General features: G+C 42.7%; 3 protein-coding genes and 1 long non-coding RNA gene across 8 annotated transcripts; all 4 read right to left on the bottom strand.

Moving 5' to 3' along the window:
• Window positions 1-3,638: 3,638 nt before the first annotated feature.
• On the bottom strand, window positions 3,639-9,939 carry LOC149452687 (uncharacterized). Its single transcript, XR_016314857.1, has 2 exons — window positions 8,976-9,939; window positions 3,639-5,228 (listed from the first exon to the last, which is right to left on the bottom strand). It is a non-coding gene; the product is annotated as an uncharacterized LOC149452687 (long non-coding RNA).
• A 7,493-nt stretch (window positions 9,940-17,432) lies between these two features.
• Window positions 17,433-63,711, bottom strand: LOC149452686 (solute carrier organic anion transporter family member 1C1-like). The gene is made up of 15 exons (XM_089689118.1): window positions 63,680-63,711; window positions 58,787-58,914; window positions 54,182-54,323; window positions 53,969-54,101; window positions 53,769-53,878; window positions 49,126-49,269; window positions 46,494-46,592; window positions 45,251-45,460; window positions 44,324-44,488; window positions 32,337-32,532; window positions 29,088-29,253; window positions 28,818-29,002; window positions 28,544-28,608; window positions 28,317-28,434; window positions 17,433-18,878 (listed from the first exon to the last, which is right to left on the bottom strand). Exons 2-15 carry the CDS (start codon window positions 58,898-58,900, stop codon window positions 18,665-18,667), a joined length of 2,061 nt encoding a protein of 686 aa, XP_089545244.1. The 5' UTR covers window positions 58,901-58,914; window positions 63,680-63,711; the 3' UTR covers window positions 17,433-18,664.
• A 36,210-nt stretch (window positions 63,712-99,921) lies between these two features.
• On the bottom strand, window positions 99,922-144,406 carry SLCO1C1 (solute carrier organic anion transporter family member 1C1). Its single transcript, XM_089689077.1, has 15 exons — window positions 144,268-144,406; window positions 133,386-133,526; window positions 133,022-133,163; window positions 131,561-131,693; window positions 131,070-131,197; window positions 129,103-129,249; window positions 128,518-128,616; window positions 125,030-125,263; window positions 123,057-123,221; window positions 119,647-119,842; window positions 119,388-119,550; window positions 119,014-119,198; window positions 115,770-115,834; window positions 114,831-114,948; window positions 99,922-101,380 (listed from the first exon to the last, which is right to left on the bottom strand). Exons 2-15 carry the CDS (start codon window positions 133,503-133,505, stop codon window positions 101,170-101,172), a joined length of 2,106 nt encoding a protein of 701 aa, XP_089545203.1. The 5' UTR covers window positions 133,506-133,526; window positions 144,268-144,406; the 3' UTR covers window positions 99,922-101,169.
• A 19,144-nt stretch (window positions 144,407-163,550) lies between these two features.
• PDE3A (phosphodiesterase 3A) lies at window positions 163,551-457,621 on the bottom strand. 5 transcript variants are annotated; one of them, XM_089689113.1, is made up of 16 exons: window positions 457,282-457,621; window positions 287,086-287,136; window positions 220,479-220,739; window positions 218,701-218,855; window positions 217,079-217,197; window positions 206,279-206,495; window positions 201,621-201,703; window positions 199,286-199,470; window positions 198,562-198,699; window positions 197,718-197,829; window positions 180,739-180,852; window positions 177,624-177,823; window positions 176,875-177,078; window positions 175,423-175,584; window positions 169,917-170,229; window positions 163,551-164,765 (listed from the first exon to the last, which is right to left on the bottom strand). In XM_089689113.1, the coding sequence occupies exons 1-16, from the start codon at window positions 457,354-457,356 to the stop codon at window positions 164,563-164,565; spliced, it is 2,592 nt and encodes an 863-aa protein (XP_089545239.1). In that variant the 5' UTR covers window positions 457,357-457,621; the 3' UTR covers window positions 163,551-164,562. The 5 variants fall into 5 exon arrangements, with proteins under 5 accessions (XP_089545239.1, XP_089545240.1, XP_089545241.1 ...); XM_089689114.1 differs by having other exon boundaries at window positions 217,079-217,194; XM_089689115.1 differs by having other exon boundaries at window positions 169,980-170,229; window positions 457,282-457,620.
• Between the last annotated feature and the right edge of the window lie 119,095 nt (window positions 457,622-576,716).

Below are 576,716 nucleotides of genomic sequence, written 5' to 3'. Positions count from 1 at the left end.
ATAATATTGCCCGAAACACTTCACAATTCATCCTGCTGCTTTTGTCAGCAGTCACATCATCAATAAATACAAGAGAACCAGTTCCATTGGCAGCCATACATGCCCACGCCATGACACTACCACCACCATGCTTCACTGATGAGGTGGTATGCTTAGGATCATGAGCAGTTCCTTTCCTTCTCCATCACTCTGGTACAAGTTGATCTTGGTCTCATCTGTCCATAGGATGTTGTTCCAGAACTGTGAAGGATTTTTTAGATGTTGTTTGGCAAACTCTAATCTTGCCTTCCTGTCTTTGAGGCTCACCAGTAGTTTACATCTTGTGGTGAACCCTCTGTATTCACTCTGGTGAAGTCTTCTCTTGATTGCTGACTTTGACCTACATACACCTACCTCCTGGAGAGTGTTGTTGATCTGGCCAACTGCTGTGACGGGTGTTTTCTTCACCAGGGAAAGAATTCTTTGGTCATCCACCACAGTTGTTTTCCGTGGTCTTCCGGGTCTTTTGGTGTTGCCAAGCTCACCGGTACGTTCCTTCTTTTTAAGAATGTTCCAAACAGTTGTTTTGGCCACGCCTAATGTTTTTGCTATCTCTCTGATGAGATTGTTTTGTTTTTTCAGCCTAATGATGGCTTGCTTCACTGATAGTGACAGCTCTTTGGATCTCATCTTGAGAGTTGACAGCAACAGATTCCAAATGCAAATAGCACACTTGAAATGAACTCTGGACCTTTTATCTGCTCATTGTAATTGGGATAATGAGGGAATAACACACACCTGGCCATGGAACAGCTGAGAAGCTAATTGTCCCATTACTTTTGGTCCCTTAACAAGTGGGAGGCACATATGCAAACTGTTGTAATTCCTACACCGTTTACCTGATTTGGATGTAAATACCCTCAAATTAAAGCCGACAGTCTGCAGTTAAAGCACATCTTGTTCATTTCATTTCAAATCCATTGTGGTGGTGTATAGAGCCAAAAATGTTAGAATTGTGTTGATATCCCAATATTTATGGACCTGACTGTATATATATATATATACATGCACTATATTGCCAAAGGTATTGGGACACCCCTCCAAATCATTGGATTCAGGTGTTCCGATTACCTTCATGGCCACAGGTGTATAAGATCATGCACCTAGGCATGCAGACTGCTTCTACAAGCATTTGTGAAAGAATGGGTCGCTTCAGGAGCTCAGTGAATTCAAGAGTGGTACCCTGATAGGCTGCCACCTGGGCAATATAGTATATAATGTAATATATATATATATATATAAAAACACATGAGTTTTTTAAGTGGTATGGCCACATGTTAACACTTAAAATTCTGAATTGACCCTTGCACACTGCTATACTCTCTTCCCCATCCCTTTCACATTAGCAGAAAACCAAGGGATCTCGGACTGTGTATATTGTAATACATGTTTAATGTTACCAGCTACCGCAAAGTGATTCTTTTCTGGCCATTCCCTACTCTGAAGTTCGAAATTGATTAGCTACCACGCACAGTTGTACTAGATTTTGTTCTTTCCAGTTTTAGTAAATCAACTCCATAGTTTCCATATGGAGAAGACAGAGGTTTGGGGAAGGGAACAGGTGAGTTACAGATTCAGGTCTGGTCACTGACTTGCACTATACATTATAAATGGAGAAATGTCGTCTGTGCTCCACTAACTGTGTCTGTCTACCCCTTATTAACACTATACATTACGCTTATATGCTAAAAGCAAGTAAGTACTTGACAAAACCTGGAGTCTGCCATTCCCTTTAAACCAGCCCAGCCTTCTGTAAACTTGAGTTCCTGGAAGGAGAGCAGATGAAGTAGCAGTAAATTCCCTGGGTGAAACATCAGATTTCCTGTAATGTCCAGACAAATTCCAGATTTTTGTTACCTTGAGCCGAAGTTCCCTCACAGGACTGACTCATTCCCGCTGGGAAAAATCACTTGCAACTGGGAAGTGTGAGCCTAGGCCCCGGGCTCAGACTTTGTCTCACAAGTACATGGGTGGTCTTCACAGGCAGCAGTCCTAGGCAGATGAAAAACCCAGCACACACTCTCCCTCAGGCAGGAGCCCAGGCAGGACAGACGCTTCACCAGATCGCAGCCTCTCCCTACCTGCACCATTGGTAATAAAACTATTAGTGGTTGGCTAAGGGGACACACATATTCATAACCCAGCAATTTTGGATTTTCTTGCACTAATACCAAAGCCCGCTCTTTCAGCTGATGTCACAGAGCTGTCGGTCCATGCTCTGAAAAGATCCCAGCCATATGGTTGGGTTCCACCCAGATGCCTGGACTGGCACCTCTCTCAGCCTCTCAGCGAGAGAGCCTACACCAACCGATCCCACCGCCTCCACAGCCCAGTGCTCAGTTCTTGGTCTTAGGGACAGATGCAGCATTGGATCGATGCTCCATCCACCTAGGTGAGAAATTTATTTTTTACTAAAACCCATACTTCTCTTTCAAACAAGCAGTTACCTTTGCAGTGTGGATGCAGCCCCACTGCAAGGGAGGAAGTTTACTTTTTCTGGAGTTAAGCTTTAATTTTCAAGTGATTCAAAATTCATACTGTACCAAAACCAGGTGGACTCTACCTAAGTACTTTACACTATTACTTTTAATTTTATTTTACTGTTGCTTATGTGTGGTTTGCAAAATTCTAGAAATATTTATAGTACTTTTTTTTTCATTAAGTGATATTAAAAAAAAAAATCATTAAGCTAAATCTCTGAATGCTCTAACTAGAAATTAAATAACTCTCTGACGAAGATACAGTAATGTAAAATCTGTCACATACCTGTCTGGGTGTGGCAGTGAGTCACAAAGTGCAGAATTGCAACAGTGGATGCTGTGAGTGGCGTGTGTTTTCTTTAATACACAGGATGGCAGCTACTCTGTGTATATGTATATGAAGGGTTAGCTGTGCTCAGTTGACCTGCCCCAGTGACGGTCATTCTTAGTCTACTGATTCTTAGATTGTCTAGCAAGCTGGAGAATCTCTGTACAGAGGGAGGTAGAGAATGCTTACTTCACACCAAAATCCTATGGAGAGCTTGTAGTGCCATCAGTTGTTAATAGCAACCCAAATGTGGAAACGCAAACACGTGTTTTACCACACATAAAAAAAAAAATACACAACAAACGTGGCAAAGAACATGGTAAAAAAACTCACAAAATGGAATGCAGCAAAATGCTCTATAAGCTACTTTGCAGCATTTGTCACTTGTAGGACAGCCCCATGAAATCAATGGGCTTTCTTATGTGTGTAGTTTGAACAAAAAAACACGCAGTTCAAATTGCTGGGTGTGAATGGGGCCTTAAAAGATTATAAACTGTGATGATCAGAACCTCCATATCTCTTGTTCCTTATTAAAAGTAAACTGTAATAAGTAGGGCTGTCATGTCATATCTCCTGTTCCTTGTTCGATGTTAGCTGTAATGAGTAGGACCCTCATTGCTCCTGTTCCCTGTTAGATGTAAGCAGTAATGAGTAGGACCCTCATTGCTCCTGTTCCCTATTAGATGTATGCAGTAATGAGTAGGACCCTGTAAAATATCGTATTGTCTCGATATTTTATTAACTTGTATTGATGAGAAATGTTCAAATAGAAAGTCCTTCCACTTCTTGCATAAACTCAAAAAGATGATTTAATTATAATGTTGCATAAAATTAGAAATAAAATATTGGAATACAGAATGTTTAAATAAAGTCCAAAAAGTATAGTTAAGTTCTTAATAATAAAATTGTATGTAATTGTGTGTGTATAATATGAATGTGTGTGGGTATGAGCAAGCAGCTCCCTTCGCCTTGCTGCCCAAAGAATGTGTGCTTTAAACCTTTGTCCTGCTCTAAAAAGAGCAATCCAGCCCCCACCATCTCCTAAAAATTGGCTGGTATACTTGTAGTCCCACAAAGATAATTGGAAACAGATGTGTATATATAACAAACCTCCAGTCTACTTCTCTCAAAGTCTGAGTGTAACTTTATCTCTTACATAGATGGGGGAGGATGGCAAGACCAATTGCTACCATATGTGTGGCTTGAATGTAAAGAAAACCCAAGATATATGTTCAAATGTATATTCACAGACTATGAAGTCTAATTACTTACTTTTCCCAATCTAGAACAAATATAAATATAATAACTCAATTATTCTATTAAGATCCAACTCATTCATACTTATGTTAGTACTGTTAATAAGAAGATATTAGATATTAGGTTAAGGAAAGCTTCTAACATTTCCCTCTCAAAATGATCGATTTTATCGAATCTTAATCATTTTCCTTATCTTAATCCATTTATACACATTCTCGTCACTTTCGTATCCATTCATGCGTTTTTGGATCTTAAGGTAATTGATCTGAACATATCTTTAATTTGATTCTATAATGGGAAAACAAATTCTTTGATAAACCTTTTGTTATGTATCACATAAAAATATTTTTACCCTTATTATTTTCCTTTTACCAAATAATTCATCTCCTTAATAAATGTATAACTGTAACATTATAGTACAATACTTTAAAATATGTCACTTAAAAAATAGATGTTTCATATTTTCCCTCCAAAATGTGTGTAGCACACAGTTCTATAATCCATACATTTTTCAAATTACCTTATCAACATTTAAACATAACATATGTTCTCTAACTTCAATCCATACATGTATATCAAATGATTTTTTTTTAAAAAACATACATATAACAATGTAAAGCTTGCCTAAGTTTTTCTATATGTACCTTAGAAAAACTTATCTCTAGCTTAATTAACAACAGATGTTCTAACTAAGTAGAGTGACTCTGTTGTAACAAAAGTTTAACCCTTTCACTTCTGAAAATACATAGTGTGTGATTGCAAATGTTCATGTGAAAACTGATCTCATCTTGATATGTTAAACATATTATGTCAAAATAAAATGTACACACAAAAAAAACCCAATATATCTGATGAATGAATTATTTCATCAGTAGTCAAAAGTCAATTGTTTTATAAGTTCTTCCTCTATGAGATGCCTTGAGATGTCTTGTCTTCTTCTAGCGCTCTGTAAAGTTAAAATAACTTTATTGAACATAAAAAGAACAACAAAAACTATGATGAATGAAATTCTTGTTGCAAAGCTTCTTCCAGAATAAATTTCCTTCTTGGAAAATGTATTATCATCTGAAAGGTTTAGAAATATTTGAGTTTTCTTCCTTTAACAGTTACTCTTAGGTCATTTCCTGTAACAGAAATGCAGTATCATTATTTTGGCATTGATAATTTTACATTGATTAATCCTCTTACATTTATCTGTTAACATTACATATCACAATCACAAACATTTCTAGTCATGACATGGAAGACATATTTTGATTATAACACTTCTTATTGACTTGTAGTGTTCTATTTTAGAATGCAGGCACTTCCGCCTAACAGTACTAGGGTCGCTGATTCAAATCCCAACCATGGCATCACCTGCCTGGAGTTTGTATGTTCTCCCTATGCTTGCGTGGGTTTCCTCCAGGTACTCCGGTTTCCTCCCACACTCCAAAGTCATGTTGGTAGGAGAATTGCTCCTATCTAAATTGGCCCTAGTATGTGTATATATGACTGTGAGTTAGGGACCTTAGATTGTACACCTCTTGAGGGTTAGGGACTTATGTGAATGTACTATATATGTAAAAAGCACTACATAAATTGACAACGCTATATAAGTACCTGAAAATAAACAAAAATAAATATAACAGGACGCTACATCTCCATTATTGGTCATGATTCAAAACCTTGGTTTCAAAACCAAAGAAAGGTTTTGTATCAACCCAGAGATGACAAAGGATTATGCCTTTGATCTTATCTCTATAAAATTGGAAATATGCGTAGCTGTTTTTTGTGTTGGCTTACTTCTTGTAGTGTAAGACTGATCTGCAGTAATACATACTGGTTTCAAACTTTTCTCAGTTCCTATGTTGAAAACATGAGGTACAAACTTCTCACCTACAGCTGTACAAACATGTGTTGGTATGTTTTCCTGAAAATGTCTTTTTGTTACATCTATCTGAATGTGTTTGGAAAACAGTGTTTTGTACCATATAGGATAATTTTCACGATAATTTTCTGTTGAACCATCTTCCTCTAGTAGTTTCAGTGATGAATCAGGTGTCTGTAATATAATCTTACTTGATTTCACAATGTTTTCGGTTACCTTGACTGCAAAGAAAACACTTAACAATTTTTTCATATGTGCATCAAAGTTTTTCTCCATATTTGTCAAACTTCTTGAGAAGAAACCTATTATTTTCTGATTACCTTCTTTTAATTGTGACAAAGTTGCTGATATTGCATTATTGGAAACATTGGTTTCTAAAACAAAAGGAATTTTACTACAAAACTCAACAGTATTTAATGTAGTAGCATTCTGCAAATCCCATTTCAATAGTTCAAAAGCTTCTTTCTCAGTTTGATCCCATTGATCGAACACACCATATTTTTGTTTCAAACGATCAAATAATGATCTAGACTTCTCTGCAAAATTGGGTATAAAATCTTTACAATGATTTACTTCGCTCAAAAACTGATGCAAAGCCTTGCGATTTGTTGGAATTGGATAAGCAGAAATAGTTCTAACTTTTTCTTGCAACAACTGTCTCTGTCCATGACTAATTTGCATATGAAGGAATTCCATCTGTCTTTTCATCAACTGAACTTTCTCTGTATTCAATTTCAATCCTGCTGTTTGTAACAACGTAAATATTTCAGACAAAAGAGTGATATGTTCAGTTATATTTTGTGTAGACAAGAGAAGCTTGTCTACATGCTGGACAATACATTCTGGCCTAGAGAATTTAGATAATATTTTTCCCAAATACTCATGAACAATTCCATCACTTATATCCATGCCTGGGGCTAATCTTGTGAATGTATATGTTTCTTTGTTGAAGCTAAAAGCAAGTTTATATTGACAACTCTTAGCTAAGGGTACTGACAAATGGCTATTGGCGATTTCAAGTACTGAGAATATTTTGGCCTTGGCATCCAGATGTGACATTATGTTACAATCAGGAACAATAGATTTGTTATTTGTGATGCATTTGTTCAATGTCCTGAAATCAACTGATAAAGAATATGAATTATCAGCTTTGATAGGCCAAATACAATTATTCACCACTGATTGTACTTTCTTTAAAATTCCTTGCTGTAAAAACTCATCTACAATGGAAGAGATTGGATTAATTGATTCTAATGGCAATTTGTATTGAGGTTGAGGCTTAGGGTCTCTACCTTCTATGTCAACTTCAAAATTTGTAAACAAACCTACATCATTTTTGCTTTGATTCCAAAGATCTTTATGTGATCTAACCAATTGTTCCAATTCAAGATTGGTTCCTGTATGTGGCCATTTATGATCTGAAGACATGTCAGCAGTTGCTGTACAAATACTTCCAACATTACAGTACATGGAAGAATCAATTAATGTTGATTTGGGCCTTCCACTTTCATCCAATAAATTTGGAGCAACATATTCCAACGGTAAAGAAGAAGAATCTCGATTTGATCCTGATTTAAATTTCGGCAATGGCAGTAAACCATTCCTATTAATGACAACAGCACTGTTTACCATATTGTTTAAGCTGTTGTTGACTCTCAGTGAACTGATCTTTTTAACTTCTGAGGCATAAGGCAACTCAGACAGACTATTGTTGGAACATGGAGGAGCAGATTGTTCAGAAATTATATTTTGGTCTTCTAATTCCAAAGCTTTTCTTTGTAAATCTAATTTATACTGAATACAATCTCTTTTCAAATGACCAAATCGTTTACAATAGAAACAAATAGTATTTCCTGTCTGCTCTGAGACTCTCGTCCTGCCTGTGACGTGTTCATCATCATAATTGGGTGTGGCTAAGCACATGGTCTCTCTCTGTTCTCCATTTTGAATAATTAAACTTTCCTTCTTCTGATTGTTTAATTTAAGTTGTCTCCTAACTGTATCAATAACTTTGGCTGCGTGATCTAAATCATTTTTTCCAGTAGCAATAATAAAAGATGCTGGATCAAGATACTTGAATTTTTTAACAAAAGCATTTACCATAGAAGGAGTCTCATTGTCTAAATTAAATATCAGTTTGTATACTTTAGAAAATCTATTTTTAAATTCAAAAGTATCATCATTAATCGTAGCTCTTAAGGAGTCTAAGATTTCCAAAGAAGGAGTTTCCTCTCCAGTAGTAAATATCAATAATTGACGTAGTCGGTCTGATGCATTGCTATGCATTTCCTCATCATCCTCAATATATGGCGTTTTGATTAATCTACGTGCCATAACGCTGGGGAGCCATAAACAGAAGAGAAAATTTCTTTGCTCCTGATTTAAACAAAAATTATTACAAAAATTTTCATAAACCTCCATGTTATAGAAAGCATCAGAATCCTTATCATAGGCTGGCATATCCTTCAAAATTTTCATGAGCTGATCAAGGATTTTAAGATTAAGTTTTGCAGCTTTATCCCTTAATTTTCTCTTAAACATTTCTTCCTGATCTATAGGGTCTCCTTCTATAGACTGGATCTCTGGTACAAAAGATTTTTGTTTCTCTGCCTTAGTATTCACACAAATTCTTTTTACATCATTCTGCAGGTCAGATAACTGAATGTCTTTTGTTTGAATTGCACTTTGCAGATCATCAATTTGCTCAGTCAAAGTCTGGCAATTAGCACATACACTGCTCTGATCTTGCTTCATTACACAAGCAGCAGTCTTAGAAACATCAAAAATCATGGCGTTAAAAACATTAACTAACTTCATTACATTTCTAACTTGTTTGCTCAGTTTCTTAAAGGAAAACTTAGATTTTTCTATCTTAATATTAGCCTGTAAGCATTCATTATACATGTACCGCCAAAGTTCATCATCTTTAACAAATGTAGACAGATTCTTGAATTCTAACTTACTCTCTCTAGATAATTCATCAATAAAATCCATTACTTACCAATTAAGAAGGTCTTTCTTTACATAACGCGTCTTTTCTCTCTTGGCGGGAAATGACATCACCAAGGAACAGCGTTTCTTGCAATTGCGCAAAATTCTCACCAATTCTGCATTTAGGTTCTCGATTATGCCGACGATTCATCTGTTGCAGACTTTTACTTCTCCTGAAAGCTTGATTTCATATTTTGCTGAGTTTGCAAACATCTTCCCTCTCATCAAGGTGAATGAGAAAAAAGTCAAAAATAAGCGATTGTCGGAAACTAATCAAACTGGAGGCTCGCCACTGTAAAATATCGTATTGTCTCAATATTTTATTAACTTGTATTGATGAGAAATGTTCAAATAGAAAGTCCTTCCACTTCTTGCATAAACTCAAAAAGATGATTTAATTATAATGTTGCATAAAATTAGAAATAAAATATTGGAATACAGAATGTTTAAATAAAGTCCAAAAAGTATAGTTAAGTTCTTAATAATAAAATTGTATGTAATTGTGTGTGTATAATATGAATGTGTGTGGGTATGAGCAAGCAGCTCCCTTCGCCTTGCTGCCCAAAGAATGTGTGCTTTAAACCTTTGTCCTGCTCTAAAAAGAGCAATCCAGCCCCCACCATCTCCTAAAAATGGGCTGGTATACTTGTAGTCCCACAAAGATAATTGAAAACAGATGTGTATATATAACAAACCTCCAGTCTACTTCTCTCAAAGTCTGAGTGTAACTTTATCTCTTACATAGATGGGGGAGGATGGCTAGACCAATTGCTACCATATGTGTGGCTTGAATGTAAAGAAAACCCAAGATATATGTTCAAATGTATATTCACAGACTATGAAGTCTAATTACTTACTTTTCCCAATCTAGAACAAATATAAATATAATAACTCAATTATTCTATTAAGATCCAACTCATTCATACTTATGTTAGTACTGTTAATAAGAAGATATTAGATATTAGGTTAAGGAAAGCTTCTAACAGACCCTCATTGCTCCTGTTCCCTATTAGATGTATGCAGTAATGAGTAGGACCCTCATTGCTCCTGTTCCCTATTAGATGTAAGCAGTAATGAGTAGGACCCTCATTGATACTGTTCCCTGTTAGATGTAAGCAGTAATGAGTGGGAACCTCATTGCTCCTGTTCCCTGTTAGATATAAGCAGTAATGAGTAGGACCCTCATTGATACTGTTCCCTGTTAGATGTAAGCAGTAATGAGTGGGACCCTCATTGCTCCTGTTCCCTTTTAGATGTATGCAGTAATGAGTAGGACCCTCATTGCTCCTGTTCCCTGTTAGATATAAGCAGTAATGAGTAGGACCCTCATTGCTCCTGTTCCCTATTAGATGTATGCAGTAATGAGTAGGACCCTCATTGATACCGTTCCCTGTTAGATGTATGCAGTAATGAGTAGGACCCTCATTGCTCCTGTTTCTTATTAGATGTAAGCCATAATGATCGGGAATTTCAGACCTCCCTATGCAACACACAAAAATCTGCTGCCTACCCAGCCTCCCGCCTGTCTCACTCACCTGCCCACTAGCTCACTCCTAAAATATATATCTTATGTTTACACAACTATATCTGCATTAAGCCTTTCACATCTATGGCAGCAGCTCCCAGGGTGTGGGAAAATGTTGGTAATTTTACTCTAGGTGTATGAAATGTCTACAAACGTCCATGTGCATGAAACCTTAGAGGTAAGCTGTAATTGTCAGGAACCTCATACCTTCTGTTCCCTGTTAAATTTAGGCTGTAATGTAATGAGCAGGACTCTTATACCTTCCCTGAGCACTCCATTCTGGAAAGAAGGGGAGAAGCTCACATGTTCCCTTATACTTGGAAGTACTAGAAATTTCCAAAGAACTCTGGAAAACAAACCAAGCAGTGGGGGGAGCATAGGAAAGGTGCACGTGGGCAGGCATACCGCTCCTTGCATGTGGGGGTACATTTTGCCTTAGTGTCCGCTCATCAATGCCCGGGACCAGGCGGGGCCGCGTTCATGAGAAAGTCAACATTATGGCAGTACCCCAGGTTAGATATGAGCCGTACACTGTGTGTAGCTGTGTGACATACAGGCCCTGATTTACTAAGACGTGAGTCTACTATCAGACTCTGACCATTCAGGCAGACTCAGTTAAATCAATTAAGACCTGTCAGTCTTCTGAGCGGTGTCTAGCAATCTCATTAACCAACGTCTACTTTGCTATTAGTAAATGTAGACTCAGGTCTGGCACATTTTTAGGTGCAATACCAGATATGTTCGCTAGATGGCGCACAAGTGTGAGCTTTATTAGCATTGGCGTTTTTGTCTTAGCAAAAGAGAATATTTAGAATAACAAATAGTACACCTATATTAGAATTTTTTTTTTTTTTTTTATTGCAGACCTTTATTTTTACATTCAGCTGTCAAAATAAATATTATCTAGACCTTCGAAATAAGTAAAATCATTACAGAAATAATTATAAAGGATAAGAAACAAAAATAGAATCACTAGAACTAAGGAAATCAAATTAGAATACATAAAGATATGCTTAGTGCTGTTTATTAAACACACTAGACGCGACCGAGTGCCGGCTGTCAGAGGAATCCACACTGAAATTTACTATTGGGCAGTGGCTAAAAAGCAAGCGCCTGCAGAGGACGTCTAAAATGTGTTCTGCACATGCTCAGTTATATCGGCCAAAGACACTGCACGGGCGTCTAGATTTTTACTGTGTCGATTTCCTTTAAAAAAAACTATTTTTAACACATTCTTAATTTTTTTTGAAATGGCAGATATTGTTTAAAGTGAAGTCCTGATATTTGGCAAAGCAAATTTCTAAGTGAACATGTCTCTGCAGTGATTTTTCATGGTGTTAGACGTGCTTCTTAGCAAGTCTGGTTTGTGAGTCTGATTCCGGGCGTGTATCTTGTTAGTAAATTCGATTGGGCGTCTACTTATGGGCGCTGCTCAATAGTAAATCTCGTTGCGGGGTAAAAGTAGACAGTCGCTCATAAAAATTGGACGTTCGCCCACGAATATGCGCCCACGCCCAATAGTAAATCAGGGCCACAGAGTCCTCTGTGAAGCACTCCATTCCATGTCACTACAGGCTTTCTTTGTTGTATATTGCATTTAGGAAAGACACTGCTCATCTGTGCACATAGCGCAGCCCTTATGCGTGCACTTACTTAACTCCTTCTGCTCTATGGTACCATGCGGCTAAGCTGTGAGATATCCATACCACTGGATCAGCCCCAGATACTTTTGGGGGGACAGACTGCTATGGAGAGAGACAAAACACTGACCCCCTTGCTAGCGGAAGACCCATTACCTTGTCAGGTAACATGCTTATTGACAGGCTGCTGTACCCTCTCCACCAATTCTCGGTTACTCATGGCAACTCTTCTCTTCCTCCTCACCTTCTGCCAAGTTAATTCTTTGTAGTGGCCTAGCTTCTGTACCCTGTATGTGCTTTACAGGCCCTGTTCTTCCCATACCCCAGAAACCATCATGCACCCCTTTAAAGTAACTTCAGACCAGGCTTAGGAACAGTTTAACAAACTTTATTGGAACCTCCTTGGCAGTACAAACACAAGTGCAACACAGTCCAAACCCTAACTCATGTTCTGGCTGCCCAGCTGATACCAAAAAAGTTGCAAGTCCATACATGGCACCATCCAGTTCTGATGATCTCCCTCTAGGACTTCGGATCCTAGTCGGCTTACGTGGTGCAACAGTCCTACTTCAGCAATCTCATGTGTTGGCTCCCCTCCTTGGACCCGGCCTTCCCCCTATTTATTATACATGAACCGGGAAGAAAGGCAGTACCCAAAAAGCCTAACCCTAAAAGCTTAACCCCTTCCCAACTTTTGCAGACTATCTACCTTGTTAACGCACAACATCCCCTTTGTAGACTCCTGCCTACATGCGTATTAGCAAAGCATTTAGCTTTCTGTTCATAACATCCCAGAATTCTTGCTGAACTTTAAAAAAAACCAAAACAGTAAAAGCATTTAAGCAGGGAAAGGTTTGTACTGTAGGGTGCGTCCCTGCCTGGGCCAGTCACAAGGTCAGTAAGTTAGGGGTCATCTCTCCATTGTGGACACAGATAGCAGTTCTATCTCTTCTACACTCCATCTAAAACTAAAATAAAAACTTGACCTAGAATTCTACTTTAAAAGGTAACAGTCTAACAGAAAGTAGTTTGATTTCCTGACAGTCTTTTTTTCCTGGCTTGGGTCCAACAATTACCCAATCAGTTTCAGAGAACATTTCTATTTTCTCTAGTTCCCCTTTACCCTCGCTGGGTATTTGAAGTGTATACAGGTCAGGATATGAGTGACCCTTTAGTAAATCATTTCTTATTTTGGGAAAGAGCTGAACTCTTTATTAACATCTATGTAATTTTTTATACAGAAATTGAGATATTTGACATCTACGTATATTTTACACATTGTGATTCAGCATTGGGTTGAGCAGCCCACAGGCGCTTTCACCATCCCCCTATCACACATGCTAAGACGTGGCAAAGGGCAGAATTGTCAGATTGCTGCTCTGTGCATACAGGTGGGATTTTAAGTCTGTACATAACACAAAACTCCATAATATCCCAGAAACAAGTCACAGCTCATTGTGTTCCTGTTGGAATACAGTGCTCATGTATTCTTTTTGCAACAACTACAGATATATTCTTCAACCAGTAGATGGCAGTGTTTATAAGGTTTTAGTTGCACCTATGATAAAACCTCATGTCTTTTCTCTATAGTATACTAAAGTTCCTGTTTCCTATTTGCAGGAGAGCAGCAGATAAACAAACATTTAGAGAGTGCTCTGTCTGTTCTGTAGGCCTATATATACAGAATCTCTAACAGATTATGGGCCCAGACACCCAGTCATTGTGAGTCAGTGTAGCTTGCTACAGCAAAAGAGGTACAAGATACAGCAACAGAAAGAAGATTGCAACAATATAAAAAGAAAATGGAGAGTAGCACAGCTGCAACAATTGTTTCATTTTCAAATCTGACAAACCAGAATTACCAATCTTGGAAATTCAAGATGAAAATACTGCCAATAAGAGAAGGTATGTGGAAATGTATACATAAAGTCAGGTCAGAAAACCCTTCAGATGACTGGATAGAGGAAGATCAGAAACCTCATTCCACAATCTCTCTGAGCATAGAAGATGATCAAATCATACATATATGTAAGTGTGAAATTGCTAAAGAAATGTGGGAAGGATTACAAAAGGTGCATGAAAGAGCTATTCTCTGCAATAAACTGTATTTGATTAAACAAGCTATACCAAACCAAGCTGATGAAAGGCCAAGATATGTAGGATTACATAAGGCACGCCTTGTAAATGGTTGAATGCCTGAGAGGTATGATAAAAGATTTGTATGCCACAGCACTATTCCTTTTGGTTTACCAGAAAGTTATGAAATGCTTGTCACAGCAATTGATGCATGTCCAGATGATGAACTGACATTGGAATATGTTACGGGAATACTTAAGCCTGAATATATGCGTAAACAGAAAGCATTAGCAGTGATAATGCCTCTATTGCAGAGTCTTCTTTAAAGATGAAAAATAGGAATAAAACCAGTAACATGCAACAAGAATGTTTTTGAATGTTTTGTGTGCAAGGAACAAGGTTGTTTAAAAGCAGATTGCAGAATCTGGAAAGCTAGAATGCAAAAACAAACTAAAGTACAAAAGGACACATGTGTGAAGGAAGAAACTGATTTTTCTTCAGATAATATGTTTTTCAATCTACAAATTGCACTTCATCTTTGCAGGCATGGTGTGTGGATTCAGGAGCTACAAGTCACATGACAAATGACAGAAGTTTCTATATTCACCTTGACCAGGGTAAAACAGAAAAAACCACCACAGCTAATGGGCTAATAATGGAATCAGAAGGAACGGGATATGATTTTCTTTACTGTCCCATTTGCCAGCATGTCACCAGAAAGATACCTGTGAAAAGTGTCCTGTATGTCCCTGCTCTTGAAACTAATCGTTTGTCAGTGTAGAAGCTCACAAAACAAGGCATTGTAGTGATCTTCCAAGGTAATAGTTGTGCCATCACACAAGGGGATATCTTACTTGCAAAGGCTAAAATTACAGATGAACTGTATCAGTGGACCTGCAGTGAAGTGGTTAATACTGCCAAGGAGGAAAAACATTCAAACTGTGGGTATAGGATGATAACCTTTTTTTTTTTTTTTTTTTTTTTTTTTTTTAATGATTAAACTGGATGGACTTTTATCTTTTTTTCAGCCAGACTAACTATGTAACTATGTAACATTCACACATGGCACAGACGACTTGGGCACATAAGACCTGACATAATAAAGAAATTATCTAAGAATGACTATGCAAGTGGAATAAAAATTAGTCCATGTGAACTAAAAATAAAATGCACCAGCTGTATAAAAACAATAATGACAAGAAAAGCCTTTCCAAAGCAGAGTAACAGCAGAGAAGGAACCTCTGGACTTAATTCATTAAAATCTTTGTGATCCAATGGAAAAATTTACTCCAGGAAAAAAGTGGTATTTTCTCACTTTTATAGGTGATTACTCCAGGTCAGGGGCGGACTGACCATTCAAGCACTCGGGCACTGCCCGAGGGCCCGGGGTCAGTAGGGGGCCCCATCAAATTCTCCTGGTACCTTTTATAGGCTTTTTTCGGTGTGCTTTGAGTGTGGGCAAGGACACAGGGGCCCCATGATCCCCTATTGCCTGGGGGCCCCATAAGTTGTCAGTCCGCCCCTGATCCAGGTATACTACACTCTGTGTGTTTTTTGCGCAGATCTATTGAAGTCTATTACACGTAAAACGCAATCTGTGGGAAAAAAAGTCCCTAACCCCTTCCAAAAAATGAACCTGCTCAAAACGCACAGATGTGAACTACATCCATAGTGAATCAAGTAAAATGGACTGTAGTGCATTCCTGCTACCTGGAAAACACACTGAAATCCACATAGGTGTGAACCTAGGGTTCTGGTAAGTCTGTATTTTCTGTGATGAGAAGGCTCATCTTGTACACCTGGATGGAGAGTTAGGCTCCATTCACACTTAGGTGTCTCAAATCACAGGCGGAATCTTTGCGATTCTGCCTGCAACTTGAAAATGCACTGTGAAAATGTGAAAACGCGCATTTGTTCAAGTGCCATTAATTTCAACGGCACCTGAAAATGCGGGGCGTTTTTGCCATGATTGTGACACATTTTTCTGCGTGACAAACGTGCCGTGATTGTGCAAACAATATCATGGGATGCCCAACAAAGGTAGGCCCTTTTACTACATTGTTTTTGGTGAATCTAAAGAAAATTTTACAGTGAGATTGTAATGTGTGTGGAGAGCTTAATGCATTCATATACAGAAAACACAGACTGGCTGGTAATGGTGCAGCAGTGGGAAAGGGAAGATGAGTATCATTTGTATTAAAAACAAACTCTGTGCTGATTTATGCTGTGTCTGTGTGAATATACTGTCCCCTTCTCCATAAAATCCCTCACTCCCAAGTCAAACACATCCAATTTCAGCTCTTAGATATTAATTCTGTGACCCTTCAATTCCATAATTTACCAACAAATAATAGCAGCTGGTCTAATGTGGAACAGTAAGGCTCTATATTTATTGCAGCATTCCTGACATGTAAAGGTGCAGAAGATCACATTCATTTATTTGAAATTATTGTTCTTGCATTAATAAGTAAGAAAAATCTCCCTATAACTGACATCTACCCACTGAAGAAAGCAGCATTGTAAAAATAAAAACCACCAAATGAATAAAGTGTTAAAAGTGGCGCTAAGTAAATATAAGTACAAAACCATATAATAAAAACACATAAATGCCCATAAAATTCAATAATAATAACACAAATATGTGAAAAGTCTGTGATTACTGTCAAAAATAAGTACAAACTAAAAAAGTGATGGAAAGTCCATGAAAAAAGTATGATAACGTAATCTAAAAGTCCATGGAAATGAATCTTCTATTTCACCTTGTGCAGCAAACTGACAACAAAGTGCTCCATAGGATACCCCACATGGATGTAAAGTCACCAAAAATATTTGCCTTCCACTCTCGTGGTTGGCAACCAAGCTTCTTGGGACATATTTCCAATTTAAAGATGAATATGAATCACTGAAGATAAAGATTCCACTGCATACAAATTTTGGATTACTTTATCATACTTTTTTCATGGACTTTCCATCACTTTTTTAGTTTGTAATTATTTTTGACAGTAATCACAGACTTTTCACATATTTGTGTTATTATTATTGAATTTTATGGGCATTTATGTGTTTTTATTATATTTATATATATTATATATTATTATATACTTATATTTACTTAGCGCCACTTTTAACACTTTATTCATTTGGTGTTTTTTATTTCAAAAAGTTTTTTGGTTTATAATTAGTGGCAACTCCTACACATTTAAGTTGCAAATAGCACGATATAATAGATGTTTATCACATTATCACATTTATTTTTTAAAAAAAGTATTGTAAAAATGCCCATAGCAGTCCATATGGGGGTGGAAGGAGGCTTGATTAGGGAGATTGTTGAGGCAAATTATACATAGAAAGCTGTGTACATGTGAAGACAACACAAATCCAGTACTGTATCAGAGGTTGCTGTTCACATTGACCCTATGTTCTGTACTCTGTAAGTTTTACAAACAAAAAGAGTGGATGGAAGTCAGACATACTGGAGACATCAGAATGGTTGTTCCTAGTCACAGATCCCCTTTGCAGGCTTTGCAGTAAGGGGTAAGTTGTCTCAGTAGTGTAGATGTATTGCTTGCTTCCAATCATCCTGGCCAGAACTGAAATTAACCCTATATATCTTAAGCTGGGTATACAAGTATCAAAACTTGACAGGTCCAGCAGGAACTACCCGAATTTCAATATCTGTAGCCCTGTCTGTTCAACAGAAGCCATTGGTTAAACTGGCTTCTGTCAAACAATCTTACTGGAAAACCATTGTTCAATTAGCACATGCAGCCAATGGCTGTAGAGCTGATCTGTGTATTCTGATGAGGGGGAAATCACTGCTGTCAGAATACAATAGCGCAGCAGGGGAGATCCACATTGCTTGTGTAGATGCGTGGATCTGTGAGTATATTTTTTTTTCCTGTTCAATCCGCTGGTTGAACAAAAAAAAAAACAAGCTTTACGTGTATAACCTGCCAAATGCAGTCTTCCTCAGGTTTTAAAAGTCCCAGATTGCCTTCAGCTAAAAAGTGTCAGCTGTTTGTAGCTCTGCAAAGGAAAAACACCCACAGTTTAAAAAAGTTTGTATTGTGGTTATATAGCAATTGTATGCAGGAGTAATAATAATTATGTCACGATATATAATATTTTCATGGCCAATATTATAGCCATTACCCTTTTTTCTTTTTACAGACCACAACACCTGCTCTTTTAGCATGTGCTTGCTATAGAATTTACATTGAGGCCATGTGATCTGAGATGCTGAAAAAAGACAGGTGAGCTACAGATGACAGAGAGGTTCACTGGAAAATAGAGGTTAAAAGTGATTTCCCTGCACTGATTTTCACTATGAGCCATTAATACATGTAGGCCATTTCTGGAAGATTGTGCCCACTAACTGGGATGGCCAAAGTGGAAGTTTGAACAAGTTGTAATATGCCGGCGGAGGCGGGAGAGAAGTCAAGTCACAGTGGGGCTGCATCACATGCAGGTTTCCTTCTCCACATCAAGTGATGCACATTCGTCTTTAGTGGCATCTTCTGGGTGTGCCTCCTTCTTGGTGCTGCCATTTTCCTGCTGTGTCCCATTTTCTGGTGATTTTTTGGAAACTCTCTTCTTCACCATAAATATATACCAAATAAATAGGATGAATGACGGGGCTCTGATCCCAGTTGTGAGACCTACAAAGGTATTTCTGTGGAGGGGAATAAACAGGGTTAAATAGGATCATAAAAACACAAAACATAAACATGGGAAATATTATTATCACACAGTATTTATATAGCGCCAACAGTTTGCTCACATTATATTGGGAGACAATACACGAGACAGTACAGTAACAATACAATGTGATAGTAGTATATAAAAAGGTGCAGCGCTAACACAAAATTGGATAAAAGTAAATGTACATGTACAAACTCATGCAGTATAAAGTGTCATTGTGCATACAGATATACGCCACTATACTGTGGCTAATAGGACGTGAGGAAGGATTGTTACATCCAAAGGTAAGTTCAGCGTTAGGATGTGAACAAAGTCTCAAACAATCTATAGCTCTCCAGACGACACCGACTGTGTGCACGGTGAAACAATGGGGGTACAAATTGCGCACTCACCAGATGCGCAACCTTTGTGCGCTTTTCTATAACATAAGGACCTCCAATCATTCAACTAGGGTCTGGTCAGATCTGGTCAGGTCTCCTTCTTTCTCCAACACCTTGCGATCAGCCTTCTCCTTAAATGATCACCACTCTCCGAATAAACCTGGCTCCCGCAGGAGCTCAGAAAAAAGCAAAGGAGGCCAATAGTGCAGTATGTCTATGGGTACATTTATTCCCACATACAGACAAAGGATACAATGTATGGAGTAAGTAGAATAAAGATACTGACCTAGTATATAGTTGCCGCCGGGACACCTCGTGGTGCCGGCGGTGGTAGCGTCAAACAGCTGAAGCCTGAACTGACGCGTTTCGAGCGACAGCTCTTAGTCAAAGGGTTTTTGGCTATCAGCTGCTGACGCCGCTCTGTCCTTTAAATAAGGGGAATAATGCACGCATCGGTAACATGCGCCATTTTCCCAAAGATAGATGTCTTTTTTTTTTTAATTTTAGATAATGATATTTTTAAAAGCTGTCACCAGAGCAAGTGAAGTGTCACTATGATAGTATTGTACTGCTGTGGTGGTCATCATGTACAATGGCTGGCTGCTCTGATATCACTATATGCCAGTGCCACCAGCCATTGTGTCTGATCACAACGCCGGCATGTGCATACCCCCAGCTGCTGCCTCTGTAGTTAAAGGGGGTAGCGGTTGAGGTGCGGTAAAACCATGGCTCAACTGACAAGTTTTATCGACCCCTCCCCCGACCTCATGTGTGGACGAGCCCTAACAGTGCAGCCAGTCACTGTTCTCTGATCACCACCACATCAGCCACAGTGTCACCAGATCAGTATAGCCAGAATCGGTGTTTCTGATTGCCACCATACCATACCAGACCAGTGCAGCAAGCAGCAGCTTTCCTCTTTCCTGATCACAACCACACCTAGTGTCACCAGACCAGTATATGCCAACAACAATATTCCATATCACCAACACAACAGTTGCAGTGTCACCACACCAGTGTAAGTCACCAACAGTGTCCCTGATTGTCGCCACACCAGTCACAGTGTCACCAGATCTGTGTAAGTCTGCAGCAGTGTTCCTGATTTTTGCCACACTAGTCCCCAGTGGCATCAGACCAGTGCAGCCAGCAACAGTTTTCCTAATTATTACCACACCAGTGCAATGTTGCCTCTGCCTGCCAGAGCCTACATACCTGGCCAGGTGCCTACAGTCCCTGGCCTGATTATTGACCATATTTCTTCCTGCTTCCTAGACCAGTCCTTTGCCTGTTTGCTGACCATATCTCTCCCTGCTGCCTGCATTGACCCATCTGCACGTCTGACTGACTATGTTTCCAAGAGACACCAGTCCCAGCAATTCTCTGCAGACAACTATACTCCTGGAACCACAAGAGCTCTTTTGTTCTTCCTTTCTTCAGCCTCCTGTACTTCTTAGCCAGTGAATATGGCATTCCTGGGGGCATCCATGTACCGGTAGGCTAGGCTTGCTTGGCTGTTAAGAACTGAGGCTGCTATAGGAGATGCTACACTAAGTTATATTCCCTGACTACAGAGATGGCATTACAGTACATTGGTTTTGACACAATGGGTTGATTTTTGTGATACATAAGATAAGATGTCTGGTACATAATCAGTCCAGACACAGAAAAAGTCTCACACATGTGGTATCTCCATATTTTGGAGGAGTAGTAGAATGTGTTTTGGGTTGTAGTTCTAACTATGCCCATGCTGTGTGTGAAAAAAATTCTTATTACATTGTCAACCTTCTATAAAAAAAAAATCATTTATCTTTCTGATTTTTCTAAAAACTTGTGGCAAGAAAATTGTCTTCAAAAGACTCACCATGTATCTTAAAAGTACTTTATGGTAATTTTGTAGGTTTTTCTACTGTCCTGGTTCTCCAGGACCTCCAAAAATGTGAGAGGTAGTAAGGAAATTAGATACACCTAGAAAGCCTAAATGTACTCCTCAGATTTTGGGCCTCTCTTATGTGGTTAGGCTGTGAAAAGGTCTCACACACAATCACCACACTTAGAAGGGGTATCAGAATGGGTTTTGGGGTGTAATTCTGACTATGTTTTTCTGTCTTTTTTGTGTTAGAAATATCTTATTAATTGACAACCTTTTGTAAAAAAAAATACATTTTCATCTGCATTTTTCAAAAACTTATGGCAAAAAAATTAAGTCTTTAAAAGACTCATTATGCCTCTTAGAAAATACTTTGGGGTGTTTGCTTTCCAAAATGGGGTCATTTTGTAATGTATGCCTCTGGAACGCCTGCAGCTGCTCCTTGGATTTTGGCCCCCTCTATGTGGTTAGGCTGTGAAAAAGTCTCACAAATGTGGTATTGCCACACTTGGGAGGAGCAGCAAAAAGTGTTTTGGGGGTGTATGCCTATACTGTGTTAAAATGAACAACTTACAGGCTGCATTTTTTGGAAGCAACAGGGAGGACCACACCCAGGAAGGAGCCTGACCATGGCTTGGAGCAGGAGCTCGATGTGAGGGCTCTCGGCTCCCAAGCACCTCCAGTGTCCTGCCGAGAAGGGGAGAGATGTGTGGGAAGCCCTGGAGAGACTAGCCGGGCAGAGGGGGGGCTTGCCTGGTGGGGTGCGTGGACCTAGGACCTCCGGGACTGGCAGCCATAACGGCGGGTCTTCCTGTGCTCTTGGCCCGGCACTGTGTGTTCCAAGGAACTCGGTGGACGCCGGGCAATCAGGTGATCTGCCACAAGGGAGCTCTGGGAGGCAGAGGAGCCGGCCAGTGTTTCTTGGAGCAAGGGAGATGCCGGCTCTCTTCCTCCTGCACACAGGACCGTGGCAGCTGGAGACACGTGGAAACGGGCTGGGTGAACCCCCCCTGCAATCCACTCATTGTGTGAGGGGAATGTCGACTGCAATGTTCCCCAGAAGAGAGTACCTGGAGCCGCCTCACCCCTCACTTGGAGTAAAAGAAGAGATGTCCTAAAGTGTGGGAAAGTCTCTCAGAGAAGTTCAATCACATAGAAACCAGAGATCTCACATGGGGGAGAAGTATTCCTGTTTCGAGTGCGGGAAATGTATTTCATGTAAGTCCTATTTTTATGTATACCAGTGATAATACAAGAGGGAGCAGCCATACCCTTGTTCAGAGTGCGGGAAATGTTTTTCACAGAAGTCCAGCCTGCATATATATCAGAGACCTCACATGAGGAAGATGCTATATCCCTGTTCTAAGTGCGGGAAATGTTTTCTCAAATAAGTCTAGACTTTATATATATCAGAGATCTTACATAGGTGAAAAGCCATATGCCTGTCCTGAGTGTGGGAAATACTTTTTAGTGAAGCCCAGTCTTCACACACCAGAGATCTTACACGGAGGAGAAGTTGTATACCTGTTCGGAGTGCGGGAAATGTTTTTCAGAGAAGCCCTTTTCTTCATATATGACAGAGATCTCATATGGGGGAAAAGCTGTATTGGGGACAAGAGGGTGAGTGAGAGCAGCAAAAGTACTGAGATTAATATATTGTTCGGGAACTGAACTGTATGTATTGAACTATATGTTTAAACTGAGGAGGGGTTCACCCAGGGGGTCTTAGAGGAAAATCAGGAGGGCAATGTAAAACAGATAAAGATAAAGATAAAATTTTTTGAGGAAAATGATTCTGCGGAAGTGTCCGTAGCAACAGTGTGGGAGGCTCATAAGGCCTATATTAGAGGAATCCTGATAGCGATTGGAGCAAAAAAGGAGAGGGAAAGAAGAGAAAAAATACACGCTTCTTAGTGAACTCTGTGAGTTAGAGCAGATACATAAAGAAAGTAACAAAAGAGATTATGCAGACGGTAATAAATAAAAGAGAAGAATTAAATAAATTTCTGGAGGAAGATAAGAGAAGAGTGTTCAATAAAATGATAAGTGAGAGATACAGATGGGGAGATAGGCCAGGAAAGTATTTAATGAGGGCTCAGAGAAAAAAAAAATCTAGAAACTATATAGAGAAAATAAGAGACTACAAAGGAGAATTAATGTATTCAACTAAAGATATAGCTAAAGTGTTTAAAGAATAATATAATAAGCTATATAATATTATCCCCCACAGCTCCATCAGTAAAGATGAAGTAGGAAAAATAGAAAAAAGACAGACATACTTAAAAAAGGCAGGATTACCAAAATTAAGTGATTACCAAAATCCCTAGAATCAGCAATAACGCAGGAGGAAATAACACTTAGCATTAAAGAGCACTATAGCTGGGAAAAGTCCAGGACCTGATGGATACACAGTGAGATATTATAAAAAATATAAAGAATTATTAGTACCTAAACTGAGGATATATATGAATGCATTGGGAGGAGAGGTGGAAATGAGGAGGGAATCCCTACAAGCCCATGTAGTTCTCATACATAAGGAAGGTAAAGATGATACTCACTGTTCAAGTCACAGACCGATTTCCTTATTAAACACAGATACCAAACTATATGCAAAAGTTCTGGCAAACAGGTTGAAAGACCTAATGTTGGAATGGATACACATAGACCAAGTAGGTTTTGTCCCAGGGAGAGAGGGTAGAGATAACGGACTGAGGTCTCTGTTTCTCATACAAAAAAGTAGGAAAGAGAAAATACCTGCGGTGGTACTCTCTATCGATGCTGAAAAGGCATTTGATAGAGTAGATTGGGGATATATGTTGGATACATTGGAAGTATTGGGGATGGGACCTAGAATGAGAGAGTAGATAAGGAAATTATATAGTCAACCCTCTGCAGCAATCATGGTTAATGGAGAATTGTCAGAGTATTTTGGGATGCAGAACAGAACTAGCCAGGGATGCCCTTTGTCTCCATTGCTATATGTTTTATCATTGGAATGTCTTTTGGCAACAATAAGGAATAATACAGATTTAAACGGAATTTGGATAGGAGATGCGGAGCATAAGGTGGCAGCTTATGCAGATGACATGCTGTTCTATGTGGGAAACCAAAGGATAACATTGCCAAATTTAATTAAATCACTGAAAGAATATGGGGAGATGTCAAATTTAAAAATTAACCCAACAAAAACAGAAATTTTAAACATAAATCTTCCAAATAGAGAGAAAAATAGGTTACAGGAGGAATTTCCCTTTATTTGGAGAGAAAAAGAATTGAAATATCTAGGAATAAAATTAATTGTATCGTCCAAGAACTTGTATAAATTGAATTATATCCCATTGTTAAATGAGATCACGGATGAACTAAGGAAATTAGGAGGGGGAACCCCGTCATGGATAGGTCGTATAAATTTGATAAAAATGGTGATTGTTCCAAAAATATTATATAAATTTCAAATGATACCAACTAAACTACCAGAAGTATACTTTAGATCAATTAAAAAAATGTTAATAAGATTTATTTAGAGGAATAAAAAACTAAGAATAAGCCAGGAAAGTTTATGTTGAAATAAAGAGAAAGGAGGATTAAGAGTCCCAGTTTTAAAAAGATATTATAACTCGGTAATAATGGCGAACATTTTTGACTGGACATATAATGCAGAGGGGAAAAGCTGGCTTAAAATAAAAAATATACTAAGTAATACTAAATTAAGTGGAATTGTATGGTTACCTCCACAATACAGAGGATTAGCAGACAGTACAATTTGTTCACATTTAATGTTTTAAGAGTTTGGGATGTTTTACACAAACAGATGGGATGGGAATTTAATTCATTATTAATGCCCTTAAAGTCCACAGAGTTTTTTCCCCCGGGTAAAGAAGGTATCACAGGGAAGTGGATTAAGAAGGAAGATTCACAATTAAGAGATATAATGGTGGGGGAGGAAATAGGATCACTTAAGGAATTGGAAAAAAAGGAGTTTTTACAAGAATGAATGAGTGGCGTTATTTTCAATTGAAACACTTTATAGGAAAACTTCCAAAGCCTTTAAGAATAAGAGAGGATTGGAATCCTTTTGAGCACTTATTAGGTACACAGGGAGATGGGAAACACGGAACCTCTAAAATATAAAAGTTTCTCACTGAAATAAATGCAGATATAAATCCTCCATATATAGAAAAATGGGAAAGAGAAATAGGAGTAACAATAGATGCGGAAAAACAGAGGAAAATGTATAGAATAATCCACAGAAATATAAATATGCAGGACTTAGAAATGAATTATAAGTGATTGGCAAGATGGTATATCACACCGAGTGTGGCACACAGATTGAGTAGAGATAATTCACCTTTATGTTGGCGTGGATGTGGAGGTAGAGGCACAATGTATCACATATGGTGGGAGTGTTCTAAAATATAAGAGTATCGGGGGAAACTAGTAAGCTTGATTCAGAAATTTAGAGAGGTTGATAGTCTAGTAGACCCAGAGATTTGCCTTTTTCATAGTGCTAAGCTTTCAGTTAAAAAATACAAAGAATCTGGTTTATTGTACTATTTGAATGCAGCAAAGGGACTGATACCCAAGTATTGGAGGAGACAGGAGGTGCCGAAAATAAAGGACTGGGTGGATAGGGTGGATCAAATATGTAAATTGGAGGAACTTTATCATTTGAATGAAGATAAGATGGAGAGTCACCATACAAGATGGAACAAATGGGAGGAATTCAAAAAGTCAAGGCTAGCCTTAACGGTTATGGGGGATTAACATAGAATAATATGGAAACATATTTTGTTCTTCCTTTATAGGGATTACGATCTCAAGAAATGAACAGGGAAATGCATAGCAGAAGGGGTCAGGGATTGGAGGGGGGGGATGGGTGGTATATAGGTAGGGGGAGGGGGGGACGAGGGAGGGATGAAACGATAAATGTTTTGATGATATGCTAAGGTTTTAATGAGTATGTTTGTATAACTTGTTTATTTGAAAAATCAATAAATATTTAAATTTAAAAAAAAATTAACAACTTTGCAGGAAAATATGTATTTAATTTCTTAATTTTACAAAAATTTGTGACAAAAATTACAACTCCAAAAAACTCACCCTGCTTCTAACTAAATATCTTGGACTGTCTACTTTCCAAAAAATAGATATTTGTACAATCATGGTGTTTTAAGGCCTCAAAAATATGAGGCAGTCAGTACATCAGGATTGATCATTTTTTAAATATATTTACCATAGTTTGTAGACTCTGTAACTTTCACACAGACTAAATAATATACACTAATTTAAGTTATTTTTACCAAAGAAATGTAGCAGAATATATTCTGGCCTAAAAACAGAAACAAGAAAAACTTTTTTTTATAATTTTTGGTCTTTTTTCATTTATATGTTATCATTAAATACCATAAAAAGATTTAAAATACATTTTTATCTGTCTCAAAAAAATGATACAGATTTCATTTGGGTACAGTGTTGTATGACTGTGTGGCATGATTGAGTAATTATCATTCAAAGTGTTACAGTGCTGAAATCTAAAAAAGGCCTGGGTAGGAAGGGGGTGAAAGTGTCCTGTTTTCAAGTGGTTAAGAATAGGAATTGATGACTTTATCTCAGAGACTAAAGCCAGGCATTGAGGGCCTTATCCCAGAGACTAAAGCTGGCCATAGAGCTATCGAAATTCGGCCGGTTGAGTTGGAACTGGGCAGAATTCAATACATGTGTGGCAGTGTCTGGACAAGGCCAACCAGTGCCCATGACGAGGATGGGAGGTGAAGGGGACATGACCAATATTGGAGAGTGGCAAAATGTTTATAATAATAAAATAATAGATTTTCGCTCATACCAACTAAAATATATAACTTTTCATATATTCCAAATAATAAAACACAGATATCAATAACGTGCATCAAATAAAGTCCAAACACCAGTGACAGATGGTCCATTTTCTTTTTGTGTCTTTACCAAAGTTTATTATTACAAAAAATTCCAGTGTCCAAATTATAAACTCACCAGAGCTATATGCTGATTATATTATAAACCAGCATAAGCGCTTTTTGCTCTGGGAGCAATACTCTGCAGGAGAATCATCAGCAAATTTCATATGGACTGGAAGCAATACTCTGCAGGAGGGTTTCCAGCAAAACATAGGATATCGCTTTATGGTCACCGCCTCTTCATATAATCATAGCAGTACTCGGGAATCAAGAGATGAAAGCTCATGGTGCAGTATCATTAAAACAATTTTATTAAAAATCTATATATCTCATTGCACTCACAAACAAGGTGTCCCAGCCGACACCAGCAAAAACAGCATATTCAGCATAAGAGACAAACCCAGCTTCCTCCGGCATACGCAGATGCCAACAGCATCAGGAACGTCATGACGTCACATCCACAGGCTCCACCCTACGCATTTCGTTAACAGACGGCTGGGCAATGTTGACTTTATCCTAAAGACTAAGCTTGGGCATTGATGGCCTTATCCCAGGAAATAAGGCCAGACAGTGATGGCCTTATCCCTGAGACTAAGGCCAAGCATTGAAGATTTTATCCTGAGGACTGGGGCTAAGAATTGATTACCTTATCCCTGAGACTAAGGCCTGGTATTGGTGGCCTTATCCCAGATTCATGGCTTTATCCCAAAGACTAAGGTGAAGTACTGATGGTCCTATCTTAGAGACTAAGACTGGGAATTAATGGCCCAATAAGGGGACTTGGTTAGGAGTAGAAAGTTCAGGAAATTCCTTGGGAAATGATATGAGCTAATCCAAAAGTAGTATAGTAGTAGGTTCTTGATACACAAAGTGATCTTCTAGTGTGTTAATTCTCACTGATTGGCAGAAAATGTTGCCCCCACATGTGACACAACACTTTATCAGCCACATAACAGCTTATCACTGTAGAGAGGAAACATATTTCACTTCATTATTGTCCTCAGTGAGACATCTTTGTATGTTCTACACTATGCTAATCCAAGTGCTAGGTGTAAATTGCTGGATGCAAACAAGGCTAAACAGTTAGTGACTGGCATGTTTACCTCTTAAGTGCAACAGCTGAATAGAATTGGAAGTCTTGAGTAAAGTTTTCATAGAGAAGGATGGAGATCAAAAAAACATTTTTTTTGGTTTAAAGAAGCACATGCATATTCCATTAAAGAGCTTACCGGAAGGATTCAGCATCATACATCCGACAGGCCCCTTTTCCTCCACAGAACTTTGTCCCCCATTTCAGGCAGGTTTTGTCTATAAGGGCTCCAAAATAAATAGGAGCGGGAATTCCAGCTGTAATAGGGAGATAAAAGAACACACATTACCAGAGCTGACCTCTGAGCCCAATCTCAGAAACAACCAATCATCTCTTCAAGGAATCCACCATGGCATTCATACCCACCCAGTGTTCTCACCATTAACATATAGACCCCTGTCGCCAGTGACTTAAGCTCTGGACTCACTGACCTGTAGCAAAGAAATGAAGATAGGTCAGTGCATTGTATACACCATACATTAGAAGGAATGTGTGGCCACAGATGAACTCTGAAAAGAAACCTCCTGTGTGACCTGGAATGGATTATTATCTTCCAAAAATTTAGTTTCTCTGTTAAAATATTGAATTCTAAAGTGCCAATAAATTCTAAAGCAGCCACCTGGGAGGTATATGGACTCACCAGAGGATGATGACATAGGATGCAGATCCACCGATTGCAAATATAAAGGTGGAAATTATCTGTAAGATGATGTAGTTTACAAACATACTGGCGCAGTTGTCAGTGGGTGGACACACCCCCAGCCTGACGGATGAATTGGCCGATAAGAAACCCATAGATTCGATACACGAGCAGTTATGGTAAACCTACATGGACACAAAGCAGATAAAATGATAAAAGAACCATCTACGCCTCCAGAGTAGAGGATTATGGGAACTGGTTGAAACTTACAATGGACTTTCCTGCCCCCAAGGATGATGTGCAACCAGCCAAACATGCCGACATGTACGTTATTTTATTCTCCCCACACACTGGATCCCACCGGCTGGACGAACAGTGGCACTCCGAGTTACAAGAAGAGAAAAGGCTACTCTCATGAAATGTATCCACTTTACTCCTGAAACGAAATGAGAAAACAATATATTAAAACTCTGAGGCTCCACACACACTTATGCATGAAAAATGTCTGTGGCATTAAAGAGAACCTGTCACTGGGAGGAAGGGGGGGGTGGGGGCTACTGAAGACATTAGCTACAGAAACCTAGAGGAGCACATACTTGCAGCACCTTCCAAACCTTCCCATCATCATCGAATTCCAGACTGTTCTAACACACAAAACTTTTGCACTTTCTGTGTGTGCTGAGGCTTGCACACCTCTTATTAACAAAGATTCAGCAGGTGTGTTGCACTTCATACCTGCAGTAGTTTACCCCCTTCTCCCCCCACCCCCCCAGTAACATGGTCTATTTAATAATTGCTTTCGAGTGCATGTTTATTAACATGCGCTTTTCAAGGGGGCATAATGTATTCCTTGGTTATGGAATTATTATTTATTGAAGGTACTTACATAGTGCTGTAAATGTATGCATTGCTTTACATATACTGTACATTCACTTCAGTCCCTAACCTGCAAGGAGTGTACAATCTAACGTCCCTAACTCACATTCATATATACTAGCACCAATTTAGACAGGAGCAATTAACCTACCAGCATGTCTTTGGAGTGTGGGATGAAACTGGAGCACCCGGAGGAAACCCACACGGGCACAGGGAGAACATGCAAACTCTGTGCAGGTAGTGTCGTGGTTGGGATTTGAACCAACAATCCAAGTGCTGCTAGGTGGAAGTGCTAACATGCACTGCTGTATTGTTTACCTTACGGAGTAAGGTAAATGAAGCTGAACTGCAGTTTTATTTGTGGTGAGGATGATCCTAGAGTCAGACCAAAGCAGTGATAGATGATCCTGCCTTGTGTTGTTGGAATGGCTACAGTCGAAGAGGGAGCCTTTCCAGCCTCTACATCAGCTGTCTCTAGCACTCTACAGGACCTGGCTGTCATACTGACAGCACAGCCTTGCAGAGCAGTTCCACCAATGTAATCAGCAGGGCTCTTCTGTCAGTGTTACATTTGTGTCTCGCTCTGTATAAACAATGCTGACAACACCTCCAAATACACTGAGGACAGTGGACAAGTGATCACAGTGAAAGCATCCTGTTCTTCATTAATTTATTAATGAGGCTGGGCAGCTGCATAAATGTAAGGAGCATCCTTATAACACCCTCTTCCTTACTGGTACAGAGAAAGCACAGGAAAGTGTATTGTTATGCAAGGATCGTCCTCACTCTGGAGGAAGGGGACACACTTTGGTACATTTGCCTAGGGAGCAGGAGGATCTTGTTCAAGTACTAGATGAATCTCTAGATCAGTGCTATGCCTCTTCCTGTGTAGATGTAGATTGGGATGTGACGTGCCTAGATACACAAATGTGAATGAACCCATCCAAGGTTTGGAATCTGAAAGATCGGGAAAATACACTGATCAGGAAAATTAAAGGAACACTTTTTAATCAGAGTATAGCATGAAGTCAATTAAACTCCTGGGATATTGATCTGGTCAGTTAAGTAGCAGAGGGGGTTATTAATCAGTTTCAGCTGCTTTGGCGTTAATGAAATTAACAACAGGTGCACTAGATGGGCAACAATGAGACAACTCCCAAAACAGGAATAGTTTTACAGGTGGAGGCCACTGACATGTTTTCCCCTACTCAGCTTTTCTGACTTTTTTTCAGTAGTTTTGCATTTGGCTAGGGTCAGTGTCACAACTGGTAGCATGATGTGATACTTGGACCCTACAGAGGTTGCACAGGCAGTCCAACTCCTCCAGGATGGCACATCAGACGTGCCATGGCCAGAAGATTTGCTGTGTTTCCCAGCACAAGAGTAGAGATTCCAGGAGACAGGCAGTTACTATAGGAGAGCTGCACAGGGCTGTAGAAGGTCCTTAAACCATCAGCAGGACCGGTTTCTGCTTCTTTGTGCAAGGAAGAACAGGATGAGCACTGTCAGAGCTCTACAAAATGACCTCCAGCAGGCCACTGGTGTGAATGTCTCTGACCAAACAATCAGAAACAGACTTAATGAGGGTGGCCTGAGAGCCAGACATCCTCTAGTGGGCCCTGTGCTCACTGCCTAGCACCAGAGAGCTCGATTGGCATTTGCCATTGAACACCAGAACTGGCAAGTCCGCCACTGGTGCCCTGTAGTTTTCACAGATGAGAGCAGGTTCACTCTGAGCACATGTGACAGACGTGAAAGGGTCTGGAGAAGCCATGGAGAACGTTATGCTGCCTGTAACATCATTTAGCATGATCGTTTGGTGGTGGGTCAGTGATGGTCTGGGGAAGCATATCTATGGAGGGATGCACAGACCTCTACAGGCTAAACAATGGCACCCTGACTGCCATTAGGTATCGGGATGAAATCCTTGGACCCATTGTTAGATGCTGGTGCAGTGGGTCCTGGGTTCCTCCTGGTGCACGACAATGCCTGGTCTCGTGGTGAGAGCATGCAGGCAGTTCCTGGAGAATGAAGGCCTTGATACCATTGAATGGTCCCCATACTCGCCTGGCCTAAATCCAATGGAAAGTCTCTGGGATATCATGCTTCAGTCCATCCAGCGCCGCAAGGTTGCACCTCAGACCGTCCAGGAGCTCAGTGATGCCCTGGTTCAGATCTGGGAGGAAATACCCCAGGATACCATCCGTCGTCTCATTAGGAGCATGCCCCAACATTGTCAGGTATGCATACAAGCATGTGGGGGCCATACAAACTACTGAGTTCCATTTTGAGTTGCTGCAATGAAATTTCAGCAAAATGGACTAGCCTGCTGCATCATTTTTGTCACTTTGATTTTCAAGGTGTCTTTGAATTCAGTCCTCTTTAGGTTGATAATTTTCATTTCCATCAAACGATGGGGCATCCTTACGTTCCTAACACATTACCCAGTCCATATCAGTATAGATATCCAACATGATATTATTCCCCATTGAGATCTGATGTGTTTTCAAAGTGTTCCTTTAATTTTTTTGAGCAGTGTATATTTTTGCAGAAAAGTCACAAAGAGTTTTGATGCCTGAAAAAAATGATATCTTCCAAGATTATCTGGAGATTAGGAAAATTAGAAATTATTAATTGACTTGCCCATTATAAGTCACAGTGATCCCAGCAACCTCACGGTTCTCACAACCAATGATAAACACAGAGAGAGACAGAATGAAGGCAACAAATGATGCGACAAACGCCATTTTAGATGCCGATAGTAAACCGAATTTGTACTTCTTCATGATCAGTCCTCCAAGGAACATGCCGGTTGCGGCTGCTGGTAAAGTGGATACACCTGCAAGTGACAAAATCCAGTTGTTAGATATAAGAAGCTCATTAATTCAAATGGATGAAATAATCAGCACGTAAGTAAAGGCAAAATAGTCTTATATTATTAATTATCATCCATCACCTACTACCAAGTGTTATGTTCTTTTGTGTTATTTCTGTGCTTATTGTGTGTTTCAGCTTTTTTTAAGCTTTAGAATAAATTTAAACCCTCCATTTGTAATCATTTTTAGCAGTTTATTTAATAATTTATGGAGCTGCAGTTTTTTTTATCTTTTATTCCTTGCCTTTGATTCTGATTAAAGTGGTGTTATAGGTTCAGCCTTTAAAAAAAAAATAACAACCATGTTATACTTTCCTGCTCTGTGCAGTGGTTATGCACAGAGCAGCCCCAGTCCTCTTTTTCTTGGGTCTCTCACCAGCGCTCCTGACTCCTCCAGCTTGACCAGCTGGAGGAGTCGCTTGCAGCTTGCTATGGGGGCAATGGTACGTGCTCACTCTTGAGCCCAGCTTTTTGCAGCCATAAGACACACGCCTCCCGCTCTCTCCTCATTGGCTCATTGGCTGTGATTGACAGCATTGAAAGCTAATGGCTCCTGCTGCTGTCTCAGTCAATGAGGAGAGAGAGTCCTGGGACAGTTGAGGCTTTCATGCACATTGCTGGATCGAGAGAGGGCTCAGGTGAGTTTTAGGGGGGGATGTAGGGGGAGCAGCACACAGAAGGTTTTTTACTTTCATGCATAGAATGCATGTAGGTAAAAAACCTTCAGCCTTTACAACCACTGTCCCAGATTTCCTGTTTTAGGGCTGCTCCTTTCTTTTCATCATCCTATAGAGCCATCCTTGCATGAAGGGACTAGAGTTGTGCCTCCCTACACTGCGTGCATCAAATTTAATACTACTTTATGATGATAGACATGTCCAGCATGTTGGTGTTTATTCGCAGCTCATTGTGTGTCATTGCATCCAAGGGAAATAAGTAAATGTAAGCCTCCATTAGCTGTGTGTGGCAGCCTTCCAGCTTCTCCCATCAGCTGAGGGTTAAAGTGGTCGTAAAGGCTCAAGGTTTTTTACCTTCATACATTCATGTAGCAGTGCCCCCAGCCCCCTCAATACGTACCTGAGCCTCATCACGATCCAAAGATAGGAATAACAGCCTCGGCTGTCCATGGGGGCCTTGCCTCCTCATTGGCTGAGACAGCAAGTGGGAGCCATTGCCTCCTGCTGCTGTCAATCAAGCCAGTCAGCCAATGAGGAGAGGGGGGAGGCAGGGCCAAGCTGTGGCTCAGTGTATGAATGGACACATGGAATTGCGAGTGCCCCCATAGCAAGCTGCTTGCTGTGGGGGCATCTGACAGGAGGGAGCAGCCAGGAGTGGCGGTGAGGGACCTGAGAAGAGGAGGATCCAGGCTGCTGCAAAAACCACTACACACAGCAGGTAAGCTGAATTTCACTACCAGCTGCAGTCTACTGCCTGACCAGCCTCGGGACTACAGGTACCCTTTCTTGTCCCAGTCACTCAGTCCCAATGCCATCTGGCCAGGAACTGTAACATCACTCTCTGAGACCTGGGGGCATCCAAGTACCGGTAGCCTAACTTGCTGCAGCTGCTATAGGTAAAAGAAACACCAGCCAGCTATAGTTCCTGATCTAGTCCTGATCTAGTCATCGGGCTGTGTATTACAGCTTGATGGAACAATGACTGGGCACTTCAGCTGTCACCAGTCACTGGGTCCTCCAGCATGGTTTTCATCTTGTGTACATCCAGCTGAGAACACTGGAGCAAGCAGCTTCTACTTTAGACCCAGTCACTCTGTCTGTGAGCCCCATTTCCAGTTGAGTGGTACTTCTTCTACAGCCACGCTCCAGCCTCTGGTTTGTGAGATTGTTCCTGGAATTTAGCCAGCCGCCTGGGGAAACATTCCTGGTATCCCTTGCTATGACCCCATCCTGAGTGAGAGAGAGATTCTGACACTAGGGGCCAAATGCAAGTAACTGCATACATATCAGATTGAACTGCACCATTTATGTTTTAGAGCTTTCCCCCTATATTATGTTTCGAAATAACTGTACTATCAAAGCCTCTGTTCAAAGATTCTCTGATACCTGCCCACTGCTGTTCACTTCACACTAATTGGCTTCTACAGCACTTCACTTGACAGTGATTGGTGTCCTGATGACCCTACCCTAAACACATTTAGACTTGTCAATGCTGCAATTCCCAGGACACAGCTCGGGACAAAGACATAGCTAGGTTCACACTTGTGCGACCTGTGTTTTGTGTGTAAGCAGCCCATTCTGTTCAAGAGTCTGCAGAAAAGCAGGGAAATAATTTCATGATTTTTTTAAAATCATACAGCAATTAATGACGCATGGGGACCCATTAAGAATTAATGGCACCCTTGGGAGTCTGTTATCGCAGCATGGATTAGGAATGCACGCAGGTTTTGTGAACCTAGCTTTAGACCTTGTTATCTGAGTATCTACTGGTCTGTACTATGCTGCCACCTGATGGCTTTTGAGGGGAAACTACCTCTAGGTGGTCCTGTTAGATCTATTCTATGCTTATTGCTTACCATTTTATCTATTTTATTACATTTTTAATTTACCCTCCATTCATCCAGTAAATATAAAGTTGCACATTGCAGTTAACTTATTATTTGACCAATACTTCTACATGATATGAATATTTCTATTAAAGGAGTGGATAACTTAAAAGCGAGAGGACTATTTTTAAGCTTGGTTCACATCTACACAATTTTCCTGTGGTAGAGTTTGCTCGAGAACCAGAAACTATTCATTTGAATGAGTTCCTGTTGTACCCACTGAAAACGCAGGGAAAAGGTCCCTGCACTTTTTCAGAAAACGCTACTGCATTAAAACCACTTAATGCAGTGCTGTTCCCAGTGCGATAAACCATACTGTGCGCAGCCCGCACTAATGTGAACCTAACCTTAATGAAGGAGAGGGCTACATCTGATTAAGGGGAGGGCTACATCTGATTAAGGGGAGGGCTACGTCTGATTAAGGAGAGGGCTACGTCTGATTAAGGAGAGGGCTACGTCTCATTAAGGAGAAGACTACATCTGATTAAGGAGAGGGCTACGTCTCAATAAGGGGAAGACTACATCTGATTAAGGAGAGGGCTACGTCTCAATAAGGGGAAGACTACATCTGATTAAGGAGAGGGCTACGTCTCATTAAGGGGAAGACTACATCTGATTAAGGAGAGGGCTACGTCTGATTAAGGAGAAGACTACATCTGATTAAGGAGAAGACTACATCTGATTAAGGAGAGGGCTACATCTGATTAAGGAGAAGACTACATCTGATTAAGGAGAGGGCTACGTCTGATTAAGGAGAAGACTACGTCTGATTAAGGAGAGGGCCACGTCTGATTAAGGGGAGGGCTACATCTGATTAAAGAGCGGGCCACGTCTGATTAAGGAGAGGGCTACGTCTGATTAAGGGGAGGGCTACGTTTGATTAAGGAGAGAGCTATGTCTGATTAAGGAGAGGGCTACGTCTGATTAAGGAGAGGGCTACGTCTGACTAAGGAGAGGGCTACGTCTGATTAAGGAGAGGGCTACGTCTGATTAGGAGAGGGCTACATCTGATTAAGGAGAGGGCTACGTCTGATTAAGGGGAGGGCTACGTCTGATTAAGGAGAGGGCTACGTCTGATTAAGGAGAGGGCTACGTCTGATTTACGGAGAGGGCTACGTCTGATTAAGGAAAGGGCTACGTCTGATTGAGGAGAGGGCTACTTCTGATTAAGAAGAGAGCTACATCTGATTGAGGAGAGGGCTACGTCTGATTGAGGAGAGGGCTACGTCTGATTGAGGAGAGGGCTACTTCTGATTAAGGAGAGGACTGTGTCTGTTAAAGAGCAGGACTACATCTGATAAAGGGGAGTACTACATCTGATTAAGGGGAGGACTAAGAAATTCCTGCATGCTGCTGTGAGTTTTTCTTTTGTTGCTATAGGAGACAGCTGTTGCTACGTGGGTATAGAGCAGAGGGTGCAGGCCTCCTGTTTTTTGAGTCTGCTGGTCTGCTTGCCCACTGTCCAAGGAGAAGACTACATCTGATCAAGGAGAGGACTACATCTAATTAAGGAGAGGACTACTTCTGATCAAGGAGAAAATTAAATCTGATTAACGAGAGGACTACATCTGATTAAGGAGAGGACTACTTCTGTTCAAGGAGAAGAATACATCTGAATAAGGAGAGGACTACATCTGATCAAGAAAAAGACTACATCTGATTAAGGAGAGGACTACATCTGATTAAGGAGAGGACTACTACTGATTAAGGAGAGGACTACATCTGATTAAGGAGAAGACTACATCTGATTAAGAAGAGGACTACTGCTGATTAAGGAGAAGACTGCATCTGAATAAGGAGAAGACTACATCTGAATAAGGAGAGGACTACATCTGATCAAGAAGACATCTGATTAAGGAGAGGGCTAAATCTGATCAAGAAGAAGACTACATCTGAATAAGGAGAGGACTACATCTGATCAAGAAGAAGACTACATCTGATTAAGGAGAGGACTACATCTGATCAAGGAGATGACTACATCTGATCAAGGAGATGACTACATCTGATTAAGGAGAGGACTACATCTGATCAAGGAGAAGACTACATCTGATTAAAGAGAGGACTACTTCTGATCAATGAGAGGACTACTTCTGATCAAGGAGAAGACTACATCTGATCAAGGAGAGGACTACATCTGATTAAAGAGAGGACTACTTCTGATCAAGGAGAAAACTACATCTGATTAAGGAGATGACTGCATCTGAATAAGGAGAGGACTACATCTGATCAAGGAGAAGACTACATCTGAATAAGGAGAGGAGTACATCTGATCGAGAAGACTGCATCTGATTAAGAAGAGGACTACATCTGATCAAGGAGAAGACTACATCTATTCAAGGAGAGTACTGCATCTGATTATGAGAAGACTACATCTGATTAAGGAGAGGACTACTTCTGATAAAGGAGAAGACTACATCTGATCAAGGAGAGGACTACATCTGATCAAGGAGAGGACTACATCTGATTAAGGAGAGGACTACTTCTGATCAAGGAGAGGACTACATCTGATCAAGGAGAGGACTACATCTGATTAAGGAGAGGACTACTTCTGATCAAGGAGAAGACTACATCTGATTAAGGAGAAGACTACATCTGATTAAGGAGAGGACTACTTCTGATCAAGGAGAAGACTACATCTGATCAAGAAGAGGACTACATCTGAATAAGGAGATGACTACTTCTGATCAAGTAGAAGACTACATCTGATCAAGGAGAGGACTACATCTGATCAAGGAGAGGACTACTTCTGATCAAGGAGAGAACTACATCTGATTAAGGAGAGGACTACTTCTGATCAAGGAGAAGACTACATCTGATTAAGGAGAAGACTACATCTGATTAAGGAGAGGACTACTTCTGATCAAGGAGAAGACTACATCTGATCAAGGAGAGGACTACATCTGATTAAGGAGAGGACTACATCTGATTAAGGAGAGGACTACTTCTGATCAAGGAGAGGACTACATCTGATTAAGGAGAGGACTACATCTGAATAAGGAGATGACTACTTCTGATCAAGTAGAAGACTACATCTGATCAAGGAGAGGACTACATATGATCAAGGAGAGGACTACTTCTGATCAAGGAGAGGACTACATCTGATCAAGGAGAGGACTACATCTGATCAAGGAGAGGACTACATCTGATTAAGGAGAGGACTACTTCTGATCAAGGAGAGGACTACATCTGATCAAGGAGAGGACTACATCTGATCAAGGAGAGGACTACATCTGATTAAGGAGAGGACTACTTCTGATCAAGGAGAGGACTACATCTGATCAAGGAGATGACTACATCTGATTAAGGAGAGGACTACATCTGATCAAGGAGAAGACTACATCTGATTAAGGAGAGGACTACTTCTGATCAATGAGAGGACTACTTCTGATCAAGGAGAAGACTACATCTGATTAAGGAGAGGACTACATCTGATCAAGGAGAAGACTACATCTGAATAAGGAGAGGAGTACATCTGATCGAGAAGACTGCATCTGAATAAGGAGAGGACTACATCTGATCAAGAAGAAGACTACATCTGAATAAGGAGAGGACTACATCTGATCAAGAAGACTACATCTGATTAAGAAGAGGACTACATCTGATCAAGGAGAAGACTACATCTATTCAAGGAGAGTACTGCATCTGATTATGAGAAGACTACATCTGATTAAGGAGAGGACTACTTCTGATAAAGGAGAAGACTACATCTGATCAAGGAGAGGACTACATCTGATCAAGGAGAGGACTACATCTGATTAAGGAGAGGACTACTTCTGATCAAGGAGAGGACTACATCTGATCAAGGAGAGGACTACATCTGATTAAGGAGAGGACTACTTCTGATCAAGGAGAAGACTACATCTGATTAAGGAGAAGACTACATCTGATTAAGAAAAGGACTACATCTGATCAAGAAGAAGACTACATCTGAATAAGGAGAGGACTACATCTGATCAAGAAGACTACATCTGATTAAGAAGAGGACTACATCTGATCAAGGAGAAGACTACATTTGAATAAGGAGAGGAGTACATCTGATCGAGAAGACTACATCTGATTAAGGAGAGGACTACATCTATTCAAGGAGAGTACTGCATCTGATTATGAGAAGACTACATCTGAATAAGGAGAGGACTACTTCTGATAAAGGAGAAGACTACATCTGATCAAGGAGAGGACTACATCTGATCAAGGAGAGGACTACATCTGATCAAGGAGAGGACTACATCTGATTAAGGAGAGGACTACTTCTGATCAAGGAGAGGACTACATCTGATCAAGGAGATGACTACATCTGATTAAGGAGAGGACTACATCTGATCAAGGAGAAGACTACATCTGATTAAGGAGAGGACTACTTCTGATCAAGGAGAGGACTACATCTGATCAAGGAGAGGACTACATCTGATTAAGGAGAGGACTACTTCTGATCAAGGAGAAGACTACATCTGATTAAGGAGAAGACTACATCTGATTAAGAAAAGGACTACATCTGATCAAGAAGAAGACTACATCTGAATAAGGAGAGTACTACATCTGATCAAGAAGACTACATCTGATTAAGAAGAGGACTACATCTGATCAAGGAGAAGACTACATTTGAATAAGGAGAGGAGTACATCTGATCGAGAAGACTACATCTGATTAAGGAGAGGACTACATCTATTCAAGGAGAGTACTGCATCTGATTATGAGAAGACTACATCTGAATAAGGAGAGGACTACTTCTGATAAAGGAGAAGACTACATCTGATCAAGGAGAGGACTACATCTGATCAAGGAGAGGACTACATCTGATCAAGGAGAGGACTACATCTGATTAAGGTGAGGACTACTTCTGATCAAGGAGAGGACTACATCTGATCAAGGAGATGACTACATCTGATTAAGGAGAGGACTACATCTGATCAAGGAGAAGACTACATCTGATTAAGGAGAGGACTACTTCTGATCAAGGAGAAGACTACTTCTGATCAAGGAGAAGACTACATCTGATCAAGGAGAGGACTACATCTGATTAAGGAGAGGACTACTTCTGATCAAGGAGAAAACTACATCTGATTAAGGAGAAGACTGCATCTGAATAAGGAGAGGACTACATCTGATCAAGGAGAAGACTACATCTGAATAAGGAGAGGAGTACATCTGATCGAGAAGACTGCATCTGAATAAGGAGAGGACTACATCTGATCAAGGAGAAGACTACATCTGAATAAGGAGAGGATTACATCTGATCAAGAAGACTACATCTGATTAAGAAAAGGACTACATCTGATCAAGAAGAAGACTACATCTGAATAAGAAGAGGACTACATCTGATCAAGAAGACTACATCTGATTAAGAAGAGGACTACATCTGATCAAGGAGAAGACTACATTTGAATAAGGAGAGGAGTACATCTGATCGAGAAGACTACATCTGAATAGGGAGAGGACTACATCTATTCAAGGAGAGTACTGCATCTGATTATGAGAAGACTACATCTGATTAAGGAGAGGACTACTTCTGATAAAGGAGAAGACTACATCTGATCAAGGAGAGGACTACATCTGATCAAGGAGAGGACTACACCTGATTAAGGAGAGGACTACTGCTGATCAAGGAGAGGACTACTTCTGATCAAGGAGAGAACTACATCTGATTAAGGAGAGGACTACTTCTGATCAAGGAGAAGACTACATCTGATTAAGGAGAAGACTACATCTGATTAAGGAGAGGACTACTTCTGATCAAGGAGAAGACTACATCTGATCAAGGAGAGGACTACATCTGATTAAGGAGAGGACTACATCTGATTAAGGAGAGGACTACTTCTGATCAAGGAGAGGACTACATATGATTAAGGAGAGGACTACATCTGAATAAGGAGATGACTACTTCTGATCAAGTAGAAGACTACATCTGATCAAGGAGAGGACTACATATGATCAAGGAGAGGACTACTTCTGATCAAGGAGAAGACTACATCTGATCAAGGAGAGGACTACATCTGATCAAGGAGAGGACTACATCTGATTAAGGAGAGGACTACTTCTGATCAAGGAGAGGACTACATCTGATCAAGGAGAGGACTACATCTGATTAAGGAGAGGACTACTTCTGATCAAGGAGAAGACTACATCTGATCAAGGAGATGACTACATCTGATTAAGGAGAGGACTACATCTGATCAAGGAGAAGACTACATCTGATTAAGGAGAGGACTACTTCTGATCAATGAGAGGACTACTTCTGATCAAGGAGAAGACTACATCTGATCAAGGAGAGGACTACATCTGATTAAGGAGAGGACTACATCTGATCAAGGAGAAGACTACATCTGAATAAGGAGAGGAGTACATCTGATCGAGAAGACTGCATCTGAATAAGGAGAGGACTACATCTGATCAAGAAGAAGACTACATCTGAATAAGGAGAGGACTACATCTGATCAAGAAGACTACATCTGATTAAGAAGAGGACTACATCTGATCAAGGAGAAGACTACATCTATTCAAGGAGAGTACTGCATCTGATTATGAGAAGACTACATCTGATTAAGGAGAGGACTACTTCTGATAAAGGAGAAGACTACATCTGATCAAGGAGAGGACTACATCTGATCAAGGAGAGGACTACATCTGATTAAGGAGAGGACTACTTCTGATCAAGGAGAGGACTACATCTGATCAAGGAGAGGACTACATCTGATTAAGGAGAGGACTACTTCTGATCAAGGAGAAGACTACATCTGATTAAGGAGAAGACTACATCTGATTAAGAAAAGGACTACATCTGATCAAGAAGAAGACTACATCTGAATAAGGAGAGGACTACATCTGATCAAGAAGACTACATCTGATTAAGAAGAGGACTACATCTGATCAAGGAGAAGACTACATTTGAATAAGGAGAGGAGTACATCTGATCGAGAAGACTACATCTGATTAAGGAGAGGACTACATCTATTCAAGGAGAGTACTGCATCTGATTATGAGAAGACTACATCTGAATAAGGAGAGGACTACTTCTGATAAAGGAGAAGACTACATCTGATCAAGGAGAGGACTACATCTGATCAAGGAGAGGACTACATCTGATCAAGGAGAGGACTACATCTGATTAAGGAGAGGACTACTTCTGATCAAGGAGAGGACTACATCTGATCAAGGAGATGACTACATCTGATTAAGGAGAGGACTACATCTGATCAAGGAGAAGACTACATCTGATTAAGGAGAGGACTACTTCTGATCAAGGAGAAGACTACTTCTGATCAAGGAGAAGACTACATCTGATCAAGGAGAGGACTACATCTGATTAAGGAGAGGACTACTTCTGATCAAGGAGAAAACTACATCTGATTAAGGAGAAGACTACATCTGAATAAGGAGAGGAGTACATCTGATCGAGAAGACTGCATCTGAATAAGGAGAGGACTACATCTGATCAAGGAGAAGACTACATCTGAATAAGGAGAGGATTACATCTGATCAAGAAGACTACATCTGATTAAGAAAAGGACTACATCTGATCAAGAAGAAGACTACATCTGAATAAGAAGAGGACTACATCTGATCAAGAAGACTACATCTGATTAAGAAGAGGACTACATCTGATCAAGGAGAAGACTACATTTGAATAAGGAGAGGAGTACATCTGATCGAGAAGACTACATCTGAATAGGGAGAGGACTACATCTATTCAAGGAGAGTACTGCATCTGATTATGAGAAGACTACATCTGATTAAGGAGAGGACTACTTCTGATAAAGGAGAAGACTACATCTGATCAAGGAGAGGACTACATCTGATCAAGGAGAGGACTACACCTGATTAAGGAGAGGACTACTGCTGATCAAGGAGAGGACTACATCTGATCAAGGAGAGGACTACATCTGATTAAGGAGAGGACTACTTCTGATCAAGGCGAAGACTACATCTGATTAAGGAGAAGACTACATCTGATTAAGGAGAGGACTACTTCTGATCAAGGAGAAGACTACATCTGATCAAGGAGAGGACTACATCTGAATAAGGAGATGACTACTTCTGATCAAGTAGAAGACTACATCTGATCAAGGAGAGGACTACATCTGATCAAGGAGAGGACTACATCTGATTAAGGAGAGGACTACTTCTGATCAAGGAGAGGACTACATCTGATCAAGGAGAGGACTACATCTGATTAAGGAGAGGACTACATCTGAATAAGGAGATGACTATTTCTGATAAAGACTACATTTGAAAAAGGAGAGAGATACTTTTAATAAAGGAGATGACTACTGATATAGAAGGGGACTACCTCTAAGATAGGAGAGAACTACTTCTTCTAAAAGATAGGACTACTGTTATTAATGAAGAGGACTGCTGCCAATGAAGAAGATGATTACTTCTGACATAAGAGAGGACTATTTCTCTTAAGAGAGAGGAGTTCTTCTAGTAAAGCAGATGCCTACTTCTGATATAGGAGAGGGCTACTTCCACTAAAAGATAGGACTACTTTTTTTTTTAATTGCCAATAAAGGAGAGGATATTTGTCCAAGACTCAAGAAGTTCCAGCTGATGAACTGATACACAAAGTTGAGAGGTAAGACTAGTACACAAATCTAAATGAAAGGTAAAGAGGAGACAAAAACTATATTTAAACCATATCTAAACCCAAGAACAAAATTAGAATATGTTGAAGTTTAAATTTACCATTCCTTGGATGTGTCAATGTGGTGGCTGCATTCATTTTCTTTTCTTTTTTTAGACATTTTTCTTTTATGTTCCCCTGGTTATTCTCCCAGTAACACACTTCCAGTCCTAGGGTGACAACATTCACTCGCTGTACTGTATGTATGGAGGAGCAATGCTTTCATCCTAGGAAAGACCTACGGAACACCTCCCCTTCCTCATTTTCAGAACATAGTATGTAGGTGTTTTGGAGCTTTCAGAGAAAGCTGTGAACAGTGTAACTAAGAAGAGCATGGGTAGAAAAAATAGAAAGTTTAATCTCGTAAGATTTTCAGCAGGTCATCAGCTTTTTTTGCACTTAGTGAATAGATATAGCAAAACACTTTCAATGCAATATTTAACATCATTCATCATTAACGTTTTCATTCACATTAAAAATCAGCATTATACTATGGGACTTCCCTTAGTTCCATATCTTTCATGTGTTGATGCCATATTATGGGGCAAGCAACTGCATAGTAGTCTGGGACTCACCAGTGATGAAATTAGATCTGGAGATGGACAGTCCATACTGCTGCTCCATGTATTTCGGTTTGTACGTTATGAAGCCAATGAAGCTGTTCACTTGCAGCAATGTCATGGCCATCAGCAGGATATATAGATGGTTACACGCCAGCTTTTTCAGTGCCTGGATGAATCCTAGAAGGAAGGCACACAAAGGGTTAATGCCCAACTCCAAGCTATTTTTTTATGTCCTGTAGCAAGCAGTTTAAAGTATAATTCTGTTTTGAACAGAGTGCAGAGGGATAAGACACCTATGTATTTTTTTATTGCTCTCTTTGCCCCCTTTAGGAAAAGTCACCCTCTCTATTTGTCCAGTTTACCATTATTGTTGAAAGTGAAAGTAAAATAAAATCCCAAATTCTTGATTGTCTCTATAAAAGTAATAGAGGGGAAATCTATCAATGGGGCACTTGTTCTGGTGACCTGGGGGTCTTCAAGAAAATCCATTAGTTTGCAGGGATTTCCTTTCACTTCCTGTTTTGCCTATGGACACAAATGGCGAAAAAAAAAATAAAATGACAATGATTATTACCTTCCCTTACTCTATCCAAAATTAAAAAAAATGTTTTGCCTATACTTCCACTTTAAGGTTGAAATGCTTGTTTTTATCTGGGGCTGTCCACCATAGTACTTTTTCTTTGCTACAAGATGTCCTCGGTCTTCTGGTTTGAATGACTCTCAGCATCACTTAGTCAGTGCAGGGTATCATATCCCCCTGTTCGAGCACAGCGCCCAGTACTCACAGTGTATTGATGTAATGGATGATGCAGTGGTACTTTCTGCATCATCCAGAACCTCTTGCTGCTTGCAGAAGACCGAGGAAGAAGAGAACAAATAGAGTCACATGGCCACCCAGAAGACATCAGAAAAGAGTAAATAAAAAAGTGGTCTGCTCACCTTTCATTGTTGCCTTTTTCTGAGGCTCTAGCCTTTCCTTGTCTTTAAATGTCAGTATGTCAGGAGATTTCTGTCCCTCTGGCCTCTTCATACTCTTTGGCAGAAAGAAAAAAGGAATGGCCGCCAGCAGACTGACTATCCCCGCAACCAAGAATCCCATCCACCAGGCACCCACCCAGCGTGTGTCCTGCGGGGAGATGGTCACTTCATCTGCAAGAGGAACATTGACTGGTAGAAGTGTTTGTTCAACCTGATGCTGCCATTCAAATATTACTGTCATTACACTTTAAGATTGGCATTTTATTTCTGACAATTTTTTCTGAACAGGAGCTGGAAATGTATCCCATGTGATACTTTTATTATCATTACTTAAAGCAGAATTCCAATCAAAATGTAAAAAAATAAAAGTCAGCAGCTACAAAAATTGTAGCTGCTGACTTTTAAAATACAGACACTCACCTGTCCCACGATCCCACGGTGTTCTCACTGCAGCCGGTTTCACCACCCATCCGCACTCCCTGACGCCAGCATCTTAAGTGTGGGCACCCAGCTGTGACAGCTTAAGGCTTCACAGCCAGGTGTCCATTGCACATGTGAAAGTAGCGCTGCACCTTGTGATTGGTCCCATAGTCTTCTGGAACCTGTCATGTGTCCCAGAAGACTACAGGGAAGGAGGGGAAGGGAAGTGGGAGTGAGTACATGTAAAATCGGATACCCTTCCCCCCCCCCATTCCCCAAAGGCCAATCCATAATGTGAAGTGGGGTTAAAGCCTTAAAGCGGTGGATTTTCCCCTTTTGGGTAGAGCTCCACTTTAATGTCTTGTAAATGTTAAATTCAATAGTATATTTAACTGAAACAAACACACTTTTGGGGAAAGTGATTTTTTTTTAATTCTGATCCCAAAATTGTTGTGTATAAGTGTTGAAACTATATTACATGACTTTCCCTATCCTTGTGAGCAAGCCAGGAGTGGTGAAACACATTACGGATGGTTGTTGTTTGGGTGGGAGACATTACTGTATGCAGTCAGTTCATCAGTTCTTAAAGTGGAGTGCAGCTGACATTCTTTCATATTCTTAATATAGAGTGAAGGTGGACTACAATGGCCAACACCCAAGATTTCTATGCATGAGAGAGGCCAGTCTTGAGCAGGGCTAACAATCTGTGTATATTACATATGTCCTCATTAATGAGAATGAGAATTAGTGTTACCATTCTGTGACTTCAGTGCCTTACACTCACCCATATCCACAAAGCCAACATCAACGTAGAGTTTGGCAAAGAAGGAACCCAATGTGAACCCGATCATCGGCCCAAACAGGCCCACTGCATGAAGAAAAGCTATGGGACAGAAATAAAAAAATTGGTAAACACTGTCTGCACCAGCAGATAAAATATAACTATTTAAAAAATCATAATAAGCAGGAAAATAAATAAAAGACATTTTAGGTCTTTCTTCATTCCTGTACATGCGCAGGTGTGCATTCATCCCAGGGCATATGCACTATCCTGGAATGTAAACTGAGCTGCACATGCGCAGCCCAGTGTACACTCTACAAAAGACTGAGAGAAAGCATGTAGATTTATTTTATTGCAGAACAGACATTGCACATATGCACACAGATTTTTTCTATTTTAGACTTTAGTTCTGCTTTAGCAACTGTTTTATGCGGTATATACAGTATGCTATTTCTTTTCTAGTACTGAAAAATACAAATGTAAGTTTTTTCTAGTCAGGGAAATAGAAAATATTACATATACATATTTTATATTTTCTTTTTAGCCTGCAAGTTGTTGGCCTTGCTTTACAAAGATCAATAGCTCGAGCTAAACAGTGACTTTACCCATTTCTTCCATATATATTAGCTTGAATTTTCAATCAGAGTGCCTAAAAGGAGACACCTGCTGCTGTATCCTCTCATTGGAAAACCCTGAGTGTTCTGAGAATCCTGTGTTATTACAGATGCTCCCTGTATTACCCACATGGAAGAAAAATACAGTATATTTGAAATATATTTGAAAAATATTCTTCCCAAATATATTGACATATATTTGAAATACTACAGTTGTGGCCATATTCAATATATTTCAAAATATATTTCAATAAATATATATATATCTATATATTTACTGCATGTTGAAATGTGTTTTTATTACAAAATATATGAAAAATATTTTTGAAAATACATTTCAAATATACTGTTTGACTTTAAAATATAAAAATCTACATTTTTGGTATGCATTTACAAATATATGTAAAAATATGTTAAAATTACTTTTTTATATGTTAAAAAAAATCTGAAGAATATATTTTAAAAAAGTATATTTTTAAAAATAGGTTTCATATATTTTGTAATATATAAAAACGCATTTCAACATGCAGTGTATATATATATATATATATATATATATATATATATATATATATATATATATATTTTGATATATATTTAATATGGCCAAAATTGTAGTATTTCAAATATATGTCAATATATTTGGGAAGAATATTTTTCAAATATATTTCAAATATATTTTTCTTCCATATGGGTAAAAGGTTAGTAAACAACAATTCTAAGGGGTTGATTTCCTAAAGGTAAATATACTGTGCACCACAAGTGCACCTGCAAATGCAGTTGCTTTATATCCAAGGAGAAGCTCTCAAATGAGGCAAAGCTCTGGTGTTTTCTTTCATCCAATCATGTGCAAGCAAAAATGCTGTGTTTTATTTTCCTTGCATGTTCCCTTCAGATCAAGAGCAATTGCACTTTCAATGCACTTCCAAGTGCACTTGCAGTGCACCGCCTATTTGCCTTTAGTAAATTAACCCCTAAGTCTCCATTCACATTATCACAATTTTGACATTGTGACTTTCATGCAATTCTGCATGTGGCATGGAGCAGCCCATTCACTTAAACTGGTTGCACTATATGCGTTTGTTGTCCGAAAAGAAGCTCCTGCTGCTTTTCAGGTGAAAGCTTCACACAAATTGTGAAAGTGCGGTCTGCTGCGTGACAATCGCGGCAGAATCATATTGTGTATGGGGTGCCATTAAAGGATAATGGCAGTCAAACGCCTGCAGCACGTTGTGCAGCAATTGCCACGTGATTTGAGACTGCAGGCAGAATCACAGCAATTCTGCTCTTGATCCCAAATCACGAGATGTGGATGGGGCCTGAAATGGATCAAGTTTAAGAAACAGATTAAGGGTTCATTCACATCAGATGCGGTGAAACTGCAGCTATTCCAGCACATTCCCACTGCATGACTAGGAAAAATGCCTTTTCTCCTTTTCTGCCTAGTTCACAATGCTGCGTTCCAGTGGCGTGAGGGAGGTGTGTGCTGAAAAAGTACTATGTGCAGTACTTTTTTCAGTGAGGCAATCCACTGTCACAGGGTGACCAAGTGAACTTTATGAATTCTTTCTGTGACATTTCAGTACAGTTTGTTAAAAATAAAGATGAACAGAGCGATCTGTCTAGATCAGCTCATCAGCACTGTGTTGATCCGGACAGACCGCACACCAGCTGCTGCATTGTAACAGAACTGCTGGTGTGAACATACCCTGAGAACATATTGAGCCCAAACCAGGGGCAGGCTGACCATTTGGAAACTCGGGCACTGCGCGAGGGCCCGGGGTTAGTAGGGGGCCCCATGAGATGCCCCTGGTACCTTTTTCATAGGCTTTTTTGAGTTTGGGCAAGGACACAGGGGCCCCATGAACCCCTATTGCCCGGGGGTCCCATGAGTTGTTTGTCTGCCCCTGGCCCAAACCATTATAGCTTCCCTTTAAGGCATAGGATTACTTATCTAGTCTGCTGTGGAATTATTTAAGTTCTGTATTTATATAACGCATAGAAGCAGGAAAGGATTTTACACAAATAGAGAGCTGTGTTTTCAGTTCCAGCAAAATCATCAATGTATGAAATTCCCAGCGGGGTAATGGGAGTCTCTCCAATTCCACGCAGCATGTTCCCAATTAAGATGTACACCCACATGTAGTTGGTTTCCTTGGCACAATCTGAAATACAATATAACAACAAGATTGAATGGGAGGGGCCATAAACCTTAGTGAAAGCATCTCTTGACTACTGGAAGCTTAGTAAAAGGTTATTGGATGCTTACTGTGCTATGATATCTGAATATGCAATCAAGTGGACATTATTGACTTTTTTCTCTTAAAGTGGTTGTAAACCCTTACATACATATACCCAATGAAGTGACTGGCCTCAGTTGATACAGAGATGAAACAAATCCCCCTCCATAAGTTGTACCTGCTTATCTGCAGTGTTCTCTTCTCTACATCTGTTCAAAGACCACAGTTTATAAAGTTTTCTGAGATTTCAGAAAAAAAGGGGATGGAGAGCAGAAAGCTCTGCAAAGCTCAGTGAGGAGAACTCAGAGAGCTGATTGGAGAGAAGAGACACACTCCCCATTCACACAGCTCACAGGAACAGAGCTGAGGCTGTCAAACAGCTGGAGCTTCCTCCTGTCACCTTTTTTTCTTTTGGTATCAGGAAAACTTGTCAGAAGTGATTCGTAACTAGAAATACTGTGCTGCGCTAAACAAAATAATTATAGTGCAAAGACTGGTGAAAGACCAAAAACGCTATTTAACCCCTTCACGCCTAAGGGTAAAATAAATTTTAATGCCTAAGCACAATTTTGCAACTTTGACATGTGTTAGTAAAACCGTACATATCATCACAACTACATTGAACTTCAAGGTGAATTATACCTTGTTTTTTTCAGGACAACTTGGGCTTTCAATTGGTGGTAAATTGTATTGGATATCTACTGATTTTTTTTATTATCAAAAGAAAATTGGCCCAAAATAGCAAAGAAAAAATCATTTTTTAAAATTTAGCTGTGTTTCTTGTTACTACCATAACCTACCACCAAAGAACAACCCAAAATACATTTTCCAGCTCTTGACGATCACAGTGATACCATATATGTGTATGCTATTTGTTGTATGTACCTGTACTACAGCCCAGAAACCATAACGCACATTTTGTTTTTTGTTTTTTTACCTAAAACACACTGACATTGACTGACACCAATTGAAAAAAAAAAATCCTGACCTTTGACTCTGACCTTTGACCTTTGACCCTGGCCTTGACCCAAACACTAACCCAGACACTGAACTAGATCAAACCTTGATCTAGGAATTTTTTATTTATTTTTTGTATTTTTTATTTTTTTAACAGTTTTTTGTTCTGTATGCAGGGAGAGAGAGTGTATACAATGTATCTCCCCCCCCCCCCCAATTCAGAGAGAAAAAAACCAAGAGGGGCAGGCTGTACAGTGGTCACTGTGATAGCCAATCAGAGGCTATCATAGCGCTCATGTCGATTGTTAGAACGGGATCCGGGGCTCTCTGTGACACCCCGGTCTTTGTGCTGGGAGCGCACTGTGTGGCGTTCTCCCAACACAAAGACAGGTACGCAAATATGCGGCCCCATGGAAAAAAGCCCAATTCTGTGAGGCTGCATATTTGTGTTACGTTGGCATCATGGGGTCAACATTAAAAAACACAAAACATAGGAAAGTGAGAAAATGTCCACTTGTAACTCAGAATCCATGTGATGATCCCATTCTTCAGTGGAAAACCAAATGAATCAGTGCATCCTCCATGAGTGTAATAAACTGTCACTAAAAATGAATGTATGAAGGCTTACAAAGTTTGATGACCTCCTAAATTAATAGAAAGGTCATAATTCACATGAACAGAAGATCTCTGGCAGACTGTGGAACACACAACTTGATAGTAGATCAGATGCAAAACTATCCAAAGAAGTTAGATCAGGGATTCTCAACCAGGGTTCCATGGAATGTTAATTTTCCTCCAGAGGTTGCTAGGGCTTCCTTGAGGTATGAGTAATTTCTGCCTGTCCGATAAGTTCCCACTGACACCATTGATCATTTTAGTTATCTGTAAAGGAGTAATTGTTTCCAATGACCCCAAGTGTAAGGAACTTTCATCCCACTGACCATCACACTAATGTATCATGAGTTGTAGATATAGTAATTTTTAACTGGGGGGTTTCCTGAGACTAGAAAATTATTTCAATGGTTCCTCTGTGTTGAAAAGGTTGAGAAAGGCTGTGCTAGATTACTCTCGCATTAAGAGTAAAGAACACCCTTTGGGCCAACTGACAGGACTTCTGCTGGTGCCAGACTCACTTGAACTTGCCACTCAAAAAAAGCATAAAAGGAGACCCATGCTCCACATAGTGTGACCCACATACCACAATTTTATTACAAACTAGAACCTGCACTCACACGTAGAACAGGCAGATGCAGCGCTGTATAATCACATCAACATGAAGGACACATCCAGATCGTGATGAGATCATGTTTGTGGCCCCGCCCTAATGTGTTTCATCAAATACACCATATTGCCAAAAGTGGTGAACTTTAATGGCATCCCATTCTTAGTCCGTAGGGTTCAATATTGAGTTGGCCCACCCTTTGCAGCTGTAACAGCTTCAACTCTTCTGGGAAGGCTGTCCACAAGGTTTAGGAGTGTGTCTATGGGAATGTTTGACCATTCTTCCAGAAGTGCATTTGTGAGGTCAGGCATTGATGTCGGAAGAGAAGGCCTGGCTGCAGTCTGTAATCTAATTCATCCCAAAGGTGTTCTATTGGATTGAGGTCAGTCAAGTTCCTCCACCCCAAACTCGCTCATCCATGTCTTTATGGACCTTGCTTTGTAGACTGGTGCGCAGTCATGTTGGAACAGGAAGGGACCATCCTCAAACTGTTTCCACAAAGTTGGGAGCTTGAAATTGTCCAAAATGTCTTGGTATGCTGACGCCTTAAGAGTTTTCTTCACTGGAACTGAAGGGCAAAGCCCAACCCCTGAAAAACAATCCCACACCATAATCCCCTCTCCACCAGACTTTACACTTGGCACAATGCAGTTAGGCAAGTACTGTTCTCCTGGCAACAGCCAAACCCAGACACGTCCATTGGTTTGCCAGACAGAGAAAGGTGATTCATCACTCCAGAGAACATGTCTCCACTGCTTTAGAGTCCAGTGGCAGCGTGCTTTACACCACTGCATCTGTCGCTTTGCATTGCACTTGGTGAGGTATGGCTTGGATGCAGCTGCTCGGCCATGGAAACCCATTCCATGAAGCTCTCTACACACTGTTGTTGTGCTAATCTTAAGGCCACATGAACTTTGGAGATCTTTAGCTATTGACTCTGCAGACGGTGACTTCTGTGAAATGTGCGCTTCAGCATGCGCTGACCCCGCTCTGTCATTTTACCTGGCCTACCACTTGGTGGCTGAGTTGCTGTTGTTCCCAGTTGCTTCCACTGTGTTATAATACCACTAACAGTTGGCCGTGGAATCTTTAGTAGCAAGAAAATGTCACGGATGGTCTTATTGCACAGGTGGCCACCTATCACGGTACCACACTTAATTTCACTGAGCTCCGAGAGCGACCCATTCTTTCACAAATGTTTGTAGAAGCAGTCTGCATGCCTAGGTGATGATTTTATACACCTGTGGACATGGAGGTGATTGGAACACCTGAGTCCAATGATTTAGAGGGGTGTCCAAATACTTTTGCCAATATAGTGTATGGCATTCTCAAAGGATTCACACAGAAGAAATTCATGCTGAGAGCAGAGGAACAAAGGAGCAGACAGAACTGACATTTAGTGCTCTTAATTTAGACAAGTACACACTATAAAGGGATATGCTTTCTTCATATTTCATGTCTTAAGTTTTACAACCACTTTAAGCAAATTGGTAGAGGGGCCAGTTCAGTTGGTACAAAGAGTAGTTTCCAAGTTCCCATTCTCTCACCCTACTTTCTTGTTGTTTTCATTTTTATTGGTGAGGTTTACTTTAGCAGTGATCAAATGAGTTCATATTGATCCCATTAGTGGAATCTGGGCAGTCGGATGTCTGACAACTTTTGGTTAGGACAGCCTTTAAACTCTGGGAGCTCACAGGTCAGCTGTGACTGGTGCAGGCTTTGTTATCCTCTGGAAATTCCTTGTTGTTTGCCATTATGCTTGATATACGTATGCTGTGTAAAATCAATAAAGCCGTGGCCTTGCCCTCCCAACATAAACAGTTTTAGTGTATTTATTGGGATGAGGTAAGGCAAGGTGCTTTTATATTTGGTACCTTTGTTACTTTATGACACTTGAGTTTCTTAACATTTATTGTTCACAGCTCAATGTATACACTTCTGGTGTGAAAATATTATTATAATTCAGATATACTCCAGATAACAGTAATGAAACAAAATTATCTGGAAAAAAGTTAACACAAAATGTTTCCTCCTAATTCATAACCAATAACAATAACATAAACCACCAGGGGGCATCAATGTTGGCACATATTGCTGATTTATCCTGAATTTGAATGAATACACAGTTCAGTCCTCTTTGTCTCAACTATCCTGACAGCTTTAGGAATTGGAAAACACTCCTATAAAATGACTATGTATATAGTTCAGGCTCTAGTATCCCAGGCTCTGCAGTGAGATCTCTTACCGACATTCGGGGGTGAGAGAGGTATCTGATTGGACATACACGGTGAAACGCTTCCTGTGAAATTGCTGAGTGACGATGCGGGATGAGCCCTTACCGATTCATATTTATACCTATGAAAACACAAAGATATCAGTTACCACCTTCCCAACCAAAATGACCCTTATCGCACACAACACAGGCCTATGATGGTTATCACATACGGTCCCATGAAGAAGTGCGGCATGGCAGTGAGGAAACTCCCCACTGACATCACAAGACAGCCTATTGCGATGATCCGCGGTCGGTGCAGCTTGGCCCCAAAATAGCTGACGAAGGCGATCACCAGTAAATTTCCTGATGGCAGACAACACAAGGGATTAGCACAGTATTAAAGAGCAAATCGTTATAGAATAACAGCACTATCAGATGTTTACCAATCTCAAAACTTCCATCCACCATACCGACTGTGGAGGAGGAGAGGTCAAAACGACGCTCAATCTGCGTAATGGAACTTTTCATGTAACTCCCTGAAAATGCTTTTGCGAAGTATGTGAAGCAAAGGGCAGTCAGGAACATCTGAAATATGGAAGAGATGTTAGGACATTTATCTTCCAATAGGAGTTGTGAATAAACTAAATAAACTATCAGCAGGTTGGTAAGTATTAATATCACTGCCAGACATTTAGAAGAAGCAAAGTGATTACAATCAAACCTATCTTGCAGCAAATTTTCAGATTTCAGATTTGCTGAAATTTCAAAGAAAATAGCCTACAATTTCCCTATATTTTCTGCCTACTCAAAGTTTGTTTGAAAATAAAGTGTAACTTCAAGAAAACTTCCCATTTTCCTTTGCAATTAAGTTTCTTTTTATTTTTCTGCATTTTGTATTGGTTTGTATATATATATATATATATATATATTTATATACAGTATCTCCCAGAAGTGAGAACACCCCTCACATTTATGTAAATATTTTATCATATCTTTTCATGTGACAACACTGAAGAAATGACACTTTGCTACAATGTAAAGTAGTGAGTGTACAGCTTGTATAACAGTGTAAATTTGCTGTCCCCTCAAAATAACTCAACACACAGCCATTAATGTCTAAACCGCTGGCAACAAAAGTGAGTACACCCCTAAGTAAAAAACTTTTGAGGGGACAGCAAATTTACACCGTTATACAAGCTGTACACTCACTACTTCACATTGTAGCAAAGTGTCATTTCTTCAGTGTTGTCACATGAAAAGATATAAAATATTTACAAAAATGTGAGGGGTGTACTCACTTCTGGGAGATACTGTATATATATATATATATATATATATATATATATATATATATATATATATACACATATTAAGCTCTTATGTAAGCTGTTACAAGCAGGGCCCTCTTAACCCTCTGTATTTTATTATATTATAACTGTACTATGTCCCTGTATTTTGTAAAGTGCTACATAAAATGTTGGAGCATTATAAATCCTGCATAATAGTAATAATAATACTATATAGTAACAGTACAATATATTTGTGTTTTTCCCCTTTTGCCTAATGTATTATTTAATTCTTAATAGAAATAAATGTGTTTTAAACTCTTTTCTTTTAATAATATACTTTTTCCACTTTTTTCTTTCTTGACAAAAATCAAATAGTCACATAGGTGTGAATCCAGCTTAAAGGAACTTTGGTAACTCTCAGAAACGATATGAAAGACTATTGCACTCTCAAGAATGAAAGTCATTGCAGCTAGCCAGTCCTTAGATGTGGTGGCTCTATTAGTTTTCTTTTTTTTCAGGCTAAATACACTTTCTGCAAGTAAAGAAAAAAATACCTGTTGTGCTTAAAAGAATCCAGTGTCCTCGTCATTGTCTGCGCACCTGTGTTAACACGTTTTTTTTTTTTCACATCAACATGCATTGCATTTAAGGCAGCTCATTCAAATGGATGGGCTGGTAACTCACCAAAACATCCAGAAAAATAGCTGACATTAACCATTTTTGGCAATGTGGTGCACCACAATGCACATTATTGTGTTGCCCTGCAATGTGGTGCGCTGTATGTTTTGGAGCTGTGTTGTCTTAGTGTGTTGGTGTGCCATTTAAAATGAATGGCACCACAATGCATCATAATGCGGAATGCCTCAACGCACCAAAGTGAACGTGTGTTTCGACCCCTTACTCTTTTGTTCCGTGGGTTACATTTTAGCCTTTAGTGTTTAGGAATATTCATTAAGCAAGGTTACTGTTACATTTTAGGTTCAGGTTGGGACAAAGTTTACATATTAGGGTCATCCTAGGGGTCAGGAAGTGTAGGTGATATTTTTTGAAACACTTGTTCTCAGTGCCAAACTTTGACTTTGAAGATTTTATAAACCTTTTTACTACAAAAACTACCCAGACAGTGACAATAATCAGGACTGAACTGTACCATTACGGAAATGGGGTGCTAAACTGCCTCGCTCTTATATTTTTTCTATTTTCCTTGTATTGGCTTCATCCACCTTGGCATATTAGATAGTTATAATTATAATAAAGGATATATACTGTTTTGTAGCTATAAAATAAAGAATGGTATTGCCTCTTTTTTCCCTTATAGGGATTTTCCAGCAGAGCATTACTTGCTTTGGCTGATACCCTTCAGTAAGAACCATCAGGCTGACATGACATACAACTAACTATTCATAGATCTACACATTTGTAATCTCACTTCTCTTTCTGCAGTCGTGCTGGGGTCTCCTGATCCCATGGGCACCTGGACAGCAATATCCCAAGGAAAATCAAGTGATGGAGTCTGTCCTTTATTTCCTCTATTGGCAGCAATATGACAGAGGGCAGATTATAGAAGTAATCAATTGTCTTTATTAGTTGGAAATTACACATTATCTGCCCTCTGACAGATTAATTATTATCCTGATCTACATCCTACCTCTTCATCCTATCAAAGTCAAACAAACTCTCGAACTGCTGACCTCTGAGCTGGATTCCAATACACGTGTGGGTCTGATGTGTAAAGAACACAGAGCTCTGTACAAAGGTGGATGATGTGGCATGGCAGTAAAAAACAAATAATAATTTAAAAAATATATATATTATATATATATATATATATATATATATATACACACACACACACAGTATATATATATATATATTATATTGCCAAAAGTATTGGGACACCCCTCCAAATCATTGGATTCAGGTGTTCTAATCCCCTCCATAGCCACAGGTGTATACAATCAAGCCCCTAGGCATGCAGACTGCTTCTACAAGCTTTTGTGAAAGAATGGGTCGCTCTCGGAGCTCAGTGAATTCAAGCGTGGTACCGTGATAGGTTGACACCTGTGCAATAAGTCCATCCATAAAATATCCTTGCTACTAAATATTCCATGGTCAACTGTTAGTGGTATTATAACAAAGTGAAAGCAGCTGGGAACAACAGCAACTCAGCCAAAAAGTGGTAGGCCACATAAAATGACAGAGCGGGGTCAGCACATGCCGAAGTGCACAGTGCTCAAAAGTTACCAACTGTCTGCAGAGTCAATAGCTGAAGACCTCCAGAAGACCTTCAGATTAGCACAACCACAGTGTGTAGAGAGCTTCATGGAATGGGTTTTCATGGCCAAGCAGCTGCATGCAAGCCTTACATCACCAAGTGTAATGCAAAGCATCGGATGCAATGGTGTAAAGCATGCCACCACTGGACTCTAGAGCAGTGGAAACGTGTTCTTTGGAGTGACAAATCACCCTTCTCTGTCTGGCAATCCTATTGACTTGTCTGGGTTTGACTGTTGCCAGGAGAACAGTACTTGCCTGACTACATTGTGCCAAGTGTAAAGTTTGGTGGAGGGGGGATTATGATGTGTGGTTGTTTTTCAGGGGTTGGGCTTGGCCCCTTAGTTCCAGTGAAGGGAACTCTTAAGGCGTCAGCATACCAAGACATTTTGGACAATTTCAATGATCCCAACTTTGTGGAAACAGTTTGGGGATGGTCCCTTCCTGTTCCAACATGACTGCACACCAGTGCACAAAGCAAGGTCCATAAAGACATGGATGGGTGAGTTTGCAGTGGAGGAACTTTATTGGCCTGCACAGAGTCCTGACCTCAACCTGGTATAACACCTTTGAGATGAATTAGAGGCTAGACTGCGAGCCAGCCCTTCACGTCAGACATCAGTGCCTGACCTCACAAATGCACTTCTGGAAGAATGGTCAAACATTCCCATAGACACACACCTAAACCTTGTGGACAGCCTTCCCAGAAGAGTTGAAGCTGTTATAGCTGCAATGGGTGGGCCAACTCAATATTGAACCCTACAGATTAAGACTGGGATGCCATTAAAGTTCATGTGCCATGTGCGTGTAAAGGCCGGCGTCCCAATATAAGAGAGAGAGCACATCTGCTGTACCAGATAGGTGGGAGTGAGGCTATGAAGATGAAAATGATCAGACTGCTGATCTGTGTGATCTCAAATATGTTTTTATATTTTTTGTGCAGTGCTTTAGCAGCACTTGGGTTGCATTTATCAGAAATGCTTTGTGTGTCTGCACTGAATTTTCTGAGGACAAACAATGTCGATTGTAATACCATGTGTTGTCTGTGAATTAAAGTAGTAAAAAACCTTTTTTAATTGTGGATAGAGTAAAGGAATTATAACCCCTGTCAGTTTATTTTTTGCCATCTGTCTGCCAGATGGGGAAATTTTACCATCACTTCTTGTCCCATAGCCAAAACAGGTGGTAAGAAAATCTCTGTAAATTAAGGGAATTCCTTGGTGATCCCCAGATCACCAGAACTAGTGTCCCCATTGGAATATATGCCCTCTATTACGTTTCTGGGGACAACACAAATTTTGGGGTTTCTTTTACTTTCAATTATAATGATAAACAAGACAAATAGAGAGGGTGAATCTCCCTAATAGGGGCACAGGTAACAATAAAAACTGACAGGTGTTCTAATCCATCTCCACTCTGTCCAAAACTAAAAAAAAAATTGCCTTTATTTATACTTCAAATGTGTTTCTGTAGATATAGCTTTACCTTCACTGTGCTACAACATGAGCTTTTCTGACTGTCTGGTGGCACATTTTGCTCCGCACATGCAGGCTTGGTGGTCAAGTTATTTTGTTCATCGTCGTCTTTTTCTACTGCCATCTTGTATGACTTGCCTGCAAGTGACAAATTATAAAAATTAGTGAAAGACATCCCAAACAAATCAAACAGCTACTGGAAATTTATAGCCAAATATTTTGTGAAAAAAAAGAATTGAAGAAAGAATATTCAAGTTGTGAGCACAGATAAATCTGTCACCTTCTTGAGTATATTAGTGAAATTATATTTTCAACGGTCAGGTTACCATGTTTCCAAAACAAGGAAATAAAACTTTTTTTATGTTAGTTGTAGCCTACAATAAACCTTTTAGCAGAAATTGACCACATTTCCTCATCCTTCAGTCTGCTGCTCATGTGGCTGATAGACCATTCTTGGTTAGGATTCACATAAGCTGCACAAAGATTATACATGAGTATACAGGCAAATATTATTACTATTATTATCACCACCATTACCCTAAACTATCAGTTTGCAGTAGCTTACCATCAAAAGAAAAATGGAATAGGTCATTTGACATTGAATCAACAGCTTCTTAATAATGCGTCATAATAATGCCAGTAGTAGTTTTTGCCAGCTGAAGGCTGAAAATTCCAACAAAGTTACAAGAGGACCTCTGGCACACCTGGTGACCTCATAGTGGTCATGGACATCTAATGTACCAGCTATACCCTATGAGTATGAAGGAACTTTGTGTCTTCTATATGTTCTCAGCATGTTGAATATCAGCTGTACTGAGAATAGTTATGGATATTTCTGTAGTGCTTTCGGTTTAAGATGTCACACATTTACAAATATTCCCTGCAATGGTGTTTTTCAGAATTTGGTCACCTGTATATGTTGTTCTACACTATATGACCAATAGTTTGTGGACCTCTCCCTTCCTCTTTGCCAAGAAACCTTACCTTGTTTCTTGTTCACCCCCTGACCATACTCTACTGATTATCCCTATATACCCCTAGTCAACTGTTATCATGTATAAAGAATAATAAAACTCACTTTGGTTGATTAAAATTGCCTCAAGCAAAACTAAATTTGTTAGGTTTTTGCCTTATACACTTGTATGTCTTTATGAAGACACATTGTATTATACCCTTTGTCCTTTTGTAAACTTATTGAATAAACCAAAATTAATAATTAAACAAAGGGCATTTGTGGGTTTTTACCAACCAGTTTTGCGTATCAATTCTACACATTCTGTGTAACTGGAGGTGTGTCAGGAGCTGTATCCATGGGACTGTACAACCCCACAAACAACCACCATGATTCCACCTCACCATAACTGTCTGATCAATCATGATAGTAAAGAAAACCATGAAGGTGTCTCACTTTTCCATCCTAGAAAGCTGGGAAGTATACAATATCTAACACCAAGTTCCCGACTAATTAGGGGCTGCTGTTTGGTAAAAAAAAAAGCCCAAAGTAGGTGAAAGGAGCTTCCCTAACCCTTTAGGAGACAGCCCTTTAAGCCCATGCAACCGGATTCCTTAATTTTGTCTTGATTCCAAAGGCATTTAACCAAAATGGCACTTCATTACCAGCTTTTCTGAGAAATTAAAACTCACTTTTCCTCTCATCTATACTCTTTATATTGTGTATCAGCCGGAAATATTGTACTATTGTCTCTGATGATCAGATTATAGAACAATATTAGTGTGTCAGCTTAAACCATGAAGCAGCCTGTGTCAATAAATTAGCAGTCTCTTCTCCAGATGAAGAATTCTCCATCCGGAGTGTTCTCCTCCAGATGGAGACTGAAAAGACTAAAATTACAAAACATCCTAAAGACAAATATCAACTTGAGAGGATGGATGGTCACACCTGGAGAATGGAAATACTGGCCACAGTAAAATTCTTCCACCATTCCAAAAACCTGATAATAGCCCTGGGACTGGCATATAATGGGCATTGAAAATAGACTAAAGCCTACCATACATAGATCGAAGTTAGGCTGCTTCAGCTGGGATTGGCTGAATTTTAATCCATTCATGGGCAGGCTGGCTGTATAGAGGTCGATCTACCAAACGACCTCTGTACAACCAGCCTTTCAGATTTTCCCAGTCCGCCAGCTATAGCCATTTTTAATAAGAAATAATTTCCCTTTTTTTCTGTACTTCCATTATCCATCATATTTAATACTTTCACATATGCCTGTATTGCAACACCATGGTCGGAACCAGCAGTACTCTCTTAGCTTTCACTTTTTTTATTTATTTATCAGATAAAAGTCCCCGACTGACCTTTGCTGACATTTTGGAAAACTTCCACCAAAAAAACTTCATGTTTGTTAAACACTCAGGAAACGAATATTGTATTCATTGATCAGCAATTACAGCAAAGGGAACACAATGGAAAAAAAGAATTTATGGACTGAAATGTGGTGATCACATGGGAGAGAAGGGGAAGTGGGCTAAAATAGGGTGATGTTCCATGAAATAAATAGTTAAAGGGAGGTGGGTGGGATTTGCATTGAAATGGAGCAATATGGTAGCTAGGGTAGTTAATGCTTGGAATAGACTTCCAGCAAAGGTAGTGAGTCAGTCAACAATAAGTGGCTTAAAACATGCTTGGGACAAACACAGATCTATACTCAGACAACAGAGTTAACAAAAAAAAACAATCAAAACAACAAAAAAACATTTATACAAAAAAAAAAGAGGGGCAGATTTGATGGTCCACTTGGTCTTTTTCTGCCATCACTTTTCTATATTTTATGTTTCTAATATTACATGGTATAGAGCAGGGGCGGACTTACCATTTGAAACTCAGGCAGTGCCCGAGGGCCCGGGGTCAGTAGGGGGCCCCATGAGATGCCCCTGGTACCTTTTTCATAAGTTTTTTTGAGTTTTGGCAAGGACACAGGGGCCCCATGTTTCCCTATTGCCCGGGGGCCCCATGAGTTGTCAGTCCGCCCCTGGTATAGAGGGAGGATGTGTTGAATAAAATAGGGTGTTTCCTATGGGGGATATAGACTGAAATGGGGAAATCTACCATTTTGGGAAATGAGGGGTGGACAGAAATAAGGAGAAGGAAAGAAGGGGGTGGACTTAAATAGAAACCTAAAAATATAGAAGAGTGATAGCAGAAAAGAAGTCCAAGTGGTCTTTCACATTTGCCCCATTTTTTTAAACCTTTATCTTTTCTGTCTTTTTTTTTTTACTTTTAACATTTTTGCATAGCTCTAAATTTCTTCCAAGTATGTGTAAATTCAACTACTGTTGACTGACTCACTACCTCTGCTAGAAGTCTTTTCCAAGCATCAACTACTCTTTCTGTAAAACAATACTTTCTAAGGTTAGTCTTGAACATTCCTCCTGCTAGTTTGAGGTCATAGGGTGATGTCTTGTGGGAGTAATGGGGGAAACGGGCTGGACTGAATTGGGGCAATGTGCCTTTTGGAGAAGATGGGGGGAGTGCAAATGGGGCAATATCACATGGGGGGAGGGGTGGACTAAAAAAGGCTTATGTCCTATGGGAGCAATGGGGGAGTGGACTGAAATGGGGCAATGTTCTATTGGAGTAGATGGGAAGGAGTCAAATGAAATAGGGCAGTGTGCCATGGGAGCAATGGTGGAGGTGGACTGAAATAAGGGAATGTCTCATAAAGGGGTGTCAAGGAGACTTTTTTTTATTTTATTTTTACTGGTGACGCTTCCCCTGTTCTCAGTGACACGTTTTCTCAAATTCTACATGTTTTTTTCAACCAAAACACTATATAAAAGATGTTTAAACAATAGGTAAATTAGCAAGCAATAACTGCAGAAATTCTTTCTTTAATTTATCTACACTAGAAAGAATGAGTAATTGAAGTGTGATATTTTCAGCCCCCCCCCCCCCCCCCCCCAAAAAAAAGTTAGACAGTCTTTTTAAAATGGCAGCATCTACCTATAGAACAGAATTGGCTGGAGTCATGCTACAAATGAAAATTTTCAGAAAAAAAATTAATTTATATAGAGTTTTCAGCAATTTTCTGGTTGAGCTAATGCAGAATTACAAACCCGTGGGGAACCTGCGTATTTTTCTCTCATCACTATAGTTGTGTTTCAGTATGAAAATTTTTCTGTTGACTTCCATCCTGCGATAATAGGATGACTAGCAACACAATTTCAATTTAAAAACATTTCTCAATGTAATGTGCCCCGACCCAGTGTCAGAAACTACCAGTTCACAAGTGCACCAAGCTAACACAAACAGATACAGACAATTTTATTTCAGATTCAAATGGCATGTAAAGCTTAACAATGCTCTTCACTTATTTGGTTTATTTTGGTCTGCTATATCTGCTTGGTAAGTGCAAAAAATACTAGTTTACCCTTTCCAGAAACACAGTGAGCTTATTACTTCTCTACATGTGCTGCACAGTTACAATTGCAATGTTCCCAGCCCTATCTGTCAACTACAAAACCACTCGCTCCTATGTTATGGAGAAGAAGGCAGGGTTAACTGTTGTCCTGCCTTAGGGTGACAATGTTGCCCCTTGATAGATACAGCACAGTCAGTAAGTGTTGTTACCCTATTACAGGAAATATGTCACTGGTAGTATCACAAGGTGAAAATATAGGGAAAAACGTATAATAAAAAAAAAGTAAAACTGTGGCAGCCATCACATCTAATTCATCATTTCGGCCTTGGGTGTAGATACACTTAAAGTACTGCCACTGCACCTATTAGAAGGACGGAAGATATTTAAGGAGGTGACATAAATGGCAAAAATTCTGCCAATCGCTCCTAACAATATACAAATTTTTTAAGCTGCAAGAAAAACAAACAAGGCCACATACATAAATCAGTTTCTGCGAATCCTGAGAGATATTTGAATGGTACCTGCCTGGATGAGGAGTCTCCATCCACTGGAGCCAGAGATGGGAGGGTGTCTGAGCTGGCCAGCCGGCGGAAATTATTAACTACATCAAAGAGTTCGGCACTGTTTAACTATGGGAGGCTCAGAGTCACCTGGAGACCTTCTAGAAGCACCGGAAAAGTATATACAGAATTCTAAATACAAGAGTAGAAGGCTTAAGAAGCACAAATATGTGCTAAAATTGGATCTAGTTTGAGGAACCAGAATACTGGGTCCATTCCAAGAAAATGATTCAGAGAGATGCAGCCAGATTCTCCACCTGTACCACCAATAAAGAAAATATACATTTATTTATCACAGGTATTTATTATAGCATGGGCAATTTATACAGTGATATACATAATGTTCATTCACATCAGTCCCTGCCCTCTTGAGCTTACAATCCAAGGTTTCTGTCTCACACAAAGTAGCAGCAATTTAGAAAGCAGCCAATCTACCTACAGCATGTCTTTGTAGTAGGAGGAAACCTACGCAGGCACAGGGAGAGCATGTAAACACAAAGCAAATAGTGACCCCGGTGCTAGAACTCAGAGGTTTTAACTCTCTAATACCTCTCTGATGTTGGAAGTCCGAAGACACAAAACACTCAATATTTTATTGTGTTTTGGGGCTGTCATAAAATGATCCCTTTAAAAGGGTGGCCTCCATTAGTAAACTAGTTCTGGGGAATTCCTTGTCAGTGATCTACCTTCACCATATACTGACAAAAAAGGAAAAATGTGGTCAGCTCACCAACATAGGTATAACCGGATCCACCAACATGAGAGTGTGTGGTCCATGTTCTCCTGCATGTAGTACAATAGTGATTGTGCAGTGATCAGCATATACTATTAAAAGAATGTTACACTAGGAAACAACTTATTTAGACCCATTCCTGGTCTTGATTACATGCTCCCCCTAATCTTCAGGATTCTGCAGTCTGTAGATTAACATTCCTACTCACTGCCATCATGCTGAGAGAACATTAATCTACAATCCTCATTTGTTAGCTGGCAGTGTGCATAGGTGCATGATATCTATTTTAAATATTACTAACACTACTACATTCTTATAGTGGAGTAACCTTTTAGAGAGGTTTCTAAGGGGAATTTTAATTTTAAATTATTATTGCACCATTATCAAGAAGGTAACTGTGAAAGTGATTCTGAGATTTTGTTGTGTGGTCACATATACCTGTGGCCTTCAAACTGTGTCCCATTGGCCAGATGAGTTTCTCTGCTTTTCTTTATCCGGCTCTTGCACACTCTTCCTCCCGCTGATATAAGGTACTATTTCTACCATTGACACCAGTGATGGGGCACCATTTCTCCTGCTGGCACCAACAATGGGGCATTATTCCTCCCACTGACACCAGTGATGGGGCACTATTCCTCCCACTGACACAAATGATGGGGCTCTATTCCTCCCACTGACACAAATGACGGGGCATTATTCCTCCCACTGACACCAATGATGGGGCTCTATTCCTCCCACTGACACCAATGATGGGGCTCTATTCCTCCCACTGACACCAATGATGGGGCTCTATTCCTCCCACTGACACAAATGATGGGGCTCTATTCCTCCCACTGACACAAATGATGGGGCACTATTCCTCCCACTGACACAAATGATGGGGCACTATTCCTCCCACTGACACAAATGATGGGGCACTATTCCTCCCACTGACACAAATGATGGGGCACTATTCCTCCCACTGACACCAATGCAGAGGATGGAAAAAAAAAAATAAAACAGTAACAGTCATCACACAATAAAAAAACCCAGAACACACAACAACCTTTTTGAAATACCTGCTCCCTTTATCTTATACAGTGACAACTACTGACCTTCACAGTCTATAGTTTTCAGTGGAAATCTATTAACAGAGCTCAGTCCACACCCATGCATAGAAGAACAGTGAGGTGCAATCACTGTTCAGCATCAATAAGAAGGAAGCAGAGTATGTGTATGTAATGAACAAATATGTCCCCCCCTTTCATGGACACACTACTGTATAAATAGAGACAAGAACGTCACGACATTAATATGTAGATAATATATACAGTGAAGGAGAAATCTCCTTAGTCACTGCATAATTCTCCAGTCAGCATGCATATTATCAGGCTATGTCAACTCACTTTCCTGATGTTGCAGCACAGCCAGCACTGGTGAAAATCTCTTCACAGACAGAAACGTCCTCTATTTATCAGAAGTGGACTAGGGGGATCCACAGTGATTCACATTGCACCCGTGTGTGATGGCTAATATGTTGTCCAAAATGGTTTATCTGAACAAAAATAGCAGTTTTGGGATAATTATTTTGTGTTTGTATTACTGAATGTACCATATACAATACCTGGAAGTTTGCTTTACATTAAATAAATGGAACAAAAGGAAAGTCTTAACTCAAAGTGTTACTAAACCCACAACAGTAAAATCAGTCTGTATAGGCAGTAAAGCGTGCTGGTTATACTCACTGTACAACCTAAGGGGTTAATCCTCTGCATTGTGTAAAAATGCTGTTTGATCCCGACTTCTCTGATCCTCCCCTTCTTCCAGTGTCCCCCTCTTATCTCCTGATAAGACATATCGGGCAGAGACACTCTGCACATGCACAGTTTGGTGTGAATTGCTAGAGAGGTTTTTTATTTTCTTTGGGAGAGTGCATGTGATCAGCACAGGGCCAATTAGCACTGTCCAGACAAAGGTCAGGGGTTCTGCATTTTCCTAGAGCAGAAAGAAAACTCCTCCTACAAGCTTTAACATGTGCTTTGCTGGACACTAATAGAAGTCAAAGGACTGCTCTAACTGCTGATGAGAAAAGGTATTTAGCAGTTTATATTTACTAAAATAATTACATTTCCATGTTGTGTGTACTGTGGGAGACCAGATATAGTGAATGCAAGGTGTGGGGTTAACACTTTAAAGTGTATTAAAGGCCAGACTTTATATTTATGTGTAAGACCCCCCTATAGGGTTTTCTTACTGTCTGTGCCCCTGCTTGGGAATGTCTCAATTTGTTCTACTGACCATTGTCCCTAAAACACATTGGAGAGTGATAGGAAAGGCAACATTTTAGAATTATATAAACTTTTTTTTAAGTAAATATACTGTAGAGAACTTTTTCAGGAATGCAAGAGAGTAATAAGAAAAATAATTATAAAATATTTTTTACAAACGTTATTGCAAAGGCCATAAAATACTTAAAAATCTTTTATAATTATTTTTTTTTTTAAAAGTCTTCTATATTTACTCTAAAAAAGCTTATATGATTCCTCTGGATGTGGCACAATAAGTTGAAGCAGATCATGTAGTCTTTATGTTAAAATTTTAGAGTTGTCAATGGAACAGTGAGGACATTTCTGAATAGGGACACCTGTTCTGGTGACGATTGTCTAAGATTAAATTTCCCTTCCTTTTGAAGAGACCTTATCATACGTCCTGCCGTGTTTCTGGAACAGGAAATGAAGGGAAATGCCCCCAACAGAACACACAAACAAAAGTTTGATTGGGGTGTTAACCATGTCCTAATTTATCCCAAACTAAAAATAACATTATGGTTTTACATATAGTTGCACTTCATTTCTGTGATGGAAGAAGATCAGAATCAGAAAGAATAGAAAATAAATTCACCTTTTTCACTTTATAATGGAGAAGTTCCATTAATAGTGGTAGCTACAGATGTCAGCAAACGGGAACAGAACATTGGGGCAGACATGACGTTCCTGGTCTCAGCTGGTTGTGACAAGAAAGCAAACTAATCCCCAAACAATGGGGGGTCAGTCAGGCAGTCTTGCACGCCGTTTCCTTGGAGTCTACAGAGTGCAAGGAGGGGGGATAATCCACAGAACGAGCTGTGTGGAACCCACCTTCCCGTATCACAGTGAGTCCAGGGATGGCTGCTGGTTTGAACCAGAAATGTCCTTGTTATGTAATTTTGACAAAATTCCAAAAACCTATGCCTGGTCAAAACAATGATTATCTTTGTTTTTTTCCACTTAAATTAATATTTATCAGAAGCCTGAACTGGAATTGCATGGCAGAATGTATCTTACAAACTAATTGGGTGAGTGCAGACAAAGAGAGAGCAGTACTAGTGCACCCAGTCCAGTAATGTGTGACTGATGAGACTTAGCAGACCAATATTCTAGAAACTCTTCCAAAACATTGCCCACTATCTGGCATAGTTTGAATATTTTCCAGTACAATTCCAGAATTGTACTGATGACCAATTTGGTCTGAACCCATGTTCGGTTCAAATTTTGCTTGTTCGAACAGCCAGACTAAATGGGTGTTTGTCCAAGCGGAACCTCCAGCTGCAGTGGGAACTGATACATTGAGCAGCAATATTACTACTACCACTGCTAAATGCTTCCCGCTCAGGTTGGTTGTCAGGGTGTAGACAGGTGTTGACGTCCTAACAATCAGAGAGTCATCCCTGCCCGACCCCTTTAGCTGTCACCTAGGAAATTGCCAGGAAAGGGGGAACAAGTGTGCAAACCCCCCCCCCCCCACCTCCTGAACAATACTAGGTCACATGCCCTCAACATGGGGACTCCCCTGGCACAGCACCTTGTCCCAGTGTTGGTGATGACAAGCACGTCTTCCCGCACAAAATTGGCCCAGTGGTTGAGGGGGATTGTGGGCACGGTGCTTATCCAGAATCTGAACGCCCCCTTTAAAAATAAGGGGGACCCCAAATGTTGCCCCCTATGTAAAGGAGTATGTACCCTTAAGTCCATTTATGTAACTATGTAAATGCCATCAGGTTCCAATTACACACATTGTTTGATGCACAAACCCCCAGTAGAAGCGTACTTCTCTCACCGCAACAGTCCATGCTTGCACCATTTCCTCTTTCCTCATCAGTTTCCACATCACTGTACACTCTCCACCCTCCTATGTCCCACTACATACTTACTGTTGTAGCCAAAGCTGGGCCAAAGGTGTAAGCAAAAGAGATAGTCTCCTTAAGCACTTCATCAAAAGAAGTATGCTGAGATAGTTTACAGCACATAGGGAAGGGTACACGTTAGCCTTTTTTGCCTTGGGTGTAAAAAACTCTATCCTGGCACCAGGGGCGGACTGACAACTCATGGGGCCCCCGGGCAATAGGGGATCATGGGGCCCCTGTGTCCTTGCCCAAACTCAAAAAAGCCTATGAAAAAGGTACCAGGGGCATCTCATGGGGCCCCCTACTGACCCTGGGCCCTCGGGCAGTGCCCGAGTTTCCAATGGTCAGTCCGCCCCTGCCTGGCACCATCCACTGGCACTTCCTCCACTATCCACACTACATTCTCTGGCAACTCTCTCCCCCCACCCCACCCCACATTATCCACATTACATTCTCTGGCAGCTCTCCCCTTCCATCCACATTTCATTTCTGGCAGCTCACTTTCCACCATCCACACAACATTCTCTAGTAGCACTCCCCCCTACTGCCCACACTGCATTCTCTGACAGTCCCCCCCACCCCCTTACTGTCCACACTACATTCTGTATTAGCTCTCCCTCCACCATCAACACTACATTTTCTGGCAGCTTTCCTCTCATCTACGGTAAATTCGCTGACAGCTTTCACTTCATGATCCACAATACAATCTCTGGCAGCTCCTCACTACCTCCACCCACACTACATTTCTGACAGCTCACTTCCCACCATCCACACTATATTCTCTGGCAGCACTTCCCCTACTGCACAAAGTAAATTTTTTGGTGGTTCTCCCATCCAATGTCCACACTACATTCTCTAACAGCTATTCCCCACAACCTACACTTCATTTTCTGGCCGCTCTCCCTCCACCAAACTACATTTTTTGTCCGCTTTCTCCCACCACCATCCACAATACTTTCTCTGGCAGTTCTCCCCCCATTATTCACACTAAAGGCTTTTGCAGCTCTCTCCCCACTGTTCATACTGCTCTCTCTGGCAGCTCTCTTTCCACCATCCACATTACAATCCCTGGCAGCTCTCTCCCCACCATCCACATTACATTCTCTGTCAGCCCCCCTCACAACCCCCTTCCCCATCCCCACCATTCACATAACTTCTCTGGTAGATCTCCACCACAACCCACACTACATTCTCTGGCAGCTATTTACCATCTTACATTATACGGCAGCTCTTCCCCCCACCAACAACACTACATTTTCTGCTAGCTGTCCCCCATGGTCTATATTACCTATTGTGGCAGCTATCCTCCCATATTTCCTGCAGCTATCCCCACTACTGTCTACACTACATTCTCTGGCAGCTCTCAACTACCAACCACATTACAACTTACCAACCGGGCAACTAGAAGGGCTTAACTGACAATGGTGACTTCAATGTTCCTATCATCACAGGGTTTCTTTAGGGCCTATATACTCCTGTGGGTGTGCTATTTTAGGGTCAGATTACACTATTGGGTAGAATTAATGTGGGGTGAAATGCACACTTTCTGTCCATTACTGTAATGCACATGAACACATGTGTATAGGTATGTTACGGTGTGCGGCTTATAATGCTGAATGACAAATATACTGTCAATAAAAAGATATCTGTACCATACTGTGCCCTCTCCTCCGGAACTTTTCCCTCCCCACTCAAACCTGCGTTTGTTACCCCATACTTAAAAAATCCTCACTGGACAACATCTTTTTGAAACACTTAACACCCATCTGCCTGCTCCTGTTTGCCTCTAAGCTTCTTGAATGCCTTGTCCACAAACATATGAGTTGCTACCCCTCTGACTACAAACTTCTCAATCTCCTACAGTCTGGCTTCTGCCCACAACATTCCATTGGAATTTCCCTACTAAAACTCACTAATGACCTACTAACTGCTAAAACCAATGGCCATTGGTTCATACTCATACTCTTAGAACTTTCTGCTGCATTTGACACAGTTGACCACTCACTCCTTCTCAAAAACTCCACTCCCTTTGCCTCCATAACTCTGCTCTTTTCTTACTTTCCTCTTACCTATCTCAGTGTACTTTTAGTGTCACCTACAAATCAATGTCCTCTGTTCCTCTTTCTCTTTTTGTTGGGGTACCCCTAGCCTCCATCCTTGGGCCCCTCCTATTCTCTCTCTATACCTACTCCCCGGGCCGTTGATAATCTCCCATGGCTTCTAATACCACCTCTATGCCGACGACATCCAAATCTATCTCTCCACTCCGCAACTCACCCCTTTGATCTCTTTATGTATCACAAATTTACTGAGCGACATATCAGGCTGGATGTCACCGCACTCTCAAACTCAATCTTCCTAAAACTTAGCTTGTAACATTTCCTCCTCCCCGAACCACCCAATCCCATTACTTTACCATTGAGATCAACGGCACAGCCATTGGTCTCTCCACACATGCCAGGGTGCCGGGTGTAATCCTAGACTCTGACCTCTCCTTCAACCCCCACATCCAGCCACCTTAACCTCCACAACATTTCCAGAATTCGCCCCTTCCTGACTAACGACACCACAAAACAATTTAGTCACTGCTTGGTTATATCCCATCTTGACTGCTGCAACTCCCTCCTCACTAGCCTACTTTTAGGCTATCCCCCCTTTAGTCTAATGCTACTGCTAGACTAAGATACCTTACTAACCGATCCATAACTGCTGCCCCGCTCGGTCAATCCCTCCACTGGCTTCCATTAATGTATAAAATTCAAAATACTAACCACAATGTACAGAGCCATCCACAACATCACCCCCAGCTACATCACCAACCTCATCTGCAGATATCGCCAAAAGCAACACATCTTGCTCTCTAGCTCCCTTGTTACCTCCTCCCTCACTTACCTCCAGGACTTTTCCAGACCCTCTCCCATCCTCTGGAACTCCCTACCGCAGTATGTCTAGTCAGCTCCTACCCTGTCTGACTTTAGGCGATCTTTGAAAACTCATTTATTCAGAGAAGCCTACCCCACCTCCACCTAAGAACTGTACTTGAGTCACCTCCATCAAATCATCCTCTGCATCTATTACCTTTTGTACCACCTCCCCCTCCCTTTAGATTGTAGGCTCCACAAGCAGGGCCCTCCTATTCCTTCTGTACTGAACTGTATTGTAATCAGTGGAGTAGCTAAAGGAGTCACAGTGGTCACATTTGCAACCCAGCCCCATGCTGCAGGGGGCTCATGAGGCTCCCCTATCACACTTGTCTACATCTGGATGGCGGGGCGGCATATAGAAGAAGCGAACCCCTCCGTTTTTCTCTTGGCTCCTGCAGATGCTAAATGTCCTCAAAGAGCCAAGAGAAAAATAGAGATTGGTTCTTCTATATGCTTCCCCGCTGCTCCTTCTTTCCAGCATTTTGCTCACTGTTTCTGACAGCCAAGATGTGATCATGTGATGTGGACAACAGACAAGCAGTCAGGTAAGACTGCCAGCTCCGCCTCCTAGCTCCACCCCCAACTGACTCCGACTCCCACTTCTTGCCTCGAGGCTGATCCTGCTGCTGGGTAGGTAGGAGAAATGCTCCCTGCCCCCAGGCCGCTGCCACATGGTAGCCTCCACATTCTCTGCTACAGCAGATTCCTGAGTCGAAAAGCCAGTATGGTGTGTCCATCTGTTATACTGCTTCCTCCTGTCACAGTGCCCCCCTCATACTGCCCCCCTCCTGTCACAGTGCTTCCCCTCATACTGCCCCCTCCTGTCACACTGCTTCCCCTCATACTGCCCCCTCCTGTCACACTGCTTCCCCTCATACAGCCCCCTCCTGTCACACTGCTTCCCCTCATACTGCTCCCTCCTGTCACACTGCATCCCCTCATACAGCCCCCTCCTGTCACACTGCTTCCCCTCATACAGCCCCCTCCTGTCACACTGCTTCCCCTCATACAGCCCCCTCCTGTCACACTGCTTCCCCTCATACAGCCCTCTCCTGTCACACTGCTTCCCCTCATTCAGCCCCCTCCTGTCACACTGCTTCCCCTCATACAGCCCTCTCCTGTCACACTGCTTCCCCTCATACTGCTCCCTCCTGTCACACTGCATCCCCTCATACAGCCCCCTCCTGTCACACTGCTTCCCCTCATACTGCTCCCTCCTGTCACACTGCATCCCCTCATACAGCCCTCTCCTGTCACACTGCATCCCCTCATACAGCCCCCTCCTGTCACACTGCTTCCCCTCATACAGCCCCCTCCTGTCACACTGCTTCCCCTCATACAGCCCCCTCCTGTCACACTGCTTCCCCTCATACAGCCCCCTCCTGTAACACTGCTTCCCTTCATACAGCCCTCTCCTGTCACACTGCTTCCCCTCATACTGCTCCCTCCTGTCACACTGCTTCCCCTCATACTGCCCCCTCCTGTCACACTGCTTCACTTCATACTGCCCTCTCCTGTCACACTGCTTCCCCTCATACAGCCCCCTGCTGTCACACTGCTTCCCCTCATACAGCCCCCTCCTGTCACACTGCTTCCCCTCATACAGCCCTCTCCTGTCACACTGCTTCCCCTCATACTGCTCCCTCCTGTCACACTGCTTCACTTCATACTGCCCTCTCCTGTCACACTGCTTTCCCTCATACTGCCCCCTCCTGTCACACTGCTTCCCTTCATACTGCCCCATCCTGTCACACTGCTTCCCCTCATACTGCTTCCCCCTGTCACACTGCCCCTTCCATACTGCCCCCTCCTGTCACACTGCTTCCCCTCATACTGCCCCCTCCTGTCACACTGCTTCCCTTCATACTGCCCTCTCCTGTCACACTGCTTCCCCTCATACTGCCCCCTCCTGTCACACTGCTTCCCCTCATACTGCCCCCTCCTGTCACACTGCTTTCCTTCATACTGCCCCATCCTGTCACACTGCTTCCCCTCATACTGCTCCCTCCTGTCACACTGCCCCTTCCATACTGCCCCCTCCTGTCACACTGCTTCCCCTCATACTGCCCCCTCCTGTCACACTGCTTCCCTTCATACTGCCCTCTCCTGTCACACTGCTTCCCCTCATACTGCCCCCTCCTGTCACACTGCTTCCCCTCATACTGCCCCCTCCTGTCACACTGCTTCCCCTCATACTGCCCCCTCCTGTCACACTGCCCCTTCCATACTGCCCCCTCCTGTCACACTGCCCACCGCATACTTCCTTCCTCCTGTCATACTGCTTCCCCTCATACTGCCCCCTCATACTGCTTCCTCCTTTCACACTGCTTCCCTTCATACTGCCCCCTCCTGTCACAAGGCCCCCCTTCTATCACAATGCCCCCCCCTTCCTATCACAGAGCCCCTCTCCTGTCACACTGCCCCCCTCCTGTCACAATGTCCCCCTATTCTATCACACTGCCCCCCTCCTGTGAAAGTGATCTGCTGCGGGACTGTAATAAAGGGCCCCACAATGGCAATAAAGGGTCCTGGGATCAGTGATAAGGGTTAAAGGCTCGGTTACAGGTTGGAAATGTTTACAGGCCCTTGTCAGCATGACACATATTTGGGGCACTTGCCCACATATTGCCCCTTTTTGAGATAACATACTACAGTTTTATGACAATCTGGTGGGGGACAATTTCCCCAATGAATCTCGCATAACTGTTCTTTCTGTGTTGCCAGGCTCCTATAGACAAATCAAGAAAAGCTTGATTCAAAATTCCCTTACAGCAGCCTGCTCAGGTATTACTAGACAATGGTGGCAAACATCTATGGCTCATTGGCTGATTGGGCTTGTGAAATGGACAGGATCGAACATCTGGAATGCATGATAGCTTGGGAGAATGACAGGACTGACTCCCACAAATTGATATGGACGGTCTTGTCCCATTTTAGATTTTCCTCCTATTTTTCCTGTTTTGAAACCTTTGTAGCTGTTCCTTCTGGGGCCTCTCAGGTATAGATATATTCTTCCCTTCACTCCTTCCTCCCTTTGTGCCCCCCCCCCCCCATTATTGATTTCTTTATTTACCTAATATTCTTTTTCTCTTTCTTTTTTTTTTCTTTCTTTTCTTTTTTTTATCCTCTTTCTCTGGATATGATAATGCACTAATGTACATTAAGTTACTGTACATCCGGTGACCTGGATTATCTCATTTTGTCTTTTCTGGTAACACCAGTCCATTTTTCTCTTTGTGATTTTTCACATTCACACAGTAAAAGATTAAGGAATTAACAATATCAACAAATGTTTTGCTAGTTTTACTCAGCCTTAATGACCTTTACTATGACATGACTTTGTGTAGATTCTTTCTATGTCATTTTGACATGATCTATATTATTGTATATCAAATAATAATAAAATAAATGAGCGCTAAAACAATCACAAGCAGCCAAAGCACCAAAAAGGCAAACCAAAAAACCTCTAAAATAATCAAAGACAGAAAGGTGCGGCACTGAAGCAACAAATATCAAAGTTCCAATATATATGCATACATGAATTGCACTAAATCACATATGTGGAGAAAAAGTGACAAAAGTGCAAATGCGCAAACCTAAACAGTGATAATGGTGAGCACTAAATAGTGCTGGGTGTCAATTCACATACACAGTCCTAAAAAACAGTTCATAAAGGTGCTTAAAAGTGAGGATCCATCTGAAAGGATCTCAGGTAGGTGCTCTTTACGTCATCCAGGTGATGTGCCGTGAATATGTTAGGAATACGCACTCACCAGATGCGTAACCGTTATGTGCATATATGTATATCTCAAGTTGTCTTGATCCTGTCCTGAAAGAGATCTCCTTCAGGACAGGATCAGCCTGGTCTGGTCACAAACAGATATGTATCCCCTTCCCCTGGGCAGTTTGCAGCACCTTAGGCCTTACTCCGTAATGGGCTCTTTACAGGTATCCGCTCACTTGGAAGGGCTTTGTGGATACTTCCGGTGACGTCAGGCTCCTTTCTGCTCTTCCCGGTGTGCAGTGTGAGTGGTGTTATTGGAGGAGAGAAGATGGTTGTTCCCGTACAAGTGTCTCCGCTCATCAAGGTGAGTGTGGAGGGCGGTGCAGGTGCAGCCACATGACTGTCAAATCGTGATAATAAGAATGTTTACCTTGTAGTGTTAGCTCTTTAAATTGAGCCTTCTATTAAATAAAAAGCATGAAATATACAGTTGTGGCCAAAAATATTGGCACCTCTGCATTTCTGTCAGATAATGCACCACTTCACCCAGTGTCAGAAAGTTGGGTCTCCGTCAGAGGTCAGGGGTTTTACAGCAGGACAATGACCCAAAGCACACACCAAAAAGCACCCATAAATGGTTTCAGACAAAGCGCTGGAGAGTATTGAATTGGCCAGCAATGAGTCCAGATCTCAATCCCATAGAGCACCTGTGGAGAGATCTCAAAACTGCAGTTGGAAAAATGAACCCTTCCAATCTGAGAGACCTGGAGAAGTTGGTCCAAAATTCCAGTAGAGGTATAAGAAACTCATTGATGGTTACAGGAAACGATTGATTTCAGTTACTTTTTCCAAGGCGTTGTGCTATTAAATGTCTGTCATACCAATACAAACAAAAGAAATAAACATGAGAATAAACATTTGTAACAATTTTCTGGGTGAAGTGGAGTGGTGCATTTCTGACAGAAATGAACTGGTGTCAGTATTTTTGGCCATGACTGTATAAACATGAAAAGCACTAAAGAAGTATAGAGAGAATAATGTATACAAGAAAAAAATTATGATGAAACAAACATACATTTTCTATCTGCAAAACTTGTCTATACTACAGGAATGCATCTGATTTCATACAATTCTTTAATTTGACCCTGACTGGAATCCAACTTATCTGATGTCAACTTGTAGAAGTGTTTATATAACAAAAAAAGGCTTTTGGGCTTTCTTTTAAAGGATTGGCTGTGCCAGGAACTGATAACTAATCAGATAACAAGCACAGAACAAACATTACTGGGGTAAAGTTGAAAATATCTTAATATGCATCACAGTCAGCAAACAAAACAAGCTGATGAAATCAGTGATCTGTTTGAAAGTTTAAAAGTGCTGGTCATATAGTGTTGTTGTTGGGGGGATGGAAATTTACAAAGTCATTGTCTATGTGATTACTTTCAGGCATAGGGGGCGGCCATGGGGACTACCTGTGTCCCATTGTATGCCAATCTGTACCTGGAAAGAAGCATTTTGCGATTTTGTCTACTTAACTATGTCACATTTGGTCATGGCACAAATACATACAGTAGGTGAAATTTTGTTCTTTTGGACAGGTGCAGTAGAATTGTTAAATGTAGGCAATTTCTGCCCCCTCTTTAAATCCATTCCCCCATCTGTTTACAATTTTAAAAGAAAACCTTCTAAAGTCTATATTACTGTCCAGAACAAGAATAAAGGGGAAATTTTTCACTGGGGACACCTGTTCTGGTGGTATTCCGGTGACAACATGCTGGTTATACCCTCTGTGATATGACATGTGATTCGTTATACCTTCTGTGTGTGTGAGTGTGTGTTACTCAGAAGTGCCACCAATAACTTTCTGTGCCTCTGTATTTTTCCACTGATGAATGAAAAAAGAGACAGACAGCACTTAAAAAGTAAATTAGCATAAAAGAAAGAAACCAATTTAAATACTATATCACTATATTTATGAGCCCTGAGGTCCTCATAATAAGTGATAAAGGTTAAGCACCAAGGATTTAGACCCCTTGTTGGGTGTTTATTGCTGTCTGCGTCCCCACTGGGGAGATTTAACCTCTCTATTTGTCCTGGTGTCACCACGAAAGAAAATAATGGGAAACATTACACTCACTAGAACAGGAATAGAGGGGAAATTTTCCAATGGGGCACCTAGTCTAGTCTAGTCACCTAAACAAACAAAAAAAAACGAAAAGGGATTCGACCCTTCCCAACTCCATCCAATTTTTATAATAAAAAAAAATTGGCTTTTTATACACTTTAACCACTTCATGTGAGCACAATGTTACACATTCTCCTCATGGTCAGGGTGCCATCTGCATTAGAGCTTCTAATGCATTCCACAGATCTTTAACAACCTCCTTGATCCCCCACAATCTGGCTTCTGCCCCCTACACTCCACCAAAACTGCCCTACTCAAACTCACCAATGACCTGCTAACCGCCAAAGCCTATGGCCAATACTCAATGCTACTACTCCTTGACCTCTCCGTGGCTTTCGACACGGTCGACCACCCCCTCCTCAAAAAAAAACTATACTCTTTTGGCCTCAGAGACTCCGCTCTCTCCTGGCTCTCTTCCTATCTATCCCAACGCTCCTTCAGTGTTACCTATAATGCTGCCACCTCCCCCTCACTCCCCCTCTCTGTTGGGGTCCCCCAAGGCTCTGTCCTCAGGCCCCTTCTCTTCTCCATCTATACCACTTCCCTTGGCCAACTGATACACTCCCATGGCTTCAACTACCATCTCTATGCCGATGACACTCAAATCTATCTCTCTACCCCTCGCCTCACTCCTTCAGTCTCCGCCCAAATGACTAGCCTTCTAAACTACATATCAGACTGGATGTCACTCCACTTCCTCAAATTAAACCTTTCTAAAACCGAACTCCTAGTTTTCCCCCCAGCCCGTGCCCCCCCTCCCCCCGACCTCTCCATCATGACCAACAATGCCACCATCAGCCCCACCACGCAAGCCAGAGTACTAGGTGTCATTCTAGACTCCAATCTGTCTTTCCAGCCCCAGATCCAATCGCTGACAAATTTATGCAGACTCCACCTCCGCAACATCTCCAAAATACGCACGTTCCTAACTCCAGAAACTACAAAGCAATTCATTCACTCCCTTATCATCTCCCGACTTGACTATTGCAACTCCCTCCTCGCCGGCCTACCCCAACACAGGCTATCCTCGCTTCAGTCTATCCTGAATTCTGTGGCCAGACTCACCCACCTTACCAACTGCTCCGTATCCGCCACCCCCCTCTGCCAATCCTTCCACTGGCTTCCGATTGCCCAACGCATAAAATTCAAAATATTAACATTAACATACAAAGCTGTTCATAACACTGCCCCAAACTACATCACCGACCTGCTATCCATCTACCACCTAAAACGCACTCTCCGCTCCTCACAAGACCTCCTTCTATCCAGTTCCCTGGTCTCCTCCTCCCATGCCCGTCTCCAGGACTTCCCCCATCCTCTGGAACTTACTACCCCAATCCATCAGACTGTCACCTTCCCTCCTCACCTTCAGGCACACCCTGAAAACCCATCTCTTCAGAGAAGCCTACCCCGCCCTCACCTAATTTGCTGATCTCCTCCGCTCTTCCCACCACTCCATCCCCCACAGCTATTTCCTCCTGTACCACCCTCCCCTCCCCCCTAGATTGTAAACTCCAAGGAGCAGGGCCCTCAAACCCCTTGTGTATTGTATTGTATTGTTACTGTACTGTCTCGTGTACTGTCTCCCATTATAATGTACAGCGCTGAGCAAACCGTTGGCGCTACATAAATACTGTATAATAATAATAATAAATTCAGATCTTTGAATATCTGCCATTGTGAGCTATCATTGTGGGTTAAGGTATATGAGTGTCATAACAGTAGACTTTATATTTTCTTGCTTTTGGTTTATTGAAAGGGTTTTGTGGCATCTGTTCATTAAAAGCAAAAAATACTTGTTTAGCCCAGCAGATATCTTGTGAGCGGATAATTTCTCAGCCTGTACTAACTGTTATCAATTATGTGGATTTCAGTTCTTCTCTATGGACTACAGAACACCTCACCCACGTTATGTCATAGATGCTCACTGTCCCAGTACTGCCTCTATCCCATCCATGCTGTGTCCCGGGCATGTAGAGGTAGGGTCCGGACAGGATCAATCCATAAAATGGATATGATGGGCTGTTCCCACATATTTACTAGTGGAGTCTGAGTGGGAGCAATTATGGAGATAAGGAGAAGCGATGTTTTGTAGTCCTCCTGTCCTAGGGTGACAATACTGTTCCTGCATAGTAACAGCACAGTGAATGAGCTTTTCCTAGGACCATTATGTTAGTAAATATGCTATATTATGGAGATAAGGAGAAGGGGTGATGTTTTGTATTATTATAATAATAAAGGACTTATATAGCGCCAACGTTTTGCACAGTGCTTTACAATATAAAGGGAGACAGTACAGCTACAACACAATTAAAACAAGAGGATTAAGAGGGCCCTACTCACAAGAGTTTACAATCTAATAGGGTGGGGCAAGTGGCACAAAATGTTAGAACTGTGATGGATGAGCTGATGGAAGTGATAAATGTCTATCCGGAGGCATGATAGGCTTCCCTAAAGAGAGGGGTTTTCAGGGATCGCCTAAAGGCAGCCAGAGTAGGGGATAACTGGACAGATTAGGTTAGAGAGTTCCAGAGGATGTGAGAGGCTCTGGCAAAGTCCTGGAGATGAGCATGGGAGGAGGAGACAAGGGAGCTTGAGAGCAGGAGATCATGAGGGGAACGGAGAGGACGGTTTGGGTGATAAGATTGGTGATGTAGCTTGGGGCAGAGTTGTGGATGGCTTTGTATGTTGCTGTTAGTATTTTGAATTTATTAGTTGGGTGAACAGAAGCCAGTAGAGGGATTGACAGAGAGGGGTGGCAGACACTGAGCGGTGGGTAAGGTAGATGATCCTGGCAGTAGAATTCATGATAGACTGAAGAGGGTATAGCCTACGGAGAGGTTGGCCTATGAGAAGGGAGTTACAATAGTCAAGGCGAGCGATAACAAGAGAGTAAACAAATAGCTTGGTGGTCTCATTGGTTAAAAAGGGGCAATTTTATAGATGTTACGGAGATGAAGTCTACAAGCTTGTGTCAGCGATTGGATTTGGGGCCGAAAGGATAGGTCAGAGTCTAGGATTATACCTAGTACCCTGGCTTGAGGAGAGGGACTGATGGTTGTATTACTGATCTTGATGGAAAAGTCATGTAGGAGTGCACGAGGTAGAGGGAATATTATCAGCTCAGTTTTAGAGAGATTTAGTTTAAGGAAGTGGTGCAACGTTATTACTGGCAGGGTCACCAGATGAAAATAAAGCTCAGCTTCTGCTGCTACAGGGGAAGGCAGAGTGTACTGTGCATACACCATTTATGACCAAGAAGAGAGCTTGCGCCTATGATGCTGGGAGGCAGGCGCCCAACATCTGGAGCATCTCAGATCCTAGCCAAAATGGGACACATTGGTATGCACTAAAACGTCTGCATTAGCATGCACTACAATGACTGTTTTAACAGTCATTGGTATAATCTGTGGTGCATTGACAGTACCAGTGAAGGGTCTGACCTAATGCATTGCACATTTACACATAGCAGTGTGAATAAAGACTAAAGTCACCATACACATTACAAGCTAACTGTACAATGTCTGACCACCACACCACATCATATGATGATCCTGTTCTGCACTGGTGACAGTATGTAAAAATATTTCCTAAATTGTGAAAAAAAAACCCATTTTATTTTTAATTTCATTTTCTAAAAAATTGTAACAAAAAATTACAACTTCAAAAAACTTGGCATGCCTCTTACTAAATACCTTGGGGTGATTACTTTCCAAAAAGGGGTCATTTGAGGGTATGTGTACTCTCTTGGGTTTTCGGATTTCAAGATATGAGATAAGATGTCAGTACATCAGCATTGATCTATTTTCAGATATACACTCACCGGCCACTTTATTAGGTACATCTGTTCAATTGCTTGGTAACACAAATTGTTAATAAGCCAATCACATGGCAGCAACTCAATACATTTGGGCATCTAGATGTGGTGAAGACGACTTGCTGATGTTCAAACTGAGCATCAGAATGGGGAAGAAAGGAGATTTAAGTGACTTTGAAGGTGACATGGTTGTTGGAGCCAGACATGCTGGTCTAAGTATTTCAAAAACTGCTGATCTACTGAGCTTTTCACACACAACCATCTCTAGGGTGGTTGTGAGAAAATATCCAGTGAGCGCGCAGTTGTGTGGACAAAAATGTCTTGTTGATGTCAGAGGTCAGAGGAGAATGGGCAGACTGTTTCGAGATGATAGAAAGGCAACAGTAACTCAAATAAATGCTCATTACAACTAAGGTATGCAGAATAACATCTCTGAATGCACAACATGTTGAATCTTGAGGCAGATGGGCTACAGCAGCAGAAGACCACATCTTCTGATGGCTGCTTCCAGCAGGATAATGCACCATGTCACAAAGCTGAAATCATCTCAAACTAGTTTCTTGAACATGACAATGAGTTCACTGTACTTCAATGGCCTCCACAGTCACCAGATCTCACTCCAATAGAGCACTTTTGGAATGTGGTGGAACAGGAGATTCACATCATGGATGTGCAGCCGACAAATCTGCAGCAACTGCTTGATGCTATCATGTCAATATGAACCAAAATCTCTGCCGAACCTTTCCAAAACCTTGTTGACACCTTGTTGAATCTATGCCACGAAGAATTAAGGCAGTTCTGAAGGCAAAAGGGGGACCAACTCGGTACTAGCAAGGTGTACCTAATAAAATGGTCAGTGAGTGTGTGTTACATTACATTCTGTTTGTCTAGACTCTGTTCAATCATCTTTAGATTTGCTAACACCAATACAGCATGAGGTCCTGCCTAAACTGTCAGATCAATCTGCATCCAATCAGGTAGGTCCTTGTGCTACACAGTCATTAGTAGATCTAAAGTAGACTGTACAATTAAATTGTATGATCATCTATGGTAAACCATAGATGAATCAATTTTATTTCCTTCCACCATGGCTGGAAGGAAAGAAAAAACGCTTGAATCCCCCCATCAACATAGTCAGTGTAGATGGTGGAATCCCTCCCACAGATGGGGGAATCCATTCCCAGCTGACAGAACACAACGATTACTGGTAGTGGCTATAGCTGCCGGCAGTAATCGCATATAGAAAATCTGACGGGCTAGTTCTACCCAAGTCGATCGGTGGTACAAGCAGTCTACCTATAGATCAATCGAATACTAGCTGGTCCCTGCTGAACCGGCTGAGATTTGATCCACCTATTTGCCAGCTTAGGGTCCAACATAAAACTAGCCAATCTGTTAGATGACGCATTACAATAGTGAGGGGGAATATCCACCTAACCAACTTTAAAGTTTGTCATAAACAGGGACAAGGAAAGGAAAATGTCAAAGGAGAAAGCTTTTAGTAAATTTACCAACACGTCAGTCAATTGTTCAAATTCCCTCTCTGGACAAGGAAACTAACAGGAAACTAAACACAATCCATCACCAATCACAAATTAAAGCAGAACTTCACCCTACAGGGGTTCTGTTTTATGTCTTTATCCCCCCTCCTCTACCACATTTGGCACATAAATATTTTTTTTGGGAACAGGTACCTAGGCAATCTGAGCAAACGTTTGTCCCGGATCCCAGAAGACTGAGGGACCATTCACGAAAAGCAGTGCAGCTTACATATGCGCAGTGGGAAACCAGCTGTGAAGCCACAAGGAGTCACAGCTGGCTTCCCATAGTTAATATGCCAGCGCCTGGAACCCTAAGACCAGTGAAGAACCGGCCCGGATGAGGATAGACCTGGATTTCTGGATAGATAGGTGTCCTTCTATTAAAAGTCAGCAGCTACAATTTGTAACTGCTGACTTTAATTTTTTTCTTTCTAGGTTGAAGATCCCCTTTAAGAGGAATTGCAAGAGACCCACAGTCCTTATACTTTCTAGCCAGAAAACTCTATATGTGCACTATAGCACATCTTTGATTTTCTTATAGTGGGAGCAGGAAGGGAAATGTTTGGGGGGGGGTTGCTATGGCTAAAGGGACACTCTTGATAACATACACTGCTCAAAAAAGGAACACAGAGGATCCTACAGAGGTTGCACAGGAAGTCCAGCTCCAGGATGGCACATCAATACGTGCCACTGCCAGAAGGTTTGCTGTGTCTCTCAGCACAGTCTCAAGAGCATGGAGATGATTCCAGGAGACAGGCAGTTACTCTAGGAGAGCTGGACAGGGCTGTAGAAGGTCCTTAACCCATCAGCAGGACCAGTATCTGCTTCTGTGTGCAAGGAGGAACAGGATGAGCACTGCCAAAGCCCTAAAAAATTACCCCTAGCAGGCCACTGGTGTGAATGTCTCTGACCAAACAATCGAAAACAGACTTCATGAGGGTGACCTGAGGGCCTGATGTCTTCCCACTGCCTGGCACCATAGAACTTGATTGGTATTTGCCTTTGAACACCAGAATTGGCAGGTCCGCCACTGATGCCCTGTGCTTTTCACAGATGAGAGCAGGTTCATTATGATGTCTGTAACATCGTTCAGCATGACCGTTTTGGTGGTGGATCAATGATGGTCTGGGTAGGCATATCCATGGAGAGATGCACAGACCTCTACAAGCTAGACAATGGCACCCTGACTGCCATTAGGTATCGGGATGAAATGTTTGGACACATTGTCAGACCCTACCCTGGTGCAGTGGGTCCTGGGTTCCTCCTGGTGCACAACAATGCCCAGTGTCATGTGGCGAGAGTATGCAGGCAGTTCCTGGAGGATGAAGGAATTGATACCATTGAATGGCCCCCACGCTCGCCTGACCTAAATCCAATAGAACGCCTCTGGGATATCATGTTTCAGTCCATCCGCCGCCGCCAGGTTGCACCTCAGACTGTCCAGGAGCTCTGTGATACCCCAGGACACCATCCATCGTCTCATTAGGAGCATGCCCCAAAGTTGTCAGGCATGCATACAAGCACGTGGGGGCCATAAAAACTACTGAGTACCATTTTGAGTTGCAATGAAATTTCAGCAAAATGGACTAGCCTGCTGCCTAATTTTTTCACTTTGTTTTTTGGGATGTCTTTGAAATCAGTCCTCTGTAGGTTGATAATTTTTATTTCCTTCAAACGATGGGGCATCCTTACATCCCTAGCATATTACCCAGCCCATATCAGTATAGATATCCAGCATGATATTTTTCCCCATTGAGATCTGATGTGTTTTCAAAGTGTTCCTTTAATTTTTTTGAGCAGTGTATTAGGCATTAGAGAGGTGTGGCCACATGTCAACAACTGACTTTTCTTTTCTTCCTGCTGCTTCCTGATGTCTCCTGTCAGGGTTTTAAGTAGGTCTTAAGGCTGGGGGGCAGGACAGAGTTCTCGATCAGGCGATCATGGTGACTGGATATCAAAGTAGTTACACTATTGGGAGCCCATCTTGTTGGCTCCCACTCATGAACAGAGACCGAGAGTTCTCTGTAATACTTTCAGCACAAAAACCTTGGTCCCCATGGACACATGTGTGGGGTGTCACCATTAAGGCCCACCTGCTCTGCTACAGCACATATGCGTTGTATGGTTGTCAAAAGGCTAATATTTCTTGAACACTGGGTGTGTACTAAGGGGAATATATGGAGGAATATATGTACTGTAAAAGTACACAGATCCCAAAAACAAACTTTATAGCAAGATAATCCATGAAAGACCTAGAGTGATAGACTATTAGCAAAAACTATAATAAAAAGACATATTTGCTGACCCAAAGCACAATCCTGTAAGGATAAGAGAAGGATAGTGACTCTTGAAGAGTCACTATCATGATTATAACACAGCAAATCCTCACTGCCTTACAACACAAACTCAACTAACTGTGAGTTTTGTGATGGGCTGTAACAGTCAGAATTTGGCCAAATGTTCAGAGAGTAGCTTTAAGTTGAAATTTACTAAACAGTTGCAGTTTAAGATTAAAGTGATATTAACCACTTGCCCTCCAGAGGATTCACCCCCCCTTCCTGACCAGGCATTTTTTGCGCTACGGTGCTGTGTTACTTTAACTGACAATTGCGCAATCATGCAACGCTGCACCCAAATTAAATTTACGTCCTTTTTTACGCACGAATTGAGCTTTCTTTTGGTGGTATTTGATTGCCTGTGCATTTTTTATTTTTTGTGCTATAAAAAAAAAGGATGACAATTTTGAGAAAAAAACAGTATTTTTGTCTTTTTGCTATTAAACATGTCCAGCAAAAAAATTTAGGCCAAAATATATTCTGATACGTCTTTGCTAAAAAAAATCTACCAAATGAATCAAGAGTTTACAAAGAAAAAAACGTAATAACACGATGAATATCTGTTTTGTACATTATACAATGGCATTTCAGAAAGTATACAGGGTTTACACTGTTGGATAAATGGGTTTGATGTAATACGGTGTCCTGCTGACAGAACCATGTATTGAAAGCAAGTGGTGAACAAGAAGTGGAAATGAGAAAACTTCTAGTTTTAAAAGGGATCACTATGAGAAGATGAAGGTAAAGGGGTGTTGATCTATGAGTTTCAGAGATGTTGGACTTGGGGGTTAAACAAGGGAAGGAAACACTGGCTGCCATGGAAGGGGCGGAAGGGGATGCATCGTAAATAAGTAGGAGGTAAATTAGAGAGGAGGAGAGAAGAAAGGAGCAAACAGAGAGTAGAAAAGAGCCAGGTGGCAGGGATAGAGGTCAGTGTTGTATCTGAGAGGTAGAGGAAATTTAAATATTTTCTACTATAAAAAGGTACCCATACATTTGTTCTCTTAAAGGAGATGTATGGGGTATTTATATGCTGTTACACAGTTAATATTTATGTTAATGTACATGAGAATTCATATAGTTTATTTTTTGTACCATTTCCTATGGACATTTCTATAGTTAGTTATGCTGCCATCCAGTGGTCTTATTTGGTAATGCATTTGTTTTATATTACCTCCCTGAGATCTATGACACAATTCCTTTGTATATGAAGCTCCTCCCTTCTTCTTGAGTTCAGCACTTCCTGTGTCATGGAGGCAGCTAACAGACCACATGTAACAGGGACACATGTATTCTGCATAGTACGCTACAGAAAGTATCATCTTTTGACCGCATAATACTGGAAACCATTCATTCTGCTGTATCCTGTTGTCACATGTACAGAATAAAGCAACTTCTGGATGAACACAGTATTGGTGAGTTCAAGCTATCTGATAAGGATTGCCCACAGTGATTATATCTGCTTATACAGGCTAGGCATAGAGGTCTCACAAGGGATAAATTGCTATCACAACAATCTGAGTCAGAATAATTTAAAAAGACAAACATCTATACTTACCTTTATGCTGCAGCATCAATCTAATGCTGCAGTTGTCCCAGGAGGATTCCTCTGGGGTCTGAGGAGGTACACCAGAGAGCTGGAATGCTCTTAAAGGAGAGACCCCTTTTGTCCACATCTGTACATACTGTGTTACTTTAACTGACAATTGCGCAATCATGCAACGCTGCACCCAAATGAAATTTACGTCCTTTTTTACCCACAAATTGAGCTTTCTTTAGGTGGTATTTGATTGCCTGTGCATTTTTTATTTTTTGTGCTATAAAAAAAAAGGCTGACAATTTTGAGAAAAAAACAGTATTTGTGACTTTTTGCTATTGAACATGTCCAGCAAAAAAATTTAGGCCAAAATATATTCTGATACGTCTTTGCTAAAAAAAATCCCAATACCTGTAAATTAATTGGCTTACAATTGGGCAGCACAGTGGCTAAATGGTTAACACTTCCTACTGGCACATATTTGTGGGGAAAAAGAGGACATTTAATTTGGGAGCAGCGTTGTATGATTGCGCAATTGTCAGTTAAAGTAACTCAGCGCTGCAACAGTCATTGGTTTAAATCCCAACCACAGCACCACCCGCCTGGAGTTTGTGCCTGCATGAGTTTCCTGTAGGTATTCCAGTTATCTCCTACACTCCAAATACATGCTGGTGAGTTAATTGGATCCTGTCTAAATTGGCCCTTGTATGTATGAATGTGAGTTAGGGACCTTAGATTGTACACCCCTTGAGGGTTAAGGATTGATGTGTATGTACAATATATATGTAAAGTGCTGCGTAAATTGACAACACTATACAAGTACCAGAAATAAATAAATAAGTTATAGCATCTACAAATGGCGGAATATATACTGGGCTATTTTTATTTTATTTTTTACTAGTAATGGTGGCGATCAGAAACTTATAGTGGGACTCCGGGACTGCGGTGGGCATTCTGACATTGGGGGGAACTGACTTGGTGTCACTGACATCCCCAGTGACACCAATACAGTGATCAGTGCTAATAAAAAGCACTGACACTGTACTAATGACACTGGACAGGAAGGGGTTAACATCTTGGGCGATCAAAGGGTGAACTGTGTGCTGTTACATGATGTTCTGTGTTTGTGTTTCACTGTAAGCACACTGCTTATAGTACAGCCATGTAAAGCAGTGTGCACGAGCTGACAAGGAGGAGAACTATTTTGTTGCTAACAGTTCTCATCCGTTGGAGATCCTCGGCTATCACCAGACGCTGGCCAGTAATCACTGGATCTGGTGATTGACGGCCGCGGCCGCGTATGGCACCTCATGCGTGCCCCCCTACCTGGAAATGTAAAATCACATATATACTGTACTTGTGATTTTGTGCACAGCTGCTGCCCTGTAGCAGTATTTCTGCTATGAGGCAGGGCTGAAGCAGTTAAAGACAATTTTTTTTTTTTTAAATGACAAACATGTTGTACCTTCTTGCTCTGTGCAGTGGTTTTGCACAGATCAGCTCCGATCCTCCGCTTTCAACTCCAATGTTCTGCATTAATCAATATCTAACAAGGTACAATACTCTACTACTGATACAAAGCATTACAGTGACCTAGTCAGGACAAGCTATAGTCTCATTTGCATCTGATGTGTACTAATAAAAAGAGAGCCATACAAAGAAACTACTGTACATTCCCAGTTAGCATGAATAATACAGTTCAGTTATGTGATAGGATGCTATAGAACGCAAGAAGGTGAAAAAACCTTGAGCCTTTAGAACCACTTTAACAAAACAACAGGGGCAAAAAGGCAATCATTATGCGTTCAGTATAGGCCCATGCAGGGGCTGACTGACAACTCATGGGGCCCCCGGGCAGTAGGGGATCACGGGGCCCCTGTGTCCTTGCCCAAACTCAAAAAAGCCTATGAAAAAGGTACCAGGGGTATCTCATGGGGCCCCCTACTTACCCAGGGCCCTCAGGCAGTGCCCGAGTTTCCAAATGGTCAGTCCGCCCCTGGGCCCATGTTAATCAGATAAAGTAGTTATGCAACCAGGATGTACTCAGAGCTATGTCTGTCTCTCAGCAAGCACACTAGATGACTATGGGAAGTTCTATAGGAACAGAACATGGAGACAGGTTCTCTCTCACAATGATGTAGGCTGGTTTGGTGGTCCAAGCAAGCAGTTGGAGGATCCCATGATCAACTCCACAGCTAGGTGGCAGGAAGAGTTTCTGTCCTGGACACATAAGTGAATGACGGTAAGCACAGGACTACCAAATCTAAGGCTCAGTGCTCTGGAAACAGTCGGCAAAGTGCTCTCTGCAATCGCTGGGTCTTCTTGTAGCTGTGTCGCTGTGTGCTGTTGAGCTTCAAACCAGCTGCCTGAATGCCAGGAATGAGGACACTTTGCAACAGATCCTTCGCCAACTTCTGTCTCTACAGGCATGGTCTCTCTGAGCACTTCAGATTTATTCCCTGAACGTGCCCACAGGTTTGTGGGAGCACAGGGGATCTCTGTGAAATAGAACATTCTAAATTTGATTTTTCGCTTAAAACCTGCTTGGTCTCTACCTTGAGACTTTGGCCTAGAACTGCTCGCATACTGGGCATGGAGTCAGTGAGATATTTCTTGTTTTGTTTCTGTGAAATAGTACTGCTTATATAGTGTGGATGGAGTTAGTACAATACTTCTCTTGTTTTTCTGGTAAATGTTACACTCCAAATTTGATTTCCTTATTAACCACTTCAATACTGGGCCAATTCTGACATTTCTGTCATCCATGTAAAAATCAGCATTTTATTTGCTAGAAAATTACTGGTTGTTGGAATACAATGTTCATGTATTTTGTGCAAAAACTACAAATATATTCTTCAGCCAGTAGTTGGCAGTGTAATATAATAAAGTCCCTGTTCCTGTTTAGCAGAGAAGCAGTAGATAAACACGTGTGGACTTTACACTGTCTATTCTGTAGGGAGATACATACAGAATTTCTATCAGGTTATGGGCCCAGACACCCAGTCATAGCCAGCTACAGCAAAAGAAGTGCAAAATACAGCAACAGAAAGCAGACTGCAAAAGGAAAAAAGAAAATGACCAGTAACACAACTGCAGCAAATGTTTCATTTGCAAATCTGACAAACCAGAACTACCAGTCTTGAAAATGCTGCTAATACGAAGATAGGTGGAATTGTATAAATTAAGTCAGGCCAGAACACCCTTCAGATAAGTGGATAGAGGAAGATCAGAAAGCTCAGAGCACAATCTCTCTTAGCATAGAAGATGATCAAATCATACATATAAGTGTGAAACTGCTAAATACATGTGGGAAGGATTACAAAAAGTGCATGAAAGAACAAATCTCAGCAATAAACTGTATTTGATTAGAAGGCTATACCAAACCAAGCTGATGAAAGGCCAGGAAATGCAAGATTGTATAAGGCACACCATGAAAATTGTTGAACACCTGGGAGGTATAGAAGAAATAAAAGATTTTCATGTTGCACCACTATTACTTAGTGGTTTACCAGAAGATTATGAAACACTTGTCACAGCACTTGATGCACGTCCAGATGAACTGACTAGAGATGAGCGAATCGAACTAGGCGAACCGGAATTCGAGTCGAATTTCAGGAAATATTCGATTCGTGTCGAAACCGAAATTTTGCCTACTTCGGGTGCGCGAATCGAACATTTCCCGATCAGCCGGCAAAAGTGTCCCTGCAGTGAGCTCCGCTATTTCTGACAGTTCTCTGACAGAAGGAACACATGTTTAGCGGTTGAAACATTGTATCTATTAGTTTACATTTAGGATACAGATGTTTCAACCACTGTACATGTGAAGAAGTTGTGAGAGAACTGTCAGAAATAGAGGAACTCTGCACATACACTTTTTGCCGGCTTGGAATTATTCTTCTTTTCATCCTACTTCTTCTTCTTCTTCATCCTCAGAAGAAGAGGATGAGGATGAGGATGAAGAAGAAGAAGAAGAAGAAGAAGAAGAAGAAGAAGAAGTAGGATGAAAAGAAGAATAATTCCAAGCCGGCAAAAAGTGTATGTGCAGAGTTCCTCTATTTCTGACAGTTCTCTCACAGCTTCTTCACATGTACAGCGGTTGAAACATCTGTATCCTAAATGGAAACTAATAGATACAATTTGTATCTATTAGTTTCCATTTAGGATACAGATATTTCAACCGCTGTACATGTGAAGAAGCTGTGAGAGAACTGTCAGAAATAGAGGAACTCTGCACATACACTTTTTGCCGGCTTGGAATTATTCTTCTTTTCATTCTTCTTCTTCTTCCTCATCCTCATCCTCATCCTCTTCTTCTGAGGATGAGGATGAAGAAGAAGAAGAAGAAGAAGTAGGATGAAAAGAAGAATAATTCCAAGCCGGCAAAAAGTGTATGTGCAGAGTTCCTCTATTCTGCAGATACACTTAGAGGAGCTCTGCAGATACACTTAGAGGAGCTCTGCACATACACTTTTTGCCGGCTTGGAATTAATCTTATTTTCATCCTACTTCTTCTTCTTCTTCTTCTTCTTCTTCATCCTCATCCTCAGAAGAAGAAGAGGATGAGGATGAGGATGAAGAAGAAGAAGAAGAAGTAGGATGAAAATAAGAATAATTCCAAACCGGAAAAAAGTGTATGTGCAGAGCTCCTCTAAGTGTATCTGCAGAGCTCCTCTAAGTGTATCTGCAGAATAGAGGAACTCTGCACATACACTTTTTGCCGGAAACCGCTGTATGGAGTGAATGTCCCAGAACTGTCAGAAATAGACTATTTATGACAGTTCTGGGACATTCACTGCATACAGCTGTTTTAACCGCTGTATGGAGGGAATGTCATGGAACTGTCAGAAATAGACTATTAATGACAGTTCTGGGACTGTCCTTCAATGCAGCGGTTGAAACATTGTATGTATTTGTTTCCATAAATGGATCCATTTATGGAAACAAATACATACAATGTTTCAACCGCTGTATGGAAGGACAGTCCCACAACTGTCATTAATAGTCTATTTCTGACAGTTCCATGACATTCCCTCCATACAGCGGTTAAAACAGCTGTATGGAGTGAATGTCCCAGATCTATCAGAAATAGACTATTTATGACAGTTCTGGGACATTCACTGCATACAGCTGTTTTAACCGCTGTATGGAGGGAATGTCATGGAACTGTCAGAAATAGACTATTAATGACAGTTCTGGGACTGTCCTTCCATGCAGCGGTTGAAACATTGTATGTATTTGTTTCCATAAATGGATCCATTTATGGAAACAAATACATACAATGTTTCAACCGCTGTATGGAAGGACAGTCCCACAACTGTCATTAATAGTCTATTTCTGACAGTTCCATGACATTCCCTCCATACAGCGGTTAAAACAGCTGTATGGAGTGAATGTCCCAGATCTATCAGAAATAGACTATTTATGACAGTTCTGGGACATTCACTCCATACAGCTGTTTTAACCGCTGTATGGAGGGAATGTCATGGAACTGTCAGAAATAGACTATTAATGACAGTTCTGGGACTGTCCTTCAATGCAGCGGTTGAAACATTGTATGTATTTGTTTCCATAAATGGATCCATTTATGGAAACAAATACATACAATGTTTCAACCGCTGCATGGAAGGACAGTCCCAGAACTGTCATTAATAGTCTATTTCTGACAGTTCCATGACATTCCCTCCATACAGCGGTTAAAACAGCTGTATGGAGTGAATGTCCCAGATCTATCAGAAATAGACTATTTATGACAGTTCTGGGACATTCACTGCATACAGCTGTTTTAACCGCTGTATGGAGGGAATGTCATGGAACTGTCAGAAATAGACTATTAATGACAGTTCTGGGACTGTCCTTCAATGCAGCGGTTGAAACATTGTATGTATTTGTTTCCATAAATGGATCCATTTATGGAAACAAATACATACAATGTTTCAACCGCTGCATGGAAGGACAGTCCCAGAACTGTCATTAATAGTCTATTTCTGACAGTTCCATGACATTCCCTCCATACAGCGGTTAAAACAGCTGTATGGAGTGAATGTCCCAGATCTATCAGAAATAGACTATTTATGACAGTTCTGGGACATTCACTGCATACAGCTGTTTTAACCGCTGTATGGAGGGAATGTCATGGAACTGTCAGAAATAGACTATTAATGACAGTTCTGGGACTGTCCTTCAATGCAGCGGTTGAAACATTGTATGTATTTGTTTCCATAAATGGATCCATTTATGGAAACAAATACATACAATGTTTCAACCGCTGCATGGAAGGACAGTCCCAGAACTGTCATTAATAGTCTATTTCTGACAGTTCCATGACATTCCCTCCATACAGCGGTTAAAACAGCTGTATGGAGTGAATGTCCCAGATCTATCAGAAATAGACTATTTATGACAGTTCTGGGACATTCACTGCATACAGCTGTTTTAACCGCTGTATGGAGGGAATGTCATGGAACTGTCAGAAATAGACTATTAATGACAGTTCTGGGACTGTCCTTCAATGCAGCGGTTGAAACATTGTATGTATTTGTTTCCATAAATGGATCCATTTATGGAAACAAATACATACAATGTTTCAACCGCTGTATGGAAGGACAGTCCCACAACTGTCATTAATAGTCTATTTCTGACAGTTCCATGACATTCCCTCCATACAGCGGTTAAAACAGCTGTATGGAGTGAATGTCCCAGATCTATCAGAAATAGACTATTTATGACAGTTCTGGGACATTCACTGCATACAGCTGTTTTAACCGCTGTATGGAGGGAATGTCATGGAACTGTCAGAAATAGACTATTAATGACAGTTCTGGGACTGTCCTTCAATGCAGCGGTTGAAACATTGTATGTATTTGTTTCCATAAATGGATCCATTTATGGAAACAAATACATACAATGTTTCAACCGCTGCATGGAAGGACAGTCCCAGAACTGTCATTAATAGTCTATTTCTGACAGTTCCATGACATTCCCTCCATACAGCGGTTAAAACAGCTGTATGGAGTGAATGTCCCAGATCTATCAGAAATAGACTATTTATGACAGTTCTGGGACATTCACTGCATACAGCTGTTTTAACCGCTGTATGGAGGGAATGTCATGGAACTGTCAGAAATAGACTATTAATGACAGTTCTGGGACTGTCCTTCAATGCAGCGGTTGAAACATTGTATGTATTTGTTTCCATAAATGGATCCATTTATGGAAACAAATACATACAATGTTTCAACCGCTGCATGGAAGGACAGTCCCAGAACTGTCATTAATAGTCTATTTCTGACAGTTCCATGACATTCCCTCCATACAGCGGTTAAAACAGCTGTATGGAGTGAATGTCCCAGATCTATCAGAAATAGACTATTTATGACAGTTCTGGGACATTCACTGCATACAGCTGTTTTAACCGCTGTATGGAGGGAATGTCATGGAACTGTCAGAAATAGACTATTAATGACAGTTCTGGGACTGTCCTTCCATGCAGCGGTTGAAACATTGTATGTATTTGTTTCCATAAATGGATCCATTTATGGAAACAAATACATACAATGTTTCAACCGCTGCATGGAAGGACAGTCCCAGAACTGTCATTAATAGTCTATTTCTGACAGTTCTATGACATTCCCTCCATACAGCGGTTGAAACCGCTGTATGGAGTGAATGTCCCAGAACTGTCAGAAATAGACAGAAACTGTCACAGAACTGTCCTTCTTCTCATCCTTCTCCTTCTTCTCATCCTTCTTCTCATCCTTCTTCTCATCCTTCTCCTTCTTCTCATCCTTCTCCTTCTTCTCATCCTTCTCCTTCTGCTCATCCTTCTTCTCATCCTTCTCCTTCTTCTCATCCTTCTCCTTCTCCTTCTTCTCATCCTTCTCCTTCTCCTTCTTCTCATCCTTCTCCTTCTCATCCTTCTCCTTCTCCTTCTCATCCTTCTCCTTCTTCTCATCCTTCTCCTTCTTCTCATCCTTCTCCTTCTCCTTCTTCTCATCCTTCTCCTTCTCCTTCTCATCCTTCTCCTTCTTCTCATCCTTCTCCTTCTCCTCATCCTTTTTCTTCTCATCCTTCTCCTTCTCCTTCTTCTCATCCTTCTCCTTCTTCTCATCCTTCTCCTTCTTCTCATCCTTCTCCTTCTTCTCATCCTTCTCCTTCTTCTCCTTCTTCTCATCATTCTCCTTCTTCTCATCCTTCTCCTTCTTCTCATCCTTCTCATCCTTCTTCTCATCCTTCTTCTTCTCATCCTTCTCCTTCTTCTCATCCTTCTCCTTCTCCTTCTTCTCATCCTTCTCCTTCTTCTCATCCTTCTCCTTCTTCTCATCCTTCTCCTTCTCATCCTTCTCCTTCTCCTTCTTCTCTTCCTTCTCCTTCTTCTCATCCTTCTCCTTCTTCTCATCCTTCTTCTTCTCATCCTTCTCCTCCTTCTTCTCATCCTTCTTCTCATCCTTCTTCTTCTCATCCTTCTCCTTCTTCTCATCCTTCTCCTTCTCCTTCTTCTCATCCTTCTCCTTCTTCTCATCCTTCTCCTTCTTCTCATCCTTCTCCTTCTTCTCATCCTTCTCCTTCTTCTCATCCTTCTCCTTCTCCTTCTTCTCTTCCTTCTCCTTCTTATCATCCTTCTCCTTCTTCTCATCATTCTCCTTCTTCTCATCCTTCTCCTTCTTCTCATCCTTCTTCTTCTCATCCTTTTCCTTCTTCTCATCCTTCTTCTTCTCATCCTTCTTCTTCTCATCCTTCTCCTTCTCATCCTTCTCTTTCTTCTCATCCTTCTCCTTCTCCTTCTTCTCATCCTTCTCCTTCTTCTCATCCTTCTCCTTCTCCTTCTTCTCATCCTTCTCCTTATTCTCAGCCTTCTTCTTCTCATCCTTCTCCTTCTCATCCTTCTCCTTCTCATCCTTCTCCTTCTTCTCATCCTTCTCCTTCTTCTCATCCTTCTCCTTCTCCTTCTTCTCATCCTTCTCCTTCTCCTTCTTCTCATCCTTCTCCTTCTCCTTCTTCTCATCCTTCTCCTTCTTCTCATCCTTCTCCTTCTTCTCATCCTTCTCCTTCTCCTTCTTCTCATCCTTCTCCTTCTCCTCATCCTTTTTCTTCTCATCCTTCTCCTTCTCCTTCTTCTCATCCTTCTCCTTCTTCTCATCCTTCTCCTTCTTCTCATCCTTCTCCTTCTTCTCATCCTTCTCCTTCTTCTCATCCTTCTCCTTCTCCTTCTTCTCTTCCTTCTCCTTCTTATCATCCTTCTCCTTCTTCTCATCATTCTCCTTCTTCTCATCCTTCTCCTTCTTCTCATCCTTCTTCTTCTCATCCTTTTCCTTCTTCTCATCCTTCTTCTTCTCATCCTTCTTCTTCTCATCCTTCTCCTTCTCATCCTTCTCTTTCTTCTCATCCTTCTCCTTCTCCTTCTTCTCATCCTTCTCCTTCTTCTCATCCTTCTCCTTCTTCTCATCCTTCTCCTTATTCTCAGCCTTCTTCTTCTCATCCTTCTCCTTCTCATCCTTCTCCTTCTCATCCTTCTCCTTCTTCTCATCCTTCTCCTTCTTCTCATCCTTCTCCTTCTCCTTCTTCTCATCCTTCTCCTTCTCCTTCTTCTCATCCTTCTCCTTCTCCTTCTTCTCATCCTTCTCCTTCTTCTCATCCTTCTCCTTCTTCTCATCCTTCTCCTTCTCCTTCTTCTCATCCTTCTCCTTCTCCTCATCCTTTTTCTTCTCATCCTTCTCCTTCTCCTTCTTCTCATCCTTCTCCTTCTTCTCATCCTTCTCCTTCTTCTCATCCTTCTCCTTCTTCTCATCCTTCTCCTTCTTCTCCTTCTTCTCATCATTCTCCTTCTTCTCATCCTTCTCCTTCTTCTCATCCTTCTCATCCTTCTTCTCATCCTTCTTCTTCTCATCCTTCTCCTTCTCCTTCTTCTCATCCTTCTCCTTCTTCTCATCCTTCTCCTTCTTCTCATCCTTCTCCTTCTCATCCTTCTCCTTCTCCTTCTTCTCTTCCTTCTCCTTCTTCTCATCCTTCTCCTTCTTCTCATCCTTCTTCTTCTCATCCTTCTCCTCCTTCTTCTCATCCTTCTTCTCATCCTTCTTCTTCTCATCCTTCTCCTTCTTCTCATCCTTCTCCTTCTCCTTCTTCTCATCCTTCTCCTTCTTCTCATCCTTCTCCTTCTTCTCATCCTTCTCCTTCTTCTCATCCTTCTCCTTCTTCTCATCCTTCTCCTTCTCCTTCTTCTCTTCCTTCTCCTTCTTATCATCCTTCTCCTTCTTCTCATCATTCTCCTTCTTCTCATCCTTCTCCTTCTTCTCATCCTTCTTCTTCTCATCCTTTTCCTTCTTCTCATCCTTCTTCTTCTCATCCTTCTTCTTCTCATCCTTCTCCTTCTCATCCTTCTCTTTCTTCTCATCCTTCTCCTTCTCCTTCTTCTCATCCTTCTCCTTCTTCTCATCCTTCTCCTTCTCCTTCTTCTCATCCTTCTCCTTATTCTCAGCCTTCTTCTTCTCATCCTTCTCCTTCTCATCCTTCTCCTTCTCATCCTTCTCCTTCTTCTCATCCTTCTCCTTCTTCTCATCCTTCTCCTTCTCCTTCTTCTCATCCTTCTCCTTCTCCTTCTTCTCATCCTTCTCCTTCTCCTTCTTCTCATCCTTCTCCTTCTTCTCATCCTTCTCCTTCTTCTCACCCTTCTCCTTCTCCTTCTTCTCATCCTTCTCCTTCTCCTTCTTCTCATCCTTCTCCTTCTCCTTCTCCTTCCTCATCTCCAAGGGCATTTAAATTAAAGGTACAGTGTTCTGCACTAATTTAAAGGCTCTCTGAAGCCTAGAAACCCTTTAAATAAGTCATCTTCGTAGCGGAGAAATTCGCATCGAATCGAATTTCACACTGGAATTCGCCGAATCAGCCGAATCGAATTTTTCATTTCTTCGCTCATCTCTAGAACTGACATTGGAAGCTTGTGGATGAATATAAGTGTAAAACAGAAAGCATTAATAGTGACAGTGCTTCTGTTGCAGAGTATGCTTTAAAGGCGAAGAATAGGAATAAAAACAGTAACATGCAACAAGAAACACATGAATGTTTTGTGTGCAAGAAACAAGATCATTTAAAATCAGATTGCAGAATATGGACAGCAATAAAAGGAAAAACAAACCAAACTACAAAAGGCTAAAAGTGTGAAGGAAGAAACCGATTATGAATAATATTTTTCAATCCAAAAGTTGCACCTCATCTTTATAGACATGGTGTATTGATTCAGGGGCTATGAGTAACATGACAAATGAAATACATTTTTTTATTCACCTTGACCAGTCGAAAACAGAAAAATCACCACAGCTAATGGGCAATTAATAGAATCAGAAGGAATAGGAGATGGTATACTCTACTGTCCTATTTTCCAGAGTGTCACCAGAGAAACACCTGTGAAAATTTCCTGTATGTCCCTGCTCTTGAAATTAATCTTGTCAGTGAAAAAACTCAGAAACAAGGAAATGTAGCAACTTCCCAAGATGACAGTTGTGCCATCACAAAAGAGGATATCTTACTTGCAAAGGCTAAAATTGCAGATGTACTGTATCAGCTGAACTGAAATGAGGTGGTTAACACTGCCAAGGAGGATAAACATTCAAACTGCATTCACACATGGCACAGACAACTTGGGCACAGAAGTCCTTGCGATCAAACAATGAAAAACACCAGCTGCAAAAAAGAAAAAAATGACAAGAAAAGTCTTTCCAAAGCAGAGCCACAGCAGAGCTAAGAAACCTCTGGACTTAATTCATTCAGATCTGTAGTCCAATGTAAAAATTGACTCTAGGAAAGAAGAGGTAGTTGAATAAACTACCATTTCCGGTGAGTGGAGCACGCGCGGAGCGGTGCGTTCCAGCGGCCATCTTGGTTCATTGTTTGGTCTAAGAGGAGTTTTGTCCTTGTTCCATTGTGGATGTGAGAGTCCTGGAAGGAAAAGGTTGTATATCTGCTGGAACTGAAGCCTGTTATACATAATAAACATGCCTTTAGCAAGTGATTAACATGTGAGTGGCCTTAATCTCTATTTGGAATAAGTTACTATGGTGTGACAATATTATGCTATGTGAGTTTTTTTCTTTTGGGTGGATGGTGGAGTCTATTCGGAGGGTGAAGATTTTCCGTAGCGTGGCACCAAAGAGGGTTTAGGATCCCTAAAATTCCTTAAAAGGTCTTTTACTCACCAAGTTCTGGTGAGTGTATTCAATGTTGGTGTGTGCACTGGTGGAAGGTGAAAATATTTTTTGAAGAAAAGAAGTTGGCACTTTCATTATATTATTTTATTTCTACAATTTAATTATGTCTTCAGCACATGGACTTTTGGGTGTTTTTGTTTATTATTAAGGGGAAACACGAATAATTTATGCACTTATTCTAATGATTTATTATATTGATTAATTATCTAAATTTGCGCTGTTTATTTATATTTATATTGTTTGTGTTTTCAAAATTGGCACAGCAGCATTTTTAGAGTGTTATTTGGAAAGCTTTGGCGCAGGAATAAGTTTTTTAGTTGAATAAATGAATGCACAATATATATGTAAATCACTGCATAAACTGATGGCACTATACAAGTACCTGAAATAAATGAATATTGTAGTATGGCTTACATAGTGTGCATGGAGTAAGTACAATATTAACTTTTTCTGTGAAACAGTAGACTTTAAATGTCATTTCTTACTTTTAAGCTTCTCTGCTACCTCCCTTTGAAATTATGGCTTGGTATAGTTTACATAGTGTGCATAGAGTCAGTACCATAGTTCTTGTTTTTTTTTTCTTTGAAATAGTATACTCTTTGAAATTTTAAATCCTGGTTAAAATCTGCAGCCTGATGCTTGTTATATAGTGGGCATGGAGTCAGTACAATATTTCTTCTATTTTTCTAAGGAACAGAACTCGACTGCAGTCTCGCAGGCAGGGAAATTTGATTTCTTCCCTGCCTGCGAGACTGCAGTTTAGTAAAGCTTACATAGTGTGCATGGAGTCAGTGCAATATTTCTTGTTTTTTGTTCTGTGAAACAGCACTCTATAAATTTAATTTCTAGATTAAATCTTGCCTAATGTCTCAACTTGTGAAATTGCAGCCCATTAAATGATCAGGCAGCTGTTAGTAGAGGAAAACTAAAATGTGTGCTATACTTCATGTAGCCCTACCCCCTTAGGGGTTGTCGTTGAATTTTGGATCCCCCTATAGTCCTGCACAGCCAGTCAGTTAACATTTTTCACACAGCTTTCATCCACAGACAGAAATCAGGCCTTGAGCATTGGTTTTGTTGTTTTATTGAGATGATTAAACTTGGATAGGCTTTAGGGATGTATAGGATGCCCAAAGGAACTGAAGTCTGAGGACAACTTCCTGAATTATTCACAGCTTCTTCTCTCTTACACACAGTCTATGTTGGAGTGCTAGCCAGCAGCTCCACTTGTACTACCCCAGACTCTAGATGATCTCCACTTCACCCAGCAATCTGAAGGTTTTCTTTGTAAACAGGGGATCTGGTTCCTGTTCCCTTAAATAAGGTGCACAGTCATTTGCAGAGGCCTAATCTGGTTTCCACCAGTGTGCTCCTTCCCTTATCCACCCAGGGGGTGCAGGTGTACTCACTCAGGTCCTCTCTTGTACCGCTTGCGGAATGGCTGCTGCTCCCAGGCCTATTGGCTGGGTTGCTCCTTTCCTGCAATGCAGGTGGTCCTTTATCAGGGGGCCAATGCGTCCTGAGTTTTCCTCCTTTCCAGCTCCAGGCTCACAGGCAGGCCCAATCCCACTAGGCCTCCTTGCAGCCTTCCTCCTCCAGCCTCACATCTTCCCACTTATCACTCCTCTCCCACCACCAAAATCCTGCTACTGAGCAGGCTCCAACACTTTTAAGGGAGTCCAGCCCCTTGCCAAGCCTCCTGTTGTACAATCAACCTTATATTTACCAAAACTGGTAAAACTATAATATGAAGACCTACCTAAGCTATACAATCAATTTGCATTCAGCCAGGCAGTACATAGTTGTTGGTAGATGTAAAGGAGATTGTACAATCAGATTGAATTGTGTGCGGATCTCAGTGAACTGATTAGAATGACAAAACACAGCTTACATTATAAACAGTGCATTCACTATATGTACAACAAAATAAATCTATTTTTAAAGGTGAGGTTTCCTGGTTTATTTTATAGAAAATAACCTCCTGTGAACTATCAGTCACCTTTGGCTAGGGCATATTTTGGGTTCCATGAAGGCATGGCCTATTATGTGCCACGTTCTGTATATTTCCATATCTTTCTGATTTAGTCCCACAATACTGAATATTCATTCATCCATCAGATACAACGCTGCTGTCACAGCCGCCCTCTGCTTATAAAGTGTATCATCAGCTGTAATGACTAAAAATGGGTTTGGGATTTACTTTTTCCAGCATTGCTTAATAAAGTTTGTATTTCCTTGTCAGTTGGACTTTGGCATGCCGCTATAAATATTCTACAGATTTCGTATGTAGAGAGTTTTGGTTTTGTCATGCCTCGGTTACAGACGAGTCTCCTTCTGTGCCCAATATGAGCTCTGTAAAAAATGACCATTGCCGCCAAGATTTGTGGGTGTGGCCAAGCTCTTACAACCTGCACAGGGGGCGTGGCTTTCCTCTGGCAGGCATCGTTTCCGCAGCATGAAGAGTATGGCAGAACAGAAGAAGATGAAGCCAGCACCCAGCGCCACCGTCATCCCCAGATAGATGAACCTGGAAGAGAGTTAATTATCATTATTAAATCCAGAAAGAGCTTTGTCCTTCCATTACCACTAAAGGCTCAGTTCATAAAGTTTTAACACAAACATAAGGATTTTAATTTTTACTATGTGGCAGTAATTTTTTGGAGTGAGCAGCAAATAACTTGCACTTTTGTTTAATATAATGATCATCATCTCAGCATGCAAACTTTGTGCCGTGAGCCTAATATATCTATCTGGAGTGTACCTTTAAACCTTGTATTCCCATGGGGTCATTGAAGGCCAAGCCAAATGTAGCAGCATCGGTATTTTGGTTAACCTGGCTATAACCATGACCAATTTGCCCATCTAAACATTCTTTAATTTTTTAAGTACACACAAGGATTTAATTTCCATACTGTGTTATTTAAAAACTGTGCTCTGTTTTTTTTTATATTATTGGCTAGAAAATGGGCAAAGTAAAAAGAAAAAAAATCAAATTTAAAATTTTTTTTTTACATATTGTAAATGTATCAGACAATTACAGTATTAAACAAAGACACAATGCCAACTAGAGGACACCAGTGGCCTCTGCAATGTGAAAAAAAAAATATTTTCATATTTTTCTTGCATGTGATATAGATCAGTTCCCAACCACAAAGCCAAGACCCGGAGTTAGGCTGTGATTTCCCTCTTGATGGGCTGCAGCTTCTTCTCTATTCCTTCCTGTTAGTGCAGGACACAGCTGCACATTACAGAAGCAGAAAGTGGTGTTAGTGCAGGGTGTCTCCATGCGCTTCTGTATGTTACAGAAACAGAATACATGTTTGTATATACTACTGCTCACTCATTCTCCTAGCATTTCTAGCTGCGACCATTTTGAGTAAGGCAGATGATTCATGTAGTATTTACTTCCTGGAATCAATTTGACCCTAGCTCAGGCATGCATGCAGGAGGCTGTGCTTAGCTCAGAAAGACCCTCCTCTAAATGAAAGAAAAAAAATGCCCATGGAGACTCCTGGGATGTATGACATAATTTTGGCATAGGCCAGAAACCAGGAAGCAATGTAATCAATAAAGAAAATACAAAACAAGTAATTATAATATACATTCTTATCTATTTACAAATGCTAACAGCATACAGATTAAAAATAGTTAATACTGATTGAGCCTGGGATCATATATATGCGGTTCGGTACATTGCATGTGATTCCTACAGGAACCACACCGCATTCCTGTGCAAATCACATGCGAATTGTGTGCGGTGCAATTGGAGCCATACATTTTGTATTGCTCTAATCGCACTGCATCCTCACCAAAAAGGTGCAGGTCCCTTTTTTTGGTCTGCGCTAGAATCGGATCGCAAGGGTATTCACACCTATGCGATCTGATTCTGCACATCACATCACACTTTGCTGACCGATTTCGGGGTGATGTTAACTTAACATACACACCGACAGCAGTTCGCATGAACGGGGTGCGATTCTGATGCGTTGTGGAATTCGCACATGAAACGCTGTGAATCTGCACCGCATCAGTGTGAACCAAGGCTGAGGGTTTAGTTCCTCTTTAAAGTGGTTGTAAACCTCAGATGTGATATATGAACATAGCATATCCCTCTATAGTGTGTGCTTGTGTCAATCCAGAGCACTAAGTATCATTTCTATGACTGTCAGGGCTGGGCTCCTGCTACTTAACAAGCAGCTCTTTTCTTTCGGTGCTCAGAAGCTGCGCAGCTGTCAGTTAATTACCAGCCACTTGTCTCTACAGTGACTCACCTGGACACCCTTACCTGCCTCATTAGTCCAGCCTACAGCCAGCCCTTTTTGCTATTTTAGCAGCTTAGCTCATTTCCTCCTTGCCCTTGCATAGTCTATGATCTCCAGTGTGTTCCTACCTGTGTTCCTGTGCACAATTCGGTCTGGCTGACTTCTCTTTTGATTCCTGTTCCTGATTTTTAGCTCCTGACTACACTGACTTCTGGTTTCCTCACTCTGGCTAATCTGATAACCTGCTGAAATGGGTCATGTTTGGCAGGTGCTACACCTGTTATGTGTGACGGTGTATAATTCCTGCTGTGTCTGTGAAATGTGTTCACCCCTGGCCACTGCAATTAAAAGGGCTGCGGCTGGGGAGGTGGTAAAAACAGGGCTGAACTTTGGGGTTTCACCACCCCAAAATGCAAATGTAAACAAGTCATCACTGTCCTGAGCCCCCTCTCATAGTTGCTTTTTGGGGGACCCCTGGGATGGGGACAGAGAGGGACATCATTGGATGAGGACTGAGAGGGGCCCCTGGGATAGGGACAGAGAGGGACCCCTGGGATGAGGACAGAGAAGAACCCCTGGGATAGGGACAGAGAGGGACCCCTGTGATAGGGACAGAGAGGGGTCCCTGGGATGAGGACAGAGATGGATCTCTGGGATAGGGACCCCTGGGATAATTTCAGAGAGGGACCCCTGGGGTGGAGACAGAGCAGGGCCCCTGGGATAGGGACAGAGAGGGACCCCTGGGATGATTTCAGAGAGGGACCCCTGGGGTGGGAACAGAACGGGGCCCCTGGAATAAGGACAGAGAGGGACCACTGGGATGATTTCAGAGAGGGACCCTTGGAATAGGGACAGAGTAGGGGCCCTGGGATGGGGACAGAGAGGGGCCCATGGAATAAGGACAGAGAGGGTCCCCTGAGACAGGGACATACAGGAACCCCTGGGATGAAGACAGAGAGTTAACCTTCTCACATGCCCCTTGCTACTCTGTGACAAGCGGCATCTGTTACATTTGAGGGGGGGGGTAAGAGGATATGTGCTGGGGGTGCTTTAGGAGGGGAGAGGACTTGTGCTGGAAGGTGGGGTGGGGGGACTTTAAATCTGACCCCCCTCCCTTTCCACACTAGCACAAGTCCTCTCCCCTCCCAAAGCACCCCCAGCACATATCCTCTTACCCCCCCCCCATCACTCTTCCATTTGTGCATCCTTGTTACCTGCCCCCCTTCCCTGTTACTGTGTCCCCCTCCTCTGTACAGATCCATAAAGTATACACAGAACTCAGAGACCAGCGTGGCTCTCTCTGGCAGTGCAAGGTCCTTCCTCGCCCTCCTGTCTGTATAGATGGGAACATCAGAGCCGAGGAGGGGGAGAATCTCCAGTGAGCTCATTGAGGTGTGCAACCTGTCAGTGGGAAGACATGCAGGCTGCAACAGAGGGGCGAACACCGCATGTGAGACCTCGGGCACCCTGCAAGAGATGCAGGGCATGTGCCAATACTAGTGTTCCCCTGTCAGGCCAGTTACCAGAGCCCAGTGCTGGAACTTGTTCTGGCACTGGGATTCAGGACTCAGCACAGGTTCGGCAGAACAAAGTTACTGCGTATTGCGAGACTCTCATGGGGCCCGGGCCCCTCAGGATGCCTGGGCTCCCTACATTTGTATGGACTGTCCCTCCTGATGGTGGCCCTGCTTATGATTGCCCTATTGAACTCCTACCCAGGGCTAAAATTGGGCATATTTTCCCACTGTCCAAACGTGAATTGAGGGCCTTGAAGGATTACATTGAGGAAAATCTTCAGAAGGGATTCATCCTTCCCTCTACTTCACCAGCTGGTGCAGGAATATTTTTTGTGGAAAAAAAGGATCATTCCCTTTGGCCATGTCTGGACTATCAGAACTTGAACAAAATCACTGTAAAGAGCTGCTATCCTCTTCCCTTGGTAGCTGAACTTTTCCAAAGACTGATGTCGACCACTATTTTTACCAAACTTTACCTAAGGGGGGGCCTACAACGTGGTCCATATCCGAGAAAGGGATGAATGGAAGACTGCATTTCGAACTCGATTCAGTCACTTCGAGTACTTGGTCATGCCACTCGGCTCATGCAACGCGCCAACCATATTCCAACACTTCATTAATAACATCTTCAGAAACTTCCTAGATATCTTTGTAATTATGTATCTGGAAGATATTCTAATATTTTCTGTTTCTCTTGAAATTCACCGGGGACATGTTAAAAGTGTTCTTTGCCGACTTCGCCAACATGGACTTTATGCCAAGCATGAAAAATGTGAGTTTGAGTAGCGGAGTATTCAGTTCCTGAGTGTAATAATTTCCAATGAGGGAATCTAAATGGATCCACAAAAGGTCTCTGCAATCTTGGACTGGCCAGCAATGATAAGAAATGGGTTTAATGGTTGGTGGGGTTCGCTAACTTTTACCGCAAATTTATCAGGAACTTCTCAGCCATTATTTCCCCCATACACAGCTGATCAAGCAGGGAATCCGTTTCCACTGGACCCCTGAGGTACAAGATGCTTTTGAGACTCTAAAGAAGCTGTTTACTTCTGCTCCTGTTCTGAGTCATCCAGACCCTACATTACCTTATATCCTGGAAGTAGATGAATCGAAAAGTGCAGTCGAGGCAGTCTTGTCCCAGTGCAAAGGCTTCAAGGACATGATCCATCCAGTAGTATTCTTCTCACGTAACCTTGCCTCTGCAGAAAGAAACTATGATGTGGGAGATCGAGAGCTCCTTGCAATTGAAGCAGCCCTAGAGGAATGGAGATATCTGTTAGAAGGGGCAGCTCACCCAATACTAATTTATACAGACCACAAGAACCTTGAATATCTGAGAACTGCAAAATGCCTGAGACCTCGCCAGGCCCAATGGGCACTCTTCTTTTCTAGGTTCTCCTTCCATATTACCTACCGACTTGGGACAAAGAATGGGAAGCCTGATGTGTTGTCGCACATGTTTGAAGTTCTGAAGGACACGCCAGTACAAGATATCATCCTGCCAGCAGGAAACTTCCTTTTGTTACAGACTGATCTCATGTCACAGGTGAAGCAGGCATCCCTAGTCCTCCCAGGGTCACTTTGCAGATGAAAGATGGACTGTTATGGAAAGGAGACCAAATCTTTGTCCCAGAAAGTGTTCAGGAATTAGTCTTAAGGTTCTGTCACAATCACCCTTTGGGAGGGCACTTCGGGATCCGCAAAATGGTGGAATTGTTGCAACACACATTCTGGTGGCCTGATTTAAAAAGGGATTGCAAGAACTATGTAAACGCATGTACTACCTGTACCTGAAGCAAGAGTGCCTGAAATAAAGCTTGGGTTTGCTCAGACCCTTGCCTATACCCGACAGACCATGGAAAATTATCTCTATAAACTTTATAGTAGAGTTGCCACCCTCTGAGGGTTGTACAGCCATCTTTGTTGCAATTGATTGGCTATCTAAGATGGCCCACTTCCAGCTCTTGAAGAATACACCATCTGCTATGGAGACAGCTCGGGTGTTTTTTAAGGAAATCGTCAGGCTCCATGGGGTTCCCACAAACATTGTCACGGACCGGGGGGGCCAATTTACATCAAGATTTTGAAAGTCACTATGTGGAACCTTAAGGTTCGAACTATCTCTTTCTCCAGCTTACCATCCACAGACTAACAGGCAAACAGAACGAACCAATGAGACTTTGGAGCAGTACATCCGGTGCTTTACGTCCTTTGTACAAGATGATTGGGTGTCACTTCTGCTGCGGCACAACTCCTGTCATTCAGCCACCAAGCAATCTCCTTTCTTCTTTCACCCTACTTTTCTAGCTGATCGTGTTCCTGAATCCTCTGTTCCACCTGTACAAAATACCTTGTATTTCTTCAGTCGCAACAATAAATTGTTGCAGGAAATAAAGCACAGGAAGATAACAAGAAGATGTATGATAAGAGAAGGGGAGAGCTGATCCTTCAGCCAGGGGACCGGGTATGGCTAGCCACGACGATTCTGAAACTGTCTTGTCCCTCAAAGAAGTTGGCACCTAAGTTTTTGGGTCCATTCCCACGAAGAAGAAAAATTAACAATGTTTCTTATGAACTGTCATTACCAGAATCCTTTCAAATTCATCCAGTATTCCATGTATCTTTTTTGAAACCTAAAGTACCAGATCCTTTTCCTAACTGGAAATCAGGACCTCCTGAACCTGTGATCATTAATGGTGATGAGGAATTCAAGGTTGAGGCCATAGTAGACTGCAGGGAAAAAGGGTCCAAATACAGTATCTGATCAAATGGAAAATAGTATGGTACAGAGGAGTATTCCTGGGAGACTGTACAAAAGGTGCAGGCCACGGACTTGATTTGTGTATTTTTCTGCAGCCATCCACAGAAGAAAAGCCTGCTGTGCTTCCAGAGGCTTCCCATAGGGAAGCGCAGTGTCAGGAAAGGCTTGCCCATAGTGCAGGTGAAGTTTTGAAGCGCATACATATGCTCATGCGCAGACCGGCAACTGGCCGGGCAGATATGCACAAATATGTGCATAGGCACGCATGTGTGTGCATGTATGCACACTCGGGCAAACAGGCACACACCTCTCACCAAGGCTGGCGCCAAACTGCCTGCCGGGAAGATGTACACAAAAGTACATAGGAGCACGTATATGCGCACTTGTGCAAATGGGCATGCACTTGTCACCAAGGCTGGCACCAAACTGCCTATTTAAATGGAGATACTTCACTGGCTAATTGTTGTTTGGTCTGAAGCTTCTGTGTGTGTATATCCTGACTCCTCCTCAGCTTGTTCTCCAGATTCTGCCTCCGCCTACTGCCTTTGCCTGATCTGCCTCTACCATTGTTGATATTGGCCTGTGACCCGACTTCTCTTTCGTCTACCACTTATGCCTGATTTACCTGTCTGTTGCCAACATGGCTTGTCTGACCCTGCACCCTACTCATCCAGCCTGTTACTGCTCTGCAGTCCAGCACACCTTCATCTGGTACATATGCCTGCTGCCAGCCCATTTGCTAGCAGCCTGCGCTGCCGCGACGTGTGACTGCTGCTAGCGTGCTGTGCTGAGACATCTGCCTATCGCCAGCTATTCTGTTCGAAGCATCCTTCTAGCAAGACCTCAGCTATTATCCATGCAGACCACCGGACTGATCACGGCACTCATACCTTGACGTGCTCTCGTGGCTGCTGCACCACTACCAATGACCCCTGAGCCAGAGCTGTATGAAAGGCCTTCTTCTACACATCAGGCTCACTACCAGGTACATGACAAGCTGTTTGGGGGGCAATCCAGCTCACTGCACAGAGTTTCTCAACCAGGTTGGAATATATTTTGAGATGCTGCCCCAGGCATTCCCTACAGCAGGGGTGTCCAAACTTTTTTCAAAGAGGGCCAGATTGGATGAAGTGAACATGGTGGAGGGCCAAACATTTTTCGGAACATTCTTTGAACCATTACAATTAAATGCAAATAAATTATTTTATGCCAAGTTAATTGCAAACGAAATACTTTTCATTTCATAACATTAAGATCAACTGACAGCTGAGTTTTCACAATGTATTGAAAATAAATTTAAAAAAAACTTACCTGCACTAATGTGAAGGGTGAAAAAGGTAGCTGGAGCTGAAGTCTCTGCTCGGCAGCCGTTAGGGGAAGAGAAACACACTTCACGCTGGAAGCCCGGCCCTGACGTCACCACCCTCTGTCGCTCCCAGCGCGGCGCAGTCACGCATGCGCACTGCTCTCAAGCAGAATACTGTCTGCCACAGAAGGGAGGGCCGTGCGACAGCCGCATTTACACAGACCAGGGAGAACGCGCCGCAGTCAGGCATGCGCACTGCCCTCTACTTTCAAGCAGAAGACTGTCTGCCATAGAAGGGAGGGCCGTGGGAGGGCCGTATTAAACTGACCCCCGGACCGTAAATGGCCGGACTTTGGACATGCCTGCCCTACAGACAGAAGCAATGTAGGCTTCATTATTTATTTGCTTTCTGACAAAGCCTTGGCTTTGGCAAACCCTTTATAGGCGACAGGAAAACTCCTTGTCCAGAATTACCCTGATTTTGTGGCCTCCTTTAAAAGGGTATTTGATATTCCTACTCGCTCTACCTCTGCTGCCAAGAGCCTCATGTCCAGTAAAAAAAGTATGAGAACTGTTGCCAACTACGCTATTGAATTCCATACTCTGGCAGCAGAGGTTGGTTGGAACAATGAGGCTCTCATGGCTAATTTTTCCCATAGCCTCTCTGATAACATTAAAGATGACATTGCAGCTCATGATATACCTAAGAATCTTGAGGAGTTGATTTTGTTTTCCATTCTCATTGATACCAGACTCCAATAGAGACCTTCCTTTACGCTTGCCTGTGAGCTTTGCATTCCCACCCATGCCTGCCTCACCTCCAATGCCTCTTGGGCCTGAGTCCTTCAGTGAAGTAGAGCCCATGCAGCTGGGCTTTCCACATCTCTCTACTGAAGAAAGGGCCTTTAGGAGAAGGGAGAGATTGTCCCTTTACTGTTGCCAAACCGGTCACTTATTGAAGTCTTATCCAATCCATCTGGGAAATGCACACACCAGAGGTCCTGTAGGGTACAGACCTTAGGAGGTGTCTTTGCATCCCCAGCTATCCTTAAAGATAAGCCTCTAGTTCCGGTTATCCTTTCCTGGTCTGAGTTTTCCATAGACACCCGGGCACTAATTGATTCTGGGGCTGCAGGCTTGTTCATAGATAGTTCCTTTGTGGTGTTGAAGTACTCGATACCACTGCAGACTCATGCCTCCCCACTTGCCATTGAGGCTATTGATGGGAGACCTCTACAGCCTACCCATGTGACCCATGAAACCACTGGCTGTTCACCATGAGATAATCCAATTCCAAGTAATTTCTTCACCTCATTACCCAGTTGCCATTGGTTATCCTTGGTTACAGTAGCACAATCCTTCATTTGATTGGCATGAGTTGACGTTGTGTCATGGTCGCCACAATGCACTAATACTTAATTTCAGAAAGTGAGTAGGGTCTTGTGCACATCTTCAGTCTCTTCTTTGCCAGAGGAGTACAGGGAATTCTCTGACATCTTCCACAACAGTCAGGCTGGTATTTTGCTGCCACATCAGCCTTATGACTGCACAATTGATCTTCAACCTGGTGCCATTCCTTCTCATGGCTGGGTTTACCCTCTGTCTTGGATGATAAAGCTATGGAGGAATATGTTGCAAATTCACTCTCTCAGGGATTCAATCACAAATCCACTTCTCCTGCTGGTGCTGGGTTTTTTTTTGTGAAAAAGAAGAGTGGTGAACTGAGACCCTGTATCGATTATAGGGGTCTCAATGGCATTACTATTAAAAATGCTTATCCAATCCCATTGATAATGGAATTATTTGACTGCCTCAAGGGAACAACAGTCTTCACTAAGCTCGATTTGAGAGGGGCATACAATCTTGTGAGGATTAAAGAGGGCGACGAATTGAAGACTGCATTTAATACTAGGAGAAGACACTATGAATACCTCATAATGCCCTTTGGTATCTGCAACGCTCCTGCAGTTTTCCAAGAATTTCATAACAATGCTGTAGCAGTGTGGTGGTTTACCTCGATGATATTCTCATACACTCAAAATCCCTAGGGAACCATCACACAAACGTCTTCTGTGTGCTACAGAGGTTGAGAGAGAACAACCTGTATTGCAAGTTGGAAAAGTGCGAACAGGTTAATTTTTTGGGTTATGTCATATCTGTTGCTGGGTTTTTGATTGACCCAGAGAAACTGTCTGCAGTCTTACAGTGGCCTCAACCCATAGGTCTACATTCTCTACAGCATTTTCTTGACTTCGCCAATTATTATCGGAGATGTATTTGTAATTTCTCTTCTCTGGTCAAACCCCTGACTGATATGACCAGAAGGAGAGCAAACCACAGAACTGGCCTCAGGCTTTCATTAAAACCTTTGAATCCCTCAAGGTTGCTTTTGCTGCAGGCCCAGTGCTGGCACATCCCTGATCCTATGTTACCCTTCATGCTTGAGGTTGATGAGTCTGAGACTGGAGTAGACTCTCTCATGTCTCAACATCCTATCTCTGTTGGCCCTATGCATCCTTGTGGCTACTTTTTCAAAAAAATTGTCTCCAGCAGAATGCAATTTTGAACACAGAGAATTATTAGCCATCATTTTAGCCCTTAAAGAATGGAGGCATCGCCTCAAGGGTACTACTGTGCCAGTCCTCAATTGACTGACCATAAGAACCTCATATTCTTGTCTGAGGATAAATGCTTATCTCCTAGCCCCTTTTCAAGCTTTAATTACAGTCTCATTCAGGGGCGGACTGACAACTCATGGGGCCCCCGGGCAATAGAGGGTCATGGGGCCCTTGTGTCCTTGCCCAAACTCAAAAAAGCGTATGAAAAAGGTACCAGGGGCATCTCATGGGGTCCCCTACTGACCCCGGGCCCTTGGGCAGTGCCCGAGTTTCCAAATGGTCAGTCCGCCCCCTGTCTCATTCTTACCCGGTACAAAGAATATAAGGGCAGATGCATTATCGCGGTAGTTTTCCTCCTCTTCCAAAATGGAGTCTGCTCTTACTCCTGTGATACCTTCGGACCGCATTTTAGCCACTATTCACACTGGTCTTGCTTCACCTTTGGGTGAGAGAATTCTGGCTTCTCAAATCCATTCTCCTCTGGAAAACCTCATGACCATTGCTTTGTCCCCAAGAATCTCCACACTGCTTTGCTCCAGACCTACCATTCTTCCAAAGCAGCTGGGCCCCCAGGGAAATATTGACTTATATATTGTCTATTTATTTTATTGTGGATTTACCTAGCTCACTTCCACGATTGCGCTTCAAGCTGGTTGTAGTTCTCTTCCTGTACAGATGCTGCTGGATCGGCTTCATAGCACCATTACTCTACAGGACAGAACCTCCGTTGTGCCTTCACACATCTCCATCAGCCCAGTATACATCCCCCATGCCACCGGTGGTGCCTGTAGGATGTTGAGGAACGATCATCCCTCTCACACACAGATGAGCTTGTTTTTTTATTACTCTTGTGAGTGTTTTTTATCCTTTACCACTAAACATGGTTTTAATTACTGCACTTAGATGGGCGCCTCCTGTTTCTTTCCTTTTGTTCTTGCCTAAAGAGTTGGCTTTGCTCCTAGGATGGCTGCCGCTAATTTGCGCTAATCTTTGGGCAGATTGCTCAAGATACCTCCAAAAAGACTTTTCTGTTTGTTTATGGACATTATTCTTTATTCCACAGTGTTTTACATCATTGTTAATCCTTGCATCACTCTATATACATTTTTTACCTCATCTCTGTGCGCCAGAATTACCTTCTTACAAGCTGTAAACTCACTACTTTACATTGTAGCAAAGTGTCATTTCTTCAGTGTTGTCACATGAAAAGATAGAATAAAATATTTACAAAAATGTGAGGAGTGTACTCACTTGTGTGATATACTGTATATATACGTCTTTAGTTGTAGCATGACAAAATGTGGAAAATTTCAAAGGGTATGAATACTTATTCAAGGCACTGTGTTGCAGACCACTATAACAACTGGTTGGACCTGTTACCTTGGGCAGAGTTTACTCATAATAATGCCATCAATGCTGCCTCCCGATTATCTCTGTTTATGGTGAACTATGGGTTGCTATCCATGTTGCCTGATACATTCATTCCGCACTGAATTCCTGCGTTAGAGGAACATCTTTGAGAACTCTGTTCCACTGGGATGCAGATCCAAGAATCCTTGCAATGCTCCAGAGAGAGATACAAACTCCATGCTGACTGCTGATGACTACCTGCACCCTCCTACCAAGTTGGGTAGAGGGTCTGGCTGTCTTCCCGTAGCCTCCGACTTCGTGTTCCCTCACTATAACTGGTGCCTAGGCCTTTCCGCATACTCCGTAGGGTTAACTCAGTGGCATATGCATTAGATCTTCCTTCCAACATACGTATTTCCAAGGTATTCCATGTTTCCTTATTAAAACCTTTGGTGTGTAACAGCTTTACCACCTTAGTACCACGCCCTCGCCCAGGTTCAGTTTGACAACGATGAGGAATATGAGATACAATCTCTCATTGACTCCCATACGTTTTGTGGATGCATACAATATGCAGTTCACTGGAGGAGTTACGTTCCAGAGGAATGCTCTTGGGTCTCACCCTTGGACGTACATGCTCCTGCCCTCCTCCGTGCTTTCCATTTACTTTTTCCTCTCAAGCCTGGTGCCCCCCTGAGAGGGAGGGTTCATTAAGGAGGGGGTACTGTCCAGGCTGGGCTCCTGCTACTTAATGAGCAGCTCTTTTCTTTCAGTGCTCAGAAGCTGCTTAGCTGTCTGGTAATTACCAGCCACTTGTTGTCTCCACAGTGTCTGACCTGGATACCATTGCCTGCCTCATTAGTCCAGCATATAGCCAGCCCTTTTTGCTATTTTAGCAGCTTAGCCCATTCCCTCCTTGCCCTTGCATGGTCTATGATCTCCAGTGCGTTCCTGCCTGTGTTCCTGTGTACAGCTCAGTCTGGCTGACTTCTCTTCTGATTCCTGTTCTTGACTACGCTGACTTCTGGTTTTCTGACTCTAGCTTGTCTGATAACCTGCTCTAGCATCCAAACCCTGGCTTCTGTTTTGACTATTTTCCTGATCTATGTTATATTTGCTATTTCCTTAAAGGTGTGATTTTAACTGCGCTTTCTGTCTCCGCCTAGTTCATGGTTCCTGACAGTGACTAAGTGTAATTTCTTCTGAACACTGCCCGTTCCTCTGCTATAAGCATGAATCACTTCTGACGAGTTTTTGTGACACCAAAAGAAAAAAAGGTGATAGAGGAGTGCTGTGTAAAGGGGGGTGTCCCTTCCCCCAATCAGCTGTCAGAGCTCTCCTCACTCGTGTAACGTCATCTCAATGCTTTTCAGAGTTGAGAGATCCTGTGTAAATTCTGCACTTTGAATGGACATAGGGGAAAGACGCCTGTGGATACACAGGTACACTTTATGTAGGAGGATTTGTTTAATCTCTGTGTATCACTTGAGGCTAGTCATTTCACTGGGTATTTGTAAGGGTTTACAACCACTTTAAGCTCTTACTAAATTTTATAATTGGCATTGTATAAGTGTAAACTTTTTTATACTTGGCATGGAAGGTCCTGAAAAAAATTATGGGGTCCTGTTTTCACTAAGCTTGAGAACCTTCAATAAAGATGATGTTATAGCTCAGCTGTTATAGCTCAACCTTCAATAAAGATGATATTATGATCAGCTGACATGATCACATGATTAGGGACCACTCGCATGAACTCATATGATTAGGATGTGACTTTCTTTGTGTCACAAACCTAACTCCTTTATGTCCCTTCCCTTCAGTTACTAATTTTTCCAGCAAATATTTGTGAAATATTAGGTAGAAACAATTGAGTACTGTCCGTGATACTTTTTTTATTTGCACTAACAAACAATTTTGAGGACAAGCTTTCAGGGAGTGTCCCCTTCTTCAGGTCAAAGCAGTACTGCTTTGACCTGAAGAAGGGGACACTCCCTGAAAGCTTGTCCTCAAAATTGTTTGTTAGTGCAAATAAAAAAGTATCACAGACAGTACTCAATTGTTTCTGCCAGAAATGCACTAATATGGCTACAATCACCTCAAGTGAAATATTAGGTGAATTGTCACATTTTATCTGGCAAAACATGTTTAAGAACAAAATCCTACCGGAAGAGGTCAGTGTTGTAGAGGCGGCAGGAACCTTTCCTTTTGCAGTTCTGGCTCCCCCACTTTAGACAGGTGCTGTCAATTAGAGCCCCGAGGTACATGGGGGCCGGGACCCCCGCTGGAGAGGACAAACACAGAGATATGAATTACTCCTGGAGGTGACAGATTCCTCTAACTCTATTAGATTGTTCATTAATTTCTAACCTGCCAAGCTGTGAAGTCTAAATAACTGTAGATATAGTTAGAAAATAGAAATGAGAAAAGTAAATTCACTGAAAATTCCTTTCATTACAATATGAGCTTCTCATTCCACCATACTTAAAAACGGGGGGTGTTGCTTTTTGACAACCAAATTGCCACCATATTTGTGACATGATCATAAATGGTTTGATGATGAAGCCAAAATTAACACTAGTTAGCCCAAATCCTAACTCCTACCATAACTCATACCATAACCATTTGTGTATAAACAAAGCCATGTGATCATAGTTTCAGTACTGATGATCACAGGGCTAGGTTGAAGGGTTTAGGATTGCTGGGTTCCTCTATATCAGATGTTCTTAGCGAATGAGGGTCTACTTTTTGGTAAAAGAACAGGTAAAGGATAAAAAAGAAAGCTTCTGTAATCCTCAGGAGATAGATAAAGGCCACAGTATTCTTAAAAAGTACTAAAACCTACCTTAAATTATTCTTGACCTTTGACACCAATATATTTCACTAAAATGGCAATATTTTGGCAAAATCTCCTGATCATCTCTGAAATTGTGTCCTGAAAACTCCCAAATTGTTCTCATTCTTATTATAGAATAATAAACACACAGCACATGTGTCTATTTAAATGGAAATTTCTATTGAGGCTCCAGGGACATGACAGTGGACTGACACTGAATCTTTAATTAATGAATATAAAATCATGGCATCTAAGTAATTTGTTCTTACCAAGAACCCTGATGGCCATTGTGTAGATCCCCAGAGCCAGAGACTTTAGCTCAGGTTTAATACATCTGAAAGGACAAAGATTTGTCAGCCTTTGTTTGTGTCGGACCCGGCTCAGCACATATCATAAATTCATCTATATAATACCACACTGCGGGTTAACGTCCCATCCTAACAGTCAGACCGACTACATTGGCATGACAGACATCAGACAATGGAGTGATTGCCATATGCAAGCCATATGTATGATACAGAAAATCAGACAACAACCTACAATCAGTTATAGGATTAGATTGCAGCATTGTAAAGTAGACCGATGCATTGTAGCCTGGTGATAGTACATGTCTACTCTTTATATCTCTACAGCCATTAATGACTGACATGCATTGGAAAACCAAAGCATAGTGCCCTTTGTGTAATATTTGTCAATCTTTTAACCTCTAACTTCACATGTAGAAATGCACATCAAGTAGAGGTTCAGGAGATTGGTACATACTGTAAGACTGCAGTTGCCTCAATTAATTTATTATTACATTGTAACAGAAAACTGAACACCAACAAAAACATGTTACTTTGTTCCGCAAACTATGGTGGAGGAGGTAATAGTACATGAAATGTGTATAATATGAAAAATGTAGGAGAGCAAAACTGAGAGTTTTCACTCAATTCAAAACGAGAGTTTGAAATTTTGTTGAAAATTAAAACATTTCTGAGAAATGCATTGGAGTTAATGGGAAAGGAGAAATTAAGGTGGGTTTTTAAAATGCAATAGATTTTAAATGGCTCTTGGGAGTTTTGGGAGCTCTTAAATTGGTTTTTGTTTACTTTTTTAAACTTTTTTTTAACCTTCTATTTACTAATTTTACTACATTTACTACATTGAAGCCTGCAGAGTATTGTACCTGTGATCAGTGCATTGTGGGTGCAATACATTACAATGTGTACCCCTTTAAAGACCTTCTATTATGGAGCTAGAGAAATCTCCATATCTACTCCCAGCTAGAATAAAAAAAAATTCTTATCAAACATCTCAACTCCATCTAGTGATCTTCTGAACTGGTATTACTGGTTACAAGAACCAGACAATGAGGATGGGTTCACATACACTATGTTGCCAAAAGTATTGGGACACCCTTCCAAATCATTGGATTCAGATGTTCCAAACACCTCTACGGCCACAGGTGTATAAAATCAAGCACCTAGGCATGCAGACTGCTTCTACAAACATTTGTGAAAGAATGGGTCGCTCTCAGAGCTCAGTGAATTCAAGCGTGGTACCGTGATAGGTTGCCACCTGTGCAATAAGTCCATCCGTGAAATATCCTTGCTACTTAGTATTCCGCGGTCAACTGTTAGTGGTATTATAAGTGGAAGCAACTGAGAACAACAGCAACTCAGCCACTGAGTGGTAGGCCATGTAAAATGACAGAGTGGGGTCAGCACATGCTGAAGTGCTTAGAAGTCGCGAACTGTCTGCCGAGTCAATAGGTAAAGACCTCCAAACCATATGTGACCTTCAGATTAGCACAACAACAGTGTGTAGAGAGCTTCATGAAATGGGTTTCCATGGCCAAGCAGCTGCATCCAAGTCTTACATCACCAAGTGCAATGCAAAGCATTGAATGCAGTGGTGTAAAGCATGCTGCCACTGGACTCTAGAGCAGTGGAGACGTGCTCTCTGGAGTGATGAATCACACTTCTCTGTCTGGCAATCCGATGGATGTGTCTGGGTTTGGTGGTTGCCAGGAGAATGGTACTTGCCTGACTGCATTGTGCCAAGTGTAAAGTTTGGTGGAGGGGGGATTATGGTGGGGTTGTTTTTCAGGGGTTGGGTTTGGCCCCTTAGTTCCAGTGAAGGGAAATCTTAAGGTGTCAGCTTACCAAGACATTTTGGACAATTTCATGCCCCAACTTTGTGAGAAAAGTTTGGGGATGGCCCCTTCCTATTCCAACATGACTGCGCACCAGTCCACAAAGCAAGGTCCATAAAGACATGGATGAGCGAGTTTGGGGTGGAGGAACTTGACTGGCCTGCACAGAGTCCTGACCTCAACCCGACAGAACACCTTTGGGATGAATTAGAGCGGAGACTGTGAGCCAGGCCTTCTTGTCCGACATCAGTGCCTGACCTCAGAAATGCGCTTCTGGAAGAATGGGCAACCCTTCCCATAGATACACTCCTAAACCTTGTGTACAGCCCTCCCAGAAGACTTGAAGCTGCTATAGCTACAAAGGGTGGCCCAACTCAATATTGAATGCTAAGACTATGACTGGGATGCCATTAAAGTTCATGAGCGTGTAAAGGTAGGCGTCCCAATACTTTTGGCAACATAGTGTATGTGCAGGGCTGGCTTCAGTGCAATTTGTAAAAGAGTCTGGTGCAATTTCTTTCAACTGAAAATAGTACCTGACTCTTTTTAAAATCGAATTGGGCCAGCCCGTACATATGTGAACCGGCTCCGTAGAAAGCAGATTTGGTTCACATGTCATGCAACTCAGATGCGGTTCAAAATGCATTCAATTTGCATATATGTGAACCAGGGCTGAAAGTAACAAATACAGAATTGTACAATTTATAACCTGATGTTTGTATACCCCTAACCATCACACTTATATGAGCTTGTTTGAAATCCCTTTCCAAAACCATGGACATTAATATGGAGTTGACCTTCCCTTGCTGTGTGGCTCTAACAGCCTCCTCTATTCTGGGAAAGCTTTCCACAAGATTTTGGAGTGTGTCTGTTTGGCCCATCTGTGGGGTCAGGTACTGATGTTGGATGAGAAGACCTGACTCGTGATCAGTGTTCCAATTCATCCCAAAGCCATTAGTAAGGTTGAGGTCGGAGCTCTGTTAAAGTTACTCAAGTTTGTCCACACCTGACTGGTTGCACCATGTCTTTATGGAGCTGGCTTTATACACAGGGGCACAATCATACTGAAACAGAAATGGACCTTCCCCAAACTCTTATCACAAAGTTGGAAGCACACAATTGCCAATAATATCTTTTGTATGCTGTAGTGTTAATTGTAGCTTTCACTGGATACACCTGAACTCAGAGGGGAGTTCACATAATTTTAGCCATATCCTGTACCCCATGATGTATAATATCACATTGTCTCCTAGTCTAACCCTCAGTAGAAACAAGGGCTTTTTCAGTCTTAAAATTGCTCCTAGCTTATGAGCTACTGTATTGTACTAAGCATCGTGATAAACCTCCAGAGGAGTATGCGCAGGGAGTGGAGTCACCTCAGTAGTAGGATGTATCCAGGAGTCCCTCCAAGAGATAGCGTGAAAGATGTGACCACAGATATTGCCATAAAGTACAGGAACATTCTAGAGCAATGTCTTTCTTTTGAGCATGGACCAACTGTGGCAGAGCCACCACTTGAACTCAATATGGGCTGCTTCACACAACTGCAGTTGTAGTAAACCTGTAAGATAGAATGCACAGTGATGCCTGGATCATCTAATCAGACTTGAGCTTACTGTTGACATACTAGTGAGAGGTGAATCATGACTGGCCATTGTAAATCTCAGCATTTTCTAGTTTTAATTTCTTCTCTCCATTTTTACATTTGTACTGTTCAGCAAACAGTCTTGTATATTAATGGGTCACTTACTGCAGTGTTTCCAGTCCCGTTGGACATTCGGCAGCCCGCATAGCACGCAGAATAATAGGTGACCCCGTTGTCTCCGCAGACCGGATCCCATTGATTCTTTGGACAGAGACACCGAAGATTACATTGTGAGATAGGGCTTTCCTGAGAGGAGATCTGTTGGGATCTAAACAGATTGCATTGTGTCAGCTTTCATACATCTGCCTGCTGACCCTTCCCTATGATGGGAATTCTTCTTATCATCCAATCAAAGTGATCTTACCCTTCATAGGAGAAAGTCAGGCCAGCCACTGGGGACTGCTCACAGCCCAGCGCAAACAAGGTCATTAACATCAAGTATCCAATCACAGCAGATATCAATAACAGTTTTGCCGCTCCTAAAATATTAATGCGGAATTTCTTCATCACAAGCCCCCCAGAGAAGATCCCTAGAGCCACGGCTGGAATATTAATGAGACCTGAGGGAAAGGAGACAATCACATTAGACTTTGCTAAAGGAACAAGCAGACCTGTATAACAGACAGACCACTGATGTATGAATCATTCTTCCCACTGACCACCAATGTAAGGAACATTCTTCCTACTGGATACCAATGTAAGGAACATTCTTCCCACTGGCCACCAATGTAAGGAGAATTCTTCCCACTGGCCACCAATACAAGGAGAATTCTTCTCACTGACCACCAATGTAAGAAGAAATCTTCCCACTGACTACCAATGTAAGGGACATTCTTCCCACTGACCACCAATGTAAGGGACATTCTTCCCACTGTCCACCAGATTAAGGAGACTTCGTCCCACTGACTACCAATGTAAAGGACATTCTTCCCACTGACCACCACTGTAAGGAGAATTATACCTACTGGTCACCATCGTAAGAAGAATTCTTCCCACTGAGCACCAATGTAAGGGACATTCTTCCTACTGACCACCAATTTAAGGAAACTTCTTCCCACTGATTATCTATGTAAGGGTTATTCTTCTCACTGGTGTTAAGGTGATCCTTTTCCGATCACCAGTCTAAGGGGCTTACTCTACTGATCTCCTGAGGGAACAATGCAATTTTAGTGAGTTTATTTTCTGTTCATCATCATCATCATTATTATTTGTTCTATTCCATTAAATATATACAGTATATTATCCTTTATTTGCCATGTACGTTTTATCATAACTTAGTGTTCATGTTAATGTATCATGAGCCATAGATATAGTAATTATTAGTAGGATTTCCCTGAGACTTGAAATTATTTCAAGGATTTCCCAGTCTTAAAGAGATTGAGATTCCAACCAAAGTGAAAAAAAAACTGTAAAAATTAATCTGCAGAGAAATCACACCAATTTATAAAGAATTTCTGCCTGTTGTGTTACCCAGAATTGTTGCTGATAATCTATCGTACTCTAAAGTGGCTGTAATGCATTATTCTCCGCAGTAGGAGACCAGGTATACTGCCCATTGTGTTCTCTATTTTTCACACAAATCTGTCATCTTGCGGAGTTTTCTGTTAGCAGAGAAGATACTGCTGACCCCATCATCCTTCATCCTCCATTCACCCCCCCCATACCTGCCATATTATTATACTGATATAAAATTAGTGTACGTATCTCTACACACTGCCCTGCATCATATGATCCATCTGGGGAAACACCCAGATGTAGTTACTGCAAATCAATGAATGTGGCAATAAAAGGGAATTATAAATTTTGTATGCAGAAGGGTTGCAGAAAGATGTAGCTATTGCAATTAGCAAATAGAAAACTTTATTGCATTAAACATAATGAAGTTTATGATCGAACAATTAATTTTACAGTATAACTGCTCAACCTTCACATTGTCCCATAAACAACCAACTCATGAAGGAACAGAAGGACCTTAATGACTGTTAGAGCTGTGTGTCACAGGACTGGTCAGCCACAATTACAAATCATCAGGCTGTTAAAATGGTAATCATATATGTATGTGTATCAGCGTCACCTAGGAATTTGGCAGCTTTTCTGGAGTTCTACTTTAAAAGGGATATCCTAAAACTGAGGGTGATTGGTCCTCAGGGGCAGAGCTGTACAACCCTCTCACAGATCCCCTTCATCACAATAAATGCCAGTACTGGAATTCACAGAACATTACTGAACACAAAATTGTATTTGATGACACAGTGCTGCCTTCTAGTGGCTCTTTAATGACACCGCAAATGCTGCAAAAATTCGAGTGAAATTCCAATATTTAAAAAAAAAATTGGCAAACTTAATTGCAGTTTCTTTTCTAGTATCTGGCCTGTCAATACTGAGGTTTTGACAATAACCTATAAAAATTGTCTGCAAACTGGGGGAAGTGGGGGGGGGGGGGTCATATCGTTGGTGTCAGTGAGAGAAACAGTGCCCAATTGTTTGTATCACTGGGAGAAATTGTGTGGTATTGTTTGTGTCAGTGTGAGGAAAAGTGTCCCATCACTGGTGTCAGTGGGAGCAATTGTGTCCCATGGTTGGTGTCAGAGGGAGCAAAAATGCCCTATTGTTGGCATCACTGGAAGAAACAGTGCCCCATTGTGACAGACCCAACCATGACAGGGACTTTTGGGGGGAACTGCAGGCTAGCCTCTTGCCTACTGACCATGGTCCTTTCATCTGAGGGGGCTATTCTGAGGTGTGTGCCTGGGGGGACCTTTGGAGAAGTTTGCTTTGGATTCAAGTCCATGTCTCACCAAAACACACTGACTCTGAGAACTGGAGGACCAGGATACAGATTTGGGGTCTCTGTGCCCAAACCAGCATTGGCTGTGTCACGAACACTGGCTGCAGGGACCTTTTCTGCCCACATTCACCCTGTTATTCTTATATTTCCCTTTCTGTGACATTTTTGAAGGACTGTTTTCATGTAGCTGCCCTAAAGACTATTCCTGGTTTGTTTTATTTGGAACTATACATGTTCCTTGAAAGAGCTGGTCACAGTGGTCTCTATTTCATGGGTATTCCTATGTAGGCACCGGACTGTCCGGGTGGGCTCCCTGATTAATCAAAGCATTGACTGAGTGCTTGGCTGTTCATTAGCTTACTGTTAGTTAGATCACTGTTAGCTGTTGGCTGTACTGTTTATTGTTTGCACTGTTTAGGATAATGTGATCAGGCTATTACCTAATCAGTGTGGGATGTTTATCCCAATGTGTAATATTTGTTTTTATTGTTTATGTGGGTACTTGCCCTATTTGTGACGTGTATAAAAATCTGTGTTTCTGTTCAATAAGGTAGTTCCAGTTTCCATCAAGCTAGTCTGGTTTAGCCTTGGGTGCAATGCCCAACTATGATACCTTGGTCCTGTGTCCCAGTGGCGAGGAAGCGGTTCTCTTACGGAATCACCCAATCAGGATGACAAGCGTTCCGTCACACCCATTAATGGTCTAAGTTGGAGCTATAGTGCCCTATCATGTCGAGAGAGGAATAATGCCATATCATTGGTGTCAGTGGGAGGAATAGTACCCCATTCTTGGTGTTATTGGGGGGAATAGTGCCCCACCAATGGTCTCAGTGGGAAGAATAGTGCCCAATCACTAGTGTCAGTGGGTGAAATAGTGCCTGTTCATTGGTGTCAGCTGGAGAAACAGTGCCCCAAGGATGGTTAAATACAAACCAAAGGTCACAGTTAAAGTTTTTAGTGCATGTTTGGCACAGTGATAAACTGACCGATGATGAAGTTTGTTCGGGTGGAAGTCTGTCCATATTGCTGTTCAATGTATTTCGGTTTGTAAGTTACCATCCCAACCAGAGAGTTGAACTGGAAGACGCTGCCACACAGGTAAAGGAGGAACACTGGATTACCCAGAAGGTCCTTCACAGATGGCAGGAAATCTAAAAGAGGTAAAGAAAAAAACAAGGAAATTATACAGAGCTGTCTCAATACCCTATTGTGTCACTAATAAACAGGAGAACTTGGGGGGGGGTATACCTAGAAAATACATTTAAAAAGTAATTTCCCTTTCGGAGATTTCTTTGTGTAGTTTAACACCAGGGGCCATCTTAATCTCTTTCAGAGATATCACAGCAGCCAGGTGTCACTTTCTAGCATAATTCTCAGATGAACCTCTGAGGGTAATCAAAAGGTATGTGAATATGTGTCCTTTGATCTGTACTCTACACACCTAGTTTGAACAACCCAAGTATAGATCAGGGAGGTCTAATTCTAATTATATTATCACAGCCCTAAAGTGAGATTAATGTACAAGAAGTGGTAAAAAGCGCCTTAGTAAAAATCAACAAGCTGCTATGCACAAGATAGGTACCAATGACCTATGGAATGGACAATATATGTGAAAGGTGCAGCGCTTGTAAACAATATATATGCAAAAGTCCCTGGTGGATCAAATAATAAAGGATATGGGGTAGTCCCGTAAATACAAGTAAATATAAATAGTTGAGGTGACTTTGATATCCGTGTAGAGGTGGTAATGAAATGCGCACTCACCGGACGCGCATATTAAATGCGCCTTGTGTATAATTATCCTGCTGCCAGGTGATGGGTGGTCTTCCCTCTATCGGATCCTAGGTAAGTTGTCCTTCTCCTCAAAAGGTCCCCCTATATGGTCCTAGTGGATGTTGTCACTCCGAATGGCCAGAGCTCAGTGGACTATCCACGTTTCCTGCTTCCCATGCAGTGCCAAAAGCCCACCATTCACTACACACACACTCCTGGAGTGTGTGTGTAGTGAATGGTGGGCTTTTGGCACTGCATGGGAAGCAGGAAACGTGGGTAGTCCACTGAGCTCTGGCCATTCGGAGTGACAACATCCACTAGGACCATATAGGGGGACCTTTTGAGGAGAAGGACAACTTACCTAGCATCTGATAGAGGGAAGACCACCCATCACCTGGCAGCAGGATAATTATACACAAGGCGCATTTAATATGCGCGTCCGGTGAGTGCGCATTTCATTACCACCTCTACACGGATATCAAAGTCACCTCAACTATTTATATTTACTTGTATTTACGGGACTACCCCATATCCTTTATTATTTGATCCACCAGGGACTTTTGCATATATATTGTTTACAAGCGCTGCACCTTTCACATATATTGTCTAAAGTGAGATTGTGTTTAAGGGGAACAAAATAAAGTACCTAGGACGGGAAGCTAAGCAAGTGTTGTTTGCTGTTACATATTTATATCTATAAGATAAATATAGTCATAATTCACATTTTAATAACAAACAACATTACCAGTGTGGCAATGAGATCTCTGTACAATGCACATATTACATATATACCAGTGTGTCATTGTGATGGGACACCCAAGTGTCAGTATGCTACTGCTCTGGGACCTCCAGTTGTCAGTGTGCCATTGTTCTGGATGCTCAAGTGCCAGTATGTCATTGTTTTGAGATCCCCCAAGTGTCAGTGTGCCCTTGTTCTGTGTTGGCAAGTGTTAACTTGTCATTGTTCTAAGACTCCGAGTGTCAGCGTGTTATTGTTTTGAAACCCCCAGATGCCAGTGTGCCACTGTACTGGAAATCTTATTGTCTGTGTCATTTTTCTAGGATCCCCAGTGTCATTGTTCTAGGACTCCCAAGTGTCAATGTGTCATTGTTCTGGAATCCCACAGTGCCTGTGTGTAATTGTTCTGGGATACTCAGTAGGACTTCCTTCATCCTGATTTCTTACCTTTGCTCATTCTTAGTAGCGGACCCTCATTTTTGTGGTCTTTCAGCTCTTCCAGAATGAATTTGGACTGTTCAGAAGGTGTACTTGAATTCTTACGAAGGTCTGGCCGTGGTTGCTCCTTTGGTAAAAACCAAAATGGTATAGTGGCAAGCAGACTAATGGCACCGGCTACTAAGTATCCAAGCCACCAGGTGCCGACCCAACGGGAATCTTGAGGAGTGATCGGCACCTGGTCTGAAAAAAAAACACATGGTGGACATGGGAGCTTCATGAAACATTCCTATTTGTACACTTTTATAGAGTTAACAGCTTACAGATCACATTTTCTGAGCAGTTTAAAACTAATTTCTGGATTATTTAGAAAGCAAATAAGAAATATTAGTTAAAGCTGGAGAATGATTGGATTTTTTTTTTTTACAGATTTTTGCTAAATATACTAAATAAGCCTGCACAAATATATCCTCAGGGGTATAGCATTTGTGTGTGGGATTAGCAACACTGTTATCTGCAGGAAATTGAAATATAGAGTTGGAATAATTTGACTAGCTAAACCTCCTAGGATAATTCCTCAGCCTAGGGCTCATTTCTGTCACCCATTTTGTATTACAGGTTTTAGGTGATTTGATTCATCTCACTGCAGGCAGAACTCCAAATCTATATACAGAACAGTCAAGTGCCGATGGTGTTACTGCAAATGATCCCCACTTCATATACAGTACATGCTGGACCAGTGTATGCTATACAGAGCAGGGCTAGAGAAAGTTTTAACAATAAGGAGTAGCCATAAATACTTCTCATAGCTTGGGTTTCTGTTATTCTGGTCCCCAGGTTACAATTTAACTTGATCAGAAGTTTCATATTTCTTCCTGGGTGACATCATCACACATCATCTTGCCTTTTTAAAGTAACTCTTTATAAAAAGAAATTCCAATAAAACTAACAAACTAAAATCTTCTGAAGTTTACACATTACACTGGACAACACAGATTTTGCTTCCTGAACACTCTTTGGTGTATTTTATAGATTTTTGACTGCAAATCTCAAACATAACCTACAATTTAACCTGTCATGTAGCATTTTATAGCTATCTTCTGTTTTTTAAATTTGTATTACCTGTTGGCTTTGCTGCACACATGAAAGAAACCTATGAAAATATGGAACTGTTGTTGAAGCACATCCAATGTACCAAGTAAAACTAGAGTATCAGTGGGGATCTAAAGGTAGTGGCTCTGCTACTTGGAATGCAGCTCAGATATACCAAGTACTGCTGCTACATATGGGAATGGGACAGCCACATATTATTATTATACAGTATTTATATAGCGCCAAAGGGTATGCTCAGCGCTGTACAGTAGCAAGGGTGACAGAACATGAGACAAGACAGTAACAATACAATACACGAGGGGTTCGAGGGCCCTGCTCTTTCAAGCTTACAGTCTAGGAGGGAGAGGAAGGTGGCACAGGAGGAGATGGCTGTGGGGGATGGAGTGGCAGGAGGAGGGGAGGAGGTTAGTTGATAGGTGAGGTCGGGTGTTAGGTGAGGTTGGGGTAGGCTTCCCTGAAGAGGAGGGTTTTCAGGGTGCGCCTGAAGGTGAGGAGGGTAGGCGACAGTCTGATGGATTGGGGTAGGGAGTTCCAGAGGATGGGGGAAGTCCTGCAATCGGGCGTGGGAGGAGGAGACCAGGGAGCTAGAGAGTAGGAGGTCCTGTGAGGACCAAAGGGCATGGGTAGGGTAGTATTTGGGTATCAGGTCGGTTATGTAGTTTGGGGCGGCATTGTGAATGGCTTTGTAGGTCAGAGTTAGCATTTTGAATTTGATGCGTTGGGCAATCGGGAGACATTGGCAGAGGGGGGAGGCAGATGTGGAGCGGTTGGTGAGGTGGATGAGTTTAGGATCGACTGAAGTGGGGATAGCGCTCGTTTGGGTAGGCCAGTGAGAAGGGAATTGCAATAGTCCAGGCGTGAGATGATGAGGGAGTGTACAAGTTGTTTGGTGGTGTCTGGGGTGAGGAATGTGCATATCTTGGAGATGTTGCGGAGGTGGAGCCTGCAAGACCTAGATAGCAGTTGGATGTGGGGTAGGAAGGAGAGTTGGGAGTCCAGGGTGACACCCAGGACTTTGGCGTGTGGGGTGGGAGAGACGGTGGCGTTGTTAATAGTGATGGAGAGGATGGGGGGGGCACAGGGTGGGGGGGAAGACCAGGAGCTCGGTTTTGGATAGGTTAAGTTTGAGGAAATGGAGCGACATCCAGTCTGATATGTCGTTTAGGAGGTGGGCGATGCGGGCAGAGAGTGAGGGGATGAGGTGGGGGTGGAGTGGTAAATTTGGGTGTCGTCGGCATAGAGGTGGTAATTGAAGCCGTGGGAGTGAATAAGTTTGCCAAGGAAGGAGGTATAGATGGAGAAGAGGAGGGGCCCGAGGACAGAGCCTTGGGGGACCCCGACAGAGAGGGGGAGGGAGGGGGAGGTGGCAGTGTTGTAGGTGACGCTGAAGGAGCGTTGGGAAAGGTAGGAGACGAGCCAGGAGAGAGCAGCGTCCTTGATGCCAAGGGAGTGCAGTTTGGTAAGGAGGAGAGGGTGGTCAACAGTGTCGAAGGCCGCGGAGAGGTCGAGGAGCAGGAGGATAGAATATGGGAATGGGACAACTACAAATACATTGCATTACATTAAAAAGAAATGGCCACAAAGAATTTGGATCCAGGAAAGAAAAACATGGCACATGAACCAATTGTCGACCTGACAGATATTTTTGACAATGAAAAATTGTGAAGGCAATGAACAAAGAAGGTAAAGGTTTTTGTTTTTTGAGCCAGATGTTTCCTAGCATAACTGATGCCAAGATTAAGGATGGTTTATTTGTTGGTCCACAGATCATTGGCCATCGTCATCAATGACAAGCTGTTCAAAGATATGTTAGTGGGGCTAAAGAAAATTGCCAGGAAAGCATTTAAGGATGCTGTTAAGAATTTTCTTGGCAACTACGGAGCACCAAACCAAAAGTTGTCTGACAAACTTCTTACAGCATACAAAACTATGAAGTGGAACATGTCACTGAAAATTCATTTTATTAATTCACTCTTCATAACTGGAAATCTAGACTCAGTCAGTGACAAACACAGTGAAAGGTTTCACCAGGACATTGCCACAATGTAGAAACAGTATCAGTGCAACTGAAATCCATTCATGCTGGCTGACTATTGTTGGACACTACAGCCAAATGCATCAGACACTGAGTACAAATGAAAATCAGCAGCAAGACACTTTTAGCCCCATTGAAGTCATGCAACATTATGGAAACATGCAATTAAATACATTATAGTCACTAAACATACATTTCAGATTTCTCAAGGTTACCGTCTTACTGAAATTATATTTGTTTTCAGTTTGAAGGGGTCTATCATATGTTTTTCAGGAAGCAAAACTTTTGAAAAAAATGTGTTTTCTAGCATTATAGACATACATCAAATATACAAAATATGTAAACTTACTTAAATCCACAAATCCAATGTCTACAAATAAAGATGCGCAGAGTGATCCAAGAAGGAACCCAAATATTGGTCCAATCACAGCCGCTGTCTGGATGCAGCCTGTTTGTAATATATTGCGCAGTATACCATAAAACACTAATGATTATATTATTTGACAAAGAAATATCTACAACTACACAAGATAACCTCACCCAACATAATACCACAGATGTACTCAAAAAGAAAAAAGCTATGCTAAAAACTACACTTTAAAAACTGGTTAGTTAGCAGATGCTGTCTATAAACTGTTCTTTACACAATAAAATGTATTTCAAAGCAAATTTTGTGCTGAATTTTCTAGTAATTGTGCACCGGGGCTTGTTCACATCATTTTTACTTTTATTCATTGCATGTAAAACATGAAAACACTCTGGAGTTAACACTTTTCCTGACACTAACATTTCAGGAAAGAATCCTTATTTTAAAAAAAAGTGGCAGTTATTTTCAGCTGAGACCACTGAGATTTGACAATTATGATCATATGACTAATTTAGAGAGCCTTACCCTTGTGTTAAAACTTTATGAACTTAGCCTATTGTGACTTACCAATGTAGAAAGCCGCATTGTTCTCTCCTGCATAGTCATCGATGTAGGAGATCCCCAGTGGTTGGATTGGCGCCTCCCCCACTCCACGTAACAGATTCCCCAACAATACACACAGCCACATGGTGCTTGCAAAGTCGCCATCACACCCTGAGGGCAAACACAAGAAACGTCTCACCAAAGACATAAGAAAGACAAACACAGGGAAAGATAAACATAAATAAGAAGAGAAAAGTGTACTGTTCTGCATTTAAGGGTCAGTTTATCAGTGTGATATTGTGCTGGTGTAAGGGTACTATGTGATCGGCTGCATGTCGCCTTCCTTCCTTGTAGCTGATAGGTGGGGGAGAACATATCTTGAAATCAATTAGCTTCCTGACCTTCCTGTGATCACCCATACAGCGGGACACTTTAGCAAGAGATCAGCCAAGTTTCAAACTTGGGTTTCTGGGAAGACACCTGAGACAGTACTCAGTCTAGCTTAACCAGTACCCTGTGGCTGTACAGTCTATATCATGTAGAGGTCAAAAGCAATAGACACCTTTACACATCATCACTCACCAGTCCATTCTTGCAAGAAGTTGCCATCTGTGGTCAGAATAATGGAATGTTATATAATGCTGTTGGCCTTTTCTTTATTAAATAGAACATCAGAATATTAACAAACAGTTCATTTAGCTTTCCAAATGAAAGCACTACATCCTTAGTTTACAGGCTTCATAAAGGGCAAAGAAGTACAGTAGGCGATGAAAGATTTGCAAGACCTGTGACTTCCGAGGATGGTTCCAGAGTCCTATCATCCCTGTAGGATATTAGTGTTGTCCTAAAAGCATTAGTACTTAGCTCACCTGGCTGCTGCAGGCTTCCCCCCCAGGTGAAACCTCCTATCTAAGCCTCTCTTCTACATGATGTGTCCTTTCCTGCTATACCCCTGTTTTAACACGGCTACCGGAACCCTAAGACGTTTCCTGCCTAAACCAAATATAAGGTGCCCCACTACAGGCAGGGGTAGGGTATAAGTTTCTCTAGTGTGACACCTAGTTCAAAAATAAGGGACCTATAATGGGGCATATTCATGCCTCCACACTAGACTGGGACCCCCGAGTGTCAGTATGTCATTTGTTCTGGAACCCCAAGTAACAGTGTGTCATTGTTTTGGGACCCCAAATGGCAGTGTGTCCTCTTGTTCTTCAACCCCCAAATGTAAGTGTGTCATTGTTTTTGGTAACCTAAGTTACAGTGTGTCATTATTCTTGGACCCCAAAATATCAGTGTGTCATTATTTCAGTACCCCAACTTTTTGGCCCCCAAGTATCAGTATGTCAGTGTTTTGGGGCCCCAAGTGTTAGTGTACCATTTTCTGGGATGCTCAAGCATCAGTGTGCCATTGTTCTGGGAACCGCAAATGTCAGTGTGCCATTGTCATAGGACCACCCAAGTGACCTTGTGATGTGGAACTCCCAGTGTGTTGTAGGGAATGTGTATGTAAGCAGGCTGAAATGCTGGTTAGCAGCTTTTGCCCGGTTGGGTTGGTTAGGTAAATTCTTCGAGCCTCTGCTTTGGCGGATTATGCTGGGCTCTGCCCCCCTCCCTGTGCATATAAAATCAGGAGGGAGCTCTGCCCACATGAGTTCCAGCCACGTGGGAAGAAGGACAGTCTGACAGCTGCTATGCTATGAGAATGTTTTGAGAGTCATACAGTGGGAGAGTGGCACCGGCTGGAGTGACGGGTCTCAGTTATATTGAGGGGAGCTGTCCGGAGATGGGTGGTGGAGTCTAGCTGGACTGGTGGAGCAGGACACCGCAATGTGGTGTTTCCTTCAAAATTTTGCATTCCTGGACAGGTGTATGTGTCATGAAACCAGAAGGCACCTGTACATAGCAAAGAGAGAGAAATGCCCTGTGTGCACTGGGCAAGTCAGTCCCATCCCCATTGATACTGTATAGTATAATTGCTGGAAGTTTCTTACCATGGTCAATATTCATGCGAGATGTCTCAATTGCTGAATACAATTTTTGATCTTTAGAATCTTGCAGACATGGAGGGACAGCACCAGTAGAATTGGAGGGATAAACTGGAGTCCCCTCATATGTATAACTGTATAATATAGAGAAAGGTCATCAGTCACATATATGTAATATACAGTGATATACAGTAGGTCACCATAATCCCCATATAGTGCATGTCCATGTATATAATGGTAGCATTGCCATCATTTCTTAACATACACCCATCACACCACTATACCCCTCTTCCTAAAGGTGCAATCCCAGTGATTTTTATCCTCATCTGTAATTTAATATGTAGTGGTCACTGGCACAGAACAAGCATGCAGGCATCCCAACCTGTGTATTTTTCCCAGGACACAGAAACATTTCACAACAGACAGGAAAACTCCCTTGTTCTCTCCACTTTGAATTTTACAGTGTCTTGTGATGTGATCTTCCCAGCTGGACTTACCGACCCATAATAAAGTGTGGCAGCGCAATTAAGAATGTTCCCAGTGACATAAGCAAACAGCCGCTCCCAATCAGTTTTGGTCGATGAAGTTTTGCTCCAAAATAGCTCACCAGCGTTATGACCAGAAGGTTTCCTGGTGGAGATGAAAAAAAACCACAATGGAGGACTGCAGAGCAGAAGGAAACAATGTAACTGTGTAAGCAGGTGAAGTTGGCTAGTCTGCCACTAGGTGGCTGTGTTCCAGAATAGTGTCTGGTTACAGAAAGCAGTGTCATCAGGTGATAGGCCCTTTTTTAATTAGTGCCCTCCTGTGGTGATGTAATGGGTGAGTCAGTGACCACATATAAACTAGGTTGGAAGGAGCCCTAGTGCGGTTGTGGCATAGAAGCCAGAGACCCCATCATCAGGCAGATGTAGCTAGCAAGTGGAGGTCCTGGACAGGGCTGGAGACCAGGGAGAGGTAGACCTGCACCCAGAAGAGCCTGGCTGTAGACCTGACCCTTATAGAGGTGGGGGCTAGGGTGGGTTGCAGAAGACCTTTTAGACCAGGCCAAAAGTTACTGGAGCGAGGCTATCCCCCTGGAGGGTCCCTATTGAGGTGTACCCATGGAGGAAGTGATTGAAGAGATCCCATCTCAGTGAGTACTAATGACCCTGAGTGGAGAGACACTGAGCTAGGGAAAATGGCTTGCTAAAAATGCTGCATCATCCTTACATATGTGACTACTGCGGACCGTCCACTGAATGTGACTGACAATGCACTCAAGTGACCCTGAATGGAGTGACTGTTTGTGCTATCTTCCAAGCTGCACCAGTAAAATTCTGCAACCCTATCTTTGTTTGGACATTCCTTCCTGTAGAGATATAAAGGTTAACAACTGGGAATTGCGGGAAGAGGCCTCTGACGTGGAGAGGGCACAAGATGGAGGAGAGTTAAAGCCTAAAGCAGGAGGGTCACTGTTCCAGCAGGAGAGGAAGAGAACTGGGGACTTGTGCTCTCGCCACCCGATTCTAGCCATTTACAAGCTCCTTCTACAACTGTGGCTACTGTAATGAGACAAAGAAATCAAATGTATGCACAGGCCCTACAGTCTGCCGCTAAACACTAAACTCAGGCTATGTCTTCTTCCTAGATTTCTTCTGTGCTTCTCAGGCATGTCCATCTAACCTCCAGGATAATTTGATTATTTCTTTTGTCTCCAAAGCTGTACAGAGCACAGCAGTGTCAATTCTTCTCCCTGGATAAAAAAAAGTCATCTTCTCTACCTGGCAGGCCTGACAACTGTCTAGCTGTCTGGACAGTCCCTAAATAATGGAGCCAAATAATTATGAGTGCTCTGTATCTCATTATTTGAAGCAAGTTGTCACAAGAAGATTGGAAACTATTGTGAAGTAAACTAGGTGACCATCTCTGTGTATGCATGTCTTCAGCAGATGGCCAGCACTATTCACCATACATACCAATCTCAAAGCTTCCGTCGATAATGCCAACCAGAGAGGAGGGGATTTCGAAGCGTCTCTCGATCTGGGTAATGGTACTCTTCAGATAACTCCCAGACAAGGCCTTGGCAAAGTAGACAAAGCACATGGCGGCCAGGAATATCTGCGGAGATGGATGCCAGTGAGTGCAAGCTGCAGGGACAACATGTGTGCAATTACTATGTCACATCAATGCAACAAATGCATCAAAATAATACTTACACAACATATTATTCTACATTTCTCCACCAGTCATCTCAGGCTGTACAGAAGCTTTTGTGCACATATTGTGATTTTTTAATACATTCCTATCCACAGTAGAGATGGTGGACAGTGGTAAACCCACCTTGAGTCCTGCGCAACACCTCTTCTTCGCCGGGAGCCCTGGACACTGACACGCGGAGGATGGCCGTCCATGGGAGGAGCCCGAACACAACTGTGCACTCTCCCTGTGTGAGGGGTCCATTCCAGACCTGGAGTCCAATGTCTGCTTCAACGATAGAATATTATCCCTATTACTACTACTGTTATTGTTAATGTTATATTCAGAACCATATTTAGACACAATGCTGTCCTAGTCACACCTGAATAAAAATGTCCTAGGCCCTGACCCTTGGGTGGCATTATGGTAAATACAGCACCACGCTTTTTTTTTTGCATGGGTTCCCCTTTAAAAACCAAACTAGACCTAAAATTCCTTGTATGGAATTTGGAGGGACCCATGACATTTTGTTTTGTTTTTTTTTAGTTCTCCCGTAACCATTTGCCCTCCAGAGGGTTTACCCCCCTTCCTGACCAGGCCATTTTTTGCAGTACATTGCTGCGTTACTTTAACTGACATTTGCGTGGTCATGCAACACTTTACATAAATTAAATGTATGTAATTTTTTCTCACAAATAGAGCTTTCTTTTGGTGGCATTTCATCATCTCTGTGTTTTTTATTTTTTGCGCTGTAAAAAAAAAAGACTGTCGATTTAGAAAAAAAAAAAACAATATTTTTGACTTTTTGCTATAAAAGATATCCAGTAAAATAATTTAAAAATAAAATTTCTTCATAAGTTTAAGCCAAAATGTATTCTGCTAAATGTCTGTTTTAAAAAAAATCCCAATACGTGTAACGTCTACAAATAGCAGTATATATACTGAAATATTTATTTATTTATTCTATACTAGTAATGGCGGCGATCAGCGACTTATAGAGGCCTGCGGAACTGCAGCGGGCATTCTGACACTGGGTGGGAACTAACAGCCACTGACATCTCCAGTGACACTAATACAGTGATCAGTGCTAATAAAAAGCACTGACACTGTACTAATGATACTGGGCAGGAAGGGGTTATCATCTGGGGTGATCAAAGGGTTAACTGTGTGTTGTGCTTACACTGTGTGCTGTTTTACTAGGGAGAGGTGCTGCTGTGCAGAGAGAGAGAGAGAGAGAGAGAGAGAGAGAAAGCAGCATGTCCATGCTGACAGGAGAGAGATCTGTGCTGTTTACACACAGATCTTCCCCTCTCGGCTTTAATGGCGATCACTGAGTGCCGGCCAAGAATCACCGGTTGGGACCCAGTGATTGACATCCATTGCAACCATTGGCAGCGCGGGTAGGGCGGCGCGCGTGCCCTGTACCCAGAACTGCAAAATCACATACAGTTGCAAGAAAAAGTATGTGAACCCTTTGGGATTACGTGGAGTTTTGCATGAATTGGGCATAAAATGCGCTCTGAACGTCATCTAAGTCACAACAATAGAAGAACACAGTCTGCTGAACATAATACTACACAAACATTGGATGTTGCCATGGTTTATTTGCACATAACATGTAAACATTCACAGTGCAGGGAGGAAAAAGTATGTGAACCTTTGGACTTAATAACTGGTTGACCCTCCTTTGGCAGCAATAACCTCAACCAAACATTTCCTGTAGTTGCAGATCAGACCTGCACAACGATCTGGAGTAATTTTGGACCACTCCTCTTCACAAAACTGTTTCAGTGTAGTAATATTCTTGGGATGTCTGGTGTGAATCGCTCTCTTAAGGTCATGCCACAGCATTTCAATCGGGTTGAGGTCAGGACTCTGACTGGGCCACTCCAGAAGGCGTATTCTGTGCTGTTGCAGCCATTGTTTTGTTGAATTACTTGTATGCTTTGGGTCATTGTCCTGTTGCATCACCCATCCTCTGCAGAGCTTCAGTTGGCGGACAGATGGTCGTAGGTTTTCCTACAAAATGTCTTGATAAACTCTGGAATTCATTTTCCCATCAATGACAACAATCCGTCCAGGCCCTGAGGCAGCAAACAGCCCCAAACCATGATGCTCCCTCCGCCATGTTTTACAATGGAGATGAGGTTTTGATGTTGGTGTGCTGTGCCTTTTTTTCTCCACACATAGTGTTGTGTGTTCTTCCCAAACAACTCAATCTTGGTTTCATCTGTCCACAGTATATTTTGCCAGTAGTGCTGTGGAACATCCAGGTGCTCTTTTGCAAACTTCAAACGTGCTGCAATATTCTTTTTGGACAGCAATGGCTTCCTCCGTGGTGTCCTCCCATGTACTCCATTCTTGTTTAATGTTTTCCTTATTGTAGATGTGTCAACAAAAATGTTAGCATGTGCCAGAGATTTCTGTAGGTCTTTAGCTGACACTCTGGGATTCTTCTTTACCTCATGCAGCATTCTGCGCTGTGCTCTTGCAATCATTTTTACAGGACGACCACGCCTAGGGAGAGTAGCAACAGTGCTAAACTTTCTCCATTTGTAGACAGTCTGTCTTACCATGGACACATGAACATCAAGGCTTTTGGAGACGCATTTGTAACCCTTTCCAGCTTCATGCAAGTGAACAATTCTTGATCGTAGGTCTTCTGAGAGCTCTTTTCTGTGAGGCATGGTTCACATCAGACAGTGCTTCTTGAAACCAGTAAACCCAAAACAGGTGTGTGTTTTTTAAGGGCAGGACAGCTGTCAGCAACACATCCAATATCATCACACTGATTGGAGTCAAGGTTGGCTCACTCCTGGCTCCAATTAGCTCTGGGAGAAGTCATTAAGCTAGGGCCTCACATACTTTTTCCTCCCTGCACTGTGAATGTTTCAATGTTATGTGCAATTAAACCATGGCAACATCTAATGTTTGTGTAGTATTATGTTCAGCAGACTGTGTTCTTCTATTGTTGTGACTTAGATGACTTTCAGAGCACATTTTATGCCCAATTCATGCAAAACTCCACGTAATCCCAAGGGGTTCACATACTTTTTCTTGCAACTGTATATCTCCTAGATTGTAAGCTCTAACAACAAACGGCCCTCTGTTTCCTCTTGTACCAAATTGTATTGTAATGTCTACCTGCATTTTGTAAACAGTTGGCGCTATATAAATCCTGTATAATAATAATAATAATTTACGTTGTGTTGCACAGAGCGGCCACCCTGTAGCAGTATATCTGCTATAGGGCGTTAGGTAAGTGGTTAAAATCCATACCAGACCTACAGGGCCTGCAATGAATTTGCGGGAAGGGGGGAGAGGGAGAATTCCAAGCTATATTTTTCACTCTCCACAAGTTGGGAATCCCTGACAGCCAGGAGGAAGTTGTAACAATTAGCAGTGTGTAAGCAGGTTGTAAATTAGCTAGTTAGGTGCTGCCCCGGATGGGAGGGTAAGGGTTAATGCCTTTCCTGGTTCTTTAGTTTTTTTGTGTGATTTTTGGGTCTGACCCACTGCTTCTGTGACAGTGGGCTGGGACCAAGGGGGTTCCTCCACTGGAAGAGTCCGAGAGCATTGCTGCTGGTCCTTCAGCCATGTTCTGTGAGGGTATAGCCACCTAGGAGCCCAAAAAATGTGAAATCAATCCAACCTGGAGTTTGCCCCAAAGACGCCAGCCGCTGGGTAATGCCACTAATGGACCTTTATTCACATGGACTCTACCTGTGCAGGTACGCCGGGGCAGCACATAGCCTGATTAGGAGTATGAACTAGGGATTTAGGGATAATGACTGTTCTATTGAAGTTCTGCTGAACTGTCTTGTCTGCTTTGGACCGTTTTGTACTGTGCATGATTTTCTACAGTAAAATGTTGAAATGTTACCTATTTGCCTGGTCTGAAGTCCTTGAAAGGTGTGCATTGCAAGTAACCAGCACAATTCCACACTTAGTCTACAGCTTGGGTCATTAGCACATGGGATATGAAGAGTCAGCATGTTGAGTCATTTTGCAGTATTATATGTGGTTGCCAGGGGCAACGGAGGTACAGTTAACAAGCAGCCTGTTGGAAAATTGTACCTGTTATTGGTGGAACTGCCTCTAGCTGCGAGGAAGATGTTGTCGCACTCCCTATGCCTCATTCTGTCTTCCATAGCAACCAGAGTAGGACTACTGAACAGAGATCCCCATCCTGTACAGAAGTACAGAGATTCAAGAGTTAAAGTCAAGTGCACGTTGGAGCCTGCGCTATGTGCACAGCGGGGATCCATGCTGCTACCAGGACTAGTAGTGGGAGACGCTGGACAGGTGGCTGTGGTCGGTGTTCGGCACGGCCCGACTAATTCCAAGCTACAGTGGGAAGTGTACATTTACACGGAGACCCGAGAGTTAACTGTAGAACAGTTATGGTGCAGATGTACATGGTGTATGTTCATCTCTAGTAGTAGAGGTCCGCCTTTAAGTTAAATATTCCCCCATGGTGGCCTCAGCCTTGTCCCAGGGCATTGGTGAAAACGGCACAAGAATAAATGTACCCCATATGTGTGAAGTAAAGTGATCCTGTTACAGGTGCCTAGCAGAACCCACCCCAGGGGTCATTCTCACATGTGTCCCACACTTGGCACCCAATGAATTATTGGGGAATATGGAGGAAAGTCCATCATCAGCTACCCCCTGCCCCACCAGGTACAATTGTATCACTACCACTGCTAAATGATTCACTTCACACTGCAGATGAAGGTTTGCTCTGCGGAACACCCATTCATTCAGGTCTCTTCGTAGACTATACATAGTGCTGAGGTCTCCCTCATATTATGCAGAGTAGATATTTGCCAGCACACCACTGATATTCAAGTTGAAGTGGAGTTCCACCTATCAAAAAATAAAAGTCGGTAGCTACAAAAACCATGGCTGCTGACTTTTAAAAACAGCCACTTACCTGTCCCTTGGTCCCATGATGTGTCCCCCGCAGCTCGTTTCACCGGCCGTCCTGTATTCCAGGAGGCCGCCATCTTCAGTGTGAGCACCCGGCTGTGATAGCTTGCAGCTTCACAGCCAGGTACCCACTGCGCATGTGCGAGTAGCGCTGTGCTTCCTGAATGGTCCTGTAGTCTTCTGGCACCTAGCACGTGTCCCAAAAGACTACAGGTAGGGAGGGAAGACACCTTCCGCTTACGATCGCCTAGCCAATCGCAGCGGAAGTGGGTACCTGTCAAATTCCAGTACCTGCTCCCCCAAAGGTACCAATCCATAATGGGGAGCGCTGGAGCAGTCTTTAAAGCGGAACTTCCCCTTTTGGGTGGAGCTCCGCTTTAAGTCCAAACAATTCTTTATTGAAACATGAGCACATTACAAGGAAAAGAGTGCAACGTTTCGGACCCCTTCGTCAGGTATGTGATCCGTCATATTATTTCCCTGCTGGCTAAATGGTCTTAGTCTATAGGTTGTTTTCTGTATTGGTGAATGCTAGCTCTCATGGTTGAAGGATATTTTTCTTGCAGGGTTGAATGTTACATTTGGCAGGTGAAAGGCAACAAAGAAACTATTACACACATAATACAAACATTCTGGGCATTATTCATTACGCTTGCAGAAATGTTGAGACATCTGCTCAGCGAATTGAAAAAAATAGACCTCTATGGAGGTTGTACTTGTATAGACACACCAAGCAGTATCTTATACATTGGGGCAGAAAGCATTTCTGTCCCCTCCCCCCCCCCCCCCTTGATCTCATTCTCTCCTCTTCTTCTCCTCCTCCCTGCCTCTCTTTCTGATTTTGGATTGGATCACCTTTTCTTCTCTTACCTGCCTTCAGTAGATCTCCTGCTAAGACTAAGAATAGGTTAACTGCAAGGTAAGAAACTGAACCCCGTTTTATTAAACTGGACCCTGGGAAGTTATTTTAAATTGAAGGATAAAATATTCAACCAAGGACCTAAAACTGTCCAGGTGGCACAAGATCACACCTGCGGTGACTTGCTAACTGACCAAAAGTCCTTGTTTCGGAACTTTGGAGAGGTAAAACAAGGCTGTGAAACAATTATTAAAGCCTTCAATACCATCAGACACCAGTAGAGGAAGACTCTACCAAAATCTAGCTGACTGGACACACAGGCAGATACAAATCTTGGATACAATCTGGTGCACTCTAAGGGTTGTGTAGCAGCTAGGAATCAGCGATGTCAAACTGGCGGTCCTCCAACTGTTGCAAAACTACAAGTCCCATCATGCTTCTGCCTTTGGGAGTCATGCTTGTAACGGTCAATCTTGCAATGCCTCATGGGACTTGTAGTTTGGCAACAGCTGGAGGGCCACCAGTTTGACACCCATGAGCTAGGTGATATCCACACACTTCTGAGATTACATAAGCTATCCTGTGAGCTAGTATTCCTCCACCTCTCCCACCACCGCCACCAATAAATATCAAGGCATCAGATGTCCTTGGAAATTGACCAGCATGCATCGGCAAATTATCATGAGAACAAAAAATACCCCAGTCTAGACGCAGAAAAAACGGCTACTGTATAATCTGCATGCATTCACTAATACCCACACTATTATCCACATACCTGTAGGTGCTACCTCCTGCAGTTTGTCAGCTGACTGTCTACTTGGCAACCATGCACACATACTGACACTAATCTGCATGCGGTCATATTGACTGTCTTGTTCTCTGTAAACCATCAACTGCAAATACAGAGAGTTTAGGGGTGCAGCCACACAAAGCAATCTCACACAGATTAGCAGAAAGTTTAGAACCGAGCATACAGGCACTAGTAATATAATGCAACAAGATCTCTAGGAGTTAGGAATACTTAGCTTAGTACTGATTTCTTTATATTTATTATCCCTAGGTTGTCAGTACATAGAAATATACAAGATCTACAAGAAAGAAAATGACATTCAGCAGTATTGGCTGTGTGCTTTAATTATATAAAAATAGGAGAAAAACAGACAAAACCTTTATAATTTGAGCAGTATGTCCTGTCCTGTTGGTGGGGGTACACCAGGGAAATCCAGTAACCGCCTTGTTCAGAACAAGTTCCAAACAATAATTAATAGCTGTGCCCCATTTGGTGTGAGGAAGGTTCTTCCTACTGATGTGGTCATAGGTTATATGGACCAACCAGTTCTGAGGACTGTGTCGAAGTTAGCATTTCCAAACACAACATGAGTGCTGCAGGCTGGATCCTTTTACCCTTTAGTTGGCCCCTTGGCTGTTCTGTGAGACCAAGACATACCATTTTGTATCTGCATGCAGCTCATACCATGAACGATCAAAATAATAACTCATCCCAGGCAGTGTTGTGGCCAGTGTAATGATTCCAGACAATGTGGTGCCCCAGTGTGGAATGACTTCCCCTCCTTTCTGACCAAGTGACAGTTATCCACCTTTATCTACACTTACTGGCCACTTTATTAGGTACACCCATTCAATTGTTTGGTAACACAAATTGCTAATCAGCAAATCACATGGCAGCAACTGAATACATTTAGGCATCTAGATGTGGTAAAGACGGCTTGGTGAAATTCAAACCTAGCATCAGAATGGGGAAGAAAGGGAATTTAAGTGACTTTGAACATGGCATGGTTGTTGGCGACAGACGGGCTGGTTTGAATATTTCAAAAACTGTTGATCTACTGGGATTTTCATGTACAACCATCTCTAGAGTTTACAGAGAATGGTCCAAAAAAGAGAAAATATCCAGTAAGCGACAGTTGTGTGGACGAAAATACCTTGTTGATGTCAGAGGTCAGAGGAGAATGAACAGACTGGTTCAAAATGATAGAAAGGCAACAGTAACTCAAATACCCACTCATTACAACCAAGGTATGCAGAATACCATCTCTGAATGCACAACACGCCAAACCTTGAAGCAGATGGGCTACAGCAGCAGAAGACCACACTGGGTGCCACTCCTGTCAGCTAAGAACAGGAAACGGAAGCTACAATTCACACAGGCGCACCAAAACTGGACAATAGAATTTGTGATAGGAAAAATGTTGCCTGGTGTGATGAGTCTAGATTTCAGCTGCGATCATTCAGATGGTAGGGTCAGAATTTGGCATAAACAACATGAAATCATGGATTCATCCTGCTTTGTATCAACGGTTCATGGATGTGCAGCCAACAAATCTGTAGCAACTGTGATATGATATCATGTCCATATGGACCAAAATCTCTAAGGAATGTTTCCAACACCTTGTTGAATCTATGCCATGAAAAATTAAGGCAGTTTTGAAGGCAAAAGGGGGTCCAACCCGGTACAGCCAAGGTGTACCTAATAAAGTGGCCGGTGAGTGCTCTTCTCAAAGACTCATTAGCAGCAAGGTGTTGATTCCTTCAATCCCAAGGCAAATTCAGATTCTAAATCGTGTTGGGCTTGATGTTCGAGTCGGCCGCTGGTGTGTTCGGTGAACATATGAACGTTCGGAGGACTGTTCACCCACCTCGCCCCACAATGCACTGCACTCTTGACAGTGCATTGGGATTGGCCAAAGCAATGCACCTTTGGCCAATCACAGCACACAATGCTGTCACAAGGGGATGGGGTCAGCTGGTTGATGCCACTGGGTGGCCCCACCCCTTAGATATTTAAGAACTGTCAGGCCGACGCAGCTGTCAGATGGCCGGGAGCCAGCATTGAGAGTGGAGCTTTTTTTTCTTTTTTCGATTCGGCAGTGGCTGCGGCATCGTGATTGACCCTGGATCTACTTTGCAGGACATTTTAATTTTTGTTTTTAATAAAGGACTTGCCAAAGACTGTCTACTGTAATTTTTTTACACTACACTTTTTTTTTTGTGAATGAGTATGGTGCCATGTATCCCATACTCATTCACAAAAGGGGGCCAGGGATCTGGGGGCCACCTTGTTAAAGGGGCTTCCAGATTCCGATAAGCCCCCCCACCTGTAGACCCCCAAAACCACCGGGCCACTAAGCCCCCGCCCGTAGACCCCCCCTGCCACAAAGCACCCCCCCCATGTTGAGGGCATGCTCAACTCGCTCACCCCCCCTCCTTTCCTGACCTGTGGAGCTCTATGTTCAGATAAGGGTCTGGTATGGATTTTGGGGGGACCTTCACGCCATTAAAAAAAAAATGTTGCCATGGGGGTTCCCCTCAAAATCCATACCAGACCTGAAAGGCTTGGTATGGATGGGGGGGACCCCACACCATTTTTTTTGGCAATCCTTTTTACATTCAGCTGTCAGCTCGCTGACAGCTGAAACATTAAAGCATGTTTTCACTACTAAAATACTTAATAACATAACTCATGCCGCATTTTAGTAGGTTTTTTTTTCTAAATGCTGTGCGGTATCTTACCGCATACTTGGATACTGTAAGATACCGCTTAGTGAATTGTCTCGGTTCGTGGGACAAGTCAGGTTAGGTTCGAATGATTGACCGTGAACCGAACAGGGGGATGTTCGACTCATCACTAATTTTAAACTATTAACATGTTCTTACACTACTCTTTGGTTGAACTAGGAACATATCTGTAATGTTTTTATTCTCCTTTCTATATCTAATGTTACAAACCCACACATAAAAAGGGTCTCTTCACGTGACCAATCCACCTGAAAGTCTCTTCTATATCTCTAGGATTCACATTCTGTGCCCATTATGAAATGTTTCCATCATCATTTTATTGAGCTCCTGGCTCTTCTCAACTGCTGCGCCCATTATGAGGTGTTCCCACCATCCCTACACTGAATTTCCCAGATTGAATGTCTTCTGTGCCCATTATGCAGGCATCCAACCATCCCTGTGCTGAGATTCTGGGTCTGCACACCTGTTGTGCCCTTAATAAGGGTTCCCACCATCTCTATGCTGAATTTCCAAGACTGTACGCCTGATATGCCCATCATCCCTGAGTTTTGGGTCTGCACACCTGTTGTATTAAATAAAAAAGAAAAAGACATGGCGCACAACCCTAGTGCAGTATGTTATAAACCCAATAAATAATTGTATTGCTTAATGAACAAGGGGTGTGTCCGATGTAATTTTTTTCTTTATACAGTTTGGTTTTCCCCAACTATTTGATACATTGGTGCTTGCTTCACTGGGAAACTTGAGCAATCCATTCAACAAAGATTGAATATGTGCCCTTCATGAGGGGTTTCCAGCATCACCACACTAAATTCCAAGGTCTGAACACCTGCTGTGCCTATTATGGGCTCCTGCCATTTCTGTGCTGAGTTCCCAGCTCTACACCCCTGCAATGACCAATATGAGGGCTTCCACCATCCCTGTGCTGAGTTAGTGGGTCTGCACATCTGCTGAGCCCATTAGGAAGGGTTCCCACCCTCCCTGCATTGCATTCCTGGGTCTTCACACCTACATTGCACATTCTGAGGGGCTTCCACCATCCTTGTACAGAGTTCCCAGACCTGCACACCTGCTAAGCCCATTACCACGGGCTCACACATCCCTGTGCTAAGTTCCTGCTCTGCACATCTGCCGTGTCTATTATGAGGGGTTCACACCATATTTATGCTGTGTCCTTGGATCTGCACACCTGTTATGCCCTAAATGAGGGGTTCCTTGTACTGAGATGCCAGCTCTACAAACCTGCTGTGCCCATTATCAGAGGTTCCTATCATCCCTGTACTGAATTCCCGAGTATGTACATCTACTGGGCTCATTATGAGGGAGTCTCACCATCCCTGCACTGATTTGCTGGGTCTGTGCACCTGCTATACAATTATGAGGGGTTCACACCATTCCTGGACTGGGTTTTATATTGTGAGGAATGTTAACATAAGGAATGGGGACACTAAAGTTGGCTGAAACACCCCAGAGTAGGAGGGATTACCCAAAATTCCAAGCTTTGGGAGAACAAAGCCAGGAACTATAGCGGGGTAATTAAACTGCTGGAGCCCCCAAGAGTTATAGGAATCCAACTTAATCATGTAACTGAAATAGTACTTTTATGTGGACTTGCCCCTCACCCCCCCCCCAGATTATCAAAGGATCTACACGTAAGGTACACACGTTTGTGTCATTGCAGATTTCAGAGCTACTTACAGATTTTCCTGTGGTTACCTGTGCCAGGTGAAGGATGGCGGAGGTCTGGCAGCACTAGGGATAAGTATGGTGGGTCAGGCGAGGAGCTCACGCCTTATATCCGTGTGGCCGGAGCTGTTGATCCCAGAATAATGCAGCTTTCTCTCCCAATGAAAAGGAAACATTTCTGACATTCCGCTCTGACGTGCGACTCCCCTCCGAGAGCATTCTCTGAAAACTTGAGTACAACTCCACTCCGAGGACATGTGACACAATAGTGTGACGTAACCTGACTGCTCGCTGTCGTGATGAGAACACGTGACTGGGGAATTAATGGGCGACATTCGGAATATTGCTGATTTGGAGATTAATGGGAGATTTGGGTCACCTTTAACCCCACGGAGCCCAGAAAACCAAAATACATCCAAAGCTTTAACTGAATAAATATGGAATACAGAAAAAAAGGAAAAATGATGAACTGCCTGCAGAAACATCAACTGCACTCAAAAAAGTGGAACTTCACACAATTTAATGTATTTCATTTTAGATTTGTAGATTTCAAAATCTGCTCACATTTTTATTCCGATGTCAATTTAGTGTAGATCTCCCCACACTTCCATTCTCACTGACCACACAGAAAGTAAAGGATAACCTTTCTATAACTGTTGACTAAAGGCTCTTACCTTTTTCTACTTCATCCAAAATTAAAAAAGTACACTTTGTCTAGAATTCAAATTAAAGCACGACTTCAATCAAAAATAAAAAAAACAGTCTAGTAAAGGATTATTTAAAAAAAAAAGTTAATTATCAGATTAAATAAAAAAAGCTCAAAGCTGCAATAACCACCTTCAATACAGAACTGTTCCTGCAGTCATTCTTCAGTTTTGCCACAAGATGTCCTCAGTCTTCTGGGTTAAATGACAGCCTGTATCATTCACTACCTTTTTATAAACCCAGGCTGTCAAGGACCCACCCCTAAACTCGACATTAAAGGCAGCTGACTTCAGCCATCCTCTGGTCCTCCTCCAAACCCTGAAGTTTCTGCTTCCCAGCTCTGCCCCCAGGTTCTTCCCAGCAGTACAAGGTAAGTGGGTTGCACTGTGATGTAAGGGAAATTGGGAGACTGTTGACTTCTGATGGGGGTGGTAGTGGTGGTGGTGGGGCTCTTGACATTTGATATATGAGGATGGGGGCTCTGGACATTTGTTTAAAATTATTATGAATAATATAATTCTCTGTCAGTTGAAAAGGAGGGTCACACACCACTGGTATCATCCAAGAAATTTTATCAGAGACTGTTCAGACAGAACACCAAGGCAGGGGAGTGGCTAGGCAATGGCACTGTAAGGACAGACATCAGGGAGCTTCATGTTGTAGTAGGGAAGAGGGCCTCCTTCAGCAAGCTGACCTCAGCCAATTCCCATGTCAGCTGCTAACTGAGATCCTGGGACACCTACTGCTCCCAGAGGACTGGACTTCTTTGCATATTTCTTGCAAACTTCCTTGACTTCGGCCCCGGCCTTGGGATCCATGATGACTCCTCTGCGTCCTGATGCCGCGGGTTCCACCATGCAGATGAATGGGGGGGGGGGAGCAAAACCAGCCTCCACTTCAGTTGCTCCTCAGCCCTCAGACCTCTCGGACTCCCAAATCCTCTCGCCGGAGATCCCTGGGGTAGACTCTCCAATGACTTCGCACAGGACCAGCCATCTGCAGCTGAATGGAGAAACATCATAACTCTTCTCCCCAACAAGCAGGACATCAGAGATGGCAACCTCAATTGTGAGTACTCTCTCCAAAGAAATTCATGACCTTAAACAACAGATTGACAACCCTGCATCCCCAAGGCCTCAATGTTCCAGGCAACGAGGACCGCAGTCCAAAACGAGCAGAACCAAGGGACATTCCAACCATTACAGAGCCCTAATCTGGGCCAGATTTTTCAGCTACACCCTATATGGGTGTAGCACTACCCCCTTAGGGTTTTCTGGATTTGATGTGGGTCCCCCTATGCTCTGCACAGCCGGGCAACATGCATTTCCCACATCTTGCACACTGGAGTCAGTAAACACTCCTCGAGCTTGGTTATGTGATTTTATTAAGGGGTTAAACTTGGACAGGGTCTCGGGGTATATGGGATGGCCAGGGAACTGTACAACTTAAGGACAACTCCTAAGAAACTATTTACAAAAATGCAGATTAGCAGCAGTTTCTCTTCAAGAAGCTCTAAACCTCTTCCGCGTAGCTCCTCAGACCCTGGAGGATTCCTCCTCTTCACCCAGCTGCACTGAGGGTATTCCCTGGGCAAGGGGGCCCAGAAGCTGTCAATTGAACAGTTCCGGATGAGAAGCTAGTTGGGTCTTGCACTGGCCACCATCTCCCCTTATCTGGCCCAGGGGTTGTAAGAGTACTCACATTGTCCTCTCCTGTTGGCTTAGTGGGTTGGCGGCTGCCTTTAGGCCTTAAGCTGGGTTGGCCCCTTCCCTGCTACACAGGCTGTCCTCCACAGGAGACATTGAGGCAGTGGAGATCCTCTTCCCTAATAACCTGCCTGTAGGTAGACTCCCCTCCATGAGGCCTCCTCCCAGCCTTCCTCAATCCATCTTCCACCCGACACTTATTTCTGCTCAGGCTCTCTGATATTTGAGGGCTGCCTTGGTCATCATGCTCTGTCTCCTGCTAAGGGATGGCCCAAAGTCCCTCAAACATGCAGAGCTGGGCTTCCTCCCCTCCTCAAACCCTGTTCCAGAAAGTTCTCAGATGTCTGGAAAGGTGGGAGGGCTCTAGAAGCTCTGACCTGTTAGAGCCTCCCAGCCTGTACTAAGGTGACCTCACTACCTCACTCCCAGGATGACTCATACCCAGGCTGCTGCTCAGCCTCTATGTAAAAAAGAAAAAATCATCCTATCTAGCTAACCTGGAGGGCATTACACGGACAAGCATGGATCCTTTTTATAGTCCCTACAGGAATTTCTCTTTTATCCCGAGAACTGGATAAAATTTACTTCCTTGAACTTCTGTGGCTTGGCCATGCAGCAAAAGCGGTCCAGATTTTTAGCCTGCATTTGTTTCCTGGTCATGGTGGTAGGAGGCAGCATTGAGCTTGCTCTGCCTACCTGCCCATCTGGATGGGGTGCCCTCGATCCTCCTGTGGCTGGGAACCAAGAGGGTCCTACCGGTGTCCATTTAGCTTTTTCCAGACTGGCCGGATTTATGCAGGATGTTTGGTGGGACCACTGTGAATATTTCATGTTTAGCTGTTTTGCATTTTACTGTATGTTTAGTATGTTGAATGCTAACCTGCGGTTAGATGGGGTTGCTGCGCTGCATGTCATCACCACAATGGTCCATCTCAGTTTTCCCTTCTGCATTTGCAGTTCATTGTCTTTGAACCTCAAGGGAGCCAGTATTCTTTTATAGTTACAGTTTTACTGCATTTTTACAAATCTTTTGGCAAGTGAATATGGGGTGTGGCGACCTTTCCCAGAAGGCTGTGGAAAATAAAGTTCAGTGAGGTTTTAGACCATATTGAGCTTTATATTTATTATATGCCTCAGCACGAAATCTAACCTACAGACCATTTATTAGTATTGTCTGCGGGCATCTTAGCTTAGTTACTACCCCTTCATTTACCCCCCAGGGCCAGCACAGGTGCCTCTGGGAGGCTCTCTGTTAACTCCTCCCCCCTCCCCCATTGAGGTCCAAGTTTAGTTTGTGAGCCCAGGCTCTCACCCAACAGCATGCCTCCCCTTGCTTTGCAGAGTCCTTCCTACACCTCCCCCCACATAGGATGTGCTGTCGAGTGCTTGGCTTTTTATAGCCGATTTTAGAGTATCCATTCCACCCTTCCACATTCTTCTTTTTCCTTGTTGTCTGCCCCGCTTTCTGTTTTTCCCTCTTCTCTTTCCCTTCCCCGTTCTCCCCCCCCCCTTCTTTTTTTTTCACACTCCGAGGTGCACACTAGGACAATGATGTCCCCTGTAACTCCCACTTCCTGTATGCCACATGGGATCAACTTTACTTTCTTAAATGTTTGTGGCTTGGCCATGCAAGAGAAGGGGTCCAGATTTTTAGTTGATCTCAAGAACCTCTGTACCCAGGTGGCTTTCCTGCAAGAAACCCATTTTTAAACAGAAAGCTGTACCTAAGCTGTATAACTGGGATTTTCCTTGGGTGTACCATGCACCTTCCCCTTTGTCTAAATCCAAGGGAGTCATCATTTTGGTTGCTAAGTCTGTTCCTTGGAACCTACTGGAGGAGCGTGTAGATCCTCATGACTAAAACTTGCTCCTAAAGGGGAGAATTAAATCTACCACAGTGACCCTGGTAATGTATACTTTCCAAACACAGATCATCTCAATTTTATATATTATTTATAATAAATTATTTATAATAAATCTCAATTTTTTACGTCCCTGGTCTCAACGCTGCTGGAATTCTAGGAAGGTACTTTCTTGTTGGGTGGAGACTTTAATTTTGCTCCAGTGCTGTTACTAGATGTCTCAAGGGGTGCATCTCATATCTCCTACTCGTACCTTAAAAATCTGAAAAAAGAACTGTTGAATCTGAATTTTGTTAACCCTTGGAGACTAATGCACCTGAAAGAGAAAGATTACACTTATCACTCCTCTCTGCATTACACATACCCCAGGATTTACTTTTATCTGATTCAGCACAAAGACCTACTGTTCATGACCTCCTCTCATATTGACTTCATTTCTTTCTCTGATCACGATCCGATACATATGACCTTAGTATGTGAAGTTAGCTCCTTCAGTCCTCCAACATGGAGGCTTAATGAATCATTAATGAAAGCTTCTTGTGGATGATACCAGCGGTGTGTGAGCCTCCATTTCAGACTTGCATCATCTGCTACAGGAGGGTGACTGGGTTCTGTGCTGGACTGCACCTGCCCTACACAGCTAAACCCTCAAGGTATTACTAAAGCCATTAATAATTGAATGAAGAGGTGATCATTTCATATGATAAAGAGTAGATACATTTATATAGTCTTACAGACACAACCTGCCTTTTGAGGGCAACCATAATGCTGATGCAGCCAGTGATGAAATTGAGTTTGACATCCTCCTTTAAGGCATTAAGGTTAAAAAAAAAACTTTCTGCATGCAGCTCCCCCCCCCCTCCCCAGCCCCCCTTATACTTATCTGATCCAACGATGTACACAAAAGCAGAGGCTCTCTCCCTCCCCACAGGCTCAAACTTCCCACTGGGGCTGAGGCGCGCATTGTTTGACAATGGACACACAGGGAGGGGCTCGGGAGTCATAATTTAGGCATTTACAACCCCTTTAAATTCAGGTACTCACATGGCTTTAATGATTTATCAATGATCACAGAGCTGCATTCACTTGTTTCTCTTTTAGCTGCTTGGAGGTGAGCTGTAATGCAACCTAAGAATGGCCTGAACCAATGCCACCTTCATGTTTGGAGACCATGACCTGCTCCACCCCTCTTCTGATGACTTATCTGCTAAACAGGTAGGCTGCTCTGTGACAGATTACCCATTATTCATCACGAGCTAACCCAACAGAGGTTCAGAAAAGAAGGTGCCATTGGTTTACATTGTTCAAAAATACCATAAAGACTAATTATTATCATATTATTACAACTTAATCAAACACAGTCATAAATATGAATACAGGACAAAACCTTACAAGACAGTTTCAGGTTGTTTATATTCCACTCAATACATATCCTAACATCAGTAACTTTCTCCCATAGACTCCATTATTTTAGGTGATGTGATCATTCTCCGCCAATGTATAGAGAGCTGGCCATGTGACCAGCAGCAAGTGATAAAGTATCTCGAGACAACACCTTTGTGATATATACCACTATATTATATATAGAAATAATATTAGAAAAGTAGTGATGTCACTGCATCACATTTATATATTATAGGCCTTTATACAGGGCAGACAATTTACACAGTGCTTTACATACTGTACGTTTAAGGGTTGTAAATCCTTCCAAATACCCAGTGAAGCTACTAGCCTCAGGTGATACACATAGATGAAAATAATCCTCTTACATAAGTTGTACCTGTTTATCTCCACTCCTTTCTTCTCTACATCCATTCATAATGATGAATTTTTAAAGTTGCCTGAGAGCTCAGAAAAAAGGGAGCTGAAATTACACTGCAGAGCTCAGTGAGAGCTCTGAAAGCTGATTGGAGGGAAGGAACATACCCCCCTTCAAACAGTTCACAGGAAGAGAGCTGAGGCTGTAAATCTGCTGGAGATCTCTCCTCTGTCACCATTTTTCTCTTGGTGTCATGAAAACTTGTCAGAAGTGATTCATGCTGATAGCAGAGAAACAAAGCAGCAGACAGAAATGACACTTAGTGATCTGGACTGCTACAAGCAGGGGCAGACTGACCATTTGGAAACTTGGGCACTGCCCGAGTGCCCGGGGTCAGTAGGGGGCCCCATGAGATGCCCTTGGTACCTTTTTGATAGGCTTTTTTGAGTTTGGGCAAGGACACAGGGGCCCCATGATCCCCTATTGCCCGGGGGCCCCATGAGTTGTCAGTCCGCCCCTGGCTACAAGTACACACTATAGAGGGATATGCTTTTTTCATATTTCATGTCTGAGGTTTACAGCCAGTTTAACATCAGGACTCCGCTAGAAATTCATGACATTTAGGTATTAACATCTCCATTATAGAAGAGATTCAAAAAGAAATCAGAGTAATATGAAGAAACGACTCCATGAGTTGTGAATAGATGGAACTATTCCTCCTCTATAGTATTGAATGACACAAATTTACACAGTGATCAGCTTTATCCGTGTGTGGAATATTGTCTACATGGGTCCCCGCTGTGTCTGGAATGTTATCTGACAAGTTTTGTTATATAGGACTTATGTCAGTTGATACGATTTGGATGAGGAAATCTGAGATTAATCTGATTTAGGCTTCTAATTGCCGAGTTGTAAAACAAATTCAGCAATATTTAGTCCATGGAGATTACTCCCCCAATGTGAAGGTAACACAAGAATGAATTAGTATGAAAGTAGACCTGTCATTAGATATTTCATGTTAGGTGCAGCATGCTGAGTATCAGTGAGTATCAGTGTAATAGTTCCAGGTATTTATTACCTAGTTCACGGTGCTTACCCTGACCATGCCTTCATTAGCTTTTCTTTCCATAAGGATGGCACCATCTCTGTTCAGGTATCATTCAGGGTTGCCATCTACTTCCTGGACTGAGATGCCAGCTCAGAGATGGCACAATCAGGTAAATTCTGGAGTGTATGCGGTTCTTAGATGTGTTCACAAATGTCTCACACAGCTTCTCACCTTGTGACTTGCTACAAAGTTACAATGTTGCAGTTTGATCATTGGGGGGAGAGGAGACTGAGGAAATGCTTCCTCCTGCCTGCAGCAGACTGATGACATCATCTCAGCCTAGGCAAAGTCCCTAACTGGAGCTCAAGGATATCCTTTTAATGATAAAAGGTGGAGCTCTTCTTCAGCTGGTCTGAAGTTTATTCATGCAGGCTTGTAAAATTCAGATCCTTTTAAAAGAGCACCAAGGCAGACAGGAATGGGTAATGACAGTGGTCTCCAAACTGCGGCCCAAGGGCGAGATGTGACCCTTTGCTTGCCTTTGTTCGGCCCTTGAGGCACCATTCCTGCTACTGGAACCAATGAAGAGGCACCATTGTTTTCACTGACACCAACAGTGGGGCACTATTTCTATTGAGGGTTAGCTGTGGCCCTTTGCTTGCCTTCGTCCGTCCCTTGAGGCACTATTCCTGCTACTGATACCAATGATGGGGCATCATTCCTCCCACTGACACCAATAATGGTGCTCTGTTCCAGCCACTAATACCAATGATGGGATATTATACCTTCTCCTACTAGCCACATTTTTTAAATCCCACTGACCACCAAGCCTGAGATATTGTGGACCCCCATCGATGCTGGGGCATTTTCTTCTTCCATTGGCCACAGTTCGGCCCTCCTAAAGTCTAAAGGCAGGAAAGTGGCCCTTTGTTTAGGAAGTTTGAAGACCCCTGGATTACGATAAACCCAATGACTATACATTGCGAAGACTCAACTAAGCATAATTTTTTATTCAATCAGATCCTGATACTGCTACTGAATAGTAAATCTAAAGGAGATTTCACAATCAGATTGTATTGTGCGTGGACAGCTTTTTGACATAATTTTTATTTTCACTATTTCACCATTCAACTTTTATATAGAGGAGAAAATGCATGATGAGTGACAAGATGGTCAGAATGAAGCAAAGCAAAAAAAACGAATCGATAAAGGCAGCTAGACTAGAGTTTTTACCTTTTATCTATAATTAAAGTTTTATATCCAGATGGGCTCAGCAGGCTTTCCCCACTGATTCTATGAAGGGCTGCAGCCTCTTTTCACATGATACCATACCACCATGCAACCTCCCTCCCATGCTCCACTAAGTGGGTGGGACTGTAGTGAGGTCAGGGAGAGGGTGATGCATTTTTTACAGGCTCGGAGACAGGGCCAATCAGAAGATGAGGACATTCAGAGCCCCCTGAGATATTTTACTTCTGTGTCTAGAATCCATGTTTAATAATCATCATCCAAAGGTGTTTTGTCCTTTTAACCTGTCCTGGCTTGTTTGCTGATATTTCTAGAATCAATCTGTGCAGCTAATCCTGGGACAATTGTGATCGCACAAAGTCCAGAACAAAGTAATCACTCAAAATAGCTGAGCGCAGGGGGCGGGTCCAGATAATGCAGGAACATTTGTTCACAATGTCGCTGGAATTTTCTTCCCTTTCTTTATCGTTTTGTCCTTTTATATTTAGAAACAGGAAATGAAACTCTGAAAGAGCCAATAAAAAAGAAAATGGAGAAATTAATTACATTTACTAAACCCCATTCTGCTGGACTGAATGGAGTTTTTGTCGCTGGACAATCTAATCCCAGCGCTGTAAATCTCCAGTCCTGACTACAATCCTTTTCTGTGTTTACTACCTGCAAAGAACAAAATGTCAGGGAGAATAAGGGGCTATGGATGAACAGATAGTTTGATCCATTATCAGTACATTCTATTTATCTATCTATCTATCTATCTATCTATCTATCTATCTATCTATCTATCTATCTATCTATCTATCAATCTATCTATCTATCTCTTTGTTAGGGAAGGGGCTATCTCTGTGAGTCTTGATTTGAGGTGAGCTCTTTTCACCTATGGTGAATGTGCATTTTTTTCTGTCTGAGCACAAGTGGTGAAGAAAAAAAGAAATATTAATGAGAAGGAATATTTAATTGGTGTTGGGAAATCTATCACTTTGGTCTCTTGTATCACAAAAATTCTTGTTATACAGTTGCAAGAAAAAGTATGTGAACCCCTTGGGATTACATGGAGTTTTGCATGAATTGGGCATAAAATTTGCTCTGAACATCATCTAAGTCACAACAATAGAAGAACACAGTCTTCTGAACATAATACTACACAAACATTAGATGTTGCCATGGTTTAATTGCACATAACATGTAAACATTCACAGTGCAGGGAGGAAAAAGTATGTGAACCTTTGGACTTAATAAGTGGTTGACCCTCCTTTGGCAGCAATAAACTCAACCAAACGTTTCCTGTAGTTGCAGATCAGACCTACACAACGATCCGGAGTCATTTTGGACCCCTCCTCTTCATAAAACTGTTTCAGTGTAGCAATATTCTTGGGATGTCTGGTGTGAATCGCTTTCTTAAGGTCATGTCACAGCATTTCAATCGGGTTGAGGTCAGGACTCTCACTGGGCCACTCCAGAAGGCGTATTCTGTGCTGTTGCAGCCATTGTTTTGTTGAATTACTTGTATGCTTTGGGTCATTGTCCTGGTGCATCACCCATCCTCTGCAGAGCTTCAGTTGGCAGACAGATGGTCGTACGTTTTCCTGCAAAATGTCTTGATAAACTCTGGAATTCATTTTCCCATCAATGACAACAATCCGTCCAGGCCCTGAAGCAGCAAAGCAGCCCCAAACCATGATGCTCCCTCCGCCATGTTTTACAGTGGGGATGAGGTTTTGATGTTGGTGTGCTGTGCCTTTTTTCTCCACACACAGTGTTGTGTGTTCTTCCCAAACAACTCAATCTTGGTTTCATCTGTCCACAGTATATTTTGCCAGTAGTGCTGTGGAACATCCAGGTGCTCTTCTGCAAACTTCAAACGTGCTGCAATATTCTTTTTGGACAGCAATGGCTTCCTCCGTGGTGTCCTCCCATGTACTCCATTCTTGTTTAATGTTTTCCTTATTGTAGATGTGTCAACAAAAATGTTAGCATGTGCCAGAGATTTCTGTAGGTCTTTAGCTGACACTCTGGGATTCTTCTTTACCTCATGCAGCATTCTGCGGTGTGCTCTTGCAGTCATTTTTACAGGCTGACCACGTCTAGGGAGAGTAGCAACAGTGCTAAACTTTCTCCATTTGTAGACAGTCTGTCTTACCGTGGACACATGAACATCAAGGCTTTTGGAGATACTTTTGTAACCCTTTCCAGCTTCATGCAAGTCAACAATTCTTGATCGTAGGTCTTCTGAGAGCTCTTTTCTGCGAGGCATGGTTCACATCAGACAGTGCTTCTTGAACCAGTAAACCCAAAACAGGTGTGTGTTTTTTAAGGGCAGGACAGCTGTCAGCAACACATCCAATATCATCACACTGATTGGAGTCAAGGTTGGCGCACTCCTGGCTCCAATTAGCTCTGGGAGAAGTCATTAAGCTAGGGCCTCACATACTTTTTCCTCCCTGTACTGTGAATGTTTACATGTTATGTGCAATTAAACCATGGCAACATCTAATGTTTGTGTAGTATTATGTTCAGCAGACTGTGTTCTTTTATTGTTGTGACTTAGATGACGTTCAGAGCACATTTTATGCCCAATTCATGCAAAACTCCATGTAATCCCAAGGGGTTCACATACTTTTTCTTGCAACTGTATGTTTCATTTCTAGTATGATCATTGGTCACATGGCCATAGGACGTACACTGAACGGCCACTTTATTAGGTACACCTATTCAATTGCTAATCAGTCAATCACATGACAGCAACTCAATGCATTTAGGCATGTAGATGTGGTGAAAATGACTTGCTGAAGTTCAAACCGAGCATCAGAATGGGGAAGAAAGGGGATTTAAGTGACTTTGAACATGGCATGGTTGTTGGTGTCAGACGGGCTGATCTGAGTTTTTTAAAAAAAACCTGCTGATTAACTGGGATTTTCACGCACAACCATCTCTAGGGTTTACAGATAATGATCAAAAAAAGAGAAAATATCCAGTGAGTGGCATTTGTGTGGATGAAAATGCCTTTTTGTTGTCAGAGGAGAATGGGCAGACTGGTTGGAGATGATAGAAAGGCAACAGTAACTCAAATAACCACTCGTTACACCCAAGATATACAACCTTGAAGCAGATGGGCTACAGCAGGAGAAGACCACACTGGTTGCCATTCCTGTCAGCTAAGAACAGGAAACAGAGGCTACAATTCACACAGGCTCACCAAAATTGGACAATAGAAGATTGGAAAAACTTTGCTGGTCTGATGAGTCTCAATTCCAGCTGCAACATTCAGATGGTAGGGTCAGAATTTGGAAATAAACAACACGAAAGTATGGATCCATCCTGCCTTGTATCAATGGTTCAGGCTGGTGGTGTAATGGTGTGGGGGATATTTTCTTGGCACTTTTTGGGCCCCTTAGTACCAATTGTGCATTGTTGAAATGCAACCTTGTTGCTGAATATTGTTGCTGACCATGTCCATTCTTTATGACTACAGTGCACCTATCTTCTGATGGCTGCCTCCAGCAGGATAACGCATCATGTCACAAATCTCAAATCATCTCAAACTGGTTTTGTGAACATGACAATGAGTTCTCTGTGCTCCAATGGCCTCCACAGTTGCCAGATCTCAATCCATGGATGTGCAGCCAACAAATCTACAGCAACTGGGTGATGCTATCATGTCAATATGGACCAGAATCTCTGAAAAAGGTTTCCAGCGCCTTGTTGAATCTATGCCATTAAGAATTACACAATTCTGAAGGCAAAAGAGGGTCCAACCCAGTACTAGCAAGGTGTACCTAATAAAGTGGCCAATGAGTGTATATGTTCAGTAGTTTTGAATTAAGCAAGCACGGAATCTCTTTATCTATTTCACTGTTTGCACAAGTGATACTTAGGGGCAGCTACTTTTTTATATTTATGCATATGTATTTATTTTCACAAGGTTTTAATTAATTTCTTGGAGGTGCCTTTGTTTTTGGTTTATTCTTTTTTCTCTGATCTGCTGTCAGGTTTTCTCATTCACAAAGAGGCTGTGTGAGGTCAGAGATCCTGATCTGATGTCAGCTTTTTTCATTCATGAAGGGGCTGTGTGAGGTCAGAGATCCTGATCTGATGTCAGTTTTTCTCATTTATGAAGGGGTTGTGTGAGGTCAGAGATCCTGATCTGATGTCAGATTTTCTTCTTTATGAAGGGGCTGTGTGAGGTCAGAGATCCTGATCTGATGTCAGCTTTGCTCGTTGACAAAGGGGTTGTGTGAGGTAAGAGATCCTGATCTGATGTCAGCTTTGCTCGCTGACAAAGGGGTTGTGTGAGATTAGAGATCCTGATCTGATATCAGTTTTTCTGATTCGCAAAGGTGCTGTGTGACCTGATGTCAGCTTTTCGTGATCAAGAAGGGGCTGTGTGAAGTCAGAGCCCCGACCTGATGTCAGTTTTTCTTGTTCAAGAAGGGGCTGTGTGGGTCAGAGACCTGATCTGAAATTATCTCTACTTATAAGAGGAAGGGCTTTGTGAGGTCAGAGCCCTGATCTTGTGTCAGCTTTTCTCATTCAAGAAGGGGCTATAAGAGGTCACAGCCCTGATCTTATGTAACCTTTTCTTGTGCAAGAAGGGGCTGTGTGAGGTCAAAGATTCTGATCTGATTTCAGCTTTTCTTGTTCACAAAGGGGCTGTGCGAGGTCAGAGATCCTGATGCGATGTCAACTTTCCTTGTTCAAAAAGGAGGTGTATGAGGTCAGAGATCCTGAAATGATGTCAGCTTTTTCTCATTCAAAAAAGGGCTGTGTAAGATCAGAGATCCTGATCTGATGTCAGTTTTTCTTGTTCAAGAAGGGGCTTTGTGAGATCAGAGATCCTGATCTGATGTCAGCTTTTCTCGTTCAAGAAGGGGGTGTGTGAGATCAGAGATCCTGATCTGATGTCAGCTTTTCTTGTTCAAGAAGGGGCTGTATGGGGTCAGAGATACTGATCTGATGTCAGCTTTTCTTGTTCAAGAAGAGGGCTGAATGGGGTCAGAGATCCTGATCTGATGTCAGCTTTTTTCGTTCAAAAAGGGGGTGTGAGGTCAGAGATCCTGATCTGATGTCAGCTTTTTTCGTTCAAAAAGGGGGTGTGAGGTCAGAGATCCTGATCTGATGTCAGCTTTTCTAGTTCAAAAAGGGGCTGTGTGAGGTCAGAGATTCTGATCTGATTTCAGCTTTTCTCATTTAAGAAGTGGCAGTGTGAGGTCAGAAGTGAGCTCTGACTGTTAGAGGGGGTACAGCCACATGCAAAGAACTGGAGAAGTATCTGTTGTAGTACTCTGGGAACAGAAAGGTGATTGTTTATTTTCACGGTAATAACTCAAAATGTATACAATAACCTTCCACTTGGGTCTGGCTTGTTGAAAGTCGTTTCCCTTCCAGTCTTCACAGCAGTATCACATCAGCCATTCCCCTAAGCTTTATTTCATCTACACTGGGAAAGTCTGCAACTGGCTCCAGCCGTGTGTGTCCCCATGATTGGGAGCATCCATTGTACATGTGTTTTAGGGGGCATTCCTTTAATTTTTAATAAGCCCTCAATGAGCATCAATGCAGTAAACAACCCAACCAAGCCTACAGTGCACAAACATGAATACAATAACTCTGCTACAAAAATGGGTCAGGTGTATTTTTTGGTATATACAAATTTGTTAAAGACCCACAGAAAAAAAAGAATGACCAGAGGCAACACACACACACACACACACACACACACACACACACACACACACACACACACACACACACACACACACAAAATAAATAAATATATATATATATATATATATATATATATATATATTAGAGGCAGACAGACAATATATATTGTGGACCCCCCTATAAATGATTATTTCAGGTTGAAAAGTCCAGTGAAGGACACTGTTAATGCTTCAGCGTACTAAGACATTTTAGGCAACTGTATTCTTCCTATCTTGGTAATAGTTTGGGGAACTTTGCTGTTCCAGCATGACTGTGCTCTTGTGTACAAAGCAAGCTTCATAGACATGATTTTCCCAGTCTGGTGTGAAGGAACTTGAGTGTCCACCACACAGCCCTGACCCCAACCCTACTGAACACATTTGGGAAGAATTGCAATTTACGTCTCCTCATCTAGTATCGGTACCTTACGTAACAAATGGCCAAAAAATTCCTATAGACAAATTCCAAAATCTCGAGGAAATCCTTCCCAGAAAAACAGGGGTTGTTATAGCCACAAAAGAGGCAGCTCTATATTAACGTATATGGGTTTAGAATGGGATATCCAACAGGTGCCCACACAATGGGGTCTATTTAGTGGACATTTGTTTTGCATTAATGTCAGAAAGATTCATGCAAGCAGATAGAAATATCACCATGTATTTTCTAATAGATTAATTCCTGTAACATCAGCTCCATATAGTGTCCAAAATGCAGTAGTGGTTTCTAAAATATCTTAATGAGAAAATATACAGGATTTTGGCCACTAGATAAAGCTGATGATACAGGAATTAATAATTTAGGAAAAAGGGGAAATTTTCATTTTGCTTGCATGAATCCTTCTGACATTTGGACAATGAATGTTTTATAAACAGACCCCAAAGTGTAAATCCATCCATGAAAGTATAAATGTCTGACTGTCCTGCTAATGGTAATTCTAATCTGAAGATTTGGCCAAGCCTTTCTCTCCTGCAGAGTTGATACATTTTGCATCATCTTATACCATGTCCATGTGGGGATAGAAATCCTTTTCACCATGCTGACTCCCCCCAATTCATATCTGTGCTAAACTGATTCAGATTAACCAAATCTGAAGAAGAATAAAAATTACCTGCTGTCCCAAAATTTGCTGTGACATCAGATATTATGTTGTACGTTGGACTAAGATATTACATTAGGATATAGTTAATTGCTTTTCTACCTGACAAGTGATCATATATCACATTATAAAATGAAGAATGAAATGACAAATGATACTATGAAATCCTCCAGGACTGAGAGCTGTATGATGTTTGGCAATAATTTCCTTTTTCATTCATACAAGTGATGATAAGTGCCCGAGTTCCTTCATACTCTTAACTACAGGTTGCCTAAAGTGTACCTGTACTGGGGAAAAAAGACAAAGATGACCAGTGGCAGTGGACATCACAATTGGCACTGGAGTCACCAGGGGTTCCTTTGTAAATACAGATTTTATGAAAGTCTGCATTCGCCTAAACTAGTATTCTGCCCCTGGCTTTCATGTGCTCGAGCCTGGTGATAGGCAATGGGAAGGGGGCTGCTATCTCTAGAGGTCGGGGTATCTTCTGAGTGATGGTGTAAGGTAGAAGTGAAGCCTGAAATCTGACTCTGCTGAAGAGATCAGTTTTGTCCTTTCATATCCAGTACAGGTATACTTTATAAACCTTTTCATAGAGGGGTGCTCCACTCTGTTCAGGGGATTTGTGAACAAAACCCCTGCTTAATCAAAGCAGAACGGGGCAGATACCACTTTTGTGAGATCCGTGCACATTTAGTTTTTGTCTGGATTTTGACAGTAGACAGTAGCGGACTCTTGTTGGATCTACAATGCATCCAGAAAGTATTCACAGCGCTTAATTTTTGCCACATTTTGTTATGTTACAGCCTTATTCCAAAATGGATTAAATTAATTTTTTTCCTCAACATTCTACAAACAATACCCCATAATGACAACGTGAAAGAAGTTCGTTTGGAAATCTTTGAAATTTATTAAAAATAAAAAAAAAAACACATGTACATAAGTATTCACAGCCTTTGCCATGACACTCAAAATTGAGCTCTGGTGCATCCTGTTCCCATTGATCATCCTTGAGATGTTTCCACAACTTGATTGGAGTCCACCTGTGGGAAATTCAGTTGATTGGACATGATTAGGAAAGGCATAAACCTGTCTATATAAGGCCCCACAGTTAACAGTGCATGTCAGAGCACAAACCAAGCCATAAAGTCCAAGGAATTGTCCGTAGACCTCCAAGACAGGATTGTATCAAGGCACAGATCTGGAGAAGGGAACAAAAACATTTCTGCAGCATTTAAGGTCCCAATGAGCACAGTGGCCTCCATCATCCATTAAATGGAAGAAGTTTGGAACCACCAGGAATCTTCCTAGAGCGGCCTTAGCCAGGGTGGTAACCAAGCACCCGATGGTCACTCTAAAAGAGCTCCAGCATTTCTCTGTGGAGAGAGGAAAGCCTTCCAGAAGAATAACCATCTCTGCAGCACTCCACCAATCAGGCCTGTATGGTAGAGTGGCCAGATGGAAGCCACTCCTTAGTAAAAGGCAATTGGCAGCTGGAGTTTGCCAAAAGGCACCTGAGGGACTCTCAGACCATGAGAAACAAAACTCTCTGGTCTGATGAAACAAAGATTGAACTCTCTGACCTGAAAGCTAAACGTCATGTCTAGAGGAAACCAGGCACCTCTCACCACCTGGCCAATACATCCTTACAGTGAAGCATGGTGGTGGCAGCATCATGCTGTGTTTTTCAGCAGCAGGAACTGGGACACTAGTCAGGATTGAAGGAAAGATGAATGCAGCAATGTACAGAGAGATCCTTGATGAAAACCTTTTCTAGAGCACTCTGGACCTTGGGCGACGGTTCATCTTTCAACAAGACAACGACCCTAAGCACACAGCCCACATAACAAAGGAGTGGCTACAAGCCAACTCTGTGAATGTCCTGGAGTGGCCAAGCCAGAGCCCAGACTTGAACCCGATTGAACATTTCTGGAGAGATCTGAAAATGGCTGCGCACCGACGCTCCCCATCCAACCTGATGGAGCTTGAGAGGTACTGCAAAGAAGAATGGGAGAAATTGCCCATAAATAGGTGTGCCAAGCTTGTAGCATCATACTCAAAATGACTTGAGGCTGTAATTGGTGCTAAAGGTGCTTCAACAAAGTATTGAGCAAAGGCTGTGAATACTTCTGTACATGTGTTTTTTTTTCGGTTTTTTTATTTTTAATAAATTGCAAAGATTTCCAAATGAACTTCTTTCATGTTGTCATTATGGGGTATTGTTTGTAGAATGTTGAGGAAAAAAATGAATTTAATTCAGTTTGGAATAAGGCTGTAACATAACAAAATGTGGCAAAAGTAAAGCACTCTGAATACTTTCTGGATGCACTGTATAGACTGCCAGATGTAAATGGACGTGTGTCTGTTACATCAGTTTACCTCCAATCTGTTTGGTCCAGAAAAACAGAAAAGGATGCAGTCTTTTTCCATATTTTTTCCAGATTCAAAGGTAGGTGGATATAAACAGATACACGTTCGTTAACATCCGCCTGCCCATAGAGCTGCATAGAGCTTCCAATTAGGTCTGCCTGAAAAACTAACAGGTGTACCTGATCAGAAAGCCCGTGTGACAGGGCCCTGAAATAAGCCTGTTTCACACAGATTTCAGCTTGTATATGAGCAGTTTAAAGGGCGCTTTGACAAAGCAATTGCAGAGCTTTCAGCAAGCTTTGTTGAAGCTTTTATAGTACCATTCAGGACCAGTTTGTAAATATTGAACACAGTTCCTAATGGGAGGGCTGATTGTCACCTTAAGCAAGCTGATAGCAGGCTTCAACACTTCCTGAAAAACTTGTTGAAAGGCTGCTGAAGCCTGCTATCAGCTTGCTTAAAGTGACAATCAGCTCTCCCATTAGGATCTGTGTTCCACGTTTACAAACTGAAGCTGAATGGTTTTTGAAAAGCTTCAACAAAGCTTGCTGAAAGCTCTGCAGATGCTTTGTAAAAGTTTGCTTTTCACACTGCTCATATACAATCTGCAGCCTGTGTGAAAAAGGCCAACAAAGAAAAGATTTTTTATTTTTAGATGGAATAGAGGTTTATTCAATTTTCTTTTTGCCTGATTCTCCCTCACTTCTTGCAGCAATAACCATACTTTTATTCTGGCCATAGATAAGTCACTTTTCTAGTTCAATCAGCAGTTTGAACGAAGAAAAAAAAGCATGATCAGAGTGGGCGCAAATACCTAGTGCATTATCTTTAGCATCTTATTAAAGGGTATAAGAAAACATAATATACTCAAGTGGGCTATAAGCATATAACAAGCACCGAGCACAGGATGTTTAAAGTCCGCTATCCAACTCCAATTGGATGACACTGCCCACTGATGCATTTCGGGAAACTGGCCCCCTTCCTCAGAGCAATGGCTGGTGACTCCCCAACCTCGACCCTCTTAAATAGTTATGTAGGAAACCACTCCAATCCTCCCCCTTTCCCTCCCCATCTGAATGGGTGTGGTTTCCTACATAACAATTTAACAGGGTTGAGGTTGGTGAGCCACCAGCCAAAGCTCTGAGGAAGAAGGCCAGTTCACCGAAAAGCGTCAACTGGCAGTGTCATCCATTTACAAGTTGAAGTTGGAGAGTGGACTTTATAATCCTGTGCTCTGTGCGTTTTATATGCTTATAGCCCACTTGGCTTGTGAGTATATTATGTTTTCCTATACCTTTTAATAAAGTGCTAATGATAATGCACTAGGTATTTGTGCCCTCTCTGTTTGTGTTTTGTACAGTGTTGGATTACCCCGATCTGAGGAGGGCTTCACCACCTTATTCTTCCAGTCCAAGCTGCTTAATCCCTTTTGAGACTTTTCGGTAATATGACAAGTTCCTCTCAATTCCCCCATCCATACATTTGAGGTGGATGGGGGAATCCTCCCTGCTGCACTATTGTATTCTGACAGCAGGGAGACAGCTATAGCCAGTGGTGCCAATCGAGAGCCAAACAATCCATCATTAGATCGACTTCTGTACAACCACCCTGAACATACATGGACTGAACATTGTGTGATTAGTGAACAGTGAACAGCAAGCACATTCTGGTGCAGGCCATTTACCTCAACTATTCCTTTGTCTTTATACAAACCAACAAAATCAAGGAATTTAGCTCATCAAAACCTAATGATAAACATTGTAATGCGATCCCAATTCATCACAAAGAAACAACAATCCACTTAGAGTAAAATAATGTGTATTTTCAGAACTCTTACAATGGTCTACCCTGAGTTGGCCGAGATACAGAACAGGTCCTCTTGCCCATGGGTGCAATTCTGTCTTTATATCATGAAGCAGGGTGGGGGATGGGGTATTCTTCAGAGTGGCAGAACAAATCCTGTAAAAAATGTGTATCGAATTTTCATGTTTAAAAAAAAATAGTTTTTAAAACAAAATCAGGAAGTAGATTTGTTATTTTTTCACAACTGTTTTGGCACAATAATTAAAATATTTACAATCCATAAGACGATTTTTCAAGATTTGCTTTTATAGCTGAAAAAGGTTTACATTTTCTTTTGGATGGTGAAAAAGTCATCAAAGAAATGCTGATGAAATAAAAGTGCAGAGCGCGGATTGTGCGGAGGGTTGTCTGTACGATTTCCGCCACTCAGAAGGACACCCAGAAAGGATGGTGTGGCCCGCAGGGCAGTCAGGGTCTCCATCTTGTGTTAACTGAGTAATGGCCAGCAGGGTTAATACAAGAAGGGGGCCACCATTGGACGGGAGGTTTTGGAGGGAAGAATTAAAAAAAATATTAAAACAAGTGACAGTTCCCTTTAAAAATATATGTGCTTGATAAGCACTATTTCAGTCTAGACATCATTTTGTTCACAGTGACTGTAGATATATATATATGTACAGCTACATATATATATACGTCCCCACACTTCTCCTGCAGGTGTGTGTTTAATAAAAAGAAACATACATAGGTATATAGGTATTAAATATAGATTTCTGAAATGTGCGGCTGTCCCGCCGTCTCCTGGAAGTCCCATGTGTCTAGTCTCTGGAGACGGTCGCGCAGCGGTGCCGTAGCGTCCTTGAGTATAACGAGATCGGAAAAGGATCTCCCCGTGTATATAGAAAAACACAAGAAATGGGTGGAGGCACATGGTCTTCATCTCTACAGTGTCGTGTCTAAGCTTGTGCTGGCTGGAGAGCAGCGTCGATTAGCGTCTGGCGCTGAGGCGCTCACTCATCGCTGTCGGCGTCCGAATTCTCCTGTTTGGCATTGGATTCCTCCTCCTCCCGGATGGCCTGGATGGGCTCTGACAGCTCCTTCTCACCGGCCTCCATCTTCTGCTCTTCCTCGATCACTTTCTTCCACATTTTGTGGTTCTCCATCAAGTGATGTGTAATCTGACAGTAGATTTTTCTTTTGCACTTTTTCTTTTCTGTATGTGAGAAGGAGATTGTCAAAGATCAACTCAAAAATCACTACAAATCAAAAGCAATTACACCAATCAGTACAGATAACAGAATAGGATACCAGCTGCCAAATCAGGTATAAAACAAATATGGTAAATCATTCTGTTTGATAATCTCTGTACAGCACTGTAGAATACAGGCGTACCTCGGGATACACATTTAATGCGTTCTCCGGGACGTTTCGTATTGCGAAAAAATTGTAAACCGAAACGCGGTTTCCCATAGGAATGCATTGAAAACCAATTAATCCGTTCCGGAAATCAGAAAAAAGTAACAAAAAGTCTTTTATCTGCTCAAAACTCTTTATAAAGTGCACTTTAAAGGCATAAATACTGTACAGGGACATGAATAAAAATTAATTCGTAAATGCATTGAAAACCAATTAATCTGTTCTGGAGGTCATAAAAAAGTAAAATAAAAGTCTGATCTGTTCAAAACTCTTTATGAAGTGCACTTTAAAGGCATGGGGCCAGCGCTATAAACCTCCCAGGTGCAATGCATCCTGGGGAAGCTTACTTTTGTATTGCAAAACAAATTTGTAAACCGAGGCATTATTTTCAATGGATTTTCATTCGTAAACCGAACATTACGTTAACCGAGGTACGCCTGTATACAGTATCAGAGCTATTTAAATGTAAAATAAAATGCTTCACTGTGGATGGACATTACAGTGTAAGCTCCTCTGGTACAAAGATTGATATGACTGGCTCAGTGTTCTCTGTACAGCACTGTTGAATATGTCAGAGCTATAAGAATGTATTATAAAATAGTGTATGACTATGGTAGGACATTAAAGCATGAACGTCTCTGGTGCAGAGACAGATATGTCTGGCTCAGTGTTCTCTGTACAGCCCTGTGAAATATATCAGAGCTATATAAATGTATAATAATAGTGTGTGGGGGAAATTAGAGTGTGAGCTCCTCTGATGCAGATAATGATGTGGCTGGCTCAGTGTTTTCTGTACAGCAATGCAGAATGTCTCAAGAGTTATATAAATGAATAATTAAAAAGTGTGTGGCTGTGCTGGGAAATTTGAGTGTAAATATTTGTTTATTTCAAATCTTACAAACACACAGCTTGTTAATAAAAACATATTTACATATATACAAAAAATAAAGTAAAAATGAATATATATATATATACGAAACAAAACAAACTTACATCAGCAAATAACAGAAAAGAAAATGGCTTTTTTCTGAAAATAACATAAATACAACTATATACAAAGAAACTAATAAATGATGCAAAACACAATTGTACCTCCACCTAAACACACCCACAGGCTAAGAAATGATAAAACATTTATCCCATGTATGCAGCCTTTTTCCAAAAATATGATCTTATAAAAATCTCACAGACTGACAGACAGCGGTTACGGGGACCTGACATTCCTCCATGCCTTTGTCCAGGCCCCAGGCCACCACCTGTCCTTCTCAAGACCCCCAATCTTCCCAACCTCACCTAGAAGGCACCTCCACCTCAACAGGAAGGACTTTTTTCCGCGTGGATACCTAACACCGTGCATTCCACGTGTTGTAACAGACTACTGAGCTAACTAGAAAAAGTGTCTCAAAATCCCAGTGAGCTTGAAAGGTTCTGTAAGACCATTCTGCGTAACTCAAGTGAGAAAAGAAAGCCATACCCAGAGCCTCACCCACCCCCATGTAGACTTCTTTATTGAAGGGGCACTGAAGCAAGAAATGGTCCATTGTCTCCTCCACCCCACCACACTCCACTCTTAGATAACCACAGTTCTCCACAGAGCAATGCTTCAGGTTTTCCATCACATATAGCCTGCCACAGAAAGATCGCCAGGCCAAATCCCGAAACTTTAAACACATTCTCTCCAGATTCATCAAACGCAGACCCTCCCTCATAACAGGGCCTGTGCAATCCTTCAAGGTTAGTGGCTTGCTAAAGGTGGATTCAACAACCCTCCTCTCCAGGGCCTTCCTAGGAAGAGACTTAATTTCCTCCGCCGTCACTTGCCACTGCCGAGACATTTTCAGGCACGGTGCAATATAAGCCGGGAGCTTACCATGTTTGACCCTCAGGCTTTTCACAGGCCAACCATTCTCCCAGCTCCGCAGAAAAGGCCTAAACCAGGACTGAAAAATACCAACCCACCCAGGCGGTTCCCCTGCCAGCATGCTACCAAAATTATGTTTCAAAAACATCAGAGAAAAGAAAACCACCGGGTTGACCATACCTAGGCCACCCACCCGCCTGGGAAGGTAGGTTACAGACCTCTTAACGAGGTTCAGTCTGTTCCCCCATAACAGCTGGAAGAAACAACTGTAAATCTTCGCATAGAGAGACAATGGCAAAACACAGACAAAGCTGACATACAGAAATACTGGAATCAGATCAATCCTTTCCCTGTAAGAGAGTTTCCAATCCTTCCAGCTGGCAACCTTGGCATCGGCATTTTGTAGCCTGCTTACCCAATTTGCAAGGCCGTAATCTCCAGGACCAAATTTGATGCCTAAAACTTTAATTTCCTGCCGGGACTCTGGGAAGGCATCCGGTAGCTCAAAGCCTTCGCCTTCCTCTCCCACCGGAAGACTTCACTCTTATCCTGATTGATCTTTGAGCCAGATTCCTCAGCATACTGTTCTATCACTGAAACCACCTCCTCCGCCTCCTGCGTCTCAGAGATGAGAACAGACATGTCATCAGAATAGGCCACGACCCTCAGAGGAGGCTCCCCAGGAATGCCGAAAGGAACTCCATACAACGGTCCGCTCTCTAACCTCTGAATGAAGGACATTCGAGTGTAAGTTGCTTTGGTGCGGATAATGTAGAGGCTTTTAATGTTTATTTTAGGCTTGGTGTGTCTTGTTTTCTATTGGAATCTGATTCTCTTATAACTCCTTGAAGCTGTGTTAATGTCAACTGTCATATGCAAAAGCAATTCCAATATTTTTGAAATATCATTGCATTTGACTGGGTGTTCAATAAGCAAAAAGGTTCATTTGCCTATGTGTCTTCTCACCATCAATAAGTAGTACATAGTGGAATTTGTAGAACAAAATAACTTCCAAATGTAATAAGTTGTTATAACAAATTCATATAACTGATAGTCCTTAAAGGAGAAGTATAGCCAAAGCAGGAATGCAATTTGTTCTGATGGTCCAGGCTCTGAAAAGATGCCTGGTCTGGCAGCTGGCTCAGCCTCCTAGTGAACTGAGTAGGTGACTGACAGTCATTAGCTCTCTGCTCATTGAAGACTGAAAACTGAGTGAGCAGTGGTCTTTGATCGCTCAGTTCTCAGTCTTAAAGCCAGTTGGATCAAAGCTTCATTCATCTAGGCGAGTATAAATGTTTTTTTTTTTAACCCATACATCTCTTTTAACAGTTAAAAACAAGCACTGACAAGGACTTCCCCTTCTCTCAGCCTCCAGGATCCTTGTCAGGCTTTCTTACCCCCTTTGTATCTGGTCAGTATACACCCACACTTGTTACTTAGGTAAATATAAAAGATTGTATATTAATAATCCGTATTCTCATGTGCAGGCAGTGGGTACAGCTCCATATCATGTTTCATGTGATTTGGATCTGCTAAGAGAAAAGCTTGGTGTGCACAGAGTGTGTGGATGTGGGCTCCCATTTTAATGAAAGAGGTTATACATAGTATAAAAAAAAGAAAATTCCAATAAACACAGACAATCCACTCCAACTGTACTACCTCCTCCACCTCTGCCACCCCCTCCATCTGTATAATTTCTCTGCCTGTACAACCCTCTCCTCCTATACTACTTTCTCCATCTCTGGTTGGTGTTTACAGATCTCAATAGATGAAGCTTAAAGTTACACAAAATATCCGAGTCTGTATATTTGAACTGGATGGACTTGTTTCTTTTTTCAACCAGATTAACTATGTAGCTATGTAAATAATATATTATGCGCTGAGAATCTGGAGTCATGGGAGCCCACATATATAAATGAAAGATGTTTTACAAATAAAACAAAGTTCCAGTAAGCATATACAATAAACATATAAAACAGTTTAAACATGTTTACACTTTACAAATGTAAAAATTTCCCAAATCAATTAGAGTTTAAAGGGGAAGAATCATTGTTGGGAAGCATTGACTGGGGAATCTAATACAAGGAGAGTATGTCAGAGGATGCTGCACTACTTCCCCACCTGTACTACCTTCCTCCACATCTACCACCTAATTCGCCTGTAGTACCCCCTCCAACTGTATTACATCATCCACCTGTACCACTTCTGCCCATATTACCTTCATACCTTCCAATTACTCTACCTATACTACCTCCTCCACCTGTACTAAACCCTCCATATGTACTACTTCCTCCACCTCTGTCATACCCTCCACCTGTACTAAACCCTCCACATGTACTACCTTCTCCACCTCTACCACCTATTCCACCTGTACTGACTTCTCATCTGTACATAAAGAAAATCTACCCTTGGCAGACATTTCTGTAAAATCTGATTTAGGATCTGTATGTAAACCTCCAGCAGAACTCTCATCTCTCTCCAGACCCTGGATACCGGGAGGATGTATTCAGATTAGATTATGAAATCACGTGTAGGCCTCATGCATGCTGGATAATTTTGACTTTGCTTTTAGGGGCTGCAGGCATTTTTTTCTTGCCTCTACATTCCCTGTCTGTTGGCCTATGTGTCCATGCACACGTAGGCATTTATAGGAGTTCAGAGGCAGGAATGTTTAGAGGCAGAAAAAAAAATGCTGGCTGCGTGTCAAGAAGCAGCGATGTTTTGGTGAAAAAAATACTTCATGCCTGTAAATCTATGTTAACATGTCAAAATGTGCATTAATCCGTTTACCACCTCAGCATTTATTCATTTCAATAGCAAGAATAAAATATTATTCTGGCCAATGAAATTAATTAACACCCACGTGCTTTACGCTCCTAAATGAGCCTAAACATGTTACAGACATTTACAAGAGTCAAGCGTTTTTTCTGCCAAAACACTGATGCCAGGAGGAAAGGCGTCTAGGAGTGACAGCAAAAACGTCCAATGTGCATGAGGCCTTCTTCTTTAGTATTATAATGATTACAATGACATCTGTACACTCTATAAGTAGGGAGGAGACAGACAGATACAATGAGAGGTTCTTACCCTTCCCTGAACTTATCCCCCAAAAGGCATCTCTGAAACAACAGAAGATCTGAGAGGACATACTTGTTATCGTTTCTGAGGCTTCGGACGTTTCCTCCTCTGTAGTATCAGTATCTTCATCCTGTTCATCCGTATCCCCAGATTCATCGCTGTCCTCAATCCATTTTCCTGGCATCAGACCCGCCGAGTCATATGAGTTACACAAAGGCCCCACAATGTGAGTTATGAACGATTCTTGAAGTTTGGCTAACTGGGGGGCCGAGCGGTCCATGAACGGGCTAATGGGGAGGCCGAGGCTCGCCTCTTCATCCCCCTATAGAAGACACAAGAGATTTCTTGACACAACCGCCACCTTTTTCATCATTCTTGAAGTGCTCCTGTGCCCAGATTATGAAAATGAAACTTTAAACATACTCTTATGAAGCAGTAAAAGAGCTTTAAAAGAAGATGTCTCTGACATTCCCAGCTGCTTTTAGCCCCCATTCACACTACTATAGCACAACGTCAGGTGCTGCACATATGCACTATTTTGCCTAAGGTAGCCAATTCTTCTCAATGGACAGTCCCACACAAGTCAAACATGACAGAAGCTCATGTATCTTTTTTAGCTTGGAGCTTTGTATGTTTTTTAAATGGGCTTTTGCCATGTTTGTCATATGTTGTAGCACAAAACTGTGCTTCTTGATTGGCATGTTTAGGGTGCCATTAATAATGAATGCTACACTAGTGTGAATGCGGGGTAACCCTTTCATGATGAAGATAAAACAAATTTTAACACCTCACTCAGCGTTGAAACTTTGGCAAGTTAGCAAAACTGTACATATCATTGTAACTACTTAGTATATCCAGCTGAACTATGCCTTGTATTTTATCAGAACAAATTGGGCTTTCATTTGGTAAATTATAATGGATATCTCCTGATCTTTTTTTAATTATCAAATGAAAACTAGTCCAAAAAGTTATACTTTTGAAATTTAGCTGTATAATTCTTTCCATTACCATAACCTACAATAGGAAGAAGGGTCAGCCACACACCGCAGGATAGATCAATATAGTGAGTATTTATTAATCCATAGGACACACAAAACACCAGGACATGAATACAGGACCTGTTAATGCATTAACATGATCTCCTGTGTAATCATGATTAAGCACAAGATTGTGTTAAGGCGTTAACAGGTCCTGTATTGATGTCCTGGTGTTTTGTGTGTCCTATGGATTAATAAATACACACTATATTCATCTATCCTCCGGTGTGCGGCTGACCCTTCTTCCTATTGCATCGTGTGTGGTGACGAGCCAGAGCCTGCACCTGTTGTGGATTGATCTGGATTGTTTGCCTGAGCGGTATACCTTTTTTCTTTGGATTAATTACCATAACCTACAACCATGGAAGAACCCAATTTTCCTTCTCCTGATGATCACAGCGATACCACATACAGGTGAAACTCGAAAAATTAGAATATCGTGCAAAAGTTCATTTATTTCAGTAATGCAACTTAAAAGGTGAAACTAATATATGAGATAGACTCATTGCATGCAAAGCAAGATAGTTCAAGACGTGATTTGTCATAATTGTGATGATTATGGCTTACAGCTCATGAAAACCCCAAATCCACAATCTCAGAAAATTAGAGTATTGTGAAAAGGTGCAATATTCTAGGCTCAAAGTGTCCCACTCTAATAAGCTAATTAAGCCGTAACACCTGCAAAGGGTTCCTGAGCCTTTAAATGGTCTCTCAGTCTGGTTCAGTAGGAATCACAATCATGGAAAGACTGCTGACCTGACAGTTGTGCCGAAAACCATCATTGACACCCTCCATGAGGAGGGAAAGCCTCAAAAGGTAATTGCAAAAGAAGTTGTATGTTCCCAAAGTGCTGTATCAAAGCACATTAATAGAAAGTTATGTGGAAGGGAAAAGTGTGGAAGAAAAAGATGCACAAGCAGCAGGGATGACCGCAGCCTGGAGAGGATTGCCAGGAAAAGGCCATTCAAAAGTGTTGGGGACTTTCACAAGGAGTGGACTGAGGCTGGAGTCAGTGCATCAAGAGCCACCACACACTGACAGATCCTGGTCATGGGCTTCAAACGTCATATTCCTCTTGTCAAGCCGCTCCTGAACAACAAACAACGTCAGAAGCATCTTACCTGGGCTAAAGAAAAACAGACCTGGTCTGTTGCTCAGTGGTCCAAAGTCCTCTTTTCTGATGAGAGCAACTTTTGCATCTCATTTGGAAACCAAGGACCCAGAGTATGGAGGAAGAATGGAGAGGCACACAATGCAAGATGCTTGAAGTCCAGTGTGAAGTTTCCACAGTCTGTGTTGATTTGGGGAGCAATGTCATCTGCTGGTTATGGTCCACTGTGCTTCATTAAGTCCAGGGTCAACACAGCCATCTACCAGGAGATTTTGGAGCACTTCATGCTTCCTTCCGCATACGAGCTTTATAGGGATGCTGACTTCATTTTCCAGCAGGACTTGGCACCTGCCCACACTGCCAAAAGCACCAAAACCTGGTTTTGAACCCCATAGAGAATCTATGGGGTATTGCCAAGAGAAAGATGAGAGACATGAGACCGAAGCATCCCGGTCTTCCATAACACCTCAGCAGTGCCACAGGCTGATAGCTTCCATGCCACGCCGCATTGAGGCATTAATTGCTGCAAAAAGGGCCCAAACCAAGTACTGAGTACATATGCATGCTTATACTTTTCAGAGGTCCGATATTGTTCTATGTACATTCCTTGTTTTATTGATTGCATGTAATATTCTAATTTTCTGAGATTGTGGATTTGGGGTTTTCATGAGCTGTAAACCATAATCATTACAATTATGACAAATCACGGCTTGAACTATCTTGCTTTGCATGTAATGAGTCTATCTCATATATTAGTTTCACCTTTTAAGTTGCATTACTGAAATAAATGAACTTTTGCACGATATTCTAATTTTTCGCGTTTCACCTGTATGTGTATATTATTTGTTCTTTATACCTGTAATAAGGTACCAAATCTATAGTACAATTTTTTTTGTATTCAACCAAAAACACACATGTAAAAGCTTTTTTAAGCCTACCTAAAACATACTGACTCTGACCATGCTCTTTGATCCTATATGTTTTATAACAGAATGTAGAATATATCACTTTTTTCAAACTTTTCTGCCTATTTTCATTTACATCACAAAAAACAGAAACCCCAGTGGTGATTAAATACCTCCAAAATAAAGTTCTATTTGTGTAAAAAGAGTATAATTTTAATTTGGGTACAGTGTTAAATGACTGTGCAATTGCCAGTTAAAGTAGTGCAGTGCTGAATAGCAAAAAAAAATGCATTAGTCATGAAGGGGGTAAAACCTCCCGGAGCTCAAGTGGTTAAACCCAAATCTAGCTATTTTACCTATATTATTTTTTTTTCACACATCTTTTTTTTTGTTTGTTTACAATCTTCTCCTCTAGATACAATGTATCATTTTCTAGATTAAACAACATGGGACAGGCTGTACAGTGACTGATCACTGTGACAGCCAATGACAGTGATCCAGTGATCAAGAGCCAGTCTTCCCGACTACCAATCATTAGTATGAGATTCAAAGCTCTCAGCCACAGCTTGGTTTCTGTGCTGGGAGTGTGCTCTCAGCATAAACACAGAAATGCAGATCTGCCACCCCACAGAAATAGACCCACTTCCATGACGCCACGTATATGCATAGGCTCTGCGGGGAGGGGTTATTGTGAAGTTATTTCTTCTCAAGGATCATCAAAGGTCACACTCTGTTTCATTCTATTCTAACAGTTTAGGAACACCTGCTGTATGTTAACATCAGAGCGCTGGCACACTGCCAAGAATATGCTCTCATAGAAAACCCAGTTACCTGTGTTGTGAAATTTAAAAATGAATTTCTCCACATTGGCAATAGATAGAAAGATGTATATATAATTTTTCAGGATGATGGATGGCATCTAGCTGGTCCCCTGATGACGTTATCTCTCTGATGAAATGCGTTGGATGTAGCTGCGATGAGACATCATCACGCACGCCCGTCAACCGGAGCCCAAGACGGTAATTCAGCCTGCTGCCTTGGAAGCTATTTTTGTGTATCTGCTGTGTGCAGTTTTTCTATGCTTGCTGCCCATTATTGTGTAATACCAGTAGAGATTCTGTTGTGGCATATTTAGTGTAATTTTTAAATAAATATGGATTTTACATATTACACTATAGGTATGCACCATTTTTCTTTTTTTGGCTAAATCCTAATACTGGAGGAGAGATCCTGATGGTGGACGTTCTATATGCCTGGAGAATCGTGGCTATAGGATATATCTAAGCGCTTGTGACCATTTATAACCTAATGGTCCACATCATCTGGTAACAGGCTCCCTAATGGTGTCACTTGGTGGATGTGAACTTTATCCAACAGGAGCTGAAGTGTGGGGACACTCCTCATAAAATATGAATTGTGAAAGGACTTTTTTTTGAGTTTTTTGGGGTGTTTTCTCACTTTATCATATTTTCTTTAAATATATATATATTTATCATATGGATTAAGTCAATTTCTGTGTCATATGAGTTTTTTATTTACATATACGATGTTACTTATTTATATTTGATATTTATGTGATTTAGCGCTGCTTTTTGTTTTTATGTATGTTTTAGCTATTGGTATCACATTTGGTTAGTGGCTGCTTTTTCTTTTAAACACTCCAGTGCAGATTGTTCAACTTTTATACAGTATAGTGCCATGTATCCAGCACCAGTCATTATGGAAAATATAGAGGGGACGCCCATGTTGTCACTCTCCTGGCGTTTTTCTTCTGCTATATTGAAATGTGTATAATGATGGTATATGTGAGCCTCTGAGGTTAAAGATGGACTGCAGGCAAACTGCTAAATACACTGGTGCAATACATACAGGGGTAGTTTTACCTGCCAAAGGAATTGTATATCTTCCTATACAGTCCTGAGATTTACACAGCCCTACCAAACTGCACGGATCTGTCTGGCAGGGAAGTAGACCTGATTTTACTCTGCTTCCGTTCACTAACATATACCAGTCTTGTCCCTCCTGCAGCCTGTTAATGGACAGTAAAAGGAGAAACAGCAGACCAATGAGCTAATTTCTCTCTGTCACTCTGCTCACTCCTACTAGCAGCATGTTCCTTGATCGTACATGAGTACTGTAGCACAGCCGATTGACTACCTGTTCTGCTCCTCGCTCCCCTGATCTAAGCTCTGTCTCCCTTGCCCCGTTTGAGTTCTGCTATACAGGCAATACAAGATGCTGATACCAAGTCACATTTAGGCACATACACTACTTGTATTTATATAATGATGTATTATGACTACAAAGCTGAATTCATTTGTGTCTTTCTTATACATCTGAAGTACATTCTTAATGAAGCCGCCCTATACAGACTATACAGCCGGTCTGCTCACAAACTGGTGGAGACCCTCCTTCTTTCTCAATCACAATAAAAGCATTTGGCATGACTTCGGAGCTATCACCTGCTCATAGAACTCATTCACGATGCCCTCTGTCCACTTCAGGTGTAAATCTTTACATTTGGCGGGTCCATTGATATCGGCCAGCTTAATGCACATCTGACAGATCAGCATTCGGTCATTCTCATTGGACCAGTCAATCCCTGGCCCCACCTCCTCGTTCACCTGGAGTAGAGGTGAGATTCAGTACACAGAAAGATCGTGTTATGGCCACTATGCAGTACAATAATTACATCAGCGGTACAGCAGCAGCGTTATGTGTTCATTTCTCTCCAAAGTGCCACAGACACATTGGGGTGGTATTACTAAAGGCAAATGGATAGTGTAATGTGCAAGTGCATTTGCTCAAGAGCTTAGTAAATGAGATGAAGGTTCACTTTGCAAAGAATACCCAATCATATGCAAGGAAAATGAAAAAAAAAAACAACATTTTTGCTTGCACATGATTGGATGATGAAAGTCAGCAGAGCGTCTCCTTATTTACTAAATTCTAAAGCAACTGCCATTAGGGAAAAGAGGGAAATCGTATGACCAAATTGTAGTGTGTGTGAGTAGAATTTTGAGATGTTGGGGCCTCATGCAGGAGTGGTGAAGTTGGATGCACTGTATAGAAGTATAGGCCCTCTGAAAGTGGTGGCACTATGTAGCAGAGGAAATGTTGGGACACTGTGTAGAACTGGGGAGGTTAGCACACTGTGCAAGCGTGGTGACACTGGAGTACTGTGTAGCAGGGGTAAGGTTGAGGCACTGTGTAGCAATGGTGAAGGTGGGGAGCAGTGAAGAAGAGGTGAAGTTGGGAAACTGTATAGGAGAGGTGAAGCTGGGGCACTGTGTAGCAGTGGTGAAGGTGGGGAGCTGTGAGAAGAGGTGAAGTTGGGGAACTGTATAGGAGAGGTGAAGGTGGGTCACAGTGTAGAAGTGGTGAAGGTGGGTCACAGTGTAGAAGTGGTGAAGGTGAGTCACAGTGTAGAAGTGGTGAAGGTGGGTCACAGTGTAGAAGTGGTGAAGGTGGGTCACAATGTAGAAGTGGTGAAGGTGGGTCACAGTGTAGAAGTGGTGAAGGTGGGTCACAGTGTAGAAGTGGTGAAGGTGGGTCACAGTATAGAAGTGGTGGAGGTGGGTCACAGTGTAGAAGTGGTGAAGGTGGGTCACTGTGTAGCAGTGGTGAAGGTGGGTCACAGTGTAGAAGTGGTGAAGGTGGGTCACTGTGTAGCAGTGGTGAAGGTGGGTCACAGTGTAGAAGTGGTGAAGGTGGGTCACAGTGTAGAAGTGGTGAAGGTGGGTCACAGTGTAGAAGTGGTGAAGGTGGGTCACATTGTAGAAGTGGTAATGTTTAGCACTGTGTATTTGAGGTACAATTGTGAAGAAGAAAGTAAAGTATATCCTATACAAACATGAAATATCAGGACTTTTTATTACATACATGGAATATGCAGGCAGCCGTGTTGCTCTCACCTTTGCATTGAACTCTGCCAAGAAATCAAAGTGCTTCTTCAGGTCGGTGGCCAGAATTGCCTCAATCACTAGGAACCGGAACCTCTTGAATTCCATGTGATCTAAATTGATTAAAAAATTATATTCTGGCCGTGACAGGAAGAGATTCCATGCCGCAGCTGCGTGATGATTCTCCAAAACCGAACGGTCATTATAGAGCACTGCCTAGAAAAGAGGACGGACATTACTTAAGCTCTTCCCATAACCACTGAACGCCATTATAGCTCTTCCTTACTACTACTGATTGTATCCCCTTCCCATTCTTCTACACAATGAAGCCGCTCTTCAATCTTCTACATCTTATAGTAGCCCCTCCCCGTTTCTCTTTTACTCACTGAAGCCCCTCCTCATTTATCTACCTCTCACAGTAGCCCCTACCAATTTCTCTTCTACTCACTGAAGCCTCCCCCCAATCTTCTATATTTCATATTAGCCCCTCCCTATTTCTTTTTCACTTACTGAAGCCCTTTCTTATTCATCTAGATTTTATAGCAGCCCCTCCCCATTCCTCTTTGACTCACTGAAGACCGTCCTCAATCTTCTACATCTCATGGTAGCCCCTCCCATTCCTCGTCCACTCACTGAACCTATCCCCATTCTACACATTATAGTAGCCCCTGCTGTCTCTCATTCTAACTCCTCTGGTATTTCAATATCACAAGATAAGCTTTTCCCATAATGATATACTATGTTGATAGGACTTGCATTACCTGCGGTGCGCTGGTTGCCACAAGGAAGGCGTTGGTTCTTCCTGGGTGGTCGTAATCATGCATGGCTGCTGCTACATAAAGAGCCATCAGTTCTAAGGACGGAATATTCCCTGACAAACAGCCGTACGTGTCTTCTGAGGGATTGTACATCTTGGAGAAAGTGTAACCCATGTGCCCATGTGTGATTCCGCTGTCTGAATCTAAGGAGATATAACACATAACATGGGAGCTAACACTTCTCTCCGTTGAAGTGGGTGTTACACTACAGCACAGGTGACCAAACATTTGACTTTCCAGGGCCACATTGGAAGAAGATGAATTGTCTTGGGCCACATATAAAACACTAACAATAGGGATGGCCGATGAGCAGAAAAAGTCGGGCAGATCACAAGGCAACAATCACTGATATAGATAATGTACCTATCTGAGTAATAAAACTTCATTTTTTTGTAATATTTTTTAATACAAAAGTAAAAAATGGCAACATAAAACTTGTGCGATATTTGACACTGTTTTTGACAAGTTTATGCATCAATATCTTGCTTGATGGATGTAGTAGCAATTTTCAATGAATTTTGAAGGTGAGTGTAATGGTCATGCGTACTGGGCACGCAAATAGCTTTGTGTGTAGCAGTCATTTTGTTCAGGTCACAATTCTTCCATGCCATTTTGTCAAAATAAATAAATGACCACAGTGACCTTTTCCTCTCTCCTCCTCCATGCTCCTTTCAGTTCATACAATCCACAACATCTTAGCTGCTGCCAGACACCCTTTATCAGTCTGGTAATAGGACTTACAAGGATCTAACCCCCAATACACATCGCAGGGCCCATAGAAGTGTCTTCCGTGACTAGAACATTAACAGACATTTTGGTTGATTTACTAAAAGCACATAGGCCGTGTACTTTGCAAAGTGCAGTTGCACTCTGCAAAAGCAGTTGCTCCAGAGCTTAGTAAATGGGCAGAAGCTCTGCTAACTTCCGTCATCCAATCATGTGCAATCAAAAAAGCTGTTTTTTTTATAGTAAATGAGCAGGAGCTCTGCTGACTTTCATCATCCAACCATGTGCAAACAAATATGCTGTTTTTTTAATTTTCCTATCACATGATTGGGTATTCTTTGAAAAGTGAAGCTTTACCTCATTTACTAAGCTCTGGAGCAAGTGCACTTACAGAGTCTAATAAATCAACCCCATTGGGTCATAAATACCTTAGTTGGAAGTCAGTAGAATACGCATTCCTGATAGACTGGTTATCAGCAGGACTCTAAAACTTCAGCATGTTTCATAACTCATGAAATAATGACAGCACAATCAAAATATAGACATATTTACCTCCCACTGTTAATTTGTAGTGTTTTGAACCCAAACACCCCTATGCTAGGAGTTACTAGAGCGGATTAGGCCTCCATAGATATCTGTCATATCTATATCCATTTCAAAGCTAATTTCATTCTGAACAATAATCTGCATGTTAGCAGTCCGTAAATGGTAGGTATTCAGAAATATGAATACATATAGGAAACTGTATTTGGGACTTGGTCATAAACGTGGTGACCTCCCAGCAACCACCCCTTAAACCAGATGATTGGTCAGATGGTCTCTGTCAACACACTTTATTACCACAGAAAAGGAGGATGCCAGGACATTTGGACAGCTCTCATGTACCATCAACCAAGGAACATCTGTCATGTAATGAGAGACAATAACACCTTGCTCACCCTTGACTGAACTCTGCTAAAACCAAGGGCTTTGCAAGTATTTACCTTTTTCACCTCTTTGTCTTGCTTGTTCTCCTTGTTACTTTGTGATATCTTTGTTTTTGTAAATATTTTATTTGCACCATTTTGACCTTTTCATTATTAAAACCTATTTTGAAATGTGCTGAAATTGTCTCTAAATGTGCTAATGGAAACGAATGCGCTTCATCCTTGAAAATAGTTGCTCGCAAATATAGGTGTTGACGAAAATGGATGACACGAATAAGGCATAATTGTGAAGAGTGGAATATTTTTCTTTGGGAAGATAAAACGTATAAAAGTCCAGTAAAGAGACACTATCAGTTTTTTTCTTCTGCCACATGAGTCTGCCAAGTGTAAACACATTTTTACAAAAAATTCCCCACAAAAAATAAACATTTTAAGTACATTTACAATTTGTGTTGGACCACAGTCATAGTTGTCTTGAGTCTCATGCGGCCCGTTGGACACAGGTTGAACACCCCTGCACTACAGAATAGCAAATCAGTTTCCCTTGTGGTCCTATTTGTGTGTCCATCAACTCCCTAGGGCATCTTATGTACATATAGCATGCACAGCAGGGTCACCACCTCTGGCCTTGCAGCTTCACACTACAATATCTATGCATTTATTGTCGCTATATACTATCTGTGTATAAATAATTTCCAAACTGACCTTTTAGATGACTAAGAACTGAACTGTGGTCTGACACGTAGAACTGTTACATTTTCTTGCCACCGCATTTTATGACATTTGCCCAATGGGGGGCAGTATGGTGGATGTATCCAACCATCAGTCACAAACCTTTCAGATTAAAAATGAATTTTCATTCAGAATTACAATACTTCATGTATTTCTACATGTTTGTATCTAAGTGGACTTGTCCTTAGATATATTATTTCATATTAGCTGCAGCATGCTCAGTACTGTAATGTGTTTTTTTAACAGTTCCAATGCCTTTATCTGACAAAGCCTTCATAAGTTTTTCTCTCCACAGGGACGGCATCATCTTTGTTTAGGCATCATCCAAGGTCACCATTTAAGAGATGACCCAATTATGTAAACCCTGGTGGCTTTGCAGATCTTGGCTGTATTCACCAATGCCTGACACAGATCAGCTACTGATACAAAGTTACAATGTGACATGGAATAGAAGAGACTGAGGAAATGCTTCCTCCTGCCTGCAGCAGCCTAAATAAAGTCACTGGACTGAAACATAAGGATAGCTTTTTAATGATAAAAGGTGTAGCCTTTCTGGAAAATGATACTGTTGACGTGAATTCCAACACGTTTGGAGTTTAATCATGCAGACTTGAAAAGTTACTTGAAAAGAGATTCATTAATGCTATGTTAAAAGAACTCTGCTCCTTGGTTACCTGAATCGCTGGCTGAGCCGTGATCATTGACAGCATTTTGTAGACCTGGAATGGCCTGTGTACTGAGGTACCAGACCGCATGCAGCACATCAGTAGCGTGAATTCTGTTGTGATCTAAAAGGAACATAAAATATTCAGTTACCATATTGTAATTGGACAGAAGCCTCCTGCCACCTAGTGGCTGTCCTGAATATTGCATCTAACCTGCAGAAGCCCCCAGTTATAGAGCAATTCAGATTTGTTTCATTCTATGTTTCCCATTGGACCAATTATTGAATATTTCAACCTTTCTAAAAGTTGTAAAAATGATGACTACAGGGTAAAAACCTGATGAATGGTAAATAAAGGAAACATTTCATTTGAGTGGAGGGTTGTGTGTCAAATACTATACATAGCAGAGACACAAAAACCCCCATAGGAGTCACTGTACTGTAAGCTTTGAGCCCTAAACCAAAGTTTAATTTAGAAACTTGGAAATTTATATGTGAACCCTTACCTTGTAAAACAACCCATTTACAACCCCAATTCCCCCAAAAATTGGAAAGTTGTATAAAATATGCATAAAAACAGAATGCAATGATTTGAAAGTCCTCACCCCTTTCTTTTGTTTAATCCAGAACTCATCCTCTTTGAAAGGCCTTATATCTCAGTGTTATAGGGCGCACCTCCTAGTGCTTCTGGAGGGCTACCATTGTAATGCCTTGGAAAAATGGGAGAAAGACATAGGTGCCTTTAAGGAGGACCAATGGGATAGTGTCCTTGAGTCTGTCCATCTTAGCTCCTTGAATACGTCCCAGAGGCTCTCACAATTGTACATTATTCTTCAGGCCCACTATACTCCTAGTAAATTACATGTTATGGGCCTGCTGGACTCACCTACTTGTTGTAAGTGCCGCCGAGACCGGGGCACTCTCATCCACATGCTATGGCGCTATCCGAAATTACATAGGTACTGGGTCCAGCCAATGGAAACCATAAACACGGTATTCCAAATTGCCCTACCCTTAGACCCCAAAGTATGCCTTTTGGGTGTCTTGGTTGACCCCCTGCTCACAGATCATTCTAGAGCTGCTTGTAACTGGGCTCTGTTCCAAGCCAGGAATCTTATTCTACAACACTGGATGGCAGAACAACCACCTACACACAGAGAATGGGTAGACCGCATGGGTTATACTCTACGGCTGGCGAAACTTATCTATCAACATGGGGGATATCCTGGTAAATTTATTAAGTTGTGGGATGACTGCCTGGCCACACTGAGTCTCTCCCCCATTGACTTAATTCTGGATAGACTTTTATGAGATCCCCTCACTGGGATGAGTTTAATACCGTCCCTGTTCGAGGCGGATGTGCCTGCCTCGATGCAGTGTATATTGTTGTATTTTCCTTGTTATCTGGATTAGTATTTTAGTACTGTAGAGCCGACACATTCAATGTCTTGTTATCTCCAAGTATATGTGAGTGTAGTTTTTGTTTCTTTTCTACTTGTATGTACTGTTTATGAGCTATGGATGATTTGTTACTTGTACTTAAATGAAGTTCTTTGATTTAAAAAAAAAAAAAAAAAGAAAATCTCATGAGGTAAATTTGAAATTGATGCAACAACACATCTCAAAAAAGTTGGGATAGGGCAACAAAAACCTGGCAAAGTACAACCCCAATTCCAGAAAAGTTGGGACAAGGCCATGTTTACCATGGTGTAGCATTCTCTCTTCTTTTAACCACTTGCCCTCCAGAGGATTTACCCCCCTTCCTGACCAGGCCATTTTTTGCGATACAGCGCTGCGTTGTTTTAACTGGCAATTGCGCAGTCATGCAACGCTGTACATAAATTAAATTTATGTCACAAATAGAGCTTTCTTTTGGTGGTGTTTGATCACCTCAGCAGTTTTTATATTTTGCACTATAGACAAAAAAGACAATTTTGACTATAGACAATTTTGAAAAAAAAAATTATTTTGACTTTTTGCTATAAAACATATCCAATAAAAAATCTAATTTCTTCATAAATTTAGGCCAAAATGTCATTGCTAAAAAAAATCCCAATACATGTAAATTAATTGGTTTGCATGAAAGTTATAGTGTCTACAAATGGCGGTATATATACTGGAATTTTAATTTATTTTTATACAAGTAATGGCGGCAATCAGCGACTTATAGCGGGACTGCGCCGGGCATTCTGGCACTGGGTGGGAACTGACTAACTGCCACTGACATCCCCAGTGACACTAATACAGTGATCAGTGCTAATAAAAAGCACTGACACTGAACTAATGACACTGGGCAGGAAGGGGTTAACATCTGGGGCGATCAAAGGGTTAACTGTGTGCTGTGTGTGTTTTACTGTGTGCTGTGTTTTACTAGGGAGACATGCTGTGCAGAGAGATACAAAGCAGCATGTCCATGCTGACAAGAGTGAGACCTGTGTTGTTTACACGTAGGCCTCTCCCCTGTCAGCTTTGCTGACAATCACCAAGTGCTGGCTGGGAATCGCCAGCTGGGACCCGGTGATTAACATCCCTAGTTGCTAATAGTGGTGTGGGTAGGGGGGTGGAAATGCAAATCACGTTTATATATGTGATTGTGTGCAGCCCTGCTGCCCTGTAGCAGTACTTCTGCTATAGGGCAGCGGAAAAGTGGTTAACAACACTCTGTAAATGTCTGGAAACTGAGGAGACCAGTTGATGGAATGTTTGAAAGGAATGTTGTTCCATTCTTGGATTCTAACTTCTCAACAGTCCTGGGTCTTCTTAGTTGATTTTTTTGTTTCAATGTTCGCCAAATACTTTCAATTGGTAAAAGGTCTGGACTGCATACAGGCCAGTCCAGCACCTAGACACTTCTACTGTGAAGCCATGCTGGTGTCATAGATGCAGTATGTGGCTTAGCATTGTCCTGGTGAAATATGCAAGGTCTTCATTGAAATCTGGATAGGAGCATATGCTGCTGAAAAACCTGGATATATCTTTCAGCAAAGATGGTGCCTTTCCAGATGTGCAATCTGCTTATTCCATATGAACTAATGCACCCCTATACTATCAGAGATGCAGGCTGTACTGAGCACTGATAAGGAGCTGGAAGGTCCCTCTCTTCTTTAGTTTGGAGAACACAGCACCCATGGTTGCCAAAAAGAATGTCAAATTGAAATTTGTCTGACAACAGAAGTTTTCCACTTTGCAACAAACCATTTTAAATGAGCTTTGGCCCGTATGCATTTTTGAATGGCACAGTGAACTGTGTTCATGGTGATTTTTTGAAGTATTCCCGAGTTAATACAGTGATGTCCATCTCAGAATTATACCTGAGTGCTTTAATGCAGTTCTGTCCAAAGATCACGGCATCCAATATTGCATTTCAGCCTTGTCCCTTGTGCACAGACATTTCTCAAGATTCCCCCAATCTTTTGATGATATTATGTACTGTAGATGATGATATATTTAAAGTATTTGCAATTTTACATTGGGGAATTTTATTCTGAAATGTGTTCCACAATTTTTAGATGCAGCTTTCATAGATTGGTGAAAATCTTTATGTTTGAGACACTCTTTACTAAAGGCAAATAGACTGTGCATTTTGCAAAGTACAGTTGCACTCTGTAAAAGCAGTTGCCCCAGAGCTTAGTAAATGAGCAGAAGTTATGCTGACTTCCAACATTCAATCACGTGCAACCAAAAATGCTTGTTTTTTTATTTTGTTTTGTTTTTTATTTCCTTGCACGTGATTGGGTATTCATTGCAAAGTGAAGCTTTACCTCATTTACTAAGCTTTGGAGCAACTGCACTTGCACAGTGCTACTGCACTTTTCAAAGTGCACTGTCTATTTGCCTTTAGTTAATCAACCCATCTGACTCTCTAAGATGCTCTTTTTATACCCAATCATGTTACTGACCTGTTGCCAATTAATCTAATTAGTTGAAAAATGTTTTTTCAGTGCTTTCTTGTTAGTACCGCTTACTTGGCCAGCTTTTTGTTGCCCTGCCCCAACTTTTTGTGTTGCTGCCATCAATTTCAAAATTACCTTATTTTTTTCTTAAAATGGTATATTTTCTCAGTTTAAACATTTGTTGTTTTCTATTGTTTATAAAATATTGCTTTTTGAGATTTGAAAATCATTGCACACTTTTTTTATGTGGATTTTTACACAGCATCCCAACTTTTTTGGAATTGGGATTGTAGTTTAAAAGACAAATGGAAGGCAGCAAAATTGTGAATAGATATAAAAAATTGTAAATACCTTTTTTTTCTATAAGTGATCACATGACCTCTGTTCTCAGCTGCATAAAGGGCTTAGATAACTGGGGTGGAGTCTGCTGGGGGCAGTACACTGAGAAAGCAGTAAATGGCTGTGCGGGGGGTGGTCGTCTCAACACAAGTCTGACCAGTGGAGTACAGGCAGGCTGTGCTCCCAACACAACCAGAAAACTAACCACACTGGGATGGACGTGATCTCATGCCTAACGTGAAGAAAAAAAGCATCTAAGAGGTGGTGAGTCTTTGATGTGTTCATACAAAAGAGTGAGAGGACAAAAATATTTGAAGAGCTCACTGGCTCAGGTTAGGCAACTCGCAACAAACAAGGCTACCTTCCAGTGGTTACCCTAGGTTTACATTGATTGCTCATTCAGATATTGCTTGCCAGTAACTCTCCTGATCTGGCAATTCACTTCTCTGCACATATTAACACAGGAAAACTCTATTTTGAGTCCATTCAAATATCTTATTTTAACTGAAGAGCTGATGAGAGGGTTGTTGTCTTCTAAGCCTCCACCCCTTCCCAAATTAATTGCCCATTTTTTAGTACAAAGTAAAAAATTAATTTGGACTCTTGTATCCTTTGTTCTGATGTTCCTTCAATTTGTACATGTTTTTTTTCTCATGCCTAACATGGTCAGTTTAAAATAGGATAGCAGAGGGACTTTTCGGATCACCAGGGATTTCACACAAAGAAAGCAATACAAAAAGAACAGAATACTTGTTCACACAAGTACATGTTACAGCAGGCACATATCAGGAATAGAAAATCATGGAGTAACAGACAATTTTAAAAAATGACTTTGAACAAAATTCCTTTATACCAGTCCATAAAATAATGTAAATGCATATCCTACACTATTGTGAGAAATAACAAGCAGAGGCACCTGCTTACTTGGTCAGACAACCTGAACAGTTTTATATCAGATAATCAGTATCAAATGTTTCATATAAATCCAGATTTTACTACAGGAGAGGATAGAAACCAGCCAGGACCTGTGTGAGCGCAAAGCTGTTGAACCATCATGGCTGCCACTTCTGTATTTCTCATAATATCCTGTCACTGGAAACGTGATACCATGTGGTAATATGACTGTTCTGCTGGGGAAAAGGGGGAAATAATGTTGAACCACAACCTCCGTACTTCCCAATAATCCCCAGGGTTGCTCTGCAGAGGTTAAGTAACATAGCCTATTATAATTATGATGTTTCTCTGCGGTGGCTGTTCCCCACTTGGCCAATGTTCTACAGACAGAATCCGTTCATGACCTTACACGGTGCTCATTAGAGGTGGAGACACGTCCTGGGGACATTTGTTTATCATTGATTTGTGCTGCGCTGATGTGCCAGCCAAGCGTAAAAATAAAGAGTCTATAAATAGCGGGAAGGCTCACTAGCCTGGAGTGCGGTCACAGCTCTGGGACACGTCCAGTGGAAACAAGCGCCCTACATCGCCCCAATTACCCAGCAAATGACTAAACAAACCAGGAGCTTCTACCGCCCAAACGTCACTCCACCATGCTGATTACAAAAAACACTCCACCCGGAATGAGAGAGAGAGGCTAATACCATCCAGACTGTCCAGAAACCAGAAATCTAACATGTCTGTATCTGAAGGACTCAGGTCCCCATTATACACACCAAACTGTTGTTAATATGATACTTTGCTGGAGCACAATTTCTCCATGCTGAGACCACAGCACAGGGCAACTACCAGGTAACTAGGGAACTTTTAGTGTGTGTGTGTGTATATATGAGTGGTAAAAGTGTCAGGGTTCAGGATAAGAGTTCATTCCAAGAGTTAGGTCAAAGGTGGGTGCCCAACTTTTTATTTTGCTTTAGATGGAGCAGGGAATGGTTTTATTTCTGTGTCCTCCTGATGAAGATAGTCCCCTTCACTTCCTGTCCACCTCTCCATCCAAAGTTAAAGACTAACTCCAGCAAAATATTTTTTTTACAGTTAGGTTGAGGTTGAGGGTTAAGTGTTTGGGGAAATAAAATGGTATGGGTTCATTTTAAAGGGTTGGTTGACGGAAGGGGCTTCAGGGTCATTATAAAGGTTTGGATAAGGTTTAGGGGTCAGTGTGGGGTTAGCTGATTTCAGAGCAGGAAGCCACATGCAAAGACCCCGGCACTGAGAAGTTCCGAGATGTCTTTCTAATAATGGCTGCATGCCCGGAACATCAGTAATTAGCAGGAAGTCATTAATGGTAATGACGAGGATCCAGATGTCCTTGCCATATTAGAAAATGTACAGGTCTTAAAGGGGACCTGCATGGAGAAGGTATATGGGCTGCCACTGGTAAAATTAAAATTTTTAAAATTCTATATGGAAATGCAGGCCAGGCAGAAAATGTATATTTACAGACAGAAGAGTGACGGCAGAAAAAGAGACCATCCAGTCTGCCCATTTTTTGAGTATAGATCTACACCGATCAGCCATAACTTTATGACCACTGACAGGTAAAGTGAATAACATTGTTTATCTCGTTACAATGGCATCTGTGGGATATATTAGGCAGCGAGTGAACATGTTGTCCCTGAAGTTGAGGTGTTGAAAGCAGAAAAAATGGGCTTTGTAGTTTGTTGTATACCTGCAGACTGGTTAGGGAGCCGACGCTAACCCGTTTTCAAAGCCAAAAGCACCTACAATGGGCATGTGAGAATCACAACCAGGCCATGGATCAAAGAAAGACGGTGGCCTAGTCTGATGAATCGTGTTTTCTATTACATCATTTGGATTGTCAGGTTCATGTGCATCGCTTACCTGGGAAAGACATAGCACCAGGATGCAGTATAGGAAGAAGGCAAGCCGGCAGAGGCAGTGTGATGCTTTGGGCAATGTTCTGTTGAGACACCTTGGGTCCTGCCATTCATGTGCATTTAAATTGACATGTACTACCTATTTAAACATTGTTGCTGACCAAGTACACCTCTTTATGGAAACAGCATTCCTAAGGCCCCATTCACACCTGAGCGTTTTTTTGCACAAAGCTTGAAGCTTCAAAACGCTCAGGGGGACAAAAATCAATATTTCTCTATGGAGATGGTTCACAGCTCCACTCCCAAGTCGCCTGAATCTCAAAAAAGTTTTGGAGCTACTTCTGCAACTCAAATTGGGCAGATTTGCACGTTTTTGGCAAGTTTACCTAGCAACAAATGATGCAATAGATGATATTGAACCCCTGCAAGATGGCGTCCAGAGCGGCTGCATAACCGCCAGCCCCGGCGCCCCCGCCGAATCCGCCGCCGTCCGGACGGTAGAGGGGTCCAGTGCATCCCCCGGAGGTCCTCCCAACACCCAGAAGGGGTGCTGGGCGCTCTGTCCCTCCGGCGGAGCCCCAGAGACTTGCGGCCTACCACAGCCCCTGAAGCCGCGGCCTTTCCTGCCGGCTGCGGCGAACCGCGGAGGACCACGGCCAGCCGCGACGCCCCGCTCCAGAGTGGACGCAACCCCGCTCCAGAGGGGACGCCACCACCGCCCCCGTCGGTACCCTCACCAGCCGCTCCGGAGGTCCTGCCATCGCCCAGGAGGGGTACTGGACGTCCTGTCCCCTGCGGCCTACCGCTGCCTCCTAAGCACCGCTGCTGCCCAACGCCTAAACCAGGATGTCGCCATTCGCGCCAGCGAGGGGAGAGCTACCACCACTGCCTCCCCTACCTACAGCCGCCTCAGAGAGAAGAGAAGCAGCAACCATCCCCACTGGCACCGAGAGGGTAGGCCGCCACCGGCTCCAAGAGGGTAAGCCACCGCCACCACATCTGCTTCCCTGCTCCCCACCGTGTACCGCACAGTCGTGCCCCTGCCACCGCACAGCCCCGAGCCCTGTCCAATCCGGTGGAGGCGAGCCTGCCACGCGGCCTCCAGCACCCCCTGACGCCAGGCCATACAACACCTACGATCGCCAGACCCTACCGCTCCCACAGACGCTGGGCCCCTTAGCACCCTCATTCGCTGGCCCGCAGCATCCACACGCACTGGCCCACGGCACCCACTGACGCCGGGCCCTGCTGCGCCTGCCAACGCCTAACCCACTCCACCTCCACACATCGGCCTACACCACCTCCAGACGTCAGCCTGCGCCACCTCCTAACGCTGGGCCTTTGGCACCTCCTGACACCGGGCCTTCGGCACCCCCTGATGCCAGGCCCTCAGCACCCCCTGACGCCGGGCCTTCTGCACCTCCTGACGCCGGGCCTTCTGCACCTCCTGACGCCGGGCCTTCAACACCTCCTGACGCCGGGCCTTCAACACCTCACGACACCGGGTCTTCAGCACCTCCCGACGCCGAGCCTCCAGCACCCCCCAGTGCCGGGCCTACAGCACCTCCAGACACCAAGCAGTCAGCATCCCCAGACGCCGTGCCCTACAACACCCCCAGACACTGCGCCCTACAGCACGCTCAGTGCCCGAGCCACTGTACCCACTGACGCCGTGCCACAGCACCCACGGACGCTGGCCTACAGCACCCACAGCCTGCAACTAACTAGCTGCTGACCTAGCCGCCCACCACTCGCAGTCTCCTCCTACAGATGGACACAGATGAACTCCGCCATGACGTGACAGACTCTCCGCATCATCACGACCTGATATAAACCTCTCACCTCCCCGATCTGACCAGCACTCCGCTCACCCTAACATGCCACCTGCACTCCTCCTCCTCGTATTCCTCTCCTCCATTCCCAAAATCGCCTCCCTCTACCCCCCTACTCCCCCAAAACAGCTCTACATTGCTCCTTCACTTCTTCCTTCTCCCCACTATGGCTCTCACCACTTCCTCCTAATACTCCATTCGCCACCACTAACAGATCCACACACTCCTGCACATCCCGTTCCCATGCCACCTTCCTCACTCTTTTCCTTCTTCGAACCGCCAGTGACAACTCCCCGAACCCTGGCCCCCCACCTCCCCACTCCCCCTCTAGGCACCCTCCTGCTCCCACCAGCCGCTGCAACCCCCTCAATCTCATACCTGTCCCCCTCCTCCCCGCATCCACGCCCTTTCGGTTTGCAACAAGCTCACCGCCATACATGACCTCTTTGTCTCCCACTCCCTCAACCTCCTAGCGGTCACTGAAACCTGGATCCAAGCCACTGATGCCACCTCACCGGCAGCACTCCCTATGGAGGCCTCGTCTGGTCCCATTCACCCAGACCGAGTGGTCGCAGAGGCGGTGGGGTCGGCATACTCCTGTCACCGCTGAGCACTTTCCAGGTCCTCCCTAACCCCCCCTCCCTATCCTTCAAGGCCCACTGCATCCGGCTCTTCTCTCCCACCCCCCTGAGGATTGAGGTGATCTATCGGCCTCCTGGATCCGTATCCCTCTTCCTGGACGACTTTGCCACCTGGCTTCCCTTCTTCCGCTCCTCTGAGCTACCGACCATCATCCTCGGGGATTTAAATATCCCCATCAACGTCAACTTCCCAACTCCTCCACCTAGCCTCCTCTTTCGCGCTCACACAGTGCACACAGTCCTCCACCCACACCGATGGGAACACCCTGGATCTCGTTTTCTCCCACCTCTGCACCCTCCACAACTTCACTAACACACCCTTCCCCCTCTCTGACCACCACCTCCTCACGTTTTCCATCTCCCCCTCCTCTAACTCCCCCCCCAAAGCGTCAAACCATCACCAGCCGTATCCTCCGCAACCTGAACCCAGCCCATCTCCACTCGGCAGCTGACCGTCTGTACGGCAGTATCCTTCCAGTGACATGCCCTGACCTGGCCACTACTGCATACAACAACTCACTGTCAGCTGTCCTAGACTCCCTGGCACCCCTAACCACGCGTAACATCAAACCCCGACCGCTTCAACCCTGGCAGAACGACTATACAAAATGTCTCAAATGACGCAGTCGCACGCTGGAGCGATTATGGCGCAAAACCAGAGCCCCTCAAGCGTTCTTCCTCTACAAATCTGCCTTCCTCACCTACACCACCTCCCTCCACGCCACCAAGCAAGCATATTTCGTAACCCTCATCAACACCCTCTCCACCTGTCCTCGCCGGCTCTTCTCCACTTTCAAATCCCTGCTCTCTCCTCCCCCACCTCCACTCAGTAACTCACTCACCACCCACGAGATTGCCAATCATTTCAAAAACAAGATTGACGCAATCCGTAAGGACATTGTCATTTCGCAATCTACCTCTCCACCTAGCCTCCCTCCCTCCATCACCCCCTCAACTCTCCCCTTCTCAGACCTCGCAACCGCACTGCCCCCTACCATACCTAACGCCCCGCACACTATAACCTCCCCAACACTCCGCTCCTTCAGCCCTGCTACCACTGAGGAGGTCACTAAGGTCTTCACTGAAGCCCACCTCACCACTTGCCCCCTGGACCCTATCCCCTCACAACTCCTCCAGTCATCCCCCTCCTCCATCATTCACTCCCTCACCCACATCTTCAATCTCTCCCTCTCTACTGGCGCATTCCCCTACCCCCTAAAGCACGCACACATCACCCCCATACTCAAAAAACCCTCCCTTGACCCCAATGACCTAAACAACCTTAGACCCATCTCCCTGCTGCCATTCACTTCCAAGCTCCTTGAGCGCTTATCCTACAATCGCCTAAGCGCCCACCTCACTGATAACAACCTCCTTGATCCACTACAATCTGGCTTCCATCCCCTACACTCCACCGAAACCGCCCTACTTAAACTCACTAACGACCTGCTAACCGCCAAAGCTAATGGCCACTACTCAGTCCTCCTGCTCCTCAACCTTTCCGCGGCCTTCGACACAGTCGACCACCTCCTCCTCCTTACTAAACTGCGCTCCTTTGGCATCAGGGACGCTGCTCTCTCCTGGCTCTCCTCCTACCTATCCCAACACTCCTTCAGCGTTACCTATAACGCTGCCCACCTCCCCCTCTCTCCCCCTCTCTGTTGGGGTCCCCCACCCCTCAACTCACCTCCTCACTCTCCGCCCGCATCACCCACCTCCTGAACGACATATCAGACTGGATGTTGCTCCATTTCCTCAAGTTAAACCTGTTAAACCGAGCTCCTAGGTTTCCCCCCAGCCTGCGCCCCCCATCCTCTCCATCATGACTAGCAACGCCACCATCAATCCCACCCCACACGCCAAAGTCCTGGGTGTCACCCTGGACTCAAACCTTTCCTTCCAACCACTATCAAAGTCTTGCAGGCTCCACCTCCGCAACATTGCCAAGATACGTGCGTTCCTCACCCCAGACACTCGTACACTCCCTCATTATCTCACGCCTAGACTACTGCAACTCCCTTCTCACTGGCCTACCCAAACAAATGCTATCCCCACTCCAGTCTATCCTGAACTCAGCGGCCAGACTCATCCACCTCACCAACCGCTCCACATCTGCCACCCCCCTCTGCCAATCCCTTCACTGGCTCCCGATTGCCCAACGCATTAAATTCAGATTACTAACTCTGACATACAAAGCCATTCACAATGCTGCCCCAAACTACCTAACTGACCTGATACCCAAATACCACCCTACCCGTGCCCTTCGCTCCTCACAGGACCTCCTACTATCCAGCTCCCTGGTCTCCTCCTCCCACGCCCGATTGCAGGCCTTCTCCAGGACTTCCCCCATCCTCTGGAACTCCCTACCCCAAGCCATCAGACTGTCACCTACCCTCCTCACCCTGAAAACCCAACTCTCTACCCCACCCTCACCTAACAACCAATCTCCTCCACTCCTCCTACCACTCCATCCCCCACAGCCACTTTCTCCTGTACCACTATCCCCTCCCTCCTAGATTGTAAGCTTGAAAGAGCAGGGCCGTCGAACCCCTCGTGTATTGTATTGTACTGTATTGTCTCATGTTCTGTCCCCTCACTAATGTACAGCGCTGAGCAAACCCTTTGGCGCTATATAAACACTGTATAATAACTTATAATAATAATAATAATATTGGGCACAATTCACTAAGCGGTATCATACTGCATCTGAGTATGCGGTAGGATACCGTATAGCATTTAAAAAAATTGTCTGAATTTACTAAAAAATGCTAATAAAATACTGCATGAGTTATTTTATCAAGTCATGCGGTATTTTAGTAGTGAAAACCATGTGTTAATGTTTCAGCTGTCAGCAGGGTTCCCCACTGACAGCTGAATGTAAAAGAAGAAATTGCCGGCAATTAAAAAATAATTTAAAAAACGGCGTGGGGTCCCCCCCTCCATCCATACCAAGCCCTTCGGGTCTGGTATGGATTTTGAGGGGAACCACCATGCCAAAAAAGAAAAAAAATGGCGTGGGGTCCCTCCCAAAATCCATACCAAACCCTTACCCGAGCATGCAGCCCGGCAGGTCAGAAAAGGGGGGGGAGACGAGCGAGCGCCCCCCTTCCTGAACCATGCCAGGCCACATGTCCTCAACATGTGGGGGTGCTTTGGGCAGAGGGGGAGCTCACCTTGTTAATGGGGACAAGGGCCTCTTCCCCACAATCCTGGGCTGTGGTTGTGGTGGTCTATGGACTGGGAGGCTTATCGGAATCTGGAAGCACACCTTTAACAAGGGGTGCCCCAGATCCCGACCCCCCTATGTGAACGAGTATGGGGTACATGGTACCATTACCTAGTCACAAAAAAAACTGTAGTGTGAAAAAGACAGGAAACATTCTTTGACAAGTCCTTTATTAAAAGAAGTAAAATAAAAGAATGTCTCCCGAAGTAGATCCAATGTCAATCATGATGCCTACTGCCGCCACCCGAAAAAAGAAATAAAAAAGGCTCCGCTGCCGACACTGGCTCCCGCCATCTAACTCTTTCGCTGGCTTGACAGTTCCTAAATATGTAAGGGATAGGGGAACTTGGTGACATCACCCACATGACCCTGCCCCCGTGTGATATCATCGACCGGGGCATGCTGGGTCAATGATGTCACACGGGGCAGGGTCATATATGTGATTGCCCCGCCCTTTACATATATAAGAATGGTCAAGCCAGCAGAGCAGTCAGACGGCCGGGAGCTAGCGTTGGGACAGAGCCTTTTTTTTTCTTTTTTCGGGTGGCAGCGGCAGGTATCGTGAATGACGTTGGATCTACCTCAGGGGACATTCTTTTATTTTCCTTCCTCTCCTGTCTTTTTTCACACTAGTTTTTTTTTGTGAATGGGTAGCTGTACCATGTACCCCATACTCATTCACATGGGGGGGCAGGATCTGGGGGTTAAAGGGGGCTTCCATATTCCGATAAGCCCCCCGCCTGCAGACCCCCACAACCACAGCCCAGGGTTGTGGGGAAGAGGCCCTTGTCCCCATCAACATGGGGACAAGGTGCTTTGGGGGGGAGCCCCCCCTGCCCCAAAGCACCCCCCCCTTCATGTTGAGAGCATGTGGCCTAGAATGGATCAGGAGGGAGGGGGTGCTCGCTCATCCCCCTCCTTTCCTGACCTGCCAGGCTGCATGCTCAGATAAGGGTCTGGTATGGATTTTGGGTGGGACCCCACACCATTTTTCTTTTATTTTGGCGTGGGGGTTCCCCTCAGACCCAAAGGGCTTGTTATAGATGGAGGGGGGGACCCCACATAATTTTTTGTATTATTTTGTAATTGCAGGCTTTTTTTTTTTACATTCAGCTGTCAGTGGGAAACCCCGCTGACAGCTGATTACTCATAGGTCGTTATGGACTCAGCAGCCCATTTTTCTCTATTGGCTAATAAAAAACGGCAAAGCTCAAAAAAAGTCTAAAAACGCTTTATAAAAATGCGCAAAAACACGGAAAAATAGCTGAAAAATGATACGCTTAGAAGTGAATGGAGCCTAAAGGCAGTGCTATTTCAGCTGGATAACGCACCCTGCCAGACTGCAAAAATCAAGAATGATTTGAGGAACACAATGAGTTCCAGGTGTTGACTTGGCCTTCAAATTCTCCAGATCTCAATCCAATCAAGCATCTGTGGGATGTGCTAGAAAAGCAAGTCTGATCCATGGAGGCCCCAACTTGCAAGCTACAGGAGTTAAAGGATCAGCTACTGATGGCTTGTTGCCAGATACCACTAATACCTTCAGAGGTTTAGTGGCATCGATGCCTCAATGGGCATGGCTGTTTTGTTGGCAAAAGGAGAACCTACTCCAAATTACGTAGGCAGTCGTAAAGTTATGGCTAATCAGTGTATATCTGTCCCAAGCATGTTTGAATCCATTTACTGTTGACTGACTCACTACCTTTGCTGAAAGCCTATTCCAAGCATCAACTACTCTTTCGGTAAAATAATGATTTCTATGATTAGTTTTAATCTTTCCTCCTGCTAGTTTGAGGGCATGTCCCTGTGTTCTTGATCTTAGCTTCATACTGAAAATACTGCCCTCATGAACCATAACACCCTTTGTGTATTTGAAGATTTCAGCCATGTCCCCATTTCCCCGATTTCCTCAAGACTGTACATATTATGTTCTTGCACTCTATTCTGACATGTTTTTTCCCGCAGACTTTACACCATTTTTGTTGCCTGTCTCTGGACTTCTTATGAATATCTTTTTGTAAGTGAGGTCTTCAGAACTGGACAAAGGTTTCTAAATAAGGTCTAAATACAGATTTATATAGAGGAATCAGGACCTCCATTCTCCTATTGGGGATCCCTCTAGTGATAACGAAAGATCTATATAGGGAAAACCGGACCTCCTTCCTCCTGCTATTGGTCCCTCTAGTGATAACCAAGGATCTATATAGCGGAGTCAGGACCTCCCGTTTCCTTCTGGGGATCCCTCTAGTGATACCTAATGATCTACAGTGGGTATAGAAAATAATCACCCCCCTGTTTAAAATAATCACATGTTGTTGCTTTGCAGCTTGAAATGAAGACAGACACAGTTTTTGTTTTATCCAGCTGTATTTACTCAGTGCAACGTATAACATCCAGTTGAAAGACATAACACCAACATGTCATAAACAAAATTAAAAAAATTAAAAACATAATCACTTGCAGTTGGAAAAAGGATCACCCCATCCTAAAAATGACTTGTAAACTTAGTCAAGTGTAGTTAATAAACTTCTCAGTGGTAAACAGCCATTTGACTTTCAACTGTGATCAGCTGTGGTCATTTTGATTAGCTCAGCATGAAAAGAGCTTTCCTGGAGCATTTCAGTCCCTGGTGGTGTAACTGAAGCAAACAATCAACTATGGATGGCAAGGCACTATCAAAAGATCTCTGTTATAAAGTTGTGGACAAGCACAAGTCAGGAGATGGATAGAAAAAAATTTCAAAGACTTTATCAAAACCTAGAAACACAGCGAAGACAATTATTAAGCCCAGACTTAAACTCCATTGAAAATCTGTGGAATGACTTGTAGACTGCAGTTCACAAACGGTCACCATCAAATTTAACTGAACATGAACTGTTCTGCAAAGAAGAGTGGCAAATATTGCAAAGTCTAGATATGCAAAGCTAGTAGAGACATCCCAACAGACTAAAGGCTGGAATTAAAGCAAAAGGTGGTTCAACAAAATACTAACACAAGGGGGTGATCCTTTTTCCAACTCAGCAATTCAGTTTTTGATTTTTATTTCTCAGATGTTGGTGTTATATCTTTCACTTGGATGTTATAAGTTGCACAAAATACAGCTGGATAAAACAAAAACTGTGTCTGTCTTAATTTCAGGCTGCAAAGCAACAAAATGTGATTATTTTAAAGGGGGTTGATTCTTTTCTATACCCACTGTATATAAGAGAATCAGGACTTCCTTCCTCTTGTTGATGATCCCTCTAGTAATAAGTAAAAGATTATTTTCAAAAGAATCAGGGCCTCTCTTCTCCAGCTGGGGATCACTTTAGTGATAACTATAGATCTATATAGATCAATCAGGACCTCCCTCCTCCTGCTATTGAACCCTCTAGTGATAACCAAAGATCTATATAGCGGAAGCAGGACCTTATTTTCCTTCTGTGGATCCTTCTAGTGATAAAAAAAAAAATCTGTATATGGGAATCTGGACCTCCTTCATTCTGCAGGGGATCACTCTAGTGATAACTAAAGATATATACAGAGGAATCAGGACCTCCTTTCTCCCACTGAGGATCCCTCTAGTGATAACCAAATATCTATATAGCGGAATCAGGACCTCCCTTTTCCTGCTGGGGATCCTTCTCGTGATCAGGACCTCCTTCCTCCTGAGTGCAATCTCTCTAGTAATAACTAATGATCTATTTAGAGGAATCACTAGAGGAATCACCAGCAGGAGGGAGGAGGTCCTGATTCCTCTATATAGATCTTTAGTTATTACTAGAGGGATTGTCCTCAGGAGGAAGGAGGTACTGATTTCTCTATATAGATCTTTGGTTATCTTTAGACTCTAATGATAACCAAAGATCCTCCTAAGGACAATCCCTCTAGTAGTAACTAAATATCTATATAGAGGAATCAGGCTCTCCTACCTCCTGCTGGTGATCCTTCTAGTGATAACTAAAGATCTATATAGGGGAATCAGGACCTCCTCCCTCGTACACCCTTGAATTCTGTTCGCTTTTCCCACTGTCTGGTCTCACTGTTTGCTCATTTTACAATTTGTTTTCTATTCCCTTTCCGTTGTGTTATGTCTGTATAGGACCTTCAGGACCCTTTGGGAAGATCACTGTGCCCCCAATAGCAATAAACAAAATATAACCAGTTTTTGTTATGTAGGAAGGATAGTTTAAGAGCCTGCTCTAATATTAGATAAGAAATTGGCTATGGGACCTGACATTCCTCCTTGCCTCAAATCAGGATTAGTACATAGCAAACTCCTCTTACACGGGATGTCTCGGTAGCCATTTTCCAAGGCGTGAAAATAGTTCATGAATTCCTTCAAGGGGATTTTAAAGGTCTCCAGAAGATTCATGTCCTCAAAGAGTCGATACGACATCTATAAATGTGAAACACAAGGAGCGATTGTGATATAGTTTGTAACATTGTGACAATTGTTCACAACAGAGTACATTTCCGCTGTCACTACAACATGTTTGGAAATTTCACTAGTAGTCAGAGCATTTCCTGCCTCTCAGTGTAGTTAACTTTCCCTGGAGGGCAGATATGGCACCTCCCATACTCAGACTGCCGCTAAGTTCTTTACTCTGGGCTCCTATCAGTGTCCCCTGTGCTGTACAGGTGTATTACTGAAAGAACTTCATATTGCTGCGCCTGCAATTATTTCTCTGTACACTTCTGCTTCTGTAATTCCAATGCCCTGCCCCCTCTTTTGCAGTTGAGATATAAGGCTGGCCCCAGGCAGCCAGATGTCTCACCAATGACTGGAGTGTATTACCCTTCCAAGGCCCATTTCTTGCAATTCCACTGATGTCACTCCAAGGCTGTCAAAATTTTATTTTATAACATTAAAGTGAATCTGTCAGAATTCACTTGCAAACAGTAATAATGTGAATGAATCTTCACATCCCTTTATATACACTGGGGAGCCTCCAGATTCTGGGGCACACTATAATGCCCCTACAATGTCTATGGCTTCCTCCACCAAGAGAGTGCAATGTACAATGAATCCAATGCATATCTGTGTTCTCATCCTCCAACCTCCCAGCCTCACCCTGGATCTGGGACCAATCTGCTATAATTGCATGACAAACCTCATTCTGCCACTCACCTGGCTGAGGATCCTCCCGCATTTCTGACCCGTCTTCTCCACCAGATCAAATATGGGGAAGTTCCAGTTGTTGACCTCCCCCAAAAGGTCATCTACATTGTCCATGATGAGCGGCTCCGGGGCAAGGATGGGTTTGTCCTTAGTATAAGACAGACAGAAACGGAGATCCGTTATGTGCCGGACACACTAAAACTCACCAATACAAGAAATATTGGAACTCAGACGGGTGAATCTGATGTGAGGTGTTCTGTACACTGATAAGAGGGCACTCTGCACACTGATAGGAAGGGGTCCTATACACTGATGAGGGGGGATCCTGTGCAATGATAGGAGGGGATCCTGCACACTGATAGGAAGGTGTCCTGTACACTAACAGGAGGGGATTCTGCACATTGATGGGAGGGGATCCTGCACACTTACAAGAAGGGATCCTGTGAACTTATAGGAAGGGATCTCGTATTCTGATATCTGATTCTGATATCTGAACCTGTATACGTATGGAAGGAGTACTGTGCACTTATAGAAGGGGATTCTGCGCACTGACAGGAGGCAAGGTCTGGAAAACTGGGGGATACCGTAGGGAATTATAGGAGCCAGTATGGCACAACAGGGACACTGTAGCGGATTCTAGGAGTCAGCCTGGCACACTGGTAACACTGCAGGGGTTCTGGGACCCAGTGTTAAACACTTCGGGACACTGCAGAGGATTCTGAGATTCACTGACCTCGGCTGCTGTTATTAGTGTGTGGAGGTCAATGTTGTCCGATCGAAACGTTCGGCAGACAGAGCTTTTCCTGGACTGCGTCCCATCACCCTCAGCTTCGTCATCATTCTGTACAATGTCGCTGCTGTCACTGTTGTTGGTTTCATGTGTGCTGTCGTAGTCTGACGTGGTGTGAGCTGGGTCATCTGCAACAAACGGGCAATCACTAAATATGTAAGATGGAAGATATAAATGATGCAATATGACACCAATTCCATACTTTTCCCAACAGCACCCCTTTTACCAGGTCTGGACCACAACCATGGAAGACTAAAGTTAATTTGGACCATTGAATTTCTGCATGTTTATTTATACAATGGGTTAGAGTGTATGAAGGCACAAATGACACATATAACCATTTATTGTAGTGCACTATGATGGATGCCAAGAGTCACCTGCTGCTGTAAAAGCATGATGAGATGCCATTCTAAATTAATTTCATTGCAATGCACTGCATAGTGGTTTGCATATTACATGAGGCAAAAGGCATTGGTGCTGTATTATTAAGAAATCTTTACTTGTTCACTGTAAGCAACTGAAGGGGAGTAACAAGAAACGGGGATGTCACCCCCATCCTCAGCCTCTGATCTGGAACAAGCATGCAACCAATGAAGTTCTTGTGGCAGTTGCTCTGGGTTAGCAACTCACTAGGTGGTGAAGCCAGCTCCCATATTTTTATCCTTAGAGGTTCTTTTAAAATGGGTTTAATTTAAACCATTACTGTGGACAGCGGGCATAAAGCTCATTTCCTATTTCCATGCATACTCCATGTGTCTGTACACTGCAGGGAATTAACTGACCAGGCATTAATTTGGTGTTACTGTATACCATTGAAGCGGTATTAAACCCAAACGCACACATTTATTATATTGCAGCTTACTAATTATTATATTGAATTGCTGCATTAGTTTTCTTTTTAAGCTTTATTTCCTTTATTTTCACTTGCTGATCTAGTCAGGAAGTCTGAAAAAAGTGTTAGCTGGAGTTTAGCATCAATATGTTAGTTTATCTAAAGCTGCTAGTGCATCTAACATTCCCCTCCCACCAGACTGACAATGCTGCTGTCCAAAGCTGTCTGTGTTGCTCCTTCATCCAGAGTGGAAGCACTCTGATACAGGAAGTGTGTAACTGGCCAGATCACCAGGTGAAAACAGAGGGGAAAAAAACCCGAAATCAGCCACTACATCTAATGATTGGTAAGCTACAGTAAATCACATGTTTGGTTTGGGTTTAATACTGCTCTTATCTGGACAGTGACATACTCAAGATATAAATTATAATTTATCTCAATAGGATCTAAATGTGGAGAAATTCACTTTACAGAAAAAAAAACAAAAAAACAAAAACTGAACAACAAACTCCAGGCAGTTAAATATAAGATGACAAATTTATAAATCTGCCATAGGATTTGTATTTCTTTTAATCCAGTCCTGAGATTTACTTAGCACAGCCAGACAGGCGACCAAACTTTCCACTACTGCAGCTACACAATTCAGGCTCTGCTCCCCTAGCCTGTGACTGGACAGAGAAGGAGCAGCAGAAAACTGATGAGGCATCCCACTACTGTCCTGTGTCTTCTCCAGTAAGCACAAGTTCATGCAATGGAGTCTCTATAGTCTCTATGGAGACTATGTAGTATCAGAGAACACCAACTTCCAGTCTGAGCTCTGCTTTTCAAGGATTACACGAGGCTGATACCAGGTAACATTCAGATATTTATATTAGTTGCACTGAAAAATATGTTAACTGGTTTTATAAATGAATACATTACTGCACACATGGGATGTGTCTGCCTTGAGTTCTGCTTTAAATCATAACGTGGGTCGACTTTGCTGCAATAAGTGATAATGTCAACATTTTGATGATTTTTACAAATCAGATTTCTATTGTCATCCTTCTGAGGGCCAATATAGCTGATCTGAAAAGGAAAGAGAAGCACAAGACCAGATTCATCAACCTGATACAAGGCATGGAAAAGTGGCCTCTTAACCAATACTATGTCATTTTACCACTCCTGAAGTGATGTTGCAGCTTGATGAATATGGACTGTTGGCTCTGTGGGTGGAGGGGCTGAATAATGTGTCCTACCAGCATTCAGGTATAATGGAACGTTTCCCTCTAGTTATACTGTATGTATGGTCACCCCACTATGTGGTCAGGTGATACATGGGCCCTAGGGACGAGCAGACCTGGTATTACTCTGCTCCCTCCCCCCACATCCCCCATGCCAGATTCTATGACACAGCATGTGCAAAGTATGGTTAGCGCCCCATAAAAGACATTGCATGTATTGTACCCGTTCTGCTCTGAGAGTGTGTTATGTCATTTGTGTCCCCTGTTCTCTCGGCGGGATTCACCTGGCTGTACGGCCGCCCACAACTGCAACGATATGGAAATGGAAATTTGTTACTTATAATCATTTATGACAGCATGCAAACAGTTACTTTTTATCAAATACAAGGTTTATGTCTCCCAGAAATGGTGTTAATGATTCATATTCGCTGGAGAAACAATCCTCCCGACAGTCTCTTCAATATTTCAGGGACACAGCTGATGATCCCTGTGCTGAATTCCTGACACTGCACACCTTCTGTACCCATTATGAGGGGTTCCCATCATCCCTGTGTTGAGATCCTGGGAAAGAAGACTGGTTGTATGCAGTATGAGAGGATCTTACCATCCCCTGTGCTGAGTTCCTGGGACTACAGACTGGTTGCACCCAATATGAGGGTTTCCTACCATCCCCTGCACTGAGTTCCCAATCTGCAGACTGGCTGTACCCATTATGAGGGGCTCCCACCATCCCCTATGCTAAGTTCCCAGGTCAGCACACCAGCTGTACCCCATTCTGGGACCATAAAAGAAACAAGCACAATTATAGAACATAAAACATCTGGATTCATAGTCAGTACTAAATCCTGAGTTCAATTTTTTAATATTCCATTTTTACAGTATTATGAGGACTACGTCAAATGAAAAACATCAATTTTGATTATCTTTGGAAATAAAAAGCCTTATTTATATATCTATGTATTGTAAGGCACTGGCTGGCAGGATTGTAGACAGTGTGGATATGTCACCTAGTTTTCTCACATACACATGGTGAGGAGCTCCAGGATTTATGGCTAATTGGGAGAAAACAAACTTTTGATTTCTTACAATCATCATAAGTTGTGTTCTAGGTCCTAAGGCCCAGAGACTTTGCAGAACTTTGGGTGGGATAAAGCCTCCTTTCCTAGTCCCTCATCTTACCTGGTAAGCAGACCTCATTGTTAGTCTCTACCATGCAACAGGTCTCTCTATCTCTCCCTTCCTCTCTCTCTCTCTTTTTGCTACGAGAGCTGTCTGCTGTGTGAATGGCTGATTGCTGACAAAACACTGAAAATGTACAACTGCTGCCTGTTTGTTTTGGGGAATCCATTAAGGGGCACCCTGTTAGGCCAGGTTCACATTGCTGCACATGGCTTCCATGCATTTTACCTGCATTTTTAGAGTGTGCTTCTATTGGGCTGCATGTTTTTACCACATTTCCTGAAAGCCCACAGCACACATACTGTATATATATGTGTGTATATTATATTTATATATATATATATACAGTATGTGTATATATCTACACATCTATAAAAACACATATATACAGTACACATGCTGTGTGTATATATATATATATATATATATATATATATATAGAGAGAGAGAGAGAGAGAGAGAGACACACACAGACACAGACATAGATAGATAGATGGATAGATAGATAGATAAAATAAATACATATATCTATATATATATATCTATATATATATAGATATATATATATATATATAGTTTGCCGGTGTGAATAACTTTTGTGTCACATATCCTTTCTGGATCAGGCATTAACAAAGTGAAGCTATCATTCTTCGTGGAGCTATGAGCACTGATGCTCCAGCCAACACAGATAGGGTGAATACATAGAAAGCAGTTAAGTCTGTGACAGTTCAGTGTTGGGGGTAAGTTTAGGGGTTACATTGGGTCAGAGATTTGGGGTTTTAGGTTAAGTTTCAGGGTTAAAGTCAGACTTCAATTTGAGAGGTTACTGGGGGATGGAGGGGGGGGGGTCACTTTAGGGTTTCAGTCCAGTTTTAGGGTCTGATTAAATTAAAATCTATCTAAAGACAAAACATTTTTTAGTCTTGGATGGAAAAAGGAACGGTTAGATACTCTTGTTTTTTTCTGTACTTCCTATTCCAAAGACAGAACAGGAAGAAAGAGGAGATCTCTCCGCAGTAAGTAGAAATCCCTCTTAAACAGTTGTCACAAGAATAAATGCCGCATTGTAACATTTCCCCTCCATTTCTGTTCAGGTAACACTTTGGATTTGCCAGCACTTTCTGTTTCAGGACAAATAGAAGGGGTGAGGCTCCCTAGCAAGAACACAGGCAATGAAACAAACTTTACACACTCCATCCAAAACTACAAGAAAAATGTTTGAATTTGAATAATCTTCATGTTTTAATGGTTAGATGCTTTAGGCTGGGTTCAAACTAATGTGGTTCGTTAACTCAAGCGCACTGACTCTCGTTATGCCACTCGTCAATATGCTTTAAGTAAAAGTAGCCAATTAATTTGTAAAGGGCTGTCTAACACACCAAAATTCACAAAAAATATCTGCACGCACTTTTTTTATGGTATAGTGCACCATGGTAGTGCGTTATCATGGGTTGTGGTGTAATACAAGTCTGTCGGCAAGGTCCTTTGGGGTGCCACTATGAATAATTGACACAGCAGCATACCAAAATGTGTTGCATAGTACTGCTGCACAAGAGCAATCCTTAGTGTTCGAGACAGTCAGGGGAGATGTTGGATTTTCTTTTGGTTTTTGTGAGAACAGCTACACACCAAAAAGTACCAGTGACCTGTTGTCAGTTGTCCTTAAAGAATTGAGCTCTGTCATTTCAAAGCTGTTGTTTCAAATGTTTAGGGACTCTTTAATGACTGGCATAGTATCACTGGATTGGCGTAAGGCCAATGTGGTGCCAATATTTAAAAAGGGGTCAAAATCTTTACCAAGTAATTATAGACCTGTTAGTTTAACTTCTATAGTTGGGAAGATACTGGAGAGTTTAATAAAAGACCACATAGATGAGTTCTTGCTGGAAAAAAATATTTTAAGCAACAGACAACATGGATTCATGAAAGAGAGAAGTTGTCAAACAAATCTGATTTCTTTTTATGAGGGGGTGAGCAAAACCTTGGACAGAGGGATGGCGGTGGACGTGGTATACGGGCTTGGAAAAATCTATATGTAAATGGATAGAAAACTGGCTAAAATATCGTACTCAAAGAGTAGTGGTTACTGATTCATACTCCGAATGGTCTAGGGTTGTCAGTGGTGTCCCCAAGGTTCAGTGTTGGGACCTTTACTTTTTAATACATTTATAAACGATATAGGGTCTGGGATTAAAAATCCCATTTCAGTCTTTGCAGATGACACCAAGCTGTGCAGTGGAATAACTTCCTTACAGGATGTCTTCAATTTACAAGCCGACCTCAATGTACTGTTTAATTGGGCAACTATGTGGCAAATGAGGTTTAATGTTGATAAATGTAAGGTGATGCACTTGGGGGCTAAGAATATGCATGCATCATACATACTAGGGGGGTACAACTGGGGGAATCAATGGTGGAGAAGGATCTGGGAGTTCTGGTAGATCACAAGCTTAATAAAGGCATGCAATGCCAAGCTGCGGATTCTAAAGCGAGCAAAATCCTCTCTTGTATTAAAAGAGTTATAGACTCCAGAGAGAGAGATATCATATTACCTCGGTACAAATCATTAGTAATACCTCATCTGGAATATGCAGTTCAGTTTTGGGCACCAATTCACAAAAAGAACATTGGGGAACTGGAGAAAGTACAGAGAAGAGCGACCAAACTGATACGAGGCATGGAGGAGCTCAGCTATGAGGAAAGATTAGAGGAACTGAATTTATTCTCTCTTGAGAAGAGGAGATTAGGGGGAATATGATCTACATGTATAAATACATCAGTGGTTCATATAGTGAACTCGGTGTAGAGTTATTCACCCTGAGGTCATCACAGAGGACAAGGGGACGCTCTTTACATCTGGAGGAAAGGAGATTTAATCTCCAAATACGAAAAGGTTTCTTCACAGTGAGAGCTGTGAAAATGTGGAATAGACTCCCTCAAGAGTTGGTTCTGGCCAGCTCAGTGGATTGCTTCAAAAAAGGCCTGGATTGTTTCTTAGATACACAGAATATAACTGGATACTAACATTTATAGGTAAAGTTGATTCAGGGAATATCCGATTGTCTCTCGGGGGATCAGGAAGGAATTTTTTTCCCAGCAGGAGAAAATTGGATTATGCTTTGCTGGGGTTTTTTTGCCTTCCTCTGGGTCAACTGTGGGTAAAGGATTATAACTTTTTTTTTCCATGGTTGAACTGGATGGACTTTTGTCTTTTTTCAGCCAGACTAACTATGTAGCTGAGAAGTAGCTGGGGGAGTCCTGTGCTATCAAGAAGATGTGGAAGCTAAAGCAAGTCATAGATCAGCCAAAATCTGATCCATCTATGGGCAGGCTGGTTGCACTGAAGTTGATCCACTGATCGACTTCAGTACAACCAGCCGGTCAGATTTTTTGCATGCGATCACGGCTGCTGGCTTTAGCCACCAGAAGGCTCCCCGCCAGGACACAATAGCACTGCAGCAGGGATTCCCCCATCAAAACTGACTGTGTTTAAATGATTTTCTTTACTGCAACCCCTGGTTGAAGGAAAGAAAATTTTGTCATCTATGGCTTGCTTTAACTCTGAGCCATACTAAAGGTCCTTAGTGCAAAACAATTGTGTGATCTGATGATCTCACATTTGTGGTTGATATTTGGTTCGTTCAAAAGGGGGCAGGTCTGCACACAGAGCTGACACACAGATTGATGCATACATGTGATTACCTGCTACATACAGCGGTGGTGTCTTCAGGGACGGGTTCGGGAATTTCCGGCGCACTCCGGGAACACGTTAAGGCTTTGTGTGGGTTCAGGCCAAGCCGGCTGCCCTCGGAATCTGTGAACTGCACTGGCAATGACTTTAGCGTGGGGCTGGGTGCCGGTGTGCCGTGAATGGGTGAGTGACACGGGGAAGTGAGCGGAGAGATTGAGGGTGGGATACCTGAGGAAGAGATATTCACAATATTTGTCATTAAGGGCACAAAGTATCTTTGCAATACATTTCCAGGCATTTGTTTCTCCTAAGACAATGGTTTAATTCTTTCTATTTATTATTATTCTTTACATATATCAATCAAAGAGCTGAAGGACTGAGTGAAGTCTGAGCCCTTTTCAGAAATCAGATGTGCCAGGAAATACTATTTGTTAGAGGACAAGCTGTCAAAGATACATAAAATACCACACTGACTGTTAGAGCTTTGTTTGGGAAAAATTTTCCATCCTCCTTCAAATTTTCTTGTCATTGCAGTCAAAAACCAATGACCAAATGATTAGAAAATGAAATGAATGTTCTTAAAATTAAAATGTTCTAACAAAACTCTACTATTGTATTGCCAGCTGTAGAGGACCGGAAATATATCGATCGTTCCTTCCCTATCAAGTATTTTTTCTAACCAAAGATTCTGTTTTTTTTTTCTTTTAATTTCAGATAAGTGCTTGGTTGTCACACAGCCAAGCCTTTATCTGAAGTTAGATAGCTGGTTAGAACTTAGATAGCTTAACTGAAGCTACTTCACCAGATTTCTGCTCTTTCCCTCCAGTGCTCACTGGAGCTGAGAGGTTAAGCCGGCTACTGATCAGTCATCTGGGTGTATCCCAACATTAAAGCTGGGATCCCTCCAGAGCCTGGACCAGCTGAGTGATGTCAGACAAGAGCAGATTTTAGCCTGCTGTTGGCTGAATATAGTTCATAGGTGAACTAGGGCCAAAAGAGCTTTGGCTATACTTCTCCTTTAGACCGGGTTCATTCTCCTTTAGACCGGATTCACACTAATGTGGTGAGGGACACCGCATATAATTTGCACAGGAATTGCATTGCATTCCTGTATGAATTACATTCGATGTCTGTGCAGTGCAATTTGAGCCATAAATTTTGTATGGCTCAAGTCGCATCACATCTGCACCAAAAAGGTGCAGAACGCTTTTTTTTTTTAACCTGCACTTGAATCGCATCACATGGATGTTCTCACCCATGCAATGAGATTTCTGGCAATCGCAGTGTGTTTTGCGATCTGTTTTGGGGTGTCATTCATTTACCATTGACACCCACACCAGACTGCATGAACACCATGCGACTGCAAGGCGGTGCGGGAAACACACAGGATTTGCAGCGTTTCCTGCACTGCATTAGTATGAACCAGGTCTTAAAGTCCTCCACTCCACATGAGGAACAGCCAAGGTTGTATTTTAGTGGAGGTGGTGCCATATAAAGTAGCTGGTAGCAGCAACTCCCCCAACAAACAGCTGTTCTCAGCATAAATGATTTCAGATAAAGGCTCAGAAATCACACAGCCCTCTGCTCTTCTGTAGATGTAAATGGCATAAAAAATAGAATAAAGCAAAAAGCATTTTGATAGTGTTGACTGGATGCAGAGACCTGTGTAAGAAGCCTCAAATGGAAGCCACCATGCACTGACTAGAACAAACTTCACCTCCCCAGCCCTGCCATACAGGCCAGACATTTGCTGCTTCTGTGTCAGGCTTCACATAGACAGTTTCTCTTCAGGTTTGTCTCATCATTAAGTTGGTATGTTTCATGTCAGCATGGAGAGCTGACAGCAAACACCCCCATTCGTTCTCCGTTGTTCCCACATCATCCAATCAGCCATTTCACAACAAAAACACAAAGTTACGCAATTACTTCTATTTAAACCAAAACATATTTATTAACATAAGATAAAATATTTCTGTCACAGATTCAGGATTTCAACACAGCGGATGCAAAGAGATACAAAGAGGCCTTTTCTGCCTTTGTACAATGGCAAAAAATAAACAATGTCACTGAAAATACAAAGTAAGACAAAAAAAGGCACATTTTTTACCACCGTGTCAGACCTCCTGGATGTCTGTGCAGTACAGACGTGTAACATCTAGATGGTGGTTGGGGGAAGTAAAACACACTTCGGGAAGTCAGCATATTGGGGGAGATTCACTAAAACAATCTGGCACAGCGGTGCATGGTAGCCAATCAGCTTCTAACTTCAGCTTGTTAAATTAAGCTTTGACTATAAAAGCTGGAAGCTGATTGGTTTCTATGCAGATGTTGCACTCTCCAGTTTTAGTAAATCCTCCCCATTGCGTCTTGTTCTGTTTCATCATGTGACACACCCACTGCAGTATGACACTGTTATGTCAGGTAAATTGAACATTTGTGCAGAAATAATGCTATTTTCAGCCAATGCAATCTTAAAGAATTCCTTCTCAGCAGTACCTGGATTGTATGCAGGCAGAATTATGTACCTAACATGAAGAGTTCATGGATTTGAGGCATAGAAAATAGTCCTGCAACAGATGCACAGCTCTCTCTGCTGGTGAAGTACAAGACCCTGCATGCCCTGCCAGACTTCTGCACAAGTTGTCGAATCTTCTAGTCCCTCAGTACAGGTTGTTGGATGCAGATTGTATTTCATCTCCATCCTCTGGGATAATCAGTGTCCAGGCTGATAATGTTGTCATGGATACAGTGTGCAAAAGGCGTTATTATCAGTACTAATATCATGGTTAAAATGACTGGTTATTATGCTTTGTATTGATTGATTGAGGTATTATGGGTTGCTGTATGGGTTAAGGATTAGTGTTTAGAATGACAGACTGTATGAGATGAGGGTTTAGGAAGCTGAGGTTTGGGATGGCCAATATGGATTTAGGAAGTCAGACAGGTTTGATTTGAATGATGGGGGGCAGATATGGGTTTGGAATCACAGGAAAAGATTTAGGATGACAGATAGGGAGTTTGGATGACAGATAGGGATTTACGATGACAGAGGATTGGTTTGAGGGATAGGGGTGACAGATAGGGAGGTTTAGGTTAGCAGATAGAGGTTTAGAATGACAGCTGAAAAACAGGAGTTTTGATGGTAGGGTTTGGGATTATGGCTAGGAGTTATGTTGTGCTTTGAGGCAAATGATTAACCTGCAGATTTTTATACCAATACATATTATGTACATTAACACATAATGGGGGTTAACAAAAGGTGGCACAGGCATAAAGTGTGCACCACTCTTTTAAACTAAAGTTGGGTCTACACTTACCCAAAGCAAGAGCTGGCCAAACTTTGGTACATTTGTAGCCCCATCTGTCATTAGACTGGCTTCTGTCGAACGGCACTGCTGCAGTGCTGACGGGGGGGGGGGGAGTCAGTGTATTCTGATGGGGGGGGTCGCTGCTGTCAGAATACAACAGCAAAGCAGGGGAGATTTTTTTTCCTTCAACTCGCTGGTTAAAGGACAAAAACTGCATGTATACTGTTTAAATTATAGAGCAGATGCTGACTGTGATTAACACATGTGGTGATTTGCTTTCAGTTATATGCTGTGTCTGTTACAGACACAGCACAGACTCATTCAGTTTGGGCTGCTTGTGATCCTGCCCCAATTTACCCCCCGTCCCCATCTCCCCACTCAGATGAGTACAAGACTGAAAAGATAGAATTGTTAAAGCTGCAGGCTTGGATAAAGCAGTGAGGGCAGGGAGGTACAGGAGCTGTCTTTATATATCACAGATCCAAATTGATGGGGAGCTGCAGCAGTTTTCTTCACTGAAAACTGCCACAATCCAATTGTAATTAGCAGGAGATCCTGTGCCCATTTCTATTTTACTCTGAAACAAAAACTGGTGTGGGTGACGCAGAGAGACTTGAAACAGGTCTATCTGCTTAGGTAATGTAGGGCATGTCACAAACATCAGTTTCCTGCGCCAGTATACTTGTTTGTAGTATAATGGGGCAGACACCTTTGTGAATTCCCCCCAATGTCGTGTTGCTATTGAAAGCCAATAACATCTCCGCTGATTCTTTTGCAGCAACATGTTTCAGAAGATATTGGGCAATGTAAGGCATGCTGGGAACTCTCTTCACGCTGCATCCAGCCATTGTGGAATATATGTTACTCTACATTCCATATTCTTATCCTTTGGAAAGTCTTTTATGGATTTGTATCATCAGCATAGCTGCCCTTGCTGCTTTTATGAATTTTATTGTCTCCCTGATGAAGCTTACAGAAGAGAGTGGTATAATTATTCCTTTGTAATATACATTTTATATGTTCATATTAAATTTTTTATTAAACATATAAGTAATTTAGGCCCCCATCCCCCCCACATACAGGTTTTGTATCAGTATTACAATGTTTGAGGATTGTACTCTGGTTAACAATTATAATCAAAATAGGATACTTGGGCTTCCTCAGTCAGCTTTGTTTGTAACACTTCCTACAGTGCCCCAGCAGATGATGATGCCATATTAATCATAAATGATATAAAGAATATTAATCTGTAGTTGTTTGAAGGCCGGAACATGTAGATTTGAAATCGCTTTAATCTGTAAACTATTTTAATAATTCTGGCTGGGGCCAATCAGCACACCAGGTTGTCCTCGCCTCCGCTTATTGCATCGTCCATCAATATGACACTATTGGCTGACTCAGGAATAGCGTGCACCAATAATGACCTCCGGGAGCAGCGGGATGAATGCTCACAATAACCCGCATAACGTCATTCACAAATTGCCATGCATTTATATATATTACAAGCCGTATAGTAAAAATCCTTGAAATAATTAGTTCCTATAGAGGTCAGTTACAGAGCAAAGCAAACTACACAACATATTTCCATTATAGCTTGTGACAATCTGGACAGGTAGGGGTTAACAGCACAGCGATAGGAGGACTTTTGACATCAGAATTGCGGTTCTCACGTGTGTCATTTCCTGTCATCTGAGACAAAATTAGAAAAAAAAAAGCAGGAAAAATTCCAGCCGTCTATGGAGTGGGGGGGGGGGGGGGGGTGCTCTCTTACTGGGGATGATCAAAAAGATTTTGCTGATTTCACGTTTGCCGAATTCTCATCAGAAATGGCTGCTAATATTGCCATACAGCTTTGGCATTACAAAAAGTTCCCCTTTAAAGCTTGGAGTTTGCAGTGTGATGTACTAATGTTGATGCACAAAAGTCACATCATCATGATTGCATTATTTTTATCAACAAAGCCACTGGTCAGAAGATCAGCAAGGATATGGTGATCACATGACATTTATTGATAAACAAAGCAATGTGATCACACATGGTGTGCTGAAAGAAACAGTAAACAAGAATGTATTAGTGCTTTTCATTAATTTGTGGGTATTATTACTTGATTTTTTTAAATGTATGGATAACAATAAAATACAAATTAGAAAAAAACACAAATATATAAAGCACATTTGTGTTTTTGTATTATTTTGTATGCCTTTTTCTTTGCTTTAACAAATAAACTTAAGAAAAAAAAACAAAAAACAAAACAAAGAACAGAAAATATTTTTCAAATTTTTTATCATTATTATTCCCTACACTCAGGGCTTGTTCACAGTGGAAATCAATATGGGAAACCCAAGTTTAAAATGCATTGGGTGTGCAATCTGCTTAGGATGCTAATATAATTCTAACGACACTGCAAACGTAGCTCATAAATGCAGTGTGTTTGCCTGCACTGGATCACATGGTACCAAGCAATCCGGTCAGTGCATTTTTTAAAAGTATGGCATGCACTGCTCATGCTCATAGTAAACAATACAGTGAAGGAGCTATACGAGTGTAAGCTCGAAAGAGCAGGGCCCTCGAACCTCTCATGTATCGCATTGTATTGTTATTGTTTTGTCACATGTTCTGTCTCCCATTGTAATGTACAGCGCTGAGCGAACTGTTGGCACTTTATAAATACTGTATAATAATAATATACAATTGTGAAAGACTGATAGGAAGGCTGAAGTTCTGCTTTAACACTTAGCTCATGAAAACTTGTCTTTGTTGCTAGAACCATACCAAACAGTTACAGCTCCTCACAGTTAGGAATGCTGCATGCTTTTAGTCTTAAAGTATTACTAAACCCAGGTCCCTGCATTCACTATATCCGATCGTCCACAGTACAAAGAACATGAAAATGCAATTAGTTTATATAGTTTAAATATTGTATAAACTGCTAAATACCTTTTTCTAATCAGCAGTATATAGCAGTCTTGTGACATCTATCAGTGTCTGACTGAGCACTGGTTAAAGATTGTAGGAGGAGTTTTCATTCTCCTCTGACTGTCCTATGAGGCTGCATGACCCCTGACCCTCTGTATAGACCGTGGTGATTGGCCATGTGCTGATCACATGCACCAAAAACAAAAACAAAAATTCTCTTGCAATACACACCAAACTGAGCATTTTCAGAGTGCCTCCTATGGCTCTGTAATATCAGCTGATGGATTGGGGACTGTGGAAGAAGGGGAGAATCAGAGAAGACAGGATCAAACATCCTTTTTACACAATGCAGAGGACTAACCCCTTAGGTTCCACAGTGAGTATAACAAGCATGCTTTACTGCATATACAGACTGATTTTACTTTTGTGGGTTTAGTAACACTTTAAAGGGGTATTTTTCTCTGCAAAATTTGCTGCATGGATACATTTTGACAAACACAAAATTGCTAATTGTGTTGCAAAATCATGGTAGCTGAAATCACTCTGCCTTAGTAGGGTGTAAGGTGGGAGGGATTGCAAGGGCACTATGTTCAAGACTGACTCAGGATGCTGTGGGGAAAGGGGACACAAAAGGGTGCCGTGATTGGATCAGGGAGCTGAGGGTGGGGGCTGGATTGGGCTGTGGGTTTAGTATTGACTAAAAGTGTTGGGAAGGGCAGAAGGGGGCATTGTATCCAGAATTGGCTCAGGGTGCCAAGGGGAAGAGGGGGTGGTCAGAAGGGAGTGTGTTCAAGATTGGCTAAAGATGCCGGGGAAGGGAAGCTTGAGTAGAAGGGTGCTGTGTTAAGGATTGGCTTAGGGTGCCAAGAGAAAGGGGTTGGGCAGAAGGGAAATGTGATCAGGGTGGAGTCAGGGTGCTGGGGGGGTAGGTAGGGAGAGGTCAAAAAGGAGCTGTGTTTAGGTTTGGCTCACGGTCCTGGGGGGGAAGAAGGGCTATTGTGTTTAGGATTGGTTGGGGAAACTATGGGAAAAAGGGAGGCAGAAGGGTGCTGTGTTTATGTTTAGGACTGGCTCAGGGCACTGGGGGAGGAAAAGTGTGTGTGTTTGGCGGGGGGGGGGGGGGGTGCAGAAGGGTGCTGTGTTCAGATTTGGCTCAGGGTGGTGGGCAATTGAGCAGAAGGGCAATTAGATTGGCTCAGGGCTGTCAGGGAAAGGGGTTGGGTGGAGGGACATTGGGTTCAGGATTGACCAGGAGGGAAAGCGGGGGTTAAAATGGCACATTGTTTAGGTTTAGATGAGGGCACCCAAAGATGTGGAGGGGGGGCAGTAGGGCTGCTGTGCTCAGGAATGGCCCAGGGCACTGAGGGAGGAAGGGGGAGGAGGGGAAGGGAGGCAGAAGGTCCTGTATTTAGGATTGGCTCAGGGTGTTGGGGCAGAGCACCCGGTAACCAGGTAAGTCAGTTTGCCACCTTTACAATACAATATCTCATCACTTTAATATGATTCTGCCCACGTTATAAAACACAGTGCACTAAATAATTCCCCTGACATGTTTGATGAGTATGACAAAAGGACTCTCATGGACCTCCCACTATCCATGTCCTTGTGCTTGCACTGTGCCTTGGCTATCAGTTCAAAACTGGTTGTCACCAGCGTGCCCCACACTTCATTGGCTGGACTCACTACATTTCATCCCCTGTAACTGACTGCAGGAAGGTTATACAACCCCTGGCAAAATGTATGGAATTACCAGTCTTCGAAAATTCAATTGTTTAATTGTGTAGAAAAAAAACTAATCACAGATATGCATCCAAACTATTTTCATTTAACATTCCAACCTTCTGGCTGTAACAATAAAAAAAAAAGAAAGAAAACTGTAGTCAGTGGCAACTGTTTTTTCAGATCAAGCAGTGGAAAAAAATATGGAATCACTCAATTCTGAGGAAAATATTATGGAATCACCATGTACTTTGCCGTTCTACGGGTCAGTTCACACTACAAAAATGCACTCCGGTTGCATTCCGGATACGTTTTTGCTTACAGTTCACACCACACGCAGTTCTGGTGCAGTTTGTCATGTTCCAGTATGGTTCTGTGCAGAAAAAATGCAGCATATTCTACTTTTTTTTCTGCACTGGAAAGTGACTGGAACAGACTGGACTATTGTGAACTAGGGCCATTGGAATACATGGAAAACACTGTGCATGCATTTGTGATGCAGAAAAAAAGTGCACTGAACTGCATCAAGTGTGAACTAGCTCTAAAACAAACCTCTGCCTCAGATTACATCTGCTAATTAGTCTGCAGTTAAAAAAGAGTGCTTGCACACCTTGGTGAGCTCTTGCACCTAGCTGATTGACATGAATCATGGCTCCAACATGAGAGATGTCAGTTGAAACAAAGGAGAGGATTATAAAACTTCTTCAAGAAGGTAAATCATCACGGAATATTGCAAGAGATGTTGGCTGATTATGAGACAGCTGTGTCTAAAATCTGGACCAAGTACAAATCAAATGGGAAGGTTGTAAAAGGGAAGCATACTGGTAGACCAAGGAAGACATCAGAGCGTCAAGATAGAAAACGCAATATGCGCTGAAAACAGAAAATGCACAACAAAACAAATGAGCAGAAACTGGAATCAATGTCTGTGACCAAACTGTAAGATATCACCTAAAGGAAATGGGATTTAAAAACAGAAAAGCCAAACAAAAACCATCATTAACACCTAAACAGAAAAAAACAAGGTTGAGATGAGCTAAAGAAAAGCAATCATGGACTGTGGATGACTGGATGAAAGTGATATTCAGTGATGCATCACAAATCCGCATTGGGCAGGGTGATGATGCTGGAACTTTTGTTTGGTGCCCTTCCAATGAAATGCATAAAAACAACTGCCTGAAGAAAACATGCAAATTTCCACAATCATTGATATGGGGTTGCATGTCAGGTAAAGGTACGGGGGAGATGACAGCCATTAAATCTTCAATAAATGCACAAGTTTATATTGAGATTTTGGAAACTTTTCTTATTCCATAAATTGAAAAGGATGTTTGGTGATGATGACATTATTATTCAGGCTGAAAATGCATCTTGCCATAGGGCAAAAGCCGTGAAAACTTTCCTTCAAGAAAGACATATGTCAATGGCATGGCCTGCAAATAGTCCGGACCTCAATCCAATTGAATATCTATTCAGGAAATGAAAGAAAATGGTCCATGACAAGGCTCCAACCTGCAAAGCTGATCTGCCAACTGTAATAAGAGAACGTTGGAGCCGGATTGATGAAGAATACGGTTTGTAGATAGTTAGATCTATGCCCCAGAAAATTCAAGCTGTTATAAAAGCCAGAGGTGATACTACTGGTGTACTGTAGTTGTTATTATTATTATTATACAGGATTTATATAGTGCCAACAGTTTGCACAGCGCTTTACAATATAAGGGAGACAGTACAATTAAAATAAATTTCAGTACAGAAGGAATGTGAGGGCCCTGCTCGTGGAGCTTACAATCTAAAGGAAGGGGGAGGTGATACAAAAGGTGATAGCTGCGGGGAATGATCTGGTGGAGGTGATTCAAGTACAGTTCTTAGATGGAGGTGGGGTAGGCTTCCCTGAATAAGTGAGTTTTCAAAGATCGCCTAAAGGCAGACAGGGTGGGGGCTGACCGGACATACTGTGGTAAGGAGTTCCAGAGGATGGGTGAGGCTCTGGAGAAGTCCTGGAGGCAAGCATGGGAAGAGATGATGAGGGAGCTAGAGAGGAAGATATCTTGGGAGGAGCGGAGTGGGCAATTTGGGTGGTATCTGTGGATGAGGTTGGCGATGTAGCTAGGGGCAGTGTTGTGGATGGCTTTGTAAGCTGTGGTTGTAAGCCAGTCAAGGGATTGGCAGAGAGGGGCAGCAGTCGCTGATCGGTTGGTAAGGTGTATGAGTCTAGCAGCAGCATTCATAATAGACTGAAGGGGCGATAGCCTGTGTACCAGTGAGGAGGGAGTTGCAGTAAACAAGGCGGGATAAAACCAAGGCGTGGATAAGTTATTTTGTGGTATCATTGGTCAGAAAGGGGCGGATTTTGGAAATGTTCCAAAGGTTGAGGCGGCAGTAATGGTGTTTTTCATGATTCCATAATATTTTCCTCAGAATTGAGTGATTCCATATTTTTTCCTCTGCTTGATCTGCAAAAACAGTTGCAACTGACTACAGTTTTCTTTTATTTTTATTTTTTTAAGTGTTTCTTATTGCCAGAAGGTTTTTTTTCTACACAATTATACAATTGAATGAACATTTTCCAAGAGTGATGATTCCATACTTTTTGCCAGGGGTTGTATTTATCCTTCCTTCTCTTCCATGTGCCAGTTTCCTCTGCTCAGTACCCTTTCAGGTTAGCTAGGCTTGTCTCCACTCCGTCGTGTAGGATTGCTTGGCCTTGTATGCCCTCATCCAGTACACAGCTTCTTGTATGCAGACACTACAGATCAGAATCCGTATTCCTTCCGTTACTAAACTGACTTCTGGATACTATGGGCTTCTGCACTGTTATGTTAGCATCACACTCACAGACCTATGTGTAGTATTTAGGGATCTTACCTTGTCTTCGTTTGGAATTCAGGTGATTGACGTTAGACACAACGAATGGGGTGGAGAAGGAGCGGCTCTTACTGATGTTTCCAAGAAGGTTGTTGTTCCATGATTCGGAATTGCCACTGCTGAGAGATGTTCGGATCATTAACAACTTAACAACAACATTATGGGGAAGATTTACTAAAGCTGGTGCCCTCAGAATCTGGTGCAGCTGTGCATGGTAGCCAATCAGCTTGTTCATTTAAGCTGAGACAATAAAACCCCGAAGCTGATTGTTTTTTATGCAGAGCTGCACCAGATTTTGCACCCACCAGTTTTAGTAAATCAACCCTGCTGTGTTGGAGTGTGAGTGTATCCACTTGTACACCAATACTATGAACTTTTACATCAAAATGAAAAAATTTGATTGGGTGACGCAAATATCAGCCACCTCCAAATTTTCCCAAGTCATCTTCATCTGAACATGAAGGAATTCTACAAAGGTCGCACAGAGGAAGCTGTTTGCATGTTTAGGTGCTGTTCCCATGGAGCTCCCTACTCATAGAGCAACTTGTATAAAATGTGATCCCTCTTCCACCCACCAATTTTCCACATTGTCTATACCTAGGCACCCCTCAGAAAGAACACCAGGGGGTACATACGGGAGAGCCCAAATAATCCTCCTGCTGTATCATCAATTTTCATACCACACATACCACAGTTTGCAGCCAATTGAATTCAAAGTTGGAGAACAAATTCTTAGATAGAAAGACAGAAATGATCCTTCTACACTAGCAGTAAGAAACATACCATCCAAGAGATATCCGATCAAATAGATCCTTACAGTACAGTGTTGTTGATCTAATGTTGCTGTACAAAGTATTTGATTTAACAGGTGCAAATCTGTCTATGTGCACCTGGCTCCCAGGACCCATAGACATCACAGAGGTCTGTTGTTTCATGATGACCCATCCATTGTGATCAAGAAATACATAGAACAACATTTACCTGCCTAACTCCTGTGAAATTAACATGTATACAGAGGACTGTGCTGGCATACTTTATCACTCTAAATGGGCAATTAATGTGCATCAACTGACAATTTCCACCATAGCCATGAGACTTCAGAGCTCTAGAGCTCTACAGAATGAGGTATCAGACTACTGTCACCAACTCCCTGTGAAAACTTAAGAGGGCCAGTCTGGAATGAAGTAACATTTCAATTATACGTGGAAGCCAGAAAGATGAGCCACTCACTGGATTTTTATATGTTCTCAGGCAGGGGCTCAACCTGCCATTATGCCATTATTTCAGACAACTGACTTGTTTTCATTATATCTGTCCTATTGTCTCTGCAGCATTGGCCAAAAAAGCCTAGAGAGGCACTTACATGGAGCATGGGTAGCGTTAGGTCACATGCCACAGAGAGTGATGGGAAATTCAAAATGTTACAGTTGTCACCAGAACAGGAAAAGTAGGGAAATCTTCCAATAGGAAAGTTCTTCCAGTTCTGATGACAATAGTGCAAGATGGGATTTCCCCAGACTAGAGAGATTTTAGCTTTACAAACACTTTAAGCAATATAAATGGTGTCATAGTGGAGTAATATATCTCACAAACTTTGTTACAGTAAGTGTTAATTTAGTTACCCCGAGGACGTTGTATCAGTGGGCTTAATACTACCACTGCGGTCTCGCCTCACTGGTGCCGGTTCTAGGGTCGGCAATCCGGTCGCAGAGGTGGTTGTAGTCCAAGTTGAAGACACTCTGCGTAATAGTCCCGAAGGAAGACTTCTCCGTAACCTCTATAGATGTGAGGGAACATAACAAGAGTAGTGTTTCACATTAATTATTTAGAGACAATTTGTTAATTTCTCTTTCTAATATAAGATCAAACAATTAGTTAGTGCAGAGCTGTTACCCATCAGCAACCAATCATGACTTTATTCTCCATGAGATGAAACAAGCAGTCTTAGTGGTTGCTATGGGCAATGGCTTCACACGGAGAATCCCCCCCCAAGAAGGACAGGTTACCATTAGAGAAATGGCTACAACAGCCTTTCTCCACCTCTTGACCATAAAGGAACCCATGAAACATATTTCAGGTCTCAGGGACCCCTGCTAAAACCAATTCATCAGGAGTCAATGGGAAAAATGCCCCTTACATTGGTTGGTAACAAGAAAGTCCTACAGTGGTGATCAGTAGGCCACCACTAAAGATCAACTGGTGTCTTGCCTCTGACTGGGACAATGGTGCTGGCCCTGAAACTATGCAGGCTTCATCAAAGGGGAGGTCAATCAACCATAGCTCAAGGAACCCCTAGCAACCACTGGAGGAACCCTAGGGTTCCACAGAATCCTGGTTGAGAATGGCTGGTTTGGAAAGATCTCAACTCACAACCAGCTACAAAGAGATGTAGGAAGACTGAAATTTAGCAGATTTTATTTGAATTCTCAGTATTAGAAATTCACAATTTTTCTTATATTCCCATCAAATTCACGAAATTACCCATCAATGTTCAAGAAAATTGCACCCTGATTCCTCTTCCATATGTTGCCACTGTGCTGGTCTGAACCAGTCAAAAAAAGCTCATATCCATAATACAATGGTATCCTCTTTGCTCTTGAATGAGCAGTCACCATGATAATGGGTGTGGGCCACACAGAGTTTATGAGGGAATTGGGCACTGGACTGCTTATTAGCTGCTCCTTTAACACAAGGAAAGCACGGGAGCTGTTGCTGACAATTGTGTTCAGTAATGTAAACAACATGTTCAAAACAATCTCCTGATGTTCATTCTAAAGTGAAACTCCATTCCTGTATAGTACGGGTGTCAAACTGGCGGCCCTCCAGCTGTTGCCAAACTACACGTCCCATGAGGCATTGCAAGATTGACAATTACAAGCATGACTCCCAAAGGCAGAGGCGGAGGGGCCGCCAGTTTGACACCCCTGCTGTAGAGGAAAACAACTTGACACACAGCAAGAATTGTCTGCCTTTATCACAGGTTCTCACCTGCTTCTGTTCTGTAGATAATAGCACTGAATATTTCAACTCATTTATTAAATAAGTGCTAAGTGGGAGGTTCTGCCTAACTACAATGACATGATCATTACCAGTGTTGGAATAAATTCCCAGTATCATCCCCAGCATCATCTCATTCATACTACCCAGAATGATGCTAGGGGTGGCAAATGAAAGGAAGTCTGTAATATGATTTCATGCTTTAGTTACAGGAGTAGGGGGATGAGGAGTATAGTAAATTTTGTTTACCATTGCCATGGTTGCAAGAAGGAAATTTTATTTTTTTAAATATTTCATAGACCATTATAGCTTTCTGAAACAAAAAGTTAATTTCAATTATGTTAACCTACAGAACAACATTGGTAGCAAATATAGATAATGTGTGCATAGCATGAGTTCTGACCTTTGGTATAGTCATCTTCTCCCCCTTCTCGGAGCCCTCCTCGGAGTCGGAACATGCAGAGTTCTCACTGAAGGTGACGAGGGGGTTCACCCTGGGCTTGTGGATTGGCTGGAAGTTGAGCTGGGTGCTCAGTAGGTTACTAACCGCCCTCAGGGAAGTGCACACGTGTGGCGGTAATGACGGTTCAGCTAAGAGGTCCGTGATGAGACCATGAGCTTCGCCCATAACAGCGATATCTACAGTGATGGTGGTACCTGAAGACTGGAGCAACACAACAAATTATAAATCGGCTACTTTCCTGTCCCCCTTCCCCTTCATTCCCTTTCCCAAAAATGTTGTGATTCTATCCAACTCTCTTATGTGTCAAGGGATGGACCCAGGAAGATTCACATGACATCAAACAAAGCCCTTGGACACAGTAATGGAAACCTCAAAAAAATTCAGCACCAACATACAAAATTGTGTGCAACAAAAATAAGTAAATTTGGTAAAGTTTACCATAATAAATATTTTGTCCAGAACTGCAAATACCTAAAAACAATTTAAAGAAAAACATATTATAGAGAAATAATTAATTTTATAAACGCACCATAGCTGATTTAGTAAGAGTTCATTTGCATTTGTGGGCAATGGCAATACACCTGCTCTATGTGTGGTATGTTGCAGTCCCATTCATTGTGAAAGGTCCCAATTGCGCTGTTTGGTAGAGTCCAACACAGAATACCATGCCCTGCATTGTTGAAAAAGGGTCCTGCATTTTTTCTATCCACTGTGGTGCATTAGCAGCCCTTTCATAATCAATAGACTGCCTTGATCAATACACGTTAATGTGTCCTTTAATACACCACAATGGAGTGCTTAGGCCTCCTTAACATGTCCTATAAATTCCGTATAACTGATCCCTATGGTATAAAGAGGAAGACTATTGTGGCTGGGATCACAGGTGGTAGGGGACAGCTGCAGCGGGGAAACCTGTACAAAGCAATGACAGGCTGAATGGGCGCAGCAGCTGTCCGCCGTTGTTCGCATGTATGAGCACATCCAGTGGTTTGTCCGTGGCTAGGGACACATGATCGGCCCTGGACACAGGCAGATTGCATCCAGGGATGGTTATAGCAGCAGACAGTTTGCCATTGCATTGTACAGGTTTCCCGGCCACAACTGTCTGCAGTCATCTGTGACTGATTCCAGCTGTAGGAATCCACTGATTCTTGCCACAGGGATCTGCTGTCCAGACCTTATAGGACGTGTGAATGAGGCCTCAAAGTGTTACTAAATCCACAACAGTGAAATCAGTCTGTATATACAGTAAAATCAGTCTGTATATGCAGTAAAGCATGTTTGTTATACTCACTGTGGAACCTAAGGGGTTAATCCTCCGCATTGTAAAAAAAAAAAAAAAAAAAGCTGTTTGATCCTATCTTCTCTGATCCTCCCCTTCTTCTACTGTCCCCAGTCCATCTGCTGATAGTAAAGATCCCTAGGAGTCACTCTGCACATGCTCAGTTTAGTGTGTATTGCTAGAGTTTTTTCTCTTTGGGAGGGCGCATGTGATCAGGGGGCCAATCAGCGCTGTCCAGACAGAGGGTCAGGGGTCATGCAGACTCATAGGACAGTCAGAGGAGAATGAAAACTCCCCCTACAAGATTAACCAGTGCTCAGACGGACACTGATAGAAGTCACAAGACTGCTATATACTGCTGATGAGAAAAGGTATTATTTAGTAGTTTATATTTACTAAAATAATTGCACTTCCATGTTCTGTGTACTGTGAGAGACCAGATATAGTGAATGCAGGGTCCTGGGTTTAGTAACACTTTAAGTGTGAATGGGACCCTCACTCAAATACTGCATAAATATTCACTTTAATTGTGCAGTCATGTGAAAAGCAAATTCCTGCTCACTGTAAATACACAATCACATGCAGATACTTTTTACACAATTAGATAATTGAAGTAAATATTCAAACCGTTTCCTGAGTGAAGATTCTCTACTCATTTAGTAAATCAGCTAACTGTGTACAAATATAACAATGACCCCTGTCAAAGTTGGACTTGAGACTGTTTTTTTTTTGTGACAGACACAATTTTGTGTGCCAGTGACAACTTTAACTGAAAGCTGTCAATGTTATTTCTTTAAAGTGGAACACTGGTGAAACGAGAAAATGACATTTGATGCAGGCTGTCAATAGCATTAACACAGCTATTTTGTATTTCTGAGTCCCCATGTAACATAGTTTTATTACATATTCATCCTGCCGCTAGATTGATTGTGTTTTCACTTCCTATAACAGGGTGACAACTCTCTTTATTCTGCAGTGAAATCGCATTGCAGCTTTGTCATCCGTTGGACAGGGGAATCTTAGGTGGACATCATGTACTTTTAGATGCAACTTAAGAAGGGGTTAAAAGACAAAAGTGGGTAAAAGTAAGGGGTTAAATAAAAGACAAAATAAATCTCAGCTACAGATAACATTTTTTAGGCAGTTACAGAAACAGATTTTTTTTCTTATGAGGTGGAGGGGTAGTTTGTTAAATGTCAGATAATAGGCTCAACAAGCTTTTACACAGAAAATAACCGTCACTGAGCTTCCTTTAGGCTCCAAGGTAAAGCTCTGTGCAGTGGTGGTAGTGGGGCAGGTTTAACAGGACCCTATCAAGAAAATGTTGTGATGCCAGCTAGTGTGCCTGTATTGGAGTCTCTAGGACGGACAGGTGCACTTTCTTTTTATTTCTCACTAAAATAAAAACAGAAAACAAAAGTCAGATTAGCACTGCGGGAGGAGTTCTGTGCTATGGTAATAGTTCTGTGTTGTGGGAGGAGTTCTGAGCTGTAGCAGGTACTATGGGAGAGGTTCTGCACTGTGTGAAGAGTTCTGTGCTGTGGGAGGAGTTGTGGGAAGAGTTCTGTGCTGTGGGAGGGGTTTTGCACTGAGGAGGAGTTCTGTGTTGTGGAAGTAGTCCTGTGCTGTGGGAGGAGTTCTGTACTGTGGGAGGACTTCTGTGTTTTGGGAAGTGTTCTATGCTGTGGGAGGAGTTCTATACTGTAGGAGGGGTTCTGTGCTGTGGGAGGAGTTGTGGGAAGAGTTCTGAGCTGTAAAAGGGGTTCTGTACTATGGGAGAGGTTCTGCACTGTAGGAGGAGTTCTGAGCTGTAGCAGGAGTTCTGTACTATGGACAGGGGCGAACTGACCATTTGGAAACTCGGGCACTGCCCGAGGGCCCAGGATCAGTAGGGGGCCCCATGAGATGCCCCTGGTACCTTTTTCATAGGCTTTTTTGAGTTTGGGCAAGGACACAGGGACCCCATGATCCCCTATTGCCTGGGGGCCCCATGAGTTGTCAGTCCGCCCCTGACTATGGGAGAGGTTCCGCACTGTGTGAGTTTTGTGCTGTGGGAGGAGTTGTGGGAAGAGTTCTGTGCTGTGGGAGGGGTTTTGCACTGAGGGAATAGTTATGTGTTGTGGAAGGAGTCCTGTGCTGTGGGTGGAGTTGTTGGAAGAGTTCTGAGCTGTGGAAGGCATTCTGTGCTGTGGGAGAAGTTCTGTCCTTTGGGAAGGGTTCTCTGTTGTGGGAGGAGTTCTATGCTGTAGCAGGATTTCTACACTTTGGGAGGAGTTCCGTGTTGTAGCAGGGGTTCTGTACTATGGGAGAGGTTCTGCACTGTGAGAGAAGTTCTATGCTGTAGCAGGAGTTCTGTATTATGGGAGATGTTCCACACTGTAGGAGGAGTTCTGTGCTGTGGGAGGAGTCCCGTGTTGTAGCAGGAGTTCTGTACTATGGGAGAGGTTCTGCACCGTGGGAGTTCTGTACTGTAGCAGGAGTTCTGTACTATGGGAGAGGTTCTGCACCGTGGGAGTTCTGCATTGTAACAGGAGTTCTGTACTATGGGAGAGGTTCTGCACCGTGGGAGTTCTGTACTGTAGCAGGAGTTCTGTACTATGGGAGAGGTTCTGCACTGTGGGAGTTCTGTACTGTAGCAGGAGTTCTGTACTATGGGAGAGGTTCTGCACTGTGGGAGGAGTTTCATGTTGTTGCAGGAGTTCTGTACTATGGGAGAGGTTCTGCACTGTGAGAGGAGTTCCATGTTGTAGCAGGAGTTCTGTACTATGGGAGAGGTTCTGCACCGTGGGAGTTCTGTACTGTAGCAGGAGTTCTGTACTATGGGAGAGGTTCTGCACCGTGGGAGTTCTGTACTGTAGCAGGAGTTCTGTACTATGGGAGAGGTTCTGCACTGTGGGAGTTCTGTACTGTAGCAGGAGTTCTGTATTATGGGAGAGGTTCTGCACTGTGGGAGGAGTTCTGTGCTGTGGCATGAGTTCTGTACTATGGGAGAGGTTCCACACTGTATGAGGAGTTCTTTTCTGTAGGAGGGTTTCTGTGCTGTGGGTTGAGTTTTGCACTGTAGGAGGAGATTTGCAGAGTGGGAAAAGTTCTGTGCTGTGGGAGGAGCTTTGGGGGCCTGCAGGTAAAACTGATTGATAAAGATCTCTTCCTCTCTCAAACATTGGGCGTGGCTTACGAGGAGATTTCCAGATCTGGATAGTTCTAGAGTGCAGATTACAACAAAAATAAATTGGATGTGTTTCCAATTCCACAAAATATAAGCGGCTAATAATATTTATACGTGACATTGAAGCCTGTTTATCTAAGGGATTTCCAGTCTTCTTTGGGGATCAGGAAGGAATTCTCTTCCTCTTGAAGTAGATTAAGCAATCTTTATAAGAGCTCTGAGGATGCCGCAAGGTGCTTAGCTGTATGTTTTTTATTGTTTTGTACCTAAGTACAGTAGCTATGCACGAGGGGCTTCAAAATGTTTCTGCACTTTCATCCATATACTGTATATGTTAAAAAAAAAAGTGCAGAAACATTTTGAAAACCCTCGAATATAAAAACAGAAATGATAGCAATCTACTAATAGCTCTCCATCTCACCGCAGAACAACTCACTTATAATTTCACGCCGAGTCCCCTGCAGTCACCCCCAATAGTGTCTGTGTGTACATTGAGATGTGGGGGGAGCTGATCTGTTCCCACGGCCACCAAACACTGAGAAGTGTCAGCTCTGTCCGCACTGCAGATCATCACACAGACAGCCGCGCCAATCTATCTCCCTGCTGTACAAATATTGCCGGGCCTGGAGCGCAGCCACTTGGCCACAGTTCAGCGTGTGAATTCCCGATGGTGCAGTCTGCGCTGCGACTGTGAGAGCAACATTGGTGCCAGAGACAAGAAAAATAGGGAGACGAATTCCAGTCTGATGATGGAGAGAGAGACTTAATCTGTGTTCTATAGAAAGATCTGATGTCCTGCAGACCCACCGCCATTATCATCCCTCTAAGTATATTGTACTATGCCGAGCAGTCTTATAGATAGGAATGTTCAAGAATCGATACTCTCAGAGATATATATGTTTGAGCGCTGGTACTCCCATTCCAGTACTGCTACTCTCAATGATACAAATAATCCAATGTTGGTACTCTCATAGATATACATATTACAGCTTTGGTGAAACACAAAAACAGAGAGGGTGCAAATGCCTAGCGCCATATCCTCAACAAAGGATTAAGAATTCAAATGTTATACTCACAAGACAAGTGAGCTAAAGGCATGTAAATGCATAAAGCACAGTGCATGAGTCCGCTCTCCACCTCCAACTGGAGACAAGATGACAATAACAGTTGACACGTTTCGGGGACCCAATCCCCTGGACAGAGTTATGGCTGATGTCTCCCAAACCCTGGAAGTGTGCGAGACATCAGCCATAGCTCTGAGGAAGGGGATTAGGTCCCCGAAACGTGTCATCTGTTATTGTCATCTTCTCTCTAGATTTCCCCTATCTGAGGAGGGCTGAACCGCCACTTCTTTCCAGTCCAGGTTGCAAAAAGACAGTGGGGCTTATTTACTAATGCTGGTTCACTCAGAATCTGGTGCAGCTGTGCATGGTAGCCAATCAGATTCTAACCTCAGCTTGTTCATTTTAGCTTTAGCAATAAAACCTGAAAGCTGGTTGGTTTCTATGCAGAAGTGGACGAGATTTTGAGAGAACCAGCTTTAGTAAATAAACTCCTGTGTGACATTCGGTTTATGCGATGAGAGCCTCTACCTTTTTCTGCGCACTGAAGTGTCAAGTTTAAATTATTTTTCCATAACATTCCAGCTTTGGTACTCCCATAGATAGATAGTACTGTAATTGTTCTTACGCTGATATTCCTATAAATATAAATATTCCACAGTTGGTACTCTCGTAGATATAAATATTCCAGCACTGGTACTCTCATAGATATTCCAACATGGGTACTCTCATAGATATGAATATTCCAACATTGGTACTCTCATAGATATAAATATTCCAACATTGGTACTCTGATAGATATAAATATTCCAACATTGGTACTCTCACAGATATGAATATTCCAACACTGGTACTCTCATAGATATGAATATTCCAACATTGGTACTCTCATAGATATAAATATTCCAGCACTGGTACACTTATAGATATAAATATTCCAACATTGGTACTCTCATAGATATGCATATTCTAACATTGGTACTCTCATAGATGTGAATATTCCAACATTGGTACTCTCACAGATATGAATATTCCAACATTGGTACTATCATAGATATAAATATTCCAGCACTGGTACACTCATAGATATAAATATTCCAACATTGGTACTCTCACAGATATGAATATTCCAGCACTGGTACACTCATAGATATAAATATTCCAACATTGGTACTCTCATAGATATGAATATTCCAACATTGGTACTCTCATAGATATAAATATTCCAACATTGGTACTCTCATAGATATGAATATTCCAACATTGGTACTCTCATAGATATAAATATTCCAACATTGGTACTCTCATAGATATACATATTCCAACATTGGTACTCTCATAGATATGAATATTCCAACATTGGTACTCTCATAGATATGAATATTCCAACATTGGTACTCTCATAGATATAAATATTCCAACATTGGTACTCTCATAGATATAAATATTCCAACATTGGTACTCTCATAGATATAAATATTCCAACATTGGTACTCTCATAGATATAAATATTCCAACATTGGTACTCTCATAGATATAAATATTCCAACATTGGTACTCTCATAGATATACATATTCCAACATTGGTACTCTCATAGATATGAATATTCCAACATTGGTACTCTCATAGATATGAATATTCCAACATTGGTACTCTCATAGATATAAATATTCCAACATTGGAACTCTCATAGATATGAATATTCCAACATTGGTACTCTCATAGAATGGAGTGACATGTTACACCTTGGCCTAGTGTTCACCTTCCAAACAAGATGTACACCTAAGACCTCTGCTTTTCTCAGATCCCATTTGCTGTCATACGCCTGATATTTCTGCGAGTTGGCAGACATTTTCCTATTAAAGCAATAGGCTTTCTGTCTGGGTACATCTGGGATCAAAGGCAGATGGTCAGTCTCTTCCAGTCTAAACAGGAAATATTACATCATAGGTGGCGAATGCCTTTTGGTGCGTTAAATGGTTCACCCAGCTGTGATCCTAGACACTACACTCACACACTGGTCCCCCACACCAGCATCCATAATGAAGTCTCACCTCTCTTGTTGCACTCTCAAAAACAATTAAAGACAAGTTGGCATCTGCCAGGTTGACCTGGGAACGTGCTGTACAGATTTCCCTACCGGAGTGGCTGAGAGGTGAAAGAACATTTTGCTAATATCCGCCCATAACTGAAGTGCTATTTCTTGATGAATAGAATGAACACTTTACACAAACTCTTAGATTTGAGGAACGTCAGTTGACCAACATCCCTGGGATAGTTCTGCAGGTTCCATCTTCCTTGTACCTCCAGCAGGTGGTGCCGTCCTCCCTCCAATCCTGCTGTCTACAGTTCAGCATTTTCTGTGATTTGCCATGTAGACGGAGCAGACTCTGAGGTCGGAAAGTTGTGTTTTTCATTTGAGGCCTTTTCCCTGTTCATGGCGGATATAATTCTCACCTGTGATAACATCTCAGAGTGGGAATCGCCCAGGAGAAGCTCTCAGGCCGAGCAGCCTGGACATGAAAGAATTAATAGAGGAGGGAATCTGATATCCTACTAAGCTCTTCTCATATACGGCTTTGGAGGAACTTCTCCCCTGTAAATCGTTATTCTGGAATGGTCCTGTCAGTTGGATGCTTTCACTTTGATTGGCTAGATGCTGGCACCATCTTCGGAGACCTTCCATCTTTGTGGGTTCATAACAAAACATCAGTGGAGCCAGAACCCCTGTACTGGGAGGTCACCTGTTGTCTATGACCTGCTATATAATAGAGCCATTCACTGAACTTCTGTGTGAGGAACAGGGGCGGACTGACAACTCATGGGGCCCCCGGGCAATAGGGGATCATGGGGCCCCTGTGTCTTTGCCCAAACTCAAAAAAGCCTATGAAAAAGGTACCAGGGGCATCTCATGGGGCCCCCTACTGACCCCGGGCCCTCGGGCAGTGCCCGAGTTTCCAAATGGTCAGTCCGCCCCTGGTGAGGAGTGAGCACTTTGTCCAGAGTTTGAGCCAATGAGTATGGGTTCTGTTTCATGTGATCATTATCAAAGTCAATCTTTGGGGTTGATTTACTAAAGGGAACTATACTGTGCACTGCAAGTGCAGTTGCTCCAGAGCTTAGTAAATGAGGAAAAGTTTCACTTTGCAAAGAATACCCAATCACATGCAAGGAAAATAAAAAACAGCAGTTTTGCTTGCACATCATTGGATGATAGAAATTAGCAGAGCTTCCCTTCATTTCAGAGCTTCCCCTCAGACCTAGAGCAACTGCACTTGGAGTGCCCAGACTATTAGCCTTTAGTAAATAATCCCACTGTCTTTGTTTACAATGCAGCTGTCAATGAGCCTTGCAAAGACAGCACAGTGACAGCTAAAGCCAGGAAGGCTGCAACTGTCACAACGCAACACAAACACTGAAATTGTAAAAAAAACAAAAACTAATAAAAAATGTTACAATCTGTTTTCTGTACAATTTAAAAAAATGCTTTTTGTTTAAAACAATTCTTTACATTTGTCAGCTTATAATAATAATAAAAAAACACAAGCAGGATGTTTATTAAATAGTTTGCAGGAAAAAAAAACCTTACATGTCCATAAAAAAAAACTATATCAAAAGTATTTAGGTGGCAAATTAGTAATTGAGTAATGGTCACGGTGACTGAGGCATACTGATGCTGCTGAATCTGACCCAGGCTTCTAGAGTTCAATGAGCTCTGGTCATGAAAGGTTAAGATGAAGAAAACAACACCCTGAAGCTACCAGGAATAGGAAGTTACCCTGATGATGTCATAATGAGGACTTTAATAGATACCGACCCAAGAACTTTAACCCTAATAAGCCGCACAGATAAATAATAGTTTGGCTGCCATAATTCTCAGCACAACTCCAGATGGGGGTAACTCCAGGACTGCTGAAATAAATCACTGAATACAATAGCCAAGCTCTACTGCTGGTGATGCTATTCAAGGCTGAAAACCAGCACTCGTGGCTGGGATGTGCGGTCCCTCAATTCTTTCATTGTGTATAGATATAGGCTGGCAACTCGGTAGACTCAAATGTTGAAAATCTTTATTGGCTACACAAGTACATCCAGTAAATCAATTCTAACGCATTTCAGCTGCTGTGGTCTCACTCATAGCATGCTAAAAGTAAGGCCACAGCGGCTGAAATGCGTTAGGCATGTTTTACAACATGTACTTGTGTAGCCAAAAAAATGTTTTCAATATTTGAGTCCACTGAGCTGCTGACTTATATCTATCTACGTTCAAAGCTGCTGAAATAATTTGGGCAAAAATGTTTGTCCCAAGGAAAAGAACAAAGAGGACCTGGACCTGGAGTCCCAGGATGACACAGTCAGCAATACTGATAATTCCAAATGGTAGAACGCTTTATCACTACTGCAAAAATTCTTATCATTAAAAAACAAACAGCCTTTCGCATTTTACATGTAAAAATCTGATAAATTGTAACATATGATGAACACACATATACTGTATATAAATCTCATCTTGTAGAGTTTCGGTTACTCTCCCCCCCAAAAAAACAATGCAAAACGAAACCTAAACGTTCCTTTCTCAGAGTGACTTCTTCCTCCTGCTGTATGATTATTATAAAAAAATCATGCATTAGGGATGGTGGGCACCTTTCATATTGGGCACAGCAGGCATGGAGACCTGGGAACTCAGCACAGGGATGGTGGTAGCCCCTCATAAAGGGCAAAGCAGGTGTGCAGACCCAGGACCTCAGTACAGAGATGGTGGTGGGCACTCATATTGGACAAAGCAGATATGCAGACCTGGGGACTTAGCACAGGGATGGTGGTAACCCCTCATAAAGGGCAAAGCAGGTGTTCAGACCCAGGAACTCAGTACAGAGATGGTGATGGGCCCTCATATTGGACAAAACAGGTATGCAGATCTGCGGACTCAGCACAGGGATGGTGGTAACCCTTATAATGGGCACAGCAGGTGTGGAGACAATACGACTCAGCACAGGAATGTTGAAAACCATCATGAAGGGCACGGGAGGTGTGCAGACCTAGGAACTCAGCACAGAGCTGGCGGGAGCCCCTCATATTGGGCACAGCAGGTGTACAGAGCTGGAAACTCAGTGCAAGGATGGTTGGAGTCCCTCATATTGGGCATAACAGGTGTGGAAACCTAGGAATTCAGCATAGAGATGGTGGGAGCCCTTCATAATGGGCACAGCAGGTGTGGAGATCCAGGAACTCAGTCCAGAGATGGTGGGAACCCCTCATAATAGGCACAGCAGGTGTGCAGACCTGAAAACTCAGTACAGGGATGGTGGGAACCCCTTATAATGGGTACAGCAGGTGTGGAAACCCAGGAACTCAGTGCAGAGATGGTGGGAATCCCTTATAATGGGCACAGCAGGTATGCAGAGCCGGGAATCATCGTAGAGATGGCAGTAGACCCTCATAATGGGCACAGCAATTTTGCAGACCTGGGAACTCAGCGCAGAGATGGTGGTAGACCCTCAGAGTGGGCACAGCAAGTACTCTGGGGGGATGGGGGGCACAACAACTCTGAAGGGACACAGAGAGCACATGGACAGGACATGGGTAAGACATGGGCAGGACATAGATAAGACATAGACAAACCACAGATAGGACAAAAACAGGACAGAAAGCAGACAAGCCAAGGAAAGGACATGAAGAAAACACATATAGGACATGGATGGAATATGGACAAACCACATATAGGATACAGACAGGACAGAAAGGATATGAACAGAACATGGATAGGACAAAGCATGGACAGGACACAGACAGAACAAATATAGGACACAAGCAAGGAGCAGATAATACATGGATAGGACAAGGGGACATGGGGCTGGGAAGGGACAAGTAGAAGGAAATAACTACTACACCAGCACATCCCTCTCTGTTTTAATTTGTTCTTCAAGCAGGGATCAGTTTAGAAATAAACAGACAAACCACCATTGCCAGTGGTTTCTGCGACAGATAATAGAGAACCAGATAAAAGGGAAGCCTTGAAGACGAGCCGTCACCTCACCCCGTTACCAGGTCCTGGGACTGCAGAGCTGAGCAGTGGAGTCCTTCCATCACCGGTCCCTGATAGAAGTGACAATTGTGGGAACGCAGTGATCAGAAGGTGATGGGACATCAAACACTGCGCACAGAACTGGACTGCCTGATGTGATTTGTGCCCGTCACCTGCTTCCTCTTTTGTGCTCAGATAGTGACATGTTTATCACAATTTATATTTTATAGACTCATTTATGAATCTCTGGAGAGAGGGAAGTGCAGGCCACACAGTAAATCTCAGAGGAAAGGTGAATATCCCCCACATAAACATGGGGGACACCCTACCTGAGGCAACCCTGTATGTACAGTACATGAACCCCCATGGACACCCCATGCTGCGTTTTCATTTACATTCTGATGTGACTATCATAAGTCACAAGCTGAATATTGTAGATTGCCATGAACAATCTATATTACTAACATTGTGAATATCAGACAGTGCAACTTGTACCTGTGCTGAGTGCCTGTGAATGGCACACGCCACCCAGACAATGCAATGAATGCATTGTTTAATGTCAATCTCAGGGCATGGATAAGCTGGTTCTGAGGGAGAGAAACAGTAAAGTTCAGTCACTGTGCAGAACTGCAAAAAGAACGCAGAGCTCCCTCATGTAGCTTCAAAACTATTTATTAGAACTATAAACGGTATTTCAAAGCAGGGATTGTCAAACATTAATATCCTTCTTATGATTATTTACATCAAAGTGTTTTTTTCTTGGGCTGAGAGGATATCATCAGTCTGCTGAAGGCAAGAGGAAGCGTTTCCTCAGTTTCCTCCCTCCTAGTAATCAGACTGTAACATTGTAACTTTGCTGGAAGTTATTAAGTGAGAGGCTACAACAAAGGCTGATTTGTGTCAGACATTTGTGAACACAACTAAGAACTGCGCACACTCCAGGGTTTATGTGATTGTATCATTTTTGAGCTGACATCTTAGTACAGGAAGAAGATGGTGACCCTGGATGATGCTGGAGCAAAGATGGAGCCATCCTTCTGGAGGAAAAAGGCAGATGAACACATCCTGACCCATGGCACTACCACTGAAATACAGCCCTGTGCTGCCTCGCAATTGCATCTATGTTCATTTCCTATTGCAGCTTACCAATATTTTCATTTTATTATCCAGCCAGTAAGTCTGTGTTTTTTTTCCAACAGTACTAGCTCTAGCTGCCCTGCAAATGTATCAATTAGAATGTTGAGACAAACCATTAACCACTGACAGGGGTGCTTACAATGATCAGCTTTTATTTATTTATTATTATAATACAGGATTTAACCGCTTACCACCTGTCCGCAATGTACTGAGGACAGGCGGTAGCTGCATGCACAGCGGCGTACCCGTATGTCGCTCTGCTCTTCTGGGTTTAGAGCGTGCATGCTCGAGACCCCCCCCCGCTCTGACCCCCGCTCTCTTTTGTTGTAGGAGGTGTATGTCAGCAGGTCTCTCCCAGTGATTTTGGCCGGGACTCTGCCGATCTCCTACAGTGAATGGAGATGCAGAGCTGTACCTGCATTTGTACATACAGCCACAGGATCTAGCTGGTTCTTCTCTCTCTGGAACCATTTTGTTCCAGGGAGAGAAGAAAGACATCACATGAGAGTAAAAGCAGCCCACTGCACCCACACACGTTAGATAGAGACATTTTAACCCCTTGATTGCCACATTTAACCCTTTGATTGCCATCCTGCCAGTGCCATTAGTACAGTGTCAGTGTACAGTATTTTTCACTGATCACTGTATTAGTGCCACTAGCAACGTCAGATAGCGTCAGGGTCAGTTAGCGTCCCTCCCAGCCGGGGTCAGCTAGAATTAGATACCCGCACACCATCGCACTCACGCTATAGGTCGCTGATCATCGTTATTACTAGTATAGTGTTTGTATGGATCAATATATACAAAACTATACCAATGCCCCTTAGTAATAGTGTCCCCAAAAATGCAGTGTTAGCAGGATCATCCCCGTTCGCTGCCAGCACTAGCGTTTAGCCCCAACGCTCCCCCCCCACCCCTAACAAGAAGTGCAGTGTCAGTATAATTTCTGATCACTGTCACCTGTAATACACTGCACACAAAACCGCAGTGTTCACGGAATCAGGCCTGATCTCTTTTGGCACTTGCTGCTAAATTTTTTTGTAGCAGTTCAAGCAGTCCCTGACAGGCAGGTGCTCTTTTCCCATTTCGCACTAGGTACCTGTAAATATAGAGTCCAAAATGTCCAACGAAAGGTACACTAGTGAAGAGGCCTACAGGATTCTGAGCATGTCAGGTGAGAGCGAAGGGGAAGACTCCCTGACACAATCAGTCTCAGAATACAAACCTGTAGACAGCAGAGGCACCCTGACACATAGCTCAGACGATGGAGAAGAGGTCCCTGTTAAGATCAGGCGTACCTGACCCCATGATGCTGAAGTGCCAGGATTGCATGACTCATATGCAGCAGAGTGCCAGTACTAGTGCCTCACTACCTTTTGGTGAACTGGCGAGCACCAGCGGCCTAGTACATCCTGGTCTTTTTTATATCAGCACTGCAGTATCACTTGGTGACGTGGTGAGTCCCATAAGTGCAGTACAAGCTGGTGCGGTGGCACAAGTAGTGTCCCGCAGCCACAAAGAATTTGCACACAGGCCCATAGAACCTCTACTGTCCTTCTGGACGTGCTTGCAAATCCTGATAGGCAGCCCACAGATTCTGCAGCACCCATACTTCCTCCATTCATTGCCCAACCCAGAATTCAGGTGGAAACAGCAAATTTAACTCTCCTTGATTTTATGGAGCTGTTTTTCACAGAAGATTTGTACAATTTGATTGTGGGCCAAAGCAATTTATGTGCTCAACAATATATCGCAAACCCAAATTCAAACCTTGCCAGACCATTTGCATGGAAACTCATTACGGTTTCCGAATTTAAAACTTTTTTGGGCCTAACCCTCAACATGGGCATTACAAAAAAGAATGAGTTATGATTGTATTGGTTCACAGACCCGATTCATCATATGCCCTTGTTCTCTGCTGCCATGGCCAGGCATAGATATGATATGATAATGCGCTTCGTGCATTTCAGTGATAACACACTCTGTAATCCTTGGGGTGACCCTGAACATGACAGGCTCTACAAAATTCGGCCCCTCATGAACCACCTCACTGAGAAATTTGCAGATGTGTATAAGCCCCAGCAAAACATCTGCCTGGATGAGTCCCTCATTCACTTTAATGGCCACAGTACATCCCCAGCAAGCGTGCCAGATATGGGGTCAAACTGTATAAGCTCTGTGAGAGGGCCACAGGCTACACGTACAAATTTAAGGTTTATGAGGGAAGAGACAGTGAAGTAGAGCCCCCCTGACTGCCCAGACTACATGGGGAGCAGTGGCAAGATAGTTTGGGACTTAGTGTTGTGTTTGTTCCCTAAGGGGTACGTGGACAATTTTTATACAAGCGTGCCACTATTTAGACAATTGTACAATCTTGGAATTGGCTCATGTGGCACTGTGCGACCTAATCGTCGGGGCTTCCCTCAATGGCTTGTCAATACCTGACTTAGAAAGGGAGAGAAAGCCTGCTTGAGGAATGATAAATTGCTCACAGTGAAGTGGAAGGACAAACAGGATGTTTTCATCCTGTCTTCCATTTACGCAGACGCGACAGTCCAAATTAACATGGTATCTGGCGTTGTTGAGAAACCCGTGTCCACGACTATAACCTTAACATGGGAGCGGTGGACTTCAACGATGAATCCGTACCTAGTTTCCCGGAAAGCTCGACACTGGTACAAAAAGGTGTCTATTTATTTATTTCAATTGGCTATGTATAACACTTTTGTAATTTACAAAGCAACTGGATGAAGTGGATCTTTCCTAAAATTCCAGGAAGAGGCCATCACGGCCCTTTTGTATCCAGAAGGTTCTGTGGCTGTATAGCAAAAAATAGCGTAAATTGCAGTACCTATACCATAGTTTGTAGACACTATAACTTTCACACAAATCAATCAACATACACTTATTGGGATTTTTTTTTACCAAAGACATGTAGCAGAATATATTTTGGCCTAAATGTATTACTAACTTTGAGTTTACTATATATTTTTTATAGCTGAAAGTAAAAAAATATTTTTTTTTCAAAATTTTCGGTCTTTTTTTGTTTATAGCCCAAAAAATTTAAAGTGCACAGGTGATCAAATACCACCGAAAGAAAGCTCTATTCGTGTGAAAAAAAGAACATAAATTTCATTTATGTACAGCATTGCATGTCTGCGCAATTGTCAGTTAAACTAGTGCAGTGCTGTATAGCAAAAAATGGCGTAAATTGCAGTATCTATACCATAGTTTGTAGATGCTATAACTTTCACACAAAGCAATCCATATACACTTATTGGGATTTTTTTTTACCAAAGACATGTAGCAGAATACATTTTGGCCTAAATGTATGACTACCTTTGAGTTTACTATATATTTTTTATAGCCGAACGTAAAAAATATAAATTTTTTAAAAACTTTCAGTCTATTTTTGTTTATAGCGCAAAAAATAAAAAGCGCACAGGTGATCAAATACCATCGAAAGAAAGCTCTATTTGTGTGAAAAAAAAAGACAAATTTTGTTTGGGTACAGCATTGCATGACCGCACAGTTACCAGCTGAAATAGTGCAGCGCTGTATAGCAAAAAGAGGCCTGGTCAGGAAGGGGGGTAAATACTCAGGAGGGCAAGTGGTTATATAGCACCAACAGTTTGCACAGCGCTTTACAATATAAAGGGGGACAGTTCAATTACAATACATTTCAGTACAGAAGAAATGTGAGGGCCCTGCTCGTGGAGCTTACAATCTAAAGGAAGGGGGAGGTGATACAAAAGGTGATAGCTGCGGGGGATGATTTGGTGGAGATGAGTCAATTACAAGTCTTAGGTGGAGGCTGGGTAGGTATCCTTGAATAAGTGAGTTTTTAAAGATTGCCTAAAGATGGGCAGGGTGGGGGCTGACCAGAAATACAGGGGCAGGGAGTTCCAGAGGATGGGAGAGGTTCTGGAAAAGTCCTGGAGGCGAGGGTGGGAGGAGTTGACAAGGGAGGTAGAAAGCAAGATGTCTTTGGAAGAGCGGAACGGACGATATCTGCAGATGAGATTGGTGTTGTAGCTTGGGGCAGTGTTGTGGATGGCTTTGTACGTTGTGGTTAGTACTTTGAATTTTATACGTTGGGCTAGTGGAAGCCAGTGAAATGATTGGCAGAGAGGGGCAGCAGGAGGGGCCTTTATCCCCATGTAAAACTTTATTAAAAACTGTTGCTATAACTGTTTGTGTAACTGCAGTGTGCGCTGGAGTTTGGCTTCAGTTTGATAGTGTATCTAAATCTGCTAGTACATCTAACACTACCCTCCTGTCAAAAGATGCCCCTGTGTTCCGTCATCCAGAATGGGAGCACTCTAATACAAGAGGTATGTTACTGGCCAGATCACTGGGTTAAAACAGATGGAAAAGGCCAAAGAAAAGAAAACTAATGCAGCCACCACATCTAATGATTGGTAAGCTGCAATATGTTACATTTTTGGTTTTGGGTTTAATAACACATTAATAGTTTATGATTATACTGCTATCCTGTGTTAATTATTTTAATTACATTCACTTTTCTGTGTATCCACCCTCTTATATAATGTAACTTCCTTCCTACTTCATTGTGAGTTCCTGTATTGTTCCTGTATGCTGCACATTAAGACTCGGAAAGAAGCAACTTTTGACTGTCAAACAATGAAATGCCAACATCCACTGCACCATATTGTTTGGCTCATCCTTTCAATATGCAGTATAGATATTTGTGGATAAAAAATGTTGTTTTGGGGTGTGGGTACTTGGATTTGACAGGTACCCACTCCCACTTCTGACTAGATTGCCTAGGCCAGGGGCGTAAAACTGATGGCGCTCCAGCTGTTGTGGAACTACAAGTCCCATCATGCCTCTGCCTGTGGGAGTCATGCTTGTAACTGTCAACCAAGCAATGCCTCGTGGGATTTATAGTTCCGTAAACGCTGGAGGGCCCCCAGTTTGACACATTCGGCCTAGGTAATCCAAGTGGAAATTGCCCCCCCCCCTCCCCCTTTGCTTGCAGCCTCCTGGGGCACATCACAGGTCCCAGAAGGCGGCGGGAGCATTCACAAAGGAATCACAGCTGGCTTCCCACACTAAACATGCCAGCATCAGGGACCCGAAGACTAGCAAAGAACAAGCCAAGGTGAGGATGGTGTTGAATCCTTGGACAGGTAAGTGTCCTTATAATAAAAGTCAGCAGCTACAGTATTTGTAGCTGCTGACTTTTAATTTGTTCTGTTTAAGGTGAAGATCCTCTTTAAGACAGATCAGAAAACATTTCTACTACAGAAGGGGATCTGTGACTAGTGATGATCTTCAGGTTTCACTTCAGCCCCACTGTACTGGAATGTTTAGTTTTCCCAACAGCTTCCCTAATGGGCTCCCCTCCTACCCCATGCCCCACAGCACCTGAGTGGGCTGTTATGACCATTGTTCCACTACCACTGATGTACATTGCACACAGAGGATATCATGTAATATTGCACTGATAATGGGGACAATTCACTCAGATTCTCACTACAAGCCAATATAAGATATTCTCCCATTTATTATTGTGACACAAAATATAACCCCGAGCCATCCGACCGCTAATAGGCATGTGCAGAACGCAAAAAATTAGTTTATTTTCGGATCGATTTGTTAAGTTACTAATTTTGTTTCAGTGCAATTGTAATTAAATTTGTTTCATTTTGTTTAATTTATGCACTTCCGGATTCAGATTTTTCCAATGGATTTGAAGTATTTTAAATTGAACTTGAACTGAATTTGAATAGAAAATATCAAGCCGCTCCAAATTCATTGTGAAGAATAGCTGATTCTATTATATTAGAAATTGGAAATATTGAAGACAGTTATATTCTTTCTATTTTATTCTAATCTATTCTATTTTTTTCTATTCTTTTCTATTCTATTTTCTATTCAGTTCTTTTATTTTCTATTATATTCTTGAATTCTATTCTTTTCAATTCTGTTTTATTCTATTCTATTCTTTTCGAAATTCGAATTTCAGAAGATGGCTTTATTCTAACACTATACACATAGTCTTTAAAGGAGATCAGCAATAGTCAGCAATATGTTTAGATTTCTAATTTGTTTTGTTTTCAAATTCAATTCGAATTTCGTACAAAATTTTACTTCATTATTTCGGATTCCTTTCAATCCGTTACTATTGTAATTCCAAAATTCGGATACATTCGAATCTCCGAATAATGAAAATTTAGTCTGAATTTCAATTCATAATGAAAAGAACAGCACATGGCTAACCACTAATACAGGACCATCTTCACCCACATCTAGCAATTTGACTGATACAAAATAACACAGCAATACACACCTCTGCTCCATCCTGATACTATACAATCCACAATAGCGACGTCCTCCAGTACAAGGACATTGGATATACTTGTGTATCCAGAATCAGAATCAATGCAATGTGGCACAGAACTCTGACCTGCACCCTAATGATACAAAACAACAATGTAACCCTTCTAGTATAATCGAGTGGATACAGCTTTGATCAGCAGCTGAGGCATACAAAACATCTAGCAATTCGTTTCTATTCATTTCACTGGAGAAATACACTCCACAGGACGAAGGCTGTGTGTGATGGAGCCCCATAACAAAACCATTAAGGGATTCCTGCTTCTCTTATCTCCTTCTCACAGGAAATTCTCCAAATGATACAGTGATATTGTTCCAAAACTTAACATACCCAGCCAACAGGACAATAAAGTTAGTACTGTGCAGAGTCCATACATACAGAACAAGAACAGATACTGAGAATTACACAAAAAATGGCAACCGTCCCAACCTATGACCAGTCAATATACAGGACAAGATACAAGGGACTGTGCAGAGGGTATGGCTTCCTGTGAAGCAGTTGCAGACCGTGTGGTGCTGACCTCCTTTGATGTCTGGTACAAGCCCAGGGTTGGGATGCCTCCCAGTAGAGTCCCAGGCTTCTTGGCATACGAATGGAGATCCAGGTAAAGCTGTGGTTGGTGGTGAAGCGGTAGGACGGAGTTCGGTGAATGGGAAGCAGACGGCAAAGACTGTGAGTAGACATGGAAATGTTGGTGATGGAATGTCCAGTATGAGAAGTTCTCTTAATACAGATAAGATGAAGTCGGTCCAGCAGTGTGATAATGTCTCTCAGTAAAATATGAGTCCTGGAAGTGCAGCTCAAGGCAGTCAGCCATTACAGCCACAGCAAGCCCAGCAGAGTGGAGCCCATTCAGTTCAGTCTGTCCAGCAATGTAATGTTGTCACTCAGCACAGTCCAAGCCATGGAAGTCCAAGTCCATGCAGCACCTCCATTACAGGCACAGCAAGCCCAGCAGAGCAGAGCCCATGCCATGCAGAGTGGGGCCCATACAGTTCATACGGCTCAGAAAAGTGATATTGTCACCCAGCACAGTCCAAGTTATGGAGGTCATACTCCATGCAGTCCGCCATTACAACCACAGCAAGCCCAGCAGAACTGAGCCCATGCTGTGCAAAGCGGAGCCCATACAGTTCATATGGCTTAGCAATAAAATGTTGTCATCCAGCACAGTCCAAGCCATGGAGGTCCAACTCCATGCAGTCAGCCACTACAGGCACAGGAAGCCCAGCAGAGCAGAGTCCATGCTGTGCAGTGCAGAGCCCATTCCGAGCAGAGCGAAGCCCATACAACTCAGAGAAGTGATACTGTCACCCAGCACACTCCAAACTCTGGAAGTGCAACTCAAGGCAGTCAGCCACTACAACCGCAGCAAGCCCAGCAGAGCGGAGCCTATGCCGCGCAGAGCAGCACCCATGCCGTGCAGAGCGGCGCCCATGCCATGCAGAGCAGAGTCCATTCAGTTCAGAGCGGAGCAGAGGCATCTGTCACTCCCAGTACTCTACACAAATATGCAAGGACTTCGCTGGAGCAGAAAACCATTAACGAGAACTTACAGCAGTGTGTAATGGTGGGCAGCGGCCAGGAACGCTCATCACGCTCCAAACTCCAGCAGAATAAAAATGATGGTGGCAATAACCCTCCACAATCTGCCCCGGTGAGTCCTTCTACACCTGGCAGAGACCCTCAGTCCAGTACTGCGGATGGGGATCAGGATTTCAAACGTCCTGTGGATATGAAGCAGAAAGGGTTTAAAGTTGTCACCTGTACTGCACCTGGCTGATAAGATTCCTTCTCTGGTGAAGAGAATGGAGATCCTGAGGAAAACTAAGGCTAAGATCCAATGAACAGATTGACTCTGTCTACAGACTCAAGGCTGCCAACCCCAAGAAAGAAATCCTATATGACAGCAAACTAAACTCCCTGGGCATTGAACTGGCTGGTATATCAAAGGACATTGATGCTGTTCTGGAAGAACTAGGACCAGTGGGGGAGGTGTACCAGAATCGCGATAGGTTTGAGGCGCAATTAAATGGAAAGACTGAGTCTTCGTCAGAGTCAGACTCCGGGGAACTGGTCCAACTCACGCTGCCAACAAATGTGCTTCCTTAAAGAAAGACTCTGAGGGACAGTGAGGAACATCACCAGGCTGGAGCTGAGTTATCTGCTGGACGTCCAGCTCTGGAGGATAGTGGCAGCATCAGTTCAATCCAGTGGACTTTCACAGTACAGGAAACCCAGAGAAGCAACATGGTGGACTCCCAGCACATGGATCATGTGAACAGTGTTGCTACCCCCAACTCGCATGGTGGGATCAATGCTGGGGGGACTGGTGTTCATGATGGGGTAACTGGTAATGATGTGGATGAGGTTGGTGATGCTAGTAGTGATATGATGACCAGTGCTGATATCACTAATGTTGATGTAGGGGTTTCTGATGTCACTAATACTGATGCAGGTATGTCTGAATGGGGTTATGACCAGTCTGAGGACTCTGAGAATGTGGCAATGGAGGAGTCAGTTCAGAATAACCCTCATGACTTCCCCCCTTTGGTTGAGCTGCCACCTGCATCACAAGGGAATGGTGGTCCATCTGGTCATGTCTCTCCTCAGAATGCCTCGAGCCGTGGGGCCCCTTCTTTTTCCAACAGTACCAGTTATACTGTAAGAGGAGGAACATGGTCTGGTTCAAGCATAGGGGTTGCAGAGAAGTGCTCCTTGTTAGGAGGTTTGTAGTTAGGAAGTTGCTGTATCAGCAAATGGGGTTTGTGCCCACAGATATACTGGCAGCCATCAACCTCCCAGACAGACAAAGGTATGATGTCAGTTTTAAGCTCGTGTCTGACATAGGTTCTGGGCCAACTTCAGTACGTTTCGGGACAAAGGGGTGAAAGAATTTCATATACATCCCCATCTCCAAACCTGACACGGCAAATGTTAATATAATTTTCTGGAATGAGTCTGTGCCCCCGCAGTATATTTTAGTCTGGCTCAGAAGGCATTGTGAGATGATTTCGGATTTTACCAAAACGAAAGACAGTGATGGGATCTGGACCGGTGGTTGGAGGGTTGTTGTTAAGTTGAGGCAAACAATATCACCCATCACCTGCCAAACTCCTGTTTCATTGGGTGAGAGAGAGGAGTTTGCTTCTATGCAGGTCAGCCCAGGTTATGTTTTAAATGCGGTAAATCTGATCATGTGGCGAGTGTCTGCACTATCTTGTAGTTTAATCTGTGTGGGGAGGTTGGCCATGTCAGTTCTAACTGTGAGAACGTTAAGTGCAATCTATGTGGTAGGCTTGGCCATTTCCACAGAGATTGCCCTGTGGCCTTCCATAATAGGGAAGAGGAATCAGCAGATGAGGAACTGCTGGCTGCAGCAGAACACCTAGAGGAGGAAGCCTTAATGAATGGGGCTATATTAACTTTGGGGGAGGTAAACCCAGAGGTCCAGGGGGCCAGCTTTGGGCAGGTGGACAGTGTTCAGCGGGCTGAGGAGCAGCGGCTGGCTGTGCCCTCTTCATCTGTATTAGTTTCTGCCTCTGTGGAGAACATTCACAGGCAGAAAAGAAGGAATAGGAAAGACAAGGTTACCCGTAAACCTGAAAGTGAATGGACCCTAGTGTAGAAGTCAGCTAAGAAAGTGAGAAGGCCACCAGAAGTTCGTATGGCAGTTTTTAACTGGTATGATGTCTTATCAGAGGCCCAACTGGAGCAAGAATTAAAAGACTGGAAAGGGAATATGCAGCTGGCTCAGGGGAGGACCCGCCCACTAAGAAGTGCCCACCCCCTGCTTCTGTATCTATAGAATCTGATATGGAAACTGGAAGTAGGCGGAGTGACTCGGATTCTGATTTACAATGTTGGGGCCCTTAGTTTTACTCTGCTGTGATGGCAGGGTTTTTTCTAGACATTGTCTCCAGCAATGTGAACAGTGTAAAGAACAGGAGGACCAGACACGCAGTTTTTGAACACCTTAGGTACCTAGATGCTGATGTCTATTTTTTACAAGAGACGCACCTTACATCTGTCGGGTTATTGTGGGAGGCAGAGAGGGAGTGGCACGCAGCACCATCTTTTTGGTCTTTGGCTGTGGAGTCCTATGCGTGTGTTGCCACCCTCTTTAATACTAGTAATGTGACGGTACACAGACTCGATGAGGTGTCAATGGGTAGATGCCTTATGTTGGAGGTAACAATTCATGGCAGGAGACTACGGTTAATTAACATCTATGGGCCACAAACAATATCAGGAAGAATTGGGTTATTTAATGACATGAAACCATTTCTCTTTACATCGGTCCCTGTGATCATGGTGGGAGACTTTAATGTTGCTAGAACACTGACAGTTCTTCTGGTAGAGCGGTGGGTAGTGACTCCAAAGTTCTCAACCACATTATTTTGCAAGCTGGTTTAAGTGATGAGTTTGCACTGAATGGCAGGAAGCCAGGCTTCACCTTCTCTCATGGTAGTATTAGGAGCAGACAAGACATGGTATTAGTAAGTCCTACAGAATTGGTGACCAATATGAGCGAGAAGTTGGTACCTTATTTGGTCCATGTGGCCCTATGCTTTTGCCTGGGAATCTGTAAGCATCCTGATATGGGTAGGGGGCTATGAAGGCTCAACTCCAATCTTCTAGAGGACGAATCGGTTCAGCAACAAGTACAAATCCTCCTGCAACACCATGCAGAGAGACTGGACTGTTCAAAAGGACATCTCCTCTCTCTTGAAGAAGCTGTCAAGTGGGGAAAAGCAAATATAGTCATTACCTCAGGCTGCGGAAAGAGCTGGAGTCCCTTTATTCAGGTGGGGTGGAGGCAGGGAGGAAAATTGATCAAATAGAATCTGAGATAAGTCAGTATCAGTATAGCAGATAAAAATCCCCAGGGGCACCTGATCCCTTTGAAAATTGTCGGGATAAGGTGTCCAAAAAGTTAATAACAGGCCTGAAGGGGACCCAGGATGGAATTCTTGGAGTTGTTAGGTCACACTATGCTGACATATTTCAGGAAAAGGGTTTGGATAAGGAGAAGATGACACAGAGGTGGTTCCAGGTCCTGATATTGACAATTTGTACTTTTTTCCTATGACAGCAGACATAACGGTGGGGGAGGTAAAGGAGGCTATTGACAAATTATGTCAGAAGAAGGTACCAGGACCTGATGGCATTACAGCTGAGTTTTATAAGAAATGTAAAGAGGTCTTAGCTCCAATTCTGGTGGATGTGTTTAGAAGTTGTTGAAGAAATGCCTGATGCCTCAATCCATGACAGTATCATTGTTAGTTCTGCTGTTTAAAGGTAAAGAGCCTAGTAACATCAAGAACTGGAGGCCTATTGCCCTCTTAAATGCAGACAGGAAGTTTCCGGCAAAGATTTTATTTTCTAGATTGAATTGTTTTTCGCCTGCACTATTGCCAGACTGTCAGTATGGCACAGTAAAAGGGAGGAATATTTCTGGTGCTGTCATTTCCTTAAGGGAAGCGTTTGAGAGGTGTAAGGTTCTTGGATGAGGGAAGTATGTTGTGAGTTTAGACCAAGCTAAAGCCTTGGACAAGGTTGACCATGGCTATCTGTGGGCGACTTTGTTAAAGTACGGTATCCCAAGGTTATTTGTCGATTGGCTAAGAACTTTATATCAGAAGGCTGAGAGCTTCCTTCTCATCAGTGGGTAGCAGGGTGGCACTTTTTGGGTTGAGGCTGGAGTGAGGCAGGGTTGCCCCTTGAGTCCCCTCTTGTATGTTTTTGCCGTCGATCCATTTTTGAGATTACTGCAGGAGTGTGGATTTCAGGGGGTACCCGTCCCCCATGCCTCTGCCCTATCTGTAGTCTCTTATGTGGATGATGCATTGTAGTGGTATCTGCTCCTCATGAGGCCCAGTTGTTAGTGGCTGCCATTGGGACTTACTCTGAGGCCTCCGGGTCTCTTGTCAACTTTGAGAAGAGTGAAGCTCTCTGGACACTGCAGGGTAATCCAGATTTTGATCAGCCCCAATTTGCAAAAGCCTCAAGTTATCTTAAGATCCTAGGGGTTAAGTTTGGACAGGAAGATAATGCCAGGCTAAATTGGGAGGAGAAATGGGATGCTGGAAATGCAAAGGTTCAGCGATGGAAGAATTGCAAGCTGACCTACAGAGAGAGGGTCACAATGTTGAAGACTTACTTGGTTCCTATCTTTCTGTGTGTCTCTATAGTTTTTCCTTTGCCAGAATCTTTCTCCGCTAGGCTCTTCAGTCTGTTTTTTCAGCTCTACTGGGGCAATAGACTAAACCCAATAACAAGGGGGGTTAATTACGTGCAGACAAAGGAGGGTGAGTTGAATATGATAAACCCTAAAGTGTTTTTTGACTCCTTATTTCTGAAGGTCAATTTTGGGTGCTTAGACTCCAGTGGTGGCCCCCTGTGGGTAAGCAGTGTTACGGCCTGGATATTGCCTCGTGCAGAGTCTTGGATGCAAAGTGGTTCTCTTAAGAGGAAGAGAAGTACTCAGGGTTACCTTCCGCCATATCTGGACTCAGCTTTGAGGTCTCTGAGGAGGTGGGGGATAGAGAAGTCCTACTTAGAAAGTAGCCCAAGAAAATTGTTATATCACAGGATCTGTAGGACTTTTTTCTGTTCTCCAGTTGTACTCAGGGACTGCACCTCAGCTGTGTTAGAAGAAAGCTTAAAGTTGCTAAATAGCCCCAGATTACCCTTGAAGTTCCATGACATTGCCTGGCTGTCTCTCCACGGGAGGATGTATGTGAGTGGGAACATGAAAGGTCTGGCTGCCCCGGATAGGAACTGTCCTTTGGGTTGTAATCAGAAGGAGTCTATGGCACATTTCTTGGTGGATTGTTGGGGAAGCCGTGAGGTCTGGAAGGAAGTAGCTGACAGAGTTAGGATCCGAAGGTTGGAGAACCTGAGCTGCTCTGACAGGCTTTATGGTGTTCCCCCCACAATACACAACATAGACAGAGGAACCATGTACATTATTATTGCTGTGGTCAAGTACTATCACTGGCACGCTCGGACCAAGGTAGCCATGCACAACGAGCTGTTTCTGGCCAGGAAAGTCGCAGACGTAGTCCTCTCAGAGCTGAGGTGGATAAAGAGTTTAGAGCTGAGGAAATACTGGAGGAATATAAAATTATGGGATGGAATTTATTTATAGTATCAAAATTCTGTGTATAACTTTTCATTTAATTTAAACTGATGTGTATTTGATGTGAAGAATATGTAAGCAGTTGTTACATTGTTGGTTTATGTGCTATTTGTTTTATGATGGTTACAGTTTTGTTACCTTGTAATTTGTTTGTTTATACAAATAAAAATATCCATACATGCAGAATGAGATTGGATACTGGAATTACACCCAATATACAGGACAAGAGAAGAGGTACTGTGCAGAGTCCATAAATACAGATCCTGAGAATTACACCCAATATACAGGACAAGAGAAGTGGTACTGTGCACAGTCCATAGATACAAAATAAGATTGGATACTGATAATTACACCCAATATACAGGACAAGAGAAGTGATACTGTGCACAGTCCATAGATACAGAATAAGATTGGATACTGAGAATTATACCCAATATACAGGACAAGAGAAGTGATACTGTGCACAGTCCATAGATACAGAATAAGATCGGATACTGAGAATTACACCCAATATACAGGACAAGAGAAGTGATACTGTGCACAGTCCATAGATACAGAATAAGATCGGATACTGATAATTACACCCAATATACAGGACAAGAGAAGTGATACTGTGCACAGTCCATAGATACAGAATAAGATCGGATACTGAGAATTACACCCAATATACAGGACAAGAGAAGTGGTACTGTGCACAGTCCATAGATACAGAATAAGATTGGATGCTGAGAATTACACCAAATATACAGGACAAGAGAAGTGGTACTGTGCAGAGTCCATGCATACAGAATAAGATCTGATACTGAGAATTACACCCAATACACAGGACAAGAGAAGTGGTACTGTGCAGAGTCCATGCATACAGAATAAGATCAGATACTGAGAATTACACCAAATATACAGGACAAGAGAAGTGGTACTGTGCAGAGTCCATACATTCAGAATAAGATCAGATACTGAAAATTACACCCAATATACAGGGCAAGAGAAGTGGCACTGTGCAGAGTCCATACATACAAAATAAGATCAGATACTGAGAATTACACCCAATATACAGGACAAGAGAAGTGGCACTGTGCAGAGTCCATACATACAGAATAAGATCAGATACTGAGAATTACACCCAATATACAGGACAAGAGAAGTGGTATTGTCTCCTCTCCCCAGTGGTCAGACTGCGACATTGTAACTTTGTAGCAAGTCACAAGGACAGGGGCTGCAGTAGCGGCATATATGAATACAGATGAGAACTGCACAGGCACCATGGCTGTGTTATCTGTGGGCCAACATTGCAGTCCAGGAAGGAGTTGGTGAGCTAAACTATTTTGCACCCTAGGCATGACCAGCTACTTGCACCCCCCCCCCCAAAAAAAAAAAACAAAAAAAAAAACTTCACCTATAGTTCTACTTCTCCCTCCTAGCACACATCGTCTTTTCCCTCACCCCATCACAAATCCTCTCCCCTAAATCCCCCCTCGTAGTATCACCGCCCTCCAAATTACCCTTTCCAGCACAAATCCTTCTTTCCCACCCAAATCCCCTATCCTAGCACAAATTGCCCTCTTCTAGCACATCCCCTCCCAATCCTACCTCCTAGCACAATCCCTCCCCCCAATCCCCCTTTTAACAGAAGTCCCCCCTATCCCTCTCTCCTAGCGCAAATTTCTTCCCAGTCCCCTCTCCTAGCACAAATAACCCCCTCAATTCCACCTTCTAGCACAAATCCCCTCAATTCCACCCCCCAGCATCACACCTCTAACCATCACTCCCTGCGCTGTATGGATCAAAGATCTCAATGCAATTCATTATGGAAAAAATTCCCTTCCATTATCCAACAGGTGCATATGTCCACATGCGTTCAATGTCCCAAACCCTTACTAGATTTTTGGACCCATAAAACACAAATGGATCCAATAAAGCCTTTTCCTCCAGAAGGTCTGTGTGTCTTCTGTTAATATTCCTCACTAATGTCCCCCAAAAAAGAAAACTCATAGTGCAGTATCTTCCAGTAGATACAACTGGATCACTACTATTGTGCTCATAACAGCATGCCATAAATCTTCACCAGGTCACAAAATATTTATACCCTGTAACATATAAAATACTATCTTCCTCTAGATCTTCTCCCAATCCTGAGATGCTCCTCACTTTTATTTACCCAAAAACGAAAATCTCAATAGTGTACCAGGGGCGGACTGACCATTTGGAAACTCGGGCACTGCCCGAGGGCCCGGGATCAGTAGGGGGCCCCATGAGATGCCCCTGGTACCTTTCTCACAGGCTTTTTTGAGTTTGGGGAAGGACACAGGGGACCCATGATCCCCTATTGCCCAGGGGCCCCATGAGTTGTCAGTCCGCCCCTGTAGTGTACTATGTAGGAACCAGATATTTAAACCACACTCTATAATTATGCTCACATTGCATCATGCTTCAAATCACTCACCCATGTGAACCTTCCCCCACACTCCATGCACCTTACTGAAACTTTGCCCCTATGGATGCAGGGTTATGTACAATAGTATCGCTTTTATTTTCTCCTATTTTCTCGTCCTACCAGTAATCCAAATACAGCATTCCTCGATAAAAGGTTGAATTCCAGACATGCAGAGAAAAGAAAAAGACCAATAGTGCAAAAAATCCCACTAAAATCACACTTATTCACTTTGGATGATGGCTCAACAAAGATGGTGCCGTCCTTCAGGAAAGAAAAGCAGAGATAAGGCATTGTCGGGGGAGTTCCGTGATCACTTAGAAAGGAAATAAATACCTGAAAAGGTTACACTGACACACTACTGAAATATCTTTAATGGAAGGTCCATTTTAAATGTAGTTCAGAAGTGGAATATTCCTTTTTGTTAGATGTATTACATTGAGAAAAACAAAACATTTAATAACCAGAACTGATATAAACGCTGCTGAAGCTCTATAAAACTTTATGCTGAAAAACAACCAACATTTCCCTTTCCCTCTTTTTTCTGCTCCTTTTATTAACAATAACAAGATAATCGCCAAAACTTCACCAGGAATCCGAAATCAACACCCGCCGCTTCCTGAGCTCGGCTGCTGTACAGAATGTAAGGAAAAACATTCTCCTTCACACTATATTTAAATAAGCTGAAAGCTGACCCAGCCGGGTTGTGTCTGGGGATCAGCTGCCTGCCATGGCTCCCATTTATTAATATGTAGATGTGCTCCGACTTATTTATCGCACGCGGACTGCGCACCGCCACATTCCCAGTGTTGGGATAGAGGCCATGCAAGCCTTTAGTAATGCAAAATTATTCAGGGTAAAGGTATTTATTTTGTATGGAGTTGGTGAAAATCATCGGCCCTCAAACTGATGCCAGTTTCATAAAGGGAACCCTATGTCAAGGGAGACAGACAGACCATAATAATATAACTTATGTCTGGAAGTTCCATACATCCATTCCATATATCCAGGATCATTCCATCTCTTTATTAGACAAGGCCATCAACCACTGTTGCTGTTGAGATAAAATGTATTACAGGATAAGGCACACACAATCTGCAGGTTTCTCAGTCAGATTCAGGGATCATCACAAACTCTCATTCCTAAAGCCAGTCCTTGTGCTATCAGTGTTATTCACCGCTGCTCTTCTCCCTCTCTCGTCAGTGTCATTTACTCCTGCTCTTCGCCTTCTCTTGTCAGAGTCATTTACTCCCACTCTTCGCCTTCTCTCATCAGAGTCATTTACTCCCGCTCTTCTCTCTCATTTTTACATCCACTCCTTGTTCTATCAGTGTCATTCACCCCACTCTTCTCATCTAATTCCTACATTGCTCCTTGTTCTTTCAGTGTCTTCTCCCTCTCTTGTCAGTGTCACTCACCCCGACTCTTCTCCTTCTCTCTTCAGTGACACTCACCCCCACTCTTCACCCTCTCTGTTCAGTGTCACTCACCCCCACTCTTCTTCTCTTTTCAGTGACACTCACCCCCACTCTTCTCCCTCTCTCTTCAATGTCACTCACCCCCACTCTCCATCTCTCTTCAGTGACACGCACCCCCACACTTCTCCCTCTCTCTTCAATGTCACTCACCCCCACTCTTCTCTCTTCAGTGACACTCACCCCCACTCTTCTCCCTCTCTGTTCAGTGTCACTCACCCCCACTCTTCTCCTTCTCTCTTCAGTGACACTCACCCCCACTCTTCTCCCTCTCTCTTCAGTGTCACTCACCACCACACTGCTTCTTCTCTCTTCAGTGACACTCACCCCAACTCGTCTTCTCTCTTCAGAGTCACTCACGCCCAAAATTTTCTCGTCAGTGTCACTAACCCCCACTCTTCTTCTCTTGTCAGTGTCACTCACCCCCACTCTTCTCCCTCTCTCCTTCTCTCTTGTCAGTGTCACTCACCCCCACTCTCCTTCTCTCGTCAGTGTCACTCACCCCCACTCTCCTTCTCTCATCACTTTCACTCACCCCCGCTCTTCTCCTCTTGTCACTGTCACTCACCCGCGCTCTCCTTCCCTCGTCAGTGTCACTCACCCTAACTCTCCTCTCGTCAATGTCTCTAACCCCACTTTTCTTCTCTCATCAGTGTCACTCACCCCGCTCTTCTCCTTCTCTCGTCAGTGTCACTCACCCCCACTCTCCTTCTCTCAGCAGTTTCACTCACTCCCGCTCTTCTCCTTCTCTCTTTAGTGTCATTCACCCCCGCTCTTCTCCCTCTCTCTTCAATGTCACTCACCCCAGCTCTTCTCCCTCTCTCTTCAGTGCCACTCACCCCCGCTCTTATTCCCTCGTCAGTGTCACTCACCCGCACTCTCCTTCCCTCGACAGTGTCACTCACCCCACTCTTCTTCTCTCATCAGTGTCACTCACCCCCACTCTTCTCCTCTTGTCAGTGACACTCACCCCCACTCTTCTCCCTCTCTCTTCAGTGTCACTCACCCCCACTTTCCTTCTCTCGTCAGCTTCACTCACCCCCGCTCTGCTCCTTTCGTCGATGTCAGTCACCCCTGCTCTTCTCCCTCTCTCATCAGTGTCACTCACCCCACTCTTCTTCTCTCATCAGTGTCACTCACCCCCTCTTCTTCTCTCATCAGTGTCACTCACCCCACTCTCCTTCGCTCTTCAGCTTTACTCACCCCCGCTATTTTCCTTTCGTCAGTGTCACTCACCCCTGCTCTTCTCCCTCTCTCATCAGTGTCACTCACCCCACTCTTCTTCTCTCATCAGTGTCACTCACCCCCTCTTCTTCTCTTGTCAGTGTCACTCACCCCCACTCTTCTCCCTCTCTCCTTCTCTCTTGTCAGTGTCACTCACCCCCACTCTCCTTCTCTCGTCAGTGTCACTCACCCCCACTCTCCTTCTCTCATCACTTTCACTCACCCCCGCTCTTCTCCTCTTGTCACTGTCACTCACCCCCGCTCTTCTCCCTCTCTCTTCAGTGTCACTCACCCCCGCTCTTCTTCCCTTGTCACTGTCACTCACCCGCGCTCTCCTTCCCTCGTCAGTGTCACTCACCCTAACTCTCCTCTCGTCAATGTCTCTAACCCCACTTTTCTTCTCTCATCAGTGTCACTCACCCCGCTCTTCTCCTTCTCTCGTCAGTGTCACTCACCCCCACTCTCCTTCTCTCAGCAGTTTCACTCACTCCCGCTCTTCTCCTTCTCTCTTTAGTGTCATTCACCCCCGCTCTTCTCCCTCTCTCTTCAATGTCACTCACCCCAGCTCTTCTCCCTCTCTCTTCAGTGCCACTCACCCCCGCTCTTATTCCCTCGTCAGTGTCACTCACCCGCACTCTCCTTCCCTCGACAGTGTCACTCACCCCACTCTTCTTCTCTCATCAGTGTCACTCACCCCCACTCTTCTCCTCTTGTCAGTGACACTCACCCCCACTCTTCTCCCTCTCTCTTCAGTGTCACTCACCCCCACTTTCCTTCTCTCGTCAGCTTCACTCACCCCCGCTCTGCTCCTTTCGTCGATGTCAGTCACCCCTGCTCTTCTCCCTCTCTCATCAGTGTCACTCACCCCACTCTTCTTCTCTCATCAGTGTCACTCACCCCCTCTTCTTCTCTCATCAGTGTCACTCACCCCACTCTCCTTCGCTCTTCAGCTTTACTCACCCCCGCTATTTTCCTTTCGTCAGTGTCACTCACCCCTGCTCTTCTCCCTCTCTCATCAGTGTCACTCACCCCACTCTTCTTCTCTCATCAGTGTCACTCACCCCCTCTTCTTCTTACATCAGTGTCACTCGCCCCACTCTTCTTCTCTTGTCAGTGTCACTCATCCCCACTCTGCTCCTTCTCTTGTCAGTGTCACTCACCCCCACTCTTCTCCTTCTCTCTTCAGTGTCACCCCCACTCTTCTCCTTCTCTCTTCAGTGACACCCACCCCCACACTTCTTTTCTCTTCAGTGTCACTCATGCCCACAGTTCTCTCGTCAGTGTCACTCACCCCCACTCTTCTCCCTCTCTTGTCAGTGTCACTCACCCCCACTCTTCTCCCTCTCTCGTCAGTGTCACTCACCCCCACTCTCCTTCTCTCGTCAGTTTCACTCAGCTCCGCTCTTCTCCTCTCGTCAGTGTCACTCACCCCCACTCTTCTCCCTCTCTCTTCAGTGTCACTCACCCCTGCTCTTCTTCCCTCGTCAGTGTTACTCACCCCCACTCTCCTTCCCTCATCAGTGTCACCCATCCCCACTCTCCTTCTCTCGTCAGTGTCACTCATCCCCACTCTCCTTCTCTCGTCAGTGTCACTCACCCCCACTCTTCTTCTCTCATCAGTATTACTCACCCCGCTCTTTTCCTTCTCTCATCAGTGTCACTCACTCCACTCTTTGTCTCTTGTCAGTGTCACTTACCCCCACTCTTCTCCTTCTCTTGTCAGTGTCACTTACCCCCACTCTTCTCCTTCTCTCATCAGTGTCACTTATCCCCACTTTTCTCCTTCTCTCATCAGTGTCACTCGCCCTGCTCTTCTCCTCTCATCAGTGTCACTCACCCCCGCTCTTCTTCTCTCATCAGTATCACTCACCCCAGCTCTTCTCCTTCTCTCATCAGTGTCACTTACCCCCGCTCTTCTCCTTCTCTCATCAGTGTCACTTACCCCCACTTTTCTCCTTCTCTCATCAGTGTCACTCGCCCCGCTCTTCTCCTCTCATCAGTGTCACTCACCCCCACTCTTCTTATCTCATCAGTATCACTCACCCCAGCTCTTCTCCTTCTCTCATCAGTGTCACTTACCCCCACTCTTCTCCTTCTCTCATCAGTGTCACTCGCCCCACTCTTCTTCTCTTGTCAGTGACACTAACCCCCACTCTCCTCCCTTTCTCTTCAGTGTCACTCACCCCCACTCTCCTTCTCTCGTCATTTTCACTCACCCCTGCTCTTCTCTCGTCAGTGTTACTCACCCCTTCTCTTCTTCCCTCATCAGTATCACTCACCCCACTCTTCTTCTCTCATTAGTGTCACTCACCCCACTCTTCTTCTCTTGTCAGTGTCACTCACTCCACTCTTTTCCTTCTCTTGTCAGTGTCACTCACTCCCACTCTTCTCCTCTCATCGGTGTCACTCACCCCCGCTCTTCTCCTTCTCTAGTCAGTGTCACTCACCCCCGCTCTTCTCCTTCTCTCGTCAGTGTCACTCACCTTCTCTCTCTTTTCTACACCCACTCCTTGAACTCTGCGGCTGTCTCAATCATTGTTCTCCCTCTCATTGATGATGTATAAAAATTTAAGCTGATCCAGAAATGTATTTAATGCTGATTCCTTTTATTATTAACGGTTAAGTTATATTTACAATATCTCAGATATTGCACTGTTGTGTGTGTTCTGTCTTTCTAACATCATAAAATATCAAAAATGAAATCTCACAAATTGGATGCAGTAGAACAGCATATGTGTGCAAGAAACATTTTATGCCTGTGTGAGCAAGAAATATTTTCAATTTGAACCAATAAACTGCCTTCCAATGCAGGCTACAAGTGGATGTTTCAACACGTTACGCAGGCATGGTCCACTGTTGTCACCATCAGGAAACCCACCCTGAGAAATGCCACGCAGCCCTCACTGGAGTGCATGTAGACAGAAAGTGGCTGCAAAGAGGCTGCAAGAGATCAGAAGCACTGGGTTGGAACACAAAAGCAAGAAATGTGAAAAGAGTATTTAATTAAAAAAAAAACAACTGTTTATTATACACTGAGCAAACTATTTGTCATCCAGGGAAGGTTTACAGGTTGAAAGTAGACATATGCCACGCATGATCTGCAGTCCTTGCAGGGATAGGGAGAGGCTCAGTGAGCCTGCAGGTGGCTGAACAGCCTTTCTGCTCTCTATTGTTCTCCCCAATAATGCCAGAACTGGGTCTCTGTCACTGATATTTATAACATTTGTATAAATACAACTTATAGCAGCAGTGAGACATGCAGTGCCCCATGCTGCTCACACCTCACTTTATCAGAGTTATTGGCTTAGGAATGAAGCAGCTGACTGCCAATCATATCATTGTTTTGCTGTAAGCTGATGAAGGCTGAAATCTGATTGGCTTGTATGGTAATGTTTGATGTACCTTTGACAGGTACACTTCCAAGTAAGAATGCAGAGAAAAAGTCACTCGGTAGGTCGGCAGCAGTAGAAGGAAGCGCAGAGCTCTTCTGGGAAGGACAGGACCACGTGGCCCCAGTAATAAAAGCCTCCTGTCTCCGAGAGTCCATTGAAGACCCATCTGGCATTCTCGCTGACGTCAGCCGGCAGAAAAACAACAAGAAAAGTCGCAGAGACACAAAACAGCTTTTGTAGCACCGGAGCTCAGCGTTCTCATTAGCGGAGGTAGGGCAGCCTGTCGGGGGGGGACTCCCATCCGTCGTCTGCTCCTGGACAGATTTTCACAGCACCCCCAGAAATGTCAGCAACATGCACCAAATGGATGATGTATACTGTGCTCTGCTCTATGAAGAATCACCATTTTTATTTTAATAAAATACTTGTTTTCACTATTTTTCTTTCTTTGTTACTTCTCTGGGCTGCTGATCTTCTGTGGCCTCTTTACAGGGACTTCCTGGCTACATACAGTCCAGCGGCTGCATCACACTTAACAGGGTGGGTTTCCAAAGGGCAACAACAGTGGATCATGCCTGTGTATTGTGTGTTGAGACAGCCACTTGTAGTCTTCATTGGAGGCAAAGTGTCAAGGTGACAATGCAGGAGTACAATTTGAAGACATAGCATAGGACAGAGCATTGCCCTAGTTAGGAAGTGCCTGAACAAGGAATTGTATTGGTAGGATCGCTAGGGATTATTTTGTATAAAAATGCTACAATCTTGTCTAAAGAACCAGCACCTTCCCCACCAATCCAATTGTTTCCTCCTGGAAAAGAAAAATAATAAAATTGCACCCATCCTGATTTTTGGCAGACTTGGGATTGGATGATGAAGCAAAGGAGGTGTGGCCACCTTGGAGCAAATCTGGCTGTCAGTGGTTGTATAGTCACTGACAAACTGCAGCCTCTGGTGACCCAAGGGAGCAATTGAATTGTCAGGAGAGGACCGCTGCTGAGATCTGACTGGCTACTGCACATTACTGATCTTTGTATGGCACAGCAAGCAGCTTCATTGGCAGATGATCATGGCAATTGATAAGTTAGCTGCAGCTCTAGTTGCTACAGGTTATTGAACCTGTTATTACTGTCATTCTCATCCTTGCTTCACCACTTGGCAGTTCACTGACCTAGAACATGGAGTTCAGATTTCTCTGACCGTATGCTCAGCCAATAAGTACCCAGTGAGCATTTACTGAGCTCTTTTTTATCAGTATTTTATCAGCATATTGAACTTTTTTTTTTTTAATTCCCAGCAGTGACATATAGAACAAAAGAGAGTCTTACCCTGTAGAATGTGCCCATCTTCTCAGCCAGCCACCATCCCTCCCCCATAGGTTTCCATTTACTCATCTGGCCATCACCCCTTCCCCGTGGAAGGTGTCCAACCTATCAACCAGTCACCACCCATCCCCTGCGGATGGTGTCTATCTTTCATCTAGCCATCTTCCCTCCCCTGCAGAAGGTTTCCATTTACTTAGTTGGCCAACACCCTTCCCCGCAGAAGGTGTCCATCCTATCAGCCGGCTGTCTTCCCTCCTCCGAAGAAGTTCATCCTATCAGCCAGCCGCCTACACTCTGCAATGGAATGGGGTCATCAGCCCGCCACCGTTCCTCCCCGCTGAAGGTGTCCATCTTCTCAGCTAGCTGACATTCCTGTATCACAGAGGGTGTCCATCCTATCAGCCGGTCACCATTCCTCCCCCACAGAGGGTGTTCATCTCAGCAGCTGGCCACCATCCTCCCCTGCAAAAGGTGTCCATCTCAGTAGCCAGCCACCATCCTCCCCTGCAAAAGGTATCCATCATCTCAAGCAGTTACCATCCCACCCCCACGAAAGGTGTCCATCTCAGCAGCCGGCCACCATCCTCCCCTGCAAAAGGTGTCCATCTTCTGAAGCAGTTACCATCCCACCCCCACAAAATGTGTCCATCTCAGCAGCCAGCCACCATCCTCCCCTGAAAAAGGTGTCCATCTTCTCAAGCAGTTACCATCCTACCCCCACAGAAGGTGACCATCCTATCAGCTGCCCACCATCCCCTGCAAACGGTGTCCATCTTCTCAGTCAGCCCCACAGAAGGTGTCCATTTCAGCAGCCAGCTGCCATCCCCTCCTGCAAAACGTGTCCATATTCTTATTCAGCCACCATCACCCCTGCACAGAAAGTGTTCATCCTATCAGCTGGGTGCAGATACATAGGAAATGCTCAGCAAATCTTTGGAAAACACAGGCTGCTAAACACTGATCAACTGTCTACTGGGCTGATTTCAAGAGACTAGTTTTATCTTTGCAGCAGTTTCTGACTAGAGAAAGAATTCCCAAATCTTTTTTATATAATACAGTATAGGAAATACGGAACAGCAAACATGTTACAATGAGAGTTATATGTAAGACAATCATTACATGAATGTTACATAGCAAAGCGTCATCTATACTAACTGAACACACCCGATCATTCTTTAATCCATTGATGTCCCTGGTTCCCATGTGACCACCACAGATAATAGCTGTCTTCCTCCTTTACTTGTACACACAGAATTGTTTGCTTCTGTTCATGATTAAACACATTATCATTATCATCCACCAGATTCCTCTACTAAATACACTTTATTACCAGAGCTCTTATCTGACCGGCCAATGTTTTCATATCTGCGCTATCCAGTGGGGTAGCTGTGCAGTGCTGACCACAGCCACAGGGGGGCGAAACATGTCAGGTGTGTTGAAAGAACAGAAATAAAAGTTTGAGAAATACAAGAAAGTATAGAATAAAGTACTGAGCAGAGTCACAGTCACTCCAAGACTTTCAGTGGTGTAAAACAACTCAACAGAATGACAAATTCACCTCAGCCCTGTACATGGCATGGCCATGAGGTGGCACCACTAATTACGGATGCAGCCTGCTCCCTATGAATCATGCAGTTGGGGTCTTCCCATCCTCTGTCCCTTCTGCAAGCAACCTGTGCACCTTCATATCAGCCCCTAGCACCTGAAACATGTTAGACTAGCAGATCTGTGATGACATTTTCCAGGGATATTAGGGAAATGATTTGGATGTCCAGCAGTTATACAGCCATTGGCTGAAATAAGTATAGGGAGCTTCTTTTGTACTTACCTGGAGTCCCCCTGTAATACGCTTGCCAGTGATTGAGTGGTGGGTGTGAAATGCAGCATTCAGGGACTGCAGCCATTATTCCAGGTCTCATCGGGTCACATTGCTGATTAAATTCAGTTGACGTCACTGACGCTGCAATCTGGGTCATTGGCGCTCATTATTGTAACTGTCCGCACTCCAGAATTTAACGCCCGCCAAAGCCCAATCACTGCTGGAAGCAGGGGCTCCTGTGAGCCAGAGCGCCGCCCTAATGTCCTGACACCTGAGGGGTTAATGTAATCCCACACAAATCCCCTTTTTCATCCGCACGATTCACAAGCAGCTTAGGGATCCATTACATACAATGTACTGAAGCAGCTCTGCGAAGGGAGGAACTCCAGAAACATTCATTAGAAATAGATTGATTCCATCAAGCCAATGTGATTATATGAAATCAGTCTTTATACTGGCTTGTCCCACACTACCTGAAATCAGGGATGGCTGTAGGCTGAGAGGTGGGAGAGAGGGGATGGTAAAAGTTACATAGGTGGACTCAGGGTGCGTGTGTGGAATGTCACTAATAGCCCAAAGAGAAGCCAGTGGGTGGGAGAAGGTCATTAAACAAACTGTTAATGTGGAATGTGTAACATACAGAGTACAGGGGTAAGACTTGTGTTATGTACAGACAGCAGGAGTCAGGGTTGAGTTTTGTACCATGTGCAGGGTTCAGGTTTGTATAACATAGAAAGCGCAGGAGTAGGGAGTGTGTAATGTACAGATTGCAGGGGTCAGGTGTGTGTTATGTATAGTATGCAGGGGTCTGGGTTGAAGCAGGAGTAGGGAGTGTATAACGTACAGACTGCAGGGGTCAGGTGTGTGTTATGTACTGAGTGCAGGGGTCAGGAGTGTGTTTTGTACAGCGCACAGGGGTCAGGGCTGTGTAACATACAGTGTGCTGGAGTCAGCAGTATGTTATGTACTGAGTATAGGGGTCAGGAGTGTGCATACTGATTGAAGCTGTCAAGAGTGTGGTATGTACTGAGTACAGGGGTCAGAAGTATGTTGTGTACAGAGTGCAGGGGTCAGGGCTGTGTAACAGAGTTCATGGGTAAGGAGTCTGTAATGTACAAATTGCAGAGTTCAGGAGTGTGTTATGTACTGAGCGCAAGGTTCAGGAGTATGTAACATACAGAGTGCAGGAGCAGGGAGTGTGTAACATACAGAGTGCAGGGGTCAGGAGTGTGTTATGTACAGAGTGCAGGAGCAGGGAGTGTGTAACATACAGAGTGCAGGGGTCAGGAGTGTGTTATGTACAGAGTGCAGGTATCAGGAGTGTGTAATATACATAGAGCAGGAATCCGGTGTATGTATACTCTAATGCACAGCACCCCAGATAATTCATTCTACCCCATGTATTTACAGCACAGCAGTACTCTCTATGAGACCTTTCAACAACATACATACATACACTCATATAAATACGCACACACACAAACACACACACACGCACATCCAAATACACAGACATTCACCCACATATACAGAACCCGTAGCGTCTTTAAAATCCATGGATTTCCTGTACCTGGCTGACCTAGGTGTCTGAATGACTTTCACTTTAAGTTAAACCTCCTGCAACTTAGCCACCAGTGTGAGATCATGTGGGGGTGGAACCCATGCTGCCAGGTGCAATGAGTGTTTACAGCACTGCATGAGTTTGGGAGGCACAGCATCCCAGGACTCGAGATACAGTCTTCCTTCTGTCATCTGACCTCTGTTTGATGGTTGGGGCAAATTCCATTGGCTGCTGAGGGGGAGACAGGAATTGCATTTGATGCCAGCCAGGGTATTTTTACAGTTTCTCTGGCATGTGATGAGGGCTCAGATTGCTCCCCCCTCCCATTAATTACCCCCCCACACACACACACACACACACACACACACACACACGAACACAGGTGTGTGTGTCCATCCTATCAGCCGGCTGTCTTCCCTCCTCCGAAGAAGTTCATCCTATCAGCCAGCCGCCTACACTCTGCAATGGAATGGGGTCATCAGCCCGCCACCGTTCCTCCCCGCTGAAGGTGTCCATCTTCTCAGCTAGCTGACATTCCTGTATCACAGAGGGTGTCCATCCTATCAGCCGGTCACCATTCCTCCCCCACAGAGGGTGTTCATCTCAGCAGCTGGCCACCATCCTCCCCTGCAAAAGGTGTCCATCTCAGTAGCCAGCCACCATCCTCCCCTGCAAAAGGTATCCATCATCTCAAGCAGTTACCATCCCACCCCCACGAAAGGTGTCCATCTCAGCAGCCGGCCACCATCCTCCCCTGCAAAAGGTGTCCATCTTCTGAAGCAGTTACCATCCCACCCCCACAAAATGTGTCCATCTCAGCAGCCAGCCACCATCCTCCCCTGAAAAAGGTGTCCATCTTCTCAAGCAGTTACCATCCTACCCCCACAGAAGGTGACCATCCTATCAGCTGCCCACCATCCCCTGCAAACGGTGTCCATCTTCTCAGTCAGCCCCACAGAAGGTGTCCATTTCAGCAGCCAGCTGCCATCCCCTCCTGCAAAACGTGTCCATATTCTTATTCAGCCACCATCACCCCTGCACAGAAAGTGTTCATCCTATCAGCTGGGTGCAGATACATAGGAAATGCTCAGCAAATCTTTGGAAAACACAGGCTGCTAAACACTGATCAACTGTCTACTGGGCTGATTTCAAGAGACTAGTTTTATCTTTGCAGCAGTTTCTGACTAGAGAAAGAATTCCCAAATCTTTTTTATATAATACAGTATAGGAAATACGGAACAGCAAACATGTTACAATGAGAGTTATATGTAAGACAATCATTACATGAATGTTACATAGCAAAGCGTCATCTATACTAACTGAACACACCCGATCATTCTTTAATCCATTGATGTCCCTGGTTCCCATGTGACCACCACAGATAATAGCTGTCTTCCTCCTTTACTTGTACACACAGAATTGTTTGCTTCTGTTCATGATTAAACACATTATCATTATCATCCACCAGATTCCTCTACTAAATACACTTTATTACCAGAGCTCTTATCTGACCGGCCAATGTTTTCATATCTGCGCTATCCAGTGGGGTAGCTGTGCAGTGCTGACCACAGCCACAGGGGGGCGAAACATGTCAGGTGTGTTGAAAGAACAGAAATAAAAGTTTGAGAAATACAAGAAAGTATAGAATAAAGTACTGAGCAGAGTCACAGTCACTCCAAGACTTTCAGTGGTGTAAAACAACTCAACAGAATGACAAATTCACCTCAGCCCTGTACATGGCATGGCCATGAGGTGGCACCACTAATTACGGATGCAGCCTGCTCCCTATGAATCATGCAGTTGGGGTCTTCCCATCCTCTGTCCCTTCTGCAAGCAACCTGTGCACCTTCATATCAGCCCCTAGCACCTGAAACATGTTAGACTAGCAGATCTGTGATGACATTTTCCAGGGATATTAGGGAAATGATTTGGATGTCCAGCAGTTATACAGCCATTGGCTGAAATAAGTATAGGGAGCTTCTTTTGTACTTACCTGGAGTCCCCCTGTAATACGCTTGCCAGTGATTGAGTGGTGGGTGTGAAATGCAGCATTCAGGGACTGCAGCCATTATTCCAGGTCTCATCGGGTCACATTGCTGATTAAATTCAGTTGACGTCACTGACGCTGCAATCTGGGTCATTGGCGCTCATTATTGTAACTGTCCGCACTCCAGAATTTAACGCCCGCCAAAGCCCAATCACTGCTGGAAGCAGGGGCTCCTGTGAGCCAGAGCGCCGCCCTAATGTCCTGACACCTGAGGGGTTAATGTAATCCCACACAAATCCCCTTTTTCATCCGCACGATTCACAAGCAGCTTAGGGATCCATTACATACAATGTACTGAAGCAGCTCTGCGAAGGGAGGAACTCCAGAAACATTCATTAGAAATAGATTGATTCCATCAAGCCAATGTGATTATATGAAATCAGTCTTTATACTGGCTTGTCCCACACTACCTGAAATCAGGGATGGCTGTAGGCTGAGAGGTGGGAGAGAGGGGATGGTAAAAGTTACATAGGTGGACTCAGGGTGCGTGTGTGGAATGTCACTAATAGCCCAAAGAGAAGCCAGTGGGTGGGAGAAGGTCATTAAACAAACTGTTAATGTGGAATGTGTAACATACAGAGTACAGGGGTAAGACTTGTGTTATGTACAGACAGCAGGAGTCAGGGTTGAGTTTTGTACCATGTGCAGGGTTCAGGTTTGTATAACATAGAAAGCGCAGGAGTAGGGAGTGTGTAATGTACAGATTGCAGGGGTCAGGTGTGTGTTATGTATAGTATGCAGGGGTCTGGGTTGAAGCAGGAGTAGGGAGTGTATAACGTACAGACTGCAGGGGTCAGGTGTGTGTTATGTACTGAGTGCAGGGGTCAGGAGTGTGTTTTGTACAGCGCACAGGGGTCAGGGCTGTGTAACATACAGTGTGCTGGAGTCAGCAGTATGTTATGTACTGAGTATAGGGGTCAGGAGTGTGCATACTGATTGAAGCTGTCAAGAGTGTGGTATGTACTGAGTACAGGGGTCAGAAGTATGTTGTGTACAGAGTGCAGGGGTCAGGGCTGTGTAACAGAGTTCATGGGTAAGGAGTCTGTAATGTACAAATTGCAGAGTTCAGGAGTGTGTTATGTACTGAGCGCAAGGTTCAGGAGTATGTAACATACAGAGTGCAGGAGCAGGGAGTGTGTAACATACAGAGTGCAGGGGTCAGGAGTGTGTTATGTACAGAGTGCAGGAGCAGGGAGTGTGTAACATACAGAGTGCAGGGGTCAGGAGTGTGTTATGTACAGAGTGCAGGTATCAGGAGTGTGTAATATACATAGAGCAGGAATCCGGTGTATGTATACTCTAATGCACAGCACCCCAGATAATTCATTCTACCCCATGTATTTACAGCACAGCAGTACTCTCTATGAGACCTTTCAACAACATACATACATACACTCATATAAATACGCACACACACAAACACACACACACGCACATCCAAATACACAGACATTCACCCACATATACAGAACCCGTAGCGTCTTTAAAATCCATGGATTTCCTGTACCTGGCTGACCTAGGTGTCTGAATGACTTTCACTTTAAGTTAAACCTCCTGCAACTTAGCCACCAGTGTGAGATCATGTGGGGGTGGAACCCATGCTGCCAGGTGCAATGAGTGTTTACAGCACTGCATGAGTTTGGGAGGCACAGCATCCCAGGACTCGAGATACAGTCTTCCTTCTGTCATCTGACCTCTGTTTGATGGTTGGGGCAAATTCCATTGGCTGCTGAGGGGGAGACAGGAATTGCATTTGATGCCAGCCAGGGTATTTTTACAGTTTCTCTGGCATGTGATGAGGGCTCAGATTGCTCCCCCCTCCCATTAATTACCCCCCCACACACACACACACACACACACACACACACACACGAACACACTGTGCCGGCGCAGTTGCTTGTGATCTGAGGGTCAGGAGCCTGTGAAATGTGCAGTCATACCACAGCTCTGTTTTATGTTGTCAGAGATTTTCCAGCATCCTGGCAAAGTTCTACAATAGACACTACAGAGTTTTGTTCACCTATTGCTGGCCCATGGATGAACCATGTGCTGACACTGGGGCAGATTAACAAAAAAAACCCCAGGAGATAGATCAGAATTATTTTTAAAATTTTGGCAAAAATTTTGCGCTGATTTTCCTTCCTTTGGTTTTCACAAATCAGCCATATTGTGATATTATTTCTGCTTGATGTAAACAGAAGCCGATTAACCAATTAGAATATTTTAGGAAGGAAAACACAACACGCAGAGACCCCCACAGGAGGACATACAAACTACAAGCAGCCCCATAGGGAGGAAAGGGCCCCAGACATGCATAGGGGTATTGTCAGGCAGTGCCAGTGTTTTCCAGGCATTCAGCTAGTGTTTCTGGATAGTCCAGAAAGGTGTCTAGAGATAATCACAAACCTCCAAAAGCAGATCTTCTGAGGAGAACACAGATCTCTTATCAAGGATCGCATAGACATTAGCATTTTCAGACATTTTATGAGATATGGGTGGGAAAAACCTGAAAAGTTGGATTGAAAACCTATGAAGTGGTAGAAACAATGTATTTTCTCCTATATAAAAAAGGACTCTGGTAGTGTGATTACATGGTGGTAGATATGAAAATGCTGCATGTAGAACTAGAGTAAGGCTGCACTGCAATGACTAAAGTGGACCACACTACCAGAGGATTAAAGCAAGAAACTCCTGTTGCAGTGAAGTTCTACTTGAATCCTCTAGCAGTGCAATCCTACCTGAGTCCTCTGATAGTGCAATCCTATTTGAATCCTCTGGTAGTGCGGTCATACTTTATTCGTCAGATAGTACAGTCCTACTTTAATCCTCTGATAGTGCAGTTCTGCTTTAAACTAGTAGTATGGTCCTACTTTAATCCTCTGGAAGTGTGGCCCTACTTTAATCCTCTGGCTGTGTGGTTCCACGTTAATCCGCATTAATCTGATAGTGCTGTCCTACTTTCATTTCCTGGTAGAGTGGTGCTACTTTAAATCTCTGGTAGACTGGTACTACTTTAATCCTCTGGTAGTGTGGCCCTCTTTAATTCGTGCAGTGCAGTCTTACTCTAGTTTGGTCCTACTTGAATTCTGTTGAAGTGTAGTCCTACTTGAATCCTTTAGTAGTGCAATCCTACTTGAGTCCTCTTATAGTGCAGTCCTATTTGAATCCTCTGGTAGTGTGGTCCTACTTTAAACCTCAAGTAGTGCGGTCATACTTTATTCGTCAGATAGTACAGTCCTACTTTGATCCTCTGATAGTGCAGTTCTGCTTTAAACTAGTAGTATGGTCCAACTTCAATCCTTTGGTAGTGTGGTCCTACTTTAATCCTCTGGCAGTGCAATCCTACTTGAGTCCTCTGAACTGCACTACCAGAGGATCAAAGTAGGACTGCACTACTGAGGTCTAAAGTAGGACCACCCTACCAGAAGAGTTAAGTAGGACTACACTAGAAGACTAATGCAGGATTGCATTACTAGAGGATTCAAGTAGGACAACTAGAGTAAGACTGCACTGCAAGGATGAAAGCAGGCTACACTACCAGAGGATTAAAGTAGAACCACACTACCAAAGGATTAAAGTAGGCCCAAAGGACTAAAGTAGGAAAGCACCACCAGAGGATTACCGTGGAACCACACTACCAGAGGATTAAAGTAGGAATGCACTACTAGAGGATTCAAGTAGGATTGCACTTCAACAGGATGGAAGTAGGACCCCACTACCAAGAGAATTAGTCAGACTAAACCACTAAAGGATAAAAGTAGGACTGAACTATCAGTGGAACTACAAGCAAAGCTTTTTTTTTCATTTTGGAAAGTGTAAGGGAGTGTTAAATCCCCTATCATTTTTGTTTTCTGCTGTTTGGAGATTTCTCTTCAATTCTTGTCTCATGGCTAAACCAAAAGTGAGAGGAAATCCCTTCATAATGAGGCGATACCTGGTTGTCACCAAAACTAGTGTCTTTCACTTCTACTCTTGTTGATAAGTTTAAACAGGACAAATAAAGGATGAATCTTCCTAATGGGGGCACATACAGTTAAAAAAACCTGACAGATGCTCTAATCTTTCTCCACTCTATACAAACCTAAAAAGAGTTTGCCTTAAGTTATAGTTTAAGTCGTACAACACTACCAGAGGACTCAGATAAGACCTCACTTTAAGAGGATTAAGGTAGGAGTGCACCTACAGGGAATTTAAGTAGGACTATATGACCAGTTGATTAAACAAGGATCCCACTAGCAGCAGATTCAAGTACCAGTAGATACAGAGGATTCAAATAGAACCACACTACTAGAGGACTGAAGTAGGAAGGCACTACCAGAGGTCTGAAGCACGACCGCACTACCAGAGGTCTGAAGTACGACCCTACTACCAGAGAACTGAAGTAGGACCGCACTACCAGAGGACTGAAGTAGAACCCTACTACCAGAGGACTGAAGTAGAACCCTACTACCAGAGCACTAAAGCATGACCAAATTACCAGAGGCTTGAAGTAGGACCAAATTACCAGAAGATTCAAATAGGACTGCACTACCAGAGGATTGAAGTAGGACCATACTACCAGAGGATTGAAGTAGTACCATAGAACCAGAGGACTGAAGAGGAATGAAGTAGGACTACGCTAACAGAGGATTCAAGCAGGGCCTAACTTCAAGAGAATTAAGGTAGGACTGCACTACCAGAGTATTAATGTAGGACTATACTACCAGAGAAACAAAGACTGAACTGTCAGAAGATTAAACTAAGACTGCACTATCAGAGACCCCATCATAATGCTATATGGCTTCCACATATATTTAAAGCATGCAAGACCTCAGTATTAATCATTATTTTACAAGTCAGAGGTAAATGTAGTTACTTTTCCTAGTAGACAATAAATAGGAGGGATAGAATTTCATTTCTGAAACCAGATGAAATACTGAGTGATAACGATATTTGGGGCTATGTGAGGTACTGCCAGAAATATATTCATCAAATTGAAAAGGTCCTGAAATAAAATGTCATCAGATATAAAATGCCCCCGCGGGTTATTTAGATACCATTGACACAGTAGTTACATTTAAACATATTTATAGTAAATATAAACCCAATCAGCAAAACTTTTTAGAAAAGCTTCAAAGCTCTTTCCAATCTTTATAAAGCTGCTCCTTTCATTAAAATAATCCCTGGTGATCCCGCCCTGAAGGTACTTGTCCCTGTCTCCCAACTGTGCTTACTGCGTTGTCACTCAGATGCAGCACACATTACATAGGCATTGTCCCCTGCTGTCACTGTCAGGAAACCCACCCTGAGAAATGCACACATGACCATCGCTGGAGCTCATGTAGAAAGGCAATTGTTTATGACACTGTACATAGAACAAATTAAACGTCATCCATAACGTTTACATCTACTTTAGTTTTTTTTTATTTTCATGTGTATTTTAAATCATTTTAAAGAATTTCAAACATAACTGCTCAATGACATAATAATAATTTGGCAGCTCTGTGATGCCATACCTGGGGGTAAAAATTCCAGCTCTATATACACAAAACTTATTTCACACGATTCTGAGGGCAGCAGTCTGATAACTAATCAATATTGTTACACAATCGTCCATTTATTATTTTATGACCTGCCCGGAGTAAAACCTTATCAAGGGAAATCATAGTGTAAACATTATCCTGGGTTTTGTCCTAGATGCAAACCTATAAAACACTATATATAAAATGTATAATATATTATGTAATATATGTAAAAATGTTGTCCCGGGTGCATACTGAGTAAAAAGCTCGCCCTGCACCATGTTTACTTTTATACTTGGGGGAGTGTTGATGTTGCAGAGCAATACAAAAAACAATCTCATTGGAGATGTCAACTGACATGATGATATTGGCAGGAAAATATCTCTGGTAAATCCCTCTGAGCCCAAATGGTCTACCTGATCAACAAATGGGAAAGTCTCCCTCCTCCGCTTCAGGTGGCGTGCGGTCCTCCAGCTCATCCTGAACGGTGTACGTGTACGATTCAGCCCTCTGGACTCATGGATTTAGACGAAGACGTCTTCCAGGTTGGCAGCACTTTTCCTTGCTGCCGGCTTCCAGATTTAATGAGGAGCAGAAGGACTTCAAACAGAGCGCAAGGTACCGACGCCAGCGAATCTCCGGTGATTCAGCCGCAGCATTGAAGTAGGTGGACAGCACAGGAAGTATTTAATCTTAAAATAACGGTTGCTTAGGAACGAAAGGGTAAAGTGCACTACCTCCGTCCTGAAGAGCAGCAGACGGCCTCTTCTCCCTCTCAATTATATTAAATGGATCATGGGCCACAATGAGCGATTGTTTCACCCTTTGCAGACGGTGGATGACCGAACGTTGCTTCTCCCCGGCTGCTCCTCTGAGTTCATTCTGCGCCCCTTCGAGAGCATTGGCTGCCGATACCTGGCAACAGCTGATAATTTAATACGGAGGTAATTAAAAGTTTATGATATGGAAATTCAGGAAGGCAAAGATTTCAGCTCCCAGAATCGGTTTCCGATGACAGAAAGAAAAGATTTTTTATTATTAAAGCATATCTAATGGCATCCAGGAATTTGTCATTTAACGGCGGGAGTACAGTGTGTACAGATCAATGGACAACCGGGCATTGTGATTGATGTGGATCACTTCATTGGTTGCTGTGGTTTACACTGGATGTACTTCTGAGGGTTTTAAAGTATAACTAAAGGCAAAACCTTTCTTTTCTTTAGTTTTGGATAGAGTGGAGAAGGATTAGAATGCTTTTCGGTTTTTATTGCTGTCTGTGTCCCCATTAAGAAGATTCACCCTCTCTATTTGTCCTATTTACCATGATCACTGAGAGTGAAAGAAAACCCCAAATTTTGGGTTGTCCCCAGAGAAGTAATAGAAGGAAAATCTTCATTGAGGGCACTAGTTTTGGTGGCCTGGGGGTCCCAAAGGCATTACCTTAATTTACAGGGATGTCCTCTCACTTCTTGTTTGACTATTGTACAGGAAGATGACACAGATGGTGGACACAGAGGTGAAAAAAAATTTGACAGGGGTTGTAGCCTCCATTGTTCTATCCAAATGCAAAAAAAAAATCCAAATCCAATAAAAAAGTTTTGCTTATAGTTCTACTTTAAACTTTACTTTACAATACAGGAAGTATGTGTTTGTGTTTTGTTTAACCACTTGCCTACCGGGCACTTATACCCCCTTCTTTACCAGGCCAATTTTCAGCTTTCAGTGCTCTCGCAATTTGATTGACAATTGCACGGTCATGCAACATTGTACCCATATGAAATTTTTATCATTTTTTTCTCACAAATAGAGCTTTCTTTTGGTAGTATTTAATCGCCACTGGGTGCTTTACTTTTTGTACTATAAACAAAAAAATTGCAAAAAATTTGAAAAAAAAAACATTTTCTTTGTTTCTATTATAAAATTTTTCAAACAGGTAATTTTTCTCCTTAACTGATCTGCGTTGATGAGGCGGCACTGATAGGCAATACTGATGGGCACTGATAGGCAGCACTGAAGGGCACTGATAGGCGGCACTGATAGGCAGCACTAATGAGGTGGCACGGATAGGCGGCACTGATAGGCGGCACTGATAAGCAGCACTGATGATGGGTACTGATAGACAGCACTGATAGGTGGCACTGACTGGCATCACTGCTGGGCACTGACTGGCGGCACTGCTAGGCGTTGACTGGCACAACTGCTAGGCACTGACTGGCACAACCGCTGGGCACTGACTGGCAGCACTGCATTGATGGGCACTGGTGGGTGGCACAGGTGGGTGGCACTGGTGGGTGGCACAGGTGGGTGGCACTGGTGGGCACAGGTGGGTGGGCACAGGTGGGTGGCACTGCTGTGCACAGGTAGGTGGCACTGATGGGCACAGGTGGGTGCACTGCTGGGCACAGGTGGCCGGAACTGGTGGGTGGCACTGCTGGGCACTGATCATCAGGGCACTGATGATCAGTGCCCTGATGATCGGTACCGATCCCTGCTCTGACAACTGCCGGTTCTTGGCAGTACTTTCCTCGTGCTCTGACAGCGTGAGGAAAGTGCAGCCGAGAACTGGCAATTGCATTTTCCGGTGATCAGCGTGTCATTGGACTTGGTAGTAAATTGCACTTTGACTAAAAGTTTCCCCTGGCAAGGTAATATCATAATGTGCTAGTATGATTTGCATACTAGCATATTATGAAGGACTTACCTTAAATTGAAGCCCTCCAGTGGCGCGCTGCCACCACTCCAGAGGCTTCCATATTCACCCAGTCTTCTGGGTTCGCAAGCTCCGGCCACCTGACTGGCCGAGCTGTGATGACGTCACTCACGCGAATGTGTGTGGGAGTTCTGGGCCACAGCACAGTGCTCTGAAGGTAAAAGCTTACCTGTAGGTAATAATAAAAATCCAGAGTTTACTACCACTTTAAAGTTATTTTAAAGGTAGAAAGTCTATTATGTATTCTATGCATGAAGGTAAAAAAACCTTCTGTGTGCAAATCCCCCATCCCCAGCCTCCCCTTATACTTACCTGATCTCAATCCAGTGCTGTGCACTAGGGCAGAAGCTCTCTCTGCTCTCATCCTCATCATTGGTTTAGAGACAGATGAAGGATCCATTGGTTCTCACTGCTGTCAATCAGAGCTGTTGTGGAGGGAGCGGGGGTGGGGGCCATGCCTGTGTGTGTCAACAAGGAGCCAGCACAGGAGCGAGACTGCACCAGTGCACTTATAGCAAGTGGCTTGCTATGGGGTCACTCGGCGGGGAGGAGAAGCCAGGAGCACCAATTGGGAACCTGAGAAGAAGAGGATTGGGGCTGCTCTGTGCAAAACCATTGCACAGAGCAGTTGAGTATAACATGTTTGTTATTTTCTAAAAAAAAATAGAATGTGATCCTTTACAAACACTTTAACCAGTTGTAGATACTGGGTGTGCTACACCCAGTATCTACAAATAACTTCATTGGAATACACAGGGTGTATGTAGTATGTCCTGCCCTTTATCCCCCCTTGCACTTATTATTTTATTATTTATTTCAGGTACTTGTATAGCGCCGTCAATTTACGCAGCGCTTTACATATATATTGTACATTCACATCAGTCACGTGACAGCAATTCCAGACTGTAAATATAGTTGTTGTATAATTTCAGCATATATTAAGATCGTTGCACACAGTACTGATGTATGAACACTGGATCTTTCTGGCAGAAAGTTTCTTCCAAAAAAAAATGTAAGTCTAGTGTGTACGTGTTTACATGCGTATGTGTGCATAAAAAATTCTTCTAGCTCTCAGAATGCCAAATATTCAAATGACATAATCTACTATTCAAGGGGGAGAGGTGTGATTTATGCATGTAAAATACTGACCAGTAACACAGACTTTTATATTTATTTTCAGATCGCTAGATTGAAAACACAGCTGGCCATAGGAGTGAATGGGTGTGTACAGATATACTTGGGTTACACTCACATGTGCTTATGACGTATTCTATGAATGCAGAAATTGAGTGCTGGGGAAATACGTCATACATGTGTGCACATGACAACTGAAATACAGCCAGTGTACAGTCATTTATGCCACAGCAGATTTGCACCTCAAACCGCCCATGTGAATGAAGCCAGAGAGAAATAAAAAGTAACACTGTTACTTGTGTATTCATTCTGTTTCATTCACCTGCAGATCAAAGGGATGAGTTTCAATCTGCATATGATGTCAGTTAAAGCAACCTTATTAGAAAAACAAAAAAAAATTAAAAAAAATGTTCTATTTAGCACCTTATTAACCCATAGATTTCCCCAATCACCCTAACTAACTCCTTCTTTTCCATCGCCCTTTTACTATTTTCCTGACAATTATTTAATAGTTCTATTTTTCTAACCATTATATTTAAACTTGTTTCCATTTTGTTTGCCAATTTTTAAAAAAATGTGAAACTGAAAAAAACTTAACAATTCTTTGTACCAGAGTCATATTTTATAGTATCATTTTAAACAGGACAATTTATAGAATAAAATATATTCTTTTTATCTACAGTAACACTATTTTTTTTAATCTAACATTGGTCAAAGTAGAAAAAATAGTTTTTTTGTTGAACAGATGGGTTGGATTTGCCCAGAACAGCTCCTCCCCTTATAATTTTGGTTGCAGATAGAAGGGAGGCAGTATTTATTCTGGCAGTAGATTTGAATACATAGTTTTTAGGTTATGATAAGAAGATGTACAGCGATTTACAGTTTTCTGTCATTTTTCCAAATGCCACTTTAAAATAATTTGAAAAAAATATTCCTCCAAAAATGTCATGTACGAGGTGAGTACTGAGATGTACTGTATATATTTATATAGCAGAGGGCTAAATCCCACATTCAAACTTTACAATGGGGTTGTTTTTCTTCTTTGCTGTAAATCACAACACTCAGAGGATTCATTATGGGTACTTTTTATCTAATTCAGCTTTCACACCTGTACACCTACTATGGAATCAGAGCAGTTTTTACATTTTGGATATGGGCCTGTTTATTCAGCAGTAACCTACCTAAGATAGATAAGATAAGTAAAACATATATGATTTTTTTGAGACAGAAAAGATTCTTTTGGGGATTTTGTCTTTTGTCTTGTAAAAATTATTCTATTTATTGTACACAAGGTATATGCAAAAACTGTAACAAAATTAAAAAATATATACTTAAACCTGAAGAAAAAGAGGACCTATTATCAGATACAGCTAGGTCCAAATATATTTGGACACAGGCACAATTTTCATACTTTGGCTCTGTATGCCACCAAAATAAGTTAAAATTAAACAATCCAAATGAATTTGAAGTGTAGAGTTTCAGCTTTAAGTCAAGGGGTTGAACATAAATATCAAGTACAAATTTTAGGAACTCAACCATTTTTATATACAGTCCCTCCATTTTCAGGGGCTCAAATGTAATTGGACAAATGAATATAATCAGAAATAAAATGTTAATTTGTAATATTTTGTTGAGAATCCTTTACTGGCAATGACTGTCTGAAGTCTGGAACCCATGGACATTACCAAAGACTGGGTTTCCTCCTTTCTGATGCTTTGCCAGGCCTTAACTACAGCAGTCTTTAGTTGTTCTTTGTTTGTGGGTTTTTCTGCCATTAGTTTTGCCTTCAGCAAGTGAAATGCATGCTCAATTAGGTTGAGATCAGGTGATTGACTCGACCATTGCAGAATATTCCACTTCTTTTCCTTCAGAAGCTCCTGGGTTGCTTTTGCAGAGTGTTTTGGATCATTGTCCATCTGTACTGTGAAGCGCCGTCCAATCAACTTTGCTGCATTTGGCAAAATCTGGGCTGACAGTATATCTGTAAACACTGCAGAATTCATCCGGCTGCTTCTGTCTTCTGTCACATCATCAAAAAACAGCAATGACCCAGTGCCACTGGAAGCCATGCATGCCCATGACATCACACTGCCTCCACCATGTTTTACAGATGACATTGTGTGCTTTGGATCATGAGCTGTTCCAAGCTTTCTCCACACTTTTTTCTTCCCGTCATTCTGGTACAGATTAATCTTAGTTTCATCCGTCCAAAGAATGCTTTTCCAGAACTGGTCTGGCTTTTTTAGATATTTTTTTGGCAAAGTCTAATCTGGCTTTGCTATTCTTCAGGCTTATGAATGGTTTGCACCTTGTGGTGAACCCTCTGTATTTGCTCTTGTGAAGTCTTCTCTTGATTGAAGACTTTGACAATGATACACCCACCTCCTGGAGAGTGTCCTTCACTTGTCTGGATGATGTGAATGGGTTTTTCTTTACCATAGAGAGGATCCTGAGATCATCCCCCACTGTTGTTTTCCATGGACGTCCATGCCTTTTTTTTTGTCCTTGCCTTTTTATGTTGCTGAGCTCACCAGTGCGTTCTTCTTTCCTCAGAATATATCAAACTGTTGATCTGGCCACTCCTAATGTTGCTGCTATCTCTCTGATGGATTTGTTTCATTTTCTAAGCCTTACAATAGCCTGTATCACTTGCATGGCCAGCTCCTTTGAAAGAATGATGTAGGTTCACAGAAATAGATTCCAAATGCAAATGCCGCACTTAGAATCAACTCCAGACCTTTTACCTGCTTAATTGGCGAATAAATAACAAAGGAGTAGCCCACACCAGGCCATGAAACAGCTTTTGATTCAATTGTCCACTACTTTTAAGAGCTGTAATTCCTAAACCCTTCATCCAATTTGGATGTACATACCCTCAAATTAAAAACCTGAGAGTGTGCACTTACAGTCCATATTCATTATATAACTATAGCTTGAATATGTTTTGGTAAATACCTGAAAAAATCTAAAATTGTGCCTGTGTCCAAGTATACAGTCATGGCCGAAATTGTTGGCACCCTTGATATTTCTCCAGGAAATCATGTATTTCTCACGAAACGTATTGCATTAACACATGTTTTGCTATACACATGTTTATTCCCTTTGTGTGTATTGGGACAAAACAAAAAAAGGGAGGAAAGAAAGCAAATTCGACATAATGTCACACAAACCTCCAAAAATGGGCTGGACAAAAGTATTGGCACCCTTTCACAACTGCGGATAAATAAGAATGTTACAAGCATGTGATGCTCCTGTAAACTCACCTGGGGCAAGTAACAGGTGTGGGCAATATAGAAATCACACCTGAAAGCAGATAAAAAGGAGAGACGTTCACTTAACCTTTGCATTGTGTGTCTGTCTGTGCCACACTAAGCATGGACAACAGAAAGAGGAGACGAGAACTGTCTGAGGACCTGAGAACCAAAATTGTGGCAAAATATCAACAATCTCAAGGTTACAAGTCCATCTCCAGAGAACTAGATTTGCCTTTGTCCACAGTGCGCAACATTATCAAGAAGTTTGCAACCCATGGCACTGTAGCTAATCTCCCTGGTCGTGGACGGATGAGGAAAATTGATGAAAGATTGCAACGCAGAATAGTCCGGATGGTGGATAAGCAGCCCCAAACATGTTCCAAAGACATTCAAGCTGTCCTGCAGGCTCAGGGAGCATCAGTGTCAGCGCGAACTATCCGTCGACATTTAAATGAAATGAAACGCTATGGCAGGAGACCCAGGAGGACCCCACTGCTGACACAGAGACATAAAAAAGCAAGACTACAGTTTGCCAAAATGTACTTGAGTAAGCCAAAAGCCTTCTGGGAAAACGTCTTGTGGACAGATGAGACCAAGATAGAGCTTTTCGGTAAAGCACATCATTCTACTGTTTACCGAAAACGGAATGAGGCCTACAAAGAACAAAACACAGTACCTACGGTAAAATATGGTGGAGGTTCAATGATGTTTTGGGGTTGTTTTGCTGCCTCTGGCACTGGGTGCCTTGACTGTGTGCAAGGCATCATGAAATCTGAGGATTACCAAAGGATTTTGGGTCGCACTGTAGGGCCCAGTGTCAGAAAGCTGGGTTTGCGTCCAAGATCCTGGGTCTTCCAGCAGGACAATGACCCCAAACATACGTCAAAAAGCACTCAGAAATGGATGGCAAAGAAGCGCTGGAGAGTTCTGAAGTGGCCAGCAATGAGCCCAGATCTAAATCCCATTGAACACCTGTGGAGAGATCTTAAAATTGCTGTTGGGAAAAGGTGTCCTTCCAATAAGAGAGACCTGGAGCTGTTTGCAAAGGAAGAGTGGTCCAAAATTCCGGGTGAGAGGTGTCAGAAGCTTATTGATGGTTATAGGAAGCGACTGATTTCAGTTATGTTTTCCAAAGGGTGTGCAACCAAATATTAAGTTAAGGGTGCCAATACTTTTGTCCAGCCCATTTTTGGGGTTTTGTGTGACATTATGTCATATTTGCTTTTCTGCCTCTGTTTTATATTTGTTCCAATACATACAAAGGGAATAAACATGTGTATAGCAAAACATGTGTTAATGCAATACCTTTTTTGTGTGAAATACTTGATTTTCAGGAAAAATATCAAGGGTGCCAACAATTTCGGCCATGACTGTATATGGACCTAATTGTATACTTTTCTTGCTCAGTAATGCTTCAATCAGCTTCTAACTTTAGCTTGTTCGATTTAACTTTGACAATAAAAGCTGGAACCTGATAGTTTTCTATGCACAGCTGCACCAGATTTTAAAATCTCCAGTTATAGTAAATAACCCTCATTATCTTTATCTGCTTTACTTTCCTGAAGGACGATGCCAGCTTTGTTCAGCCATTATCTGGGGCCATCACCTACTTCATGGTCTGAGATGCTGGCTCAGAGATGGCACAGTTGTGTAAATGTTAGAGCATATCAAGTTCTTGCCTGTGTTCACAAATGTCTGACATGGGCCAGCCTCTGCTGCTTAATCTCACCTTGTGATTGCAACAAAGTTGTTGTAGTCTAATCATTGGAGAGGTGACTTAAGAAATGCTTCCTCTGGCCTGCAGCAGACTGATGACATCATCTCACCCTAGTCAGTAGACTGCAGTTGAAGGATGGCTTTTTAATGATGAAAGGTGGAGCTTTTCTGAAAAATTATAGTGTTGCTGTATATTGTGACATGTCAAAGTGTACAGTATTCATGTAGAGTTGGAAAGTTACTGACAGGTCTATATAAGGGGGAAGATGGCGGGTTTCTGCTTGGACATTATCTTTTCCTCTGCTCCTACAGCATGGATGTTCTCAGCACCTATAACAACCACAACTAAAGCTAATTTCCCTGTAATAGACGTAGCACCGCAAACAGGTGATAGGCTTATCATGAAGAAATTGTGTTTTCAGATCTGTGAAATATACCTGGCGCACTGCGAGTTCTTGGACAAAATAGGCGAGAGTGAATTTTGCTGCCGATGTTACAGAAATAGTTGCAATTTGTGCTTCTTCACGTCACCTTTTCCATCTCCGTTCCGGTAATCAGCGCAGGAAGAAACATGTTTTTCTCACCGCGGTTTCTAAAGCAAAGTTCATTTCTCTCAATTGACGTTATTTCATGTCTAACAAGTCATTCGGCGGCACGTGAGGCTCATTTCAGCCTAGAGATTCTGACACATCGATGGATCCGCTCTAACCGCACTGTGGCGGCACTAATCCATCCCGCGCGGCTGAGCCGGCCAGGTAAGTCAATTAGGTGACGTCAGAGGTCTCCGCGGAGAAGACATTAGCATTTATAAACTGTTCCGTTTAAATGATTTTATAATTGAATTTAGCGGGCAGATCCGAGTCATTATACTCCGCCTGGATGAAAGAAGAAACTAATTCTTAAAGGGACGTGGATAGAAATACTGTGCTGCACTGTGGAGACACAGAGGGAACAAAATATTACAAAAAAGCAATCTATAGGTATTCCTCCACATTTTCATTAAAGTGGAATGCCAGCCAAACAGATAAATATGTTCAATCTACTGTATATGTGGCCAGTCTTTTTGTGATTTATGCCAGACAGCACAGCCACAGGGGTGACACTTTCTCTGTAAAAGAAAACTGTGGGGTCACCTCCTCATCCCAGCAACATACCAATAGATCATCCCTCTGCTCTCTCTTCCTGTCAGCACATGTGCATGCAGCAGGTCATGATTGGCTCCTTGCAAAGCCTCTCCTAGTTGTGTGTAATTGAAATATTTTTTCAAAAATGAAATACAAAAGGAGTTCTATGGTCACAGCATACGCTTTTATTTTATAACATTAGCATTGTAAAAGGAATACAAACAAAAGTTATTTTTAATAATCCATTATAAAAAGCTTACTTGAAAAATCTCCTTTCATGTTGTGAGTTCTGCCTGTCTGCTGGTCATCTCTTTTCACAACTTCCTGGATTCCCAGCATGCTTTTCAGCTTCTCCTCTGCGGTTTACTTTCGATTTATAAGGACTACATATTCCATGGTACCTTGCTGACTGCAGCAGTGATTCCTGTTCTGACTCCGTCTCCTGAAACTCCTCCTCTCAGCACTTCTGTAGTTCAGAAGGCAGGCTCTGTGAAATGTGTGACACAGCAGTGCCTATTCACAGGGCATAGTGACTACACAGAATTGTCACAGATGTGTGGGGGTCTTCACAAAGTCAGTTTACAAACTTCAAGATTGTTCAGATTAATAGGCATAGGCTGAAAATACTTGAAATATAATGTGGAAATTAATATATAATGTTACATTTTGACCATAGATGAGCTTTAAGAGATAAGCTTACTTACATTACATGTCACATGTTACACCCATATTTAGGGTGTAACATGTTCAGCTTTCAGACACCTCTCCCACCGATCCCCCTGCCTCCTTGTGGCAGCGACCCAGGGATCATCTCCACTTACTCGCTGTCACAATTCAAAGAGAGTGCGGGCATGAAGGGCTCCACCCACATGGCCGCGTCACTGATTCACAGATCCATGTGAATCAATGAACTACAAGTACTGACAGCCTTTGCTGCTGTCGGCTTGTAGTTCTCAATGAACCACCATAGTGCTGTTAAGCCCTGTGGTAGTTGGTTGATTCTTCCTGTCAGTGTAAAACTGTCTGCCCGTATAGACAGACAGCTCACACCAACAGTCTGCAGGAGGCCTGAGGAGATCTGCTGATCACTGGTGCAATGCTTTGCAATGCAATGGTAAAATGTTCAAAAGCCAACATGTTTTGGGGGCAGTATCTCTGTCCCTTCATCGGGGCTTGAAAAATGAAACAATGGAACAGTGAATGAAGACTCAAACATCAGCTGGGTTTTGTTGATTTGAAGTTGTGCAGCAATCTGTCAGTTCATCCTTACCTCAATCCAAGATGATTGTAGAAGCTCTGAGGTTGTATAGAATCAGCTAGCTTAATATTCGCATAGTTTACATTTACACCCTTAACGCAATATTTGGTGATAAAAGGGATATATGGTAATCATACATGGAATCCTCAGGGTTCCAGAGCCTCTTATCCACTTTCCAAAGTTGATCATGTGATGACAGACTCAGTGGGCAAGTGAGTAATTGTAGCTGTATTCCAACAGCTCTGTCCCTCTGCTGCTGAAATGATCACTTATACCTGACAGTAATGTCTATAGTTAGTCAGGGATGACTATAGATTGATGGGAGTCCAGTTGCTGATAGCGCAGCAGACAATTCTCCTTCCCGATCTGCATCAATATCAACTGACATTCTGACCAATAGGGGGCGCACCACAAATACCACATTGTGCTTTCTGAAACAGCAGTAATCATTTGAGGGCTGCATACACCTGCCAACATTGACTGCACATGGCCACATCTATAGAAGCAAAGAACTGTCAGTGAGAGTCAGGAATTATAGAGGGGAGATCTCACTCCACTCGAAAAATATCATTTTTGAGTGACGTGACTGTATAAATAAGTCACCACTTTCTAATATAACTGCAATCATTTTTCCTGATTGGCGCCCCAGTGTTCTGTCTGGCTTCAGACTCTTCCCAAGCCACGAAATTCCATCAATCTGCGTCTCTATAAATCATGGCCAGCAAAAGAAAATAAACAGCCGGAGCTCAGCAGTAGAAAGTGATAAAATGTTTCCTCTGATTCACGTTTCTTCTTCGTCAGAGAGATCAGATCAGGACAAGTAACAATAATTACAGCATCACCAACCCTCAGCAGTGTCTAACCCTCCGCATCACCCGATACTCAGCATCTTCTGATACAAAGCAACACTAACCCTTAGCATCACCTGGTCCTCAGCGTCACCTGACCACCAGCAACATCTGACCTTCAGCATTTTTAATGCTGGGCATCACTCAATCCTCAGCATCAACCATTCCCCTCCATTTCCTAACCCTCTGCGTCACCCAATATTCATTGTCATTTGACACTTACAACCCAACCCTTAGCATTGCCTGATCTCCAGAACCACCTGACCCTCAGCAACATCCAATCCTCACCATTATTCCATACTAGGCATCACCTGACCCTCAGCATCAACCAATCCCCAGCATTCCCTAACCCTCTGCCTCACCCATTAATCAGAGTCATCCAATACTCAGCAAAATTGTCCCTCAGTATCACCTGATCCTCAGCATCACCTTAACCATTGCCATAGTCTGACCTTCAACATTATTTAATACTGAGCATCATCCTCTGCTTCACCCATTCATCAGCATCAACCGATTCGCAGTATCAACTGAGCACCAGCTTTAACCAGCCCTTACCATCATCATATGACCCTTAGGGGGTTATTTACTAAAACTGTGCGAGTGCAAAATCTGGTGCAACTCTGCATAGAAAACCAATCAGCTTCCAGGTTTTATTGTCAAAGCTTAATTGAACAAGCTGAAGTTAGAAGCTGATTGCCTACCATGTACAGCTGCACCAGATTCAGAGTGAACCAGCAAATCACTTGACCCTTTGCGTCACCTAATACTCTGTATTGCCATCGTGCAGCATCACCTGACCCCCAGTATCATCTAGTCCAGTCCAGTATTTGATACTCAGTATCATGCAATCCTCAGCATTATTCAGTAATAGGCATCACTGGACCCCCAGTATCATCTAGTCCAGTCCAGTATTTGATACTCAGTATCATGCAATCCTCAGCATTATTCAGTAATAGGCATCACTGGACCCCCAGTATCATCTAGTCCAGTCCAGTATTTGATACTCAGTATCATGCAATCCTCAGCATTATTCAGTAATTATTATTATTATTATTATACAGTATTTATAAAGCGCCAATAGTTCGCTCAGCGCTTTACATTACAAAGGGGGACAGAACATGTGACAGAACAATACCAATACAATGCAAAACATGAAGGGATTGAGGGCCCTGCTCTTTCGAGCTTACAGTAATAGGCATCACTGGACCCCCAGTATCATCTAGTCCAGTCCAGTATTTGATACTCAGTATCATGCAATCCTCAGCATTATTCGGTAATAGGCATCACTGGACCCCCAGTATCTCCTAATCCTCTGCACCATATTCAGCAACAACTGATTCCCAGCATCACCTGACTTCCGGCATTAAACTGGCCTTTAACATCACCAAATACCCAGCATTATCTGACCCTTACGGGGAGATTTACTAAAGCTGGTTCATTCAGAATCTGGTGCAGCTGTGCATGGTAGCCAATCAGCTTCTAAACTCAGCTTGTTCAATTAAGTTTTGGCAATAAAACCTGGAAGCTGATTGATTTCTATGCAGAAGTGCACCTTATTTTGCACTCTCCAGCGACACTTGATCATTTGTGTCATCTGATTCCCGATACTCTACATCACCAACCTTTAGAATCATCCAATGCTCCACATTACCAAGCCCTCAACAACAACCAACTCGCAGCATTAACTAAATCCCAGAACTGGGCTTTTTTCCGTGGGGCCGCATATTTGCGTAGCTGTCTTTGTGCTGGGAGCACGCTGCACGGTGTACTCCCAGCACAAAGACCACGGTGTCACTGAGAGCACCGGGTCCCGTTCTAACGATCGGGACCTGAGACTCCTGATTCCAAGTCACATGATCGCTGTAATAGCCTCTGATTGGCTATCACAGTGATCAGTCACTGTACAGCCCAGCCCCCTTGTTTTTTTCTCTCTCTCTGAATGGAGGAGAGAGATACATTGTATCTCTCTAACTCCTGGCATAGAGGGAAAAAAAAGTTTGATAAATAAATATTAAAAAATAAAAGAAAAAATACCTAGATCAAGGTTTGATCTAGTTCAGTGCCAGGGTTAGTGTTTGGGTCAAGGTCAGGGTTAAATGTCAAGGTCAAAAGGTAAGGGCCAAAGGTCAGGATTTAAAAAAAATTGGTATCAGTGTTAGTTAGTGTCAATGTCAGTGTGTTTTAGGTAAAAAAAAGACAAAAACAAAATGTGCACTATTGTTTTATGGGCTGTTCTACGGGTACAAACAACAAACAAAAACATACACATATATGGTATCGCTGCAATCGTCAAGATCTGGAGAATTTATTTTGGGTTGTTCTTTGGTGGTAGGTTATGGTAGTAACAAGAAACACATAGCTAAATAAAAAAAAATGATTATTTTTTTACTATTTTGGGCCAGGGTTCTTTTGATAATAAAAAAAAATCAGGAGATATCCATTACCATTTACCGCCAAATGAAAGCCCAATTTGTCCTAAACAAAACGCAGTATAATTCACCTGGATGTACAAAGTAGTTGTGATGATATGTACGGTTTTTCAAACACATGTCAACATTGCAAAATTTTGCTTAGGCATTTAGATTTGTTTTACCCTTAGGCGTGAAGGGGTTAATATCACTTGACCACAACATTTGCAACACACAGATCCCAAGAACCTTCAAGGGAGACAACAGTCAACAAAGGGTTAATCTCATGCTAATAAGTGACTCCTAGCATAAATAAGGCCAAAGTTGTGAGAAGTAACAGAAAAGTTCATGCCGGCAATACATCTCCTCCTGCCCTGCCAGTGACCTCCAGCACAGCACCGGCCCTGGGAATGGTGTTCAGCAGGATGATGATGTCATACCAGGAGCAGCCAGACGTGAGGACAGCACACAGGAATTTCAGAGCAGAGCCGACGTCACAGTCCAGGAATAACACAGCCAGGATAGGCCAACATTGCATGTCAGTGTATGGGGTGCAGCAGGAGCCCCAGGTCATAGGGTTACTGTAGGCCAGGAGGTAAGAGGGCCCTGGAGGTGAAAGGGCCCTAGTAGGTCCCAGGGCTCCAAAAGTGAGAGGGTCAAGTAGGTTGGAGGGCTCTGTCATAATTGCTCCACCCATTATTTCTTCGTTTCACTTAGTTTCTGTCTCTGTTGCTAGAACTTCGACTGAATTAGAATCAGGAGTAACTTTTAGGTCTCGTTCACACCATATGTGCAGAACAACTGATGGAAACTGACACGCAGATTACACTTCTAGAAATATCAGTTTGCAGCAGTTTTTATGTGTGCTTCATTGAGTTTAATGCTTGTTGCAGATTCCTGCGCAGAAAAAATCTGCACGTGATACTAATGTGGTGTGAACAGGACACATAGAGAACAATGGATTTCATTGTGCCCTTGCAGAATGTGAGCAGAAAAGCTGACATCTCTGTACCATGGTGTGAACAAGTCCATAAAAAAGAAGTTTAGTAACTGAATGAAACCCTTTATCATTTTCACATGAGGTACTAGGAAACTCCTTATGTATTCTGCACCAGGGCCTGAGACTTGTAGTGCACAGATAAAAGGCCCAGACATGACCCCCCAAGTCACACCTATTTCTCTTCCCATAGTCTATGAATGTTACATTTGCAGGGTATAGTGGAACAGGCCCGCTGTAATGAATGCCCACGCGTACAAAGCTTATTGTAAGTGGATCCAATACACTTCCACTGAACATCAAATTGCATCAAAATGTACTACAAAGGCAGCAAAGCACAAACCAAATCCCCTCCAAAAGTGTGAAGCTGACCTCTAGCTTGGACCGGATGTGACTCTGTACACAATTAGAGGGGAACCTGTGGGACCCCAGAGCTTCTCATGGGGCCCCGGACCCAGATTCCCTCAAACATCCACACAGAATCTCTGAATGTTGAAGAGTGAAAGAAAGTGTGGATGCTGCAAACAGCAAAGAGTAGGATCTTATTTAGGCTGTGAACGTAGAATAAAATGTACAGGGGTTAGACAAAAAAATGGAAACACTACATGATTTGCAGGTATAAAAGTGATGACATGTTTCACGTTGAAAGCGGAAGTGATGTAACATTCTTTTGCTTCTGCTGTGTGATGAGACACCTAGCTAATAGCTGGGAAGCCTCACTTTTATCATTCACTGTGTGCCCTGCTAGTAATAAGGAGTCATGTCAAAGTTTACTGAGCTTCAAAGAGGGCAAATTGTTGGTGCCGCTTAGCTGGTGCCTCTGTGACTGAAGTTGCCAATTTATTTGCCGTGTCGCGAGTTACAGTATCAAAGGTTATGATGGCATAGACGGTTTCTGGGAAAAAGTCGTCTGATAAGCATAAGCGCGGCTGACATGGTCAACTGACCGAAAGAGACAAAAGGATTGTGACACACGAAATAGGTAAACAACTGCTGCAAAAGTGACTGCAGAGCTCAATCTCAGTATTTACGAGACTGAGACTGAGACTGAGCACTGCAGTCATTTTTGCAGCAGTTGTTTTCCTATTCCAGATCACAATCCTGTGCAGTGTATTTTGTTTATTTTAATTCCAGTAGTTTAACTGAAATAGTAGCATGGTGATTACGTATAATTGGGTTTTTTTTAAACATACTATAAATCTAGGCAGGTAAATTGTCAATTTATCAATTTTTGGTTTACATGTGTGCGTCCAGGTGGATATTTCAGATCTGCAGAGAATCATCCAGTTCCAGGTAACCCCATTTTAGGAACTGGATCCTTCTATCTACGTTGATCAAACCTTTGCTGATATTTTTAGGAGAATGGGCCGGTCTGCATTACTATAAACAATTATCAGTGATAACAGACATTCCATCTGCTCGTGGTCAGCACTGGTACACAGAGGGTGACAGATGAAGGTGGGTGACCGCAACAGATCTTGGAGAAGGACCAATTCTGCAGAGCATTTCAAGGCTCCCGCCAATGCTACAATGACAAGGTGCCATCCCTAACACATTGTGACATGTGCACTGTGATGTCACATGGGTTGGTGATTAATGATATTTTATGCTCAGATTCAAATTTAAATTCTTGTACCCATAGGTTCTCTGTCTCCTGGTCAGGCTCATCGTGGCACTACTGAAATTAGTCAGACAGGATAGCTGTATGTGGGACTCCAGAACTGGGGACAGAGAGACTGAAATCCCCGACAACCGAATGTTACATAGCAATCACTAGAGCTAACTATGCTGGCTCAGTCTAATTTCTAAGAATCATTTTTTCATCTTTAAAGTCCATATAAAACTACATGTCCACCGAAGAATCACCTTTCCACAGAGTGATTTCATGTGCAGAATGAACAGTGTTGTCACCCTGTTACAAGACGTGGAAACATTCTGAGTCTACTGGCAGGACCAACAAGAAATGACACTATGTTACAAGTGGGGGTCTAAGAAGAACAAAAACTGCTGTGTTAACCTTGCAGACAGATTGCATCATACAACGGGTATAAGTATTGAACACATCACCATTTTTCTCTGTAAATATATTTCAAAATGTGCTATTGACATGAAATTTTCACCACATGTCGGTAACAACCCATACAATCTATACATACAAAGAAACAAGTTCAGAAATTAAGCTATGTGTAATAAAATGGAATGACACAGGGGAAAAGTATTGAACATGCTAGCTGAAATTTATTTAATACTTCGTACAAAATCCTTTGTTGATAATGACAACTTCAAGATGCCTCCTGTATGAAGAAACTAGTCACATGCATTGCTCAGGTGTGATTTTGGCCCATTCTTCCATACAGTCTTCAAATCTTGAAGGTTCCACGAGCCTCTTCTATTAACTCTGATCTTTAGTTCTTTCCATAGATTTTCTATCGGATATATGTCAGGTGATTGGCTGGGTCATTCTAGCTGCCTTATTTTCTTTCTTTGAAACCAATTGAGAGTTTCCTTAGCTTTCTGTTTCTGATCATTGATTTGTTGAAATGTCCACCCTCGTTTCATCTTCATCATCCTGGTAGATGGCAGCAGATTTTTATCAAAAATGTCTTGGTACATTTTTCCATTCATCCTTCCTTCAATGACATGTTTGCCAGTACCGTATGCTGAAAAACAGCCCCACACCATGATGTTCCCACCTCCAAACTTCACTGTTGGTATGGTGTTTTTGGGGTGATGTGCAATGGTGGTTTTGGGGTGATGTGTGATGCCATTTGACCTGCAAACATGGTGTGTATTATGGCATCCAAAGAGTTAAATTTTGGTCTCATCTGAGTAGACTATATTCTCCCAGTATTTCACAGGCTTCTCTAAATGTTGTGCAGCAAATTTAAACGAGCTTCAACATGCTTTTTCTTCAGCAATGGTGTCTTGCATGGTGAGCGTGCATACAGGTCATGGCGGATGAGTGCATTACTTGTTTTCCTTGAAACAATTGTACCTGCTAATTCCAGGTCTTTCTGAAACTCTCCACAAGTGGTCCTTGGCTCTTGGACAACTCCTCTGATAATTATTTTCACTCCCCTGTCAGAAATCTTGCAAAGAGCACCTGGTCTCTTTGCTTTAACTCATCATGAGATGTTTCTTGTGTGGTACCTTGATAATGAGACACCTTTTTATAGGCCATTGGTTGAGACTAAACCAGCTGACATTAATTGGCACTGACAGGGGGCAGGATTTCTTTCTAGCCGTGTCTTGGCTTTCCATGCCTTTCTGTACCTCCCTTTCTTCATGTGTTCAATAATTTTTCCCTGTGTCATTCCATTTTATTACACATAACCTAATTTCTGAACTTATTTGTTTTGGTTTCTTTGCATGTATGGATTGCATGGGTTGTTACCGACATTTGGTGCAAATTTCATGTCAATAGCACCTTTAGAAATATATTTACCTAACATAATGGTTACCCGTTGTGTATGTCATTTTTTATTTTGCCTAGAGTTTCATTTGAAAACCCCTAATTTTTGCCCTTTTCTTCAAAGCTTCGTGTACAAAATACAAATTACATCCATGGGCTCTCTGTGACTGTTCAGTAACGTGTCCCAGACAGAACCTATCCTGTTTTTGCAATCAGATAATGAAAAGAAACATTTGGGTGGTTGCTTCTTTACACTATGTGTGAGAATAAAACTAGCCGTACACTGGTAGAATTTTTGTTCAAAAACTGACATTTTTTAATCTGATGGAAAGAAATTCTAGCCATGAATATGATGAAGTCCTGAAATCAAATGTTAGAATTTACAACATTTTCATGTCATTTGAATGAAAAGCTTAGGAATGCCATAAGAAATTTGTACAGTCACTGGTATTATCAAATTTTCTACTGAACGATCTTTGTGCAAAAATCTGTGTATGACCAACCTAAGCAGCACTCATGAGGGGCTCACATGTATTCTCCACACAGGACTGAAATGATGGGTGCCTAGCAGGGTGACTCAGGTCACTGCACCGGCTATAATACAGTAGGACTTTCAGATTCACCTTCCTACAGACCATGACAGCTGCACACTTCCCCTACTCTGTACAATTCCCACCAGCTGGTTCCATTTCTACATCCTTCACATCTCCAAGAAATGAAGAGCCACTCACCTGAGACCCCCTGGAGCCTCGCTTGTGTTCCCATTCGGGATGGCCCATTAACTGCAAGAGAAACAAAGACAATAATTAGTATAGAATTGAAATTGTACCTATAAAGACAGAAATACATTAGATAGGACTTCAGGTGCGATTTGTAAATTGCATGTCGCACCTGAAGTGCGAATCAGGGCTTAAACTTATGTAAATAACCGTAAACAAATCAATAATATTTAAAACAAACTGCAAACACCAAAGCTCAGTCACCAAGATTCGAGCTGAATGTCCCATTAAAGTCCTGAATCACACTGTCCACCCACAATAGTGGGCGACAATACCCCCAACAATGGACACCCGCGATGAAGGGCAGGACGGGCGGACAGGGCAGCTGGTCTTGACTGAAGAGCTAACTGATAAAAACCACCTCAGGAGGCAGACATTATATAGGTAGGTGAAAGTCCCAATTAGATGATGTTTTTCCCTCTGAAACTCCCTAACCAATCCTAAAGCAATGTGTAACAAGCTGATCTTGCTGAGAGTCTGCCTGGACCTGAAATAGATAAAGGACAGCCAAATACTGCCCAGCAACAAAAGACCCTAATAACAGCTAAATACGCTTTATTTAACTCTCACAAGGGCTGCAAGGGTTTGCAATTCCATGGGGTCACTTCATTATTTTTGTGGCCCTGACATACTTTCAGTTTGACTGAAACATACATTTCTAGAAGTTCTCTTCCACACTGGTGGCCAGGGGGTGGTAAAAACAGGCAGCTGAGCCACAGTTTTATCACCCTCCAGCCACAGGAATTCTAACATTACAGCCTGATATGGTGCAGCAATTTCTACTCGGGCTATAGAATCTGACAGGTGGTATTCCCTGTCAAACCTGCCCACTGAGATCAATGAGACATTTCTGTAACTGCACGCCAAACGCTTGGGTCACAGTTGTGGTATGGTTCTGCGATTTGAAAAACAAAAACAAAAAAAAAATACAGCAGGAGTGCCTCCAGAAAACTTGCCAAGCAAAGCTATAATGCCTTCTGAAAAGCAATCCACTGCAGATCACACCAAAGAGATACACTACACCCAGTTTACACCGCTGTGGCTTTGATGTCACGCTACTTCAGCGCGATTTCAAAGCTGCCAATCAGTGAGACTTCACGTGCGGCTTTTTAACATGCGACTTCATTTATACAGATGTCAATGCAAGCCACATGTGAAATCGTACAATAGTAGTGCAGGAACCTTTTTCAAAGTTGCTGCGACTTATGTCGCACCAAATTGAATGGTTCCATTGTGGCAAATAGGGTGCAACTTGTCATGCAACTTTGATATGTCAAGTCGCATGACAAGTCACACCTGGGCTTAATACATGAAAAAGATACAGTAATTAACATTTACACACGTTATATATACAGTATATATAACAAGATGTAATTAAATAAAAAAGATTTCCTATATACTTTCTGTACAGTATAGCAACATGCTATGTACATATTACCATCTGATGTATATATTATATATATCCGGCATTATTAGTCTGAATATGTTTACTGGTACATCATAGAATACAGAGACTTCCTGTATATTATCTGCTCAATATAAGCAGATACTCCATGTCACTATCTACACCACAAACTGGATTACACACATACGCCATATATTACTCTGCATATGTTTATTGATACATTGTAACATGCGGTAACTTCATCTATATTACTGTTTATATTCTCTGCATAGCACATGTAGATACTACATATCATTATATTACAGATACAACCTGTGAAAACATTTACTTGTACATTGTACAGAGACTTACGGTACTGTATAGTAAAGAGGCAAATGCTGCATAAAGTATCTGTACTATATGTATACCCTGTATATTAGTTTGAATATATTTATTGGTTCGTATCTGTACAGTTGAGGGAAATGCTATATTTTACAATGTACACTATATACAGGGGCATCCCTAGGGTTGGTGTCACTCGATGCGGTAACACTTGGTGACACCCCCTTCGACGATCCCAGCAGAATGGATCGGATCTGCAGATTGAGCATAATGGATCGGCTTTCTTTACAACTTACCTTTTCGTGGAGCAGGTTTGGTGTCACCCCGTATAGGTTGTATGCCGACGGTCCCCGCAGGATGGTTCGGATCTGTGGATTGAGCATAATGCATCGTAGTCCTATCCATTATGCTCCCCAATCTGCAGAGCCGATCCATCCTGCGGGGATCGTCGGCTTACTTTACAACTTACCTTTTCTTGGAGCGGGTCCAGTGTCATCCCGTACAGTCGGTGTCACCCGGTGCGGTACACACTCCCCCGCACCTACCTCGGGATGCCACTGACTATATATGAGACACATCCTATATATTCTTTGGACTTTATTTTTCACCTATGTTGATTTTTCATGTTCACATTTATTCACATGTAATTTGCGCTACTGAATCACTTTGAGGGTTCGTTTATGTGTTATATTGGTTTATTGGAAGTAGCAGCAATTTTGAGTTTTATTAAATTTTTTATGACTCACATTTTTTCACGTATTTAGCGCAGTTTTGTATGTTTTTGTAAACACATCCTATATATTATCTAATATATTATCTGTACAGCTCCTTTAAGTGTCTTTTAGTCTCTAAGGAAGTTTGGATAATAATGAAATCGGTCAGATGTTAGTCTTTTCCCCATTTGATCCTGTGCTGTTTCTCCCTCCATGATGGATGAACTTTTGCTTTTACATCTGAAATGAAGTTCCTTCAACTTGATATTCAATGAGAGTGAGCGTATTTTTATATTTTTTAAGGTCATCTGCTTTATGGGCTCCTAGCAATATGGGTGATATCCAAGCCATGCATAGATGGTTTTGGTGGTCCCTGTAGAAATTTGTGGTTGGACATTATGTACTATTAAATACAGGTTAAATCCACTGGTAGACCTGAGGACACTGTACAGGTTATATATGTAGGCTTGGTCGGGGTCAAATCTAGTCTGTCTGATGTGGGGTTGCAGTAAAAAATGTCAGGGGATGAAAGGTCAGCAGGGCAGTGTACAGGGAGTCAGCAGGACAGAGAATGGGGCCAGCAGTTTGTAGGGCAGTGTGCAAGGGCTATTAGTTTGTAGGACGGTGTACAGGGTGTCAGCAGAACAGAGGACATGGGTCAGCAGGGCAGAGGACAGGTATCAGCAGGGCAGTATACAGGGGTCAGCAGAGCCACAGATAAGGTTCAAATGAGATAAGGACAGGGTTCAGCAGGGCAAAGGACAGGGTTCACCACTGGCAGGGCACTGGGCAAAACCAGCACAGCGTCAGGGGTGGTGGTGGGAAACTGCAGTCTAGGGGAGGGGCGCAACCCACTCCAGCACCCTCCTAGATCCGGCCATGGTCTCTGTGGTCCATGTAGAAGTCCATATGCAGATATTTAAACCTTCGTGTTTTTACTTTCAAGCTACATCCAACTTGAGACTTTCTCCACATCCGGCCTTAATAGTGTAGTACTACCCCCATGGGGGTTGCTAAGAGATATGGATCCTCCTATAGTCCTGCACAGCCAGGCAATCTGCATTTTCCACACAAGCTTGCATCCAGAGTCAGAAATCAGTCCTTGAGCTTGTTTTTTTTAGATTTATTAAGGAAAATTAGAACTGGGATAGTGTAAAGGGGGTATAGGATGCCCAAGGAAACCGACAACTGAGGACAAACTTCCTGGAACTATTCAAAAGCTTTTTCTGCAGTACAATCTCTGTTTGAGAGCTAGCCAGCATCTCCTTGATGTACCACCCCAGACCCTAGATGAACTTCTCCTCTTCACTCAGCAATCTGGAGGTATTCCTGACCAGGGGATCTGGCTCCTGCCCCTTCAGAGATGAACAGTCACTAGTGGGGGGCTAATCTGGTTTCCCACCAGAGTGCTCCTTCCCCTATTTGCCCAGGGGGTGCAGGTGTACTCACTCAGATCCTCTCCTGTACCCCTTGTGAAATGACTGCTGCTACCAGACCTATCAGCTGGGTTTCTCCTTCCCTGCAGTACAGGTGGTCCTCTCTCAGGGGGCCAATGAGTTCCAAGCTTTCCTCCTTTCCAGCTCTATGTTCGAAGGCAGGCCCCATCCCACTAGGCCTCCTGGCAGCCTTCTTCCTTACAGCCTCACATCTTCCTCTCTCACTCTATTACCCGACTCTCCACACTTCTCCCTCTGAGAAGGCTCCAACACTTTTTAAGGATGTCCAGTCCCTTGCGAACCTCTTGTTGGGGTTTGGCTAGGATCCCTTAAGAATGCAGCCAGCCACTCCTCAGATCCACCCACTGCCTTTAAGTAGTACCTCCAAAAGCCTTAGAGCATGGGGAAATTCCAGAGGGGCTGGCCTGCTAGCCTCTCAGCCTTGACGACAATTTGACCCCTCTCTGGCTATTACACCTGAGTTGCTACTCAGCCCCTGGCTAACCATTTGACTCAAGCTCCCCCAAGCTAAACTACGACGTGCTACATTAGTTAAGGCTAGGTTCACATTTGTATAGGTAATTCGCATTGTGGGTCCGCACTTGCTCCTGCAGCCACAACCACCTGTATAGAAAAATGTGCTGGGTGCCATTAATCCTAATGGTACACCGCACATACTGGAAATTGCTCCTGCTCTGGGAACCACATTGCATTTGCAGTTCCCGTGCGGGCTGCTATTTCTAAAATGCTGCAGGGACTTTTTCCCTGTTTCAATAGGCACTATAGCCCATTAAAATGAATGAGTTGTCATAACCACGGCTCAGAATGTGAATATAGAGTAAGATCCTTTCCTTTAAGTCTACATGTTCACTTCTGAGGATTGTTCTATCTTCCCATGTATGAAACCATTGACGAGTCTTTTCTTGTGATCTATGTGATCTGGCTAAATTAGAATCACAATGTCTTTATGGAAGAAGTGGATGACTTAGTATATTTCTGACTTTCAGGGCTTTATTATACACTCCAGGACCAATTCCTTTAGTTACTGCATATAAGCATTCAAAGAACACCACTATTCCAAACATTCCTTAATGTTTTCTCTATAAGTAGATTGATATACAGTATATATTTATGCTCTAGGGTATATTTTTGCATTTTATTTACCAACAGGAATATTTTTTGGGGGTATTTGTTTTTAAGAGGTATACACTAAATTGTGTTCTGTGTACTTAGGGTTTTTCCATATGTAATAAAATACCTTTGTTAATCAGTAGGTTGCATAAGAGCTATGTTTATATATATGTATTTTTTTGTGTCATATTTGGACGTCCGTGGTGGGCCCTGTAAGGTAGATATTTTAGAGAAGTGGTTCCTTTAAATATTACTGTGTATATTTTCTGTATGATAGTACTAGTTATTTAAAATATACTGTATATATGATTTTTTTTCTCTCTTCTGTTTACCTGTTTTTTCTCTAATTTTATCCATGACTGTAGAATGTTGATCTACTGCATACGGTTATATCTTGTATTTCTATGTAAAAATTTCCAATAAAAATTAATGAAACATAATATATATATATATATACAGTTGTGCTCAAAAGTTTGCATACCCTGGCAGAAATTGTGAAATTTTGGCATTGATATTGAAAATATGACTGATCATGCCAAAAAATGCTCTTTTATTGAAGGATTATGATCATATGAAGCCATTTATTATCAAATAAATGTTTGGCTCCTTTTTAAATCATAATGATAACAGAAATCACCCAAATGGCCATGATCAAAGGTTTACATACCCTGGAATGTTTGGCCTTGATACAGACACACAAGGTGACACACACAGGTTAAAATGCCAATTAGAGGTTTATGTCCCACATCTGTGGCTTTTTAAATTGCAGTTAGTGTCAGTGTATAAAGACTAGGCTAGAGACTGAGCCATGGGGATCAGAAAAGAACTGTCAAAAGTCCTAGGTAATTGAACATTATAAAGATGGAAAAGGACATAAAAAGATGTCCAAAAACACATCAGCTGAACTCTGAGAGTCTCCCCTCTCGATGGGATTCGCACGGGTCTCGCACTTCAATGTTCCTTCCAGGATTTTATACGCCAGTTATACTGCCTTGTTTGTGAGTATACATCTCAGTTTAATAAAATTACAGCTTTTTAATGAGGTAATGCGCAAGGTTGGTGCGCTTTCTTTTTGTTTTCATTTGCAGTGCTTGATTTTATATACCTGTGGCCATGGAGGTGATTGGAACACCTGAATCCAATGATTTGGAGGGGTGTCCCAATACTTTTGGCAATATAGTGTATATTAATATATATAAATTTCAAGGAGTGGAAACTGCATTTACAGTATTTTTCAACATACTCCCCTATTACATTTATAGACATCCCAGCATTTAACTAATGCCTGGAAATCTTTGGCATAGAAAGATTTATAAGTACACCTGAACCATCCTAGGACAGCCTGCTTCACTTCATCATCAGTGCTGAAATGCTTACCTCTGGGTATTTTTTTTTAGGGGTGCAAAGCGGTGGAAATCACCACCACAGAGGCGTAGGTATATCACTCAGAGCATGACAGAACACAGTCAAAAGCAGAAAGCTGTCTTGAAACTTGAACTAACTTTTCGAAAATGCAAATGTTCGTGAATGATTGTGTTCACCGTTCCTACAGAAAGATTCTTCTCTTGTGCAATTTCACGACAGGTTATGCTTCGATTATCCCAGATCAGGCGTTCCATGTGCTGAAAGTTCGCAAGAATGACTGCTGTGGGCTGGGAACCACCATGGCCGAGATCATCACTGATGGACATACGGCCATCTCTGAAACGTTTACACCATTCAAATGTCTTACTGCAGCTGAGGGTCTCATCACCATATTCTGCTTGAAGTCTTCTGTAGATATCCTTTGTGCACAAAAAAATCGTCACACACTGTTCCATGCACGCACTAACACTATTGTCTGCCATCTTGATTAACAGTCTTTGGACTGGCCCATGACATGTGCGCCACCATCAGTAATAGGACAAACTTGCCACTTACTACAGCATGTAGTACCGCCACGCTAGCATCCCTTTTTATACTTGTAAAATGAAAAGAATCTGTTTGACTTGAATGCCTCTTATATACAGTATATATCAATATATGCACTACATATTAGGCACATTTTGTATATTATCTGTACAAATGCTATATACAGTTGCAAGAAAAAGTATGTGAACCCCTTGGGATTACGTGGAGTTTTGCATGAATTGGGCATAAAATGTGCTCTGAACGTCATCTAAGTCACAACAATAGAAGAACACAGTCTGCTGAACATAATACTACACAAACATTAGATGTTGCCATGGTTTAATTGCACATAACATGTAAACATTCACAGTGCAGGGAGGAAAAAGTATGTGAACCTTTGGACTTAATAACTGGTTGACCCTCCTTTGGCAGCAATAACCTCAACCAAATGTTTCTTGTAGTTGCAGATCAGACCTGCACAACGATCTGGAGTAATTTTGGACCACTTCTCTTCACAAAACTGTTTCAGTGTAGCAATATTCTTGGGATGTCTGGTGTGAATCGCTCTCTTAAAATCATGCCACAGCATTTCAATGGGGTTGAGGTCAGGACTCTGACTGGGCCACTCCAGAAGGCGTATTCTGTGCTGTTGCAGCCATTGTTTTGTTGAATTACTTGTATGCTTTGGCTCATTGTCCTGTTGCATCACCCATCCTCTGCGGAACTTCAGTTGGCGGACAGATGGTCGTACGTTTTCCCATCAATGACAACAATCCGTCCAGGCCCTGAGGCAGCAAAGCAGCCCCAAACCATGATGCTCCCTCCGCCATGTTTTACAGTGGGGATGAGGTTTTGATGTTGGTGTGCTGTGCCTTTTTTTTTCCCCACATAGTGTTGCGTGTTCTTCCCAAACAACTCAATCTTGGTTTCATCTGTCCACAGTATATTTTGCCAGTAGTGCTGTGGAACATCCAGGTGCTCTTTTGCAAACTTCAAACGTGCTGCAATATTCTTTTTGGACAGCAATGGCTTCCTCTGTGGTGTCCTCCCATGTACTCCATTCTTGTTTAATGTTTTCCTTATTGTAGATGTGTCAACAAAAATGTTAGCATGTGCCAGAGATTTCTGTAGGTCTTTAGCTGACACTCTGGGATTTTTCTTTACCTCATGCAGCATTCTGCGCTGTGCTCTTGCAGTCATTTTTACAGGACGACCAAGCCTAGGGAGAGTAGCAACAGTGCTAAACTTTCTCCATTTGTAGACAGTCTGTCTTACCGTGGACACATGAACATCAAGGCTTTTGGAGATACTTTTGTAACCCTTTCCAGCCTCATGCAAGTCAACAATTCTTGATCGTAGGTCTTCTGAGAGCTCTTTTCTGCAAGGCATGGTTCACATCAGACAGTGCTTCTTGAAACCAGTAAACCCAAAACAGGTGTGTGTTTTTTAAGGGCAGGACAGCTGTCAGCAACACATCCAATATCATCACACTGATTGGAGTCAAGGTTGGCTCACTCCTGGCTCCAATTAGCTCTGGGAGAAGTCATTAAGCTAGGGCCTGACATACTTTTTCCTCCCTGCACTGTGAATGTTTACATGTTATGTGCAATTAAACCATGGCAACATCTAATGTTTGTGTAGTATTATGTTCAGCAGACTGTGTTCTTCTATTGTTGTGACTTAGATGACGTTCAGAGCACATTTTATGCCCAATTCATGCAAAACTCCACGTAATCCCAAGGGGTTCACATACTTTTTCTTGCAACTGTATGGCTATGTACACTATATACACATACATATATATACAGTATATATATATATATATATATGGGAATATATATGACATGTCCTGTATATCATCTGTACAGTACAAGCTGTCCCTCACTGCTCCATTTCCTTGGAAGGAGATCTTCGCACAGATTAAAGCGTTGATGGGTCTCTGTGTTGTCTTTGCACATTAGAGGCCTGGTGGCGGAAGAAGGGTTAAGGCTATGCACAGCTCAGTACACATTTAATCAATTGCCATGTAATTAACTGACTAGAGAGAGACGGGAGCCAAGAACAGCAGTTTAATATCCTAAGGAAATAATAAACTACATGACATATTTCACTTCTACCAAACTGAACTGGTGCTGAACCTGCCGGCAGCATTGAGGATCTGATCAGACGGATCAGATTTCTATTTATGTTTAACATTCACATTGGGGAAAATTCAACAGAAGTTCGTCTGCTGTAGTGTCCCACCTCCCTCTCCACCACTGTCACTCCCATCATCCATTCCTTGCAAGGTAACACAGTTCATTGACCTCTGACACAAGTCATTGACCTGTTGTGATTAACAACCCACCAAACCATCCAGCTTACCAATGAGTCCTCCTAACAATTTAGCCATGTCCACCATCTCCTGGTCACCAAACCAGCTTTCCCACTTCCCAACCAATCCTTTCACATTCTAACCATCTCAAAACTCAATGTACACAGCCAACCCATCAATCTATACAACTTACTATCCCATCCAACCAAGTCACCCAAACAGAACCACATCCATCCAAACTATCTAAACATCCATTCAACCAATTCACCAATTTTAACTTTTACCCTAATTCACATAATGAGACTAACTAAAAATAAAACAGCAACATAGCTACCCACCATTCCCAACCAATAAAACACCCATCTAATCCAAGTCTCTCAAAATGGCCCATCAAAGCAACCAATCAAGATCAGCACATTTTAAGTGAATTATATTTAATAATGTTACAGAGATTAACCTAATAAAAGGTATGACAACAGCGAGGAGATTATTACAGGGCCCCGTATAATCTACCTTAATCCATTAACAAGATATTTCATGTCAGTTGGTTGTAATGGAGAATGAAAATTTAAACAGGTTCTTCACTCACTACAAATACTGTAGGTGCTGACTATTAAAAAAGAGCCATTTACAATCCAGGGATCCAGCACTGTCCTCACCCGGGCCAGTTCTTTGCTGGTCTTTGGGACCCCAGTGCTGACATGTTTACTGTAGGAAGCCAACTGTGACTCTTTGCAGCTTCACAGCCAGCTTGTAACTGCAGGTGCATGGGCCGCACTGTGTTTTGTGATTGGACCCACAGCCTCCTGGGACCTGTGATGTGTCCGAGAACTTCCAAATTCTGGTGGAAGTGTCTAGGCCAAGTTTGCTGCTGTCCATCCATCAGGGGCGGACTGACAACTCATGGGGCCCCCGGGCAATAGGGGATCATGGGACCCCTGTGTCTTTGTCCAAACTCAAAAAAGCCTATGAAAAAGGTACCAGGGGCATCTCATGGGGCCCCCTACTGACCCCAGGCCCTCGGGCACTGCCCGAGTTTCCAAATGGTCAGTCCGCCCCTGCCATCCATCACACACGCCAATACATAGGGACCAGCATTAAGCTGACTACACACATTACCAATTTTTATTTTTCACATTATTGGTTGTAAGATGATTTTAAAGAGCACACACACTGTACAATCCCACAGAGATGTTCCAAGTCATCGAAGCGCTGCTTTACTTCAACACATTAGGTATTTATGATTGGATCAGAACTAATGGGCCCTTCACAACCAAATTTCTGAAGCTCATCCTAAACACACTAAAATGTACAGCTTGATTTGAACACATGTGGGTATCTCGACCAATTGATTTGGAGCAGCACAGGTCTCACTAGTGGAATGTGCTCAGATGGAGCTCCAGGACCCCTGCAATGCTACTGGGCCCTTTACACACAGGGAGGTACCGGATTAAAAGCGGTCTGTTTATTCCAAAGGCCATTAATAAATCACTGAGTGGATTATGTTCATCAGTTCATGGAAACTAACTGTACAATGAGTAGATTAAATTGTCATTTCCAGGAGTTGGAGGTCGGGGAGTGCTGCTTAGCGAACATGGCCCATTAGCTCCGTCTGGTTAATGTACACTGTAGAACAGCTGTGCATGTCGGTCCACATACACCAGTGAACCGACTCACTCTTGCCTTCTCCCACCAATAATCTGCATCACTACACCGAGACGATGAGCTGCCTGTCCCCTGTGAGCCCTTTGTGAATGGACACTAGTCCCAATTTAACAAGCTGCAGTAAAGAGCATTTAATGCATGCTTAAGCGACCTCTCAGCCAATGTTCTCCTATGTCATTTTAGCATGCCTTTAGCACTTTTTATCACTTCTTAGGTTAGGTTCACACTTGAGGCTCCGTTCACACTTGGGCGTTTTGAATTGCTGAGATGCTCTGCTAAAATGACAAATCGCATTTTAATGGCATATAAAATGCGATGCAGTTCTGCCACAACTGTCACACAATAAATCATGGCAAACCATATCGCATGCAGCTTGTCGGCCAAATGAAGCAGCAAGCTTCACGCGATGCGGTCTGCCGCGATTGCAGCACAATTTATCATGTGATAATCAATGTAGAACCGTTTTTAGATGCCACTAAAATGAATGGCATCTGAAATTCGCGTTTCTGCCCACGATTCAAAACACTCAGGTGTGAACAGATCCTCATCGTTGGCTTGTTCTGAGGTTTTTAAGCATTTTATACACGTTTTTGTGTATTTTAAGGGTACATGAACACCACTATAATTAAATTACTGATCATCTATGCAGGATCTTGCTGGCAGTGTCTGCCAGACAGATCCAATGTATAAAATGCATGAAATGGTCCAGGCTTGTGCTTACACGCATGCAAATTTGTGCGTAAAATTGTCCTTTTTTTTTTTTTTTTTTTTTTTACCCCAATACCTGCATCTATCAAACGTGTATACGTATGTCTTCAGACATAGATTTTTTGTTTTTGTATTCACAGCTGTGTGAATGCTTATTGAAAAAATGCAGTTGTTTTCAGAACCTTAAAAAAAGGGCTTGTGTCTGTTCAGACCCAAATGTGGTGCAGGAAACTCGTGCTTCCCACTTTGCTATCAAAATGCACTGCAATTACAATCTGCAGCAGATGTCAATGTTACATTAACCCCTTCACGCCTAAGAGTAAAACAAATCCTAACGCCTAAGCACAATTTTACAACTTTGACATGTTAGTAAAACATTACTTATCATCAAAACTACTTTGTACATCCAGGTGGATTATACCTTGTTCTTTACAGGACAAGTTGGGCTTTCATTTGGTGGTAAATGGTAATGGATATCTCCTGATTTTTTTTTTATTATCAAAACTGGCCCAAAATAGTAAAAAAAAAAACTTTTTTAATTTAGCTGTGTGTTTCTTGTTACTACCATAACCTTCCACCAGAAAACAACCCAAAATAAATTTTTCACCTCTTGACGATCGCAGCGATACCATATATGTTATTTGTTGTTTTTACCCGCAGTACAGCCCAGAAACAATAGTGCGCATTTTGTTTTTTGGGTTTTTTTTACCTAAAACACTAACCCTGGCACTGAACTAGATCAAACCTTGATCTAGGTATTTTTTCTTTCTTTCTTTCTTTCTTTCTTTCTTTCATTTTTAATATTTATCTTTTTTTTTAACAAACAGTTTTTTGGGGGTTTTTTCCCTCCATGCAGGGAAAGAGAGAGATACAATGTATCTCCTCCATTAATGGACGATCGCAGCGATACCATATATGTGTATGTTTTTGTTTGTTGTTTGTACCCGTAGAACAGCCCATAAAACAATAGTGCACATTTAGTTTTTTATCTTTTTTTTTACCTAAAACACACTGACACTGATATTGACACTAACTGACACTGATACCAATTTTTTTTAAATCCTGACCTTTGGCCCTGACCTTTTGACCTTGACCCAACCACTAACCCTGGCACTGAACTAGATCAAACCTTGATCTAGGTATATTTTCTTTTCTTTTTTAATATTTATTTATTCATTTTTTTCAAAAAAAATTTTCCCTGTATGCCAGGAGTTAGAGAGATACAATGTATCTCTCTCCTCCATTCATAGAGAGAAAAAAACAAGGGGGGCAGGCTGTACAGTGACTGATCACTGTGATAGCCAATCAGAGGCTATCGCAGTGATCATGTGACCCGAAATAGGGAGTTCCAGGTCCCGATCATTAGAATGGGACCTGGGGCTCTCAGTGACACCCTGGTCTTTGACAGGTTCGTAAATATGCAACCACAGGGAAAAAAGCCCAGTTCTCTGAGGCCGCATATTTGTGTGATGTTGGCAGGAAGGGGTTAATGACACCCCAAACTAAGGCTGCAAAAGCAATGCGTTTGCCTGCAACTGATTGCATGGTACAGATGTAGCATGCGATCTGCTTGAAGGGTGCTTTTTAAAGTCATGCATGCACTACCTTTGGTGCGGTCCAGTACAACCAGATCGCATGCTACGTCTGTACCATGCAATCTGGTGCAGGGTAGCGCATTGCCTTTGCAACCTTTGTTTGGGGTGTCATTAAAACACAATAAAAATGAATAGGCTGAAATCGCACAGCACTGCATGTAAATCACACAGGAATGCGCAAAACGTTCCTGTGCAATTCCTGGTGTGAATGGACCCTCAATGCATTTTTTGGCCCTGTGAATGAAGCAATAACGCATTTAAACATCTCTACACTTCTTAGATGCCTGCGATTCTGCTTCAATTCCATTAAATGTGCATATACTTGCATTTACGTGATTTAAAATGACTGCCCTCAGATGCAGATTTTCTATTTTGGCTTGAAGGATCTGAATGCAGTGATCTCTACAATCTGTGTGCATGGGCCAACAGAAAACAATAAAACTGTGTTCAGATTGTTTGAAAAAAAAACAAAACAAAACCCTGCAGTACGGATATAAACATTGCTTTGTTTTCAGAGCCCTTAAGTGTTTTTCTCTAAGCCAGTGGAAGGAGGATTCTAGAAAGGGCGTCAGGCCAATGGATGCTAAAAATGGATGTTATGTGTGTTTTTCGGGGCTCCCAACTAATTCTATGGGGCCAAAAATGCGTGTTCCTGCCCCTAAGAAGTGTCAGTACTTTAATGTGACAAGGAACAGCACATTGCTAGGGCATGAATAGGCTCCCAGAGTAATATGAAAATCTTATTGCTGAACATCATCGCACTCCTGGAAACACGCGGGAGGTCGTTAAGGTGTGCATGGGGACAGCTTGATGAATGAGGTCCACTGTGACCACTTGGGGGGGTGAAACACAACTACATAAACTCATTATGGTCACCTACACCCCCTTTGTGGAGATTATGAGGGACTGCCCTAAATACAATGTCTGCGTTAAGAGTTGCGAAGGAGGAGCGTTGCTCTTATTGAAATATATCATTTTATGGTGAGGAGCTCCTGAAATCACAGAATAAAACTGTCACCCCTGCTTTCCTCATTTGCAATGGCATGGCAGCTAATATGTAAACACAGAACCCAACACCCTCATAAACTATGTGATTGTGTCCTGACCATACCAGCTCACAAAGTAATGGAAAGTGTATCATTGTGGGACCTACCCATTAACACACACGAGAACAGAATTCAAATCTGTTTACATGACTACTGACAGTCAGACGCATACCAGCGGGTAAAAGGTTTTCCTGAAAGGTGTGAAATATTTATGAAACAATGGTAAGTGGCCATGTCACATGTAGATGCTGCTTAGTGGAGTTCTCGGTGCTAAATGGTTAGCACTTCTGCCTGGCAGTACTAAGGTCGTTGGTTCAAATCCCAGCCACGGCACGACCTGCCTGGAGTTTGCATGTTCTCTCTGTGCCTGCGTGGGTTTTCTCTGGGTACTCCAGTTTCCTCCCACACTCCAAAGACATGCTGGTAGGTTAATTGGATCCTGTCTAAATTGGCACTAGTATGTGAATGTAAGTTAGGAACCTTAGATTGTACACCCCTTGAGGATTAGGGACTGATGTGAATGTACAATATATATGTAAATTGCTATATAAGTACCTGTAATAAAATAATAATAATAAATAAAAGTTCATTGTCAGGGATAGCAGGCTACAAGGCCTCATCCAAACTCTCACTGTACATCTTCCAGCTGAAGCACATTAGCAGTTGAGACTGCAGGTCAGGGTGTTGTGAAATGTGCGCCCCGACACACAAAGAGTTAATGGCTATGCGGCTCACACCATTCCTGCGACTGTGCCAAGCAGCTTCCAGTGTCCGACAGTTAATGTAAACTGAGGTAAACACAAAGAAAAATGTAAACGTCGGCTCTCTCCAACACCGCAGGGCCACAGTGAGCACCCCTCGGCAGGATGAGCAGAAAATATTTTAGGTGAGCTGAGGCTTCTAATACGGCCTCCGAGCCCACCAGCCTTGCCGGGTGACAAGTCTAATCAGACGACACTCAGGAGAAGCCAGTAATATTTACAGGAGACATTCTTTTCTGGTTGGAGGACAGTGAGCACACTGACAGGCCGCTCATGTAAACGGAAGGTGTCCTCATCACTGGACGATCCGCCAACTCATGCCATCCACTGACCTCAGATAATGTACACTCTGCGGGATTTAGATCTCACCAATAAAGGAGGAGCCAACCCGGCATGTAAACAGGCCATGGTGGGGCTCATTTAACACGCTGCCCAGACAATACTTATTGGTAGAGACTTTCCTATCAAAATGCGCCATGTGGTGGAACCAGTGATGTCCATGGAAGATCTGGGCCTGTAGTGGTACTCATTCAATCACTGGATCTGAGGAAAAAGAGGCTGCTCCTCGAAACGCGTCAGTTATCTGGAGGGTCCTTGCGATTGGAAGCTGATCCGCTGAACTGGTTACTTTGGACTTTGATACGCTTTTGTTACCACAGTTGTTTGTGAGTATATATCTACTTTGGATTTAATCAAGTTATTATCTTAGGGAATGGACTAGGCAGGTGTGCCCTCTTTTCCTTTTTTTGTACTGGTGTGCCCTCTTTTCCTTTTTTTGTACTGATGTGCCCTCTTTTCCTTTTTTTGTACTGGCGCACCCTCTTTTCCTTTTTTTTGTACTGGTGCGCCCTCTTTTCCCATTTTTTGTACTGATGTGCCCTCTTTTCCCATTTTTTGTACTGGGGCGCCCTCTTTTCACATTTTTTGTACTGGGGCGCCCTCTTTTCCCATTTTTTTGTACTGGTGTGCCCTCTTTTCCCATTTTTTGTACTGATGCGCCCTCTTTTCCCATTTTTTGTACTGATGCGCCCTCTTTTCCCATTTTTTTGTACTGGTGCGCCCTCTTTTCCCATTTTTTGTACTGGGGCGCCCTCTTTTCCCATTTTTTTGTACTGGTGCGCCCTCTCTTCCCATTTTTTGTACTAGGGCGCCCTCTCTTCCCATTTTTTGTACTGGGGCGCCCTCTCTTCCCATTTTTTGTACTGGGGCGCCCTCTCTTCCCATTTTTTGTACTGGGGCGCCCTCTCTTCCCATTTTTTGTACTGGGGCACCCTCTTTTCCCATTTTTTTTGTACTGGTGCGCCCTCTTTTCCCATTTTTTTGTACTGATGCGCCCTCTTTTACCATTTTTTTACTGATGCACCCTCTTTTCTCTTGTTTTTGCAGCGATTGTCTCTGGGTTTTCCCCCGACCCTTAGAAGGCAGCAAGGCCTATGCTAACACTGGATGCACTAAAGACTTAATATGTTTTCATCATAGTACACCACTCTTGAGCGCAGGAGACTTTTCGTTTTTACTTCCATTTCTCTGCCTGCAGAAGACAGTCCTTCTCACATCACTCCAAAACACTGCCCAGCACCTGGTATAAAAGAAGTCCTTTACTGTGCTGAAAGTGGAGCATATTCCATTGTATGCTTTTTAATTTGCCTCTCCTATGCTGCACCTAAACTAACCATAACACACAATGAATTCTGTTATATTCAGGTTCCCACCATTCCTAAGGATGTAATGGCAGCCAGATGCAGCACAGGTGCCAGTCACAGAGTGCTGTAGTGCCTCATCCCTTCCTGAAGGTGCCACTGTTACAAAAGCAACTGTATGGTAGCCACTTCTTCCTGACAAAGGTCCAGCAAACTGGCTATTCTACTCTAATATACTATACTATTGTACTGTACAAATCTATAACTCTACTATAATGTACAAAACTATACTATTGTACTCCAGGGGTAGGCAAACTGCGGCTCCCCAGCTGTTGCAGGACTACAAGTTCCATCATGCTGCTGCAAGTCATAGCTGTAACTGTCAGTTTTGTAATGTTGCAATGCCTCATGGGAAATGTAGTTCCACAACAGCTAGAGAGCCGCAGGTTGCCTACCCCTGTACTATACTGTACAATTCTATACTACTGCACTATACTGTACAAAACTATACTTCTGTACTATACAAAGTTACACTACTGTTCTACACACTATTACTATACAATACTATGTTTCTATGCTATGTTATGTTACTGTGCCATATTATACTACTGTACTGCATTTTGTAAAATACTATAGCACGTTACTACACTGTTACTGTACTATACATTACCTATATTATGCTACTATGTTATAAAATTCTACTGTACTATACAACTATAATTAATTATGTTGTTATGAGTGATGCACCTATACATCAGCCGCCGAACATTATCAGCCAAAATAAGGCTATCAGCATTTTGTGGATAGAAAAAAAAGGGAAAAGATAATTAACTTTATTGCAAAATTGTGTCCCATTGACTTCAATGCAAAATGACATTCCATTGACTTCAATGCAAAATCGCATCCCAAAACTCGGTTCAGATTAACCAATCATTTTTTGAGTATTAATTCTTTATGGCTCCAATTAATGGGGGTGTGACATTTACCTATGTATGGTCCCAAAACGTGTCTTTACTGATATTCTCTATTCTGTAATATGTTTTTTCCCATCTCTGAAAGTTGGGAGACATGTTCTATACTATTTGATATCATACTTTACTACTTTGTATTTAATATGTGCAGTTCTAAGTATAAACATTTTAATGCACCTAACATATCCAGTGCCAAATGCATTTGCCCACACACACACTGCACATACATCCACAAACTTGAAAGTTAATAGTTCTCAAATGATGAACCCTCAAGTTCTCTCTATTCCTTTGCAGTTTTTTTTCTGTTTGTGTACCTTTGGGGAGATTTACATTAACTTCCAATAGGAAAAATCTTATCAATCTTATCAAAGTGTCGGGAATCCCCTTCTAGTTGTCACTGGAGCAAGTGTTTCCCTGTATTCCTGTTCTTGTGACAACTGTAAGGCTACGTTCACACTAGCTTTGTCAGCAGGCGTTAGGCAGGTGTTTGGGAAGCGTTTTTAACGCTTTTCAAACACCTATGAAAATTCTGCACATGGCAGCACACAGTGCTGTTCACACTGAAGCATTAGCGGCGCGGCGTGGCAAAACTGATGCCTCATGTCAAGTCAGGAGGAGTTGAAGCCTCCCATTCAAGTCTATGGTGCTGATCTTCAAACTCCTGGCAGGCTTTTACGGTGCGGTTGCAAGGCAGTTGTGGCGCGTTAATACCATTTAACATCATTATAGGCGATTGTGGTGCCGTTTTAACGCTTGGCAAATGCCTATCAACCACCTCAAAACCGTGCACAGGGCGTTTGGGGAGCAGTAAAAATGCTTCCCAAACACCTGTCTAATGCCTGTCAAACACTATAGGGGCGTTTGGCAAGAGTTAGAAATAAAGTCAAGTGTGAACGAGCCCTAACATTTGTGATTTCCCACCACTTTCTGTGTCGGTGACACCAGGACATCTATGGGGTGAATTTCCCCAGTGGGGACGCAGACAGCAATAAAAATCGGACAGGAGCTCCAACCCTTTTACACTCTATCCAAAACTAAAAAACAGATTTTAAGATAAACTTTAGATTATCTAGTTATTTTTCCTCCTCTAAGTATCCAGACAAACGTGAGATGAAATGTTCCCTCTGAACAGAGAGGAATATGAAGTGTTTCCAGGGAAAGGCTCCCAATAGCTGCTCTCATCTTACAGCAATTATCCGGATTTCCATAAATTCCTGCCGGGAGAAGTAATACGATGGTGAAGGCCACCCAGGAGTGTTTATGTATGACGTGTGGAAGGTGTATCATCTGCACACTGACTCTATGACCCCCAGGTTGCTTCCTGGCTGCCCTGGATGCTTCTACTTACCTCCCAAATATCCCCTATGATGCTACTACTAGCAGGGTCTGTTTATAAAGAAATGAATGTGACTTTCACCTAATATTCTCTGGCAGAGAATCAATCACTGTCATGTAAAACACCTGTGCAGTGAATGTTTGATGATTTTCAAATTCACTGCTTTATGCAGGCCATAGACAGGTCGTTTATCGGCTGAATTTTCGTCCGAACAAAAAATCGGCCGATATTCACACCATTAGTGGTGCAATGCTGTCGGCCATTTTTCGCGGATCTTCTAGTTTTTTTTTTTATCAGTCATGCTGGAAAATCCACAAAAAAAGTCCGTTTTTCGTAAGCATTGGTGGTAGCATCCATGGCAGCAACCACCGATTTTTCGTTTATTGGCTGACAATTCAGCCGATAAACGGCCCATCTATGGCCAGCCTAAGGTGGTTGCTCAGACACTGCAGCCCATTCATTTCAATGGGCTCTTGTGCCTGTGTTTCATGCACGCACCTTTTTCCAAACGTGGCCTTCAGGGAAATCGCATGGTCATTTTGACCATGTGATTTCCCTGTGGTTTCTGCAGCCACAAATTCACTGCATTTTTACATGTGTGGGGGTGCCATTCAGAATAAATGGCAGCCCTGTATGTTTTCTCACAGTAGTGCATTTTCACTGCTGCCACTCGCATATATGTGAACTGAGCCTTAGGCACAGGTGCACTACAGTGCAGGGGCGGACTGACCATTCGAGCACTCGGGCACTGCCCGAGGGCCCGGGGTCAGTAGGGGGCCCCATGAGATGCCCCTGGTACCTTTTCATTGGCTTTTTCATAGGCTTTTTTGGGTGTAGGTGAGGACACAGGGGCCCCATGATCTCCTATTGCCTGGGGGCCCCATGAGTTGTCAGTCCGCCGCTGACAGTGCATCTATAAAAATTATTTGCACTTAGTGAAACAAAAACAAAAAAAAACGGAATACTAACCTTATAACAATCTAACCGTACACTTGTTGCACATCTCTACATTTATAGCAATACAATATACACTTGTGAACCTTCTCAATACAAATAGGCTAACAAACCACAACTTTATAATAAATAATTGCAATCCGCCATACGAAAAGTGAAACCAGCCATATAAAAAGTGAAAAAGTGCTCAGTCCAACATATATTCTCCGAGATTCAATCAAATCTTGAAAGACGGTGAGCAAATGTGATTTTTCCACCAAATAAATGATCAGCCTCTTACCAAAAATACTGATCTCACTTTCCAGAGATCAATACACGCTTGTGTGCTCAGCACTCATCTCACTGATAGGATACTTTACCGCCTCCTCAGCATTGACACCTACAGGAATCTTCTTGTGCAATAAACAGATTTTCTGTTAAACTGATACACTCCCACGGCTTCAACTATCACCTCTACGCCGATGACACGCAAATTTACCTCTCCACCCCTCACCCCTTCAGTCTCCGCCCGTATCACCCACCTACTGAATGACATATTAGACTAGATGTCGCTCCATTTCCTCAAATTGAACCTTTCCAAACTGAGCTCCTGATTTTCCCCCCAGCCCGCGCCCCCCCCCCCTCTCCATCACGACCAACAACTCCACCATCAGTCCCACCCCGCAAGCCAAAGTCCTAGGTGTCACTCTAGACTCAAACCTGTCCTTCCAACCCCATGTCCAATTGTTGGCAAACTCATGCAGGCTCCACCTCCGCAACATCTCCAAAATACGTTCGTTCCTAACCCCAGACACTACTAAACTACTCGTTCACTCCCTTATTATCTCATGTCTGGACTACTGCAACTCCCTCCTCACCAGCCTACCTCATCACAGACTATCCCCGCTTCAGTCTATCCTAAACTCAGCGGCCAGACTCATCCACCTTACCAACCGCTCCTCTTCTGCCACCCCCCTCGGTCATTCCCTTCACTGGCTCCCGATTGCCCAACGCATTAAATTCAAACTACTAACACAGACATACAAAGCCATTCATAACGCCGCCCCAAACTATCTCCCCAACCTGATACCCAAATACCACCCAACCCGTACTCTTCGCTCCTCACAAGACCTCCTACTTTCTAGCTCCCTGGTCTCCACCTCCCACGCCCGACTGCAGGACTTATCCAGGACTTCCCCCATCCTCTGGAACTCACTACCCCAATCCATCAGACTGTCACCTACCCTCCTCACCTTTAGGCGCACCCTGAAAACCCATCTCCTCAGGGAAGCCTACCCTGCCCTCACCTAACAGCCGATCTCCTCCACTCCTCCTACCACTCCATCCCCCACAGCCACTTCCTCCTGTATCACTATCCCCTCCCTCCTAGATTGTAAGCTTGAAAGAGCAGGGCCCTTGACCCCCTCGTGTTTTGTTTTGTTACTGTATTGTCTCATGTTCTGTCCCCCACTATAATGTACAGCGCTGAGCAAACCTTTCTGGCGCTATATAAATACTGTATAATAATAATAATATTCCCTCCAGAGAAGATCAAAGGACCGCAATGGTGTTATACCGTAAAACAATAAGCAGACATATATTCACAAACATAAGAAGTATAGAGCACATAGGAAACAGACACCAATGCCTCGAGTATCAGCATGTATATGACATCACTGGCTAGGCCCTGCCCAACAGGTTTCGCCATCAATCAGCATCATCAGGAATGGAGCATGGCTGGCATTTCCAGTAACAGATCTTATATGCCACAGAGGTTGTCTATTCTGCACATGTGTGAACTGTCAATATTATAAACACACGGCTTGATACCAAACTTTATAGATATGGCAAACTATTGTAAACTTATATACTTGGATTGCACTTATTTATTATAAAGTTGTGGTTTGTGGTTTGATATCCTTTTTTGTATTGAGAAGGTTCACAAGTGTATATTGTATTGCTATAAATGATAAATGCAGAGATGCACACAAAGTGTACGTTTAAAGTACTACAGTGACTTTGGCTTCCTAATCGATTACGCCCTCCTATACTGTGCCCCACTCTGTTGTTTTCTTTGACAGTTTGGGACAGAGTACCCCATTGCAAGTCATTGGCATCTCCACATACACCCGTAGCTCCGGTTTTTTGCAACCCTGAATTTGTACCTGGATTTACACCAGTCCCTTTTTAATGGTGGATCAATAAAGGCTTGTTGCAGATAGAAGACTATCTTAACAGTGCTTGCATACATTCTTTACAATATTTTAAAGACAAGCTACAAATGCCTGCTACTGAAATCTTCAGATAAAACCAGATGGTCTCATTTCTGTGCTTCAAAGCTTACTTTATTGGATGATTCACCTTTGTTCACCGCCTTTGAACTTTGCTGCCAGAATAGGGATTTCCCCAGAGGTCGTGTCCTCAGTATATGTTCTCCTCACTGATCCGAATTGTAAACTTTCCTATATGGAGCACTGAGAATGGGACCTAGCTCTCAATTACCAATTATCGTATAGGCAAGATATTGCTCTGGCACCCTCTACAATTTCTATTACTACTACTCTAATTGAAGCAAACTCTAAAACATTGTTGAGATGGTATTTGGTCCCTACGCGGATTGCAAGGATGCATCCGTTTGCTTCTGCGATGTGTTTCCGGCGTTGTGGCCAGGTGGGCTTTAGGTATTACTTCTGGTGGCAATGTCCGATAGCAAGCAGTTTTTAGATTCACGTGTTCAATTTTATCAATTCAGTGGCGGGAGTGAATATTCGCAGATCCCCGGAGATGGCGCTCTTTCATAAATTTCCGGACAATGTTCCCAAGTCCCATAAATTGATCACCTACATGTTTTTGGCAGCGAGAATTACTATAGCTAGACATTGGAAGCAATCAGTTATTCTGCTTGATTATGTTAGAAAGAAACTGAATTGGATTATAGTTAATGACAAACTCACCCGTATCCTACACAATAGTTGGAAAAAATTTGATAACACATGGAACCCATGGATTCAATACATTTCTGTGCCTTAACCACTTCAAGTTTGGACACTTTTATCCCCTTCCTGTTCAGGCCAATTTTCAGCTTTCAGTGCTATCACACTTGGAATGACAATTGCGCGGTCATGCAACACTGTACCCATATGAATTTATTAGCATTTTTTTGAGACAGATAAAACTTTTTTTTGGTGGTATTTATTCACCACTGGGATTTTTATTTTTTTTGCTATATAAATGAAAAAGTCCAAAAATTTTGAAAAAAAGTGTTTTTTGTTATAAAATTTTGCGCAGCAATAAACTTTCTTCATATTTCTTGGCCACAATTTATTTGGTTATCTTTTTAGTAAAAGAAAAAAAAACCAAATTAGTTTATAACCAAAAATTATAATTTTTCTAATTTGTTTTTTTACATTTTTATTTTTTTTTTATATTATTATGTTTTTTGGGTTTTTTTTTTACATAATGTCACCCTAGCAGTACAGTGTCACCATAGTGACACTGTACTACTTGTGGGGGGTGATGAAGATTTTTTTTTTATTGTTTTTACACTGATTGCTTTTTGCTGATTGCATTTCTCCTTATCTCTGACTGCATTCTTGCAGCCATTGAGAAAAACTGTGTGAGCTGTGATTTGTCACAGCTTGTCACATTGTACAAGGCTACTGTGAATAGCCTTATACCATGTGACCTCTGTGATCATTTACAGATTTCACACGTAGTAAACAATGATGTCAGAAGTGACTATCTTGCTTACTACTATTCATGTGATCACTGATTGGCCAATCAGCGATCACATGACCGGGACCTCACACAGAGGTCCCGTACAGCGATTGGTGTTCCGCTGTGTCTGTCGGACACAGAGGGCACCGGATCGCGGTGCTGCGCACTCCCAGGGAGCACACACAGCCTGAAAATGCGGACACTGTTTATGAACGGCAACCCGCTCCTGCACTGCTCCCGTCTGGCCGTTTATGTACATGGGCCGGACGGGAAGTGGTTAACGTCCCTCATGTTGACCCTCTCCTCCACTCTTTTCTTTCTTTATTCTTTTTTCTCTATTCTGCAATGTTCCTTCTTATGTTGTTCGGGTGAGTTACACCCAATCATGATTTGTGTTGTAATATGTGTTTTGCCTCAACTGCCAATTGCTTTGTAACAAACTTCGTCGTTATTGGTGTTTTATATTTTTATGTGCGATAGAACATTGTTCATTTGTACTATTTGTTTTTTGTAAAATTATTCAATAAAAACGATTGAAATATAAAGTACTACAGTATATGTCCGAGTGAAGGCCATGTTTGCCCTCATGGGAAAGCACAAGTGTTCCCACGCCTCCCCCAGCAGGCAGTTCCATTTATCTCAATAGGGATGCAGAAGTTGCATGGACACAGCCACTGCTCCCAATTTGACAGCAATGCGGGTGTGCATACATGGCACTGAATCCAGACAGTGTGCGCACGGGGCCATGCACCCATATGTCTGTGCAGCCACGGTGTCCAAATTGACATGAATGAAGAACAGCTGTGCATCCCCATGCATGCAGGCAAACACAGTCTGCCCTTCATATGGGTGTACGCTATAGTACACCAGCGTGAACGAGGCCTCATAAATATGCCCCAGGTATCTCAGCTACCTTTAAACATTCCTCAGGTGTGTGGTTAGGAGCTCCTAGTACAAATTGTCATTTTTCTTAGTTATTCATTTTAAATATTTATTGACTACGATCACCAGATATAGCCAACACATGTCAGGAGAAAAGCCTTTCCCTTCTGTAGAGCCAACGCATAGAGAACAATAAAAAAACATAAAATCCGGTAGTTTTATCAGTTAAACGATAAATTAGAATGATAAAATTATATGACATTGTATAAAATTGTTTCTCACCTAGTAAAAGTGGGTATAATGGTACAAATTAATCATCTATAGTTCGTATGCTTGTGCGTTTTATTACGTAACACATAAAATAATATAAAGTAAATTGTAAAAATAGTACATGTAATAAAAGTCAAACCCTTGAACAAATACTGTAGTTCAGGGTAAATCCGAATGAAGTTAAAAAAAAAAAGCCTGGGTTAAGGCTCTGGGACATAAAACAAAATCAGAACTAAAAATTAGAAGTGGGGAATGGAAGGGAATCAATAGAGGGGAGAAGTATTTAAGCCAGAGCATCCAGGTAACTAGTAGTGAGTGGCTGTGGTGGAACAGTAGATTTTAAAGAATATGTAAACCCAATATTTCATATTCCTGATATGTGCCTGCTGTACCATGTAATTGTAAAGAAAAGGTATCATGTTCTCTTTGAACTGCTTCCATTGTGTGAAATCCCTGGTGTTCCTGCCAGTCCCTCTGCTTTCCTATTAAAAACTGACCACACTAAGCAGGAGAACACACTGTGGTCAGTTCTCCAGCTGAGCTGGGAACTCAGTGTGCTCTCCTCCAATGATCAGATTTCTGCTGATATGCTGGGAAAATCAGTGTACGGCTGTTTCACCTCCCCCGGCTCTTATGCAGCTAAGAACAGAGGGTATGTGATCACTTATTAAAACAAGGGTGAAAAAAAGGTATTCATGTTTTTTATATCTATACACAAATGTTTTGCCTTTCATTCCTATTTTTAACTGAATGGGTTGTTTTACAAGGTGAGGGTTTACAATGGTGCAGAGACTGATGTGACTGGTGCCGCCGCCCCCCCCCCCCTCCTTCCAAGGGACACTAAGTACAGGGCTGGGCAGGGGCTGCTGTCTCTTACCTGGCTCCGGTCCCACGACGATCCGGTCCAGGAAGCGCGGCTGCTCCTTCATTCGGTTCGGCCACTGGATGTTCGCGCGGCTGCTCGGCTCCGCCTCCTCACCTGTGATTGGCCGCCAGAACTGTACCTCAGGAAAGGCACACAGACGGCCAATCACCGGCGAGGAGGCGGAGCCGAGCGGCCCCGCGAAAATCGAGTGCAGGAGCGGCCGGTAAGTGTGCCGTCCAGAGGTGCTGCTGCAACCACATATGCTAGCTGCAGCACCACCATACTGGAACAGGGGCCAGCAAGTGTCATTGGTAGGAATAGTGCCCCATCATTGGTGTCACTGATACCAATGATGGGGCACTATTCCTCCCACTGACACCAACGATGGGGCACTTTTCCTCCCCCCCCACTGACACCAACGATGGGGCATTTTTCCTCCCCCCCCCCCACTGACACCAACGATGGGGCACTATTCCTCCCCCCCACTGACACCAATGATGGGGCACTGTTCCTCCCCCCCCCACTGACACCAATGATGGGGCACTATTCCACCCCCCACTGACACCAATGATGGGATACTATTCCTCCCACTAACACCAATGTTGGGACACTATTCCTCCCACTGACACCAATGATGGGGCACGATTCCTCCCACTGACACTAATGATGGGGCACGATTCCTCCCACTGACACCAATGATGGGGCGCTATTCCTCCCACTGACACCAATGATGGGGCACTATTCCTCCCACTGACACCAATGATGGAGCACTATTCCTCCCACTGACACCAATGATGGGACACTATTCCTCCCACAGACACCAATGATGGGACACGATTCCTCCCACTGACACCAATGATGGGGCACGATTCTTCCCACTGACACCAATGATGGGGCACGATTCTTCCCACTGGTGTGCATTGGACGAGGGGTAATCTTATACGGCGAGTATAGCCTAAACACTAAATTTTAACAGGAAAAGTAGGGGGTCGTCTTATACACCCAGTCGTCTTATACGCTGGAAAATACGGTAATAATAATAATAGTGTGTGACTGTGCTGGAGACATTAGATTGTAAGCTCCTCTGATACAGAGATGTAAATGGCTCTGTACAGCACCACGTAATGTCACAGCAACATAAAAGTAAAATATACCAAAAACCATACCAAAATAGCAAAATAAAAAAAAAAACATGATGGTTTATTTTCTTTAGTATGTAAAATGTAATGTGTCCTCGCATCCTCACCTAGGTAATAACACCATTATACAGTATATATTATATATATACAGTATATTCAATTTCAATTACTTTTAGTTTGGAAGACCTGATTTATGAAGCTCTTAATCAATATATAACCTTTACTAAAGTTCACCATTCTCTATGCAATTTGATTGTACAATCTCCTTTTGATTGAGCATGTGGGCACAGGTACAGAGCATGAAGGCAGACAATGGAGGACGGGTGTGCAGGATGGAGGCTGATAAAGAGAATAAAGATCAGACGGGTCACTAAGCAAGCTGTATGCCCTCAGCTTTTTAAATGTACACTTTCACTTCTGACAAGAGTTCACCTTTACCCCTGGTTCACACCAATGTGTGTTTTAGTGCTTTTTGGAGACTACAGTCCATTTAACATGGTTTCCTATGGGACATGTCCACATCTTTGTTTTTTTGAGATGCTGCATTTTTGGAAAGGGTCAAGGACTTTTTTAAAATACAAAAAGCAGCATTTTTTATACAATAGAGTTCAATAGAAAAACTGCTGAAACACATGTATTGTGTTTTTGCCGTGTTTTGCGTATTTTTTCTGCCCAGCAACAAAAAAAATTTAAAAAAAAAAAAATCTAAAAAAAAAGCAAAACGTGATATAAATGTGGCAAAAACGCAGCAAAAATGTGCGCGTAACACAAAGCACAATGCAAAAAGCATTATAAAATGGATGATAAGCAAAAAGCATAGGTGTGGATCAAGCCTTAGGTAGAACACAGGCTATGCCACCCTATAGTGGAAGGAGTCTTACACACAGGACGGGGTGAGTGAATTGGTAAATTACAGTGCCAGGAGGATTCTGGGACCAGTTCTGTTCATCTGGACAAGAAACACCAACAACCAATCCCCTCCACCGCTCTGCAAATACAACATTTATTTCTCAAATCTACAAACACAATCATCATCATCTGCTACAACATCATCTATACAAGCAGCCAGTCATTGGAAAAAAACATTATCAAGGGGTTATTTATCTGAGCAGGGAGGGGGTCCTAGGGGCCCCACATTTGTTTGAGGGGGAGGGCAAATAAATGGGCGACACTACAAAGGTGGGAGAGGCTGCATTCATCTCTCTGCCTGTATATCCATTGTTATCCTTTGTAAAATGAAATGTTAATTTAATAGCGGAGTCATTTCCATCCATTACTTCAACACCTCTTCCTTATTTAAACATTCTTCACATATTTTTATTTTCAAAGTTATAGAGTGGAACAATTGGGATTCAGCCAAAACAAGCCACCTATATCATGGGGTCCGTATATCACATTGTGTTCTATATTCCGCACTCCTCCCTGAGGACACTCAATGGAGTCATTAATTCAGCGCTTAACTTTCCCCGATCTCAGATGGCAGATATATAAAATTACCTGAGACATGGCCTGTCAGTTTGAAAAAAAAAAAAATCATAAGCCCAGCACACTTTGTGATGTCAGAGCCAGAGTGATGTCACTCAACATATAGCTAATATATACGCAATATAGAAGAAACTCACATGAATCAGTCCAGAATCTCATTATACAATGTAATTCTTTACTCAGCTGCACCACGTCGCTCACAGCCAGTGTTGCAAACCATCAGTATTTTTACTGGCAGACAATTAAAAATGGGCAGTTTTCCGCTGCCACTAAATGGCGTGTCAGTTAAAAATATGGCTGTGACGCTCAGCTCAGAACTGTGCATGCGCAGCTCCCGTCTGGAGCTGGCTGAGTCCATCCGAGTGCCTGCTACAGTGTGTTCGGGCGGTGCCGGCGGGAGGCAGGTCTGGTTCCTGAGCATGTTTTGTGAGGTCATGGTGCAAGGAAGCCAAGCGGAGTGGCTGGAGACTTGTGTGTGGGTCTGCAGCACAGGAGCAAGGCAAGCAGAGAGCAGGACTGTCAGTGCTGTTTGGACTGGAGTGGACTGAGGGGACTATTTAGCATGGAGACAAACTGTCATTGTGACTCAGGAGGGGATGTGTCATGTCACTGAGGTGTCATCATTATCTGTGCTACTGTCAGTGTCACTGTGAGAGTCCATTTTCATGTGTGTGGCCCTACCCTTTCTAATTTCTTGCCCTCGTGAGTACTGTCCCTGAGCTGCTTACTATATCGAAAATAAAATAAGTAATATGTTTTTTACTTAAAGTGTTACTAAACCCACAACAGTAAAATCAGTCTGTATATACAGTAAAACATGCTTGTATACTCGCTGTGGAACCTAAGGGGTTAATCCTCCGCATTGTGTAAAAAGGCTGTTTGATCTTGTCTTCTCTGATCCTCCCCTTCTACTGTCCCCATTTCATCTCCAGATAGAACAGAGCCTTAGGGGCAAGCTGCACTTGCTCAGTTTGGTGTGTATTGCTAGAGTTTTTCTTTTTCTTGGGAGGATGCACGTGACCAGCACAGGGCCAATCGGCACTGTCCAGGCAGAGGGTCAGAGGTCCTGCAGCCTCATAGGACAGTGGAAGGAGAATGAAAACTCAAACTCCTCCTACAAACTTTAACAAGTGCTCTGCTGGACACTGATAGAAGTCACAAGACTGCTCTAACTGTTGATGAGAAAAGGTATTTAGCAGTTTATACTTACTAAAATAATTGCATTTCCATGCTGTGTGTACTGTGGGAGACCAGATATAGTGACTGCAAGGTCCTGGGTTTAGTAACACTTTAATATCTACCTTAAATCACATTGCTAATTGCATATTGTACTTGTTTGCAGCCACAATACTGAAATTTGCACTTAAAACTGTATTTTTTTTAACTTTTGGAAATGCCAGTAAAAATGTGGCTGTGCCAGTAAAATTTGGGTGTCGTGTTAATGAATCTCAATCTGGAAGGTTGGCAACACTGCTCACTGCCTCAGGTCACATGGTCTCCAGCTACCAGCTGCATTGTGAGTGTTTAACAACATTAGAGGATGCAGAAAGTCTATTACTAACAAGCAGATGGACCTTTGAGGAAATTGGTACTGAGAGAGATGAAGCCTGTCACTGCAGTCCTCCCCTTCAGTAAAGCCAAAATGATGCCGCTCCAGGTGAGCGACCGCATGTTGTGAACTGGAACCCAGGGTGCTGCAGAGCTAGTCTGTGAGATTCAATAACATTCACAAATCTGGAATATTGCTGCACTAGAAAAGCTACAATTTCTGGGGAAATTGTGTGAAGTGTTCTTGCCTCCACCAGTAGTCTACAACTGGAGTGGGCGGAGTAACTGGGTGGAGTGGTTTGAAAATGAAGGAGTGATGGTAGTTTAGAAATCATGTCCTGATTTTTCAGCTCACACTCTAGCTTTTGTCAGCTCCCACTCTAGTTTTGAACATTCTGCCATTCATTCCTGTGGGACCAATTTCACCACAAAAACGCTGATATTTCATGAACCATTCGGCGAAACGTTCCACAAAGTAATAGCACACCAATCGGGAACAATCCGCACGTTTCGGTATATTACTGTCTATGTAGTGTAAAAGCTGTGGGAGGAGTTAGGGTGGTAAATTTGGCTCTAATAATAAGAATATACTGTATATGTGAGATAACAGTAAGTGGTCTTGCCATGCAAGAACACTTAACAAGCCACACAAATCTCCTCCAACCTGTCACCCGCTAACACAGATCCAGTAACAACTGCTGGCTAACCGTGCAGGACAGCACAGGGAAGAAGACAGTCAGCAAACTACAGCCGTCTCCTGCCCTGTGCTCTCCTGCAATAAAGATACCAAGGAGTGCAGCAATATTCTGTATTTGTGCATGTTACAGCAGTCCTCCCCTTGTTCCAATGCTTTTAACACTTTGCGAGGTGGAGACTGGTAACAAATATACGGATCAGGAAATCCAAATTCACTTTGACTTTACTGTCTGCATGCTTGTTGCGGGTCAGTGACTCAGAGAGGAATGGGGCCAGAAACAGCCAGGCAATTTGTTTTTTCAGAAAGAGATCAGCAACGGTGGCCCTGATATGTCTCTGCCTGGGATGAATCAATAGGACTGCTCTTTAGGCTCTCTGTATAGTAACATTACATATTCATACTGATACTTTATATCGGTTTCAGCTCTGCATGCTGTATATTTTTTTAACCATATGTTGTAATCTAAATCACCGCACACGTTACAATCTCTATTAGATCCACCAATGTATTGCAGTTGTCAGTTTGGATACACATTGATTGAACAGATTAAGTACGCCCTAATATTATAAATGTACAGTTGATTGTACAAAGATTGTATGGCTAGATTGCAGTGTGTACAGTGACCCTAAAATGTGAGGCATTACAGCTTATTCATTTTGAATGGACTGCCTATCAACATGCCACAAAGCCTCAAACTGCCACGCTGTGGCGTCCTGCAAGAACTAGAATGAGAGAAAATGAGGAGCTGATCAGTACAATGGGGAGGCTTGGGTCTGATAGGAAAGCATTGCAGAATGAAGTTCGACCCTCCACAACAGTCCCAGTTACTCACATGGTCATAGATGATTCATTTTAATTTTCGTTCAACCAGCGGGTTGAGCAAAAAAGAAAAATATCCCAACCACAGCACCACCTGCCTGGAGTTTGCATGTTCTCCCTGTGCCTGCGTGGGTTTCCTCCGGGTACTCCGGTTTCCTCCCACACTCCAAAGACATGGTGGTAGGTTAATTGGCTCCTGTCTAAATTGGCCCTAGTATGTGTACAGTCATGGCCGAAATTGTTGGCACCCTTGATATTTCTCCAGGAAATCATGTATTTCTCACGAAACGTATTGCATTAACACATGTTTTGCTATACACATGTTTATTCCCTTTGTGTGTATTGGGACAAAACAAAAAAAGGGAGGAAAGAAAGCAAATTCGACATAATGTCACACAAACCTCCAAAAATGGGCTGGACAAAAGTATTGGCACCCTTTCACAACTGCGGATAAATAAGAATGTTACAAGCATGTGATGCTCCTGTAAACTCACCTGGGGCAAGTAACAGGTGTGGGCAATATAGAAATCACACCTGAAAGCAGATAAAAAGGAGAGACGTTCACTTAACCTTTGCATTGTGTGTCTGTCTGTGCCACACTAAGCATGGACAACAGAAAGAGGAGACGAGAACTGTCTGAGGACCTGAGAACCAAAATTGTGGCAAAATATCAACAATCTCAAGGTTACAAGTCCATCTCCAGAGAACTAGATTTGCCTTTGTCCACAGTGCGCAACATTATCAAGAAGTTTGCAACCCATGGCACTGTAGCTAATCTCCCTGGTCGTGGACGGATGAGGAAAATTGATGAAAGATTGCAACGCAGAATAGTCCGGATGGTGGATAAGCAGCCCCAAACATGTTCCAAAGACATTCAAGCTGTCCTGCAGGCTCAGAGAGCATCAGTGTCAGCGCGAACTATCCGTCGACATTTAAATGAAATGAAACGCTATGGCAGGAGACCCAGGAGGACCCCACTGCTGACACAGAGACATAAAAAAGCAAGACTACAGTTTGCCAAAATGTACTTGAGTAAGCCAAAAGCCTTCTGGGAAAACGTCTTGTGGACAGATGAGACCAAGATAGAGCTTTTCGGTAAAGCACATCATTCTACTGTTTACCGAAAACGGAATGAGGCCTACAAAGAACAAAACACAGTACCTACGGTAAAATATGGTGGAGGTTCAATGATGTTTTGGGGTTGTTTTGCTGCCTCTGGCACTGGGTGCCTTGACTGTGTGCAAGGCATCATGAAATCTGAGGATTACCAAAGGATTTTGGGTCGCACTGTAGGGCCCAGTGTCAGAAAGCTGGGTTTGCGTCCAAGATCCTGGGTCTTCCAGCAGGACAATGACCCCAAACATACGTCAAAAAGCACTCAGAAATGGATGGCAAAGAAGCGCTGGAGAGTTCTGAAGTGGCCAGCAATGAGCCCAGATCTAAATCCCATTGAACACCTGTGGAGAGATCTTAAAATTGCTGTTGGGAAAAGGTGTCCTTCCAATAAGAGAGACCTGGAGCTGTTTGCAAAGGAAGAGTGGTCCAAAATTCCGGGTGAGAGGTGTCAGAAGCTTATTGATGGTTATAGGAAGCGACTGATTTCAGTTATGTTTTCCAAAGGGTGTGCAACCAAATATTAAGTTAAGGGTGCCAATACTTTTGTCCAGCCCATTTTTGGGGTTTTGTGTGACATTATGTCATATTTGCTTTTCTGCCTCTGTTTTATATTTGTTCCAATACATACAAAGGGAATAAACATGTGTATAGCAAAACATGTGTTAATGCAATACCTTTTTTGTGTGAAATACTTGATTTTCAGGAAAAATATCAAGGGTGCCAACAATTTCGGCCATGACTGTATGTATGAATGTGAGTTAGGGACCTTAGATTGTACGCCCCTTGAGGGTTAAGGACTGATGTGAATGTACAATATATATGTAAAGCTCTGCGTAAACTGACGGTGCTATATAAGTACCTGAAATAAATAATAAATAAATAATGACAAAATTCCCCCATCCACACACTCAATGTGGATGGGGGAATCCTCCTGCTGAGTCTTTGTATTCTGACAGTTGGAAGATTTCCCCACCATCAGACTACACTGATCAGCGCTGCTGGCTATAGCTGGTGGAGCTGATTGCGGGAAAATTTTCCAACAGAGCGGTTGTACATAAGTTGATTGGTAGAATGATTTCTGTACAACCACCCTGCCCATACATGCATTGAAATCTTGTTGGTCCCTGCTAAACTGGCTGAATTTCAATCCATATATGGCTGGCTTTAGCACCACTGCAGGCAGCCTTTTAAAAACTGATGGTAGACTACAACTGGACGGGGCTGAACGCTGTACCGAGTGATACCAGCATTTAGGGCTCTCTGCATTCAGGGACAAAAGTCACAGGGCGCTATATGATGGTATTACTTGCAGCGTTCAGCCTTGTCCAGTCGTAGCATCTAAACCCTCTCCCCCACACCCGCTGTCACAATTTGAAAACAGCATGGTCATGCAGGGCTCCGCCTACTCAGCCGTATCATTCGTTCACAGTTTCCTGTGAATGGATAGACTACAAGTACCGCCAGCCATTGCAGCTGTAGTTGTCAATGAACTATAAGGGCTCTGAGGAGTGCTCTCGTAGTTCATTGATCCTTCCTGCCATTCAGTCACTGCCTTCCCGTACAAGGAGAGTCTGCAGGAGCCCAAGATTGCACCCGCGATCGCCTGCTCGGCAAGTTTCTTAGAAAAAATAAATAAATGCACATTATTTTTACCTCCAAAAAAAGTTTTTTTTTTTTTCAAAAGTTGAATATAGCCTTTAAACTTCATCTTTCCAACAAATGCACAATAATGTCTGTTTCACAGAGCTGACTATCAAATAACCAGGAAAATGGCAAAGCAAATCTATGTGCCGTCATCTAAAGGAGCAAGTGAAAGTTTTAGCTGGTCCCTTACTATCATTGGGTCAGTTTTGTATCTTTGGACAATCAGCCTCTTCGGTGGCTTAGTAAATAAATAGACGGCTCGGTCTCAATTTAGTAAAACAAACAGGGAAAATGTTTAATAATATCCATGGCCTCCCATACCTGCCGGGCGCAGAGAAAAGCGTCTTGTTCTATCTTTGGAGCGGCACGTAGCCGCAGATAATTGAGGTGATGACGTCACTGGAGTGATTTATGGGCAGCGCAGTCGATGTTTAGATTAGAGAGAATTTACTAAGGATGGCCAAAGTAAACGTTGAAAATGTTGTTTAGGAATCTTTTGTTTATAAAACTGCCATTTAACTCCGCCATTAGATATAAACAGAGCCGGGCCATCATCGACGCCAAGCGCTGTGCAGAAACTCCACCCCCCTCGCACTGTCGCACTGAAATCTGAGACCCCCTCCCAGCCGTGTACAACTCTGATCACCATCACCTTTATTTTCAGCGTGTGACACGACTGTCACACAGCAGCAGCAGAAGGCTATCTGAATTGGGCTGGATCAATACAAAATTAATATTCAAAATCGATCAATTGCACCAATCATCAACAAATCATTGCAGTCCATCTTACTGGTGCTGAAAGAACCTAGCACTGAAAATTCTCTGTGGTTGCAAAAATAAATGAGTAAAATAGTGACCTCTGATCCTCCTCTGCCATACCTCCCCTCCCAACCTCTGACCTTAACCAGACCCTCACCTTCTCTACCTCCCTCCCCTCCCAACCTCTGACCTTAACCAGACCCTCATCTTCTCTACCTCCCTCCCAACCTCTGACCTTAACCAGACCCTCACCTTCTCTACCTCCCTCCCCTCCCAACCTCTGACCTTAACCAGACCCTCACCTTCTCTACCTCCCTCCCCTCCCAACCTCTGACCTTAACCAGACCCTCACCTTCTCTACCTCCCTCCCCTCCCAACCTCTGACCTTAACCAGACCCTCACCTTCTCTACCTCCCTCCCCTCCCAACCTCTGACCTTAACCAGACCCTCACCTTCTCTACCTCCCTCCCCTCCCAACCTCTGACCTTAACCAGATCCTCACCTTCTCTACCTCCCTCCCAACCTCTGACCTTAACCAGACCCTCACCTTCTCTACCTCCCTCCCCTCCCAACCTCTGACCTTAACCAGACCCTCACCTTCTCTACCTCCCTCCCCTCCCAACCTCTGACCTTAACCAGACCTTCACCTGCCCTACCTCCCCTCCCCCCCAACCTCTAACTTTAACCAAACCCTCACATACCCTATCTCCCATTCAACCCCTAAGCCTAACCTGACCTTTGCCTACCCTACCTCCCCTCCCCCTCAACCTCTGACCTTGACCAGACCCTCACCTGCCCCCGCAACTCTGATTTTAACCTGTTGTACCTCCCTGTAGTCTTCTGGGACACGTGACAGGTCCCAGAAGACTAAGGGACCAGTCAGGAAGCACAGCGTTTCTCACGCATGGGTAGTGGGCACCTGGCTGTGAAGCCGCAAGCTGTTAAAGCCGAGTGCCCACACTGAAGATGCTGGTGCCAGAAACACAGGACGGCCAGTGAAAAAGGCTGTGGGGAGGACACTGCGGGATCTAGGGGCAGGTGAGTGGCTGTTTTTTAAAAGTCAGCTGCTACAGTTTTTGTAGCTGATGACTTTTATTTTTTTTACAGTTTCACTGGAACTTCACTTCAACTGGACCCTCACCTGCCCCCACCCCTACAAATTCTAACTTTAACCTAAACTTCTCCTGCCCTACCTTCCCAGCCCCTCAATCTCTGACCCTCACCTGCTTTATCTCCTCTTCCCTGCTCAACCCCAATGACCTGACCCTTGCCTGCCCTTCCTCCTCTCCAACTCAACATCTAATCTGCCCTACCCTCCTCCCCCAACCATCAGACAAACCTGCCCTACCCTCCTCCCCCAACCATCCTCCCCCAACCATCAGACCCTAACCTGCCCTACCCTTCTACCCCAACCTCTGACCTCAACTGAACCCTCACCTGCCCAACCTCTGCTGACCTCTGACCTCAACTGAACCCTTACCTGCCAAACCTCCCACTCCCCCAAGTAGGATCCATTGACACTGCTACATAGTGATTAAAACCAAAACAACCTGTGACAAAAGAACTACCGTATTTTTCGCTCCATATGATGCACCTGACCATAAGACGCACCTAGGTTTTTGAGGCAGAAAACAGGAAAAAAAATACTGAACTAATGGACTGCAGACATAGTACAGGGATGACCAGAGACTGTGGACAGCACAGGGATGACCAGAGACTGCATACAGCACAGGGATGACCAGAGACTGCGGACAGCACAGCAATGACCAGAGACTGCGCACAGTACAGGAGATGACTGCTGACCTTTGGGGAGGGGGGGGGAGCGGGTACCTGAATTTGACAGGTACCCGCTCTTACTTCCGCGGAGTTGTTCTTTGATCTTACCTGTTCCTCTATCCAGCCGCGTGCTGTCTTCCCGGCTTCTGTAGTGTCGGCGCTCGACATGACAGCCGGGTGCCCAGTGCGCATGAGCGATAAGCACTTGCGCTTTGTGATTGGTCCGGCGGCTTCTGGGATCTGTCATGTGTCCCAGGTACCGCCTTACCATTCACAAAAAGCACCGCTTCTTGCGCATGCGCACTTGGCACCCGGCTGTCAAGCCCAGCGCCGACACTACAGAAGCCGGGAAGACAGCGCGCCGCTGAACAGAGGAACAGGTAAGGTCAAAGAACAACTCCGCGGAAGTAAAAGCGGGTACCTGTCAAATTCAGGTACCCGCTCCCCACCTTTTCTGTATTCTGACACGGCGGCGGTGGAAATACCAGACCGGCCGCTCCATATTCGCTCCATAAGACGCAGTAACATTTTCCCCCCTTTTTTGGGGGTAAAAAGTGCGTCTTATGGAGCGAAAAATACGGTATGTGAAAAATTTGAAAGTGAATGCTGCTGTGCCTGGATAAGAATCAAAAAGATTGATAAAAATAAAAAAATCAGTGAAACAATAAAACAGCGCAAAACATGAAATGAATCAAAAATAATTATACACAAATCATAATAAATTCTGTGGTTATAAAATAAATGTCCAAAACCACCAAAATGAAAAAAATATAAAATTTGTGTCCAAATACAAAAAGTGATGAACATGCAAATAGTGCTCCAAAATGTTTTGTAGGATAAGCGTAATACAGGGAAAAGACTCCACGGATCCACACCTTCCTGTGAATACTGATGTATTCCGCACTCACCAGAGATAAGAATAAATTGCACTTTATGGATACAATATTATCCTCCAATTCCCAGGGAAAATTTTCTCTCCATAGTCTCGTCCATATACAAGAGCTTCCTTACATCCAACTTCAACAGGGATTTCCCCTCATAATGATGTGTTATATAGGAAGACAAAGGAGAACCAATAGTGCAATATTGCAAAGATTTTTAATTAAATAAAATAGCGCTCAATCTACTCACATAACTTAAAATAAGTCGCCAATTGACCAAATTCTCCAAAACAGACTTCCTAGTGTAAAACGGATTCCAGAAAGTAAACCAAACTGGCAGCACCGGATATGATGTCACACGCTCAACATAGGAAACCAGAAGTACGTCTGACTGACGCATTTGCCCCTCCTCCAGGGCGTTATCATAATGTCCTGGAGGAGGGACGAAACGTGTCAGCAGACGTACTTCCAGTTTTCTATGTTGAGCGTGTGACGTCATATCCAGTGCTGCCAGTTTGGTTTCCTTTCTGGAATACGTTTTACACTAGGAAATCTGTTTTGGAGGATTTTGTCAATTGGCGACTTATTTTAAGTTATTATGCATAGTGACTGGCTGAACAGTGACTGATCAGTGTGACAGCCAATCACAGGCTATCACAGTGATCAAGTGATCAGGAACCAGGCTCCCGGTTCCTGATCGTTACAAGATCTGGCGCTCTCAGCAAGTGCCTGGTCTCTGTGCTGGGTGAGCGCTGTGGCCATGCTGAATATTTTGGAAAACAGCACACCCCAACACATGGGGGAATTTACTAAAACTGGAGCAGCTGTGCAAGACAACCAATCAGCTTGTTCAGTTAAGCTTTGAAAGTGAAATCTAGAAGTTGATTGGCTGCCATGCACAGCTGCTCCAGTCTTAGTAAATTCCCCTGCACAATGTGGAGGACACTAACCCTCTATACACACTTATACGTGAACATTTTCAGGCGATTCTGAAGCTTGTTTTTGAAGCATTTTTGTTAGGTGCTTTTCCTATGTTATCAAGATTTATGCATTTTGTTTTGGCCATTACAAAAAGGAAATAATTGTTGACACCATATGTTGCCGACTATGGATTTGCATCCTGGTTTTTCTGTGTGGCGCTGTAGTATTAGGTGCTATTGAAGCTCTCAAGTCATAACCGCTATTCCAATTTCTTTCCAGGCCATCTGCTACTTTCCATGGTTCTTGTATTGGGCATCACTGGGATTGCAGAGATCAGGAGGATGAAAGTATCCATATAGACACTCCCGAATCTTCCATTTTGTTTTCAGGCCTGAGGTTGCTAAAAGGAGAAGACTGGTTGGTAGGAACATGCAAAAAACACACTAAGTCCAGTGTGCCATGTATTTTCAGCCTCTTCAATTAAGGTCTATGGGGCAAAAAATGCGTGATTCTGCCTGGAAATCTCAGGTGTAAACAGGCACCTTTGAATATAATGAGAATATTCATGCTGAACGTTGTCACACTTCAGAAAGCAAACAACATGTGTACTCCAAAGACATGCTGGTAGGTGAATTGGCTCCTGTCTAAATTGGCCCTAGTATGTGTATGTATGAATGTAAGTTAGGGACCTTAGATTGTTCGCCCCTTGAGGGTTAAGGACTGATGTGAATGTACAATATATATGTAAAGTGCTGTGTAAATTGACAGCAATATATAAGTACCTGAAATAATAAATAATAATTGTTGGATGGAAGATAAGGCACCATTGGACTGCGGACAGACTGAAATCTGCTGACCATATCCCTGACTGACCTACAGAGCTACAAAATCACCCCCTTTTAGGACCCCCGTCTTGATGACATCAGGTCTGGCACAGCAAATGGCAGCACACAATACACAACAACCCACAAGTAGCTGCAGCTTCCGTCAGAGGTTTCACTAGCAGGCTGTGTGCTCTGCAATTCTCATCCAGCTCCAGACTTCAAAGCCACCTCACAAATGGAAGAAGGGTTGTATTTCCAGGACAGCATGATGAGGATTCCAGATCCCCCCTCCCTCCCCTGGCCTTCATCTCCGTCCTCTCTTCCTGCAACTCGCAGAAAATCTCTGCTGGTGAATAAGACAAAATGAGAGATTAGAAGGAACCCAAACTTATTATATCTGAGCAGATCATTTCCAACAGGCTTGCATAGAATGTATGTAGACATAGGGCTCATTCACACTATTTTCCTCAATAGATGAACACCAGTAACCACAAGGACACATAGAAATCAATTGTTTCCTATGTGCCCTGTTCACACCACAACTCTAGTCTGATGTGCAATGCGGTGCAGAAAAAAAAGGTATAGAAAAGTAAACAGTGTGCTGCACTGAAACACTCATCACACTGCTCCCTGTCAGACCTCACGCTGACAGCTGCGTTTTAAAGTGCAGTCTAATATGATCAAACCCTAAAAGAAGCTTGTGATGAAAAAAAAAATCTGCTACAGCTGCCAAAAATTATAGTTGCTTGGCTATTTTTCTGATCCCCCGACTTGAAGGCTCACATCCAGAGGCCAGATGTTCTGATTTCACTGGCTGCATGCTTGTTGCAGTTCAGTGACTCCAAGACTACAGAGTCCAGAGACAGCCAGGAAACTGGTATTTTTAGAAGTTCAGCAATGGCACCCAGTTTACAATCCCAATTCCAAAAAAGCTGGTATGCTGTTTAAAATCCACATGAAAACAGAATGCAATAATTTACAAATCTCATAAACCCATATTTTATTCACAATGGAAAATAGAAAAACATATCAAATGCTTAAACTGAAAAAATGTACCATTTTAAGCAAAAAAAATTAGTGGTGCACCGAAAATGAAAATTGAAAATGCACTTTGCCGAAAACCGAAATGCGCAGTTTTTAAAAATGAATATATATTTTTTGGAAAAATATACACCGATGAAAAAAAACAAAAAAATATATATATATACCCCATTTTTTTGTAAAATATGAAACAGGATGTTACGGCGAGTAAATAGATACCCAATATGTAACTTTTTAAAATTGCGCACACTTGTGGTATGGCATGAAACTGCAGTTCTTAAAAATCTCCATGGGTGATGCTTTAGAAATTTCTACAGGTTAGCAGTGTAATGTCAGAGAGGCGGTCTAGTGCGAGAATTCTTGCTCTTGCTCCAACATTCGTGGCGATACCTCACGTGTTGTTTGAACACCGTTTACATATGTGGGCATGGCCTACGTATGCATTCACCACAACGTGCAAGGGGCACTTTAAACTTTTATTTTTTAAATGTAAAGATTTTTTCGTTTTTGTTTTTTTTTTTTGCACTGTCCCTTTAAAAAAAATTTAATCACTTCTATCACAAGAAATGCATGCCTCCCTTGTGATAGACATAATTAGTGACAGGTCCTCTTTATGGAGAGATATGGGGTCAATAAAACCCCACATCTCTCCTCTACAATGTAAAGCATTGGATAAAAAAAAAAGCATTGATCTAGTGCTTTAAAAAAAAAAAATGTCGGGAACGGGAAGTGACATCGCTTCGGTCCTCCAAGGGCATAGAGAAGAGCCTTGGCCATCTTTCCATCACTCATCTCTATGCCCAGCGCCAGGATCGATGGTTTCTCAGGTAAGGCTGAGAACTGCCGAGCGGCGGCGACAAGGTTTTTTCGGCATCTGTATCGGTGCTTTATTTCATTTCGGCCAACGGCTGAAAGGGGTGTTTTCGGTCAAAACATTTCGGCCACCGAAATTTCGGTGCATCCCTAAAAAAATAAAGTAATTTTGAAATTGATGGTAGCAACACATCTCAAAAACGTTGGGGCAGGGCAACAAAAAGCTGGCAAAGTACAGCAAGTAGTACGAACACAAAAGAGCTGGAAGAACATTTTGTAACTAATTATGTTAATTGGCAACAGGTCAGTAACATGATTAGGTATAAAAATGAGCATCTTAGAGATTCAGAGTGACCCAGAAGTAAAGATGGACAGAGATTTACTGATACATGAAAAACTGCAGCCCAATTTTAGAATAATGTAAAATTGCAACGACTTTAAATATATCAGCATCTACGGTACATAATATTATCAAAGGATTCTGAGAATCTGGAGAAATCTCTGTGCACAAGGGACAAGACCAAATTGCAATATTAGATGCTCGTGATCTTCAGATCCTCAGGCAGCACTGCATTAAAAGCAGACATTTTTTTTAATGGACATCCCTACTTGGGCTCAGGAATACTTCCAAAAATCACTGTCTGCGAATGCAGTTCTCTGTGTCTTCCAAAAATGCAAGGCAAAGCTCTATCATGCAAAGAAGAAGCCATATCGGAACATGATTGAGAAATGCTGCCTTCTCTGGGCCAAAGCTCATTTAAAATGGTCTGTTGCAAAGTGGAAAACTGTTCTGTGGTCAGACTAATCAAAATTTGACATTCTTTTTGGCAACCATGGCAGTGTTTACTGGAGTTGCTCTTGAATGTGCTGTCAGGATTCTGTTCTACACGCCGGATGTTTGTATGCACTTTAATGTGTTGTGGAATTGCTCACTAGCAGGTCACATGTATGAATGCATGGCTACATGTGATTGTGAGCAAGTATACAAATGATAAAGTGTGTATGTAAACAAAGCTATTTTTTTCTTATGAAATTGTTTTTTTTCTTTTTGCTGTCTGTCCCATTGGAGGACATTTTCCTTCACTTCCTGTTCGGGAGGCACAGCAGGAAGTGAGGAATTCCCTCCAAAGTGAGGGAAATCCCCTCTTAGCCTCCATTCACACTTACTATACTTAGTATGAGTGTAGTCAGGAGAATTAGAAGCATTTGTACACACGAATTGTATGTACAGGAGCAGAATTGCTTGTTCCTGGAGACTTTTAAATGAGAGCACCCAAATGCGTGTTTTTCAGGAACTTCCATTAAAGTCTATGGGGCAAAAAATATGATAAAATGAAAATAATATAATTTCTTTTTTTGTTGACTGACTACTAAACTACAATGTTCAGCACTTGCTGGGGTAATATAAAGGGGCGGGAGGACTGAGAATTACACCAAACCCTAACACAGGGGTTTCCACACTTTACAAACAAAGGGACAATTTACTGTCCTTCAGACTTTAGGGGGGCTGCATTGTGGCCAGTGGGGATAGAAAATGTACTGGGCCCAACATCAGTGAGAATAAATTTTGCCACAGGGTTGGTAGTCAGTAGAGATGAGCGAATTATTCAAAAATTCGATTCGGCTGATTCGCCGAATTTGAGGAAGAAATTCGATTCGATGCGAATTTATTCGCTACGAATTTAACTTATAAAAAGGGTTTCTAGGCTTCAGAGAGCCTTTAAATTAGTGCAGAACACTGTACCTTTAATTTAAATGCCCTTGGAGATGAGGAAGGAGAAGGAGAAGGATGAGAAGAAGGAGAAGGAGAAGGATGAGAAGAAGGAGAAGGATGAGAAGAAGGAGAAGGATGAGAAGAAGGAGAAGGAGAAGGATGAGAAGAAGGAGAAGGATGAGAAGAAGGAGAAGGAGAAGGATGAGAAGAAGGAGAAGGAGAAGGATGAGAAGAAGGAGAAGGATGAGAAGAAGGAGAAGGATGAGAAGAAGGATGAGAAGAAGGAGAAGGATGAGAAGAAGGATGAGAAGGAGAAGGATGAGAAGAAGAAGGATGAGAAGAAGAAGAAGGATGAGAAGAAGGAGAAGGATGAGAAGAAGAAGAAGGATGAGAAGAAGGAGAAGGATGAGAAGAAGAAGAAGGATGAGAAGAAGGAGAAGGATGAGAAGAAGAAGAAGGATGAGAAGAAGGAGAAGGATGAGAAGAAGAAGAAGGATGAGAAGAAGAAGAAGGATGAGAAGAAGGAGAAGGATGAGAAGAAGGAGAAGGATGAGAAGAAGAAGAAGGATGAGAAGAAGGAGAATTCCAAGCCGGCAAAAAGTGTATCTGCAGAGCTCCGCTATTTCTTAGCGGAGCTCTGCAGATACACTTAGCGGAGCTCTGCAGATACACTTAGCGGAGCTCTGCAGATACACTTAACGGAGCTCTGCAGATACACTTTTTGCCGGCTTGGAATTCTTCTTATTTTCATCCTACTTCTTCTTCTTCTTCTTCATCCTCATCCTCAGAAGAAGAAGAAGATGAGGATGAGGATGAAGAGGAAGAAGAAGAAGAAGTAGGATGAAAATAAGAAGAATTCCAAGCCGGCAAAAAGTGTATCTGCAGAGCTCCTCTATTCTGCAGATACACTTAGAGGAGCTCTGCAGATACACTTTTTGCCGGCTTGGAATTCTTCTTATTTTCATCCTACTTCTTCTTCTTCTTCTTCTTCATCCTCATCCTCAGAAGAAGAGGATGAGGATGAGGATGAAGAAGAAGAAGAAGAAGAAGTAGGATGAAAATAAGAAGAATTCCAAGCCGGCAAAAAGTGTATCTGCAGAGCTCCGCTAAGTGTATCTGCAGAGCTCCGCTATTTCTGACAGTTCTCTGACATTCACTCCATACAGCGGTTGAAACATTGTATCTATTTGTTTCCATAAATGGAAACAAATAGATACAATGTTTCAACCGCTGTATGGAGTGAATGTCAGAGAACTGTCAGAAATAGGCTATTTCTGACAGTTCTCTGACATTCACTCCTCAACCGCTGTATGGAGTATTGAATGTCAGAGAACTGTCAGAACTAGCCTATTTCTGACAGTTCTCTGACATTCACTCCATACAGCGGTTGAAACATTGTATCTATTTGTTTCCATAAATGGAAACAAATAGATACAATGTTTCAACCGCTGAGCTCTGCAGATACACTTAGCGGAGCTCTGCAGATACACTTAGCGGAGCTCTGCAGATACACTTTTTGCCGGCTTGGAATTCTTCTTATTTTCATCCTACTTCTTCTTCTTCTTCATCCTCATCCTCTTCTTCTTCTTCTTCTGAGGATGAAGAAGAAGAAGAAGAAGTAGGATGAAAATAAGAAGAATTCCAAACCGGCAAAAAGTGTATCTGCAGAGCTCCGCTAAGTGTATCTGCAGAGCTCCTCTATTTCTGACAGTTCTCTGACATTCACATTTACAGCGGTTGAAACATTGTATCTATTTGTTTCCATAAATGGAAACAAATAGATACAATGTTTCAACCGCTGAGCTCTGCAGATACACTTAGCGGAGCTCTGCAGATACACTTAGCGGAGCTCTGCAGATACACTTTTTGCCGGCTTGGAATTCTTCTTATTTTCATCCTACTTCTTCTTCTTCATCCTCATCCTCAGAAGAAGAAGAAGAGGATGAGGATGAAGAGGAAGAAGAAGAAGAAGTAGGATGAAAATAAGAAGAATTCCAAGCTGGCAAAAAGTGTATCTGCAGAGCTCCTCTATTCTGCAGATACACTTAGAGGAGCTCTGCAGATACACTTTTTGCCGGCTTGGAATTCTTCTTATTTTCATCCTACTTCTTCTTCTTCTTCATCCTCATCCTCTTCTTCTTCTTCTTCTGAGGATGAAGAAGAAGAAGAAGAAGTAGGATGAAAATAAGAAGAATTCCAAACCGGCAAAAAGTGTATCTGCAGAGCTCCGCTAAGTGTATCTGCAGAGCTCCTCTATTTCTGACAGTTCTCTGACATTCACATTTACAGCGGTTGAAACATTGTATCTATTTGTTTCCATAAATGGAAACAAATAGATACAATGTTTCAACCGCTGAGCTCTGCAGATACACTTAGCGGAGCTCTGCAGATACACTTAGCGGAGCTCTGCAGATACACTTTTTGCCGGCTTGGAATTCTTCTTATTTTCATCCTACTTCTTCTTCTTCATCCTCATCCTCAGAAGAAGAAGAAGAGGATGAGGATGAAGAGGAAGAAGAAGAAGAAGTAGGATGAAAATAAGAAGAATTCCAAGCCGGCAAAAAGTGTATCTGCAGAGCTCCTCTATTCTGCAGATACACTTAGAGGAGCTCTGCAGATACACTTTTTGCCGGCTTGGAATTCTTCTTATTTTCATCCTACTTCTTCTTCTTCTTCATCCTCATCCTCTTCTTCTTCTTCTTCTGAGGATGAAGAAGAAGAAGTAGGATGAAAATAAGAAGAATTCCAAACCGGCAAAAAGTGTATCTGCAGAGCTCCGCTAAGTGTATCTGCAGAGCTCCTCTATTTCTGACAGTTCTCTGACATTCACATTTACAGCGGTTGAAACATTGTATCTATTTGTTTCCATAAATGGAAACAAATAGATACAATGTTTCAACCGCTGAGCTCTGCAGATACACTTAGCGGAGCTCTGCAGATACACTTAGCGGAGCTCTGCAGATACACTTTTTGCCGGCTTGGAATTCTTCTTATTTTCATCCTACTTCTTCTTCTTCATCCTCATCCTCAGAAGAAGAAGAAGAGGATGAGGATGAAGAGGAAGAAGAAGAAGAAGTAGGATGAAAATAAGAAGAATTCCAAGCCGGCAAAAAGTGTATCTGCAGAGCTCCTCTATTCTGCAGATACACTTAGAGGAGCTCTGCAGATACACTTTTTGCCGGCTTGGAATTCTTCTTATTTTCATCCTACTTCTTCTTCTTCTTCTTCATCCTCATCCTCAGAAGAAGAAGAGGATGAGGATGAGGATGAAGAAGAAGAAGAAGAAGAAGAAGAAGCAGGATGAAAATAAGAAGAATTCCAAGCCGGCAAAAAGTGTATCTGCAGAGCTCCTCTATTTCTGACAGTTCTATGTCAGAGAACTGTCAGAAATAGAGGAGCTCTGCAGATACACTTTTCGCCGGCTTGGAATTCTTCTTATTTTCATCCTACTTCTTCTTCTTATTCATCCTCATCCTCTTCTTCTTCTTCCGAGGATGAGGATGAAGAAGAAGAAGAAGAAGTAGGATGAAAATAAGAAGAATTCCAAACCGGCAAAAAGTGTATCTGCAGAGCTCCTCTAAGTGTATCTGCAGAATAGAGGAGCTCTGCAGATACACTTTTTGCCGGCTTGGAATTCTTCTTATTTTCATCCTACTTCTTCTTCTTCTTCATCCTCAGAAGAAGAAGAAGAGGATGAGGATGAAGAAGAAGAAGAAGTAGGATGAAAAGAAGAATGAAAAGAGGAAGAAGAATGAAAAGAAGAAGAATGAAAAGAAGAATGAGAAGAATGAAAAGATTCTTCTTCTTCTTTTCATTCTTCTTTTCATTCTTCTTCTTCTTTTCATTCTTCTTCTTCTTTTCATTCTTCTTTTCATTCTTCTTTTCATTCTTCTCATTCTTCTTTTCATTCTTCTCATTCTTCTTCTCATTCTTCTTTTCATTCTTCTTCTCATTCTTCTTTTCATTCTTCTTCTTCTTTTCATTCTTCTTTTCATTCTTCTCATTCTTCTTTTCATTCTTCTTTTCATTCTTCTCATTCTTCTTTTCATTCATTCTTCTTCTTCTTTTCATTCTTCTTCTTCTTCTTTTCGTTCTTCTTTTCATTCTTCTCATTCTTCTTTTCATTCTTCTCATTCTTCTTCTCATTCTTCTTTTCATTCTTCTTCTCATTCTTCTTTTCATTCTTCTTCTCATTTTTCTTTTCATGAAGAAGAAAAGAAGAATGAGAAGAATGAAAAGAAGAATGAGAAGAAGAATGAAAAGAAGAATGAGAAGAATGAAAAGAAGAATGAGAAGAATGAAAAGAAGAAGAAGAAGAATGAAAAGAAGAAGAAGAATGAAAAGAAGAAGAAGAAGAATGAAAAGAAGAATGAAAAGAAGAAGAAGAATGAAAAGAAGAATGAAAAGAAGAAGAAGAATGAAAAGAAGAAGAATGAAAAGAAGAATGAAAAGAAGAATGAAAAGAAGAAGAAGAATGAAAAGAAGAAGAAGAAGAATGAAAAGAAGAAGAAGAAGAAGAATGAAAAGAAGAAGAAGAAGAATGAAAAGAAGAAGAAGAATGAAAAGAAGAATGAAAAGAAGAATGAGAAGAATGAAAAGATTCTTCTTCTTCTTTTCATTCTTCTTCTTTTCATTCTTCTTCTTTTCATTCTTCTTTTCATTCTTCTCATTCTTCTTTTCATTCTTCTCATTCTTCTTTTCATTCTTCTTCTCATTCTTCTTTTCATTCTTCTTCTTCTTTTCATTCTTCTTTTCATTCTTCTCATTCTTCTTTTCATTCTTCTTTTCATTCTTCTCATTCTTCTTTTCATTCTTCTTTTCATTCTTCTTCTCATTCTTCTTTTCATGAAGAAGAAAAGAAGAATGAGAAGAATGAGAAGAAGAATGAAAAGAAGAATGAGAAGAATGAAAAGAAGAATGAAAAGAAGAAGTATTCCAGTACAGCAAAAAGTGTATCTGCAGAGAGCTCCGCTATTTCTGACAGTTCTCTGACAGTTCCTTCACATGTACAGCGGTTGAAACATTGTATCTATTTATTTCCGAATAAAAACATCTGTATCCTAAATGGAAACAAATAGATACAATGTTTCAACCGCTGTACATGTGAAGGAACTGTCAGAGAACTGTCAGAAATAGCGGAGCTCTCTGCAGGGACACTTTTGCCGGCTGATCGGGAAAAATCCGATTCGCGCACCCGAATTATGCAAATATTCGGATTCGACGCGAATCAAATTTTTCCTGAAATTCGAAACGAATTCCACTTCGCCTGATTCGATTCGCTCATCTCTTGTAGTCAGCTACAAAATGCCTGTGGTCAGTAGGAGGAAGAATAGTGGCCCATCATTGGTATTATTGGGAGGAACACTACCCCATCATTGGTATCAGTGGAAGAAATCGCACCTTATTGTTGGTGTCACTGAGAGGAATAGTGTCCCATCATTGATATCAGTGGGAGGAATAGTGCCCCATCATTGATATCAGTGGGAGGAATAGTGTCCCATCATTGATATCAGTGGGAGGAATAGTGTCCCATCATTGATATCAGTGGGAGGAATAGTGCCCCATCATTGATATCAGTGGGAGGAATATTGGCCCATCATTGATATCAGTGGGAGGAATAGTGGCCCATCATTGGTATCAGTGGGAGGAATGGTGCCCCATAATTCATATCAGTGGGAGGAATAGAGGCCCATCATTGGTATCAGTGGGAGGAATGGTGCCCTATCATTGGTATCAGTGGGAGGAATAGTGCCTCATCATTGGTATAAGTGGGAGGAATAGTGGCCCATCATTGGTATCAGTGGGAGGAATAGTGGCCCATCATTGGTATCAGTGGGAGGAATAGTGGCCCATCATTGGTATCAGTGGGAGGAATAGTGGCCCATCATTGGTATCAGTGGGAGGAATAGTGGCCCATCATTGGTATCAGTGGGAGGAATAGTGGCCCATCATTGGTATCAGTGGGAGGAATAGTGGCCCATCATTGGTATCAGTGGGAGGAATAGTGTCCCATCATTGATATCAGTGGGAGGAATAGTGGACCATCATTGGTATCAGCGGGAGGAATGGTGCCCCATAATTCATATCAGCGGGAGGAATAGAGGCCCATCATTGGTATCAGTGGGAGGAATGGTGCCCCATCATTGGTATCAGTGGGAGGAATAGAGGTCCATCATTGGTATCACTGGGAGGAATAGTGCCCCATCATTGGTATCAGTGGGAGGAATAGTGCCCCATCATTGGTATCAGTGGGAGGAATAGTGCCTCATCATTGGTATCAGTGGGAGGAATACTGGCACACTATTAGTGTCAGGAATTATGCCCCACTGTTGGTGTTGGTGGAAAGAATAGTGCCTCATATCAGTGGGAGGACTATTACCCCAAGGTCCGGATAAAGGGTAGCAAAGGGCCACATCCGATCCTCGGTCGCAGATTGGAGACCACTGCCCAAACATACAGAATACTCCAACAAAGATCCTTTGATGCTGAAAAATGCTGGCAAGCTTCTGAGTAGCTAACTGAAGATTTAAGTCTAAACTCCGGTATAAGCAAATAGTACAAGAGTTGTGTATTCTTGTAATCCAGTGTGAAACTTTACCTCTGTACGGGAGCTTCCTGTAATAAAGACCAGTCACTGCTACTCTACAGGATCTCCATGTGAAGGGTGACTGGTCTTGTCTCCTCCCCTCCTGTAGTTTTCTGCAGTCAGCCTGTAGTGGGTGGGGTCTGCTGGGCCCCTCCCACAGCTCTGCTCTCTGCACGGGCTTCGTACAGTCACTGTCATTGCTTCTTTTAAAAAGTAATATCTGGGTTTGCAAACACATTTGGGCTTCACAAAGTGGATTTCTATCCTATGTGGCTATTGAGAAATATATTAAAAAGAAAGTTGTGCCCGGAGTTAACCTTTAAAGTGGAGTTCTGGACCCCAGCCCCCCCCCAAAAAAAAAATAAAAGACAGCAGCTACAAATACTGTAGCTGTAGATGTTTACTATTAGGGCACTTACCAGTCCAGGCATCCAGCGGTGTCCTCACCCTGAGCTCCACAGCCAGTTTCCTACTGTGCCCACACTGCATGGGTTAACTGCTCATTTTGTCTAGGGGTGCAGCGAAAAGCTATACTTACCTGATCCTTTGGAAAACCACACTCCCCCACGTCCAGCGGTGGACTGTTCCTGCCGTCCTCACATGCAGAGGAGGTCTATTGGCATAATGACGTCAGGAAACAGTACATTCACAAGACCGCTAGCGTCCGTGGGAGGCGGTGTATGGCGGAAGAATCGTTGGGGACCAGTCTTGCGCTAAAAGGATTGTCGGATTAGGTAAGTATATCTCCACTCTAAAATCCCCTAGACAAAAACGAGCAGTTAACCAATACAGTGCAAGCACAGCTCCACTGAATGGGAGAAAACATTTTTTGCCAAGAGTTTATCTTTAGGGTTAAATTTGCATACCCTGCGCCACTGCTCTTCTCTGACAACTTCCAGGGATGTGCAAATCACATCACCCGAAGCCCAGGACATGCAGTTTCAGGGCAGGTGGGTTTTTCATATTTACCCCTGCAGCCGGCAAGCAGCAGGGTTTACTTTATGCAGTGTGATTTTCATATCAGTTTTCAGTGCAATTAATTTCCTGCCACTTCTATGCAAATCTGCCTTCCAGCCACTTCTATGCAAATCTGCCTTCTGCCACTTTTATGCAAATCTGCTTTCCAGCCACTTCTATGCAAATCTGCCTTCCTGCTACTTTTATGCAAATCTGCCTTCCAACCACTTATATGCAAATCTGCCTTCCAACCACTTATATGCAAATCTGCCTTCCAACCACTTATATGCAAATCTGCCTTCCAACCACTTCTATGCAAATCTGCCTTCCAGCCACTTTTATGCAAATCTGCTTTCCAGCCACTTCTATGCAAATCTGCTTTCTAGCCACTTTTATGCAAATCTGCCTTCCAGCCACGTCTATGCAAATCTGCCTTCCAGCCACTTCTATGCAAATCTGCCTTCCAGCCACTTTTATGCAAATCTGCTTTCCAGCCACTTCTATGCAAATCTGCTTTCCAGCCACATTTATGCAAATCTGCCTTCCAGCCACTTCTATGCAAATCTGCTTTCCATCCACAAATCTGTCCTCTAGCAAAACCAGCTGATTTGGATCCTATGTGAACAGTTATCTCAGAATGCCACTATACTCTATGCTGTGCGGGTTTGGGACGCATTGCTCCAAACTCCCACAGTACCCTTTTATTTACCGAATCAAAATTGCACTGCATAGATGTGAATGTCCTGCATAGAAAACACGGTATTTTTAGATGCCATGAGAATCTATGCCTTTCAGATCGCATCTGATCTGCTTTAGATTTGCATCAGTTTGAACCGGGACTAATGCTCCATTCTCACCTGGGCGTTATAAGATTGCATCAGAATTGCTGTGAATCCCAAAACGCACCACAATTGCAAAACGCTGGTTCAGGTAAAACCTTATTTAAATACGGGTTTGGTTTAAAAAAAATTTTTGTACCAGTGCAAGTAGATTGGGAGTTTTTAAACAAATTTCCAAACCCCTATAACTTCTGTCTACAGCTCTGCTCCCCAGTAATGTACTGACTATGCTGACATCTCTCCTGCTGTTTATTTTTTATCTAGATCTATACTTTGTTAGGATCAATCACACTATTGTCCCAACTGACATTGCCAGGAGTCACATAGAAAGTTCACTGGGGGGAGTGGGGGGAGGGGCATCAACATTTTGCTATGGGGCCCCAAAAACTGAGCTTACATCCTTGATTACAAAGACAAATAATGTTAGGTCTCTCCAACAGAGACAAGGCAGTAATAAACACCTGACATGGGGTCAAACCCTTCCACAATTCCCCAAAAAATAAACCCAGTTTTGATTGTAAATTCATCTGCAGATTGGGGCCCGCGGCGTGTGAATGACGTTCTGTGTAATATAAGAAGACAAAGCAGTTCCAATATCTGCAGATTTCCAGCAGCCTGGCCTGACATGAGATCTGATTGCAACAGTGAATGGGGTTTCGAAAACGCTCTGCCTCCCCCCCAGATCCTCCGCGGTCGCCTGGAGGGGGTCCCAGCGCCTGACGCACGCAAAGCCGTAAAGTTCCCGCCAGGCCACCTGCACTAACACTCACCTCGCAGAGCGCAGCACAAACACCTGGAAACATTTAAGGCGTAAGACGGAGGGGCTCCCGGCTCAGCTACCGCTCGGCCAATGTCTTATTGACACAGCGCACTCACTCTGCTTGTTTTAGCTGCAGAGAAAATGTCAGGCCGTGCGTCCTCCGCCAATCGTATCAGATATCAGACTGCCCGGGGTACAGGAAGAACAATAAAGGGGCCCCTTCTACGCTTCTCGGGGATAAACAAAAGAGAAACCCGTAAAACTTTCTTTTTCTTACTCTTACTTGAAACATGAGACTGTTAGAGCTACGGGTAGAAAAAAAAAGCAGACAGGAATTTGTGTCAGTCGCTCCTTTCTACCCTATCAACGCAGTTTTCACTGAGAATGAAACATCAGCAGGAGTGCAGGGGATGCCGGAGATTGAACACAAGGAAGGATTACAGACCCTCCCACACAGATTATGGAAAACAATGAATGGCATAAATCTTGAATTTAAAGAATAATCCCGCTAATAAGTGTTCCTTTATGTATAAATGGCAAATAATTGAATATTCATTATTCAGAAGGGAGGTAAAGAGTTCATTTTTTAGGAGCTGCTGATCTTGAAAATGACCCATCACCATACACTATGCCTCAAGGAACTGATATTGGTGAAACTCCACCTATAAGGATTCCTCACCTACAAAGGGGGAAACCCCAAACTCGTGTGCAGTGTGAATAGACAGGGACACACACAGAGGCCACAATGCACCTCCCAACAGAACATCCCTAACCGCCGGTTAACCATAAAGAAAATATCTGTATCTTGCACACAATAGGAGATCCCAATAGGAAATCTTGATAAGATGGTATGTGGTGTCATCTACCACTACCTTTATGGCAGCTTCCACTAGTGCCAATGACAGGTCCACTTTGCAATGATATCCCCATGTCAGAGCAGAGCTCCCCTTTATACATGCCATCCTAAAAGGGCCTGTTTAGACCATCCCTTTAGAAAATGTACACAAGTTTTCCTCAAAATGCACAATGTGATTTTGGACCCTTTTTAATGTTTTGCTTTAAAATGTAATGCAATGAAAAATGCATACTATATGCACTTTGAGTGTGTTTTGACATGCGCCTTCTTCCTGCAGAACATGAACATACAGACATGTGACTTAAAAAACACACACTGATGTCAACCTCTAATGAAATGCACTGATATGAGGATCTAATGCATTTTTTATTATTATACAAGATATATATAGCGCCAACCATGGGCGGACTGACAACTCATGGGGCCCCCGGGCAATAGGGGATCATGAGGCCCCTGTGTCCTTGCCCAAACTCAAAAAAGCCTATGAAAAAGGTACCAGGGGCATCTCATGGGGCCCCTTACTGACCCCGGGCCCTTGGGCAGTGCCCAAGTTTCCAAATGGTCAGTCCGCCAATTGGCGCCAACAGTTTACACAGCACTTTACAACATAATGCAATGCACTGATGTGAAGATCTAAGGCACTGATGTGAAGATTTAGTGTGCTGCACTGATGTTAATATCTGATGCACTGGTGAAAATACATTACACTAATGTGAAGATCTCATGCACTAATTTGAAGCTTTAATGGAACGCACTGATGTAAAGATCTAATGTAATTAACTGAAGTCCTAGATTGTAAGCTCCCAGGATCAGGGCCCTCCTTTCCCTCTTGTTTTGAACTGTATTGTTGCTGTATTGTCTCCCGTTATATTGTAAAGCGCTGAGCAAACCAGTGGCGCTATATAAATCCTGTATAATAATAAATGAAAATCTAATGCACTGATTTAAAAATGAACGCATCAATGTGAAGATATAATGCAGTGCTGATGTGCAGTTCTAACACACTGATGTGAAAATATAGCACACTGAAAATTGAATGCAATGCACTGATGTGAAGGTCAAACGTATTGATGTTAAGATTTAATGCAACGCACTGATATAAAGATCCAATGCAACTCACTGATGTGAAGATCTAATAGGGGGTTCTGCAACCTGTAGATCAGTGGCGTCCCTAGGGGGTGGGGGCCCTACCGGGTGCCACCATCACAGGGGGTGCAGTAGCAGGATGCCAGCAGAGCTTCGGGGCTCTGTGAAGGTCCTGGCCAGTTATTGGGGTGATCCCAGATTCCCGGCACAGTGACAGCTGCCCCCGGTGTAGCGGTAAAATGAGTGTCCCATGAAGATATGTATCCCCTGAAGAAACTGCGCATGTGCCGGTTTCAGGCTGAAGAAGTCGATCGCAAATCTACGACTTTAGCACAGAGCTGTCACAGTTAACCCCTTACAACCCAGTGATCCACGGGATCAGCTTCAGTGGTTTGCAGCCTGTGAGGGGTTAACTGTGGCAGCGCCGTGCTAAAGTCGGAGATTGGCTTCTTCGGCCTGAAACCGGCACATGCGCAGTTGCTTCGGGGGATACATATCTTCACGGGACACTCATTTTACCGCTACACTGGCACCGCTCCTTCCTCTGTGGAGGGGTGACACCACGTGTTACCGCACCGGGTGACACCAACACTAGGGACGCCTCTAGATGTAGATCGCAATCTATCAGTAGATTGTGAACAGGTGACGGGTAGATCGTGGTCTGAGCTTGCTGACCCGCCATCCCAGAGCATCAGAGTGCAATGTAGAGGGACTACTTGTAAAGTTGGAGATGTAGTAGGGAACAAGAGCCACATAGGCTGATGTCTCCTCTGTAGTGCCGGCTCCTGTCCCATACGGAGTGATACCAACTGCACTCCACCTCTTATCCCGGCTAGCGGACTCCAGAGTGGGGCCAGCAACAGGAGAGAAGAGATCTTCAGGTCAGTGTGAAGCAATACACTGGGCATAATAGTATAGGGCTGCTTTCACATTGATGTGCTGCGATTTACCATCACCACGTGTGCAGTGCAGTGTACCTGCAGCTTTCCTGTGGGTTTGCTGCACTTAGCTGTAGACTTCTATTATATCCTGTGGATTTTGTGCTTTCTGAAAGCGCACCACACCTGCAGGATACAATAGACGTCTATGGCAAAGCGTAGCTAGCCCAGGAAAGTCGGGGATGCACTGCGCTGCACTGGCTGTGCAGGTAAACCACAGCACATCAGTGTGAAAGCAACCTTATAGGGGGCTTAGAAGAGCAAGAGTTAATTTACATATGCAGTTTGGGAAGTGGTAAAACCCAATAGTTAAGACGTGTTTTTACCACCCCATCCCAACCACACCCTCTTTAGCTGCAGTGGCCAGGGGTGTACAAATGCCGCAGCCGCAGCAGGAGTTATGCGCCCTGTCATGGTTAGAGAGTGTAGTAGATGCCAAGCATAACCCATTTAAGTGAATGAGGCTGCTCTGCAAGTGCCCTGCAACCTAGTGCAGTACAGCAAACAAGGGGTTAAAGCAGGAAGCGTTGTGTTGCTTTTTCACCAACTGCTTTAATCCCTTGGACCCCGCAGATGCATGCAGTCATGGGGCGCTTGCAGAGTGGCCCTATTTACTTGAATGGGTCGCATTTGGCAGGCGGTAGCACCCACCAAAAGCAACAGGGGGCTTAAATCCTGCTGTGGCATGTGTACACCTGTGGCTGCTGCCTCAGCAGTTAAAGGGGGTGGGGGGGATAAAGGGAGTAGGGGCAGTAAAACTGCAGGGTTTTACCACCCCCCAATGAGCCCTGAGGGTGCTACTGCTGAATGCAACTAAGAGCTCATTCAAAAGTGCAGCAAGCACTGCTGCTCCCCTGAAAAGCGATCCAAATGTGATTGACAGGTGGCCAGGAGGTGATATGTTGCCTCCTCACCTCCTGATTTAAACCCATGATTGCCATGCAATGCACATGATTGCGACACGGTAGTACAGCAATTAGCGTTCTAAATTAGGTGTGAAGAGACTACACTGTGCCCCGTGATCTTTGACCTGTCCCATGTTGTTCAGGTAGATCTCCACCTCTTTAAGGTTGCCTACCCCTGATCTAATGCAGTGCACTAATGTGAAGATTTAACGCACTGATATGAAGATCTAGCACAACACACTGATGTAAAGATCCAATGCAACTCAATGCAATACGCTGATGTGAAGATCTAATGCAGTGCACTGATGTTAAGATTTAACGCACTGATGTGAAGATCTAGCACAACACACTGATGTTAAGATCCAATGCAGTGTACTGATGTTAAGATCCAATGCAGTGCACTGATGTTGAGATTCAATGTACTGATGTGAAGTTCTAATGCACTGATGTTAAGATCCAATGTACTGATGTGATGATCTAACGCACTGATGTTAAGATTCAATGTACTGATGTGATGATCTAATGCACTGATGTTGAGATTCAATGTGCTAATGTGATGATCTAATGCACTGATGTAAAGATTCAATGTGCTAATGTGAAGATCTAATGCACTGATGTTGAGATTCAATGTACTGATGTGAAGATCTAACGCACGGATGTAAAGATTCAATGTACTGATGTGAAGATCTAATGCACTGATGTTAAGATCCAATGTACTGATGTGAAGATCTAATGCACTGATGTTGAGATTCAATGTACTGATGTGAAGATCTAACGCACGGATGTAAAGATTCAATGTACTGATGTGAAGATCTAACGCACGGATGTAAAGATTCAATGTGCTAATGTGAAGATCTAATGCACTGATGTAAAGATTCAATGTGCTAATGTGAAGATCTAATGCACTGATGTTGAGATTCAATGTACTGATGTGAAGATCTAACGCACTGATGTAAAAATGTAACACTAATGTGAAGATATAATGCTATGCACTGATGTGAAGATCTAAAACACTGATGTGAAAATACAACACACTGAAAATGTAATGCAATGCATGGCTGTGTAGGAGCTCCAAAGATTAAAAGGACAAGGAATTCTCCTGGGCTTTCAGTGTGCTGTGATCCAGTGTTGTATTGCACATAAAATGAAATGAGCTCTAAAGCAGAACCACCACCAAACTGAAACGTTCTGCAAAGAGAACGCAGCGAGATGCAGCGCAGCCGCCTCATGTCAGAACGGACACAGAGGTGTTTGCTGCAAATGAATTCCTGGAGAAGAAAACACGACATCAGTAAACAAGCTGCATGACAACTTTAAATAAACCTTCAATAAATGTGGACGCAGCTTGTGAGCCGCCCGTGGCTTCATCCAGGGAGCGGTTTTGGTCTCGCAGCTCCTGGCACCCACTATGTACGCCTCAGCTCTGCCAAGAAGATGCCGTGGAAATTTGGATAACGACTATCTAAACAAGCAGAGCAACCGCTAACACAGCGAAAAATTGCTACGTCATGGCAAACAGTCATAAAAGCCACGGCGAGATGTCAGGGGCGGAGAGAGGAAACAATATATTTAGGGGCTTTAACCGTCTGCATGCCAACAACGCCACTGCCATCTCCAACAGCTAATGGGATTAATGTGTCCGCAGTTCAGCGCGATCTGCACACGCTGAGCCAATGGAACTTTCCGCCATTTAGAGGGAAAGGACCAACACAAACAGAAACCTTAGATCCCGTTAGAACAGGCGCTGAGCGCTTCAAAAGAAGACAAATTCCACCTTCAGTACACTCAGGCCACTTCAACGTGTCAGCAGAGAACGTTTTATGGCGGTCGGAGTGAAGTGTCACCGAGAGTCACTTAGGAAGAAGCTGCGTGGTGACGGATCATCCAGCATGGCTGCCAAATTTTACAAATGCAAACTTTCCAGCTGAAGGACCGCTGTGCATAGAGTGACAACACATTTAAAGTGGAACTCTAAGCAGAAGCAAAAATGACATATATAATGCAGCCTGTCAGTAGCAGTCACACTGCAGTTTTTGTTTTGCTGAGTCCCCCCCTGGAACTTAGTTTCATTACCCTCTGATCCTGCCTGTTGAGCTGGTATTTTTCCACTTCCTGTAACAGGATGATAATGCTTTTCATTCTGCACTGAAATTGCACAGCAGTGTTGTCATCCTATGAACAGAGGATTCTAAAGCCAGCCACAGATCAAATCTTAGCAGGATTTGATCCATATATGGGCAGGTTAGTACTGAAGACAATCCATTGATTGACTTCAGTACAACCAGTCTGTTGGATATTTCTCATGTGATCACTGCCGGTGGCTATAGCCGCCAGCAGTGATCACTGTGTTCTGCCAACACGGAAGGCTCCCCCCTGACAGAACACATTAGCACTGCAGGAGGGATTCACCCATCAAAACTGGCTGTGCTGATGGGGGAAACTAGTAATTTTCTTTCTTTCCACCCGTGGTTGAAGAAACAAAAAATTGCATAATCTACAGGTAGTTTAAGGCTGGCCATAGATTATGCAATTTCCTTTCCTGGGAGGGATTGCATGAAAAAAATCCGACAAGCTGATTGTACTGAAGTCGATAGATAGATAGATTGGCTTCAGAAAAACCAGGTTGCCCATAGTTGGATCCAAACTTGGCCATTCTCTGCTAAACCGGCCAATTTTTGCTCTGCATATGGCAGGCTTAAAGCTAGGTTCACATCTGTTTCCATGTTTTTTAGCATTTTTTTCAATGGTCGCAGGTGCAAGTTTTGAGCTTGCACTGACATGCACTTTTAAGGAATTTTCACACATGACAGGTTTTTCATGTTAGCCAATAAAAAACTATTTTAGGCTTGGTACTGGGGATTAAAAACGCATGCAAAACACATCAAACAAGCATTTTCATGCGTTACTATTGACTTCTATAGACCTCAAATTGCATTGAAACAGAAAAGAAAATGGACCTGAGCTATTTTCAAAAACACAATATAGCACATCGGACAGATGTGAGCAGGCTCTATCGAAAACATTGCTTTTAATGTTACATTCATTTTAGCCCGTTACAACACGCATGCGTAAATGTGGCCTTAGGCTAAGTCCACACTTGTGCCTCTGCATTTGAATGTGTTTTTTGTACTTTCTTCATTTTTTTCATGTGAATTCATGCGATTTCCTGCCCTCCCTGTGAAATCTATGGGGCTAAAAATGTGTAATCTGTGGGCCGAAACTTGAAAAATTGCACAGGTGTGAAGGAGGACTTAGCTAGACATTAGTTCCCGATCACCTGTACGATGGTTGAAGCACAACAATGCAAAACAAGAGGAATCCCACTGTTGTCTATGGGGCCTGTTTACACTTAGCAACACTCTACCATACAGTTGTGAACCAGCCATTATGTGGCGCTCTGATCCAGTGTCGGTACATTTTCTCACTGATATCAGTTGATTATGAAGAAAGTATTTGTGTCTCTGTGAAATTCGCTCCGATAGCAAAACAAGCAGGAAGCAATTTCACGCTGAGATTATGAGTTAATAATAACATGAGATAATACACGGCCAATCGGACAGGGTGGAGGGGTTGCTGGGAACGCGGGACCACCATAATAACCGACTTAAACTATAACTAGTTTAACTATAACTCCTCATAAAACTCCACTCTCTTGGCCTCAGAGACTCTGCTCTCTCCTGGTTCTCCTCCTACCTATCTCAGCGCTCCTTCAGTGTTACCTATAACACTGCCTCCTCCTCTTCACTCCCTCTGTCTGTAGGGGTCCCTCAAGGTTCTGTCCTTGGACCCCTTCTCTTCTCCATCTACACCTCCTCCCTTGGTCACTTGATGAACATCCATGGCTTTAAGTACCATCTCTATGCTGATGACACACAGATCTATCTTTCTACCCCTCACCTCCCCCCTTCAGTCTCCTCTCGCATTACTAACCTACTAAGTGACATATCGGCATGGATGTCACTCCACTTCCTCAAACTCAATCTTTCCAAAATGGGGCTCATACTATTCCCCCCCAGCCCGTGCCCCCTCCCCTGACTTCTCCATCAAGATCAATAACACAATCATCAGTCCCTCCCCTCATGCCAGGGTGTAGGTGTAATCCTAGACTCCCATCTGTCCTTTCAGCCCCAAATCCAATCACTGTCTAAATCTTGTAGACTTCACCTCCGCAACATCTCCAAGATACGCCCGTTCCTAACCTCGGAAACCACTAAGCAACTTATTCACTCCCTTGTTATATCTCGCCTTGACTATTGTAACTCCCTCCTCATTGGCCTACCTCATTGCAGGCTATCCCCTCTTCAGTCTATCATGAATGCTGCTGCCAGACTCATCCACCTTACTAACCGTTCTGTATCTGCCACCCCTCTCTGCCAATCCCTCCACTGGCTTCCCATTGCCCAACGGATAAAATTCAAAACATTAACAATAAGATATAAAGCCATTTATAACTCTGCCCCAAATTACATCACCGATCTTGTCTCCAAATATCACCCAAACCGTACTCTCCGCTCCTCGCACGACCTCCTGCTCTCTAGCTCACTTGTCTCCTCCTCCCATGCTCGTCTCCAGGACTTCGCCAGAGCTTCTCCCATCCTCTGGAACTCTCTACCCCAATTTATCAGACTATCGCCTACTCTGCTCACTTTTAGGCGATCTCTGAAAACCTATCTCTTCAGGGAAGCCTATCCTGCCCTCAGCTAATACTGGAATCTTCTACTCTTCCAACCAGTCCATCCCCCACAGTTACTACCTTTTGTACCACTAGCCCCTCCCTCCTAGATTGTAAGCTCCAAAGAGCAGGGCCCTCAAATCCCTCTTGTATTGAACTGTATTGTTGCTGTATTGTCTCCCGTTATATTGTAAAGCGCTGAGCAAACTGTTGGCTATATGTGGAGAAAGTCACCCCCCCCATCATTTTCTTTATTAACTTTCCATAACATTTTATTTCTTTGTTTCATCAGTTCTAATCCTTCTATACTCCATATTTTCACAAGAGGGCATCCCATTCACTTCAACTGGATCCCCAACATGCAAGCAACATGGAAAGAAGTCCTAGACTCTTTCCCAAAAATGCACCACAATGCACTGCATGGTGCTGTGGTACCATGTGGTTCGGCGCACAAGAAAAATGCAGTGCATCTACAGAAGCGTGAGGATGCCATGAACAATTCTTAGCACTGCCATGAGTCGGCTAAATCGCAACATTTTTCTCTGCTTGTTGGAAAAGTGTGCGATTTTGTGTGTGTTCCCATTACGCAGCAGCGTGAACCTCGAACAAGGGCTCTTACACAGCATCATGTTTTATGTACACTGCAATGCAGGACGGCAGCAACTAAAAACACATGAATTGTAATTACGACTAGGGCTAATGCAAGAGGCCATGAAAAAAGAAACAACTTTATCAGTAAACTTTAAAAAAAAAAATTCTAAACACAAGTGTATTGTTTTCTATGGACCCAGTTACACAGCTGCATAAAAATCAGCAGTATCACTGCGTTCATGAAAACAGCATATCTTTCATCTGAGCTCCTGCATATGGACCAAATTTTATATGTAACATTTACATGCATACAATCAAATGTACTCTATTGGAGTACTAGAGCAGCCTTCATTATGGCAACAGGAGGACACGCATTACAATGTAGTCAATAGCAACATCTGGAAAATGAGTTTTTTTGAAGTTGTCATTTTTATCATAATTTTTTGAAAAATTAAGAAATGTAAAAAAAAAAACCTTTCATAAAACAGTGAATTTAGCTGCTATAAGCAAGCATTTTTACTGAATGAAATAGATTCATTCAGTCTGCATTGTCATGATTAGCTGTGATTGGCCACAGCTAATCACATGGTACAGATGGGCTGTAATTGTCCCTGTCTGTACCATGTGATCACTATGACCGATCACAGCTAGTAATACAATTATACACAATGAATGGCATGAATCAAAGCCATTCATTGTTTACAATTGTCATGTGATCTGTTGTGACTGGTCACAGTGATCACATAGTACAGGCTGATACAGTGATCTGTCATCTGCTGTGTCCACGCCCACAGCATGGCCACTTAACTGCGTGTGAGGCGTGTTCCAGGTGGACATCATATGATGTCCACCCAGGAATGACGAAAGTCAATTTACAATAGACCGTGTGGGAAGTGTGGGGGATTTTTGGTAAATATGCATTTACACAACAAACACATGTGGCCGAAAAAAAAGCTGTCAGTTTCTCTTTACTAGACTTTTATAAGTTTTATCTTCCCAAAGGAAGAAATTCCACTCTTCACAAACATGCCTTACTCATGCCATCAATTTTCGGAAGCAACTATATTTGTGAGCAACTATATTCAAGGATGAAGCACAAAAAGGGCAACATAAGAACCAAAATATCTAAAGAGCTCCTTGAGTGTTCATTGAGAATTGCTACTCCATCCACAGTGTCATATATCACACTAATTGTATGTTTCCCTCTTTTACTTTTATAATAAAAAATATTGCAAACAAATGAAGTTCTATTACTATTATTATCTATCTCAGTGGTTGTAAAATGTGATCTGCCTGACTTTTTTTCTACTCATCAGCTATCCTTATTGATAGTGCATTTTATGTGTGGCCCAAGACAATTCCTCTTCTTCCAATGTGACCCAGGAAAGTCAAAAGGTTGGACTCCCCTGATGTAAATGGACCCTAAATTGTGTAACTTGTTAGAGATCCATTATCCTAAATATTTCCAGGATTCAGAGCTGACAATCTAATAAGAATCCCAGAACCCCGGTCCTCCAACTCCAACATTTATTTGTCCATCAATAATTGGATCTCCTTCAAAGTATAGGAAAGCAAACGATGAAACCCAACTGGCTCAGGAGGCAGCACATATACTTCCTTCTACACAAGTTTCTCATCTCCCCCATTCCAGCTGAAGGATACTGATGGAGGAAGTAAGCTGTGTACAGGAAAATATCTTCCCCTCAGAAATTGAACTTTATATTAGATACCAACAACAATGGAAAATGCTGGAAATTGTTTTATTAATGTCACCATTTATAAATGATCTCCTCCCCATAAAGTGATTAATGTGCTATGTAGACGACACAAGAATGAAAGACCCATAATACTTTCATCTCACTGACATTTCCAAAATTATGAGGTCTGTGCCAAAACACACACATACTATAGGCACAGATAATGAGAATTACACCCTGCATACAGGACAAGAGAAGTGGTACTGTGCAGAGTCCAGACATACAAAATAAGATCAGATACTGAGAATTACACCCAATATACAGGACCAGAAGTGGTACTGTGCAGAGTCCATACATACAAAATAAGATCAGACACTGAGAATTACACCCAATATACAGAATCAGAGAAGTGGGACTGTGCAGAGTCCAGACATACAGAATAAGATCGGATACTGAGAATTACACTATATATACAGGACAACAGAAGTGATACTGTGCAGAGTCCATACATACAGAATAAGATCAGATACTGAGAATTACACCATATATACAGGACCAGAGAAGTAGGACTGTACAGAGTCCATACATACAGAATAAGATCAGATACTGAGAATTACACCCAATATACAGGACCAGAGAAATGGGACTGTGCAGAGTCCATACATACAGAATAAGATCAGATACTAAGAATTACATCATATATACAGGACCAGAGAAGTGGGACTGTACAGAGTCCAGACATACAGAATAAGATCAGATACTGAGAATTACACCCAATATACAGAACAAGAGAAGTGGTACTGTGCAGAGTCCATACATACAGAATAGGATCAGATACTGAGAATTACACCCTGCATACAGGACAAGAGAAGTGGTACTGTGCAGGGTCCATACATACAGAATAAGATCAGATACTGAGAATTACACCAATACACAGGACAACAGAAGTGGTACTGTGCAGAGTCCATACATACAGAATAGGATCAGATACTGAGAATTACACCCAATATACAGAACAAGAGAAGTGGTACTGTGCAGAGTCCAGACATACAGAATAAGATGGGATACTGAGAATTACACCCAATATACAGGACAAGAGAAGTAGTACTGTGCAGAGTCCATACATACAGAATAAGATCAGATACTGAGAATTACACCAATACACAGGACAACAGAAGTAGTACTGTGCAGAGTCCATACATACAGAATAGGATCAGATACTGAGAATTACACCAATTCACAGGACAAGAGAAGTGGTACTATGCAGAGTCCATACATACAGAATAAGATCAGATACTGAGAATTACACCAATACACAGGACAACAGAAGTGGTACTGTGCAGAGTCCATACATACAGAATAGGATCAGATACTGATAATTACACCCAATATACAGAACAAGAGAAGTGGTACTGTGCAGAGTCCAGACATACAGAATAAGATGAGATACTGAGAATTACACCCAATATACAGGACAAGAGAAGTGGTACTGTGCAGAGTCCAGACATACAGAATAAGATCAGATACTGAGAATTACACCCAATACACAGTACAAGAAAAGTGGCACTGTGCAGAGTCCATACAATCAGAATAGGATCAGATACTGAGAATTACACCCTATATACAGGACAAGAGAAGTGGTACTGTGCAGAGTCCATACATACAGAATAGGATCAGATACTGAGACTTACACCCAATATACAGAACAAGAGAAGTGGTACTGAGCGGAGTCCAGACATACAAAATAGGATCAGATACTGAGAATTACACCCAGCATACAGAACAAGAGAAGTGGTACTGTTCAGAGTCCAAACACCAGTGGTACTGTGCAGTAAACATAGTAGTAGATAGGAAGTGCATAGTAGTAGACGGGAAGTTTGTTATAAGTGTATAAGAATGTTTTTTCTTTAACATAAGCAATTTAGATCCATCAGTGCAGAGTTTGCTCCCCCCACCCCACCTCCTAGACTGGGATTGTATGCTATTCCTCTTGTTTCTACATTTGGTCAGGCAGGAGAGCAGGAAGATCTGTGATGATGGAGGGAGAGAGTCCTGCTCTGCTCTCATCTGGAAGACATTAAACTCTGACGCACGACTATGTACTAAATTCCCCAGAGTCACCGTGTTCTCTGCGAGGCAGCACTGGAGACTAAATGAGTATCGGAAGAGTGGCGAGGGGGATGTACAGCTCACAGGAGAGCGCAGGCGTACAGATGGCAGTATGTTCACTGTTGGCCCTACTCCGCTCATCTGTCACACCTGTCAGTATATACTATGGCCAGAATTGGGTAGATCTTCTCCAAATGGTCCAGTTCAGGGGTTTCCAGTAAAGGGTACTGGTATATGTACACCATACAAAGACATTTATACAATTGTGCTCTTCCAGCCTTGTGGTAACAGTTTGGGGAAGGCCCCTTTCTCCTCCAGCATGACTGTGCCACTGTGTACAAAACCAGCTCCATAAAGACAAGGTTTGACCAGTTTAGTGTGGAAGAAATCAAGTGGCCTTCACAGAACACCTTTTGGAGGAATTGGAACGCTGATTCTGAGCCAGGTCTTTTCATCCAACACAACTACCTTGTAACGGTGTAGAAGGGAGCATAGTGTTCCCATTATTCCAGTATTCCCAGGCTGTACTTAAAGCCCTAGTGGAAGGGATTGTGGTTGCTTGGTAGGAGAGTGGAAAAGACCTGGTGTAGGAAGAAGGTCCTGGTTCTCTGGTTCGGTGAAAAACATCTGACAGCTGTTGGGATCAAGCAATGAGCTCCACCCTATGGAGACACTTATTTTGGATGTTCTTTCTGTGAATGCCAGGTTTTGGTACCCAGGCACCAAAGTTCTCCACCTGGTTACTCTAAATGGAACTGTGATGAGTTACATGTTGAATAAAGGATTAAATAGTTTTTACCCACCCCCAACAGAACTCGATATATATTTCTTCAGGGGAGGGGGGTAATATCTTTTTTAGGGACCACTCCCTGTATTTCTATATTCCTGGTCTAGGCCAAAATTCTGGGTACTGGGCTCACAGCTTCCTGGGATACCCACATCAGGTGTTCCAGGAGGAACCATGCTATTGGTGGGGAGGGGGGGTGCAAAAACCTTGGATAGACAGCTGTCCCCTTGATGATGCAGTGCAGAGCAAGTGGAGACAGCCACCCTCTGGTGATGTTAGAAGAAGATGGCAGCATGAGACCAGTTGTGCTGCAGCGAAGGAGCAGATCTGAAGGGAACACTTCTGAATCTTCTGGTCTGTAAGTATGCCTTTGGGAAACAACCTGGCTATACAGGTAAGATAGGAAGATGGAAGAATAGGGAGGGGGAGTTAGATTCCTCTTTAAGTAAATTTTCCCAATAAAAGAGCATGTGAGAGATGGAGAGCAGGGTTGTTAGTCAAAGACTAGGCTTAAAATGGTGGTGTAGACTGGTCTGACTCTTTTACAGTGGAAGCTTCATACGCCCCTGCAGGGTGAGGACATGGGATGCTACTTTAGTTCCCACTATGACAGTTCTGAATGTGTGGGATATTTTGTCCCTGGTTTGGAGCAAGGACAGCTCTGGTACGACTGGTCCAGAGGCCACTGTTTGAACTTCCCCAGGACAAGAAAACAGAGAAGTGTCTTGAGTTCAGGAAATGATTTAGCCCTGGACTGAATTATGCAGGTCCATCAAGCTAAGTCTGCAATGCAAACGTGGGTTCACCTGAAGCCCATGCTATGGCCTGACCTCACAAATGGTCACCAATTCTCATACTAATGGTCAAAGTTTTAGCATGGGATGTCCCACAAGCTCATATACGTGTGATGGTCAGGAGAATACAGACTTTTGGCTATACTGTATAGTGTGTATATAAGGTTGGATCAGTAGTTTGATGTGGAATGCTTCCCAAAATCCTTAAGGTACTGCTGGCTGTCGGGTATTGAACATTGAATTTTTTAAATAGTTCTAAACACATTAGAATTATTCCCTACATTGAGGTAAAAAAACTTTCCAATGCCTCTTCCCCTCTTCATCCCTAAACACTCTCGTCCCAGTGCTGTCCTGTCTGCAACAACACTGCTCTCACTTCCTGCTCTCACAGGATACAGTGTAAGCAGCAGGAGCCATTGGTTCGTTCTTGTGTGAAGGGATCAGGGGGGCCAGAGCCACACTGTGTGTGTCTATGGATGCACACATCTCAGCTCGGGAGTGTGCCCATGCCTGCTCCTTGCTGAGAGGGCACTCATAGGAAGAAGGCGCAAATAGTGCCAACGGGGGACTCCAGAAGAGGAGGTAAGTCACCGCTCTGTGCAATACCATTTCTTAGAGCAGATAAGTATAACATCTTTTTACTTTACATTTTAAAGAATGGATTTAATATCAATGCAGTTAAGCCGCGGTTCTGCCGCCCTTTAACCGCTCACCTGAACACTGAGAAGGAACTTTATGGGCTCATTTACACCTACACATGTGTATTACAACAGAAGCTACAACACACATGGATTAGTGAGGGTCCAACCTGAAGCATTCGTAAAATTTGGTCACTGCGAAAGGTGACAGAAATGAAACAAAGAAAGCAGGGATGCAATTAAAAGGCACGGTCCACCTTTTGCAAACACGAGTAAATGCAACATTGATCTAATGATTAGGGATGAGCTCAGGCAAGTTTGGATCCTAGTCTGAACCTATGTGAGCGAGTCCAACAGGAAGCTCTAACTATACTAAGCCAATCAACTGTATCCCCACAACTGCATGTATACAAGCAGCATGTATACGTGGCTGCAGGGTAGGAAATACCTCAGCTGGTAACTGGGCCTGTACAGGTGACCGCTTCTTGGCTGGCTCTCTCACATCGATTCAGATTAGGAACTGAACACGCCTGAGCTCATCTCCACTAATGATCAATGTGCATTTAGTACGTTTTTGCAATGAAGCCTGCAGAGCATTCCACTAAGGATCATGGTGTCGCAGGTGCAATGTACAGGCTCTTGCAGTGTTTTCCCTCAGACCTGTACAGGTGACTGCTTACTGGCAGGGTCACACACATGCGTTCGGACTAGGATCCAAATGCTTTCCGAGCTCATCCTCACTAACGATCAATGTGTATTTCCTTTTTTCTCCCTGCGATACCTGCAGAGCATTGCACCCATAACTGGCAAGCCGTAAGTGATATGCACAGGTTTTTGCACTCCCTCAGTGGAAAATCAGTGGAGAAGTACGGACCTGCTGGTTTGGGCTGGAGGATGTTCAGCTGGACTATTACTGTGATGAAACAGCTCTGCTGCCAGCTCTATGCTGAGTCCATCTACGCCCCTGGTGCCCAACCTGCGGCCCCTTAGTATTTGAAGTGTGACCCTTGGGCCCAGCACTCAGTAGAGGGAGCCATGGTTTGTAAAGGGCCTTAATACTAGTAAGGTCTAATGGTTTGCAATATGTCCCTAGGCTTTGGCTGTCTCCTACAGCATGACTTCAGTCTCCAACCACTCCTGTAGAATGGTCCAATCTGACCAATTCCTCTAGCAAGTCTTCCATCTGTGACAGTTTTCTGTACATCTAATAAATACTGCATGTGGCCCTTTAGAGACACTGAGGGCCACATTTGAGGCCCTGTTTGCTTTGTAACTTGACAGCCACTGCTCTATGCAGTCCAAGAGCAGCCACACTAGATTTATATAATTTTTGTGCTGGAAGAGGTACTCTGTGATTCAGGTAAGAAAGAGGGGTGGTTTGGGTTTTGGGGATATATGCGACCTGCTTCATGTTGTACCTTAAATTTAGCTCTTAAGCAAAGCCCTTGTGTGGTTCTCTACATTGAAAATAATAGATTAGAGTCAGTCGGTGGTAGAGAAAAAATCACAGAAATTTTTATATTAGCAGGTAAAAGGGATTTCTTACTGGTTATTTTCAACGTAGTAAAAACATGAAGGGCAGAAAGATTGTCCATATTGTCTATATACAGGTGAAATCAGTCTGTGGGTACAGAGTGGCCATGCTGGAATTGGTGGTCTAGCACTGGGTGTTGGCCGAATATTGCCTATTTATGCCAGTATCTGTGTCATCCACCACCAACATTCCTTGTGTTTCCCCATCTGTCCCACAAGCTGAGTTCCTGCTGTTGTCTCTTCATCCTCCAGGTGATTCTTAAAACTGAGCCCAAGGAAATGCAGCTGGTGTGTTCCCTTGGCCCAACCTCTGGGCCCCGAGAAGCCCCGTTCACATACACCAATGTATTATAGGAAGGTTGGATGGCACCTGACCAGGTGACATGAGGCTGCCACCCATTCTGAAGTCCTGTGAAAAGCCTGCTGTCTCTGGCTTCAAAAACATATAAACTATGTAGCAGGTAAACATAGAGTACTGCCTGGGTTCAGTCTGGGGGGAAAGCATTCACCTTAATCACTGTTTATTCATATAATAATATATAATATTATCTGTGAGAGCATTGACACTGGGCAGCTGTGTGGTCACATGAATTTATCAACATTGAAATCCAGAGATATGTCTGGAGACAAACCCGAGTAGCAAAACAGAAAATGGCACAGTATCAACATTGATTCCAGACCACACCTTGGTATCCCCTATATACCAAAATACAACGAAGAGATCAGAATTTGGTTGTGCAGTGCAGACACACACACTGTCAGTGCCAGATAAGTAAGGCCACGCTGAGATGAGTCTGTGGACCGTACAACCAAAATCAGATTCTCCCCTTCACACAGACGATGACGGTTAGACATAGGAATGCTAGCTCCTGAAAACATAATTTCCTATGACGAAACGAGTTCCGGTCAGTTGTCACTTCCGGCCACGGACATACGTGGCAACCATCTGTAATGTGGGATTGTCTATGTCCTTAAGGCAAACATTTCCTGATACTATGTGATAAAAACTGGCAATACTTTTCACTACGTGGAATTCCTCTCCTTCTTTCCCAATGTTGGGTAATGAGTACCTTCATCCATTTTGAGTCTGGGAAGCAATCTTGACTGGCGCACAGGAGAGCCCTTATGGAGTACATGGAAGCCATAATATCAAAGATATGGCAACACATGCTGGCTTTGACTCTCTTGCTCACAAAACAGCAGCAACCTTAGTTTGTTTGCTCATGGTATTTTTTTAATTTTTTGTTTTTTTGAGTTTTTAGATTCAGTTTGTCTTCACGAACACACACCCACAGCGAGAGGTTTAAGTTCATAATATTATTATTATTATTATACAGGATTTATACAGCGCCAACAGTTTGCTCAGCACTTTACAATATAACGGGAGACAATACAGTTCAATAAAAGAGGGATAGGAGGGCCCTGCTCCTCGGAGCTTACAATCTAGTAGGGAGGGGCTAGTGGTACAAAAGGTAGTAACTGTGGGGGATGGACTGGTTGGAAGAGTAGAAGATATAGAAGATAATAAATGAAACATAAGAATGTGGAAATATTAGCACCGGGTATGAATTTTCTGCTGACTGGTGAGAGGTGGGAACATTCCGAAATATACTGGTACCATAATGTCAAATATTGGGAAGCATGTGGCAAGCTCTTAGACACGGCCATGTCATAAAACACTTATCGGAGCACTGTCTTCTGCCAGAATGCCAATTAATTTAAACAAGCACTAGAGATCTTCTTATCAGCTAAACAAACATTCCATTGTTTAATTAAATCAGCCCAATTCAAGGAGATGAAAGGCGAGGAGGCGGATTTCACAGCAAATGGCTGGCAATGGCGCAGAGCCGTTTCTGGGCGGAGATGATTACACTGAGCTGGATGAGCTAATTAGAGCTGCAATTCAGATCTAATTCTGTGCAGAGAATTTATTGACTCAGCACCAGAAGTGGATGCGGATCGTTATGAGGCGGCAATAAACCGCATGGGATGTGAGGGGGCAAAGTGCAATGTGCGGGATGGAGATGCAGTGGAAGATCTCCACCTCCAGGACCAGTTTGTACAATTGTCTTCTCTAGAGGTGACAACACCCCAGATAAATCCCAATTGTCACTTTTGGAAACTCCACCTTTTTTCACTCCTGCTGGAGCCTGGGAATACACTTTCAATATTTCCACGAGCTCAGAATTAGGGGTCAAGTCACTAAAGGTTACTGCATATTAAGGTCATGTGACCCATTTTTTTTTAGAAATATCGCATGAAATAATAAAAGAGTCAATTCTTCAAAGTAAAATATTGAGTGTCAGGTAAATACAGCTTAAAAAAGGAGATAAATTATTAGCCCTGGTTCACACCGAACGTGACTTTGAAATGATTTCAAAGCTGCAGATCAGTGCGATTTCTGGTGCAACTTGCCTGACATCTGTGCGACTTCAAGCAAAAATCGCAATAAAATAGTGCAGTAACCTTTTTTTTTTCAAATAAGTGAGGCACCGCAAAATCTGAGTTGCACCAATTTAAATAGTCCCTTTGCCGACAATAATGTGACTTGTCATGCAATTTGGAACTGTCAAATCACATGGCATGTCACACTAGTGTGAACCAGGGCTTATAATCAATTCACTAAAGCAGCATTTCTCAACCAGGGTGCACCGGCTGAGAAACCCCGTAAATGCTGCATCAGCACACCGCAACCACATGCAATACACACAGTTGCGGGGTTGTTGCAGTGCAACCCTATTCACCTGGAGGCATACTTCCAGCTGTGGCCACAGCATTTGTACTCCCCCAGCTACTGCCTCTGCAGCTAAAGGGGGAGCACTTGGGGGTGGTACAAACAGCTCAGCCACATGGTTTTACCACCCTCCAACCTCACATGAAAACAAGCCTTTAGTTCACATCTATGTGGCTGCATGCAGGGCAGCCTTCTCATTTCCTGCATTTCCCAGAAATGCAGGGAAAGTTTCCCTGACCTGTTTTTCAAAAATTGCAACACACCAAACACACCCTGCATTTACCAATGGGTAGGGTACCATTAAGAATTAATGGCACCCCTAAAGAGCAGAATATTTGTCTGCGTGTCAGGAATGAGCACGATTTTGAGCGCGTTCCGCGACACACAGTAACGTGAACCAAGCCTTGGACAGGGGTGTCTTGAGACTGAAAATACTTTTCAAAAACACACACATTCTTTATTTATCACCTGCCAGAAGGCAGTCAATATGTTTGCAATGTACAAAATAACAATGAGGGGTACTCTGCCCTGGCCAGCAGGTTAAAGGAGAAGTACAGTCAAAGCTCTTTTGACTGTACTTCTCCAATGGATCACAGGAGTGCTGCACTCCTGTAACTGTAACCTATTTTCAGCTGACAATGGGCCAAAGTCCGCTGTCGGCTGACATCACTCAGCCAGTCCAGGCTGGGGAAAGATCCAGACTTTAAAGTTGGGATCCACCCCAGAGTCTGGAGCAGCACCTGGCTCAGCCTCTTAGTGGTCCACGGAGAGCCTGAGCCAGCTGCTCCCTCCCAGGGCCATCTTTAATATTGATTTGACTCTGGGAAAACATTTTCTTGAGTCCCCCATGAAATTTAGCTCTTCAACTGCTCTGAGACATACAATAAATAGCAGCTAAACTCAAAATCAGTTTACTGCAGCAGATCAGGTAGCAATTGCAATGATTGCCGGAGATTACAGAATATCATTACCACTCAATGACTGGTTGCTAGAAGTTACAGCGCACATTACAGCTCACTGATTAGTTGCTAGAGGTTACAGCACATGATTTCTGCTTGCTGATTGGTTGCTAGAGGATACTGCACATCATTACTGCTTACTGATTGGTTGCTAGAGGTTTCTGCACATCCTTACCGCTCACTGATTGATTGCTAGAAGAGGTTATTGCACATCATTACTGGTCACTGGTTGGTTGCTCAAGGTTACTGCACATTATTACCGCTCACTGATTGGTTGTTAGAGGTTACCACACATCAACACTGCTCACCCATTGGTTGCTAAAGGTTTCTGCACATTCTTACCACTCACTGATTACATCGCACTAATTGGTTGCTGAAGGTTACAGCACATCACCTCCCTGCCTGCTCACCATAGTCTGAGGTTAGGGGACCCGCCAATAGATAGAAAATTCCTACGACTCCTGAGATCAATGGCAGTGCTGGGCAGGAGAGTGTGATCAGTGGCATTGCTGGGGGGAGGATTGATGGGATCGGTGACAGATGTGGGGAGGATGGGATAAGTGGCAGTGCTGGGTGGATGGGATAAGTGACAGTGCTGATGGGTGGATGGGAAGTATGGAACAGCTGCTTTGGGCCCCACAACCATGACAGGGCCCAGGGCAGCTGCTCCTTTTGCCCCTCCTTAAAGATGGGGCACTGAGGGGGGGGGGGGCAGAGCACACAGCGAAGACTGACAGTCACTGCTCTCCGCTCAGAGTGGCTGTGAGAACTCAGCGATCAGCGGTCATGTGATTCACTGAGTTCTCACACGGCGGGGGATAGATGCAGCATTGGACCAATGATGCATCCACCTAGGTCAGTATAATTGGCGGGGGGGGGGATATCCCATACTTTTCTTTTAAAAGTGTACAATGTATCAGTGTGGAAATGTTCTGTCCTGAGCTCAGGGATGAAAAAGAAATTGTAACATTTCACCAGAAGAAGATTGTTCTGTGAATGAAAGCATACTAAAATGTTTTCAGAATTTCATAATATTTCAGGGTGAATTTATTTCTTCCTCTGGTGCAGGGTTAGCATGTTAAAAAGAATTTCAAAAATGTAACGCTAAATTTAAGTGATAAATATTGCTAAACATAAATATTTAACACATTTAGTAAATAACATTTTTTTTTAGTGAATTGACTACTTCATCTCCCTTTTGTTTAGTATTTGTATATTTACTCCTGAATTTAGCGCTGAGCCCCACCTAAGGTCTGGTTCACATTAGTGCGGGCCATGCGGCCATTCATTTGAACCTTTTCCAAAACACATCCACAAGGAAACCACATGGTCATTCTGACCATGTGATTTCCACGTGGTTCCTGCACCAGCGATCGTGTTGCGGGATGAGATGCGTCTCGCAAGAAAAATGCAAAGCGTTGGGGGTTATTTACTACTCAGCTTCCAGGTTTTTTTGTCAAAGCCCAAAGCAGGCCATAGATGAGCCAAGAAATGAACAAAATTTGTGTCAATTGTTGAATTGTTTATTTTTCACATCATTATTGTGTAAGCTGTGACACATGATCCAACATGCTGGGTTTTTTTAAGAAAATTTAAACAATTGATGGCACAATTGTATTTCGTTTTCCAATTGACAAAACGTTTGTTTTTTTGACTCATCTATGTCCTGCTCAAAGCAGAGTTCCACTCACCCTGTCAAAAAATAAAAGTCAGCAGCTACAAAAACTGTAGCTGCTGACTTTTAAAAACCAGCCACTTACCTGTCCCTGGGTCCCGTGGTGTGTCCCCTGCAGCCCGTTTCACGGGATGTCCTGTATTCCAGGAGGTCGGCATCTTCCTGTATTCCAGGAGGCCGGAATCTTCAGTGTGGGCACCCGGCTGTGATAGCTTGCGGCTTCACAGCCGGGTACCCACTGCGCATGCGCGAGTAGCGCTGCGCTTCATAAATGGTTCTGTAGTCTTCTGGGACCTGTCACATGTCCCAAAAGACTACAGGGAGGGAGGACACCTTCCATTTCCAATTGCCTAGGCGATTGGACCGGACGTGGGAGCGGGTACCTGCAGAACTTCCCCTTTTGGGTGGAGCTCCGCTTTAATTAAACAAGCTGAAGTTAGAAGCTGATTGGCTACCATGCACAGCTGCACCTTATTCTGCACTTTCTGGTTTTAGTAAATCTCCCCCATTGTGTTTACTCCTTATATGCTGTGTATACTCTTTATACTCACTATATACACTGTATATACTCTCTAAGTATACTTTCTCACATACTAGATATATTCTCTCTATATTCTGTATATACTATCTATATACTGTATATACTGTACACTTTCTATATACTGTATATACTCCAGTTTTAGGACCGAATTGGATGCAGTATTGTCCCAAATTTTATCATTAGTGGTTCTACGACTGGTCACATGAAAACTGGACAGCCAGGTCCACACGGACGCCATCCCTATGTCAGCCAGCCGCGCAATGGCATTATATGTGACCAGGTCTCACTGAGTTCCGGTTAATTAGACATCGGTATCTTTATGGTCAGCCAGTTAAACTCAGGCCACCAATCTGCACAAACATAATCTACAGAACGGCGAAAGTGACGTCACCTCCCAGCTAATGTACAGAACAGCAGACGTGCCGTCATGGAAACCTCTGAACATAAACAGTGAGCATAGCCGCCTGACGTGCGGTCACAAAGGTTAATTGTAGTAAGGAATGGTAGGGAGGATTGTACAGGAAACCAGCTGGATGCGACTACTCAGAATGTGGCTGCAAATATGCTGGGAGTTGCAGTTCTTCTGCAGCTGGACACAAAGTAGACGGAAACCTGAACTGCAAGCTATTTGGTTTACTCTGCAAACTGTGTATCATAAGTGTTTAACATTTTTTTAAAAATAATTTTTTTCCCCTCTTTGTTCTATCCCAATGCTGCTAATCACCGGCAGCCTCTTTGCAGCCACTTCATGTCTACGTGTACTCCAAAGATGGCTGCATGGTATTTCTCAGGGTGGGTTTCATGATGATGACAACAGTGGACCATGCCTGTGTGATGTGCTATGAAATTGTAACTTGTAGTCTCCATGGGAAACACATGTGGCATGGTGACAACACAGGAACACACTGGGAAACAGGAATGGAGCGTTGTCACTCTTTAACAGGAAGTGTTTGAACAAGAACCTTCATGACAGAATCACCAAGGAGTAATTAAAGTTGCTTTAAGCTCCAGGCAAAAAAATGCTTTCCCATGCAGTGAGAAGGTGCCCGTACTGCATGAGATATCTGCTCATTTTTTTCTATGGGCAAGGAGAATGAACCTCCTAGCACAAGACCGGTCCAGCACCCCAATGTTTCAGTGGTTCTGAATAGTGGACATCATCACATTCAGAGAAGGCTAGACAGACCGGGAACAGTCCACTGCTGGACCATGGGGGAGTGCCGTTTTCCGGCAGATCAAAGGATTGGATGAGTATGAGCGTTCTTCTCACCCCTAGACAAAATAAGCAGTAGATGCATGCAGTGCGAGCACAGCCCCACTACATGGGGAAAAAATAATCTGCCCAGAGTTCAACTTTAAATGAAATCTGCAGATTTAAAAAGATATAAAATTACTTTTGAAATAACAGTAACATGTTAAAGCTAATATTAGATATTAGTAATTGGTTTTACAGCTATTGTAACAGTGAACACCTAAAGGCAAGGGTTCGTACTTCACAGCCACACCCCAAACACTGATATGCAAATAGAGACTTTTCAGCCTGCAAAGTCATAATATTGCCACGCTCCACTGCAATGCAACTCTGTTTCTATTGGCTTGAAGGCTTAGTGCACTGCACTGAAAGATGCAGCAGGGGGCAGGCTAAGGTTCGGACTCAGCTGGCATAAATATGGGTGTCAGAGGCACCTGAGGGCTACTCTCTTTGTAAATGGCAGCTATTAAGATCTGCAGCAAGCTTAAACATTGAAAACTAAATGGCAGACGTTGGTACTGTATAAACATCTCTCTGAAGGAGGAAGAGTTTTATCCATCATCATCTGGCTGTTATAACATGAGAATTAGTCATTTTGGGGGAATGCCTGGCAGTCCTGACATTTCTGTTGCCCTAGGCAAGAGCCTACATGGCCTTTCCACAGAGCCAGCCATGAGATTACAATCTAATCTTCTTATTTTTTTACATTGTCAGTGTTTATTAATTTTGAACATATGTATTATGGAGGAGAATGATTTCTTACAACACTTCTGCCCTGGTGGGAATGCTGTGCTGGTCCTGTGTGATGATATCCAGCTTGTGGCCTCGGCAGCACCCTATCCCTGGAATTCTTCATCCAGCTATATGCATGCTGCCTAAAACAAACATGGCATTGTGCCGGAGATAATTCCAGACAGATATCTGGTGTTTATTTTTATGTTTATAGTGTTTTTATTCTCAGAATTGGTAATTTATTGGTGTGAATGGACGATCTATGTCACACGCCTCCAATGGGTGAAGATGATAAATCCTGGAGAAATGTTCCTGGCCAATCACAGGGGTCAGCGGGATGGAATATATCTCAGGACTGGAGACGTGATCTTATGAAGTTCAGCAACAAAAATTCCCAACTGTCCAGAGAATTGAACCGAGCCAAACTCCGGCAAGTTCACGGAAGGCAGATCCGCCCCAAATCCCAAAGTGGAAATCTGTAGACAAAGTCACAAATATCTGTGTGCCGTGAAAGAGAAACGGAGAGTTGTTCCTTCAAACGTTCCTTATATGACTCTGGAAGCATAAAGCTGTCCCAGGAAATGTCCCTTATATGACTCTGGGACCAGAGAGCTGTCCCTTGCATTTTCTACTATATGACTATGGGGCCAGAGAGCTGTCCCTTACATTTTCCACTATTTGACTATGGGGCCAGAGAGCTGTCCCTCATATTGTCCACTATATGACCCTGGAGAGTTGTCCCTAGAAATGTCCCCTTTATGACTCTGGGGCTTGAAAGCTATCCCTTATATTGTCCCCTATATGACTCTGGGGCTGGAGAGATGTCCCTCATATTGTCCACAATATGACTGTGGGGGCAGTGAGCTGACCCTAGAAATGTCCAATGTATGACTTGATGACCAGACAGTTCTCCCTAGAAAAGTCCCCTACATGACTTGAGCTGTCCCTGGAAATGTTCCTTATATGACTATGGGTCCAGAGAGCTGTCCCTTTAAATGTCCCCTACATGACTCTGGGACTGGAGAGCTTCCCCAAGAAATGCCCCCTATATGACCATAGGTCCAGGAAGCTGTACCTGGAAACGTCCCCTATATGGTGCCATCACTGACCTCCCCACGAAATTGATTACTCTCCATTATCAATCACTTCATGATAAAGTGTATCAAAAGCCAAACATTTCTTTGTCTTAGGCAGCGTGGTAAGGGGTTAGAGGGGTTACGTGGAGCCATGATGTTTATTTTAGTTCTGGGTAGAGTGTGGAATAGTTAGACCCTCTGTCAGGATTTTTTTTGCTGTCTGCTTCCCCATTGGGGAGATTAACCCTCTATTGGTTTCACCAAATCAGAAAGTGATGGGAAATCAAAAATGTGAGGTTGCCATTGTGGTTACCATGGCCTACTTTGGAAGTATCTTGTTAGGGTTCGGGTACCCAAGCATGGAGTGAAATGGTCACATGAGTATGATTCTTGGAGGGTTCCTCAGGAAACCACCACAAATAGAGGGGTGCAGTAAAAGAAAAAAACAGTCACAACTGGCCTTATGAAATATTTCAGTTGTAAATATAATTGTAGAGGCTAATTACATTTTTTTTACCATAATTAAAGCAGAATGCCAATCAATTATAGATAAAAATGAACAGTCCATTGAAAGAAATATTAACAAAGTCATCATCTGCTATAATATTCCACTTCAATTCAAAGGTTTCCCCTGAATTGCTTTTTTTCTGCCACAAGCTGTCCTCAGTCTCATGGAAAGCCTCAATAAACCCACTTCCTTTGAGCCCAGGTCATCCTGGGCCCACCCCCAGCTTGACTGGATGATGAAAGAGGAGGTAGCACAGTGAAGAACTCATCCCTCTGTCATTTTTCTCTCTCCTCTTATCACCATGCTTTATGTTAGTGCATGAACTGATTGGCTCCTTGTACTGCTTCTTCCTCTCACATTGCAGCCCTGCTGTACAGGGACTACAAGAGGCTGATACAGGTCACATTTGCATACTTACATGGCTGGCAATTAAACAATAAATGTAACAATGTATTAATGGTTACAGACCTGCATTCAATTGTGCCTTTTGTATCTGCCTGGAGCTTTAAAGGGTTAGTTTGCCTTTACAGAAAAAAATGTAAAAGTGAGTTAACAACAAACATCTTCCCCACCCCACAAGTCCCCGCTGTACTTACCTTGCCTGCTGAACTGTCAGCACCCTCACAGCCATTCCAGTGGTCCAGGGATTTGAAATCCCTGCTCTTCTCTGTCAGCGGTTCCAGGTCGGTCCAAATAGATTCTGATTGGTTAGTGCCGTAATTGTGAATGTTTACAGGAATTTCCCATGTCTGGCCTTCCAGGAGAGCTCTGAGCCCTGATACTAGGACTCTGACATTGCTTTAAAGTATTTTGTTAAAGTAGTTTGCATTAAACTTGAATTCTCATAAAGATGTTGGAAGATAACAGAAGGAGATGCAAATCTTGTGCTGCCACAGACAGCGTTGCCACTAATCTTCACCCGCCGGCCACCATCAAACTGACGGACTGCTGAAACACTCTGGATGTTTATTGTTCGGGGTTATTGGCTGCAAATCTGTAGCTCAGTTTCTCTAAGGCGAGGATGTTACACGCCGTTCACCGCAGCACAGAAGGGGCCTCGTGTCTCACAAACATGTTACATTAAACACACACAGCCGCCACCAGATCCATGTGGAAAGTTGGGAGGCAGCCCGGGAAGACAAGTCTTTGTAGAGGGTCATTAAGGACAGGGCAGAAACATTGCACAAATAATAAAGGAAAAATCACCTAAGAGAGCAGCCAATCCCACCCGCCGAGGCCAAGATGTTACAGCAAGCGGCAACGCGCCAAATCTAAAAACAAAACAAAGCCGCAGCACATAAACTTCTCATCAAACGCTGCGCAATGCGACCAGGAACAGCCGCCAGAGCGCAGGATACAGAACCGGATCCGGCCAGTCATCGAGTGCTGGGAATGTTGGGAACTGAGCAACAATCCGCTAACCGTAAATAAAAATCTTCTTTTGTAACAAAAATCAATCTTCAAAGAATATCCATCTCCAATAAAACAATCCCATCTGGCAGGTCAACTGGTAAACAGACAAACCGGAGTAAACTCACCTAACTTGAAGAAAGCTAGAGAGAAGAAGGCAACAAGCAGATAATTGGGGACAACTAGAAGACTACTAGAGATAACTAGCTAAAAATTAAAGCGGAGCTCCACCCAAAAGGGGAAGCGGAAGGTGTCCTCCCTCCCTGTAGTCTTTTGGGACATGTGACAGGTCCCAGAAGACTACAGGACCATTCATGAAGCGCAGCGCTACTCATGCATGCACAGTGGGCACCTGGCTGTGAAGCCGCAAGCTATCACAGCCGGGTGCCCACACTGAAGATGCCGGCCTCCTGGGATACAGGACGGCCGGTGAAACGAGCTGTGGGGGGACACACCACGGGACCGAGGGACAGGTAAGTGGCTGTTTTATAAATGTCAGCAGCTACAGTTTTTGTAGCTACTGACTTTTATTTTTTGATAGGTCGAGTGGAACTTTAAGCAGCCCATAGATTATGAAATTTTCCTATCTTCCACCACTGGTGAAAGGAAAGAAAATTACTTGATTCTCCATCAACACAGTCAGGGTAGATGGGGGAATCTCTCCTGCAGTGCTACAATGTTCTGCCAGTGGGCGGCCTTCCCCCACTGGCAGAACACAATGATCACTGCTGGCAGCTATAGCTGCTGGCAGTGATCGCATGAAAACAAATCTAACAGGCTGTTTAAATTGAAGTTGATCGATGAAACTACTTCAGTACAACCAGCCTGCCCATAGAAGGATTGAACCCTGGCCGGTCCCTGCTGAACTGGCCCAGATTTGCTGCACCCATGACCAGCTTTAGAGACAACTAACAAATTACTAGGAGATGACAAAAACAACATGCAGAAAACTAGAAATTAGTAGGCAATAACAATGGACAACTAAAGGAAATTGAAGGAATAACCAAAGGATAACTAGATGATAACCAAAGACAGCTAGAAGGTGATTGGAGCCAATCAGAAGAAAATTAGAGAAAACTACTAGACTACTAACAACTAGATTATTAGGAGATAAATAGTGGATAAATAGAAATGTCTAGGTGCTAGAGGTAACAGGGAGATGATTAGCAAAAACTAGAAGATAACTAGACAAAAACCCAAAAGTAAACTAGAGAAAGCCAGCAGATAACGTAAAGCAGTAGTAAACCGCATTTAAAAAAAAATCCCCTACAAGGTAAGGGTAAAATGTGCTAGTATGTATCGCATATTATTATTATTATTTTTATACAGGATTTATATAGCACCAACAGTTTGCTCAGCGCTTTACAATATAACGGGAGACAATACAGCAACAATACAGTTCAATACAAGAGGGAAAGGAGGGCCCTGCTCCTTGGAGCTTACAATCTAGGATATTAGCACATTGTGAAGGACTTACCTAAAATCGAAGCCCTCCAGCTGTGAGTTGCCAGGGCTTCCATCTTTACCCGGTCTTCTTTCCTGGTTTGTGAGCTCCAATCATCTGACTGGCTGAGCTGCTGTGACGTCAGGAGCCACGCACAGTGCATTCCCATGTCGTTCCTTCAGAGCGCATGCACTGTCTTTTAAAAACAGCTACTATCTGCTAAACGGTTTACATTCAGGAGACATTAATGTCACCTACAGGTGAGCTTTATTATAATGGTTCTAAACCCTAAACATATTTTACCTTAATGCATTCCTTGCATTGGTTTTGGCCCCACATTAACCCCATCACCCCCCCCCCCCCTCGCATACTTACCTGAGCCCTCATTCAAGGGCGCCATGCACATCTGCAGCTTTTCTCTTCCCTCACTTCCGTGTCTTACTGGCTTTGCTGAGGCACCAGATGCCATTGGCTTTTGCTGCTGTCAATCAATGCCAGTGATGAGGGAGCAGGGGGTGGGTCTGAGACCTTCTGTCTGTGTCAATGGGCTCAGCAGCTGGGTTCGGGAGCGAGGCACACACAAATGCCCCAATGCTAAGTGGCTTCCCATGAAGGTCACTGGACAGAGAGGAAGAGCAAAGAACACCAGTAGGGGACCCGAGAAGAGGAGGTTTGGGGCCGTTGTGCAAAACCATTGCATATAAATATAGAGATGTTTGTTATTTTTTTTAAGGAAAACGTTTTTCCTTTACAATCAGTTTAAAGTGTTACTAAACCCACAACAGTAAAATCAGTCTGTATATGCCGTAGCGTATGCTTGTTATACTCACTGTGGAACCTAAGGGGTTAATCCTCTGCATTGTGTAAAAATGCTGTTTGATCCTGACTTCTCTGATCCCCCCCTTTTGCTAGTGCCCCCCCCCTTATCTACAGATAAGACATATCATGTGGAGTCACTCTGCACATGCTCTGATTGGTGTGTATTGCTAGAGAGTTTTTGTTTCTTGGGAGAATGCATGTGATCAGCACAGGGCCAATCGGCAATGTTCATACAGAGGTCAGGAGTTCTGCATCCTCCTAGAGCAGAATGCACTACTTTTTAAAACGCACTATAACCGGATTGCATCGTACAAAAATTCCATACAATCCAGTGAGGGCAGGTGTGGGTAAACACACTGCGTTTTCAACCTGTGTTGTTAAATTTTTACTGTCACCCATTGCAGATTGCAAAAGCAGTGTGTATTGCATGCGGATTGAATCGCACTAGAACGCACTGCGCATTCCTGTGTGATTCAGATGCGGGCATGGCGTGAACCGGCCCTAATTCTGGGTCTGATCTACAACTTGTCATACAACTCACAAACCTGGGAGATAGTGGTCAGTGAATTTTTGCGACGCTCAGGATATTGGATACATTCAGGAGAATCATGGGATCTACTGGTGGCTTCTGGGAATGAGACAGAGAAGCGATACAGGAAGTCAGTGGTAGTGAGTTCAGACGTGACAATTCTCCGCAGACGCAGCTGTATATCAAACATCTGTTTAATGACATCAGCAGAGAATCTGCCCAAATATCGCTTTATTAATGTAAACCAGGTATAACTTCTATCACATTTCCCATCATCCTTCAGTTCGGGAACACAGATGTCCGCCACTCAGCATGTCCTGATAACCGCATATCAGACGTATAGATCGCGAACACTCTGGGAAAAGGCGCAGTGCTGGTACTGGGGGGCTATTCCCAGGGGAGCTTCTCGCCGCACAGCCATGGAAATGATTAAGTGCAGCTAATGAACACTCTTCCACCCCTCCATATTTGCCGCATACCAAACGCGGGAATCGTGCGTCCGGCCCTTTAATCCTTCATAAAGGCCTTGCCGTTCCCACACCCTCATGTCATCGCCCCTCCTTGCGGATTTCTTATCGCCCGCTGCCGGCGTGTTTTCATTCCTCCGTCGTTTATCTTTTGTATGAGCACAGAGGGGTCGGCTCAAGCTGAGGGACCCTTGACTTCGAGAAATGTATGAATATGGCAGATGACCCCTCTCAGCCCATGACCACGGCGTGTCCCGCTGTGTAAGGTTTTCATCGTCCCGCTGCGCCTGTGGGGACAGCCGAGACAAATTGCGGCTCCACATAGGGGCAAAAATAAGACGATTATTCACAGAGACAGACGTTTGTTGTTACAGCTGTTACTGTTATAATGACCACCATTCGCAGCACTGGCAGCCATATTGGAAAGAGGCGCAAAGTGTCTCATGCCGTCAACAATTCCTAGAAAATCTATACACTGATAAAACAACTTGGAAATAAATGTAGGTACCAGGGATGAGCTTTTGGTTTGGTCCCAACCCATGTTGGAACCAAATTTTGCTTGTTCAGGGGTTCGGCAAACAACTGAACTCAATGGGTGTTTGGCCAAGCCGAATTTCTGACTGCATGCAGTGGAAAGCCAAACATTTAGCAGCAGTATAGCTACTGCCGCTGGTTAATAGAAAGCCAGCGGCCACTGGTGTCCTAAAGCTGGACATACACTGTTACATTTCCAGGCGATTCCTCTGAGTTCCAACACTGGGTGGCCCTATTGGCTCCACAAAAGTAATTCGCTCAATTGATTTTTGCCAAGCAGACGTGCCCACCTTCCCCCAATCCAGATCCAGGTTCTCTGGTGGGTCCTCTTTGACATCCATACCAGATCCTCATCCTCTCAAATGAAAACCACATACACATTCTACTGCCTGAACCAGCCATATTTCAATCCATCTATGCCCAGCTTTTCAGAGCATTCCTCCACCACAAATCATCCTCCTAGCTTACACTTGCATTGTTGCTGCCCTGGCCTCAATCCTAAGGGCCTTGCTTGCCTCCTTCAGAACATCTTCTCACACAAACTCAATGCACTGAGCTAGCAACTCCCTACTGCACTGGCTTCCACCTGTCTCCTAGGTGAAGCCCTCCTGACTGCTGAGCAGAGTCCTCCTCTGTCTGCCAGGGTGCAGCCCTGAACCCTAGTTCTGCCTAAAATAAAAAGCCTGTATATAACTTCCCAATCAGTGGATTGGAAACTTCATCCCTCCCAAGTCTCTATGAAGCCTCTGGACTCCAGGTTCCAAGTCAGTTTTTACCAACATCTGAGAAGCTGGCAGTGTGATGTCATGTGATCATTCAGACCCAATGTAGTGAAAGCTGGCAGTGATGATGTCATGTTATCATTCAAAAGCAATGTAGTGAAAGCTGGCAGTTTTTATGACATCGTGATCATTCATAGCCAATGTTGTGAAAGCTTACAGTGTGATGACATTACAGGTGGTCTATTGGGAGATCAGAGGCCATGCTACTGCCAGTACATGGGCTTCTCACACAATCGTTAATATTCCTATACGTTTATAAATGCTGGCATGATGGACAGCCAAAGACAGACGTGAGAAATGTGAAGAGAGAGAATAATTTATCTGTAATAGTAGGTGCAGCGTAGGGCAATTTCCATTCTCAGATCCAGGACTGGCAGATGGCAGATTGTGTACTCTTTATTGCTCTTTATCCTGTAGGTAACTGAGTCTCATCTAATAGAATGGCTGTGAGGGGAACAGAGAAGAATCATATACTATACACAGGTGATGGATGGCGCAACTTCTGGCATTCTTGGCATCAATAAAGAGTCTATTGAGCTCTCCTCTCCAGGGTGCCAAAGTGGCACGCACACACGTGTGTTAAGCGTTCTTTCGATTTAAACACGAAAGGTTCGCTGGCAAGGGACAGTTACTGTGCACCTGTTTAAAGGTCACAAACGAGATATGTTTTGCCTTTTGTTTTGTGTCCCCAAAGGATCCACCACTGTTATTCTGGAAGATTTGCACTGGTAGTATCAGCGCCTGTCCCTGAATACGATTCAAAGGTCTCATCATAATCGGCATTGTCTCTGTAATCAGTCAGTGTTCTATCGCTGCAGAACGTCGCCTAATATACAGGACAAACTCTTTATTCTGGTTGCACTTTAAAGGTCAGAACTGCTCTTCATTTTTTTCTTTTCTCAAGTAATGAGACCCACATGGCTTTGAAGCACTGAAGTCCTGGTTTCAACCCCAACCAGGGCTCTAACTCCATAGAGTGAGTATGTTCTCCCCTTTTCTCCGAGGGTTTTCTTTTTCTACTTTGGTTTCCTCCCACTTGCTTCTGTAGGTCCCCACAGTGCCAGTCTTCACTACATTATCCCTACATGACCCACGCCTACTGGCAGTCTTCATAACCTCAACTCTTAGGCCTCATTTAGATGGGCTGCAGCCCATTTTGCAGTGAATCACTTTTCAGAAGGCAGTTGACAGGATTCTGGGAGGTGATATGTCGACCCCTACATCCTATTTTAACTCTTAAAAGGCCATATCAACACATGGCAATCTTGTGCATTGCATGCAGTTGCAGGGTAGTTGTGGCGTGGCCCTGTTCACTTGGAATTTATTAATGGGCAGCACAGTGGCTAAATGGCTAGCACTTCCGCCTGGCAGTACTAGGGTCTTTGGTTCGCATCCCAGCCAATGCACCACCTGCCTGGAAATTGCATGTTCTTCCTGTGACTGCGTGGGTTTCCTCCGGGTACTCCGGCTTCCTCCCACACTCCAAAGACATTCTGGTAGGTTAATTGGCTCCTGTCTAAATTGGCCCTAGTATGTGTATGTATCAATGTAAGTTAGGGTCTTTAGATTGTACGCCCCTTGAGGGTTAGGGACTGATGTGAATGTACAATATATATCTAAAGCGCTGAGTAAATTGACAGCACTATATAAGTACCTGAAATAAATAAATAAATATGTACAGCCCTTAACTGCTGCATGTTGTTTTTTAGTTGGGTAAGTAATTAGATAGCTATGCTGTCAACTTTCACTACATTGGCTTTCAACTATCATGTGACATACCCGCACTGCCAGTCTACTCTACAAAGGCTTTCTTAGTGATCCCATGACTATACCACAGTGACACTCTTCACTACATTGGCCTTTAGTGATCCAATGACATCTCCATACTGCCGGTCTTAACTACATTTGCTCTTAGTGATCCCATCACATCTGCACACTGCGAGTCTTCACTGCATTGGCTCTTAGTGATCACATGACATCTTCATACTGCCAGTCATCATTACAATGGCTCACAGTCATCACATGACATCCCTATACTGCCAGGCTTTACAGCATTAGCTCATAGTGATCACATGACATTCTCACACTTCCAGGCTTCACTACATTGGCTCTTAGTCATCACATGACATCCTCACATTGCCAGCCTTACCTACATTGGCTCTTAGTGATCCTATCACATCCTCACACTGCCAGTCATCACAACATTAGCTCATAGTCATCACATGACATCCTCACATTACCAGCCTACCTACATTGGCTATTAATGATCACAAGACATTCTCACGCCTCCAGTCTTTACTACATTGATTCTTAGTGATCACATGGCATCTCCATACTACCAGTTTCCACTACACTGACTGTAGGTGGTCCTGTAGAAATAGAAGAGCCAGTACTGAGCAACACTTCTGACAGATACCTCATATATCTACATTATAACAGGATCATTCACATAAAGGAAGTCACATAATGCAACCACATTTGAGCTTTGCTAATTAAATAATTATATTTCTTATCTCATCCAATTACAGCTTTGATGTACAAACAGAAATGGAATTATAAGTCACGCTTGGATCTGAGGCTGAAGATCACAAAAACCTAAAGATGTCACATCTGATGAGCTGAATGGAGCCAATCTGGGATTAATGTAAATTACAAGTCAAACACTAAATCTGGCCATAGATGGTTCAAAACTGAGCTGGTTCACAAGGACCAGGCAAATTTCAATCCCTCTATGGCTGTTCTAGTTCGAGAGAAGTAGATCTAATGACTGACTCCTCTCAAACGAAGCTGGTGACAATTGTTTGTTTGATAAGACCTGCAGCCAATAAACTACATTGCTAATTAGTGTATTCTGAGAGCAATGCAACAGAGAGGATTCCCCATCCACCTCTCGTGTGGAGAAATGAAGTCATCTATGGCCATCTTTAGGGGGCATTCTGGAAAATACTTGGATTAAGAATTCTGATTGTATTTGGGACAATGACACAAACTACTACGGGGAGGTCTCACCATTGTGGAAGGTGTGGAGGCTCAATGCCCATCCAAATCATAAATATCATTTCTGGGTGGAATTGTCTTGTAATACTGGAAGACCAGAACATTATAAATTTGACCTTTATCCAAAAGGGAAAGTTCCACTAAGTGTTACTAAACCCAGGACCCTGCATTCACTATATCTGGTCTCCCACAGTACACAGACCATGAAAATGCAATTATTTTAGTAAATATAAACTGCTAAATACCTTTTCTCATCAGTAGTATGTAGCAGTCTTGTGACTTCTATCAGTGTTTAGCAGAGCACTGGTTAAAGCTTGTAGGAGAAGTTCTCTAGGAGGATGCAGAACCCCTGACCTCTGTCTGGGCAGTGCTGATTGGCCCTGTGCTGATCACATGCACTCTCCCAAGAAAAAAAAACCTCTCTAGCAATACACAACAAACTGAGCATGTGCAGTGTCTCCACACCATATGTCTTATCAGGAGACATTTGGTAGACACTAGAAGAATGGGAAGATCAGAGAAGTCAGGATCAAACATCATTTTTACATAATGCAGAGGATTAACCCCTTAGGTTCCACAGTGAGTATAACAAGCATTCTTTACTGCATATACAGACTGATTTTACTGTTGTGGGTTTAGTAACACTTTAAGTCTCCCCCCACTGCCACTATATTTGGAATTTCATTTTTTTTTGGGGGGGGGGGAGCGGGTACCTAGTGTTGATAGGTACCCGGTCCCACTTCCGTTTGGTTCACCTAGGCGATCTGAGCAGAAGTTCTCCTCCCCCTTCAGTCTCCTGGGATACATCACAGGACCCAGAAGAGTGTGGGACCATTACAAAGGGCAGCGCAACCCACGCATGTGCGGCGGGCAGCCGGCTGTGAAGCCACAAGCAGCACTGCTGGCTGCCCACTCTTAGGATGCCCCAGGAACCTGAAGGCTAGTGATGAACTAGTCTGTGTGAGCCTGGCGATGGATCCCTGGACAGGCAAGTGTCCTTTTATTAAAAGTCAGCAGCTACAGGATTTGTAGCTGCTGACTTTTAATTCCAGAGTGAAGAACAGCTTTAATGTGGAACTGTAGAGAAAAGTAAAAAATGATATATACGATACAGTCTGCCACTAGCATTAACACAGCAGTTTTTGTGATTCTGAGTTTTATTTGTTAATCTTATCAAGAAATCTGTTATTTTTTGACTACCTGTAACAAGGTGATAGCATGGTTTGTTCTGCAGTGAAATCACACAGCAGTGTTGTCACCCTGTAGGCAGGGAAGAGGAAATGTAGTTTTAAATAAAGTAATAGACAAACTCCATGTAATCCCTGGCTCACACTGAATGCGACTTTGAAATCACCCTACTTCACTTCAAAGTACTGCGATGTCAAAGCCACATGTCAGTGCGAGTTTAGGTGTGACTTACCTGACATCTGTATGACTTCATGCACAGATGTCTATTCAAGTCACACCTGAAATCGGCAAAAATAAGTGTAGGAAATACTTTCAAAATTGATGCAACTCTGACTCCATCAGAGTTGTACGATTTGTACGATTCCATAGCTAGCAATAGGGTGCGACCTGTCATGCGATTTGGAATTATCAAATCACATGACAAGTCGCACCGGTGTGAACCAGGTCTAATATTTTAAAAAGCTGAAGTTTAGGTAAGGATATGTTTTCATAGTTTCGATCCCCTCATGTTTTGCATTGTATTGGTATGGTTCTGTCACATGTTCTGTCCCCCTTTGTAATGTACAGCGCTGAGCGAACCATTGGCGCTTTATAAATACTGTATAATAATAATAATAGTTACCAATGTAAGTATGACTGTTCCATACCTGTCCGATCCCCACAGAAGCTGAAAATCCCTGTAGTAGGCACCACTACTACAATGATAGCTGCTAGCTTCCAGGTCCTGTGCCAAGCAGCTACCCTGGTGCTTAGTGAACACAGGGGGTCGCTCACTCAGATTTTGGTGCTCCATTCAGAGAACACTTTACATTTTCACAATGAATGCAAAGTGTTCTCTGATTGAACAAGGTGGAGACTGTGATATTACTGACCTGACTTTCCACCTCAGGCAATCAGAAAATGTTTTGCATTCTCTGAAGTGCAGCAGGGCTTCCACTCAACATGGGACCTAGAAGCTAATGGCAATCACTGTAGTAGCGGTTTCTACTACATGGATTTCCAGCTTCTACAGGGATGAGCCAGGTATGGTACATGCATATTCACATTGTAAGTATATAAAAATATCCATAACTTCAGCTTAAGCCCCCTCTCACACAGATGGACTGATCAGATCTGCCTGTCCGTTTTTCAGGTGGACCCGATTGGATCATTCATTGTCTTCTATGGAGCTGTGGATGTCAATGGACATACAGTATGTCTGTTTACACTCCCCTGCATCCGATCTGATCACATCTGCTGAAAACAGACGGATGGGGATCCATTCACCATCCGTCTAGTGCAGGGGTCTCCAAACTTTCTAAAGAAAGGGCCAGTTTACTGTCCTTCAGACTTTAGGGTGGCCAGATTGTGCCCAGTGGGAGTAAACAATACCCAATCTTTGGTATTAGGAGGATATATAGTTGGTCTCAGTGGGAGGAATAGTGTCTCATTTTAATTGTCAGTGGAAGGAATTATGCCCCATTGTTGGTGTGAGTGAAAGGAATAGTGACCCATTGTTGGTGTCAATGGTAGGAATTATGACCCATTGCTGGTGTCAGTGGCAGGAATAATGCCTCAAGGGCCAAATAAAGGATAACAAAGGGCTGCATCCGGCCCCAGGACTGCAGTTTGGAGACCACTGGTCTAGTGGATCGGATGACATTTGGATGTAAATGGACAGGCAGTCCGTTTACATCCAACCGCCCATAGAGGAGAGTGGGTTGCATAAACGGAGCGGACTCGGACCTGTCATACGCCTGCTCAGTGGGGACCAGTAGTCTGCCTGAATGAAAGGGACCTTAACCTCTTCGCACTGGCAGCACGCAAATGTGTGGCCTCCCGGTGTCTGGGCCTTGACGCCGAGCGGCCGCACATTTGCGTGCAATTAAGAAAAACACATGTGCTGATAGCGCGCGCCCTGCACATGTCCGGTACTCATGGAAAGGTCCCGATCTCCTCTTTCGATCTGGACCTTTCCCGATAATGTGACGGTGAATCACGGCGGTCACATAACCTTAAAACCCCGCCCCGCCACCCGGCTTCTGAAACCCTTAAAGGGCCGGGAGGCGCCGGCGCCAAGGGGTTAAGTAGTCACATCAACAGATTTTTCTTTTTTGTTGGAAAAAGGTTTGTGCATTCACTTGCGCTGCACCAGAGTGTGTGCTATTTTGTGCATCACTTGTGGAGCAGCCTATTCATTTCAATGGACAGGAAAAGAAGTCCCTGACCCTTTTACAAAACAATGCCACACCGAAACATATGGTACTGCGGGACCTTGTATTTTGGCGCACTCGTTAGCAGATGCATGAAGAGGCCATTAACAATTAATGTCACGCTGCGTGTCTACTAAAGGGCAGTGTGTTTCTGTGAACCTAAACTTACCATATAAATAAAACTGAGCATTGTAAGCAGGCCTGGTAGTATTCTAGTTTGTCCCAACTCTCTAACTGTCACTTTTGCTGAACAGCTTGCCCTGCATGTAAACATGAAGAAGGCATTCATATACTGAATACAGTTATTACAGATATTATTAACCCCATACAGCTATCAGAATGCATAACTCTTCCCTATAGCGGGCTTTTAATGGCAGCAGATAAAAGGGATGAATATTAATAATGTTGTCTTGTTTAGCATCACCCAGTGGGGATGCAGATCACAGGAAAGGTAGTGCAGCCACATGACTTATTTAGAATTATCTATTGCTCTATAACTGTAGCTGAGCTCTGCAAAGACATTGCGCACCTCTGCGCTCTTCATGCATCCTTATCTGCCTGATATTACTGGTGAATTGTTTCACAGAGGCTGCACCGATGTCCCCAGCCACTGTAGAAGCAAGTATAAAGAGGACCTGTCATCAGCAGGCTATATAAAGAAAAAAGAATTTCTTGGCTATTATAGTGAAAATAATTTATTAGAACTGGATGGATGGCATTGATAAAATCCACATCTCTGCTCCCGGGGTCAACAAACAGAGTGTCACAATACGGAGGTTTAAGCATTAAATTGGACCTGTTAAAGGATATATTGTTTCCTTTTTGTTGCAGCATGCCCAGACAGCATAACACTCTACAGAGATCACAGCCCAATCACCAAGACAATGCCTTCATCTCCAACAGGCTGAGATGCCGGCTCAGAGATGTCACAGTCATGCAAATCCTTTTGGCTGTGTTCACAGAAGTCTGACACAGACCAGCCCCTGCTGCGTTCTCTCACCTTGTGTTTGCTGCAAATTTACAATGTTGTCTGACCAATGGGGGTGCGGAGACTGAGGAAATGCTTCCTCCTGCCTGCAGCAGACTGGTGACATCAGCTCAGCCTAGTTAAAGTCACTAGACTGGGCTTTGTAATAAAGGTTGAGCTAGTCTGAAAAATGTTGAATATAGCGACATGTCAGGTATTTATAAGTAAAGTTACTGACAGGTTTACTGGGCAAATACCTACATTATCCATAAGTCAGGAAACATTTTTTTTGCAGCCATTGAAAATTCATGGTATGAAATTCTGAAGTGTTCAACAAATCTCCACCCCCCCCCCCAAAAAAAAAAAATGGTCCAATCCAGTTGCTCCTGAATTCCACACCCAACTCAAGTGATTCTTCCAATGATCGTAGAAGAAACATAATCAAATGATGTGACGATATTACCACTGTCACACGTCGTCAGCTCAACAAACCATCTAATCTCTCTGAAATAAATAAACTGTACAGATTCCCTTTAAACGACCTGAAATGCGCAGAGAATGAAATGCACGGCACTTGACCGCTGATGGAAATATCTAAATATTTATGTTACACCGCACTCCTATATTAAACAAATCTATATGTCAGAAAGAAGCAGAGCCAGCTCTGTGGTGATCTTCTGTAAGTGTCAGTTGATTTGCCAGACCTTCATATTAACGAGATGGCGACTGCCTTTGCCCCAGCATCTCATAACCTAGAACAGCTGCCAATTACTTCCTATATAAATTTGTATTTTACAAATTATTGGTGATAGTTTGCCCAATGGCAGCAGAGATCAGATGAGTTTCTATGCAGAGCAGTTCATACATGCAGGGGCTGACCACTTTGATGATTGGAACATCTGGATAGAATTCTTAAGGATCACCATCTTCTTCCCAGCTAAGATGTTGGCTCAGAGATGATAGAGTCATGTAAATCCTGGTGCCTGTTCAGTTCTTGGCCGTGTCCACAGATCCATCCCTGCTGCAGCCTCTTACTTTGTGGCTTGCTATAAACTTACAAATGTTGCATTCTGATTACTGGGGGAGAGAAGACTACAGAAATGCTTCCTTCTGCCTGCAGCAGACTGATGACAGCAACTCATCCCAGAAAAGTCACTGGACTGGAGATCAAAAAAGTGGATAAAAGTAGAGCTTTTCTGAACAAATAATACTGTTGCCTTAAATTGTGATGTGTCCGGAACTGTAGAGTCACTGAAAGGTCCACCTTAATATTAGCCATCCTGAATGCAGTTTATAACTGACACCAGGCTTTTTGTGGGTGGCTTCACCTGCTATGGCACAGAAAAGAATGATCAGATGGCCTCTGTTCCCTCTGATTATTGGAAATTTCCAGGTAGCGTGTGCAGGTGATGTCGGTGACACAGAGCCTGGGACACGAGCCACTGACACAGAACAGCAATGCCCTGAGGGTGCAACATGTTCACAGGTGACGCCAGGTGCAATGATCGCTCTCGCCAGACAAGGAATCCCTGTACTGACAGTAACACTTCAACAAAGAGAACCAGTCACTGGCTGACCTGAGAGTTGCATCTTGTGTTCATTCATGGATAGCCAGACACATGGTGCCACTCCCAGAGAAATGAGACTAAGGCCCCTTTCACACAGGACGGGCTCAGCTCAGTGGGGGATCTGTCTGACCTCCTGCTGATCGGAGCAGAGCAGGCCGATGACAGGTCCATGTTCGCTCCATTCATGCAGTCCGGACATGAACAGAGCCTACTTAGCTCTACGGGTGGTCCGTTTACACCTGACTGCCCTCAGACCCGATCTGCTAGATGGCAGAGGACTAGATACCTTGCCGTTTCTTTTTAGCAGATCGTATTGGAGGTAGGCACATGTCCATTCACATCCGCCGCTCCAAAGGGGTGAATGGAGGATCCAATCATATGAAAAGGACGTGAAAAATCCTCTTCCAGAGATCTGGGTCCTGATGCTTGTTTTCCATACTCGGTGCTACAGAGCATGGAGCAGACGCCAGTTGTGCCATGGCAGATTGAACGAACAGGGCAAACATTTACTCTTATCTCTGTCCAAATAGATATGATACAGATATGATACAAATACACAAACTGTTTTACCTGCCATCCTTGTCCTTGCAACTCTGCATATCATCAGACCACTTCAGGCAGGAGGAAGCAATTCCTTAGTCTCCTGCCACCAGTGATTAGACCATTACAATGTTGCAGCAAATCACAAGGTGAGAGGCTGTAGCAGGTTGACCTTTGTCAGACATTTTTAAACACAGCCAAGAACTGCACAGGCACCAGAAACGACATGATTGTGTCATCTCTGAACCAACATCTCAGTCCAGGAAGAAGATGATGACCCTGGATGATACCTGACAAAGGTACTGCCTTTGGAGAGAAATTCAGATGAAGGCATTGTAAGTAATGTGTAGTACTTTGGAGTACTGTGGTCTCTGTGAGAGGTAATAAATATCCGGAAGTATTACAATGACATTACTGAGCATCCTGCACTTCACATTTCTGCTTTAATCACCTCCTGCATTGTATACTCTTATCAGCCATAATTTTATGACCACTGACAGGTTAAGTGAACAACATTGATTATCTTGCTACAATGACATCTAAAAGTTCGTGAGATATATTAGTAAACATGAAGTTGATGTGTTGAAAGCAGAAAAATGGGCATCACCATTTGTTCTGTATGGAGCAGTGTACCCGCACTGTATGGGTGCCCATGCTGACCCGTGTCCAAAGCCAAAAGCACCTACAATGGGCAGGAAAGAATCAGAACTGGACCACAGAGCAATGGAAGAAGGTGGCTTGGTCTGATGAATCAAATTTTCTTTTACATCATGTGGAAGGCCAGGGGAGTGTGCATCACTTACCTGGGGAAGAGATGGCACTAGGATGCAGTACGGGAAGAAGGCAAGCCTGCGGAGGCAGTGTGATGCTTTGTGCAATGTTCTGCTGGGAAACCTTGGTTCCTGCCATTCATGTGGATGTTACATGAAATGTACCACCTACCTAACCATTGTTGCTGACCAGGTACACCCCTTCATGGAAACTGTATTCACTGATTACAGTGGCCTCTTTCAGAAGAATAATACGCCCTACTAGACTGCAAAAATGTTTCAAGATTGGTTTGAGGAACAGAATGAGTCTAAGGTGTTGATTTGGCCTTCAGATTTTCCAGATCTCAATCCAACTGAGCATCTGTGGGATGTGCTGGAAAAACAAGTCTGATCCATGGAGGCCTCACCTCACAACGTAAAGGATCAGCTTGTAGCAGGGAGGCGGGGCAGATGGAATGTTCCTCCATGTTTCCCATTAACTCGTTGGGAACCAAGTCTGGGTCACATAGGAGGATTGCCCCTATCATGAGTTCTTCTGGCCTATGCTAGGCACCTGTAACAGGATCACTCTACTTTATTCATGGGGTACCTTAACTCTGGCATTCTTATCAATGCCCTGAGACAAAGCTGAGGCTGCTGTCAGGGAATACTCAACCTTGAGGCGGGCCTCTACTCTTACGAGATGAATGTACACTGTGTACGCTTGCACAACAACTGTTTTCCAGTTAACTCACAGGTCCCCATGCAAATGCACACCTTCACTGTTGACTTGCAGTTTGGAGGGAGTCTTATCCACAGCCACCTGTCCAACGTTTTTCACTACCTCTCTCAGCAACAGAATGGAGTCTCGCCATGCACCTAGTGCGGGCTCCGTATGTGCACTTAACTCTGGAGCTTCTGGACCTCTGTGGTGCAGATCCGCTCCTGTTGCTATGGGAGACAGACCTCTGGTGGAAGGAATGCCAACAACATCTCCCTCACTGCTGGAGGCCATCCCACCTGCAACAAATACACGACAACAACAGGCTGCTTGACCGTTAGCCTTCCGTTACCACTTGCTGTTCCCAATGTGTCTAGTGACCCAAAGCTGTGACTGTAAAATGGTCACTTTAATTGCATTCCTCTAATAACTTCAAACCAGGCAGAAAGCAAAGTTTAAATGCTTTACTCAGAAAAGTGCCAGAAAATTACAGCGTCCATCATTTAAGAACAGTCTTTTTCCCTACGTCCCTAAAACCTAACTCAAGCTTGTGTGCTGCCCTGGCATACCTGTAAAAGGTAACGTCCATCAGCAGTAAGTGCATTGGTACTGTCCATAACGGGTTCCAAGATGACAGAAAGGTATAATGCCATTCTCTTTCAGGTCAAGGATTCACTGCAAGAGCCTGGGCTCTGGACTACTGTCCCTTTTATAACTACAGGATCAGTGGGTAAGACCCATAAGCCCGCCAAGCATAAAACCTGGAAACTCAGGTTAACGCTAGCCCTCCTGTCCAGGGTAGCCTAGCTAGCTGGATTGCAACCCACTTACATGCTACTGAAAGCTTTGTGACATATACCACAGCATACCTACAGAGGTCTAGTGGCATCCATGCCTTGACAGCTCAGGGCTGTTTTGGCAACAAAAGAGGGACCTACTCCAAACACATTCAAATAATGAAATTATTAATACGAATTTTGATTCATAACTAAACAAATCCCACATGCCTAGTACTGTGATGTTTTCAGGAAGCTATGTACAGCACCCTGCTGACCTCCCACTAGCCTTGATCTGCCTGCACTGGATAGAGAACAGAGGCCCAGTCATGACATCACTGTGTATAAAATAAGGTTGCAGTGAAAATGGAAATGTTTTTTTCAAAACTCTCATTAGCATGTTGATAAAGGGGGAGGGAGGAACCTTGGAAAGCAAAATATAAGCATATTAAACTTCAGTATTTTGGGGATGGAGTATTTGACATATTACTGTAAATTCTTATTTTTTAACATAATATAAAAATTCTAAACACATATAAATATTGGTTATTTAATTTCTGGTGCTCCAGATAGGCCTCGCTCATGCTGGTGTATTAAAACATACATCGGTGTGAAGGGACGTGTTTGCCCATATGGGCACAGGTGTTCTGTGTATCCGTGTGCAGGCAGTGGCATTCATGTCAGTTGGGGCGCAGCAGGTGCACAGACACAGCCGCTGCTCCCAATGTAACAGCCATGAGGGTGCATGCCTCTGAACTGCATTTGGGGACATGTACTTGTACCCACAGGGATGTCAAACGGGGAGCAGCAGTTGTGTCCCAATCATTTGGAAACTTGGGCACTGCCTGAGGGCCCGGGGTCAGTAGGGGGCCCCATGAGATGCCCCTGGTACCTTTTTCATAGGCTTTTTTGAGTTTGGGCAAGGATACAGGGGCCCCATGATCCCCTATTGCCCGGGGGCCCCATGAGTTGTCAGTCCGCCCCTGGTCCCAATAGACATTATTGGGACTGCCTGCACATGGATTCATGGAACAGCTGTGCACCCAAAACACAGCCCACATACGGGTGTACCCTTAGCCCTGGTTCACACTGCTGTGACTTCAGGTGCGACATGTGATTTACAAATAGCACCTGAAGTCGCATCTAATGTTTTTCGATGGCACTGTCTTACTAGGTACGATGTCAAGTAGCGAGGTTTGAAAAATAGTTCCTGCATTACTTTTTCACCACTTCAATGCGAATTAACACTCATAGACTATAAGGTAAATGGCACTGAAATCACACCTGTATCTATATCAGTGCTACTTTGAAGTTGCACTTTAAATGGGACCAAATCGCAGCACTTTGAAATCGCATTCAGTGTGAACAGCTCAGGTAAATGGGGCCTAATTGGTTCCAATCACTAACTGCACTCCACTCTGGGATGCACTGCATAATCCCGCCCATCACCCACTGTACTGAAGGAATATTTTCACACGTGACAATCGATGAGGTCAGTAAAGAAGCTGCTTTTCGTTTTGTTGCGCTTCATTGCGCTCATATTTCTTCCAGAGAATAAACAAGTGTGACATGAATATTTGTAAATCTGAAGTTTGAAAAATCTTCAGAAAATAGTAAAGAGAAAATGAAAACAGACAACTCAGACGGAGTGAAATAAAAAAAAAATATTGCAATCCTCAAAGAAATGTATTTCTCTACTAAAAATAATGGACTGTGCCTAGTTTAGGGTGGAGGTCGGTAAGGGTGGAATCTTTCACTTTGTGGCCTGCAATGGTTGGCTACAAAATACATGTTGCTGTGGTCATAATGCTCCAAGACAGAAATGTATTTTCTTTACCCATCCCAGGTGGATCAGTGTAACAATCGCTCAGGAGTTCTGCAAGATGTCGCCTACAATTCGTGACAATTTACATGTTTGGTGCTTGGCTGGCCGCTGTGCAGATGATTCTGGGTGGAGCTGTGTGCACGGTTGGCAGGTTTTGCATAGGGAATGATGAATGTCAGTATTAGGAAAATAAAAGAGACACTCAGAAAGATGAAAACAACAAAGTGACTTTCAGCTTGCTGGTCCCTGCAGATTAGAGGCAGAGTCCCATCTGTAGGAGAACGATAGAGCCTGCGCTCACCACAACTCCATCAATGTGTCACTTCATCACACCACTGTGATATAACACAGCATACAGTATACCAATATACCATCTGCCCTGCACCGACAATTCCCTACCATATAAAACAGACAAAAGTTCCAAATGCCAAACCCCCACCTGTATAATGTATTACCTGAGGTCCAGGAGGGAGGTGAGAACATGATTGGAATATATCAGAGCTATATAAATGTATAATAATAGTAAATAACTGTCGTGGGACATTAGAGTGTAAATTTTTGTTTATTAACTGCTTCCCGACTGCCCTATAGCAGAAATACTGCTACAGGGCGGCATGGATACGCAAAATCACGCATACTGTATATACGTGACTTTGCATTCCTTGGTAGGGGGAGTGCGCGATGCATGCTCGCACCCTACACGAGATGCCATTCGTTGCCGCGGCTGTCAGTCATCGGGTCCCGGCCGGTGATTACTTGTCAGCGCCAGGTGATTGCCGAGCATCTCCAACGGGGAGGAGAACTGTTTGTAAACAAAACAGTTCTCCTCCCTGTCAGCTTGTGCACACTGCTTTGCATGGCTGTGCACAGCACAGCCATGCAAAGCAGTGTGCTTACAGTGAAGCACAGGGACACAGACACAAGTAAAACAGCACAAAGCACACAGGTAACTCTTTGATCGCCCCTCATTTTAACCCCTTCCTGCCCCATGCCATTAATACAGTGTCAGTGCTTTTTTTAGCACTGATCATTGTATTGGTGTCACTGGGGATGTCATTGACACCAAGTCAGTTCCCCCCAGTGTCAGAATGCCCTGCAGTCCTGCTATAAGTCGCTGATTGCCGTCATTACTAGTAAAAATAAAAAAAATCCCAGTATATATACTGCCATTTGTAAATGCTATAGCTTTTACATAAACCAATTAATTTACATGTATTGGGATTTTTGTTTAGCAAAGACATGTAGCAGAATACATTTTGGCCTAAATTTATGACAAAATTAGATTTTTTACATTTTTTACTGGACATGTTTAATAGCAAAAAAGTAAAAAAATAGTTTTTTTCTCAAAATTGTCGGGTTTTTTTTATAGCGCAAAAAAATAAAAACCGCACAGGCAATCAAATACCACCCAAAGAAAGCTCAGTTTTGTGGAGAAAAAAAGCACGGAAATTTCATTTGGGTGCAGCGTTGCATGACTGCGCAATTGTCAGTTAAAATAATGCAGCGCCATAATGCAAAAAATGGCCTGATCAGGAGGGGGGGATATATCCTCAGGAGGACGAGTGGTTAAAAACAAACAACATAATAAAAATATATATAAAATCAAACAAAAATACCTTACTTCAGCATAGAAAACAGGAAACGGCTTTTTTTGCCAGGAAAATACACAAACAGAACTAATCATATTTTAATATTATTATCTTTATATTGTATCTCAACAAACCCCACCTTCACCTAAACACACCTTCAGGCTAAGAAACGATTAAACATTGATCCCATGCATGCAGCCTTTTTTCAAAAATCTGATCTTACAGGAATCTAGGGGATGTGAAAGGACAGAAAGAAAACCCACGCCCCCAGAGACTGACAGACAGCAGTTACGGGGACCTGACATTCCTTCATGCCTTTGTCCAGGCTCCAGGCCACCCCCTGTCCTTCTCAAGACCCCAAATCTTCCCAACCTTACCCAGAATGTTGTGTACCACCACCTCGACAGGAAGGACTTTTTCGCGAAGGGAAACCTGAGATTGTGCATTCCACGTGTAGTAACGGACTACTAAGCTAACTAGAAAAAGTGTCTCAAAATCAAAATCCCGGTGAGTTTGAAAGGCTTCATAGGACCAATGCGCATAACTCAAGCGGGAAAGGAAAGTGATACCCAGAGCCCGACCCACCTGCTTGTAGACTTCTATATTGAAGGGGCACCGAAACAAAAAATGGTCCATCGTCTCCTCCACCCCACAACGCGCCACTCTTGGACAACCACGAATCTCTGCAGAGCAATGCTCAGATTTCCCTTTACATAGAGTCTGCCATGGAATGAGAGCCAGGCCAAATCCCGAAACTTTAAAGGGATTCTCTCCAGATTCATCAAACGTAGACCCTCCCTCATAACAGGGCCTGGGCAATCCCTCAAGGCCAATGGCTCGCTAAAGACAGATTCAACAACCCTCCTCTTCCTAGGAAAAGACTTAATTTCCTCCACCATCACTAGCCACTGCTGAAGCATTTTCAGGCACGGGGCAACATAAGCCGGGAACTTACCATGTTTGACCCTCAGGCTTTTCACAGGCCTACCATTCTCCCAGCTCTGCAGAAAAGGCCTAAACGGGGACTGAAAAATACCAACCCACCCAGGCAGTTCCACTGCCAGCATGATACCAAAATTATATTTCAAAAACATCAGAGAAAAGAAAACCACTGGGTTGACCATACCTAGGCCACACATCCGAATGGGAAGGTAGGTTACAGACCTCTTAATGAGGTTCAGTCTGTTCCCCCATAACAGCTGGAAGAAACAACTGAAAATCTTCGCATAGAGAGACAATGGCAAAACACAGACAAAGCTGACATACAGAATAACTGGGATCATGTAAGTTTTAATCAGGTCAATCCTTTCTCTGTAAGAGAGTTTCCAATCCTTCCAAATGGCAACCTTGGTAATGGCATCTTGTAGCCTGCTTACCCAATTTGCAAGGACATTAGAGTGTAAGCTCCTCTGGTGCAGAGACTGATCAAATTGGCTCAGTGTTCTCTGTACAGCACTGCAGAATACGTTAGAGCTATATAAATGTGCAACTGTAATGGGAGATTGGTTTGTAAACTTCTCTGGTGCAGAGACTCATGGGACTGGCTTATTGTTCTTTGTACAACACTATGGAAAATGTCGGAGATATATAGATGTATTATAATAATATTAATAACAGTGTGTGACTGTGGTAGGGACATTAGAGTGTAAGCTCCTCTGGTGCAGAGACTGATGTGACTGGCTCAATGTTCTCTGTACAACACTATGGAATATGTCATAGCTATATAAATGTATAGTAGTAATAGTGTGTGACTGTGGTGGGACATTAGAGTGTAAGCTCCTCTGGTGCACAGACTGATGTGACTGGCTTAGCATTTTCTGTACAGCCCTTTGAAATTTGTCAGAGCTATATAAATGTATAGTAATAATAGTGTGTGGCTGTACTGGGAGATTAGAGTGTAAGCTTCTCTTGGTGCAGACTGATATGACTGGCTCAGTGTTCTCTGTACAGCCCTGTGGAAAATGTCGAACATATACATTTGTATTTATAATAGTGTGTGACTGAAATGGAAGATTAGATTGTAAGCTTCTCTGGTGCAGAGACTGACTCAGCGTTCTCTGTACAACATTGTGGAATATGTCAGAGCTATATAAATGTATAATAATAATAGTGTATGACTGTGATGGGACATTAGAGTGTAAGCTCTTCTTACACTCTAATGCAGAGACTGATGTGAATGGCTCAGTGTTTTCTGTAAAGGACTGTGGAATATGTCAGAGCTACATAAATATATAACAATAATAACGGGTGATCTATGCGAGAGCGGTGTTCCCTTCAGCAGGAAGGTGGAATTCTTGCTCTGTATGGCTCTGGCTGAGGCCCTGGTACTGGGGGGTTTCTCAGTCTAGGAGGACGGGGGTGACACATGGATCTGGATATTGTCTGCTGACGTATGACGCCAAGCCACAAAGCACTTAAAATATCTCATTAACAGCCAGCACAACTTGGCCTGACATTTTCTAACATTTCATTCTACTAAACATTTTCTCCGTAAAGATTTGTCTGTTCCGGGACATTTCCACATTTGTAGGCTTAGAGATTTGACTCACAATTTTGAATACATGGTGTAAGAATCAGAGACGATGTTGTCACTTTCAGAACCGATGGTGAAGATAAAATAACATAGGGATTTGTACAATGAAGTAAAAAAAGAAAGTTCTGTGTATGGCCCTGGGACTGAGAGGTCAGAATTTCATAACATTGTTTTAAACTGGATGCAAATCCAACCTGAATGATGTTTAGTGTGCTCTGTGTACTCTATATCAAATACAATTGTAATTTTTTTTTAAATAAAATCCTTGTTTTCACCTTTTTTATTCTTTGGTACATCTAGGGTACTGCTCAACTCCTGCCACTTCATGTCTACATACACTCCATCGATGGTTGTATGGTGGGTTTCCTTACGGTGACAACAGTGGACCGTGTCTGTGTAATATGTGTTGGAAAGGCCACTTGTAGTCTCCATGGGTCGTCTGTGTGACAAGGTGACAAAGCAGGAGCATACTAGGTAGACGGACAGAGCATTGTTGCCCTATAACAGGAAGTACCTTCATGGCAGGATCACCGGGAATTATTTTAATGAAAGCTGCAGATTAAACAATGACAACATTTAGAAATACATTAATGTTAAAGCTTCCATGAGAGTTTAGTGGTATATGCTCCTCTGTACTCCTGCCTGATTTTCTTATATCCGTTGTAGTCAAAGGGTGACCCTACCACCCAGGTTTCACACCAGCAATGAATACATAAGACTCTCTACATGGATCTTGTTACCCACATGCAGCACACTACAAAAATATTTTACAGGACTAAATCTGCAGACTAAGTAGGGACCTGAGAGTCGTATTCGGAGCCCCCCAGGTCAGCAGTAACCACCACTTCTAAAATGCAAAATATGACAAACCTTTGACTAGTCTACTCTAATCTTCCTAATGACATTTAATGGCCTGTGTGCCTCGTGCCTCCCATCAGACTGATATGAGATATTCAGTAGTCACAGAGAAGGAAGTTTTTGTGTGGGAAAGTTCTCTGAAATGCTCCCAGATGTTCTATGCACACAGGAAATTCACAGAACCTTGCCTACGAATATCAGAGGCAGCAAGAGCAGGGGTACGAGTACCCATCACTGGACCCCTATCAAGCTGCCACTCTGTCCAGTCTATGCATGTGGAGGGCTTCTTGGCTTTTTGGTTCATTCAACTTTGCTATGTGTGTTCTCTGCTGAGTGCATACTACTTATGCTGTATGAGCTACGCGTGCTGCACCATGCTGTGTATTCTGAGTTCTAAACTGTTTATCGTGTGCTATGCATTATTGTGGCCTATGTATACTCTGTGGTGTGTTTGCTGTATGCACTGTGTATGTGATGTGTTCTCTACGTGTGCTGTGCCAGCACAGTGTAATCAATGCTGTGTATGCTCTGTGAGTTATGCACATGCTGTGTGTTCTCTATGTGCTATGTATGCTCTGGGATTTGTTTGTTATGTACACACTTTGTATGCTGTGTTCTCTTTGTGTGCTGTGTCAGAAGCGGGTGCTGTCTGCTGTGTGTTGTGCACATGCTGTGCGTTCTCTATGTACTATTTATGCTCTGTGCTGCGTTCACAGGGTCTGCTTTGGGTGCACTATGTATGCCATGGTTGCTTTGTGTGCTCTCTGCTGTACGGAATCCATGTGGTATACTATATGTATTATGTATGCTATGTACGCTGTGCTCTATACAGTGTGTGCTCTGTGTGTTATGCACATGATATTCATTCTGTATTTGCTATGTATGCTCTGTGTTGTGTTCCCTGTGTCTGCTCTGTGCTGTGTTCTCTATGTTGTGCACATGCTGTGCATTCTCTATTTGCTATGTATGCTCTGTGCTACATTCTCTGTGTATGCTCTGTGCTGTGTTCTCTGTGTTTTGCACATGCTGTGCATTCTCTATTTGCTATGTACGCTCTCTGTTGCGTTCTCTGTGTATGCTCTGTGCTGTGCACATGCTGTGCATTCTGTATTTGCTATGTATGCTCTGTGCTGTGTTCTCTGTGTATGCTCTGTGCTGTGTTCTCTGTGTATGCTCTGTGCTGTGTTCTCTATGTTGTACACATGCTGTGCATTCTGTATTTGCTATCTGCGCTCTGTGCTGTGTTCCCTGTGTCTGCTCTGTGCTCTGTTCTTTGTGTTCTGCACATGCTGTGCATTCTGTATTTGCCATGTGCACTCTGTGCTGTGTTCCCTGTGTCCGCTCTGTGCTCTGTTCCTTGTGTTGTGAACATGCTGTGCATTCTGTATTTGCTATGTACGCTCTGTGCTGAGTTCTCTGTGTATGCTCTGTGCTGTGAATAGCCCCACCCCCTTCACTTCCTGGGAGCACTCTAGGCGACTCCAGTGGGAGCACAGGAAGTGACATCATCCTCTGTCTATAGTAGTAGGGGTATATGGCATGTCCGGGATGTACAGGGTCGTCGAGTCAGCACTCCAGAGGTGAATCAACCCTTTTCCACCTCCTCATCTCTCCACCTTAAGTCGGGAATTTACAGTTTGCAGAAATAAGGTTTGTTGACCTCCTGAGACCGATGTGACACAGTGGTCAGGATCACACACAGAAGACATTTGTGTGGGCGCTCATTGGGCGGCACTCTCAGGAGAACACAGTCTGTGAATCATCAGTGCAGCAGATGGCTCCTATTTGTTTATAGGTGCGATGGACCGTTTTGCCGTCACGCCGATAGCCACGCTCAGGTGCCACCAATTAACAAAATGAAAATAACGTTACTGGAAAGATGAGTCAGCGGACAGGAATGACAGGTGGAGAAACAGTTCAGCTAGGCCACCCAGGATACTGACACCAAAAGAGGACCTGTATGACAACTGACAGTCAGGGTACCAACATCCAAAAAGGGCCTGTCTGACACCTGAAATCCAGGGTACCAACACCAAAAAGTGACCTGTCTGACACCTACCATCCAGGGTACGGACACCAAAAGACAACTTGTCTGACACCTAACATCCAGGTTACCAACCCCAAAAGGTGATCTGTCTGATAACTGACATTAAGGCTACCAATATCGAAAAAGGGCCTGTCTGACATCTGACAGGGTACCAATACCAAAAGACGACCTGTTGGACACTTGACATCCACGATACCAACACCAAAAGACGACCTGTCTGAAATCTGACAATCAGGGTACCAACACCAAAAGAGGAAATGTTTGACAACTGACACTCAAGGTATGGATAGCCAAAAAGGGCCAGTCTGACACCCAGGGTATCAACATCCAAAAAAAGCCCTTTTGACATCCAGAGTACTGATATCCAAAAGGGGCATGTCGGACACCTAACACTAAAAGCTAACACTAAGCGCTGCATAAATTGACGGCGCTATATAAGTACCTGTAATAAATAAATAAATAAAAGGTACCAACACTAAAACAGGATCTATCTGACAACTGACACCCAGGGTACCAGCATCCAAAAAGGGCCTGTCTGATACCCAGGATAAAAACATCAAAAGAGGATCTGTCTAATACCTGACAGCCAAGGTACTAATAACCCAAGAGGACCTCTTTGTTAGCTTACACCCAGGGCTCTGGCACCCAAACATGACCTGTCTCATAGTGGGCCCCTAGGGTACTGACCCCCAAGGACGACCTGTCTGATACCTGACACCCAGGGTACTGGCACCCAAACATGACCTGTCTCATAGCGGGCCCCTAGGGTACTGACTCCCAAGGACGACCTGTCTGATACCTGACACCCAGGGTGTCAACTCTCAAAGTGGACCTACCTCATACCCACTATGCAGAGTAAGCGGAAATCGGTACTATACCATTTTTTTCATGAAAAAAATGTTTCAAACATTTTGTGTGGTATTACATTGTTCTATTTTTAGGTAGACTTCACGAGGTAAGGCCAACCTTCAGCCACTTTTATTTCATTTTTAATGGGGGGGGGGGAGGGTTGGAGCCCCTGTGAGGCTCAGAAAGTGATGGGAAAATGATAGGTGATAGAAAATTTTGAGTTGTAACCGGGAACAGGAATAGTGGGGAAATCCTCCAAGAAAGACGCCTGTTTTGGTACCAGTTGTCTAAGAGAGGATTTCCTGTGTGTACAGTACAGGATATAATGGGAGTTCTCTCCAATGGGAACACAGACAAAAAAAATATTTTTTTTGTTTTGAATGGCGCGTGGAAGGGTTAAAACCGCCATAATGATGCAAAAATTACCCAAAAAGGAGACTTTTTCTGGCAATAACAATCTCTGCAGCATCCTGCGCTGTCTGCTCTTGTAAAACATTTAATATGGAGTGCAGATTCACTTTTAACATCAGCTGACTTCTTGCTGTTTTTCTTTATAGGAAAAGTGGATTTTTGCCGGAGCCCCCGGAGAGTCACCTATCAGAACGCCAGACACGCCGACAAACTGCGCTACACACACACAGCTCTTTGTGCTGCACCAGGAGCTGCGTCCAGGGTCTGCTGAGGTCTGCTCTCTGTTTATTGTGTTAAGGCTGGTTTACAGGGTGAGTGAAATACAAGATTTGTGTTATCCTAACCCGGCCTGGCAGATGAGCCGCTCAGACCACATGACAGTGCGACCTGCGCAATATGGCCGACACCTGGACAGGAATTTACAGACTATGGAACATAGTACTCAGCCAAGTGACGCTCATACATTCTGCCACTGTCACCACATCACTTCAGGGAGCACATCATACCTAAACAATGGTGGAGGGAAGAAGAACATTGTAGATCCACAACGAACAACATCTATCTATAGTATACCAGCATGCAGGATGGGAGTTCAAACTTTTCACAATTTACCGGCTACATGCTTGTACCAGGTTAGTCTAAGCAGGATTAAGATGACAGTCCCAGAGCTAAAGACTGAACTGTCAATATGATTACGGTATAGTTCTAGATGAATACATTGCTGACATACCAAAATATACAGCAACAGTCATTTTCAGAAAAGCTCCACCTTTTATCATTAAAAAACAATCCTTGAGTTCCAGTCTGTGACTTTGCCTAGGGAGATAATGTCATAAATCTGCTAAAGGCAGGAGGAAGCGTTTCCTCAATCTCCTCTCCTGCAGTGAACAGACTGCAAACTTTGTAGCAAGTCACACAGTAAGAGGTTGCAGCAGGGACTGATCTGTGTCAGACATTTGTAAATACTGCCAAGAACTGTACAGGCACCATGATTACATGACTGGATTCTCAGTACAGAAAGTAGATGGTGATCCTGTATGATGCCTGAACAAAGATGAGGCCTACTTCTGGACAAAAAAGCTGATGGGAGGGAATTAATACTTTGAAGGGTTACACTAACAAATGATAATGATGATGTTACCCAAAAACTCCCAGCCTACATTACAACCATCTGATGTGTTGATTGGCAATGGTGGAAAAGGGCAGCAAATGTGCTGCTTAGATTCACCCACATATTAACAAATTGCCATACCTCATACTACTGTTTCATCTGGGAGGAGAGTTAAAGGAAAGGTGCAGATTGAGCCATCCTCAGACAAATGTAAAAGGGAAGTTGGAAATTCCTGAGACCAATTCATTCATCTCGGGGCCCTCCTAGGGTTGTCTTGTCCCCATACCAGTTCCCAGTCCCCAGTGTAGACTATTAGCTGCCATGCTAGGACACCATAGCTTCTTGCTCCCATCCTATTCTGTATTGTTACACTGTCTGCCTTCTCTGTTCTGTACAGTAAACTGCTACTGAATCTGCTGACATTACAGAAATAAAAGACAATCCCTCTACTAATCATTACTGTCCCCCTTCCTTCTTCAACCTCTTTATCTTCACCTTTCGCAGGTTCCCATTGTATATGCTTTTTCCTGGATTTGTATCTTCACTCTCTGATTTTCTGGTTTCATACACTACTCTTGTTTAATCATTGCTTTAATCATTTTAACAGCACGATTCTTGTTGGTTACTCTAGTTCACTGTTTTGTGTTTCAGTGTTTGCAGAATTTGCAAATACCCATATTCAATTTCAATGGAAATGGATTGTGTAAATTGTTATATTACACAGATAGATATATAGATAGATAGATAGATAGATAGATAGATAGATAGATAGATAGATAGATAGACAGACAGACAGACAGACAGACAGACAGACAGACAGACAGATAGATAGATAGATAGATAGATAGATAGATAGATAGATAGATAGATAGATAGATAGATAGATAGATAGATAGATAGATAGATAGATAGATAGATAGATAGATAGGTCCACTTTACCTACATGTATCACTAAAAATTCAAATAACAAAAAAATTCTAACTCCCAAACACTAGCCCTAAACCCAGCATCTCAAACCTTACTGTGACCCTAAACCCTAACCATAACCCTAAGTCCAGCATCCAATTCGAAATTCTGACCATAAACCCTAACCATGACCCTAAATCCAGCATCTAATTCCTAACCCTGACCCTAAACCCTAACCATGACCCTAAGTCCAGCATCTAATTACTAATTATGATCCTAAACCCTAACTTTGACCCTACGTCCAGCATCCAATTCCTACCCCTGACCCTAAACCCTAATCATGACCCTAAGTCCAGCATCCAATTCCTAACTGTGACCCTAAACCCTAACCATAACCCTAAGTCCAGCATCCAATTCGAAATTCTGACCCTAAACCCTAACCATGACCCTAAGTCCAGCATCTAATTCCTAACCCTGACCCTAAACCCTAACCATGACCCTAAGTCCAGCATCTAATTCCTAATTATGATCCTAAACCCTAACCATGACCCTAAGTCCAGCATCTAATTCCTAATTATGATCCTAAACTCTAACCATGACCCTAAGTCCAGCATCCAATTCTTACCCCTGACCCTAAACCCTAACCATAACCCTAAGTCCAGCATCCAATTCCTGTGACTGTAAACCCTAACCTTGACTCTTAACTCCAACATCCACTTTTTAACTGTGACCCTAAACCCTAACCATGACTCTAAGTCCAGCATCCAATTCTTAACTGTGACCCTAAACCCTAACCATGATATTAAGTCCAACATTAATTTGTTAACTGTGACCCTAAACCCTAACCATGATCCTAAGTCCAGCATCCAATTCCTGTGACTGTAAACCCTAACCTTGACTCTAAGTCCAGCATCCAATTTCTAACTGTGACCCTAAACCCTAACCTTGACTCTAAGTCCAGCATTCAAATTCTAACTGTGACCCTAAACCCTAACCTTGACCCTAAGTCCTGCATCCAAATGCTTCAATTGCTAACTGCGACTCTAACCCCTAACCATGACTCTAAGTCCAGAATCCAATTGCTGTGACCCTAAACACTAACCATGACCCTAAGTTCAGCATCCAATTGCTAACTGTGACTCTAACCCCTAACCATTACTCTAAGTCCAGCATCCAATTGCTAACTGTGACCCTAAACTCTAATCATGACTTTAAGTCTAGCATGCAATTCTTAACTGTGTCCCTAAACGCTAACCATGACTCTAAGTCTAGCATCCATTTCCTAACTATGACCCAAAACCTAACCATAGCCTTAAGTCCAGCATCCAGTTACTAACTGTGACTCTAAACCCTAACATGACTCTAAGTTCAGAATCCAATTCCTAACTGTGATCATAAATCCTAACCATGACTCTAAACTCAGCATCTACTTCCTATCCATGAACCTAAACTTTAATTATAACCCTTAGCCATGACTTCTTACATTTAACCCTTACCATAACTCTAAACCTTTACTCCTCACCCTTAACCCTATACCCCATGACCTAAACTCAAACCATGGCCACAAACTCTAACTATAATCCTAAACCCTGACTTCTTTCCCCATAACCTTAACCATAACCCTAAACCTCTATTCCTGATCCTTAACCTTACCCATAAACTAAACTCTAACCCAGACCACAAACTCTAACTTTAAACCCTAATCCTGACCTTCCCCTAAACTCCACTATAATAACCCTCATCTTGGTACCTGTGTTGCGTTTACACACTAAAACAGTAAAGTAAAAAAATAAAGCAATTGAAAAAACTCTGGTGCCAAATGCTGTCTACTAAATATTACATATTGTAATTATACAGAGAGACAGATACGACAAGAGTAACACGGTCCCATGCTTCTAATGTTGTTCACATACATATGCTGCAATATTTTCCGACTATCCAGATTTCGTGATTATAAGATATCACCGTGCACTATTATCGTGCAAAAATTTGGACAATCCAATAGTAATGGTAAAGATCAAAAGATTGTCTCACGGGTACACACTGACACTGTATAATCCTAATGTGAGACACGGAATATAAAGTAGAATTGTGCAATCACACCCCACACATGGCTTGAATCTAAAGACATTTACTGACATTTTACAATCTCATCCAATGTATGTATCGGTCTGTATCTACACACAAGGAGATTCCTGTACAATGCAACCTATTCTTATTAGCAATTCCCACTGTATGGCAGGACTTGCAGATAGTGAGCCACATACTATAAATACAGAATAGCATATTGTTACATTCACATGCTTAGCCTGTTCCGGATACCCACAAACACTCTGTGCTGATACCGATATATATATATGTATATATATATGAGGCCATCAGCAACCCTGGACAGGGATCCAGATAACGACTCGGCCCCTGGAAGCGCCATCACTCCTCATCCCATCATACTAACCTCCTCCAACCCAATCTGACCAAATTCCAAACCATTATTGTGAAATTTCAGTCATGTTTGTACAAAATGTTTCCATCTGTTGTGAGAGAATGGTTCTGTCTTGTAACTGCAGATAATCTGTCATCCGAACAACGTTTAGAGCTGCCAATTCCTCGCTTGTTTTACTGCAAAATGTTCTGTGTAACATTTACATCCCAGTTCAGCTCTACAGAGGTTTCAGCCCCATGCAATGTGGATACAATGTTACAGGCTGAATGACAGTCGCCAACTGAGCTGACAATCTGAATTTCCAGGACAGTCCCTGAAAATGTCCCCAGTTCTTATATCTGGCAGCTGTCCTCCTTTTGCCTCCTATACCTGGGCAGTGTAGTCTAGAGCTTGTTCCTCATTTCCTGATGTCCAATGAACGCCCTCCTAGGGACAGCCCATGGTACTGAGGTTACTGGCTCAGAACAAGCTATGGAGGCGGCCTTGCTTTGCCAGGAATGCTGCCTGCAGTGCCTAGACCACATCGGATGCCGTATACCCAGTCATTTTATTGCTTCCCTCAGCTGTCTCTTCCCCAATACGCACACACTGGAAGAATGTTTCAGACCTAGGTGGAGCAGAGCCTAGAGTCATACAGGAGTTTCTGCATCTGCTGCCTAAGTGTGCACGTGGCCTAAATGTTCTCAAGTTTTACAACTTAAAACAGAACTACACTGCACACTACACACACCAAAAAACAAAAACCTTATTCAATAAATTTTTATAATTCTAAGCAAACTCCCCCATCCATCCATGACTCCATGCTTTATTTGGCTGATAAATCACTTTGAAAAACACCTTCCTAACATTTCTGGACGTGGCCATCTTGAGTAAAGGCATATGATTCATGTAGCATTTACTTCTTGTAATCCATCTGCCCTTAGCTCAGACGTGCAGACAGGAGGGTGTGCTTAGCTGAGAAAAACCCTCCTTTCTTCCTAAAGACTCCTGGGATATATGACATCATTTGCTTAGGCCTGGAAACCAGGAAGTAACTGACAAAATGTAAAACAAAAACAGGTTAAAACAAGTAAATACAATATACAGTACTTTCCTATCTATTTACTGATGATAGTAGCACAAGAATTAAAAATAGTCAATGTTGATTGAGAGTGAAGTACCGTTAAGTATTTTGAAATGCAGAATTTTAATATTTAAACATTGTAAATTGTAGGGGCCCTGCCTGAAGCTGGAGAGTCCATAACTAAATTTAGGTTTGTTTGCAACTAGGCTTTAGCCATATATGTTTGTTAGGTTTCTTCTAAGCTTAGCCTTAGAACACTGATTATTTCTGCCTGCCGCTGTTGTCTCCCATAGTTAGTATTAGAAGTAGCAATGAGAAGTTACTGTAGTATGAGAAGTAACAATGTATTGGGTCATAAATATATTACCTACCTTGGCTATTCACTGAGGGTATTATTCCTGTAATGTGAGCTGAGGGAAGATAACAAGTATTTGGAGCAGCAATCTAGAAGATGACATGAGCCAAGGCTCACAGAATCTGTGTTAGGTTGCATTCACACTGGTGTAATGCATGGACGGATGCAATTTCATGTGAATTTGCATTCTTAATGGAACCTCAAGCGCAGGAAGAAAAAATCATGTTTTTACATGCAGCAAACATGGCAAAACATTTGTGCAAAGTTCAAAAAGGTGTATGAGCATCTTTGCTACGCTCGTCACACACCTAGCAGCCCATATTATATGAATGGGCTGCCTTATGGGTGAATAGCTACAACGTGCAAAAAAACGCACATATGTGCAGTGGGTAACAGTGTGAATGGGGACTTAGGGTCTAGACGATCAGGAAGATGGATGCCTGACTGGTGCATCTTCAGAGGAGTCTGCTATGTGGAGGAATATCTAGGAGAGCATAGGTACCACAGGTTTTTTTATGGTACCAGTCACTGTTCTGCTAGATTCAAAGAGCAAAATCATATTGGAAGTTTGCTAGTGCACTATCTATCTATCTATCTATCTATCTATCTATCTATCTAGTGCACTATATATCTAGGACAACCAATAGAGGTACTCCAAGGATCTATGAAAATTGGGAGTCTGCTACTGCAGAACTAGAGTCACTAGTAGCATTTGAAGGAATCATTTTTGGGAGGCCTGGGATGCTTTGCTTTTTTGAATATCCTGTACCTCTAACCCTCACTCCACAAGTTATTTAGTAAATAAAGTCCACAAGAGATTAAATAACTGAAATCTAGTTATTGCCTTTGGAGTATCAGTGTTGCCAGGCTTCTTCAGGAAAGAGTGCTTCACTATAAAAAGAGGTGACCGCATCTTTTACTTGTGACCATGATGGCATATCTGAGAGGAGAAATATGCCTAAAATAAGAGCTGAAATGATGGAGTATGTGAACATTGGGTAGATGAGGAGAGCTGTGATGTACAGGGAGACATATGGGTGAGCTAGAAAAAAGTAAGGTGGAGCTCCTGATGAAGAAGCTGCGGAGGTACCTGTCCTTTGGCCATAGAAATGAGCCAAAAATATGAGGACCTCCTCTGAATAGTTGAGTTCAGATGTTTTTATTGCAAGATACTATTAGTACTACAGCATACAAAGACATTTTAGAAAATTATGCTCTTCCAACCATGTGGTAATGACTTATGGAAGGCCCTTTTCTGATCCAGCATAATTACCCCCTGTGCACAAAGCCAACTCTATGAAGACATGGTTTGACCATTCTGTTGTTGATGAACTCAAGAAATGTGCACAGAGCCCTGACATAAACTCTAATGAGAATCTTTGGGGTGGATTGGAACACCAATTGTGATCCAGGTTTTCTCATTCAACATCAGTACCTGACCTCAGAAATGAGCAAACATTCCCACAGATATGCTCCAAAATCTTGTGCAGACCATTCCCAGATGATTGAGTGTTCTCCAGCAAAGGAGGGCAACTCCATATTAATGTCATATTAATGTTTTCGGAGTACAATGTCCAAAAAGCTCATAAGGTGATGATTAAGTGTGTGCACACACTTCTGGCTGACCCTGCTAGACCAACATCTGCCAGACCCAGAAAGTGTCTCCCCCTCTACAATCAGACTCTGCCAGGGCAACTTGTCCATTTTATTTCTTGCTCTTTCTCTGTTGTTATCTCAGGATGTGTGTCTCCAAAGGAGGAACAATGAGCAACGTGCGACTTCAGAGATTGTCCACCACCAGGAAATGGTGAAATGTTCTTGAAGATGTTAAATATTATTACAGGCAGAGCAGTTTGTTACACGCTGAAAGATGTAAAAATGTTTAATTTCTGTATCACATAAGAGGAGAAGAGAAAACGCCCTGTATTATGAGATCCTACAAAAAACTGGTGATGGAATCTTTTCCCCAGAGTTACCATGAATGTCCCCCCCACAATGGTAAATAATATAATTATTTTATTGTGGCACATACAGTATATTATTTATACAATGACTGACTTTGAATCTTACAATGCTCAGGTGTTGGGGGCTCCATTTTTCTGATTTCACAGGGTGCTTGTAGCTCTCATATTCCCATTGTCATCTCTATGCTTGTGCTTACCAGTATTTTCACCTTCTTTCAGTGCCCCATTATTGCAGCATGAGAAGGAGGTTGAAGAGTTATGTGATACGAGGATGCAGGCCACAAAGGTACTGACTGTATCTGTAAAGCATTATATAACCCTTGGAGTATAGTGAGTGAACTTTCACACAGTATATTGTTTCCTGTTACACTGACTACTTTGTTGTTGCTCTTTAAAGTGGACTTGTCAGAAACTTTACAAGTCTGTCTGTTAAGGTCCTCTTTTATCCATGTCATGGTGTAGCTAGTACTAGTTAGTCATATTCATCTGGACTTGTTCTGTAATGTTGAAAATGTTTTGTTGCTTATCCAAGCCACTTCTTCAGTTGCAATGAGTGTCAGGAAGATGGTCCATCATTTATAACTACACAGGTAGCACAGACATCTTAATCCAAACACCATGGAATGTGTCAAGGCAGATGTTGTCCAAGAACAGAATAGGAGGTGTGGGAGTTGTGGACTTACTCTGTTCTAGTTAGGTCAGAAGGTTGGCATAGGTGGTAATCCTTCCATTTACATGGCCGAAGGTGTAAAGTGCTGTCACATTGCCAGATAGAGATGTTAAAACGAGATTGGGGGGAATTTATCAAAACTGGGGCAGTCAGAATTTTTAGTAGCTGTGCATGGCAACCAATGAGTTTCTATCTTCAGCTTGTTCTGTTAAGCTTTAAAAAAGAAAGCTAGAATCTGATTGGTTGCCATGTGCAGCTACTCCAGATTCTGGCTGCTCCGGTTTTTAATAAATTCCCATAATTGTATGTAGAACACAGATGATGTTGAAGGCTCTTTCCTGTCCAGGGATGGTTTTTCAATTTGACGTAGGTGACCTGTTTCTGTCTCTTGAGAATCAAAGACAACTGGTTCGAACAGGTAGGAAAGACGTCATCTACATCAAACATTACAGCGTGCTGCACTTAACATGAACACGTATTTCTGATGACAGGGCCACTTTAACCCCTTGACGCCAACAAAATATGCGGCCTCACAGAACTGAGCTTTTTTTCCTGGGGCCGCATATTTGCGTACCTGTCTTTGTGCTGGGAGCACGCCACACTGCGCGCTCCCAGCACAAAGACCGTGGTGTCACTGAGAGCCCCGGGTCCCGTTCTAACAATCAGGACCCGGGACTCCTGATTCCGGGTCACATGATCGATGTGATAGCCTCTGATTGGCTATCAGAGTGATCAGTCACTCTGCAGCCCGGCCCCCTTGTTTTTTTCTCGCTCAATGAATGGAGAAGAGAAATACATTGTATCTCTCTAACTCCTGGCATAGAGAGAAAAAAAAATGTTTGTAAAAAAAAAAAGATAAATATTAAAAAATAAAATAAAAAATAAAAAAAAAATACCTAGATCAAGGTTTGATCTAGTTCAGTGCCAGGGTTATTGTTTGGGTCAAGGTCAGGGTCAAAGGTCAAGGTCAAAAGGTCAGGGACAAATGTCAGGATTTAAAAAAAAATTGGTATCAGTGTCAGTTAGTGTCAATGTCAGTGTCGTTTTAGGTAAAAAAACAAAATGCGTACTATTGATTCTGGGCTATACTACGGGTACAAACAACAAATAACATACACATATATACTATCACTGCGATCGTCAAGAGCTGGAGAATTTATTTTGGGTTGTTCTTTGGTGGTAGGTTATGGTAGTAACAAGAAACACACAGCTAAATAAAAAAAAAATTTTTTTTTTTACTATTTTGAGCCAGTTTTCCTTTGATAATAAAAAAAAATCAGGAGAAATCCATTACCATTTACCACCAAATGAAAGCCCAATTTGTCCTGAAAAAAATGCGGTATAATTCACCTGGATGTACAATGTAGTTGTGATGATATGTACGGTTTTACTAACACATGTCAACGTTGCAAAATTGTGCTTAGGCATTTAGATTTGTTTTAACCTTAGGCATGAAGGGGTTAAGCAAATGCAATATACATTTAATAACTAGGATGATACGAGACCTGGTGGTGCTTATAAAAGGTTAGAATTGATGTTCTGCAATTTTCCTGGGAAATTTGAATGCCAACATTTTGCCTGTTTATAACACTGCTCCAAAGAATGAAGCTTGGAGCTCTGCTCTAAGCAAGAGGAAAGGAGCTATCCCCCTGGTCCTCAAAGAAGTGGTTGTCGGTGTTCAGGTCCACTCATTCAGCGGTAACAAAGTATGTATAAATAGGGAATGCCACGCATCCAGCCCAACCAGAATTTAGATAGATATGTTAAATAGCCTCAGCCAGCGCTGTTCCAAAAACGTCCCCTCACTGACGCGTTTTGTCCACCCACCAGGGCTTGGTCACAGATTGAAACTATTTAACATCTCCAACTATGCTCCAGTTGGGCTGGGAGTGTGCGGTTCCCTATTTACACACTGGTCCAATGAACTTGCTTCCCTCATTTTCTCCAAAATTTCCATCATGCGGACCATTCTCCAGTGTAATCTGTTTTGCCAATATGTATGCATCTTGTTACTAAGATTGGTCATGCTAGGTCTTGTAGTTCTTCAGACAGTATAATCTCTGTACAGATGCAGTTCCTCAATCAGTAAAATCTCTCTACAGATCTCATTATATTACAGGTAGGCAGGTTGGACATGATGGGACCTGTAGTTCCTCAAGCAGTGCCGTTTTTCTACAAATCACCTTATATTACTGGTGGGTGGTTTGTTCATGCTATTCTGAGGCAGTACAATTTCTCTGTAGATCTCTTCATGTGTCTGTTGGGTGTTTTGGTTAATCTCAGACTTGCAGTTCCTCAAGCAGTGTAAGCTCTCTGCTGTTCACATTTTATTATTGATAGGCAGTTCAGTCATTCTGGTACTTGTAGTTCTTTAAGCAGTGCAATCACTATGATTCTACAATAAGACCCGTGCTGTTTAAGGTTAGAATTTATGTTCCACCATTTTCCTAGGAATTTTGGATGCCAACAATTTGCCTTTTTGTAAAGCTGCTCCAGAGAATTTACTTTGCTCATTTTCTCCTGAACTTCCACAAAGCGACAATCCTGTGGTGGAATCTGTTTTGATTATGAACACATTTTATTTATAGTAGGCAGATCAGTCATGCTGGTACTTGTAGCTCCTCAAAGCAATGTGGTCCCTCTACAGATATCATATTAGTGTTGGGCAGAGTGGTGATGCTGGGATTTGTAGCTTCCCAGGCAATCTTTATACAGAACTTAGTAGTAAATCCCACTAAAGTCTATGGGTGGAGCGAGTGGGATGGGGCAAATCCTCCAGCTGGGTACTGCCATTGGGACATGTACCAATGCGAACATATTTTTTTATATCATACAGCAGGTAGAACTTGCATGCAGCTTCAAGTTCAACATGGAAAAGACACAAATCCTTTGAATAACAACCTTTGAAGGTACAATAAAGCTGTAAGTGGTGTATACTTGGTGTGTATAAATCAGCAGCACCCCATCAGTTAAGATCTGCTAAGACACCGCAGATGACGCAGTAGTATAAATTTGGCCAGCAGCAGGAAATTTTTATGCAGGGAAACTGCCAAAAATGTACTAGAATAAAACAGTACAGGCAGGTGTTTACTACAAGAGAGACTGCAGAGGATGCATCAGTGTAAAATTTGCCAGCAGTAGTATGGTTTTATTAGCAAGGCTAGGCCTAAATTTAATACAAATACTTCCTAGTATTAGGATACTGCAGAGGATACAACAGTGTCAGACTGGCCAGCAGAAGAACAGTTTTAATCAGAGATAATAGGTCTGAACAGTGTATGCCTAACTTTTATTTTATCTATGGGGATAAGGGGGTGTTGTAAATGTGACTATTATGTTGTGAGGTGCTTTAGGTGAACACTGGTCTTGCACGTAGCTTTGTTTTCTTTCAAGCAACACTGGCATACTATGAAAAATGGCAAGCTCCAAGAAGAGATGGTCTTGACATGTGAATGCTCCACTTTGAACACCGAAAGTTTAAAAAAAAAGGACCTATCAATATAAAATAAAAATCACCCAAAGGATTTGCCCCAAACACAAGGTAGCAATGAACAGACCCTCATCTCTCATTAATTGTAGGTAGCTCGGTCATGCTGGGACGAGTCTATCTACAGATCACATCGGATTGCAGTCTGTTTACAGATCACATTATACCAGTGGCAGTCAGCTCAGTGATTCTGGAACTTTTAGTACTTCTACAACTGTTTAAAAAGGTCAGAGCTGATGTTCCACCATTTTGGATGCCAGCAATTTGTTTGTTTATATAGCTGCTCTGAAGAATTTACTTTGCTCATTTTCTTCCAAATTTCTTCCAAGGGACCATTTTCCAGTGGAATCTGTTTTGTAAACATGAAATTTTGTTTCTAGTAGGCAGATTGGCAATTCTGGGGCTTGCAGTTGCTTAACCGATACAATCTCTCTACATATCACATTTTATTACTTGTAGGTGGTTCAGTCATGCTGGGACTTATAGTTCAGCAGCCTTTTGCGAGCCACAGGTAGTTCAATCCCACCGCAGATCGTATTTTTGTACTCACAGGCCGCACGGTTTCATTTATTAATCCTGGCTCTCTATTAATACCCCCTTCACAGCCAGAGACAAGGGCGCTCTTGTGCGATTTTCTGCTCACACAGATTCACCAGAAAAGCTGCAGAGGTAAGCACTTTCCGCCGGCACGGCCTGTATGGCAGTAATTGTAGCTCGCTGCACTTTAATTATGCAGAAGACATCTCCACAGGGACCTCGTTTTTTGCACTCCTGACAAGTCAGCACGGTGCCGTTTCTGCAATATTGCCAGAGATTTCCACTCCGTGCTCATTACACGGCATGCTTTGTTTATACACTTCTGTGGCGTTATCTGCAGCTCACGGGATAATTAATATCAATAGAAGAGCTAACGACAGCGTGACGTCACCAGGCGAGATTCCCCTATCGGATCTCCTCCCCTGCTGCGCCATCTAACGCCACACACATAAAACTTTAATGACTCCAATTCACCGGCTCCCAGGAGCGCCTGACGCTAATCAAACCCAACAGCACCGCGTTTATTACTGACGGCTGCAATATACAGCCATTTCTGTGTCTGTAAACACTGTGTTAAAGGAACAATAAAAATGAAATACAAGCCAAGGAGAACTATTTACATAAATGAATAGTTTATTGACACTTCTGACCTCTATATCTATAGTCAACATATTACATAGAGAGATTATTGTATCCATCCATAGTACAGTCTCTGTACCAGAGGGGCTAACACTCCCACTGCAGTCACACACTGTTATTACAATACATTAATATAGCTCTGACATATTCCGCAGTGCTGTACAGAAAACACTGAGCCAGTCACATCAACCTGTGCACCGGAAAAGCTTACACTCTAATGTCTCACCTCAGTCACACACTATTATTATTATAATACATTTATATAGCTCTAACATATTTCATAGTCATGTAATGAGAACACTGAGAGAGTCACATCAACCTCTGCACCAGAGGAGCTTACACTCTAAAGTCCCCACCACAGTCACATGCTATTATTATTATATATTTATACAGCTCTGACATATTCCACTGCGCTGTTCACTAGGCCAGTCATATCAGTCAGTACTAGAAGAGCTTACACTCTAATGTCCCAACACAGTCACACACTATTATTATTATATATTTATACAGCTCTGACATATTCCATTGCGCTGTACACTAGGCCAGTCATATCAGTCAGTACTAGAAGAGCTTACACTCTAATGTCCCAACACAGTCACACACTATTATTATTATTATTATATATTTATACAGCTCTGACATATTCCATTGCGCTGTACACTAGGCCAGTCATATCAGTCAGTACTAGAAGAGCTTACACTCTAATGTCCCAACACAGTCACACACTATTATTATTATTATTATACAGTTGTGGCCAAAATTATTCAACCCCCACTGAAATTGAGTGTTTTGGCCAGTTTGACATTGCTTTTGATCATTCAGTCATCTTGCTTACATTTACATTAAAGAGGCACTTGTAGGTCAGACAAATATAACATAACAGTTATAATGAAATAACCACAAATGTCTTTTCTGTGCTCACAGCATTATCAGTTTTATTCAACCCCCAAGTGACATTCAATCTTAGTACTTAGTACAGCATCCTTTTACAGTTATAACAGCTTTTAAACGTGAAGCATAGCTTGACACAAGTGTCTTGCAGCGATCTACGGGTATCTTCGCCCATTCTTCATGGGCAAAGGCCTCCAGTTCAGTCACATTCTTAGGCTTGCGCACTGCAACTGCTTTCTTTAAGTCCCACCAGAGGTTCTCAATCGGATTTAAGTCTGGTGACTGCGATGGCCACTCCAAAATGTTCCAGCCTTTCCTCTGCAACCATGCTCTAGTGGACTTGGAGGTATGCTTGGGATCATTGTCCTGTTGAAAGGTCCAACGTCTCCCAAGCCTCAGGTGTGTGACGGACTGCATCACGTTTCCATCCAATATCTCCTGGTACTGAAGAGAATTCATGGTACCTTGCACACGCTGAAGCTTCCCTGTACCTGCAGAAGCAAAACAGCCCCAAAGCATGATTGACCCTCCACCATGCTTCACAGTAGGCAAGGTGTTCTTTTCATCATAGGCCTTGTTCTTCCTCCTCCAAACATAGCGTTGATCCATGGGCCCAAACAGTTCTAATTTTGTTTCATCAGTCCACAGAACACTATCCCACAACTTTTGTGGTTTGTCCACATGGCTTTTGGCATACTGCAGTCGACTCTTCTTATTCTTTGGAGACAGCAAGGGGGTACGCCTGGGAGTTCTGGCACGGAGGCCTTCATTACGCAGTGTGCGTCTTATTGTCTGGGCTGAAACTTCTGTACCCACATCTGACAAATCTTTTCTCAGTTCCTCAGCAGTCACACGGGGACTTCTCTCCACTCTACGCTTCAGGTAGCGCACAGCAGTCGAAGTCAGCATCTTCTTTCTGCCACGACCAGGTAGCGTTTCAACAGTGCCCTTTGCCTTGAATTTGCGAATGATGCTTCCTAAGGTGTCTCTTGGTATGTTTAACATCTTTGCAATCTTCTTATAGCCATTGCCCTTCCTGTGAAGAGAAATCACCTCTTCTCTTGTCTTCCTGGACCATTCTCTTGCCTTCACCATGTTTGTAACCACACCAGTAAATGTCTAGAAGGAGCTGAGTATCACAGTCATTTTAAAGCTGCCTAATTGGTGCTTATTATGCTTGATTGCTGCTCGGTGACATCCACAGGTGTTTTCAATACCTGATGGAAAGCACCTGTATGAACCTCTGTTCTTCAGAGTGGTAGTCTTTAAGGGGTTGAATAATTGTGGCAATGAAGAAACCACATAAGAACCATTTACTACTGTATTACATAAACAATTGATGTCATTTTAGTTGCATTTGGGTAGTTACAACGTCCTTGTAGGATTTGATTCTGAATACAATTCCAAATGTACACTATAGTCCCTAAACCCCTTTACAGCATTGGGGGTTGAATAATTTTGGCCACAACTGTATATTTATACAGCTCTGACATATTCCATTGCGCTGTACACTAGGCCAGTCATATCAGTCAGTACTAGAAGATCTTACACTCTAATGTCCCAACACAGTCACACACTATTATTATTATTATTATTATTATATATTTATACAGCTCTGACATATTCCATTGCACTGTTCACTAGGCCAGTCATATCAGTCAGTACTAGAAGAGCTTACACTCTAATGTCCCAATACAGTCACATACATTATTATTATACAGGATTTATACAGCGCCAACAGTTTGCTCAGCACTTTACAATATAACGGGAGACAATACAGCAACAATACAGTTCAATACAAGAGGGATAGGAGGGCCCTGCTCCTTGAAGCTTACAATCTAGAAAGGAGGGGCTAGTGGTACAAAAGGCAGTAACTGTAGGGGATGGACTGGTATTATTATTATTCATTTATATAGCTCTGACGTATTCCGCAGCTCTGTAAAGAGAACACTGAGTTCAGTCTCTTCATTAAGCCCAGGTTCACACTGATGCAGTGCGGAATTTGTAGCGTTTTCAGTGCGAATTCCACACCGGATCAGAATAGAACCCTGTTCATGCGAACCGATGCGGGTGTGTATGTTAAGTTAACAAAGCCCCGAAAGCGGTCCGCAAAACGCGGTGCAATGTGAAGAATCAGATCGCATAGGTGTGAATACCTATGCGATTCAATTCTAGTACAGACCCAAAAAAGGGTCCTGGTGTTTTTGGTGTGGTGCAATTTGAGCCATACAAAATGTATGGCTCCGATCGCACCGCACACAAATCGCATGTGATTTGCACAGGAATGTGGTGCGGTTCCTGAACGAATCACATGAAACATAACGTCACACGTATGTGAACCCAGAGTCAAGCAGCTTACACTCTGATGTCCCCACCACAATTACACACTATAATTATTATATATATAACTCTGACATCATCCACTGTACTTTACAGAAAACACTGAGCCAGTCCCATCAGTCTGCACCTGAGGAGCTTACACTCTAATGTCCCACCACAGGAACACACTATTACTACTATACATTAATATAGATAGCTCTGACACATTCTGCAGTGCCAAACAGAGAACACAGAACCAGTTACATCTGTATGTTCACCAGAAGAGCTTCCCCTCTAATGATCCCCCACATTCACAGACTATTATTATTATACATTTATATAGTTCTGACATATTTACTATTTATTTATTTCAGGTACTTATATAGCGCCGTCCATTTACGCAGCACTTTACACACATATATACATTGTACATTCACATCAGTCCCTAACCCTCAAGGGGCATACAATCTAAGGTCCCTAACTCATATTCATACATACACATACCAGGGCCAATTTAGACAGGAGCAGCATGTCTTTGGAGTGTGGGAGGAAACCGCAGTACCCGGAGGAAACCCACGCAGGCACAGGGAGAACATGCAAACTCCAGGCAGGTGGTGCCGGGGTTGGGATTCGAACCGACGACACTAGTCCTGCCAGGCGGAAGTGTTAACCATTTAGCCACTGTGCTGCCCACAGAAATATTCCATAGTGCTGTACAAAGAACACTGAGCCATTCACATCAGTCTCTGCACCAGAGGAGCTTACACTCTACTGCCCCATCACAGTCACACACTATTATAATTATACATTTATATAGCTCTGACATATTCCACAGTGCTGTACAAAGAACACTGAGCCAGTCATATCAGTCTTTGCACCAGAGGAGCTTACACTTCAATGTCCCCACTAGTTACAACCTATAGTTATACATTTATATAACTTTGATATTATTATTATACAGTATTTATAAAGCGCCAATAGTTCGCTCAGAGCTGTACATTACAAAGGGGGACAGAACATGTGACAGAACAATACCAATACAATGCAAAACATGAGGGGATTGAGGGCCCTGCTCTTTTGAGCTTACAATCTATTCCGCAGTGCTGAACAAAGAATACTGATCCGTCTTTTCACCAGAGGAGCTTACACTCTAATGTCCCCACCACAGTCCTCAGTTCTTAAAATAGTACTGAATGTCACAAACTTCAGTTAGTTTCATCTCTGAGGATCTCACTCCAGGCAGACAAAATTCACCATTTTCCCTCTAAGACATATTTTTGGGACAGGATATATACACACAATAACATTAATTGCTGGGTAATTATTTGAACATGTTGTGACGCAAAGCAAATTTCTCCAGCTTAGACCTTTTGCCAAATCACTTTATGTTTATGACGACGCATCACTCTGACGCCAAGAATTCAAATGCGGCATTAATTCCAGCACAGAAATGTACAGTCCTAATTGGATCTAAATTGTCCTTTTCTCTCCATTAACACGTGTTCTCCATGTCCTGGAGACAGAGGGGTGGGGGGGTGAAACATTTGTCGTTTAATTAATACCCCAGTGAGGGGAGGCTGATCTATTCGCAAAAAAACTTTACAAACGCCAAAAATGAATGCTGCAATGCTACAAAATATCTTAATAATGAGCAACAGTCAACAAGGGAAACATTGATCGTAAAAATATAATAATAATATATTATTAACACATGTTCTGTGTAAAATCAAAATCTGCATTTATTTAATTGCAGCGCAGAACGCCAGGCCCGGCGGAGGGTCAGGCATTTTTATTGAACAGAGTGTGGTGGAAATAAATGAAAACAATTATTTATAAAAGGTGCGAAGTGCTGGCGTCTCATGTGACCAACGTTTGGATTGGCGGGACGGGACGTTCGGCAAATAAGGGAAGATATTTTTACTGAACGCGTCGATTCGAATTCCTCTGATTTCCTGTAACCCGTGACAACCAAAGTTTAGTATACAGTGATGAAAAAAAACTGTCCAGCTGATCGGCAGCAGAGTTACAAACACAAACCTGTCCGTCTTCGTTATTTATTACCCACAAAGTAACTTACAATAAATCACCTATCACTAAAAATGAAACCCTGGGAAGATATGAATAAAATACCAACGAATGCAGTTATGTATTTGAAAAAAAAAAATCCTCATTGTATTTTAAATGCAACTAATGTAAATGCATGAATTTGGCTCGATGTCAGCCATTTTTACCCCCCTGTTCATCTGCACTCAGACTGAGAGACGGAGGGGCAGGACTGGGAGCCAGTTTGTTGTCCTATGTGCATATTTACCAATCATTTTTGGTGAGTGTACTCTGATAGGTGCCATGTCCCTAATGCATAACTGAAAAGACTACATTCCCCCAATAGGACTTTCAAGGCACTATTACCACAACTTATTATAAAACGTTTTTGGCATTTTTATTGTAGTACAAAATCAAGTATCTTAAAACCATTAATACAGCTTACAACACAGAATGTTATAAAATACAAAACTGTCATTAGAAGGCAAAGGCTTTATGACGTGTCTCTATTCTACCGACGCGTTTCAGAGATAAGCAACTCTTTCTTCAGGGTTTGAAGGATATCATATCTAGTTAAACAGACAGTGGTGACCTTTGAAGTAAAGCCGTATGGATTAAAAAAATGTGTGATGGTCACCACCCCGCCTACCAGTCTCGAAATGCCCAGACCCCCAAACCCACCCAGGAGGAAAGGGGGCACATAAAGACCACTGGGGCCCACAAATGCCAATCCCGTAATGTGTAGCAGACTTGAAACACACACATATATATAGATATATGTATATATATATATATATTTATATATACAGGCGTACCGCGGTTTACGAACACCTCGGTTAACGTAATTGTCGGTTTATGAATGAAAATCCATTGAAAATAATGCATCGGTTTATGAATTTTTTTCACAATACGAACAGATTAATTGGTTTTCAATGCACTTATGATTTTTTTTTAATCATGTCCCTGTACTGTACTATGCCTTTAAAGTGCACTTTATAAAGAGTTTTGAACAGATAAAATACTTTTTTTTTACCTTTTTTTGACCTCCAGAGCGGATTAAGTGGTTTTCAATGCATTCCTATGGGAAACTGCGTTTTGGTTTACAAATCTTTCGCAATACGAAAAGTACCGCAGAACGCATTTAATTCGTAAACCGAGGTACGCCTGTATATATATGGGGCCTATATGGGACTTATCACATATCTCTGAAACGCGTCGGTGGAATGCAGACACATCACAAAGCCTATGCCATCTAATGACAATTTTGTGTTTTGTGACATGCTGTGTTGTAACCTGTATTATTGGTTTTAAGATACTTAATTTTGCTATCACTTTTACCTCACAGTGGGCAAAATTTCATCCTGACCAACAAAGTCAACTGGATCCGTACCTGGGGTCATGACATTCCCATAGTGATTTTAGTAATCAGAACTTCTGATAGATAATCATCCAATAAAATCTAAGTTATATTCTCATTATTCCATCATGTTGTAGAGCATTCCAAATCTTCCCTGCTTTTACTGTGAAGAAACCCTCCCTGCGCTGATAATATGTGCAGCATACTGATATACCTTGCCAAACCTTTTACTTTTTGGGATAAAAAATGGGGAGAGCCTGGAGCTCCGCTTCAAATGAGTTAACATGTTTTCTAAATTAGGGATACAATTTGCATATACATGTTTTCTAAGTACCCACAAAAGGTGCATCACCTTCATGAATGATGTCATATATTCCCTTCAGCCAGTATGTATGTATTAAGGTTTATGACACAGAGAATAGCTGCGATTCAGAGGATCGCAGCTATTCTCTGGTCATTCACAGTTTATGACACTCAGGAGATCAGTGGAGAACATGTTCAGCCCTTCACTGGAGATCTGTGTTCTCCCTCCAGATTCTCCATCCCAGAGCTGGAGAATCGGAGGGACCGCAAACTAAGCAGCGATAATTTACCTCTGTTTAGTAAACTGATCTTTTACTGTAATCTCGCGAGATTATAGTAAAATCAGCCGTTTTCCAGCGTTTGTAGACCGTTCTCCCTTTGTTCGGAGAACTGCTTCATAAACTGCATTCACAGGAGAACTGTGTTCTCCGAGAATGCCGGAGAACTGAGCAGCGATCATTTATCTCTGGTTCATAAACGGACACCTAAGTTTGGTGCTGTTCCCCGTGGAGACTGCACAGCTCTGAGCCAGACTGACACATGTAATGACATCAGCATTGCTGAACCTGAGGAGGCACATCGTAGAACATACTCTAACCCCATCCAAGGTAAGTCTGTGCATCCATTATATAAGGATGACATACCACGTGCTAGGTCTGCTTTAAACAGGAGCAGTCAGGATATAGTTATGGGAGCCATTTCAAAGGTACAAATTCTAGAACGGTTACCCTCCTCCTTGCTGCAGGTCCAGCTTCACTGGCTGTAGGTCTGTTCAGGTCCTTTTCCCTAATTTTCTACTAAGAAAATTCCATTTGAGATTTGACATTTTCTCAGGTATTACCCAGATACCTCTCCTGAGCACACAGTGGCCCCCAAACCAGCAAACTTCAGAAGCAAGTGGTCACGGGGGAACCCCAAGGTACCGGGCTTTGTAAACCAGTATGGGGCATATCAGGTCAATGACTAGGAGGTGACAGTCTCTTTTTACACACAGAGGACATCCAGGTTTGGGACCACTCAAGAAAGTTGATATAAAAAAGGGTTCATGCAAGACCTTCCAGTGCAGAGAAAGAACAGTTACTACAAAGATCTCCCAGTACACGTATAGAACAGTTTCTGCAGGGACCTTCCAGTGCACATATAGGATAGTTCCTACAAGGACCTTCCAGTGCAGATATAGAATGGTACCTACAGATATACACTATATTGCCAAAAGTATTGGGACACCCCTCCAAATCATTGTATTCAGGTGTTCCAATCCCCTCCATGGCCACAGCTGTATAAAATCAAGCCCCTAGGCATGCAGACTGCTTCTACAAACATTTGTGAAATAATGGGTCGCTCTCAGGAGCTCAGTGATTCAAGAATGGTACAGTGATAGGTTGCCACCTGTGCAATAATTCCATACGTGACATTTCCTTGCTACAAATATTCCACAGTCAACTGTTATGGAATTATAAAAAAGTAGAAGCAACTGGGAACAACAGCAACTCAGCCACCAAGTGGTAGGCCAGATAAAATGACAGAGCGGGGTCAGTGCATGCTGAAGTGCACAGTGCATCAAAGTCGCCAACTGTCTGCAGAGTCAATAGCTAAAGACCTCCAAACTTCGTGTGGCCTTCAGATTAGCACAACAGTGCATAGAGAGCTTCATGGAATGGATTTCTATGGCCGAGCAGCTGCATCCAAGCCATACCTCACCAAGTGCAATGCAGAGTTGGATGCAGTGGTGTAAAGCACACCGTCACTGGACTCTAGAGCAGTGGAGACGTGTTCCCTGGAGGGACGAAGCACACTTCTCTGTCTAGCAATCCGATGGACGTGTCTGGGTTTGGTGGTTGCCAGGAAAATGGTACTTGCCTGATTGCATTGTGCCAAGTGTAAAGTTTGGAGGAGGGGAGATTATGATGTGGGGTTGTTTTTCGGGGGTTAGTTCCAGTGATGGGAACTCTTAAGGCGTTAGCATACAAAGATATTTTGGATAATTTCATGCTCCCAACTTTGTGGGAAGAGTTTGGGGATGGCCCCTTCCTGTTCCACCATGACTGCGCACCAGTGCACAAAGCAAGGTCCATAAAGACATGGATGAGCGAGTTTGGGGTGGAGGAACTTGACTGGCCTCAACCCGACAGAACACCTTTGGGATGAATTAGACATCAGTGACTGACCCCACAAATGCGCTTCTGGAAGAATGGTCAAACATTCCCATAGACACAAGTTCATGTGCGTGTAAAGGCAGGCATCCCAATACTTTTAGCAATATAATGTATATCTAAGATCGGCATGAAGATTTAGCAAATAAAAATCTTAATCCCAAGGTACAGCACAAGGTTTGGCGAGGTATGTCAATATGCTGCACATATTATAAGTGCAGGGAAGGGTTCTTCACAGTAAAAGGGAAGCTTTGGAAAGCTCTACAACATTCTGGAGTGGAGTAATGAAAAGAGAACTAAACATTTTTTGGGTAATTTTCTATCAGAAGTTATGATTACTAAAAAGAATATGGGAATATCACGGCCCCGGGTACCGATCCAATTGACTTTGAGGGTCAAGATGAAATTTTGCCCACTGTGAGGTAAAAGTGACAGCAGTTGCCCCGGAGGGGGAGGGGATTTCGCTTGTATTCCCTTGGAACAAAACTGCTGCTGTTTTGAAAGGATGGACGAGTGTCTTTTGTCTGCCTGGTTATCCGTGTAACAATGTTTAACAATGTCATTTTAGTTCATCTCATTATAGCTCATGTTCACTGTAGCGTACTTGGCACATTGTCACTATGTGATCAGATCAGAGCTCTGGGAGGATCCTTGCAGAAGATTGAGAAGCTGTATATATAGGAATACTGGAAACAAAGCCATACACTGACTTCTGTCAGTATACACACTGACCAATATACTCTGACCTTTGCCAGTATACACACTAACCTGTATACACTTTGACCTCTGGCAGTATGCACTGACCTAGGGGAATATGTAGTGTACTTTGGCAATATACACTGGCCTAGGGGTATATGTACTGATCTCTGGCAGTATACATTGATCTGTAGGCATATGTACTGACCTCAGGCAGTATTACTGTTAGACAGGATTTATGGTGCCAACAGTTTGCTCAGCGCTTTACAATATAAAGGGAGACAATACAGCAACAATACAGTTCAATACAAGAGGGTAAGGAGGGCCTGATCCTGGGAGCTTACAATCTAATAGGGAGGGGCTGGTGGCACAAGAGATAGTAACTGTGGGGGATGGGATGATGGGAGAAATAGAAGATTTGATTATTAGCTGAAGGCAGGATAGGCTTCCCTGATGAGATAGGTTTTCAGGGATCGCCTAAAAGTGGGTAGAGTAGATGCTAGTCTGACAGATTGGGGTAGAGATGTCCATAGGATGGAGGAGGCTCTGGAGAAGTCCTGGGCACAAGCATGAGAAGAACAGACAAGGGATCTAGAGAGCAGGAGGTCTGATCTATGGGAATATGTACAGAGCTCAGGCAGTATACACTGATCTATGGGAATATGTACTGACATCAGGCAGTATACACTGATCTATGGGAATATGTACTGACATCAGGCAGTATACACTGATTTATGGGAATATGTACTGACATCTGGCAGTATACACTGATCTATTGGAATATGTACAGAGCTCAGGCAGTATACACTGATCTATGGGAATATGGACTGACCTCTGGCAGTATACACTGATCTATGGGAATATGTACTGACATCAGGCAGTATACACTGATCTATGGGAATATGTACTGACATCTGGCAGTATACACTGATCTATTGGAATATGTACAGAGCTCAGGCAGTATACACTGATCTATTGGAATATGTACAGAGCTCAGGCAGTATACACTGATCTATGGGAATATGGACTGACCTCTGGCAGTATACACTGATCTATGGGAATATGTACTAACATCAGGCAGTATACACTGATTTATGGGAATATGTACTGACATCTGGCAGTATACACTGATCTATTGGAATATGTACAGAGCTCAGGCAGTATACACTGATCTATGGGAATATGGACTGACCTCTGGCAGTATACACTGATCTATGGGAATATGTACTGACATCAGGCAGTATACACTGATCTATGGGAATATGTACTGACATCAGGCAGTATACACTGATCTATGGGAATATGTACTGACATCTGGCAGTATACACTGATCTATGGGTATATGTACTGAAATCAGGCAGTATACACTGATCTATGGGAATATGTACTGACATCTGGCAGTATACACTGAACTATGGGAATATGTACAGAGCTCAGGCAGTGTACACTGATCTATGGGAATATGGACTGACCTCTGGCAGTATACACTGATCTATGGGAATATGTACTGACATCAGGCAGTATACACTGATCTATGGGAATATGTACTGACATCAGGCAGTATACACTGATCTATGGGAATATGTACTGACATCTGGCAGTATACACTGATCTATGGGTATATGTACTGAAATCAGGCAGTATACACTGATCTATGGGAATATGTACTGACATCTGGCAGTATACACTGAACTATGGGAATATGTACTGAACTCTGGCAGTATACACTGATCTATAGGAATACCTACTGACATCATTATACAGGATTTACATCTGGCAGTATACACTGATCTGTGGGAATATGTACTGATCTCTGGCAGTAGACACTGATCTATGGGAATATGTACTGAATTCTGGCAGTATACACTGGTCTATGGGAATATGTACTGAATTCTGGCAGTATACACCGATCTATGGGAATATGTACTGACCTCTGGCAATGTACACTGATCTAGGGGAATATGTACTGACCTCTGGCAGTGTACACTGATCTAGGGGAATATGTACTGACCTCTGGCAATGTACACTGATCTAGGGGAATATGTACTGACCTCTGGCAGTATACACTGATCTATGGGAATATGTACTGACCTCTGGCAGTATATGATGATGTTGGTTAGTATACACTGACCTATAGCACTCTTCATCACAGAATCCTATATACAGTATGACTTAGGAGGAGAAGTAACAGAGTTCCTGGCGAGCTCGATATGATGCTGTGTATTATACATATACAGTATACACAATATGTATACACTGTAATCCAGCATTTTCAAGTGAGATTCTGGGCTGTTTAGAAGATAACGGCAGCCATCAGGATTTAGCTTTCAGGGCAGCCAGGACGAAGAGGAAAAACAATTGTCAGCTTGGCTGCTTCCATGCAGAATTCGTACTGTGTGATGTTCAATCCTCTTACTGAATACATTTGGTTTTTACATTTCAATTTAAACTTTGTACGGGTAAATTTGCAGTTTTGAGTTGTGCCGCGTTACGCAGCTTTGAGTTAGAACCACTTATTCATTATGAAAAGCCTGTCAACACACCACGACAAAAGCTTTTCTGCACCTGCCACTTTTGTTGCATCGTAGCCCGACGCAGAAAATGTCTCAATCCATCTGTTGTGGTGCGCTTAACCGGTGCATTAAAACGTGTGCTGGAAATGAATAGCACCACAACGCAAACAGAGCTGTGCGTTAACATGCCCTGCGATAATGCACAGTAAAATGCAGCTTAAAGGAAACAAATATCAGAACTATAAGGAGAGGTGTCAACAGCGACTTATTGGTGAAATTGTTATGGAGAAATGATTTCACAAGCCCAATTATGTGCTCTTTGTAGTGAAATGCATTTGGCGAGTTTCCTGACCCCTCATGACATCAGCTGACCAGCGAGGCGCAGAGTTTTCGATATGTGACGTCGGCAGGACACGCACTGCGGCCTCTCGGGGTGAAACGCAATCGCTTGCTACGCTGTGGAGGAGGAGGGACGCGAGAGGAAGAGAATGTGTTTATGTACAAATATTATTTTTGGGAATTATTCAACGGGGATTTTAGCCCGGAGGCTCGGCACGCTGAACAGAACTCTGTGACTCGGAGTGAAGATTTTCCACTTCATCGGCTTCCTCCTGCGGCTTTTCATCATGACACGCACAGAGGACGCTTGTCCGCCAGAGAGAGACACCGACTACAGCTGGTAATTCATCGCTGACTCGCCAGAAAGATCAGCTGAAAGACAAGAAGCTCTCCGGCCAATCATCTGCACAGAGCGACGAATAACACAGAGCTCAGAATGTAAAGGGGAACTCCGCCCGACTCCATCTGCATGAAAACTGGACACATAATGGAAACTCAGAATCCTTCCAGAGAAATGACCAGAGATGATTATGTATCACAGTCAGGGGTGGACTGACCATTCGAGCACTTGGGCACTGCCCGAGGGCCCGGGGTCAGTAGGGGGCCCCATGAAATGCCCCTGGTACCTTTTTTTTATAGGCTTTTTTGAGTGTGGGCAAGGACACAGGGGCCCCATGATCCCCTATTGCCCGGGGACCCCATGAGTTGTCAGTCCGCCCCTGATCACAGTGTCCCCATCCTTCTACAACACAACATCTTGGTGGTCTGAAGGGGCTTAGTACTAAATCAGTCACCTTGCACATGTTTCCCCTGTCAACTGCCACTAATAAACTGCCATAATACCCCACTAATGCCCACGTTCCAAGTAACAAAAGCATATGTGAGCGATTATCAAAGGGAAATATGGGGGCTTCCATTTCCTTGTCTCTGAAAATGCGTGATACCTGGCATGATCCTCTGACTAATACAATATTTTTTTGTAATTAATTTGGAACAAACACAGAGGCACAGAAACCAGAATGCCTGATCTCCACAATTCCAGGTCAATAACCAAGAAAGCACTGAAGATAGAGGATCCACATGACAAGCAGGCAACACAAATTTTCAAATGGGGGTCAGTAGTGGCAGCCTTTTGCTTTCTATTTGCACAGTGGAATTCTGGAGGTGACCATTGCTGACTTTCTGAAAATGCTAGTTGCCTGGCTGTCATGTGAATTCCCTGGTTTTATGTGTCACTGACCTGAAAAAAATGTAGTGATCAGGTCTCGCAAAACTGGTTACACGCTTGCTCTGGGTCAGTGACTCAGAAAGTATTAACACCAAAGGATCCTCTTGACAGTCTGGTAAGGAGAACTTTCAGAAGGCTCCGGACAGCATCTAGACATGGAACAGTTAAAACTAAACGCAAACGCTTCTAAACGCGGTTAACCATGTTTACAAGCGTTTACACGCGTTTACAAGCGTTTGGCATTTGAAACGCTGATAAAATCTACTCCTGAACGCAAGTTTGGTGCGTTCAAAAAAATGACTGTAAACTCAACTGCCTGTAAACAACTGTAAACGACGATGTGTGCATGGAGAGTTCAGGGGCTGCTGAAAAAAACGCAGAAAAACTCCAGAATGTGAGTTTATCAGCTGCAGTGTACATGAGCCCTTATACTTAGAGAATATTTGCTTTTCCCGGAGTTTAGCTTTAACAATACTCTCACCTCTTTCCTGGAAGTCTGAACACCGGGATCTTTTATATAATATGTTTATATTACACAATACATGAACAGTTTAAGCCGTTAACGGAATCCTTTTCCATATTGTACAAAATACTCTTCATGCAATACTGTATGTCTTCAAATTTTATGAATATTTGCTGCATTATGTTTGTTATAAAACACTGATTATGCGATAAACTTTATACTACCAGGAAGATAATAGTTGTTGGGGATCAGAGGAAATAATTCACCTGTTGCATGCTTCTACCCCCATGTAATATGTTCAAGTAATGAATATGTAGAAAAAGAGAGGGTGGGGGGGAGATATCTGAAGAGTGTGAGTACTCAAGACTAATAGATTTATAAGAGTATTTTAATATTTTCTCTATAAGGTTACTCTTATCAGTAGAAGTGCACGGTCATCCTTGAGAAAGTAGGCTTTATTCCAAGAAATACGTTAGATGAAGATTCAGCATAGGATTATCTGTGATATATATTTACAATAATGGTGCTGCAATGGGCTTTCTTAAGGTTTTAAAAACTGTCTTCTTTTATGTGGAAAAATTATTATACTGACCTTTTTTGCCTGTCCCTCTGGGGAGGCTTTCCTTGACTTCCTTTCCTACAGACACAACAGGAACTGAGGGAAATTCCACCTTAAGCCCCCGGTCATACTGGATGCGATTTAAAATCGTGTTTTTTGTTTTTCGTGTTTTCTGGAGATCTCCCAATGATTTGTTGCATTTTGCATTGTGTTTTGAAGTGCAATTTCTATTGTAGTCTATGTGAAATTGCAACCAATTGCAGAAAAAGTAATACAAGAACTACTTTTGAAATTGAGCTGCAGCAAATCGCGCATGTTAAGACACTCACATTCACATTCATTAGATACGATTTCAGGTACGATTTAAATTCCCAAATCGCGCCTGAAATCGCAGCAGTGTGACCAGGGGCTAAAGAGGTATTAAAACCAAAAATAGGTTTCCTCCTACACTCCAAAGACATGCTGGTAGGTTAATTGGCTCCTGTCTAAATTGGCCCTAGTATGTATATGTATGAATGTAAGTTAGGGACTTTAGCTTGTATGCCCCTTGAGGGTTAGGGATTGATGTGAATGTACAATATATATATGTAAAGCGCTGCGTAAATTGACGGTGCTATATAAGTACCTGAAATAAATAAATAAAAATGTGTTATCCAGACCAAACTACCTGTCAGAATTGGTAGTTAGAGGGTTGAGACAAACCATTTAGGCTCCATGCATGCTAACATTTTGAAGCTCCTAGAACAGGGGTGGGCAAACTTTTTGACTTGAGGGCCGCAATGGCTTCATATATTGGACCCGGGGGCCGGACCAAGAGTAGATGAATGTACCATCCCCCATAGTAATTCATCCCCCATATAGTAATTCACCCCCCTATAGTAATTCATTCCCCATATTAATTCATCCCCCATAGTAATTCATCCCCCATAGTAATTCATCCCCCATAGTAATTCATCCCCCATATAGTAATTCATCCCCCATATAGTAATTCATCCCCCACAGTAATTCATCCCCCATAGTAATTCATCCCCCATAGTAATTAATCCCCCATATAGTAATTCATCCCCCCTATAGTAATTCATCCCCCATAGTAATTCATCCCCCATATAGTAATTCATCCCCCCTATAGTAATTCAACCCCCCTATAGTAATTCATTCCCCATATTAATTCATCCCCCATATTAATTCATCCCTCATATAGTATTTCATCCCCCACAGTACTATTCCCCCCCAAGTAGTAAGCCAAGTCCCCCCTGTGTCAATTCACTTACCTTTGCTCCGCGCGTTCCTCTCGCCGTGTTCCCGCGCCGTTCCGGTCTTCAGGGCGGACTGTGAGAGGAGCCCCGCCTACACACATCCTGACAGCCAATGTTTGCCTGCCCTGGCTGTGTTTTTTTTAATCATGCTCCACGGGCTGGATTAAAAGGTCCGCCGGGCCGTATACGACCCGCGGGCCGTAGTTTGCCCATTGCTGTCCTAGAAGCTATTATGAGCATTTTTCTGCTCCTAGAAGCTAACAGTGTTATCCTATGTGACCATGCACACTATTTTAAGCTAAAAGCTTTGGGAGCATTTTACCAGCCGAAAAAAAAGCCGCCAAAAACTCCTAAACTCTAATTACTACTAAAACGATCCTATTAGCTTTTTTCAAGCTTTTTTTTTCTTCATGTACTATAAAAACGCTAATAAAACAGTAACGCTCCTAAATGCTTCTAAACGCTACTAAATCACTACTACAAGGCAACACAAAAAACTATTATCAGGATTTTTCACCCAGTGCTCTTTTCTAGCGTGTTTTGAGTTTAGAAAAAATACTAGTGTGCATGGAGCCTTAAAGTGGAATTCCAGCCTAAACCTAGCTAGCCATAAAACTGTCCCCTCCCTTCCTAACACCTATGCTAACTAACCTGTGTAAGAAAGCTGTACAGTACATACTAACCTATTTTCAGGTTACTTGGTCCCGTTATGTGATCCCCTGCATCATCCAGAGTGGCTGCAGGGGAGAGGGGGAAGCGCTGACAACAGCTGCACCATGAGAACCTATAGGTGATGTCACTGCTCCAGGCTTTACTCGCTGTTGTGGGAGCCCTCTCTTCTCTCCCCTGCAGCTACCACTGGCTGACACAGGGGGATCTTCTGAAAAAAGCTAAGTATCCACATTTTGCTTACACAGGTTAGTTATCATAGGTGTTAGGACTGGGGAGGGATCAGTTTTAAAGCTAGTGAGGCCTAAGCTGTAAATCCACTTTAACACTAACAGGGGTGCCCATAATGATCAGTTTTATTTATTTATGTAAAACCTTTGCCCCCAGAAAAAAAACTGTTGCTGCTTAAAACCTAATGCCTGGGCAGCACAGTGGCTAAATGGTTAGCACTTCCGCCTGGCAGTACTAGAGTCCATGGTTTGAATCCCAACCACAGCACCTCCTGCATGGAGTTTGCATGTTCTCCCTGTGCCTGCGTGGGTTTCCTCTGGATCCTCCAGTTTCCTTCTACACTCCAAAGACATGCTGGTAGGTAAATTAGCCCTAGTATGTGTGTGTATGAATGTAAGTTAGGGACCTTAGATTGTACGCCCCTTGAGGGTTAGGGACTGATGTGAATGTACAATATATATGTAAAGCGCTGCATAAATTGATGGCGCTATATAAGTACCTGAAATAAAATAAATAATACCTGGATTTCAGCTTTAATTTGTAAGTCAAGTTCATCTGAAGTTACTATGGCATCTAACACTACCCTCTCCATAGACTGACAATGCTGCTGTCCAATAATGTCTCCATTGCTCCTCCATCCAGAATGGTGACACCCTAAGACAGGAAATGTGTTACTGACTTAATCACCTGGTGACAATAAAGGGAAACAAGCCAAAAAAAGGAAAACAAATGCAGCCACCACATTTAGGGTTTGGTAAGCTGCAATATATTACAGTTTTGTTTATACCACTTTAATACTTCTTTAAGGGATAAGTTCACCTTTATGAAAAAAATTATAACTGCATATAGTGTTGCAGGTAAAAAAATGAGCATTTATTATTTTTTTCTACAGGAGCCTGCAGTCCTGCTAGTCATACTGGTAGAATTTCATTCAAAAGTGGTTGTTCTCCAAACATTTGTCTGCTTTTCTAATGGTAAGTATGGGCAAATCGGCAATCACTGTTGACCATAGTAATGAAAAAGCTCAAAGGAGAAGGATGGAAAATGTTCCTTGTTCCTTATCCGACCAAATTAAATTCTAATAGGGAATGTGGTTCTCGTTCAGATTCCCATTCACTTCCCTTCATTCCAAAACTAAATGTTAAATTTGCAAAATTGTCATGGAAACCATACAAAAGGTTTTCAGGACTTTCATATGAAATTTATATAGTCACTGATGGTATTATTAAATGCTCTGACAAACGATCCTTGTGCAAATGTTTGATGAAAAATCTAACAGTGTCTGGCCAACTTTAGTTTTCCCCATTGGAAGACTTCCTCTCTGTTCCTGTTCAGGTGGCAACTGTAACATTTGGATTTCCTACCAATTTCTGTCCAAGGGACACCAGGACAAATAAAGAGGGTGAATCCCTCCAGCGGAGACACAGACACCACCCTAATTCATACACAATTTCATCTTTGCAGTTGACATTTCCACTGCGTTCCCGCCATTGAGCCGTCAGTTACAAAATCCTGACATTGTCCGATACACTTGGCGACTCTCCAGAATCAGATTTTATTTCTACATCACAAACTGCAAAGAGTTGGCACTCAGCTCCAGAGTTTTGAGAACAGCGAGCGGGATGTTATTAATACTGATCAATAAAGACACAGGGTCAGCTGATGGCGGAATCCTGCACTGAGTACACAGATCACTGTGCAGATTGTTGATTAATCACTAATAACTAATTTCCTCTTCCATAGGATATTACTGGTCACTGTGCCATGTACAGAGAGGCTCAGCCATCAAGTGCTGCCGTATTCTGGATAACGAGCAATGACATATTCAGGGATGTCAGAGCGATTAATCATTATAATACCAACATCACATATTGAGCCGATCACATACATCCCAAACAGCACTGAGGGACTTTCCTGAGTTTAGCATGGCGGCAGTGTTTGCTGGACACCATTCAAAGCTCACTGACTGCTTTTACCTAGAAGAACTCTAATCCAACAGGTCTGCCACATATAAGAAAATCACTACAAAATACAACCCATTCTTCATTTTCTCTCTGTACTGGGAGAGCAGCTAACTGGTAGAAGAGGACCTGACACCCGCACAGACAACATTCTCCACCTGCTACAACCTCTCACCTTGTGACTAGATAACATAATCATGTAACCCCTGGTTCCTGTGCAGTGTTTGGCTGTGTTCACAAATGTCTGACACAGATAAACCCCCTGTCACAGTCTCTCACCTGGAGACTTACTACAAATTTACATTGTTGCAGTTTGATCACTGAGGGAGAGGAGATTGAGGAAATACTTCCTCCAGCCTGCAGCAGACTGATGACATCATCTCAGCCTAGGCAAAGACACTGACTGCAGCTAAAGGACAGCTTTTTAATAGTAAAAGGTGGAGCTTTGCTGAAAAGATGATGTTGCTGCAGTATATAGTGACATGTCAGGAATGTATTCATGCAGACTTGTGAAATTACTGACAGGTCCACTTTAATGATCGGGGCTGTTCATTAAATGCTGTGTGGGAGTGCTGAGTGATGGATGGCAGGTTGGGGGAGTTTCAGGAGAAAAGAAAGTGCTGAACAAGAATGGCAATATTTATTTACACTGAGCGAGATGGAAATGTACAATAAGCAGACAAATGTTTCTATAAGTATCCAGGTCCATCCCATAAGATCAGCCCCGGGGGGGACATAGCGTATGGCCAAATCCGCAATATAGCATGGCTCTCTGTCATTCCTGCTAGAAGGACATTACTTTCTCTGTTTATAAGGGCAATCCAGGCAACCTCTCCATTCTGTATATACAGTTAGGTCCATTCCTAGATTGTAAGCTCTATCGGGCAGGGCCCTCTGTTTCCTCTTGTACCAAATTGTATTGTAACTGTAATGTCTACCTTCATTTTGTAAAGCGCTGCGCAAACTGTTGGCGCTATATAAATCCTGTATAATAAGAATAATAACATATATTTGGACACAGGCACAATTTTCACACTTTTGGCTCTGTATGCCACCAGAATAAATTAAAACGAAACAATCCAAATGAATCTGAAGTGCAGACTTTCAGTTTTTTTGGGGGCTCAAATGTAATTGGACAAATGAATATAATCATAAATAAAATGTTCATTTTTAATATTTTGTTGAGAATCCATTACTGGCATTGACTTCCTGAAGTCTGGAACCCATGGACATTACCAAAGACTGGGTTTCCTCCTTTCTGATGCTTTGCCAGGCTCTAACTGCAGTTGTCTTCAGTTGTTATTTGTTTGTTTGTTTGTTTCTGCCTTTAGTTTTGCCTTCAGCAAGTGAAATGCATGCTCAATTGGGTTGAGATCAGGTGATTGACTCAGCCATTGCAGAATATTCCACTTCTTTTCCTTCAAAAGCTCCTGGGTTGCTTCTACAGTGTGTTTTGGATCATTGTCCATCTGTACTGTGAAGCGCCGTCCAATCAACTTTGCTGCATTTGGCTGAATCTGGGCTGGCAGTATATCTCTAAACACTGCAGAATTCATCCGGCTGCTTCTGTCACATCATCAATAAACACCAATGACCCAGTGCCACTGGAAGCCATGCATGCCCATGCCAGCACACTGCCTCCACCATGTTTTACAGATGACGTTGTGTGCTTTGGATCATGAGCTGTTCCAAGCTTTCTCCACACTTTTTTCTTCCTGACATTCTGGTACAGATTAACCTCTTGCCGACCGCGCATAGCCGAATGACGGCTTCACCGCGGCCGGCCAGTTCTGAGTGGACGTCATATGACGTCCTCTCAGAACGCGCTCTCCTGCGCGCCCCAGGGGGCGCGCACCCGGCGATCTCCGTGATCGCTGTGTCCTACGGACACAGCTGATCACGTGATGTGGTGAAAGGCCGATCCCACCGGCCTTTTACCACGTGATCAGCGGTGTCCAATGACACGCTGATCACAGGGAAATGCAAGTGCCGGTTCTCGGCTGCACTTTCCTCACGCTGTCAGATCGTGAGGAAAGTACTGCCGAGAACCGGCAGTTGTCAGAGCGGGGATCGGCACCGATCATCAGGGCACTGATGATCAGTGCCCTGATGATCGGTGCCCAGCAGTGACACCCGCAAGTTCCGCCCAGCAGTGCGCCCACTAGCCCCGCCCACCTGTGCCCAGCAGTGCCCCCACCTGTGCCCAGCAGTGCCCCCACCTGTGCCCAGCAGTGCCCCCACCTGTGCCACTCTGCCTGTGCCCAGAAGTGCCACATACCTGTGCCCACCAGTGCCACCCACCTGTGCCCACCCACCTGTGCCCACCAGTGCCACCCACCTGTGCCCACCAGTGCCACCCACCTGTGCCCGCCCACCAGTGCCGCCCACCAGTGCCGCCCAGCAGTGCTGCCAGTCAGTGCCACCAGTCAGTGCCCAGGGGTTGTGCCAGTCAGTGCCGCCAGTCAGTGCGCAGAAGTGATGCCAGTCAGTGCCGTCTATCAGTACCCATCATCAGTGTCACCTATCAGTGCTGCATATCAGTGCCGCCTATCCGTGACCCCTAATTAGTGCTGTCTATCAGTGCCGCCTATCCGTGCCACCTCATTAGTACTGCCTATCAGTGCCCTTTAGTGCTGCCTATCAGTGCCCATCAGTGCCGCCTATCAGTGCCCATCAGTGCCGCCTCATCAACCCAAATCAGTGAAGGAGAAAAAATACCTGTTTGAAAATTTTATAAAAGAAACAAATAAACTTTTTTTTTTTTTTCAAATTTTTTGCACTTTTTTTAATTTATAGCGCAAAAGTAAAGCGCCCAGTGGCAATTAAATACCACCAAAAGAAAGCTCTATTTGTGAGAAAAAAATGATCAAAATTTCATTTGGGTACAATGTTGCATGACTGCGCAATTGTCAATCAAAGTGCGGCAGCGCTGAAAGCTGAAAATTGGCCTGGTAAGGAAGGGGGTATAAGTGCCTGGTAGGCAAGTGGTTAATCTTAGTTTCATCCGTCCAAAGAATGCTTTTCCAGAACTGGTCTGGCTTTTTTAGATTTTTTTTGGCAAAGTCTAATCTGGCTTTTCTTTTCTTCAGGCTTATGAATGGTTTGCACCTTGTGGTGAACCCTCTGTATTTGCGCTTGTGAAGTCTTTTCTTGATTGTAGACTTTGACAATGATACACCCACCTCCTGGAGAGTGTCCTTCACTTGTCTGGATGTTGTGAAAGGGTTTTTTTTCGCCATAGAGAGGATCCTGCGATCATCTACCACTGTTGTCTCCACCCAAAAAAACTGGAGGCATCATTTTGCTCACAGTGGAGACATATGTATATATATATATATATATACACTATAATGCCAAAGATATTGGGATACACCTCCAAATGATTAGATTCAGGTGTTCCAATCACCTCCATAGCCACAGGTGTATAAAATCAAGCACTTTGGCCTTCTATGGCTGAGCAGCTGCATCCAAACCTTACATCACCAAGTGCAATGCAAAGCGTGGGATGCAGTGGTGTAAAGCCGCTGGACCCTAGAGCAGTGGAGACGTGTTCTCTGGAGTGAAGAATCACACTTCTCTGTCTGGCAATCCGATGGACGTGTCTGAGTTTGGTGGTTGCCAGGAGAACGGTACTTGCCTGACAGCATTGTGCCAAGTGTAAAGTTTGGTGGAGGGGGGATTATGGTGTGGGGTTGTTTTTCTTACCTTCAGTCTTGCACAGTTGTACCGGCACCCCTCCTGTACTGAAATGACTTACTCTGATTTCAATGCACACTGTGAGCTTCTCACAATGTGCATTAGAAGCTGCAGCAAGTCAGATAGAACCCGCTCATTTCCTGGATGGGGAACTTCCAGCATCATCTGTTAGCACTTTCCACCCCATCCTGACTGTCTCAGACCTGCCTCTTTCATTCATTGGATGTCACTTCTTTCAATCATGGAGGCTCAGCATTACATCTGGACATTACCTAGGGTACTATGCATGTAAATACCATGCATTCACCATATACAGTGTGGTTGGACTTTGCACTGATAATCAAATATGTATGTACTTTATTTGTATTGGAGTTTTGGTGTAATTAAATACTGAATGAATATATTACACAGTAATTTTGCACTTTAATATATTGTAGATAGAAACACATTTAAAGTGATATTAAAGTAATTTTTTTGCTTTAAAATAAAAAAAGAAGGTAGATTTACCAGCTCTGTGCAATGGTATTGTACAGAGTGGCCCTTATCTGCTCTTCTGGAGTTCCCCGGTGGCACTCTTCACCCTTTATTGCTGTGGCTGCCCCCATAGTAAGCCATGTGCTATCAAGGCATCCATTCGGACACGCTTTTGAGCTGGGCTGTGCGAGTCTATAGACACACACACTGCATCTCAGCCACGCCTCCTAATCCCTCCTAACAGGGTCCAATGGCCCCTGCTTTTCTCAGTGTATTTTGTGAATGCAGGAATTGAGAGTAGCAATGCTGCAGACGGGAACAGTGCAGGGTCAGTGGAGGACTCAGGTAAGTGTGTGTTGGGAGGGGGGGGGGGGGTACATGACAAGAGGTAAAACATTTTTTACATTAATGAAAGCATTAGGGTAAAAAAAATGATTGAACCATTTAAAGCAGCACTGTGTATGGTGAACATATTATTAATTGCATCTGTAAGATATTCATAGAACACATTTAATTGTTCAGAGGACTAGTGCAGACTAAAGCTGTCCACAGACAGATCACAATTCAACCGGTTCAGCTGGGACTGGCCGAATTCCGATCAGTATGTGGCCATACCGTTTGACAGAAGTCAATTGTTAGTTCAACTTCTGTTGAATGGACAAACTGGAAAACTTTTGGTGATCCTCAGCTGAAGACATTTGGGGTGGGGGGACTCCTCCATCAACCCGGTTCGTGTGTATGGAGGAATCCGGTTCGTTTTGTTTTTTTTGTTCAACCTGCTGGTGGAATGAGAAAAAAATGAAGCATCTATGGCCAGCTTTAGATCTGATTTGTTGCCTGTAAATAAAGGCAGCCTAGGAACACCCACGCCTCCAAACTGACATCCATCGAGCAATGCATTTTGATATTTGCAAACTCCTCCCCAGAGCCAGCTCCTTGCTTGAATCAAGGCTGATAGCTTCTGAGAGGAGTACTGAGGCAGAGTGCTGTGATGATTTTAGAAATATATGTACAGCACTCTCCTAGGCCCTCCCACCAGCCATGATCTGCCCACATTGCATAGAGAAGAACAGAGACCCAGTGATGACATCACCAGGACTAAAAAAGATACATAATTATGTTTTTGTTTTTTATGTCATTAACACATTGTTGAGGGTCTAAGAAGGAATCAGGGAAGGTCAAATATAAGGAGATTAAACTTCAGTTTTACGCTGATTTTGTCAGAGCTGCACCAGCTCCTGGTCAGGACTATCAGTGCCCTGATTGTGATTAGTTGTCTGAGGCTGCATCATAGGAGACCATGAACGTGGCTCCCTGTCCCTGTGCAGATACTGTATTTAGACCTTTATCTCCAAATCATGGCTCAGATTATCCATGAACACAGACAACACTGCACTCTTATGACAGCATCCAACTGTGAGCTCATATCTGTGGGCACGGCTTCAGCTGACTCCAAAATGGCGCCAAACAAAGCAAAACTGCTACACTTACAATGGTCAGCACCACTCCAGATTGTATTGTAGTTCTGGGTGGAGATGGAAGGATTAGCACCTCTGTCCGACACTTATTGATGTCTGTGTCCCCATTCTTCTCACTTCCTTTTCTGTGTGACAACCATCATCTGGACAGGAAGGGAAAATGCCTCCAATGGGAACACAGACAACAGTTTACAGGGGGTCTGACCTCTTCCCAATGTCACCCAAGACTACAGAAAAAAGTATTTTAAAGTATACATGAACTGGATGACACCGATCACACTGTACAGCTGTCATTTTTTTATAAAAAAATCCTCCTTTTCACCTTTTTTCCTCTCAGTGCTGCTGATTTTGTGACCTTAAAATTAGCAAAAATGTTCCAACCTGTCCAATCAAAACATACCTAACGCAAATGCAATAGTTTTTGCAGATTTATTCAGAAAATGAAAACAGTTGGATATTTGACCAATTGGATTGAAATGTGTCTGGGCACCTTTAGATGAAACCTGTCCACACCAGCTACAGAGGCACCACAAGTCCCAGCATCTCCTGCAAGCTGCTTATTGACAACCTGTTTTCACAAACTCCAGACAAACAGCTGAACACACAAATATTACAGTACTGTATATTAATATATATATATATATATATATTAGTGGTGCATCGAAATGAAGATTCTGGTGCCAAAACCGAAAATTCAGGATGCACTTGGCCGAAACTGAAACTGAAATGGACAATTTTTAAAAAAACGTATATGTCGCAGAATACATGTTGGCTTACATTTATGAAAAAATTAGATTTTTTCAAATTTTTTTATTGGATATGTTTTATAGCAGAAAAAGGAAAACAAATATTGTTTTATTGTGGTCTCTTTCATAGCGCAAAAAATAAAAAACCCAGTGGTGGTCACATACCACCAATGAAAGCTCTGTTTGTGTCAAACAAATGACAACGATTTTATTTGTGTACAGTGTTGCATGACCGCGCAACTGTCAGTAAATGTAACGCAGTGCTGTACAGCAAAATATGGCCTGGTCATGAAGGGGGTAAATCTTCTGGAGGTCAAGTGGTTAAATTAGAAAAAAATGCACTACCCTGTGGTCAGTAAATACCAATGCTCTGTTTCTAAATAACATGTATAATCACAAAGTCCTCATACACACTGAACATTTGTAGTCCTCATGCACACTGAACATATTTAGTCCTCATACACACTGAACATATTTAGTCCTCATACACACTGAACATTTGTAGTCCTCATACACACTAAACATATTTAGTCCTCATGCACACTGAACATTTTTAGTCCTCATGCACACTGAACATTTTTAGTCCTCATGCACACTGAACTTTTTTAGTCCTCATACACAGGGAACATTTTCAGTCCTCATGCACACTGAACATTTTTAGTCCTCATGCACACTGAACATTTTTAGTCCTCATGCACACTGAACATTTTTAGTCCTCATGCACACGGAACATTTTTAGTCCTCATACACACTGAACATTTTTAGTCCTCATACACACTCTGAACATTTTCAGTCCTCATGCACACTGAACATTTTTAGTCCTCATGCACACCGAACATTTTTAGTCCTCATCCACACTGAACATTTTTAGTCCTCATGCACACTGAACATTTTTAGTCCTCATACACAGGGAACATTTTCAGTCCTCTTGCACACTGAACATTTTTAGTCCTCATGCACACTGAACATTTTTAGTCCTCATGCACACTGAACATTTTTAGTCCTCATACACACTGAACATTTTTAGTCCTCATGCACACTGAACATTTTTAGTCCTCATACACACTGAACATTTTTAGTCCTCATCCACACTGAACATTTTTAGTCCTCATCCACACTGAACATTTTTAGTCCTCATGCACACTGAACATTTTTAGTCCTCATCCACACTGAACATTTTTAGTCCTCATGCACACTGAACATTTTTAGTCCTCATGCACACTGAACATTTTTAGTCCTCATCCACACTGAACATTTTTAGTCCTCATCCACACTGAACATTTTTAGTCCTCATACACACTTGACGTTTTGATAACGCTGGTAACATTAGCTGTGTGAAGTCACATTAAAAATGTGAGTTTTTCAGCTTTTTTTGCATTAGCGTTTAGCAGCGTTTTGCCGCGATTAGCGGCGTTTTTCCATGTTTGCGTTTTTAGCATCTCTTTAGCTTTTCTTGCCAAAATAGGTCCAAAAATGCCGGTTTGTGGAGTTTTACCGTAGTTTGCCGCATTTTTCAGCGTTAGAGGGTTTTTACAGCTATAAAACTCCTCTTGAAACCGACTAGTTTTGGGGTGTTTTCCTGCCAAAAAACATCCCAGCCAAACGTTGATTGCAGTCTATGTGTGCATGGACACATAGGATAACATGCTGGGGAGTTTATTGACTGAAGAAAAAAAACAAAACATCCAAACGCCAAAACAGCAGCTGTAAAAACGTCAAGTGTGCATGAGGGCTAACAGCTGCTGTTTTTGGCTTCTGGCGTTTTTTTTTTCTACAGCCAGTAAACTCCCCAGCATGTTATCCTATGTGTTCATGCAAACATAGGCTGTAATCAGCGTTTTTTTGGCAGGAGCATTTTCTTGCTGGAAAAAAACCCCAGAACTAGTGGGTTTCAAGAGATTTTTTAGCTGTAAAAATACTTTAACGCTGATAAAAGTTGAAAAACGATAAAAAAAAGTGGCTATCCGGCATTTATAAGCGTTTTTGAGCCTGAAGATTTTGTGAGAGTATAATTTTGCTAAAAAACGCAAACGCTGAAAAACACTAGAAAAAGCTGAAAAAAGCTAATGTAAAAACACAAAAAAAACACGACAAAACTCACATTTTTAATGCAGCATTCTACAGCTAACCCTACTGGCATTTTTATAACGTCCAGTGTGCATGAGGCCTCAGTATTGTATGTATGTGTGTATGTATTTTGATAATATAGAAAGTTTTATATGCTGTCAAGGGAATATTGACTACACTAAAAGCTGCAAGCACCAAAAAGTGTCCCAACACTCAACTGGCCAATTAACAAATGAAGAGTGCTGTGCTACAAACTAACAAGTGCCAAAACCATATTAAATAATCCACCCATCTAAACTCAATTGTAATAAGAAAGCTGACAAACCTTTTATATTGAAAAATAATAATACACCCCCCAGAATCTTACTCAAAAGGCTGTAAACACAATAATCTACCAGTGTATGTGTTTGTGAAATAAATACGAAATGTGTTCAGACCGAAAAATATAAATAAATAAGATCATGAAGGTAAATCAATAAAGTAAACACCAAAATAATATGAGTTAATACTTGTGAGCTACTAAGTGGTATTTGAATGAATAAATAATTATAAATTTATACTAATACTTAATATGGTGGTGCATCAACACTAATACACATACCCATAAAACTGTGCCAAATTGATAAATAATAAATTAAATATGTGTTGCGCTCCACCTATTAACTTACAACTTTAAATTAAATTAGATAACACCATATGATAATATGTAAAAGTCATATAATATGGTGTGCCTCCTATACCAATCCTCAAACGTGCTAGAATTCCAAAAATCTAATATATAATATTAATAAATATACAGTAATACCTCGGTTTAAGAATTTAATTCGTTCCGCAGGACTTTTCTTACAGCGAAAAATTCTTAAACTGAAATGCCGTTTCCCATAGGAATGCATTGAAAACCAATTAATCTGTTCCGGAGATCAGAAAAAAGTAAACACTAATAAATACCGCATGAGTTATTTTATCAAGTCATGCGGCATTTTAGTAGTGACAACCATGTGTTAATATTTCAGCTGTCAGCGGGGTTCCCCACTGACAGCTGAATGTAAAAGAATTGCCGGCAATTAAAAAAATTATTTAAAAAACTGCATGGGGTCCCCCTTCCCATCCATACCAAGCCCTTCGTGTCTGGTATGGATTTTGAGGGGAACTCCCACGTCAAAATTTAAAACAAAATGGCGTGGGGGACCTCCCCAAAATCCATACCAGACCCTTTTCAGAGCATGTAGCCTGGCAGGTCAGGAAAGGGGGGGCAAACAATGTTTCTTTTTAGTTTCTTAAAAGAAACAACATTTCCGTAAACTTTGGGGAAAGTGACAGCTAATTCTGTGAGCTGTAGTGAACAAAAAAAAAAGAGCCAGCAATTGCATTTAAAAATCAGCACTGACATACACTTCATATTGCAAAAACAATTCATACAAAATTTGTAAACCGAGGCATTATTTTCAGTGGATTTTCATTTGTAAACCGAACATTACTTTAACCGAGGCGTTTTTAAACTGAGGTATTACTGTATATAAATGTGATAAAGTGAATCTGTGCTAGAAATCCATATGATTCAGAAAACTTCATATATATACACCAATGTGCCAAATAATCAAGATATTCAATATGCAAACAATGTGCAACACTAGCAATTAGAAAAAATGTGCAATTAACTGTGCAATTAGAGCAAAAAAATATATATTGAATATATGCCAAAAAATATATAAAATAATTAAAAAATTTAATTATTATAAATTAAATAATATATAGTCTACTGTGTGATGAAAAACTATGCGCTCACCTCACTTATAGCCAAACCGTCAAGTAAGGCTATAATAACTTTTTTGTCCTTATCTAGAAAATACCATCTTGTCCAGATAAGGGCAAAAAAGTTATTATAGCCTTACTTGACGATTTGGCTATAAGTGAGGTGAGCGCATAGATTTTCATCACAGAGTGGACTATATATTATTTAATTTATAATAATTTAATTTTAATTATTTTATATATTTTTTGGCATATACTCAATATATATTTTTTGCTCTAATTGCACAGTTAATTGCACTTTTATTCTAATTGCTAGTGTTGCACATTGTTTGCATATTGAATATATTGATTATTTGGCACATTGGTGTATATATATTAAGTTTTCTGAATCATATAGATTTCTAGCACAGATTCACTTTATCACATTTATATATATTTATTAATATTATATATTAGATTTTTGGAATTCTAGCACGTTTGTAGATTGGTATAGAAGGCACACCATATTATATAACTTTTACATATTATCATATGGTGTTATCTAAATTAATTGAATTTAAAGTTGTAAGTTAATAGGTGGAGCGCCACACATATTTAATTTATTATTAAACACCCGACCAGTGTAGTGCCTTACACTATACCGCACTCACATAAAAATCCAGGGCTATGAACTCTCATAAGGCATAGCACATAGGGTACACAAAGGATGGAAGCATGGCGAGGTCATTACAAGTACGGCGATGATCGCCGCCATCTTTGTTTACTCTATGTGTTATGCCTTATAAGGGTTCATAGCCCTGGATTTGTATGTGAGTGCGGTTTTATTATTTACTTGTCTGTGAAATAAAATTGGTTGCATTCTGAGAGGCTCATCTCTTTATATTTGAGCACATCCCTGAGTTGGATACTGTCTGGAGGAGATACCCACAAGCCCTGATATGTAGAGGAGGTGATGCCCGCCAGCCTTGACATAGAAAATCAATGGAGGGTCTTGGCGAATAGCTGTGGGAGGCATCCCCATTGAAAGCAATTGTCGGAACCTAGGATACCCCCCCTCCACTGCTTTCCTTGCACCCACAATGCAGGTACCCCTAAACTGCCCGTATTTTAATAAAGTGAATGCTGTATTAAAGTGGACCTTCACCCTAAAGGTCATGTCATGTTGGCCTGCCTCCTCCCCCCTTCCTGTCCTACAATTGAACATTACTTTTTTTAACTAATATCTATGTTTTTTGCCCATGTGACAGTTGTGTTTCTCCCCCGCACCCTGCGCATGTGCAGATGTGCTGCAGGGCTTGGAGTCCCAGGCAAGCCCTATGGCACAGCTGCACAAGCGCTGGTTTCCCCAACCATCTGCACACACACAGGGTTTCCTACATATGCACAAAGATGGCTATCAGAGAAGACTTAGGCCCCATGTACACGGGACACTTCTGAACGATGGAAACTGACTGCTGGAAAATGTAGGCTAAAAAACGTGTTTAGCCGCGTTTGCATAACATGTTTATGTGCGTTTCCCTTTAAAGATAAGCACAGGAGAACCTCCCAAATGCCCAGAATGCACTGAAAAGTGGTAAATTATGAACCATTTCAGACTGTTTCAGAGAAATACAGAGAGTAGAAGCAGAGGCAGCAGTATGTGTTGAGATTAGCTTAGGCGTGAGTTGCTCCTTAACATTTCTTTTGTTTCCAAGGGTGGGAAGGTGTCTGGTGGAGGGAGTCATTAAGGTCACCTGGCAGGGGGTCTGCATGAGGAATTTGAGGTGTGAATGTCATTAACAAATCTTTTGTTTCCAAGGGTGAGATAGGTCTGAGGTGTGAATTGGTCATTACAATGTGTGACAAGCTTGGTAGGAACATCCTGTGTTCAGTGTTTTGTCCATCTGAGTACCTTGAAAACACTTTGCATGCATTTTTCATGATTAAAAAAGGCTCTGGACAGCATCGGGAACTGGAAGAGTTGAAAAAAATTTTCAGACGCAAATGCTTATAAACGCAATTTGCAGCGTTTAGCCACGTTTTGCGTTTGAAACGCTGATAAAATCGACTGCTGAATGCAAGTTTTATGCAAGTATTCAAAAAAATGACTGTAAACTCAAATGCCTGTAAACGTCTGTAAACAAACAAGTGTACACGGACACATAGGAAAAAATTAGGGAGAGTTCAGGGGCTGCTGAAAAAACGCAGAAAAGCTCCTAAACGTGAGTTTATCAGCTGCAGTGTACATGAGCTCTTAAACCTTCCCAGTCTCTGGCCATGCACAGAAAATCACCTGTGTGTGCAGATGCCCCCCAAGGGAGGTACAGAGCAAAACTAAAGTTCCACTTTAATAAATACTGAGCTGCATTATTTGGCTCTTTTCTATCTACCTAAAGTTCAGCCAAAAACACAGATCCCCTACCTACCCCAATGAACAAAACTGTATAAGAACCTTCCAGGCATAAACATATCACCACTTCAGAATGTCGTCCAATCCATTGCTCTGTTATCAGTCATGTGACACATTGCAGAGTCCTGCATTAGGATCCTGAACAGGAAGTCAGCTGTGTACAGGAAAATGTCTTCCCCCTAGGACCTGGATTTTATCTTCAGTTCTGACAAACTCCTAAACCTCCTTCTTTCTCATTCTGCTCCGCTATTAATGGCCCTTCTTTACAAACCCGCCTTATGTTTGGGATTACCGGCCCTTTAACTATTTCTGGATCTCCCATTCCCTCAAAGGACATCACAGAACGGCAAACCACAGCCTAAAATCAGCGAAAAGTCCACAAACAACACACCCAAAAAAACCCCGAGACTCCAAAATTCCACCTGCAAAACCGCAGGAGAGAGAGAGGCCTGAAATGTCACCTTCGTCTGACTGCGCCATTGTTCACCAGAGAATCCGACAGAGAGCGAATATCGCTCACCAGGAAACAGAACCATATGGACTAAAATACAATGAACCCCAAGAGGCTGCAGAACATCGCTATGCCCCCCCCCCATCACAACCATACTGATAAATTCTGCAGATTATTCCATCACTGAGCACTCTAGAGATCTGCAGCCCCTCACTCCGTCCCATCTCTCCCCGACAGATACAGATTTATATAATCTGAGGATTATTTTATCGCTGACCTAATCTGCAGAGCATTGCTCCATCTACCTTCTGACAGACACATACTAATATATTCTGCATATTATTCCATCACTGACCCCTTTAGAATTCTGCAGAACATTGCTTCATTCCATCTAACTCCTGACATACATATTATTATATTCTGCAAATGATTCCATCACTGCCCCTTTAGAGATCTGCAGAACATTGCTCTGTACCATCTCCCCCCTGACAGATAGATTTATATAATCTGCAGATTATTTTAGCGCTTACCTCTCTAGCAATCTGCAGAGCGTTGCTCTGTCCCATCTACACCCTAACAGATACATATTAATATATCCTGCAGATTATTCCATCACCAATCCCTTTAGAGATCTGCAGAACATTGCTCCATTCCATATCCCTAATGACAGATCCATATTAATATATTCTGCAGATTATCCCTTCAATGACCTTTCTACAGATCTGCAAAACATTGCTCCATCCAATCTATCTCCTGAGAGATACAGATTTATATTCTGCAAGTTATTACATCATTGGCCCCTTAAAGTGTTACTAAACCCAGGACCCTGCATTCACTATATCCGCTCTCCCTGGACCCTGTATTCACTATATCTGGTCTCCCTGGACCCTGCATTCACTATATCTGGTCTCCCAGGACCCTGCATTCACTATATCTGATCTCCCAGGACCCTGCATTCACTATATCTGGTCTCCCCGGACCCTGCATTCACTATATCTGGTCTCCCTGGACCCTGCATTCACTATATCTAGTCTCCCCGGACCCTGTATTCACTATATCTGGTCTCCCCGGACCCTGCATTCACTATATCTGGTCTCCCTGGACCCTGCATTCACTATATCTAGTCTCCCCGGACCCTGTATTCACTATATCTGGTCTCCCTGGACTCTGCATTCACTATATCTGATCTCCCAGGACCCTGCATTCACTATATCTAGTCTCCCCGGACCCTGTATTCACTATATCTGGTCTCCCTGGACCCTGCATTCACTGTATCTGGTCTCCCTGGACCCTGCATTCACTATATCTGGTCTCCCCGGACCCTGCATTCACTATATCTGGTCTCCCTGGACCCTGCATTCACTATATCTAGTCTCCCCGGACCCCGTATTCACTATATCTGGTCTCCCTGGACCCTGCATTCACTATATCTGGTCTCCCCGGACCCTGCATTCACTATATCTGATCTCCCAGGACCCTGCATTCACTATATCTGGTCTCCCCGGACCCTGCATTCACTATATCTGGTCTCCCTGGACCCTTCATTCACTATATCTGGTCTCCCAGGACCCTGCATTCACTATATCTGGTCTCCCCGGACCCTGCATTCACTATATCTGGTCTCCCTGGACCCTGCATTCACTATATCTGGTCTCCCTGGACCCTGCATTCACTATATCTAGTCTCCCCGGACCCTGTATTCACTATATCTGGTCTCCCTGGACCCTGCATTCACTATATCTGGTCTCCCAGGACCCTGCATTCACTATATCTGATCTCTCCGGACCCTGCATTCACTATATCCGGTCTCCCCGGACCCTGCATTCACTATATCTGGTCTCCCAGGACCCTGCATTCACTATATCTGATCTCCCCGGACCCTGTATTCACTTTATCTGGTCCCCCCGGACCCTGCATTCACTATATCTGGTCTCCCCGGACCCTGCATTCACTATATCCGGTCTCCCCGGACCCTGCATTCACTATATCTGGTCTCCCCGGACCCTGCATTCACTATATCTGGTCTCCCAGGACCCTGCATTCACTATATCTGGTCTCCCCGGACCCTGCATTCACTATATCCGGTCTCCCCGGACCCTGCATTCACTATATCCGGTCTCCCTGGACCCTGCATTCACTATATCTGGTCTCTCTGGACTCTGCATTCACTATATCTGGTCTCCCACAGTACACAGAAGTGCAATTATTTTAGTAAATATGAACGGCTAAATACCTTTTCTCATCAGCAATATGTAGCAGTCTTGTGACTTCTATCAGTGTCCGGCTGAGCACTGGTTAAGGCTTGTAGGAGGAGTTTTCATTCTGCTCTAGGAGGATGCATAACCCCTGATGCTCTGTCTGCACAGTGCTGATTGGCCCTGTGCTGATCACATGCACTCTCCCAAGAAGAAAAACAGCTTTCTAGTAATACACACTAAGCTGAGCATGTGCAGAGTGACCCCCAGAGCTCTGTACTATCAGCATATGGATTGGGAACAGTAGAAGCAGAGGAGGATCAGAAGAGACAGGATCAAACAGCCTTTTTACACAATGCAGAGGATTAACCCCTTAGGTTCCACAGTGAGTATAACTAGCATGCTTCACTGCATATACAGACTGATTTTATTGTTGTGGGTTTAGTAGCATTTTAAAGCTGAACTTCACCCAAAAGGGGAAGTTCCGTTTGTTTGCCTCCTTTCCCCCCTTCACTGCCACATCTGGCTCTTTTTGGGGGGTACCGGGTTTTGACATGTACCATCTCCCACTGCCGGGTAAGATCGCCACGGTGACCTTTCAGCTCCCCCCCCCCCCCCCGAAGCTTTCTTTGACACACACAGGTCCCAGAAGACTGCGGGACCAGTCACACAGCTTCCGCATGCGCAGTAGGAAACCGGCTATGAAGGCAGAAGGCTTCACTGCTGGTTTCCCTTACCCAAGATGTCGGCTCCTGCACCTGAAGCCGGTTCGGGTAAGGACATTGCTGGATCTCCAGACAGGTAAGTGTCCTTATATTGCGCCATCCAGTCTCTCTCCTGACAGATCTCTATTAATATATTCTGCAGATTATTCCTTCACTGACCTTTATAGAGATGTGCAGAACATTGCTCCATACTATCTATCCCCTGACAAATACATATTTATATTCTGCAAATTATTATATCATTGGCCCGTAAGAGATCTGCAGAACATTGCTCCATCCAATCTCTCACTGGACAGATCCGAATGAATATATTCTGCAGATTATTCCTTCACTGACCTTTCTCGTGATCTGCAGAGCATCGCTCTGTCCCATATTCCTCCTGACAGATGCATACTGATATATTCTGCAGATTATCCTGATATTGATTGATCTTATCCACATATTTTTGCTTTCTGCTTACAGCAGAATTGTCTCTTTGTTTTTCTCGCTGTTATCAGCGCCGTCACCTGAACGATCCCGATATTATTGCCCTTTATTACTCTCCTGATTGACTTCCTTTTAATAAATCACACAGTAATTCGTTTAGCTGCTGGAGTCGATGTCCATACACTTTTACTTGTAAACATTTTCAGCTCATCACTAATGGCAGTCAGATGTATTCTACCTACAAGACTCCACATATTTCATTGTATTTCTAGTTTTGCCTGGAGCGCAGAGAAGCTCTGTCATTTTTTTTTATTGATAGCTCTGTCCCTGTTGGAAAGATTTCCTTTTGTGTTCTGTACTGGTGACCACAAAGGAAGTATTAACCGACAGCAAGAGAGCTTCTAACCTTTCTTTCCTCCTTCCAAAGAATGCAGCATTGCAACTCTGTAGCAAGTCACAAGGTGAGAGGCTGCAGCAGGGGCTGATCTGTGTTGGACATTTGTGAACACAGAAAAGAACTGCACAGACCCTAGGATTTACATGATTGTGTCATCTTTGAGACCTTATCTCAGCCCAAGAAGAAGGTGGTGGCCCTGGTGATATCTGAACAAAGATGACACTGTCCTTCTGGAGAGAAAAGCAGATGAAGGCCTTGTCAGGGGGAGTAGTATGTTCTCTGTGAGAGGTAATAAATACCTGAGAGTGTTACACTGACATTACTGAACATGCTGCACGTAACATGAAATATACATCTGATGACAGGTCCACTATAATAAATGTCCTTCCTGCAAAATGTTCAGTATTCCTCCACCATTTCTGCACCATCCAGCCCACAAATGATGACCGATTAGCCCCAAGTCACCATCTGTAAGCCGCAGAACTCGTCCTGTCACACACCAGCTGGAAGAGTTGTATTCCTCCAGTTTTGGGAAGATTTTGTTTATTGACCTTGTCTCAGGTGAAAGAGGAAATAAGAAGGCGGATTATCACTTCCCCCTTCTACCCTAAATGGACTGATATATGGCCCAATCTGTGCTGAGCGCCATTTATGGGGCCATCAATCACCTGTACGGGACGGGGCTCATCGCCATCATCTACATCTCTATATGGAGCTCTGTATTCTCAGCGATCTGGAAACCTCCAACAACCTGAACAGCAATAAAGGGATTGTCACTGTTCAGAGGTGATGTCACAGTCACATGACCAGCTAGCGCTTTCTCCGTCAGATCCTGCGATGAGCTCAAAACCCAGGAAACAGCTCAAAGCGACACTAAGCTCCACGATTCATTCGATCTGGTGCTGAAGTGTGTCAAGAATGTACCCTGCGCAGCTCAGTGTACAGTCTAAGACTTCATTTACATTTCATGTTGGGGGGCTGTAAAAACATCCTGAGCCACATTTTTACTACCCCAAACATTCCTATTTAAGCTGTAAAGGCATCAGACGGGGGTAGTACAGTACATATGCTGCGGCCACAATGGTTTGCATTGTGCTGTGGTAAACTTTGTCCCTACTATCACCATTAGTGGGTGAACCACGCACCGAACTCCACCAATTCAAATGAATGGGGTCACACCACAACATGAGCAATGCATGCAGTTGAGGCATAATGGGACACGTTTTAGGGGTTCAAACACACAGTGAGGAGGCAGCATAACACCTCATCACCGCCTGTCAAATGCTATCAGTGGGGCGATCCATTGTAGATCACTCTTCAGAAGACAACACAAGTGTAAACAAACCCTAAAGGAAACTGCTGCAAACAAGAAGGTAAGTTTGTGTTACTGCAGGAGAGACACAGCATGCATCTTCTGGAATAAAAAGTCGGCCGGATCCCAGTTGTTTTCTGTTGCCCATTAGATCCACTTTAAGTCAATATCCATTGTACAAACTATAGATCTAGCCATCAACTATGTATTGCAAGAGCCGGTCTAATGTGATATTAACAGAAATGGTTGTTTAGCTTTGTCCTGATGTATTCCTTCACATCACAGAGCTCTGCCTTTACTTAGCAGTCCCCCTTTTATATCCTAGTCCTCCCTTTACATCACAGTACCCCCCCCTTTACATCGCAGTCCCCCCTTTACAGTGCAGTCCTCCCTTTACATCGCAGTCCTCCCTGTACATCACAGTTCCCCAATTACATCGCAGTCCCCCCTTTACATCACAGTCCCCTATTTACATTGCAGTTTGTTAGAGAACATTAGTGAACAAACAGCATGATGAAGGCCAAGGAACACACCAGACAGGTCAGGGATAAAGTTGTGGTCTTTGTAGGTTTGCAGTTTGTGGTCTTTGTAGGTTTGCAGTTGTGCCATACCGTTTCCATTTTCAGATGATGGATTGAACAGTGCTCTGTGAGAGGTTCAAAGCTTGGGATATTTTTTTATAACCTAAAAATATTTAAACATCTCCACAACTTTATCCCTGACCTGTCTGGTGTGCTCCTTGGCCTTCATGATGCTGTTTATTCACTAATGTTCTCTAACAAACCTCTGAGGGCTTCACAGAACAGGTGTATTTATACTGAGATTAAAGCACTGAGATTAAAGCACACACAGGTGGACTCTATTTACTAATTAGGTGACTTCTGAAGGCAATTGATTCCACTAGATTTTAGTTAGGGGTATCAGAGTAAATGGGGCTGAATACAAATGCACTCCACACTGTTCAGATATTTATTTGTAAAAATTTTTGAAAACCATTTATCATTTTCCTTCCACTTCACAATTATGTGCCACTTTGTGTTGGTCTATCACAAAAAATCACAATAAAATACATTTATGTTTTTGGTTGTAATATGACAAAATGTGGAAAATTTCAAGGAGTACAAATACTTTTTCAAGGCACTGTGGGAGAAGGTCAGAGACTGCAAACATGTACAGGAAATGGTGACAGACTGCAGACATACTACAAGAGATGGTCAGAGACTACAGGCTTGCTACAAGAGATGGTCAGAGACTGAAAACATGATACAAGAGATGGTCAGAGTCTGCACACATCATACAAGAGATGGACAAAGACTGTAAATGTATTACTGGAAATGGTCAGAGACTGCAGATATATTCCAGGAAATGTTCAGAGACTGCAGACATATAATGGGAGATGGTCAGAGATTGCAGACATATTACAGGAGATGGTCAGAGACTGTAGACATCTTACTTGATATGGACAGAGACTGCAGACATACTACAGAAGATTGTCAGAGACTGCAGATGTACTACAGGAGATGGACGGAGACTGCAGAGACAGCAGATATACTAAAAGAGATGGTCAGAGAGTGAAGACATAATACAGCAGATGATCAAAGACTGCAGACATATTACAGGAGATGGTCAAAGACTGTAGACATCTTACTAGATATGGACACCAGACATACTGATGGACAAAGACTGTAGCCATACTACAGAAGACTGTCAGAGACAGCAGACGTACTACAGGAGATGGACACAGACTGCAGACATACTACAAGAGATGGTCAGAGAGTGGAGACATATTACAGGAGATGATCAGACTGCAGACATACTAAAAGAGATGGTCAGAGAGTGAAAACATTACAGGAGATGAGCACAGACAGCAGGCATACTATAGAGATGGCCAGAGAATGTGGAGATACAACAGGAGTTATTTGAGACTGGGGCCATGCTTCAGGAGACTGTTAGAGACGGGAAATATGAGATAAGACAACTAGAAATTGCACTCCCTTTGCAAATCAAAGCTCTCACATTTGTGTTCACCACAGCCCCCTTGTTCCACATTTTATATTTTTTTTAGAAAGATCAATTAGAAAAGATCAGAGGAAAAAATCTAAAGTGGAAAGTGAAGGACATTACAGAAAAAGGTAAGCTAGTGTGAAAACAATACACCAAACCAATAACTACCAGAGCCCAGTATGAAGAATATTTTTCCTTCACTAGCTCGAGTTAGCACAAAAACACCGTCTATAGGGGCCCCAATGGCTGCACAAAAACTGCCAAAGGGCCACATCTGGCCCCCATAGAATGGGCACAAAGGATCTATAGGAAGGCCCTGTTATCCCACTAGAATGCAAATATTCATCACCACCTTCTCAGCCTTTCTTCAACTCCGCTCACCCCAAACACACTCCAACATTGCACAGTGGAGGCTCAATAATCCGTACATAGGTTGTCAGCCTCCCCTTCTGTGGAGGCCAATTCCACCTGAATAAAAGCTACTCTGTAACATCAATATGGAGACTGACTATCATAACAATGTTTACAAAGACATTTCAAGTGACCAATGAATCTGATGCATCAACTAAATGATTTCCCTCAGTTCTGATCCACATCCAAAATGTCCCAAGATCCTTCATGTGTCTAGCCATTTTATCAAATATATTATTCATTCTCAGAGAACTCTTCATATTTCACGTTTCGTCTTTTTATGTGCTTGTATAACACAATCATCACCAATCATAACACAGCAGTGAGCGAGAAGTTCCCTGGTGGCAACGAACCTCCATGGTAATTCCGATTTGTCAAAGACCCAACAATGTCCCCTTCACTGTCCCAGCTACCCTGGAAAATGTTTCTACAGCGTTACCTGATGTGGCCTCACTGGAGGTGACACCTTCAATCACACGGGGACACAGAGCCCCTTTCCGGCCAACACTCACCAAAAGTCTACAAAGATTCACAAATCACTTTACTGGATGAATTATCATTAAGCTCGAAAGAGCAGGGCCCTCCATCCCCTCATGTTTTGCATTGTATTGGTATTGTTCTGACACATGTTCTGTTCCCCTCTGTAATGTACAGCGCTGAGCGAACTATTGGCGCTTTATAAATACTGTATAATAATAATAATAATTATGCTGATTTTATCACAAGGCCAAAATTCATAGGATCCCATTCCACTGATTAGACAGAAGGGATAAATGACATTTACCTCCCACCAAGTTACTAGAGATATATGATATATCCATATATATATATATATATATATATATACACACACACACACATATTATGCCTCCTAAACAGCCTACATTGTATATTATATCCCTCCTATTATATTTATTTGTACAGTATATTCTATGTAGCCTATGTTATATACTATATCCCTATTATATATATATGTACAGTGTATTATATGCAGCCTATGTTGTATACTATATCCCTCCTATTATATATATATGTACAGTGTATTATATGCAGCCTATGTTGTATACTATATCCCTTCTATTATATATATATGTTTAGTATATTCTATGTAGCCTATGTTATATATTATATACTATATCCCTATTATATATATATGTACAGTGTATTATATGCAGCCTATGTTGTATACTATATCCCTCCTATTATATATATATGTACAGTGTATTATATGCAGCCTATGTTGTATACTATATCCCTCCTATTATATATATTTGAATCTTCTATGCAGTCTTACATACTGAATACTTACATACTATATCCTTTGTCTTATATTCCTGGAATGGCTAATAGGAAACAGTTCTTGAAAGTATTTACTCAGTAGCAAATTGTCCTTAGAAATTATTTTCATTTGTTAGCAATATGGAATTCAATCCTAAAATAACCCAACACACATGCCCTGCTGTATATTATATACATTGTAAACATTATTCCCTTCATAATATATTAAATATTGCTTGCATACATACAATACAAAGCATTTTTTTCATGTTACTTTGTATACACCTTATATGTTATATATCTTGTACGTTAAACCTGTATGTTATGATTCCTGTATGCTTTACTCTTTGTATATTTTGCTTCTTCTATGTTATACTCTTTGTATGGTAAAATATCTGTATATTATACTTCTTGTATGTTATACTCTTGTACAGTATGTTATATTTTTTGTAAACTACACTTTTTGTATTTTACACTTCTTGTATGTTTTACTCTTTGGATATGATACTTTTTGTATACTTCTTGTTTTATACCGATATTCTGCACTATGCGTATCATATACTTCTTGTATGTTTTACTCTTTGAATAGGATACTTTTTGTATACTTCTTGTTTTATACCGATATTCTGCACTATGCGTATCCTATACTTCTTGTATGTTTTACTCTTTGAATAGGATACTTTTTGTATACTTCTTGTTTTATACCGATATTCTGCACTATACGTATCCTATACTTGTATGTTTTACTCTTTGGATAGGATACTTTTTGTATACTTCTTGTTTTATACCGATATTCTGCACTATGCGTATCCTATACTTGTATGTTTTACTCTTTGGATAGGATACTTTTTGTATACTTCTTGTTTTATACCAATATTCTGCACTATGCGTATCATATACTTCTTGTATGTTTTACTCTTTGGATAGGATACTTTTTGTATACTTCTTGTTTTATACCAATATTCTGCACTATGCGTATCCTATACTTCTTGTATGTTTTACTCTTTGGATAGGATACTTTTTGTATACTTCTTGTTTTATACTGATATTCTGCACTATGCATATCCTATACTTCTTGTATGTTATACTTTTTATATTCCCCACTTCCTGTATGCTACTATTCTATACTCTTGTATACTAAACTCTCTGTATGTTATTCTCTTCATATACTATTCTTCTTGTAACTTATACTCCATGTACATTATGCTCTGTATACTATACATTTTTTATATTATACGTCTTGTATTTTATACTCTTTGTGTATTATAGTTCCAGTATGTGGTACTCTTTGTAATCTGCACTCTTTCTGTACCATAACCCTAGAATACTAAATGGCAGGTATCCAGCTTGTCCTTACGGACTACATATAGTTAGAATTTTGGGACATACAGGGACATTATCCTCATTTTACTTAATTCACTGCTGTCTGTTAATTAAAGAAATGCTGAAAATACGTCAGGGATTCAGCCCTCGGGGTCTGCAGCTGGACATCCTCCTGTACACCTTATATGTATATGGTGCTCCCTGTGTGCTATATTCTTTGGGTTCCCGCTATCCCTTTATATCGTGTACTCCCTCCTGCAGTGTTGGAGACATCCCTGTAAGTAGGTGAGATGTTTCACAATTCCAGTAGTTCCAGCACAAAACGCCTCTTAATGAGTTCAGTACCAAGCCTGGGTTATTTGCGGAGCGCGGAGACCCAGAGAGGATAATGTGCCATCCCTCTAATACCAGGAGAATCAACAAAGGATATTAGGAGATTGAGATGGGGCTGTCAGCCGGCAGTACACTCAGAAATCATCCACCATTCCCAGCAAAGTCCTAATTCCTGCAGGAAATGCAGCTTCACCCTCCCAGGCCACCCTGCGCATTTTATTTACTTTAATAGAAAATGCGTCCTCGTCCTGATGAGCACATGTGCGGACTCAGAGCTCCCTTTCCCCATGCCCTCTGCAAATCCACAGGGAACTGAATTCCTGCAAAACACAGGCTCACTTCTTCTCTCAGCCAAATGAGAGGGGAAAAAAATGTTCCGTACTCTAACTTTTCTCTAAAAATTCTCTGGCTAAAAATACAGTTTGAGCAATGTACAGACCCTGCTAGAGACATCTCCCTGCCCGGGCGCCGTTCTCAGGGAGTCTTTTTGCTGCAGGAGAAGATTTGTTTTTTATTTCTTACATTTTATCCTCTTTAGTTCTAGATGTCACCAGCGTCCTTTCCTCAGCCCCACAATGCTAAATGCCACATGAATGCCCTTTTTTGGTATTCTAGAGTTTGGTGCAGCGTCGCTCTCCCCAAGGCATGCACGGATCATTCTAGCATCTCCATTATCACCTTAGAAAGAGAAACCACAAGTCACCAAACAGATCATTTGGGTTGTCTAATAGCAGAACTCTGTTGCTTATTGAATTGTTTTTGATATGTTCCATGTTTTGTTTTAGTTGCGGTGCCATGTAGGATGTGCGGGAGAGGAGTCCAACTCAGCATTGCGCAACTAGGTATTCTGGTGGTACCTTAGGGGCCTCATAATGAGGTTGATTTACTAAAGGTAAAAAGACTGTGCACTTTGTTAAAGGTAAATAGACTGTGCACTTTGCTAAAGGTAAATAGACTGTGCACTTTGTTAAAGGTAAATAGACTGTGCACTTTGTTAAAGGTAAATAGACTGTGCACTTTGCTAAAGGTAAATAGACTGTACACTTTGCTAAAGGTAAATAGACTGTGCACTTTGCTAAAGGTAAATAGACTGTACACTTTGCTAAAGGTAAATAGACTGTGCACTTTGCTAAAGGTAAATAGACTGTGCACTTTGCTAAAGGTAAATAGACTGTGCACTTTGTTAAAGGTAAATAGACTGTGCACTTTATTACAGGTAAATAGACTGTACACTTTGCTAAAGGTAAATAGTCTGTGCACTTTGTTAAAGGTAAATAGTCTGTGCACTTTGCTAAAGGTAAATAGACTGTGCACTTTGCTAAAGGTAAATAGTCTGTGCACTTTGTTAAAGGTAAATAGACTGTGCACTTTGTTAAAGGTAAATAGTCTGTGCACTTTGCAAGTGTAGCTGCACTCTGCAAGGTCAGTTCCTCCAGAGCTCAGTAAATGAGGGGAGGCTCTGCTAACCTCCATCATCCAATCATGTGCAAGCAAAAATGCTGTTTTTTGTATTTTTCTTGTATGTGATTGGGTGTTCTTTGAAAAGTGAAGCTTTATCTCATTTACTAAGCTCTGGAGCAACTGCACTTGCAAAGTACACAGTCTATTTACCTTTAGTAAACCAACCCCATTGCTTTCGGGGTAAGCGGCATCAGGCATGACGTGATGGTTCGGGGAACTTTGCTCCACACAACACATTCAGCATCATACCACAGAGTGGATGTATTTCTTGTGTGATTGGAACGGTATTGCAATGTAGTGTATTGATGCGCTGTGTCACAGTACAGGGTGGAATGTATCCCAATTAAATATGTTGTTTTTATATATCTTATATAAAATAATTTTTCAACAAAATAGCAGAAATTGGAGCCCAGAGAAAAAAAGGCACCCCAGGGCCAATACTGAAGCCTTGAGGATCAGGAGAACTTTGGCTGCTTCAGGGGAACTCCGGCTAACAATCATTTCCATTACATCAGCTACACTCAGAAGCAAAGTTTACATTTTTTCAAGGTGGAAATTTTCTTTTTTTTTTAGCTTAACCACTTGCCCTCCTGAGGATTTACCCCCCTTCCTGTGACCAGACCATTTTTTGCGTTACGGCACTGCGTTACTTTAACTGATGATTGCGCGGTCATGCAACGCTGCACCCAAATGAACTTTATATCCTTTTTTTCCCACAAATGGAGCTTTCTGTCAGTGGTATTTGATCACCTGTGTATTTTTTTGTTTTGCGCTATAAAAAAAAAGTCAGACAATTTTGACCAAAAAACAATATTTTTGACTTTTTGCTATTAAACATGTCCAGGTAAAAAAATTAAAAATCAAAATGTGGTCATAAATTTAGTGCAAAATGTATTCTGCTACATGTCTCTGCTAAAAAAAAATCCCAATACATGTAAATTAATTGGTTTACGTGAAAGTTAGAGCATTCACAAATGGCGGAATATATACTGGCATTTTTTTTTTTTTTAACTAGTAATGGCGGTGATCAGCGAATTATAGCAGGACTGCAGCGGGCATTCTGACACCGGGGGGGAACTGAGTTGGTGTCACTGACATCCCCAGTGACACCAATACAGTGATCAGTGCTAAAAAAAAAGCACTGACACTGTACTAATGGCACATGAAGGGGTTAACATGTGGGGTGATCAAAGGGTTAACTGTGTGCTGTGTCAGTGTGCTTCACTGCACAGCCATACAAAGCAGTATGTGAGAGCTGACAGGGAGGAGAACTGTATTGTTTACATACAGTTCTCCTTCCCGTCGGAGATGCTCGTGAATCACCAGGCGCCGGCGAGTAATCACCAGGGACCCAGTGATTGATAGCCGCTGCCACAAATGGTGGCGCAGGTAGGGCACATGCGCCCCCTACTCGCAAATGCGAACTCACCTATATATATACGTGATTTTGCGCACCTGTGCTGCCCTGTATCAGTATATCTGCTATAGGGCAGACGGGAAACGGTTAAAGATGGCATTCCAGCTCCAACCTAATTGGTCATCATTATACCACTGGTTTAAGATTTCAATAATCAAAGCAAAGGATTTTTATTTGGAATTGCCACTGTCAGGTTTTTATTGCTGTCTGTGTCCCTGTTTGGGAAATTCATTTTCTCCAAATGTCCTGATCAACAATACCACCAGGAATAAAGTTGAGGAGAAATCCAGAATTTTGAGTTGCCACCAGAACAGGAAAAGAGGGGAAATCTTTCAATGGGGACACTTGATTCCATGATAACTAATAGCGATATCCCTCACATTGGAAAGATACCCTCGCACTTCCTGTTGAATTTACAAGATAGAAAGTAAAGGGACATCTCCCTATTAAAAAAAAATAAAATGGATAGCGATGTTAACCCTTTTTGACTCTATAAAAGAAAAAAAAAAGACAATTTATCTTTAAATATAAATAAGGGGCTGATTAATTATGAATTTCCCTCCATGGATGGCCTTTTCACCACTCTCTCATATGACATCCTTCATCCATTTAAAAATTGAAGGATCTGTTGGGTGAACAGCGGCTGCATCCAATCAGATGCAGCCACTGTTCAGATAGTCTGACAGCCACTGGAACTGGTTGTCAAAATACAACATTAGCATCAGCAAATGCATCCGTCCACCCTGTATAGTGTTAGATTGTTTATTTAAAGCCAGGCGTACATGGATCACAATACGTCCGGTTCAGCAGGGCGCGGGCAAATTTCGATTCATTTATGAACACTGAGGTTGCACAGAAGTCAATACTGATCGACTTCTGTACAACCGTCCTGTTGGATTTCCCCCGTTCAATCAGTGCTGCAGGCTATAGCCTGCAACACTGATTGGTGTATTCTGACGGCAGGGAAGTCTCACCACTGTCAGAATACAATAGCTCAGCTGGGAGGATCCCTCCATCCATGTAGAATGTGCAGATGGAGGAATCGAATTAGTTTGTTTTTTTTAGAGAAACTGTATTTATTTATTTATTTCAGGTGCTTATACAGCGCCGTAAATTTACGCAGTGCTTTACATATATATTGTACATTCACATCAGTCCCTAACCCTCAAGGGGTGTACAATCTAAGGTATCATCTATGGGCTGCCCTAGACCACAGGCTGAATGAAAAAAAATCTAGGTGAGTATGGCCAGCTTTAGGTCGAGTGCACATAGCAAACTACTGGGACAACACCAAAATCCTCCACTGTGTACAAGAAGAAGGGATTGTTTGGCAAACATTGAGGGGTCTGGCAATGGATATTCACACCGTAGGGGTTCCCTTTCGAAGTGACACATCCCGGAGTGATGTTTGTAAATATCTGCTGTAATCGGGATATAACAAGGTCAGGAAGCAATCACTAAAGAAAAACAATATACAATATGATTACCAAATGACCCAAATATTTTCACAGCCCAAAGCAAACAACATTTAAACAATCTGAACCTTTTTCATGTTTTAAACCGTGAACGTGAGATTGCGTAAGAACAGAGTGAATCCAGCAGGCACTATTAGGTCTATTTATACGGGAGTGGATGTGACTTTCACCAAACATTCTCTGGCGGAGAAGCAATCACTGTCATTTAAAACACCTGGACCTAAAAGAGAATGTTTGGTGAAAGTCACATTCACTGCTTTATAAATAGACCTCTGTGTGTGCGCAGGGCATGCCGTACAGTGCAGCACACAGATCTGCCCTGTCCACGCTTGGTTTTGTGTCATAGTCCATTCACACGGAAGCTGCTGATTGGAAACAGAATTGGGAAAGTGAACGTCACACAAACAATGACTCTGCCACTAATGAATTTCTCCAAGACCCGCAAAGTGAAGAACAACATGTGTAGGTGAAATAACTGACAGGCACCTCGACTGATCACCGGGCATGTTCTGCTCACACTGCCAGATGGACAGAAGAAGAAAAAGCAATGGACACCATAACATTTATATATATATATATATATATTTTTTTTTTTTTTTTTTTTTGTTATGTTTTGTTTTTGGGGGTTTTTTAAAGCAATTATTCATAACAGTGTTTTACATTTAGTTTGAAGCACAACAGACAGACGGAGCTCCACAATCTGCAGAAAATGATTCACATCAAAGCCCATAAATGATGCCATATGCAGCCTCTGCCCATATTAATATATCAAGATCCTGTACTGCGAAACTTAGAATCCCAACTTTCAGCATGCCATCAGTACACAATACTGTGTGACACCAGCCACGAGGTGACGGCAATACTAGGACTCTAACACAATACACTTTTTATATCTTCATGCAGCTCAGTATCAAGGTGTACAAAGTTTGCATGGATACTCTGACATTCTCAGCACATGAAGTTCTTCCTCCTCCACAGGAAGCGGACAGCAACTTATCACAGATTGCAACATAATATAATATAGCTCAGCAGTATGCAGCCTGATAGCGCCCTGTCTCCTCCGATCACACACACTGTCAGTGGTATTCCAGAAGACTCGGGGGACGGGGACAGCAATGGAGGAGTCACAGAGGGCACAGGAACGATTGTTGTATCATACACAACAAGGGTGGTAGTAGTGTGAATGTGACCATCCTGCAGCATTCAATATATATGTATGTCTTATACTGCGACATCATAACTGTGTTGTGTATTAGGAAATATGGCAGAGAAATGGCAGCATTGGGCCTCTGTACCTAACACAGCGTGTACTGTACTGTAATATTTACTACTACTGTATAGACCACTACTACTGATCTGTACTGTAATATCATATATTACACCAGGAGACCACTACTACTGATCTGTACTGTAATATCATATATTACACCAGGAGACCACTACTAATATCATATATTACACCAGGAGACCACTACTACTGATCTGTACTGTAATATCATATATTACACCAGGAGACCACTACTACTGATCTGTACTGTAATATCATATAATACACTGGGACATCACTACTACTAATCTGTACTTTAATATATATTACACCAGGACATCACTACTACTGATCTGTCCTGTAATATCATATATTACACCGGGACATTGCTACTACTGATCTGTACTGTAAATAGCATATGATATATCAGGACATCATTATTACTAATCTGTACTGTAATATCATATAATACACCATGCCATAACTACTACTTTTATTGTAATGCTGTATAGCATACTGGGACACATCTACTACCAACCTGCACTGTAATATAGTACAAGACCCAGCTACTACTAACCTGTACTGAAATTTCATATAATATACCAGGACCAGGAAACAAACTACTACTAATCTGTACTGTAATATCATATAATATACCAGGATCAGGAAACAAACTACTACTAATTTGTACTGTAATATCGTATAATATACTAAAACACAACTAATAGTAATCTATACTGCAATTACACTAGGACACTACTACTACCAATCTGCACCTAATATAATTTAATACACCGGGACATGACTCTTACAACCCTATACTGAAATATCATATATTAAACCAGGACACGACTACTACTAATCTGTACAATAATATCATATAATACACCACAATACAACTACCAACAATTTGTCCTGTAATACCATATAACATACCAAAACACAACTACTAATCTGTACCTTAATATCATATAATAGACAAGAACACAACTACTACTAATCTGTACCATAATATTGTATAATACACCATGACACAACTACTAATAATCTGTACTTTAACACCATATAATAGACCAGGACACAACTACTACTAATTTGTACTGTAGTATCATATAATACACCACAATACAACTACCACTAATTTGTCCTGTAATACCATATAACATACAAAAACACAACTACTAATCTATACCTTAACACCATATAATAGACCAGGACACAACTACTACTAATCTGTACCATAATATTGTATAATACACCATGACAAAACTACTACTAATCTGTACTTTAACACCACATAATAGACCAGGACACAACTACTACTAATCTGTACTTTAAAAGTATAAAATATACCAGGGCCTAATGACTACTAAACTGTATTGTGATATCATACAATACACTGGGACACTAGTAATAATAATAATAATAATAAATTATGCTGTAATATTGTATAATACACTGGGAATAAAACAACTAACATATACTACTACTACTACTAATATGTAGTGTAATGATCATATAATACATGAGAGACACAACTACTACTAATCTGTGATATTGTATAATACACCTGTACACAATTACTACTAACCCTTACTGTAAAATCATATAATACTCCAGGACACCACTAATACTAATCTGTACTTTAATATTGTATAATACACCAAGTCACAACTACTACTAATCCGTACTATAATATCACATGCCAGGGCATGACTACTACCAATCTGTACCATAATATCACATAATACACCGGGACATGACTACACGTCTGTACTGTAATACTGTATAATACACCAGGACCCAATTACTGCTATTTTGTATCATAATATCATATAATATACTAGGACACACCTACTACTAATCTGTACTGTAATATCATATAATATACCAGGACACAACTACTACTAATCTGGACTGTAATATCATATAATATACCAGGACACAACTACTACTAATCTGGACTGTAATATCATATAATCTACCAGGACACAACTACTACTAATCTGTACTGTAATATCATATAATATACCAGGACACAACTACTACTAATGTATACCGTAATATCATATAATATACCAGGACACACATACTACTGAGCCGTACCATAATATCATATAATATACTAGGACACAACTACTACTAATCCGTACCATAATATCATATAATATTCCAGCACACAACTACTACCGATCCGTACCATAATATCATATAATATACCAGGACACAACTACCAATCCGTACCATAATATCATATAATATACCAGGACACAACTACTACCAATCCGTACCATAATATATAATATACCAGGACACAACTACTACCGATCCGTACCATAATATATAATATACCAGGACACAACTACTACCAATCCGTACCATAATATATAATATACCAGGATACAACTACTACCTATCCATACCATAATATATAATATACCAGGATACAACTACTACTGATCCGTACCATAATATCATATAATATACCAGGATACAACTACTACCAATCCGTACCATAATATATAATATACCAGGACACAACTACTACCAATCCGTACCATAATATATAATATACCAGGACACAACTACTACCTATCCATACCATAATATCATATAATATAACAGGACACAACTACTACCAATCCGTACCATAATATATAATATACCAGGATACAACTACTACCTATCCATACCATAATATCATATAATATAACAGGACACAACTACTACCAATCCGTACCATAATATATAATATACCAGTAGTGTAATACTGTATAATAGATCAGGGCACGGCTGCTATACCAAGCAGTGGACAATGTTAGTAAACTCTATTGGTGTTCTCCTGAAAGTAGTGGTGTTGGTCCCCTGCAGACAAGGTGAGAGCAAAGTTTCAAGGGTCTCCTGTGTAGGATATCTGGGGGCAGGAGAAGCAGAGGGATGAGTATCTGGGTGCAGGAGAAGCAGAGGGATGAGTATCTGGGGGCAGGAGAAGCAGAGGGATGAGTATGCGTCCCCAGCAGTAGGACACAGAGTGGAGGAAGAGTGGAGGAGAGAGGAGAAAGTTGTGTGAGGGATACAATGTCAGCAGAGACAGGCAGGACTCAAGTTGTGGGACTTACCTGCTCCCTCGGTATACATGGCAGGGAGGTCCTCCGGTGGGCCCTTGTGCTGTTGCAGATTGGGGTCCCAGACATGTTAGCAGTGAGTGTGAGCAGACAGTCTGGGCTCAGTCAGATGAGGCTGCTGCATTCCTCCTTCTATCTGCTGCTTCCTGCTGCCTGTCTGTGCCCGGAATAGTGGAGCTGCCCCTGCACCAGCCTGCCCTCTGCCATCCTCCCCCCACTGCACTACAGCACACACTGTGCAATCACCATCCACAGCCTGCAAACTTCTCCTCTCCCCTCTGCGCTGCTCTCCCCATCGTCCTGCCTGCCCAGCTGTGTCTGTGTGTCTGTCTGTGTGTGTGTGTGTGCGCTGGAGAGCTCTGCTACCACCCCCCCCCCCCCCACCAACACTCTACTGCCTGACAGTCCCAGATACACAGCTGGACAGGACTTCTGTCTTCCACCTGAACTATACACACTGCACTCTATACATACACTGCACTCTACACACTGCACTCTATACATACACTGCACTCTACACACTGCACTCTATACATACACTGCACTCTACACACTGCACTCTATACATACACTGCACTCTATACATACACTGCACTCTACACACTGCACTCTATACATACACTGCACTCTACACACTGCACTCTATACATACACTGCACTCTATACATACACTGCACTCTACACACTGCACTCTATACATACACTGCACTCTACACACTGCACTCTATACATACACTGCACTCTACACACTGCACTCTATACATACACTGCACTCTATACATACACTGCAATCTACACACTGCACTCTATACATACACTGCACTCTACACGCTGCACTCTATAAATACACTGCACTATACATACACTGCGCTCTATACACTGCACTCTACACACTGCACTCTATACTCACACTGCACTCTACATATTGCACTCTATGCATACACTGCACTCTATACACACACTGCACTCTATACATACACTGCATTCTACATACTGCACTCTATACATACACTGCACTCTACATATTGCACTCTATACACACACACTGCACTCTATAAACACACACTGCACTCTATACATACACTGCACTCTATACATACATTGCACTCTACATACTGTACTCTATACATACACTGCGCTCTATACACTACATTCCATACATACACTGCACTCTACACACTGTCCTCGAAACATACACTGCACTCTACACACTGCACTCTATACATACACTGAACTCTACACACTGCACTCTAAACATACACTGTACTCTACACACTGCACTCTATACATACACTGAACTCTACACACTGCACTCTAAACATACACTGCACTCTACACACTGCACTTTATACATACACTGCACTCTACATACTGCACTCTATAATACACTACAGTCTATACATACACTGCACTCTATACACACAGACACTGCACTATATACACATACACTGCACTCTATACATACACTGCACTCTACACATACACTGCACTCTATACATACACTGCAGTCTACACACTGCAATTTATACACTGCGCTCTATACATACACTGCACGCTATACATACACTGCACTCTTCACACTGCACTCTATGCATACTGTATACTTCTCACTATACATACACTGCACACTCTACATACACTGCACTCTATACACACTGCACACTAGAAATACACTGCAGACTATACATACACTGCACAATATACATACACTGCACTCTATATATACACTGCACACTATACATACACTGCACAATATGCATGCACTGCACACTATACATACACTGCACTCTATACACACACACTGCACACAATACATACACTGCACAATATACATACATTGCACTCTATACATACACTGCACTCTATATATACACTGCACACTATACATACAGAGCAGAGCACTGAATTCTGACTTTGCTCAGTGGTGTACAGTATTTCGATTTTGTACTGCCCTAGACAAGACTAAAATCAGGTGCCCCTCCCCTCATTTAAATTTGGTCCACCTCTTCCTTTTTAAGATCCACCCCTTCACCTGTAAACTCCACCCTTCCTCTTTGGGCTACACCTCTTCAGATGAGGGGGTTATTGTTTAGGGTGGAGAGGCAGGGAAGGGGGGTTATTGTTTATGGTGGAGAGGTGGGGAGGGGGTTATTGTTTAGGATGGTGAGGCAAGGAAGGGGGGTTATTGTTTAGGATGGTGAGGCAAGGAAGGGGGGTTATTGTTAAAGGTGGGGAGGGGGTCTATTGCTTATGGTGGAGAGGCTGAGAGGGGGTTTATTGTTTAGGGTGGAGAGGCAGGGAAGTGGGGCTATTGTTTATGGTGGAGAGGTGGGGAGGGGGTTATTGTTTAGGGTGGAGAGGCAGGGAAGTGGGGCTATTGTTTATGGTGGAGAGGTGGGGAGGGGGTTATTGTTTAGGGTGGAGAGGCAGGGAAGTGGGGCTATTGTTTATGGTGGAGAGGTGGGGAGGGGGTTAATGTTTAGGGTGGAGAGGCAGGGAAGTGGGGCTATTGTTTATGGTGGAGAGGTGGGGAGGGGGTTATTGTTTAGGATGGTGAGGCAGAGAAGGGGGGTTATTGTTTAGGGTGGAGAGGCAGGGAAGGGGGGTTATAGTTTAGGATGGTGAGGCAAGGAAGGGGGGTTATTGTTAAAGGTGGGGAGGGGGGTTATTGTTTAGGGTGGAGAGGTGGGGAGGGGATATTATTGTTTAGGGTGGGGAGGTGGGTTACTGTTTAGGGTGGAGAGGTGGGGAGGGGTTTATTGTTTAGGGTGGAGTGGTGGGGAGGGGTAAGGGGGGTATTTGGAAACTCCACAGCTTCCAATCATTGCTCTGCACTACCACACCCAGCAGTTCTGCAGCTGCTGAGACACCCAGGGAAGGTTGTCCGAGGTGGGGGGAGCCTGGCTCAGGGCAGGACACCTTTGCACCGGGACACACTACTCACCTGACAAAGCAGAATCACCACGCAGCCCCCCAGGGGAGGAGAGCAGCAGGTTGCTGGGCCAGCGTGGGAGAGGCGGGAGGGGACAGGGTCGATGCAGGAGGGGGCAGGGCCAGCAGAGGGGACAATGTACGCGGGGACACTTAACCCCTGCCACAGATGTAGCAACTGACAGTATCATCCATAGGTGCAGTGTATGTCGGAGGGCCATGTTCAGTGAACACCCTGCACCCATTGCTGATATGCCACTGGCCTGAGGTAGGTGCTGCCCCCCTGAAAAATGCCGGCCAAGGCAAACGCCTTGTCTGCCTCGCAGTATATGCGCCCCTGACTTCACTGCTTGTATTGTGAACTTTGCGGATGAATTACTCCACAGTATCTGCAGCTATAGAGCTCAGTGAAGGCTACTTCCAACGCTTATTTAATGCCTGTAAACTGGTCATAGTTTTAATATAAGGTGCTTCTAAACTCTAATTTTTTTTGCTTTAACAACTACCTGCCTCCTGTATCAATCCAGTGCTGTGCTTGCTGCAGGTCTTCTCTCTGTCTTAGGCTTTGCTGAGAACAGTGGGAGCCATTGACAGTAAGCAGAGAGCTGAGGGCCGGGACAAGTCTCACTGTGTGTGTCTATGGACACACACAGCCTAGCTCGGGCGCAAGCCTGCACGTCTGCAAGCAGCTTGCTATGGGGGCAGAAACAGAAGAGGAGGAGCCAAGGTCACTGGCAAGTTGGAGGCGGGGGCAATACCATTGCACAGAGCAGGTAAGTACAGACTTGTTTATTATTTTAATACATAAATTTACACTTTACAAATACTTTAAGGTTAGTTGTGTAAAATCAATGACAAGTTTACATTAATTAGATTTGTACAATACATTTTTTAATTCTAAGGCTGCATTCTCACTGGAACTAAGCATCTTTACAGGCTTATTTCTTAACAATTGTACAGGCAATTTTGCATGAGCATTTAATATTTTAATTATTTTTAACCAATGGAAAGCTAGTTACTGGGGAAAAAAAGTGCAATATGCATGTTTTCGGGCATTTTGCAGGCATTCCCATTGAAGTCTATTAGGCCAAAAAAATGCTTGAAGCTCGTAGCTCAGAAAGTAGCTTATGTACTTTCATGCCAGGCAGTACCACTGCAGTACTAGCACCAAATGCAACCCATTTAAGTGAATGGGGCCATGGCACAGCCGCCTTGCAAAAAGGTGCAATCCACGCAGCAGGATACTGTAAAGATAGCCAGCACACTACCAGTGATCAGAGCTGTGGATAGAAGTTGCCAGAGGAAAGGAATTCACTTTCATCCGTGTTTCCCTGCCTGGAATCTACAGGTGCTACATACAGCCACCTGTGGAAGGCAATGGTTGTACATGGGTGCATGCTGGACATACAATGACTGATGCAGCTGTCTGTGTCCAGGGTCATATGGCCATATGCATGCGTGTTTATGAGCATATACCTATCTGCAGTCATTACTTTCTAATACACAGCACCTGTGGCTCCCTGGCAGGGAAATACAGCCAAATTTTATGGCATACAACACAAGTGGCCGTGTTTATGAGCCATTAACCTTAATTCTTTAGCTAACTTCTCAGTAGCATTTTCACCAACTTATCTTCATATGAATATAAAATGTTGGAGATTTGATGTAAATTCTATGTCCTCTCACTCCTTTTACCAAACCTTCCAGCAAGTGCTGACCAACAGAAATCCAACAGATTTCTTCACCAATGCTAAACAGTGCAGATGGACAAATGTGATGGGCCATCTGACTAAATGCAGCCACGGATCAACTAATAATTTTCCATAGATTGTAAGCTCCAAGGAGCAGGGCCCTCAAATCCCTCTTGTATTGAACTGTATTGTTTCTGTATTGTCTCCCGTTATATTGTAAAGCGCTGAGCAAACTGTTGGCGCTATATAAATCTTGTATAATAATAATAATAATCAGGTTCCTTTGACAAGATTAAAACAAACAATCAACTTTCGTCAAACGGAGCGGGGCCGACAGCGCCACCCACTGAGCAGATTTTGCATGGTTCATCTGGAACTTCACTCAGTCCACTCAGTGTATGGCCAGCTTTAGGCATATGGGGTTAAAGTAGGATAGAGTAAGGAAGGGTCATTACCCATTTCAGATTTTTTTCTGCCATCTGTGTCCCATTTCAGAGAAGTGAGAGGAAATCCCTGAAAATTAAGGGAATTCCTTGGGGACCCCAGGTCACCAGAACTAATGTCCCATTGGAAGATTTCTCCTGGGGACAACCCAAAATTTGGGATTTTTTTTTGTATTTTCACTTTCAATGAAAATGGTAAACAGCACAAATAGAGAGGGTAAATCTCCCTAATATGGGCACAGACAGCAATAAAAACTGACAGGTGTTCTGGTCCTTTTGGACCCTAATCAAAACTAAAAAAAAAGTTTTGCCTTTAGTTATACTTTAATATCGGTGTTGGCCAGGGTGGCCACCAGCTCTGAAGGCAATAAATCTACTCACAGATGGGGGATGCAAAGGAGAACTTTTGACTAGTGACAGCACAACCCCAAAGCATGGTCCTGTGCATCTGAGAGTTCTTCTGGAATACACCCCCCCCCCCCATCTGATTATCCATCAATGGACACTCCACACAGTAGCACCCCCAGGATAAAAAAGAAATCGGACAAGTTTCCACCCTTACAGACTAACCCTAATATCATGGTATTTGTAACCCAGGTATCTGAACAAATTCAAATGCAGGGATATCACTCTGGAAATCTGTCAATTAGACAAACTCAAGCTTTACGTGAAGTGAGCAATGATCATACAACTATAATTAACCTCTCTGACAAAGGGGGCAACGTGGTCCTCATGGATAAGAACCAATATCAAGAAATGTGTATGGAAATTCTGCACAATTGGTATAGAGATATTCCGGATACTCTAATTGACAGATTCCAGGGTGAATTTTCAGAGCTACTATGATATCAGCAGCTTTTAATGGGATGATTACTAAAGTATTATACAAGTCAATTCTAGTAAAATGTTCACGTATACCAACATTTTATGTACTACCTAAAACTCATAAGGATCTTAGTCACCCCCCAGGAAGACCTATTGTGTCGGGAATTGGCTCCTTAGCTAGTCGCCAAGTTGACACATATTTACGTCCCCATGTGACAGCATTACCATCCTATATTCAGGATACCCCTGATTTGCTTAAATGTTTAGAGGGGACCCCCAAATACAAAACTTGTTGCAATCGATATAGAAGCCCAGTACAGTAGTATACCACACTCTAAAGGCCTATCACTGTTAAAAAGCTTTGTAAGAGAAAGACCCCAAGAGGCCATACATACAGTGATTTTGTATTAGCCCTCTTGGAACACATCTTGACCAGGAATGTTTTCACATTCAATGGCTCCCACTACCTCCAGGTGCAGGGGGTGGTGATGGGGACATGTTGTGCCCCATCATACATGAACCTGTACCTGGGGGGGGGACACACTTTTTTCAGACAAGAGATTTAGTAAGTTTTGGTTGAACATCTTATTGTGGCTTCGCTACATAGATGCCTGAATGCAGACAGTTTCCATCCTAGGCCATTGATACGTGGTATACCTTACAATATTTAAGGCTCTGATGCATTTGTTCAAATGAACAAGATTTTAAAAAAGAGGCAAATGCATTATGAGACAGCTTGTTGGATATACCATTTGAAGGCCACAGCTTTTCCTGGCCTAAATAAAACTTTGAGCTATAAACCTTTTTTATAACATGTGTAACATCACTGGGGAGTTATCTCCACACTCACAGGGTTATGTCTACCCACTGTTTGATATTTAATGGGATGGGTCTAATACCCAGTTGTGCCCACACTGTATGCCCGCCACGTGATACATATTGATTATGGAACATTGTATAGATGAATTATATAACTTTGATATTGTGTACTTTTGTTGCTATTAGGATGTAATATATTATGTATGTGTTCCTTGTGGGCTCTCGGTCTGTTTAACCACTTGCCCTCCAGAGGATTTACCCCCCTTCCTGACCAGGCCATTTTTTGCAATACCGTTACTTTAACTGACAATTGCGCAGTCATGCAACGCTGCACCCAAATGAACTTTACATCCTTTTTTTCCCCACTAATGGCGCTTTCTTTTGGTGGTATTTGATTGCCTGTGTGGTTTGTAATTTTTGCGCATTAAAAAAAAAACCAGACAATATTTTTTTACTATTTGCTATTGTCCAGTAAAAAAAATTGTAAAAAATCAAATTTCGTCATAAATGTAGGCCAAAATGTATTCTGCTATATGTCTTTGCTAAAACAAATATCCCAATACGTGTAAATTATTGTTTACATGATAGTTATAGCGTTTGCAAATGGCGGAATATATACTGGAATTTTTTTTTTTCACTAGTAATGGCGGCGATCAGCAACTTATAGTGGGACTGCAGGACTGCGGCAGACATTCTGACTTGGTGTCACTGACACCCCCAGTGACACCAATACAGTGATCAGTGCTAATAAAACTGACACTACAACTAATGGCACTGGGCAGGAAGGTGTTAACATGTGGGGTGATCAAAGAGTTAACTGTTCTGTGTGCTGTTTTACTATGTGCTGTGTGAGTGCCTTCAACTGTAAGCACACTGCTATGCAGAGCCATACAAAGCAGTGTGCAGGAGCTGACAGGGGAGAGAACTGTATTGTTTACATACAGTGCTCTTCCTCAGTCGGTAGTGCTCGGCGATCACTGGGTGCTGGTGAGTAATCATCAGCCAGGACCCGGTGATTGACGGCTGAGGCCACAAATAGCTACCGGAAATGCAAAATCAAGTATATATACGTGATTTTGCGCACCCCTGTTGCCCTGTAGCAGTATATCTACTATAGGGCGGAGGGAAAGTGGTTAAGGTGGTAGTGGCTATTGGTTTAGGTATAGTCTTGATACGGGCATATGTGTCTGTCTACACTCCCGTTAACTCGGGAGTGTTCACTTTGGGTTGGCCGCAATGTCACTGGGTTCATTCCAGGGCAATTCTTTGTGACATGTAAGACATCACTTGTGCAGCCGCACTCACTGTGGACACACACCCTGTCATCACGTCAGACTCATCTGCCCTCCGTCTATCCATTATGGTACATGTGCTTCTACTATGGAGGCTTTCAAAATTGATAGAATTGGGAACTGCAGAATATTTGGGTGCCGTGAAGAGGCTCTGCAGCTTATGCATGTATTTGCAAATGTGTGCAAACTAAACATCTGTTTTTCATGCAAACTGTTTGAATAGATGAAGAGGACAACCCTGTCTCCATGAACCGACCAGGAAGTGGGCACCTGCACAACCCAATCATCTTTGGCCAGGGCATTCCCTGCCCCGCAGCGGCCACATACCAGAGGCATGTATACAAACGGCTGCAAGAAGTGAAATGTCCCGAACACAGATGATTGGCCCGTACGGGTGACAGCTTCCTAGTGGGCTCACACACATGGGTTCAGACACTAGTCTGAGCATACCCACGCTCATCACTGTTCATTCGACAATTTTTACTATTTAAAATTTTTATTTCACTCTTCAGCACAATACATGTTACAACATCAAAGCAAAAAAAAAGAAAAAAATCCACCCAACATGGTGGGTCATCAACATACGTTATAAACACAACATATGAACATTAGTTATACCCGTATCATACAAAAAACAGTGCCCTACTGCAACGCACACAAAGCAGTGGCTAGACAGGTAAAATGTCAGTACAGCCAGAGGACTGTAACCAGGTAAAGAGACATTGTGTATCTCTTTGAAACAATGACCCGGGATCCCAACCATGCAGGTTTGGGCCTGTAGAGCAGGGGTCTCCAAACTATGGCCCTCCAGGTGGTGAGAAACTGCAATTCTCATGAGGCCTTGCAAGACTCAGACAGCCGCAGGCAATACTCCCAGAGGCAGAGGCATGATGGGACTTGTAGTACTTTGACAGCTTGAGATTCATAGTTTGGAGACTCCTGCTCTAGAGTGAAAACTTTTTCCATAAAAGATAGGTAAGCAAAAGGTAGTGAAAGAGAGAGAAGGAGAGAGAGAATGGAATAGGGGAAGAGACTATGGAGAAAGGGGAAGGAAAGGTGGGTGGGAAGGATGGGAAAGAGGGAAAGGAGAAAGAAGATTGGGGGGGGGGCTGGAATTCTGTTTAAAGCATGCCGAATGAAACTTAGGCACTGGGTCTGAACCTATTTAACCTGTACAGAAAGAAGCGAAGCGTAATCTTGTGTCCATTGAAAGTCTTGCCACTAAAACCATGTTTTATTAAACTGTTCCTCTTTACATTTAATGGCTGCCATCAAGCGTTCCATATCATTGATCTCATTTACAATTGCTATCCATTGACCGATCGTTGGATGGCCAGTTTGTTTCCATTTCAATGGTATACACACTCTGGCTGCATTGAGTAAGTGGATCAGGAGGGACTTCCCATATCTCAATCTGGACAGAGGAGTAAGATTCAGGAGGAAAATTTCCGGTCGCATGTCCAGAGTGAAATCGGTACGTTTGTGAATCATCCGTTTAACCTCTTTCCAAAAGAACTGTAAAGCTGAGCATGACCAAAAGATGTGTAATGTCAACACAATGGTGAAACCTCTGGGAAGATCTTATGGAGGAGCACTGGGGTCCTATATCATCTGGTCAACAATTTGTAGCTTGATTCCTGATATCTGCTGGATAGAGAACCAAGGCCATCTGAGCTGGAGAAAGGGATTTATCTATGTCCCTTTCCCATTTCTGAAGAAAAGGGGGAATGTAATCCTCTGGAGGTGTGGAAATCAAAGCATCCGACAATTTTTCACCAAGATCCTTCAATTTTCAGATCTAAATATGTTGACCTGGGTGGTGTTGGCAGAGCCACTCACAGATGGAATTTCAGCTGATTCAACAGAATATGGATGAAATTCAATCTGTGTATGGCCAGCTTTAATATCTATCCACATCCATAAGTCTCAGTATCACTTTACAGGATGAGTGAAAATACACCTTGCCATCATCTCACAAGGTGGTGGTGAAGTGGAAGTCAATGGCTGCTAGACTTCACTATTCAGCTGGCACATATGAATGCATCCCTGGCAAAGGCAGGTGCAAGACTATTAAAAGTACCAACACTATTAATTACATTTAGAGGTCATGCTGATTGAGAAGTTTCTCCTCTGATAAAGTAGATCGCAGCACAAAGATATGCACTTCCACACTGAATAGTCAGGGAGTGGCACCATAATGCCCTTTCTCCTCTATACAGCTACCTTTGTTACCTGCCTGCTCATTGGATGGTGAATTGGTTGTGTGATGATGCCCATTTAGAGTCCAATCACCAAGTAGCAAAGGAAATTGCAAATCTGCAGTAGTAAGTAATAGCGTCACTCTTCTACCATCAGTCATATGTTCATCTTTCTAAATAAAGGCAACTAATAACACAACGCCCCATCAATGTTTTTCAGCTGTGAAAGTGTATGATGAGAGCTGGTCACATTCCTATACATGTCCATGAATTCCTTCTCCAATGTACACAGCCCGGGGGTAGGGTATTCCTCCTCGGTTATTCGGCCCTACATTAATTTATTGGGGTCATTTGGGTGTTTCTGGATATCAGAGGATGAAGCCATGGATGGAGATGATACAATATTTGTCTATAGGAATAAGCAGCCTTTCATCAGGATTATCTGATGATTGAGGAATACTGAGCGGCTAACACTGACCAGATCTCATCAGCGTCACCAGCAAGTGACCACTTGTTAGCTGTAACAATGGAGCTGCGGAGCTCCATTACCCGAGGCCGCCAATATAAATTCTTCACAATCCAAACTGAGGGAAACTTTCAGAATGATCTACAACTGTACCAAAAATTCTTCCTATTCTACCAATAAGTATTATATATCGGTCCTATGTACAGGACAAAAGAAGTGGTACTGTGCAGAGTCCATACAGTGTCTTTAAAAAGTATTTATACCCCTTGAATTTTTCCACATTTTGTCTTGTTACAACCAAAAACGTAAATGTATTTTATTGGGATTTTATGTGCTGGACCAACACAAAGTGGCACATGATTGTGAAGTGGAAGGAAAATGATAAATGGTTTTCAACATTTTTTACAAATAAATATCTGAAAAGTGTGGCGTGTCAGATGTTTGTCAGATGTCACTATGGTATATTGAAGTATAATTACAAGCATTTCATAAGTGTCAAAGTCTTTTATTGACAATTACATCAAGTTTATGCAAAGAGTCAATATTTACAGTCTTTTTCAAGACCTCTGCAATTCCCCTGGCATTCTGTCAATCAACTTCTGGGCCACATCCTGAGTGATGGCAACCCATTCTTGCATAATCAATGCTTGGAGTTTGTAAAAATTTGTGGGGTGTTTCTTCTTCACCCGCCTCTTGAGGATTGACCACAAGTTCTCAATGGGATTAAGGTCTGGGGAGTTTCCTGGCCATGGACCCAAACGTTCGATGTTTTGTTCCCCAAGACACTTATCACTTTTGCCTTATGGCAAGGTGCGCCGTCATGCTGAAAAAGGTATTGTTCATCACCAAACTGTTCTTGGATGGTTGGGAGAAGTTTCTCTCAGAGGATGTTTTTGTACCATTCTTTATTCATGGCTGTGTTCTTAGGCAAAATTGTTAGTGAGTTCACGCCCTTGGCTGAGAAGCAACCCCACATATGAATGGCCTCAGGATGCTTTACTGTTGGCATGACACAGGACTGATGGTAGCGTTCACCTTTTCTTCTCCGGACAAGGTTTTTTCCAGATGCCCCAAACAAACAGAAAGGGGATTCACCAAAGAAAATGACTTTACCCCAGTCCTCAGCAGTCCAATCCCTGTACCTTTTGCAGAATATCAGTCTGTCCCTGATATTTTTCCTGGAGAGAAGTGACTTCTTTGCTGCCCTTCTTGACACCAGGCCATCCTCCAAAGTCTTCACCTCACTATGGGTGCAGATGCACTCACACCTGTATACTACCATTCCTGAGCAAGCTCTGCACTGGTGGTGCTCCGATCCTGCAGCTGAACCAACTTTAGGAGATGGTCCTGGTGCTTGCTGGACTTTCTTGGGCTCCAAGCCTTCTTCACAACAACTGAACCTCTCTCCTTAAGGTTCTTGATGATCCGATAAATGGTTGATTTATGTGCAATCTTAGTAGCAGCAGTATCCTTGCCTGTGAATCCCTTTTTGTGCAAAGAAATGATGACTGCATGTGTTTCCTTGCAGGTAAATTAATATTTGTGTCATTCTCAAAACATTTGGCCAGGGCTGTAAGGTATCTGTGCTTATGTTTTATTGGACTTTACACTTTATGTTGATAGGCACTTTGTGGACTTTATTGTTATATGATTCCAGAACTATACAGTCTGTGCTCTTTATATCACATAGTTACATAGTTAGTCTGGCTGAAAAAAGACAAAAGTTCATCCAGTTCAACCATTAAATAGACTGCTATATACCTCCCAGGCCCAGTATACAGCCCATAGACTGCTATACACCTCCCATACCCAGTATACAGCCCATAGACTGATATATACCTCCCAGGCCCAGTATACAGCCCACAGACTGCTATATACCTCCTAGGCACAGTATACAGCCCATAGACTGCTATATACCTCCTAGGCACAGTATACAGCCCATAGACTGCTATATACCTTCCAGTATACAGTCCATAGACTGCTATAAACCTCCTAGGCAAAGTATACAGCCCATAGACTGCTATATGCCTCCAAGTATACAGTCCATAGACTGCTATATACCTCCTAGGCCCAGTATACAGCCCATAGACTGCTATATACCTCCCAGGCCCAGTATACAGCCCATAGACTGCTATATACTTCCCAGTATACAGCCCATAGACTGCTATATACCTCCTAGGCCCAGTATACAGCCCATAGACTGCTATATGCCTCCCAGTATACAGACCATAGACTGCTATATACCTCCCAGGCCCAGTATACAGGCCATAGGCTGCTATATACCTCCCAGGCCCAGTATACAGCCCATAGACTGCTATATACCTCCCAGGCCCAGTATACAGCCCATAGACTGCTATATATCTCCCAGTATACAGCCCATAAACTGCTATATACCTCCTAGGCCCAGTATACAGCCCATGGACTGCTATATACCTCCCAGGCCCAGTATACAGCCCATAGACTGCTATATATCTCCCAGTATACAGCCCATAGACTGCTATATACCTCCTAGGCCCAGTATACAGGCCATAGGCTTCTATATACCTCCCAGGCCCAGCATACAGCCCACAGACTTCTATATACAGCTGGTCAGTCATGGTCACAGAATGGCTGCTTCCATCACTCATGGCTTAATCACACAGATGTCACATTGTTATGCCAAAATGTGTAGACTAAGTTAGTGTTTATTAGGTGTATCAAATTAGTAGGGGTCTGGCGATTCCCACCCCCCTTTACACAGAACTATCATCTATGTGTGAACTGACCCAATTAGGAGGGCACACTAGTGACCACATGAGGTAGCTTGTTCCTCATGCCTCATGGCTGTCCCTGCTTCCTACTGAACTGGCAGGCTGCCTTTTCTCAGTTGCCATTCCGGCCTCGCTGACCACTCACTAATCTCCTCACGGAATGGAATTTACAGAGAATGATCAGATTCGGCTTTCCAGCTGTAGTGAAGATTTCAGACGGTTCAGGCGACGCTGCTGTTCGCTGTTCTTCCTCCAAAGCAATCACTAAATCGCCCACAGATCATTATAATTGTCTGTAATCCTTACCGTAAGCTCGCCAAAGCTGCATTCAATCAGACTGTAATCAACTTAGCTCGCAATAGACTTCTTGGGACTGTGCTCGTCTCTTCCGGGAGAGAATTAGAGCATAATGGGAGAACGCACAGTTCAGGCCGCTGCCACCTTCACCCGTGTATGGGGCATATTGAAAAAAACATCAATTTGACGTTCACCAAACATTCACTGCAGGTAGAATTTCCAGGTGCATGTGTTTTAAATGACAGTGATTGATTCACCACCAGTGAAGTCACATTCACTGCTTTTTAAACACGCATTGTGTTATGACAACTGAATGTATATGGAATTCGTTTTTTACATCGGCCCCCATACTGCACAGTTGTTAGTAAAGTTTCTTGATTTGACAGATCAAATCTGGAAAGATCTTTGATTATGTGTTAGGGACTGATGTGAATGTACAATATATATGTAAAGCGCTGCGTAAATTGACAGCACTATATAAGTACCTGAAATAATAATAATAAATAAATGTGTGACTGGCTTAAATGTAAGCTCTAACGAGCCGGGCCCTCTTTTTCCTCTTCTACCAAATTGTATTGCAACTGTAATGTCTACCTTAATTTTGTAAAGCGCTGCGCAAACTGTTGGCGCTATATAAATCCTGTATTATAATAATAACAATAATATTAGTTTTTTTTCTCAAGATTTACAGTCAGCTTTAAAAAATATGTTTTTAACCACTTGCCTACAGGACACTTATACCCCCTTCCTGCCCAGGCCAATTTTCAGCTTTCAGCTCTGTCACACATTGAATGACAATTGAGCAGTCATGCAACACTGTACCCATATGAAATTTTTATCATTTTTTGTAGACAGATAGAGCTTTCTTTTGGTGGTATTTGCTAAAAAAACCAAAAACAACTGAACATTTTGAAAAAAATATGTTTTTTCTTAGTTTTTGTTATACAATTTTGTAAATAAGTGATTTTTCTCCTTCACTGATATGCGTTAATGAGGCTGCAGTGATGGGCACTGATAGGATGCACTGATTGGTACTGATAGGCTGCACTGATAGGCTGCACTGATAGGTGGCACTGATGAGGAGGCACTGATGGGCATGGACAGGCATCACTGAGGGGCAATGAAAGGCAGCACTCATATATGGCACTGATAGGAGGCACTGATAGGCAGCACTGATACGTGGCACTGACTGGCACTGTTAGATGGCACTGACTGGCACTGGTAGGCGGCACTGATAGGCAGCACTGACGAGCATTGATATTCGGCACTGATGTGCACTGATAGGTGGCACTGACTGGCACTGATAGGCGGCACTGACTAGCACTGATAGGTGGCACTGATTGGCACCACTGACAGGTGGCACTGACTGGCATTGATAGGTGGTACTGACTGGCACTGATAGGTGACACTGAAAGGCAGCTCAGATGGGCACTGATATGTGGCATTGATGTGCACTTGTAGGCACTGATATGTAGCATTGATGGGCACTGGCAGGTGGCATTGATGAGCACTGACAGGTGGCACTGCTGGGGCTACAATGATCATCAGGGAACACTGATCATCAGTGCCCTGATGATCAGTGTACATGTCCCCTCTGAGTAAAGCCGATTACCGTCTCTCCTCTCGAGCTGTCAGCGTGACAGCTCGTGAGGAGAGAAATGCAGATAACCGGCATTTCCCTATTTACATGTGATCAGCTGTGATTGGACACAGCTGATCACATGACCGAGCCAACATCTTTGGCTCTTTCCGTTGATCGGTGATCCGCGGTATCCGAGGGACACAGCGCACCACCAATCGCCGCACTGCGTGCCCCCCAGAGCCGTGCATGTGTGGTCAGGGTGGGAGGACGTCATATGACGTCCTTCCAGAACGAGAGAACCGCCTTGCGCCCGTCATTTCCTTATATGGTGGGCAGGAGGCGGTTAAATACAGTTATCCTTAAGCCATGCTAAAGTGGCATGTGAATAAAAATGTCTAAAGCAGTATTTAACCCCACAAAGCAATCATTTATTATATTGCAGCTTACCAGTTCTTAGATGTGATGGCTGCATTGGTTTTCTTTTTTAGGCATTTGAGTTGCACAGACTCGTATGACAATGGAAATCACATTCAATGTGTTCATGTTTTCAATGGTGCCCCTTCACATCAATGCAACTCAGTACAGCGATTTTGGAAAAGTTTCCTGTACTGCTTTGCTGCAATTTCAGCACAGTTTTCGCCCCATAGAATATGCAAACCACAACCAAGTTGCGATACATAATCCCACTGAAAATCGAATCAAAATCGGATCGCAGCAGTGTGAACCTAGCCTTATTGTCAACTGTTGATCCGGCCAGTAAGTCTGTTATTTTTCAACTTCCTTTAACAGGCCGAGCTGTCCAGCAATAGTGGTAGTTATAAGGTTGAGGCAAAGCAATTCAAGTATAACTAAATAAAATATTTATTTTAGTTTTAAAGCGTCCTTTCATGCTGATCTGCCTAAAAATGCAATATGCATTTTGCCAACATACATATCATATGGTTGACGTATTTTCAATGTGTTTTTGGTGCGTTTTCTGGATTCCTGACTCCCAGTTTGCATCTGTGAAACCTGGACATGTGACTCAAAAACTGCACCCACCCACTGGTGTGTTTTTGATGTGTTTTCTATTAATTTCAATAGGGAGGTGAGTTTGTGGTACTCTTTTTAAACATGCACCAAAAATGCTGCATGCGGGACAAAACGCACCACCCCTGCGGCCCACTGATATGAGGAGTTCCATAGGATACCTTTTTCATGCATTTTTGCTCCACCTTTTAAACACCAAAAGAGCATCAAAAACTGATCACTGTGAAAGGGCCCGAAGAAGGATCAGAACACCTGGTGGGCATGTATTGCAGTCTGTGCCCCCATTAGGGAGATTCACCCTCTATACTTGTCCTGGTGACCTGTACCATCAAAAGTGAAAAAAATCCAAAATTTGGGAATATAGAGGGGAAATAAGGGGGCACTAGTTCTGGTGACCCCAGTGACAACCAGGCATTCCCTCACTCTGGAGTTCAGTCAAGTTCATCTAAATCTGTTAGTGTATCTAACCCTGCCCTCTCCCCAGATTTTCAATGCTGCTGTCCAAAGGTCTCTCCATTGCTCCTACATCCAGAGTGGAGACACCAATAGACAGGAAGTGTGTTATTGGCTTATTCACCAGGTCAAAAAAGGTGAAAATTACTAGAAACATAGAAAACTAATTCCATTCCTGAAATTTAAAAAAAAAAAAAGTACAATACCAATTTTCAGGCACCAAGAACAGACGCAGTGATTTGTGGGTTCAAGTTATTTTGTAGTTAGCCAAAAAACAGTCTAGAGCAGCTCTGGAAATAGGTAAATACACACAATCCAATATATTGCAATGCACATATACTGTATAATCACTGGAGAACACAAACTGCTAAAAGCAGCCAAGGGTTTAGTTACAATGTAGAGGGCATGTCTGCAGACCAATACAATAGTAAGTGTTGCACTATTATGTATTATGTATATAAAATCAAATTAAATCATCAAAAATGATTGACAAATTTTTTTCAGTAAATAGTGAATACAAAACGTCCACAGTGAGTGAAAAGAGTATGAGTCCCCTTTAAGAAAACCACAAATACAATCATGTAAAACTAAATATGCAGTGAAAAAAATATTAGTTAACAGTGATTTTTATCATAAACAGATGAATTCCTAGCACCAGAAGAAGCCTCCCGCATGACGTCATCGAATACAGGTATACTGTCCCTTCAGAGCGCATGTGCCGGTGACGTCATGCAGTGTGAATATCTCCTAAACACTGCACGTTCAGGAGATATTCACTGTACCTACAGGTAAGCCTTACTATAGACGTACCTACAGGTGAAACTCGAAAAATTAGAATAATTATAATTATAATAATAAAAATTAGACCAGGTCTGTTTTTCTTTAGCCCAGGTAAGACGCTTCTGACGTTGTTGGTTGTTCAGGAGCGGCTTGACAAGAGGAATACGACATTTGAAGCCCATGTCCAGGATCCGTCTGTGTGTGGTGGCTCTTGATGCACTGACTCCAGCCTCAGTCCACTCCTTGTGAAAGTCCCCAACACTTTTAAATGGCTTTTTCCTGACAATCCTCTCCAGGCTGCGGTCATCCCTGCTGCTTGTGCACCTTTTTCTTCCACATAACTTTCTGTTAATGTGCTTTGATACAGCACTTTGGGAACATCCATCTTCTTTTGCAATTACCTTTTGAGGCTTTCCCTCCTTATGGAGGGTGTCAATGATGGTTTTCTGCACAACTGTCAGGTCAGCAGTCTTTCCCATGATTGTGATTCCTACTGAACCAGACTGAGAGACCATTTAAAGGTTCAGGAACCCTTTGCAGGTGTTATGGCTTAATTAGCTGATTAGAGTGGGACACTTTGAGCCGAGAATATTGCACCTTTTCACAATATTCTAATTTTCTGAGATTGTGGATTTGGGGTTTTCATGAGCTGTAAGCCATAATCATCACAATTATGACAAATCACAGCATGAACTATCTTGCTTTGCATGTAATGAGTCTATCTCATATATTAGTTTCACCTTTTAAGTTGCATTACTGAAATAAATGAACTTTTGCACGATATTCTAATTTTTTGAGTTTCACCTGTATAGGTACAAGTTAAAAAAAAGACTTTACTTCCACTTTAAAAATAGAATTTTGTTGAGCCGGGTTATGAGGACAGGACCACTGATGGAACAAATCTTGGCAGATTCAACAGGAATTCACTGAATTGTGATCTGTCTATGGCCAGCTTTTAAGGCCAGGAATGACTGAAAGAAGTTAATGTTTGTATAGTTTTTATCCTGTACTCGTTATGAAGAAATAAACTTGCATTGTGAAACCTTCATAAGTGCTGGTATTTTGTGGCTTATTATGGTCATCTCTACCCTAAGGGCTCTTTCACATTTGGGGATTCCGTTCCATTCAGCAGGGGATCAGCTCACAGATCCCCTGCTGATCGGAGAAGAGCCGGCAGATGACACATCTGTGTACGCTTAGTTTCTACAGCACAAACATAGACATCTCTGCTTTATGGGCGGCCAGGAGTAAATGGACTCCCCTATCTGTTTACACCAGGCTACCCTCTAATCCGCTCTGCCTAAGGCAGGCCATAGACGGGTCATTTATCGGCTGAATTTTCATCCACACGAAAAATCGGCCAATGTTCACACTGTTAGTGGGTCCAGCCCGTTGGCCGTTTTTTGCAGATCATCACATTTATTTTTATCGGTCATGCTGGAAAATCCATGAAATACGGCCGTTTCTCATGGACACTGGTGGCAGCATCGGCAACGGGGCCGACTGATTTTTAGTTTATCGGCCCGTCTATGGCCTGCATAAACAGAATAGGACAAATCCCCTCCCTTTTCATAGCTGACCTGATCAGACCCTGAGGTAGGAGGGTGTACAGAGACACTGTTTTTATCAATTTGTGATCTTAGGTGGTCATGTGAGTGCAGTGCAGCCTAGAATCCATTATTTATTGTTCCTGGAACTGAAGACTTTGAGCCCAGGTTCACACTGATGCGGCTTGTCATGCAATTTGACCCTTTAAACTGTATGACAAATGGCACCCAATGGTCACAATGGAACCGTTCTAATCGGTGCAACTCCAACTTTGGCAGAGTCACACTGATGTGAAAAGTAGTTCCTGTACTACTTTTGCCAATTTCATGCACGACTTGCATAGACACCTGTACATGAAGTCACAGAGATGTTTGCAAGCACCCAAAGTCGCAGTGACATGCAACTTTAAAAACATGCGACTTCAAGCGAATTTCTAATTTGCACACAGTGTGAACAGGGGCTAAGGGTTAGATTTATAAAGCAGTAAATGTAACATTTACCAAACTTTCACTACAGGTGAATTTTCTTGGCGCACGTGTTGGCCCACTTCAAGTCCAGACACTTTCACCCCCTTCCTGTCCAGGCCAATTTTCAGCTTTCAGTGCTATCACACTTTGAATGACAATTGCATGCAACACTGTACCCATATTAATTTTTTAGCATTTTTTGAGAAAGATAAACCTTTATTTTGGTGGCATTTATTCACCGCTGGGATTTTTATTTTTTGCTATATAAATGAAAAAGTCCAAATATTTTGAAAAAAAAGTGTATTTCTTATACAATGTTGCAAATAAATAATCTTTCTTCATCAATCTTGGCCAAAATGTATTCAGCTATCTTTATAGTAAAAAAACAAACAAAAACAAATTAGTTTATAACCAAAAATTATAATTTAAAAAAAAATTGTTTACATTTTTATTTTATTTTTTTACATTATTATTTATGTTTGCTTTTTTAACATACTGTCACACTAGTGGGGGGTGATGAAGATTTTTTTTTTCTTTTTTTTTTTTACACTGATTGCTTTTACACACATAAAGGCTGCAAAATCAATCATGTCTCCTTCTCTCTGGCTGCATTCTTGCAGCCACTGAGAAATACTGTGAGAGCTGTCATTGGTCACAGCTTGTCACATGGTACAAGGCTGTTGTAAATAGCCTTGTACCATGTGATCTCTGTGATCATTCACAGATTTCACTAGTAGTAAGCAATGATGTAAGAAGTGACATCTTGCTTACTACTATTCATGTGATCACTGATTGGCCAATCAGTGATCACATGATTGGGACCTCACACAGAGGTCCTGTACAGCGATTGGTGTTCCGGAGGACACAGCAGGCACCGGATCGCGGTGCCACGTGCTCCCAGGGAACGTGCACAGGCAGTGAATGCGGAGGCCATTTATAGACGGCCACCCGCTCCTGCACTGCTTCCATCCGGCCGTTTATGTACATGGGCCAGACGTGAAGTGGTTACATTAAAGTAACTGATTCACTGCCAGTGGCATTTTGTTTGCTCTGTGCACTCTGTATCATAAACAATTGTCATGTTTTTATAAATAAATTATTTATTTAACCTTTTTTCATCCTTTCTTACATCTCAGTTGATCTTCTGCAACCGCTTCCAGTTAGTCCTTTTCTATGTGCACTCCAGGATCAGTTATGCATCATGGCTCTCAACTGGCTTACCAGCAGTGACAATGGTTGACTATGTCTGTACAATGTAAGTCAGCACAGCTGCTTGTAGTCTACACCAAGGGTGTCTGTGACAGGGTGACAACACAAGAGCACAAATGAAAGACAGGGACAGAATGTTGTCAACCTATAACAGAAATTGCCTGATTAAGGACCTTCACGACAGAATCGCCAGAGAGCATTTCAATAAAAGATGCAGTTTTTAACATATTCAAAATTATTTTTGAGATGATATTATTATGGTACAGATTACATGAGATTCCAGTAATTTGGTTAACATTTAGGCCTAGTTTACACTGGCATTGAAAGCAGGAGTTTGAGGGGCATTTTTAACACTCCTCAAATGCCTATGCAAATGATACTATGGGCAGCACACACTGCTGTTCACATTATCAACACATGAAGTATTAACGTTGCATCGCTTCAAAATTAAAGCCTCATATCGAGTCAGGAGGAGTTTGAAGTCTTTCAACGCCTCCTATTCAAGTCTATGGTCGCACTCCTCAAGGATTTTGCAGGGCATTTGCAGTGCGCGTTAATAACATTACAGTTTATTTCAGATCAGTTTTTCATCAATTCACATCAGTTTTTTGTCAGTTTACATTTGTTTACATACAGTTTTTGCCCATTTACCTCCGTTTTTTATCCAGTTACATCTGCTTACATCCATTTTTGTTTGTTTACATCTGTTTTTGTCCATTTACATCCATTTTTGGTCCGTTCAGTTTCTTTAAAAGAAGAAAAATAGGGTTTTAAAAAAACAGATGTTAACGGATGCAGACATTAACAGATGTAAACAGATGGTCATCTGTTTACATCTGCTAGTCTATAGAAATACATGGGTGTCCATTTTTCATTCATAAAAGGACAGATGAAAAACGGACATACGGAACGCTCGTGTGAAAGGGGCTTAACACATGCTGTCCTTGTTCTCAGTCCTGGTCTGCAGTTATGCTCTACCCTGTACACTTCTGATAACAGGCAGGATGAATGTAAACAATGCAGCGGTTACACTGGTGTGTAATCAGAGCTCTGAGAGCTCAGGGAAAGGTAGAGGTAGGAGGTTAGATTTGTTGCTTGGTGTCCCTGTTTAATGTGAATAGTGCCCATTTTTACTTACTGACTTTTCACCTTCATCTGTCTGCTAATCTGATCAGAACCCCTAATGAAAACGATTGGACTTTTCTCAGAAATACTATATATACAATGTTATCAACTGTGTCCTGTGATAAAAAACTTGGTGATGGTTTCAGGGGCGGAATGACCATTTGGAAACTCAGGCACTGCCCGAGGGCCCGGGGTCAGTAGGGGGCCCCATAAGATGCCCCTGGTACCTTTTTCATAGGCTTTTTTGAGGACACAGGGGCCCCATGATCCCCTATTGCCCGGGGGCCCCATGAGTTGTCAGTCCGCCCCCAGATGGTTTACAACAACCCACATTATCAGTGAATTCCATGCATGGCCCCAGATGAAGGACTTTTGGGTTTTCACCTCATCTGTCATTTTTGTTTCTATCGTTTTTATCAAGTTTACCATTGTGCATCAAGCGATACATAATAGTACGGGAACATGCATTTCATCTTGCATTTTTTTATCATACTTTTTTGTTTTTTGTTCAGTCTGTCACCTTTCGCTGCCTTCACTGTGACATCACAACTTCACTGTGCCTGTCATCAATGAAAAAAAGAATCCTGTTCACGTCCATCTGATTTTAAGCAGTTCACATATGTAGAATCAGCTGGGCAGCGCATGTATATGGCCACATCTGTGTGCAGCATGTTCACTTCTATTTCGTCATCATAAGATGTCCTGAAGTCCATGGCATGGTATGTTTACAAGCTTAGTAAATCAGGTGTTGTGCATAAGGGTTCAGTAAACGGAAAGAGTAACAATAAAACTATGGAAGGTGCCGCTCTGTAATAGTCATCCTCCATCAGCCATCTTATTCCACTGCCATCCCCAAACAAGCAAAATGGATAAAACACATGCAGACTTAAATGGGCAATTCTGTGCATTTTCCTCAGCTGTATATTATTATAGAGCCGTATATGTTATTATAGAGATATGTATATAATTATAGAGCAGTATATGTTATTATAGAGATATGTATGTCATTATAGAGCAGTATATGTTATTATAGAGATATGTATATAATTATAGAGCAGTATATGTTATTATAGAGATATGTATATAATTATAGAGCAGTATATGTTATTATAGAGATATGTATATAATTATAGAACAGTATATATTATTATAGAGATATGTATGTCATTATAGAGCAGTATATATTATTATAGAGATATGTATGTCATTATAGAGCAGTATATATTATTATGGAGATATGTATGTCATTATAGAGCAGTATATATTATTATAGAGATATGTATGTCATTATAGAGCAGTATATGTTATTATAGAGATATGTATGTCATTATAGAGCAGTATATGTTATTATGGAGATATGTACAGTGGGGCAAAAAAGTATTTAGTCAGCCACCAATTGTGCAAGTTCTCCCACTTAAAAAGATGAGAGAGGCCTGTAATTGGCATCATAGGTAGACCTCAACTATGAGAGACAAAATTAGAAAGAAAATCCAGACAATCACATTGGCTGATTTGGAAAGAATTTATTTGAAAATTATGGTGGAAAATAAGTATTTGGTCACCTACAAACAAGCAAGATTTCTGGCTCTCACAGACCTGTACCTTCTTCTTTAAGAGGCTCCTCTGTCCTGCACTCATTACCTGTATCAATGGCACCTGTTTGAACTTGTTATCAGTATAAAAGACACCTGTCCACAACCTCAAACAGTCACACTCCAAACTCCACTATGGTGAAGACCAAAGAGCTGTCGAAGGACACCAGAAACAAAATTGTAGACCTGCACCAGGCTGGGAATACTGAATCTGCAATAGGCAAGCAGCTTGGTGTGAAAAAATCAACTGTGGGAGCAATAATTAGAAAATGGAAGACATACAAGACCACTGATAATCTCCCTCAATCTGGGGCTTCACGCAAGATCTCCCCCGTGGGGTCAAAATGATCACAAGAACGATGAGCAAAAATCCCAGGACAACACGGGGGGACCTAGTGAATGACCTGTAGAGAGCTGGGACCAACGTAACAAAGGCTACCATCAGTAACACACTACGCCGCCAGGGACTCAGATCCTGCAGTGCCAGACGTGTCCCCCTGCTTAAGCCAGTACATGCCCGGGCCCATCTGAAGTTTGCTAGAGAGCATTTGGATGATCCAGAAGAGGATTGGGAGAATGTCATATGGTAAGATGAAACCTAAATAGAACTGTTTGGTAGAAACACAACTCGTCGTGTTTGGAGGAGAGAGAATGCTTAGTTGCATCCAAAGAACACCATACCTACTGTGAAGCATGGGGGTGGCAACATCATGCTTTGGGGCTGTTTCTCCGCAAAGGGACCAGGACGACTGATCCATGTACAGGACAGAATGAATGGGGCCATGTATCGTGAGATTTTGAGTGCAAACCTCCTTCCATCAGCAAGGGCATTGAAGATGAAACGTGGTTGGGTCTTCCAACATGACAATGATCCCAAACATACCACCCGGGCAACGAAGGAGTGGCTTCGTAAAAAGCATTTCAAGGTCCTTGTGTGGCCTAGCCAGTCTCCAGATCTCAACCCCATAGAAAACCTTTGGAGGGAGTTGAAAGTCTGTGTTGCCCAGCGACAGCCCCAAAACATCACTGCTCTAGAGGAGATCTGCATGGAGGAATGGGCCAACATACCAGCAACAGTGTGTGCCAACCTTGTGAAGACTTACAGGAAACGTTTGACCTCTGTCATTGCCAACAAAGGATACAGAACAAAGTATTGAGATGAAATTTTGATATTGACCAAATACTTATTTTCCACCATAATTTGCAAATACATTCTTTCCAAATCAGCCAATGTGATTGGATTTTTTTTTCTCATTTTGTCTCTCATAGTTGAGGTCTACCTATGATGCCAATTACAGGCCTCTCTCGTCTTTTTAAGTGGGAGAACTTGCACAATTGGTGGCTGACTAAATACTTTTTTGACCCACTGTATGTCATTATAGAGCAGTATATGTTATTATGGAGATATGTATGTCATAATAGAGCATTATACGTTATTATAGAGATATGTATGTCATTATAGAGCATTACACGTTATTATGGAGATATGTATGTCATTATAGAGCATTATACGTTATTATAGAGATATGTATGTCATTATAAAGCAGTATACGTTATTATGGAGATATGTATGTCATTATAGAGCAGTATACGTTATTATGGAGATATGTATGTCATTATAAAGCAGTATACGTTATTATGGAGATATGTATGTCATTATAGAGCAGTATACGTTATTATGGAGATATGTATGTCATTATAGAGCAGTATACGTTATTATGGAGATATGTATGTCATTATAGAGCAGTATACGTTATTATGGAGATATGTATGTCATTATAGAGCAGTATACGTTATTATGGAGATATGTATGTCATTATAGAGCAGTATACATTATTATAGAGATATGTATGTCATTATAGAGCAGTATATATTATTATAGAAATATATATATCATTATAAAGCAGTATATGTTCTTAGCAGTATATGGGCAGCACAGTGGCTAAACGGTTAGCACTTTTGCCTGGTAGTACTAGGGTTGTTGGTCCTTATCCCAACCACGGAACCAACTGCCTGGAGTTTGCATGTTCTCCCTGTGCCTGCGTTTGTTTCCTACGGGTACTCCAGTTTCCTCCCACACTCCAAAGACATGCTGGTAGGTTAATTGGCTCCTGTCAAAATTGGCCCTAGTATGTGTATGTATGAATGTGAGTTAGGAACCTTAGATTGTACGCCCCTTGAGGGTTAGGGACTGATGTGAATGTACAATATATATATGTACAGTGCTGCGCAAATTGATGGCACTCTATAAGTACCTGTAATAAATAAATAATAATATAGAGATATATAGAGCAGTATATATTATTATAGAGATATGTATATAATTATAGTATAATGTATATAATTACAGAGCAGTATATATCATTATGGTGTAGTAGCTATCATTATAAAGCAGAATATACTGTATTATTAGAAAGCAATATACAGTATATAATTATAGTGTGGTATATATGTCATTATAGAGCAGTGTAGATCATTAAAGTGCAATACATACTATTCAAATTCAGTATATTTATTCATTTAAAGCAGTATCTTTTATTATAGTGCAGTATACATCAGAGGCATGACTAGAACCTTCAGGGGGAGTCATATGCAGAGTATTATGGGGTATTAATACCCCCACGGTCAGTCTTAGATTAGGGGGGGGTCATAATATATATTTATATATGTCATATATAATACACTATTGCCTCCCGGAAGTCATAGTAGGTGGTCGGGTGTAATTAATACTTTGCTGCCCCTCATTGGCTCCCCTGTCTCTCCCCGCTCTTCTGGGGCTTGTCGTTCAGCCTTCTCTTTCCCCCTCCCACTGATCGATGTATGGCTCAGGAACAGGTGGGTGGGGCTGTCTCAGTGACAGGGAGGCGGGGTTACCAGCCTCTAATACCTTCCTCCATGACAGGTCCTTTTTACCTCTCCCACTGATCAGTGTAAGGATCAGGGACAGGACAGCAGCTGGGTTCATTGACAGGAGGGCAGAGTTACCAGTCTCTAATCCCCTCCCCCATGACAGGTCCTCTTTCCCCCCTCCCTTTGTCCAGTATAAGACTCAGGGATTGGAGGGTGGGCAAGCTCAGGAACACGGGGCTGGGTTACTATTAACATACCAAACTGTCATGTCTCCTCACTCTCCGCCCCCTGTTTTGCTTTCTTTGGGGCTCCCTCACACTGTGCTGGGCGCTATGTAGTTCGAGTGACAGATTAATGCGGAGCAGACAGGGGAGGCAGTATAAGAGTTCCTGAGGCGCGGCCATGACGAGCTGGACACATGACATTCACACCTGGCAGCAGGACCTGCATAGGAGAGGTGGCATACAGAGGAACCAATCCCCTTCATTTTCCTCCTGCAGCCACTGCGGAAGGGAGAGGAGAAGCCCCTCCCACAGGCATTCAGAGGCTGCAGTAGGAAAATGGAGTGGATCAGTTCTTCTATATGCTGCCTTTCCTATGCAGGTGTACAGGGGTCCACACGGGCACCCGGGAGCATGAGGCTGGGTTGCAATTGCAACCCCTGTGACCCCTTTAGGTATGCCCCTCGTATACATCATCAAAATAATACAGTATATATCATTACAAAACAATATATATATTATTGCAGTGCAGAATATATCATTATAAAACAATACAGTATACACTCACCGGCCTCTTTATTAGGTACATTGTAACACAAATTGCTAATCTGCCAATCACATGGCAGCAACCTAATGCATTTAGGCATCTAGATATGAAGATGACTTGCTGAAGTTCAAACCAAGCATCAGAATGGGGAAGAAAGAGAGGATTTAAGTGACTTTGAATGTGGAATGGTTGTTGGTGCCAGATGGGCTGGTCTGAGTATTTCAAAAACTGCTGATCTACTGGGATTTTCATGCACAACCATCTCTAGGGTTTACAGAGAATGGTCCGAAAAAGAGAAAACATCCAGTGAGAGGCAGTTGTTTGGATGAAAATGCCTTGTTGATGTCAAAGGAGAATGGGCAGACTGGTTTGAGATGATAGAAAGGCAACAGTAACTCAAATAACCAAGGTATGCAGAGTACCATCTCTGAACGCACAACAGGTTGAACCTAGAAGCAGATACTACAGCAGCAGAAGACAACCCTGGGTGCCACTCCTGTCAGCTAAGAACAAGAAACAGAGGCTACAATTCACACAGGTTCACCAAAATGGGAATAGAAGATTGGAAAAACGTTGCCTGGTCTGTTGAGGCTCTTTTTCAGCTGCGAAATTTAGATGGTAGGGTCAGAGCTTGGAGTAAACAACAAGTCCATGTCCAACATGTCCATCCGTTTATGACTACAGTGTACCTATCTTCTGATGGCTGCTTCCAGCAGGATAATGCACCATGTCACAAAGCTGAAATCATCTTAAACTGCTTTGTTGAACATGAAAATGAGTTCACTATACTCCAATGGCTTCCACAGTCACCAGAATCCAATAGAGCACCTTTGGGATGTGGTGGAACGGGAGATTTGCATCATGGATGTGCAGCCGACAAGTCTACAGCAACTGTGTGATGCTATCATGTCAATATGGACCAAAATCTCTGAGGAAGGCTTCCAATATCTTGTTAACATCTATGTCATGAAGAATAATTATTATTATACAGGATTTATATAGCGCCAACAGTTTTCTTAGCGCTTTATATCATAAAGGGAGACAATACCACAACAATATAGTTCAATACAAGAGGGTTAGGAGGGCCCTGCTCCTTGGAGGGGGGGAGGCTAGTTTTACAGAAGGTAGTCACTGTGAGGGATGAACTGATGGGATGAATCGAAGATTTGGTTATTAGCTGAAGGCAGGATAGGCTTCCCTGAAGAGATAGGTTTTCAGAGATCGCCTAAAAGTGAGCAGAGTAGGCAATAGTCGGATAGATTGGGGTAGAGAGTTTCAGAGGATGGGGGAGGCTCTGGAGAAGTCAGAACAATAGAAGAACACAGTCTGCTGAACATAATACTACACAAACATTAGATGTTGCCATGGTTTAATTGCACATAACATGTAAACATTCACAGTGCAGGGAGGAAAAAGTATGTGAACCTTTGGACTTAATAACTGGTTGACCCTCCTTCGGCAGCAATAACCTCAACCAAACGTTTCCTGTAGTTGCAGATCAGACCTGCACAAGGATCTGGAGTAATTTTGGACCACTCCTCTTCACAAAACTGTTTCAGTGTAGCAATATTCTTGGGATGTCTGGTGTGAATCGCTTTCTTAAGGTCATGCCACAGCATTTCAATCGGGTTGAGGTCAGGACTCCGACTGGGCACTCCAGAAGGCGTATTCTGTGCTGTTGCAGCCATTGTTTTGTTGAATTACTTGTATGCTTTGGGTCACTGTCCTGTTGCATCACCCATCCTCTGCGGAGCTTCAGTTGGCGGACAGATGGTCATACATTTTCCTGCAAAATGTCTTGATAAATTCTGGAATTCATTTTCCCATCAATGACAACAATCCGTCCAGGCCCTGAGGCAGCAAAGCAGCCCCAAACCATGATGCTCCCTCCGCCATGTTTTACAGTGGGGATGAGGTTTTGATGTTGGTGTGCTGTGCCTTTTTTTCTCCACACATAGTGTTGTGTGTTCTTCCCAAACAACTCAATCTTGGTTTCATCTGTCCACAGTATATTTTGCCAGTAGTGCTGTGGAACATCCAGGTGCTCTTTTACAAACTTCAAACGTGCTGCAATATTCTTTTTGGATAGCAATGGCTTCCTCCGTGGTGTCCTCCCATGTACTCCATTCTTGTTTAATGTTTTCCTTATTGTAGATGTGTCAACAAAAATGTTAGCATGTGCCAGAGATTTCTGTAGGTCTTTAGCTGACACTCTTGGATTCTTCTTTACCTCATGCAGCATTCTGCGCTGTGCTCTTGCAGTCATTTTTACAGGACGACCACGCCTAGGGAGAGTAGCAACAGTGCTAAACTTTCTCCATTTGTAGACAGTCTGTCTTACCGTGGACACATGAACATCAAGGCTTTTGGAGATACTTTTGTAACCCTTTCCAGCTTCATGCAAATCAACAATTCTTGATCGTAGGTCTTCTGAAAGCTCTTTTCTGCGAGGCATGGTTCACATCAGACAGTGCTTCTTGAAACCAGTAAACCCAAAACAGGTGTGTGTTTTTTAAGGGCAGGACAGCGGTCAGCAACACATCCAATATCATCACACTGATTGGAGTCAAGGTTGGCTCACTCCTGGCTCCAATTAGCTCTGGGAGAAGTCATTAAGGTAGGGCCTCACATACTTTTTCCTCCCTGCACTGTGAATGTTTACATGTTATGTGCAATTAAACCATGGCAACATCTAATGTTTGTGTAGTATTATGTTCAGCAGACTGTGTTCTTCTATTATTGTGACTTAGATGACGTTCAAAGCACATTTTATGCCCAATTCATGCAAAACTCCACGTAATCCCAAGGGGTTCACATACTTTTTCTTGCAACTGTATATCATTACAGTGCAGTATACGGTATATCATTATAGAGAAGCATTTTTACTATAGCGCAGTATATATTATTGTAGTGATGTATACATTATTATATATCATTATAAAGTGATATATATCCTTATAGTGCATTCTATAGCATTACAGAGCAGTAAATGTCAGTATGGTGCAGTATATGTTGCTACAGAGCAGTATTCATATGTATATCATCATAGAGGAATGTATATCATTATGGTACAGTATATACAATATATCATTGTAGTTCAGTATATAACATTACAGTGCAGTATATGTCAGTATAGAGCAGTATATTGTATATTATTATTGAGCAGTATATATCATGTTTATATGAAAATATGTCCATGCTCTTTACTCTTGGCTCTGACACAAAGACACAAAATAATTCAACTCTGTAATTATTAATACACATATCAATGTATTTTTAATACAAGCATGTAAGTACCTAAATCTGACCTGGCATCAGCCTCCTGCAATCTCTTTACAGTGGTGCTGAAACGTGAGATGTAGATGCAACACAAAGAGCCAATCAGTTTTTGCTGGAAAGACGCATGCTGACAGAAGGACAGAGCAGAGTGACTCATCCCTGTGCTGCTTCTCATTTCACTGTCTGGTTACAGGTAGGAGGCAAGTCAAGGATGACCTGGGATAAGGAGGAAATTGGTGGAATGATGCTGTTCATAAGACTGAGGACATCTAGTGGCATAAAGAAGTACAGCAGGAATGAAGGTGATTATTTCAGTCAAGGCTGGTTTTATTATTTTATGCGTTATTCATTTTTATCCTGTTATTTTGCTGGAGTTCTGCTTTAATGCTACAGGCCTTTCAAAGGTCTTTTTCCAACTTTTTCAGAATGCCCGTGGGAACTTATTCTAAATGTGCTTGTCCAGATGTTCAGATTTCAGCCTGTAAAGTCATTTATGAGATGCCCCGAAATGTTTTTCATTGCAGTTTGTCGCATGAGATGGGTCTGAGCAGTGACCTAATAAAAATATAGGAAAATTGTCATAGCACACACGTAAAACACTCCTGCTGCACCTGTCGCACGATATATTTTTGCTGGTGGCGGTTTGTGTCGCGGGTGAGTGATTTCCTCGTATCTTTCTCTCCGCAGCTAATCGCCGCACACATTTGTTAACAAGCTTCTCTTGACTTTTTTTTTGGGCCTTTCTTGAAAACATAAAATTCGCATGTCATCGGCGCAGTAACAATGGCGCCCCTGTTCTGCAGAGTTTTATCTTGATTTCAGCTCACTTTAGCTAAACCGACATAGAGTGCAGTTTTGTTTCGGCAGAACTACAGGCTGATTTAACCCTCGGTGCTCCCGCGCTGTGTATGTTGGCTGCCGGTCAAATATCAACGCGGCAGACATAGGCCGCCCTTTGTTTCGTCTTTCAGAAGGAAGACTGGGGGAATGTTGATGTATTATACGTTACCTCTTGTGAAAACAGCCAGCCCACCTATCTCCTTGTTCTCGTGGCTTTCGTCTTTATCCGCACGCCTTGGCTAAACAGGAAGCTCGCTTCACCCTCTAGAACTGTTTTTTCTCATTCGCAATGTCAAACTTACTCACAAAACTTTCCTCCTTCCCAGATTTCCACCATAAACAACGTGACGCTGATAAGTGATGAAGGCGATTTTTTTGGGCCATTACGGGAAAGACGTGACGGTAGAGGTTTTCACACCTCCTCAATTTCTGAGATGGGTAAGAAGGACAATTTCTGCTCCATCCTGAATCATCTCTATTATTTCTGACAACAACAAACAGCACAGTGATCATCTATATACATATGTGTCATAATCACATTTATATGTATTTACATTTTATACAGGACCAGCAATAAATTGCCCGAATATGCCTCTATTTCAACAGAGTGGAAAAAGGTTATAACCCCTCTTAGATTTTTATTTCCTGTTTGTGTTCCTTTGGGAAGATTTTCCTTTTTTTCCTGTGCAGGAAACACAATAGGAAGTGACAGGAAATCACAACAAATATCTCCAAAGGGGACACAGACACAGAATCTAAAGATGGCCATAGATAGGTCATATCTTGGCTGGTTCAGCAGGGACCGGCCAAGATTCGATCCATCCATGGGCAGGCTGGTTGTACTGAAGTCGATTTATCAATTGACCAGTACAACCAGTCTGTCGAATTTGTTGCCTGCAATCACTGCCAGTGGCTATAGTTGCCAGCAGTGAGCCCTGTGTTCTACCGGCCAGGAAGGCTCCCCAATATTGCTGCAGGAGGGACTCCCCCATCGGGGAATTGAACAATTTTCTTTCCTTCTACCCATGATGGAAGGAAAGCAAATTGTATCATCTATGGGCTGCTTAACCCTTCTAAACTCCATCCAAACTTGAAATAAGCTATGGGTTGGAACAATTAAATAAACAGGCTGTGAATAGTACAGTTGACGGCAAGAGTTGTTATTTGTCACCAAAAAAAAAGGGGCAAATCAAATAACTTCCATATACCGTCCTTTTTTTAAACAGAACCAAAGGGCTTTGTAAAAATCTTTTTGGGTATATATATATGAATGTTATTATATACAGTTGTATTTCTCTGTGTATAATACATCATTCTACCTGTACATGTGGTTGGCTATGTTTGCTTATGTTCAGGATCTGCTTCATGCTTGGTAGTGCTGTGCACTGATCATGCTTAAGGCTAGGTTCACACATATGCGGTGCAGTATATCGCATGTGATTCGCACAGGAACCGCACCGCATTCCTGTGAAAATTACATGCGATTTGTGTGTGATGCGATTGGAGCCATACATTATGTATGGCTCAAATCACACCGCAACCGCACCAAAAAGGTGCAGGACCCTTTTTTGGGTCCGCACTAGAATTGGTGTTCACACCTATGCGATCCAATTCTGCACATCACACCGCATTTTGCTGACCAATTTCGAGGTGTTGTTACATACACACCCGCATCGTTTCGCATGAACGGGATGCGATTCTGATGCGGTGCAGAATTCACACAGAAAACGCTGCAAATTCCGCACAACATCAGTGTGAACCCAAGCTTACTCTTCCTTTCATCTCAATACCAACCCACCAGGCTGCTCAGAATGACTGAGAAGTACTAGGAGTTCCTAAATGGCTTGAAGGAGTTCTGTGGTCACAGCGTACACTTTCATTATATAACATCAGCCAGGGGCGGACTGACAACTCATGGGGCCCCCGGGCAGTAGGGGTCATGGGGCCCCTGTGTCCTTGCCCAAACTCAAAAAAGCCTATGAAAAAAGTACCAGGGGCATCTCATGGGGCCCCCTACTGACCCCGGGCCCTCGGGCAGTGCCCAAGTTTCCAAATGGTCAGTCCGCCCCTGACATCAGCCATGTAATATCAATACAAACAATAGTTATATCTGACAATACAATACAAGCTTACTTGAAAAATCTTCTTTCATGTTGCGAGTTCTGCCTGTCTGCTGGTCATCTCTTTCCACAACTTCCTGAATTCCCAGCATGCTTTTCAGCTTCTCCTCTGCTGTTTACGTTCAATTTCTAAGGACTACATATCCCATGGTACCTTGCTGCCTGCAAGCAATGATTCCTGTACTGACTCCGCCTCCTGAAACTCCTCCTCTCAGTACTTCTGCAGTTCAGAAGGCAGGCTCTTCGAAATGTATGACACAACATTGGATACCCCCAGGGCATAGTGATAACATGTTACAGAAGGAAGTAAATATGTGGGGATCTTCAAAGTAAGTTTACAAATGTTAAGGGGGCTGTCTGCTTTCTCCCTCCCTCCTGCTCTCACACAGCTCAGATTGATTCTCTTACAGAAAGCCTCTATCTGCACACTGTGTAGCTGCCTGCTATGCTGCAGTTCTGAATGTGAAGTTCCCAGATAAAAACAGCTGTGCAGCATAGCAATGTGCAGATAGAGGGTGTCTGAAAGAGAATCCATCTGAGCTGTGTGTTGTGTGAGACAAGGAGAGAGGGGGAGAGGCGCTGTGCTGCCTGAACTGAGACTGTGAGCCGTACGAGGATGTGACAAACCCAACGGGCACAACTTCCAAAGAGGATGGGGGGCACAACTGAAATCTGAGGAGCCCTCCCCAACACCTCCCCCTAGATCCAGCCATGTCTACACCGCTTATATATTTTCCACTATGCACAGGAATAGCACAGTGCATTAACACTTTTGTTGTTCAGGTGTTTGCTTGTTCAGTAGGTGTGGTCACATCTCCCAGTGGAGGCGGGACAAAAGGAGGGGGCGGATTGCTGAACTTGTAACCACCAGCTTTCAAACAGCAAACGGACCGTTATAGCGACCTACATGACAGATGACGTGCCCCTGCTGGAAAAACAAAAGGACAAAGAAAAGAATTCACAACTCATTCATGATTATTGTAATATTTGTGAATTATTTGGCCTATCCCATAATTTACCTTTAATCTTAGAAATGGTTTACAAGAGTTAGAGAGGAAAGATGGGGCTGCAAGAATGAAACATAGAGGGCCTCGGGGTACAGAAGAGGGATAGATGAGGATTTGGTGTGCAATAGAGGGACAGAAGGGAGTCAATGTATAATAGAGGGACAGAGGGAAATGTGAAGTACAATAGAGGAACAAAAGGGGGATAATGTATAATAGATGATCTGGGGGAGATTCGAGGTACAATGGGGGGGTTGTTAATGTGTAACAGGTTGGGATGGGGATTTGGGGTACAATAGAGTGACAGAAGGGGGATAATGTATAGTAGAGGGACAGAGGGAGATTTGGGGTACAATAGACGGACAGACGGGGTTAATGTATAATAGATGGACAGCATAAGGGTATAATAAAGCAAGGATTGGGGTACAATAAAGAGATGGTATGTTTGGGGGTGTAATAGATTTGAGATAAAACAGAGGGATTGGGGGTACAGTAGAAGGACAGAGGGGGGTTGAGGTATAATGGAGGGACAGGAAAGATTGGAGCACTATGGAGGCTCTGTGGAGGGACAGTGGGAGTGGGCAATAGATGGATAGGGAAGATTGGGGTACAATAGAGGAATAGTGAAAATTAGGGTACAGTAGAAGTAAAGGGAAAATGGGGGTATATTAGAGAAACAGAGGCATGATTAGAAGAACAGAGCAGGAAATTGGGGTACAGCAGAGGGACAGAGGAGGCATTGGGGTATAGTAGAGGGACAGGGAGGGATTGGGGTAAAATGGAGGGACAAAAGGAGGATTTGAGGTACAATAGAATGACAAGTCATATTGGGAAACAATGGAAGTGAACAGTGAAGATTATGGTACAATAAACTGAAAGGGGAATTGAGATATAATAGGGGAACAGAGGGTTGATTATGATATAATAGAGGGGGACTCTGGGGTACAGTAGAGGGACGTGAAGGATTTGGGTACAATAGAGGGACACAGAAGGATTGGTGTATAATGGAGGCACAGGGGTATTGGGGTACATTAGAGGGACAAAACGATTAAGTAAAATAGGGAGATTGGGGGACGGGGGGATTTGAGTAAAATGAAGGGACAGAGGGGGGATTGGGATACAAAAGAGGGACAGAGAAAGATGTTGGTGTACAATATTGGGTTTGGTTTACAATAGAGGGATGGGGGTGGTGTACAATAGAGGGACAGAGGGGAATTGTAGTACAATAGAAGGATGGAAGGAGTGGGGTACAATAGATTGAGAGAGAAGATTAGAGTACAGTATAGGGACAGAGGGGGATTGTACAATGAGAGGAGGTAGGGGTACAATAGAGCAGTGTTTCTCAAGCTTTTTTCAGTCAAGGTGCCCTTTAAAATTATGGACAGTCTTGAGGCACCCTATTCTGAAATGTGAAAAACTATTCTAATAGTTTTATATAACACAGCAATATCCACACATGTAGGACACCCAACATTAGAGGTGATTTATTCTTTCAAAGCAAATACACTTTTGCACACTGGTACTTACTAGTATTCCCATATTTCTCTTCTCCCTCAGTTTTTCTCCATCACTGAGCTAATGTGACCCCAGCACTGATGGAGAGGGGCAGGGGAGGGTCAAACTAGGATGATGTGCAGGCAGCTGACATCCTCCTTATCAACTGATGATGTCATTGGTTGTTAGGATGCTGGCCTCTAGAAGGTCATAATGGTACACAATGAAAATCTGTGGTTTTGTGTAACTAAAAGGTGGGCTTGTTACCCCTGTTGGCATGTATACAAGTTTTGGACAATTTGTAGACATTTTGCCAAGACACCCCAAGCTGCCTGGGCACCCTGGTTGAGAAAGGCTGCAATAGAGGGACAGAAGGATTAAGTAAAATAGAGGGACGCAAGAGATTGGGGAACAATGGGGGGGGCGGGGGGGCAGAGCAAATTTGGGTATAATGAAGGGGCAGAGGGGGGATTTGAATACAAAAGAGGGGCAGAGAAGGGGATTGGAGTACTATGGGGGACCACATTGGGGTTGGTTTACAATAGATCAGTGGTTCTCAAGCTTCCTAATGCCGCGACCCTTTAATACAGTTCCTCATGTTGTGGTGACCCCCAACCATAAAATTGTTTACCCAGTAATTATAATTCATGAAGTGTTGTTTTACCTTCAATACTGCTGCTTTCAGCACAGTAGCTGCTTTCAACACAGTAGCTGCTTTCAACACAGTATCTGCTCTTTACACATTAGAAATATGTGTTTTCTGATGTCTTAGGCGACCCCTGTGAAAGGGTCGTTCGACCCCCAAAGGGGTCGCGACCCACTGGTTGAGAACCACTGCAATAGAGGGATGGGGGAACAGAGGGGACTTGAAGTACAATAGAGGTGATGGAAAAAGTGGTATATAATAGATGGACAGCAAGGATTGGGGTACAATATGGGAACAGAAGGGGGTTCAATTATAGTGGGGAGGTGGTTGCACCTGCACTGGATTCCCGGGGTCAGTGGCGTGCAAACACAAGGATGAATAGGCCTGTTATTGGAAGATTTCATTACAATAACAGTTGTTAAAGACTTTTACAGCTTCAGTGTTGGGCCGTTTGCTGCGCCAGATATCAACAAACATCAGTAAACGGAGAGTCCCAACAAAGAGCCGTATTCAGCAGAAAGTTGGATCGATTCCCCAGTTGTGAAAAGCTCTCCGGTAGGGAGAGGGGGGGTCACAATCACTCAGAGATTTTATAGGGAAAATTCTCTATTTACTAGATGAGAGAATGTTTAAAAATGAAGCATCCAGCGAACAATTCCCTGGGGAGAGAGATGAGTCAGGATCCTCCGAGAGCTGGCTGAAATAAAACACATGCTAATAGGCACTACAAGACCCAATAAAGAAGAACTCTGCTTACCAGGGTCTTAGGGTAGATTTGTTTAAAGGGTACCTCCACTTTCATGAGAAAGAAAATAGCAAATAAGAAAAACATAATATAGCATATACAATTGTGACACAGGTCATGTTGTAATTGAATGTTATTAAAAACGACCCTTCCTTTTTAAATCTGCAGCGCTATAATTTTCTGTAAAATGCAATGCAATATGACTGCCTGAAGGTGTTCTGTACTCAGAATGTGTACAGAATGCCCCCTCCAGCAACATGATTCTCTGCTTGTGTGACTGGCTCACTGATGTTCCCAGGTGCAATACTCCCAATAGGAAATCACGTCTAAAGGGATGCAGACCCTGCAATTTTCCTCATTAGGCGGCATTCACACTTAAGCGTTTTTGTAGCTTGAGCTCAAAGCTCCAAAAAAGCTCAAACTTAAAAAATCAATTGTTCTCTATGGTGCCTGTTCACACATGACCGAGCGAACAGACACCATAGAGAACAATTGATTTATTTAACCCCTTGATGCTGAGAACATGCAAATATGTGGCCTCTCGGTGTCTGGGCCTTGACGCCAAGCGGCCGCATATTTCTGTGCAATTAGAAAATACATGTGCTGAGAGCGCGCGCCCTGCGCGCTCCCAGCACATGTATCCATGACTCACGGAAAGGTCCCAATCTCCCTTTCGATCGGGACCTTTTCCGATCATGACGGTGAATTACGGCAGTCACATGACCCTAAAACCCCTCTTAAAGGATCGGAAGGAACCGGCGCGAAGAGGTTAAGTTTGAGCTTTTTTGGACCTTTGAGTGTCAAGCTACAAAACGCTCAAGTGTGAATGCAGCCTTAGAGCCCTGCAGGTGCAGTAGCTGATTGATAATTATGAAACCACTCTCATTAGATTCACTTTCCACATGGACACAGACAAACAAACAGCTGTTTCTTCAGAAAAACAAAGGGTAGGAATATGCAACAAAGTTTGTTAAAGTCTGCGCAGTGTACATAGATCACCCAGAGGGGAGGGATTTTTCTCAACAAAAGTGGAGTTAGACCCCAGTCACACCGGTGCGACTTGGCATGCGATTTGATAGTTTCAAATCGCATGACAAGTTGCATCCTATGGTCTGCAATTGAAGCAGTCATGTTGGTGCAATTCTGATTTCACAAGAGTTGCACTGATTTTGAAAGTACCTCATGCACTACTTATTGTAGGTTCAGCTGCAACTTATTTATTTATTATAGGTACTTATATAGCACCATCAATTTATGCAGCGCTTTACATATATATTTTACATTCACATCAGTCCCTAACCCTCAAGGAGTGTACAATCTAAGGTCCCTAACTCACATTCATATACTAGGGCCAGTTTAGACAGGATTCAATTAACTTACCAGCATGTCTTTAGATTGTGGGAGGAAACCAGAGTACCCGGAGGAAACCCACGCAGACACAACATGCAAACTCCAGATAGGTGGTGCCGTGGTTGGGATTTGAACCAAGGACCCTAGTACTGCCAAGCGGAAGTGCTAACCATTTAGCCACTGTCCTGCCCTACCTTGCATAGACATCTTGCATGAAGTCACACAGATGTCTTTCAAGTTGCACCTGAAGTCACACTGACATGACTCTGAAATTGCGCGATTTAAGAAAACACGTTCCTGAACAAAGGAGGTTCCAGACTTGTGTAATCCTCTACCAGTTCCCAACCTTGCCTGGGATATTATCAGAACAAACAATGCATCGGATTTGGTGTGACCGAGCACTTACTCTTTAAGGCAGTCTGTGTTGTACACACCAGCCAATCAGATGCATTGTTTGTTCTGATAACATCCCAGGCAAGGTTGGGAACTGGTAGAAGATTACACAAGTCTGGAACCTCCTTCTTTTTCTTCTTTTTCTTCTTTTTTTTCTTACAGTTAGAGTTTTCATTAAAGAGTGCAAAGTATTCAGTAAAATATAAAAGTACACAGAAAAACATGTAAAAAGTTACATGAAACAACAGCGATATTACAGATTCACAAAGAGAAGATATGGATTATGATACACAGTAGAGTGATGCAGTATGGTATTGATAATCTAGGGGCTTTTTAAACATTCAAGATGAAAAGGCAGGAACAAAACATCTGGAGGATCTTCTATAGTCTCACCAAAATATGTATGCTCTGAGGCTACAGCACCTGCAAGAAGCACTATGAAAGGCCTGCTAAATTTGGATGCAATGGATTGCATAAAACACTAAAGTTGAACTGAGAGTGTTTTCTGTTTATAGCACAGTTGCAGTGTTTGCTGGAGAGGAGAAACAGATCCATGATTCACATGTTGCCTGTAGTAGCTCTCTCCCTTACTTCTTATTACAATTGATAAATAGCCAGAAAAAGTCATAGCGAGTGGTTGTCACCCTCCAGGGTGTCCCATATTGGCAGCTATGACGTCGCCTTGTTTTCTGTTGGTGATGGAGTGTGCCAAACTTGCACCCAGCCTTGTGATACTAACACAGGTTACAGGCGGAGTCGGCTCTTACCTGGTGCACACAGGGAGCCTTTCACTATTGTCTGCCTGCGCCCAGCCCGTCACTTCCCCCATGACGTCACCGCTAAATGTCTCACTGCGACATCACAAGGACATTTTTCACTTGCTATATATGTCACAGAAAAGCTTGTTCTTTCTTCTTCTACTCCAGATAAATAATTGGAAATATTTTCATTATTTTATTCGGGTTTTTTAAGGTTAGGTTCACACCTGTGGGAGTTTTTTGCATGCTTTGGCGCACATCGATGCATTTTTTAAATGAGTATCAACACATGTTTTCATGTGTTCTCTGTTTTTGGTTGGGCAATAAAATCAAAATAAAGTTGAGGTTGCTAGGGGAAGGACTTGACATTCACTAAAATGTAGAAAAGATAAGTGGATAACACAGCTCCAGGCGTGCATGTCCTCTCCTTCGTCCCAGAAGATTGCTGGGTGCCTGCCCATGAGTGTGTCCTCGCTTGGTACGCTGAGTATCCAAGAAATGACAGGCTGAACTCTGATAGTTGCACAAGCACAACTTTATCCTGAATCAAAATAAGCTGGCAGAACATTCCGCTCTAATGCATTTCACCTAAGTTGGCTAAATCCATATCTTTGCAGTAATGTGCATGTTTCACCGCACTTTACCGCAGTCTGTGATAATGTACATTAAGTGTGTTGGTTAGATGTGGTATCATTCAATCTGAATAGCATCCCAATGCACCTTCTGACAGATGCAGCATGCAAGTTTTTTGGCGGCACATTTCACCACAACACACATTTGCTGAAATGCACGCCTTTCAACCATCGGGGTGTCCCTAAAATGAATAGCACCAAACTGTACCAATACACATAAAGTGCCCGCTGCATGTTATAAATGGGCCCTAAAAAATGGACTCGCATTATTTGCCAATTACAGTGCAGTGCACAGGTGTAATCAGGTCCCACTGAAAACACTGGCAAATCTCTGGATATGTTATCACATGGTAAACTGAAATAGTGTGAATGTGGCCTAAGGAACAGTTCTTACCAGGGGGCTTAGAGCTGTCTACAGGTCTGTTCCTGACTTAGCATCCCCCTGACACTCATTCAATCACCCCAAAACCATAATGAAGAACAGAAGTCGAGAAGGGAATATTTACTTTCATGTAGGAAAAACCTAGAAATGCACATACCAGTACCCTGAAAATTTTACCTTTTCTCTTGAATTCCTCCTGAAATTAGTAGAGCATATCTTGTGCCTAGGCACTACAGATATCAGTGCACATTTTGTGCCTTGGTACTCCTGATATCAGTGCACTTCCTGTGCCTTGGCGATTATTTTCTGTAGCCTCATAGCTGTATATCTGCAGTGGGAGACCATCTAAGGCACTGCTGCCTCTGATAGCTAGTCATATCAGATTTTCAGTGAGGCGTGCTGTCACTACCGTACGGCTTACTGTTCTCCTTGCTGTAGAGGAAGCTCTACCTGGTGACCTGCAGTGCCAGGATCTCTCTACTAATTCTACATTCATTTTGTGGATCTGGAATTTTTGTATATGAATATATTGAATGTTTGGAGCTCCTAATTAGTATTATTATGCCGCTGTTCAGCAGCTTGATTTTGGTGATTTTCACTGTTTTTATAGCTAATGCTTTTATGTACAGTTATTTCAAACTATGCAAAAAAGTATAGTTATATATTTATTGTATTTTTTTTTCTTTTAATTTTATGGCATACTATGTTTAAAATGTAGGTGTATATTCATATACATGCATATTTAGAAACAATTTTCAGTCTTTATGATTATGTTTTATATTTATTTTGTAGCTCTGATGAAGGGAGAGAGGTTTGGTCACCAAAACACATTGAGTTTTATTTACCAAAACTAGAAAGTGCAAAATCTGGTGCGGCTCTGCATAGAAACTAATCAGCTTCCAGTTTTTTTGCTTAATTGAACAAGCTGAAGTTAGAAGCTGATTGGCTACCAAACACAGCTGCACCAGATTTTGCACTCTCCCGTTTTAGTAGATCAACCCCTTTGGCTGTTTTTAGGTGACCAATTTTTCATCAAAATGATCTTGAACTCATCTTTTTGGTTTTGCACTTCTTTCTATCCCAGGGGTGGAATGACTATTCGAGCACTCGGGCGCTGCCCGAGGGCCTGGGGTCAGTAGGGGGCCCCATGAAATGCCCCTGGTACCTTTTTCATAGGCTTTTTTGAGTGTGAACAAGGACACAGGGGTCCCACGATTCCCTATTGCCCGGGGGCCCCATGAGTTGTCAGTCCGCCCCTGTTCTATCCTTTTTATTTTTGTCTGTGACTTCATTGGAGAGATTTTCCCTATGACACCTGTACAAGAAATGAAGGGTACGGTTGTCACCAAGACAAGAAGGCAGATACACAAATGAAAATGTTGTCATTGTTCTAACCTTTTCTTTCACCACTATGAATTTTCATTTTCTTTGTTTCCATTGGGGAGATTTTATAACACCTTCTTCCCTGATTGCCCCAGGGCAGTTCAAGGCAATTGTTTCACCTCAATGTGATCCATGTCAGCTAAGATATGTCATGGTTAGAGATGAGCAGAGTGATTTTTGCAAAATCGAGATTATTGGCAAATTTTTAAACAAAGCAGAAACCCTGAGTTTCGCTCACTGAGGCTCCTTCAGCAAAACTTTCTAAAACAAAAAAAAATATCTATCATTGTTTTTTTTCCCTTTAATTAGAGGATGTGGAGTTGTTTTTAGGTGTGTTTGTAGGGTAGTAGTTTAGTTAGCCCCTTAACTCTGGCTGCATGCATGTATGTGGCAGCACAGTGGTGGCTTTTAACACCGAGCTGGAACTTACAAGCGTGCTGCCGGTGTCGCTGAGCTGCGCTGGGAGCACACTCACTCTGTGCCCCAAGCATGGTGACCGTGCTGTCACCAGCTGCTCCTGGTCACTATTTGCGATCAGGAGAGGGTGGGACAAGCTTCCGATCATGTGATCACTGAGACACATGCATAAAGATAAAAAATTTTTAGACTGTAGAACTACTTTGAAGGGCCTGCTCCCGCCATCTGGGAAGAATTGACTCATTTTTGTTCTATGTATTTGTGCTTTTTAGTTTTGTTGTCTATTTAAGAGGTATTTGTATATTGTTACCTTACATTTCTTTAGACTTTATGTTTACAGCTTTTTCTTTTTGTGTGTCTCTTATATTGGTTGACAATTTATACTGTGCTAGATCGGGAGACTGCAGAAGAGCTTTTAGTCAACGGTGCACTTGCTGCTGCAGCCGATATCCCACACAAGATGGAAGGGCCAAGTAAGGACAAGAACACAGCAGAAATCTTGTCCACAACCTGCGAAAGTGTTAAAAATGAAGAATGCAGTAGATATGAGAAAACAAAAGAAGCCAAGATTGGACACTATGTTAAGCAGTCTACAAGATTTGACTAATAAGAGCAAGAGGGCACCCATACAAAGTATACATTTGGTAATGACTCGGTAGAGATCATAGCAGAGTGACAGTGGGTTAAAGAGAGTCACTGATTGAGGCATGGAGTAGAGTTCCCCTTGAAGGAGAATACGATGACAAGCAGGAAAGTGCCCAGGTGGATGGTAGCTGGCACAGAGGTGCTAAGCTGAGCGGTTCAGGCCTGTGTGTTCTGCCCCCTGCCCAGGTTAAAACAGAGAGGGATATGTGACAATATGACACCCAGCCATGGTGTGAAAAGGGTTAAGTCAAACTCGGGGTTCTCCTTGATATGGGTTGAGGGTCTCCAGGATGAATGTTTGCTATAAAAGAAACTGGTTACTCCGTGCCCTTTATGATTATGAAGTCCTGGCATGGGTCCTGGAGCCTGAAGGCTTCGTAGAGGCTTTGGAAGGATGAAGTCTCCAATGGTGGGTCCATGTTTTGCCAGTAACAAGCACCCTCATTGGGCAGATGTGCACAACGCTTATAAACTGGGTGTCAATAGTTCAGGGCTCCTTCCTTCCCAAGGGATCTGTGTGCTGCAAAGGAGAACCAAGTGTGCACATGCTAGAGGTGTGTGATAGTCTGTATGGAAGCAAATGAAGGGGCCGAGATAGCCAGGAGCCTGAAGTTAAGCATTTATGTTGCTAAGCTAGAGAGATGATAAAAACACCTGCAAACGTAACCCTCTTTGATGTTTTGTGAAATCTTATTTAAATAAAACTGAACAAGACAGCCCTAAAAAGAATTGGCAAGTGGCCTTGAAAGCTGTAGCTTGAGCTTATCCTCCCAGTGTGCTTTTCCATGCATTGCATTAAGGCAGTCCATTCGAATGAACTAGCTGGCAGTGAACCAAATGTCCAAAAATGGACATGTGCCAGTGCACAGCAATGCATGGTAGTGAATTAATGTGTGTTCATTGAAGCCTTAGTGTGCCTTGGTGTGCCTTGGTGTGTCTTGGTGTGTTGGGGTTCATTTCAAAATGAATGGCTTCCCAATGCACTAATGCAAATATGTTGTGACAATGTGATGTAGTGCAAAACTGGGTTTTGGTTTTAAAGAGCATTGCACCCTTCAAAGCAACCAAAGAAAACCCCTTAAGGGCTGAAATACATTTTTCCACAGCAAAGCATTAGTTACCAAATGCATTAATGCAACACACGTCAGCGCTTATTATGTGTGATAGCGTGTTGCGGTGCCATTTGTTTTGGAATGGCCCCCCAAGGCACTAAGGCAACGTAGCTCCAATATGTGTGTGTTGCTGCGTACTGCTGTGCGTTGTGGTGCTTTTTTTTTACCAAAATTGCAGGGGAAATGTAAACATTCTGTTTGACCCATCCTTATTCTTTAACCTGGAAAATCTCTCTTGGCCACAGCCATTGTTAGGGCCATCGGTATCCTGGCCGGCAATAGCTATGATAGAGAACAGACTCCGCTAATAAATGGATTGCAGATGGAGCTCTTCCTGAACGGGGGATTAGGCAGCAGATGTTGGGATAGAGGGAAGATTCCAGAGGCTCCAGACCTGGATAATCCCATTTACAGGGTGTTATTCCAGCAAAACGTGACACCAGGAATTCTCTGCGGAGAAATTGGGAGACTTTGGGGGTTGTATGTGTAGCAAAGTATGGGGTGATTTCAGAGAACTGATAAGGCTGCGGGTGAGACCACTCTAGTTTTAAAACAATCAAACTTGGAGCTGCTGAAATTATTCATTACCAGTTCTTGTCCTTAGGAAAAAGTCACAGTGCCTTACAACCTCCTCCACAAATGACTCACTCCCATTACATCTTGGCAGCTCAGCTTTTTTCAGGAGCTGCCTTACAGATGTTCTAATTTTTGAATTCTTCCACATCTGGCTAACTGTTAGCAGCATGCAGTACAAGCACACATTTCCAGGGAAAGGATCGGTGTAGCTGTGGAATTATGACTTCTTTACATATTGTCAGCAGAGTTCTGCTTTAAACAAAATGTCCATTCCAGATCGTTCACCAACAGACTCGTGCCATAGTCAGGTGATGTGCTCTGTACAATGTTTTTTCTGCGCCAAAAGCTGCAGCTGTAACTGCATTGAAGTTAGAAATCAGCTCCCCACAGCTGAGGGGGGTTACTGGTGAGTGAAGCTGCATTGTGTGTATTGGGAAGGTGTTGTCTGGAGAAGAGGACTTCTTTCCTGCTGTATGTTTAACTCCTTGCCTACTGAGCACTTTTACCCCCTTCCTGCCCAGGCCGATTTTCAGCTTTCAGCGCTGTCACACTTTGAATGACAGTTGTGCGGTCATACGACACTGTACCCAAACAAAATTTTTATCATTTTTTTGAGACAGATAGATCTTTCTTTTGATTGTATTTAATCACCACTGGGTTTTTTATTTTTGTGCTAAACAAACTAAAAAAGACAGCATTTTGAAAAAGTTTTTTATTAGTTTCTGTTATAATATTTTGTAAATAAGTAATTTTTCTCCTTCATTGATGTGCGCTAATGAGGCTGCAGTGATGGGCACTGATGGGCATTGACAGGCCTCACTTATGTGCACTGAAAGGCAGCACTCATACATGGCACTGATAGGCAGCACTGACTGGCAATGATAGGCAGCACTGATTGGAACTGTTAGGCGGCACTGATGGGCACTGATAGGCGGCACTGAATGGCACTGATAGGCAACACTGACTGGCACTGATAGGTGGCACTGACTGGCACTGACAGTTGGCACTGAAAGGCAGCTCTGATGGGCACTGATATTTGGCATTGATGTGCACTGGTAGGCACTGATATGTGGCATTGATGTGCACTGATGGGCACTGGTATGTGGCATTGATGAGCACTGACAGGTGGCTTTGATGGGCACTGATGGGGCTACACTGATCATCAAGGCAGTGTAGATGTCCTCTCTGAGGAATGCCGATTACCGGTTCTCCTCTACTCACGCACTGTGAGCGTGAAAAGAGGACTGCCGATAACCGGCATTACCTTGTTTACATGCGATCAGCTGTGATTGGACACAGCTGATCACATGACAGAGCCGACATCATCTGCTCTTTACTCTGATCGGTGATCTGCTGTGTTCCAAGAACACATCACACCACTGATCGCTGCACAACGTGCCCCTGGGGGTGCGCATGCAAAGTTAAAGTGGGAGGACGTCATAGGAGGACGTCCTCCCAGAACCTACAGTCCGTCATTTCCTTATATGGCAGGCAGGAGGCGGTAAAAGTGGTTGTAAACCCTTACATATACCCAGTGAAGTAACTGGCCTCAGGTGATACACAGAGATGAAACAAATCCTCCTTCATAAGTTGTACCTGTTTATCTATAGCTGCCTTTCCCCTACATCCATTCAAAGTGCAGAATTGATACAGGATCTCTCAGCTCTGAAAAGCAGGGGGTGAAGAGCTGAAGTTACATCAGTGTGGAGAGCTCTGAGAGCTGATTGGAGGGAATGGACACACCCCCTTCACACAGCACACAGGAACAGAGATGGGGATGTCAATCACAGGCTGTGTCCTCCCTGTCACCTTTTTTCTCTTGTTACCAGGAAAACTTGTCCAAAGTGGTTCATGTTGATAGCAGAGGAACGAGGCAGTGGACAGAAATGGCACTTAGTGCTCTGGATTGAGACAAGGACACACTATAGAGGGATATGTATTGTTCACATTTCATGTCTGAGGTTTACAACCACTTTAAAGTCTAATAATACAATTTGTTTTCATGGGAAGATGGATATCCAGCAATAGAGGAGCTTCAGTGGGGTTCTCATTGGGATTGGAGCTGCTGAGCTGTTAAGCGAGCTGCTAGGAGCTGATTTATAACCTTCAGTATTAATCCTCTTTTTCTTCTCAGGGAATTCTTTGTCTCTGTATTTATCTTATGCCAAATAAAACAGCCAAAAACATAGAGGAAATCACTGTATTGCATATTACTGGGTCTTGGGGTTCTCCAATCGAAATCTGATGGTGGACATCTAGTTGGGGTGATTGGTGATCCTGCTAATAGCAGTGGGATAACTCAGGGGAAGGTGACCAAATCAAGAGAACCTGTTTTAGAGCTGAAGATTCGACTCTGAAATCTCCAACATTGTATGGGATCGAGGTTCATGGCATCACTTGCACTGACACTACAAGACTGGAGTTCCCTATCCTGGATCAGAGAATGCCACCTTCTACTGGAGGATTCTCACACAGGTATCTGTAGATGTGACTTCAGATGAGGTTCCTCAGAATTGATGTCGATTTCATAACCTTTCTGAGGTCTGGAAGCAAACCCCAAACTGACAACCAGGTTTGCCTGTAAAAAACTCACTGTCACTGACACTCAGAGTCACAGGAGAATTGCAGCATCCTGTCATATGTATGCAAATATCCTATTCCCTCATTTTCCTGGGATCAGATTCAGTTCAATTTCGGAAAGGGAAAAAAAATTATATATATATATATATATATATATATATATATATGTGTGTGTGTGTATCCTGCTACAATTCCCCTTCCCATGGTGCACTGTGACTTCTATAAATAATGCATTTTCCTTTCTGGCCAGTTTGCTATATGTATTCGCGGGGCTCGTTGGGCCGCAGAGCAGAAATCTTTCTGATTTTACATGTAAAGTGCTGGTGGAGCCGCAGCCGGCTGAGATCAAACAGAATGGCCGAGTCGGATGCTAATGAGCGATAATATATTAATTAATGAGCAGCTCTGCTCCCCCTCCCCCTTCCGACATCTGTTTATTACTGGCGGAGCTGAAGAGATGAGAGAATAAAAATATCTCAGAAACAGTAAATTTTACCAAAAAAAGACCTTTTGCTGTGTTTATTCGTACATGGGAAACTAAACTTTTTTATATGAATCAATCAATGTAATCTATAGATCATATCACAGCATGAAAGAGACACATGAACTGCACTGAAGTTTTTTGTGATGTTGGTATCAGATTGGTTCATAATTAGTATTCTGGAAGAATTACAATATACAACAAACATTCCACTGATCGGAAAAGCTCCACCTTTTACCATTATTAAACTACCCTTGAGCTCTGGTCAGTGACTTTGCATAAACTGAGATGGTGCCTTCAGTTTGCTTCAGTCTCTTCTCCCCCAGTGATCAGACCAGGGGCGTATTTACCACAAGGCAAACAAGGCATTTGCCTAAGGCGGTATTTTTCAGGGGGGCGGCACCCCTCAAGGAAGAAGGGACATATGTGGATCTAAAAGAGGCTGCTGGAAAGTGTATGCAGAGCCCGACTCTCGTTCCCGGGGATGTCCATTTTCCTCTGCTGCCGGGGGGAGGGGGTGTTAGTGGAAGGCTCTCTCGGGTGGGGTGGGCAGGAGTGTTGTTGGTGGTCACTGTCAGGGTCTCTCTGGGGTGGGGAGGGGGTAGGGGGTCTGGTGTTTGTCTGTGTCAGGGGCTCTATCCGCCGGGGGGGGGGGGGGGGGGTCTGATTTCTGTGTTGCCTAGGGCAGCAAAAAACCTAAATACACCACTGGATCAGACTACAACATCGTAACTTTGTAGCAAGTCACAAAGTGGGGGGTTGCAGCAGAGGCTGATCTGTGTCAGACATTTGTGAATACAACTAAAAATAGAACAGATATCAGATAATTGTGTCATCTCTCAGCTGGTGAACGTGGCTGATGGCTGAACAAAGGAAGATGAAGCCATTGTTGGAGGAAACTGTTATTTGTGAAGGGTAATAAATACCTGGAAGTGTTGCACATGACTAAGCATGTATGAACATAACTGAAAATACACATCTGGAGCCATGTTTTAGCTGTCAGCAACCAGAGATAGATGTCCTATGATTCCCGGCCACCCCCCTTGTTGGGTGGTCGGCTCTGATTTTAGCTGAATTTGTATTTTTCTGGAGTTAGTTATTAACTGTCCATCACTCCCCCATCTACACACGAAGCCAGCAGTTTAATTATATCATGTTTTTCTTGTCCTCCTTCTGTGAGACCCCCGGATGGCCACACATCTCCAGACTGCTTCTAGAGCAAAATTTCTGACATTCACCGAATTCTTCTGCCAAAGTCACCGAGTTCGGCGTCAGTGATCCCTAGACCAGCCGAATATCGTGGATTGGCTTCCACATTCACCGTCATTCATTGTCAGTCTTATGAGGCCAACTGTGTCCTTAGAATAGACAAAATCAGTCAAAATGACACCAAATTGTTGAAAAAAAATATTCTGCCAACTAGACATTTCTGGTCATTTTCTTCGACCTCAGAGACCCCGTTGTAGCTCCACCAGGCAAAATATCTGGAGAATCTGTCTTACTGACATTTCCAGAACCAAAATCTGATTTAGCTGAAATAAGAAAGTGTGTGATGACAGAAGTGTGTGTTGGGTTCCATCACTTCCAATCGAGAAAAAGTGTTGTCACAGCAGAAACTCTCAATTTTGCTGCTTATGGGAAATTTGTTTGAAAAAAACCTCTCCTATATTCCTTTCCTTTATAGTTTGTAGTTTAGGGCCAAATCACACTATGTGCATTGAAAGACGTTTTACCACATCTGTTACCGCTGGGACACACAGGAAACAATTGTTTCCTATGTGTCCCATTCACACTGCAACGTAGCCTAGCGCTGAGCTGCTGCGTGCTGCAATAAAATGCAGACATGCTGCATTTTATTCCAGTGCACTGGCCCAAATTCTTCTTCTCATTATTATTATACAGGATTTATATAGCGCCAACAGTTTGCTCAGCGCTTTACAATATAATGGGAGACAATACAGCAACAATACAGTTCAATACAAGAGGGATAGGAGGGCCCTGCTCCTTGCAGCTTACAATCTAGGAGGGAGGGGCTAGTGGTACAAAAGGTAGTAACTGTGGGGGATGGACTGGTTGGAAGAGTAGAAGATTCCATTATTAGCTGAGGGCAGGATAGGCTTCCCTGAAGAGATAGGTTTTCAGAGATCACCTAAAAGTGAGCAGAGTAGGCGATAGTCTGATAAATTGGGGTAGAGAGTTCCAGAGGATGGGGGAAGCTCTGGAAGAGTCCTGGAGATGAGCATTCGAGGAGGAGACAAAGGAGCTAGAGAGTAGGAGTTCTTGCGAGGAGCGGAGAGTATGGTTTGGGTGATGTTTAGAGACAAGATCGTTGATGTAATTTGGGGCAGAGTTATAAATGGCTTTATACGTTATTGTTAGTGTTTTGAATTTTATCCGTTGGGCAATGGGAAGCCAGTGGAGGGACTGGCAGAGAGGGGTGGCAGATATAGAACGGTTAGTAAGGTGGATGAGTCTGGCAGCAGCATTCATGATAGACTGAAGAGGGGATAGCCTGCGATGAGTTGGCCAATGAGGAGGGAGTTACAATAGTCAAGGCGAGAGATAACAAGGTAGTGAAAAAGTTGCTTAGTGGTTTTCGTGGTTAGGAACGGTCGTATCTTGGAGATGTTGCGGAGATCACACTGCAATGTCAGGCAGCGCAGCAGCTTGCACCACGCAACATTGCAGTGAATAAAGTGTACATTTTGTGCAGTTCCAATCAAGCTTATATAAATCAAATAAAAAAAAAAAGCAGTTTGATGCGCTGAATCACGCACTACACTGCCCCCTAGCGCAGCTGGCAGTGCAGAGCTGTCGCAGCGGTAAAGTACTGCAGCAGTTCTCCTTACAATTTGAATTTGCCCTTCATTTTTTTTCTTTTTTTTTTCATGTGCTGGAAATTTTTGTTTCATTTCGGATGTATCTGCTTGTTGAATAATTTCATTTCATCATATTCGTTATGTTGATCCAGTTTGTTTTGGATTCGTATTTTCCGCATTCGTTTCATCGTTTGGTCCAGGTGGATTTGAAAAATTTAGCAGTTTTTTTAGGAAGATTGCTATATGTTCTATATATTATGAAATCGAATGGATTCATATTGGAAGAATTCGATATTTCAGAATGCTAGTCCAACCCACCAAGAGATATGGCATGAGCTGATTGGACAATATTGCCTGGTGTCATGTGCACCCGAATTAACAAATGGAATGAAATTCGGATCCATATCTGAATCCGATTCATCGAACGAATTTGAAAATGGAATTAATTTCCCCATGTGCCTAAAATACTATTGAATTATGTGACATCATGTGAATGAAGCAAATGCATTCATTAATTTCACTGTAACTTTTATTCGGATTCATTAGCATTCATTACTATGTCCATTCAGAGATTTGTGTACAGCCGAGTCTCTGTAAATTCAATTATTGTCCAGAAACCATATGAAACGAAACACACGTCTAGTTTTCCCCTTTTTTTGTTTATCTGACTGTTATTTGTGTACTGTTACTTTACAGTTGTTATTTTGCTTTTTTTTTTGCTATCTGTTCTGTAAAAAAAAAATATTGAGACTGATGAGAAGTATTTTTTTGTAAAAAACAGGCCTAAGATAGTTGAAAGGAGCTTTTGTAACTCTAGGAAACATTTAAAGACCACTGTGCCATTAAAAACCACCTTAAAGCTGAACTCTATACTCACCTCCAGCCATGCAGTGTCCTGGAGCTCCCTGCCAGCCACTGACATCTATCAGCAAGTCTTCTCTGGGGTTCTGATCTTCAGCTGTTTTGATTGGCCGGGTGTAGATGACGTCATTGCCGCACATACATGACCATATATTCATCTTGGTGGATTTATTATTTATTTATTACAGGTACTTATGTAGCGCCGACATTTTATGCAGTGCTTTACATATATATTTTACATTCAAATCAGTCTCTGCCCTCAAGGAGCTTACAGTCTATGGTCCCTAATTCACATTCATACATACACATACTAGGGCCAATTTAGACTGGAGCCAATTAACCTACCAGCATGTCTTTGGAGAGTGGGAGGAAACCAGAGTACCCACAGGAAACCCACACAGGCACAAGGAGAACATGCAAACTCCAGGCAGAGAGTGCAGTGGTTGAGATGTCAAATGCATACCCTGAGCAGTGCATGCACAACCCAGTGTTCAGTGTGAACAGGCAGGTAAGAATACTTAGTATTACATAGTATGTCTCTTCCGTATTTAGGGACAGTTCACACTACATGCGTTTTAGTGTGCTTTATTTCTGCATTCAAATTGCACAGAAAGTAGGTTACATGGTTGTCAATGAGGAAAGAACAAAGAGAGGGCGCACTACCATAAAAAATGCTTAATAAGAAATAAAATAGGTGTTGTACTCACAAACGAGAATAAAGTCAAGGCACATCATAAAAGAACAGCTGAGTCAACACCACGCTGAGTAACAGTCCGCAATGGGGAGTGTAGACATCCAATAGGCTGACGCGTTTTGAGGACTTGCCTGTTCCTCAGAGCCCCCGGTCCATTTGAGGGCAGCAAGGTGTGCATGTTCCAGGACATTCTTAATGTGGTTGTAGCCTGCATTGAGTCCATCCCCAAGCGCAGGAGCATTTGTATTTGCTGATACATGGTTGTCAATGTCATAGTTCAAATCAGTGATCAGAGGGGGGACAATGAACTGGAACGCATCAAAAATGCACCGGAACGCGTCAAAAATGCATCACAAATGCACCAGAAAACACCAAAAATGCGCATGTAGCAACGCATCTGAACGTTTCTACAGTGTAAAATGGCCCTTAAAAATCATTCATGTTTGCTCCCAAACTTTTTTTCTTGAATAAAATTCCACTTTAAAAAAAATCTCCTTTTGGTAGCTCCCCCCCCCCCAAAGTATTGTAAGGTTCTACTGCTAACTTAGACCGGGGGTGGGGGGATGGAGTGGGTAGAATTACGTTATTCTCCCACAGACTTCCTCCTCAGGATTGGCTAGTTGTACAAAGCCATTCCTCTTTGCCAGGGAAGGGGGTGCAGATGATGCAGGTAGGGAAAAAATGTAGTGGATGCAATGGAGGAAGGGATTGCTGGGAAGTAAGGGGTGCACGGCAGAAAGCAATTCAGGGGGTGCTGTGAAGAAAAAGAATGAAGGAAAAGCATGAGTCCAAGGAATTCAGGGAGAGAAGTTGTTATGGGGATTCATGGAGGGAACAGATGCAGGGAGGGACATTGGTGCAAAGAGGGAAGGGGAAATGCAGGGGTTGCAGGAAGGAAAGTAGTACAGGTGGTGCAGCAAAGGATGCAGAGACAGAGAGGAAAGGGGATGCAGTGTGGGAAGGAGTACAGGGGAGTCAAGGAAGGAGGGAGATGCAGAGTGAGAAGGCATACCTCCCAAATTTTTGAAATGGGCCTAAGGGACACCTATTAGCAAAAGTATGTGCATAGGACACACACTCTGCCACGCCCTCTTAAAGCAGAGTTATACAGGAAATAAAAGACTAGCTAACCCAAAAGTGCTTTTTTTTACCACTACTATTCCTTTATATTGGCTTTTGAAATATACAAAGGCAGCCATTTAAAAACTGGGTGATAGGCTTAGAACTGTGAAGCACTTTTGAAAGATAAATAGTGCATTTTATATACAACTATATATATCAGACTAAAATGAGGGACAAATGAGGAGAAAAGATGGATTTGTTCCAAATCAGGGACAGTCCCTCAAAATAAGGGACAGTTGGGGGCTATGGAGAAGGGGTGCATGGGATCCAAAGGGAAGGCATAAAGGGAGAGAAGGAGTGCATGGGTCCAGAGGGAAAGGCATGCAGGGAGAGAAGGGGGTGCATGGGAATCAGGGGGAAGGCATAAAGGGAGAGAAGAGGTGCATTGGATGCAGAGGGTAAGGCATGCAAGAAGAGAAGGGGTGCATTGGATGCAGAGGGAAAGACATGCAAGGAGAGAAGGCGTGCATTGGATGCAGAAAGCAAGGAAATAGAGGAAAGGAAGGGGTGCAGATAGTGCTGAGAATGCCAAAAGGCTTTTTACTGCTCAGGAAACATGAACCCCTTATCCCTTCTCCAGTTTAGTGGTTTGTACAGTTAACTGTAGCTGTTCATATAAAGTAGACCCAATCCTTCCTCCAATGGCATTCTAGTTGTAGCTTTTACTAAAATAATCACATGACACAAGGAGCAGATCTTGTGCAACAAGAGAAGGGGTGCAACAAGAGAAGGGGTGCATTGGATCCAGAGGGAAAGGCATGCAGGGAGAGAAGGGGTGCATTAGATCCAGAAGGAAAGGCATGCAGAGAGACAAGGGGTGCATTGGATGCAGAGGGAAAAGCATGCAGGGAGAGAAGGGGTACATTGGATCCAGAGGGAAAGGCATGCAAGGAGAGAAGGGGTACATTGGATCCATAGGGAAAGGCATGCAAGGAGAGAAGGGGTGCATTGGATCCAGAGGGAAAGGCATGCAAGGAGAGAAGGGGCGCATTGGATCCAGATTGAAAGGCATGCAAGGAGAGAAGGGGTGCATTGGATGCAGAGGGAAAGGCATGCAAGGAGAGAGAAGGGGTGCATTAAATCCAGAGGGAAAGGCATGCAAGGAGAGAAGGGGTGCATTAGATGCAGAGGGAAAGGCATGCAAGGAGAGAAGGGGTGCATTGGATCCAGAGGGAAAGGCATGCAAGGAGAGAAGGGGCACATTGGATCCAGAGGGAACGGCTTGCAAGGAGAGAGAAGGGGTGTATTAGATCCAGAGGGAAAGGCATGCAGGGAGAGAAGGGGTGTATTAGATCCAGAGGGAAAGGCATGCAGGGAGAGAAGGGGTACATTGGATCCAGAGGGAAATGCATGCAAGGAGAGAAGGGGTACATTGGATCCAGAGGGAAAGGCATGCAAGGAGAGAAGGGGTACATTGGATCCAGAGGGAAAGGCATGCAAGGAGAGAGAAGGGGTGTATTAGATCCAGAGGGAAAGGCATGCAGGGAGAGAAGGGGCACATTAGATCCAGAGGGAAAGGCATGCAGGGAGAGAAGGGGCACATTAGATCCAGAGGGAAAGCCATGCAGGGAGAGAAGGGGCACATTTGAGTGATGTAATTATTACTGCCATTGGCTGCAGAGCTGTATCCTTCATGTGTTTTTGGTTTTAAGGGGGTAAGGAGACAACCCTTGCTGTAACTTGTGTGCTGCAGCCCATGGCAATCAGATCATATGTCATTGGTGTGATTTGCACATTGGTTCACCTTTGTTGATAAGTAGTCCCTTGGTGGTAACAATGTGTCTCTTCTCCATCCTGCCTCTAGTTCGCCCCCACAAAGTTATCGTTATCCAGGCAACGGAAATAAATAAATCAGACAAATGCGGCTTTCATTCAGCACTGATTGCTCCAGTTTAACTGAATTTCCCAGGAAATCTCTGACTCTTCTTTCATAAATTCCTGAAAGTCAGGATGAGCCAGGTGTAAGGCTGGCAGAGGGCCCATTCCTGCACTGCCGTAGGTCCTCAAGGGATCCAGAAAGGAAGAACCTGCTGCTGGAGCACCTGCTGTGTGATAGAGCGCCAAATGCCGCCCACTGCCATCCTGGGGAGGAAGCCAGCTTATATAATGACATGTAACAGCACATTTTGTGCACCGACTACCCGACTACTGTCTAACTGTCCAGTGGACACTACACTGTGCTTCTGCTTACTGATGACAGTTATCTTGCTTCTCAGCTTGAAACATACAGCAAGCTGGTACAAGTCTGTCATTTAGGGCCCATTCACACTAAGGGCTAGTTCAAACCACATGGGTTTCATCTGTTTTTCTGCATCCAAAATGCACAGAAAGTAGGTTATATGGTTGTAAATGTCATAGTTCACATCAGTGCTTGCAGTTCCAATGCGTTCCAGATGCAGAAAAGAAAGTAAAACAGGCTGCATTTCCTGCACAGCACTGTACTGTGGTAAAATGCATCAAAAACACACCAGAATGCACCAAAATGCACCATAAACGCACTGGAATGCACATGTCCTTGTTTAATTTGAAGAAAAAGAGGGTAAAAAATGTACTGGAATGCAAAAAAACCTGCACTGGAACGCATTAAAAACACGTCAAAAACGTGCATGCAAAAACGCATCTGGACTGCGTTTCTATAGTGTGAACTGGCCCTTGGAACTAGTTCACACTAGATGCAGTTCAGTGCTTTTTTTTTTTTTGCACCAAAAATGCATGCAGAGTGTTTTCCATGTACTCCAATTGCCCTAGTTCACACCAGTGCAGTCAGTTCCAATCAGTTTCTGGTGCAGAAAAAAAGTAGAACATGCTGCATTTTTTCTGCACAGAACCATACTAGAACATAGCAAACTGCATCAAAACTGCACTGGAACTGTGTGTGGTGTGAACTGTAAGTAAAAATGTATCTGGAAAGCATCCAAAGTGCGTTGTTTGTAGTGAGAACTGGACCTTAAAGTGGAATGTTAGGTCCAAAAATAAAAAAGTGCTAAATGCATAACATTTCTCAGTGCAGGTTTCCTTTATGGTGACAATAGTGGACCATGCCTGTGTAATGTGTGCTGAAACAGCCACTTGTAGTTTACATCAAAAGCCCATTGACAAGGTGACAACATAGAAGCACAACTGGGAGACAGAGTAGAGTGTTGCCACCCATTAGTAGAAATTGTCTGAAGAAGGACCTTCATGACAGGATCACCAGATATTATTTTAAAGGATACGTTACCCCAACATTTCAGCCTGTTCTCCAATGATCAGACATGCTCCCACCCCTCCCTGCAGAGCCATTCACTAGGAAGACCAGCATGCTCCTCCCCCGGACTTCTGAGCTCCTAATGCAGCTGAGAACAGAGGGTATGGGATCACTTATAAAAAGAGGAAAAAAGCATTTATCATGTTTTTTATATGTATACATCAAGACTTTTGCTTTCTTTTCTATTTTAAACTGAATGAGTTGTTTGACAACATGAGGGTCCACATGTACTTTAATGAAATCTATAAAAGTGACTCTAAAAGCTTGAAAATGAATGAAAATTAGATTTAAAAAAGCTGCCGTTTTCCTAGCTGTTTTGCTGAGGTGTTCCTATGAGTAAGGCTTCAACAGAAACACATTAGCATGTTGTTACTGTATCCTGCGATGTAGCCAATAAATAATTGTTACAATGGATGTTATTGAGTAGCTGGCTTCATTGTATCAGGCTGTGCTGATGTTTTGGTTTCAAGACTGTCACTCACTCACAACAGATACAATTCTGACTTGTCATTTGCAGCATGTTTGTTTAAGTCAGTGCCCCTGAAATATTGAAGCCGGGTACAACCAGGCAACTAGCATTTTCAAAAAAAAGGCCAACAATAGTAGTCCCCGTATTTCTCCCACAATGGCAGAAACATAGCTCTGAATGTCTACAGACATGTTATATGTGTGTCACTCTCATCCTAAATTGTTCAAGATTTACATACAGTGGAAAATTGGTTTCTGATTATGTGATTAGAATGATAGTTTATAGCGAATGCAGGATGGAGTAGATGACGCACTGCGACGTCTGCTCGGTATAACATACTGCGTGTTCCTTATTTACAGATAATTGTGTACTGGGATCTCCGCCATTCGCTTGCCATAAAATCAGAATTAAATTCGGCCCTGCAATACCTTTCTAATGTAGAATTTTTTTAATGAAGTTGTAAATCTAGATCAGTCTTTCTCAACCTTTTTACCCCAGAGGAACCCTTGAAATATTCTTCAGTTCTCAGGGAGAAGATTAGTCCATCGGGGGTCATTGGTTGAAAATGCCGGCCCTGGAATACCTTTCTAATGTAGAATTTACTAATGAAGTTGTAAATCTAGATCAGTCTTTCTCAACCTGTTTACTCCAGAGGAACCCTTGAAATAATCTTCAGGTCTCAGGGAGATTTGTCCATCGGGGGTCATTGGTTGAAAATACCCCTTATATTGGTGGGGGTCAGATAGACGAATTCCCCACTTCAGTGGTGGCTAGAACGTTACCCTCACTTCCCAGTAGTATTAGACCTGGAACTAGGAAAGCGCCATCAGGCGGGAGGTCATTTAGTAACAGCTCAACGAACCCCCGGCTAGCTCTGGAGAAACCTTAGGGTTCCATAGAACCCTGGTTGAGAGTGGATGATTTAGATGATAGAACAAAAAGTCTGCATCACTAATATTAAATAAAAAAAATCAGCAGTACGCAAAAGAACATAGTCCTCAATAGAAATCTGAGCCCTTGATGGCATCTTTTTCAGAATAAACATGCAGGGCGGAGCATGAGGAGTACTGGCTTCAGACGCTACCTGTTTTTATCTGGTGGTAGCATTCCCATGTATTACTCATTGGCTTTATATGCTTTTCATAAAGGTTTTTACATGTCATTTGCACTATTGGTGTTCCCTTCTCTTGATATGGGACATTCATCTGGGAGCTAAACAAATCAATTGGTGGATATAGATACACATTGTAGCGGTATACAGTAAATACTTCTATCAAAACAGTAGGCGAGGATCAGTGGGAGCTTACACTATTAAAACAGAACTAAACCCTTCTATCCTTTTCAGCCAAGGAGGCTGCCATCTTAGCCTCTGTTTGATCTGCAACTACCATGCTGCTGCCCATGTGATCAGTTGTGACCCATTTTATCAGCCATTTGATGATTTGACAGTTTGGTTGAAAGCACAAGCAAATGTGACAGTTAACTTTTTGGCATGCTGGGAATATAATTTCTGAAACCATTAAATTGTTGGGTTTAGTTCTGCTTCAACCGCTTCCACACCGCCCTATAGCAGAAATACTGCTACAGGGCGGCACGGTTGCACAATATCATGAATATATACGTGATTTTGCATGCGCCCCCTACCCATGCCGCCATTCGCAGCATCGGCTGTCAATCAGCGGGTCCCGGCCGGTGATTTTTCACTGGCACCCAGTGATTGCCAAGTATCTCCGACGGGGGAGAGACCTGTGTGTAAACAACACAGATCTCTCCCGTCAGCTCCTGCATGCTGCTTTGTATGGCTCTGCATAGCAGAGCCACACAAAGCAGTGTGCTTACAGTGAAACACAGCACACAGCCTCAAAGCCTCAAAGTAAAACAGCACACAGTTAACCCTTTGATCACCCCACATATCAACCCCTTCCTGCCCAGTGCCATAAGTACAGTGTCAGTGCTTTATATTAGCACTGGTCACTGTATTGGTGTCACTGGGGATATCAGTGACACCAAGTCAGTTACCCCCCAGTGTCAGAATGCCCGCCGTAGTCCCACAGTCCCACTATAAGTCGCTGATCACTTCCATTACTAGTACAAATTAAAAACAATTCCAGTATATATATACCGCCATTTGTAGACACTATAACTTTCACGTAAATGAATTAATGTACACATATTGGGATTTTTGTTTAGCAAAGACTTGTAGCAGAATACATTTTAACCTAAATTTATGATGAAATTTAATTTTTAACATTTTTTTTACTGGACATACATATTATAGCAAAAAGTCAAAAATATTGTTTTTTTCTCAAAATTGTTTATAGCGAAAAAAAATTAAAAATGCACAGACAATCAAATACAAACGAAAAAAAGCTCTATTTGTGGGAAAAAAATGACACAAATTTCATTTGGATGCAGTGTTGCATGACTGCACAATTGTCAGTTAAAATAACGCAGTGCTGTATTGTAAAAAATGGTCTGGTCAGGAAGGGGGGTAAATCCTCTGGAGGGCAAGTGGTTAAAGTGGTTGTAAACTCTTACATACTGTACAACGAGTAAAGTGACTAGACTCAGATGACACACATGGCGATGAAACAAACCCTCCTATATAAGTTGTACCTGTTTATATACAGCTGTCTTTCCCCTACATCAGGATCTACCAGCTCTGAAAAGCAGGGGGGAGAGCTCTGAGAGTTGATTGGAGGGACTGGACACACCCCCCTCCACACAGCACACAGGAACAGAGCTGAGGCTGTCAACCTCCTGGAGGTCCCTCCCCTGTCACCGTTTCTCTCTTGGTGTCAGGAAAATTTGTCAGAAGTGTCAGGCTGATAGCAGAGGAATGAAGCAGCAGACAGAAGTTACACGTAGTCCTCTGGATTGGGACAAGCACACACTATAGAGGCATATGCTTCGTTCATATTTCATGTCTGAAGTTTACAACCACTCTAAGTGCATATTGGCCTCTTTTCACTCCTGTGATCTAGTGAATTACCTTTTTCAGTTTGGGGTGGAGGCCACATTTCATGTCTGCCCTTACAGCTGATTTGATTGAAGAATTGCCTAAAAAATCTGACATGTTGGCCATGCAATTTTTGTCTGGCACTTTCTTTTGATTGAAAAAGAAAAATGTCTGATGTCTTTTTTCTAAACACATCACCTGGCGACTGAGTGTCTGCCATTTCTGAACCTGGCATTCATCTGCTGTTCCTAGCTGCCCTGCTAACAACATCCCTTGGGCTGCTGCTCTCCTGTTATTCCAAGAATCTGAGCACCCATCGCTTTGTACATGCAAAAACATAGCAAAGAAGGGTAGAGTCCAGACAGGAGGTTGGTTTACATATGCAGTTCAGTTCCTGCTGCTAAAAAAAGTTGCTAAAGTGTAATTGAAATTATTAGTGAAAATGAGTAAAAATCAAACATTATTAAAAGTTAATAAAGTGTTACTAAACCCACAACAGTAAAATCAGTCTGTATATGCAGTAAAACATGCTGGTTATACTCACTGTGGAACCTAAGGGGTTAATTCTCTGCATTGTGCAAAAAGGCTGTTTGATCCTCCCCATCTTCCATTGTACCCTTCTTATCCCCTGATGTGTGGAGACACTCTACACATGCTCAGTTTGGTATGTATTATTAGAGAGGTTTTTTTTTTCCTTGGGAGAGTGCATGTGATCAGCACAGGGCCAATCAGCACTGTCCAGACAAAGGTCAGGGGTTCTGCATCCTCCTACAGCAAGATAAAAACTCTTCCTACAAGCTTTAACGTGTGCTTTCCTGGACACTGATAGAAGTCACAAGACTGCTATATACTGCTGATGAGAAAAGGTATTTAACAGTTTATATTTACTAAAATAATTGCATTTCCATGTTGTGTGTACTGCGGGAGACCAGATATAGTGAATGCCGGGTCCTGGGTTTAGTAAGACCTTAAGGGGAATTTAAATTAAATAGCATCAATAAAGGGGAAGTAACTTTACAGGTCTGCATAAATAAATTCCTGACATATTAAATTTACAGCAATGGTGTTGTTTTTAAGAAAAGCTCCACTTTTTATTATTAAAAACCCATCCCTAAACTTCGATCAGTGACTGTGCCTAGGCTGAGATGATGTCATCAGTCTGCTACAAGTAGGAGGAAGTATTTCCTCAATCTCCCCTCTCCCAGTGATCAGACTGCAACATTGTAGCTTTGTAGATAGGTGATAGTCTTCAGCAGGGGCTGATCTGTGCCAGAAGTTTGTGAACACAGCAAGGACTGTACAGGCACCAGGATTTTAATGCATCATCTCAGAGCCACTATCTCAGTTTAGGAAATAGATGGTATTGTCTGTTCTTCTGGAGAGAAAAGCAGATGAAGGCATTGCCAGGAGGAGAACTATAATCTCCGTGAGAGGTAATTAGAAGTGGCCAGCTGGAAATACACTATACAATCTGACTGGTGAGCTGTACACTGATTTCTCAGCATGCATATCCAATATATCTGATGACGGTCCACTCTAGATAACAAGTAACAATCCCAGTAAAGCTTTGTTTATGTGATTGGGAGATTTCATTCTAAAGATTTTAGTTTGGGATGGCAGAACCTGGGAACGGACAGCACAGAACGAGGAGAAGTGCTGAGAATATTTATCAGATGAAGTACAGAGATTCTATTTATATTCTGCCGGCCCTGACACAGCTCAGCGCACAGGAAAACGTGTGAGGAAACCATATACACTCTATAGAATATTTATGTTTTCCGTGAAAAATGATCCCGCGAAGACGCATTACAGCCCGGAGGAAGTGCCGCTATCTCCGCACAAATTCCACAGAGCCTTCCAGAAGTGTAAATCGGAGCATGCCGGATCAGGGTGGAGGGAGGACTCGGCGGGCGATGTTCTTCATCACCCGACGGGTCTGGGATCTTCACCAACTTCCATCACAATTTCTGATAAGTTTCAATAGATCACTGATATTTATATCACAACCTACACCATATTAAAGATACATTCACCTGTCCCAGACCTGTTTTCATTGGTCTCATTATTTTCCCAATTTATCCTCAGAAAGAAAAGAGTAAAAAAGTAAAATAATACACTTAAAGTCACTAAATGATATCCATATTCTCCAAAAATAATCCATACACATCCACTGCTTCAAACCCTGTAATCTATTTTTTATGAAACCTTTTTTTTCCCTCCGTTTGGAATGAGCAGTGCATGCAACATAAGGTACTGTTCTGAGTTAACCACTTCCCTGCCGCCCTATAACAGAACTACTGCTACAGGGCGGCAGGGCTGTGCAAAATCACATATATATACATGATGTTGTATTTCCGGGTAGGGGGCGCGCCCTACCTGCGTTGTCATTGGCAGCTACAGCTGTCGATCACCGGGTCCCCGCCGGCACTGGGCGATCACCGAGGAACACTGACGGGGAGGGGTCTGTATGCAAACATTACAGATCTCTCCCCTGTCAGCTCCAGCATGCTGCTTTGTATTACTCTGCATAGCAAAGCAATACAAAGCAGTGTGCTTACACAGTAAAGCACACAGTTAGCCCTTTGATCCTCCCTCATGTTAACCCCTTCCTGTCCAGTGTTATTAGTACAGTGTCAGTGCTTTTTTTTAGCACTGATTACTGTATTAGTGTCACTGGGGATGTCAGTGACAGTCAATCAGTTCCCACCCAGTGTCAGAATGCCAGTCACAGTCCCACTATAAGTCGCTGATAGCCGCCATTACTAATATATATATATATATATATACAGTGTTCCCTCGCCACTTCGCGCTTCATGTTTTGCGGCTTCAGTGCTTCGTGGGTCAGCAGCCACATTGTGGAAAGGAGTGTTGTTTCATGTTGATGCGCGAGAGAGAAGGATCCCTGCATGTTAACCAAAGAGATGAGTTGACTCAGAGTATTGTACTGTACATACCACGGGCTTACATAAAGGCGCGTGATTGGTTTCCAGTGTGACATCGACCAATAAGAGTACGAGTGGATTTATCCCTGTGAGTTGATTGTCTGCGCATCATTGCAGCCTCACCTAGCATCTTCTCTTGTTGTATCTCGCCAGTCTTGTCCATGATGTTGACTGTCTCGCATACATTCCTGGGGGCAAATACTACTTTGCGGTTTTTCAGCTTTCGCGGAAGGTTCTGGTCCCCATTAACAGCGAAAAACGAGGGATCACTGTATATATATATATATATATATATAAATTCCAGTATATATTTATTTATTACAGGTACATATATAGCGCCATCAATTTACGCAGCGCTTTACATATATATTGTATATTCACATCAGTCCCTAACCCTCAAGGGGTGTACAATCTAAGGTCCCTAACTCACATTCATACATACACATACTAGGGCCAATTTAGACAGGAGCCAATTAACCTACCAGCATGTCTTTGGAGTGCGGGAGGAAACCCACGCAGGCACAGGGAAAACATGCAAACTCCAGGCAGGTGGTTCCGTGGTTGGGATTCAAACCAACGACCCTAGTACTGCCAAGCAGAAGTGCTAACCACTTAGCCACTGTGCTATATATACTGTCATTTGTGGACGCTATAACTTTCACGTAAACCAATTAATTTACACATAGTGGGATTTTTTATAGCAAAGACATGTAGCAAAATACATTTTGGCCTAAATTTATGGCATAATTATTTTTTTTTTATTTTTTTTACTGGATGTTTTATAGCAAAAAGTCAAGAATTTAGTTTTTTTTTTCTAAATTGTCAGTCTTTTTATGTTTATAGCGCAAAAAAAATAAAAACTGCACAGGTGACCAAATACCACCAAAAGAAAGCTCTATTTGTGGGAGCAAAATGACATACATTTCATTTGGGTGCATCGTTGCATGACCGCACAATTGTCATTTAAAGTAACGCAATGTCGTATCGCAAAAAATGGCCTGGTCATGAAGGGGGGTAAATCCTCTGGAGGGCAAGTGGATACATATTTGAATACATTTTTTTTCCCTTTTAAACCAGAGTTTAGTGTCACTTTAAGGAAATGGTACAAAAATAGCAATCACATACACAAAAAAAATCACAAATACAAAGAAAAATAAATAAAATAAAAGACCCTGAATTCTCCCTAAAAAGAACCCATGAAAGTTAGAAAAAGGTTTTACCACCGGCCGGAACGTGGTGACGTCAGGGTAGAGTTTTCTGTAAAATCACCACGTTCCGGCCGGTGGTATGACACCACGGGAATTTTGAATTTGTATACTGCCTTTATGCACCTTATCTATGTAAGTACAATATTTTACTGAATACATTTTTGAGTTTATATCGGGTTGCACTATGAAGTCTCTTCTATTTTAATCCTTCTCTACATTGTATGGATAGTGGTTCGATGTGAGGAATTCGTCTGGGTGAGCCCGCAGCCGTCCATCCATCTCCCTTGATATTGCTAGCAGAGGTGTCAGTGTGGAATCTGAAAACTGTCTGCTTGTTTGATCTCTTGATTGGAGATCAATGTGTCTGGTAAGAGGCTAATCTGTCTGTTGTGGCGAGCACTTGTGGACACCATAGCACTTTGTTGGAGTATTTTTTCAGTACACAGCACTTTCACATTGGATTTGGGACTTTTTGCTAATTTATATTATGTAGATGGACTTTCAGCACTTTAGATGCATTTTTTGCATTTTCTCTATACACATATTTATTTATGGTCTATTTTTGGTATATTGTGTTTAGTTATTGTGTCAGATTGGTTTAGTGTACAGCGCCCTTTATTTTTGGGGATGTCATGTTTCACAGTGCTGTGTTGGAGGCGACGTCCTTCCACGGGGAGTATGAAGAATTTGGTACAAACAGTCCGCAGAGACATGATGTTAGTGGGAGCTGTCACCTCCACTTCAAATAAACTGCCATCGGTACAGGAGAGGATGATGGGCTCTATAAACTGAGCAGACGGTGCAGGGTGTCGCTGATGGCCGGTACGGGGAGACCAGGGCACCGCCGTTAGAACAACACTGTGTATGGGAGGACTATGCTGGCAGCGGCCACACAGATCAAATATTTACTGCCAATCTCCACAGAAACTTCACTAACACAGAAAGAAAGGATACAAACTCCTGAAGTTGTTTTATTAATAGACTCAACCTGAACACCAAAATCCACCGTGTAGCAATTGAGCAAGCAGCAGTATCCTTTCTGTATTTCACTTACCCAACCAATCATTGTACACACAAGCGCAAACAACATCCAGAAACAACAGCATGCCATCACAGACAAGTTGTCACAACTAGCAGAGACTGCGCAGAAAACAAAATTCTCCTTTCCAAGGTAATATTGTCCCCCTACTTCCACGGAAGGACAAACCAAACCTTATAATCCAGCATATTGACACGAAACTAGCAACTAAAAATAGCTGAAAGCCTATCATTTATCTGGTACAACATCCTTCCATAATGCCTAAACACCTCCATGACCACAAACACCTACAGATTGAAGATTGGCTCCCACTGCTGTCAATCACAGGGAGTGAGTGGGAGGTGGGGCTGAGCCCTGCTCTGTGTGTCAATGGACACATGCAGTGGGGCTTGGGAGCAAGCATGCACGAGTGCCCCCATAGCAAGTGGCTTGCTACGAGGGCAGTCAGCGGGGGGGGGGGGGGGGGGAGCAAGGAGCACTAGCGGGGGACCCGAGAAGAGGAGGATCAGGAGGATATTTGTTAATGTTATTTGTTAAGGGGTAAGCCATCTGTCATTTAGGGATCTGTTCATTTTTTTTTTTTATCAACCCGTTGGTTGAATAAAAACAAACTGAACATGTATACCGAGCTTCACACAATAATAGCCACAATAATAGCCACAAAAAGTCCATAAACCTCATGAATGAAGCAAAACAGCAACAAAACTTTCAAATCAGTGGTTCATATAGTGAACTCTGTGTAGAGGTCATCACAGAGGACAAGGGGGCACTCTTTATGTCTGGTGGAAAAGAAATTTAACCTCCAAACATGGAAAGGTTTCTTCACAGTAAGAGCTGTGAAAATGTGGAATAGACTCCCTCAAGAGTTGGTTCTGGCCAGCTCAGTGGATTGCTTTAAAAAAGGCCTGGATTCTTTCCTAGATACACAGAATATAACTGGTTACTAACATTTATAATAGGAAGAAGGTTCAGCTGCACACCGGAGGATAGATGAATATAGTGTGTATTTATTGATCCATAGGACACACAAAACACCAGGACATGAATACAGTACTTGTTAACGCGTTTCACACGATCTCGTGCTTAATCATGCTCATGCTTAGGTTATGATTAAGCACGAGATCGTGTGAAACGCGTTAACAAGTCCTGTATTCATGTCCTGGTGTTTTGTGTGTCCTATGGATCAATAAATGCACACTATATTCATCTATCCTCTGGTGTGCGGCTGACCCTTCTTCCTATTGCATCGTGTGTGGTGGCGAGCCAGAGCCTGCACCTGTTATGGATTATTCTGGATTGTTTGCCTGAGTGGTATACCTTTTGTCCTTTGGATTTTACCAACATTTATAGGTAAGGTTGATCCAGGGAATATCCGGTTGCCACTCGGGGGATGCAGGAATTTTTTCCCCTGCAGGAGCAAATTGGATCATGCTTTGCTGGGTTTATTGCCTTCCTCTGGATCAATTGTGGGTGTAGGATTATAACTTTTTTTTTTTTTAATGTTTGAACTGGATAGATTTTTGTCTTTTTTTAGCCAGACTAACTATGTAACTAAACGAAAACCAGGGCCACACAGATAGCAGGAATTGAAGAAACCACACACCCCAAAAGGACATCAAGACCACCACAGAGCATGGACGAGAATGAGATAAGGACTCTCCTCTGCACATTATGCAACAATCTAAAGTGACTAGTCTCTAGCGTAGGCATTCACAAGAATACAACAGTATTCCCTCTCTTCTCACATAGCATAGGTGGGTCTGGGCTCTGTAGCTTTTTCTTTGCAGTAAAAGAAGTTGGCAGAGGACAGTAGAAAAGGGTCAAGGCTTGGACAAATATGGATGGCTGGAGAATAAGGAGGGGCAGGTGACCTTAGCGTTGGCTATAACTCTCCCTTGTGAACTCCCATAAATTGGTCTTCAGCCTGGGGTGATGCTACAGCTAGCACTTTTAAAAATAAAAAAGGAATTTCATTTAAAAAACTTCATTTAAATTTGAATAAGAGCATGTGCTATGTGCTATACACCTTCTAGCGGAATCAACAAGGGTTTTAAACTTCTGGAGATACTTTTTTTTAAAAAGGCCTTCAATTCAGTGTTGCGCTCCGGCCTGTTTCTCAATATACAGGAGAGTGGAACAGGAAGGAAAACGTATCATGTCATCAAAAAGCTCATATACTGAAACAAGCTGCAGTGTAAAGTTAAATAGAAAAGGAATAGGGAGCTAGACATGGCTGTAGTCTAAATCCAAAGTTCTTCAACATCAATTAATTGGTTGCAGCTCTAGAATCCTCCTCAGCACGAGGACTAGCTCTACACGACACTAAGGTGAAGTTCCTGCTTTATGAGAATGACCTTCTATTACAGTCACTAGGAGGTATACAAGACAAGTATACAAGAGGTATACAAGACAGCCTGGAAGTGCTGGGGAAATACAGAACAGCCTGGGTACTACCCATCAACCAAAAAGAAAATAAAAATCATGTTGTTTCAAATGAAGAACACAAAACAAATCCATGGGAGCACCTCCAACAATGCTTTCTAGGGTGAGCTGGGGCTCTACCGGTCAGTCCTCTGGTACCTCCCCCTGCTCTAGAAGCTTGGAGAAGCTTCTAGAAGTCAGTAGGCAAAGGTGAGGCCTGGCAGTGTGGCAGACTGGCCCATAAATATGACAAAGCTTGGACAGCAAGGGGGAGTCAGGTGGAGGATGGAGTATTAAAGAGCTGCTGTGTAGCCTGGGCGGGGGGCCCCGGAGAAGGGAGGTTCTGCCTCCAGGCTGGAATTTGGAGGAAAGTGGAATGCTGAAAGAGGGAGCCGCACTGCCCAGCAGTCCACTGGGGAAGGACAGCCTGTATAGCCTGGAAAAGAACCAGCCCAGCAGAAGTTCTGAAAGCAGCTCCATCCATAGCTGCAGGACAAGGACAGTGTAGGTACCTCTACACCCCCCAGGGCCTATAAGTGAGAAGTCTTCTAGATGCAAGTTCTTGGCAAGTTTTCAGGGGACAGTCTAATGCTTACCCAATCCCATGTCCTGGGATCAAAAACTGTAGGTAGGTGAGCTGGTATTTTGTTCACTAAGGGGACCAAGACCTCCAACAAGTTGGGACTTTGCTGAAAATCAACTCAGAGGGACACTGAATTTCTAAGAGGGGATCACTTTTCTAAAGACTGTTGTGGTTCCCGTTGGAACGCAGTCAAATATCTGTCATTTTTGCAGTGTGCTAGAGAGGGAAACTGTCCTCATTTATGTTACTCTTCAATCAAGTTGGGCATCCCATAACCCCTTTTCCCTATCCAAGATGAAGTCCCTAATAAATAAAAAAAAACAAGCTCATGGACTGTTTCTTTTGTGTATTAATACAACTTGGAAAGTGCATGTTGCCTGGCTGTGCAAGAAGTAAAGGGGGGCCCAAAACCAGTAGCTCTCAAGGGAGTGTTGATTGTTCAGGTTGGGCCTCACACTGCAGATTGAATAGATATTGTACAGTTGGATTGTTGTGTCCTCTGCATCCATCTTCTAGGTCTGCCTGGACCCAGCACAGCACATCCTGGAAAAGGTCATTTCTGAGTTCTCTTAAGTGTGGCACATGCTGTGAGAAAATCGGAAGAAAAAATCCATACAAGGCCCGATCGCTCGATTTCCATATAGTGTGTATACAACTTTCGACATCCGATTCAGATTTTCCAAAGGAAAATATCCAAAGGAACAAACTCTAAAATTTTTCTCAAACATAAACACAAGTAATGATTTTCACTTAATGTGTATTGGTTTCATACGAGAAAAATTGGATACAAAAGACTGCGCATGATCACAGACAACAACAATTGTACAACAATAATCAATGCTACAACATTTCAATGTCTAACAAAAAAGCCTTTGTCATTTGAGAATTTTCGTACATCTCGGGCTATCCTCAAGTTCAACTCGCTGTGAAACATCAAGGAAAACCGGACGATCGTTTGCCTCATTTTCTTCACTGACAGGATTCTGCGGCTCATATGGGTTGTGAATTTCCTCTCACCTTCAGACATTTTTGGGTTTCATCTGCAGATTTTGCAGAGCTCTAAACAGCAGTGGATGATGATCTGGAGTCTATTTTTCTGACAGCACTCCACCCATAAATCATCTAGAAGGTATTTCATTATATATCCTGCATCTGCTCTGCTCTCTCTTATCTTATGTCAAATATTGGAATTGTATTTGCGTCAGAGGAGTTGGGGGGGAGGGGGGGCTGTCCGCCTGGAGTTCCCTCTCTGGAAATTACTCCCAAGTAATATGCAGGACATAAAATCCTCATTATGATTAGACAGACTCAGTATGGATACCATACAGGTGGCTCTTCTCCAATATATCACTATCCGATACCGAAGCGTTGCTCAGATACCGTTTGAACACAGGCGATGGATGGCATATAAGGACCTTCATTCGTTGGAGATCCCCCCCACTTTATTCATGTGTCTTTCTTGCACAGCAGCACTCAGACAGTACCCCACCACAGATACCCCAAGAATGTAGATATACCCAGTGCCCCCTTGTATCCTGAACTGTCAGTGTACTGAAAACTTTCAGTCTAATGGTGTCATATGATTGCTCAGAGCCATTGTAGTGAAAGCTGTAAGTCTATTGATGTCATGTGATCACTCACAATAGAAAATGCTGTCAGTCTGATGGCATCATGTGATCGCTCAGTGCCAGTGTAGTAAAAGCTCTTATTTTGATGATCTTGTGATCACACTCACACAGAGCCAGTGTAGTGACAGCTGACAGTCTAATGGTGTCATGTGATTGCTGAGAGCCATTGTAGTGAAAGCTGTATGTCTAATGATGTCACGTGATCACTCAGTATAGTAAATGCTGTCAGTCTGATGGCATCATGTGATCGCTCAGTGCCAGTGTAGTAAAAGCTCTTATTTTGATGATCTCATGTGATCACACTCACACAGAGCCAGTGTAGTGACAGAGGACAGTCTTATGGTGTCATGTGATTGCTCAGAGCCAGTAGTAAAAGTTGTCAGCCTGATGTCATGTAATTGCTCGGAGCCAATGTAATGAAAGCTGCCTGCTTAATGATGTCATGTGACTACTGAGCATAGTGAGCATATGGCTGCCAGTACATAGGCTGCCCAGACCTAGTGGTCCAGTTCCTTCTCTATGTATATGTGAAAAAGAGACTAGAATTTCAGCACAGATTATACATCAGGGGTGTGGGCCGTAACCTCAAATCAGGGAAGCACATGCCTGGGGTCGCAGCCCATTGATCATGATCTCGGCTTGCTAACCTGCTATCCCAGAGCATCAGAGTACATCGAGCTAGCGCCAATAGTGGAGGAAGCAGACAGCCATCAAGGGAGCAGCAGCTGCATAAACTCTGTAACGCCGGCTCCTGTCCCAGGCAGAGTGATACCAAGTGCTCACCTAGGACCTTTCTAGCATCCTGGAGAGTGATGTCAGCAAAAGCTGGAAGAGGAAAAGAAGATCAGTGTATTAAAAACATATACTGCACTTTTGCAATGGGCATATTTGCACCTATGAAAGGGTTAACAACTATTAGGATGCTTTCACACTGATCTATGGGTACAGCGCAGTGCACTTGCGGCTTTCCTGCAGGTTAGTTGCTCTGAGCCATAGACTTCTATTATATCCTGCACATTTGGTGTGCTTTCTGAAAGCGCACCAAACGCCTTGAATGCAGGAGTGCGCCGCACCCACAAGACATAATAGCAGTCTATGGCAAAGCGCACTGCGCTGCACCCACGGTGCGGTGTCGGGACAATAGAGGCCCATTTACATTTGTTGTTTGGGGGGCAGTAAAACTCTGTAGTTTAAATTTGTTTTTACCACGCCCGCAAACATCTCCCCCTCCCCAACCACTGGTGTAGCCTCAAAGGTCTCAATAGCGGCCGCCCTACCACATGCTCCAATGAGCCCATGTGGCCTCCCTGTCACATTCTGTTTTACACTTGGACAGGAGGGGCAGTGGGTGCGGCATATACAGGTACCTACCCTCTCCATTTTCCTCCTGCAACCCTGAAAGCCTGCTTTGATTTAATTTTTAACATATTAATACAATTTTAACTCTTTTTATATCTGAAATTTTTAATGAAGGATAACTAAACCCCAGAACAAAAACACAATGTATTGCAGCTTACTTAGTTTTCTCTTTATGTGTAAGCTAAAGACATTTTCTGCAAATACAGCAAATACACCTGTTGATATTGCCAGAAATACAGTGTCCTTATCACTTCCTCTGAGCTGCTCCAAAGAATAACTTGATGAAGAGATACAGACATGTGTATAGTTGATATCATGAGAGCAGCCTGCTTGGCAATTATGGTTCCCTCCATAGATACAGTGGAGGAGTGACATGGCCATCCAGGGACAGGAAGTGTGTTATTTGCAGGATTACCACACCAAGTACTAGCAAGTTGTGATAGATATTACATTTTTGGTTTTGGGTTTAGGAACACTATAAATAATCCCTTATAGGCAGGTGCAGTCTACTTTCTCCACTGCAGCTGGCGTGCAGTTTCAGTGGCATTACAGAGGGAGAGGAAGTCAAGAGGAACATGGTGTGACGATCGCGTCGTCAGATCCCAGGCCTTCTCAACAAACTCGTGACCGAAGGACTAGCCAATCTAAAACCGCGCTGTCACGTGCGTAACAATGCCACGCCCAGCTGCACCCTGCACAAAGATTTTTCAGCTAATGGACCACAATCTGTGTACTTGCAGCCTGGGAGCGATTGTTACTGGGTCAGTTTTATTACGCAATTAACCCTTCACACTGCCACCACCTCCTTTTTGTACAGAGAAAGAGGAAACTTGGCAATATCAGCAATAACACTATGAAGTTTGCATAAGCGTTGGCAGGGGCGTATCTGCCGCGAGGCAAACAAGGCACCTGCCTTGGGCAGCATTTTTCAGGGGGGCGGCATTGCCCCCAGGCAGAAGGGACCAGTACCATCTACAAAGGGCTGTGTTCAGACGGGCTCGGGTGTGCTCGGGCAGGGGTCGGGATCGGCTGTGTTCAGGAAGGAGGGCAGTCTCCGCTGTGTTTGGGAGGAGAGCGGGCTCTTGTGTGCTCAGACGGGGTGGCGGGTTCCTGTGTGCTGAGACGGGGGGCGGGCTTGTGTGTGCTTGGCTGTTTTCGGAGGGGGGGAGGGGGCTCGTGTGTGCTCGGGTGGAGGGGACGGTCTTGGCTGTATTCAAAAGGGTGGGCGGGCTCATGTGTGCTCAGTCTGTGGGGTGGTCCGCCGCACTGCTGCCCTGTGTTGTCACTGTCAGCACTAGTCGGGGAAGGGAAAGCACGTGATTGGTTACTAGGACATCGGCGGTCCTAACAACCAATCAGGTGCTTGCTCCGCCCCCAGGCTGTGACATTCAGAGGAGGAAGGGGGAGGAACAGACAGGACTTCTTCCAGCTTGTGTAGCTGCCTAGAAGAATGAATGGAATGGACCCTGAGGTAAGTGGGGTTGAGGGGGGGGGGATCCTGATATACGGGCAGGGGGAACTTTGGGGACCAAATTAAAGAGAATGGGCTCTAGGGACCCCGATGTAAGGTGGAGGGGACTCTGGAGACCAAGATGTAAAGGACTGACCCTGATGTATAAGGGGATGGGCTATGGGGACTCTGATGCACATAAGGTGGGGGGACTCTGGAAACCATGATTTAATGGGGATCCTGATTTATTGGGGGGATTTTTGGACCCTAATGTTGAAGGGGGACTTTGGGGACCCTGATTTAAGGAGGGGGAATCTTGGGGACCCCGATGCAAGGGCAGGGGTTGTGAGGACCCTCTCCTGTATCCCATCCGCCATCTCTGACCATCTCCTGGGGTGGAGCTCTAATAGGAAGAGGTCGAGCCTAAAGTGGAAGGGGCTGAGTTTACAGATGAAGGGGTGGGTCCTAAACAGGAAAGGGTGGGACAAATTTAGATGGGGGGCATGTTTTTAGTCTTGCCTAGGGCAGCACATAACCAAAATACACCACTGAGCGTCGGTATACCACTGTCACCGCAGGCAGAGATTAAGCTTAAAACACACACACAGTAGCGCTCTTCAGAGGCAGGGGTTCTTAGTTTGCATTAAAGAGCTTTAGAAACAGTTCAACACTTTCAGAAAGTAAGATTTATTACTAAAAGGTCAAAAGGGTGCAATAAAAATTATTACAGAAAAAGATGTAGCCAATATATATATATAAATATACAAAGAGCAATAGCACAGCAAAGAGATAACAGAAAGGAATTTAGGGAGGTAAAGTACTTGCCAAATGTCCTGGTTTAAGCAGATCAAGTTTCCTGAGCCAAAAGGGTGCTTTATCTTCCAAAGTTAGTTCCGTTGTTAAAAGGGAGAATCTTCAACTTCAACTCAACTCAGTTTAGCTTAGCTCCAAGCATAACAGCCTTTTTCTAGGAACTCAGCAGGGTGTCTCCTTAAAGCAGAGAACCAATCGTCTCATTTGGGGAGTGGTGTTGTAGGCAGGGAGCTCAGGCTATGATCAAATCCCTCACAAATTATACTATGGTCAATAACGTTTTGTAGGTACATGTAACATTCTATCCACGGGTAGATTAATACGCAGACGCATCTGCTGAACATCTAGATATGAAATATGACATACCTGGGGGGATGGTTGAGGAGATATCATTTTCTGCTCTCCTGTAGATGTCAGATAGGGGATGTAATATATCAGACAACTTGTATTAAAGTGACTGGTCTGAATATATGCCTGGTTTTTATGTAAATCTTTCATATTCCAAGATAGGAAATCATAGGGAAAAATGGATTTTTGAATATGATGTCTGCTTTATGGCTTATTTGGAATGTCTTGAAGCTCAGGGAGGGACTTGGTTTATGGCTTTACGATATCCCAGATTGAGAAGTTAACAGACATCTAAGCACCAGCTCGGTTGGAATTTTATAGCCCTGGAGCTCTCCCGCTGAGCCTTGACTTGCCTGTGACCTCTGCCTTATCCAAACCACATGTCACTCAACAGAGAGGGAGGGGGGATGTGGAGGAGCTGATTTGGGAGTAGAAAATGATAGAAGATGGAGGCCTTTGCCAAAATGGAGGTTCGCATCCATCTCTGTGTGCACGATTGCTACACATGGTTCCTCTATGGTTTTCTGGGTCACTGGGGAAGCTATCCATTTGTATGCTGCTGTCCCATGTGATTCTGGTGCTCATCTTGGGTCAGGAAGAGTATATTTAAGACCTGGGCAGCACAGTGGCTAAATGGTAGCATTTCTGCCTGGCAGTACTAGGGTCGCTGGTTCAAATCCAGTGACCACAGCACCACCTGCCTGGAGTTTGCATGTTCTCCCTGTGCTTGCATGGGTTTCCTCCGGTACCCAAGTTTCCTCCCTCACTCCATAGACATGCTGGTAGGTTAATTGGCTCCTGTCTAAATTGGCCCTAGTATATGTATGTATGAATGTGAGTTAGGGCCCCTAGATTGTATGCCCCTTGAGGGTTAGGTACTGATGTGAGTGTACAATATATATGTAAAGCGCTGCATAAATTGACAGCACTATATAAGTACCTGAAATAAATAAATAATAAGACCTTGGGCTTGGTGCACACTGCGTGTGTGGGTGGTGTAGGGACAGGTCACCCATTTGTTTGGGACAATAATTAGCAGCAGGGAGAGGTTCCAGTAACTTCCTGGAAGCCTCCCTGTTTGGGTACAGACTGGTCAGGGTGCATTCCGCCCCTTGAGACAGACCCTGTTTCTGACCCAAGACCTACCATTATGCTCTTTGCAGTGACATTCTGTGAGTGTGCCCAGTCATGTTGTCTTACAGCTGTGTAATTATGCTTATTTGAACTTTAATTTCAATACAGTTCTGTTGCTGCAACCGGACTCTGAGTGTTTACTGCCACCTCACCATGCTGCAACTTCCCACACCTTGATGATCCTGCCATGAAGGTCCTTGTTCAGGCTTTTCCTGTTATAAGATGGCAACACTCAGTTCCAACCTCCCAGTTGTGCTCCTGCATTGTCACCCTGTCAAACAGGCTTCTGATGGAGGCTACTAGTGTCCATTACAACACACATGCATGCATGGTCCAATGTTGTCACCATCAGGAAACACACCCCAAGAAATGCTATGCAGCTATTGCTGAAATGCATGCAGACGGAATGTGGCTGCAAAGAGGTCACAGGAGATTCAAAGCACTGAGATGCAACCAAGGAGGAAATAAGGTAAAAACTAAGATTTTATACATTAAAAAGAAAAATTTTTATGATACACAGAGCTAACTTATTGTCATCCAGGTGTGGACCATTCAGACTATGTGCAACAATGCGTTCTTATTTCTGCATAAAGGCAGCCTGTGGGTGAGGCTTAGGTGGCCTATTGGGGAACACTAAGAACTACACTCACTAACTGTCTAGGGTTTAGGCAGGAGTTTGCTGTCATGCAAAATCAGCATTAAGGTATAACCCCAGACGTAGAAATGCAAACCCTCTAGCAACCCGTGGCTAACTGACTGCACTGCTGACACTAAGCACTCTAGACACCACTACAGTTAGAGAACACCAACTCCCACATACACCAACTCCCACATACACCAATTCCCACATACACCAACTCCCACATACACCAACTCCCACATACACCGATTCCCACATACACCAATTCCCACATACACCAACTCCCACATATGCTGCCGAAGAGCCTGCACTGCCGTCCAACAACCCAGCAATGCTGGTCAACTCACCCCTATGTCCAACTATTGCTACTGGATACTGGAAACAAACTTCACCACAACTACATGCATGTTCTCTTCCTAGAGGGCCCTCTACATAACTCTCTCCCATGATTTCCAGGCTAGGTCTCTAGGCATGCTGTACTGTGGGTCCAGTCCCAGTATGTGGGGAACTGGCTGCAAGTGAAGGGGCTAGGTAAGACATCCCTTCACCACGAGAGTAGCCGTCACCTGTCTCCTGGCTGCTTGTTTGCCTTTACTGAAGTAATGCAAACATAGAAGAACAGTCTTTGCAAAGAAACTCCTCATATAATTCTCTACAGAGGTGCTCTAGTGCCCAATGGGTATTCATACTTGAGTAGCAGCAAAGTCCTTAACGTAGTCCATTAAAGGCAAGAGTTCATAAAGGCACAAAATCCACTAGGGGTAGTGAATGTCCTCATTGGCAATAATCTTTAAAGGAAGTAAGTCCATATCTGGCAGCTAAGAATTCATAAAGTATTCGGGTTCCCAGCCCCACAGGAAACCCTGACTGGTCCCTCCCAATGGGGGCACAGTCCAGAAAAGTAACAGTCTACATCTTGGCAGTGATTTATCAAGAGCTCTCTGGGGCACTGGAGAGCCCTTTTAATAAGGATCCCTAGAAAATTGGCAGGAAAATCTAGCCAATAAATTCCTCAAATACCCCACATGTCTACATTGCAGCAATTCAGCTGAGAAACAGCACAGTGAACCCAGACAGGTGCAGAATATGAGACAGCACAGCTGAAAACGTGAACCATTCTGTAGGCACTTGCCTACGAGCCCATTCATTTTGAATGGGCTGGCAGCACAGATTAACCACAGAGAGGTTCACATTTGTGGGTTGTTATGGCACGGTATATGCATGGTACGCTGCGGTGCACTGTACATTGGGCTGTGCTGTACAATGCATTGACAACATAGAACAGATGTGTTGCCATACATTGGGGCAACGCATTTTAACTCACGTTGTCACAAAGCACAAGTATGAAAGGGCCTTAATTAAAAGAACGCAGGCCAGGGGGGTAAATGGAGACTTCTGGGACTGCAATAGACTTGAATGGCAGTGAAAAGGTTATTTCTGGTGTTTTTTCTGCTCTTTCAGAATAATGAAGAAAAATGATACTGCTGTACCTTGACTGATCCCTCTCTAAGTTCTGCAATGGGATAACTTTAGGGAAGTCCTAGAAATTCCACTCATCCCCCATTGTATTTGTCCAGTAGGAAGGGAGCGCAGAGGCTGAGTGACATGTGAATAGATTCCCTACAGTCTCCATTGTGTGAATTCTTACGCAGGTCCTCGTCACGCTGCGCTTAGCCGGAAGCTCACAATGTTATCTCGGCCTAGGACAGGGCGGGAAATTGCACATTCTAACATGGAATAAATTGTGAAATTATCTTAAAACAACACTGAGGGAAAATACTGTTTGTGACTTGCCATGAAATATGGAAGAAATTTGTCTGCGAGTTTCCTGAGTACCAACGTTTATAGCGAGCTAACACAAATCAGAGGGTGAAATCATCTTTGGAAACAAATGACTTATTACCGTTATTAATCATAATCATTTATCATTCGTGGGACAAAAACGATTTAGTTTATTATTAATATACATTTTTATAGCTCTGACAAATTCTGCAGTGTTGTACAGAGAACACTGAGCCAGTCAGCCAGTCACATCAGTCTGTGTACCAGAGGAGCTTACACTCTAATGTCCCACCACAGGCACACACTATAATTATTAATATCACTATTATATTTTTATGTACAGTTCTATCCCCCTTTGTAATGTACAGCACTGAGTGAACTATGGGCGCTTTATAAATACTGTATAATAATAATAATAATGTACAGTAGCTTTGACACATTCCATAATGCTGTACATGGAACACTGAGCCAGCCACATTAGTCTATACACCAAAAGAGCTTACATTCTTATGTCTCACCAGTCCAGTAACACACTACAGGTGAACCTTGGTTTACGAATGCCTCGGTTAACCTAATTTTTAGTTTACAAATGAAAACCCATTGAAAATAATGCCTCAGTTTACAAATTTTTTTTGCAATATGAAGTGCATGTCGGTGTCGATTTTTAAATGCAATTACCGACTTTTTTTTCTTCACTATAGCTCATAGAATTAGCTGTCACGTTCCCCGGAGCTAAAGGATACTTTGTTTCTTTTATCTCGGGAAACAAACTAAAAGGAAACATTGTTTTGTTTAACTCTGGGAAATAAACTAAAAGGAAACGTTCTTTCATTAGCTGGGAGGAAAGTGACAGCTGATTCTCTGAGCTATAGTGAAGAAAAAAAAGCTGGTAATTACATTTAAAAACCGGCACTGACCTCTAGTGACAGCGACTTTTTTTTAAACTTTTTTCTGACTTCCGGAATGGATGAATTCGTTTTCAATGTATTCCTAAAAATTTATGAATTTTTCACAATACGAAACATCCTGGAGAACGCATTAAATTCGTAAATTGAGGTACACCTGTAATATTGTACTGTAACACTGACATATTCCGTAGTGCTTGAGAGAGCACACTAAACCAGTCACCTTAATCTCTGCACCAGGGGACCTTGCACTCGGATTTCCCACCACAGTCAGAAAAGATGATTATTAATATTATTATTATACATTTATATACGGTAGTTCTGACAAATTCTGCAGCACTGTACAAAATACACTGAGCCATCCATACTACCCTTTCTTGGCTCCACCTTGTTATATCTGTTAATGACCTATGGTTTACCCTCTCCTATTTTAGGTGAATTACGGAAAGTTACACCAAACCTGTTTGTGACTGAGAGAATAAAAGTTTGTGTTACATGATTGGTTAACCAAATAGAGATCAATACTGGTTAAGGCCCCTTTCACATGAGCAAACCATGAGTCAATTTTTCAGGTGGACCCAATCAGACCCTTCATTAACCCTTATGGAGCAACAGGTTTAAACAGGCATGTCTCCGTTTAAACCCACCTACATCCAATCCGATCCACTAAAAGCAGATGGATAGGGATTCGCTCCCCTTCCATATAGCTGATGAGATTGATTACATCCGACCATCCATAGAGGAGAACGGGCTGTGTCTGTGTCCACTCTGCATGAGCGGAGCCAACGCGGACTAGCCATCTACCTGCTCCTGGCGGAGTCCGCCCCGTGTGGACGGGACCTAAAACATCTGATAGAAGGTCTTTTTTTGTGTGAAATATTTGGATCCGTCTATTGTTTATGTGCTGAATATGAAGGGAACAAATGTCCTGTGCTCAGGTGAAAATATGGACTCATCCTTAAAGTTTATGTAAACCCTAACTCTTATTAACTTGCTTATGGTCTGTTAAATAAATCACTGGAAGTGAATATATCTGTTTGATATGACCAAAAAAGCTGTCCTGTGTCCTCTGTGTAGCGCTACCCACTAAAGAGACACTGGATTGTGGGTCCCCCTATTTCCTGCACAGTCAGACAACATGCATTTTTGGCAAACACATGTAACACCCTCCAGTGTAGATAGTTTTTTATTTGTGTGTGTGTGTGTAGAGTTGGAGGCTTGCTAGAAGCCTGGGTGTGAGGCAGCCTGGGAGTGAGTCAGCTAGGTTACTTCAGGTTAGAGCTGGATGGTTCTAGAGATCAGTCCTCTGGTACCTTCCCCTGCTCTATAGACTTAGAGAAGTTTCTAGAAGCCAGTGGGCGGAGGTGAGGAGGGTCTAATCTGCATATTTATGAGAGTTTGACAAATGACAGGCAGGAGGCCTGGCCGTGTGGGACATCAGTCCATAAATATGAGAGAGCCTGACCAGCAGGGGAGTCGGGTGAAAGATGCAGTGAGAAATTGCTGCTGGTGTGGAGACTGCGAGGGGTCCCCGGAGGCGGGGGGATCTACCTACAGGCTGGGAGCTGGAAAGAGGGACCTCCACTGGTTTAAAGTCTACAGGGAAGGACAGCTTGTCAGCAGGCAAATAAACTAGTGCAGCACAAGGCCTGAAGGGAGCTTCACCTTTACAGTTACAGGAACAGGACAGTGTGGGTACCCCTGGGCCTACAAGGGAGAGGGCAGTCAGGTGAAATACCCAACTAGTTCTCCCTGGGACAGCATTCCTATGTGTCTCAGAACCCCTGCCCTGGGATACTCTTCACGACAACCAAGTAGGTGAGGAGATTTTCATTTGAGGTCTGAAGAAGGTTCGTTTAGGGGACTAAGTGCTCCTAGAAAACACTGTGTACTGGTTGAAAGTTTATGCTTTTTGTACATAAGATGTTTGTCCTCCAAGTTGGTTCAGTTCCATTGGGCATCCCGTATACTCCTAGACAATATCCAAGTTGTTTAATCCCTAATAAATGATCAAAACCAAGCTCATGGACTGTTTACTGAATTTGGATGCAAGAGTGGAAAATGCGTGTTTCTTGGCTGTGCAGGAAAATAGGGGGGCACAAAAACAGCGGCTCTCAAGAGGGTAGTGCTACACACACCTAGTCAACAATCCAGTCCATAGGCTTGTGTTTCTTTTTTTATTTAGCAGAAAACAACTTGGATAGGGATAAGGGGTTATGGGATGCCCAGCTTGACTAGAAAGAACAGTTTGATGATAAAGTTCCTGCATTTATGTACACAAAATGGATCCTGGATGTTACTTCAGTCCTTTTAAAGATCAGTAGCAAAGTTACTTTAAAGAGCACTGGATACCTCTGTGTGAACTCTCATGAAGCCCAGTACTAGATGAGAAAATGCCAGCCCACCTGGCTGCTTCGAATAAGTGTCCCAAAGCAAGGGATTAGGTTAGTTGTGACACTGTTCCCATGAAAGCATGCTAGATATTGCAACTGGCAGCATTCTCCCTAATAGGCCCGGGGGGTGTAGAGGTACTCACTCTGTTCCCTGTGTCCTGATGCTTAGGACAAGACTGCTTGTGCGTTTTTAGCTGTACTAGTCTTCCCATGCAGGGCCCATCTACCACACTGCTAGGCCTCCTGCATGGGATTAGTCAGACTACCATGAATATGCAGATCATGGTGTCCATCCCTCTGGCCCACTAGTTTCCATGGAACTCCAGAACCGGGGGGAGCCATAGAGTCCTGACCTGCAGAGCCCACCAGCTTGAGCTAAGCTTGACCTCTACAGACATGCTCACTGCAGTTACTTCTGTAAGCCAAACTTAATTTACCTCTCTAGCACTCCTTTTGCATATTACCCATGTTATCACATAAGACTCTCCTAGTTCTTATCTTGGATTGCAGAAGGATTAGCCTTTATGTTGTTGAGATCTGAGAGTGGGAGTGGTTGAGTAGTTTAGCAAAAAGACAACTGGGTAGAACTGACACCACTGAGTCCACAAAAACACAAAAATGCTCTGTGTTACCAGCCCACAACAAGACTTAAGCTGGACACAGATGAGTAGTTTTTTTTTTGTTCAGCCATTTGGCTGAACAAAAAAAACAACAGATTCTTCCTTCCACACAGGCCACTGTATACTAACAGCATCAGAATACACTGATCAGAGCCTACTGCCAATTGGCTGCAGCCACTGATCAGCAACAGTTTTCTACCATGTCCATTAGATTGACTGACTTCTGTTAAAAAGAGAGGGCCACACACAGATCCAAATTAGGCCAGTCCCTGCTCAACGGGTGGTATTTCGATCCGTCTATGCCGAGCTTTAAGCTAGCCATAGACGGCTAGTTTGATTTTTTAGGTTCAGCCATTGGCTGTTCAAAAAAACTAACAAATTCTTCCATCCACCTTTTCCCACTCCAGGACATTGTATTCTGACAGTGATTCCTGCTGTTGACAAATTACATTGATCAGCAACTTCAACCTATTGACTACATCCGCTGATCGAGAAAAGTTTTCCATTGTTCTTTTTTGTCAGAAATCGATCAAACAATTGACTTCTGTCAAGAAGAGACAGACAAGCACAGATCAAAACTGAACCCTGCTGAAACAGACAAATTTCAGTTTGGCTATGGGCAGATTTAGGAACTGAATGCATATCTGGCAGTTCAAAAGAAGGCATTTCTGTACTTTATGGGTTTTAAAGCAGAGATTTAGGTATGATTTTGATGGCATAGTTCAGCTTGGACCAATGAAAGTATGCATATTTCAAACCTAACTGATGCCTGTGTACGCTGAAAATCTTGGTAGTTGTCACTGCTACTGCAGTGAAAGCAGACGTATTTTGGGTCCTGCTGTCATCCTGCATAGCTACCAATCAGAGTACGCCTTACAGTTATTAAAAAAGATACAAGGCTTTCTCAGAAAGGTGGCAGTGCCAAGTGGGTGACCTACTGTGGTTACTATGTAAATGGACAGCCACTCTTCACTGGACTGGAAAGATAGCTGCTTTCACTGTAGTAGAAACAACTACTACAGTGATTTGCAGCCTACATAGGGATTGCTGAATTATGAGATAAATATTTAGATTAGTTCAAGCTGGACCAATAAAATAATGCTGTTAAAATCCCCAGCTTTAAAGGAATACAAAAATGGGATAATGAATACTATAGACAAGTACTGCATGTGTTTTTCCTTGACTTATACTTTAAAGATAAAGGCTGTGTGCCATCACAGACCTTAGTGAGTTTCTGACCAGGATCCAGTAGGCATGGATGGCAGTTCAGTCTTTTTTTAAATTATTCACTTGCTGCATGCTTGTTCCAGGTCAGTGACTTAGTGACGGATTATCGCTATGGGAGAAGCTTTGTTACAGCTGTTGCTGAGAAATTTTAATATAGAGTAATGTGTACAGTGGGGATCGAAAGTTTGGGCACCCCAGTTAAAAATTTGTATTAATGTGCATAAAGAAGCCAAGGAAAGATGGAAAAATCTCCAAACGACATCAAATTACAGATTAGACATTCTTATAATATGTTAACAAAAGTTAGATTTTATTTCCATCATTTACACTTTCAAAATAACAGAAAACAAAAAAATGGCGTCTGCAAAAGTTTGGGCACCCTGCAGAATTTATAGCATGCACTGCCCCCTTTGCCAAGCTGAGACCTGCCAGTGTCATGGATTGTTCTCAATCATCATCTGGGAAGACCAGGTGATGTCAATCTCAAAGGTTTTAAATGCCCAGACTCATCTGACCTTGCCCCAACAATCAGCACCATGGGTTCTTCTAAGCAGTTGTCTAGAAAACTGAAACTGAAAATAGTTGACGCTCACAAAGCTGGAGAAGGCTATAAGAAGATAGCAAAGCGTTTTCAGATGTCAATATCCTCTGTTCAGAATGGAATTAAGAAATGGCAGTCATCAGGAACAGTGGAAGTTAAAGCAAGATCTGGAAGACCAAGAAAAATATCAGAGAGAACAGCTCGCAGGATTGTGAGAAAAACAATTCAAAACCCACGTTTGACTGCACGATCCCTCCAGAAAGATCTGGCAGACACTGGAGTTGTGGTACACTATTCCACTATAAAGAGATACTTGTACAAATATGGTCTTCATGGAAGAGTCATCAGAAGAAAACCTCTTCTACGTCTTCACCACAAAAATCATCGTTTGAACTTTGCAAATGAACATATAGACAAATTTGTTAAAGATAGTTATTAAGAGGTCGTACAATAAATTATCGTATCACCCAATAAATGGTCTCCATTCAGTAGCCAAAAAAGGCATACAAAAAAAGAGGGGTTGTGAAAAGAAATTCACAAAGAAAGCGGCTACATAATGAACAGAATGTGATACTCAGACAAGCCTGATGCATTTTGGAAACAAGTTCTGTGGACCAATGAGGTTAAAATTGAACTTTTTGGCCGGAATGAGCAAAGGTACGTTTGGAGAAGAAGGGACACAGAATTTAATGAAAAGAACCTCTGTCCAACTGTTAAGCATGGGGTTGGATCAATCATGCTTTTGGGGTTGTGTTTCAGCCAGTGGCACAGGGAACATCTCACGAGTAGAAGGAAAAATGGATTCAATAAAATTTCAGAAAATTTTGGATGGTAACTTGATGTCATCTGTGAAAAAGCTGAAGTTAAAGAGAGGAATGCTTCTACAAATGGATAATGATCCTAAACACACCTCGAAATCCACAGGGGATTACATCAAGAGGCGTAAACTGAAGGTTTTGCCATGACCTTTACAATCTCCTGACCTCAACATCATTGAAAATCTATGGATAGACCTTAAAAGAGCAGTGCGTGACAGACAGCCCAGAAATCGCAAAGAACTGGAAGACTTTTGTAAGGAAGAATGGGCAAAGATACCTCAAACAAGAATTGAAAGACTCTTGGCTGGCTAAAAAAAGCGTTTACAAGCTGTGATACTTGCCAAAGGGGGCAGTACAAGATATTAACTCTGCAGGGGGCCCAAACTTTTGCAGACGCCATATTTTTGTTTTCTGTTATTTTGAAAGTGTAAATGATGGAAATAAAATCTAACTTTTGTTGACATATTATAAGAATGTCTAATCTGTAATTTGATGCCTTTTGAAGATTTTTCCATCTTTCCTTGGCTTCTTTATGCACATTAATACAAATTTTTAGCTGGGGTGCCCAAACTTTCGATCCCCACTGTATATTATTCAGAAATTTGTATCAGTCTGCAGTCTTATTTTCTCTGAAATCCACCAAAGTGATGCATCACTACAGATTGACCCCTTGTAACCCATTCTGAATCCCTCAATAGGTTGTGTGTCTGGCACCATGTATTATAACAGAAGTGAGTGGTAGTTGGCGCAGTGTCTGCTGTTTATAGTGAAGGATGAGCGATTGGCTGCCAGAGACTCAGATAATTCAGATGCTGAAGTGTCTGTAAACCTTTTCCACGTGTGAATCGTAATGCTGTCATAAGAGGGCATGTGCTGTGAGAATGATCCCACCATTGCCCTGCGCCCCATCCACTGCAGCATATTTATTTCAGTGAGGTTGAGACCTCACTGTCAGGAAATTTACTAACACACTATATTGTTCTGTCACACATTATACAATCTTTGCAACATAAAGTCAAATATCAGAGTCCTCAGATTTGGTACAAAATGCAGAATATTGGAAGAATGTCCATCATATCAAGGCAGTAATTATGGAGGGAGATGACCCTGGGCTCAGGAGGTCAGAGGGGTTCCCTTTGACTGTGGCACTCCCCTCCCCCCTTACATCCCAGTTGGGAGTTTGTCCCCTACTCACCCACCTTACTATTTCTGATCCACTGCTGGAGTCTCTTCAATTGACAAGGTTAGATCGAAATGAAAAGGAATTCCTGTGTCTGGGTGGGATGTTTTTTGTTGCCATATTTGTGGGAGTTTTCTGTACCATGTGAGGGCATGGTATGAAGCTGGGGTACATTGGGTTTCTGAAACAGCTTTATTCTCAGGGCTGATGACTGTAGAGAAACTAAAGGTTTCATCTTCTATACACTCACAACGTACCCCAACCCCTCACCTTGCAACCCTGACTCCTAACATTCTAATCTTGACCCCTCATCTCACCAATGCCCCAACCTGTCCCTTCCTACCTCCCACCCCCCATGACCCTTCACTTCCTCAACCCTGACAGTCACCTTCCCAGCCTTCAACCTTCCAACTCTAGTAAGTTGGGGTTGGAAGGTGAAGGGCACCTTCCAATCCCTCACCTTCCCAAGCCTTCCAACCCTCACACCTCAGCCCCCCCCACACCTCACCTTCCAACCTTGACCGCTCACCTCTGTTACCCCAAACCCTTCATCCTAAAACCCCAACCCATCACTTCCCCAACTTCTAACATTTCCCCTTTCCCAGTCCTCAATGTCCAACCCAGACCCTTCACCTCCGCAACACCTCTCCAACTTCGGCCCCTTACTTTAAAACCTTGATTCCTCACCTCTACAGCCTCTCAACTTCTAAACCCTTACTCTTTACCTCCCCAACCCTTGACCATCATCTACCAACAATGATTCTTAACCACCCCAACCCTAACCCCTCACCTTTCAAACCCAGTCCCTTCACTCCAACACTTCACCTTCCAAACCTGAGACTTCACAATTTCACATCCCCAATCCAGATTGCTTAGCTTCTGTTTCTGACCCTCACCATCCAACCTCTCACCTCCAGAACACTGACCCCTCACCTTCAAATCTTTCACCTTCCAACTCCAACCCTTCAACTTTCTAACCCAGACCCCTTCCCAAACCTGACACCCGACATTCCCAACTCCAACCCTTTGCCTTCCCAGCTTTCACCTCCACCCTGACCCCATCCCCTTCAGCTCCAGCCCTTCACCTTCCAAACGTAAACCTTCATCTCCAAAATCCCAACCCTTCACCTTTCAAATCTTGACCCCTCACCTTTCCTACCCCTCACATCCTAAGCTCTGATCTTTCACCTTTCAACCCTTTCCAAATCTCCAAAAAGTGGGCAGGGGGATTCTCCCAAGCATCTGATGCTGTTCTGGAAGGGAAGGGGGCTTACCTAAAATCATTTGGCTGAATTACAACTGAATCACTTCCATGTTCAGTGGACACATCATAGATTGAAATTAAAGATATCGCTATTGCTATTTTGGCAGTAAAAGCTTAAACAATTACATGGGAATTTGAACAGTTTAATGTAACAATGTTACCCGACGGTGTTGATGTTTTATGACCCTAGTTTCTATGTAAAGTGTGTAATAAAATGTATTAATTAAGGTTGTTCTGATGTCACTTCCTGTGTCCCTGCTGGTCCACTGACACAGTGTGTCCACTGACGCAAAAGAAGTGGGGGTGATGAGCTCTTCCAATACAGAGCTCATCCCAATCCTGTCCTCCTCACCTAACAAACTAATCCCTTAGTACCTTTTGGAGAAGGAAATGATGTCATTGTAATTTCCTGAAAACATACACAAAGACAAACACATCTTGGAGGAAATATTGAACTGCATAATTCCTTGTTCACAGAAGGATGATCCATTCTGCATAATTAAAACACAGAATAAACTGCCCATAAATAGGCAAGAACACACCCTACACCACTCACCTCTCCCTCTGTGCCACCCTTTGTACAGGCCTTGTTCACACGGGGCATCCGTGCCCCATGCATGGTCATGTTTGCTGGCAGAGGGATACACAGGTGTAGTGTGCCTCCCCGTGCTAGCAGTCCCATAGCTGTCAATTGGGATGCAGTGGTTGCATGGACAAAGCCACTGCTCTCAATGTGAGAACCTGCAGTTGCACCACCCCAAATGCACCCTGGGTGAGTTTGGAGAGGTGGAACCGCAAGGATGTCATATTGGGAGCAGTGTGATTGTGTCTCTGCAGCATCTCTTCCTTCCCGTCTCCTCTGCAACTGTGTGTCTACAGCCTCTCCTGTGTGGATGTGTCTCTGCAGTCTCTCACCTCTCCCATTCCCTGTGTCAGCATGTCTCTATAGCCTTTTCCCTCTCACCTTATCACACTTACCTGTTCCACTTACCAGCACCCAGGCTTTCCATCTGTGTGCATCCATCAGCCTCCAGCCAGTCTCAGAGGGGGTGCTGTCTTATAGGGCTAGCATGTGTATTGCTTAGGACCCCCCAGTGTTCTTCTTGGATTTTCCATTGTTTCCCAGTGCCTTCCAGTGTTGTCTCTGTGACCTCTCATGTCCCCAGTGTCTGTCCAACCTGTACCCAGCTCCTGTGTGTCTTAATGATCCCAGCATTCCCTGTCATCCTTGGTTTCTAGCCTAGGGTGACCACACGTCCCCTATTTCTGGAGACAGTCCCTGATTTCAGGAGGCTGTCCCCACCTGCCAAGTGTCACTGATTTGGTCCCCGTTTAAATAACTAGTACCCGTTTCAAAGATGGCATCTTTGGTACAGGAGTTCTGGGTTGAAACCAACATGAAAACTTCTGATTCATTCACTACCTCCAGGAATATAAGGATGGAGGAGGGATAAGTTGCTGCCAATTTTCACCTACATTGGCTGTTAGCTATCATGTGACTTTCCCACACTGCCAGTCTTGTCTACAATGGCTTTTGGCAATCCCATGACAAATCCATACTAGCAGTCTTCACTACATTGGATCTTAGTGATCCCATGACATCCCCACACTGCAAGGCATTACATGACATTCTTTTATTTCCAGTCTTCACTACATTGGCTCTTAGTGACCCAATGACATCCTCACACTGCAAGTCTTCACTACATTGGCTCTTAGTGACCCAATGACATCCTCACACTGCCAGTCTTCACTACATTTGCTCTTAGTGACCCAATGACATCCTCACACTGCCAGTCTTCACTACATTGGCTCTAAGTGATCCCATGACACCTTCATATTTCTAGTTTTCATACTTTGACACTTAGTGATCCAATGATATCTTCACACCTTGGCTCTTAGTAACCCAATTACATCCTCACACTGCCAGTCTTCACTACATTGGCTCTTAGTGATCCCATGACACCCTCATATTTCTAGTCTTCACTACTTTGACACTTATTGATCCAATGATATCTTCACACTGCCAGTCTTCACTACATTGGTACTTAGTGATTACATAAAATCCCCACACTGACAGTCATCACTACATTAGCTCTCAGTCAACACATGACATCCTCACACTTGCAGTCTTTACTACATTGGCTCTTAGTGATCTTAGTGATCACATTATATCCTCACACTGTCAGCCTTCGCTATAGTGGCTGTTAGTGATCACATGACATCCTCACACTGCCAGTCCTTACTACATTGATTCTTAGTGATCAAATGACATTCCCATACTACCAGTTTTCACTGTCCTGGCAATAAGTGGTCCTGTAGAAATAGAAGAACCAGCAATTAGGGTGACCAGATGTCCCTGGTTTTTGGGGACAGTCCCCAATTTCAGGAGACTGTCCCTACCTACAGAGTGCCCCCAATTTGGACCCTGGTTTACACATCTACTCCCTGTTTCCAACATGGCATCCTCAATCCAAGGGGGCTGGGTTAAAACCAGCATGAAAACATTTGGTCCATTTGCTGCCTGCAAGTGTAGGAGGAGGAACAGTAGGGGAGGGATAAGTGCATTAACCCTCGGATTTTGTGTTGTCTGCACCTGCTTCTATTGGTCCACAGAATGCAGGCACTATGTAGGAGGTGATGAGGCGAAGACTAGGTGATGAATTCTGGCTCTTGTTTACAAGTGGGCAGGTAAGTAAGATGAACAGGACGAGTGGGCAGGATGGAGCAAGAGCTGCATCATGGGCCACCAGGGGCTATCTGTGTGAGCTCGAGGTGAGGAGGAGGTTGGCAGAAGAGATTATACTTTGCAACATGTGTACAGATATAGAATTAAGCAGGGGTGGGACTAGTGGGGGGGGGGGGGGGTAGACAGAGAACATTAATTCTGTGCACTGCACTCTGCATTAAATTTTCCTGAACCCTGTCTACACAACTGTATTACTACTGACCTTTGAACTCTGCATTGCTACTGAGCTTTTAACTCTGCATTATTTACTACTGATTCCTGCACGCTGCATTACTACTGCTGACCCCTGCACTCTGACATTTGAACTCTGAATTACGAATGGCCTCTGAACTCTGCATTACTTACAGTCAGGTCCATAAATATTGGGACATCGACACAATTCTAACATTTTTGGCTCTATACACCACCACAATGGATTTGAAATTAAACGAACAAGATGTGCTTTAACTGCAGACTGTCAGCTTTAATTTGAGGGTATTTACATCCAAATCAGGTGAACGTTGTAGGAATTACAACAGTTTGCATTAGTGCCTCCCACTTGTTAAGGGACCAAAAGTAATGGAACAGAATAATAATCATAAATCAAACTTACACTTTTTAATACTTGGTTGCAAATCCTTTGCAGTCAATTAAAGCCAGAAGTCTGGAACGCATAGACATCACCAGACGCTGGGTTTGATCCCTGGTGATGCTCTGCCAGGCCTCTACTGCAACTGTCTTCAGTTCCTGCTTGTTCTTGGGGCATTTTCCCTTCAGTTTTGTCTTCAGCAAGTGAAATGCATGCTCAATCGGATTCAGGTCAGGTGATTGACTTGGCCATTGCATAACATTCCACTTCTTTCCCTTAAAAAACTCTTTGGTTGCTTTTGCAGTATGCTTTGGGTCATTGTCCATCTGCACTGTGAAGCGGCATCCAATGAGTTCGGAAGCATTTGGCTGAATATGAGCAGATAATATTGCCTGAAACACTTCAGAATTCATCCTGCTGCTTTTGTGGTGGTAGTGATAGTGGTAGTGTCACGCCATGACACTACCACCACCATGCTTCACTGATGAGGTGGTATGCTTAGGATCATGAGCAGTTCCTTTCCTTCTCCATACTCTTCTCTTCCCATCACTCTGGTACAAGTTGATCTTGGTCTCATCTGTCCATAGGATGTTGTTCCAGAACTGTGAAGGCTTCTTTAGATGTTGTTTGGCAAACTCTAATCTGGCCTTCCTGTTTTTGAGGCTCACCAATGGTTTACATCTTGTAGTGAACCCTCTGTATTCACTCTGGTGAAGTCTTCTCTTGATTGTTGACTTTGACACACATACACCTACCTCCTGGAGAGTGTTCTTGATCTGGCCAACTGTTGTGAAGGGTGTTTTCTTCACCAGGGAAAGAATTCTTCGGTCATCCGCCACAGTTGTTTTCCGTGGTCTTCCGGGTCTTTTGGTGTTGCTGAGCTCTCCGGTGCGTTCCTTCTTTTTAAGAATGTTCCAAACGGTTGTTTTGGGCACGCCTAATATTTTTTCTATCTCTCTGATGAGTTTGTTTTGTTTTTTCAGCCTAATGATGGCTTGCTTCACTGATAGTGACAGCTCTTTGGATCTCATCCTGAGAGTTGACAGCAACAGATTCCAAATGCAAATAGAAAACATGAAATGAACTCTGGATCTTTTATCTGCTCATTGTAATTGGGATAATGAGGGAATAACACACACCTGGCCATGGAACAGCTGAGAAGCCAATTGTCCCATTACATTTGGTCCCTTAACAAGTGGGAGGCACATATGCAAACTGTTGTAATTCCTACACCGTTAACCTGTTTTGGATGTAAATACCCTCAAATTAAAGCTGACAGTCTGCAGTTAAAGCGCATCTTGTTTGTTTAATTTCAAATCCATTGTGGTGGTGTATAGAGCCAAAAATATTAGAATTGTGTAGATATCCCAATATTTATGGACCTGACTGTACCAATGACCCCTGAACCCCTGTGTTACATACTACTCACCTCTGAACTCTGCATTACTTACTGCTGACCTCTGAACTCTGTTACTTTTTTCTGACCCATGAACTCCTGACCTCTGCGCTCTTTGTTTTACTTACCCCTGCACATTGTCTTACTACTAATCTCAGAATTCTGCATGACTACTTACCTTTGAACTCTGTTACCTACTATTGATCCCGACACTCTGCTTTAATTACTCTGACTGATCCCTAAACTCTGCTTTACGTACTCCTGCCCCTGCATTTTGTGTTACATACTGTTGACCTCTGGACTCTGCTTTACTTACTACTGATCTATGCACTCAAAGCTCCTTCTCATACCCGACCAATTCATGGTGAGTGTCATCACAACATGCAATCTTCCCCATCTGATTGTGTTTTGTCCTGATTGTCTGTTTGTTGCTCATGTATTGTCATGATTAACAATTTGTTGATCATGTATTCTAACAATTTTAGCATAAGTGACACATAGAAGAAAAAAGTGGGTGGCCATGGTGTTGGGACCCAGGTAGCTCACCAGCAGATGTAAGGCAATGCATTGGTCTGGTGAGTACAATTCAGGAAGGAAATGAGAAATTTGTGTGGGTGGTGGCTTTGTCATGGAGGTTGCAGGGATGGAAATTTTCTTGGGAGGTACTTTGTCCTTTACTTAACTTTGACCGCTACACAAGTAGCCCCATTCATGTCAGTTGAGATGCAGCAGCTGCATGGACACAGCCACTGCTCCCAATTTGACATCCATAGGTATTATCCCCAAACGCAGACCCATGCCCACATCCCAAATGATATGAATATGAGACAGATATGATATAAATATGACACAGATGCATGGAACACCTGTGCGTTCCATGAAAACAAAACACAACCTTCACAAAGTATGTTTAAGTACATCTGTGTGAACAAGGCCTTACTTCTGACTCCTGCACTCTGAGCATTACACAGTTTTGACCCAGAACAGAGTAGGCTAAGGTTTTTTTTAACCTTACCTCTTAGGGCCCCTAGCATTGACAGTACAATTTGGCTACATCAACTGTTTAATGCTATTAACTCCACCCTTTCCTCGCTCCATTTACAGTGTGTGTGGTCACTAGAATTTCTCCGGACTTCTTTTTAAAAATCTGGTCACTTTATTCTAGCCTGCATCCAGCCTTGTGTACTCCACCCTGTGTGGAAACAACAGAAAAAAGAGAGGGTGCATCAGCCTAGTGCATTATCCAAAAGATTTTTTTAATTTAAATCCAATATAAAACTACTCACAAGCATAGAAGTAAAAACACTCATCAAGCCGCACTTTCTTGACCAAATAGTTCCAGATAGGACAGTCTCAAAAGTACAGGGTGGGGGAGGGGCACACCAGGGTCCCTAAAGTCTAACGTGTTTCGAAGGAAGGACCTTCTTCCTCAGAGCCTAGGTTCATGAGCGTATTTACTTCTATGTTTATGAGTAGTTTTATATTAAAAATCTTTTGGATAATGTACTAGGCTGATGCACCCTCTCTTTTTTCTGTTGTTTCCCTCTAGTTGCTACAGGACATTCCCTGTTTCCCTTTGAGCCCCAACAAGCCTCTCATTATCAGCACCTGTGCACTCCCAACCTTGTTTCTTTTCAATGCCTCTGTGTTTCTCATGTACTCTTGCTATTACTCCTGTGTTACCTGCTGTCCGCCTCACAAGGGACTCTCTCCTCCTCACAGTTGAAGTCTGAGGACCGCAACTTGCAGTGTAAGATCTCCTACTTTAGGAGCTCTGGTGAAAACCAGGCAGTATCTTAGATTCTGTTCCTCAGCCCTTCTTAGGACTCTCATCATCACCAAGCGAGCAGGCTTGCCTAGCGTTCTGTGTCTACTCAGTGGCTTTTGCCACCATCTACCCAGTTGGCACAACTAGTCCTGGTTTGCCACTCTGCTACTATTTGGAGCTGATTCCCCATTTGTAGCAGTTTGCTCGAAGAAAAGACTTCCTGAAAAATTGGCATTGCAGTTTGTTGTGTATGGGCTGTATAGTCAGTGGTGTACAGGGGCGGAATGACAACTCATGGGGCCCCTGGGCAATAGGGGATCATGGGACTCCTGTGTCCTGCCCACACTCAAATCACACCCAAAAAAGCCTATGAAAGATACCAGGGACATCTCATGGGGCCCCCAACTGACCTGAGTTCCCCAATGGTCAGTCCGCCCCTGGTGGTGTACTTGGGTTTTGTGCTGCCCTAAGTTTTGGGTAATGGTCTGCAGGGAAACCTTGGGTAGATGTTACTTGACATGTACCACCTATCTAAGCATTGTGGCTGACCCCTTTGTGGAAATGGTATTCCCTGATGGCAGTGTTCTCTTTCTGCAGGATAATGCACCCTGCCACACTGCAAAAATGGTTTCAGGCACACAACAACGATATGGAGGCACTGCCTTGGGCTCTAAATTCTCCAGATCTCAATCCAATTGAGTAACTGCAGGGTGTGCTGGAAAACCAAGTCCAATCCATAGAACCGCACCTCACAAAGGACTTAAAAGATTAGTTTGGTACTTGATACCACAGCATACTTTAGAGGTCTAGTGGAGAACATGCCTCAACAGGTCAGGGCTGTTTTGGTGGCAAAAGTGGACCTACTGAATATTAAGTGTGTGGTCTTAAAGTTATGGCTGTTTGGTGTATATAATGCATTTTATAGTGTTACATATAAAAACAGTCCATTATGCTGGAAAATAAATGTCCTTGAAATCTAGGAAAATCGATCCTATATTGCAAAATCCCTGTAATTCACAGCAATCGCACTTCTTCATCCTTCATGTGCAGACCTCTTACCCAGATTGTGCTCTCACTTTGGAGTATGACCTGTTAATTATAGAGGTCAGAACAAATCCTTCCCTTCAGAGGTTAAACATGGCACGTTCCTCCTTTCATCACTTTTATCTCCTCCTCACTCCAGGTCAAGGATAGCTCAGAGTAAAACACTATTTTTTATATTTAACAGTATAAAATGCATAGGCGGAGGAGATAATATATAGGGTGGCTTATATAAAATGTGACACTTTTGGAGTGGATCATACACATTTACATGGGAATAGATATTATTTTTGTGTTAAATTAGTAAGATTAGGCAAGTAGCACTGCACTGATTTATAGTATACTTTGATTCATGTTGGAAGGACATGATTGTGTTGGCCAGCTACTGAAACAGGGTCTTTTTCAGCATGGGAAATGTTAAATGTTTTCTTCCCACCATGAGGCCACCCAAGTTCAAATGGTGCAGCATCTCCATTTGGTCACCAATCATCTCTCTTGCTGCAGCACCAGAACAGCCAACATATTCTCTGTCACACTTATGGTGGGGTAGTTTGCTATACAATTTTGCACACTTGATCTCCTGAACAGTGAAATTCTCACAGCTACCTTCTGGAAGGTCCTAGCAGAACATATTAAAGTGATTTTAAAGCTTCAGTTTAGTTTAATAACAAACATGTTATACTTACCTGCTCTGATTGTTTTGCACAGAGCAGCCCCAAACCTGCTCTTCTGAGATCATCGACCATCACTTCTGGCTCCTCCTCCCTGCTGAGTGCCCCCATAGCACTCGGCGTGCTATAGGGTTATTCGTGCGGGCTTGATCCAGAGCCTCCCATTCCCTCCTCAAAGAATCGGATTGACAGCAGCAAGAGACAATGGCACCTGCCACCACCTACATGTCCAGCTTCTCCAGTGAGGAGAAAGAGAGCAGCGCTGCTGCTCTCGGGAACAGCGCTGAATCGAGATGAGGCTCAGGAAAGTATTTAGGAGGAGCTTGGGGTGTAATTGATCACAGAAGGTTTTTGACCGCAATGCATTCAAGATGAAAAACATTCTGCATTTACAACCACTTTCAGGATGAACTGGCAGATCAAGAAGTTCCTACAAACCTGGAGGATCTTGTCTCCCTGGCCATTCAGATTGACGTTCACTAAGAGTATGCCCAAAACATGGCCCACCAGCATAAAGCACAAAGTTTCAGCAATCAACAGAACCATTCTAGCTTCTGGACCTATTAGCTTTCTTACCTCCTCCATCAAGATGACTGTGGAGGTACTACTAGACCAAGAGATTATTTATTTGCTTGTATTGCCCCAAGATTCCTCCACACTCGCACAATGGACTAAAAAAAGTGTTAACCAAGGGCCTAAACAGCCAATATGGGAGGGATTAAATTCAAAATCACTCTGTATTAATATCGGCTGTGGGTGGGTCTTTGCATATTCTTCCTTCTCTTGTGTGGCTGTCTCTGCAGCCTCTCAACCCTCTCCTCTCCTTTGATCTGTATGTCTGCAGACTCTCACCCCTCCCAACTCCTGAGTGGCTGTGTCCCTGCAGATTCTCCTCTCTTGTGATCTGTATGTCTTCAGTCTCTCACCCCTCCCCGCTCTTGTGTGGATGTGTCTCTAAAGTTGCTTCCCCTTCCCTTTCCTGTTAAACTGTGCCTCCATAGCCTCTCTCTGTCCTCTGCAAGGATATGACTCTGCAGCCTCTTATCCCTCCCCTATCCCGTGTGTCTGTGTCTCTGCATCCTCACACCCCTTCCCTCCCCTGTTGCTTTTTTGCCAAAATTTGGGGTAAAAGAAGACTCTCAATCCCTTCTAAGTGATTAAATAACAAACTGTTGACATGAATCCTTTGGGGATAGTATATATTATACTGATGTCTACACAGAGCTAAAAAGATACATTGAAGAAGAAATGTAAAATGGAGCCATTTGGTTTCAGGTGAAGGCCAGTTGGGAGCTCTGTCTCTGCATCTTCTGCTTCTTGCATTGTAGACCTGCACAGTGATTGTACCTTGCTGGGATCTTACTACAAAGTCTACTGGACAGGGTCTGTCTGATTGGAAAGAAGATGTTGTGTAGTACTTTAACCATGTGACCTGCCTAGTCTTTAAAATACTCAATGGAGCTCAAGATTCACAGTTTTTAATCCATAGCAGTAAAAAGGGTCTTTGTCACCCAAAACTAGAGTGCAGAAAGCATCTACGGAGCAACATCTACCCTGGAGGTCTACAGTTCTCCCACTACATCTACTGGGAGTCCACTCCTTGGTTCAAATACTCTCTCTCTCTGTTGCCTCTCTTGCTGGGAATTCTTGTACTGTTCTCTCCTCTCTGACTGGCCAGATGTCTCTTTATTCCATTTAAAGCTGTTTGTAGCGAAATCTCAGCGAGTAAGTTGCTGACTACGTCTGTGTGTTATTCAGGGCCTGAGGTCACCCCCGGGCCCTGTGCTTCCATCTTAGGAAGACAGCTTGACATGTCCTGACCCCGCAGGGTTAAATAAATGACAAATCCTGCGAGACACAAGATACAAGCATCTCAGAAAAGGCAGCTGGAGCTCTGAAAACAGGCATGAAATTTCTGGACCAGAAATATACACAGAACATTGAAATCAATACTATTATTATACATTTATGTAACTCTGACCTATGCCACAGTGCTGTACAGAGAACCCTGATCCAGTCATATCAGTGTCTGCACCAGAGGAGCTTACACTCTATTATCTCTGCCACAGCTGCTCGGTATTGTATATTTATTTAGCTCTGACATACAGGATACTGTAGTGCTGTAGAGAGAAAACAGCCATTCACAATAGTCTTCGCAGCAGAGGAGATTACACTGTAATGTTAATAACTTGCAGGGTGAAGATTCTTTTAGAATTCTCTTTTGCCATTTACTACCATTTTAATGCTTTCTATTTTATGCTTATCTTCATCAATAAGCTTGCCCTTAACCACTTGTCCTCCAGAGGATTTACCCCCCTTCCTGGCCAGACCATTTTTTGCGATACAGCGCTGCGTTACTTTAACTGACAATTGCGCGGTCATGCAGTGCTGCACCCAAATGAAATTGTGAAATGTCCTTTTTTTCCCACAAACGGAGCTTTCTTTCTGTGGTATTTGATTGCCTATGCGTTTTTTACTTTTTGCGCTATAAACAAAAAAAGACCGACAATTTTGAAAAATAACAAAACAATATTTTTGACTTTTTGCTATAAAACATATCCAGTGAAAAATTAAAAAAATCAAATGTTGTCATAAATGTAAGCCAAAATGTATTCTGCTACATGTCTTTGTTCAAAAAAAAAAATCTAAACGTGTAAATGAATTGGTTTACATAAAAATTATAGCATCTACAAATGATGGTATATATACTGGAATTTTTACTTTTTTTATACTAGTAATGGCGGTGATCAGCGACTTACAGCGGGACACTGGGGGGAACTGACTAACTGGCCCTGACATCCCCAGTGACACTAATACAGTGATCAGGGCTAATAAAAAGCACGGACACTGTACTAATGATACTGGGCAGGAAGGGGTTAAAATCTAGGGCGATCAAAGGGTTAACTGTGTCCTGTGCATTTTTTACTGTGTGCTGTGTGTGTTTTACTGTAAAAGCACGCTGTTCTGTATTGCTCCGCTGTGCCGAGCAATACAAAGCAGCGTGCTGGAGCTGACACGGGAGAGATCTGTATTGTTTACATACAGACCTCTCCCCCATCAGTGTTCCTTGGTGATTGCCAGGTGCCAGCGGGGAATCTCTGGCAGGGACCCAATGATCAACATCTGTAGCCGCCAATGGCAGAGCGGTAGGGTGCGCGAGTGGTGTGCGTGCTCCACCTACCCAGAAATACAAAGTCACGTATATATACGTGATTTTGTGCAGCCCTGCCACCCTGTAGCAGTAGTTCGGCTATAGGGTGGTCGGGAAGCTGTTAATATATTCCAATGTCAGTTCATCATCAAGACATGCATCAAGTGCTGACAAGAGTTTTGTGGCTTTCTGGTAAACCACTAAGTATTAGTGCTGCAACATGAAAATCTTTATTTTCATCTCCTATACCTCTCAGGTGTTCAACCATTTCCAAGGTGTGCCTTATGCATACCCTAGCCTTTCATCAGCTTTGTTTGGTATAGCTTTCTAATCAAATACAGTTTATTGCTGAGATTCGCTCTTTCATGCACCTTTTGTAATCCTTCCCATATTTCTTTAGCAGTTTCACGCTTACATATATGTATGATTTGATCATCTTCTGTGCTAAGAGAGATTGTGGTTTGAGCTTTCTGATCTTTCTCTATCCACTCATCTGAAGGGTATTCTGGTCTGACTTCATTTCTACATTTCTACATACTTTCACTTAACCTCCCTAGCGGTCTAATTATGTCAGTATTTCTGACGGTACAAAGCGGTACATTTTTTTGCATGGAAATATGTCTTTTTTTATTGTAGGCCTGTAATTTTTAGGAATAACTCACTGAAATCTGTCCGAACAAGAGTCTAGTAAACATCCCGGGTATGATAGAATTTGAAACACAAAATCATAAATTATAATATAATCATAAAAAATAATAATATAATAATAATAATACATTTAATTCAATAATATAATCAAACCAAAAACACTGAAATTTGAAATATAGCTCCAAGTTCACACACAACTGAGCTTAGTCGCAAAATTGTTTTCAGTGTCTGATTACGAATTTCCCTGCGAATAATTATCACTCAATTCTGCAAGTGGTTCTGATTTACTATCGCTGTTCTCTAGCTGGTCTAAAACCGCTTTTGACCTAAAGGGACGCTTTTTGGACGCCATGGACTTTTCTCAGTTTCCAGGCAGAAAGAACAGTAAAAATGCAGGCAGGGCACAGGACAAAGCACTCGGGACAAAATGTATGTGAAATGCTTTGATACAGTAATGTTTTACTATAAGATTTTAGTGTATTGAGTGAATGTCACTTTTAAAATTTTTGAATTTCCCTCCAGTTCCGTCCCTATACGTTCTGTACGTCCCAACGCTCCCAGGGACCTTAACCCGGAAGACGGATGCCGGCATTGGCCGGAGGACATTGCCAGGGGGCACATCGCGGGAGCGCAGGACAAGGTAAGTGAAACAGGGATCCCGGAGCAACGCTGCAGGGTAATCCCGAGTGTAGCTTGGTGTTACTGGTTTTGGTACTGTAAGTTTACCCCGAGCTACACTTGGGAATACCGCCAGGGGGGTTAATAGCAGCATTTTCATCTTGAATTTACAAGACTGGTAGTTCTAGTTTGTCAGATTTTCAAATGAAAGCTTTGTAGCAGTTGTTGTTTCTGGCCATTTATTCTTTTATAGTCTTCTTTCTGTTGCTGTAACTTGCACTTCTTTTGTTGTAGCTGACTATGACTGGGTGTCTGCGCCCTTATCCTGTTAGAGATTCTGTATATATAGCCCTTCAGAACAGACAGCTCATGGTCCATGTTTGTTTATCTGCTGCTTTTCTGCTAACAGGATACAGGAACTTTATTCAGGAAGAAGACATGGAGTATATTCGTAGATGCAGCCCTAAACTTATAAACACTGCCATCTACAGGTTGAAGAATATATCTGTAGTTGTTGCACAAAAATACACGAACAATGTATTCCAACAAGGGTTATAGCATTGATCTCTACTAGCCTCATGTGACATTGTCCCAGTTTCATATTGGGGGAAATTTACTAAAAATGGAGAGTGAAAAATCTGGAGCAGCTCTGCATAACAACCAATCAGCTTCCAGGTTTTATTGTAAAGCTTAATTGAACAAGCTGAAGTTAGAAGGTAATTGGCTCCCATCACAGCTGCAAAAGATTCTGTGTGCTCCCATTTTTGCAATTCCCCCATTGTCTTCTGCAGCAGATCTTTGGCCAAAAATGTAGCATTTCTACAATCTTTAACCCTCATTTCCTTTATTAGGTCCGCAGTTTCTGACAGTCCTCTCTAGCATTACATTTATTGAACATTATGTGTGACCATTTGGTGATGTCAGGGGCCACATTTGAGGCCCCCTTTAGCTGATGAGTTGACAACCACTATATTAGGCAGTGCTATACAGAGACAACTGAGCCATTCAGATCAGTCTGTGCCTCCAAGGATCTTACACTCCAATGTCCCCAACATAGTCACACATTTATATAGCTCTGACATATTCCACAGTAATATACAGAGAACAATGAGCCACTTACATCAGTCTCTGCACCAGTGGAGCTTACATTCTAATGCCCCCCTCATCACACACTATTATTATACAGCAAATGCCCTTCACAGTTCTTATTGCCCGATTGTCAGCAGTGACTGAGACTTTGCTCTCCAGGATTGTGTATTTCTATCCTGCTCGGAGCTGGTTATTCTGGGTGACTGTACGATCTTCCTGCCAGCAGTTCTCAGTTTGGTCACAGGCGGCTGATTGGAGCTCTGTAGACAGATGGGACGACTGATGAAAAGAGACAAGCCAGAGAGCGGGTGCAATATTTATCCGGGGGCCCCTCACATCTTATACATAGGTCTGGCTGTCACTTTTTAACTGGCAACCATGTCTCTTTCTTCTGTTTTTATCAATTTCCCACCTAAGACCAGGAAAGACAATGCAAAGGAAATAAATTCTGCATCATTAATTTTAGAGTGTGAGTACATAGCAGGATAAGGTAGATGTTTGCGGGTCCCCAGATCTCAGGGGCCCAGGATGAGGGGTGCTGTACCATGTAAGCCCTGCTGGACAATGCACTTCTTTACGGAGAAATAAAACAAACATTTCCTGGTCACATTCCTGGGGAATCAGATATGTCTTCATACTATGGAGTAAATCAATTAGACTCATCGTTTTCCTTCTCCTAATTGGATGAATGTAGATTATCCCCGTAAACCAAATTCATTAATGATAATCCAGTATAATCCTCCAAAACAGCTTTATATTAATAGACAAGTTTATGAGACGAGTCCCAGTATACCACCAGCAATAATTGGGGTCATTCACTGTGTGTAAGAGGACAAAGGGTTAAAGAAAATGTAAACCCAACATTTTATATTCCTTATATTTGCCTGCTGTACCATGTACTTGTATGAAAAGTATCCTGTTCTCTTTGTATTGCTTCCATTGTGAAAAATCCCTGGTGTTCCGGCCAGTCCCTCTCCTTCCCTATTAAAAACTGACCACACTAGGCAGGAGAGCACAGCAGTGTCAGTTTTCTGGCTGTGCTGGAACTCAGCCTGCTCTCCTCCAATGATCAGGCTTGTGAAGACATGCCTTTACCCCTTTCCTAGGCATTCACTGGGAAGATCAGTGCACTGCTAGTCCCCCTGCCCCCTCCAAGCTCCTTATGCAGCTGAGAACAGAGGGTTTTGATTACTTAAAAAAAAAAGGGGGGGGGGAAGTATTTATAATGTTTTTATATCTATACACAAATGTTTTGCCTTTCATTTCTATAGGGCTAGGTTCACATCTGTGTGGGTGGTTCCGCTGCGGATCCGCACAAAAATCCGCACCACCCACACAGAAGAATGCAGACCCTTGGGCGGGTGGCATTAATTGTAATGGCACACCGCCCGTACTGGAAATCGCAACCATACTGGGAACTGTAGGCTGCGTTTTCAGAAGAAGTTCAGGGACTTCTTCCCTGTGTGTCCCGGGGCACAGGAGTCCATTCAATTGAATGGCTCTTGTGCCCGCGCAATACACGGCCCGCAGGAACGCGGATATGTGAACCGGGGGTTATAAACTGACTGGGTTGTTTTACAAGCTGAGAGGTTACATTTACTTTAGTGGGTATGTGACTGAATGTACATTTTCCTGTGTATATTATCTGTGACCATGTACTTGTATATGAGTGGGTGTTGATTTCTTACATAACTAAACAGATCAACTCAATCTATAGTAACTGTTCTTAACTACTTAAGTTGATTGTAGTTATATTGGTGTATTTGTGGGGTTTTTTGCACAAACAGTTAATTTTCTTTAGGGTAATCTCTTGGGGTTCTACTTCCAAATGATCAACATTATTGGTGGTGGGCTGCTTTAAAGTGATTCTAAACCTAAAATTGTGCTCAGAGCTCAGTGGTCTTTGATTGCTCAGTTCTAGGTCATAGAAGCAGCAAGGGACAGATACTTTATACACCTGCTATCCAAATGAGTATGTAGGTTTATTATTTTGAAATCCCACACTTCTCTTGTAACTTGAAAAACTGATAACAGGTCAAATTTAGTCAGTCATTTTTGGGATTAAGCCTAGGTTCACACCAATGCGGTGTGGGAAAAGCCACAATCCATGCACATTTCCTGCACAGCATTCCAATTGCACTGCCCTTGTGATCTGCTGTGGGTGTCCAGTTAACGACACCCCAAATGCATGTTGCAAATGCAGTGCAATACAAAATGAACATGTGATATGGTTGCGGTGTGACTCCAAAAAAGTTGTATGCACGTCTTTGGTGTGATGTGATATGATTTGAATCTATACAAAAAGAATGGGCTCAAATTGCACTTCACTGAATCGCATGTGAATTGCACAGGAATGCGATGCGGTTCTTATGCAATTTACACACGGTTCATAGTGTGAACCAATGCTAAATGCTGGATGACATTGCCTGGAAAGTGCTGTGTGGCTAACATTGGGATTCTGTAAGGAAGATTTAAAGGCAAATTGTGGTGCAGCTCTGCATAGAAACCAATCAGCTTCCAGGTTTTACTGTCGAAGCTTAATTGAACAATCTGAAGTTAGAAGCTGATTGGCTATCATGCACAGATGCACCAGATTTTGCACTTCCAGTTTTAGTAAATCAACCTCTATAAGTGTATGCATAATCCTCTCTTTAGTTACTCAATGCTACTTTTGTAGAAGATGAATATAAAAATATTTCACAGTCATAGACAGACAGCACCTTACCCACCTAATACTAAATACTGATACCTTTTATTTCATCTTGAACATGTATCAATTCTTTATATATCTGTTATTTATAACTGTGTATTTCTTTTATCTATTTAACACACTGTAACTCATATTAGGAACTGAACATTTCCTACACCAGTTCACTGTTTATAATATAAAGAGAGAGAAGTACTGGTTATCTGAATAGTTATATATGTGTCTCTCTTTATCTTTATATCCAACTCTGTCGCTTTCTACTCCCATCAATGTACTATTTGTTTTCTATGTTGTTTATTGTATCCATTCTCTAAATGTAATCTATGTTCTCAATTATATCTTATAAACTCTCCAATGCCACTTTCGTCTTATCTTTCAACTGCTATTAATTCATATTCCTCCTCTTTACTCATTTTTCTATAAAGTCCATTTTATTATTGCATAGTTCACGTAAGTAACAAAATTCAGATGTACCCTCCATGTTTCACTGCAACCAGTGGCTTCGTCAGGGGTAAACAGTGCTCATGTGAAAGTGCATAGTGCAGACTAGACATATGCAGTTTGTTTCATTACGAATCGTATTTCATACAAATGTTTTAATTATTCAGAGATCTGGATGTATCCAAATAACGTATTACAAAAATAGCGAGTTTAAATGAATCCGAAATAACAAAATTAAATTTGGCAAAAATTTGATTTGAAAACAAATTCAAAAAAAAAAATTGAAATCAAAAACAAAATTTAAAAAAAAAATTGAAAACAAAATCGATTAAATATTCAAAAACAAATTTAAAGCGGAGCTCCACCCAAAAGGGTAAGTTCCGCTTTAAGGACTGGTCCCCCGCTCCCCGTTAATTTTTAATTCTTTTGAACTTGGTTGAAATCTTTTTCGATTTTGAACGACTTTGCGAATTTTTTTGAATCAATTTCGAATTTGGTTGAACCAATTTCAAATACGAAGGACTGTTTTAATATATGAATATTGAATTATCAAAACGAATCCCGAATCGAATTGAACGAATTTACCAAATACAACTACGCAAAATTTGTTAGATTTCGAAACGAAACAAATTTTTTTGTTTTGCACATGTCTAGTGCAGACATGACAATCAAAACAGTTATAAAGGTTCTATATTAGTATTCAGTGAGTAAGGTGCTGTATGCATCTATTTTTGTAAAACATTTCAACATTGGACTCCTGAACAAGATATAATAATACTGTGTGATTGTGGGGAGACATTAGAGTGTAAGCTCCTCTAGTGATGTGACTGGCTGTGATGTTACTATTTCAGTGATCTCTGTACAGCACAGCAGAATATGTCAGAGCTATATAAGCTCATCTGGCGCACAGACTGATGTGACCAGGGGCGGACTGACCATTTGGAAACTCGGGCACTGCCCAAGGGCCCGGGGTCAGTAGAGGGCCCCATGAGATGCCCCTGGTACCTTTTTCATAAGGTTTTTTGAGTTTGGGCAAGGATACAGGGGCCCCATGATCCCCTATTGCCCGGGGGCCCCATGAGTTGTCAGTCCACCCCTGGATGTGACTGTCTCAGTGCTCTCTGTACAGCACTGTGGAATATGCCAGAACTATATAAATGTATAATAATAAATATTGTGTGTACTGTTGTGGGATATTAGAGTGTAAGCTCCTCTGGTGCAGAGACTGATATGATTGGGTCAGTGCTCTTTGTACAGCACTGCTGAATATGGCAGAAAAATATAAACGTATAATAATAAAAAAAGAGCGTGACTATGGTAGGATAACAGAGTATAAGCTCCTCTGATGCAAAGACTGATGCGAATTACTCAGTGTTCTCTGTACAGCACTGTGGAATATGTCAGAGCTTTATCAATGCATAATAATGGTTTGCAACTGTGCAGAAGACATTAGATTGTAAGCTCCTCTGATGCAGAGACTGATATGATTGGGTCAGTGTTCTCTGCACAGCACCATAGAATATGTCAGAGCTATATAAATGTATCATAATAATAGTGTGTGACTGTGGTGGGACATTAAGCAGGCCAAATATGGGTAGAATTTCAAATTTCAAAAAGAAAGTTTGTTCATTTTTTTGAAAATTAGTGTGTCAAATCGACATGTGTCTTTGACTGCCGTGATGAGCTTTGAGGTTTAAATTCCCTCTTAGATTGTAAGCTCCAAGGAGCAGGGCCCTCCTAACCCTCTTGTATTGAACTGGATTGTTGCTGTATTGTCTCCCGTTATATTGTAAAGCGCTGAGCAAACTGTTGGCGCTGTATAAATCCTGTATAATAATGATAAAGGAGCAGGATAGAGAATTTTTCTCAAATGTACGAGTTTCTAACAATACATGTTGTTTTCGTTCGGTAAAGTCCATTCACTCAAAAATCAAATGTTAAAAACAAATGAAATCTTTTGAAAATTTTCATATGTATTTTCTGACTTTTCCTAAGAATTTTAGTTCGAACTTCTATCCGTCTATAAACTCCTCTGGGGCAGAGACTGATGTGACTAGCTCAGTGTTTTTTGTACTGCACTTTGTTATATGTCAGGGATATATAAATATAGTCAAATAGTGATCCATGTTGTCGTCAGTCCGACATATCCCTGTGGCCGGTTGCCGTGTATTGAGGTCATATTATTCTGCATACAATGGAACGGGCGGTTTGGCGCTGTAGACACAATGTATTGTTGGTGAGCACTCTGCGTTTCCCAGGACCTGTTTCTTAGCGCTCTGATAACAGACACAATCTCCAGCCAAAATCGCTAGTATGAGCGGAGTTCCACTGATTAGAAAGAAGTTCTTTTCTAAGTGGAGATTAATGAATCTCTCCAAAACGGGAAATATTCTGCCAGAACCGGTGACTCATAAATCTGGACACTGACTGCCGGAGCCGCACAACGAGCTTCCAGGAGAAAAGCGTGGGAGGATTATTTAATAAGAACTCCATACAGAACCCTGTATGTACTGTAAGACAGCAGCAAAACATACTGGAAGAGTGGAGCTACAATCAATGTATCCCTATGCCTCCAGCCACCAGCTACATGTGTAGAAATGTAAAGACACCTGAAAAAGGTGTCCTTATTGGATGATTTGTACCCTCTTTCTGTTGTGAAGACAACTATAAAATTTTGGATTTTCCATCACTTTCCGTCCACAGTGACATCAGGACAAATAGGGCGAATCTCCCCTGCAGGGACAGATACAGCAATAAAAACCTGACCGGTGGTCTAACACCTGACTACTTTGTCTGAAATGAAATGTTTTAGCTATACTGTAGATATACCAGAACTAAAAATATTTAAAATAACAAAATAGAACACCCAATCACATGCAAGCAAATTTGTTATTTTTTTTTTATAAAACTGCATTTTTGCTTGCATATAAATGAATAATGAAAGTCAGCAGAGCTTCCCCTCATGTACTAATCCCTGGAGTAAATTCCCTTGCAGAATGAACTGTACTGGCAAAGTGAACAGTCTATTTGCCTTTAGTAAATCTGGTTTCCTCCTACACTCCAAAGACATGTCGGTAGGTAATTGGATCCTGTCTAAATTGACCCTAGTATGTATATGAATGTAAGTTAGGGACCTTAGAATGTATGCCCCTTGAGGGTTAGGGACTGATGTGAATGTAAAATATATATGTAAAGCACTGCATAAATTGATGGCGCTATATAAGTACCTGTAATAAATAAATAATGTCTGGGGGGTGGTCTAACCACTTTTGGGCTGCCCGCCCGCAATGTGCTGTGGATGGACGCCAGCTACATGACCAGTGACATACCGGTACATTGCTGATCTAATGCCAACACAGGGGGCGCCGCGCACCCGAGCTGGCGCACAACCCTACCACCCCATGTCTGAATGAGCAACCCGGTAATCACGTGATTGCTATGCAATCACATGATCACAATAACAACAAAGCTTTTATGAATCAATCTGATTCATAACACCTTTGCTTCTGTTCCTGGAGAGCTGTGATTGGTCCACAGCTCTCACATAACACATGGGGCCAATCATAGCACCCTGTACCATATGACCAGCTGGAGCCAATCACAGATCACTATTATATTGAACTCTCATGAACTTAACACATTCATGACAGTTCAAAGCAAGCTTTGCATTGCAGAGCAATCTTCTTCAGTGTATAAAAAAAAAAAATCCCTGATCAGTCCCCCCAGAGTAGTACAATGTTACTATGGTAAGGAGGAAAGTATTTAAAAAAAAATGTAAAAAAAAGAAAAAGAATGTTTAAAAAAAATGTTTAAAAAAGTTTATTGAGAGAATTTTTTATTTATTTAATTATTTATTTTACCTGCTATCCATCCGCCCGCCAACAATGTGTGGGTGAATGACGGCTCTGGGCAAGCTGACGTAATCTTACGTCACTTTCTATTCCCGAGGTTGCATGAGCATCCATGCGCCCCCCGTGCTGTCCAGGGAGAGAAGAAAGAACATGGCAATGAGTAAAAGCACTACATTTTACATGCACACGTTAGATTAGCACATTTAATGCTTTGATTACCCCTAATAACCCTTTGATCACCCCGTCACCCAGACAGTGCAATTAGTACAGTGTCAGTATATAGAATTTTTAACTGATCACTGCATTACTGCCACTAGTGACATCAGATAGCGTCAGGGTCTGTTAGCGCTCCCCCCATCCAGTGTCAGCTAGCGCTCCCCCCACACTATCGCACTCCCGCTATAGGTTGCTGATCACCGCCGTTACTAGTACAGATCAATATAGTGATCACAAACAGAACTATACTAGTACCTCCTTAGTACATACAGTGTCCCCAAAAGCACAGTGTTAGTAGGGTCGGCCTCATTCGCTGCCAGCACTAGTGTTTGGCCCCTTTGCTGTTTTTCACAGAAGATTTGTACCAATTGATTGTGGACCAAAGCAGTTTATACACACAACATAACCTCGTCGCCCACGCAAATTCAGCTCTTGCCAGACAATTTGCATGGAAACCTATCACGGTTTCCGAATTTAAAACTTTTTTGGGCCTAACCCTCAACATGGGCATTACAAAAAAATGAATTGCAGTCATATTGGTCCACAGACCCGATTCATCATATGATCATGCTCTTTGCTGTTACATATATGCCTAACAAGGACAAGCAACGTACTGGTACATCCCTGGACTTTGGTTATACCGGGATGATGCCTGCAGCTGCAGGCATCATCCTGGTATCATTTTTTTCAACTGGCGGTCAGCTTTCATGTAAAAACAATCTTAGCCACCAATTAGCCACTGGATCGATTTTACAAGTAGCGGGAAGGGACTCCTCCACCACTCCCGCCACCTTCCAAGGACTCTCCCATCCCACCAGGGAACCCAAAAATGCAGCCAGCAGTTCCACTGGCTGACAATAGAGCTGATCGGAGACTGGAATGTCTCCAATCATCTCTATGGTCTAAGAGACCGGAAGCTGCAAGCATTTCATCATTTCCGTTTTGCCAGATGTAAACAGCACCATTTTAAAATTGGGAAAGCATCTGATCACACCGATCTTGGTGTGATCAGATGTTTAAGGGCAGAGGAGAGATCTACAAACTAACAGACCCCAGATTTCCCATAAAAGAGTACCTGTCATTGCCTATTGTGATCACAGGGGATATTTACATTCCCTGTGAGAACAATCAAAGTGATAAAAAAAAAGAAAGGTACAGTGTAAAAATAATATTAAGAAAAGAAAAATAAATAATTTAGAAAAAAATCACCCCATCCCCCTGCTCGCGCACAAAGGCAAACACAAGCATAGGTCCCATGGCGGTATGTAAACAGAGATTGTACCATGCATGTGAGGTATCACCACGAACGTCAGATCGAAAGCAGTAATTCTAGCACTAGATCTCCTGTAAAGGCTTTTAAAGCGTCTCCTATAGATATTACAAATTTACGTAATTTGTTTTCATTGCATGGGCATGCGCAATTTTAAAGCATGTCATGTTTCGTATCCATTTACTCGGTGTAACATTATCTTTTATATTTTATCAAACAATTGGGCAATATATTGTGCTTTTGTGCATTCAAATTCTAAAAAGTGTATTTTTTACAAAAACATTGCGTTTTAAAAATCGCTGCGTAAATGCTGTGTGACATAAAAAATGTCACCACCCACTGTTTTATTCTCTATGGCCTCTGCTTTAAAAAATATATAATGTTTGGCAGTTCAAAGTAATTCTCTAGTAAAAAAATTATTCTTTCAAGTAAACAAAAGGTGTCGGAAAAGGCTTGGCCTTCAAGCAGTTAGAAGAGTGGGTGATGTGTGACATAACACATATAGAAAGGTGCAGCGCTTATATATTAAACATGCAAAATATCAAAGTGCAAGAGTATATCACTGCAAAACGCAGGTCGGGTATAATTGTTATAATGCCCCTTATAGTCTCAATTTGCCACACAAATATATAGTTCACAATCTCCCAGTGAGTAGGGTGAGGTGAAGGATCAAATGGATCCCTGTTGACACACGGTGATAACCAAAAAGGTGATGTATGGTGATATCCAAAATTGGTAAAAGATTGTGCACTCACCAGATGCACAACCAATATGCGCATGTAAGAGATAACCCCTCTTAAGGTATGATTCCAGGACTCATCAAAGGCAAGATCTGGTCAATCTCTACGATGTAGACCCTCAGCTGTCATGCATGGCTCTGCCCCCTATTGCTCTTTGCTCTGCAAGTAGTTGGAAGCTCACCTCCTTGCTGCAGTACTGTTCCTGATCCCTTTCACGTGTGTTTGCCTGTGCTCACCTAATATTATTATTATTATACAGTATTTATATAGCACCAACAGTTCACTCAGCGCTGTACATTACAATGGGAGACAATACATGAGACAGTACAATAACAATACAATGCGATACACGAGGGGTTCAAGGGCCCTGCTCCTTGGAGCTTACAATCTAGGAGAGAGGGGATAGTGGTATGGGAGGAAAAGCTGTGGGGGATGGAGTGGTAAGAAGAGTGGAGGAGATCAGCAATTAGCAGAGGGCAGGGTAGGCTTCCCTGAAGAGGCGGGTTTTCAGGGTGCGCCTAAAGAAGAGGAGAGTAGGTGATAGTCTGATGGATTGGGGTAGGGAGTTCCAGAGGATGGGTGAAACCCTGGAGAAGTCCTGGAGGTGGGCATGGGAGGAGGTGACAAGGGAACTAGAGAGAAGGAGGTCTTGTGAGGAGCGGAGAGTACGTTTTGGGTGGTATTTGGATATCAGGTCGGTGATGTAGTTTGGTGCAGTGTTATGGACAGCTTTGTATGTCAGTGTTAGCATTTTGAATTTCATCCGTTGGGCAATCGGAAGCCAGTGGAGGGATTGGCAGAGGTGGGTGGTGGAAATGGAGCGGTTGGTAAGGTGGATAAGTCTGGCCACAGTATTCAGGATTGACTGAAGCGGGGATAGCCTGTGGTGAGGTAGGCCAGTGAGGAGGGAGTTACAGTAGTGAAGTCGTGATATGATAAGGAAGTGAGTGAGTTGCTTAGTAGTTTCCGGGGTTAGGAACGGACGTATTTTGGAGATGTTGCGGAGGTGGAGTCTACATGAGTTTGTCAGCGATTGGACCTGGGGCTGGAAGGACAGATTGGAGTCTAGGATGACACCAAGTACTCTGGCCTGTGGGGTGGGACTGCTGGTGACATTGTTGGTCATGATGGAGAAGTCGGGGGGGGGGGGGCGCGGGCTGGGGGGAAAATTAGGAGCTCGGTTTTGGAAAGGTTCAGTTTGAGGAAGTGGAGTGACATCCAATCTGATATGTAGTTCAGTAGGCCAGTGATTCGGGCGGAGACTGAAGGGGGGAGGCGAGGGGTAGAGAGATAGATTTGCGTGTTGTCAGCATAGAGATGGTAGTTGAAGCCGTGAGAGTATATCAGTTGGCCAAGGGAGGAGGTGTAGATGGAGAAGAGAAGGGGCCCGAGGACAGAACCTTGAGGAACCCCAACAGAGAGGGGGAGCGAGGGAGAGGCGGTAGCATTATAGGTAACACTGAAGGAGCGTTGTGATAGATAGGAAGAGAGCCAGGAGAGAGCGTAGTCTCTGAGGCCAAGAGAGTGTAGTTTTTTGAGGAGGAGGGGATGGTTGACTCTGTCGAAAGCCGCGGAGAGGTCGAGGAGTAGCAGCACTGAATAGTGGCCATTAGCTTTGCCTGTTAGCAGGTTGTTGGTGAGTTTGAGTAAGGCAGTTTCGGTGGAGTGTAGGGGACGGAAACCAGACTGTAGGGGATCCAGGAGGTTGTTGTCGTTGAGGTGGAAACTTAGGCGATTATAGACTAAGCGCTCAAGGAGTTTGGATGTAAATGGGTCTAAGGTTGCTCAGGTCGGTGGGGTCCAGAGAGGGCTTTTTAAGTATGGGAGTGATGTGCGCGTGCTTCAGAGGGGAGGGGAATGTGCCAGTAGAGAGGGAGAGATTAAAGATGTGGGTGAGGGAGCATAGGATGGAGGAGGAGGGAGATCGTAAGAGTTGTGAGGGGACAGGGTCGAGGGGGCAGGTGGTGAGGCAGGCTTCAGAGAAGACCTTAGTGACCTCCTCAGTGGTAGCAAGGTCGAAGGAGTGGAGTGTTGACGGGGCTTCAGTGTGAGGGATGTTAGGTGGGGTGGAGGTCTGGACAGTGGTGAGGTTGAGGGAGAGGGGTGTTGAGGGGGTTTCCGTGTGAGGGGTGCTAGGTGGGGTGGAAGTCTGAGCAGCGGTGATGTCCCTACGAATTGCGTCAATCTGTTTAGACATGTGCGATTTGTTTCGTTACGAATCATAGTTCAGACATACTTTTTGTTATTGGGAGATTTGGGTGTATCCAAATTTCCAAATAACAATAGTAATCAATTTCAAGGAATCCAAAATACATTATAATGAATTGAATTATCCATATTCAAAAATGAATTTGAATTTGAAAATGAATTTGAAATTTAAATGGAAACATACTGCAATAAATAGAGTAAAGTATAAAAGTGAAATGAGATGATAATTCCTTCTGCTATATAGAATAAAATAGAATAGAAAAGAATAGAATAGAATAAAATAGAATAGAATAGAACATAAAGGAATATAATAGAAAATAATAGAATAGAATAGAATAAAACAATAGAATTGAATAGAAAATAAAGGGATAGAATAGAACAGAAGGGAATAGAAAATAAACAAATAGAATAGAAAGGAATAAAATAGAAAATAAACGAATAGAATAGAAAAAATAGAATAAAATAGAATCAATATAGCCGCCTTCTGAAATTCGAATTTCGTATGTTGAAATTCGAATTTCAAATTGATCTGAAAATAACAAATATATGAAATGAATCCAAATATACAAATCGAATTCTGAATCATTCTAGCATAACAAATATGACAAAACAAAATTATTAACTTAACGAACAAATCTGAAACTAAATGAAACAAATTTTCCTTTTGTGCAGATCTCTAATAATGTGTTTTCTATGGTCAGAAACAGCATTGAAAAATACAAAAAAACCATAGGAAAATTGTGGGGGAAAAAACCCCCAATAACTCAACCATAGCAGCAGTTGCACAGAAACTGTGAATAGCCCTTCGTGAACACCTGTGAGGTCCCCAGACCGCCTGTGATTTTTAGGTGATAGCGACTCTTCGGGACAGGCGGTTGGGTCATACCCCACACCCCAGAGCTTCTCGCTTCACTCACCACCGTCTCGCTTGCCAGTCTCACTTACTCTCCTTTATTCTCGATCTTCCTATCATGTGTAAAACGTTTCATGAAATCTTTAAAGGCTGAGAGGAACCGAGTGACCTAATTTTGGCGGCCGGCTAGAGAATTACGCAGTAAACGCGGAGCGGCGGGGAGGGGGTACTCTGCCCTTGATTTGAGATTGTGAAATGTTTCACATTGATTTTCTGTCTGCTCGGACTCGGTGCGATGTATGAATGGCCCCAAGTCATTAGGAGGAATTATCCCCACACAGTGATTGTCATTCTGATATATCTGGGTTATTAGGAGGATCCGAAAGCTCAGTCAGCACTTCCCTCCTGGGGAGCAGGATTATGGGTGGAGTGGGCGATATCATGGTTGCAAATGGGGGAAGCAAGCTGTGTGCGATTCCATCCCCTGCTGCCCCCGTTATGACTCCACAGTGCAGAAGTTCTTTCCTGAGACTCCGCTAAACAATGATCCAACTTTTATTAACCGAAAATGGAATAACCTGGAAATCAAAGAGGGGACAGGGGTCATGTTTGGGCACCAGCATTATGCCATGTCCATCTGGCTATTGTATGGTTCCAGTTAGGGGTTCCATTAAAGAGAACCTGTATGACAGACAAATGAGGCAAAGCAACAGTCAGACTCAGGGCTGTTGATAAAGGGGTACCACCAGTCCTCCTGTATGGGGCCCAGACAAGCAGGGGGGCCCAGGCAGCTGGGTGAATCAGGTGTGGGCAGGGAGGGTGAGCAGCACGGCAGGGGGCAATTACTGGATCCGATCCCCTGTATGGTTCTCTCTGCAGCAGTTGAAAACTGGTTTCTTCTCTCCCTCTCACTGACTTTCAGATACTATAGAGAGAGCCATACAGGGGATTAGTCCCAGTACTTGCCTCCCTGCCAACTTCAACACTCTCCCTGTGCACCATACGTTTTCCCCTGCTGCCCAAGCCCCCCGCAGTGCTACCAGCCCCACTCCTCTCCTTCCCACCTGCAGCTGCAAGCACACAATAGGATCCCTCAGGATGGAGAGTTTGGGTAGGGTCCTGTATATATGTCACATTTACCGGCCCCTTCCTTTCCTGAATGAAAATTGGTACCTAGCACTCACTGTGTTCATTCATAACTGAAGCATTGTAAGCATTTTTTTTTTAGGGGGGCCCTGTCAGGTTGGCTATATGGGGCCCCGTGGTTTCTAACAGGAGCCCTGGTCAGACTGCACAGCATTCACCAGAAAACACCCACTGCGAATGACACCCCACCCTACTGCCTCACCTGCCACCACAGAAAAGATCTGTGTGTATGCTATGCCTAGGCATCCTATCACCAGACCCCGGCATTGTCAGTTGAGGCCTGGTGCCAACACTGACTTTCAGAAAGGAAGGATTCCTAGGGGACTCCACAAGCAGATTTGATGGCAAAGTAGGAACTGACAAGGCACGGTGAGGAAGGGAATTTGATGATGGCACCTCCAGTGCAGGAAGGTTGGTGTTCATGGAAGGTTAGTGCCCAGGGAGACTCTGGAGTTGATTTACTAAAGAGTAAGAGACTTGCAGGGAAAGTTGCACTTTGCAAGGAAATTTGCTCCAAAGCATAGTGGATGTGAGGAAGCTTCCTTTTGTAAAGGATACCTAATCATGTGCAAGGAAATTAACAAAAACAGCATTTTTGCTTGCACATGATGGGATGATGGAAGTAAGTAGAGCTTCATCTCATTCAATGGGGAAAATTCCCTTGCAAACAGGCTATTTGCCTTTATTTACAGCACCATTCTCCTGCCACAGATCTTCTAATGGGTTATGTGGTGCTTCCTGTACAACGCCACTCTAAAAAAAAACAAAATTTGTCCGGTTCCTGTTGAGTTTCAGTCTGTGTGTATCGTTGTTTGTCCAAGAGAAACCGGTCCAGTGATCTGCTTCTGTCTAACATATCTGCTAGAAAACCAGCATTCGACCAGTGAATGCTGCTAATGGCTGCAGCACTAATATGTGTGTTCTGATGGGGGGGGTCCTCACTGTCAGAATACAATAGCGCAGCAGGGGAGATCCACATTGCTTGTGTGGATGTGGGGAGTTGTTTTTCATTTAACCTGCTGGTTGAAAGCAAAAACCTATGGGGTTGATTTACGAAAGGCAAATAGACTGTGCACTTTGCAGTTGCTCCAGACCTTAGTAAATTAAGTAAAGTGTCCCTTTGCCAAGCATACCCAATCAAATGCAAGGAAATTTAAAAAAAAACTGCATTTTGCTTGCACATGATTGGATGATGGAAGTCAGCAGAGCTTCTGCTCATTTACCAAGCTCTGGAGTAATTGCACTTGTGGAGTTCAACTGCACTTTGCAAAGTGCACAGTCTATCTGCCTTTAGTAAATCAACCCCACGTGTGTATACAGGTTCTCTTTGAAAGCAGAGAGTCCAACTGGAATCAGACTGCAGACTAGAAAGTGTTAAAGGGGGTATCTGCTTTATCCAAGAGAAGTGACCCATTCCCTGTAAAACCTACTGCCAGCTAAAAGTCCCAAACTCCTGACAATTTAGGTTTTCATGTAACCACATGCTCCTGCGTTATCACCCTATCATATGTGCATCTGATGGGGACAACAGTTGGTTGTAACAACACAGGCAAGGTCCGCTGCTGCCACCGTCAGGACACCCACCCTGAGAAATGCCATGTATCCATTGCTGGAGTGCATGTGGACATGAAGTGGATGCAAAAAGGTTGCAGGAGCTCAGCAGCACTAAGATGAAACAAAGGAGTAAACAAGGTGAAAATAGACTTTTATTTGAAAAAAAAAATTATACACAGTGCACAGACTAAATGTCATCTACTTAGTGTTTACATCTATTTTAATCTTCTTTATAGATCCATATTAAATATGCAATTATTAAAATCTATGAAATTGGTTGTTTCAGGAGTCATTTTCTGGAAATTTTCAGGGACAAAATTTGAAAAGCTGGGCCTATCCGAGGAGCCCAGGGAGAGCTGTCAGTTATATGTTGAGTTATGTGTTGTCCATCAATATGTTGATTTATATATTTATTTTGCTCCATCTTACTCTCCCATGTCAGTGAGGAAAGTGAAGTCACGCCGTAAGAGTGGACAGTTCGGCGCCACAGGGTGCCTGTCCAGCGCTGGCTGACATCTATAAGCAGAGTCGGCGGAGGGTCCTGGCGGTCCCCCTCATGTCCTGGTATACACGGCCTGCACTCCTCTCTCATTAGTTTGTAATGTCATTAGTCGGGACCTGCAGGCCTGCCAGAGACGGCCGTTCCGCCTCTTTGACGTCAGTGCAGGCGCACGCTGTTTCAGATAGCGGAGAATTCTCCGTGTCAGCAGGGCCTGGAAGTGATTCAGCTGTCTGCTATGGACACATGTCCACTTTCACAATCCCAAACCGGGCAGTTTCTTCTCTCGGAGCTTTTTATGGAATTTTCTGACTTCTAATAAAAGCTGTGAGTGAGGGAGAAGGATTTGGGGATAAGAGAAGTTTTCATATTTTTGGATAGGAAGGGGTTGTCGTGTCATCAGCAATCATGGCTGTTGTGCGTTAGCAGGAGATCTGTGTAGAAGAAGATACCACAAGAGCCCATTCCCACCGAACCAGCCAATGAGTCACATTTTAGAGAGAATCGCCAAAAATTTGCTGCCGTCACAAGTTCTACAGAAGTATAAAAGTGAGAAGAGAGATGATGGGAGGGACGTAGATGAGCATTAAAGCACCAATCACTAAAAATCTCATATAATCTTTAACATGTTAATGTCATGTCAATTTCCAGGCTCTTTAAATTTGCAGTTTTTATTAAAGTAATCCTTGATGACCTTGCCATCAAGGTCCTTGTTCAGGTATCTGCTATTATGAGACGACAATGTTCTGTTCTTGTCACCCAATTGTACTCATGTGTTGTCACCATGTCACATGTGCCCTTGGTGGCTATAACAAAACGCATTTGGCATGGTTTAGCATTGTTGCTATCAGGAATCCTGCCACAGCAATGATTTACAGACTGCAATGGAGTGGCTAAATAAGGGTGGAGGAGATCAGCAAAACAGACATAAAAATTGTGTAAAAAACTGAAACCAGGATTTTTATCTAAAAAAATGACTATTGTTTGTAATCAGTTTACAGAGCAAACTCAAGATTCACACACCATTTAAAGTAAAGTAGTAAAGTCTCATTACGAGAAAAAAAAAGTGCCCCCCTGTAGGTTTAAGACAAAATGTACTAGTATGCACCGCATACTAGTACATTATAAGACACTTACCTACAGATGGAGCCGTCCAGTGCTGGGTTGTCACAGCTCTCTCTCGTACACAGCTCTTGAAGCACCTTTTGATTTTATTCCAGAACTCAGTCTTTTTGAGTATGAGTCTATCAGCATGACACATCTTGACTTGGCAATATTTGTCCACTCTTCCTTGCAAAGACACTCCAAATCTGTCAGATTGCAAGGGCATCTCCTGTGCACAGCCCTCTTCAGATCACCCCACAGATTTTCGATCGGATTCAGGTCTGGGCTCTGGCTGGGTCATTCCAAAACTTTCATGTTCTTCTGGTGAAGCTATTCCTTTGTTGATTTGGATGTATGCTTTGGGTCATTGTCATGCTGAAAGATTAAGTTCCTCTTCTTGTTCAGCTTTCTAACAGAAGCCTGAAGGTTTTGTGCCAATATTGACTGGTATTTGGAACTGTTCATAATTCCCTCTACCTTGACTAAGGCCCCAGTTCCAGTTGAAGAAAAACAGCCCCAAAGCATGATGCTGCCACCACCATGCTTCACTGTGGGTATGGTGTTCTTTTGGTGATGTGCAGTGTTGTTTTGGAATTATGGCCAAAAAGTTCAACCTTGATTTCATCAGACCAGAACACATTTTCCCACATGCTTTTGGGAGACTGCAGATGTGTTTTTGCAAAATTTATCTGGGCTTGAATGGTTTTCTTCATAAGAAAAGGCTTCCGTCTTGCCACTCTACCCCATAGCCCAGACATATGAAGAATACGGGAGATTGTTGTCACATGTACCACACAGCCAGTACTTGCCAGATATTCCTGCAGCTCTTTTAATGTTGCTGTAGGCCTCTTGGCAGCCTCCCAGATCAGTTTTCTTTTTGTCTTTTCATCAATTTCGGAGGGACGTCCGGTTCTTGGTAATATCACTGTTGCGCCATATTTTCTCCAATTGATGATGACTGTCTTCACTGTGTTCCATGGTATATCTGATGCATTGGAAATTCTTCTGTACCCTTCTCCTGAATACATCCCCAGTTACAGTTGCAAGAAAAAGTATGTGAACCCCTTGGGATTACGTGGAGTTTTGCATGAATTGGGCATAAAATGTGCTCTGAACGTCATCTAAGTCACAACAATAGAAGAACACAGTCTGCTGAACATAATACTACACAAACATTAGATGTTGCCATGGTTTAATTGCACATAACATGTAAACATTCACAGTGCAGGGAGGAAAAAGAATGTGAACCTTTGGACTTAATAACTGGTTGACCCTCCTTTGGCAGCAATAACCTCAACCAAACGTTTCCTGTAGTTGCAGATCAGACCTGCACAATGATCTGGAGTAATTTTGGACCACTCCTCTTCACAAAACTGTTTCAGTGTAGCAATATTCTTGGGATGTCTGGTGTGAATAGCTGTCTTAAGGTCATGCCACAGCATTTCAATTGGGTTGAGGTCAGGACTCTGACTGGGCCACTCCAGAAGGCGTATTCTGTGCTGTTGCAGCCATTGTTTTGTTGAATTACTTGTATGCTTTGGGTCATTGTCCTGCTGCATCACCCATCCTCTGAGGAGCTTCGGTTGGCGGACAGATGGTCGTACGTTTTCCTGCAAAATGTCTTGATAAACTCTGGAATTCATTTTCCCATCAATGACAACCATCCGTCCAGGCCCTGAGGCAGCAAAGCAGCTCCAAACCATGATGCTCCCTCCGCCATGTTTTACAGTGGGGATGAGGTTTTGATGTTGGTGTGCTGTGCCTTTTTTTCTCCACACATAGTGTTGTGTGTTCTTCCCAAACAACTCAATCTTGGTTTCATCTGTCCACAGTATATTTTGCCAGTAGTGCTGTGGAACATCCAGGTGCTCTTTTGCAAACTTCAAACGTGCTGCAATATTCTTTTTGGACAGCAATGGCTTCCTCCGTGGTGTCCTCCCATGTACTCCATTCTTGTTTAATGTTTTCCTTATTGTAGATTTGTCAACAAAAATGTTAGCATGTGCCGGAGATTTCTGTAGGTCTTTAGCTGACACTCTGGGATTCTTCTTTACCTCATGCAGCATTCTGCGCTGTGCTCTTGCAGTCATTTTTACAGGACGACCACGCCTAGGGAGAGTAGCAACAGTGCTAAACTTTCTCCATTTGTAGACAGTCTGTCTTACCATGTACACATGAACATCAAGGCTTTTGGAGATACTTTTGTAACTCTTTCCAGCTTCATGCAAGTCAACAATTCTTGATCGTAGGTCTTCTGAGAGCTCTTTTCTGCGAGGCATGGTTCACATCAGACAGTGCTTCTTGAAACCAGTAAACCCAAAACAGGTGCGCGTTTTTTAAGGGCAGGACAGCTGTCAGCAACACATCCAATATCATCACACTGATTGGAGTCAAGGTTGGCTCACTCCTGGCTCCAATAAGCTCTGGGAGAAGTCATTAAGCTAGGGCCTCACATACTTTTTCCTCCCTGCACTGTGAATGTTTACATGTTATGTGCAATTAAACCATGGCAACATCTAATGTTTGTGTAGTATTATGTTCAGCAGACTGTGTCCTATTGTTGTGACTTAGATGACGTTCAGAGCACATTTTATGCCCAATTCATGCAAAACTCCACGTAATCCCAAGGGGTTCACATACTTTTTCTTGCAACTGTATAAGAGGGTGTGCACACTTATTCAACCACATTATTTTAGTTTTTTATGTTTACTTCCCGCCCTAAAAGA

This window comes from Staurois parvus, unplaced genomic scaffold (genome assembly GCF_062004578.1).
Source record: "Staurois parvus isolate SC_StPar_1 unplaced genomic scaffold, SC_StPar_1.0 ptg000469l, whole genome shotgun sequence".
In the NCBI taxonomy this organism is placed as follows: Eukaryota; Metazoa; Chordata; class Amphibia; order Anura; family Ranidae; genus Staurois; species Staurois parvus.
Note: the sequence above shows the minus strand (reverse complement) of the source record. Positions and strands in the feature narration are given on the sequence as shown.

Coding starts and splice junctions, on each gene's coding strand:
- PDE3A (XM_089689113.1), bottom strand. CDS start 457,356: ATGTCTGGGACCCCAATCTGCAACAGCACAAGGGCCCACCGGAGGACC. Junction 220,740..287,085: donor GAGGCTCCAGGGGGTCTCAG/GTGAGTGGCTCT, acceptor GTGTTGCTCCAG/TCTTCAGGTACCACCATCAC. Junction 180,853..197,717: donor TGGCTACCGAGACATCCCGT/GTAAGAGGAGTT, acceptor TGTTCCTTTTAG/ATCACAACAGAATTCACGCT.
- LOC149452686 (XM_089689118.1), bottom strand. CDS start 58,900: ATGGCAGTAGAAAAAGACGACGATGAACAAAATAACTTGACCACCAAG. Junction 54,102..54,181: donor GGATGGAAGTTTTGAGATTG/GTAAACATCTGA, acceptor GTCTGCCATCAG/GAAATTTACTGGTGATCGCC. Junction 49,270..53,768: donor TCTCTCACCCCCGAATGTCG/GTAAGAGATCTC, acceptor ATTGTATTTCAG/ATTGTGCCAAGGAAACCAAC.
- SLCO1C1 (XM_089689077.1), bottom strand. CDS start 133,505: ATGGACCCCTCACACAGGGAGAGTGCACAGTTGTGTTCGGGCTCCTCC. Junction 125,264..128,517: donor CATTGGATTTGTGGATTTAA/GTAAGTTTACAT, acceptor TTTTTTTTTCAG/ACCAGGTGCCGATCACTCCT. Junction 114,949..115,769: donor AATGGCCATCAGGGTTCTTG/GTAAGAACAAAT, acceptor TGTCCTCTCCAG/CGGGGGTCCCGGCCCCCATG.